Genomic DNA, 576,716 nt, shown 5'->3' with positions numbered 1-576,716 from the left:
GGATATGTTATGATAAGAACATGGTGAATCTGCCAGGGGATATCGATTGCATGGGTGGGTAAAAGCTTGGCAGACTATGCACTTTGATGTAGACTATGCACTTTGATGTTGTGAATCAAAAAGTAATCCATAACTTAAATCAAGAGAGCCTCCAACAAAAAATCATAACATGGAGAGATTTGGGTGTTCTTGTGCATAAAATAAAAAAAAAACATGCAGATGCAGCAATTAAGCAAGAAGTAATTAAGGAAAACAATGACATTTTGGCTGTCATCACCAGGAGGGTTGGAGCTTCAAAATAGAGAAGTTGTGTTGCCACAGTTGATGCTGGTGAGGCCGCACGCACCTGGAATACCATTGTACTGTTTTGGTCCTTATATTTTTTTCACTCATGGGCATTGTTAGCTCGCCTGCATTTAATGCCCATCTTAATTGCCTCGGAGAAGGTGGTAGTGAGCTGCCTTCGAGAACTGCTGCAGCCTATGTGCTACAAGTAGACCCACAAATCCAGGTTTTTGGCCCAGCAACAAAGAAGGAATGGCAATATATTTCCAAGTCAGGATAGTGCGTGACTTGGAGGGGAATGTGCTGCTGGTGGTGATCCCATGTATCTGCTGCCCTTGCCCTTTGAGATTGATGTGGTCATAGGTTTGGAAGGCTGTCTAAGGGTCTTTGGTGAATTTCTGCAGTGCACCTTCTAGATAGTATACACTGCTGCTACTGAGCATCGTTGGTAGAGGGAACATATGAACATTAGAACAGGGAGCAAGAGTAGGCCATCTGACCCATCGAGCCTGCTCTGCCATTCAATAAGATCTTGGCTTATCTTTTTGGGGACTTTCCCACTCGCTCTCCATAACCCTTAATTCCTTTACTGTACAAAAATCTATCTTTGTCTTAAAAGTATTCAACAAGGTAGCCTTAACTATTTCACTGGGCAGGGAATTCCACAGATTGAAAACCCTTTGCATGAAGAAGGTCCTCCTCAACTTGGTGGCATGGTGGCTCAGTGGTTAGCACTGCTGCCTTATAGCACCAGGGACCCAGGTTCAATTCCAGCCTCAAGTGACTGTCTGTGTGGAGTTTGCACATTCCCCCTGTGTCTGTGTGGGTTTGCTCTGGTTTCCTCCCACAGTCCAAAGATGTGCTGGTCAGGTGAATTGGCCATTCTAAATTGCCCATAGTGTTAGGTTCATTAGTTAGAGGGAAATGGGTCTGGGTGGGTTACTCTTCGGAGGGTTAGTGTGGACTTGTTGAGCCAAAGGGCCTGTTTCCACACTGTAAGAAATCAAAATCTACTCCTCTTTATTTTGAGGCTCTGTCACCTAGTTCTAGTTTCACCTGCCTGTGGAAACAACCTCCCTGCTTCTATCCTATCCACTCCCTGCATAATTATTTATGTATCTATAAGATACCTCTTATTCTTCTAAATTTCAAGAGGTATAGTCCCAGTCTACTCAATCTCTCCTCAGAAGCCAACCCTCTAAATCTTGGAAACAATCTAGTGAACTTCCTCTCAACTTAATGAACCTTCTCAGGAGTGGATGCTGGTGAATGTGGTACCAATCAAGTGGGCTGCTTTGTCCTGGATGGTATCAAGTTCCATGAGTGCTGAAGCTGCATCCACTCATACAAGTAGGAGTATTCTATCACACTCCTCGTTTGTGCCTTGTAGATGAGAAACAGACTTTGGGGAGTCAGGAGGTGAGTTATTCACAGCCGTATTCCTAGACTCTGACCTGCTCTTCTAGTCACTGTGTTTATGTGGTGAGTCCAGTGAGTTGTTTTAATTATCCAACACCATTCTGGACTGGAAGTGGCAGGACTGCAGAGCTTAGATCTGATCCATTGGTTGTGGGATCATTTAGCATTGTCTAACACTTGTTCCCTATGCTATTTGGCATGCAAACTGTCCAGTTTGGTAGCTTTATCTGTTGACAGCTAATTTTCAGGTCAGCCCGGTGCTGCTCCTGGCATACCCTCCTATACTGTCCATTGAACCAGGCTTGATCTCCTAGCTTGATGTTTATGGCTGAGTGGAAGATATGTTGGGCCTTGCGGTTGCAGATTGTGCTAGAGTACAATTCTATTGCTATTGATGGTCCATGCGCCTGATGGATGCGCCGTCTTGAGTTGCTCGATCTGATTGAAGTCTGTCCCATTTAACACAGTGATAGTGCCACACAATATGATAGAGGGTATTCTTATGTCAAGGCGGGACTTTGTCTCCACAAAGACTGTGTGATGGTCACTCGTACTGATACTGTCATGAACAGATGCATCTGCAGCCAGCGTATCGGTAAGGGTGAAGTTAAATATAATTTATTTCTTTTTTGCTTCCTTCACCACCTGCCACTGATGTAGTTCAGCTGCTTTGTCCTTTAGGAGCTGAAAGAGGAGCTGAGAGCAGTACTGCTGCTAAACCAATCTTTGTGGTGGATATTGAAATTCCCCCACCCAGAGTGCATTTAGCACACTTGCCAATCTTGGTACTCCTTCCAAGTATTGTTCTACATGAAGGACTACTGATTAGAGTCTTAGAGTCATAAAGTAGAGAATCAGACCGGAAGGTCCAACCAGTCCATACAGAGCATAATCCGAAACTAAACTGATCTCACCTGCCTGCGCTTGGCCCATATCCCTCCAAACGTTTCTTATTTATGGACACATCTAAATGTCTTTTGAACGTTGTAACTGTACCTGCACCCACCTCTTCCCCTGGAAGTTCATTCCACACACTAGTCACTGTGTTAAAAAAAAGCCCCTCGTGTCTTTTTTAAATGATTCTTCTCTCACCTTAAAAATATGACCCCTAGTCTTGAACTCCCCAATGTTAGAAAAACATCATTTGTCGTTCACCTTGTAGAACATAAAACATAGAAAAGTACAGCACAGAACAGGCCCTTTGATCCACGATGTTGTGCTGAGACTTAATCCTAACATAAAATAAAATAACTTAACCAATGCATCCCTCAACTCACTGCTGTCCATGTGCATGTTCAGCTGTTGCTTAAATGTTCCTAATGACTTTCCTTCCACCGCTACCGCTGGCAACGCAATCCATGCATTCACAACTCTCTGCAGAAAGAAACTTCCTCTGATGTCTCCTCTATACCTTCCTCCTAATATCTTAAAGCTATGACCCCTTGTGCCAGTCAGTCCTGCCCTGGAGAAAAGTCTCTGGCTATTGACTCTATCCATTCCTCTCATTATCTTGTATACCTCTATCAGGTCTCCTCTCTTCCTCCTTCTCTCCAGAGAGAAAAGTCCAAGCTTAGTCAACCTCTTCATAAGACAATCCCTCCAGTCCAGGCAGCATCCTGGTAAACCTTCTTTGCACCCTCTCCAAAGCCTCTGTATCTTTCCTATAGTAGGGCGACCTGAACTGGGCACAATATTCCAAGTGTGGCCTCACCAGGGACTCGTAGACCTGTAGCAAAACCTTGTGGCTTTTAAACTCAATTCCCCCTGTTAATGAAAGCCATATCCACTTGGGTGGCAACTTTGATGGATCTATGTACTTGAACACCAAGATCCCTCTGTTCCTCCACACTACCAAGAATTCTGTCTTTAATCCTATATTCAGCATTTGAGTTCAATCCTCCAACATGCATCACTTCGTATTTATCCAGGTTGAACTCCATTTGCCATTTTTCAGCCCTGCTCTGTATCATGTCTATATCACACTGCAGCCTGCAATAGCCCTTGATGCTATCAATGGCACCTCCAACCTTTGTGTCATCTGCAAAGTTATTAACCCACCCTCAACCTCCTCATCCAAGTCATTTATAAAATCTACACAAAGAGCAGAGGCCCAAGAATACTGTCCTGCAGGACACCACTCAACACTGACCTCCAGGCACAATCACTCTCTGCCTTCTGTCAGCCAACCAATTCTGAATTCAGATACCAAAATCTTCCTGTATCCCATATTTCCTGATTTTATGAATGAGCCTACCATGGAGAACCTTATCGAATGCCTTGCTGAAGTCCATACACACCACATCCACTGCTCGACCTTCGTCGACCTGTCTTGTCACCTCCTCAAAGAACTCAATAAGATTTGTGAGGCATGGGAATCCTGAGGGACAGGATGTACATGTATTTGGAAAGGCAAAGACTGATTAGGGATAGTCAACATGGCTTTGTGCATGGGAAATCATGTCTCACAAACTTGATTGAGATTTTTGAAGAAGTAACAAAGAGGATAGATGAGGGCAAAGTAGTAGATGTGATCTATATGGACTTTAGTACGGTTTTTGACAAGGTTCCCCATGGGAGACTGATTAGCAAGGTTAGATCTCACGGAATACAGGGAGAACCAGCCATTTGGATACAGAACTGGTTCAAAGGTAGAAGACAAAGAGTGGTGGTGGAGGGTTGTTTTTCAGCCTGGAGGCCTGTGACCAGTGGAGTTGCCACAAGGATCGGTGCTGAATCCTCTGCTTTTTGTCATTTACATAAATGATTTGGATGCGAGCATAAGAGGTATAGTTAGTAAGTTTGCAGATGACACCAAAATTGGAGGTGTAGTGGACAGCGAAGAAGGTTACCTCAGATTATAACAGGATCTGGACCAGATGGGCCAATGGGCTGAGAAGTGGCAGATGGAGTTTAATTCAGATAAATATGAGGTGTTGCATTTTGGGAAAGCAAATCTTAGCAGGACTTATACACTTAATGGTAAGGTCCTAGGGAGTGTTGCTGAACAAAGAGACCTTGGAGTGCAGGTTCATAGCTCCTTGAAAGTGGAGTCGCAGGTAGATAGGATAGTAAAGAAGGCGTTTGGTATGCTTTCCTTTATTGGTCAGAGTATTGAGTACAGGAGTTGGGAGGTCATGCTGCGGCTGTACAGGACATTGGTTAGGCCACTGTTGGAATATTGCATGCAATTCTGGTCTCCTTCCTATCAAAAAGATGTTGTGAAACTTGAAAGGGATCAGAAAAGATTTACAAGGATGTTGCCAGGGTTGGAGGATTTGAGCTATAGGGAGAGGCTGAACAGGCTGGGGCTGTTCTCCCTGGAGCGTCAGAGTCTGAGGAGTGACCATATAGAGGTTTACAAAACTATGAGGGGCATGGATAAGGTAAATAGGCAAAGTCTTTTCCCTGGGGCTGGGGAGTCCAGAACTAGAGGGCATAGGTTTAGGGTGAGAGAGGAAAGATACAAAAGAGACCTAATTGGCAACTTTTTCATGCAGAGGGTGGTACGTGTATGGAATGAGTTGCGACAGAAAGTGGTGGAGGATGGTACAATTGCAACATTTAAGAGGCATTTAGATGGGTATATGAATAGGAAGGGTTTGGAGGGATATGGGCCGGGTGCTGGCAGGTGGGACTAGATTGGGTTGGGATATTTGGTCGGCATGGACGAGTTGGACCGAAGGGTCTGTTTCCATGATGTACATCTCTATGCCTCTATGACTTGCCCCTCACAAAGCCATGCTGACTGCCTTTAATCATGCTATGCTTTTCCAAATAGTCATAAATCCTATCCCTCAAAATTCTTTCCAAATTTTTGCTGACCACGGACGTAAGACTGAATGGTCTGTAATTGCCAGGGATTTCCCTATTACCCTTCTTGAAAAGAGGAACAACATTCACCTCCTTCCAAACCTCTGGTACGCCTCCCATGGGGAGTGAGGAGGCAACGATCTTCGCTAGCTGCTTAGCAACCTCCTTTCTCGCTTACCGGATCAGCCTAGGAAAAATCTGGTCTGGCCCTGGGGACTAATCAATCTTAATGTTTGCCAAAATTTCTAACACATCAACGTCCTCAATCTTGAGCTGTTTAAGCCTGTATCCCAGCTCCTCAAAGTTCTCATTCACAACAAGGTCCCTTTCTTCAGTGAAAACCGAAGCAAAAAATACATTTAGGGTTTCCCCTCTCTTCTCAGACTCCACACACAAGTTCCCTATGTTATCCGTGACTGGCCCTACCTTCTCCCTAATCATTCTCTTATTCCTCACGTATGCGTAAAATGCCTTTGGATTGTCCCTAATCTTTCTTGCCAAGCCTTTTTCATGTCCCCTCTGGCTCTCCTCAGTCCATTTCTGAGCTCCTTTCTAGCCAGCCTGTAATCCACTAAAGCTGTGCTAGATCTTTGCTTCCTCCACCTTATGTAAGATGCCTTCTTCCTTTTTCTAGATTAGAGTAGTGCTGGAAAAGCACAGCAGTTCAGGCAGCATCCGACGTGCAGGAAAATCGACGTTTCGGGCAAAAGCCCTTCATCAGGAATACAGGCAGAGTGCCTGCAGGGTGGAGAGAAAAATGAGAGGACGGTGGGGGTGGGGTGAAAGTAGCATAGTGTATAATAGGTGAGTGGGGGTGGGGATGAAGGTGATAGGTCAGAGAGGAGGGTAGAGTGGATAGGTGGAAAGGAAAGTAGGCAGGTAGGACAAGTCATGGGGACAGAGCTGAGCTGGAAGTTTGGAACTGGGGTGAGGTGGGGAAGGGGAAATGAGGAAACTTGTGAAGTCCACATTGATGCCCTGGGGTTGAAGTGTTCCATGGCGGAAGATGAGGCGTTCTTCCTCCATCGGGTGGTGAGCGAGCGGCGGTGAAGGAGGCCCAGGATCTCCATGTCCTCGGCTGAGTGGGAGGGGAGTTGAAATGTTTGGCCACATGGCGGTGTGGTTGATTGGTGCGGGTGTCCCAGAGATGTTCCGTAAAGCGCTCTGCTAGGAGGCGTCCAGTCTCCCCAATGTAGAGGAGACCACATCGGGAGCAACGGATACAATAAATGATATTGGTGGATGTGCAGGTAAAACTTTGATGGATGTGGAAGGCTCCTTTGGGGCCTTGGATGGAGGTAAGGGAGGAGGTGTGGGCGCAGGTTTTGCAATTCCTGTGGTGGCAGGGGAAAGTGCCAGGATGGGAAGGTGGACTGTAAGGGGGTGTGGACCTGACCAGGTAGTCACGGAGGGAATGGTCTTTGCGGAAGGTGGAAAGGGGTGTGGAGGGAAATATATCCCTGGTGGTGGGGTCCGTTTGGAGGTGGCGGAAATGTCGGCGGATGATTTGGTTTATGTGAATATCAAAATTTACCTGCACATCCACCAAAATCATTTATTGTATCCGTTTCTCCCGATGCACTCTCTTCTACATTGGGGAGACTGGATGCCTCCTAGCAGAGCGCTTTAGGGAACATCTCTGGGACACCCGCACCAATCAACCACACCGCCCTGTGGCCCAACATTTCAACTCCCCCTCCCACTCAGCCGAGGACATGGTGATCATGGTAGCTTTTTTCATACTTTATTCTTGGGATATGAGCATTGCTGGCCAATGAGAAGGGGCTCTGAGCTATCTTCCTAAAGTATTGCAATCCATGTGGTATTGGCACAGCCAATGTTGTGTTTGGGAGAGAGTTCCAGGATTTTGTGATACGGGCAGTGAAGTAACATTTGTATTTCCAACTTAGAATGGTGTGTGACTTGGAGAGGACCTGGAAAATGGCAATATTTTCCTCTAATTGCTAATTTTTTCCTTCATGTTCAGGTCACAGGTTTGGAAAGTGAAGTTTAAAGAACCATGGTGAGTTGCTGCAGTGTATCTTGCAAATGGTACATCCTACTCCCAAGGTTCTCTGGTAGTGGAGGGAAAGAATGCGTGAAGCATTTTGTGTTGGTAGTGTGCTAAACAAATGGGCTAATTGTTTTTGGATTATATCAAATTGTTTGACTGTTATTGGAGCTGCTCTCTATTGGACAAGAGAAGTGTTTTCCATCACACTCCTGACTTGCGCCTTTTAGATAGAGAATGAGCTTTGGCCAGTCAGGAGGCGAGTTAGTGAGTATAAGATTCTGACCTTAAAGTCACAATATTTATATTTAGTCTAAATCAGTGTCTGATCAATGGCAACTCCCAGGATATTGATAGTGGGGAAATCAGTGATGGTAACACTACAAAATGTCAAGGAGTGATGGTTAGATTTTTTCTTGTTGAAGATAGCCATTCCCTGGCATTTGTAAATCACAAACATCACTTGCCACTTGTTACCCCAAACCTAAATATTCTGCATTTGAGATATGTTTGACAGTTTTCCCAACCTCTGACTTGCTCTTGCAGCTATAGTATTTATGTGGCTTTTCCAATTAAGTTTCTGGTCAAAATTGATGTCCAAGATGAGATGGTGAGAAAGTTTGTTGGTAGTAAAGGTTTTGACTGCCATGTGAAGTCACTTAGATTCTCTTGTCATGTATTTCCCAGTACTGACTTTCATCAACCTGAAAAAAATCGAAAGATTACTCAAACTCAATATGTGAATCAACTCAAATTCATTTCTCAGTATAAATGTAAAAGTGAAAGACTTAAGAATGGATGCTGACAGGGTCCATTTACTTCCCACTAATACTTGTGGTAGAAATATGATGTGCTTACTCCTTAAAATATTAATCTTTGTTTAGATCTTTCCACAAAGGGAATTTAAGAATATTAAAAAAAAATGGGAATCTATGTCCAAGTGAGTATGATTTTTAATTTGGAGGAAAAGTTGGAGATTTTGGTGTTAACAAAATATTGTTGCACTTGTCCTACTTGTTGTTTGCAGGCATAAAGAAGAAAAGTACTGTCTAAGCAACCAGAAGAGTTTCTGTTTCCTGGCTTGTAGATGGAACATACTATAACCAAAGTCAGAAATGTCCAATGGTGGGGTGCTGATCGAGCAAACTGATCGATATTACAAGGTGTCAAGATTCTTGTGAGGTGATTCACTTTGGTAAGAGTAATAAAAAGATGGGGTACTGGGCTAATGGTCGGATACTTGGTAGTGTGGATGAGCAGAGCGATCTTGGTGACCATGTACATAGATCTTTAAAAGTTGCCACCCAGGTAAATAGTGCGGTGAAGAAGGCATATGGCGTACTGGCTTTTATTGGTAGAGGAATTGAGTTCCGGAGTACTGAGGTAATGTTGCAGTTGTATAAGACTCTGGTGCGGCCGCATCTGGAGTATTGTGTGCAGTTTTGGTCGCCATACTATAGGAAGGATGTGGAGGCACTGGAACGGGTGCAGAGGAGGTTTACCAGGATGTTGCCTGGTATGGTAGAAAGATCGTATGAGGAAAGGCTGAGGCACTTGGGGTTGTTTTCATTGGAGAAAAGAAGGTTTAGGGGTGACTTGATAGAGGTGTACAAGATGATTAGGGGTTTAGATAGGGTCGACAGTGAGAATCTTTTTCCACGTATGGAGTCAGCTATTACAAGGGGGCATAGCTTTAAATTAAGGGGGGGTAGGTATAGGACAGATGTTAGGGGTAGGTTCTTTACTCAGCGAGTCGTGAGTTCATGGAAAGCCCTGTCAGTAGCAGTGGTGGACTCTCTCTCATTATGGGCATTTAAGCGGGCATTGGATAGGCATGTGGAGGATAGTGGGCTAGTGTAGGTTAGGTGGGCTTGGATTGGCGCAACATCGAGGGCCGAAGGGCCTGTACTGCGCTGTATTCTTCTATGTTTTATGTTCTATGTTGTGTATTGTTACAGTTATCCCCATCCAGGTGAGTATTCTATCATACGATGATTTAAATCTTGTAGATGGCAGATGAACACTTGAAGACTTTTAATGTAAGGCTTTCCCTTTTTGCCCGAAACTTTGATTTTCCTGCTTCCCGGATGCTGCCTGACCTGATGTGCTTTTCCAGGACCACACTTTCGCTCCTAAACCTCAGCTGTCTATTTGTAGCCAAGTTGTCTATATGAGTGCTCCAATTAAGCTTCAGGCTAGCAGTGACCCCTCCATTTTAAAATCCTAAAAGATGTGAGACTGAGTGATCATTGTTGATGCCATTGCAATTCAGAAGAGACCACTTATTCAAGATAGTAGTTGTTTACAGGGAATATATTACCTGCCAGTCAGAAGCCTGTAGCTGGATATTATCCATGTTTGGGTGTTAGCTGCCAAAGGCTGTTTCATTATCAGAAATATTGCTGGTTTTTCATCTTTGTTTTATTTTCTTGGCTATATTTCTATTCAATATGCCATAGATTAAAGCAATTTGAGCACCTAAATAATTGGGCACTTCACGTTCTATTCACTTGCATTTAGATGCAAGATGGCGACGGACATGGTCGACTCCTTGGAACTCCTGCGTGTAGATCTAAGTTTCCTATTTCCTACAATCATTCTACGCTCTTTAAACTTAATAGCATACTTCTAAAATTTACGTTTAACTATGTTTAACATTAGCCTTCCACTAACACCTTCCACCCCGACCTCAAATTCACCTGGACAGTCTCGGACTCCTCCCTCCCCTTCCTAGACCTTTCTGTTTCTACCTCAGGCGACCGAATCAACACGGACATCTACTACAAACCAACCGACTCCCACAGCTACCTGGACTACACCTCCTCCCATCCTGCCCCCTGTAAAAACGCCATCCCATTCTCCCAATTCCTTCGTCTCCGCCGCATCTGCTCCCAGGAGGACCAGTTCAAAATACGTACAACACAGATGGCCTCCTTCTTCAAGGACCGCAATTTCCCCCCCGACGTGGTCGACGGTGCCTTCCACCGCATCTCCTCCACTTCCCGCTCCTCTGCCCTTGAGCCCCGCCCCTCCAACCGCCACCAGGACAGAACCCCACTGGTCCTCACCTACCACCCCACCAATCTCCATGTACAGCGCATCATCCGCCGTCACTTCCGCCACCTCCAAACAGACCCCAGCACCAAGGATATATTTCCCTCCCCTCCCCTATCAGCTTTCCGTAGAGACCACTCCCTCCGCGACTCCCTTGTCAGATCCACACCCCCCACCGACCCAACCTCCACTCCCGGCACCTTCCCTTGCAACCGCAGGAGGTGCAACACTTGCGCCCACACCTCCCCCCTCACTTCTCTCCAAGGCCCCAAAGGAAACTTCCATATCCGCCACAGATTCACCTGCACCTCCACCCACATCATCTACTGCATCCGCTGCAGCCGGTGTGGCCTCCTCTATATTGGGGAGACAGGCCGCCTACTTGCGGAGCGATTCAGAGAGCACCTCTGGGCCACCCGGACGAACCAACCCAACCACCCTGTAGCACAGCATTTCAACTCCCCCTCCCACTCCACCGAGGATATGCAGGTCATTGGACTCATCCACCGCCAAACCACAACAACCCGACGGTCGGAGGAGGAGCGTCTTATCTTCCGACTGGGAACCCTCCAACCACAGGGGATGAACTTGGACTTCACCAGTTTCTTCATCCCCCCTCCCCCCACCTTGTCGCAGCCGAATCCCTCCAGCCCGGCACCGCCTTCCTGACCTGCAGTCTTCTTCTTGACCTCTCCGCCTCCATCCTACTCCGACCTATCACCCTCACCTTGACCTCTTTCCACCTATCACATTTCCAACGCCCCTCCTCCAAGTCCCTCCTCCCTACCTTTTATCTTCTCCTGCTGAACACTCTCTGCTCATTCCTGAAGAAGGGCCTGTGCCCGAAACGTCGAATCTCCTGTTCCCTGGATGCTGCCTGACCTGCTGTGCTGTTCCAGCAATAAAGTTTCAACTTTGATCTCCAGCATCTGCAGACCTCACTTTCTCCTTAACATTAGCCTGTACCTGTGTTTTTGTTTTTGCTGCTGTTCACCTATTATTTACTTATCAATGCTACTTAACTCTGTGATCTGCCTGTATTGCTCGCAAGACAAAGCTTTTCACTGTGCCTCGGTACACGTGACAATAAATTAAATTCAATTTGTTCTGTGTTTTATCCAGCAGGAGTCACTGAACAGCTAACAGGAGTGGAAATTTACTAATTGTATTGTCTTGTCTTTCTTAGCTTAGAGACACTTGAGCCAAATATAGTTTCACTTGAATACTTCTGGATGAAGTGGAGATTAAATAAACTGGATAGAGTTCAGGATGAGTGGAAAAGCGCAGCAGGTCAGGCGGCATCCAGGGAACAGGAGAATCGACGTTTCGGGCACAAGCCCTTCTTCAGGAATGAGGAAAGTTTGTCCAGCAGGCTAAGATAAAAGGTAGGGAGGAGAAACTTGGGGAGGGGCGTCGGAAATGTGATAGGTGGAAAGAGGTCAAGGTGAGGGTGATAGGTCAGACTGGGGTGGGGGTGGAGAGGTCGGGAAGAAGATTGCAGGTTAGGAAGGCGGTGCTGAATTCGATGGATTTGACTGAGACAAGGTGGAGGGAGGGGAAATGAGGAAACTGGTGAAATCCGAGTTCATCCCTTGTGGTTGGAGGGTTCCTAGGCGGAAGATGAGGCGTTCTTCCTCCAACCGTCGTTTTGTTGTGGTCTGACGATGGAGGAGTCCAAAGACCTGCATATCCTTGGTGGAGTGGGAGGGGGAATTGAAATGTTGAGCTACAGGGTGATTGGGTTGGTTGGTCCGGGTGTCCCAGAGGTGTTCTCTGAAACGCTCCGCAAGTAGCCGGCCTGTCTCCCCAATATAGAGGAGGCCACATCGGGTGCAGAGGATGCAATAGATGATGTGTGTGAAGGTGCAGGTGAATCTGTGGCGGATATGGAAGTTTCCTTTGGGGCCTTGGAGGGAGGGAGGGGGGAGGTATGGGCGCAAGTCTTGCACCTCCTGCGGTTGCAGGGGAAGGTGCCGGGAGTGGAGGTTGGGTTGGTGGGGGGTGTGGATCTGACGAGGGAGTCACGGAGGGAGTGGTCTTTACGGAATGCTGATAGGGGAGGGGAGGGAAATATATCCTTGGTGGTGGGGTCCGTTTGGAGGTAGCGGAAATGACAGCGGATGATGCGCTGTACATGGAGATTGGTGGGGTGGTAGGTGAGGACCAGTGGGGTTCTGTCCTGGTGGCGGTTAGAGGGGCGGGGCTCAAGGGCGGAGGAGCGGGAAGTGGAAGAGATGCGGTGGAGGGCATCGTCGACCACGTCGGGGGGGAAATTGCGGTCCTTGAAGAAGGAGGCCATCTGTGTTGTGCGTTTTTGGAACTGGTCCTCCTGGGAGCAGATGCGGCGGAGTCGAAGGAATTGGGAGAATGGGATGGCGTTTTTACAGGGGGCAGGATGGGAGGAGGTTATCCTTGTCTCTTCATTGATGCTGCCAGACCTACTGAGCTTTTCCAGCAACTTCTCATTGTCATTGTCAAGGATAACACTTAACAATTAAACCTTAATCATCTGGTTTGAAGGTAGCATTTTTATGCCAAAGCTACAATCTGTTTCTAGATTTATCTTTCACCTTTAATTAACCTCATTACTTTTCTTAAAAAAACTGCATAATTCTACAAAAAAAGCATTGATTTTGGTTGGTTTCCAGGCACTAACATCTGATTACTAAATAAAAACCAAAAGACCTGCAGATGATGTAAATCAGAAATGAAAAGAGAAGTTGCTGGAAAAGCTCAGTAGGTCTGGCAGCATCAATGAAGAGAAATCAAAGTTAATGTTTCGGGTCTGGTGAATTCTGAGGAAGGGTCACTGGGTCCGAAAGGTTAACCCTGATTTCTCTTCACAAATCCTGCCAGACCTGCTGAGCTTTTCCAGCAACTTCTCTTTTTGTTGTTAATATCTAATTACTTACTGAAATTAGATTTATTTGGTTTTTACCAATTTCCATTAAATATCAGATTATCAGTGATCAGAAAGTGGCAAATATTTATATGAACCAGACTATTACAGGTAATTGTTAAACTGTAAATAATTTAACATTTTGGAATATATTTTAAGCAATTACCAGCACCCTAGTGGCTACCATTGACCATAAATTGAACTCGACTAGCTGTGTAAATACTGCAGCTACAAGCTTAGAAGAGGCTAACAATCTTGCATTGAGTAACTCACCTTCTCACTCAACAAAGCCAGTCCACCACCTACACTCAAAAGAGTTATTGAATATCCTCCACTTAATTCCATTCTAACAACACTCAAGAAGCTTGACACCATCTAGGACAACGCAATCCACTTGATTGGCATCATGTCCACAAACAATCATGGCCTCTATCACAGATGCTCAGTAGCAACAGCGTATAAGGTCTGTAATATGTACTACAGAAATTCAGCAAAGCTGCTTAGACAGTATCTTCAAAACCAACAACCATTGCCATCTAGAAAGACAAGGGTAGCAGTTACACGGAAAACTCCCACAAGCAAGTTCGTATCCAAGCCACTCACCATCCTGACTTGGAAATATATTACCATTCCTTCAGCATTGCTCAATGAAAATTCTGGAACTCACACAATCAGTGGCTCAGTGGTTAGCACTGCAGCCTCCGGGTGCTCCAGTTACCTCCCAATTCAAAGATGTGCAGGTTAGGGTGAATTGGCCATGCTAAATTGTCCAGTGTTAGGTGCATTAGTCAGAGGGAGATGGGTCTGGGTGGGTTGCTCTTTGGAGGGTCAGTATAAACTTGTTGGGCCGAAGGGCCAGATTTCCACACTGTAGGTAATCTAATCTATACCAAATGGACTGCAGCAGTTTAAGAAGCCAGCTCACCACTACCTTCTCAGAAAGAATAAAATCTTTATAAAATTAGATGTGATAGTCTGTTACTTTGTTAAGGCGTAGTCTTTCTACTAATATTCAGAAAACTGATTAAAACTATGCCAGCCTGAGAAAGAACGTTTAGTTTGAAGATAGTGATGACCTTTTGCTGAGGTTTAAGTGTTTGTAAAGCGAAATTACCATAGTCCCAGAAAACCATAGGTCAATTCCCTTTTCAGTCACGCCGAGTTTAACCTAAAGTCATTGTGCCTCAGGTGAAGGGAGAGGTTAAGAAGGTAACCTGAGCCATCATGGGTAATTGAACCCATGCTGTTGGCATCATTCATCAGCTGTCCAACCAACTGAGCTAGACAACCCTCCCATATCTTGTGTAACTAAGTCAAAAGTAATACTGTATATTTGAATATTTTTCTGTTGTATAACATCAGTCTTTCCAACCTCTGCTTTTCCTTGTTAAGTGCAACATAGCTCATATATTTTCCTTCTTCAATAAACATTTCATTAATTCTGTGAAATGTGCACTGGCAGCTTTTTGTGGACGTATACAAGAACAGGCACAGTTGATTCAAAAGGAAAAAACAAAGGTAAGATCTATCGTCTCCATTAGGAGTTCAGAGTACTGACAGCCGAGGCCACAGACTGCATACAGTCCAGAGACTTTTCCACAGTTAGTGGTCTACTTGGGATTTTCGCTGTTAGGGCAACTGTCCCAGTACAGTCCATGGAGTGTTCAGTAGTCAGTCCTGTGGGACTAGTATAAACAACCAGGGGAATCACGCATCATAAGCTGGAGAGCTGCACACAGCAATCTTGGGGTCCCATTAACCATTAAGGAGAATTCTGGACTCAGTTGTAGGAGTGTTGGGAGAGGAGGAATGCTCAGACAGGCAGCCGGTGGAGATCACTGCCAAGAAGAGTGTGACTGCTCAAGGTTTGATGTCAAAAGCAGGGGCATTGGTAGAAGTGGGGCCAAGGACAGTGATAGCAGCAGGGTGTATGGGGTTCAGCAGAGCAGCATTGGAGGTTTTGGTAGAATATAGGAAGTGGGTGTTAGTGAAAATGACCACCACCATGTCCTCCACAGGGGAATTTAAAACAGCAGGAGGAGTATTATCAGGATATAATGTCAGCATTCAGAGTGCAGGGAGGACTGTTGTGGTTTAAATTAAATGTGATGGGTTTGTGTCTATATGGTGGTGGTGGTGGGGGGGGGAGGGGAGGGGGCGCGCAGATGGTGAAGATGGCTCAAAAGGTTTATAGAGGGCTATAGACAGGTTAAACAAGTTGGGAAAAACACATTCCACATGGAATATTATATGTAAAATGTGTGATAATGCACTTTGGCAGGAAGAGCAGAGGAGCCGAATGTTATTAAATGGAAAAAGACTGCAGAAAGCTACAGCACAGAGAAGGTTGGGAGTCTTCTTTCATGGATCATGAAAAGCAAGCATCGAGTTCAGCAAGTAATAGGGAAGGCAAATGGCCTTTATTTCAAAGAGAATGGAATGTAGAAACAGAGAGGTCTTGATAAAACTGTATAACTGACTAATCAGACGACAACTGGAATACTATGAATGTATCTAAGAAAAGATTGCTGACATTGGAGGCAGTCCAAAGAAGGTTCACAAGCTGACCACAAGCAGACAGGGACTGCCTTACAGAGACTAGTATGCAGTTGAGTAGGTTGGGCCTGAACTTGTTGGAGTTTAGAAGAATTAGAACTAACTCTATTACACTTACAAAATTCTTAGACAACTGGACAGGGTGAATATGGAAAGATTGTTTCCTCTTGTGCAAGAATCTAGGACCCGAGGGCATAATTGTAGAGTTCAGGGTCACACATTTAAGACAGAGATGAGGAATAATTACTTCTCATTATTCCTGACAGTGAATTACTGGATGCTTCAAGGCTGAGACTGATATTTAATCAATAAGGAAATGGGTAAAAGAAAGGAGAGAGGATTGTCAGATCAGCTGCAATCTCATTGAATGATAGAGCAGACTCAATGAGCTGAATGGCCTGCTTTAGTACCTTTTTCAGTTATTCATTGGTGGGATATGAGTGCCTATTTAATGCCCATCCCCAGTTGTCCTTGAGAAGGTAGTGATGAGCTGCCTTCTTGAACCGCTACAGTCCACCTGCTATGGGTTGACCCACAATGCCATTAGGGAGGGAATTCCATGATATTGACCCTGTGGCAGTGAAGGTGCTAATTGCTGTTGGCATACAAAATTTTCCAGCGTCCTAACTGGCCACTCTTTTTGCAATCTATTCTTGCTGCTGTATAGTCACTGTGCTTGGGATCCACAGCGCGTACAATCCAATATGATCAATGACATTGATTGTCCTCATATGGCATTTGGGCAGGCTCTCAGGTCTCATCAATTCAGAAGAATCCCCAATATTTCATCATAGTACTGATCAATTTTGGGCTCTGATTGCTGCTGCATCTGTCTATTCTAGAATTAAATCGTCCTTTGATTGAAGTAAGCCTGACATTTTTTCATCCCTCGTGCAGTCTAGTATGCAGTCTCTAATTAATTAGTCCTTCAAACCACTGTACTTGCTAGACCAGGCTTGTTCAACAGGCAGTACATGGCCCACAATGTGGTCCCTGAGGTGTCCTAGGGTATCCGCCAAGCTCTTGTTCAAAATACAGATAAGTGGAAATGGAAGATTTTACAAAAATCTGCCTCTCCACTGGAAACCATTTTTCTAATCTGTGAATGGAAGCACAGCAAACAGTTAGAATGGCCAATGGAATATTGGCCTTCACAGCAAGAGGGTTTAAATACAGCAGCAAGGAAGTCTCACTGCAACTGTACATTCTCTTGCTGAGATTGCACCTGGAAAATCAAATACAGCATTGATCTGGTGTAGGAGGAGAGATTGGATTGACTAGGCCTGTATTTGAGTTTAGAGTTGCATTGAGCTTAGAATAATGAGAGGCAATTTCATTGAAATCCTATAAAATTCTGAGAGATCTGGACAAACTGGATGCAATGATGATGTTTCCTCTGCCTAGGTGCCTCGAACAAGGAGTGACAATGTTAGAATATATACTGGGCCATTTCGAACTAGGAGAAGGAGCTATTTCTTCACTCAGAGGGTGGTATATTTGTGGAATTCTACTCCACAGAAGGATGTGGAGACTACATCACAAAAAAAAATGATGAAAAGGTTCACACTAAACAAATACCACATGAAGGGAGGTCAGTACGCTGTTTATCCACTTGACCAGAAGAAAGTGAGGACTGCAGATGCTGGAGATCTGAATTGAGAGTGTGGTGCTGGAAAAGCACAGCAGGTCTGGCAGCATCCGAGGAGCAGGAGAATCAACGTTTTGGACAAAGGCCCTTCATCAACTTGACGAGCCAAGTACGTTTGATCATGTACTAATGTGACATTCATATGTACTTTTTAGCCATGATTACTGGATAACAATAAGACGGACATTTGTTTGTTTCCCTCTTCTCTCTCAAAGTTTCCTGAGACCGATTATAACAATGCTTTTGTCGTTGTCCTGGGGTCTGCTGACTCAGCACAGAAAATTATCCAAGAACTCTTGAAAATCCAAAACTTGAAACATATTCAAATCTGTTCTAAGTCCACCTATGCCAAATCCTATTCACCGCCACACATTGCTTGTTGATCTACAACTGGCAATGATTTTAAAATTTTCATTCCAGTTCACAAATTGTTCCAGGGCATCATTCTCCCCCACCTCAATAGCACCCTGTAGCTATAAAGTAAGTTGGAATCACAGTTTGTCTAATCCTGACTTCTTGTGCACCTCTGATGTCTTTCATCCACCAGTAGGTAGTTGAAAACTTGGCCTCTAGCTCCACAGCTTTGGAATTTCCTTCTGAAAGCCTTCCATCCCTTTAGCTCAATCTTTTTCTTCCAGCTGCTCCTTTAACATGACATTTTGCTCAAACCTTTGGCCACCTCTACAAAAATCACCTCATGTAGCTTTGAGACATTCAGACCTCTCAAAAATTTTTAGGATTTCAATGAAATTGCGTCTCATTATTCTAAACTCAATGCAACTCGAAACAGAAATACAGGCCTAGTTAATCCAATCTCTCCCACTACAACAGATCAATGTTGTACTTGATTTTTCACGTGCTATCTCAGCAAGAGAATATACAGTTGCAGTGAGACTTCCTTGTGTCTAGGACATTTCACTATGTTAAATAACTATGTAAATATATATTGTTGTTTCCAAATTCAGACTGTATCTGCCATGTTTCAAATACTGTGCTTTTACATTGGACAGGTGTCCTAGAATAAGAATTGCCACACAATCATGCGACATCATACATTCCTGATCATTTGGCATGGTAAGCACAATCATCTGTCAGCCATCAAACAGCACAGCTGACTGATATGGACTGGATAAAGATGACAAATCAGTTTTATTTACAAACTTAAAACTAATAGAAACAGCCACAGGAAAATACTGAACCAGCACAATTGCATAAATCGACAAATTGCAATCACTTGGAAAGTTCAATATACTCAGAAAATGTTTTTCTTCTAATGCATTATGAATAGCTTTTTTTACATAATACTCTTTCAGCGAGTCTTATAATGTGGTGGTGGAAGTGGCAAATTTCCAGGTCACTATAAAATTTAGATTTTGTTCTGGAATTGAAATCTATAGGATAATTAGACTAAAAGTCTTGAGATGCAAATTTTAGTTCATCCACAATGAAAGAAACAATGGTATGAATTCTTGTCAGAATGTAATTAGTAAGCGCTGACTTATCTTCTTTTATATGTAGAGATGTAATACTCTAACAATGTACAGTGTAGTTATCACCTTGGAAACACACTTCCCATATCCCAGCTGATTTCTGAGTCAGTAGTTCTCTGGTCAACGCAACTTTCAGCTTTCATCACAACTTTCAGCTTTCATCACATCAGTAAGATAAGGGAAGAAAGCTTTCTTAGGAATATTGTTAAGGTGACCAAGGGAACAGAGACAAGAAAATCTCATCTCATTACTTCAGGCAAATTTGAAGGTGGATCTCCATAAGACCATAAGACATAGGAGGGGAAGTAAGGCTATTCGGCCCATTGAGTCCACTCCACCATTCAATCATGGCTGATGGGCATTTCAACTCCACTCACCAGGACTCTCCCCCGTAGCCCTTAATTCCTTGTGAGGTCAAGGATTTATCAATCTCTGCCTTGAAGATATTTAACATCCCGGCCTCCACTTGCTCTGTGGCAATGAATTCCACAGGTCCACCACTCTCAGGCTGAAGAAATGTCTCCTCATTTCCATTCTAAATTGACCCCCTCTAATTCTAAGGCTGTGTCCACGGGTCCTAGTTTCCCCGCCTTAACGGAGACAAATTCTCAGTGTCCACCCTTTCCAAGACATGTATTATCTTGTAAGTTTCTATTAGATCTCCCCTCAACCTTCTAAACTCTAATGAATACAATCCCAGGATCCTCAGTCATTCATTGTATGTTAGACCTACCATTCCAGGGATCATCCATGTGATTCTCCGCTGGACATGCTCCAGTGCCAGTATGTCCTTCCTGAGGTGTGGGGCCTAAAATTGGACACAGTATTCTAAATGGGGCCTAACTTGAGCTTTATAAAGTCGCATGTGCACATCCCTGCTTTTATATTTCAACCCTCTTGAGATAAATTAACAACATTACATTTGCTTTCTTAATCACGGACTCAACCTTTAGAGAATCCTGGACTAGCACTCGCAGATCCCTTTGTACTTTGGCTTTATGAATTTTCTCACTGTTTAGAAAATAGTCCATGCCTGCATTCATTTTTCCAAAGTGCAAGCCCTCGCATTTGCTCACATTGAATTTCATCATACATTTCCTGGACCACTCTCTTAAACTGTCTAAATTTCTCTGCAGCCTCTCCACCTCCTCAGAACTACCCACCTGTCTGCCTAATTTTGTATCATCGGCGAACTTTGCCAAAATGTCCCCAGTTCCTTCATCCAGATCATTAATATATAAAGTGAACAGCTGCAGCCCCAACACTGAACCCTGTGGGACACCACTTGTCACTAGCTGCCATTCCAAAAAGAACCTTTTATCCCAACTCTCTGCCTTCTGTCAGACAGCTAATCCTCAACCTATACCAGCAGCTCACCTCGAACACCATGGGCCCTCACCTTACTCAGCAACCTCCAGTGACGCACCTTATCAAAGGCTTTTTGGAAATCTAGATAGATAACATCCACTGGATTTCCCTGGTCTAACCTACTTGTTAGCTCTTTAAAGAATTCTAAAATGTTTGTCAGGCACGACCTCCCCTTACTAAATCCATACTGACTTGTTTCAATCTGACCCAACACTTTCAAGAATTTAGAAATCACATCCTTAACGATGGATTCTAGAATTTACCTAAAACTGAGGTTAAGCTCATCAGTCTATAAGATTCCATTTTTTATCTCGATCCTTTCTTAAACAAGAGGGTTGCAACAACGATTTTCCAATCATCTGGGACTTTCCTTGACTCAAGTGGCTTTTGAAAGATCACAACCAATGCCTTCACTATTTCTTCAACCATCCCTCAGAACCCTCAGATGTAGCCCATCGGGGCCAGAAGATTTATCAATTTTTAGATCTTTTAATTTTTCTAGCACTTTCTCTTTTGTAATGGCTACCATACTCAACTCTGCTCCTTGACTCTCCTTAATTTTAGGGATATTACTCATGTCTTCCACTGTGAAGACTGACACAAATTACTTATAAAGTTCTTCTGTTATTTTCTTATCTCCTAGAACTAGCCTCCGTGCATCAATTTGGAATGGCCCTATTTCTACTTTTGCCTCTCATTTGTTTCTTATGTATTGAAAGAGACTTTTACTATTGTTTCTAATTTTATTGGCTCTCTCTTTTTTATTTGATACATTACCTGACTTGCTTCATCAGCCATGGTTGATCCACTCCCCAATTCACTCCCCAATTCCCCACCCCACCCCCTGGATAAGCTTTCTTTTCTTTGGGATGAACATCTGTACTGTGTCCTGAATTACACCCAGAAACTCCTGCCATTGTTGCTCTACTGTCTTCCCCACTTGGCTCTGCTTCCAGTCGATTTTTGTCAGTTCCTCTCTCATGTCCCTGTAATTATCTTTATTTAACTGTAACACCATTACACCCGATTTTGCATCCTCTCTTTCAAACTGCAGACTGAACTCTACCATATTATGATCGCTACCTCCTAAGTGTTTCCTTACTTTAAGATCTTTTATAAAGTCTGGTTCATTTCATAGCACCAAGTCCTGCTCCCTTAGGGGCTCCATCACAAGCTGTTCCAAAAAGCCATCCTGTAAACATTCCATGAATTCCTTTTCTTTGGATCCACCGGCAACATTATTCACCCAGCTCATTTGCATATTGAAGTCCCCAATGATCACCGTGACCTTACCTTTCTGACATCCCTATCTATTTCCTGGTACATCTTGTGCCCCTGGTCTTGACCACTGCTGGGAGGTACATAGTTTTTTTGCCTTTGTAGTTCCTCAATTCCACCCACACAGACTCTACATCATCTGATCCTATGCCATTCAGTGCCATAGATTTAATTTCATTCTTAACTAATAAGGCAACCCCACCCCCTCTGCCCACCTCCCTGTCTTTTCAATAAGTTGTAAATTCTTGGATGTTTAACTGCCAGTCCTGAACGTCCTGCAACCATGTCTCTGTTATGTCTACCACATCATAATCACTCACGATAATTTGTGCTGGCATCGGTGATTTGTGTTGATCTCAGAGCTGATCAGATGGCCTGTGCCAAACTCTAATGAATGCTTGATTTGTATACAGCAATTTTGCTGGTGCTTACAGATGTGAATGTTATATGTTCAGTTGTGAAATGTTTCTTGTTTTAAGTTCCATGGATAGCTGCTATCAAAATGCTGATTGCAGCATGTGGTAGCTTGGGATGGATATGCCAGTTGATACAAAACGTCCACTGGAAGTATATGGAGTGACAGTATGTAACACTGATTTGACATCAATGATGCTGTGTCAGAGCTCACTGCTTTAACTAACATTCCTTTATTAACCTCAGACCACTGAACATATGTCAGTAGTGGGACGACAACACCTCAATCTCCACCTCCCTATCCATGCTATTAAAAGTGATCATCAGCTACTTCCAGGCCCATTGTTGCCAGAGAAAGATCAACACTAATATATGAGAGATCTGTTTGTAAGTCTGATGACAGCAGGGAAGAAGCTGTTCTTAAATCTGTCGGTACATATTTTCAAACTTTTGTATCTTCTGCGTGATGGAAGAGGGTGGAAGAGAGTATAACCGGGGTGTGAGGGGTCTTTGATGATGTTAGCTCCATTCCTGAGGCATTGGAAAGTGTAAATGGAGTCAATGAAAGGAAGGTTGGTTTTCATGATGGACTGGACCGCTTTCACAACTGTCTGTAATTTCTTTGCGGTCTTGTGTAGAGCAGTTGCTGTACCAAGCTTTGATGAGGCCATTCTGATTGATGAGACAGAATGAATGGAGGTTATTGTCGAGGTTAGCCCCCATGAACAGCTTGACAGAACTTAGTTCTAGTGCTGCAAAAGGGTAAATGATTTGTTACCCCGATGTACACAAAGTTTGGCTCTTCTACAAGTGTGAGAACTGTCACATAGAAGATGGAGTGGGGCAGGGCAGTGGCTCAGCGGTTAACACTGCTGCCTCACAGCACCGGACTCCGGAAACTGTCTGTATGAAGTTGGCACATTCTCTCCGTGCCTGCGTGGATTTCCTCTGGGTGCTCTGGTTTCCTCCCACAGTTCAAAGATGTGCAGGTTAGGTGGATTGGCCATGCCAAATTATCCAAAGTGCACAGGGATGTGCAGATGAAGTGAATTAACCATGGGAAATACAGGGTTACAGTGATGGGGTGGGGGGAGTGGATTTGGATGGGATGCTCTTTGGAGGGTCAGTTTGGACTTGATAGACCAAATGGCCTGCTTCCACTCTGTAGGGATTCTATGATTCTAAGGATCTGGTACTGCTCCCCATCAACAACTTCATGTACAATCAATGTCTGTCACTTCATTACAGTTACCAATGGCAAACTACTTTCATACAGTTGCCAGGGTTTACTCTTAAAATATAAACAAAATGAGCTGTATTACTCAGTAATCCATGTACCATTAACCAAGGACATAATCACGAAAGATGACATTTTGAGTTACTGAAGTGCCCTTTTGAATTCATCCAAGGGTATCTTCTGTCAGCCATAGAACAGCACAACTGACTGATATTCACTGGATAAAGATGACTACTCAGTTTTATTTACAGATTAAGTAGACATAAACAAACAGCAGATCCTGAATCAGCACACTTGCATAAGAATGTTTATTTCAGCAGCAGGAAGAGTGGGAGCGTCAACCGGGGGCTGATGGGAAGGTGAGTCACTGATTTAAAAACTTACCTCATGAATAGGTGGAGTGCACGCTGAGCAGGAGCATACATGGGACTCTGAATAAGTCAAGTAATATATTTGAGTGGATGGGTTACCCACTCATCCTCCTCCTCTAACCAAAAAAAAGTGCTGTGCACTGGATTGGTAAGTTAACTAATTCTTTTTTATTCTTTATTTTTCTACAGTCTCTTTGGGAATTTAGAATAGTGGGAATGGAGGTTAGGGCAGTTGAATGTTCCTCCTGCAGAATGTGGGAGGTAAGGGTCACTACGGGTGTCCCTGCTCACTTCCTCTGCGGGAAGTGCACCCAACTCCAGTTCCTCGAAAACTGCATCAGGGAGCTGAAGCTGGAACTGGATAAACATTGGATCATTTGAGAGGTGGAGGGGGTTATTGAGAGGAGTTTCAGAGAGGTAGTTACACCTCAGATGCAAGAAAAAGGCAGATGTGTTACAGTCAGGGGACGGAAAGGGAACCGGCAGGCAGTGCAGGGATCCTCTGTAGCCATTCCTCTCAATAACAAGTATACCATTTTGGATACTGTTTGGGATATGACTTATCAGGGGTAAACCATGGGGTACAGGTGTCTAGCACACAGTCTAGATGAGCAGAGCATTAGTCATGGGAAACTCCATAGTTAGGGGGCAGATAGGAGGTTCTGTGGGAACAAGAGAGCCTCACGTTTGGTGTGTTGGCTCCCAGGTGCCAGGGTTCGTGATGTCTCTGATCATGTTTTCGGGATCCTTGAGAGAGAGGGGGAGCAGCCCCAAGTCGTGGTCCACATAGGCACTAATGACATAGGTAGGAAAAGGGATAGAGATTTAAGGCAGAAATTCAGGGCTCATTATGTGGTAGGTGGGACCTCTACAAACAGGGAGGTCCACACCTGAACCAGAGGGGTATGAATATCCTGGGGTGGTGGTGGTGGCGGGGGTGGGGGGGGGGAGGTGTCTCTCAGTTGCCCTCTGAATTGGCGGAGCAAGTTGTACCAATCGCTAGAAAGTCTCAAAGTACTGAAGCCAGACAGATCACCTGTAATTGACCTTCCTGAAGAAGGGCTTATGCCCGAAACATCGATTCTCCTGTTCCCTGGATGCTGCCTGACCTGCTGCGCTTTTCCAGCAACACATTTTCAGCTCTGATCTCCAGCATCTGCAGACCTCACTTTTTCCCTTATGTTAGGATGAGACATGAAAGCGCAGTTAGGGTGCTTGAGAGTTACAAGTTAGCCAGGAAAGACATAAAGAGAGAGCCAAGAAGAGCCAGAAGGGGACATGAGAAGTCATTGATGGATAGGATCAAGGAAACCCCTCAAGCCTTCTATAGGTATATCAGGATAAAAAAATGACTAGAGAAAGATTACGGTCAATCAAGGGTAGGAGTGGGAAGTTGTGCATGGAGTCTGAGGAGATAGGGGAAGTGCTAAATGAATATTTTTTGTCAGTATTCACACTGGAAAAAGACAATGTTGTTGAGAAGAATACTGAGATACAGGCTACTAGACTATATAGGATTGTGGTTCACAAGGAGGAAGTGTTAGCAATTTTGGAAGATGTGAAAATAGATAAATCCCCTGGGCCAGATGGGATTTATCCTAGGATTGTCTGGGAAGTCAGGGGGAGATTACAGAGTGTTTAGCTTTGATCGTTATACCATCACTGTCTACAGGAGTAGTGCCAGAAGACTGAAGGATAGCAAATGTTGTTCCCTTGTTCAAGTGTTAGAAAAGGTTATAAGAGATGGGATTTATAATAATCTAGAGAAGAATAAGTTGATTATGGAAAGTCAACATGATTTTGTGAAGGGTAGGCCATGCTTCAATAATCTTATTGAGTTCTTTGAGATGGTGACTAAACAGGTGGATGAGGGTAAAGCAGTTGATGTGGTGTATATGGATTTCAAGAAGGCATTTGATAAGGTTCCCCACAGTAGGCTATAACACAAAATATGGAGGCATGGGATTGAGTGTGATTTGGCAGTTTGGATCAGAAATTGGCTAGCTGAAAGAAGACAGAGGATGGTGGTTAATTGAAAATGTTCATCCTGGATTTCAGTTACTAGTGATGTACTGTGAGGATGTGGTTTGGGCCCACTGTTGTTTGTCATTTTTATAAATGACCTGGATGAGGGTGTAACAGGATATGTTAGTACATTTGCAGATGACATTAAGGTTGGCAGAGTTGTGTATAGTGCTGAAGGATGTTGCAGGTTACAGCGTGAAATAGATAAGCTGCAGAGCTGGGCTGAGAGATGGCAAATGGAGTTTAATGTGGAAAAAGTATGCGGTGATTCACTTTGGAAGGAGCAACAGGAATGCAGAGTACTGGACTAATGGTAAAATTCTTGGTATCGTAGATTAACAGAGAGATCTTGGTGTCCATGTACATAGATTCTTGAAAATTGCCACCCTGGTTGATAGGGTTGTTAAGAAGACATACGGTGTATTAGATTTTATTGGTAGAGGGATTGAGTTTCAGAGCCACAAGGTCATGCTGCAGCTGTACAAAACTCTGGTGTGACCACACTTGGAGTATTGCGATCAGTTCTGGTCACTGCATTATAAGAAGAATGTGGAAGCTTTGAAAAGGGTTCAGAGAAAATTTACTACGATGTTATGTAGGGAGGGAAGGTCTTATGAGGAAAGGCTGAGGGACTTGAGGCTGTTTTTGTTAGAGGATGAAGGTTGAGAGGTGACTTAATTGAGACATATAAGATAATCAGAGGGTTAGTTCGGGTGGATAGTGAGGGTCTTATTCCTTGGATGGTGATGCCTAGCACAAGGGGACATAGCTTTAATTTGAGGGGTGATAGATACAGGACAGATGTCCAAGTTAGTTTCTTTATTCAGAGAGCAGTAGGGGCATGATACGCCCTGCCTACAACAGTAGTAGACTTGCCAACTTTAAGGGCATTTAAATGGTCATTGGATAAACATATGGATGAAAATGGAATACTGTAGGATAGATAGGCTTCAGATTGGTTCCACAAGTTGGCACAACATCGAGAGCCAAAGGACCTATACTGCGCTGTAATGTTCTATATTCTATGTTAATAACTAATGAATTTGGAAAGATTAAATAACACTCTCTTGCCTGCCCAGTCAGGTGTGCTGGTGGCAGCCAGCATAGCTACCAGGTTTGGACAGCCTTGTTGGTCTCATCAGACATCACCCCCAACATTGTCAGCATTTAACGACCATGAGTCAGATTGCAGATGACTTAGTTTCCTCTAGAGCTGATCAACATGGAGTGGCATTTTCACAAAGAAACACCGTGGTTATGAATGAACTGAAGACGTTTGTACTTACTGGAATTTGGAAGAAGAAGATTACCCCCAAACAGGTATATATCATAACCACACAACAGACATGATACCTGTTTTTGGCAAACTGGTTTATATTCATGAATATAATTCCAGTTGGCAGGGGTGCTATTGAGTATTCACAATTGGTGATGAATGTAAAATAGATTCCTGAAACTGATCCTTCTGAAAGATTCTGAGAACTTAATAGCAAAATGTTAAATGTTGTTGGGAAACTGAATTCTTGCTTCTCAACTAAGTAAGCACCACCCCCAATCCTTTCTAAAAGTTTCAGGTAAGCCTGGAATGTTTTTCTTCTTATATTAGAAGTTTGCATTCAGTGAGGAAGTCCTAACTGTGGAACATTGTCTACTACAGCCACAAATACAATGTCAGAATAAGCCTTTTAAAAAAACATCATTCACAGGTGAGGGTGTAATTGGCTTTGCCAGCACTTCTTGCTCATTCCAGAGGGCAGTTAAGAGTCAACTATATTGCTGTGGGTCTGGAGGCAAATATAGGTGAGAAAAGGTAAGGATGGCAGTTTCTTTCCCTAACGATCACCAGTGAACTAGCAGGTGGGTCCAATGATTGACAATGGGTTCATGGTCATTGTTAACCTCTTAATTCCAGATTTTTATTGAATTCAAATTTCATCTTCTGCTGTGTCAGGATTCAAACCCATGTCCCTGGAACATTACCTGGGTCTCTGATTAACAGTCTAGCAATACTACTACCAGGCTAGCGCCTCACTGGCAGCATTGCCTGTGGTTGCAAAGATGACTGTGTCCATAAACATTTATGTATCCGTGTCTTCCCAAACTTGTGCAATCAACATTTGCAACATTTCCCAATTTGTCTTTCACTATTGAGTAATGGAGGTTATTGATAACCTGTATTCCAAAACAGCTGAAAACATTACATTCTCTCTCAACAGAGAGAAGCAGGGGAGTTTGTGTGACTTCACATTATTGTAGCCACACCATGCTGTAGGGTTTTATTGACTGCACTCATATAACTTTGTGGGTGTTACATGTCAACTCTGAGGTAGACCCCAAGTGAAATGGATTCCATTCCCTCAATGCCCATTCTTTGATCACACTCGATGTATTATGCAGGTTAATGTCTGGTATCTTAGAAGCAGTCTTGATGCCTTCACTCTGCAGCTGTTCAGTGTACCATTTGCAGAATGTGAACAAGAAGATCACTGGGATGTTTGAGTGCCACTTTGGCTGCCTGGGTATCTCTGAAGCATCCCTCAAGTACTCAGCAGAGCATGTATCAAGAATTATTGCATTCTGTTACATGCTACACCACCTCATCATCATGCCATCTGTTGGGAAAGAGAAGGGAAGAGAAGGGAGGAGGCAACCAACAAGCCCCTTTTCTGGCTGAAGTATGATTTACTCATCCAATTGCAGTGCTATTAAACTGGAACTCATTTCTCCATTCACTCTAAGTCCCACACTTCTCCTCTATTACTGACCATCACAGTGTACTCTTGGCCATAACATTGAACTAAAAATTTCCATCTGACAAACATTTATAAATCAAACAATGCTATATTGTATACAAAAGTCAACTAATCTCCCTTATGTATCTGTCCTTGTTGTTCCCTCCTTGCCCGTCCTGGCAATGCGAAGCAGTGCTACCCCTAGTGGGTGGAAGACCACTGATTTTCCCTAGGGAAAACTACAAATGCAATGCAGGATGACCTCAACCAGTTCTGGCCTTAAAGGGATCAGTTTTATTTTTTTTTGTTTTTTTTCAGAGTTGAAAAGCATGGCAGATCAGACAGCATCCAAGGAGCAGGACAGTTGATGTTTCAAGTGTAAATCCACCACACCACACCACTGACTTCTGTTTATATATTTTTAGGGGAGGGTAGGGACTAAATCAAAATAGAGTTGGAGGGAGAAATATGCACTCCACTCCCTGCGACGCCCACCTCTCCCTGAACAACTCCAGGGTGTTGGTGGACACCGCGTGCTCCTTCTCCAAGGACACCCGGAGGGATCAGTTTTATAGTGTACCAGCTCAATATAGATGATAGTGGTCCAGGTTGGTTGGCTGATAAGCAACAGAAAAAACTTTGTTAGAGTGGTATTGGTGGGTGCACAAATGCCATCATTCTGAGACTGGACAGGAATTTTATGCTTCTTGGAGCCACTGGCAATCCCCCAGGACAGTGTCTCAGTAATTATAGGACAGGTTTCTGTCTGTTATGACACCCTGCTAATCTCTTGAACATTGCTAGCTGTAACTATTTGACGGCAGCATATCAAACATTTCAGTTTACACCCTCATTAGCTTTCTTCAGCAATCCTTCTGTGACAGAATTCATGTCAACTCACCCTCCAGAAGGTAACAGCTATATTTTTGCCTATCCTGAGGTGCTCATGTCTAGCATCCTGCCTCATACATAAAGCACACTTCTAGATTATTCTGTAATGTATGTGCAATGGCTTTAACTGAGCTTGTGGGTGCAATTTGTATAGTGATTGATGGATGACATATTTCCTGCATCACTGTCTTCCTACATTTCTTTTCCATTACTAGCTGATCATTTGCAATTGTTGGATAGCTGAAAGGAGAAAAGAATAATGTCAAGTTGGTGTTCAGGGGAGGAATTAAGGCAAGTAGTGATGCCTACACCATTTGTAGATTCCAAATCAGAGGAGATAGTGGCATGAGGGGGAGGTAGAATGTGAGCTGTAGGATTAGGTATGAGAATCTCGTCATTTTTAATTATTTCAGCCCCACTGCTGGGCATGGACTGTTCCACTGATAGCAAGCAGCATTGTTGGAGGGTTGGCAGGAAAGGAATCATGGGAAAGGTCTTCAGTTCTTTTTGTCTCTGGTTATGCATCAGCTGTTCCTATGCATTGCAGTGGTGCAATGTGTTTGGATGATATAGCAACTATGGTTCACTATGTGTTGAAAGTGTGAGACTTCTAACGTACTAAGTGCATGGGGGGAAGGTGAAGCTATAAATATTAAATGCAGCCATAGATATTGTTGGGGTGTGAATGATTGAGTTACCTTGGGCAATGTGAGAGACTGTGAGGCAATTTGATGGAATGTAGCATTTGCAAGTACATCTATTATAGCCACTGAGTCATAGAGATGTACAACATGGAAACAGACCCTTCAGTCCAACTCATCCATGCTGACCAGATAACCTAAATTAATCTAGTCCTATTTCCCAGCACTTGGCCCATATTCCTCTAAACCCTTCCTATTCATATACCCATCCATGTGTATTTTAAATGTTGTAATTGTACCAGCCTCCACAACTTCCTCTGGCAGCTCATTCCATACACGCACGAAAATGTATGCAACATTTGCAAGAAAACGTTGCCTCTTAGGTCCCTTTTAAATCTTTCCCCTCTTACCTAAACCTATGCCCTCTAGTTCTAGATTCTCCCACCCCAGGGAAAATACCTTGTCCTTTTACCCTATCCATGCCTCCCATGATTTTATAAACCTCTATAAGGTCACCCTCAGCCTCCGACACTCCGGGGACCATCCATGAGTTTACTGAACCTTTTGCATTGGGGCATTCACTTGCAAAGGTCTAGACTCTTGGCGTTGATCACCATGTTGGTTTAATACGGTTTCCCTCCTAAGGTTTGTTTTGAGGTTCGCCTGGCCCCCTGTGGATAACTAATTGCTAAATGATATAAGTCATAATGTTGTGAGTCAGATTCACTTACATCACAGAAAGACGTGGTTGACTAATCAAGTCCACATTGGTGTTCTGTGAACAACTCATCATTTCTACTCCACCGCTTGAATTCCATTGTCCTAAATGTTTATTTCCTTCAAATTCCCATCAAATTTCCTTTTGAAATCATTGATTGTTTTTTCCACCACTTTCCTGTGGGTCCAGGACTTATAACTTTCTTACATTCCTCCTGTATATTTTCCAAATCTTTAAACCCATGTCCATTAGACTTTGTATGATCTGTTAATGGCAAGAGTTTTTCTTTGTCTATTCTCAGCCTGTCATAATCTGGTACATTGCTATCAAGTCTCTACATTGCTCTAAGAAGAATGACATCATCCTTTTCAACGTATCTTTGTAACTAAAATCTTTCCTCCCTGGAGTCATTCTGGTAAACCTCCTTTATACCCCATCGAGGGCACTTTCAATTATCCTGAAGTGTAGTGACCATAACTAAATCAATGCTCCATTTGGCACCTGAGAGCTCTACATAGATTCAGCATAACTTCCCTTCTTTCTTACTCAATGCTTCTATTTATGCAGTTCAAGATATTATAATCTTTATAACTGCAGCTCTCAGTATATCTTGGTAGTGAAAGAGATCAGTGCAACTCCAGGTCCTTCAGTTTTTGCACACTCTTTTAAATTGTGCCATTAAGTCTATATTGTTTCTCCCATCCCTTCTGCCAAAAACATATACTTCTCTGTATTAAATTCCATTTGTCACTTGTCTGCCCATTCTGCTAGTCTACCTATGTCCTGCTCTGGGCAATTCATGTCATCCACAATGTTTGCCACTTCTCCAAGTTCAGTACATGTGGATAAGTTTCAAATTATTTTGTGTATTCTAGGACCTGAGTAATTTCTATATACCCTGAAAATTGTAGTAGTCCGAGAAATGACCTTTGGGAAACACCATGAACTGCTACCCTTCCGTTTGGAAAAAAAGACCAACATTGCTCTTAAGCCAGTATTTTTTAACTCAACTGTGTAATTGGTAAATTTTAACTATTAACCTTACTATGAGTGTTCAGGATACATTTTGCCAGTTGATCTAGTAAAGGTTCAGTTCATAGCCACATAAGCACAGCTATCAATTCTGGTGTGAAAATTAACAATGCAGTCACTTTGGATAAAGTGGCATTTTTTCTCCAGTGGACATCATGCTGTTTCACTGAATTGCAAGACTTGGCAACTCACTGTAAAAAGTTATTTCTTATTAATATCTCAAATACATTGCTTTTGTCATTTTTCATTTGTGTTCAGGTTGAGAACTGTATTTAGAACATAGAACGTTACAGCACAGTACAGGCATTTCGGTCCTCGATGTTGCGCTGACCTGTCATACCAATCTGAAGCCCATCTAACCTACACTATTCCATGTATGTCCATATGTTTGTCCAATGATGACTTAAATGGACTTAAAGTTGGTGAATCTACTACCGTTGCAGGCAAAGAATTCCATACCCTTACGACTCTCTGAGTAAAGAAACTACCTCTGACATCTGTCCTATATCTATCACCCCTCAATTTAAAGCTATGCCTCCTCGTGTTCGCCGTCACCATACTTGGAAAAAGTTTCTCCCTGTCCACCCTATCTAACCCTCTGATTATCTTATGTGTCTCTATTAAGTCACCTCTCAACCTTCCTCTCTCCAACGAAAACAGTCTCAAGTCCCTCAGCCTTTCCTCGTAAGACCTTTCCTCCATACCAGGCAACATCCTAGTAAATCTCCTCTGCACCCTTTCCAAAGCTTTCACATCTTTCTTATAATGTGCTGACCAGAATTGTACACAATACTCCAAGTGCGGCCGCACCAGAGTTTTATACAGCTGTAGCATAACCTCATGGTTCTGGAACTCAATCCCTCTACTAATAAAAGCTAAAACACTGTATGCCTTCTTAACAATCCTGTCAACCTGGGTGGCAACTTTCAAGGATCTGTGTACATGGACACCGAGATCTCTCTGCTCATCTACACTACCAAGAATCTTACCATTAGTCCAGTACTTTGCATTCCGGTTACTCCGACCAAAGTGAAACACCTCACACTTGTCCGCATTAAACTCCATTTGCCACCTCTCAGCCCAGCTCTGCAGCTTATCTATGTGTCCCTGTAACCTATAACATGCTTCATCACTATCCACAACTCCACCGACCTTAGTGCCATCTGCAAATTTACTAACACACCCTTCTAAGCCCTCATCCAGGTCGTTTATAAAAATGACGAACAGCAGTGGACCCAACACCGGCCCTTGCGGTACACCACTGGTAACTGGACTCCAGGATGAACATTTCCCATCAACCACCAACCTCTATCCTCTTTCAGCAAGCCAATTACTGATCCAAACTGCTACATCTCCCACAATCCCAGTCCTCCACATTTTGTACAATAGCCTACTGTGGGGAACCTTATCGAATGCTTTGCTGAAATCCATATACACTACATCAACTGGTTTACTCTCATCTATCTGTTTGGTCACCTTCTCAAAGAACTCAGTATGGTTTGTGAGGCACAACCTACCCTTCACAAAACTGTGCTGAATATCCCTAATCAAATTATTCTTTTCTAGATGATTATAAATCCTATCTCTTATAACCTTTTCCAACACTTTACCAACAACAGAAGTAAGGCTCACTGGTCTATAATTACCAGGGTTGTCTCTACTCCCCTTCTTGAACAGGGGAACCACATTTGCTATCCTCCAGTCTTCCGGCACTATTCATGGAAACAATGACGATTTAAAGATCAATGTCAAAGGCTCAGCAATCTCCTCCCTGGCTTCCCAGAGGACCCTAGGATAAATCCCATCTGGCCCAGGGGACTTATCTATTTTCACACTCTGCAGGATTTCTAATACCTCTTCCTTGTGAACCTCAATCCCACCTAGTCTAGTAACCTGTATCTCAGTATTCTTCTCGACAACATTGTTGTGTTCTAGAGTGAATACTGTATCAAATAAATATTTAAAACCTGAGCTAAGATCCTAACACTTGCTGTAGACTGCTTCGTTACAGGTTTAAGCTCTTACATCAATAAGAAACAAATAATAGCATGGCAATGAGAGAATATAATTTACTCTAAACTTGCCAAAAATATGATTCTACTTTCATGTTCATACTTAGAATGCAATTTTTATGACTTGTAACCTTCCTACAGGTCATTGTAAAACTTTTTTCTGAGTGTCTTTCTTCTATTGGGTTTTGTCTTTATCAAAGTAAAGGATGACTGCAGAGAACCTTTCACCAGGTACTTCTCACATCTATGATCAAAGATAATATAAATTAATGGGAATTTTCAATGTTTTCTTTGGTCTCCAAAAATTCAAATTTCACCTTTATTTTCTGTGATTTGTACAGACAATTTTTATTGATTGTATTAATTAAGGAGAATATCATCTTGTTGTCATTGTAGATTTAATATCAGATTAGATATATCATTCCACAAATTCCAACAAATCCCACAGAGTAAATTAATTTCATCCAATTCCCACTGTTTAAAATGTATGGCAGCACATGCATGTTCACACTTTACAATCTTGACAGAGGCCTTTGGGGAGAAATAATTTTAAAATATACTTCAACGTTTTGATAGCTCTTCAATTAAACATACTTTTTTTCCCCTGACATGCATACATACATTTTTTTATTATTTTCCTCTGAAAAATTGTGCCCCAGATGTCACACTAACATTGTTCATATCAAGAATGGACAGTGGAGAGACAATTCCTGTGTGAAATGCATGATTACAAGGTTTATTCAAGGTTTTACAGAAATTGAAAGTTGAGGGGTCATCACTGGCTCACATTATGAAGCATTTCTGTTCAGCAGCCTGCTTTATTTCACTAAATGTTGCCTGGGCCTTTTCTTTTATTTGATCTGCATCCATATTCTGGAGGCTATGAATTTGCCCAATGAAAGAATCTTTGTCATCTTCTTCCTCTTGGTCTTCATTTACCATCTTCCTCAGCTCTTCTGGCAGCTCAACATCCTCTCTGGCCATTTGAATCTGATTCTCATCCTGTTCACTCTGTACAAACAGAAGTCACACTATCGTATAATCCATAGGAAATTGTAAAATGGTAACATGCATTTTTATTAATATGACCAATTTCATAATAATTCCTTGCTTATAGGTTTTGCAAAGCAAAACTTGAAAATGTTATCATGCACATGCAAATGTATTCAAGCATAACTTGAAAATGTGCAGAAATGACACTATCTTTCATTCTATGACAGAATTACAAAATCAGGGCTCACACAGAGGAAAGGGCAAGAGAGTAAAGGAACCGACTTGCAGGTGTGTTATTCTTGGCTTTATGTTTAACGACAGTTTACTTTGGAGGCTTATCTATCTGCTAGAAGTTGAAATTGCAAAGAGTAGTGTTATATTGTTTAAAAGACTACCAATGGAACTACTGTTCTTCATTTTCTGCAATAAAGTTACATACAAGTGTTGTAACTGATTGGATTTTTGAAATATTCATTTGAAACTTTGAGGTAAATTGAAATTAATATAACAAGACCTAAAGGTCAAAACCAGACTCAATAAATGGATTGCACAATTAACACTTGATGAAAAACATCCAGTAACTTTTTATTTTGTGCGGGAGAAATGAATACAAAGTAATATTAGATGGAAGTGAAGTACTGATGCACTTAGAATTTATAATATATTTTCTTGTCTGCAAATGAAAAAAAAATGCAAACTTTTCTTTCCTCGTGATTGTGTCCCTTTAAATGTAATGTAGCAGGAAATAAAACTTAATCACATATACAAATGTGGTTCATTAGGATTTGAGTAATGACAAATATAGGATGTCATAACTAAAATGTTTTTACTTTCAATTCAAACACGTGAATTTGGAACTTGATTCTTATTAAAACTCTTCAGTAACATTGATGAGTTTATTATTGTCTTGGTGGAGATTGTTCCCAAAACCTATGAGCAATTATAAATTGACAGCTCTGTTTTGTTGATTAGCTGGTCTAAATGATGAGAACACACCAGATGGTCCAGATGCGCTTGCTGTTCTTGCTTTTCTTTTTAAAAAATGCTGGTTCCCATCAATGAAACAGCAAGAATTATAAAGAAATAGGTGTGAACCTGTACTTTGGGATGAGAAAGTCATAAAAAAGATTGTTAGTTTACTTAAAGATAAAATTAAAGTTTATCATATAAAAGAATCATTAAGAGAAATGAAAGAAAAAAAGAGCCATGGATGACAGAATTAAAGTCTTCAAAATGTTTTGACTTTTACAGTTGAAGTTGTATTTGGAGTTTGTACTATTTATAAAAAATATAATCAGCATCACGTTTTCAGTGTTGCAACAAAACCAGGTAGCTCAAGGAAACAGAAATGTTTTCATAGGATGTGGATATTGTTGGTATAGTCCTAATTACCCTGACTAAATGTCTTATCAGGCTAGTTCTGAAGGCAGTTAAGAGTCAACTACATTATTGTGGGTTTGAAGTTACAGCAGGTCAGACCAATAAGGACAATAGATTTCTTTTCCTAAATGACATCAGTGAATCAGATGGGTTTTTACAACAATCGGTGATTGTTTCATGAGACTAGCTTTCAATTGCAGATGTTAGTTATCAAATTTAAATTCCACATGTTGCCTTGTTGGGACTTTAACTCAAGTACTCAGAGCATTAGCTGGAGTTTGTGGCTTTCTAGTTATTTCCATCACCACTATATTCAATAGAAGCATTTGGCAGGTTAATAATTTATTTGTACCTGATTTCTGGAACTATCAGTATTAGTCAACAGCTTGCTGTTTCACTTAAAATATTTGTTGTTTTGCTTGGAATGAAAGAGTTGGATTGAAAAATTTATATTTCAATTTATAAAAATGGACTATTGTTGTTTTTATTAATTCACAGCATGTAGGAGTTGCTAACAAGGCTAGCACTTCTTGCTATCCCCAAATGCCTGGAGGACATTTAAGGGTCAACCACATTTCAGTGGGCCTGGAGTCACATAAGGACATAAGTTTGCGTGTTTGGAAATAACCCTTATTCTAAATTCTGATTAAGCAAACTTTACAACTCGCCTTACCCTAAACTGAAACAGAATTTTAAAATAATTTTCAAACATTAATGCTGCTCCTCTGGAAATTCCATGTTATTTCACTGGAGAAATCGCCACATCAATTTCAGAGTTCAGAATATGGCTTTGAACTGCAAAGCTGTTATGCTTAAAGAAGTTGTATTCCTTCCCAGTAAGCAATGGAGATCTCTCTTGTTTACCCTGTGATTAGGCGTTCTACACTTTGTGAAACTTTTCTGCTAGCAGAACGTTTTTGATTTTGCTGTAGATTGTATGGTTCTGAGCCTCGGTACATCTTGTACCATTGGCTTCTTCTGTTTCTTTGCTACAGTCAAAGCTTCAGTGAAATTTCCCCAACTGGTTGATGTACTTTTTGATAGAATCTCTACTGTGATTCTATGCATATCACAGTACTGAATCCATTATTATTTATCTGATTCTGTATTTCTGAAAGAAAATAGACCTGAACAAAATATTTTTTCGAGAATGTTCAGGTACTAGGTATCAGAGACAGAATGAAAGCCCTTCACAAACACACAGTGGGTCAATCAGCATCAGCAGAATTTGCAACCAAGATTATTTTGAGAATGAATTCTTATTCATAGAAAAGCTGACTGTTAAATGGCACGTGAAAAGGAACAGAATGAGAAGAAAGTGCTTTAAAGTCTTTTTCTTCCTTTCCATATTCCCTGCTTCCCTGTTTTAAGTATTATTTCTAGTGCAAAGATCCATACCAAAAATATTCTCTTCCAGTATTCTGTTTGACCCACTGCATGCTTCCACCATTTGCTGTTTTTGTTTCAAACTTCCAGCATCTGCAGTTTTTTTTTGTTGTTGGAATTAAAGACATCTGGCAACATTCATTGCTATCTAATAAAATGGGACTATGTTTGAAACTAGCAAAGGAAGCAACAGGAGCTAAAATATCTAACTGTGAAGATTTAGGCAAACAGATGTGTCAAGAATTGAGTTTGACCAATTCCATAGCTGCGATATAAAATAAACTTGTATTCAAATTGGCAAATATCTGAATGCACATCTGTTTGGATAGTTAAAAAATTAAAGTTGTAAGTGATTTGCATTGCAAATACATTTTGAGCATATAATTTTGTTTTATTGTAACTGAAAACTGTTTAATTTTAAAATAACAATTATTATTGCTTAAACCATAGAGACAAAAATGACACAGACAGAGTCTATTCAGCCTACTGCTGTCATGGAGCGATCTAGTCAGTCCTACTGCCCCTGTTTAGTTTCTATGGTCCTGATTCCTTTCAAGTGCCCATCCAATTTCCTTTAAAAGTCAATATTTCTGCATCCACTGTCATTATGGGCAGTAAGTCCTGTGTCATTATCACTACGTTAAACATTTTTTCTTCAACAATTTCACTACAGCTCTTGCCAAAAAAAAAAATAAATCTCCTGGTGCTTGTATAATCAGTTTTTTTTTCTATTATGCCTTATTTGATTTGCCTGAATTAACTCAAATCTCTCCAAGTACCTGTAGAGATTGTAGCAAGGTCAGCCAGGTGGATCTCATAGAATATGAGTCTCCTGACTGGGGTTGTTAACATGGTTCAGTCAGGGAGCCCTGGCTGACAGATATAAACAGGAGTGTCAGAGATTCTGTTCACTCTGAAAGCTGCCTCTGAGGAGAGTCAAAGATTTTCCATGTGTAAATAAAGGGTGACCTGATGATGGGATACCATCCTCAATGGAGATATTTCAGTGCCTGTTGATTATTTCTTCCTGACTAAGAATTCCAAATCCTTATCCAGTGAATGAATGGGCTGTTGCCCAAGACAAAGTAGGACATGGTCCCGTCAGGAGTGGTCCTGTCAGTGATCCAATAATCTAAAGGCCTGACCTAATGATCTGGAATCATGAATTTAAGTCTCAGCATAACAAGTGATAAAGTTAAATAACATTTTAAAAAATCAGGCATTGAACACTATTACTGGTAGTAACCATGAAGTGACTGAATTGCTGTAAAAGCACATCTGGTTCAAAATTGCTCTTTGGTGAAGGAATGCTATCATGTTTCCCTTGTCTAGCCTTTAAGTCACACTAGACTCTTAACTCTTAGATGGCCAGCAATTCATGCAGCTTTATTTAAAAAGCCAACTCACCACCATCTCCAGGTCAAATAAGGTTTGAAAACAAGACTCTGCCAGAGATAAGCTTGTGAACTCTTTGTGTACTTTTGGCTTCAAGGAAAGACACATAGAATTGTTTACAATTCAGTGTTTGTCACCGATGTCAATAACAAATGTAAAAACTGGCATATTTTCTACATTATATGTATCTGAATATAAGTATAATTCCAGATTTTTAAACACGTATCTGATATGTTTGCCAAAACAAAAACACACTGAACTATCCCAAATACTGATTCATGTTTATTTCCCTTTAGGCCAAGCTTTCAACTGAGAAAACCAAGCTTTTACATTTTAATTCCTGAAACTGACCTAATTGGAGGGCCAAAAAATATGGGATTATTTGGGGGTGGCGGGGGGAATATGGAAGGGGAAGAAACAGGTAGTGAAATTCACTGGAGACTTCTTTCAAAGAGCCCACATGACTGAATGTCCCTCATCTGTGCTGTTTTATGAACAAATACTGTAATAACCAGGTTAACTTTAATTGATTGAAGTACACTAGTTTAGATTTCCTGGCTAAATCTTCATCCATATCTTTCTTATTAATCTGTGATTGTAACTCAGAAACAGCTAAATTTAATTAAAGAGTAGGCATTTTAACGCGGAGCATACTGAACCTCTCTTTTAGGAGTGGATTCAGAAGTTTTGACTGCGAGACATGTTGGAAGAAAAACTGAAACCTGTTTGTCACTCAAATAACAAAGTTGTCAACTCCCTTTGGGCTTGCATAAGCATTTAAATTAGCATGTATTTGCCAACATTACACAGGACCTAGGAACAATATGAGTATGATTTTTTGCCAGTTGATCAACTTTCTAACCAACATGCATTGCTGCCAACATCTAAAGGGCCAAAGAGCTCTATTTTGAAATCTTAATGGAGCTTCACTCTTGGACATTGTCTCATTTTGCAACTTTTGCCAATGCAAAGGCAAAACTGTTTTGCATCAGTCTGAAAGACATTATAGTATAATTGATCTAGGGAGTATCCTGTTGCAATCGATCATAATGCCATTTTTATTTTATCTTGATACTCGAGGCTATGTAGAATAGTTGTATTGCAAATCAAACAGAACACCACTCGTTTGTTCATATGGATTGGTACTTTCTGCAGACCTTCTCCTGATTAACTGCCATAATATCAGCAGGTGATCAGGAGAAACCACATAGATGATATTTCTGCAGACCCTCTGGCAACTAAATAGCCCCAAGGAAATTCATATCGGCAGTCTTCTCTTATATGATTGCCTGGTGCAACATCCTGTTCAATTAAATTTAAGCAGGAATAATACCCTGGTATGTTGTTCCATCATAATATTTAAAACATATTAACACCAATCTATTATCATTTTTTGTTTTAATAAAAAAATCTGCAAATATATTTTTAACCTTTGGGAGTCTGTACTTTTCTCTTAAATGAACCCTTAGTGTTGCTCTTTCTGCTTTCTTCTGTGCAAACAGACCATCACGTTCCATTCTGAAATCAGAAAGAAATAAACAGCTTCAATAGCAGAACAAAAAAAAATGAACAAAAAGCTCCCTCATATCTGGAAAGAACTGATGATTATTGTTAATTGTTTCTTGAGTTCATTTGTGCAATTTTCTGACAAGAAAACTGTTTAAAGAGTCTAAAATGCAACATTAAACTTATTTTCATATCGAGGTTCTTTATTGCTGCATAATCTTCTGTCTCTTTCTCTCTCTCTTTGTACAATTTATTGCCATTTCGAAGTAAGTCACCTCTTGGTCAGATGGCAGTTCAGGTCAAAATGAAAAATGCATCATTACAAACTACTGACAGTATGAAATGTGATTTTGATATGTATATGGGAAAGTAGTGTTCTATCAAGATGCACTGTCAATAATGGTTTTCCAATCTTTTGAAAACCACAAGACTTAGCAAGTTTGAAGACTGAGAATTTAGCCAGGAAGTGTAAAATTCCTGGTGAAAATTTGTCAGTGGCAGCATTGGTAAGAAAACCATAAAAATGTTGGCCCTTTTCATGAACTTTGAATATCCCAATGTGATTTACAAGCAATGAAGTATTTGTGAAGTGCTGTCACTATTGTGTCATTTACACACAAGTCTCACAACTCTAATGAGAAGTGTAAGTCAATAAGTTTCTAGTGACATGAATTGAGGGACACCTTTTGGGCAAGGGACTAGAGAATTACACTGCTGTTTTAAAATTAATTTTTTTTATATATTTGCTTGAGTGGTTAGTCAGCACCTTAAAAACTCATTGATAAGATGTTCCTGCTCATAGTGCACTAAGAACTTTCAGCCTGCCTGAACCTACAGTTTTATCTCAGAGACTGCTGCTACCTAGCCTAAGAATATTTGCACAAGGTATGTATGTACAGGAAACATGTTACAGTTGTTAAGGTTTATGTATAAAGGAAATTTGCTTGAGAGCCAAAGTATTATCATTGATAGACTATGAATGGTATTAGAAGGAAATACAACTTTCAAGTTATGTTGAGCAGAGCATGATGACAGAACAAGCGAGTCCATAGACACAGCACTACAAGGAAAATTGTTCCCTTTTTACAGTGAAATCGGTGCATAAAAAATGCTTACACTTTCATTAAAGAAATCTATGACAATTTTCTGATGTTTTAATCACAGCTGCTCTAGTATTTGAGTGATGAAAGGTATGTAATTTCTGTGTTTGTATTGTTTTTAGAGTTTGGATTTTAAAGTAGTGGCATATGGATTTTGGTTACTTCTGTGATGGGTTCTCTTTCAAAGTCTTTGTAAAACTTATTTCAATACTGCTTAGAAAACAAGTGCCTATAGATCCCTCTGGTGTGCTTGTGGAAAAAATGTTTATACCATGGTAATTTATGATATATGAGTAAACAATTAAGGCCATTAGCTTGTTTTCCATTCAGAACAGTGAAGGATTGAGGTTTGTTTACAAAATCCAGAGATTAGAAGTTTTTTTTAGGGCAATTCAGAGGAAACTTGGCTGGAGTCAAAAACAAATTTAGTTTTCTCTCTTTACAGGAATATGTTAGTTCAGGAAAAAAAGTCATCTCAGCAGAAAGGTTTAGTTTGTGAACCTTTAAAACTAGAAGAGTTTGTTTAGAAATGTACAGGTTATTAGAATGGAGAAAGCTTACTTTCTGAGTTGTGGAAGATTTGGAAAAAGTTCATTAAATTGGCTCCACAGTCTATAGGAAAGAAGCTCTCAGAAGTCAGTGAAGTAGACTCCTAACAAGTTGAGAGATGGAACATACTTTTCTGGAGTTGTGTAATGAGTTGGAAACTTTTTTTTGCTGTATGTTTTAAGATTTTTCTATATTATGTTCTATACATAGAAAGCTTATTTTTGTAATATACTTCTGATCTATTGTTAAAGAAACTCTGCAGCCTCGCGTGACTACTTTATAGTCACTGATTACCACATTAACGAACATTTGAAAGAAAACATAAGATGTCTGATCCACAGTGATCTCCAGCATTTGTTGTTTTCAGTACAGATTCCAGCATCTTCAGTAATTTGTTCCTACACAAGATCTATCAAGCCAGATTTTATTGTGATTTATATTGAAGCTGGAATCAGAGCAATATTGTATTAAAGATTGGAATTCCAAATATAAAAGCACTTACACCAGATGAAGAAGCTTTTGCTGCATTTGTTTGGATAGAGAAGTTTACAAGGCTTGGAGCCTCAGTGGTAAGTGCATATTAACCAAATAGCCTTTGATTTCATGATATTAAATGCATGAAAGCAGAAATATTTCCAGGCCCATCTCTTTGGCATAGCTTAGACAAATCAATAGAAACTCAAAATATATAGACTCATGATCTCACCTGTTCCATCTGTATGGAGCCAATTAATGATGTAATTGTTGGCCATGGGAAGTGTTTTTGAGGCAAAGTAACATGAGTACTGCTGATAATAGACACACTTTGTTGGAGCATTTTATCTTGCACTCATCAAGACAATTTGCAAAATTTAACTTTAAATTTTTTTTTAGTAACACTCAAGGTACAGCTGGACAAGCCAGTGTACGCTAACATTTACCCAATGTGTGTAATGTTTCTCCCTTTTCGGGTACTGACAGATTGTTCATTTCAAATGTTTTATATTCTTCTTTCATATAATCCTTTTCTGTTATGATTAGGATAACCACTTTAATACATTCACATACAAAATGTGAATTTACATTACTTTTCAGTTGTGCAAGTTTTTGCCACCAGGAGTTCAGCAAAGGACACCTTAACAAATAACATGCTGATAGGCTACAAGCTTTTACACACAAATATCTTCTAAGTAATTTGGGTTTACTGCAGTCAATGGACAGCATGACAGAGTCATACTCAGGAATCGTACCTTAGAGACAATGTCCCAGAAAAGACCAACACCATCCCCTTCCCACCAGTAGGGTAGACCCAGCAGAGGTGGCACAAAGTGGTATACTGTTGGGAGGGAAATGTCCTGGTAGTCTTTAACATTGAATCCAGACACCATTAATATCTCATCATTCCAAGTCAAACGTTGATAAGGAAACCTCTATATGAATGGTATACATCGCTTCCCCCTTGGCTCATGAATTGGTTCTCCTCCATGTTGAACACTACTTGGAGAAGCACTGAGGGTGGCAATGTTTCAGAGTGTACTCTGAGTGGAGACTTCAATGTCTGTCACCAAGAGTGACTCGGCAGCACCATTACTGACTGAGCTGGTGGAGTTCTAAAGGACATAGCTGCTAGACTGGGTCTTCAACAGGTGTTGAGGGAACCAGTAAGAAAGGCAAAGCATATAAGGATGGCTCAGCGGTTAGCTCACTCTGCTACACATAAACAACCCTAACATCACAGTGTCAGGGGCCCAGATTCAATTCAGGTGACTGTATGAAGTTTCTCCCTGTGTCTGTGTGGGTTTGCTTTGGGTGCTCTGGTTTCCTCCCACAGTCCAAAGATGTGCAGGTTAGATGGATTGGCCATGCAAAATGGCACATGGTGTCCAGGGATGCGCAGGCTAGATAGAGTAGTAATCAGAAATGCAGTGTTACAGGGTTGAGGTAGGGGATGGGTCTGGTGGGATGTCCTGTCCTACCAAATCTAGTCGCAATTAATTGCACACAATTAAATGACTCATTGGAGGAGGAGGTTCCATAAGCATCCCTATCCTCAATAATGAAAGAGCTGAAAATGCCTACATTATAGATGTAGAGATTAGGCCAATATGCCTTGCACACAAAATCTAGACAAATCCAATATGGCCAATTATAGTTTCATCAGTCTCTCCACTTACAGTCATAGAATCATAGAGTAATTCAAGAAGAAACAGTCCCTTCAGTCCAACTTATCCATGGCAATCGAATTTCCCAAACTAAACTGGTCCCACCTGCTTGCATTTGGACCCTTTCCCTCTAAATCTTGCCTATTCATGTGCCTTTCCGAATGTTCTTTTAAATGTTGTATCTGTGCCTATCACTTCCTCTGGCAGTTCATTTCACATACAAACCACCTTTTCTGTGTGAAACGGTTGCCCCTCAAGTCCTTTTTAAATCTTTTGCTTCTCACTTTATAAAAATGCCCCCTGTTTCTGAATTCCCCACCCTATGGTAAAGACCTTTGCTATTCACCACTTGCCTGGATGGGGGCAGTTCCAAAAACACTCAAGAAACTTGACACCATCCAGGGTGAAGGAGCCCACTTGATTGGTCCCACATTCACAAAAATGCATGACACTCATTAGCAGCAGGGTGTACTGGCTACAAGATGCACTGCAGAAAGGCTCCATAGTCAGCACCTTCCATCGATGACCACTACCAGCTAGATGGACAAGAATAGCAGATACATGGGAACACCACCTCCAATTTCCATCCAAGCTACTCACCTACTTGACTTGGAAATATATCATCAACCCCTTCTCAAGGGTAACTAGGGATGGGCAATAAATGCTGGCCCAGTATGATGCCTATATCCCATAAATGAATAAAGAACAAGAATCGTAGCATCAGCTTTTCTTCCTGTTCGCATACTTTCACCTATAGTGTTCTCCAAAGATTTGTGCTTGGAGAACTTATTTATCACTTACATGCTATCCCTCAGCAACTTCACCACGTTCAGAACACTCATTTTCTTATGTATGCTGATGACACCCCCCGAGACTGCATTACCATCACTTAACTCAGCTCCTTGCTATTGCTGAATTATCAGACTGCTTCTTCAATATTAAGTATAGGACAAGCAGAAACTTCTTCCAGTTAATTATTGAAAGGACCGAAGCCATAGTTTTCGGTCTGGTGCCCAATGCAACCTGGCCAATTCTTGCTTCATCAGTCTCCCCACTTACAGTCATAGAATCATAGAGTATGTCAGCAAGAAACAGTCCTTTCAGTCCAACTTATCCATGGCAACTGAGTTTCCCAAACTAAACTAGTCCCACTTGCTATCAATTCGATCCCTTTCCTTGTCGGTAGCCTGGTACTAAAACAGTCATTTCCGCACTTGCGTGTCATATTAGACTCTGAGATGAGCATATTCGTGACTTCAGTGTATTTGACTAATTTCACCTCTGAACATCAGCTGACTTTGCCTCTGTCTCACCCATTTGCTGTTGAAGAGATAATTTCTGGCTTTGTTACCTCTAATCTTGACTATTCAAATACGCTCCTTGGTCTCCCATGATGTACAATTTTGACTTGCTGAAAAAACACAAATTGTGTTGAAATGCTTTTGTCAAAGCCTCAAGCATGGTATTGACCATATCCAACTAATTTGTGTTCATGAAACTCAAAATATATGTCCAAAATTAGGCGTGATTCGTCAACTGGACAACAATTACTAAATAATCCCAAATGTGCTTCAAATTACACTGAAGAGGATTTAAGATCTTCAGTTGGGGCAGGCAGGGTCGTGCACTTCCATTTACTGGAAGCTACATTTTTTGTAGATTCATAGAATCCTTACAGTGTGGAAGTAGGCTATTTGGCCCAACGAGCCCACACCAACCCTCCAAAGAGCATCCCACCTAGCATATCCATGTAACCCTGTATTTGCCACAGCCAATTCACCTAGCCTGCCCATCTTTGGACTGTGGGAGGAAACTAGAGTAACCAAAGGAAATCCATGCAAACAAGGGTGGAATGTGCAACTACACACAGGCAGTCGCCCAAGGGTAGAATTGAAACCAGATCCGTGGCACTGTGAGGCAGCTGTACTAACAGCTGTATTTTTAATATAGCTTGTTCTTTACAGACAACAAGAACTTGCACATATAACATCTGTGCCAACTCAACAACATATGCCACAGCCTTAACTTTCCCAAGTAAATGCCATGATGAATCATAGTCAACTTTTCTGGTTTAAATGTAAACAAAGCCTGGCAGTTAACAGTCAGTCACCACATAACTGGTTCATTCTCCATGGCCACGCCTCTAGCAATGAGAGTCTACTTGCCAACCAGGCAGTAGTTTCTTCTCATTAGTATAAATATGTCGTTTTCCTCCTACGTTTATATTCTTTGCAAATTGATCTGGTAAGTGCAATATGAAAAGCTTTCAGTTATTCTTGTCAGTTATTCTCAGGTCCTAGTGCAACTACCTGATCTGTACAGCTATTTGATCCATTATGTGTAGGATTAAGGTCATCCAAAACTACGTTGCAAACATTCATGTTCACACCAGATCTGTTCACCTAACATTCCTATCAACAGCACAACTCTCCAATTTGTTTGCTGTCCTTTATTTTGGCCCCTTGACCAATTGCTCCATCACTGAAAATCATCTATTCCATTGTCAATGCCACAAGCTCTTGAATGTTCTCTGTGCACTGTAAGCCTCTCTAACTCTTTCTCCTCCTTGTAGCCCTGTTGTAAAACCCACCTCTTCCATCTAGCATTTTGACCTCTGACCTAAGATTCCTTTATGTGACTCAGTGTCATATTTTTATTCTATAATGTTACTGTGAATCATCTTGGGTTGCTTTAATACATTAAAGGTTTTACATAAGTATAATTTGATCTTGATATGATATTAAACCCATTAGAGGAAGCGAGGTCAAAAGCATGGTACTGGAAACGCGCAATTGGTCAGGCAACATCCGAGGAGCAGGAGAGTCGAAGTTTTGAGCATAAGCTCTTCATCAGGAATGTGGGGGATGCCCAAGGGGGCTGAGAGATAAATGGTGGGGTGGGGAGGGAGGGCTTGTGTAGCTGGGAATATGATAAGTAGATGAAGGTGGGGGGTGATGGTGATAGGTCAGATTGGAGGGTAGAGCGGATAGGTTGGAAGAAAGATGGGCAGGTAGGACAATTCATGAGGATGGCGTAAAGTTGGAGGGTTGAATCTGGGGAGGGGAGATGAGGAACTGGTGAAATTGACATTGATCCCATGTGTCTGGAGGGTCTCAAGGTAGAAGAGGAGGCATTCTCCCTCTAGGCATCAGGTGGCTAGAATTTGGCAGTGGAGGAGGTCCAGGTTTTGCATGTGTTTGGAGGAGTGGGAGGAGGGGAGGGGTTGAAGTGGTTGGCCACAGGGTGGTGGGGTTGTTTAGTGCCTGCATCCCAAAGATGTTCTCTGAAACATTCCACAAGTTGGCATCCTGTTTCCCCAATGTAGAGGAGACCACATCAAGAGCAACAGACACTGTAGACGACATGTGTAGAGGTACAGGAGAATCTGTCAGATGTGGAAGGATCCTTTCGGGCTTGGATGGAGGTAAGGGGAGAGATATGCGGGTGCAGGTTTTATACCTCTTGAGGTGTCAAGGGAAGGAGTTGGGAGTGGAGGGTTGGTTGGTGGGGGGGGTGGGGAGGGGGGTGTGTGGACCTAAGTAGGGAGTCATGGAGGTCTCTGCAAATATAGATAGGGGTGGGAATGGAAATATATCTCTGGTCATGGGGACTGTTTATGGGTGGCAGAAATGACAGAGGATGATGCGTTGTATCTGGAGGTTTGTGGGGTGGAAGGTGAGGACCGGGGTGTTCTGTCCTATTGTGATTGGAGGGCGAAGACATCATGAATGTCACATAGAACATCACTTCCACCCCTGCGGATGCCACTGATTGCCTGCTTCTGCCCCCCTGACTCCTAGGGTGAGCATCACTTCCGTTGGTGACATCACCCACGATACCATAAGCACACTCACTCCAAAGACAGTCTCTGCCCCCACTCCCAACTCCAGCCCCACACCAAGTCCTAGCTCTCAGCTCTGTCATGTTTTTACCATGCCCCCAGACCTCCCCCTCTCTGAGGATGAACAATCAATCCTTACCAAAGGCCTCACCTTCATTCCTCTCTGCTCCCAGATCAACAAATTCAACACACATTGTGACAAAATTTTCTCCCCACAGCTCTGCCTCTGTGCTTATTTTTTCCATCAGGGCGTTTCCCCCTCCACTCACGGCACCTTCCCTTGCCACTGCAAGAGGTGTAAACCTGCGCCCACACCTCCCCCCTCACCTCCATCCAAGGCCCCTAAGGATCCTTCCACATCAACACAGATTCTCATACACCTCCACCTACCTCATCTACTGTGTCCATTGCTCTTGATGTGGTCTCCTCTACATTGGGGAGACAGGACGCCAACTTGCGGAATGTTTCAGAGAACATCTCTGAACACAGGCACTAAACAACCCTACCACCCTGTGGCCGACCACTTCAAATCCCCCTCCCCTCCACCAAGGACATGCTAGTCCTGGGCTGTCTTCACTGTCAAATTCTAGCCACCTGACGCCTGGAGGAAGAACGCATCATCTTCCACCTTGGGACCCTCCAACCTGATTTCACCAGTTTCCTCATCTTCCCTTCCCCCACCTTATCTCAGATCCAACCCTCCAACTCAGCACCACCCTCTTGAACCGTCCTAACTATCCATCTTCCTTCCCACTTATCTGCTCCAACCTCCACTCCGACATATTACCATCACCCCCCCACCTTATTTACCTATCGCATTCCCAACTACCATCTGCCCAGCCCAACTACACTACACCCCCCCCCCCCCCCCCCCCCGCGCCCCCTCCCTCACTATTTATCTCTCATACCCTTGGAACCCCCACATTCCTGAGGAAGAGCTTATGCTCAAAATGTCGACTCTCCTCCTCCTCGGATGCTGCCTGACTGGCTGTGCTTTTTAAGAGCCACACTTTTTGATTCTAATCTCCATGATCTGCAGTCCTCACTTTCTCCCATTAGAGGAAGCAATTTATAAGGAAAAACAGCAAAGCTTTTACTCAGGTGGACATCCTGCAGACTTGATTGATATATAAACTTTGTTAAATAAGGTGAACCCTAAAATGATGCACAAATATTTCTGACACAATAGCCAAGATTAGATCTTGCCATTATGGAAGAGTCCTGTTCTACTAATAGTAACCACGTATTTCTGTGAATATCCATAAAAGGCAAAAGAAATGAGACAATAATAAATGTAACCCTTCCCCCACTGCCATCCAAGGTAATCATTCATTTACCAGTTAGAAATAATGAGGTCTTCTGCAAATGGCTATGTATAAAAAAAGAACAAAAGTACAAAAACTTCATCAATAACTTTTCATGAAAATTTCTGCAAAAGGTTTTTTTAATCAAAATGAATAGCTGCTGAATTTAACTATGTATGTTTGAATTGCATTTTATAGAAGAAAGCATACACCACTTGTCATTAATTCTAAAAGCTTGAAAATTCAAGGCTATTTCTTGCCTGACAAAGGAACAACTTGATCTTTCATTAAATCAGGTTTATTTCCATTCAAGGACTTTTTTGAATTCATTTTGATGCTACAGTGAAGACTAAAATGCTTCTCAGCTTGTTGTGAATTCAAGAGGCCAGCCTCTTAAAAATATAGTTCAACTCAGTGAGTGTGGAATTGGAATGAGTTTAAAAGCGAGAAGGACGTGAGAAGGACTCAAACACAAAGAGAAAAGGAGCAACATAATAAAAATATATTGCTCCTGAAATAAGTTTGCAGCTTTCAAATTACTTGTATCTTGCTTCTGTTGTGCAGGGACCTCTGACAGCTGCCAAATTGTAGTCCAGTAATCCAGAAGTCACATGAGAAACAGGAATCAGCCATCTAGCCCCTCAGGCCTGCTCCAATAAGACCATGACTGATTTCAGCTTTGACGTAATTTAATTTTTTAGCCAACCACCAACTTCATAACCATTGACTTCAGCATAGAAATAAAATTGTGTAACTCAGTTTTGCATATATTCAATAACCTGGCATTAATATTTCTCTGGTGTAGTGAATTCCAAAGGCTAATGACTTTCAGGCAAAGAAATATTGTATTGCCTTTAAACGGGAGAGCCCATATTCTGAAACTTGCCCCCTCTCCACCCTGAGTTCTAAAGTCCCCCATGTGAGAAACGAAGCTCACTGTTCAATAATTTCAGTCCGAGTCAAATTCTGAAGCAGTCTTTATTCATACGGTCTTGCAAGCCGGGTGACCATTAAAGGAGGCACACCGATCAGGAGGTTACGTTACAATTTATATAGTTCAATTTAGTCTCTTGGTACTCCTCCTTTTACTTCATATCTGATAGTTGTATTGCTCTATGCAGTTGCTAATCTAATTGGCTTACCACATCTGTGTGTGGCCTGTTGTTGGTGTGCGACCCCCGAATCCCCCCCCACCCTTGATAGCTGAGTCTTATAACTTTTGCTGACACAACACTGGGTCTTATTTGGTTATCTTATTCATACTAACTCCCTATGTGCGTGACAATTTGCAACGGTCATGTCAATACATCTGTTTCTACCAGTCGACCACCTCCCTTTTCAATTAGTTATTTCTTGGTATATACTCTCATGATTCCGCCATGCAATTTTTGTAGAAGCAAGATACAGTAACTTGTAACTGCTTGCAAGTATATCTAGCTTAACATATACCCCTCCCATGACTCAGCCTTATGATCTTTGCAGAAAACAACAACCATGACAAGGGCCTCTCACACCCCACACGGGGAAACATCCTCTCAATATACTCTGTCAAGCCCCCTCAGAATCGTAAAAGTTCTAATAAGATCACGTATCAGCTTTCAAAGGTCTAGAGAGCAGAAGCCTAGTCTATACAGTCTCTCCTCAGAGGAAAGCCATTCAGCCCAAGAATCAACCTCATGAACCTCTGTTGCATCATTTCTAAGGCAAGGATCTCCTCATTTAGGTGTAGATCCAATCTAGTTAGGCCATGCCTGCTCAAGCTTTCCTCCCTACTCAACATTTCCTCCTTACCTAACCACTTTATCTCACTATATAAGAGCAAAACACTGTGGATGCTGGTGATCCAAAACAAAATTAGAAAAGGTTGGAGGAAATCAGAAAGTCTGCCTACCTCTGTGCAGAGATACACAAAGTAGGCGTATCCTTCATTAAACAAGGAAAGCAAAACTATACAAAGTACTTGAAATGTGAACTCAACAAAGTCCTATGCATTTAGAACAGTGACAAGTAACTAAGGTTTAGTGAGGGTGCACTTGGGACCAGTGGACATAATTCTATTAGTTTTAAATAGTTACTGAAAAGGATGAGTCTGGTTCACAAGTTAAAGTTCTAAACTGGGGCAAGGCCAATTTTTATGGTATTACATGGGAACATTCAAAAGTTGATTGGGGAAGGCTGTTCACAGATAAAAAGACATCTGGCAAGTGGGAGGTTTTCAAAAGCAAGATAATGAGGGTTCAGGGCCAGCATGTTCCTGTGTGAAGGGCAAGGCTGGCAAAAGTAGGGAATACTGGATGACAAGAAATATTGAAGCCCTGGTCAAGGCAAAGAAGGAGGTATAAGGCAGGTATAGGCATCTGAGATCAAAAGAATCCCTTGAAGGGTGCAGAAAGTGTAGGAGTACACTTAAGAGGGAAATCAGGAGCGGAAAAAAGGGAACATGAGATAGTTTTGGCAAATACAGCAAAGGAGGCTGTAAAGAGATTCTACAAGTATATTAATAGCAAAAGAATAACTAGGGAGAGAATAGGGCCTCATTAGAGCAATGAGGCCATCTATAGATGGAGCCACAGGAGATAGGTGAGATTCTAAGCGAATATTTCACATCAATATTTACTGTGGAGAAAGACATGGCAGCTAGGGAAATCAGGGAAACAAATAGTGATGACTTCAGAATAGTCCAAATTACAGAAGAGGAGGTGCTGGAGATCTTAAAACATATAAAGGTAGATAAATCATCAATTCATGATAAAATGTATCCTATGATGTTGTGGGAAGAAATTATAGGGGCCCTAGCAGAGAGTTTTGTATCATAGAGAGCCACAGGTAAGCTGCTGGAAGACTGAAATAAGGGCTTTATATTGTGCCCTTATTTAAGAAAGGCTTCAAGGAAAAGGCAGAGAACTACAGACTGTTGAGCCTAATATTAATGGTGGATTAGATGTTGGAAGGGATTCTGAAAGACAGGATCTACATAAATTTGGAAAGGCAAGGACTGATTAGGGATAGGAGAAAGTGAGGTCTGCAGATGCTGGAGATCAGAGCTGAAAATGTGTTGCTGGAAAAGCACAGCAGGTCAGGCAGCATCCATGGAGCAGGAGAATCAATGTTTCGGGCATGAGCCTTTCTTCAGGAAGGGCTGATTAGGGATAGTCAGTATGGCTTTGTGCATGGGAAATCATATCTCACAAATTTGATTGAGTTTTTTGAAGGGGTAACCAAGAAAGTAGGTGAAGGCAGAGCAGTAGGCATTGACTACATGAACTTCAGTAAGGCTTTCGACAAGGTTCTGCATGGTAGACTAGTTAGTAACATTAGACCACATGAGATCAATGGAGAGCTAGCCAATTGGATATACAATTGTCTTGACCATAGGAGACAGAGGGTAATGATGGAGGGTTGTTCTTCAGACTGAAGGCCTTTGACCAGCGGTGATGCAATGATCAGTGCTGGGTCCATGTTGTTCATCATTTATATAAATGATTTGGATGAGAGTGTAGGAAGCCTTGTTAACACTTTTGAGGATAACACCAAAATCGGTAGCAGATTGGACAGTGAAGAAGATTATCTAAGAGTACAACAGAATCTTGATCAATTGAGTCAGTGGGCCAAGGAGTGGCAATGGAGATAAACTTTGGTAAGTCAAACCAGGTCAGGACTTACTCAGTAAATGGGAGAGCCTTAGGGACTGTAGTCAAAAAGAAAATTGAGAATTGCAGGCACATAGTTCATTGAAAGTGGTGTCATGAAAGTGAAGAAGGCATTTGGCATGTTTTCCTTCATCAGGTAGAACATTGAATAGAGGAGTTGGGATGTTATGTTGTGGCTGTACAAGACATTGGTAAGGCTACATTGTACTGTGTGCAATTCTGGTCGACCTGTGATAGGAAGGATTTTATTAAAATGAAAAGGGTGCAAGAATGATTTACAAGAATGTTTGAATGAGGATTTGAGCTATAGAGAGAGGCTGAATAAGCTGGGGATGATTTCCCTGGAGCATTGGAGACTAAGGTATAACCTTATAGAGGTTTATAAAATCATGAGGGGCATGATAGGATAAATAGACAAAGTCTTTTCCCTGGGGTGAGGAAGTCCAGAACTACGGGGCATAGGTTTAGGATGAGAGGGGAAAGATATAAAAGGGACCTAAAGGGCAACTTTTCCACGCAGAAGGTGGTGAATGTATGGGATGAGCTGCCAGAGGAAGTGGTGGAGTCTGGTACAATTGCAACTTATAAACATTGCAACATTGCAAAATCTGGATGGTATATGAACAGGAAGGGTTTGGAGGGATATGGGCCAAGTGCTGGCAAATGGGACTACATTAGATTGGGATATCTGGTCAGCATGGACAGGTTGGACCAAAGGGTCTCTTTCCCTATTCGAGTTATAACGGTGGGCTGAATAAGTTGGGACTGTTTTCCTTGCAGCATAGGAAGCTGTAGAACTCATAGAGGTTTATAAATGATGAGGAATGCAGATAAGCTGAATAGTCAAGGTCTTTTCCCCAGGGTAGAGGAGTTCAAAACTAAAAGGCATAGGTGAGAGAGGAAAGATTTAAAAGGGACCTGAGGGGCAGCTTTTTCACACAGTGGGTGATGCATACATGGAACAAGCTACCAGAGGAAATGATAGAGGTGGGTACAATTACAACATTTAAAAGGCATTTGGACAGTTCCATGGATAGGAAAGGTTTATAGGGAAATGGTCCAAATGCAGGCAAATGAGGCTAGTTATAGAGTAATATAATCATACAGTCAAACAGCATGGAAACAGACTCTTCGGTCCAACTCATCCACATCAGCAGACATCCCAATCTGATCTAGTCCTATTTGCTAGCATTTGGCCCATATCTTTATCAACCCTTCCTATTCAGATGAGTTTTAAATGTTGTAATTGTGCTAGCCTCCACCACTTCCTTTGGCAGCTCGTTCCATACAAGCACCACCCTCTGAATGAAAATGTTACCCCTCAGGTCCTTTGTATATCTTTCCCCTCTCACCTTAAACCCATGCCATTTAGTTTTGGACTCCATCACACCAGGAAATAGATCTGGGCTATTCACCCTATGATGCTTCTCATGATTTTATAAATTCTTATATGGCCACCCCTCAGCTCGAGGGAAAAATACTCCAGCCTATCCAGCCTCTCCCTTTAACTCAAACTCTACAAACCTGACAACATCCTCGTAAATCTTTTCTGCATGGTATGGATGAGTTGGGCTGAAGAGTCTGTTTCCATGCTGTGTGACTCCGTGACTCTAACAGGACTCATACTTTTATATTCTACCTTTTTTGCAATAAAGATCAAAAATTCATTTGCCGTCCAAATTACTTGCTGTATCTTAATGCCAAATTTTGTGATTTATTTCTGAGGGCACCCAATTCCCTCTATATGACAGTGTTATGTTTATTGTTTCCATTTAAATAATTCTCCTTTTTTCCCACCCAAGTATATACCCACATATTTTGCCACACTACATTCTCCATCTGGAAACCTTTGCCCACTCACTTAATCTATCAACAATTTTTGTAGTGCTTTGTTTCCTGGTCAACATTTGCTGTCTTAACTACTTTTGTGTCAATTAGCAAATCTGGTTACAATTTAGACTGTCCTCTTTAGATTTATTCATTGGATATGGGCATCACAGGCTAAGCCAGAATTTATTGCCCGTTCCTTCATTGCTCTGGAGAAGATAGTGGTGAGCTGCTTTCTCAAATGACCTGCAGTTCTTGGGGTAAAAGGACACCAGTAGTGCTGTTAGGAAGGGAATTCCATGATTTTGACCCAAAACATTGAAGGAACTATAGTATAGTTTCAAGTCAGGATGATGTGTGGCTTGGAGGGGAACTTGCAGGCTGTGGCATTCCTATGCATCTACTGTCTTTGTCCTTCTAAATGGTAATGGTTCCTGGTTTGGAAGAAGCTGTTGAAGGAGCATTGGTGTGTTATTGCAGTTTATCTTGTTGATGGAACACACTGCTGCATTTTATGTCCATGGCAAAGATAAAGAATGTTATAGAGGGTCAATCAAACAGACTGCTTTGTCCTTGATACTGCTGAGCTTCTTGGATGTTGTTGAATTTCAGCATATTCAGAATATTCACTCACGCTCCTGACTTCTACCTTGTAGGTGGGGAGGCACGAGATGACTTACTCACAGAATTCCCACCCTATGACCTGTTGTTGCAGCCACTGCATTTATATTGCTAGCCCCATTCAATTTCTGGTCAATAGTAATCCCATGATGTTGATACTGGGGGCATTCAGTGATGGCAATGCCAATAAAGGCTGATGTTTAGAATTTCTTTTGTTGGAGATTGCCATTGTCTGACATTTGTGAGCCATTTCTCAGATTTCCATCCCTGGTGTGAATATAAGGAGTTGAGGCTCCAGCTTGGATTCATGTGACATTCAACTTTGTCACTAACTTTATCAATCTGAAAATGACCTGTTTGTCTTAACTCACTGTTTCCTGTGATAGGCAGATAGACCTGGTGTGAATTTGAATGCATGCAACATAGTTTTGGATGACCTAAACTTTACAGATAGTAGATCAAATCATAATTTGGTTGTATAGAGCTTGAGAATTATTGATAAAGATGTTTGAGTGAGGCTTTTTGACTTGCGCTCATCAGTCAATTTATCCTCTGCCCACATTAGTATATTATTCTCAATATCCTGATATTTTATTTTGTGTAGTAACATTTTATATTACACCTTTTGGAAATCCAAGCGAACTACAACTACTGGGCTCCCTTCATCCACCCTGCTCAATATCTCCTCAAAGAATTGTATTAAAATCTTCAACGCAATTTCACTTTTATAAATCATGTTTAAGGTGTTTGGTTGAATTAGGATTTTTCAAAGCTGACCTGCGTGATAATGCTACCAAAAAGATGATTGCTCACTGTGTATTCAAAACACACAAGTGCGCCTAAAGTTGCCACCTTTAGAACTGAAAAATTATCCAGTCTATCTCAAATTATCCTGGAAGTGTGAGGTATCGCAATAATGTGAGTGTTCAGTGAAGTTAACCATTTCACTTTGCTTCTATATAGTAACAATGATATTTTCTATAAAGTGGATCTCGCTCTCAAGCCAAAAAAGAAGTTCTGTCTACCGCACAAGTTACTGATATAAATACTAATGCCAGTGTATTACCCGAAAAACTGGTGGATAGTATCAACAGCACACCCCTTAATTTCTTTATAATAGACTTAAGACCGACCAAACTCAATCAACCTATGCACTCAGAATGTAATGCCTAATGCTGACTATGATTCCATGATTGCAATAGCACTTGCTGATCAATCATGATTGAGCTAAGAATTACACTAGCTATTAAGGTTGTCAGCTGTTCTTGCAACATGATTCACTTAGATGTGCTAGAAGCTACATATATTCCTCTAAAAGAAAAAAGGAACATGTCCAGGAATTGCATTTTCTAAATTTAAACGGAAACTTGGGGTCAACACTTCCCTGATGCATTCTCCATGGTGAAGTCTCAACCAATCAGAATCAACTTGCTAACTCTGTTTTCAACCCAATGTTCTGAATAAGAGTCATATCAGACTCAAAATGTTAATTCTGTTTCTCTCTCCCCAGGTGCTGCCAGACTTGCTGAGTTTCTCCAACAATTCTATATTTTTCTGTTGGTCAGTGGACTGTTCAGTTAAGTTACAAAGGTTGCCAATGTAAGCACCTCAAGATCAGTATTTGTTTCCCATTGCAGATTGCTCTTGAGAATGGTGGTAGTGATTCTCCCTTCTTAAATAGCTGCTGAGACAGTGTGGTTAAGAAGGTTTTTGTCCCATTGGCAGTAAAGGAATGATGATATACTTCAAATTCAGGATACTGTGTGACTTTGAGGGGAATTTGTAGTTGGAGGGCTCACATGTCTCCACTACCCCTTGTTGTTCTAATTAATAGAGATCATGTATTTGAAAGGAACTGTCAAAGGAAATTTGGGGATTGCTGCTGTGCATCTTATAGATGGTGCAGACTGGCACCACTGTGGGTGACTGGTGGACCAATACTTCCATCTGATTAGTTGAGGAGATACATAATTACTTGTCTGACTCACACAAGCACTAGGAGTGTGTTCTGTGTTGGCTGAACTGAACTTCTACTGGTAAAGCTCATTTAATGTCTGTGCTTGAGTGCGAGGGTACTGAATGGCATTGACCACAAAATTCAATTGTCTATGACAGGTAGAGGCTAGTGAAATCAGTAAATTACAATGACAAAATAGGCTTAGAATGAACTGGCAGTCTATTATACACTATGCCGAATATTTTTCTGTTTTCTATTGGTGTGGAAAATATTGCCACTTTTCCGCTTTTCATTTACAATGATGTAAGTGCAACAATGAGTCACAAAAAGAGCTTGTCTTGTGAACTTTAGTGAAAGAATATCAGGCATAGTGAAAAACTAGCTGCTAATTCATTATCAGGAGTCCTTACACATAGCTAGCCTAGATACATTGCAGCCCTCGAATTCTGCAAGTACTCCCAAGTTGTAGCCGAGCTTTATATTATTCCTGGAATGAAATTAATCTGTTTGCATTAACCCTAATTTCTCAATATAATTGAGAAGAGTCACTAACAAGGGGGCATCAGGAAGGGCTTTTGTTCGAAATGTCAAAATTCTTGCTCCTTGGATGCTGCCTGACCTGCTGTGCTTTTCCAGCACCACTCTAATCATGAAAAACGTGCCAGCCTATCCAATCTTTTTTTATAACTCAAAACTTCTGTATCTGGCAACATCCTGGTCAATCTCTTCTGAACCCTCTCCTGCTTAGTAACATCTTTCAAATAACTGGGTGACTAGAACTGGACACAATATTCCAGAAGTGACCTTGATGGGCTCAAAGGCCTCTTCTATACCGTCTGGTTCTATGAGTGAGTGAGTGAGTGAGTGTGTGTGTGTGAGAGAGAGAGAGAGAGAGAGAGAGACCTTGACACAAAAATGCACAAAGGTTCTGGAGAAACACCATAAGTATTCCCCTCATTATTTCATCAGAATTTTCATGAACTCGGGCATAAAATTTGAAGAACCTCTATGGATATTATTTCCCCAAATATCTGAATGCAGAGTGTAGAATATAAGAATCATTTTGCTCTTTAATAATTCACAACTATGTTCTTCAGCAGACTTGGTCAGATAGACTGGCATTTTAATATTTTATTTACCGTACTCACAGAGTCTTTGCTGCAAACATAGTTTAGCATTTGGGGTGGCACGGTGGCTCAGTGATTAGCACTGCTGCCTCACAGCGCAGGGTCCCAAGTTCAATTCCCACTTCAGGCAACTGTCTGTGTGGAGTTTGCACATTCACCCCGTGTCTGTGTGGGTTTCCTCCAGGTGCTCCGGTTTCCTCCCACAGTCCAAAGATGTGCAGATCAGGTGAATTGGCTATGCTAAATTGTCCATAGTTGCTAGGTGCATTAGTCACAGAGAGGGGGGTGGATTACTCTTCGGAAGGTCAGTGTGGACTTGTTGGGCCGAAGGGCCTGTTTCCACACTGTAGGTAATCTATTTAAAAAAATCTGATCTCTGTTACCCTTGATGCATCGCTAATCCTTTTTGTAAACCGCTTAAAGTTTTTTTCTCTACTAAGCCTAGTGTTTGTCAATCCTTGATTTCTTAAAATGTTTTTCAGAACCTATCCATAAACTACGAATAATTATTTAGCCCAGATTTTGCTGTAATAACAGCCATTAAATTGTTAGTATTCTGCATTATAATTCTGAACACTTTTCTAAATGACAGGCACAGTAAAGGGAAATGGTTAGGAGACCACAGCTGAGTGAGACATAGACAGAGGGAATAGAGAAGTAGGCTCAAGTGATAAATTCTGGTAAGTCTTGTTCATCTTTAAATTTATATTAAGAGTCAGGCTCTGACATGGAATTAACAATCTTCCAGTAAGTTAGGTGACATTGTTAAACAGAGAACTGCTTGGAAATGGCAGCTATCTGTCAATCAGATGGAAGTGTTTGGTTTAATTGTTACCCATTACTTAGCAGGAATCTAAACTAGATAGTAACTCATCAATAACTGTAAGGCTAATTAAGTTAGGACCAAGTAATATAAAGTTAACACAGGTAACGTAAAGTTAAGGCATGGTGTAGTCTTATTGAATGACCTCTGTATTGTGTTGCATGTTGTGGGACAGTCATGTGTGCAGCAAGTAGAAAAACATATGGTCAGGGTTTCAGGTTGCTGGAAGGATGGAGGCAGAAGGGAAAAAAAAACAGCATCAGGTAGTGCAAGAAGAGGCAAGTGGTGCAGGAATCACCTTGCAGTGTTGCTCACTTATTGGTTTTCCAACATGGTTACAGTAAGGATGTTGGTTCCTTGGAGGAGTGCCACCTTGACCAGGTTAGTGGAACCATGGATGGATCAGCAATACAAGTGGGAGGAAGAAGGGGGAAAGAGGAACAGTGATAGCAGATAAATTTGCTAGTGGAACAGATGGAAAGAATTTTGAGACGCCCTTTGTTTATATGTAAACAGATGAGACCTCAGGCCAAAGTGGTCATGTTTTAGAAGTGACCTGTATAAAGAAAGGGAAGTGGTCAGCTCTTTGGCTGAGCTGAACAGTTTTAGTTCAGTCTTGAACTGGTTGGAAGTTTAACAGGGAGCTGTATGGAAATTCTCTTTCTGCCCTTCAACTTCAACCTGTAAGCATGTGTTCCATTTATACTGGTTTTTAAAGGGAGTTTGCTTACTGGGACTGTTGTGTATATAATTAAGTCTAGTTGGATAGGCTGAGTTCTGTAGGGGTTCTTTATTCTGTTCTTTGTGTTTCATTGTATAATTTTGTGAATAAATTTTTGTCTGTTTTAAAATCTAGTAGTCAACCTAGCTAACTTACTCCGGGTAATTTTCACTATACACTTACCGAAATAAATTGCAAATTTATTGTCTGGGGCTGCCTGCTTAAGAATGTTTTGAGTGGTCTGGCCTAGTCCATAACACATGAATGTAAAGAAAGAAATCAGAATTTTGAAAAAAAAACTCATTAATGAAAATGAAGGCAGAGGCTATGATCTAAAATTGTTGAACTCATCATTCAAAATGCAATGGATTGGCAAGTCATAAGATGAGGTACTGTTCTCTGATTCTTCATTGGAAAACTAGCTGGCTGAGGCCTGAAAAACCAGAGTGGGAACAAGGTGAAGAATTGACATGCCAAAGTGACAGGAAGTATTGATTATGTTTTTTGGATCGAGTGGAGGTATTCTACAATGCAGTCAATCAGCCTGTATTTGATCTTTCCATAATCCTCAACACTGGTGCCCCATAATGATGTGTTCTCAGCCCCCTACCATACTCCCTGTACATCCACAACTGTGCAGCTAAATTCTGTGCAAATGTCATCTACATTTGCAGATGTTTGCAGATAACACCACCATGTTGAGCTGGATGTCAAACAATGATGAGTCAGAATAAAGGAAGGAGATAGAGTGCTTGGTGTTGTGGTGCAATGATAAGGATCTCTCTCTCAATGTCAGCAAAACTACAAAACTGATCACTGACTTCAAGAAGAAAGGAGGATAACACACCCCTATCAACATCAATGGGGCTGAGCTGGAGAGGGTCAAGAGCATCAAGTTCCGAGGAGTGATGTTAACCATAATCTGTCCTGGATCTCCCACACATAGATGCAACAGTCAAGAAGGAACAACGCCTCTTCTTCCTCAAGCAGCTTAGGAAATTCAGCATGTCCATAAGGACTCTCTCCAACTTCTACAGATGTACCACAGAATGCATTCTATCTAGTGCTTAATGGCATAGAATGGCAACTATTCGGACCAGGACTATAAGAAACTACGGAAAGCTGTGTGCGCAGCCAGACCATCACGGAAGCCAATGTCCCATCCATGGACTCCATTTACACTTCTTGTTGCCGCGGCAAAGACCACTCCTACCCCGATAATGCTCTCTTCCAACCTCTTCTATCACTTAGAAGATACAGAACATTCAACACGCACACCAACAGGTTCAAGAACAGCTTCTCCCCTGCTGTTATGAGACTGCTGAGTGGGCGTCTCTAACTTCAAATAATGTTGATCTTGCTAATGCTGATCTTGCTTTATGTACCTCCTGTGCAGCTGTAACCTGTATGCCTCGCTCTGTCTGAGCACTCTATGATCTGTATGTTCTCGTTTGCTATGATCTGCCAATACTGCTCGCAAAACAGCTTTTCACCGTACTAAGGTACATGTGGCTACAATAAATCAGATCAAATCAAAAAGGGAAGACCACAATATGAATAGTGAATACAGTGTACTAAATTGAAACAGGTATAAGTGGATCATTATTTCAATTGCAATACTACTAGGAGTTGTTATTCCTTTAAAGCATTTTTTTAAGACAACATGGAACCTGCAACACTGAAAAGCTATAAATGACTGTTTGTGAAATGTCACATCAAATCATAAAAAGATCCTCACCCTGTTTCTTTTTCCAAGATTACATTGACCCTTTTTTGGAGTGGACTTTGAAAGTAGGTTTCTCATCAGAAATATGCTTTATTCCCCACTACTTATATAGTATCAGGATTATCAGCTTATTTTTGGAATCACACTGTAGTGAAATTAAAATTTTCACAACAAAACCAATGCAAAGTTGAGTTAAAGTTTATTATGAGACCTTATAATCAAATTCATTCAGCAAACAGAAGATTAGATTAGATTACTTACAGTATGGAAACAGGCCCTTCAGCCCAACAAGTCCACACCGACCCGCCGAAGCATAACCCACCCATTCCCCTACATTTACCCCTTTACCTAACACTACGGGCAATTTATCATGGCCATGTCACCTGACCTACACATCTTTGGACTGTGGGAGGAAACCGGAGCACCCAGAGGAAACCCACGCAGACAAAGTGCAAACTCCACACAGTCGCCTGAGTCAGGAATTGAACCTGGGTCTCTGGCGCTGTGAGGCAGCAGTGCTAACCACTGTGCCACTGTGCCGCCCACGCTGTAGAGTATTAGAAAATAATATGATACATTTTTAAAAAAGAAATACAATTTAATACAGCACAGGAACATGCCCTTTGACCCACCAAGACTGTGCTGATTCCTATTCCTTGTTTAAACCCACTACTTATTGCTCATGTGCAGTTTCTTTAACTCTGTTCACCTCCCATTAAATGTCTATCAAGACATGTGTTAGACATTGATTACTTGCCTGTTTCCACCACCTCCACTGACAGTGCGTTCCAGGCACTCACCACCCTCTGTATGAAAACTTTTCCCTACACCTCTCCCCTAATCTTTTCTCCTCTCACCTTGAACTTGTGCCCTCTTGTAGTTGACGTTTCCACCCTCCAGAAAAAGCCTCTGGATATCCACCATATTTCTGCCTGTCATAATTTTGTCAACCTCTATCAGGTCCCCACCCCCCCATCTCAAAACCAGGCAAAATCCTGATAAACGTTCTCTACACATCTCCAAAATATCCATGTCCTTCTGGTTGTCTGGTGACCAGAACTGCATGCAATAATCCAAATGTAGTCTAACTAAGTTTTGTATAGCTGTAACATAACTTGCCAACTTATATATTCGATGCACCAGCCAATGAAGGCAAGTGTGCTGTATGCCTTCTTGATCACTTTATCCACCTGAGTTTCCACTTTCAGGGATCTGTGGACCTGTACCCCCAGATCTCTCTGTATGTCAATGCTCCCAAGCGTTTTGTCTGTTTATTGTATAATTCACACCTGAATTTGATCTTACAAAATGCATCACCTCACTTTTGTCTGGATTAAACTCCATCTGCCATTTATCCGTATCCCACTACATCCTTTAACAATCTTCCTCACTATCTGCAACACCACTAATTTTGTCTTCTGCAAAATTACTAATTAGACCACCTCCAGTTTTTTCCAGATCATTTATACCTATATTACAAAGGTCCCAGGACCTGATCCCTGTGGAATACCACTAGTTACAGATCACCATTCGGAAAAACACCTTCCACCACTACTCTGTCTCCTATGATCAAGCTAGTTGCATTCCATCTCATCAACTCGTCTTAGATCCCATAAGACCCTACTGTTTGTAGCAGCCTGTCATGAGGTACCTTATCAAATGCTTTACAAAAGTTCATCCAGACAACATCCACTGCCATTCACACATCAAACATCCTTATCACCTCCTCAAAAAACTCAATTAAATTGGTGAGACTAAAGAACTGATCACTGACTTCAGGAAGAAAGGAGGAGGACATGTCCCTACCTACATCATTGGAGCTGAGGTGGAGAGGGTCGAGAGTGTTAAGGAGTGACAATAACCAACAATCTGTCTTGGACCTCCCACATTGATGTGATAGTCAAGAAGGCATAACAATGCCTCTTCTTCCTGAGGCGGCTCAGCAATTCAACATGTCCATAAGGACCCTGACCAACTTGTACAGATGCACAATAGAAAGCATTCTATCTGGATGCAAAACCACTTGGTACGGCAACCAGGACTGTAAGAAATTACAGAAAGTTGTGTGTATAGCCCAGACCATCACAAAAGCTAATCTCTCATCCATAGACTACATCTATACCTCTTGTTACCGCAAAGAGGCTGTCAACATCATCAAAGACCCTTCCCACCCCGATAATACTCTCTTCCAACCTCTTCCATCAGGTAGAAGATACAGACGCTTGAACACACATACTAACAAGGTTCAAGAACAGCTTCTTCCCTGTTCTTATTAGAGTGCTGAATGGACCTATCCAATTTTAAATCTAATGTTGATCTTGCCTTACGCACCTCCGATGCAGCTGTGACCTTGTATGCCCTAGCTCTGTCCAAACACCCTATGATCTGTATGTCCTTGTTTGCTATGATTTGCTTATACTGCTTGCAAAACAATACTTTTCACTATACTTAGGTATATGTGACAACAATAAATCAAATCAAATCAAATTTAAATCAAACCCACTAACAAGTTTATTCACTTCCAAATGTGAATAAATTCTGTCATTCGGGATCTTTTCCAACAGCTTTCCCACTACTGACATCAGGCTCACAGGCCTATGACTATCTGGATTATCTCTGTTTCCTTTCTTAAACAAAGGAACAACATTGGCCATTTCCCAGTCCTCTGGACCCTCACCTGAGGCCAAAGGTATCAGTTAAGGCCTCAGCTATTTCTTCCCTTGCCTCTCCCACAATATCCTGGGATAAATCACGTCTACCCCTGGGGGCTTGTTTAACTTAATGTATTTTAAGACACCTAACACTTCCTCCTTCATTATGCTGGCCTGCCCAAGAGTTGCATTATTGATAATCTCTTTAGTTATATTTATTGTTTAATTATCTTTGGTCTATTTTATGTTTGTGAGTGAATGTGAATAATTAAATTACTGATTTACTGATCATGCTATTTGCTGTGGGAATTGAACAGAGTTTTTTTCAATTCATCTTAGGCTATGAGAAAGACCATGAGAAATCAGGACTCCAAATGTGTATTTTTGAGGGATCCTCATGACATTTCTCCAGAACTACGTTTTGATTTAGGAGGACTACCTTTCCGTTCTTACAGGCACCTCTTTCAGTTTAATTAAATCCTTAATTAAGTGATGCAGTCACTTCGTGACAATACCTTCCATATTTGTGTTGAACTATGGGGGATTTAGTCACACAGAAGCAAAGTCTGAAGAATTCATCAATATTCCCAATTATCATCCCAATTAATTAAACTTAAATCCACAGCACACCAAAGAACACATTAATTTTCTGGACACCACTGTACTTAAGTTGACTCAAGACAATAAGCATAATTTAGCAAAAAATATTTTTAAATTTAATACAATGACATACTGCTATATGCAAAAGGCCATCATTCTAAACAAAAAAAAAATGCAGATGCTGGGAATCAGACCAAAAACAGAGTTGAAGAAGGGTCACTGGTCCTGAAGTTTTAACTCTGCTTTCTTTTCACAGATGCTGTGTTTTTCCAGCAACTTCTGTTTTTGTGAGCCATCACCTCCAGCATGCTTTCTGTTGATAAGTGAGGTCAGTTATGCTGTAGCATGTTTGTATTTAAAACCACCAATACCCCTTAAGTAATTCATAGTATGCAAGAAGCTTTGATATGGGAAAACACATAAATGCAAGTATTTGTGAAATTAAATAGGTCAATATTAAATTATATAATTGTTCATTATAATAGCACTCATTACATTTGGTCCCCCACAAAGCAGCTTTCAAACTTTCGCTATTTTATTTAAAGACTCCTCATTAATTGCACAAATTTGAGGAACTGATTATTTCAGTTTTAACGTTCCCAGTTAGGTGAGTATTCCTTTCTGGAAAAGTTTTAACCTTTTTCCTCCTCTTTGCAGCTTCTCTCTTCCCTTTCAAACTGTTCCCTGTTTGCTGACCACTCTAACATTTCAAGATCCTCTCCACACTTTTTGCACATCATTCCTCTTTCCAGCTTTCATTCCCTGACTGTGCAGCTTCAATTCTCCCACCAAGCCCACAGGACTTCTGCCTTATTTTCCATCCCCTGAATTGCTCCCAGGACCCTGGGGGTCGTTCTACAGCCTTGGTCCCCAACTTTAGTTGTGGGCATCCCTCCTTAACATTTGCACTTCCCTGACCAATAACCTTACCTCCCTTTCCAGCCCCACTACTTCCCATTGGTGACTGTGCCATTCATCTCACCCCTCCAATCAAAGACCGATTCTCTCCCATGTTCAGTGTTAATAAGTCCATCAGCAAGCACAGGGGAGAACTACCTACCCTGTGATTAGAAGAATGACTCCTCATTTTTTCCTTCCATTCCAGTTATTGGGCAGGGAATCTTCTACCTGATTGGTTGTCACTGTGAGTGGCTTTTCCTGGGCAGACTGGGGATTCTGGAGTTGATTTGCCCACTGCCCCAAGACTGGAAATAAGCCAGGTTATTCTTTGTAGAATAAAGACTTTTTTTGAAAAAATGTGCACTAATTTTATGAAACAAGATTAACAGATGGAACAGCAGATCAAGGCAGAAAGACTGAGCATGGACAAATTTACTTAGCATGTCCAGACAATGCTGGAATCACATTTTACATCAAGCAGCTGGGCTTTAGATATTTTTAGATAAATCTTCTTCAATGTTCATAATTTTATGTATAAGATGTTACCTGCTTTTATGTGTCATCACATTATAGTGGAATGATCAAGACTTTGTTGGCCTAGTCTCATGTGGATATAAAATCTAATTATCAGCTGTCTGGGTCAGTGGGAAGCACTCTGCCCTTGGAGTCAGAAGGTTGTGGGCTCAAGTTATTAAGCATAAAATCAAGGCTTGCATTCCAAAGCAGTACCAAGGTAGTATTGCACGGTTGGAGGTGCATCTACTGTCTAAACCAAAGTCCCCTTTGCTCTCTGCCATTCAGAGAGAACTGGAGAATTTCAACACGATTTCCTGCCCAATGTATAGCCCTGAAGTAAAAACACTGAAAGACACACAGGGAGTTGGATAATCCGAGTCATATAGCACATAAATAGACCCTTCGGTACAACTCATTATCCCAATCTGACCTAGTCCCATTTGTCAGATTTTGGCCCATATCCCTCTAAACTATTCCTATTCTGATATCCATCCTGACAACACACTCACCATCCTCTATATGGAGAGGCTTCCCCTCAGGTCCTTTTTAAATCTATCTCCTCTCACTTTAAACCTATGCCCTCTAGTTTTGGACTCGCCCATGCTGGAAAAAAGACCTTGACTATTCACCCTATCCATCTCCCTCATGATTTTATAAACCTCTATAAGGTTGCCCCTCAGCCTTTGATGTTCCAGGGACTGAAAAAGCCCCAGCCTATTCAGTCTCTGCCAAATGCTCAAACCCTCCAACTCCGGCAACATCCTTGTAAATCTTTTCTGCATCCTCTTAGGTTTCACAACATCCTTCCTATTGAAGGCAAGCAGAATTGAATGTAGTATTAGAAAAGGAAGACTGCAAATGCTGTCGAGAGTGTGGTGCTGGAAAAGCACAGCAGGTCAAGCAGCTTCCAAGGAACAGGAGAATCGACATTTCGGAATCTTTCCTGATGAAGGGCTTATGCCCGAAACGTCAATTCACCTGCTCCTCAGATGCAGCTGTGATTTTCCAGCACCACACTCTTGAGGCAGTATTTTAAAAATCACCTCACCAATGTCCTGTATGACATCGCAACTGCACTATTCAATGTTCTTACCAATGAAGGCAAGCATACCAAATGCTTTCCTCATCAACTCCACTTTCAAGGAATTAAGCACTGCACCTTGTATGTCTTTGTTTGGTAACACTCCAGGGCCCAACCATTAAATGCATAAGTCCAGCCTTGGTTTGACTTACCAAAATGGAACAGCTTACACTTATCTAAATTAAACTTCATCTGCCACTCCTCAGCCCATTTTGGCCTATCTGATCAATTCAGTTATCATGCCTTTATTCTTTCTTACTTCCAGCTAGATGGCTTCTGACTCCACTGTTTCTGTTTTTCCGGTCAGTTCCTGGTTTCATTTTGTCCCAGCTAGATCCCTTCTTCTTGTATTGAGGTTAGCCCTCTAACTTTAGAAGTTTTGAAGTTCTATATAGGATTATTCCTAACTCTACTCCCTTAATAGTCTAAACATTATGATATAATGATCACTCTTACCCAGATGCTCTCCGACGGCACTTAGTCCAACTCATTTTCCAGGACCAGATCCAGCAATCCTTCATTTCTAAATTAAGGAGATTCTTATAAAAAAAATTACAGATACTTCTTCCTCTTTCTATTCTTTAAGATTAGATTATCTTAATTTTGATTTGGATAATAAAATCACATTTCAACCTTATCCCCCTCCCCATCCCCCTCGTTCACCACTCCCCACTTTTATGAATCGGTTTGATTTCCCTGTGAATTTTTCATCTCTCTCAGTATTTTTCAGGAATGCCTCGAGTCAGTGTCGTAGGTCCAATCAGTCTCAGTTGCTTCACAATGTTCAGTACTGTTTGCAACTCCTCAGTTACTGAGGCAGTCCATGTCTAATTGCAGCAAAGACTGGACAATATTCAGGTTCATATTGACAAGTGGCAAGTAACATTTGCACCCACCACGTGCCAGGCAAAGAACATCTCCAACAAGAGAAAATGTAATCATCCTTTAACATTCAAGGGCACCACTATCACTGAATCCTGCACTATCAACATCCTGGGAGTTACAATTGACCAGAAACTGAACTGGACTAGCCATTTAAATACTTTGGCTACAACTGCAAGCCAAAGGCGAAGAATCCTACAGTGAGTAACTCACCTCCTGACTCCCCAAAGCTTGTCTACCACATTGGACCATCACCAAGGCATAAGTCAGGAGTGTAATGGAATGCACCCCACTTGCCTGGATAAGTCCAACAACACTCAAGAAGCTTGATACCATCCAGAGGATAAGGCAGTCCATTTGTTGGCAGCATATCCACAAACATTCACTCCCTGCTCAGTGGCAGCAGTATGTTTCATCTATAAGATACACAGCAGAAATTAACTAAGGCCCTTTAGACAGCATCTTCCATGGCCACAAACACTACTATCTAGAAGGTCAAGGGCAACCAGATATAAAGCAACATCATCTTTAGCAAGTTCCCCTTCAAGCCACTCACTATCTTGACTTGGAAATATATTGCTGTTCTTTCAGTGTTGCTGGGTTAAATTCCTGAAACTCCTTCTGTAACTACATTGTGGAAGTACCTACGCCAACTGGACTGCAGCAGTCCAAAAGAACAGCTCATTACCAACATATCAAGGACAACTAGTGACATGCATTAAATGGTGATCCAGTCAGCAGCACCAACGTCCCATCAATGAATAAAAATAAATTATTTTGAAGCCTATCAAGTACCCAAAATACTTGAACAGCTTCTCAGCTTGAACTGAATTAATTAACCAAATAACACTTTAATGTTGTCCCTGATAGTCCTTCCAGTCCATCTCTCATTTTATTTTCTTTCTTTTCTGAACACTTTATATTTTTGAATTGTAACCAGCCAGTCCTCACTTTTTCTTTATTGCCGTAACATCATTTTTCTACAGAGTTATTTATGCATGTAGCTCACCAATCGTATTCACCATACTTTGTTCTTTTACACAAATATACTTTAATCCTGTTTTTGCATTCCTCATTGTTCTTCTTAGGCTGTTCTTACCTAATACACCTGCAATTTGTTTTTAATGACTGAAAAAAGGCACAAAAGATATTTCAGCAAACTTCAAAGCTATTACATGAACAAAACAAATGTGTCAACTAATTGTTCTTATTGAATATATTTGACAAACGTTTATAAATATATGATAAAAAGAACAACACCTTTAAAATGTGCTTTTAAACTTTTTTTGTACAAATACATCAAATATGAATTTTTGGTGGCAAGAGAAATTTGAGTATCAAAACAAAACCTTTGCTGATATATACTTGAGAATGTTTTCAGCCTTTTAGTTGTTTTTGTTGGAAACAGTTTGAAAACTAATTAGCAGCACAAATCTATGATAGAGATTATTAGCATGATTATCATCCACATCCTGATATCATTAATGCTCAGTAAATAAGGTAGCATCTAGAATTGTTTTCTTCAGCAATCTGTCAAATGGAATTGTTAAAATATGGGTAAAACAGCTCAGTAAGTTATATATAATGCTGCCACTACTTTGTGTTGATTTACAGTAATTTACTTCTTTGACATGAACAAAATTATAATGAATTTAGTTATAGAGTCGAGACTCATACAACATGGAAACAGACCCTTCGGTCCAACCACATTTTTGTTAAACTTACTTTTCTTCCACCATCTGCTTTTGGTATTCTTCATATTCTTCTCTAGTCATGCCTGCTGCAGCTGCAGGGTCCAAAGTGCCTCCTTCGTCTTTCTTTTCTTCATCTCTACCCCCAAGTCCTAAATTCTTCACCTGTCCACTCACCATCGATTTCAACAAAAAAGACATGTTTCTTTAATAAAACAATTAATCAGATACAAAGCTAAGACAGAAGCTATGTATAATGAACAGGGGACCAGTCAGCCTGCAGGCTTTTACTTGAAAGGCAGGGAGCTAGTAAAGTGCTTTTGCGAAAATGGTTGGCTTTCAGTAATCTGGATTAAACCATTGAACTCTTCAATCTTCCAAAGGCAGATGGTCCTGATCACGCTGTACATCATTATTCTCCACTGTCTACTTTCAATAATATTTCAAGCTCATTTTTACCAACAGGCTTATTTCTCTGGACTCTTATTTTTATGCTGGTAAAAATATTTATAGAAAAAAATAAAGAAAAATGCCTCACAATTCACAGATTTGATTTGACAAACATGATTAAGTGAGTCATTTTAATTGGGTGGCAACACAGATGCATGCTATTGAAAAGCTATAGAGATTTAGAGAGATTTATGTTATAAAAAATTACATAGTATCTTAGCATCACAGAAATTTGTCTCCCAGGAAGGTGACCATTTGGCCCATCATGTTTGAGGTGGCTAAAAATACCTGTCCAGCCTAATTCTACTTTCTAACTCCTTTATGGCTCATCAAGTGCATAACCAAGTTCTTTTCAACTATCTTGAGTGTTTCTGTCTCCACGACCCTTTCTGGGATAAGTTTCAAACTCCTAACACCATCTGAGTGAAAAAGATTTTCCTCAACTACCATATAATCCTTTTATTAGTAATAATCTTTACATCTATTCCTGTTGGTTCTTGAAATGTGTCCTACATAGACATCCTTTTAGGACCCTCATAATTATATACATCTGAATAAAACCTTCTGTGACCTCTTCTGCTCCAAAGAGCGCCAGCTTATTCAATATTTCCTAATAGGTAAAACTTGGTAATCCCAGCAACATCTCCTCTGGGTTGATTTCAGGATGGTACTAGTGATATTCAGTTGAAGTTGGATAAGCAATTTGTTTACAAGAACTATAGTATTCAATGGCAGATGTATACATTAGCACAACATCAAAACATAATTGTAGAGATTGTTACCAGTGCCATTATCTGGAATGTTCACACCTCAAGCCAATCAATAGCAAACATGCATTAAATTAAATCCCATGCATACAATATACAGTAAACTTCATATACCACAAACAAAAAAAACAGAAATTGCTGGAGAATGAAATAGAATGAAATTAATTTCTTGAAAATTAATAGGTCTGGAGCTGTGGACAGAAAGCAGAGTTAATGTTGCGAATCCGATTTCATGTATATAGGCTTTTTTTAGCCGAGTAACATCTGTAAGTAAAATAAAACTACATTAATTTGAAAGATTACACTTTTCTTCAAATTTCTTTTAGTCATGAATGCTTACATCATAAGTTGCATAAACATTTGAGAATACCTTAAAACAGACATTGACGATAATATTGCATGTATTTCCCAGTTAACTAAAGACATTAATCACAATTTGCTGCAATGAATTCTACGAAGTATTTACTCTCAATTTTGGTAAAGGCAATAATATTATATTTTGTATATTCACTATAGAGTTAGTTCAATTTGCAAACTCCATTCAATTCATTAATAAGTAGAACAGACTCCATTTCCATTATGGAAGAATTAAGTTCTCAGTGAATATTATTTGATGAAATGCTGCTGCATAGGATTAAAAATCACAAGGCTTTTATTCATAGGAGCTGTAGAAGGAGACAAGTGCTTTGAACATTGCTACTTAAAACCATTTCCCAATGGGCACAAACTTAGGTACCAAATTCATTTCTTAATTGTTTATACCACGATGCAGCAAATAATCTCAAAAGGAGTCCGTTATATTAGCATTTTCATTATTAATGTTACATTTATATAAAAAAACAGTTTGTAACATAGTTTTTGTAATGGAAACAACTTTGACTTTGTTTCAACAGAATCTGTGGGGTAATTCAGGTGGGAGACTGACAAAAAGGGACAGCATAAGACTTTTCAAGGAATTAATTTCATTCTATTTCAACTTCCTAACAGTTGCAGTCTTATGATAGCCATTGAAGAGCATTTTTTATAATATTTCCACAATGTTCAATGATTAACAGGCACTCTTTAAATGTTATTTTTTAATCTTTTAATGCAATGTCCTGCTGACATCAAATTTAATTCCATTCAATGCCAGGATGTAATGCTTGATGCAGGGGATGAATGAAAACTTGACCCTTTTGCAGATATCACCAGAATCCCTTCAAGTGAGAACTGGACTCTATACTGCTGAAGGTGGATGCTTACACAGGATATCAGGACCAAGAAGACTTCCTGAACGCATTTCCACTGCCTCAGGGGGTTAAAGTGAAACTTTGCAAATTTCTCTCCCTAATTTGGTCTGAACCTTATTTGGTTTTGTGCTTCTCCTAGAGATGACATGGTCCTAGATCGTAGTCAGTGTATAATTGTGAGGAGGACTTTGCTGGGTCAACAGGGCTGTTTCTCCTGTTGCCTTCTCAGGTGCCTAGCTTGTTACTGGGTGGTCTGTCAGGCTTCATTTCTTTGTCGAGACTTTGTAGTGAGTCCTACTGAGTGGTTTGCTAGGCATTTCTGAGGGCAGTTTAGAGTCAGCCACATTGCTGTAGGACTGGGTCACATGTAGCCCAGATCAGGTGAGAATGGCAGATTTCCTTCCCTGAAGGACATTAGTGAGCTAGATGCTTTTCCTGACAATCAACAATGGTTTCATGGTCATCAATAGAGTCTTAATTTCAGCTATATTTTTACTGAATTCAAATTTCACTATCTGCTGTGGTGGGATTCAAACTTGGGTCCCCAGAACATTAGCTGAAAATGTGTTGCTGGAAAAGAGCAGCAGGTCAGGCAGCATCCAAGGAGCAGGAGAATCGATGTTTTGGGCATGAGCCCTTCTTCAGGCTCATGCCCGAAACGTCGATTCTCCTGCTCCTTGGATGCTGCCTGACTTGCTGCATTTTTCCAGCAACACATTTTCAGCTCTGATCTTTCTCCTCAGAACATGAGCTGAGTATCTGGATTAATAGCCTGGTGATAATACCACTAGGCCATCACCTCCCTGATGGTCTTGCCCAAGCCAAACTGAAATCTCATTATATAGAGGTGTTGGTGTTGGACTGGGGTGGACAAGGTCACACGACACCAGGTTATAGTCCAACAGGTCTATTTGAAATCGCAAGGTGAACCTGATGAAGGAGCAGCGCTTCAAAAGCTTGTGATTTCAAATAAACATGTTGGACTATAACCTAGTGTCATGTGATTTCTGATCTTGAGATCTCTGAGAGTGTCAGCTACTCCTCAACAGTTTCGTTTCACAGCAGCTTTTTAATGCTGTGATCTAATCCATCTTTGTACAGCTCCTTTGAGAAACAAATCCTCTCAACTTTCTTTTATCTGAGGCTGAAATTTGGCTCTCAGTTAAATAACTCGATCACATGAAGTTTGAGCAAAGTCACATTCTCATTACCACTGGGCAAGACCATAAGACATAGGAGCAGAAATTAGGCCATTCAGCTCATCAAGTCTTCTCTGCCATTCAATTATGACTGATAGGTTTCTCAACCCCATAACTCTTGATCCCCTTTACAATCAAGAACCTACCTATCTCAGTCTTAAATATACTCAATGACTTGGCCTCCACAGCCTTCTGTGGCAGTGAATTCCATAGATTCACCACTCTCTGACTGAAAATGTTTCTCTTTATCTCCATTCTAAAAGGTCTTCTCTTTACTCTAAGGCTATGCCCTTCAGTCCTAGTCTCTCCTACCAATGGAAACATCTTCCCAACATCTACTCTGTCCAGACTATTCAGTATTCTGTATGTGTCAATTAGGTTTCCCTTCATCCTTCTAAACTCCATTGAGTATAAATCCAGAGTCCTTAAACATTCTTCATATATTACGCTTTTCATTCCTGGGACCGTTCTCGTGAACCTCCTCTGAACACCCTCTATGGCTAGTACATCCTTCCTGAGATATGGTGCCCAAAACTGGGCGCACAATACTCCAAATGTGGCCTGACCAGAGCCTTATAGAGCCTCAGATATACATCCCTGCTGTTATAATTAAGTCCTCTTGAAATAAATGCAATCATTGCATTTGCCTTCCTAACTACTGACTCAGCTTGTAAGTTTATCTTGAGAGAATCCTGGACTTGAACACCAAAGTCTCCTTGCAATTCAGACTTCTGAATTTTCTCCCTTTTAGAAAATATTCCATGCCTCTATTCTTCCTACCAAGGTGCATGACCTTACACTTTCCCACGATGGACTCCATCTGCCACTTCTTTGTCCATTCTCCTAACCTGCCCAAACCATTCTGCAGCCTTCCCGCTATCTGTCCCTCTACTTATCTTTGTATTATCTGCAAACTTTGCCAGAATGCCCTTAGTTCCTTCATCTAGATCATTAATGTATAAAGTGAAAGGTTGTGATCCCAACACTGAGTTTTACGGAACACCACTTTTCATTGGTTACCACCCTGAGGAGGACTTTTTTTTATCCCTACTCTATGCTTTTTGCCAGGCAGCCAAGTTTCTATGTATGCTACCACCTTGCCTCTAACACTCTGGGTCCTTATCATACTCAGTAGCCTCCTGTGTGGCACCTTGTCAAAGACCTTCTTGAAGTCTAGGTAGAGAACAACCATTGGTTCTCCTTGGTCTCATCTGCTCGTTACTTCCTCAAAGAATTCTAGCAGATTTGTCATACATGACCTCCCCTTGATGAAACCATGCTGACTCTGCCCCATTTTGCCATACACTTGCAAGTATTCAGAAATCTCATCCTTCACAATGGATTCCAGGATCCTACCCAAGACCAAGGTTAGGCGAATTAGTCTGTACTTTTCCATCTTCTGCCCTACTCCCTTTTTTAAAACAGGGGTGTTATGTGAGCAATTTTCCAGTCCTCTGGGACCCCCCCTGATTCTACTGATTCCAGATAGATCACCACTAACGCCTCCACTATCTCTTGAGCTATCTTCCTTAGAACTCTGGGGTGTAGTCCATCTGGTCCAGATGATTTATCCACCTTCAGGCCATCAGTTTTTCTAGCACCTTCTCCTTGGTGATGGCCACCATACTAAGCTCTGTACCATCAATCTCTTGAATATTTGGGAAATTACTCATGTCTTCCACTGTGAAGACTAAAGCAAATTAATTATTCAGTTCCTCAGCCATTCTTTGTTCCCCACTACTTTCTTTCCTGCATCATTTTCCAGCAGCCCAATGTCCATTTTTGCCTCTCTTTTGCCCTTTAAATATCTAAAGAAGTTCTTACAGTCTTGCTTTATATTACTAGCTAGCTCACCCTCATATTTAAGCTTCTCCCTCATTTCTTTTTTTGTTGCCTTCTGGTTGTTTTTGTAAACTTCCCAATCCTCTGATTTTCCACTGTTGGTCTCTACTTTGTTTTGCTTTCTCTTTTGCCTTTATGCTATCCCTGACTTCCCTAGTTAGCCATGGTTGCTTCATCTCTCCTGTACCATGCTTCTTTTACCTTGGGATGAATCTCTGTTGTGTCTCTGGAATTACTCCCAGAAACTTCTGCCATTGCTGTTCCACTGTCTTTCCTGCTAAACTCCTCTCCCAGTCAATTCTACCCAGTTCCTCCCTCATGCCTCTGTAGTTACGCTTATTCAGCTGAAATACCATTACCTCTGAGTCTATCTTTCCTCTCTCAAATTACAGAGTAAATTCAATCACTGCTCCCTAAGGATTCCTTTACCTTAATCCCTCTTATCAAGTCTGCCTCGTTGGAGTACACTAAATGCTGTACTGCCTGTTCCCTAGTGGGTTCCACCACGAGCAGCTCCAAAAAGCCATCTTGTAGACATTCCACAAATTCCTTTTCTTCCAAACCACTACCAACCTGATTTTGCCAGTCCACCTGCATATTGAAATCCCTCATTATCACTATAACTTTGCCTCTCCTACACATCTTTTCTATCTCCTGGTGTATCTTGTGCTCCAGCTCCTGACGACCGTTTGGAGGTATCTACATGACTCCAACTATGGTTTTTTTCACCTTTGCGGTTCCTCAATTCTACCCACACAGATTCTACACCATCTGACCTCATTTTATTTCTTACTGATAGGTAATGAATTAATTTCATTTCTTACAAATAGAGTAAACCCATCCCCTCTGCCCACATGCCTACCTTTTTGATAGGATATATATCCTTGAATATTCAGCTCCCAATCCTGATCCCCTTGCAGCCACATCTCCGTGATGCACACCACCTCACATCTGCCAATATGGATCTGCACCACAGCTCATTTACCTTATGTCTTATATTTTGCATGCATTCAGTTATAAAACTTTCAGTCCTATATTAACCATCCCTCTTCACATTGTCATTCATTTCTCCAGTGTGCTTGAAGTTTGATTGCTAATCCTTTCCAAACACTCTGTCGTATTTGTGTCTGTGCTGGAGATTTTAATAACCTCTCCTTTAATTCGGGTTCTCTAGTCTCCCTTATAACTGAACCTCCCCCACCCAGTTTAGTTTAAAGCCCTGTCTCCAGCCCTAGTTACGCAATTCTCTAGGAATCTGGTCCCAGCATGGTTCAGATGAAGACTGTCCCATTGGAACAGGTTCCTTCTTCCTCAGTATTAGTGCTATTGTCCCATGAATTGGAACCCATTTCTCCCACACTAACCTTTGACCCACAAATTTACCTGCTTAATCTTATTGACTCTGTGCCAATTAGCTCGGGGGCAGCACGGTGGCACAGTGGTTAGCACTGCTGCCTCACAGCGCCTGAGACCCTGGTTCAATTCCCGCCTCAAGCGACTGACTGTGTGGAGTTTTCACGTTCTCCCTGTGTCTGCGTGGGTTTCCTCCGGGTGCTCCCGTTTCCTCCCACAGTCCAAAGATGTGCAGGTCAGGTGAATTGGCTATGCTAAATTGTCCGTAGTGTTAGGTAAGGGGTAAATGTAGGGGCATGGGTGGGTTGCGCTTCGGCGGGTCGGTGTGGACTTGTTGGGCTGAAGGGCCTGTTTCCGCACTGTAATGTAATGTAATGTAATGTAATCTAATCTAATCAGGTAGTAATCCAGAGATTATTACCTTTTCAGTTCTTATTTTTAAAGCAGCTCCTAGCTATTCATACTCCATTTGTAGAGTCTCTGCCTTAGTTTTATCTATGTACCTACGTGGAACATGACCACTGGATCTTTACCATCACCCCACCCCCTCCCAAACACACCCACCCACCCAACTCGAAGTTCTTCTGCAGTCCAGATGAGATATCCTGAACCTAAGCATCAGGCAGGCAACAAGATTCTTGATCCTGGTCACAGAGAACAGTGTCTATGCCCCTAATACTATCCCCAATTACAACATTTCTCTTCTCTCCTCCCACGTGAATGGCTCCCTGCACCATAGTGCTGCGCTCAGTCAGCTCATCCTCCCTGCAGTCCCCATTCCCATCCACACAGGGAGGAAGACTCTTGAATCTGTTGGAAACAGACAAGGGTTGAGTTTCCTGCAACTCTACCTCCTGGACCCCTCTACCTGCCTCACTCACAGCCACACCCTGCTGTGCCTGACCACTGGTCGAATTAGAGTTAGTTAGTCCAATGGGTGTGACTGTCTCCTGAAACACAGCATCCAGGTGCCTCTCTCCCCTCCCTGATGTGCTGCAATGTTTGAAGCTCAGACTCCAGCTCATCGACTCTGAGCCGGAGTTGTTTGAGCAACCAACACTTGCCACAGACATGGTCACTGGGGACTACAATGGGGTTCATCAGCTCCCATATCATGCAGAAATAACATCATCTGACCATACTTTATTGAATTAATTTTGAATTTGGTTTTCAAAAAATTTGTAAACTGTGTTTGTATTTCTGCTTATGCAACTTGTAAACAATAAATAAGTTGTAACCAATAAATTAACTAGATTCAATTTAAGACATTCAAATTTAGCTGATGTCTTATTAGCCAATCAAATCATGGCCATCCTGTGATGTCATCTTTCAGTTTCCCGCTCAGATTCAGAAACACAATCACCTGCCTTCCGGACTGATCTCTGCTTGGTTCCTCTCTTGAAGTGAAGGCCCCAAGACCACAAGGTAAGTTTTTACACCACTTACCTTCCCAAGTTGCTCTCTACTCGGCTGCTCACAAATCTGCATCTTTCAAAATATACATCTTAAACAAATATGCCAAAAGATACCCATCCTAATTGACTCAATCATAAACATCAAGCCATGGCAGCATGCAACATGTGAAAGAAAATCTCAACCAGCTATCCTGTTTCCTTTGCTAAATGGCAATAATTTTTCCATCTCGTTGAAATAATTACTTAAGACCTTTTTTTGCCTTTATTAACAAAATTTTTGTACAACAAATGATAATAATTTGGAATTGAGGTCACTGGAATCATTGCTTCAGGAGTGTAATGGTACTGTGTCTTTCAGAAGGATTTGTTCCTGGCTGCTTCTTTTGCAGAGAGGTGTTGCCACAGTGGTGCCGGAGTGTCTGCAGTGCGTAAACAACTTTTGAGCTCGGAGTGTTATTTAAAAAATTTGATAAAAGAAGCTTAGTGGGCGGAGTCAGCCTCACAGAGATCCAAAGTTTTGCTCAGTTGAATTTGAGGTTTTAGCTGTTGAAGCTGATAGATGCAGCTCTTATTCTGCTGCAGCAAAAGCTTGAGCTCTGTCTCTATTCCTAGATTTCTTTTTGTGTTTCTTTCTCCTGGACTGGAGATAGCACTAAGAAAAATCTGTTCTGCTGAATTTGCTTTTGCCAAGGGTGTGTTTATGGGATGCTGCTAATATTGGAACATTTGATGATTAGGAGTTAAAATATATATTATTTTAAGTATTTCAGCAGAGTCACAGCTATACCTCCTTTTATTTGGTTTGCATTTTAACTGTGTTGTAAGAATAAATTGTGCTTCAGTTAAAGCCTAGTAGTATGACCAATTGAATCACATCTGGAACACAGTGCCTTACACTTGCCTTTAAATAAGATCAAAGTTAAGATGCAGGCTATTCCCTTGATATGCTTTGAGGAGGTTTGGTCTGTCCCATAACAGAAGGCAGTCTTGACATTCGTCTGATAGTTTATAAATTAGGCCCTCTCATAATCTGGTACAGTATCAATATAAACCTACCATCTCAATCTCTGCAGTTTTATTGTGCAAAGATTTGATCTCTATGTAAGAAAGGGTAAACTGTCCTTAGGTAATAAATGTTCAATGATTGATTCCACAGATTGAAGAATTAACCTATGAGGAGAGATGGAGGCTATGTTCTTTTGAGTTTAGAAGAATGAGAGATAATCTCATTGAAGATGACAAAATTACTTTACGGTTCAATCAGGTTGATTCTGAAAGGATGTTTCTGTTGGCTGGGGGTGTTTGAAATCAGTGGATGGCATCTCAAAGCAAGAAGTAGCCCATTTAAGACTTAGATGAGGAGGAATGTCATCACCAAAGGCATGGTGAAACTTTGTAATTCTTTACCCAAGAGAGCTGTGGAAAGGCAATCATTGTGTATATTCAAGAGAAAGATCAATAGATTTCTAAATATTGAAGATACCAAGGTCAACATCTCTAATTTTCTTCTGCTGTTCCTATTTTCTACATTCATATTGGGTAATGGACTGAGGAGTGACAGATGGAATTTAATTTGATAAATGCAAGGTGTTGCATTTTGGTAAATGAAAATGACTTGTACAGTTAATGGCAGGCCCTGGGGAGCATTGTTGAACAGAGAGAACTATGGGTTCAGGTGCATAGTTCTTTGAAACTTGCATCACAGGTAAACAGGAGGTGTTTGGCATACTTGCCTTCTTTGCTCCGACCACTGAATATAGGAATTGGGACATCAAGTTGCAGTTGTACAGGACATTGGTGAGGCCACTTTTGGAGTACAGTGTATAGTTCTGGTTGCCCTGCTATAGGAAGGATATTATTAAATTGGTGAGGGTATAGAAAAGATTTACAAGAATGTTACTGGGATTGAGGGTTTGAGTTTTAGAGAGCAGCTAGATAGACTGGGACATTTTTCACTAGAGCATAGGATTAGATTAGATTAGATTACTTACAGTGTGGAAACAGGCCCTTCGGCCCAACAAGTCCACACCGCCCTGCCGAAGCGCAACCCACCCATACCCCTACATTTACCCCTTACCTAACACTACGGGCAATTTAGCATGGCCAATTCACCTGACCTGCACATCTTTGGACTGTGGGAGGAAACCGGAGCACCCGGAGGAAACCCACGCAGACACTGGGAGAACGTGCAAACTCCACACAGTCAGTCGCCTGAGGCGGGAATTGAACCCAGGTCTCTGGCGCTGTGAGGCAGCAGTGCTAACCACTGTGCCACCGTGCCACCCACGATAGGAGGCTGAGGGGTGACCTTGTAGAGGTTAATAAAACCATGATGAGCATAGATAAGGTGAAGGGTAAAAATATTTTCCCTAGGGTAGGGGAGTTCAATACTGGAGGGTATAATCTTAAGGTGAGGGGAGAAAGATTTAAAAAGGTACTGAGGGCCAACTTTTTCACACAGAGGATGGTTTGTTTGTGGAATGAACTGTTAGAAGAAATGGTAAATACAGATACAACATTGAAAAGACATTTGGACAGTTACATGAATAGGAAAGATTTAGATGGGTATGGGCCAAGTGCAGACAAATACAATTAGTTTAGTTTGTAAAACGTGGTCGTTATGGACAAGTTGGACCACAGGGTTGGTTTCTGTGCTGTAGGAATCAATGACTCTATGTTCATGCACAGTCTTGAGTTCTAACATTCGTATTGCAATGATGGCTGCTTACACCATCATTATCCAGAATCTGTTGGAAGAAGTTTGGATTCAATAGTGATGAGCTGAAGATCAGCATCTGCAAGTCTTCTCCTGATGCAAGCTACAAACAACAGTGCAATATGGAACTCTCCCTTGAGAATAGGTCTCTGCATGAACAGTGTGTTCCTCCAAGGACTCGTCAGTGTCTTTCCACAAATTGCTTAGTTCATTTCTACAAGAATTTTATTGAGCCTATGTTTGTTTACAATATCAATATTTCATTGCAAGATAGCATTCACTGCATTGAACATAATAGGGCTGGCATCAATGACTTGGAGGGAGCCAATCCCACTGGGTTTTCATTATCTTTGTGTATTTTATAAAAAGTACTTTCTACAAAATGTTCACTTTTGAAAACAGAACATTTATTTTTGCAGTAAGTGGTCTCCAAACTAATAATGGTGTGAATATGAAATTACCAATTAAGGACTATGATAATTCATTTACAGGTAGTTCCTCTATAATGTGATGGTTACGTTCTTGTGTGACCCTGTGCTATATAAAAACCATGCAATAAAAATGACACTTAAAGTGTTGGTGATGCAATTGCGTTACAGCCAACACCGGTTTTAAAAGCTCGCACTTTAGAAACAGCGTCCCCTATTCATCAATCGCTTTATAGCCAACTCTTATTGACGAAATACGCATTATAGCCGAATGACCTGGCAGAATGACTCTGCCTGGCTGTTTGACTAGTTTGTAAGACAGCTGTCCCAGTTTTGGCACAAATGTTAGGAAGGAGGACTCGAAGAGTGGATGTTCAGGTTTTGCAGTTGTGGTTTCCTTTGCCTAGATAAATGCTAATTGAGCTTTCTGACTTCATTCCCTTTAGCATTTTTTTGCAACTGAATAGTTTGCTAGACTATTTCAGAGGTCAGTTAAGGGTCAAGTAAATTGCTCTTCATCTGGCCAATGCAGAAAAGTACAGCAAAGACCACAGATTCACAGAATTGTTACATCACAGAAGAAGACCATTCAATCCATCATGTCTGTGCACATCATTGCTTTTCAAATAACTACCTTTTCCTTTTGAAAGCCACATAATTTGGCTGTGCATTCCAGACAATAACCACTCATTGTGTTAGTGTTTTTCCTCATATCATTTTGGCTTATTTTACTTGTTATTGAAACAAAATGTTATCTCATTCTTCCACTTTTAACAGTGGAAATATTTTTCCCTATTTGCATTGTCAAGACCTCTCAATTTTGAATATTTCTATCAGATCTCCAGCTAGAATTCTACGCAGAAAACCTCTTCAATCCACCATAACTGTGATTCCTCATCTCTGGGATCAGTCTTGTAAACCTCTTTTGTGCACCCTCCAATGCATTACCATCCCTCCTAAAGTGCAGGGGCAATACTCCGGTTTAGGATGAAGTAGTGTTGCACACAAATTTAACATCACAAGATAATTCCAGGCAATTAAGAGTGTCAATAGATAGTACAAGTGGGTGAGGTGGAGTGTCAACATGCTGAATAACAAGTCTCTGCAGGTAATCACAAGTGTCAGACAGGGTGAGTAAAGTGTCAACAGCTGATTAGCAAGTGAAGGGATGACCTATAATCTGATTAATTGAGGCAGAGGGATAATTACAAAAGAAATTAAAATTAAGATGGCACTAGATACAAACGAAATGGCTGTAATAACACAATAGGCATAAGTCACATGACGAGGGTCTAACCGAAGACATACTCCAAAACTGCACAAACTAGCCTCTACATAATATGCAGAAATGCCGAGCAAAGGTTGATAGCCAAATTCCATACCCGTGAAGACTGCCTCAATTACGATTTTGGGTTCATGTCACTTATGAGCCAGGCCAGAACCCTTTAAAATATTTTTAAATGGACAGCATAGTCATAGCTCCCTCCTCAAAAAACTGAACCATCAATATACAAAGATTGCTTCATTTTGAAACCCCTTAGCTTTACTGTTAGTATGTTATAATTCATATATATTACATTGACTATAACCCACATAAACATACACTATTACATTCTATTTCAGTCTGTTTACTCCTGCCACTGAGTGCCTCCACTTCTCATCCAAGTCTCAACAATGCATCGGCAATTGTGTTTTCTCCTTCTATCACGTGCAGAATTTAAATTGAATGGTTGTAATAACAAGCTACACCTAAACTATCTGGAATTTTTGTCCTTAAATTTCTCCAAAAACTTTTAATGGGTTATGATTAGTAAACATGATTGATTGTTTCAGACACATTAGTGGCAACATAAATATTGTAACACCAACACCAAGCTCAAAGTCTCCTTCTCAATTGTTGAATATTTCTGTTGATAAATGTTCAATTTCCTGGATAGACGCACATTAGGTCTTTCTATCCTTTTAGTGTCTCCTTGGTAAGAATACAGTACTGACACTCACATCAGTAGCCACCTCAAATAGCTTTGTGTAATTATGTGTGGATATTACTGGGGCAGTGGTTAATACAGCTTTCAGGCTGTCACATGCATTTTGACAGTCTGCCTTCGACTGAAACTTCCGAGCATTTCTTTAGTAATTCATTAAGTGGAGCAGTCACACTGCTAAAATTGGGTACAAATGTCTTATAAAACCCATTAAATTCCAGGAAATCGATGGTATGGGAAACTCCCCAATAACTTTGGTTTTTACACTCTGTGGGACCATCTGTCCATATCCAATAACATAGCCAAGGAAGGTGACTTGGGCTTTGGCAAATTCACTCTTAACCAGGTTTATCACCAAACATGCCTCCTGAAGTCAATCAAATAATTCTGATAAATGCTGCAAACGTTCCTTCCATGTGTGACTAAAGATCACCACATTATCAATTAAAACCACATAGTTGCGTAATCCAGAAATGACTTTATTGTTTAGTCTTTGAAATGTGGCTGGTGCATTTTCATACCAAATGGCATAACTTTAAGTTGATACAGTCCATTTAGTGTTACAAAAGCCAAAGTTGTCTTCATTTTTTCAGATTAAGGTACTTGCCAGTATCCTCTGAGTAAATCCAATTTAGAAATATAAGTAGCTTATCCCACCTATTCTAGAGTCTTCCAAATGTGCAATTGGATATGAATCTGACTTTGCGATAGTCTGCACATAACTATTGATCGAAACCATCTGATTTTGGCACCAATAATAGGTCAGCTCCAGACACTGCAACACAATTCAATTATATCATCTTGGAGCATGTGCTCAACCTCCTTTTGAGCCTGTTCCAAATTTAGAGAGTTAAATCTATAATGATGTTGGAATACCATTTCCAATAGCTGTATCATGCATAATTAGATTAGTACTTTCCAGCTTATTTCCACATATCTCCCTATACGATAGCAATAATTTTTTCATTTGGTGCATCTCTAATGGAAAAAAGTACAAACTGAATTCCTTTATCCCAATCGTCTGGGAAGTCCTGACTATAAGTCCTTAACGTGGTCATTAATGTTTGATGCCACCTTTCTAGCACTCCCTGCAATTCTGGACGGTACACAGTAGATTTGAATTGTTTTATTCCTAAGCTGTCCATATCATCCTTGAATAATCTTAAAGTTTGACCCTTGATCTGATTGAATCTGTGGATAGTCTGTATCTAGTGAAACATTTGAGAAACTTTTCTCCAACCCTTTTCGCTATGATATTGCATAATGGCCTCTGGAAATCTACTGGATACATCTGTTATTGTTAACAAATACGGATTTTTTTTTGTTTTAGGTAGGGAACCTACACAATCAATTAAGACTCTTGTAAAAGATTCTTCAAATATGGGAATGGATATTAAAGGTGCAGGTTTTATTAGTACCTGTGCGTTTTCCAATTACCTGAGATGTATGATATTCTTGGCCAAACTCAACTGCATCCTTGTGCAATCTGGGCCAGTCAAGTGTTTTTGTACTTTAGCTTAATACTTTCTTACCCCTAAATGACGTCCTACTGGTAGTTCATGCACTACCTGCAACATCTCCTTTCTATAACTCACTGTTATAAAATTTGATGAACTTCTGCCCATTTCTCATCTGCCTGAATATGTGATGGTCTCCATTTTCTCATTAAGACATCATTTTTAAGATTCTTCTGAGCTTTTTGACAATTGCTTCAGTTCATCTTTCTGCTGTTACTCAGTTAACTTCTGAGCTTAAGATATCCACATTATCCTTGACTTGTTCCAGTCACGTCTCAACCATTTGATCAAACATGCTCTTTGATAATTCTACTTCAACTTTCTTCTCTGTATTCTTTGATTTCTCCTCCTGTTTAAAACTGATGGCAGTGGATTTTAAACCTTAAGATAAGTGTTTTTGAAATTGTTCTTTAAATCAAAACTCCAGAAACCTTATATGCAAACTTAATTTGGTGCAAAATAGACAGCTGGCCACTACTCTCTGAACAATTTCAGTTTACTGACTCCTTCAAGACGAGCCATTTGAGGAACCATAGCAATTTTGGCACTGTAGATAGTAATAGCTAGTTTTTTTCCCCCATAGACTGAAACAAGTGCAGATCAGGTTTTTTTTTTAAAAAAAACTCATCCAATATTGTCTCCATTGAGTGCACTTGAGAGGTTTTGGAGAACATAATTTCAAGTTATTTTTGATGCTAAAGTTTGCAGTTTTTTTTAAAATATAAAGATAACACCAGATGCAGCAAGATATTTAGTCAAGAAAGCCTTTATTAAATTGAGACATTATGTTTCACTATGACATGATACTTTCTTTAAAACATAATTTGTAGCTGGATGGCTAAAATATCACCATCCAAAAGTTTCTGGGAAACTAATGCTTTTTTTTTGCATGTAAGAGATGACAACAAAATCATAATTCTCAGGAAACTTTGTTTGATTCTCAATGTCTAATTCTGGTTATTGTATAATTGTTCTTCCTTTTGAAAATGGTATAGTTCAAAATTAACCTCTGCACAAACAATTCACATGATTGCTTCAGTGATACACTAGGAAAGCATGTTTCTGCATGCATTCTTTGTCCATCACGGTGTTAAAGAAAATAATAATATCAAACTTTTTCTGGTCTTTTCTCATCAGTGCGCACCACAACAAGGGATGACTTACCCATTGAGAAGGGATCCGTACTCGCGCTCTGAATTTCAAGTTTTGTTTATACAAAATAGGCAGCAAATTTGGACAGACGGTCACTACATGGGAATGACAATATTTGCACAGGCCAGAGCACCTCCTGTTTCTTCTGATTCTCCAACACCATTGACCTCAAAAGACCAGATTATTCAAATGCAAGGTTAACTGTCAGAGTGTGTTTCTCATGCATTCAAAGGAGGGAAATCCAAATATGTGCACAGCCACTGGGCATTTCACAAGCAATCTGAATAGACAGGTATGGCCTGATCAAGGTTCTGTTCTTGGAATTTTGTCAGCAAAATGGCTGCTCTGCACATATAATTGAAGTAATAATTAGTCCTTCAAAGTTAAATAGGTGAAGCACTCATTATTTGGGGCATGAAATACCAAATAAATAGATCATCCAGTCAATTCCTTAACATCGGATGCACAAGAGCACTGACTTCTATCCAAAAAGTGCTAGTTGCTGTTAAGTTTAGAGTTGATCTTTTTCGGCCACTCCCAAAGATCAAGTGGATTTGGTGTGAGGATTTCATATCTGAAGTTATTAACTCATGTCTGTTTATTGCAGTAGAGTGTCATTAAATTGACGCTGTCCCCAGTCTTATACAATTTCTACCCACAGCCAACCGTATCCGATCTTGGCTGCATATATGGGCAGGGGGTCCGGTACCACAAGCCTTGAATGCTACTTAAAAGCAGCCTGCACAATTTAAAAGATAAATGCATTCTGGATGCAAATAATAGTGGAAGTTCTTTCTTGAAAAGTGAATCTGTGACACTTTGACGAATGGCTGAACATGTGAAGTAGTAAATCTCAAGGGTTTTTTTGAAAAACAATTCAGCAACGGTCTTGAAGCAAATAGACATGGGATAGTATTTTATGGGGCACAAAACATAGTATGTGCAGTGAATTAACTAAACTTTGGTTTCCTGATGGGCAGGTTGTAAAACAAAGCTTTAGTCAGATGTGTACAAGAATTTCACAGCTGCAACAGTTAGCTTCCTGCAGTTGTTCGAGGTCAGTGCTTTTCTTAGTTGAACTCGGCTTGAGAAAGGAGCAGAAAAATGAGGCCAGGATTTGACGAGCACAATTCAGGGGTAATAAGGATGTGTAGATTGGGGTCAGAAAAGCATCGTTAAATGAAATGGAAAGATCCTGACATGTGTGTGGTTGTGGGACAGTGAATTATGAACATTAAAGGAATCAGTTAGACTTTAAACATGGTTCGATCACAAGGTCTTGACTGGCAGAATCCTTACAGGGTTTCAAGTTTACATACAGTACTTTAAGCACCCCTGCTACGTGTTCTCCTGGATCATGTTCTTTACAATGCATAGAGGGTGGGCCAACCAAGCCTGCAAAACCAGCAATGTCCTACAGCATTTGTACAATACTGACACATATGAATATTCATAAAAGAGCAAATGCAAAAAAAAATTATTCCTTCTAAAGATATCTATAACTCCTCTGTAACCCTTTCTTCTGAAGTAAGCTAGTCTCAAGAAATAATGGTGCATACATGAAAAGTGAAACATATGAAATACTCAAATGAAATTTAAATATTGAAAAACATCAATGCTACCTCTGTGCTCCAAAGTCTAATGTTAACAGCAAGAGAGTTGGGCATTAGTGTTGTTGCCATGATAGCCTCCTACTTTGTCTGACAGTTCTTTTATAGCCTGCCTACGCTCGCCTGCTGCATTGTCAGTGGATAGCAGGTTTTGTCAATGACAAGCTATTCCTCCATGCTTCCATAAGTCTGTGTACACCCGTGGAACTTTTCATTTTGGAAGTAGAATCACGAGAGTTGACATCTGACAAGAGCAGAAGCATGCCACAGATAAAATACCACATATTGGGCATCTGTATTGGAGGGAGGTGACCCTCCAGACAAATGTAGAAGGCGCTGGAAGCATATTAACTGCAGAGGCGATTGCCAGGAACATAGGTGCAAGAAGCAGTTTAACAACTTAACTTCATCAGAAAGACTGAATTCACCTTCAAATGTACCTCCAGTGCTCAATTTGCTATGCCTAACACACCTACCGACAATCTCTATTAGCATTCAAACCTTCAATTTATACTAAAGTAGTGTTGCCAGCCTTACACTCAGAACACATACATTGAACCATTGTCAATCTAATTTGTCCTTGCCTTGCTTTGATACTGCAGTTGTAGCTTCAGCAGAAGGCAGACAGCAGTCACAACTGCTTCAGGGAACAGATGATGTCTCATCCACTGGCCCACACAAATTGAGGCAAGAGTGTTACTCTAGAAAAATAACATTCATGGATATGGTCTCCTGGCAAAAGCCTTCCACTGCACTTATTCTCTTGTTTATACTCAATTCTCAGAAGGAGCCAACCTGGCTACATAACCTGAAAAACTGCTTGTTTCAACCCAACATTTTAAATGAATAAATTGTAGTTCAGCACAAGCTAGCTCAATATCTACAGACTATCCAAATTGTATGCAAGAATAAGTTCCAAAGCCGAGTGCAATTGTACTCCCAGTCAAAATAAATAATCTAAACTTACTTGTAGTCCACAATCCTGGATAGGGGATTTCTTCATTCTATTGCATTCAGCTGTGCAAGGTTTAGACACTGTTTTGCCTGGAGTAGCAAGTTCAAAGTGGTAGCAATGGCTTCAAATCAACTTTGCAGATTGATTGACCATTATCTGTCTGCTCTACATGCTGCCAAATAACAAATTTCATTATTCTTGAGAGCTAGGTTGCAAGTTATTGCCAAATTTAATTATAACATTCCTAGTCAGTTTTAAAAAAAAACTATTGCAAATAGTCAGAAGTCCTGTCAGCATTCAAACAGAAACAGCTTGAAACATTGGTATGGTTTTTCAAGCTTCAGGTCCGTAGCAGGAGAATTCTGTTTAACCCACCCATCTTGGGAGAAGGTGTCCGGTAACTTCGAGTCTACATTTAGTGAATGCAAATTGAATTTTGGGCAGTTGACCTGAGTTTAGCTTCAAAGTGCTGAGGAAGATGTTTAAAAGACTCGCCTTAGTGTTGTGGAATCGATGTCTCGGGTACAATGAAAAAATAAGTACGGCCTTGTAGCCCTCAATCTTTATACCCCAACCCCCAAAACCCCTCCATGGAATTGCAATCCAATCATCTCTGCATACTCCTATTAGATTATGATACATTCACCACTGTGCATTGTATAGAAAATGGATCCTACAGAGTCAATATAATATGCAAAAAAAAGGTTTTTCATTCATTGCTTTCCACAATGTTTTAAAAAAACACTCACTACAGGGCAATGGAAATAGCAATCATCTAGGTCCTTTGAAGCACAATAGCAGAAACTGCAAACACTTGAAGTATCTTCATCTTGTGTTAACCAAACCTTTCAATCCAGCTGGGTGTTTCAGCTGAGTAAAGGATGACCATCATCTGCCGTATTTGTTTTATAACAGCAGCATATATAGATATTTGTAGAACACATTCTCAAGATAAATGTTTAAATAGTTTGTTTCACTACAAAATGGTTCTCAAACCTTTACACTTTGAATCAGTCTGTACGATGTGGCAGTGACTATAAAAGCTGAAACAGTAACAAAGTTAAAAGAAATATGTAGTGTAGAGAGAAAAAATGCTCAATAAGGATACTTGTTTTAAGAGACTTAAAGTATAAGACGACATATGGTGAGATCATAAATTAGGGGTTGGAAAATTTTGAGTTAAGAGCTGGAAACAGTGCAATGAATCTCAATTCCAAAATAGTGGAGATAGCGCAGAGGAAGAATTTATAGCATGGCATGTCTTTAGAGAAAACAAGAGGAAAATCCAAAGTAGTACTAACCATATTGACTAGAAATAAGACTGAAATACAGTGATGAGATTACACAAGGAGAAATTTTTCTTATTTTTCATTAAACATCTATTTTCAGCTGCTTTTTCAGTGTTCCATCTAGAAGGAACAGTAAAGCTGTCAGAAATACCACCTTGATGTTCAAATTATTTTTAATTCCAGAATATTTGCTTTCTAAAGCACTGATTCATTGCAAGGAAATCACAGGATACAAAAATATATCTAGCTTCTTAAAGGCCCTTGAAAATGTAGATAATGCAAGATCTTCATTTCAGGTTAAAAGATTAGATGAAGCAAAACTAATTTGTAGAGAAATTTTAAAATTTAAAAAACCTGAGCTTAATTTTCACCTCCACAAAGAAAAACTTTAATAAACGGAAATAAATCTTGATTGAAGAAAAATTAAGGAAAAGAAATTAAACATGATCATTAAATAGGTGGTTGTACAATATGCCAATTGTGAAGCATTTAAAAAACAAGGCACAGAGTGAAGCAATATACATCTACAATCTAGCAATACTTTTTTGGCACCCAAGTATTTTTATCTAGTGCTGTTAATCCATCTGAGCAAGTCCAAACTGAACAGAAATTGACTTAATTATTGCTTTTCTCCCTCAGTGTACATTTTCTCAATGTATGTGTGTTTAATTCTTCTACAGCTTTGTAACAACAATGTTGAATTAGAAAGTAACTGTCAACAGCCTCACTGTTAGCTGCAGAAAAATGAATATGCCCAAATTAATGCTCACAATTCTCACAACGAAATAATATACCACAATAACTTAAGTTTGTTGAAAAATATTTTTTAAAAAAAATTCCATCATTTACAGTTTTTCTTTGTTTGTTTCATACCAGGACACTAACAAAGTAAAAACTAAGAACAATTACATCAAAAGAACTTCTTTGCGGCTGCTTCTTGCTGGCTCCTGAGAGAGAAAAAAAAATGGTTAGTATTTGAAACGTTACTGAACTGGATTTGACAAGTGACGAAAGTATGCTGCTGTTACATGGTGTGGGGGAATAGACTGAAGAATAATATTTCCATTTGTAAAATAGAAATTTACAGATAAAATAGGTTTATCGTTTGTAAATTGGAAAATTAATGGTTCTGTCATCTGTTTAAGTTGAATATTGCACCATGAACAATAGATCCTGTCAAATAATATATATATAAAAGATCATAAAGGTATAAACTAAGATATGACAATTCAAGCAGTTTGTTGTGCCTGTAATCATTTATTGTGGACCATGGCAAATGATAGACCGATCCATATCAATTGATTTCTGAAGACCTCCTCACTAAAGAATTAACAGTTGTAATGTAATCACAAAAAAGGCAACAAATCAGATATTGGCATATTCTAAGAAATTCCTACTATGTAAAACTGTTCTGGAGCCAAATTTGGTTATTAAAATGATTGGTGCTAAAATGAACTATTTTCTATTCCTAAATGTTTTGTAAATAATTATTGATTGATATTTCAAAACTTTTTACACTTGCATCACTCAAATTGTTATCTACACAAATTCATGGCACACACAAAGAATACAATCAGATTGACAAAGGGAAATTGCATTCACAAAACAAGAAACTAAAAGATAAAATTACAAGGGTAGAGAGAGAGATAAAGTTCACATCTTTATAAATAGTAAGAAAGGAAAGTCAAAGAACAGGATAAGGAGCAAGTCTAATGCAGATGAAATAGGGTAGAATATACATTGAATTAATGAGTTTTTCATTAAGCTAATTCCTGTCACAACAGAATATTCTACAAGAAAAAAGTTGGAGATTATAGGATAGATTAAATATCCAAACATCTAGGACATTTGTGATACTTTCTATCTAGTAAGAGTTCTTTTAAAAATGAGGGAATTTGTGATGTTGTGACTCAAGATTTTATGAGCATTCGAATTAAGACTAGCGATAGGACAAACAGGCAATTGAGCCTACTCTGCCATTTAACAAAGTCATGACTGATCGGATTGTAGCCTCAACTCCATTTTCCTACCTATCCCTTTATCTTTTGACTCCCTTAGTCATCAATAATCTAATTCAGCATCAGAAATTCCAGTCTCTGCTGTTTTCTGGGGAAGAGAATTCCAAAGACTCAGCTCTCAAAGAATTCCTCCTCAAATCTCCATTGTAAATGGAAGACCAATTATTGATAGAACTGTGCTCCCTTAATTCTAGTCCTACCCATCAAGTTCTTTCTGGATTTTACATATTTCAATAAGGTCAGCCCTTCAACAAAGAATTCAGTCAAGTTAACCTTCTCTTCACTGCTTAGAGCTCCATAAACATGGAAGTAACAAGACAGATAACAAGCAGAGTTCCAGTATTCAGAAAGTTGCAAGATTTTAACGTACAGATTTATTGACCTAACAGCTGTGTTGGGGGAAGATGCTGGATGGTATTCTTTATAATAGTTAGGAGCTGCACATGTATTGAATTCTTTGCAGAGGTAAATAATCTTGAGGAACAAGCTAATTCAGTTCACAGTTCAGATTTTCTGTGGATATTTGACAACAGCTATGTAATTTCATTGAATAGATAATTTATCTAGTTGGATCAAAAGCTGGCTAAATAAGAATCTTCAGCAACTACAGCATTTTCAGTTCTAAATCATGTTGACCCATCAGGAAAGTCAGTTCTTGAGTATGATGTGCAATTTGTGGCATTACCTCAAAAGCATATAAATGATGAGAGAATTGAGAGGAAGATGATCAGTGGATAAAGTTATGAATAAAGGCTGTTCAACAGTGAAATATTTTCACTTGAAGCAGAGTCTTCAAAGCAAAAATGACAGAAGATTGAAACAGCTAATATATATGACGACAACTAGAAGATACAACGTAAAATTTGCAATCTCTGAACATCATAAATTGCTGTTTCAAATTATGCTGGGTATGAGAAATTATTGAATAAAAATTTTATTTGACATGAACTTAAAACTACCAAAAGATTACGAAAGAAAGACAGCTGTCAGGGCTTGGTGGTTGATTGGAGGAAGTTGTTTGGATTGGGAGAGAATGGAGCTCGGGAGAGAAAGAGGTCAGCCAACAGTATTATTCCTCTGAATAAGGAGAGTCTGCTCACAGCCACTAATGATTATAAATGTACACAAACTTGTGTTTCTTTTTTGTGGAATGCAGGCATTGCTGGGAGGCCAGAATTTGTTATCCAATCAAATTACCCTTGGACTAAGTGGTTTGCTCGGCCATTTCAAAGCGAAGCCAAGGGTCAACCACACTACTGTGGATCTGAAATCATAGGGAGGCCAGACTAGGTAAGGATGATATTTCTTTCCCCGAAGGATATTAATGAAGCAGATGAGTTTTTAATGATCAAAGTGAGACTAATTTTGAACTCTGGATTTTCTTTACTGAAATTTATATTCCATCAGCAATTCCATGATAGAATCTGAATCCATGTCCCCAGAGTAATAGCTTGGGTCTCCAGAATACTGGTTGAGCAACATTGCCATGAAGCCACCATCTTCCTGCATTGAGCATGAAGCATAACTCAACAGATTAATGGTCTTTTCCACTTTGGACAATACGCTAATATGAATGAGGAGGTGTATACCATCAATAATTTAACAACATTGATGCTAAGCTAATTTTATACATTATAAGATCATGTTCTTCAAAGGAACTGGGGATACTGAACTTCAGTTTTTAGCCAAAACAAATTATTTGTAGTGAATGTAGCACATCTATACACCTATTCATCTTACAACACTTTATCCATCAATATTAACATCTGAAGTTAGGTTAACCATTTAAATTTTGAGAAGGGCTACAAAGTACAAATAATAATCTACATCATTAATAAATATCATACTTACCGATACATGATATAACCAATAAACAACACGGTTTGAACTGCCACAAACATGAAGAAATGAGTTGTGGACAAACATGATGGGAATGGGGGCAATTCTGGGCATTTAGGCTTTTCGACGTTTAGCTGTTAAAGACAATAATCATGTATTAGTCCTGAATGAATGCAGACATTACTTAATATACAGTGGAATCACATGCCCTTAAGGTTGCTTTTTAAAAGCATAAAGCTGCCCGTAGCGACTATATTTTTCTGGCTCATTTTATACACTGACCATGTCTGATAGGGAGAAGTTGCTTATGAATTTTGTGTTCTTGCCACTCAATCAAGCCACACAAATTTAAGACAGTTGACGAGGAATTTCTTCCCTCAGTAGTGAATCTGTGATTTTTTTTTCCCCGCAGAGGAGTCATACAGCATCAAACAGATATTTCTGTCCAACTAGTCTATACCGATACTGTTCTCAAACTAAACCATTCCCACTTTCCTGCCTTTGGTCCATATCCCTCTAAACTTTTCCTATTCATGTACTTAGCCAAATGTCTAATGTTGTAACGGCATCCATTACTTCCTCTGGCATATCATTCCACACATGAGCCACGCTGTAAAGAAAAAAGTTGTCCCTTCTATCTTTTCTAAAACTTACTCCTCACACTTTAAAAAAATGCCCCATAATTTTGAACTGCACCACACTATGGAAAAGTGCTTTGCTGTTCACCTTATCTACGCCCCTCATGATTTTATAAATCTTTAAGGTCACCCCTAAACCATCTACTCTGAAATAGTCCCAGCCCTTCCAATCTATTTTTATAACTCAAAAACATTCCATTCCTGTCAACATCCTGGTAAATCTTTTCTTAACCCTCTCCAATTTAATACCTTTCCCACGGCATGGCAACCAGAACTGCACACAGAAGAGGCCTCACCAATGTCCTGTACAACCTCAGCATATCGTCCCAATTCCTATAGTCACAGTCTGAGCAATGAAGACAAGCATGCTAAACGCCTTCTGAATCACCCAGTGTACTTATGATGTGAATTTCAAAGAATTATGTACCTAAACCCCTAAGTGTCTATTCGACATTACCCAAGGCACCACCATTAATTGTATAAATCCTGCCCTTGTTTGTTTTACCAAAATGCAATACCTCGCATTTATCTAAATTAAACTCTATCTGCCATTCCTCAGACCACTGACCCAATTGATCAAGATCTTTGTAATCTTCAATAACTTTCTTTACTGTCCACTGTACCACCAATCTTGGTGCCATCTGAAAACTTCCTAACCATGCCTTCTCATCCAAATCATTAATATAAGTAACAAACAACAGCGGACGCTTTACCAATCCCTGTGGAACAATGCTGGTCGCAGGCCTCCAATCCAAAAAACAACCCTCTACCATCATGCTGTCTCCATCGTCAAGTCAACTTTGTATCCAATTGGCAAGGTCACCCTGAATCCCATGTGATCTAACTTTACTAATTAGTCTACATGTGGAGCTTTGTCAAAGGCTTTACTAAAGTTGTTGAGGCTGGGTTCATTAAGTATATTCAAGGCTGAGTAAGGGAATCAAGCATTATGGGGAAAAGGCAGGAAAGTGGAGTCGAGGATTATTAGATCAGCCATGATCTCATTGAATGACAGTGCAGACTCAATGGGCTACTTCTGCTCTTAAATCTTATGGTTATCATTAACTGTTTCTTTCTCAGCTGATCTGCTGAGTGATTTCACAATTTTCTGTTTTTATTTTAGATTCCTAGCATCTACAAGCATTTTGATCCAATGACCTATGCCTTGATTTGAAGGAAATTATGGAGACTTAGCGTATGCTTTTGCTTGAAGATTTGAAATCATATTGTTAGATGCTTCCTTGCCCAGAAAAACAAGACATCAGCTCATCAAAAAAAATGCAAAAACACATGTCCAAGGTTGCAAATGGACATATAGAAAAGGATGGCAGTGAAATGAGGAAACATTAAGCTTCAAGTTGAATCAAAATCATTCAACTCAAATCTTGATGAAAGACATTTTTCCTAAATTTAGACGCATTATAAAAGTGTGAGGTGATATTTGGTTGGATACCGTATTATGCAAGTAATTTACAATCAAATCAAAACAGCAAGAAAAAGTAAAGCAATTACGTGGCTTCAGCTCATTTAGTGAGAATGGACCAAATGCTCAGCACTGAGTAAGTGAGCAATTTTAAAGAGCTTTGTAGTGTTTAAATTTGCTCCTTCGCAACAATACAAATTGTTTTTACATGCAGTTCTCTCAATTTGGGTTTCTGCACATTACTTCATCATATACATTAATTTATCATCAGAAAAGGTTTCCTTCCTTACTAGTACAAATGGAAAATTTAACTCAAACTGAAGTTCATTTGAGTCATCAAATATTTTACTGCACAATATTAGAATACTAAGTTTTTACACAAAGCATTAAATTTACAACAAGACTTACATTTCTCTGTACTAATGCAGCAAGGTCTCTTTTAACAGTATGAAGATTTTCTTTTATTTCATGGAAATGCTGAATTGTTTCATAGCTTCCTGTTGCACCACCTGGAAGCTGAGCTGCTTGGTTCAGGGCATTAGTTACAGAATTCCTATAAACAGTTACAATATATCAGTAAGAACACTTGAAAGATATCTGTTGCATTTAATACTCTGTTCAGAACATATTTTCTGGAGCTTCCAAGGAGTGGCAATTACTTGCAAATTGCTACTCCATTGCTTTTTTTCTTTAAAAAGCACAAGTTTAGTATTTCCCACAAAGTTCCAATCAGGGCTCTTTCAGAAATGCAGAGCTGTACTTCCATTCTGACAGTTCTCAGAGTAAAACTGTTAGGGGAGGGCAAACCAAGCCCCCTTTTCACAGCGGTCTGATGCTGTTGTTACATATGTGAAGACCCACACGGCAACGTTTGTTAGCAGCTGTCAAAGTGAAATATATCAGGTAAGCGAGTGTGCCAGGGTGCAAAGAAGCCAAGTAACCAATAGAGTGTTTCGAGCAGGTCATGGGGGCAGCAGAAGTCCTATTGAAGACTCTTTTCATAAAGTTCTCTCACCGCTATCTATGTATTCCACAAGTTTAGTGATCATACACTTGGTTCATTCTTCCAGGTACATTAATCTAAACTATAAATACTTGAAGCCCAAGCACCGATTTGTGGTATTCCAGAATGTCTAATCTGTTCCAGTTATAGAGTCATAGAGATGTACAGTAATGGAAACAGACCCTTCGGTCCAACCAGTCCATGCTCGTCAGATATCCCAACCCAATCTGGCCCCACCTGCTAGCACCTGGCCCATATCCCTCCAAACCCTTCCTATTCATATACCCATCCAAATGCCTCTTAAATGTTGCAATTGTACAGCCTCCACCACTTCCTCTGGAAGCTCATTCCATACACATACCACCTTCTGCGTGAAAAAGTTGCCCCTTACGTCTCTACCCTCTCACCCTGAACGTATGCCCTCTAGTTCTGGACTCCCCGACCCCAGGGAAAAGACTTTGTCTATTTATCCTATCCATGCCTCTCAATTTTGTAAACCTCTATAAAGTCACCCCTCAGCCTCTGATGCTCCAGGGAAAACAGCCCCAGCCTGTTCAGCCTCCCCCTATAGCTTAAATCCTCCATGTTAGAGTGGAGAGAGGTTTTTTTTAATTTGGTTACCCCTTGGATCACAAGCTCTTTGTATATTAACCCTTGATTTCCAGACGGCATTTGATAAGGTGCTACAAAGTAACACACATCCAAAGATCAACTTTATCCAGTGACAATTTGCAAACCAGGTCCCAAAACACCAGTTCTGTTTCAGATGTTGGCTGAGAATTTAAAACAATACAGAACTTATTGGGAGCCAAAAAGTGAAAAAAGAATGCCCTTACGACATAAACAGAAGACACAGCCTCTTTAAAAAACCGGAGTTAACCTTTATTTACACGATAGATCAGCAGTTAGAGTGAACATTCCTTTCTCTTTGTATTCCATATTTTAGTATGCAAGAATAAATATGGACTAGGTCACCAAGAGAATGCTCCTGTTTCTTTGCATCTCTCGCACTCCTCCAAGAAAATAAATAGTATTATTGAATTTCAGTTACAGCAGTACTAGTCTGTATTACAATGAATGCCAGCCTAGATTGTATCTGGAGTGGGGCTTGAATTCTCAGTTCTGACTTGGACAAAAAGCTACCACAAATGCCAAAGTTGACACCTATGTTACAGGTACACAAATTTCATTTATTTTTGCAATTTAAGACTCTTCCTCTCAAACTAAATTTATCAAGGTTCAGCTTATTCGGATTGACCCATCAAACAGATCACTATAGAGCTCATCAATATGTTTAATCAATCTTCTAATCATAGAATCCCTACAGTGTGGAAACAGACCATTAGGTCTAACAAGTCCACACTGGCACTTCAAACAATAACCCACCCAGACCCATTCCCCTACCCCTATTACTCTACATTTCCCCTGATGCACCTAACCTACACATCCCTGAACATTATGAGCAAATTTAGCACAGTCAATTCACCTAACCAGCACATCCTTGAACTATGGGAGGAAACCGGACCACCCGAAGAAAACCCAAGCAGACACAAGGAGAATATGTAAATTCCTCACAGACATTTGCCTGAGGCTGGAATCGAACCCTGGTCCCTGGAGCTGCGAGGCAGCAATGCTAACCACTGAGCCACGATGCCACCCAGAAAAGTGCTCAGTTTGATGCGGCAGATATACAAGTCCCAGTGAGACTCGAACTCACGACCGTTGGTTTACAAAACCAGTGCTCTAACCACTGAGCTACAGAGACATGCAAAGGAAGAAAATGGGCAGCTTCCATCAACCTTCAGAATGGAAAACATTCTCATTCAGTCTGTGTAGAAGTTTTATTTAAATCTTCTTCTCAAAACAAGTCCAACTGAGAAGACAATCTTTCAAGATTGCTGAGATATTTGGGAGGGTGATGGAAGACTTGCATTTATGTCTCAACTTTAGAAAATTATACAGCTCAAGTCAACAATAGTTTTAGGACTGAGGGCTGATTCTTTGCCCTCTGAACTGGGCAGTTCAAGAAATTTAACTGTTCCAATGAAAACAAAATAAGCCAAAAGCTGGATACTTCTGAATAAAACAATGAGAATGCTTATAAGAAACATATAGCTATACCAATGTGATGATTCAAATGAGTACACAGTAATTTAGTGAGTATTAGAAAAGAAATACAAAATCATTGCAAAAAGTACAAGTATACAGATTGATTCTTTAAAACACTGGGAGCTTAAAATCCTGCCCATTCACTTTTAAAAGGTAACAGGCACTTTAATTAATTAGACCATTAAAAAGAAAAACGCATCAAGTCCAAGCATTTTTTATTCTTAATGGAAGTAAGCGATTTTAACAAATAAAAGCCATGGAGTGACTGGAACAACAAAGAAACATTCCACAAAGTAGATTAAAATGAAGGCTAGAGGCATTTTTATCGGGCCTTTAATCCCAGTCTGTTAGCATAATACACAATCATGAATTTGATCTTCAAACCATTCCTCAGTAATCTGTCTGAAACCATACATTTCATTCAAATTGGGTCCTCATAATTCCTTATTCATGTTGTAAAACAGCATTAGTAGAGCAAAGAGGAAAAAAATCTTCTGTAAAGTAGCAATTGTGTCAGTACAGGAATGGATTTCACTTTACATCTCTAAAGAATTCAGTCATTTCACACTTAGTTATTTTTAAATGTTTACAGCTGCAAAAAAAAAAATATCTGTAAAAGGTGTAAAATATTTGAACTTAAACCAATGAAGAACTTACTGGGTGCTAAAAATAGAACCAGATATTGTGTTTATAAAAAACCTTGGTAAATCTTTATTTACAAAGTTAGAATGAATATTCCTTTCTCTTTGCATTTCATATTTTAGTATGCAAGAACAAACACTATGTATCATAGCTAATGGATGGTTTCAATATTTCATGGATATCTCAGGTTGTCCGCAAGAAGGTTGTGAACCACCTTCTTGAATGTAATTGAATGACTCAATACGTTATTTCAATGTGCAGTTAAGAGTTAACCACATTGGAGTCCTATATAGGCCACATTGTTAAGTGAACCAGACAGTCTTTGTTCTGCAAACCTAAAACCTTTATTTCATCACCGTGGGCGGCACGGTAGCACAGTGGTTAGCACTGCTGCCTCACAGCGCTAGAGACCCGGGTTCAATTCCCCCCTCAGGCGACTGACTGTGTGGAGTTTGCACGTTCTCCCCGTGTCTGCGTGGGTTTCCTCCGGGTACTCCGGTTTCCTCCCACAGTCCAAAGATGTTTTCATGTTGCAGTTGTATCAGACTCTGGTGCGGCCGCATCTGGAGTATTGTGTGCAGTTTTGGTCGCCATATTATAGGAAGGATGTGGAGGCACTGGAACGGGTGCAGAGGAGGTTTACCAGGATGTTGCCTGGTATGGTAGAAAGATCGTATGTGGAAAGGCTGAGGCACTTGGGGTTGTTTTCATTGGAGAAAAGAAGGTTTAGGGGTGACTTGATAGAGGTGTACAAGATGATTAGGGGTTTAGATAGGGTCGACAGTGAGAATCTTTTTCCACGTATGGAGTCAGCTATTACAAGGGGGCATAGCTTTAAATTAAGGGGGGGTAGGTATAGGACAGATGTTAGGGGTAGGTTCTTTACTCAGCGAGTCGTGAGTTCATGGAATGCCCTGCCAGTAGCAGTGGTGGACTCTCCCTCATTATGGGCATTTAAGCGGGCATTGGATAGGCATAAGGAGGATAGTGGGCTAGTGTAGGTTAGGTGGGCTTGGATCGGCGCAACATCGAGGGCCGAAGGGCCTGTACTGCGCTGTATTCTTCTATGTTCTATGTGCAGGTCAGGTGAATTGACCATGCTAAATTGCCCGTAGTGTTAGGTAAGGGGTAAATGTAGGGATATGGGTGGGTTGCGCTTCGGTGGGGCGGTGTGGACTTGTTGGGCCGAAGGGCCTGTTTCCACACTGTAAGTAATCTAATCTAAATCATTACTAGTTCTAGACTTATTCCAGATTTAATTAACTAAATTCCTCAACTGTTGTAGCAGAATTGGAAAGCTTGGATCCGGATACCCAATCTAGTAATATAATCACTGTTTGCATCATTGATTACCTGCATACTATCTATTGGCAACAATTCTCATTGCAAAATCCAGTGTATTCACTCCTGACTTTACTGTCTTAAAAATAATTGATCCATTTTGGACATTTTCCAAATTCGAATGAAAGCAGTGGTCAGACAAAATTTGATACATTCAATGGACTTCACCTTTAGAGGCATAAGTAATAAATTAAGGAGTTAAGAGTCCAAACATTGGTGAAGAAACTAAGGTCTGGCAGCATCTGTGGAGAGAGTAACAATGTTAATGTTTCTAATCAAGTATGACCGATTTTTGGAAGTTCTGTCAAGTTCCACTCCAAGCCATTCACCATCCAGACTTGGAAGTATATTGCAGTTTGTTTACTGGTACTGGGACAAAATCTGGGAAACAGTAACAGTACTGTGGATGTCAACATATCCATATGACTGTAGCACCTACTGCAGGACAATTATGAAAAGGCAATGAATGCTAGTGCAGCCAGCAACACCCACATCCTATGAATAATTTCAAAAGTGTTCCTAAAAATATTTCAAAACACACATCAAAATTCCAGAATCTTATGTTCAGTGTTAGTGGAACAAAGGAACAAGAGTAAGCTATTCAACTTGCCATTCAATTAGAGCATAACTGAAGTGCATATTTGTTCCACCTTTCTGTCTTGGCTCAAAAATAAGATGGCAGTGTGGTGATAATGTCAGTGGACTATTGCCTGGAGTCCCACACCAATGTTCTGGGAATATAGATTCACAAATGGTGAAATTAAAATTCAATTGATTAATAACTTGGGAATTGAAAACTAGTCTCAGTAATGGTGATTGTAAAATTACCATTGATCACTACTAGCGAAGCTGATGCGTAATATTTACAGAAGGAAATCTGCTATCTGGCTGATGTATGACTGCAGACCCACAGTAGCAAGATCAATCCTTAAGTGTCCTCGGAAATAGCTGAATATCTGTTCACAAAAAGATACAAGTAAGGAACAGGACTATACCATTCAGCCCCTCAAGCCTGCTCTGCTATTTAATAAGATCAGAGCTGTTTTGATAATGATATCAAATCCACATTCCCACCTATCGTGATAACTTTTCACTCCCTTGATTACCAAGGATCTAGCGACCTCTGCCTAAAAAATGTGCCTCCACTGTCTTTTCAGGAAGATAGCTCCAAAGACTCAACATTTTGGAGATAAATATTTCACCTAATCTGTTTAAAAAGGGCACATCGTTATGTTTAAACAATGACCTTCTAGTTCTAGATTCTCCCAGAAGGAGGAACATCCTCTCCACATTTACCGTCAAGACCTTCTCAGTTTTATATGTTTGAGTCAAGTCACCTCTTGCTTTCTAAATTTCAACAGATGTAAAACTAGCCTCGCCTCATAAGGACGGCCAACAATTCCAAGTTTTAGTCTGGTAAACCTTCTCTGAACTGTCAACATATTTGATTCCTTTCTTAAACAAGGTGACAAACACATACTGTACTCGAATGTTGTCTCATCAGTGCCCTGTATAATTGAAGAATCACCTCCTTAATGTTGTATTCAATTCCTCTCACAATAAAGAATTCAGAAAGAAAAAGAAATTGCCACAGAAACTCAGCAGTCTGGCAGCATCTGTGGACAGAAACAGAATTAACATTGAATCCAGTGATGCTTCTTCAGAGGTGATGCAGTTAAGAAATGGTGGTATTAATGACAGGAGATGGCAATTGGTGGGACAGAAAAAACAGGGAGAGTGCACAAGAGAGAGCAAAATACCAGTAAGTGGACAGGTGAAGACAAAGAAAGAGAGGGGAAAAAAAATCTAGGCAGAGAAAGGGACTTAATAGAAAGCTGAGGAAGAGAAGTCAGGTGATAGTGGGGACCAAGTAGTTGCGAATCATAGAATCCCTACAGTGTGGAAGCAGACCCTCCGAAGAGCATTCCACCCAGACCCAACCCCACCCCTGTAACCCTTCATTTTCCAGGGCTAACTCACGTAGCCAGCATATCTCTGGACAATACAGGCAATTTAGCATGGCCAATCCATCTAACATTCACATCTTTGGACTGTGGGAGGAAACCGAAACATCTGGAAGAAACTGAAACATCTGGAAGAAACCCACACAGAGACACAGCGAGAATGTCTGTGTGGAGTTTGCACAGTTGCTAGAGGGTGGAATTGAACCAGGGTCCCTGGCTCTATGAGGCAGCAGTGCTAACCACCTAGCTACTGGGTCGCCCATCCCGTGCAAATGGGTTCTTGTCTCCCATTTCCACATTTATAGTTGTTTCTTATAAAGAAGGCTGATGCACAATTCCTGTTCAATTCATCCATGATAGTCTCATATTCCACGATTAACTCTCTAGATTCTATTTCTATAAAACTCACTTTACACTCCAAAATTTATAGAAATACTTACTGTTTTTGCTTTTCCAGCTACCATTCTCTAACCCAAATTTTTTTTCCTGACTTCAGCTGATGAAGGAGCAGCACTCCGAAAGCTTGTGATTTTAAATAAGCCTGTTGGACTATAATCTGGTGTTGTGATTTCTGATTAATTTTTAACTTTCTGACAGGTCACCTGTTTTTGCACAATTTTATGTTTTCTTTACCCTTACTTACATTAAAAATCTGATACATCCAATCACCCTCAAACCAAATGCAAAAAATAACACAAGGATCACTGCCAGCTGGGGGTGCCTTCACTCTGACAAAGTGGTAGGACAGCTTTCAAATAATGATGAGTCAGAAAACAGGAAGGAGATAGAGGGCTTGGTGATTTGGTGCAATGGTAACAACCTCCCTGTCAATGTCTGCAAAACTAAAGAACTGATCACTGTCTTCAGAAAGAAAGGAGGAGACCAAGCCCCCAGCTACATCAACAGTGCAGAGGTTGAGAAGGTTGAGTGTGTCAAGTTCCCAGGAGTGACGATAACTGACAACTTGTCCTCGACGCCCATGTAGATGCAATGGTCAGGAAGGCACAGCGCCTTTTCTTTTTCAGGCGGTTCAGGAAATTTGGCATGTCCATAAGGACGCTCACCAGCTTCTACAGATGTGATCTTGCTTAGCACATGGTGTAACCTGTATGCCTTACTTCGTCCAAGTTGCTTTTCACCCCATGATCTGCATGTCCTTGCTTACTATGATCTGCCTGTACTGCTAGCAAACAAAAAACTTTTCTTTAGGTACGTGTGACAACAAAAAAAAAAATCAATCTTAAAGTATCCAGACTCTTTGCACAATACCAGGATCAATCTAGCTACTCTCTAATTCTATCTAGAACATGCTGTTCTAAGAAACTATTCCAAGTATCTAAAATCTATCAAATCTCAATTTAGAATTTGTACAAAACAAAAGCCACAGCTACTTTGGGTGAAGTATTTTAAAAAGATACACAACAATGAGCAAAATCCTCTCAATTGCCAGGGCTGCTATATCTGGTTACACTTAGATTAGATTAGATTACTTACAGTGTGGAAACAGGCCCTTCGGCCCAACAAGTCCACACCACCCCGCCGAAGCGCAACCCACCCATACCCCTGCATTTACCCCTTACCTAACACTACGGGCAATTTAGCATGGCCAATTCACCTGATCTGCACATCTTTGGACTGTGGGAGGAAACCGGAGCACCCGGAGGAAACCCACGCAGGCACGGGGAGAACGTGCAAACTCCACACAGCCAGTCGCCTGAGGCGGGAATTGAACCCGGGTCTCTGGCGCTGTGAGGCAGCAGTGCTAATCACTGTGCCACCGTGCCGCCCAAGCTAATTCCAGATGTCCCCAGACAAGCAACATCCTCCTCCATCTCCCTTCTCAAAACTCTTAAGAATTTTGTATGCTTCAAAGAAATCATTTCTCATTTTTTCTGACCTCGAGGGAATATACACTAGTCTATTCAACTCAGGTTCACAGTTCTCTGAAAGTGGAGTCACAGGTATACAGGGCAATGGAGGCGGCTTTTGGCATACTGACCTTCATCAGTCAGGGCATTGAGTACAGAAATTGGGGAATTATGTTGCAGTTCTACAGGACGGTGGTGAGACTGCAATTGGAATATTGTGTTCACGTTTGGTCACCTTGTTATAGGAAAGATGTTATTAAACCAGAAAGCGTGCAGAAGAAATCCTCAAGGATGTTGCCTGCCACTTCAACACAACAGAGTTTCCTGGTCAACATTTGTGTCCAGGGCCTGCCGCAAAACTCCAGCAAGGTGCAGTACAAGTTGGAAGATCAGTGCCTTATTTTATGCTGGGGAATCCTGCAGCCTTCAGGACTCAATAATGAGGACAATAATTTTGAGAAACTGACCACCTTCTTCTATGTACTTTATCTTCCACATGCCACATATGAAGCCCTAAACCTCTCTTGGGCAATAAAGTTTAATTTAGTAGTAATACAGATGACAATTCTCCTAATCCTTCTGATAGAGATCACTGCTTAACAAGAGTTGATGTTGCCTTCAAAATTACAACTTGTTCTATTTTTTTTTGCTGTTCTTATTAAAATGATTTAATAAACCTCATGTATTCAACAAGCAAATCCACTAGAAACTAAACGAAGTTTGCTCCCTTAAGACTTAAAATTTGTAGCTGCAATTGTTGCTCATGTTTTATCAGAGATTTCTTTAATCCATTAAGTTTTGTGATCAGACATGCCATATCTACAACGCACACTAATATACAATAAAAGATGGGAATAAGATAAGATAGTAATCACGAGGAAATCTAATCTGATTTCTTTAAATAAAAGTCAAGATTATTAAAATCAAAGTCTGTCGAATGAACAAGTAATAAGGTTGCTGATTTGTCTAATCTATAATTTTTCAGACGATCGTCACTGCTCAGCTGTCCCAATAATTCAACATTTAATGCACTGTAAAAACACAGGATTCTGTGAGGACAAATATAAGCTACCCATCATTTAGAAATAACTTCAATCTACCTACTTATAAAAGCAAATTCTCCCCATTTTGAAAAAATACATGTTTTTAAATCACAAGAGCCAACACTTTGAGCTGCACAAACAATTAACTATTTTACAACAGTTGCATATTTTCTCCAAAATGTTTTAACAGGTTGGCAAACAGTAGAGAAATGTTCCACACAAGAGAGAATTGGGAATACTCTGCTGAAACAGTCAATTTTTAAATTTTAAGAGCGGTGTCTCTACCTTGAATCACAAACTCCAAAATACCAAATAAAACCAAAATTCTTTTCACTTTACTCATTTTGCATTCACAAATTTAAGGACAATCTTCAATAAAACAGAATGGATATCTTTATCAAAAACACTAACTTTAAATAAGTACATAGCCCCAGATGTCTCCAAATCTTTGAACACTGCAATTGTTTTATTTTTGAAAACGTACAAACATTTTCACAAGGAATATCTGTGGGAATAGAAAAATAAGAACCAATGCTGAAGAAACCTGACTACTTAGGCTGTTGCTTTTTAATCAGCAATAGTTCTGTCACAGTACAAATTGTCTGTAATAACAAATCACACCTCACTGAACAGTATTAGATGTTACATGTTGCAATTGTACTTGATACTGATAAATGATTCAAAGGACAAGTGACTTTCAACGCACTATGATCATAGAAAACGAGTATTTTCTAGTTGTTACAGCCATTTACTTACATAAAGGATGACTAATGAATCATGACAGAAATGTAGTGAAGTCAAAGGTTATCAGGGTAGGCAGGAACGTGGATTTCAGATCACAATTAGACCAGCCACAATCTTACTAATTGGTTGAATAGGCTCAAGGGGCTGAGCTGTTTAGTTCTGATCCTGATTCACATATTAGTTGGTATGTAACCACAAATTATTCAAGGGATGGGAGCATAGAAATAACGTTACTAGACTAGACAGATGCGGACTAGACTCATGCTCCAGCAACACCAGTTTAAATTCTATCATGGTAGCTGAGGAATTTCAATTCAATTAATAAAACCTGTAATTGAAAGGCCGTTCTCAGTAATGATTAGATTATTCCAATGAATATTAGATTAGATTACTTAGTGTGGAAATATACCCTTCGGCCCAACAAGTCCACACGTCCGAAGAGCAACCCACCCAGACCCATTCCCCTCCATTTACCCCTTCACCTAACACTACGGGCAATTTATCTTGGCCAATTCACCTAACCTGCACATTTTTGAACTGTGGGAGGAAATCCACGCAGACACGGAGAGAATGTGCAAACTCCACACAGACAGTCGCCTGAGGCGGGAATTGAACCCGGGTCTCTGGCACTGTGAGGCAGCAGTGCTAACCACTGAGCCACCGTGCCACCCATAACGAGGACCAGGAATAAAAAAAATACAGTTTTGGTAATGTCCATGAGGGAAAGAAATATGCCATCATTCCCCAGACTGGCTCACATGCAACTCTAGAAGTACAGCAATATAGTTCTCTGAATGCTCTCCAGCAAGCACTCAGTCTAAGAGCAATTGGGAATGAGCATCAAAATGCTGACCTTGTAAACAACAACAATGTCCAAAAGAAATAATAAAAAAGCTCCTTGCTAAAATCAACTGGATTGGGAGTTCTCCCAAACATTGCAAATAAGTAGCATTTGTATAGCATCTTTCACAACTTTAGGATACCCTGAAGAGCAGCTCTTAAGTTGCAGAGATAGTGTCCCTACCTCTGAACCAAGAGGCTTAGGTTTAAATCTCACCTGCTCTAGAGAGATGCAGTAACATTGCTGACAGGTTGAAAGGAAAATATCTATCCCAAAGTGGCTCAGTGTTATGTCAATAACTATATTTCAAAGTATCTGGAGGAAACACCATGATATTCCTTTAATTAGTATAGCATACCAAGCAGCAATTTAGATAAATGTGAGGTGCTGCGTTTTGAGAAAGCAAATCTTAGCAGGACTTATACACTTATATGGTAAGGTCCTTGGGAGTGTTGCTGAACAAAGAGACCTTGGAGTGCAGGTTTCTAGCTCTTTGAAAGTGGAGTTGCAGGTAGATAGGATAGTGAAGGCGGCGTTTGGTATGCTTTCCTTTATTGATCAGAGTAATGAGTACAGGAGTTGGGAGGTCATGTTGCGGCTGTACAGGACATTGATTAGGCTACTGTTGGAATATTGCGTGCAATTCTGGTCTCCTTCTTTTCGGAAAGATGTTGTGAAACTTGAAAGGGTTCAGAAAAGATTTACAAGGATGTTACCAGGATTGGAGGATTTGAGCTATAGGGAGAGGCTGAACAGACTGGGGCTGTTTTCCCTGGAGCATCGGAGGCTGAGGGGTGATCTTATAGAGGTTTATAAAATCATGAGGGGCATGAATAGGATAAATAGACAAAGTCTTTTCCCTGGGGTGGGAGAGACCGGAACTAGAGGGCATAGGTTTAGGGTGAGAGGGGAAAGATATAAAAGAGGCCAAAGAGGCAACTTTATCACTCATGGAGTGAGCTGCTAGAGGAAGTGATGGAGGCTAGTACAATTGTAACATTTAAAAGGCATCTGGATGGGTTTATGAATAGGAAGGGTTTGGAGGGATATGGGCCGGGTGCTGGCATGTGGGACTAGATTGGATTGGGATATCTGGTCAACATAGACGAGTTGGACCGAAGGGTTTGTTTCCATGCTGTACATCCCTATGATTCCATGAGCATGTTGGGCCTTCATACCGATATGTTTCAATCTGTTTAAGGAAATGCAATTTCTGTATTTGAATTTAAACTTTGTAACAACGTTGTTCAAGTTTACAATTGTGGATGATTCAACCTGCCTCGTCTGGTGAACCCAGCATTGTAGATGCATCAGCCAATTTGATTCACTCCAAGTGATATCAAGAAATGGCTGAAGGATTTGGATATTGCACAGGCTATGAGACCTGACAATACAACCAAAAACTTCTTCTCTGGAGCCAGCTCTTAGCCAAGCTTTTCCAATCCATCTACAACAATAATATAGACATTGCAATATGGAAAGTTGCCCAAGTACGCCCTGTCCACATGACAGGATAAATCCAAAGCGGTCAATTACTGCCTGATGTACCCTCTAATAAAACATTTATAGAAGGTTTTACAGAGATATCATGTAACTTGCTGAATAGCAACCTGCACAGTGTCACTTAGTTTGAGTTCTGCCATGCAGTTTCTGACCTGATTCGTTTCTGACCAATGTTGTAAATGGCTGACCTCATGAGGTGAGGTGTAGCAGACTATGCAAATACATAGCAGAAGCTGGATAACATTCAGACTTTGGCCAATTATACTATAGAAGTGCCAGGCAATGACGGTGTCCAATGAGAGAGAAGCTACCCATTGTCTCAGGGCATTCCATGGCATAAATATCACTGGATTTCCCCACTATCAACATACTGGGGTTACCAACAACCTGCATTGAACCATTAATACAGATCAGAGGTGAGTAACACCTCCCATCTCCACAAAGTCTGTTCAATATTTACAAGGTACAAGTCGGGGGGAGGGGGGGGGGGGGGGAAAGAGGTAGTGATGGGATATTTTCCCCTTGGCTGGATGAGTATAGCTCCAACAACACATCTAGGACAAAACAAGCGATTTGATTGGCACACCATCCACCATCTTAAACTTTCATTCCCTCCACAAGCAATGCGTAATGGAAGATGCATTGCAGTAACTCACTGTGACTCCTTTGACAACACCTTTCAAAGTTAAATCTATGACCTCTACCACCTAGAAGGTCATTAACAGCAGATAAATGGGAACATCACCACCTGCAAGTGTCCCTCCAAGTCACAGAGCAACATAACTGTTCCTTTGCCGTCATGAGATCAAAGTCCTGGAACTTCCGATAGCTCTGTTTCAATATCAGTTGGACTACAGCGGTTCAAGGAGGGAGTTCACCACCAACTTCTATAGGGCATTAAATGCTGGCCCAGCCAGTAACACCCACATCCCTTGAAAAAAATATAAAATCATTTTATGATGTACCTTACTTCAGTTGCATCTTACACTATCACCAAGGGAGGTCTGGCTGCCAGTGACCTAGCTCTTTGTGGATTGAAGTACACGGTGATTTGATCCAGACACACTCTTCTTAAGACTATGCATTATTTTGAGTTGCCTGCAAATTTTAGATTCCAATTTGTCTCGGACAGTGGTGCTCAGAAATAAAGTATTTTTACTTCAGATTGCACTTTATTATTTTCAATGGACAAATTAAACAATCACTATTAAATCACATAATTTAAATCATTATTTAATCTTTAAAACATTCCTTTACCATTGCTAGATCCATTTCATTATTGAGAACTGAATCCAGAAACGTCACCTCCTTCATTTGACAGGAGACAGTCAAATAAAATTCTCCAACACACCTCAATCATCTCCCTCTCTGTCCATTTACACTGTGATTACTCCACAATAGGCTGGATAGTCAAACCCTCCATTATTACTACATAGTTTCCACGTTTCTTTCAAACTGTCAGAGATGCAATCGTGATCAAGTCTAGCCAAATAAATTCCATCCTTATTCCTCAAGGAGACTCGCTAAAATCAATATTCTCTTTAATTAATAGTCATCTCTTCTCCATTTCTTCCCCATTTTGTATCCATCCTATAACCAGAAATACTTCGTGCCGACCTCTGTTTTTTTTCAGGCAGGTCTCAACATCACAACATAATTTTCCCCATGTGACCGTTTGCACCTGATGTTCATCGACGTTATTTACCATGTGTTTACATACGCACTAACTTAGACCTTATTGCAGCCAAGGATTTTCAGTCAAGATCTTAATATAGTGGGAAAAAACATAATTGATCTCATTTAAATTAACCTATCCTGCATTGTTTCTTAAATGATTCTTTGGTGTTCACTGTCATCCTACCATCAAATTTTCCAAATTTTAAGCGCTCTTTGGTTTAAGAATAGTTTCCCAACATAGATAAAAGGTAAATTTTGAATCAGTCTAACTCTCAATTTAAAATAAAGTGTTTTGTTCCCATGAAATGAAAGGAGTATAGTTGTACAAAGAAAACTTTTTATATTTGGATGCATTATTGTACATTAAATACTAGTCCTGAGCAAATGAAATGTTTGCCTTTTAAAATAAAGCTTTTCAAAATAGAGAGAACAACTTTTGAACAAAGTAATTTGGCTTAGCATTAAGGGGACTAGATTAACCGTAGTTAACTAAAATAACATACATGCATTTGTTTGCTTGATAATGGAAGATATAGGATTTATAAACCAGGAAATCTAGGTCAGATTCCCAAAATGATAGTTTGAAAGGAATTGAATTTGGTTTTACAAAGTTAAACAGCTAGTTTGAGAAGAAGTGATCATGAAATTATGAAAAACAGCTCATTCACAAATGTTGTTTAGGAAAGGAGAAACAGCCATTCTCATTCAGTCCAGCCAAAATGAACTCTTATTCAAACTGCAATGTCATAAACATATTGAATCCCTCTAAAGTGGCTTTAAGTTATCAGTTATAGTCAAAAATGTTGGTCTTATCTGAAAAATCCACATCAAAATAATACAAAATTGAAAATGGAGGAATTTTTAAAACTACTGAAAATAAAGTTGTTGTGGTGCTGTCGATGAAAAGATTGGAACCACTGGACAAATCCACAACATAAATTAACAAAAAATGAAAAAGCTCCAAGGTGCAGCACAGCTTTGCAGTCGTGATTTTAGTTTCAAGTGAAAGATCAACTCTGCCCACAATGTTTTCAAACAATGACACTAGTCCCTTCAGAAAAATTGTGAAACCACCTATGAAATGTATCCTAGAGCATTAAGAATTTATCCAGATAATCTCCCCTACCGAGGCTTCTACTGTATGATTAACAGATAAAAATTTAATTTAGTAGAGCTATTCCATGAAGTACAACATCTGATCATCTTGTGACCATGAAAAAGCTGCAAAAATAGCCAGAACTTTTTGTACCTTAGATTTTATCCTTTTGGCAATCTAAATTACCCATTTGAAGCACAATTTCAATGTAGGCTAACCTGTCAGTTTTTTAAAAATATTAGAATGGATATTTAAAAACTATGAATTATACACATTAAAATATTCTATTCATTAACAGATCTCCAATAGTATTGTTCAAAATGGGTCAGATCAGAAGGTGTTACAAAATAAGAGGGGCTCATGCTTTACCTTGATGAGAGGTTATAAAAATATATTTGTGTGGCAACTTCAATGTTGTGAAATATCAAGGTATTTTTCAGAAGCATTAGAGTTATAAAGTCATACTGTTTAGAAACAAATCCTTCGGCCCACCAGATCTACGTTAACCAACAAAGATCAAACTACACTATTCCTTTTCACCTGCACTTGGTCCATAGCCTATTCTTCTCTGGCATTTTAAGTGTTCACCCACATGCTTATTAAATGTTGTGAGTGTATCTGCCTCCGCCAAACTCTCAGACAAAATTATATAAAATTTAACCCAGATCCACATGCACACATATTAGGACAGGTAGCTATAAGATAAAAGATGAAGGCGTTAAGGGCTGCAATTGGGACAAAGTGCTGACCTGGCATTAGACCAGCATAGCATTTAAAAATCATGCTCATTTTTGTGGTAGGGAAAATGTCACATTAGGTTAGAGAGAAATAGCACTCATATTGCTTCCACATAGTAGCAACATGAAATGGCTAGCTTCAGTCATTGTTCAAATATTTGGGATACCTCATCCTTTTAGAGTAACTTGGAGGTAGACAAACACTAGATAGGAAAGTGGTGCTCTTAGGCCAAAAATGCATGGTAGCTCAGTTGTTAGCACTGCTGCCTCACAGTGCCAGGGATCCAGGTTCGATTCAAGACTCTTGAGACTGTCTCCCTGTATCTGCGCGGGTTTCCTCCAGGTGCTCCAGTTTCCTCCCACAGTCCAAAGATGTGCAGGTTAGGTGAACTGGCCATCCAAATTTCCCATAGTGCTCAGGGATGTGTAGGCTAGGTGCATTAGTCAGGGGAAAATGTTGAGTAATGTGTTAGGGGAATGGGTCTGGGTGGGATACTCTTTGGAGGGTTGGTGTGGACTTGTTGGGCCAAATGACCTGTTTCCATACTATAGGGATTCTATGAAAAAAGGGAGTGAGGTATACACAGCAAGCAACCATCTGATCTTGATGGATGAAAGTTTACCTCGAGCAGCATGCCATTTTAGGTGTTCATAACAGGAACCCTAAGGGTGGTACTCAACTAGCCACAAATGTGCAAAAACCAGAAATATAATGTCAAATATGATTCTGATTGGCAGCAGTTGCCAAATAATCTAGAGTGGCCAAAAGTTATAATTACAACCTATTTAAGATCAGTCGTCAGACTTACAATTGGCTCAGTCAGCTTGTTTGAAAAAAATCTCTGTTCAGTCCTTACTTTGAGGATTGTGCCAAAATCTTCCAGTGGAATGGCATACACTTGTGGAAAAATACTGCAGTGGTTTGCCAGTGTCTTCTGCAGGATGGTTGACCAGGAAATTCTCCTGCTCTTAGGCACATTGGAAGGATGTATATGCTGATAACTGACCTATTTAGCCACATTTCAAAATGTGTATTCTATTACCAATAAGTCCCGTCAGGGATTGAAACGTGGATCTTCTGAGCAGAGGTGGGAATGCTTTCAATAGAAGACCTAGTTTAAGCTACATGCTTCACATGAAAGCACAAGTATGACTGGTAATGTTGGCACTTCTTTTTACATTCCTTACTGATTGAACTGATTCCTTATAATGTTGCTCATGAAGTGGAATAACTTTTCATCAAAAGGGACACATTAAGTATTTATACTAGAAAGTTGAAAAGATCCCCACTCTTCTTTAAAAGGTATAATAGTAATTTTGGGAAATAAAACAAAGAACTGTGGATGCTGGCAATCTGAAATACAAACAGAAATTGCTGCAGAAACTCAGGAGGTCTGCTGGCATCAATTGGAAGAAAGTAGAATTAACTTTTCAATTCCACTGACTCTTCACCAGAACATTTATGGTGGGAAGTTGTTTGAGTTTAATTATTTCAAAAGTAGACATCACTAGAAATGACAGCATTTACCATTCAGTCTATTTTCTCTCAAGAATGTGAGGCTCTCTTTGGGCAACTGCAGTCAGTGTACGGGAAGACTCCGATAGTGCTGTTCTGCAAGGGAGTTTCAGGATTTTGACTAGTGTCAATGAAAGATTAGCAATCCATTTCAGAGTTTAGATGACATATGATTTGGGTCAAACAAATGGTCTTCCCATATACATGCTGTTCTTATCCTTATAGGCAATATATATCACTGGTTCATAAGGTGCTATCAACGAAGCCTTGGTAAATTGCTGCAGTACATCTTGCAAATGTTATCCACTGAAGCTACAATGCCCCAGTGATGGATGTGGTGCTAAACTAAAGGGCTACTTTGTCCTGGATGCTGTCAAGTTTTTTGAGTGCTGCTGAAGCTGCACTACTCCAGGCAAGGTGACTTGGACCTTGTAGGTCATGAAAAGGCTTTGGGGAATCAGGAGGAGAGAGAGAGAGAGAGAGAGTCAACCTCCTCAGGAGTATCCAACCACTGACCTAATATCTTATTGCAAGGGGGACTAGTTACATTTCTGGTCAAGGGTGAAACCTCTTTCTCCATTGAAAGGATGTCTATAGTTGGGAGGGGTTGGGGTCTATACTATACACATACACAGTCGTTTAATAGTACAGAATTTGAACATGACCAAAAGCAAAAAGAAAAGGAGACATTTTAATCAAAGCTTTTCATCTTGCACTCATCAGGACATTTGCAAGAATACTAATGTTTAACTTGTATATGCAAATTCTTTTGGATGACCTGAAAAACATTTTCTCAGCAACTCGCTGCACACACAAGGTAGGATCTCTGAACACAAGATTTAAATCCTCATTATACAGTGGACTTTAAACATTAAATAGGCAAGCTTCACATCAACAAAATTATTTTTGGAAACCATTCGTCACTCACTTCAATTCACCGACATGTCTAAGCACCTCTTGCTGGTATCTCATAATATTGTCAAGTTCGCCTGGAGGGAGCTGGAATAGAAAAACAGGAAAAAAAATGTTAAAGCAAGCTTTAAACCGACAATACATAAAGCAGCTTAAGCAAAAGAGTAATGACTCCCTTCTTATATTTTATTGTTAGTACACAGCAAACCTCCAAAAACGTTTCTTATCAATGACTTTTGTTGCATCTGAACACGTCAACATTCTTACTATAATAACTACCTAAAGCAAAATTCTCATGTAAGTTTGTTATTAACTACACCTTCACACCAGTTAGAGGCCCTGTAGCCCTGGCAACTGTCTATTTAGTGGGCATCAGAAATGTAAATGGAAGAAACTCATTGGAAATATGAAAATAAGGACAGACTGTATCTATTCAGAACAGGGGCCTAATCATACATCACAGTCCATTTCTTCCGCAACTTGTAACATCAGATTATCTGAAAGTCTGTCCCAAAATCCTTATGTTATTTGTTGGCTGTGTGCAACTAGATATTAAATTTTATGATAACTGACAATATTTTAACAAATAAATCTGGGCAAAGGAGTAATTTCATCAACTCAAATACACATCTTTGTGAATAAGTGTTAAGCAATTATTGTACCAAGTGTGTTATTAAAGTGAGCTGCTTATTTATACAGACAATACACAAACATCTTTCAGGGATGTTTTCTTCCTAATTTGTCAAATCTCCAAAGGGATCTGAAACTTCCTTCAATCGTTATTGTAGAAAAGTTGTTTTTCACAGATACGCAAATGCTGCATGATCAGAAAGATACTGTACCTTATGTTTCTAAATGAGAACATAAATCCTAACTAGACTATTGGAATAAATGGAAATTCACTTTTGTAAGTGAGAAGTTTGATTCAAGGAGAAAGTGAGGTCTGCAGATGCTGGAGATCAAAGTTGAAACTTTATTGCTGGAACAGCACAGCAGGTCAGGCAGCATCCAGGGAACAGGAGATTCGACGTTTCGGGCACAGGCCCTTCTTCAGGAATGAGCAGAGAGTGTTCAGCAGAAGAAGATAAAAGGTAGGGAGGAGGGACTTGGAGGAGGGGCGTTGGAAATGTGATAGGTGGAAAGAGGTCAAGGTGAGGGTGATAGGTCGGAGTAGGATGGAGGCGGAGAGGTCAAGAAGAAGACTGCAGGTCAGGAAGGCGGTGCCGGGCTGGAGGGATTCGGCTGAGACAAGGTGGGGGGAGGGGGGATGAAGAAACTGGTGAAGTCCAAGTTCATCCCCTGTGGTTGGAGGGTTCCCAGTCGGAAGATAAGACGCTCCTCCTCCGACCGTCGCGTTGTTGTGGTTTGGCGGTGGATGAGTCCAATGACCTGCATATCCTCGGTGGAGTGGGAGGGGGAGTTGAAATGCTGTGCTACAGGGTGGTTGGGTTGGTTCGTCCGGGTGGCCCAGAGGTGCTCTCTGAATCGCTCCGCAAGTAGGCGGCCTGTCTCCCCAATATAGAGGAGGCCACACCGGCTGCAGCGGATGCAGTAGATGATGTGGGTGGAGGTGCAGGTGAATCTGTGGCGGATATGGAAGTTTCCTTTGGGGCCTTGGAGAGAAGTGAGGGGGGAGGTGTGGGCGCAAGTGTTGCACCTCCTGCGGTTGCAAGGGAAGGTGCCGGGAGTGGAGGTTGGGTCGGTGGGGGGTGTGGATCTGACAAGGGAGTCGCGGAGGGAGTGGTCTCTACGGAAAGCTGATAGGGGAGGGGAGGGAAATATATCCTTGGTGCTGGGGTCTGTTTGGAGGTGGCGGAAGTGACGGCGGATGATGCGCTGTACATGGAGATTGGTGGGGTGGTAGGTGAGGACCAGTGGGGTTCTGTCCTGGTGGCGGTTGGAGGGGCGGGGCTCAAGGGCGGAGGAGCGGGAAGTGGAGGAGATGCGGTGGAGGGCACCGTCGACCACGTCGGGGGGGAAATTGCGGTCCTTGAAGAAGGAGGCCATCTGTGTTGTACGTATTTTGAACTGGTCCTCCTGGGAGCAGATGCGGCGGTGACGAAGGAATTGGGAGAATGGGATGGCGTTTTTACAGGGGGCAGGATGGGAGGAGGTGTAGTCCAGGTAGCTGTGGGAGTCGGTTGGTTTGTAGTAGATGTCCGTGTTGATTCGGTCGCCTGAGATAGAAACAGAAAGGTCTAGGAAGGGGAGGGAGGAGTCCGAGACTGTCCAGGTGAATTTGAGGTCGGGGTGGAAGGTGTTGGTGAAGTGGATGAACTGTTCAACCTCCTCGTGGGAGCACGAGGTAGCGCCGATACAGTCATCAATGTAGCGAAGGAAAAGATGGGGGGTGGGGCCAGTATAGTTGCGGAAGATGGATTGTTCCACATACCCTACGAAGAGGCAGGCATAGCTGGGGCCCATGCGGGTGCCCATGGCTACTCCTTTTGTTTGGAGAAAGTGGGAGGATTGGAAAGAAAAGTTGTTCAGGGTGAGGACCAGTTCGGTCAGTCGAAGGAGGGTGTCGGTGGAAGGGTACTGGGAGGTACGGCGGGAAAGAAAGAAGCGGAGGGCTTTGAGTCCTTCGTGATGGGGGATGGAGGTGTACAGGGTCTGGATGTCCATGGTGAAGATGAGGCGTTGGGGACCGGGGAAGCGGAAATCCTGGAGGAGGTGGAGGGCGTGGATGGTGTCACGAACGTAGGTGGGGAGTTCTTGGACTAATGGGGACAGGACCGTGTCGAGGTATGCCGAGATGAGTTCGGTTGTGCAGGAGCAGGCTGAGACGATGGGTCGTCCGGGGCAGTCAGGTTTGTGGATTTTGGGCAGGAGGTAGAAACGGGCGGTGCGGGGTTGTGGGACTATGAGGTTGGAGGCGGTGGATGGGAGGTCCCCTGAAGTGATGAGGTTATGGATCGTCTGGGAGATGATGGTTTGGTGGTGGGGGGTGGGGTCATGGTCAAGGGGACGGTAGGAGGAGGTATCTGCGAGCTGGCGTTTGGCCTCAGCGGTGTAAAGGTCAGTGCGACAAACTACTACTGCGCCTCCCTTGTCAGCTGGTTTGATGGTGAGGTTGGGGTTGGAACGGAGGGAGTGGAGGGCTGCGCGTTCCGAGGGTGAGAGGTTGGAGTGGGTGGGAGGGGTGTGGGAGTTCAGGTAGCGGTTAATATCGCGGCGGCAGTTTGCTATGAAGAGGTCGAGGGCAGATAGGAGGCCAGCACGGGGTGTCCAGGTGGACGGGGTGTGTTGGAGGTGGGAGAAGGGGTCGTCAGAGGGTGGGCGAGAGTCTTGATTGAAGAAGAAGGCACGGAGGCGAAGGCGGCGGAAGAATTGTTCGATGTCACGCCGTGTATTGAATTCATTGACCCGAGAACGTGTGGGAACGAAGGTGAGACCTCTGCTGAGGACTGATCGTTCATCCTCAGAGAGGGGCAAGTCTGGAGGGATGGTGAACACACGGCAGGGCGGGGAGCTAGGACCTGGTGTGGGACTGGAGCTGGATGTGGGGGCGGGGTTAGGCCTGGGGGCGGGGACAGAGGTCGGCATGGGGGCGGAGTTGGACATGGTGATGGAGACCGGCGGGGGGGCGGGGTTAGGCGCGGTGACGGAACTCGGCCGGGGGGCGGAGTTAGGCGTGGTGGTGAGGTTTGATTCAACCTCACTCTAGCACTGATGCACCACTCAAAACGTGTCCACAAGGATTCCAATTTACACTGAATTAGAGTTGTTACAGAAGGATATTTGGTCTCGAAATGGAAATGTCTTGCTGACGATTCATCAAATTGGATGTTAACACATATTGATGGGCAACAGCAGCAAAAGCTTCACCCAGTGCCTGTTGAATTAAACCTGATGTTTGTTTAATGCTATGCAGGAGAGTAGTAGAGAGAAGTGAACTCAAACTTCAAAAACAAAGAAAAGACAAAAGTTGAATTCTTTTAACGGATACACTTGAGTAGTTTATCTCCTCACTCACGCATTACACTAAGCCACTGAAATAGGAAGCAGTATGCAAACAGACCAGAGAATATTTGCATAATTTTGTGCTCCCTAGTTGATTTCAATAAATGCTGAAAGATTACCAAATTTCCTACAATGTCCTCAGTTACCTCCTTCAGAATTCTGGGATGTAGTCCATCTGGTTCAGGTTATTTATCCACTTTCATACCTTTCAGCTTCCCCAGCATCTTCTCCTTAGCGGTGGCAACTACACTCACCTCAGCTTCAAGAGAGTCTGGGGGAAATCAACTGTTTTCATAGGCTGTCCTAGTTATACTCAGAGTCAAAAGGTGTGATGCTGGGAAAGTGCAGCCGGTCAGGCAGCAGAGGAGCAGGAGAGTTGACATTTCGACCATAAGCTCTTCATCAGGAATGGGGTGGTTGGGGGGGGGGGGGGGGTGCAGAGATAAATAGGAGTTGGTTGGGATGGGGAGGGAAGGTAGCTGGGAATGAGATAGGTAGATGAAGGTGGAGATGGTGGTGATAGGTCAGAATGGAGGGTGGAGCGGATAGGTGAGAAGGAAGGTGGAGCGGATAGGTGGGAAGGTAGGGTAAATTCAAGAAGGCGGTGCTGGATTGGAGGGTTGGATCTGTCCTAGTTACACTGCCAAATCAACACCAAGTTGTGGACACAGAAGACAGTTTTTTTTCAGCCCAAAGAGCAAATGTGAAATTGATATGTATAAAACACAAGTGAATTAACTTTGCATGAGTGCTGTCATTGAGTCACTGCTGATAGTTTACCCCTCAGCCCTTTATCTCCCCCAAATTAGGCATTTGGAGTACAACTTTTATTTTGAAATAACAACCTAGAACCATATACTGCAGTACATACCTGTCCTGCTTGTGGTGCTGTATTAGTCCCCCTCTTTGCCATTTCCTCTGTCACTAAGGAGACATACCTCCTTTGTTCATCCAGAATCATGTTGAGTTGTTTGTTCAACTGTTTGATTTCAAGGTGGATGCGATTCTGACCTTCAAAGATTTGTCTCAATTCTCGCTCATTCACAGTTTCAAATATATCTGCTACAGTAATATAAAAGAATTTTGTTGTATTCCATATACTTGAATGCGTTTACTATTTTCCATTTACATAACTATTTACATTCACTACAAAACATACCCAAGAGAAACTCTCAGTTTAGGATTGCAAATACCAATGTTTGACCAACTATTTTAAATTATTAGACAATTAATGGACAGTATGTTTGAGAAGATTTGTAGCTCAAATTGCGGTTCTGGATGTAGATTTGCTGGCTGAGCTGGAATGATCATATGGTGACAAAATGTCTGAAAACTAGGTAACATCTTCAGTGAGCTGCTGAATGAAGCATCGGTGGTGTAGCCTGCTTTCTATTTATGTGTTGGAGTTTCCTTGGTTGGTGATGTCATTTCCTGTGCTGACATCATTTCCTATGGTGTTGTCACTTTCTGTTCTTTTCCTCAGGGATCCAACCGGGACTTTTATCAACACACACTGACTTGGATCCCATTTACCATCCCCGAGAAAAAAAAAGGAAATGACATCACCAACCCAAGGAATCTCCAACATATAAATAGAAAGCGGGCGACACCACTGGTGCTTCATTCCGAGGCTCACTGAAGATATTACCTCGTATGGTGACAAAACGTCTGAAAACGAACCTTCCAGCTCAGCCAGCAAACCCACATCCAGGACAGTATGTTCCTAAATTACTGTTAAATGGTCTTTCCAATAGGACTGCCTGCCATAAAAGTAAAGTTAACTCACAGACCTGAAAAAAGATTAGATATTTAGATACAGTTTAAAAATCTCTTAAAAGTAGAACCATTTCAACAGGATAAAGAGTGTGGTGCTGGAAAAGCACAGGTGGTCAGGCAGCACCCGAGAAGCAGGAGAATTGACATTTCGGGCTTATGCCCTTCATCAGGACTGAGGCTTGTAGGCTGGGGGACAGACACAAATGGGAGGGGGGGGGTGGGGCTAGAGGGAAGGCAGCTGAGAATGCAATAGGTAGGTGAAGGTGAGGGAAAAGGTGATAAGTCAGAAAGGATTGAGGGAGAAGGTGATATAGAGAGAGGAGAACTTCAAGGTAGGCATCCTTGGAAGAGGGTTTGCAGTAACGTTAAAATCAACTAGTAGAAAGTGAGGACTGCAGACGCTGGAGATCAGAACCTAACAGCAGTTTATGAACTACTGGATTGAAGTTCTACATTTGTAAGTAGATTGTCAAATGACAATTGGAGTCCTTTCAAAAAAATTTATTTTGAGACTTTTCTTATGGCAGTAATGTTTTTTTTTTAGTGAGAAACGGTATCACACAAAGCAAGTAGTTTCTAAATTAATTCTCTGACCTATGCAGTCAGTAAATTTTAGTGAGGCTTGTAATAGGGCCACTTCAATTAGTGTTATATTGAGCAGAGTTAAAGAGGGATATAAAAATGCTCAGCACTTCTCATCACTCTCTGTTCAGAAATTTGAGAACATAGGGAAAGACAAGATTGTGCAAGAACATAATGCTCTCTTTTGGTCAAAAAACCTGTCAATATACTGATAATTATCAGTGGTCAATCTGATAATGGTATTGAAACTGCTTAGCAACTTTAGAAGTGTTGTATTACAACAGAGTTGAGATTCAGCTCTAATAATTATGAATATAATAGAGAATGTGGTACAGTGCAAAGGCAAATATTTTGGATATCTGAAATTATAGAAATAAAATGGTAACACACAATACAGTCTTCTGACATGCACTTGAAGGATGGACTTTTTAAGTGATGTAATTTATGCCTGGAAGTTTTTGATAAATATTATCGCACTAATCAGTGACATAAAACTCAGCTCCCCCAGTACCCCTCCGTTCAGGGAAAAATAATTTACATTAAAATTAGAAACATTTCCTTCAACTATAAATGACAAGACGACAAAACCCAACAGTTCACCAATTTAAAATCAGATTGTTTTCTTTTAAAAACAAAAAAAAATCCTCCCAACCTGCTTCTCCTTGCATATCAGGATGATCTTTTTGAAACTCTTCTTTCTTTTTATCAAGTTCCTGTTGGAAATTTTCATACTCCTCTCGATACTTCTCTTTTTCTTCTTGGGGAATTGTCAAATCAGCAGGCTCCTATAATCAGATATCAATAATGTTTTTCCATTTTAGAGTGTAACATAGGGATATTAATTCAAAAATCACACTGGCTAAGTTACTTATGAGTTTAAAGTTTGTGAGAAGATTTTAACCACCTAGCCACGAAATGACACGACCAGCTATCCTTAGTAGCCACACACGCAGATGCCATCAACATGAATTCGACTGGGACAACACTACTATTATAGGACAAGCCAAACAGAGAACAGCCAGGGAATTCCTAGAGGCATGGCACTCATCCACAGATTCAATCAATAAGCACATCGACCTGGACCCAATATACCGACCACTGCAGCGGACAGCTGGAACTGACAACCAGATTCAAACCACTACAAATGCCGGAGGAAAGATCACAGAAGTGCTTCACAGGAGGCTCCCAAGCACTGAGGATGTCACTTAGACAGGGGACGAAACGTCTGCAACACAAATTTCCAGCTCGGCCAACAGAACTACTTATGAGTTTAGTTACATTGCCACAGCAACTGTACAGAGGAACAACAGTTCCATAGTTCAGCAAATGAGTATAAAGCATAAGAATGCTCATTAGAAAAATATTTACATTCAACAATGGCTTGATAACTAAATAAATCATGAGACAGTGTATCAAATCATACCTGTAAAAGGACAACCCCAATTCAATTTACAGTCTGCTGAATCAGCTGACTTCAACCAACAAAGCAGTGAAATGGTATAATGGACAATAAATAGAGTAGTTTTTGTGGATTTGCACTGAGGACAGCATTGTTCGTATTGGGGAATAAGGTCTTAGAATAAGCTGTTAACACTGGGGAAGAAGTATGGAGAAAAAAAGTTTGAATTCAGATATGTGGTGTTAACTAGAATGAGATATTAATTTAGCCATTGCTAACAGTTCATTATTTGAAGCCAAAATTCTAACGTTCTTAAAAGACCCTGTGACTGCCAACAGATCCGGTTTCCCTCCTATTTGCACAAAATGGTTGTGAAAATGCAGCAAATAAATGCAGTGATAACTTGTATTGTCTGAGATTGAAACACTAAATGCATTTTCCAAAGAAAAATCAAAGTACAGATAGCAAAATTCAAAAGGATTATTAGGTAAAGAGCAATTATATGCCAAAAATAGAATGTTTCAGTAGTACACTGTTGCGTTGATTTTATCCAAGCAATTACCATTAAATTCCAGACTTAAAAATGGATACGTGCCTTCGCTTACAGCTATATTCATGAGAAATTTGAAAAACAATGAATAATTATTTTTCTAGTATTAATTAATAAGAATATGGATTTTTTTTCTTCCACATGGTAGTTGCTGCAGCTTACATTCATATATTAGGTATGCTGGCGTGGAATTCATACTTGGGCAACCTTGAACTTTGAGGTCAGGTCAGATGCAATCTCTCCACCACTGCCTTCAGCATAATACAACTTGCGCAATTTTGAGAATATACAGCTTACTTAGATAGTACATGGTAGTAGAGCTAATAAATAGCATTTTAATTTCATGCTTCAGTTCTGCAGCTGACTACTGCTTTGGAATTCTTCAATTCTACTGCTCAATAGCTCAACTGCAAAAATCATAAAGGTCGCCATAGTGAGTGGTAACTTAAAATATAAATAAATTAAGGGCTCTTGAAGAACAGGAGAAATATCCTCACCACTGAGCAAGGGGTTTTGGATTCAACTCCCACTTGCTCTAGAGGCCTAGCCATCCTCAGGTGCTTGACTTTCTCCAATAAAAGTCAATCTAACCACCAGCTTTTGATATGCAATAGTTTTACCATTAATGAATGCCCCACTGTCAACATCCTTGGGGTTATTATTGGTCAGAAATTCAACTGGACTAGCCATATAAATAAAAGATGGCTACAAGTGTATGACAAACACTAGGAATACTGCAGTGAATAAGCCATCTCTTGACTCCCCAAAGCCAGTCCACCACCGGAGTCAAAATGTGCGGTGCTAGAAAAGCACAGGCAACCTTTCAGGAGCAGAACATTCAACATTTCTAACATAAGCTCTTCATCCATCTCAAAGGCACGGGAGGATGATAGAATACTTCCCTACTTGATTGAATGGGTGTAATACCAATAAACACTTAAGCAGCTTGACACCATTCAGAACAAAGCAACTCGCTTGACTGGCACCACATCCACAAGAATCCACTCCCTCAATCACCAATGCTCAGTACCAGCTTGTGAAGCGTATCCTATCTATATGCTGCACTGCAGAAATTCAAACTTCCTTAAACAGTACTTTCCAAACCCATGACCACTTTCATCTGGAAGAACAGGGGCAACAGATGGGAACACCTGCATGTTACCCTCCAAGCCACTCACTAACCTGATTTAGAAACATATTACCATTTCCTCACTGTTGTTGGATCAAAGTTCTGGCATTACCTCCCTTAGGTTATTGTGGGACTATTTACAGCACATGGATCGCAGTAGTTCAAGGCAGCAGCTCACCACTACTTTCTCAAAGGCATCTATGGATAGACAATAAATACTAGCCAGCCAGCGAGGCCCACATTCCAGAGTGAATAAAAGAAAAGAAAACCTGAGCAAGGTGATTCGAAAATATCTAAAAAAAAATTAAACTTCCAGTTACTAACTGAAAGGATAAGAAATAAGTTATTTATATTAACATGTTTTAAGACTTAACTGTCAGGCTAAAAAAGGTAAAAACAAGGACTGCAAATGCTGGAAACCAGAATCTAGATTAGAGCGGTGCTGGAAAAGCACAGCAGGTCAGGCAGCATCTGAGGAGCAGGAAAATTGATGTTTCGGGTTAAAGCCCTTCAACAGGAAGAGACGAATAGAGCTCTATTCCTGACGAAGGGCTTTTGCCCAAAACGTCAATTTCCCTGCTCCTCGGATGGAGCCTGACTTGCTGTGCTTTTCCAGCACCTGTCAGGCTAAAAAGCACAATTGATTAACCACCTTATGGAAGTAACTTATACTTTAAACCATATGGCAGAATGTTCTTTTTTAGCACAAGTGCAAAATAAAACTTAAGAATATTTTAGACTTTCAATCCACCAGGATTTCTGTATTTGTTTCTGATTTTCAGCAGTTCTTTCAGTTTTTAGTTGAATGTTTATATTTCCCTTCAATACTAATTTGCAGTAAACAGTTAAACATGCAGTCCCTCCCATTCAAAACACTAATAGCACTGAAAGAACAACAATTAAGGAAACCAGAATAAGTAAAAATAAATCTGAAACAAAAATTAGGAGATCATTAGGATGACAATAATGGTTCAAAGTCCATTATTACTGTAATATTTTACAGGCAATTCCAAAGGTCAAGCAATTTATTATTTAAATGTTTTACTTCAGTACATGAAGTGTAATTAGTTAGTCCATTCAGGCAATTCAAAAATTTAATTTGCTAGACAATGAATACCATTAATGGTTTAGATGAGGGAACTAAATGCTCATCTCCACAACTCAAGGCTGCATGGAAAAGTGAATGGTGAGAAAAATGCAGAGAGGCTTCAGTGTGATTTCGACAAGTTGAACGAGTGGTCAAATACATGCTAGATGAAGTGAATAAATGTAAAAGTATTCAAGGTGGCAGCAAAAACAGGAAGGCAGATAAGGCAATAGGTTGGCAAGAGGAGGTGGGGATGAGGGAGATTTGACAACACCTGGCTGAACTTGTATACCAATCGCTGAGTGAAAGTATTCAGGTACAGGCAGCAAATGGTATCTTGGCAAGAGGAGTGTGTGTGTTGTTGCAATTGTATAGATGTGGTTTCACCAAGGCCTTGAAGTACTATGTGCAGCTTTGGTCTCACATGGATAGATGTTCTGGCTGTGGAGACTGCAACAAAGGTTTATCAAACTGATTCCTGGGATAGCAGGACTGGATTATGAAAAAAGAGACTGCATTTTTTCAGACTATATTCACTGGGGTTTAGAAGAATGGGGTTGTGGCAGGGGATGAACCCAAACAGAAAATTACAACAGATCTAGACAGGGTAAAATGGATGAAGTATGTTACTGATGACCAGGGAATCCAGAACCAGAGGACACAGTCAAAGAATAAATAGTAGGCCATTTAGGACTGAATTGAGGAGAAATTTCTTCATCCAGGGAGTGGTGAGCCTGTGGAATTCTCAGCCTTGACCACTTTCTCTGGCCAAAACATTGAAGTGCTTTCAAGGAGTAAGATATAAAGGCATTAAAAAGTATGGGGAAGAAAGCAGGAATAATGAGCCATAATAACAAACTGCGTATCAGGTTCAAAAGGCCGAATGGTCTATTCCTGCTCCTAATTTCCATGTTTACATTAAAGTCACTTTTTTAAAAAATAAATGAATCAAATATATACTAGCTTCAAGCAAAAGAAGGTTGTACCTTATTGTAATAAAACAATATTAGGAAAAAAAATCCTCTATAAGCAAGTTGCCAAAACGTGCTCATTTTCAGTTTTCCCATTCTCCTTCAATTTATTACTACTTCAGAATTTACGCATATTCTTACTTTTCAGCTAACACACTGTTGCATCTTGTATTTGCACATATCATGCAGCTTTTTTCAATTAATGTTCATTTTAAATCTTACCACTGGCTTGCCAGGTTCCAAAAGTCTGAATGTCAGAAAGGACAAGACGTCATGATCATCTGTCAAGAACAAATCAACATGTGAAAGTCTAATTGTGACATTTGTAATGAGTTAATTCACTACTTAAAACAAACTTTTCTGCAGGTCTTGAAAAAAATGCACATTATGTTTATGCTAGAAACTCACCTGCAAGACCACCAGTCGCTGCAGAGATTCCAAAATAACCTTCGGGTGGAAGCATCATATTTTCTACTCTGGCACAAAGTTCATAATCATCGTTATTCGGAGTAAAGCCATTATGTAGCATAACCTACAACAGAAGATCAGGACATGTATTTTTGAGTGTCTTTTGAAGATTCTGATGACCATGTACAATAATTGGTCTAAATCCGTTTTGGTTAAATTTTAACAGATTGGCTATATTTTCTTTTCAATCTTGATGAGACATGCTGTGAATATAACTGAATAAAGATACCTTTGCTTGTCAATTGAACACAGATAAATTGATAGTATAATGCTTCTACCTAATGAAACTAGAGATCTTCAGAATACAATTTAACACCAAAAAACATAATACACACAATGCTGAAGACCCTACATAATTCATTTGAGGCCTCACGTTGAGGCCCCCTTTCCATTCCCGAAAATCTTTTATTAGTCAACTTAAACTATATGATTTCTAAATAGCCAAGCTTATGGAACTGCTAGATTTACTGAAATCACCTCCGTGGGTTTTGGCTTTATTTTGCACTTTTAGTTCTGTTTGGGTTCAGTTTGTTGGAAAAGAGAAGTGTCAAGCTAATCCAGTCTCTCTCAGAAAACCCTTTGGGGCTCCAGATTAGGAACGCAAAACCCTGATTCAAATGTTTGCCTGATATAGCTTGCAAAAACTGAAATGAACTATTTTTGAACATTCCAGTCACAACACCTTGTGTTTGCTGATAATAATTTACATGTGCCAGGATGCTGACTGAGAGCCACCTTGAACACTTCACACCTTATCCTTTTTCCCTCAAAATCCAACAATTATTAGCCACAGGACGTGTTTGAAAATTGTTCTGCAGAGATTAATTTCTTTATTTTTTCATGAATTGCCTTGTGTTTTGGGATTATTTAGAATGGTGTATATAATTTAATATTTGCAACCATGTCTTAATCGACTTTACACATTTTTCAACTAAGTCTTGTTTCCAAAATAAGAATTTTATTTGAGATAAACCTGGCTGATGGATTTGTATAATACACCCAATATAAAATTGGCTATATCGGTAATTGCGCGAGGCAAGCGAATGTGAGTCATTAAGAGGCAATTGTCCCTAGACTAAAGACTATTGCTCATCCCTAACTGCCGTAAAGGCAATTGTGAGCTGTGTTCTGAACTTCTGCAGTCCGGGGTTTACTCAAATGTTGGTATTTTTATAAAGAAAATAAATTGGAGCTGTCATGTTGAATCAATTGGCACCTGCTATATCTAATACAGATTTTGTCTATGATAGATTTTTTATAGAAGTTCTCACTTATCCAGTACATAGATTGATATCTTTGAAGCAAAGGTCAACCAAGAGAAGAACACTCAAATGGTATAAAATTCACAATAAATGGCAATGGTTCACAATAGTCAACATGGAGAAGTAGGACAACTTGCTCTCACAGCTTTATTTCTTCACAGAGCAGGCATATAGGCTTTCATAATGCTCCATAAAAATAGTTTAGACTCATTGAGTCAATTAGCCAGTATATGAGATAAGCCATGTTTGATACTCCTTATTTTTGATCCAGTATTAATTTATGTCTCTGAAAATGTACAAGATTGATTAAAAACCATGATATTCACAACAGAATGACGTAGTTTAATTCGATTAAAGAGTTTGGAGTATTTAAGAAAAGGACTTCAATTAAAATGAGAAAATACAAGGACCCTGTGTTTAATGAACATAGACATTTTGCATGAACATCAGTAAGTTGTTAGGACTGGAAATCATATGGAGATTTGCCAGATGCATATCTGCAGTACCTGACCTGAGTGGTGTTATTTTGGAACAGTGGAGTCCTCAGTTCAATACATACTAGGAGAAATAGAGGACCGCAGATACTACAGATCAGAGTCGAGTGTGTAGTGCTGGAAAAGCACAGGTCAGGCAGCATCTGAGGAGCAGGAGCATCAATGTTTCGAGCACAAGCCCTTCATCAGGAATGGTAAATACATCAGAAACACCCCTGTGGAGGGAAGTTCATCAGAACAGATGCAACAAAGACTGAGAAACTAGGAGAATGGAATGGAGTCCATACAGAGAGGAGGGATTGAAACGGTGTAGTCAAGGCAACTATAGTGAGTTGGATTTTGAAGAATGAAATGGTGGTGGCAAGGTGGAGAGTCCCCCTAGCTTAATTAAACTCTCTTGAATGGAATAACTAGCTTAAATCTAGAGAGGTCACGACAGGAGACTGCAGCCCCTTGGTATGATCCTCTTGCGCAGTGTGGGAAATAAGGGTCTCTAGTTCTAGTCTCTCTAATGACCACATGTGCAAGATGTGTGTCCAGTTGCAGCTACTGGCTAACTGCTTTCCCGAAGTGGATCTGCAGATGGATTCACTGCGATGCTAAGGATGTTTAGCGAGGTGGTCACACTACAGGTGAGTAGTAGACAGGCTGAAAGAGAATGGGTAGCCAAAGTAATAGGTTCAGGAAGGACATGCAGGAATACTCTGTGGTCATCCCTGTCTGAAATAGATGTATGGCTTTGAGTAATATTGGAGGGTGGGGAGGGCAGAGAAGGCCTCTCAAGGGAAAGCAACATCAGCCAATTTCATCAGCCACTATGGGTGGCTTTGCTGCACAGATGGGGAGGAAAACGAGTTCAGGGTTATAATGATAGGCAATTCAATAGGAGGGCACACAAACAGGTGCTTCAAATGTGATATGTTGCCTTCCTGTGCCAGGGATGTCACGGAGTAGCTTCAGGACATTCTGGAGTGGAAGAGTGAACAGACAGTGGTCATGGCACACATAGGTACCAATGATTCAGGTACACAAAGAGATGAGGACCTGAAAGCTGAATATAGGAAGTTAGGATATAAATTAAAATACAGAATCTCAAATGCAGTAATCTCAGATTAGGCTTTACTGAATTCCATGTAGACAACATCAACCACTTTTCCCTCAACAATCATCTTTGTCATTTCCTCAAAAAATTCAATCAAGTTAGTGAGGCACAACCTCTCCTGCACAAAACCACGCTTATCGCAAATCTTTTCCATTTGCTTTTACGTGCTTATGGATCTTGTTCCAGAGAATCTTTTCCAATAATTTCCCTATCACTGAGGAGGTTCACAGGCCTGTAATTTCCTGGATTATCTAATACTGTTTGTTTCTCATTGATTTTCTGAAATGGAGCTCAATCTAAATTTGCAGATTGTAGCAATTCAGGCAAGGAAATAGAATCAAATTAAACAGGCCAAAAAGTATCAAATGAAATGGACAAAATATAGCCAACTACAAACATAAAAAGAACAGAATTGTAAAACGTACTGCGTGATTAAGGTTTAAATAGCTATACTCTAAGAACTAGCCCTGTACCAAAATCACAAGATCGAATGAGCTATTTCCACAAACCGTTTGATGCTGTCGTTTACCATGGATTTCCCCACAAACCACTAATTGCTCACAGCGGATTTCTTTGATATAAGACAGAAACCAAGGTGACAATCATTTCAATATGTTCAAAATAAGAGACTTACCGTCAGTATTTTTTTGTAGTAGATAATTCTAGCTCTTACAGCGTAAGGCTTGTTCCTAAAGTCTCTCAGACAAGAGCCTAATGCTTGCGTTGCACCATCACTGTAGAAGCAAGTAAATTATTGTATTGTTAAAACACAAGTAGTAAGCTAAATCATTTGAGGAATATAACAAGTCAAACCCATCAAAAATAAAGTTGGGATCGACTTTCATACACTTCCTTACATTTTGATTAATAAGCATTCAAAATTTAGGTATTCAGTTTTATTTGCTGCTTTTTGTCCTATCCAAAAATTTAAAGAAAGCTTCTTTAAAAAAAAATACATTGTTTTGCATATACAATCACATCATAATTAATCAGAACAGAGGTAATTTGTGAGGAAATCAATTTTCATATATCTTAGTTGGGTAATTCTGAAGAGGCACAGCATTCTTGGCTCTAGTTCATGTTTCGTTAACATTTGAGTTAGAATGAAACATTGAACTTACTTGCAACCATAGTATGACACAAGTTCACAAACTACATCATGTTGTACACTTACAGACTGCAAAATGACCAAAGACAGCTCTACTTAAATACATACAAAATCACAGGGATAACAACCAGCAGGCTTTACCGTGAAAACATGGCTGATACCACTTTTTGCCCAGACAAAGACTAGCAGATCTTGTGCTCAACAGTATCACAGAGGAGTCTATAGCTGCTGGCACAGAGAGCCAGTACAAAGGCAAGTAAATGTGCAAGGTCATGGGATAAAGGGTTTCCAGCAGACAAACCATAGCCAGATGATGCTGTCCAGTCCCTTGATCATACATGGACTGCATTTGATCAAAGGCCCATTGCTCCCAAAGAGACAAGGTGCATTCAGGACAGAAGCTATTCGGAGCTTTGCATGGTGCCCTGCTCTCCTGCTGCTGTGCAAGTCCTGGTGACACTTAAATAGTCCTTGTCTGGGTCCTCAGTTTGACAATAGTAGGGAAGGTCCTCCTTAATATTGTGTTAGAAGTTCAATTTAGACTACAAATTTATGCTGAACAACGTCAAAAGGATTTGGATTCAAGTCTGAGACAAGATCTTGAACAATGGAACAATTTGCTTCAATACCAAGATATTTACTAGAAAATAGTTAGTTACATTTGACCATGTAAAGCAACCAAACTCATTCACATCAACAGTCTCTTTGTTGAAGACCTTTTTAAAAAGATGAACTAAGCATACCAGTGAATCAAATACATGCTATCTCAGGCATTCAGCTTCAAGCACTTCCAGGTCAGATAATCAATAATCACCCTCAATCATCACCAAATAACATGCTTCAGTCAAAACAGAATCTACGTTAATGTAAAAAGTTGCAGAAATTACTTTAAATACTTACTTTTGATGATCATAGAGATATTGCCCATTGTTTCCAACAACAAGTACTACTGGGTTATTCTTCTGCAAATCAAAAATAAACTTTCAGGTTAACTTTTCTTATTGTGTAAAATTTCTAGACAACTTCAGATCTCAAATTGGAATATTCAAGATGTAAACAACAAATACACAACATCTTCAATTCACTGGTGAAACAAAGATTTCAAGTCAGCATTTCAACATAATTAAAATAATTGGTAATCGGTGTATTTAATATTCTAAAGAAAGTCTTTTACCACTGCTAAACAACTTAGTGCTGGCTAAGAAACTTAAATGTAAAGCATAAAATTATTAAAGCAAACACTTAAAATCAAGTCAAAAACAAATTTACACAACTTATTAAGCGTCAAATCTAGAGATAACAAACAATAGAATTCAATGCACCTTCAGGAATGGCACACAAGAAAGATAGACTCTACAGTCATAGATGAGGGATCATTTCATCTGGAACCCTATTCATCACACTAACAAACTACACAATAAATAGGAGTACAGCCTGCTCAACTATTCAGCATGATCTTGGGTGCCAACCTCACGTTCTTGCCTACTTTGTATGCCTTTGAGATATCATAAATCCATTTATCCCAGCCTTGAATGATGAGACTTCTCCACCTTTGAGGGTTGTGGATGGTCAAAGATACATAAACCTTCAATTGAAACAACATTTCCTCATCTGAATCCTAAATGATAAGTCCTTTATCCAGCCGGCATTTCAGATTCTTTGACCAATGCAAACACTCTCAGTATCAATTCTCTCAAGCTCTTATATAGAGTCATAGAAATTTACAGCACACAAACAGACCCTTCAGTCCAACTTGTCTATGCCGACCAGATATGCTAACCTAATCTTGTCCCATTTACCAGCACTTGTCCCATATCCCTTCCTATTCATATACCCATCCAGATGCCTTTTAACTGTCGCAATTGTACCAACCTCTACCACTTCCTCTGGCAGCTCGTTCCATACATGCACCACTCTTTTTATAAAAAGGTTGTCCCTTAGGTCCCTTTTAAATCTTTCCTCTCTCTCCCTAAACCTATGCCCTCTAGTTCTGGACTTCCCATCCCCAGGAAGAAGACCTTATTTATTTACCCTCATGATTTTATAAGCCTCTATAAGGTCACCCCTCAGCCTCCGACGCTCCAGGGAAAACAGCCCCAGCCTATTCAGCCTCTCCCCCTTAGATCAAATCCTCTAACCCTGGCAACATCCTTTTAAATCTTTTTTCAACCCTTTCAATGTTTCAATTAGATCATCTAATGCTCTTCTAAACATGAGAGATATAGATCCGATACACTCTCAGATCCCTTATCACAGAGCAATTTAGAGATTTGAGATCCCACTTTAGAGATCAGTTTGTATCTCATCCTGAAAGAGCTGTGCATCTGATAAAATATATGCCTCACAGCAACAAAAGGCAGCTTCATTCAGAAAATTAAGTATTTTACTTTGAAAGTTTAAGTCTATCGATTAAAAACAACATCAAAACGTCGTGGCGGCATGGTGATTCAGTGGCTAGCATTGCAGCCTCTCAGTGCCAGGGACCTGGGTTCAATTCCAGCCTCAGGTGACAGTCTGTGTGGAGTTAGCACATTCTTCCTGTGTCTGCATGGGTTTCCTCGTGCACTCCAATTTTCTCCCGCAGTCCAAAAATGTGCAGATTAGCTGGATTGGCCATGCTAAATTGCCCATAGTGTCCACGGATGCATAAGTTAGGTGGACAGCAAAGTTACAGTGATAGGTTAGGGGAGTAAGTCTGGATGGAATGCTCTTTGGAGAATTGGTGTAGACCTAATGGGCCGAATGGCCTTTTTCCACACTGAATAGATTCTATGGATCAAATGCTTATGGATTCAATAGAACATCTGATACAGAAAAGTATGTTGGGGGTTTCTTTTTATACATACAAAATAAAATTTTATGACACAATCATACAGTTAGACAATAAAATATACCGAAAAAACTAGGCCATTCAGCCCATCGAGTTTGCAGCAGATTAAATAATCCATTCCCCCTCAAACCTGGACAAGTTCATATCTCTGTATGATCTTCATTTCAGAATTGCTAGAAGTTGAACCTTTTGATCTTGTACTCAACAGAACTAGGGCTTGAGAAACAGACTTGAAAAGAAGCACCATTTTATGTAGCATGAGACAGGGTGGTATTGGTTGGGTCATCATTAGCATGTAGAAGCAGCAAGAACTGTTAACGTTAAGCTTCCTGCCTGATCTGAGAGTTCCAATTGGTCAGGTCATTGAAAAGGGATGTAGCCGAGTCCATGGCCCATTTTTTTGAAGAAAGGTGCAATGTATGTACAAACTCCTTTGACCAGTGTGATGCCAGGTATCTTCGTATGTCTGAATGGCTAACAGACTGCAAACAAACACATCTCACGCCACTCAAACTCAACCATTCTGTGCTTCCTTGCCTCAGAAAAGAAAATCCATTAGATGCGACTCTACAACTGGAAATCATTTATTAAGCAACTGGACTGTGGCAGCCAGACACACACACACACACACACACACACACACACACACACACACACACACACCTGTTTTATGTAGGCAAAATGCAATGGATTAATATCCTTGTCTGTTAACACATGAACTCTGAAAAACCTGAAGATCCATAATTGGTGGAATTAGTGAAAACTGAAGCAATGAAAAAAATATAAAACCAAACCCTTACCACTTCTGGATTAAAACTGAATAAATCTCATTGTTATAGCAAAATACAAATGCTGTTGAACAAAGTTTCTTGAAGACTGAGTAGTATTATTTTTGGGGAAAGAGAATTAGGGATATTGCATAAAGGGTGAATTAGAGATGTGCAGTTGTTACTTTTGTGTCTAGCAGAGTAGGCTCAATGGCCTATATGGTTTACTCTTGTTTGAATTTCATTTCTTTATTAAATACTGTTGAATGGTATACTCATAACTGCTAATGCAGGGAACGTATGTTTACAAAATATTTTATTGCTTTACTAATTGCTTCTTTGTTTGTGAAATATAGTCAACTGAATTTAGACATACCTTTCCATCATTGTCAAAGGAGTCAAAAAAAATACCAACACCATTCCATGAATCAGCTGCTCCAAAAACTGGGCCATCTAATCCTTGATCTACTGTGTACCAGATTGCCTAAACAGAGAGAGATGGCAAAAATAGTGCATGACAATTTCAAACATCTCAATCATTCTGAACAGGTATTCTGCTAAAGTAACAGATCATTACCAAACCATCAGCTCCAACCCGTCCTCTCCCTGTCACACGGAAAGTAACTTCAATTTCCCAGTTTTCAAAACTAAATTTGCTTTTTGTCCAAACAGATCCCTTCTGACTTTTCAGTGATGGTGTTATACGGATTTGATCAGCACTTGGTATTGCATCTAAACAAAAAAATAAAGAAAATCTCTTAACATATGCAGTTACAAAGGACAGTTAAGCATTTAACCTAACTAAACCATTTTTTCCATGGATAACAATTCTTGATGTCAGCAACAAACTATAACATAAATCCCCTCACAGAAAACTCTGAATATTCATTGCTCAAAAAAAAAGATGCAAAACATCATGGAGTTAAATATTTCACAAGGTCCAACATGTTGAAGTAATACAAATTACAAGACTCAAGAAGTAAAAGCTTGCTTTCAATTTGACTGCTATTGAAAAAGTGTACTTGCTGCAAACAGGAGATCCACTAGCCCATTTATACAATGAAGCCAAAAAAGGAATCAGTAGCAGCATGTTAAGAGCAGTTATTTTGGGGACTTTACAGTATAGTGATATTTAGGCTTACCAGGGACTCGGCTACCTCACATTTCAGTAAAGCCTGGAATTCATGCTTAAATTATTTATGAAGCTTTTTTTAGAACTGGAAAAAGCGATCTGCTAGTAGCACAGCTGTTTAATTTGGTTCAGATGTTACACTTAGATGTCTGCCTGTAAAACAAACACCAGCAGCTACAGTCAATGATGTGGCACTGTTCTTCCATTGATCATTTAATGGAGAAATGCAAGAAGATGCATGGCACTACAGATTTCATGTGACATGTTCTCAAATTTTCAAATGTTTAGAATTTTCTCATTTAACTGATGCAATATTGGCCAAAGAGATCACACTGAAAGAGAATTTTTAATGCAAACAGTTTTTAAGTTTGATTACTACCAAAATAAAAATACATTCTTGCAATAACAAAACAGGTTTTATGCTGGACTACTGTGTTGAAAGGTTCAGGATAGATCATTTGGAAATTTGGGTTAAAAAGTGAACAGAATAGTGCATACCTTTATGTTTGAGAGGGGTATGTATGCACAAGTAATAATGTCCCTACATCTGGATCAGAAGGCTCAGGCTTAAGTCTTACTTGCTCCAGAAGTGTGTTAGAACATCTCTGAACATGTTGGTTAGATAATATATATATATAGCTTTACATTTGATTTGTATTTCAACTCAATGAACATTATCAAGGGGAGGCAGTTTTAGTTTCAAATGAGTTCTAAGAGTGGTGTAGCATTGACTGGAAATTTGCTTATATGTATTAAAATTAGGGACTTATAATATTTGATGTTAACAGTTTAGTGCTTAGAAACTGGGACAGAACAAAGAAATATTTGGGAAATTGCCTAGCAACAACATGCACTATGACAAGGAAGACAAAAAAAAATCTTTTAGAAGATCAGAACCATCCAAAAAGGTCAGTGCAAGTGTGCAGGTTTTTTGCAGGCAGGTGGGTGGAGGTTGGAGAGGTGTAGAGAGAAAAGGAAAGCAAGTCAGCAAGACAATGCCTGTGAATTATCAAGTCTACTTTAGTAGTTTCCAAAACAATCAAGTCAGAAGAAAAACCTTGAGTGGCTTAACGTCAGAAGGAGAAAAGCTCCAAAAATAGCAAAGTGTGGAAGAGGAGTTTAAGGAACCCATGTTAAGAAATATATTAGCTATTGTATATTAGCAGTTAGGTGTCTCGGGAGGCAAGTAAATAAATTCATTGAGTGAATGCAGAAGTTTGTCTAAAGGCAACCCATTATAGCCATGATTAAGGAAGCAAGTGTTTGTAGTGAAAATACACCCAAATTGGTTTAGTTTTTTTTCTTGACATCATGCATATTTTGACAGTGTATTTCCATAAGATTTATTAACCCAAACAGAAACCAACTGATATTTCACCAGTACCATCTATTAAGATACATTGTGTTGATAAATATTTTTAAAAAGTGACCAAGTCCAAGGATGGGATTAATCTTTGGGCTCAGCTATTGCCCACTTTACCAATGGGTTTGGCGATTTTGAAATTGATAAAAAAAACTGCAAAATAAATCTTTAAAAAATGTCTCACCAAAGAAGCAGACTGTATGAAGTGTAGATATTGAGATCACTTTTTTTTTTGTCATGTATCATACTTCCAAACTGCATCCAATGGTTCCTGTGGCATAGTGGGAACTGCCCCTGTCTTGAGTCAGGGGACTATGGTTCAAATCCCACCTGCTCCAAAGGTGTAATAACATCACTGAACAGGTTGATTTGAAAGATTATTCAAATTGTATCCACATAGATGGGATGCAGGAACCACTTTAGTATTCATGAATTCAATAGAAAAGACTGGCACTTCTGTCACAATATCTCAAGTCTATTTGTTTATCCTGATTTTTTTTAAGCCCAGAGAGGCTAATTTATTCCCACTTTTCAATGACATAACAAGATGAAATAGCTGTAATACTTGATCAATATCATGTAGAAATGCTGAAAATAAAAAGGAGTTGGAGAAAGCTTTCTTTGAACTTGTTCTGCCATTGAGTTGATCACCCAACTCAATAGCCTGATCTTGATTTTCCTTGTTCTTTTTCATCCCTCTAACCCCCAAGTACTACATCCATCTCCTTCTTGAAATCATAGAATATTTTGGCCTCAACTGCCTTCTGGTGTAGCAACTTCCACAGGCTCGCTACTCTTTGGCTGAAAAGATTTCTTGTCTCAGTCCTAAGTAACTATGACCCCTATTCTGGATCCCCCACCCCAGCCCATCAAGACCTGTTTGATTTTTACAGTTTCCCCTCTCATTTTTCCGAACTCCAGCAAATATAATCCTAACCAATTTAACCTCTTTGTTAGTCCCGCCATCCTAGAAATCAGTATGGTAAACCTCTGCTGTACTTTCTCTACAGCAACATCCTTTCTTAGTTAAGGAGACCAATCTGCACATAATATTCAAGGTGTGGTCTCATGAAGGCCCTGTATAATTGCATGAAGACATCCCCACTCCTGTATTCAAGTCATCTCACTATGAAGGACACTCACTGATTATTGTTAGTTGTACATTTTGGCTGCTTGGAGTTGCTTGGTTGTTCAAAGTCTGAGAAAAGATTTGTAGCTCGGGTGCTCGTTGTTGTGATTCTGTTCGCCGAGCTGGAAATTTGTGTTGCAGACGTTTCGTCCTCTGTCTAGGTGACATCCTCAGTGCTTAGGAGCCTCCTGTGAATCTATGGATGAGTGCCATGCCTCTAGGAATTCACTGGCTGTTCTCTGTTTGGCTTGTCCTATAATAGTAGCGTTGTCCCAGTCGAATTCATGTTGCTTGTCATCTGCGTGTGTGGCTAAGGATAGTCATGTCGTTTCGTGGCTAGTTGGTGTTCATGGATGTGGATCGTTAGCTGTCTTCCTGTTTGTCCTATGTAGTGTTTTGTGCAGTCCTTGCATGGGATTTTGCTCATGCTGGGTATCGGGTCCTTCGTTCTGGTGAGTTGTTGTCTGAGAGTGGCTGTTGGTTTGTGTGCTGTTATGAGTCCTAGTGGTCGCAGTACTCTGGCTGTCATTCGGAAATGCTCAGATTCCACAGATTCAATCAATAAGCACATCGACCTGGACCCAATAAACCGACCACTGCAGCGGACAGCTGGAACTGACAACCGGAAGCGGCAGATTCAAACCACTACAAATGCCGGAGGAAAGATCACAGGAGCGCTTCACAGGAGGCTCCCAACCACTGAGGATGTCACCTAGACAGGGGACGAAATGTCTGCAACACAAATTCCCAACTTGCTTCCCAGCCTGCCACAAAATCTACCAAACGTATTATAGAGTCATAGGATCATAGAGATATACAGCACAGAAACAGACCCTTTGGTCCAACTTGTCCTTGTTGACCAGATATCCTAAATAAATCAAATCCCATTTACCAGCATTTGGCCTTTATTCTTCTAAACCTTTCCTATTCATATATCCATCCAGATGCCTTTTAAATGTTGTAACTGTACCAGCCTCCACTAGTTCTTCTGGCAGCTCATTCCAAACATGGTGAAGAAGTTGCCCCTTAGGTCCCTTTTAAATCTTTCCCCTCTCACCTTAGACCTATACCCTCCTAGTTTTGGAATCCTCCCACTCCAGGGAAAATCTCATCTATTTACCCTCTCCACGTCCCTTATGATTACATAAACCTCTGTAAGGTCACCCCTCAGCCTCCAAAGTTCCAGGGAAAATAACCCCAATCTATTCAGCCTCTCCTAATAGGCTCAAACCCTCCAACCCTGGCAACATCTTTGTAAATCTTTGCTGAACACTTTCAAGATTCACAACATCTTTCCCATAGCAGGGAGACCAGGATTGTACACAGTATTCCAATAGTGGTCTAACCAATGTCTTGTACAGCTGTAACATAACCTGACAATTCCTATACTCAATGCACTGATCAATAAAAGGTAAGCATACCAAGCACCTTCTTCACTATCTTATCTATTTGTGATTCTTTCAAGAAATTATGAACCTGCACTCCAAGATCTCTTTGCTCAGCAACACTCCCCAGGACCTTACCATTACATATATAAGTCCTGCCCTGATTTGCCTTTCCAAGATGCACCACCTCACATCTGCCATTCCTCAGCCTATTGGCCCATCTGATCAAGATCCCGTTGTACTCTGAGGTAACCTTCTTTGCTGTCCATTACACCTCCAAGTTTGGTGTCATCTGCAAATTTATCTTTTGATTTCAACCAAGGAATTCCAAATCAAAAATATGAATGTTTAATGTCTCAATCTTTACAATAAAGCAAAACACTCCCGAATTTGACAATTGTTGTAATCAGAATATATCAATAATATTTCAAATTTTAAAATAGGAGAAGGTACTGATCTTTATTCTTTAGTCTGGACGTGCACGTATTTCTGGTAAAAAGAAAAAAATTTTTGCCCTTGCCTCGTGGTTTAAAGATTTTACTGCAATCTTGCTTTTTTTTCTCTCCATATAGCTGATGTCAAGCTGAAAATAATGTAGTCAAGTTGTTGTGCCAAAGAATTGTCTCAGTAGTAAAGTACATCACTGTGAAGCTTGCTTTGTTGCTAGATATGAATTAGACATGGAACAGAATGAAATATTTGTTTCATGTTCTAGCTGACCAGTAACTGAGTTTAAAAATTTCTAATGAAAGATTAATGATTTTAAACATTAAATTGTCTCAGCACAGACACTTGTAGTGTTTACAATTTTCAATTCAGATTTCAAGTATTCACAGCATTTTGCATCTCTGACATTTAGATTTGTGTAACAAGAATATGTCTCTATTATTGTTTGGGTCTCTCTCCCAGGTCTTTCCTGGAAATTGCGAGCTTTTATGACTTCATGAACTCCACTCATCTTTCTAAGCTTCACCAACATTGAAGTTACATAGTGAATAAACTTACACATGTTAATGTGGAGATTAGGTTTCCCTTGATTAACTTGGACTCCCAATTTTTTCATGGAACAGTGCAGGTAATTAGGGTGTTTGGTCAATTCAAGAGTTCACATGTCACAATGAATAGTCAGTTGAACATCACCTTAACTACTTCTATGACGTGGAGGAGCCAGTGTTAAACTAGGATGGACAAAGTTAGAAATCACAACACCAGATTATAGGCCAACAGGTTTATTTGGAAGCACTAGCTTTTGCAGCACTGCTCCTTCATCAGGTGGTCATGGAGTATAAGATCATACGTCACAGAATTTATAGCAAAAGTTTACAGTGATAGTGATTTACTGAACAAACCTGGATTGTTAAATCTTTCACTCTTAAGAATTCAGGTTTTGGTTCATTAATATGTAAATCCCAGAACTTCTTTTAAGTTACCTTCGAGATAACTTAAGGTTTTATAACAAAAGGATGACATCTCGGCTCAGACGATGCATTCAAGGTGCGAGGTCAGAGTCTGTCTGTATCCCACCTTTGAGTCAGAGTGGTTCTATTTCCAAAATGGAATTTACAAAGTATTACATGTATTGACTGCCTGCATTGACTACTGGCAGGTTGTGCAATCTTTGAGCAAAATAGAATGTATCTGCAAATTCTGTTGATTGTTGTGCACATGTGTCCTTTCACTGCAATCACCAGACAGGGGTGTTCTCTCCCAGTCAGGCACACATACTCATGCAAATCCTCTCTAATAAACACGCTCTCTCATAAACACCCCCCCACACTCTCACTCACCCACGCGCACACCCTCTCACAAACTTATACTCCACCACACCCACACTCTACCAAGCTTCACACACACACTCTCACATACACTCAAATGTGCACACCATCTCATGCACGCGCGCGTGCGCGCACACACAGACACACACAGGGTGAATTTGTATTTGCAGATACGTTCTATTTTGCTCAAAACATGCACAATCTGCAGGCAGACAATACATGTAATATTTTGTTTAATGTTGTGTGATTTTAATCTTTAACTACTTCTAGTTCATACTGATACACAGCACTTCATTAGTGTGAACAGAACAATTATCACTAACTTCCAAAACACTCTAGCCAGTGTTGTTTCCAAATTTCTGTCACCATGACACTGGGTTGCATTTTAGTAACCACCTTCTTGGAGAATGCCAGCATATGGTCAGCTTCATTCATAGATCAATGTAATCACATTGTATGGGATTGCCACAAAAAGTCACTTTCAGAGCATGCTTAGTTTTGTTGTTGCAAAATGGAATGCAGTGAAATGTTGATGTGACTTCAGGTTTTATTTCCAGAAATCTTCTGTGAAGCTATTCACTTTTTAAAAAATTTATTCTAGTGGTGTAGGTGCTGCAGGCTAGGTCAGCATTTAATAGTCATCCCTAAATTGTCCTGGAGAAGACAGTGGAGAGCTGTCTTTTTGAACTGCTGCAATCTTTGCAGTATAGGGACACCCACAGCACTGTTAGGAAAGTAGTTCCATTATTTTGACCCAATGACAAAAAAAAATGGAATATAGTTCCAAGTCAGGATGGTACAAGACTCGGTGGAGACCGTACAGGTGGTGTACATGCTGTCCTTGTCTAGAACCATAGAATCCTTACAGTATGGAAAGAGGCCATTGAGTTATGCACTGTTCCTTTGAAGAGCATCCCATCCAGATGAGGTTCTTCACCCTATCCCTGTAACCTACATTTACCATGGCTAATCCATATAGCCAGCACATTCCTAGACACTATGGACAATTTCTGGATCAGTGCTGCTGGAAGAGCACAGCAATTCAGGCAGCATCCGAGGAGCTTCGAAATCAACGTTTCGGGCAAAAGCCCTTCATCAGGAATAAAGGCAGAGAGCCTGAAATGTGGAGAGATAAGCTAGAGGAGGGTGGGGGTGGGGATAGAGTAGCATAGAGTACAATAGGTCAGTGGGGGAGGAGATGAAGGTGATAGGTCAGGGAGGAGAGGGTGGAGTGGATAGGTGGAAAAGGAGCTGGGCAGGTCGGACAAGTCCGGACGAGTCAAGGGGACAGTTTTGCTGGAGGTTAGAAACTAGGATGAGGTAGGGGAAGGGGAAATGAGGAAGCTGTTGAAATCCACATTGATGCCCTGGGTTGAAGTGTTCCGAGGCGGAAGATGAGGCGTTCTTCTTCCATGCGTCTGGTGGTGAGGGAGCAGCGGTGGAGGAGGCCCAGCACCTCCATATCCTCGGCAGAGTGGGAGGGGGAGTTGAAATGTTGAGCCACAGGGTGGTTTGGTTGATTGGTGCAGGTGTCTCGGAGATGTTCCCTAAAGCGCTCTGCTAGGAGGCGCCCAGTCTTCCCAATGTAGAGGAGACCGCATCGGGAGCAACGGATACAATAAATGATATTAGTGGATGTGCAGGTAAAACTTTGATGGATGTGGAAGGCTCCTTTAGGGCCTTGGATGGAGGTGAGGGAGGTGGTGTGGGCACAGGTTTTACAGTTCCTGCGGTAGCAGGGGAAAGTGCCAGGATGGGAGGGTGGGTCGTAGGGGGGCATGGACTTGACCAGGTAGTCACGGAGGGAGCGGTCTTTGCGGAAGGCGGAGAGGGGTGGGGAGGGAAATATAACCCTGGTGGTGGGGTCTGAAACAAACCCGCTACTACAGCCACATCTGCTTCCTCAGTGCCTGCCTCCGTAACCAACTCATCCCACACGGACTCCGGACCACCTTTAAACCAGCAGAGTTCGGACCCGAACATGACAAACAGTACAGACGACAGATTCAAAAACACCAGCAACTGCTCTCCTTCAAGATCCTCCGCTCCACGCTTGCAGCAATGCGCCGGCACCTAACCTCTCTACAGTCTGCCCTGCCTCAGCTGAGGGCCACACTCTCTCAGAATTGCAAAGGACCCACTCTGTACTACATCCTCAGGAGAATCCATACTCTCAACAAACAGTATTTCAATTCCATCTCAAACATCAAAAACTGTAAGTACAACAAACTTTTATCTACCCACCTCCATAACCAGCGCTCCTCGAACATTCCAGAAGATTCCCCTGGCCTTGGAAACACCATTAGCCATGCGGCTGATGCAGCTACCACACCCACGCTGATTGATGATGTCACTTCTGCCCCCATCATGGCCACTCCCACAGCCACTTCCAGCCCTCACATCATCGCCGATGCCACACGCTCAGTGACTTCCGCCACCCGTACTGTCGTGTCTGCCACCACTTCTGCCCCCACCAGCGCCACTCACCTGCATTCTGCTGACACGCCCCCCACAGACCCCACTGTCACTATCCCCACCCTCCAGAACCCCGAGGGGAACACTACCCCTGCTCATGACTCTACCCCCATTCCCCCCACCATCACACCCACTCCAGGTACTGGCTCCGACCCCACTCCCAGCTCTACACCCACACCAGCTCCCAGCTCCCAGCCCTGCCGAGTTTTCACCATCCCTCCAGACCTCCCCCTCACTGAGGACGAACGATCAGTCCTCAGCAAAGGACTCACCTTCGGCCCCCTCCGTCCACGCATCAATGAATTTAATACACGCCATGACATCGAACAATTCTTCCGTCGCCTCCGCCTCCGAGCTTACTTTCACAATCAGGATTCCCGCCCATCTTCCGAGGACCCCTTCGCCCACCTCCAACACACTGCATCCACCTGGACACCCCGTGCTGGCCTATTACCTGCCCTCGACCTCTTCATTTCCAACTGCCGCCGGGACATTAACCGCCTCAACCTGTCGACCCCCTCTCCCCCACTCCAACCTCTCGCCCTCACAACGCGCAGCCCTCCAATCCCTCTGCTCCAATCCTGACCTCACCATCAAGCCAGCGGACAAAGGGGGCGCAGTGGTAGTCTGGCGCACTGATCTCTACATCGCTGAAGCCAAACGCCAACTCGAGGACACCTCTTCCAACTGCCCCCTTGACCATGACCCCCCATCACCAAACCATCATCTCCCAGACCATACAGAACCTCATCACCTCAGGAGATCTCCCACCCACAGCTTCCAACCTCATAGTCCGGGAACCCCGCACTGCCCGGTTCTACCTCCTTCCCAAGATCCACAAGCCTGACCATCCTGGCCGACCCATTGTCTCAGCATGCTCCTGCCCCACTGAACTCATCTCTACCTACCTCGACACTGTCCTATCCCCCCTAGTCCAGGAACTCCCCACATACGTTTGAGACACCACCCACGCCCTCCACCTCCTCCAAGACTTCCGTTTCCCCGGCCCCCAACGCCTCATCTTCACCATGGATATCCAATCCCTCTACACCTCCATCCGCCATGACCAGGGCCTCCAAGCCCTCCGTTTTTTCCTCTCCAGACGTTCCCAACAGTACCCCTCCACCGACACTCATTCGTTTGGCCGAACTGGTCCTCACCCTTAACAATTTCTCCTTTGAATCCTCCCACTTCCTCCAGACCAAAGGGGTAGCCATGGGCACACGTATGGGCCCCAGCTATGCCTGTCTCTTTGTTGGCTACGTAGAGTAGTTGATCTTCCGTAATTACACCGGCACCACTCCTCACCTCTTCCTCCGCTACATTGATGACTGCATTGGCGCCACCTCGTGCTCCCGCGAGGAGGTTGAGCAATTCATCAACTTCACCAACACATTCCACCCTGACCTTAAATTTACCTGGACCATCTCTGACACCTCCCTCCCCTTCCTGGACCTCTCCATCTCCATCAGTGACGACCGACTTGACACTGATATTTTTTACAAACCCACTGACTCTCACAGCTACCTGGATTACACCTCTTCCCACCCTACCTCTTGCAAAAATGCCATTCCGTATTCCCAATTCCTCCGCCTCCGCCGTATCTGCTCCCAGGAGGAGCAGTTCCACCATAGAACACACCAGATGGCCTCCTTCTTTAGAGACCCCAATTTCCCTTCCCACGTGGTTAAAGATGCCCTCCAACGCATCTCGTCTACATCCCGCACCTCCGCCCTCAGACCCAACCCCTCCAACCGCAACAAGGACAGAACGCCCCTGGTGCTCACCTTCCACCCTTCCAACCTTCGCATAAACCAAATCATCCGCCGACATTTCCGCCACCTCCAAACAGACCCCACCACCAGGGATATATTTCCCTCCCCACCCCTCTCCGCCTTCCGCAAAGACCGTTCCCTCCGTGACTACCTGGTCAGGTCCACGCCCCCCCTACGACCCACCCTCCCATCCTGGCACTTTCCCCTGCCACCGCAGGAACTGTAAAACCTGTGCCCACACCTCCTCCCTCACCTCCATCCAAGGCCCTAAAGGAGTCTTCCACATCCATCAAAGTTTTACCTGCACATCCACTAATATCATTTATTGTATCCGTTGCTCCCGATGCGGTCTCCTCTACATTGGGGAGACTGGGCGCCTTCTAGCAGAGCGCTTTAGGGAACATCTCAGAGACACCCGCACCAATCAACCAAACCGCCCCGTGGCTCTACATTTCAACTCCCCCTCCCACCCTGCCGAGGATATGGAGGTGCTGGGCCTCCTCCACCACCGCTCCCGCACCACCAGACGCATGGAAGAAGAACGCCTCATCTTCCGCCTCGGAACACTTCAACCCCAGGGCATCAATGTGGATTTCAACAGCTTCCTCATTTCCCCTTCCCCCACCTCATCATAGTTTCTAACCTCCAGCAAAACTGTCCCCTTAACTTGTCCGGACTTGTCCGACCTGCCCAGCTCCTTTTTCACCTATCCACTCCTCCCTGACCTATCACCTTCATCTCCTCCCCCACTGACCTATTGTACTCTATGCTACTCTATCGCCACCCCCACCCTCCTCTAGCTTCTCTCTCCACGCTTCAGGCTCTCTGCCTTTATTCCTGATGAAGGGCTTTTGCCCGAAACGTCGATTTCGAAGCTCCTCGGATGCTGCCTGAATTGCTGTGCTCTTCCAGCACCACTGATCCAGAATCTGGTTTCCAGCATCTGCAGTCATTGTTTTTACCAATATGGACAATTTAGCAAGTCATCTGGACTCAAAACATTAATTTGCTCTCTTTCCGTGGGTACAGTCTGACTCGCTGTGATTTCCAGGATTTTTTGCCTTCAGGACAATTTAGCATGACCAATCCACCTAACCTGCACATCTTTGGACTGTGAGAGGAAACCCAAGTAGACATGGGGTGTACAGACAAATTCCACACCCCCATTCCTTTTAGGTGGTAGATTTAGAAGTGTTGCGCGAGAAGCACATTGTACTCCTGTTCAAGATGAACTCACCGTGAGATGGAAAATCCCTTAACAGAGGATGATAATCCCTATTCCAGAGTCTGGCCCTGATGAGTGACAAGTTATTGCTTTGAAAACCACAAGATTGTTGTTTTACCTCACTAGGCACCCAAATATCAATTGTGATAAAGTAGGCTGAATAAAAGATAGTATTATATATCTAACAGTTGCTTACAAGGGAACTTTAAACTGAAAATTTTGTGTTAGTGTGTCAGATATAGGACAGTTAAAAAAAAAATCAGTGAATCAGTTTGTTTGTAAAATATTGTTTTGCAGTTGCTTACTTTTGCCAAATACATAACTTTCAGGCATTCAAAATCTCAAACTACCATGGTGGAATTTCAATGGATTTCTTTGGAACACAAGCCTAGATCATTGATGCTGGAATACATCCATTATACCACTACTCCCACGTAAAGGTCTTTGAAATTTAAATGACTTAATTTTTCTAATCAACATTTGGTGTTACAGAACAGGATTAGTGTTTTAAAAAAAAAAGCACTATCAACAGTTCGTGCGTTGGATTCATCAGGATAATTTGCAAAACACCAACTAAAGGGGTAAACAAATATTTATACTGTACAAAAGCAAGGTACTGATTGGTAGAGTCCATTTGCCACCAATCAGCAGTCTCTTCTTGTACAGAATAAATGCCGGTTCTCCACTTCAATTTTTGTAAATTGTTCTGACAAGTGCAAGAAAATTTGCAAGAATGTCATATTCTTACCGAGTATAACATATACAAACCTACCAATACCAAGTCAATAAATACCAATTCAGATTAGTACATCTCAATGACTTGTTAGTTGGCTACACAACAGCTAGTGTTTTTCTTCTCATAAACCAACACAGTTGAGAAGGAACATATTTCTCAATTGTAAAAATGTGTTCAGGTCTTCGAGTAGCAAATGGAGTTTTCACAACAAGACTTGAAACATCCAGATATAATCAAGCTGCTTCTGCTCGAAAATTAACATTACTGCCATTGTACCTGCATAAAGTTTTTCACACAAACTTCAGCAAACTTGCTATTCAATTTTATCAGATTAGGCACAGTTGAACTGTTACAGTTATTGTAACAAGTAGCACAATCTCAAAAAAGTTAAAAATTAAGAATTGATAACCGAATTCTTTTTCAGGTTAAACAGGCAAAATGATTTGTGAAGACTGGAGAATAAAGCATGATCGTCAATTCTTTGCAAAATAATCTCTTGACATGTTATGATGCACAGTTGAACAGAGTTAATTCAAAGTTATACATTTCAACCACTAAATTTCTACACTGTGAATGCGAGTCACATTTGCCTCGCAGCACCAGAGACCCGGGTTCAATTTCCGCCTCAGGTGACTGACTGTGTGGAGCTTGCACATTCTCCCCGTGTCTGCGTGGGTTTCCTCCGGGTGCTCCGGTTTTCTCCCACAACACAAATGTGCAGGTTAGGTGAATTGGCCATGCTAAATTGCCCCTAGTGTTAAATGAAGAGGTAAATATACGGGAATGGGTCTGGATGGGTTGCGCTTCGGCAGGTCGGAGTGGACTCGTTGGGCCGAAGGGCCTGTTTCCACACTAAGTAATCTAATCTAATCTACTCAATTCAAAAATTATTGGATGACAATAAAAACATTGGAAAATTAGAGTTTAAGAGTTGCTAGGAATAGTCACACATTACTATTTCAAAATGAAATCTCCAAAGGAATTCTACATTGCACTCCAGACCTTTAGATTTAAATCAACTACGGACTGAGGCATAGTATATAGAAAAGCAAGTATTCCGATGTCATGATTTTTTTGTATTTGTTGGTATGTTGGCAAGTTACATACCTCACTGTATAAATTTGCGTTCCTGGGTGATAACGCGAGGAATTACTGCCATAAACTAATCTTCACGAATAAGAAAAAACACATTTCAAGCGAAAAGAGTTTTCTGCATTATCCACCAAAAGTATGTGTGGAGTTTGCACATTCTGTGTCTACGTGGGTTTCCACTGGGTGGTCCAGTTTCCTCCCACAATCCAAAGATGTGCAGGTCAGGTGGAGTGGCCATGCTAAATTGCCCACGGTGTTAGGTGCATTAGTCAAAAGGGCAATGGATCTGGGTGGGTTACTCTTTGGAGGGTCGGTTTGCACTTGTTGGGCCAAATGGCCTGTTTCCACACTGTAGGGAATCTAATCTATTGTTTCCACACTGGCAACCTCAGTACTGAGTTTGTGCTGGATTTTCATTTGTGCAGTTTCAATCAGGTTGGTAATCAAAACCATATTATTAATTCCTTAACATAGCCATGCATCTGGTTTTTGGCAGCCAGCTGAGAATTTAATGACAGCGACAATTTCACATAGTCAGTGTTTGGTATGGTATAGATGGCCATTCGGCCAGGCCCCACTTGTTAAATGAGCATCTTTATCTAGTGCCAATTTCCTGCTTTTTCCTCATTCTCTTGCAAATTATTTGAACAAAAAAAAGTCATCCAATGCTCTCTTAAATGCCTTGTATAGATCAAAAGTCAAGGCCAAAATCAAAGATTACCACAGTACTGCACTGTAAACAAACCAAGGGAAAGTTGGACTTGGTGGTTTAAAAATAAGTTGTAAAATAAATATTGAAGACAAGCAAATTGAACAACAGTTTAATTGTGAATCTTATGTGCAAACTCAGGGTTATATGGAAAAAAAGGCCACTTGCAGCATGGGAAGACAGCAGTGCGTGAAATCATTGAATAGTCAGCATGCTATCATGCTAATTCAGCACTTGCATCAATTTACTTATAAAATAATAACTTGTATAAAACAGCTTACACAATGCCTAGTTTAAGATAGCCAGATTTGATTAACATTCTTGTCTAAAAGGTAAAGTTACAGTCAATGTCTTGTAGCAAGGGTGAAATTTTTATGGATTTAAAATAAACACTCCAAACTAATAATGACAGACTCCTCGCAGTTTTAATGCTTGATCCATAGTGACGTCTGATGGGCAAAGGTAGTGATCACAATATTGGACATTGGACTAAGAAACCAGAGGTTCAAATTTCAATCCTACTAAGCTGTGCAAGTAAAAATACTAAACTCAGTCATTTGTGGATTAGTACCAGAAACACAATGTCAGTTGGCTGTCAAAAATCTAGGGAAGATGAGTAGTCTTTCAACAAAAAAAAGTCTTCCATATTTGCTGAGCACAATTTATTTCCACACATCACATTAAGATAAATGCCAACTACCCACAAGCACAAGATTTTAAATCGTACAATGGCAGTTAAGGAATTTAAATTCAATTACTTAAATAAAAACTATTAACAGTAATGATAATCATATGTTTACCAATGTCCTTTAGAGAATAAAAATGGAGTCCTTTCTTGATCTTGCCATATGCTGCTTCAAGCCCATGTTAACATAGTTGTCACTTAATTAAATTCTGAAATGATCTAACAATCTCAGTTTAATAAAACAAAGACTCACTACACCTTTGCAATTAATGATGGTAATAAATACTGGTTTTGGTAATGGTCACCCCCGTTGAATGATGAAATTAAGATAACTACCATGAAACAACCTCATTACAATCAAAAATATAAAACAAAACAGTATGGATCTTGTGGTACAGTAGCAATGTCAATACCTGTGGGCTAAAAAACCTGGGTTCAAGTCCATATATTCTGGAGGATATCATAGTACATCTGAACAGATCAATTAAAAAAATTGAACCAAAATAGTCAACAGTGAAAATAGTCAAATACTGAATCATTTGACTTCTGCCAGATTCACCAAATGCCACCACCTCATTTCAACTACAGGCCAATAAGCAAAAAGACTTGAATTCCAAATCTGAATGCTTCTATTGACATCAAGCTTTAATGTAGAATGTGGTAATAAAGAGTCTTGTAATTGGAGATTGGATGGAAAAAGATCTCCAATGGCAGAAGTCATAGCTGGCACAAACACAAGTTGTTGTGGAGTCATCTCAACTACAGGAAATCCAAACAATGTCCTACACACACCAATTTTCAGATACTTCAATGACCCCTCCCTTCATTGTGAGGCCAAAGGAAGGTGCGAACCTATGGCTGCCCAGCTTGTGGTAATAGACATGGACACTGATGCATATCTTGCACAGAAAAATCAGACATGGCCATCTTCAATAAAAAAATAGTGTAACTACCTCCCCTAATATTCCATAGATTTACCACGGCTGCAACCACTGCCTAAGGGTACCATTGATCAAATGTAAATTGGACTAGCTGTGACTATAAGAACAGCTCAGAGGTTAAGGGTTAGAGTCATATAAAATTGACAACACGGAAAAAGACCCTTTGGCCTACTGAGTCTGCACATGTCAAAAACAACCACCTAACTATTCTAATCTAACTTTCCAGCACTTAGGCCATTACCATGATTTTATTGAATAGTGTACTGACTCAAGGGATAGAGTGACCGAACTCTGCTCTTCTCCACATTCATATGTATCTTTGCAATCTTCTTCAACTCTACAGCCCTCCAAAGAATTTAATTCTGGTATCCTGTGTAAAGTTGCTGCAGCCACATGATACTTGGGCCCCTTTACAAAGTAGAAATCTTTCCCATTGTTAATCTCCTCAACAGAACTCAGGACTGAAACACTACTTTAGCCCCACCACCAAAATGGACCCGTTGGTTCAGGCAGCAGACACAGAGGAGTTCATCAGACGAATGAGACTCCGGGAATTCTTTCAAGGTGCCGGCAGTGATCCCACTGATGAACTAGAACAGTCATCACAGGGATCTGTAGAGGAGCGACCAAAGAAGGTGTCAACATGGACCCCACTGGAGGGCCGCTGCCCTGGACTTGACATGTATGCTCAAACTGTCAGGAAATATATAAATGCCAGATTCATCAGCCATACCCATAAGGTAGAGCAAAACATCACCCGTTCCCAACGCAATGCCATCCAGGCTCTCAAAACCAATCACAACATTGTCATCAAACCAGCAGATAAAGGAGGAGCCGTTGTCATTCAGAATAGTACAGATTACTGCAAGGAAGTGTACCGACACCTGAACAACCAGGAACACTACAGGCAACTACCAGCTGATCCGACCAAAGAACATACCCGTAAATTAAACACACTGATCAGAAATTTGGATCCAGTCCTTCAAAGTTCCCTACGCGCCCTCATCCCATGTACTTCTCATGTAGGCGGCGTCTACTGCCTTCCAAAGGTACACAAAGCCAACACACCGGGACGTCCCATCGTGTTGGGAAATGGGACCCTATGTGAGAATCTCTCTGGCTATGTGGAAGGCATCTTGAAACCTATTGTACAGGGGATCTCCAGCTTCTGTCGCGACACTAAGGATTTCTTACTCATGGACCAGTCGAACTGGGAACATTCCTTGTCACAATGGATGTTTCCACACTCTACACCAGCATCCCCCACAAGGACAGCATCGCAGCAACAGCCTCAGTACTCAACACCAACAACCGCCAGTCTCCAAACACCATCCTACAACTTATCCGCTTTACCCTCGATCATAACGTCTTCACCTTTGACAACCAATTCTTCATCCAGACACAGAACAGCCATGGGGACCAAATTTGCACCCCAATATGCCAACATTTTTATGCACAGGTTCGCACAAGATTTCTTCTCTATGCAGGATCTCCAACCGACATTGTACACCAGGTACATTGATGACATTTTCTTCTTCTGGACCCATGGCGAGGAGTCACTGATAAAACTACACAGTGACATCAACAAGTTTCATCCCACCATCAAACTCACCATGGACTACTCTCGACTGTCTGTCTCATTCTTGGATACGTGCGTCTCCATCAAGGACGGACACCTCAGCACCACACTCTACCGCAAACCCACAGACAACCTCAATGCTACACTTCTCCAGCTTCCACCCAAAACATATTAAAACAGCCATTCCCTATGGACAAGCCCTACGCATACACCGGATCTGCTCAGATGTGGAGGAACGTGACGGACACCTGGAAGTACTCAAGGATGCCCTCACAAGAACGAGGTACGATGCTCAACTCATCGACCGCCAGTTCCAATGTGCCACAGCAAGGAACCGTAATGACCTCCTCAGGAGACAGACACGGGCTGCAACTGACAGGGTACCCTTCGTTGTTCAGTACTTCCCAGGGGCTGAAAAATTACGCCATGTTCTTCGTGACCTGCAACACATTATCAATGAGGATGAGCACCTCACCAAGACCTTCCCCATACCTCCACTACTTGCCTTTAAACAACCGCCAAACCTCAAACAGATCATTGTTCGTAGCAAACTGCTCGGCTCTCAGGACAACTCCGTCACAGTGGACGCTGCAAGACGTGTCAGATTGTGGACATAGATACCACCATTACACGTGGGAACACCTCCCACCTTGTACATGGCAAGTACTCATGTGACTCAGCCAACGTTGCAGGCAAGGATGCCCGGAGGCATGGTACATTGGGGAAACTGAGCAAAGGCTACGACAACGGATGAATGGGCACCGCACAACAATCAACAGACAGGAGGGTTCCCTCCCAGTTGGGTAACACTTCAGTGGTCCAGGACATTCAGCCTCGGACCTTCGGGTGACCATCCTCCAAGGTGGACTTCGGGATAGGCAGCAGAGGAAAGTGGCCGAGCAGAGGCTGATAGCTAAGTTCGGTACCCATAGGGAGGGCCTCAACCGGGACCGTGGGTTCATGTCACAGTACAGGTGATTACCATTGCACTACGTACACGTAGACACACACACGTAGACACACACACGTAGACACACACACGTAGACACACACACAGACACACAGACACACAGACACACAGACACACAGACACACAGACACACAGACACACAGACACACAGACACACAGACACACAGACACACACACACAGACACACACACACAGACACACACACACAGACACACACACACAGACACACACACACAGACACACACACACAGACACACACACACAGACACACACACAGACACACACACACAGACACACACACAGACACACACACAGACACACACACAGACACACACACAGACACACACACAGACACACAGGTAGACACACAGGTAGACACACAGACACCCATACACACCCTTATAGACACACACACTCCCACACATGCACCCCCTCACAGACTTAAGACACTCTGCTCTCACTACACACATAAACTTTCTCACAACCCCCACCCCGGACAGACACACACACACAGACAAAGACCCACATGCACACACATATTTTATGTGGTGAATTTTTTTGTACTTGCAGAGTTACATTGCACTTTGCTCAAAAACTGCATACATTCATGTAGAACTCAGAGCTCAAAAACTGCATGAATTTATGCAAAACTCTTATCTAAACATCAGGTCATAGACAGAGAACACAGCGGGCCAACACCTTCAACATATTGTCTAGCTATCACCATTGTTAACATCTAACCCGAGAATGCAACTTGAAAAAAAAAGGGTTTTGTGATTTTCACATGAAAGAAGTGAAACAATTACTGTATTCTAACAGATGAAAGGCTTAACAGACAATCAATTCTTCAATGTATAATTTCAGTTACATCACACTGCAAATTTTTGCTATAAATTCTGTGTTACGATCCAGCCCTCCACAATCACCTGAAGGAGCGTCGCTCCGAAAGCTAGTGTGCTTCCAATTAAACCTGTTGGACTATAGCCTGGTGTTGTGTGATTTTTAACTTTGTACTTTAGACAGAGGTAGGGAATGATGTGAAAACTCAGGAAATGTGGCCACATTTCTTACTGGAAGAGGAGGAAACAAAAGTGACAGCAAGGGTTCCATCAGAGGTAAAGCCTCCTCTCTTATTGTAAGCACCTCTACTCCAGCACAGAATGATCATAATGTTAAATCTCTTACAAAAACTCTTTTCCAAGTAAGTTTTTATAGGTTTCTCTCTTTTTGCATGTAACTGCCAAAGGAAGGTAGAGTTGGATTTTTGCAACACTTCACTTACCCACTTCACTTCTGTTTACTTGTGTAATTAGTGACTTCTTTCAATTGCATTATTATCTCTGCTCCGTCTGAGTAATTTTCAGCTCCCATTATTTGGCGGTAGACTTGACAGATAGCAGGTAATGCTGAGTCAGCAATCAGTTTTGCTCCTCTCCTGATCGGTTTTCACCTATTTATTATTCCAGCAAGTTAAGATCTATCTCATTCAAAATCTCCCATCCCTGATCTGCCAGTATACTCCCATGCAATCCAACATCAGAAACCTAGATGGCTATTTGAGTCAAAAATAAAATATTGGAAATACTTAACAGGAAAGAGTTTTTTTAGACCAATGACCTTACATTAGAAATGCCTATTTGAATATCTTCTCCTGCTGAACACTCTCTGCTCATTCCTGAAGAAGGGCCTGTGCCCGAAACGTCGAATCTCCTGTTCCCTGGATGCTGCCTGACCTGCTGTGCTGTTCCAGCAATAAAGTTTCAACTAAGACCCAATAATATCCATGAGTGCACACTATATGTGTAGCAGAAAATCCAGACTTGTCATCCGAAAGGAATACAAAGAAGCATCAAGATATCAAAATCTCATTGACTCAAATTTCTGGTCGTATCATCACTATGTGATTAAATATATTGGCAACTCTATTTTCTTATTTGTCTATGTTCTGGCTGTACTCAATGGCCTCGTTTGCATCAAGTTTCCATAGACAATTTAATTAACAAATTAAATGCAATTTTACTGGACGATTTCAGACTTCTGTCAATTTATATTCAGTACACCACACCTTTTAATACCTAGCGTACAACATTCATTTATTTTGTCACTGTCTAGATGATTAAAACAGAGTTATAACATGTTTTTCACCTTCTTGACATAAGTCATTAACTAGCTCGTGTAGAAAGCTGGGATTTTTTTTCATCAGGTGGATGAATTTCCCTCATCCCCTGCAATAGCAAGTCATCAACAATACACATTGATGTTTGAATACATCCAGAGTTTGTTGACTCCCACTATAACAGACTGCCTTGAGTATCCCCTTCCAAAATAAATTGCTCAAAGGATCAGCTTTAAAGATACAGTCTCTGGAGGATTAGCAAGATTGGGAGAAATAGAATCTGTAATTGGAGGAGAGGTCCTCATGGATTCAAAGTCTCAAATGAATGTGTGGGGAATTGGGACTTGTGTGATGGAATTTTCCAAGGGTTTTGGGGGGGGCTTAAAGGCAAACTTAACCACCGCCTTCCATTCTAGTGTGACCATGTTCCCAATTTGCACGTTCCCCCCGTGTCTGCGTGGGTTTCCTCCGGGTGCTCCGGTTTCCTCCCACAGTCCAAAGATGTGCAGGTCAGGTGAATTGGCCATGCTAAATTGCCTGTAGTGTTAGGTAAAGGGTAAATGTAGGGGTATGGGTGAGTTACGCTTCGGCGGGTCGGTGTGGACTTGTTGGGCCGAAGGGCCTGTTTCCACACTGTAATGTAATGTAATCTAATCTAATCTAAAAACCAAACACATTATCCGACACATTCTTATTCTTCTAAACTCCAAGAACATAGACCTTTCTATTTAAGCTTCTTATTGACTTTCACTGTTCTGCTTCCAATGCAAGTATAATCTTTCTGCAAACAAGATAACTGTGTTCCTACATACATTTCTGAATCCCATAATTTAATTAACTTCACCATTCGCTTATAATTGTCTCAATTAAATTTAATTTCATACTTGTTTCAAAAACTAACCATAAATTTTTTATGCCATACCGATTTAATTCCACACCAGAATCAGTACATCACAATCCTTACACAGCAGGATTTGACGTTTGAAAACACCCCGAACAATGCTGTCAAAAATCTGGCGAGGCAGCAGAGATATGAAAATACTTTAAAAATGCGCTCGAGTCGCTGGATAACGGACCTGAGCAGACGTTTTAAAAATTTTAACGAGGGATACAAAAGCACGCATGCATGCACAAAACTGGAGCTCCAGCCCACCATAAAGAAGTAACACTAGTAATTAACTCCGTGCAAGTTTAGACAGGGGTAAAGGAATCGTTCCAATAAAAGAAAAAGGGGCAGGGGCGACAAAATACGTTGTAGTTCTTTCATTCAAAGTGGCTCGTACTCTTCTGAAGTGGGTGTAACGCGCACAGATTCCTGCCCGCTCTGAGTCTCTCTCACAGCCTTCTCCCATCTCCACTGTCATCCCCAGCTGCTGACAGCTTGCTGCAGATGGAGAAGGGACAGCTGTGAATGACGTGCGTGCAGCAAGCGGCGGCGGCGGTGGTAGTGACTGACACCGGACCGGGTGCCGACCTGCTCCCGCCGGCAGGGTCACCTTCGCCCCCGGGGGGAGGGGAAAGAGGAATAAAATAATAAATGAAAACAAAAAAAAAACCCTTGCCGCCGGCGACCACTTACTGCCCGTGTGTATCCAAAAGGGGATACTGCCGTCGCCGTGCACCAGGTGCGGCCCCTTGAAGCTGTACTTGTACTCGAACCGTCGGTTGGGCAGCTCGGCGGCCACCCCGGCCCCGCCGATGGCCAGCACGAGCAAGCTGCCGGTAACTGTCACCAGCGCCGCCATCTTTCCTCAGGCCGAGAGCCAGCGCCCTGAGCATGTCGGGAAAGAGGCTAGAGCCAACACGGCGCTTTCCGATTGGACAGCCCGACCGGGGTCAAAAGCCACGCACACATACACAAGCTCACACCTGGCTCACCTGTCCTTCACAGACCATCTTTGGCTAGACTTCCTTCAACACGACCTCTCAGACGCTTCTCAAGCTCAAAGCCTTTTACTTTTATTATCATTATTGCAACTGACTCGTGGGAGTTAGGCTTCACTGGCTGAATCAGCATTTTTTTGCCCACTTCAAGTTGCCCCTTGAGAAGGTGGTAACGAGATGCCTTCTTGAACTGCTGCAGTCCGTGTGATGTTAGTAGACAATGCCCTGAGGAGGGAGCTCAAGATTTTGACCCAGCGACAGTGAAAGGATTGCAATAAATTTCCCAGCCAGGATGGTTTAGGCATGGAGTGGCACTTGCAAGTGGTGTTGTTCCCATGTATCTGCTGCCCTTGAGAAGGTAGTGGTGAGATGCTTTCTAAATGAAAGTGGTTGTATTTTTGGAGATTGGTGTCTAAGGAACCTTGGTGAATTTCTGAGTGCATCTTAATAGATAGTACTGCTGCTACTGAATGTTGGTGGTGGAGGCAATGAATGTTTGTGGATGTGATGCCAATCAAGTGGGCTGCTTTGTCCTATCTGGTGTCAAGCTTGTTAAGTGTTGTTGAAGCTGCACTCATCTAACGAATGGGGAGTATTCCTTCACACTGCTAACTTGTAAATGGTGGGCCAGCTTTGTGGAGTCAGGCAGTGAATTACACAGTTCAGGATTGCTAGCCTTTGACCTGCTCTTCACCAGCTAAACCTGATGCTAGGTTAAGTTTTGAAGTTACTGCTGCCAGTGTTAGAAACATTCAATACAGCTTGTTTAATTTCTGCCAGTAATGCAAAGAAGAATCCCATCTGGACTCAATAAGAAGCTAACTGTTAATAGATGCAATCTTTCCTCAGTGTCAAGGAGTTGGGACCAGAGTTACCAAGTGCCCCTGAATTTTATTGCATCATCTGATAATTTCACAAATTGACATACTTCCCCATTTGTTGACTCCCTCCCACCACTTGACAAACTGTTTCTTATTTAATCTCAGAATCTTCAAGGTGACTTGCGATCAATTAAATAATAGGATAAAATTAAGTCCATCATTGTGGTGGGCTCAACAGCTTGAAGAACACCCTGCAGAAAATACATCTTAGTTGGACAGTCCATTCCTAAATTAATTATTACAGAGTCCACAAGTAGATCTTCAACAGGGTACTGATTCAGGGTGAATGATATCACTGTGGTAAGTACAAATGATACAAGGATACTCTGAAGAAAGAGCCTTAGAAATTTTCTTCAAGGGAAATATTGCAGCCAACCAGTCCAAGTGGAGCTACATACTAAAACTTGATTCTGCCACCTTCAAAGATAATCAATGCTAACTTATAACATCTAACATACTGTGAATAAGGTCAGTGGTGACACAGATGCAGATGTCTCCCACTATCAAAGTAGGAGAGTCGATGGACCAGTAATCCATAGATTCAGAAATTCTCAGGCGCCTTGGATTTGATTCACACCATGACAGATGGCAAAAAACAAAGAACTGCAGGTGCGGGAAATCTGAAACAAAAATAGAAATTGTTGGAGAAACACAGCAGGTATGGCAGCATCTGTGAAGACAAAGCATTTTTGGTCCAGTGCCCCTTCAGAATGGTCACTCATCTCATTTTATCTAGTGATTTCCCTGCCGCACACTCTAAGCTCATAGACCCCACCCTCTGCAGCCTGCTTCTACCTTTTTCCCAAAATCCACAAACAGAACTGCCCAGACAGATCCATTGTTTCGGTCTGCTACTGCCCCATGGAACTCTTCCTGTCATGACTTGATTTTTTTTCTCCCCTGTCCAGTGCCTTCCACTTACATCCACAATTCTTCTGACATTTTATGTCAGCTTCAGAATTTCCAGTTCCCGTGCTCCAGCCACTTCCTCTTCACCATGCAGATACATGGGAACACCACCCTTGCAAGTGTCACTCCATGCCTATACCATCCTGGCTGGGAAATTTATTGCCATTGTTTCATTGTTGCTGGGTCAAAATCCTGAACTCCCTACTAAGGGCATTGTCTACCAACAGCACATAGACTGCAGCATTTTGTGAAGGCAGTTCTTTCCACATCCATCTCCTATCAAATAGCTTTACAGCTCTCTGCTTCTTCCTGGAAAAAAAGGCCTGAATCTTTTCTATCAACCACCATCCTCTTTTGCCTGAATGAGCTTTGACTCCTTTTACTTTCTTCAGGTCTTAGGTTTGGCCATGAGTCCCACATGGGTCCATGTTATGTCTGTCCCTTTGTGAGGTTTGTGCAACATTTCTTGATTTAATCCGACTCAGGTCCCTCCCTAAAAGTCTTTCTCTGGTACATCAGTGATATCATTAATGTTGCTTCCCTTTTCATACATAATTGGAAGCAAAATTGATAAATTTTTCCAATTTCCATCCTGCTCTCAACTTCACGTGGTTAATTTCTGATTCTTCCCTTCCCTTCTTGGACTGCTCTGCTTACATTTCAGGGTATAGGCTGGCCACCAATATCCATTACAAACCCACAGTTACCTTGACTATACATCCTCACTCCCTGCTTCCTGTAAAGACTCTATTCCATTCTCCCAGTTCCTCCATCTTCATTGTAAATATTCTGATGATGTCATCTTCTGTCAGGGACCCTCAGAAATATCCCCTTTTTGTTCAAGGATGATCCACCACTACCTTGTAGTAAGGGCCCTCAGCCATACCTGACCCATTTCCTGCACTCCTGCCCGCACCCCTTTTCCTTCCCACAACATCAATAGGGTCTCCCAGTCAAAAGAAAAGAAAAGTCACGGGACCAAATAAATCTTCATTGTGCTTTCTCTCCACAGATGCTGCCAGACCTGTTGAGTTTCTCCAGCAATGTATGTTTTTATCAAGTCAGATTTCAGTCTGAAATTTCACGTCCAATAATAACAGCAGCTGCTTTAATAATACAGGAAGAATCGAGAAGCTATTACTTAAGTGGAACCTGACTTTCTGATTAAAACTGACTGACCCCTGAATTGATTTGGATGATCTATCAAAACTCTTTTTCAAGAGTTCTGCCCTTGTTATTAGGCAGGAACAAATGTTTCAAGCACTGGAACACCTTGTTTAATGTTGTAATCTCCGGCTAGCTTCGTCCAACAGCTGCATCCTTCACATTACCCTCCCATGGATACAGAAGGAAAAAGAAACAGTTTTTAATAACATATGTTTATCAAGAACCATGGGAAGAATCCTAGAGTTCCCATGTGGATCAGAATGAGAGGTTGCAGCTGTCCCTTACATATCTTTATCTACTCGATATATCTTAGACTAGGACGCCAAATGTATGCTATGATCTGGCTGGTGACTAGTAGCTATATATTTTAAAGAGACAAAGATGAAGATGTCAGGTAGTTAATAAGAGAATAATGCAACAAGGTTCCATGGTTTTGAACAAAGAAAATTAAAACTTACTGTACATGTTAGCACATAAGACAATCGATTGTAGTTATATGGTTTAGATTCTAACATTCAAAATTAACATGAAGTGCATCTGAATTTCAGACAAACTGTAGTCAAACATGCCGCAGACTTCATCAAAGTGCAAATGTTGTCAAGACAGATTCTATAGATTTTTTGTACAGCTCTCACCCACTAAAGCTCATTGAAATTCTGTAAGGGATTCCAATTCTTTCCTTTTTGAGACCTAACTTACAAACTCCCTCAAAATCTGTATTGGATGATCCGATCCTGGTTCTCAATCTCCATTCCTAGAGCTGAGCTTCCTTGGATTTTAGAAACTGCGCTCCAGAGTCCACTTACATACAATTCCAAGGTGTGATTTGGATACGTTGAGTGAATGGGCAGGTAGATGACAGATGAAGTATATTGTGAGATTATCCACTTTGATAGCAAAGACAGAAAAGGAGGTTATTATCTGGATGGCAATAGACCAGTATAAGGGGAGTTGCAATGAGTCCTGGATGTCCTTGTACATTAATCACTGAAAGTAAGCAGCAAATGGTGAAAAGGCAAACAGTATGTTGGCTGGCTATAATTGTTCAGGAGTATTGTTCGAGGAGAAAGTGAGGTCTGCAGATGCTGGAGATCAAAGTTGAAACTTTATTGCTGGAACAGCACAGCAGGTCAGGCAGCATCCAGGGAACAGGAGATTCGACGTTTCGGGCACAGGCCCTTCTTCAGGAATGAGCAGAGAGTGTTCAGCAGGAGAAGATAAAAGGTAGGGAGGAGGGACTTGGAGGAGGGGAGTTGGAAATGTGATAGGTGGAAAGAGGTCAAGGTGAGGGTGATAGGTCGGAGTAGGGTGGAGGCGGAGAGGTCAAGAAGAAGACTGCAGGTCAGGAAGGCGGTGCCGGGCTGGAAGGATCCGGCTGAGACAAGGTGGGGGGAGGGGGGATGAAGAAACTGGTGAAGTCCAAGTTCATCCCCTGCGGTTGGAGGGTTCCCAGTCGGAAGATAAGACGCTCCTCCTCCGACCGTCGGGTTGTTGTGGTTTGGCGGTGGATGAGTCCAATGACCTGCATATCCTCGGTGGAGTGGGAGGGGGAGTTGAAATGCTGTGCCACAGGTTGGTTGGGTTGGTTCGTCCGGGTGGCCCAGAGGTGCTCCCTGAATCGCTCCGCAAGTAGGCGGCCTGTCTCCCCAATATAGAGGAGGCCACACCGGCTGCAGCGGATGCAGTAGATGATGTGGGTGGAGGTGCAGGTGAATCTGTGGCGGATATGGAAGTTTCCCTTGGGGCCTTGGAGAGAAGTGAGGGGGGAGGTGTGGGCGCAAGTGTTGCACCTCCTGCGGTTGCAAGGGAAGGTGCCGGGTGTGGCTCATCCACCGCCAAACCACAACAACCCGACGGTCGGAGGAGGAGCGTCTTATCTTCCGACTGGGAACCCTCCAACCGCAGGGGATGAACTTGGACTTCACCAGTTTCTTCATCCCCCCTCCCCCCACCTTGTCTCAGCCGGATCCTTCCAGCCCGGCACCGCCTTCCTGACCTGCAGTCTTCTTCTTGACCTCTCCGCCTCCACCCTACTCCGACCTATCACCCTCACCTTGACCTCTTTCCACCTATCACATTTCCAACTCCCCTCCTCCAAGTCCCTCCTCCCTACCTTTTATCTTCTCCTGCTGAACACTCTCTGCTCATTCCTGAAGAAGGGCCTGTGCCCGAAACGTCGAATCTCCTGTTCCCTGGATGCTGCCTGACCTGCTGTGCTGTTCCAGCAATAAAGTTTCAACTTCAGGAGTATTGTGCACTGTTTTGTTCCCCTTATCCAAGGAAGGATGTTTTGGCTATGGAGGGAGTGTGGTGAATGTTTACCAGACTAACTCCTGCGATGGCAGGACTGACATATAGTCTATCCTGCTATAACGCGTGTTTCTTCAATGCGAATTGACTTTACATAGAACATAGAAAATTACAGCGCAGTCCAGGCCCTTTAGCCCTCGATGTTGCGCTTACCTGTCATACCAATCTGAAGCCCATCTAACCTACACTATTCCATGTACGTCCATATGCTTGTCCAATGACGACTTAAATGTACTTAAAATTGGCGAATCTACTACCGTTGCAGGCAAAGCATTCCATACCCTTACTACTCTCTGAGTAAAGAAACTACCTCTGACATCTGTCCTATATCACCCCTCAATTTAAAGCTATGCCCCCTCGTGCTCACCGTCACCATACTTGGAAAAAGGCTCTCCCTGTCCACCTATCTAACCCTCTGATTATCTTATATGTCCCTATTAAGTCACCTCTCAACCTTCTTCTCTCTAACGAAAAACAACCTTAAGTCCCTCAGCCTTCCCTCCATACCAGGCAACATCCTAGTAAATCTCCGCTTCACCCTTTCCAAAGCTTCCACATCCTTCTTATAATGTGGTGACCAGAACTGTACACAATACTCCAAGTGCAGCTGCACAGCTGTAGCATAACCTCATGGTTCCCGAACTCGATCCCTCTATTAATAAAAGCTAAAATACTGTATGCCTTCTTAACAACCCTGTCAACCTGGGTGGCAACTTTCAAGGATCTGTGTACCTGGACACCGAGATCTCTCTGCTCATCTACACTACCAAGAATCTTACCATTAGCCCAGTACTTTGCATTCCAGTTACTCTGACCAAAGTGAATCACCTCACACTTGTCCACATTAAACTCCATTTGCCACCTCTCAGCCCAGCTCTGCAGCTTATTTATGTCTCTCTGTAACCTACTACATCCTTCGTCACTATCCACAACTCCACCGACCTTAGTGTTGTCTGCAAATTTACTAACCCACCCCTCTACACCCTCATCCAGGTCGTTTATAAAAATGACGAACAGCAGTGGACCCAACATTGACCCACTAGTACACCACTAGTAACTGGACTCCAGGATGAACATTTCCCATCAACCACCACTCTCTGTCTTCTTTCAGCAAGCCAATTACTGATCCAAACTGCTATATCTCCCACAATCCCATTCCTCCGCATTTTGTACAATAGCCTACTGTGGAGAACCTTATCAAACGCCTTGCTGAAATCCATATACACCACATCAACCGGTTTACTCTCATCTACCTGTTTGGTCACCTTCTCAAAGAACTCAATAAAGTTTGTGAGGCACGACCTATCCTTCACAAAACCGTGCTGACTATCCCTAATCAAATTATTCTTTTCTAGATGATTATAAATCCTATCTCTTATAACCTTTTCCAACACTTTACCAACAACTGAAGTGAAGCTCACTGGTCTATAATTATCAGGATTGTATCTACTCCCCTTCTTGAACAGGGGAACCACATTTGCTATCCTCCAGTCATCTGGTGCTATTCCTGTAGACAATGACGATTTAAAGATCAATGCCAAAGGCTTGGCAATCTCCTCCCTGGCTTCCCAGAGGATCCCAGGATAATTCCCATCCGGCCAGGGGACTTTAATGAAGAATTTAGACCGTTATTTCTGGAACTTGAACCTTCCTTACCTGTATTGGTTGTAATGCCATTCCAGCCCAATCAGTTTAAATGGCGCTGCTATTGCGCAATTTTCTTAGAATGCAAGATTGCATGAGAATTGAACTATTGCATAATATCAGAACCATCTGTATGAGGAGAGACTGGATCAGTCAAGTTTATATTCACTGAAGTTTAGAAGAATGATGGGCCTTCTCATAGAAATCTATGAAATGCTAACATGACTAGATACGGTTAACATGGGAAGAATGTTTTCAATGATTCAGGAGTCTGGAACCAGGAATCACAGTCTACAAATAGGGGGTAAGCCATTCAGGACTGAGATGAGGAGACATTTCATCAGAGTATAGTGAGCCTGTGGAATTCTCTGCCAGAGAAAATGGTTGAAGCTAAAAGATTGAATGGTTTGAAAAAGTAGTTAGGTATCATTCTTAAAGCTAAAGAGATCAAGGCATGTGGAGAGAAAGTAGGAATAGTGGATTGAGCTGGATGATCAACCATGAACGATTGAGGTCACAGAATGGCTTACCTCTGCTCCTATTTTCTATGTTTCAATGTTAACATTTATTGCCTAAAAAAAAGGATAATTTTCCAGCTCCTTAGACGCTTTATTTGTGTCCAAAGGATTATTGACAAATTTTGTCAGCTATTTTCTATTGGTTAAAATCATAGTAGTGTTGTGAATTAGCTGAGATCTGAAGGTTCTAACATTAAAATACAATAGTATTTGGATAACTAATTTGTCATTAAATGATTTGTCATTTGTTTTCAGCACTGGTAATTTGGAAAAAATAATATTTTGCTTCAAGTATTTATGTACTTATTTTCATCCATATTTATACACTGACATTGAAATATTTTTAAAAAATTCTTCTGGATTGTACTTTGGTCCTGAAATCTTTAGGGCTTTTATTCTTGAAAAACTAAGGTGGATTTTTCCATGGGAGTCGCACGAAAAATTAAGACAGTAAGCCAAACATTATGACTTGATCTTTACATATTGTCTTCTGTAAATTGATGTCTCAGTAAAGTGATGTGCAATTTAAATATTATTCCCGATTTAGCAAAAAAAATCTTTTAAAATGCAGTGTTTCTGGACTTAGGAAGTCTTAACTGGGTCATATGAATTTTACTAGTTATGCAAGATATGTTTCAATATGATACATGTTTTGTTATATGGGGTCATAATTTTACTATTAACTGTTAGCACTGATAGTGAAAAGGAACATGTTGAACATGGAAAATCTGAACCATTTGTCAAAGACCAATCAGAGAAGATTAAATTGTCACAGTTTTCCTACTTTCTCTTTTCATTAGACACAAGCATTATCTAAATATTAAAAACTCCACGTGAATTTTCTAATGCATTGTACGTGGGAGACCTGGGTCCAGACAAAATCGTTGGTCCATTTATCTAATTAGCCTAACATAGCAAACTGTAACTCTAATCCTGTTAGAGTACTAAAGACATCATAGGACAAGAGGTTTAAATCCCTACTGTTGACTGTTGCTATGTTAAACTGTCTTACTATTTAGAAAGTTAGGAATTAGAATGCTTTAAAACACTATTAATTAGGTTTTGCTCCTTTATTAGCTGGTTTAAACATTTACAGGATTATATCATAAATATAAGATTAGGAGCAATGTTATTTCAGTCCTATTCTTCGTTTCATTTCACATGTTTCTGTAGATTATTCATTTGAAATAAATAGAAATCATAAATGCTACTTGCAGATTAAATTTAAGGCTCAATTAAAAAAAACAGTGCTGAGTGGGAATCAGTAAAAATTAATTAGTGATGTCATGAGAACTGATCTGATTAGATTAGATTACCTACAGTGTGGAAACAGACCCTATTGGCCCAACAAGTCCACACCAACCCTCCGAAGAGTAACCCACCCAGACCCATTTCCCTCTGACTAATGCACCTAACCCTATGGGCAATTTAGCATGGCCAATTCACCTGACCTGCACATCTTTGGGCTGTGGGAAGAAACCAGAGCAAACCCACACAGTCACGGGGAGAATGTGCAAACTCCACACAGACAGTCGCCCGAGGCTGGAATCGAATCTGGGTCCCTGGTACTGTACTGCAGCAGTGCTAACCACTGAGCCACCATGCCATCCTGTCTACTTATTTCAAACTAAACAATTCAGAAATATGTGGATGTAATAAGGACTGCAGATTCTGGAAGTCAGAGTCAATAAAATGTGGAGCTGAAAAAAAAACACAGCAGGTCAGACAGTCTCGGAGGTGCAGGAAAGTTGTCATTTCAGGTCAGGACGCTTCATCCTGATGAAATGTCGGTTCTCCTGCTCCTCCAACGCTGTCTGACCTGCTGTGTTTTTTTAGCTCCACAATTTATTGAATTAAGAAACATGTAACTGTATAATATAATCAGACATATGGCCAGACATGCTCAAAGTCTTCATGCCAAAGGCAAGTAGACTCTTCTTGAATTGAACCTCCAAGGGTCAGACAGTTGCAACCAGAGTAGGGGTGGAGAACATCACAACCTCTTGAGTGTCCTGAGATGAGACTTCTGAGCAGCCAGTGTCTGGTTCCTCTTCTGCTGGATGCCTCCTGGCACTGACCTGTGTCCATGTGAGGATAGGGCACCTGGCATGGAATGCTGGCCTTTATTTCAAAGGATTTAAGTATTAAAATAGGGAAATCTTGCAAGAGACAGAAAAGACAAGGTTCACTAATTTGATTCCAGGTATGGAGAGATATGTGAGATCATGTACCTTAGCGAGTTTTGAGAAGATTTATAGCTCAGGTTGAGGTTCTGAATGTAGGTTTGCTCGCTGAGCTGGAAGGTTCGTTTTCAGATGTTTTGTCACCATATGAGGTAACATCTTCAGCAAGCCTCCAAATGAAGCACTGGTGGTGTAGCCCGCTTTCTATTTATATATTTGAGTTTCCTAGGCTTGATGATGTCATTTCCTGTTCTTTTTTTGATAGCATTCTGGTTGGAATGCCACACTTCTAGAAATTCTCGTGCGTGTCTCTGTTTGGCTTGTCCGAGGATGGATATGTCGTCCCAGTCAAAGTAGTGTCCTTCCTCATCCGTATGTAAGGATACTAGTAAAAGTGGGTCATGTCATTTTGTGGCTAGTTGATGGTCATGTACCCTGGTGGCTAGTTTTCTGCCTGTTTGTCCAATGTAGTGTTTGTTATAGTTCTTGCAAGATATTTTGGAAATGACATTAGTTTTGCTTGTCTGTATAGGGTCTTTCAAAGTGATTTACACCACCAGTGCTTCATTTGGAGGCTTACTGAAGATGTTATCTAATATGATGATGAAATGTTGGAAAACGAACTTTCTGCTCAGCGAGCAAACCAACATCCATCATGTACTTTGGTAGGAAGAATAGAAGCATGGACTATTTTCTAAATGTGGAGAAAATTCAAAAGTCTGAAGTGCAAAGATGCTTGGGAGTTCTAGTCCAAGATTCTGTCAAGGTAAACTTGAAGGTTGAGTCAGTAGTTAGGAAGGCAAATGCAATGATGGCATTTATTTTGAGAGGACTTGAAAGTAAAAAGAACAGGGATGTACTTCTGAGGCTGTATAAGGCCTGGTCAGACCATGCTTGGAGTATTGTGCACAGTTTTGGGCACCATATCTCCAGAAGGACATACTGCCCCTGGACTGTGTTCAGTGGAGGTTCACAGGAATGAACAACTTAACGTATGAGGAACATTTGAGGACTCTAGGTTTATACTTGATGGAGTTTAGAATGATGAGGATGGATCTAATTAAAACACACAGAATACTGAATGGCCTGGACAGAGTAAATGTTGGGAAGATATTTCCATTGGTAGGAGAGACTAGGACCCAAGAGCATCGATTTAGAGTAAAGGGAAAACCTTTTACAATGGAGATAAGGAGAAATGACTTCACCCAGAGAGTGATGAATCTATGGAATTTGTTGCCACAGAAAGGTGTGGAGGCCAGGTCATTGAGTATATTTAAGACTGAGATAAGTTCTTGAGTATCAAAGGCGGTTAAGGGTTACAGGGAGAAAATGGCAGAATAGGGTTGAGAAACTTACCAGCCATGATTAAATTGCAGAGCAAACTCAATGGGCTAAATGACCTAATTTTTGCTTCTATGTCTTATGGTCTCATGGTCTTGCAATTTTATGAGATGTTGAATAGGTTGGACCTGTACAGATCAGAGTTTAGAAGAATGAGAGGCAATTTTGTTGAATCATACAAGATTCTTAGGGTGCTAAACAAAGTACAAGTGAGAGGTTTCTTACCTTGTCAGAGATTTCAGGACCACAGGACATAATCTCAGAATAACTGTCGCCCATTTAAGACAAAGATGTGGAGATTTGCTTTTATCTCAATGGGTATGGAATCTGTGGAATTCTTTACACAGTGATCTTTAAAGGCTGGATTGTTAAATATAATGTGGAGGTGCCAGTGTTGGACCGGGTTGGACAAAGTTAAAAGTCACAGGTTATAGTCCAATAGGTTTATTTGCAAGTACAAGCTGAGCTGAGATGTCACCTTTTTTTGTATAAAATCTTAAGTTATCTCAGGATTGTGACTTGAAAAAAGTTCTAGGATTTACATATGAATGAATGTAACCTGCACCCCATTCTAAAAGATGAAAGACTTAACAGCAATATATCACAGCAGTGCATGAAAATATGATCTGTGTCCTATGATCCTACCTCACTAGCTACCTGATGAAAGAGCAGTGCTCCGAAAGCATGCACTTCCAAATAAACCTGTTGGACTATAACTGGTGTTGTGTGATTTTTAATTTGGTCAAATATTTTCAAGGCTAAGATTACCAAACTTTTATTCAGTAAGGGAATCAAGCGTTATGGAGATAAAGCAGCAAAGTGAAGTTGAAGATTATCAGTGTTAATGATCTAGAAGGTTGGACGTGAAAAAAGGGTGAGTGAGGGAAGATATTGAAGGCAATACTGAGACTGGCAGAGCCTTGATGGGCTGTCGGAGTGGTAGCAGAGATAAAGTAAGTTTGAGGTAGTAGAGATGAATGTGGCATTTGCCCTGGCAGAATGGAGATGGTCATTGTCTGTTTTACACACTCACAGAAGGTTGTTGCTAGCTTTTTGTGATTCATGCTCAAGGACCTTCAAATCCCTCTGAACTGCAGTTTTCTGCAGTCTTTTCCCATTTACATATAATTCAACTCTTCTGTTCACACTGCCAAAGTTCATATCTCCCCACATTATGTTCCATCTGTCAAATTTTTGCCCACTCATTCAATTTGTTGCAATCATTGTACCATTCTCGCTACTTGTCTCCTCATCTGTATCATCTGTAAACGTAGCAAGAGAACATGTACATCCGACATTTAAGTCATTAAGATATATTGTAAATAATTGTGCTCCAAGGACTGATCCATGTCGCATTCCACAAGTGCCATCATGAAAATGTCCCACCGTCCCAGCTGGCTATCTTCTATTAGTTAGCCAATCTTCGATGCAATATAATATACTACCTCCAACACTATGGGCTCCATTAATTTGTGTCACCATCATTTTACCAGACCATCGGGCTGTTCTCTCATTAGAGAGAGATGACTGGTGGTCATTTAAATTGAGGGCCATCATATCTCAGGGGAGGGGAGAGGTTGAGAAGGAGAGTCCTTCATGGTAACCTCATTTGGTGATGGAAATTGAACCTACACTGTTTCACAAACCAACAGTTGAACCAACTGAGTTAAACTGACCCCACTTATCTGCATTAACTTAGCGAATGCGTTTTCAAAATCAAAATATATCTTATCAATCTTGCTTAGTGCCCCCTCAAAGAACTCTAATAAATTTGACAAGCACAGTTTCCCCTTCATGAAACCATGTTCTTTACTTGATATTATTAAATATTTCTAAGTGCTCTGTTATTACGTCCTTTATATTAGATACTCACATTTTCCTCATGATAGATGTTCAGCTAACTGGTCTATAGTTATCTATTTTTCTATCACTCCTTTTTTAAGTATGGGTGCTATACTAGCAGTTTTTCAAAACTCTGGGGCAATTCCCGATGCTAAGGACTCTTGGAAGATTTCTGTCAGGTCATCCACTGTCTGCAGCTACTTCTTTTAAAATTCTCAGATGCAACCCATCAGTTCTAGATGGTCTTTGAATTTTTTGCTCCATTAGTATTCATAGGACATTTTCTTTCGTGATAGTTATTCTATTTGTTTTCTTCCCGCCAACCCCACCCATCTTATGCCCTTTCATAGTTTAGCCTCTTTGGAATGATTCTAATACCCTCGACCATGAACACTGATGCAAAATACTTATGCAGCTCCTCTGCTATTTCCTGATCCACCATTATTATCTCCCAGCCTCGTTCTCTACGATAACATGATGTGATGTTGCTGGTGTTGGACTAGGGTGGACAAAGTCAGAAGTCACATGACACCAGGTTATTGTCCAACAGGTTTATTTGAAATCACAAGCTTTCAGAGCACTGGTCCTTTGGCGGGTGACAAACGTCTTCACCTGACAAAGGAGCAACGCTTGAAAAGTTTGTGATTTTAAGTAAACATGCTAGACTATAACCTGGTATCATGTGACTTCTGACTTCATTCTCTAAGAGATCCATGTTCTCCTTTGACTCTCTTTTCCATCTTATATATTTAAATAAGCTCTAATTGTTGATTTTTTATTTTACTCGCTGGTTTGCACTTATAGTTTTTCTCCTTCTAACTTATTTTCTAGGCCATGTTTTGTTGGCTTTTGAAATGTTCGAAGTCCTCTCGGTTTATCACTGATCTTTGCCAAGTTGTACATATTTTTCTTTCAATTTGATGTGATCCTTAACTCACTTGGTAAACCAAGGTCAGTTTATCCTCTTCCTAGAATCCTTTCTTACTAGGATACATCTTTACTGTGAATTATGAACTACTTTCTGAAATGTCAGCAATTGTTCATTAATTGATTTTTCTACTGTGAGAAACAAAGCTCACACACTTCAATAATTTCAGTCTGAGACAAAATCTGAATCAGTAGTGTCCTTTATTTTACACTTGCAAGAGGGTGTGATGTCCACTGTCTACAAGACAAGGGATACACACACTAAATTCAATTAATACACGATATTTATATAATTTGTTTTTTTTTCATTGCTCCTCCCCTGTTTACATCTTCCACTTCCCTAAGACCGGCACCCATTACTCCTGTTTATCTCTTACCTTATCCGGCCTTGTCTGTGACAAAATGATTATCTCTGGCCTCACAAGGCCATTTGACCTCATCCCACTGTAGGTCATTGTTAGGCATATCCTTTCTTCACCATTATCTACTCCCTCCATCTGTACCTTCCCCTACCATATTGATCCTTATGACCCTTGTAATTGGGGTTTGTTCCTGTATTTATGTAAAAGTGGGAAACAGATGTTCATACCTACTGTTTGTACAGGCGTATCTAGCTTAACTTCCTCCCCTCACAGCATCTTATTTATTCGCCCGTAATATCTACCATTGTTTTGCAGTCACGTTTCATTCTTGCATACAATTTTAGCTAATACAAAAACAATTATGTATTTCCTCCACATAGTTTCCATTCTTGTTGACTCAGCTCTTGGCTGAAACAATTACACACTGGTATGAGTTCATTTACTTTGTATAAGTAATTAGAATTGCGGAAGTAACACTATTTTTCCTACATCCCACACTACTGAACAACTATTCCTGTCCAGTCCAGCCAATTCAGCCCTCATAACTATGTAAGTACCCTTCTTTAAGTTTAACACAGTTATTTCTGACCCAAGTTTATCATTTTCAAACTAAATGCACTGTTCCCGATGGGATCTCTTGCTCTGCAATAATTTATAAAACTTGCCTCATTCTGCAGTACCAAATCCAATATAGCCTCATCCATTGTTCCTAAACAACATATTGTTCCAAGCACTCCCCTCACAGCTACCTTTGCCAAGTTGATTTTCCCAATCTATGTGAAGATGCCATTCATAATTAGTGCCCTGCCTTTTTGACATGCCCTCATCATCAACTGATTTATTCTCTGACCTACAGAACAGCTACTGTTGGGGGCCTATAGACTATTCTCACCAGTCACTTCTATTTATTATTTCTTGCTCTACCCATATGGATTTGACATCATCCAATGTAAGTTGATTTGTTTGCTATTGTACTTATCCATGTTGTACTAACAATCCTAATCCATCACCTTACCTAACCGTCCTTTCAAAAAGTCAAATACCCCTGAATATTTAGATCTTATTTTTTGTCTCCTTGTAACCATGTCTTGTAATGACTATAAGATCATATCCATTGTCCGTTATTTTTCCATTAACTCATTTATTTTGTTAAAACTTCCTTGCACATTTAAGAGCCATTAATTTATGCCTTTTTGCTATTTTTTCTTCCTTTGAGTCTATTTGCTGCTGTTTTCATATGCTTCTGCACCCTGTCTGATCTTGTCCTACTCTGGACGTCCAAGAAATGTCAGGATGGATTTCCAGAGCTTACTGAAGGCATAGCCACCAATGATGAAGTTGTCAATATCATAGAATGTTTCATAGAATTGTTACAGTGCAAGAGGTCATTTCGTCTACGATTCTGTTTCTCTGAAGAAGCATGTCACCTCGGGCCATTGCCTTGCTTTTCTCCATTGCCCTGTAATTTTTTTTCTTTCTCGGATAATGATCAAATTCTCTTTTAAAAAACTCAACTGCTCCTGCCTCCACCATGTTCTCACCATTCCAGATCCCAACTACTCTCTACATGGAACAACTTTTCCTTCAGTTAGCATCACCTTTTTGGGTGAATGGGTCTTGGCATGAGTTAAGCCACAGGCATCAGGGCAAACAGACAGAAAACTAGCCACCAGGGTACATGAACACCAACTAGCCACAAAAAGGCATGACCCTCTCTCTGTGCTGATGATCTCAATTTACAGAAGATAAAATGCAGGACACTAGCCAGGCGTTTTGAGAAGATTTGTAGCTCAGGCTGAGGTTTTGGAGCGGGAAGGTTCTTTTCCAGACGTTTTGTTACTCTACTAGGTAACATCTTCAGTGGGCCTCAGGCGAAGCAATGCTGAAAATTCCTGCTTTCTATTTATATGTTTGGGTTTCTTTGGATTGGTGATGTCATTTCCTGTGGTGATGTTATTTCCTGTCATGAAGTCACTTCCTGTTCCTTTTCCCAGGCGGTGGTGACACAGTATAGGTGATTTTCCTCTGTGCTGCAGTGTGTATTGACTCATTGAAATAATGTTCTGATACAGAAGCAACCATCCCAACACCCACAAACGAATCTGCATCAGAACATTATTTCAAACAGCCAACACACACTGCAGCACAGAGGAACTACGCAGAGCATTCTGTGTATTCAAAAAGAATGGGTATCCAATGTACACAGTCTGCCGATTTCTCAGCAACAAACCCAAACAAGCAGACAAAACACATCCAGAAACCCTAGCCATTCTCCCCTACATCAAAGACATCTCAGAAATGACTGCCAGACTACTCAGTCCCCTTGGCATCATGGTAGCCCACAAACCCACCAACACACTAAAACAGCAGCTAATGAACTTGAAAGACCCTATACAGGCAACAAGCAAAACTAATGTCATCTACAAAATGCTGTGCAAGGACTGTAATAAACATTACATTGGACAAACAGGCAGAAATCTAGCCACCAGGATACATGAACACCAACTAGCCATAAAAAGACATGACCCTCTCTCACTAGTATCCTCACATTCAGATGAGAAAGGACACCACTTTGACTGGGACAATACATCCATCCTAGGACAAGCCAAACAAAGACACGCATGAGAATTCCTAGAAGTATGGCATTCCAACCGGAACTCTATCAACAAACACATTGAGTTAGACCCCATCTACCAGTGGCTGAGAAAAGGAACAGGAAGTGACTTCACCACAGGAAATGACATCACCAACCCAAAGAAACCCAAACATATAAATAGAAAGCAGGAATTTTCAGCATTGCTTCACTTGAGACCCACTAAGCATGTTACCTTTGTAGGGTAATGAAATTAATAGAAATGAACCTTCCAGCTCAGCGAGCAAACCTACTTCCAAAACTAGCCAGGAATATGTTAATACAGGTATTGTCAAATCTAGATTTAGGAACAGCATGAATGAAGGTTTCAGTTTGAAATGAACAAGAGACTAAGTTAGCCTATCTTGCAGAGTTAGAAATAGGAATCCTTAGTAATTGCTTCTGAACATTGTCTTAGCAATGCATATGTGAATTGCTTGTGAACTGCTAACTTGTGAACCCATTTCCTACAACCTGAGGTGCCAGAAAACATCAGTGAGGAGAAATTTCAAGATCCTGATAATATGTGGAATGTTATAAACTGTCTGATACTTGTTCAAAATGGTCACCTTGAGGACAGCAATTCTCTCAGCAGGGAAAGATAAAACTCTTTCAGGCAGATTTGGCTTTTTTGGATCTGTCTTTCCCAAGCTGAACTTGAGATGGACCACCTGACCTGGGCCTGTTCCAAAAAGGGTTAGGTTTAGAAATCACGACAGCATGTGCATTGAAAATATAAAATCCAGAAGTAATATGATAACGATCTTTTGCTGTTGGAATTAGACTGTCTGATGCAGTTCTGACAGATTACAAGAGGCAAATGTAACCCCACTATTTCAAAAGGGAGGGAGTGAAAATAATAGAGAATTATAGATCAGTTAGCCTAACATCAGCAGTAGGGAAAATGCTAGAGTCCATTGAAAAAGAAGTGACAATAGAGCACTTGGAAAACATTAACAGGATTGGATAAAGCCGACATGGGTTTATGAAAGGCAAATAGTAATGGAGTCATAGAGTTTTGCAGCACAGAAACAGATCCTTCAATCCAACTCATCCCCACCAATCAGACAACCCCATCTGAACTAGTTCCTTCTGTCAGCATTTGGCCCATATCCCTCTAAACTCTTCCTATCCATATGCTATCTAGGTGACAATTAGATGTTGTAATTGTACCAACTTCCACCACTTCCTCTGGCAGCTCATTCCATACAAGCACCACCCTCTGCGTGAAAAAGTGATCCTTTAGGCCCTTTTAAATTTTTCCCCTCTCTATGTCATCTAGTTTTGGACTCCCCTACCCTATGAAAAAAACCTTGGCTATTTACCTTATTCATGCCCCTTATGATTTTATAAATCTCTAGAAGGTCACCCATCAGCTTCCAACACTCCAGGGAATGAGTCCTAGCCTATTCAACTTTTACCTATAGCTCAAACCCTCTATGCTCAGCAATATTCTTGTAAACCTTTTCTGCATCTTTCATGTTTAACACCATCCTTCCTATAAAAGGGTGACCAGAATTGTACATAATATTCCAAAAGTGGCCTCACCAATATCTTATATATGTCCCAACTCCTGTATGTGATATTATGAGTAATGAAGGCAAGTGTGCCAAACACCTTCTTCCCCACTATGTCCACCTTAACAATCTAGTTTAACAAATCTACTGGAAATATTTGAGGATATGACTAGTAGAATAGATTAAGCAGAGCTATTAATGTAATTTGATTTTCAGAAGGCTTTTGATAAGGTCCCACTTAACAGGTTAATGGGAAAAAGATACTGCACATGGGACTGATGGTAAAAGGGTAGAGAATTGGTTGACAGACAGGAAACAGAAAGCGGGAATAAATAGGTCTTTTTTTCTGGGTGGCAGGCAATGATAGTGGGTTACTGCAAGGACCCCAGCTATTCACAATATATATGAATTACCTGGACGAGACAACTAAAAACATCATTCCAAATTTTCTTATGACACAAAAATCATGGGATTTGAGTTGAAAGGAGCATGCAAAGGGGCTTTGAGATGATTTAGACAAGTTGACTGAGTACACAGGTACAGTATAATGTGGCTAAATGTGAAGTTATGCATTTTGGTGTGAAAAACAGAAAGGCATATTTAAATAGTGATAGAATGGGAAATATTGATGTACAAAGGTACCTGTGTATCCTTGTGCACCGGTCAATTAAGTTAGTCGGATAGGTGTCGCAAGTAGTTGGGAAGGAAAATGATGTGTTGGCTTTCACTGCAGGAGAAATTGAGTTCAGGATTAGTGATGTCTTACTGCAGATATATACAGCTTGGTGAGATCGCACCTGCATGCAGTTTTGATCTCCCTACCTACAAAGGAATATACTTGCCATAGAGGATGTGCAGTAGACATTCACTAGTCTGATGATTGACGGGTCTGTCATATGAGGAGAGATTGATTTGAATGAACCTGTGTTCACTAAAGCTAGACAGGATCTGATTAAAACATATAAACTTTGAACAGGGCTGGACAGACTAGATGCAGAAAGTTTAAAAATCACACAATACCAGGTTATAGTCCAACAGGTTTATTTGAAAGTACAAGCTTTCGGAGTTCTGCTCCTTTGTCAGGTAGCTAGTGGGGCAGGATTACAGGACACAAAATTTATAGTAAAAGATCAAAGTGTTGTACAACTGATGTGATGTATTGAACAAACCTAGATTGTTGCCAAGTCTTTAATCACTTAGAATGGGTTGCAGGTTTTGATTCATTAATATGTAAATCTTAATTTGAACTTCTTTCAAATCACATTCCTGAGATAACTTAAGATTTTATTTAAAAAAAGGTGACATTTCAGCTCAGACAATGCATTAAAGGTGTGAGGTTAGAGTCTGTCTGTATTCCAACGTTGAGGCAGACCACTTCTGTTTCCAAAGTAGGAATTGATAAAATGTCACATGGTCTGACTGCCTACAGATTGGGTGCTTTTTGAATAAAATAGAATGTATCTGCAAATACAAATCTGCAAATGCAAATATGTATGTGTGTGAGTGCGTGTGAGGGAGAGAAAGAGTGAGAGTGTGTGTGTGTGTGTGTGTGCATGCGCGCGCGTGTGCCTGTGAGAGGTTGTGTGTGTGTAATGTGTGTGTATAGCGTAGGGCAGTCACCTGTAGTGTGATATGAACCCAATGTCCTGCTTGAGGCCATTCTCATGGGTATGGAACTTGACTACCAGCCTCTGCTCAGCGACTCTGTGTTGTTGCGCATCCCGAAGTTCGCCTTGGAGGACAGTCACCCAAAGATCCGAGTCCGAATGTCCCTGACCATTGAAGTGCTCCCTGACTGGGAGGGAATATCCCTGTCTGATGATTGTTGTGCCGTGTCCATCCATTGTTGTAGAGTCTGCTTGGTCTCACCAATGTACCATCCTTGGGGCATTCTTGCCTGCAGCATATGAGATAGACGACATCGGCTGAGTCACATGTGATTCATGCGTACATGGTGGATGGTGTCCCTGCGTGTAATGGTAGTATCCATGTCGACACTCTGACACATCTTGCAGTGGTTGCCATGACAATGTTGTGTGGTGTTTTGGACGATGTCCTGAAGACTGAGCAGTTTGCTGTGAATAATTGTCTGCTTAAGGTTTGGCAGTTGTTTAAAGGCAAGAGGTGGAGGCATAGGGAAGATCTTGATGGAAGATCTACACCTCCACTTCTCACCTTGAAACAACCACCAAGCCTTAAACAGACAATCATTCGCAGCAAACTGCCCAGCCTTCAGGACATCGACCACAACATCATACAACCCTGTCATGGCAACCACTGCAAGACGTGTCAGAGTGGATGATACCATTACATGTGGGGACACCACTCACTATATGCATGGCAGGTACTCATGTGACTCAGCCAAATTTCTGGATAGTAAAGGGAACACAGGATTTGACATTGAGAGAGGGGATCAGCTTTGATGATATTGAATGGCGGAGCAAGCTTGAAGGGCCAATTCCTGCTCCTAAATTCTATGTTTTTATGATTTTGTACTTCTTGCATCTGTGCTAATACCCTGTTTCTCCCCCAATCCCTCCTCCTCTCATACCTTCTGCCCAAAACCTACCCCTACATTATGGGGCCTGATACTTTAATGGGAAATATGGATAGCTGATTTACAAGTATTGATGATACATATTGCTGTCGCCTTATACAATTCAAAGTGCGCTATAATGTCACACAACCAATTACCAAGTGTTGCCACTTAACTGAAACAGAATAGGATGTAAATTTGAAAGTTTGCATGTGTGAAAGAGAAAGATGGAACATGTGATTTCATTTTATCAAAGTACAGGAGTGATGTATTCAAGCTACATTATCGATGAAGAGACAGGAACAGGAAAATGAATGACAGAAGTATTGTTACTTCACAGTGCCACCCACTGGGAGACATTGGCATCTATCTGAATGAGACGCCTTCAGGGATCATGTAATCAGAATCACCTTGAATGCTGTGTCATCTTGGCTTGACTAGCTCTGCAAGAACATATTAACCTCCTCTTGTGATTTAAAAAAAAAACATTCTAATTTAGCAAGTAATTAAGGGTCACATGTAGTATAAGGAGCAGGATAATCTGGGATTACATACAGGAAGCTTTGTTTCCAAGGCAACCTGAGCGGCAGGGGTGTTAATGCTGAGGTCAGTCAGTTAATGAACTGGGAATAGTTATCAGTGCTGAAACATTGAAGCTTGGCAAATGGAACTGGATGGAATAAACAGTGCTCTTTCAAGTATTGCTTTCTCGTCTGGAATTGAAGACATGCCACCCTATGTAAAATTCCCTCCCTGTATCCTTATTGCGTTGAAGTAAAAATCTCTTATGTTGCCTCAAGGACATCAAAACTAATATACTGTTTCATTGCTCTTAGTTTTTAAATATTATTACAAGCTCCAGGCAATTAAAACTGAAACTTGACAACAGTTAACCATCACTTCTCAATTTCCCTCTTCTATTGCTGTAACCTTTTCAACACTGTTGGTGTTCGATAAATGAACCATACTCCTTCACTTACCTAAGAAGACAAAACTAATAATTTGCAGCTCAGTCATTAAAACTAAATGAACTACAAAATTATTTAGCAAACTATTCCATTGCTTGAATGGCTTACAGTGAACATAGCAGAACAGTTGAATCTGTTTCATCACAACAATATGTATTGCAAGTTTTTTTAATTAATATTTGGGGCTTTGGCTTCACTGGCTGATCCAGTTTTGGTTTTCCAAACTCAATTGATCTTGAGAAGGAGATGGTGAGCTGCCTTCTTGTGGTTCTGCTGCCATTAATTTGATGTAGACACACTTATAATTCTGTTAGACAGGGAATTCCATGATTTGACCCAGTGACAGTGAAAGAACAAGTCAGGATGGTAAGTGGCTGGTTGAAGGAAATTGCAGGTAATAATGATCCCACGTATCTCCTGTCCTTCTCCTTCTCAATGGTAGTGGTCATAAATTTGGAAGGTTCTGTCTAAGGAACCTTGGTGAATTTCTGCAGTAAATTTTGTAGGTGGTGTTTATTGCTGTTACTGAATGTCGGTGGCTAAGATATAGTGTATGTTTGTGGATGTGATATCACACTGGTTCAGATATTTCATTTAGGCACACCATGACACATCTCTGTGGCCATGGCATCCTGAGATGGGACTTGAACCCAGATGTTCTGGCCTAGAGGTAGAGATACGAATCTGGCCTACCAGCCTGCCTGCTCCCTTGCAATTGCCTACCAATGCAACTGGTCGATAGCAAATGCTTTTTCCATGGCCCTTCACTCATTCCTGGAATATCTGGATAATAAGGATACCTATGTCCATGGTGTCTATAGATGCATTATAGAAATGCATCACAACTTGGTAGAGTAACTGTTTTGCCCAGGACCATAAGATATTATAGAAATAAAAGCAAATTGAGCTTTGACAAAGTGTCAGTTAGACTCAAAACGTCAGCTCTTTTCTCTCCTTACAGATGCTGCCAGACCTGCTGAGATTTTCCAGCATTTTCTCTTTTGGTTTCAGATATTATAGGAAGTTGTGAACCCAGCTCAGACCATCATGTAATCCTGGTTGTGCTCTTTTCCAACCTCTTCCATCAGGCAAAAGATCCATGTACCAACAGGTTCAAGAACAGCTTCTTCCCCGCTGTTATTAAACTTGCTGAATAGACCTCTCTAATATCAATATTGTTTTTGCTTTTGTTCACCTCCTTTGCAGCTGTAACCTTCTATGCCTCACTCTGTGTAAATACCCTATGATCTGTATGTCCTTATATGTGATCTGCCTATACTAAATGTTTCACTGGACTTAGGTACATGTGACTAATAAATCCAATCAAATCAAACCAGTATTGCACCACAAGATTTGTATGCCTCAGGTTTCAAATTCTATAGTGGTTGAGTGTTTAATTTTATGCAGGTGGTGGGCTTTAGCAGAGGACTCACTGTCCCGCTATAAGTTCAAATATTGTGAAACTCATTGTTGGGTTTCAGAGGTACATGTTTGAATCATTTGCCTCTGTAAATAAAAGTTAACAGATCATGTATCAAGATGAGACTTCAGTTCTACGCTGTGCCATCTGGCTGTCAGGAATAGGACATTATAGCAAGGAATAGTTGTTCAATGATTAAGGTTGGAAACAGAACATTGAGAAAAGTAAAGCAGGCATAAAACTAAAGTCTGAGAGGCCAGTTTAGAAATTGTCATGAGGAAACTCAGAATAGGGAACATGTTTTAGAAGTCTTCTGTCAGGCATGTAAATAATGTGTAAAGAAAAAGCTGGAGAAACTTGGCAGGTCTGTCAGATTTTGTGGAAAGTGAAACAAAGAGAATATTTCGAGCTTCTAGATTAGAGTGGTGCTGGAAAAGCACAGCAGTTCAGGCAGCATCCGAGGAGCAGCAAAATCAACGTTTTGGGTAAAAGCCCTTCATCAGGAATACAGGCAGACAGCCTGAAGGGTGGAGAGATAAATGAGAGGAGGGTGGGGATGGGGCGAAATTAGCATAGAGTACAATAGGTGAGTGGGGGAGGGGATGAAGGTGATAGGTCGGTGGGGGGGAGGGTGGATTGGATAGGTGGAAAAGAAGATGGGCAGGTAGGACAAGTCATGGGGACAGTGCTGAGCTGGAAGTTTGGAACTGGGGTGAGGTGGGGGAAGGGGAAATGTGGAAACTGTTGAAGTCCACATTGATGCCCTGGGGTTGAAGTGTTCCGAAGCAGAAGATGAGGCGTTCTTCCTCCAGGCGTCTGGTGGTGAGGGAGCAGCGATGAAGGAGGCCCAGGACCTCCATGTCCTCGGCAGAGTGGGAGGGGGAGTTGAAATGTTGGGCCACAGGGCGGTGTGGTTGATTGGTGCGGGTGTCCCAGAGATGTTCCCTAAAGCGCTCTGCTAAGAGGCGTCCAGTCTCCCCAATGTAGAGGAGACCGCATCGGGAGCAACGGATACAATAAGTGATATTGATGGATGTGCAGGTAAAACTTTGATGGATGTAGAAGGCTCCTTTAGGGCCTTGGATGGAGGTGAGGGAGGAGGTGTGGGTGCAGGTTTTGCAATTCCTGCGGTGGCATGGGAAGGTGTCAGGATGGGAGGGTGGGTTGTAGGGGGGCATGGACCTGACCAGGTAGTCACGGAGGGAACTATCTTTGCGGAAGGCGGAAAGGGGTGGGAAGGGAAATATATCCCTGGTGGTGGGGTCTGTTTGGAGGTGGCGGACATGTCGGCAGATGATTTGGTTTATGTGAAGGTTAGTAGGGTGGAAGGTGAGCACCAGGGGCGTTCTGTTTTTGTTACGGTTGGAGGGATGTGGTCTGAGGGCGGAGGTGCGGGATGTGGACGAGATGCATTGGAGGGCATCTTTAACCACATGGGAAGGGAAATTGCGGTCTCTAAAGAAGGAGTCATCTGGTGTGTTCTGTGGTGGAACTGGTCCTCCTGGGAGCAGATACGGCGGAGGCAGAGGAATTGGGAATACAGATGGCATTTTTGCAGGAGGTAGGGTGGAAGAGGTGTAATCCAGGTACCTGTGGGAGTCGGTGGGTTTGTAGAAAATGTCGGTGTCAAGTCGGTTGTCATTAATGGAGATGGAGAGGTCCAAGAAGGGGAGGGAGGTGTCAGAGATGGTCCAGGTGAATTTAAGGTCAGGGTGGAATGTGTTGGTGAAGTTGATGAATTGCTCAACCTCCTCGCGGGAGCATGAGGTGGTGCCAATGCAGTCATCAATGTAGCGGAGGAAGAGGTGGGGAGTGGTTCCGGTGTAATTACGGAAGATGGACTGTTCTACTTAGCCAACAAAGTGACAGGCATAGCTGGGGCCCATACGGGTGCCCATGGCTACCTCTTTGGTCTGGAGAAATGGGAGGATTCGAAGGAGAAATTGTTAAGGGTGAGGACCAGTTCGGCCAAAAGAATGAGAGTGTCGGTGGAAGGGTACTGTTGGGGACGTCGGGAGAGGAAGAGACGGAGGGCTTGGAGGCCCTGTTCATGGCAGATGGAGGTGTAGAGGGATTGGATATCCATGGTGAAGATGAGGCATTGGGGGCCAGGGAAACGGAAATCTTGGAGAAGGTGGAGGGTGTGGTGGTGTCTCTAAAGTATGTGGGGAGTTCCTGGACTTGGGGGAATGAGTCCATCAATAGACTTAAACGTTAACTATTTCTCTCTCTGTAGATACTGCCAAGCTGCTGCATTTCTTCAGCACTTTCTGTTTTAATATCAGATCTCCAGCATCCACAGTGCATTGTTTTTATTTATAGGAGTGATGTATTGCATCCAGTGCAGCTGATAGGTGGTATCTGGTGTCTCAATGCTGGGCATGTTGGTCTGGGGTGGGATATTGATACCTGAGCACTTACTCTTCCATTTGATTTTCAGGATTTTGCAAAAGCTATGCTGGTGCTATTTATGGACTTGAGATGTCTGATTCCGTGTCCATATCGTTGATGGATATGGAAGGGAAGATTGTCTTGTAGACCATGAGCTTCTCACTGTCTTTCTCATCAAACATTTTGTTCCGCTGATGGTCAAAGACTGAGCTGGCACACTAGAGGGGATATCGCATTTCTTTGTCAATGCCGCCTCTCACTGAAAGAAGACTCTCAAGTTATGAGAATTGATCCATACTGTCTGTGGCTAAGCAGAGATCCTGATAGTTGGAGGAAATTCTGTGTAACAGTAGCTGATTGAACACCAGTTAGATTCATTCTCAGAGAAAGAGATGATGCTGAATCACATATTCACTGTCTTGAAATTGTTTTATCGAAAGCAATCATATACTTAAATCTTTGTGGATCAAATAAGGCATCTACATTGACAAAAAAAAAAGAGAGCTTATTGACTGACAGATGTTGCAATATCCAAATGCTAGATGCAAGCATCAATACCCAGGAAGATTAAAGGCAGAGTGAGGAACCTTTAGCAGATCTGAGTAATACAACAGAAGACCAAACTGGAACAACAGTAGATGAATGAATCTCTGGAATGCTCAAGGGACAACTAATAGATGCTTCTGTCATAACCTTTGAAATTTGAAATCTGGTCACTAAATTTTCAAACCTCCTAATACATTTCAAAAAGAAAAATATCAGAACTTACAAATTTGGAAAACTTATTGATAATGTCAAACAACTTTTGCAATTTTTTTGTTATTTGTATATTGATTATTACATTTAATGAAAGGTGTGGTCTTTAATTGGAGGTTTGATTTGTTCATATAAACAGAGCAAATTGAAACATGTATGAACCACAATTTGCGACCCATGCTCTTGCATGCTAAATACCTAAATGCACTGCAATAACAGTTATCGACAGTAGAGTATAGTTAGTTGAAGAAAAATATACAGAAAATAAGTGATACAACGTCTGTCTGCCTACAGCTCAATTCCTTTTACATTAATAGCTAATAATTTACCATTTAGTTTCTTGCAGTGGGTAATCAAAACATTTTTAAAAATCTAATGTTTATCTCATCTATATCCTGCTGAACTTAGTTCATAATGGGCTTTCAATACAGGAAATCAGTGCTCCCACCTGAAACAGCAGTCTCATTAACATATTAAAATTATGGCGCTAAGTCATGGTTATCTTTTCATTTGGAATTCCACAAGATGGAGTGTCTGCTATGACACTACATTCATTGGAACTGGGCATTTAATGGCTAGCCAGTCATCCGCATGGCTCCACGTACATTGTCTCACCTGTTTGCTGTCCTTTAGTGCAACCCTCCCCCCATCACCCCAATAATATGTCTATTCCTTTTACAAGAGTAGAACAAAGATCAGCATCACAGAGGAGTTGTTGGATTTTATACTTCATTTCGCTCCCTTCTCCACCAGCTCCCCAAAGCTAATACAGTATTGAGTGAGCCACCTTCTCGCAATTGCATAGTTGCCAACCTCTCACATACTCAACCAGAAAAAGAGTTCAGGCCATCGCAGAGCTTCATTAACTCGGCAGTGCAATTGCTTGACTCAGACCTACTCAGTGACTATGGGTAGACACATGTGCTGAGGAATCTTGACAAACAATATTTTTACTGAGGTGTTTGAACCAGTTCACTATGCATGCTAGTTTGAGAGGTTTTTTTTCTGTCTTGCTGAGTCTTATTGATTCATACATATCTTGACATGATACAAAATATAAGGGTTAAAATCAAATTACTCAAAAAAGCAACAAATGCTCATGTTGTTAATACTACAGTGTGATTTGAAGCTGTGACTTTTCTACTGCTCTGTTTCCAGTGCAAATACAGTTTTCATATGGTGTCAACCTACAGAATTCGACTTTATTTTCAGAGTAATGCAAAATTGAGTAATACTTCTTTCTCAGAAACCAAAAAATTCCCGTTGCTTTTAAATGGTCATGGGTCAACAATCTGTCAGATTAGTTCAATTAACCTTGTCAATTGGCATTTTGTAGAGCTGATTCTGGGAACTGGGAACTTTACAATTTGTTTCAGCAAAAGACTTTTCAAAGGCAAAAAAAATGTGAAGAGATAGAAATCAAGAGGCATTCAGTTAATTGCAATTATAATAACTTTTGTACTACATAATCTGACAACCTTATTGTAATGAGAAGCAGATTTAGTAAATCATGGACTGAAAGTCTAAATGGCCTAAGTGAGATTTTAATTTAATTAAACCATGAGGTAAAGTTACAATTTGAACTTTTCACATTTATGCAAATTACTCTCACTTAGATTATTAGCAATTTTGACCAAATGCTTACAAACTGGTGTGATGTTTTTATTAAAGGCCAAGTCCCATTTAAGTTTATTTACTCACTTTTCTTCCTCTCAAGCAAGCAGAAAGTATAAGAAACAGGAGCTGAGCAACCTACAACCAGTTAAGCTTACTTGCCATTTAATAAGATCACCTTCAACTTTATTATCCTGCCTGATCATCATATCCCTTCATTGTCTTACAGTCCAAATATCTATCAATGGCAGCCTTGAATATACTCATTGACTGGGTACCAACAGCTCCATATAGCAACACCTACAAGTACAACAATTGCACTGTTGCCATGGTGCGATGTTAACCCATGTCACCAGAACAATAGCCTTGGAATTACTAAGCTGGTTATAATATCACTAGGCCACTGCCACTATCACCTTTTAATAGCTCCTCAAGGTTTCAATGACATTTTAAAAGAAATATTATGAAACGTTTTGAACCTATCAATCAATCTATAAACTCTAAACCCAATGGTGAGTTATTTGTAGCTTTTGCAATTCAGCCAAACATTCATGATAACATATTAATAGCGTAAATATCAATAAAGAACATTATTGAACTGTATGGAAAATAGTAGTGATTTTATTTCTAACCTTTATCAGATGGTTTATGAAAGCTGTCGAGTGGCCTTTCTTTTTAACTCTCCCGCAAAAGAAGATTTCTTATCTGAGTCACATTAAGGACATTTCACTCAGCCACATTAGGGGCATTTAAACAGTCCTTGGATAAGCATATGGATGATGATGGGATAGTGTAGGGTCATGGGCTTAAATTAGTTCACAGGTTGGTGCAACATTGAAGGCCGAAGGGCCTGTTCTGTGCTGTACTGTTCTATGTTTTATGCTCTATGGGCAGCTGTAATTGCATTTTCAAGGGATCTCACACCTACCACACCACAATCTGTTTTATTTGTCACCGCAGCATCATTTATTTCTGAGACCCCCAGGCACTCAGGACTAAGTATCAGATATTGTACATTCCTCATACTTAACAACACCCCTTCCCCTAAAACCATTTACTTCTACACTTCTCTGGCTACTCAGCTGTGGTAGCCACATTACCCAAACACAATGCAATATAATCAGTGACATTCTGCTTTTGCAGGTCTAGGTTGTACTTGATTGCACCATCAGTAGAGGAGAACTGGAAGGAACAAGTCAATCTACATATTCTGAGCCCAACAGAGGAGATCATTGTTTGCACCGTGCAGCAGACTGATAAAAGCTCTTGGCATCTGGCATTACTGACAAGTTTGAGGATTGTAACATTTTCCTTTTTCAATCCTGGCTTACTGTCATCTTACTAAATGGCAAGATGTAAAAGCTCCTAGTTGTGTTAACTTGGACTTCTTGCTTCTCACACACCTATTCTTCATCTATTCTCATACCTAGTCAATCCTTTCTTTACTTTCTATTTTCTGACACCCAGGAACTGCCACTGTATAGTTACAACACACCTAGATAGAGGTGAAAGAATAAAAACACAACACTTAGGAAGGTGCTTCATCAATTGGACTGACACTTGAAATCACCAGCTCAGTTACTGACATTGGCAAAAATAGAGTTGAACCTGCAAGTGGTTAGTCACCGTATGAGACGACTACAGCTAGATTGCTGAAAAGGGTTATTTGTGTGCAAGCTCACCACAGAACGGATTCTGCTACTGAGGACTTTGGTGATGATTTGGTGAGATGGCACAGAAGACATTGCTGATGAGAATGCTTGGCAAATTGACTGACCAGCCAGAAGCGTCATGCCACTGTCAATGGACGTGAAGGTTTCCACCTTCAAATTGGCAGAGGGCATTGTGTAGAATGTCCTCTCTCTGAAGTCTGCCTCTGTTGTGAAAATGGTTTCAATAATGAGAACAGATTGGAGAAGTTGGGACTGTTCTTGAAGAGAAAAGATTTAATAAAAGGCTTCAAAGTCATGAAGGATCTAGATAAAGTAGATAGATCCTTAGAATTAGAGGGGGTAATTTCAGAACAGAAATGCGGAGACATTTCTTCAGCCAGAGAGTGGTGGGCCTGTGGAATTCATTGCCGCGGAGTGCAGTGGAGGCCAGGACGCTAAATGTCTTCAAGACAGAAATTGATGAATTCTTGATGTCACAAGGAATTAAGGGCTATGAGGAGAATGCGGGTAAGTGGAGTTGAAATGCCCATCAGCCGTGATTGAATGGCGGAATGGACTCGATGGGCCGAATGGCCTTACTTCCGCTCCTATGTCTTATGGTCTTATAGGGAGACACTATTCCTGCCCATAAAAGGATTGAGGACCAGATGACACAGTTTTAAGACATTTTGCAAAATAAACAAATGCAAGATGAGAGAGAAAACAACATTTTCGCATAGCGAATGGTCTGAGATTGAAATGCACTGCCTGGAAGTTTATTGGGGATGGGTTCAATTGAGGAAACCAAGAGGGCATTGAGTGATTATTAAAATAGAAACTTTGTTGAAGTTTGCAGGGAATAGGCAGGACATTGGCACTTAGTCAAAATGCTCTGAGAACCAATGCAAGCATGACGAGCAGAATAGCCTCCTTCTATCCCATAAAAATTTTGTAATTCTGGTTCTGTGTAGCTTCTGCTCTATTTCTATAATGTTTCAGGCCGGATGCTTCAGAACTGTAGACCCATATATGTTTCAACCTTTGTGTGGACAGGCCTTGAAAACTTCTGCTGTTTTTGTGAGGATTCAGCGATCCTCCTTGTCAAATGCAACAACTCCAAAAAGCACTCCATGTTACTTCTGGAAACATTACACTATCAGTTAGCCTGAATGTTCTTTGGGAAATGGCAGTTGAATATTTTAGTGTTATTCTTTATGTAACCTCAGGCATCAAGCAATTTAAGCTGTTGCACTGAAACCTATGGTGTACTGATAAGTTACCTTGTTGAATTTGCAATTCTAAAATAGTTAATCTGCAACCTGAGTATCATGGGGAGAAGCAGGGCACAAGTAACATCTGGGTTGATGCATGGAGGAAGAAGGGCTGATTACAATTGGCAGCTGTATTCTACTTTGTAATGGATCTGTAAAGTCTTCAAAACTTTGGACTTTGGACATGTCTTTTATATTCAGCCACAAATCAAGAACCAACCCTCTTTTTATTTGAAGAATGCTGAGCTCAAACCTAACTTGGGTGAAGAAGAATTCAAATTCCGTCCAAAAAATTGCTTTATAATATTGGAGAGAGTTATTAATGGTCAAATTGTAATAATACAACATACTGGCACTGCTCAGGGGCACAAACTAAACACTTACAAAATGCCTCAACAGCACTCATTATTGAATCTTTAAGGGAATTAGCTTAATAGCCAGAGAGAAACTTGAGGAACAAATATGTAGAGATTGCAGATAGCTGTAAGAATAATGTTATAATAGTGAGGGATTTTAACTTTTTGATAAGGTCCACATTACAGTCTTAAAATGCATAAACGTAGATAAATCCCCAAAACCTGATCCCAGGACATTGTAGAAACCTAGGGGAGAAGTTGCGGGGCCCCTAGTGGAGATATTTGTATCATCGCCCACCCTGGGTGAGGTGCCAGAAGAATGGCTAATGTTTCATTATTTAAGAAAGGCTGCAAGAAAAAGCCAGGGAACTACAGACCGGTGAGCATAATGTCAGTGATGGGTACGTTTTTGGAGGGGATTCTGAGAGAGAGGATCTACGTGAATTTGGAAAGACAAGGATTGATTTGGGATAGTCAGTGTTGCTTTGTGTGTGGGAAATCATGTCTCACAAATTTGATTGAGTTTTTTGAAGAGGTGACTGAGAAGATAGATGAAGGCAGAGCAGTAGACATGGACTTTAGCATGGTCTGCGTCAAATTTCCGCATGGTAGACTGGTTAGTAAGGTTGGGTCATTTGGGATCCAGGGAGAGCTAGCCAACTGGACACAAAATTGGCTTAATGGTAGATGGTGGTAGAGGGTTGTTGTTCACTCTCTAGGTCTGTGACCAGTGGTGTGCTGGGTCCAATGTTATTTGTTATTTATATAAGTGATTTGGATGCAAATATAAGAGGCATGGTTAGTAAGTTTGCGGATGACACTAAAATTGGTGGTATAGTGGACAATGAAGAACTTTATCTCACAATAGAATGAGACTTTGATCAGATGGGCAAATGGGCCACGGAGAGGCAGAAGGAGTTTAGTTCAGTTAAATGTGAGGTGTTGCATTTTGGTAAGGCCAACCAGGACAGGACTTATACCATTAATGGTAGGGCCCTGGGGAATGTAGCCAAGTAGAGTTGCAGATGCATTGTTTCTTGAAAGTGGATTCACAGAGTGGTGAAGGAGGTGATTGGTACGCTAACCTTCATTAATCAATGTGTTGAGTATAAGAGTTGAGAGGTCATGTTGTGGCTGTACAGGACATTGGTTAGGCCACTTTTAGAATTCTAGTCTCTCTGCTATACGAAATATATTGTTAAATTTGAGAGGGTTCAGAAAAGATTTATAAGGATGTTGCGAGAGGCTGAATTGGCTGGGGCATTTTTCCCTGGAACATCGAAGGCTGAGGGGTGACTTTATGGGGGTTTATAAAATCATGAGGGGCATGATTGTGGTGAAGAGCCAAAGAGTTTTTCCCAGAGTAGGGGAGTCCAAAACTAGGGGTCATAGGTTCAAGGTGAGAGAGGAAAGATTTAAAAGGGACCTGAAGGGCAACATTCTTATGCAGAGGGTGGTGCATGTGTAGGAGGAGCTGTGATGTGAGGTGATGGAGGCAGGTACAATTACAACATTTAAAATGCATCTGGTTGGGTGTATGAATAGGAAGAGTTTAGGGGGATATGGGCCAAATGCTGGAAAATGGGGCTAGATAAGTTTGGAATATTTGGTTGTCGTGATCAGTTGGATCGAAGGATCCATGTCCATTCTGTTTAACTCAATGACCCCAGCCCCACTCTGCAACTAGATCCTCAACTCCTGATTCACAGACCACAATCAGTAAAGATAGGTGACAATACCTCCTCTACAATAAACCTCAGCACTGGTGCCCACAAGGCTCCGTTCTCAGCCCCTTGCAATACTCCTCATACACTCATGAGTGCATGGCCAAATTCTGCTCTAACCCCATTTACAAATTTGATGATGACACCATTGTAGTGGGTCAGATCTAAAAAAAAGATGAGACAGACTACAAGAAAGCTTAATGGCATGGTTAAAATACAACATTCTCCCCCTCAATGTCAGCAAAATGAACAAGCTGGTCATCGACTTCAGGAAGCTGACGTGCCCCTATCTGTATCAATGGTGCTGAGGTAGAAGCGGTCAAGAGCTTCAAGTTCCTTGAAGTAAATGTCACCAACTATTTATCCTGGTCCAGCCATGTCGGCGCTATATCACCTAAAAGCACACCAATGTTGCTATTTCCTCTGACGGCATGTCCACCAATGATTCTTACCAATTTTTATAGATGCACCATAGAAGGCATCCTATACATCTTGGTATGGCAACTGCTCTGCCTAACACCTCAAAAAAATAGAGACTTGTGAACACAACTCAGTCTATCATGAAAAGCAGCCTCCCTTCCATTGATTCTGACGCCACTTCCTGTTGTCTTGGGAAAGCAGCCAACATAATCAAAGAACCCTCACAACCTGATATACGTCCTTGCACTCTCTTTCATCAGGCAGATGGTGAAAACATGTATCAACAGATTCAAAAGCAGTTTCTTCCCTGCTGTTATCAGACTGATGAATGGACCTGTCTTATATTAAAGTTGATCTTTCTCCATACCTTCTCTGTAGCTGTAACATTATATTTTGCATTCTGTTCTAATACCCTGATGTGCTAATGTGAGATATGACTTGTCTAGTTAACACACAAAACAAGATGTTTCACTGTATCTCGTTACATGTGACAGTGATAAATCAAATCAAATTAAATCAGCTAATGGTAGGGCCCGGGGAGCATTGTCGAACAGAAATATGTAGAGGTGCCTGTTCACAGTTCCTTGAACGTGGCATCACAGGTAGACAGGATGGTGAAGAAGATATTTGGCATGCTTGCCTTCATTGGTCAGAGCATTGAATACAGGAATTAGGACTTCATGTTACAACTATAAAAGACATTGTAAGGCCACTTGGAGTACTGCATACAATTGCAGCACAGTGGCACAGTGGTTAGCACTGCTGCCTCACAGCGCCAGAGACCCAGGTTCAATTTCCGCCTCAGGCAACTGGCTGTGTGGAGTTTGCACATTCTCCCCGTGTCTGCGTGGGTTTCCTCGGGTACTCCGGTTTCCTCCCACAGTCCAAAGATGTGCAGGTCAGGTGAATTGGCCATGCTAAATTGCCCGTAGTGTTAGGTAAGGGGTAAATGTGGGGTATGGGTGGGTTGCGCTTCGGCGGGTGGGTGTGGACTTGTTGGGCCGAAGGGCCTGTTTCCACACTGTAAGTGATCTAATCTAATTCTGATTGCCCTACTACAGAAAGGATGTTATTAAACTGGAAAGGATGCAAAGAAGATTACCAAAGATGTTACTAAGACTGGAAGTTTTGAGTTATAAGGAGAGGCTGGGTATGCTGGGACTTTTCTCCCTGAAGCATCAAAGGCTGAGGAGTGATCCTTTTAGAGGTTTATAAAATCAAGAGGAGCATAGATAAGGTGAATATTTAAGATCTTTTCCCCACGGTAGTTTTCACTGTCCCAAAGAACATCTGGGTGTGTGCCATTCCCAGAATGAAGTGCCAACCTGGGACTACCAGAGGGCTTTGCACTCCATTCAGAAGTTCACATTTCACATTTCCTCAATTTATGTTTGAAAAATGGCCATTTATGATCAAAACTTATGATGTGGAGGTGCTGGGGTTAGACTGGGATAGACAAAGTCAGAAGTCATGTGACACCAGTTTATAGTCCAACCGGTTTATTTGAAATCACATGCTTTTGGAGTACTGCTCCTTCATCAGGTGAAGTGACAAAGGAGCAGCACTCTGAGAACAAAATTCAGACACCTCAGACTTTTCATTTCAAAGTATATCCAATACTTTGTTATTGAAAAATTAACTAAATTTAGAGTTTGATACAATAACTAAATTATATGTTACTTCCTGTTATGGAGGACTTAATAAATTAATACTGCATGCAACGACAGAGGGAAATTCTGACGCCATTGACTTTAGCAAACTGTGTGGTCACACAGCTGGAAGAAAGTCCTTCATTCACATCACAAATGAAGACAAATTGTAGCCATGTAAAGGAACAAAGCAACCCACAGGATTTCCAGCTCCAAATGTCGCCACAGTTGGTTGCAGTAAACATTTGGCCAAACTCATTCTCTTTCAGCCTAATCCTTAAGCTTGATCTCCAGCTTACCAAAATGCAAGTGGCCAAGGAGAAAGAAGTATTTTTTTTAAATAACTTGTTAACTCATTCATGTGTTGTCATGTGCTGGCTAAGCTAATGTATATTGTCCATCCCTAATTGCCCTTGAGAAGGTAGTGCCCTGCTTTCTTGAATCTCTGCAGTCCACACATCCCACAGTACTTTAAGGAAAGGAGTTCCAGAATTCTAATCTAACAACAATGAAAGATCAGGTATTTCGTTCCAGTTGAGATGGTTTATGGCATGATGGGAACTTGCAGGTGATGGCATTCCCATGTAATTGTTGCTATTGTGCTTCTGGAATGTTCAATTAATGAGTTTACTATCAAAGGAACCTTTATGAGTTTATGAATGCTGTGAAAAAAAAGCATCTTGCTTTGACCTGGATTCTGTCAAGCTTCTTGAGTGTTGTTGGAGCTACACTCATCTAGGGAAATGGAGAATATTTCATCACACACCCCGCACAGTATTTGGGAGTCAGCAGGTAAGTTGCTCATCACATTATTCCTAGCCATTGACCTTTCTTGTAGCAACAGTATTCATATGAGTGGACCTGTTCAGTTTCTAGTTGATGGTTTCCCCTTGGATGGTGATAGTCAGGGATTCATTGATGGTAAAGCCATTGTTGGTCAAGAAATCATTAATCATGTTCTCTTCGTGGGAGAAGGTTATTTCTTAATAATTTGTGACATGAATGTTACTTGCCATTCCTCTGCCTAAGCCTAGTTATTATTCAGGTCATGCTGCATACAGACATGGACTGCTTCAGTGTTTGAGGAGTCTCAAATTGTTCTGATCATCATGTAATCACCATTACCATTGCTGATCTTATGTTGAAGAGAAGGTATTTAATGAATTAGTTGAATATATTTGATAGTCAGACACTACCAAGAGTGACTATTACTGTGATGATGCAGAACTGAGGTAATTGGTTTCCAACAATCACAGTCATCTTCCTATTTGAGAGTTATGCCTTCAATTAGTTTCAAGTTTTCATCCCGATTCCCAATGTTTTGCTAGGGCTACTTGATTCCATACCAGGTCAAATGCTACCTTGATATCAAGGGTTGTCACTATCACCTCACGTCTAGTATTCAGCTCTTTTGTCCAAGTTTAGACTAAGGCTGAAATGAGGTCAGGAACTGAGTGTGCCTGTGGATCCCAGAGTGAGTATCATTGAACAAGCTGTTGTTAAGTAAGAGTCAATCTGTCTGTTGATGACACAGTTGACATCCATTCCATCACTTTTCTGATGATAAAGTAAACTAACAGGATGGTAATTAGCCCTGTTGAGTTTGCTCTGCTTTTTGTGGACAAGGCAATTTTTCCACATTGTCAGGAGGAGGCCACTGTGGTAGCTATTCTGGAAGAGCTTGGCTACTTCTGAAGTACAAGTTTTCAGTACAATTGATGGATTTCTGTCAGGACCCATAGTCATTGCAATATCAAATGTATTCAACCATTTGGTGATATCATGTGAATGAACTGAACTGGCTGGAAATTAGCATCTGTATCCTGAAGGCCTCAGGAAGAGACCAAGTGTAATAGTCCATGCGTGGAACTTCTGGGTGAAGATGATTGGAAATGGTCCTTACGATATCCTGTCCTTTGCATTGATGTGCTTTATATATTCCCATAATTGAGGATGGGGATACTCATAGAGCCTTCTCCTCCAGTTAGTTGTTTATTAACCACCGCTTTTCATAATTAGGTGTGGCAAGACGATAGAGACTTAGATCCAATCTCTTGTTTGCAGGATCTCTTATTGTGTTTAATGCTTCTGCTGTTTGGCATGTAGATAAGCCTGTGCTATACTTCACCAGGTGGCTCACCTAATGTTTAAGTATGAGAAGTGCTGCTGTTGGCAAACCCTGTTGCACCCTTCACTGCTTACCCTGGTTTGATCTTCCCTCATTCCCTGACTTGATGATAATGAGAGAGTGGGGAGTAAGCTGGGCTATGAGGTTACAGATTCGAATTTCATACAATTCTGCTACTGCTATTACCTCACAGCACCTTATGGATGACCAGTTTTGAATTGCTTGGTCCACTCAAAATCTATACTTTATAGCATAGCGGTAATGACACATAGCACCACGGAGGGTATCCTCAATATGAAAACAGGACTTTGTCTCCACAATGACCATCTGGTGGTCACTCCTACAAACACAGTCATGAACAGATGTAGCTGTTGCAGGTATATTAGTGAGGTTAAGGTCAAATAAGGTTATACCTCTTATTTTCCTCACTGCTGATGCAGCACCAATCTATTAGCTATGTCCTTTAGGATTGGCAAACCCCATCCATGTTTAATGGTTTGAGTCAGAGCCAATTTTGCTAATAGACATTGCAGTCACCAAGCCAGAGTACATGTTGTGCTCTTGGCACCCTCAAGTGCTTCTTCCAATTGCTGTGCAACATGGAAGTATTCTGATTCATCCGCTGGGTGTTTGGGGCAGGAGATAATAATCATTTGAACATGAATTAGGAGCAGCAGTAGGCCATTTGGCCCCGTGAACCTGTCTCTTATTTAATATAATACAAAAGTACATACACGGAGAAGGAGTTGGTATTTGTAGTGATTGGGACCAACTGGATCTTATTGACTATGAGATCCTTGATTGGGGTTGTTAACCTGAGTCAATCAGGATAGTCCTGGCTGACCAATATAACCAGGAGATAGGTGTGTCAGGGCGGACTGAGAGCCGGAAGGGGCATAAGGGCGGGCTGCCTTAGAGTAGCCGGAAGGTGGGCTTGCTAGGTTGCTGGGGGTCTGTTTTTATGTAATTGGACTGTCTTGTATTTACAAATGTCATTATTATTGTTTTGTGGTGATTGAAAATGGGATTTGAGGTTTGTCCTCATTTCCATGAAAACTGGTTGAATGGTGGGGTTCGGGGCCTGGCTTTGCCATTCCGCTTCCTTGTAAAATTGCTGGGTTTGTTTGTATACAGCTGTTAATGTTAATTGTTTTGTAAACTTTGTATTGGTTAATAAAATTTTAAAAATATATAACCAGAAAATAAACCAGGAGATTTAGGATCTCCTCAGTTCAGAGGACTGACTCTGAGCTGGCTAGGCCCACATGCAATATATTTAGCACAAGTAAATAAAAGGTGACATGGTGATAGGATACCGGCTATTGTGCAGTTTGTTTCAGTGGCGATGAGAGTGGGATTAGTGTCATAACCATGCAGAAGCACCTATCAGCTCAAAAGCAACTGGACTTCAAACAGGCACTACAACTGGCTCTGTCATTAGAAAATGGGGTAAATGGAGAATGAGAGCTACAAGCTATTCCAATGGTATTGGACTCCCTTACCTATCCGACTGAACTTGGGGAACACCACTTGGAGTGTAGGTGATCTCAGAACCTCAAGCAGGGCATATCCTGAGCAGAGGAACCCTAGGCCAGCCCACAGCAGAAAGCCTACAACAAAGCCAAGCCTTGGCCAAATGGCTAAAAAGTTCTAAAAGTATCTGGGCCAGCAAGCCATTTTAGTTGCTGGCAGTATGCAGATTTGAGATAGAAAAGGGGTCCTCCAAGGCCTGACTTGAGTAAGAAAATTCATTTGAGAGGGGGTCAGTTGCAGACAGGACAGTGACAGCTTATATTGAATCAATCAGGAAGGTTTCTCACATGATGAAACAAAGGGATCGGTTAAAGTGTGTCTGCTTTAATGTAAGGAGTGTCTGGAATAAGAGTGACGAACTTAGAGCATGGATCAGTACTTGGGGTTACGGTGTTGTGGCCATAACGGAGACGTTGGTTTCATAGGGGCAGGAATGGTTGCTTGATGTTCCAGGGTTTAGAATGTTTAAAAAGAACAGGGAGGGTGGAAAAAGAGAGGAGGGGTGGGTAGCATTGCTAATCAGAGAGTGCATCACAGCTACAGAAACAAAGGTTGTTGAGGAAGGTTTGTCTACGGAGTCAGTATGGGTGGAAGTTAGGAACAGCAAGGGAACAGCCACCGCATTGGGGGTTTTCTACAGACCCCCTAATAACAGTAGAGAGATTGAAGATCTCATAGGCGGGCAGATTCTGGAAAAATGCAAAAGTAGCAGGGTTGTTGTTATGAGTGATTTCAACCTTCCCAATATCGACTGGAACCTCCTAAGTGCAGATGATTTGGATGGAGCCATTTTTATCAGATGTGTACAGGTGTGTACTCAGTATGTAGACAGACCAATGAGGGGAGAGGCCATTTTGGATTTGGTGCTCCAGGACAGGTGTCAGATCTCGCAGTGGGAGAGCACTTTGGTGAAAGTGATCACAATTGCCTCACATTTAGCATAGCCTTGGAGAGGGAAAGGAGCAGTTACCGAGGGAAGATATTTAATTGGAGAAAAGTAAGTTATGACACTATCAGACAAGAGTTGGAAAGTACAGACTGGGAGCAATTGTTCCACAGAAAGGGCACAGCAGACATGTGGGGACTATTTAAGGAGCAGTTGTTGCGAGTGATGGACAAATTTGTTCCTTGGTGACAGGTAAGAAGGGGTAAGATTAAGGAACCTTGGATGACGAGAACAGAGGAGCTTCTCGTCAAAAGGAAAAAGGCAGCTTACGTAAAGTGGTGGAAGCAAGGATCGAGCAGCTTTAGAGGATTACAGGCTTGCTAGAAAGGAGCTCAGAAATGGACTGAGAAGAGTCAGGAGGGGGCATGAAAAAGGCTTGGCAAGAAGGATTAGGGAGAACCCAAAGGCGTTTTACTCATACATGAGGAATAAGAGAATGATCAGGGAGAAGGTAGGGCCGATTAGGGATAGTGGAGAGAACGTGTGCATGGAGTCTGAGTAGATAGGGAAAGCCCTGAATGAGTTTTTTGCTTCAGTTTTCACCAAGGAAAGGGAACTTGTTGTAAATGAAAACTTAGAGGAGCTGGGATACAGCCTTGACCAGATCAAGATTGATGAGGTTGATGTGCTAGAAACTTTGTAAAACATTAAGATTGATAAGTCCCCAGGGCCAGACCAGATTTATCCTAGGCTGCTCCGGGAAGCAGGAAGTGGGAAATGAGGTTACTAAGCCACTGGCAAGGATATTTGCCTCCTCACTCTCCACGGGAGTCATACCGGAGGGTTGGAAGGAGTCGAATGTTGTTCTACTTTTCAAGAAGGTTAATAGGGAAATCCCTGGCAATTACAGACCAGTCAGTCTCATGTCTGTGGTCAGCAAAGTTTTGGAAATAATTCTAAGGGATAGGATTTATGACTATTTGGCAAAGCATAGTATGATTAAAAGCAGTCAACACGGCTTTGTGAGGGGCAGGTCATGTCTCACAAATCTTATTGAGTTCTTTGAGGAGGTATCAAGACAGGTCAACGACGGTCGAGCAGTGGATGTGGTGTATATGGATTTCAGCAAGACATTTGATAGGGTTCCCAATGGTAGGCTCATTCATAAAGTCAGGAAGTATGGGATACAGGGAGATTTGGCTATCTGGATTCAGAATTGGCTGGCTGACAGAAGGCAGAGAGTGGTTGTAGATGGAAAGTATTCTGCCTGGAAGACAGTATTGAGTGGGGTCCTGCATGGCTCTGTTCTTGGGCCTCTGCTCTTTGTAGTTTTTATAAATGACTTGGTTGAGGAGGTTGAGGGGTGGGTTAGTAACTTTGCAGATGACACAAATGTTGGAGGTGTCGTCAATAGTATAGAGGGCTACTGCAGGCTGCAGCACGACATAGACAGGATGCAGAGCTGGGCTGAGAAATGGCAGATGGAGTTCAACCTGGATAAATGCAAAGTGATGCATTTTGGAAGGTCGAACTCGAATGCTGAATATAGGATTAGAGACAGGATTCTTGGAGGTGTGGAGGAACAGAGGGATCTTGGTGTTCAAGTACATAGATCCCTCAAAGTTGCCACTCAAGTGGATAGGGTTGTTAAGAAAGCATATGGTGTTTTGGCTTTCATTAACAGGGGTATCGAGTTTAAGAGCCGCAAGATTTTGCTGCAGCTCAACAAGTATCTGGTGAGACCACACTTGGAATATTGAGTCCAGTTCTGATTGCCCTACTATAGGTAAGATACAGAGGCTTTGGAGAGGGTGCAAAGAAGGTTTACCAGGATGCTACCTGGACTGGAGGGCTTGCCTTATGAAGAAAGGTTGAATAAGCTCAGACTTTTCTTTCTGGAGAGAAGGAGGAAGAGAGGACACCTGATAGAGGTGTACAAAATAATGAAATGAATGGATAGAATCAATGTCCAGAGACTTTTTCCCAGGGCAGGATTGACTGGTACGAGAAGTCATAGTTTGAAGATATTAGGAGGAAGGTATAAAGGAGACATCAGAGATAGGTTTTTTACACAGAGAGTTGTGAATGCATGGAATGCTTTGCCAGCTGTGGTGGTGGAAGCAGAGACATTGGGGACATTTAAGCGACTGCTGGACATGCACATGGATAGCAGTGAGTTGAGGGGTGCGTAGGTTAAGTTACTATATTTTACATTAGGATTAAGTCTCGGCACAACATTGTGGGCCTGTGCCTGTTCTGTACTGTACTTTTTTATGTTCTATGTTCTATGAAGCCAAATGCCTTGAGTCACCTCCCATTGGTAGATACTTCACTGGTAATGCCTTCCGTGGAAGAGTATGTTTTGGTTTTAAACTTCCTGGACACCCTTCCAGTCACCGCTGACAATATCTGACTATGCACACAAAAAGCTCCTATCCTACCGAAACTAAAACAGCTGGTGGTAATGGGGTAGCAGAAGAGCCATTGCAACAGGATTGAAACCTTTCTGGATCCAACGAGACCAGATTACCGTAGAGCATGACATAATATTATGGGGAGAAAGATTGATTGTCCCAAGTTGATTTCCACTATATACTGGCTGAACTCCACCAGGTTCATCCTGGATGAAGGTGCTAGCAAGAAGCTATGTCTTGTGGCCAGGGTTGGATGCATTGTGAGGCATGCCCAAAGTGCCAAAAAGGTCAAAAGTTGTCACTTGGGCACCCTCACATTCCTTGGAGAAAGTGAGGACTGCAGATGCTGGAGTACCAGAGTTGAAAAATGTGGTGGTGGAAAAACACAGCAGGCCAGGCAGCATCCGAGGACCAGGAGAATCGACATTTCAGGCATATGCCCTTCTTCAGGAATGAGGCTGGTGTGCCAAGCGGGCTGAGATAAAAGGTAGGGGGGAGGGAATTTGGGGGAGGGGCGCTGGGAATACGATAGGTGGAAGGAGGTGAGGGTGAGGGTGATAGGCCGGAGAGGGGGTGGGTGTGGAGAGGTCGAGAAGAAGATTGCAGGTCGAGAGGGCGGTGCTGAATCTGAGGGTTGGGACTGCGATAAGGTGGGGGGAGGGGAAATGAGGAAGCTGGAGAAATCTACATTCATCCCGTGTGGTTGGAGGGTTCCAAAGCGGAAGATGAGGCACTCTTCCTCCAGGCATCATGTGGCCAGGGTCTGGCGATGGAGGAGGCCAAGGACCTGCATGTCATTGGTGGAGTGGGAGGGGGAGTTAAAGTGTTCAGCCACGGGGCGGTTGGGTTGGTTGGTGCGGGTGTCCCAGAGGTGTTCCCTGAAACGTTCCGCAAGTAGGCGGCCTGTCTCCTCAATGTAGAGGAGGCCACATCGGGTGCTGCGGATACAGTAAATGAAGTGTGTGCAGGTGCAGGTGAATTTGTGATGGATATAGAAGGATCCATTGGGGCCTTGGAGGGAGGTGAGGGAGGAGGTGTGGGCGCAAGTATTGCACTTCTTGCGGTTGCAGGGGAAGGTGCCGGGAGTGGAGGTTGGGTTGGTGGGGGGGTGTGGACCTGACGAGGGAGTCGTGGAGGGAGTGGTCTCTCCTAAATGCTGGTAGGGGTGGAGAGGGAAATATATCCCTGGTGGTGGGGTCTGTCTGGAGGTGGCGGAAATGACGGAGGATGATACGATGTATCTGGAGGTTGGTGGGGTAAAGGTGAGGACCAGTGGGTTCTGTCCTGGTGGCGATTGGAGGGGCGGGGCTCAAGGGTGGAGGTGCAGGAAGTGGAGGAGATGCGGTGGAGAGTGACGTCGTCCACGTCAGAGGGGAAATTGCGGTCTTTGAAGAAGGAGGCCATTTGAGTTGATCAGTAGTGGAATTGGTCCTCCTGGGATCAGATGCGGTGGAGGTGAAGGAATTGGGAATATGGGATGGCATTTTTACAGGGGGCAGGGTGGGAGGAGGTGTAATCTAGGTAGCTGTGGGAGTCGGTCGGTTTGTAGTAAATGTCTGTGTTGAGTCGGTCACCCGAGATAGAAATGGAGAGGTCTAGGAAGGGGAGGGAGGAGTCTGAGATGGTCCAGGTAAATTTGAGGTTGGGGTGGAAGGTGTTAGTAAAGTGGATGAACTGTTCAACCTCCTCGTGGGAGCACGAGGTAGTGCCAATACAATCATCGATGTAGAGGAGAAAAAGGTGGGGAGTGGTGCCAGTGTAGCTGTGGAAGATGGACTTTTCCACATATCCGACGAAGAGGCAGGCATAGCTGGGGCCCATGCGGGTGCCCATGGCTACTCCTTTGGTTTGGAGGAAGTGGGAGGATTGGAAGCAGAAGTTGTTAAGAGTGAGGACGGGGATCCAAGATGGCGGCGACCCAGTAAGACTGAGTCTATAGTGCTCCTCCCAAGACTTGGGTACAGTGGGTCACCCACCCCCTAGCAAGCTCACTAAATCATTTATAATAGTTGTGTAATTTAATTAGTTGTGTAATATTACATTTAAACAATTTAATCCTAAGTTAAAATGACTAAAGGGAAGGGAGCCCGCAGCTCTCAGCAAGCAGGAACCCCTCCCCCACCCTCTCCAGCTGCAGCAGAGGCGTCCACAGCCGCCCCGGGGGACTTACCAACAGTAACAAGCCTTGCAGAAATGCTTTCCAAGCTTGACTCGATGCCTTTATTGTCTAAACCAGAAATCGCTGGGAGTCGCTCTCGGCTGCGCTGCAGAAGCACGACCGAGAGATTCAAGAAATTGAACGCCGAGTCGGAGGGGCGGAGCTAAAGGCCGCAACCTCCGAGACTACCGCTCAATCGGCCATGGATCAGGTCCGGATTCTCGAGCAGCGAGTCTGGACCTTGGAAAATCATATTGACGACCTCGATAATCGAGGTCGCCGAAAAAATATTCATTTGCTGGGCCTTCCCGAACGGGAAGAGGAAGGCCAGCTTACAGCATTCCTGGAGCAGTGGCTGCCACAACTTTTAAATCTGCAAGCTGGATCAGGCCAGGTAAGGGTGGAATGGGCCTACCGGGTCGCAATACGTGGGCCCGGCTCGAATCAGTGCCCGCGCCCGGTCCTGTTCCGGCTGCAGAGCTACAGGGAGAGGCAGATACTCCTAGAAACCTCTAGAAATCTCGGAAAAGACCCCCAAGCTATGATCTACAAAGGATCCAAGGTCATGCTATTTCAGGACTTTTCCCCGGCTCTGGTTCGAAAGAGGAAGGCATTCGACGAGGTGAAGAAGCGTTTAAGGGACTTAAATATTCAGTACTCCTTACGCTACCCAGCGATGTTACGCTTTAACCATGAAGGATCCGTATATAACTTTGGATGACCAGAAAAGGCTAAGGAATTCTTGGACTCTCTTAGATAAACTGTAAGACATAATGGATGTTGGTCTGCCTTTCCCCCCCCCGCTTTGGTTTATATCCCCCCCTTTTTTTTTCTCTTACCTTACTGTTTAATATTATCATGGGGGGGTGGGGAGAGGGATTTGATTTTCTCCCCCTCCCCCCCCCCCTTGGAGTTGTTTTCTGTTATTATTTTATGTATATATGAGGGATGTATGTATATGTGTGTGTATATATATATATATATAAAAGCTGGGGGGTTTGGTTAATGTTGGTGGGGGGAGGTGGTTACCTTATTCAATTTTACCTCTGTCTCTAGGAGCGGGGTTGTTTTCCCTTCGTTATTTTGTATTATCATATTTAATTATTATTTGTTGAGGTGGTAATTTTATAGTTATATGTTTATATATGGTATTAACATTACCAAATATACCCAGGTGTTGGTATGGGTGGGGGTAGGGTGCTCACTGTTAACTCTAGCTTTGTATTATATTTGAATTTTCCTCATTTTACTGAGGAGTGCCTGGGTCAAGGATGGGGCATTGGTTGGGAGAGGATATGAGGGACTTTTGGAGAGGAAGTGACGCCCCCTGGGAACAAGGGGGAAAGTCTCCACTTAGATACGTTTTATATTCTTTTTATTTAGAAATAGTTTTTTACTGTATTGTTGTGGGTGTATTAAAGAGGCTTTATTTTTGTAAATTTTACATGTTCTACGCTCGGGATGTTCTGGATAGGGTTCCCCCTCCCGAGGGGTCTCGGATTGGCCCAGAGGATTATGCTTGATCAGTCGGTTAAGTGGTGCACCTGGAATGTCAAGGGGAGTAATTCGCCACTCAAAAGGAAGAAAATATTATCAAATCTTAAGAAGGAAAGAGTTGATATAGCTCTCCTACAGGAGACACACCTGTCAGATAAAGAACACTTGAAATTACGACAGGGCGGATTTGATCAGGCCTTTTTTTCTTCTTTTAGCTCAAAAAGCAGGGGAGTTGTTATTCTTGTTCGGAAGAATTTCCCTTTCAAAATCCTAAAGCAGATAAAAGACGAATCTGGACGATATATCTTGATTAAAGCCCTCATAAATGGAGAGGAATATGGGATTTTAAATTTGTACTGCCCCCCCAGCACACCCCTTTAAATTTGTAACGGAAGCCTTTTCAAAATTGATGGCTTTTGATGCCCGTCATATAATTATAGGGGGAGACTTTAATTGTATTATGGATCCGGAAATAGATAGGATTCCCAAGAGTACTGCAGGAGTATCTCCCAGATCTAGACAATTGATGGATCTGAACAAAGAATTAGGATTAGTAGATGTATGGAGATGTCTTCATCCACAGGGTAGAGATTTTTCTTTCTACTCTAATCCACATAAATGTCATACCAGAATTGATATGTTTTTTGCCCCCTCGATTTTTTAAAATTCCATATCATCCTGTAAAATAGGTAATATAGCAATTTCTGACCACGCTGCTGTATATAAGGAAACTAAGGCGAGGAACAATGGGACATCCCCTCGGCATTGGCGTATGGACCCCTTCCTAATGAAAGATAGTAAATTTGTAAAGTACTTCTCTCAAGAATTTAAAACGTTTTTAGAAATTAATTCAGGTACAGCTAGCAACCCGTCAATGATGTGGGAGACCATCAAAGCTTACACGTGAGGCTTGATCATCTCCTACTCAGCGACCCAGAAGAAATTAAAGGGAGAACAACAGCGTCTGCTTGAAGCCCGCTTAAAAGCGGCTGAAACAGCATACACTGATAGACCTTCTATTATTAAATTGCAAAGGATTACAGCTCTTAGGACAGCTCTAAACACTACACTTACTCAAACGGCTAAGAGGGAAATATTATTTGCAAAGCAAAGGTTATATGAATATGGCGACAAACCGGGTAGATACTTAGCATTTCTTGCAAAGAAAAAAAAGGCCCCTCAGACTATTATGTCTATCAAGGAAAGTACCGGTATTTTGACTCATGATCACAAAAAGATTAATGCGACCTTTAGAGAATTTTATTCTGAGTTATATAAATCACAGGATTGTGAAGATAGGACGAAGAGGATGCAGTCATTTTTTAAAAATTTGACTTTTCCAGACCTAACTCCGGAACAAGTATCGGTCCTAAATGCTCCTCTTACACCCCAAGAAATAGTTGATGCAATTAGGCACCTTCAAAATGATAAGGCGCCGGGCCCGGATGGTTTTCAAGCTGAATTCTATAAAGAATTTACAGAAATACTGGCTGGTCCACTTATGGACATGTATAACTATGCATATAGTCAGGGCTGTCTCCCGCCTTCGCTGAAAGAGGCAAATATCTCTCTTATCCTTAAAAAGGGAAAGGACCCAGAAGATTGTACATCATACAGACCAATATCGTTGCTAAATGTAGATTTTAAAATCCTCTCTAAAACGTTAGCACTGAGACTAGAAAGGATACTGCCACATATTATAAAGGAGGATCAGACGGGGTTTATTAAGGGCCGTAGATCATCCAATAATGTTAGAAGGTCTCTGAATATGATTCAAGCTTGTCATCAGGGAAAGATACCAGGAGTAGTGGTTTCATTAGACGCGGAAAAGGCATTTGATAGGGTCGAATGGTCATATTTGTTTTACACATTGGAGAGGTTTGGCGTTGGACAGGTATTTACCAAATGGGTCTCAACATTGTATAGTGATCCCAAAGCAGTTGTGGTTACCAATGGATTAGGCTCGGATAGCTTCAGTGTGGGTAGGGGCTGCCGTCAGGGATGTCCCCTCTCGCCATTGTTATTCACGCTAATAATTGAACCACTAGCAGAAGCTATACGAGCTGATCCTAATATAGTGGCCCCAAGGATTGGTACAGGTAAACATAAAATTACCCTTTATGCAGATGATGTTCTTCTATTCCTCAGTAACCCTTTGATGTCCATACCTCGCTTAATCCAAGTTATTAATACATTTAGTGCATTCTCAGGCTATAAAATTAATTTTTCAAAATCGGAGGCTATGCCAATGGGTGGCCTTGCTATGATACCCCGCTTAGCGGACGGATCCCTTTTTCCCTTTCGCTGGTCCCTGGAGGGCTTCTTATATTTAGGCATTTTTATTACTCCAGTATTTGGTCAGTTGTATAAGGCTAATTTTGTGTATTTATTGGAAAGGATAAGGCAGGACCGCCAGTGATGGGGAGACCTACCAATTTCCTGGTTGGGTAGAATAGCATTAATCAAAATGAATGTCCTGCCCCGTCTCCTATATCCTATGAGAATGCTTCCGGTGATGCTGCCGAGGACGGCTTTATGTAAGTTATATGGCTGGCTGAGTTCCTTTATCTGGAATCATAGGCGGCCCCTCATTAAGCTGAAGAAGCTACAGCTTCCACAGGCAAGGGGTGGATTGGACTTCCCAGACTTTAGGAAATATCAGTTAAGTTCCCTATTAAGTTACATAGCTGATTAGGTCTTGTCTGATCCACAATCAATCTGGTTGGACATCGAGGCTTCTCAAGTAAAATACCCACTTATTAACCTTTTATTCTCAGACAAGAGGAAAATCATTACAGATCACTGTAAAAACCCTATAATACTAAATACAATCAAGGCTTGGAATATAATGCGGCAAAATGAGGGTAATTCACATAAAACATCCCCCTATGCACCGATAGTGGGAGCATGGGGATTCCAACCGGGGTTAACAGATGCCACTTTTAAACTCTGGAGATCCAGGGGTATCTCATGTCTAGGGGATCTATTTAAAGATGGGGTCCTGATGTCTTTCGGACAGCTGCGTCAGAAATTCGGATTACCCAATGGAGACCTCTTTCGATACTTCCAAATTCGAGATTATATACAGAAGAAGACTACGTTATTAGATAGTCTTTATAAATCCGATAGAGAATGTAGTGTCCTACGACCAGTGGGGGTATCTTCCGTCAGTAATATTTATCATTTACTACATGATGAAGTATCGGGAGATATGGATAATCTGCTTAAAACATGGGATCAGGATCTGGGACTAGAAATCTCCACAGAAACGTGGAATGATATTTGGGAAAATGCTAGAAGAATTACTATTTGTAACAGAACCCAGGCTATCCAGCTGAAGATACTTCATAGGGCCCATATAGCACCGGTTCGATTGGCAAAATTTAAGGCAGGAGCATCTCCAATGTGTCCTAAATGCAAAATAGAGGTGGGCACTCTTGTACATTGCTTATGGACCTGTCATAAGATCCGTAGATATTGGACTAAAGTAGCAAGTACCCTGACAGAAATTTTAGGAACGGAAATTAAAGTGGACCCTGTATCTCTCCTCTTGGGCTTTTCGAACTTTCCCTCCCTGGAAACGTACGGGAAGAGACTATTTTCTATTCTTTCTTTCTGTGCAAGGAAAAATATTTTGGTGAACTGGGCGGCTGAGGGCCCCCCTGGACTTTCAAATTGGCACAGACTAATTATGGAATGTATTCCCCTTGACTTCCTTACAAATATGGTGCACCGAAAGACCGAATTATTTTATAAAATATGGCAGCCCTTTATGAATTACATAAATACAGATATTTTGGCTATCCTAACAAGGGCTTTTATTTAATTGAGATTACAAACCTGGCTGGTCCGCGGCCCCTCGGGGGAGGAATCCCGCACGAATACGGGTTTTATTATATCTGATGCTAACACATCCCGAGCATGTAAGAGACTTAAATATACACTCTGGTTAGTTGTAGGTTAGATTAGTAGATAGTTGAGTTTTGTTTGTTTTTTCTTCTTTTCGGTTTTGTTTTGTTGTTTTGTTTTTTTTTGTTAAATTTTGGCTATTGTATATTTGAGCTAATTGTATATCAATGTTTATATCTGAGAGTTTTGTTTATTTTTGTAAACTTGTAAAAATGTTAAATTTCTAATAAAAATATCTATTAAAAAACAAGAGTGAGGACCAGTTCAGTCAGTCGAAGGAAGGTGTCAGTGGAAGGGTACTGGTTGGGTCGGCGGAAGACAAAGTAGCGGAGGGCTTGGAGGCCTTTGTGATGGGGGATGACCTCGACACTGTCCTGTCCCCCTTAGTCCAAGAACACCTCACCTACGTTTGGGACATCACCCACGCCCTCCGCCTCCTCCATGATTTTCGCTTCCCTGGCCCCCAACGCCTTATCTTCACGATGGACATCCAGTCCCTATACACTTCCATCCCCTGCCCCTCCAATCGCCATCAGGACAGAACCCCACTAGTTCTCACCTTCCACCCCACCAACTTCCGGATACATCGTATCATCCTCCGTCATTTCCGCCACCTCCAGACAGACCCCACCACCAGGGATATATTTCCCTCTCCACCCCTATCAGCATTCAGGAGAGACCACTCCCTCCGTGACTCCCTCGTCAGGTCCACAACCCTCACCAACCCAACCTCCACTCCTAGCACCTTCCCCTGCAACCACAAGAAGTGTAAAACTTGTGTCCACACCTCCCCCCTCACCTCCCTCCAAGGCCCCAATGGATCCTTCTATATCCATCGCAAATTCACCTGCACCTGCACACACATCATTTACTGTATCCGCTGCACCCAATGTGGTCTCCTCTACATTGGGGAATTTGTGGAACATTTCAGGGAACACTTCTGGGACACCCGCACCAACCAACCCAACCACCCCGTGGCTGAACACTTTAACTCCCCCTCCCACTCTGTCAATGACATGCAGGTCCTTGGCCTCCTGCATCGCCAGACACTGGCCACACGACACCTGGAGGAAGAGCGCCTCATCTTCCGCCTAGGAACCCTCCAACCACACGGGATGAATGTAGATTTCTCCAGCTTCCTCATTTCCCCTCCCCCCACCTTATCTCAGTCCCAACCCTCGGATTCAGCACCGCCCTCTTGACCTGCAATCTTTTTCCTGACCTCTCCGCCCCCACCCTCTCTCTGGCCTATCACCCTCACCCTCACCTCCTTCCACCTATCGTATTCCCAGCGCCCCTCCCCCAAATTCCCTCCCCTCTATCTTTTATCTCAGCCCGCTTGGCACACCAGCCTCATTCCTGAAGAAGGGCTTATGCTCGAAACGTCGATTCTCCTGCTCTTCGGATGCTGCCTGGCCTGCTGTGTTTTTCCACCACCACATTTTTCAACCCTCACATCCCTTGTCTCAGTTCATGTTGACCATGCCGGTCCTTTCATCTGCTCGATGTTCCTGGTCATTGTGGTTGCTTATTTATAGTGGTTGGACGTGCATAAAGTTTGTTTGGCAAACTCCGAGAGGATGACCGAGAAGTCACAAGCATCGTTCATGATACACGGTTTCCCGGGAGTATTGGTCAGGAACAATTGGATGTCATTTACCAACAGGGAGTTTAAATATTTCCTAAAGTCAAATGGCATTCGCGACATAAAGGCAGCCCCATACCATCCAATATCCAACTCGTACCACCCTGCCTGAGATTTGCAATTCAGAACAGACTGCTATCAATCCTGAGACCTTTCTATTTGAATGGCTCAGTATCATGGTATGAAACATTGAGAACCATCTTTTACTGGGTTGAATTTTCAACAAGATTATCAAATGAAGGGAAGTTTTCCTTTTGTGCCAACTAACTTGCCAAATGGACAATGGGCCATGGGTCACAGTGAAATTGGTGATTTTACTTTGCCCTTATGCGTACTGTGCAAGATCTAAATGCTTGGGAGCAGGCAACACTAGAACAGAATAAAATGATACAAGAGTAGATATGAACCCTCCCGTGGGCAGCACGGTGGCACAGTGGTTAGCACTGCTGCCTCACAGCGCCTGAGACCCGGGTTCAATTCCCGCCTCAGGCGACTGACTGTGTGGAGTTTGCACGTTCTCCCCGTGCCTGCGTGGGTTTCCTCCGGGTGCTCCGGTTTCCTCCCACAGTCCAAAAGATGTGCAGGTCAGGTGAATTGGCCATGCTAAATTGCCCGTAGTGTTAGGTAAGGGGTAAATGTAGGGGTATGGGGTGGGTTTCGCTTCGGCGGGTCGGTGTGGACTTGTTGGGCCGAAGGGCCTGTTTCCACACCGTAATGTAATCTAATCTAATCTAAACTGTGAGCTCAATCGACTCTTACGCATTTCCCAGCTCCTATGCTGTTCTAACAATAATCCATCAAATATAATGATGAGTAAATTATGGTCATACCCTTTGCAACAAAACATACCCAAACCAAATGAACCAAGCTGTAATGCAAAATGTTTTCACAAACAGGCCTTCCCTCTGAAAGGACCCCTTTTATTAGCAAATCTCTCATTAACTCCACTCATGCTGCCTAAATGCTTAAGTAGCGTGTTTTTTTAAAAAAGGAACCAATTAGGGCCTCATCAGCGCCAATTAGGAGAGACAAAAGCAGTGTAAAGATAACTCAATGAGAGAGAGCAGCACAACGTCATTTAAGTAGTTAAGACACATTGAACGATTTACGCTGCTGGCTGTGTCAGGGCCATTCACCTTTTCCTTTCGGATGCATTTAAGTCCTAATTCTGCTTTGCTGGGAAGCTGTTCCTCCTGGGAGTCTCAGAGATCCCATTCAGAAGCTACCTGCTCTGAGCTCCCAAAGCAGAAGGGCCCAGACAATCACATATTGTGAGCTGAATGCTTACTTAAACCACTGCAAAAATTCATCAACAAAGCCGTGTTTTCAGTGACTAGACAGAATAAGTTAAAGGCCAGCTTTACATTCATCAAAAGCTCTATTTGTGCAATGTAATAATGACATGGGAGGGCAACAATGTATTTCTCTTCCAATAAAAAAAACCCAGCTTCAGGCAGTTAATTTGGTGCTTGTAATAAATGACCAAGTATTAATTAGCACACAGGGAAACCCTAATTTCCTCTGAAGCTTTCCTCTCTTCATTTACTCCCCTTTTACACAAGCTTGGATGAGCTGCTCTAATGAAATTACCTCATTATTGCCTTTGTTCAAACACAGTAACTCTTTCAGTCTGCTCCATTTAGTGCTAATTTGATGCTGTCAAAAGCAGGAGGGTGCATTCATGTCTCCGATTAAGAATTTTTTTTATATATAGTGGGTAGTTTTAAATAATGAGGACTGCAAGCAGTGAGATATAATTGGGAGCAAGCAGCACTTCAGCAAATATTTGAAATCTTTTTTTTTGAGCACAGCTCCATGTACGCCGTCTATTAATTAACTGAAAATATTTTCAAATGAGACAAAATGTTTTTGTGTCAACAGTCCTGCCTTCAACTGTTCAGAAGAAATCCAAGCATAAAGTGTCCTCTCTGATGGGTGTACTCATACCAAAGCCACAAGACAACTTCATGAAAACAAAAAGTGCAGGATTTTATTGAATTCTGAAAGCTTTCAGGCCACACAAAATGTGAACAAATTGTAACTGTGAAAGAATTTGAATGGTGTTTTATGGACACTGAAGGGATTCATTAAAAAAATTCCACATTTCATAGTTATTTTTAATGGGGTTAAAACTTGTTTTGCAACACAGATAAGCAATAGTCGTTATTTTTAATTTAAAAGAGTTGGATAAAATAACTTTTCCAAAACACTTGGAAAGTTAAAATTTGATTGTATGGTGTCAAACTAGCATGTAAAAGTTTACAGACAGAAAGGAAGACTGAAATGGCTCAAACGCTATCTCAACAAATTCCTTTACACTTTCACTGTAACTGCACTTTGAACATACATATTACCTGTGAAATGTTTGCATGATGTCCAGTTTTGAAGAAGTCACATCAGACTCAAAACAATAACTCAGTTTCTCTCTCTACAGTTGCTGCCCAATCTGCTGAGTTTTTCCTGCATTCTAGGTTTTTATTTCAGACCTCCTTTCCTACTTTTGACAAAAATTCTATGTTCCATTCCTGTTTTGCAAAATATATGTCCTAAGACATCATGCTTGAGGCTTTGCGTTTTCTTTCAATTTATAATTATTGTTGGATTAGGCTCTTGTAGTACTTAGGCTCAAAGCTGCACTTTATAAGGCAATCCTTTGGCTCTCTGAATGGATCTGTGAAAGAGATTAAAACAAATCATTTCATTTCTTGGAATAGAAGACGTTAGATCATTTTAGGGCAAACTTCAATTTCACAGTCAGAAGAAGATTAAAAAAAACATTTTTCTATAATGATCTCTGATGTAAATATCAAAATGTCAACGAATATATTTTATAGAACACAATTCATGTGAAATTAGCTTTTTTGCCATCTGTTTGCCCATTCATATAGGTAAATAGGAGTCATAGGTGTAGTGGCAGTGTATTGGTAATGGTAAAATTCTGGAGGCATGGGTTCATATTCCATCATGCAACTAGCCAAATTGCATTTTATTAATAGTGGTGTAAAATATAAAGCTGGTCTCAGTAACCATCGAATTATCATTGATTAATGTGAAAAGGTATCTGGTTATTTGGTTCACTAATGTCCTTTAGAGAAAGGAATCTGCCATCCTTACCTGGTATATCCTGCATGTCACCCCAGAACCACAGCTATGTGGTTGACTCATAACTGTCCCCTCATGTGGCTTAAATGGCACTCAGTTCAAGAGCAATTAGCAGTGGGCAATAAATGCTGGCCTTCGGGGAGAAAAAAGTCCCTTGAATGTTCTTTTATGCACAGCCACCTTCTAAAGGCTTGGCTTCTACTAAACACAGGGCTCAGTATTACATGTCCCTGCTGGGTGTGTTTCTGGGATGGGGCAGTAACATAACATGGAATATCATTCCCCTACCAACCCCAAGATGATCTCCATATTACAGAGGTTGAGCATGTGCTGAAATTGGCAGTCCACTCACGATAAGTAAATAAATAATGAAGGGTTAGTGGAGCTTTGTAGAAGCTCAAAAAACTGAAAAAAACTGCAGATGCTGGAAGACGGAAACAAAAAAAATTGTGCAATTTCTGTTTTTGTTTGTAGAAGCTCAGTTGACAATACATTACCCACACAAGCTGTTTGTAAAGGCCGACATGAACAAATAGTGGAAGAAAGGGGGCTCTTGATTTGAGTATCTCGTGTGCATTGTCAGTATACACACTTATACCTTCCTGCTGTCTGCCTGACAGAATCACATCCCCATTGCTTCTCTCCCCGTCTCTGGCCTCTTGGATCACTACCCATCCCTAAACCTCAGGTCTTACCTTCTCAAGACAAATATGATCCTCTTTGGCCTTTTCCTGCAGTGGCAGCAGTGCCCACTACAGTAAAAACTCATTGAAATTTGTGATTGTGTTCCTGAAAATTGTTCCTTTATTGTGATGTTATGGTTTCCCAGAGGATTCTACACTTAAATCACTGTTGGGTTCATGTGTGCATTCTTTGCCTAGAAAAACAATGTATAGTTTGAGATACTGTAAAACCTGTGCATTCATAGCTGAAATAGCTTACAAAGTAACACAAAAAAGATAGAAAATAAACTGTTAAAATTACACTCACCTGATGTTAGTTTTAATTGACTGGACTCCATCTAGTGGCAGAAGCCTGTTTGTGCAGGCAGAATTACCTGCTCCAACTACTATAAAAATTGCTGGAGAAACTCAGCAGGTCTGGCAACAGTGATGGAGAGAAAGCAGAATTAGGGAATACCCTCCCTAAAGGCATTATGGGTCAACCCACAGCACATGGACTGTGGCAATTCAAGAAGGCAGCTCAACACCATATTCTCAAGGGCAAATAGGAAAGGACAGTGATTATCATATCTCACGAGTGAATAAAGTGAGTCCGGTCAGCCTGCTTCAAAACTTCAGAAGTTTTCTTTCTCTCCACAGATACTGAGTTTCCCCAGCAATTTTTGTTTTTGTTTCAACTACAGTTCTTTATCTTAAACTAACACCTAAAACTAGTTGGGGCCCAGAATGGGAGTTAGCAGAGCATCTGAAACTGGAGACTGTAAGACTAAGAACAGGGGGTTTAAATGGGAGTAGAAGAAGATGTGGTAGGGAGTAAGATGAGGGCAAGGTAGGGCAAGATGAGGACAGGAGGAAGGCTGGGGGTTAAGGGTGGTAGCAGAAGTCTGGGGTAAAGATCTTAAAAGGAGCAGTCTGCAGAACAAAAAGTTGGACTAACAACATTAAGCTGAAACTCACTATTTTATTAATGGCATCAAAGTGAAATAAGTTGATAGACATGTTGGACAAACAGATTGGTCAGCAGTTTCCAGTGCTGGGACTCCCTCCGGCAGGTTGGGTGTAAGTTCCACAATTAAACAATGCAGTCCCTTATAGCATGCCATGGGTGTAAGGTAAGCTTCTTTCTGCTCACACACAACTTTATTTCCAAGGATAGGAATAGTGGGGGGAGAGAGTATGATTGCTGAGTAGTCTGCACTATTCCCTCCATCAATTACTGCCTGAGAATCCAGCTATCGCAATGCTAAGAGAAACATCCTGTTCACTGCAAAGCATGCACATGTCATAGTGTAAGCTCCTTTTGATATTGTGTTCTGTATGTGCATTCTTTTAAATGTTCTACATTTGTTGTTAGCTTTGGTCATCCTGAACTCAGAATTGGAAATGTGTAGCATAATGTAGCGAGTCTTCTAATCCTGACATCAGATGTAATTCTGAATATCAAACAAATGGAATAAATGTATACCCACTCATTCTCCTCCTTTTGTGGAACAAATATGCAGATATTTCTAGTACTTCTATAAAGTTTTAACTAATTTAGGAGGTTGTGAAGTGAAATTTAGAGCCCAGATTTGTGAATTTAGGGCATCTCCTAAAGACCCTTGTTAGCTGGGCTTGCTCAAACATGACTAGATTTTGAAACATTTTCTTCACAAAGTTGCTGGAAGATCAGGCAAATAACATACAATGACAGCAACATTGTGTCTAGGATTTTGATGCATTTTCTTTGCTCATGTAATTAAGGATTGAATAATAAAAGAAGTAGAGTGAATTAGAATTGATTAATTTAATGTCAAATCAGATGCAGAAAGAGAAATCAAGGAGAGGGAAAGAAATATTTTAAGAAAAAGAGAAGAAATGAAAAGTAAGGAAAACATTACCATTTTTAAATGTGACATTCATACGCTTTCTAAAGATTTTACATCATTTTAACTGCTTCTAAGAAAGGAAGTTTAATTGGGAGTAATGAACACATTGTTAAAATGATATTTACAGTTGAATCAAATTCCTGCAGGTTAATTTGCAAATACAGCCACTTCATAAATCTTGAGCTAGCCAAGTGTGAGATGCCACTATGGTGAAGCTTACCTGGAAATGGCGCAAATTGGTTAGACAGTAGTGTTGATTTGCACCTCATAATGTAGAACATCTCTTTTTCACCAATAACTGTCCAAGTCACGCATTAATAACTCTGTCATTCTGATGGCATTGTTTCTTAGACACATCTAGGCTTATGCTTATCAAGTTAGTGTTTGTGAATGGACACTTCCTGTATAACAGCAATAACATCTAAATCACACACTCTGAGTGGAATTCAGCACAGGTCAGTTACAGAATAAATCTTTCTGCTTTCTGCTTGATGTTGTGAACAATGTACTTCCATTCCTCCAAATCACACCTTCTACGGCAGCACTTCTCTACATCCAATAGCAGCTGTGATCTCTCTGCTAAAGTATTAATTGTTACCATTTTAGAACATTGCATTTTTGGCAAATAGAAATGCAATTGTTAATGTTTACGTTTATTTTACTTAGAACCCTTAGAATTGCCTGACTTGCAGTTATGAAGCCAGTTCATGTCAGGAACCCTTATCGAAAAATGGTGGGACCAAAACTAATTCTATTTTCTCTGCATAGATGCTGCAGGACCTGCTGAGTTTCTCTATCACTTTTTGTTTTTGTTTTAGTTTTCCAGCATCTCCAGTTCTTTGATTTTAATGGATGAGTTGGACCAAAGAGTATGTTTCCATGATGTACCACTCTATCACTCTATGATCTGTGGACATACTGAGTTCAACCCTTTTGGTTGGTTATAAACCCCACTTTTATCTATTGTGGTCCATTTGTTATAGGTAAAGATTTTCTCTCCAAAAGATCCAAACTCAGCAATTATACAAGTTCACTTGGGTCTGCTTCCAAAATGACTGTTGGTTTTCAGATCTTTTCAGTCTTCAGACATATGGATAGTGGATTCCCAACTGTAATAGCAATCACGCCAGATTGCAAAGGCGTGATTCATGGAAGTATGGTCCATCACATCAACTAAACCAATACAATTAGAATTAAAATTAAGTTTATTGTCATGCATACAATGTAGCCACACAAGGTGCCATCTCAGGTATAAACTACATACATACAAATCTTGGATATTAAATTGATTATGTACAAGATAGGGAAATAAAAAGAAAAGCTGAAAGTTCTACATTACTGACTCATTCTCATCAGGGTTCATTGAATTATTAAACCATTACACATATATGAAGATTTATTAAACTGAAAGTAAAAATAAATGACATAGTAAAATTATTTTTGAGTAAACTTCCAAGAATAATAAGATAACCAGAGCCTGAGCATGTATTTACAAAATAATGATGACAACATTCTATCCTCAGTAGTGTTCTAATTGTTATTGGTATATTGCAGACTTTTATTATCACTTGTACAGAACTGCAAATCATTACTATTTAGAATAGATCAAAGATTTAATCTAAAAGTCTCCTGAAATGTATCTTTTTATGTCAAACTGTTTCTTTGAAAATATATAAGAGAATTCAGCCTGCTGTATTCAGTCATTGTCTTCCTTCAATATCTAATCCTTAAGAATTACAACACCTTAAGCTTTGATCATCTCAGACAAGGCAACAGGACTGTCAAATCTGCACACAATATGGTACATGATTGACCAAAAGGAAAGAATCATGCATTTCATACATTTAATGCATTCCAATAGTAGATGATTTTGACAATTTTTTGCTTCAGTTAAATCTAATTAATTGAATAATGTGCAGCAAAATAAATATTTCTATGAGGCTCAATATTGAGATATTAGTTTATTCTTTTGGTTAATCTACTTGGGTAGAAAGCAGTTTTGTTGAGACTAAATGATAAGACTGTAAATGTTGACAAAAGAGGTACTACCTAACATATGCTGTATTTCCAATCTTTTTCATTTTGTTTTAGATTGTGTCTTCATTACAGCAGGAGAAAGTGAAGGCTGCAGATGCTGGAGATCAGAGCTGAAAATGTGTAGCTGGAAAAGCGCAGCAGGTCAGGCAGCATCCAAGGAACAGGAGAATCGACATTTCGGGCATAAGCCCTTCTTCAGGAATGAGAAAAGTGTGTCCAGCAGGCTAAGATAAAAGGTAGGGAGGAGGGGCATTGGAAATGCGATAGGTGGAGGGAGGTCAAGGTGAGGTTGATAGGCCGGAGTTGGGTAGGGGCGGAGAGGTCAGGAAGAAGATTGCAGGTTAGGAAGGCGGTGCTGAGTTCGAGGGATTTGACTGAGACAAGGTGGGGGGAGGGGAAATGAGGAAACTGGAGAAATCTGAGTTCATCCCTTGTGGTTGGAGGGTTCCCAGGCAGAAGATGAGGCCCACGCCCAACCCCACCTCCACTCCCAGCTCCAGCCCAACACCAGGTCCTAGCTCCCAGCCCTGCCATGTTTTCACCATCCCTCCAGAACTACCCCTCTCTGAGGATGAAAAATCAGTTCTCAGCAGAGGCCTCACCTTCATTCTCCTACGCACTCGGATCAACGAGTTCAACATGTGGCGTGACATTGAACAATTCTTCTGCCGCCTTCGCCTCCGCGCCTACTTCTTCGGCCAAGATTCTCACCCACCCTCTGACGACCCCTTCTCCCACCTCCAACACAACCCATCCACCTGGACACCCCGTGCTGGCCTCTTACCCGCACTCAATCTCTTCATAGCCAACTGCCGCCACGAATTAACCACCTCAACTTCTCCACCCCTCTCACCCACTCCAACCTCTCACCCTTGGAATGTGCAGCCCTCCACTCCCTCCGTTCCAACCCCAACCTCACTATCAAACCAGCAGACAAGGGAGGCGCGGTAGTAGTTTGACGCACCGACCTTTACACCGCTGAGGCTAAACGCCAGCTCGCGGACAACTCCTCCTACTGCCCCCTTGACCATGACCCCACCTCCCACCACCAAGCCATCATCTCCCTGACCATCCATAACCTCATCACCTCAGGGGATCTCCCATCCACCGCCTCCAACCTCATAGTCCCACAACCCTGCACCGTTTCTATCTCCTGCACAAAATCCACAACCTGACTGCCCCAGCCAACCCATTGTCTGAGCCTGTTCCTGCCCCACCGAACTCATCTCTGCATACCTCGACATGGTCCTGTCCCCTTAGTCCAAGAACTCCCCACCTACGTTTGGGACACCACCCACGGCCTCCACCTCCTCCATGATTTTTGCTTCCCCGGTCCCCAATGCCTTATCGTCACAAATTCATCTGCACCTCCACACACATCATCTATTGCATCCGCTGCACCCGATGTGGCCTACTCTATATTGGGGAGACAGGCCGCCTACTTGTGGAACATTTCAGAGAACATCTCTGGGACACCCGGACCAACCAACCCAACCACCCTGTAGCCCAACATTTTAACTCCCCCTCCCACTCCACCAAGGACATGCAGGTCCTTGGACTCCTCCATTGCCAGACCATGGCAACACGATGGTTGGAGGAAGAGCGCCTCATTTTCTGCCTGGGAACCCTCCAACCACAAGGGATGAACTCAGATTTCTCCAGTTTCCTCATTTCCCCTCCCCCCACCTTGTCTCAGTCAAATCCCTCGAACTCAGCACCCCCTTCCTAACCTACAATCTTCTTCCTGACCTCTCCGCCCCCACCCCCACTCCGGCCTATCACCCTTACCTTGACCTCCCTCCACCTATCGCATTTCCAACGCCCCTCCCCCAAGTCCCTCCTCCCTACCTTTTATCTTAGCCTGCTGGACACACTTTCCTCATTCCTGAAGAAGGGCTTATGCCCGAAACGTCGATTCTCCTTTTCCTTGGATGCTGCCTGACCTGCTGCGCTTTTCCAGCAACACATTTTCAGCTCTTCATTACAGCAGCCAGTTAAGCCATTAGTACCTGGCATCCATTATGGAGCATTTTTTAAGGTTCAACCATTAGTGAGTCACTTGTGGAACGAGAAATAGAGAAAGGAGCAAATTTGTTATGTAACTGCATTTATAGAATGACACTATTTGATGCAAGTTCCCTCAGCCCAACATCCTGATGAAACCCCACAGACTAAAAAACCTTTCCTTTTTAAGTAATTATCCAATTGCTTTTGTATGTTATTATGTAATCTGCTTCCACCACTCTTTCAGCCAATGCATTCTTGATCATCACAATTCACAATGCATTTATTTGTCTCACTTTCTCCCTTTATCTGGTTCTTTCATCAATTACCTTGTGGGCGGCACGGTGGCACAGTGGTTAGCACTGCTGCCTCACAGCGCCAGAGACCCGGGTTCAATTCCCGCCTCAGGCGACTGACTGTGTGGAGTTTGCACGTTCTCCCCGTGTCTGCGTGGGTTTCCTCCGGGTGCTCCGGTTTCCTCCCACAGTCCAAAGATGTGCAGGGTCAGGTGAATTGGCCATACTAAATTGCCCATAGTGTTAGGTGAGGGGTAAATGTAGGGGTATGGGTGGGTTTCGCTTCGGCGGGTCGGTGTGGACTTGTTGGGCCAAAGGGCCTGTTTCCACACTGTAATCTAATTTAATCTAAAAAAGCAAATCTAATCTAAACCTTAAGTCTATGTACTCTTGTTATCAACACTGCCACTGGCAATGTGAAAAGTCTTCAAACCATTGAGCTAGTTTATCCAACTGCATTTAACTTTTCCAGTGCTAGGGAGAACAATCCCAATTTTACGATTCCTTCCAAGTAACTGAATCATTGATTTACAGAATTCTTATGGTGGAGAATGAGGCCATTCGGTCATCATATCTACACTGACTTTCTGAACATTTAAATATAATATCAATCTCCTGCCTTTTCAATGTAACCCTGCACATTATTAATCGTCAAATAATCACTTAATGTCCTCTTGAAGATACTAATTGAACCTGTCCACACCATGCTTCCAGGCATGCCAGACCCAAACTAAAGGCTAGGTGAGAAAAGTTTTCATCATCCATCATTTGTTTCTTGTGCAAAATAAATTAAAACTTCTGATTCTTGATCTTTTATGAAGAGAACTGTTTCTCCTTATGTGCTCTAACCAGGCACTTTATGATTTTGGAACCTGCTCTTAATCGTCTCCTGTCTGAGGGAAACTTCTCCAATCTTTCCTCATAACTGAAGTGTCTCATCCCTGGAACCATTCTCCTAAGTCTCCTCTATACTCTCTCCAATACCTTCACGTCCTTCCAAAAGTGTGACATGTGGAAGTGTATACAATGTTCCATTTGAGGTCTAATCTGTGCCTTATGTAAATTCATCATAAACTGACTGCTTTTGAATATTATGTTTCTAATAAAGAAGTGTAGAATACTGTAGATACTCTCTAATAAGCCTGTTCAGCCATGTTATTACACATCTCTGGAGCAGGTGGGGCTAGAACCAAGCCTCCTGGCTAGTCTAGAATGTTGGTTGCTTTATTAACAGCTTCCTCTACCTCTCCTTTAATAACTTATTTATATGTTCACTTAGGTCACTCTGCTCTTGACACCTTTTGGAATAGTCTTCAGGTTCTTTGAACCAAAGTGTATCCCTCACATTTCTCCTCATTGAACTTTAGCTGCCAAATGTCGCCCCACTTTTTTGAGGTAAAACTGTCCTCCTCACAGGTTACAATTCTCACAAGTTTTATGTCGGCTGCAAATTTTGAAATTTTCCCTGCACACGCCAACATCTAGATCATTTATATAATTGTGTCTCACTAACTTTATTGAGTTTTTTGCAGATGTGACAAAGGAAATTGATGAAGACAGAGTGGTAGACATTATTTATACGGACTATAGCAAGGTGTTTGACAAGGTTTCACATGGTAGATTGGTTAGCAAGGTTATAGCATATGAGATCTGGGGGAGCTAGCCAATTGGATGTGAAATTGGCTTGATGGCAGGAGACAGAAGGTGGCGGTGGAAGGCTGTTTTTCCGACTGGAGGCCTGTGACCAGTGGTGTGCGGCAAAAATTAGTACTGGGTCCACTGCTTTTCATAATTTATATAAATGATTTGCATGTGAATATAGGAGGTATAGTTAGTATGTTTGCAGATGACACCAAATTTAGAGGTGTAATGGACAGTGAAGAAGGTTATTTCAAAATAGAACAGTACCTTGATCAGATGGGCAATGGGCCAAGGAGTGGCCGGTGGAGTTTAATTTAGGTAAATGTGAAATGTCATGTTTTGGGAAGGTAAATCAGGACAGGATTTACACAGTTAATGGTAGGGCCCTGGGGACTGTTGCTGAACAAAGAGACCTAAGGGTGTTGGTACATAGTTCCTTGAGAGTGGAGTCACAGGTAGACAGGGTTCAGCTCTGCACTTGAAACCAGGGAGGATTGAAAGATTGTAACCAGGTTTCTGCAATTTCCACTCTCACTTCCTTTAATATCTTTGGATGCATCCCATCCAGCCCTGCTGCCCTATCAACTTGAAATACGAATGTCTTATTGAATATCTCCTCTTTTTCAATTCTCTAGTGACTGAGTTACCTCTTTTGTCACCTGGCCTCATTGTAAAAGCAGATGTAGAATATTCACTTAATAACTCAGCCATTCCAATGAGGGTAAATCTCCCTTTTAATCTCTAATCAGCCTACTCCTTCTTTTACCACCTATTCACCATTGATATTTTTAAAGAAGACTTTTATGTCTGTCTATCCCTCCTTTCCTTATCAATGTTACCTGCCTCTTTCTCTCTCTAAGGCCTTCTTGGAATGTTTTAATAACATTATCTTCTATTTACACAAGTGCCGTCAACGCTCCTGCTGATACGAGCCTCAAGGATACAATGGGTTCTTTCAATATAAGATTCAGCAGTTTTAGTTCTACTGTGGAAATATTCATTTGACCTTTACAGTTCAAAATCTAAATTTACTTTGACACCCTCCTACCTTCAAATACTCAAAGTGTACCCATTATCATTAGTCTCTTGGCTCCTTCATTCCTCTTATAATTGCACCATTACCTTCAATTATTTTTTGAATTGAAGTGAATTGCTTCATGTTTCATCTGCCATATATCTATCCATTTCATCAATCTGTTTATGTCTGTTGATGTCTGTTGCTGTCCTCCTTAGCGTTTACTACATTTCCAAGTGTTGTGTCACCGGTAAGCTTCATAACTGTGCCCTCTACATCCAAGTTCACCTCATTGATAGACATTAAAAATAACTGTGGTTCCAGCATTAACACCTCGGGGACACAACACTTGGAAATGCAGTAAGCGCTGTGGACCCAAATATCCACTGTAAAGAAATGATATTTCAATTATTCTCTGCTCTCTGTTTCTTTCCTTCTACCACTTTTGCATCCACGTATTTCAATTTTGCTACCAAACCTATTATGAGGTATAATATCAAGTGCCTGTTGGAACCCACCATCAGGAGCCATGGTTTACGAAGGAAGTTGAATCTCTTGTCAAGAGGAAGAAGAAGGCTTATGTTTGGATGAGATGTGAAGGCTCAGTTAGGGCAACTGAAAGTTACAAGGTAGCCAGGAAATACCTAAAGAGAGGGCTAAGATGAGGGAGTAGGGGACATGAGAAGTTGTTGGTGGATAGGATCAGGGAAAACCCTAAAGCTTTGATTGGTATATAAGGGAGCAAAGAATGACGAGAGTAAGATTAGGGCCAATGAAGGACAGTAGTGAAAAGTTGTGCATGGAGTCAGAGAAGGTGGGGAAGCACTAAATAAATATTTTTCATCTGTATTCACATTGGAAAAAGACAATGTTGTCGAGGAGAATACTGAAAAACAGGCTCCGAGACTAGACGGAATTGAGGTTAACAAGGGGGAGGTGTTCATAATTCTGGAAAGTGTGAAAATAGACAAATCCCATGGGATTTATCCTAGGATTGTCTGGGAAGCTAGGGAGGAGATTGCCGAGCCTTTGGCTTTGATCGTTATGTTGTCATTGTCTACAGGAATAGTACCAGAAGACTGGAAGATAGGAAATGTTGTTCCCTTGTTCAAGAAGGGGAGTAGAGACAACTCTGGTAATTATAGACGAGTAAGCCTTACTTTGGTTGTGGGTAAAATGTTGGAAAAGGTTATAAGAGATAGGATTTATAATTATCTCGATAGGAATAAATTGATTAGGGATAGCCAGCACGGTTTTGTGAAGGGTAGTTCGTACCTCACAAACTTTATTGAGTTATTTGAGAAGGTGACCAAACAGATGAATAAGGGTAAAGCTATTGATGTGGTGTATATGTATTTCAGTAAGACGTTTGATAAGGTTCCCCATGGTAGGCTACTGCACAAAATACAGAGGCATGGGATTGAGGGTGATTTAATAGTTTGGATCAGAAATTGGCTAGCTGAAAGAAAACAGTGGGTGGGGGTTGATGGGAAATGTTCATCCTGGAGCTCTGTTACTAGTGGTGTACTGCAAGGATCTGTTTTGGGTCCACTGCTGTTTGTCATTTTTATAACTGACCTGGTTGAGGGCGTAGAAGGTTGGGTTAGTAAGTTTGCGCATGATACTAAGGTTGTGGATAGTGCCAAAAAATGTGGTTGGTTACAGAGAGACATAGATAAGCTGCAGAGTTTAATGGAGTTTAATGCAGAAAAGTGTGAGGTGATTCACTTTGGAAGGAGTAACAGGAATGCAAACTACTAGGCAAATGGTAAGATTCTTGGTACTGTAGATGGCAGACAGATCTTGGTGTCCATGTTCATAGATTCCTCAAAGTTGCCACCCAGGTTGATAGGGCTGTTAAGAAGGCATACAGTGTGTTAGCTTTTATTAGTAGAAGGATTGAATTTCGGAACCATGAGGTTATGCTACAGCTGTACAATACTCTGGTCTGGCTGCACTTGGAGTATTGTGTGCAGTTCTGGTCACCACATTATAGGAAGGATGTGGAAGCTTTGGAAAGGATTCCAAGGAAATCTACTGGGATGTTGCCTGGTATGGAGGGAAAGTCTTATGAGGAATGGCTGAGGAACTTGAGGCTGTTTTTGTTAAAGAGAAGAAGGTTGAGAGGTAATTTAATTGAGACATATAAGATAATCAGAGGGTTAGATAGGGTGGACAGTGAGATCCCTTTTCTTTGAATGGTTATGGCTAGCATGAGGGGGGCATAGCTTCAAATTAAGGGGTGATTGATATAGGACAAATGTCAGAGATAGTTTTTGTTTTCAGAGAGTGGTAGGGGGCGTGGAATGCCGTGCCTGCAACAGTTGTAGACTCGCCAACTTTACGAGCATTTAAATGGTCATTGGATAGGCACATGGACGAGAATGGAATAGTGTAGATTAGATGGGCTTCAGATCGGTTTCACAGGGCAGCACAACATGGAGGGCCAAAGGGCATGTAATATTCTATGTTCTATCATCTAGACTATCTTACCCACTATCTCTGTTATTTCATCAAAGAACTTGATCAAGTTAGGCACTTAACAGGTCTATGATAGATTCCACTTAGTAATTCATATTTTTCCAAGTGCCAAATAATATTGTCCTTGATTTTTTTTCTGCAACTCCATTCATAGATTGCTATAAACGAATTATAAAACTGGGATAAGTAATTTAAATATTGGTCCACCAAACTCTGCACATTAATAATCAGTAAGAAAACTATTAAAGCATGCCCTTTGAGGCTAAAGCAAATTTCAATTACAAATATTCAACGTTGGAGATTTGAAGAAAACCAGAAGCCCTGAAATTCTGTTCAGATGTGGAGGTGCCAGTATTGGACTGGAGTAGACAAAGTTAGAAGCCACATGACACGAGGTTATAGTCCATAAAGTTTATTTGAAATCACAAGCTTTCAGAGCACTGCTTCTTCGTCAGTTGAAGAGGAAGGAGCTGACAAATGTTTTGGATTAAATTACTTACAGTATGGAAACAGGCCCTTCTGCGCAATAAGTCCACTCTGACCCTCTGAAGAGTAACCCACCCAGATCCATTCCCCTACACTGAACACTACAGGCAATTTAGCATGGCCAATTCACCTAACCTACACATTTTTGGACTGTGGGAGGAAACCGGAGCAAACCCACACAGACACGGGGAGAATATGCAAACTCCACACAGACAGTTGCCTGAGGCGGGAATTGAATCAAGGTCTCTGGCGCTGTGAGGCAGCAGTGCTAACCACTGCCGTGCAGCGCTCTGAAAGCTTGTGATTTCAAATAAACCTGTTAAACAATAACCTGGCGTTGTGTGACTTCTAAGGATATCGCTGGAGTTTTGGATGCAACTCAATTTTTAAGTGGGTCTGTCCATTTCTCTGAGAGGAGGAAGTCCCCAGGGAATTTCAGGACCTAATGATATTGATAAACAGTTATAATGTGGAGAGAAAGACAAACAAACTATGTGAATGTGTACCTTTGCTGTGATGAAGTGTCTTACTTCAAACAACAACATACTTACCTTTTGGAAATCCTGACTGAGTTACTATGAAATTTCAAAGAAGCACTTAGGAAGCTTTAATCATCCAGATCGAGACAAAACCCATGGTTGAAATATGCCATAAAATACTTTGCTGCTGTTAGTGATTCTTCATAGTATTCCATTCATAATATCTCAATTCTGAATTGGTTTTACATATATGTAGGGGCAGACGATTATTCCATATCAAATTGAAAATTAAGCTACAACTGGAGGATAAAATGCCCGATGTTTTGTGGAGAGATTTTTTTTGATAAACAAAAGCGACAATCATTGGCATGCATTCAATTTGGTTGCACACAGATGGCATATTAGTAATCTAGATAAGGATAAACAAAGCAAAAGATGAGCGTGCCTATATTGATTAATATAATTGTTTTTAAATTCAAATTCTGTAAGGACTTGACTGTCATAGTAAACCTTGACACTTTGCAAAGACCACAGTAAAAGGGAATATATGAGTTGGAAGCTTAATGGACCTTAAATTCATGGAATTGTTCTTCAATCACTTTCCACATGGGAGCAATGTCTATATGTATAAGGTCAGCACGCATCACTCTCTACTGCACACAATTAAGGAATAATTCTGATTTTTCAGTGTTTCGTATGATTGAGGCTTAGTCCCTTGCTTCATTTATCTTCTATAATAAACTGTCAGCTTGTATTGAATGAATTAGACTGAGCACAGCAAGGATTGTCTACCACAATTATTTCAGATTGAACCAGGGTTTCTATCATAAGGGGAAATAAACTATTAAGCCGAGAGAGTCTGGTTAGCCATTGCAACACCTGTTGTCTCCTGGACAAAAATAAATATTATTCCCTTGTGAATAGAGCACTTGAGTAACGTCGCAAGCAATTGTGTTCTTAAATTTATATATATATAAATTCCTAAAATATTCATAAATTTTCATGAATCAAAAATGCAAAAATTTGCTTATTGTTTAAAAAGATTGCATATCAATATGCACGTCACAGAGCTCACCAAGTAGAGTCCATAATTTGAAACACAAATAATCAAATGCTAACAATGCCTTCCTCAGTTAATTCTCTCTTTTTTGTCTCCTTTCTATCTCTGCTCTGAATAACTCATGAACTGAACACAAAAACACAAAATGCAGGAGATAGTCAGCAAGTCAGGGAGCATTGATGGAGAAAATCACAAGTTAGCTTTTCAGGTCAGGGATGACTTCATTACAACTCAGGACAGATAGAAATGCAAGGATTTTGACAGAATACAAGAAGGAAGAGCAAAAGAGAAGTTCTGTGATAGGATGGTTGGCAGGAAAGCTTAAATGAATGGTAATGTATTTCATAGCATGATCAATAATGTATGAATGTTATCTAGCAGAAAAATACTAGAACTGAGCCAGCCGCTGTATGACAGGATATTCACATCAAACTTACCTCTTTTGCAAATCACTTTTTGTGTTTTATGCTCTCTCACTGTTGAATTATTTATGAGTGGAAACAGTTTATGCCCACCTCATCCGTCCAGACCTCTCAAGATTTTGAAAACTCCAACTAAATTTACTTTTGGCCTTCTCCTCGCTAAAGAAGGTAACCCGAACTTCTCCAGTTTACCTTTGTAACTGATGTGGCTCACCAGGGGAACCATTCTATAATGTGTCCCCAACCCTCTTAACGTGTGGCACACAGAGCTTGTACAATACTCTAGCTAATGTCTAAGTAGGGTTCTGATGAAAAGTCCCAGGACCTGAAATGTTAACTCTGTTTTCTTTTCACAGATACTGCCAGACCTGCGGGATTTCTCCAGCTGCTTCTGTTTTTGTTTCAGATCTGCAATTCTTTGTTCTGTTTTGAGGTTTAAGTAATGTTTCTTATAAGTTCAGCATAAACTTCCTCTGCTTGCACTCTATACCCCTTTTACTTACGCCTATGATTTATTAACTATTCTCTCTACTTGTCCTGCCATATTTAATGATAGGCACTTACACACCATGATCTCCCTGGCCCTGCAAACATCATCAGATTGCTGCTCCATTTGAGCTTTTCCCTGCCATAATACTGCTCTTCATTTGCCGGGCCATCCTAGTGCAGCTTTCCTAGAGCAAGTTGAGTACAGAATCCCTTGGAAAGCTCAATAGCTGCGCTGTAGAATCAGGTAGAATATATTATGTCACCATTTCCTATGACTCCAGCTGACATCTGGCAAACATAAAGGTCTAGTTTGAATGTTTGTTAAATGATTGAGTGAATGAATGAATGGGTAGATTGGTGAGGTGGCATGTGGGTTTAGTGCCAAATGGACATGTGGGTGAGGTAAATGGGTAGTCAGGTCAGGGGCTGGTCAGACAGGTTGGGGGGTAATCAGATATTGGGATAAAGTTGGATGCTGACTCTATTCAGTTCACGTCAGTGATAAGTTCAGACCAGGAGGCTAGCTGGGTAGTTGATGGGTAGCAGTCAAAGCATTAGTTGAGTTAAGTTAGGTGGTAGAGTCAAAACGTGTGGCTCTGGAAAAGCACAGCAGGTCAGGCAGCATCCGAGAAGCAGGAAGTTGCTATTTTGGGCATAAACCCTTCATCAGGAGTATCCCACGTTAGGGGGTCATCAGGTTAATGATCAAATAGTTGGCGGGTCAAATTAGAGGAGCCATTTGGGATGAGAGAGAATGGGTTCAGGAGGATTGGCAGGTGTTGAGAGAAGAGGATGGTTTAGTACGAGCGACTGGGGACAGGGTTGATTCTGTAGTCTTAAATCCTTTTCTATTTCTTAATTCTACAGAGTGTCCAGTGGCTGCTAACCTCACATTACATCCTTTATTGTCATTCATTCGACTTCATCCTTCATCACTATGACTTCTCCTCTTCTTCTACTATTTTCCCTATCTTTCCCATAGGCCCTATAAACTGATATCTTTAGTTTACAATCCTGGCTATGGTCTTGCAGCTATATATCTATGACTGCCACCATGTCATGTGCTGAAAGTTGATATCCACCTGCTTTTCCTTTAATTTGTTCCTTTGAATAATGCCTGGATTTTCCGGTGGCTGGATATATGTATTTGCAACGTGGATAGGAGGTGTTAGACCTTATGGAATCACCAACATGCGGTCTCTGAAATATTGCCCCGGAACCTGAAAAAGACAACGGGGGCACTTGCTCAAGTCTGGAACCCTCTGAAAGTCTCCTTTCAAATCAGAGAGCTCCACTGCAGTTGAATTAATAGTTATTTGGGAAATGCTAGACTATTATAAACCTAGTTTAACTCCTGGATAACTATTAAAGTGACCCCCTCCCCACAATTTACCTGATCTCCCACAGACCCCTTATATCCCTGAACCATGACCCAGAACCCCTCTGACTCACTGCCAAATCAGTCATCTTCCCCCTTTTCTCTCTGGGCCCCTGCAACTCTCCATTGCGCTTGTCCCTGGACCTGACATCCTCCTCTCCACCTCAGGACCTAACATTGCTCAGTCCCACTTTCAAGCGCCAAAACCTTGTTTCCCATTTAGGAACCTTAACCCTCAAACATTTCCTCTGCTTTCGGCATTCCCCTCCCACCCAGGAACTGACATTCTTCCACCTCAGGACCCAACATTGCCCCCAACACCTGACAGTCCCTTTCCTGCTGTGGTTCTGTTCGCCGAGCTGGAAGTTTTTGTTGCAAACGTTTCGTCCCCTGTCTAGGTGACGTCCTCAGTGCTTAGGAGCCTCCTGTGAAGCCTTTCCTACCCAGGACCTGTCACAATCTTCCTCTGCCCCTGGGAACCAATGGCACCCTCCTCTGCTCCTGAATCTGACTACCAACACTGTGGGAGCCATCATCTCCATTCCTTCTCCCTATGACCGAACAACATTTCTTCCCCCACCACTAGGATCTAACCCCCAACATCACTCCCCTCATGGAACCTGACAATACCCTCCTCCTGGGACAAGATACCAGCCGTTCCTTACCACAATATATACCTCCCACATCCCCATACCCGCTTTAAAGACTGAATCACTTACCAGCTTGCACTCTGGTACCCCACCCACTGTGCACCTCACCTACATGGCCACTTTCCCACTGGCACCCTAGCTCACACTACATGCTTGCCATTTGACAGGAGCTGTCCACGTCCCAGTCTGTGCTGCTAGATAAATAAACCACAGAATACAATGTCTGCCATTGATAAATAGAGCATGGTTTACCTTCCCTTGCTATCATATATTGAAAGGGCACAATTGCATTGAAGGGAGTGGCATGGTGGACAGTGAGTAGCACTGCTGCCTCACAGCACCAGGGGCCCTGTCTCAATTCCACTCTCAGGTAACTGTCTGTGTGGTCATAGAATCAAAGAATCCCTACAGTGTGGAAAAGCCATTTGATACAACAAGCCCACACGGATCCTTCGAAGAGTAACCTGCCCAGAACCATTCCCCTACCCTCTTGCTCTACATTTCCCCTGACTAATGCACCTAAGCTACACATCCCCGAATATTATGGGCAATTTAACATGGCTAATTCACCTAACCTGCACATCTTTGAACTGATGGAAGAAACTGGACCACCTAGAGGAAACCCATGCAAACCTGGGGAGAATGTACAAATTCCACACAGATAGTCATCCAAGGCTGGAATTGAACCTGGGTCCCTGGTACTGTGTGGCAGCCGGAACACCTAGAGGAAACCCATGCAGACGTGGGCAGAATGTGCAAACTCCATACAGACAGTTGCCCGAGGCTGGAATTGAATCTGGGTCCCTGGAACTGAGGCAGCAGTGCTAACCACTGAGCCACTGAGTGGTGTTTGCATATTTTCTGTATCTGCTTAGGATTTCTCTGGATACTCCCGTTTCCTCCCACAGTCCAAAGATGTACAGATTTTGTGGATTGGCCATGCTAAATGTGGGGTTACGTGGATATGGTGCGGGCCTGGGTCTAGGTGGGATGCTCTTCAGAGGGTTGGTGCAGACTCAATAGGCCAAATGGCTTCTTTACACATTGGAGAGATTCTAGGAAGGTATTCTCCATATTTCTGCAGGATCTATGATGTGAGTCTTCTGCCAGAAATATGGAGCTTAGTCTTCCCTTAAAAAAATTGGAATTGAGTGACAATACATTTGTGACACCAAGGCTATGAGGCAAATATTGGAAAATGGAATAGAATAGTTAGGTGTTTTTATTTGATCGGCGCAGAGTCAATGGGCTGATTTGTCTTTTTCTGTGTTGCTGACCTCTATGACAATGTGACTATGATTACCTTTCCACTGATTGTGTATGTGTAACAATGAATAATTAAAAGTCACACAACACCGGGTTATAGTTCAACAAGTTTATTTGAAACTGCAAGCTTTTGGAGCCCTTCAGCTAGCTATCATAATTAGACCACACAGTCTAACCTATCTTTCTGGCTGTAACTCTATTCTCTTTTACATCATTTGATTTTGAATTGATGTATTTTTGTTTATTTGTAGGATACAAGTCACCAATAAACCAATCCTTGTTGCCTATTCCTGCATGCTTTGGAGAAGGTTGTAGTGAGCTACCTTCTTAAACCATGACTGTCCTTGTGGTGCAGAGACACTCACAATGCTGTTGAGAATGGAGTTAAGTATTTTATGTATGGAAAATACATTTTCCATGTGTCTCTAAAGCATATTTCCCGGGTCCATACCTGGGTCAGCATCCACCCACCCTTAAGACGCGATTAGTTTAAAACCCTTCTGCTCGCCTCCATTTGTCCTTTTTACTAGAATCCTGGTCCAGTCCAATCCTGGTGGCAGTCCATTCCAAGCATAGAGTCATGGTCCCAGTACATTTGCATGTATCCCAAGACAGGAAGCTGCTCATTCCCAAGTTACTCTTTCAACCACATCTTACATCTAGGGGAAACAATGAGACGGCATGGTGGCTCAGTGGCTAGCACTGCTGCCTCACAGCGCCAAGGACCCATGTTTGATTCCAGCCTCAGGCGACTATCTGTGTGGAATTTGCACGTTCTCAATTGGCCATGCTAAATTGCCCATAGTGTTCGGTGCACTAGTCAGAGGGAAATGGGTCTGTGTGGACTTGGTCGGCCTGAAGGACCTGTTTCCACACTGTAGAGAATCTGAAAAAAACAATTTTCCTTTCCAGCAGACAATGAAATAAAGAGAGAGAGAGAGAGAATCATGGGCTCTTGTGTAACCAGAAAAAATCTTCAGAGCAACCATATGTCTCTCAGCAGGGGAGGATTGTTTGCCTTAACCAGTCAAAAAGTCCCACCCCCTCCTTCCTCCTGACAGCTACAGGAGATGGTGGGGACTCAGGAAGGAGCTCGATGAGGAAACATTTGACCCGTAATGTCAAACATTGTGCACTCAGAAATAAGATTAGGCAGGAAACGGCTGGATCCAATTAATGACTGCTTTTTACCACTTCAACCATAATGAAATAATAAATGAGGGAAAAAAATCAAACTGAATTAAGCTGTTATTTACTTTACAACTCTTTTGATTGTTTCTGCTGATTTCTGTAATGTGTTTGCAATTTGTAACTAATTAATTTACCATATACTATTATAAACATTTTATGATATTAAAGCAAAACATTGAATTATTTATCATCTATTGATTTATTTTACTATGCTTGATAATGCAACTGTTATCACATGACACTAGTGGCATCTACTCAACAAGGTGAAAAATTGCCCAAGCATGTCCTGTACACAAAAAAAAAGACAGATCCAACCTGATCAATTGGTGTCCTATCATTCTACTCTCCATCATCAAAATGTGATGGTAGATGTCATTAACAATGTTATCAATCAGCACTTCCTTGGAAATATTCTTTCAGAACCAGAAGTCAATGCTGCAATTGGCATGGTGATGCTAATTGCCTTGTGCAGAACTTTAGAGTGGCTGCAGAGGGAACATTCACCAGGGCCATTTAGCTCCTGACCACATTACAGCCTTGGTTCAAACATGGGCAAATGAACTGAATTCTAAAAGTGAGATGAGAATGACAGCCTTTGACATCTATACAATATTTGAGCAAGTGTTGCATCAAGGAGCCTGAGCAAAACTAGTCACTGAGAACTGGGAGAAGACTCTCTGTTGGTTGAAGTCATGCCTGACACATAGGAAGATGGTTATGGATGTTGGAGATCAGTCATCTGAGTTCCAAGACACCTCTACAGGAGTTCCTCAGGTTACTGTCCTAGGCCTGACCACCTTAAGCTGTTTCATCAATGATCTTCCCTCCATCATAAGGTCAAAAGTGACAATGTTTACTGATGATTGTACATTGTTCAACATGATTCACAGCTCCTCAGATACTGAAGCAGTCCATAACCAAATGCAGCAAGATCGGAAAAACATCTATGTTTGGTTGAAAAGGGGCATGTAATATTTATGTCACACAAGTCCCAGCCAATGACCATTTCCAATAAGACACAATCTAAGCATCGCCCATGATAAACATTGAGTCTGTATTGAGTCTTGCAAGGGAAATTTAAGTTACTCCTTTTCCTGTAGCCCTGCGTTCCTTTTCCCTTTACAAAGCCAAAGTCAAATATCCAAAAAAAAGCCCTAGTTTAAAATTGGGACACAGCAAGTGTCCTGAATAATTTTAAAATGTTAAATGTGGGCGGCATGGTGGCACAGTGGTTAGCACTGCTGCCTCACAGTGCCAGAGACCTGGGTTCAATTCCCGCCTCAGGCGACTGACTGTGTGGAGTTTGCACGTTCTCCCCGTGTCTGCGTGGGTTTCCTCCGGGTGCTCCGGTTTCCTCCCACAGTCCAAAGATGTGCAGGTTCGGTGAATTGGCTATGCTAAATTGCCCGTAGTGTTAGGTAAGGGGTAAATGTAGGGGTATGGGTGGGTTACGTTTCGGTGGGTCGGTGTGGACTTATTGGGCCGAAGGGCCTGTTTCCACACTGGAATGTAATCTAATCTAATCTAGTAATCTAATCTAAACAGCATTCAAAGTTATGGCTTCTACATTTAGGTGTGACTGAGTCATTGTGTCATAGAGATGTACAGCATGGAAACAAACCCTTCGGTCCAACCCATCCACGCTGAACAGATATCCCAACCCAATCTAGTCCCACCTGCCAGCACCAGGCAATATCCCTCCAGAGCCTTTCTATTCATATACTCATTCAAATGCCTCTTAAATTTTGCAATTGTACCAGCCTCCACCACATCGTCTGGCAGCTCATTCTATACACATATCACCCTCTGTGTGAAAAAGTTGTCCCTGAGGTCTCTTTTATATCTTTGCCCTCTCACCCTAAACTTATGCCCTCTAGTTCTGGATTCCCCGACCCTAGGGAAAAGACTTTGTCTATTTATCCTATCTATGCCCCTCATGATTTTATAAACCTCTATAAGGTCACCCCTCAGCCCCTGACGCTCCAGGGAAAACAGCCCCAGCCTGTTCAGCCTCTCCCTGTAGCTCAGATCCACCAACCCTGGCAACATCCTTGCAAATCTTTTCTGAACCTTTTCAAGTTTCACAACATCTTTCCGATAGGAAGGAGACCAGAATTGCACGCAATATTCCAACAGTGGCCTAACCAATGTCCTGTACAGCTGCAACATGACCTCCCAACTCCTGTACTCAATACTCTGACCAATAAAGGAAAGCATACCAAATGCCTTCTTCACTATCCTATCTACCTGCGATTCCACTTTCAAGGAGCTATGAACCTGCACTCCAAGGTCTCTTTGTTCAGCAACACTCCCTAGGATGTTACCATTAAGTGTATAAGTCCTGATAAGATTTGCTTTCCCAAAATGCAGCACCTCTCATTTATCTGAATTAAACTCCATCTGCCACTTCTCAGCCCATTGGCCCATCTGGTCCAGATCCTGTTGTAATCTGAGGTAACCCTCTTCGCTGTCCACTACACCTCCAATTTTGGTGTCATCTGCAAACTTACTAACTGTACCTCTTATGCTGGCATCCAAATGACAAAAAGTAGAGGGGCCAGCACCAATCCTTGTGGCACTCCACTGGTCACAGGCCTCCAGTCTGAAAAACAACCCTCCACCACCATCCTCTGTCTTCTACGTTTGAGCCAGTTCTGTATCCAAATGGCTAGTTTTCCCTGTATTTCTTGAGATCTAACCTTGCTAATCAGTCTCCCATGGGGAACCTTGTTGAATGCCTTACTGAAGTCCATATAGATCACATCTACTGTTCTGCCCTCATCAATCTTCTTTGTTACTTCTTCAAAAAACTCAATCAAGTTTGTGAGACATGATTTCCCACGCACAAAGCTATGTTGACTATCCCTAATCAGTCCTTGCCTTTCCAAATACATGTACATCCTGTCCCTCAGGATTCCCTCCAACAACTTGCCCACCACCAAGGTCAGGCTCACTGGTCTATAGTTCCCTGGCTTGTCTTTACCGCCCTTCTTAAACAATGGCACCACTGACATGGAAAAACAAGCCATTTAGATTTGTTTAGGAATTGGGAACACAGAAGCATCAAAATTAGGAGCAGGGCTAGGTCGTATGGCCCTTTGAGCCTGACCCTCCATTCAACAGGATTGGCTGATCCTGGGTCTCAATGCTTTATTCCTGTTTTCTCCTCATACCTCTCGGCGTTATTGAAATTTAAAATTGCTCTGCATAGACTTAAGATATCTAATAGCCAAAGGGCTAAAAGATCCCAAAAGGTATTGATCACATTACAAGACTAGTGCCAATTCAGATTAAACTATTTATTGACTAGAATTCATGACATTTAGACAGAGGCTGACAGAATCCAGAAACCATTTCATGTGCAGATCCAGAGAAGAAGACTCATTATGAACTTTTTCAAACGGAGGGGTGTTGAAAAGAATTGTTGAGTTGATGATCGCATCCATCTCCATAGATGTCTTCCAGAAGCATGAACGTTTTGCACTGAAGAGCTCCTGAAGGATGGATGGAAGCATGTAGTGATCTTTGCAAACCCACAAAAGCTTACAAAGCCTAAGTCCAAACCTGTTGGTTGACACAATCATTAGAAAACCAATGGTGTGGACTTCTGCAAGGATGAAGTAAATGCCCAGCTTTCAATCAATTTTACAATGCATCTTGCGGAAAAGGTTATTGATGAGGCAGTGCACTAGAGCAAATGTTAATGCACCAACTCAAACTGACCACACCTATGAATATAAAACTTTTAGCATGCAACAGTTCACCAACTCTGTGTGTAGCGTGAATAGTGCTGAAGTGAAAATACAATCAATCCACCTAGATGTTGCAGGTAGTCTGCATCATAGACACCAGCAAATGCAGATATTCCAGCATACCATGACCTCACACAAGTCACAATCCATGGAATGAGTCATGTGTTAATGTCACTACAGAAACTATAGAAAGACATCATTGAAGGATGTCCTGAACACAGATACATGAGACAGCACTGGCTTTCTCACCATATACCTTCCATAACCGGCATCTAAACTAATTCTGCTTGTCATTTTGATAAGTCTGCACCCATATTTTTAGTCATTGCATTGCTTATTTTCCTTTGCAGTTTCACAACCCGCTCTCGAGTTTCAAAGGGTGCACTTTGGGTACCTGTGGGTCAGTTAGCATTATCTGGTCTGCCAAATATTAGCTCCATCAACGATAGAATGATTACACTCAGAGTAATTATGTGCAGAGGTAACATTGTAAAGTGTAAAGCTCTATAGGTCTGTCTACATTTGAGGATTAGCTATTTGTGATAATCGTGTGTTCAGCTCGATCATTGGACCTGGGGATCATGTGGTGAAGAAATCATATGATTGTTACTCCATTTCTATCACATGTTATGGAATGGCTTACCAATAATTTACTAAAAGGCAAGTGTAAAGTACAGCATTCCAGATATAATTGGATCACATCACTCGGCTTTAATCAAAGTACAGTTTATTCTTACAATACAGTTAAAATACAGAACTGGTGTAACTTTAACTCTATTGAAATACTTAACAAGATAATGTATTATTTAACCACTAATCATCAAACTGTTCCAATATAGACAACATCCCATAAATGCAAAAATAAACATTAGGATTCTTACGTAGTGTCTCGCTCTCCAGTCTGGAGAAAAGAAACAATCTTCCCCTTTTGAATTTTAAGAGGAAGCCTCACTGTCTAAGACTTCACTGCAGCAGCCAGGATCTAAAGCCTTTAGCTCAGCAACCAGCAGAAACTTTCTCATTAACTGAAAGCAAAACTAAAAGCCTTTCTGGGTCTGTGTGAGCCCGGACCTCGCCCGCTCATAAATCTCTTGTCTCATTTTTAAAAAAATCACTCGTGGAGAAGTGAAAAGCTGTTTACTAACTGCTTGTTTGAATCAACATTCCTACACCACTGTGGCAACACCACTCTACAGGAGAAGCAGCACAGAACACCTCTCTCTTAAAGATACAGTACCCATCACAAGTGCGTCAAATAATATTTCCATTTGAATGCCATAACATTTTAGAGTGGCTTGTAAAATTCAAATAGCAGGTCATTTAGGGATGAGGAAAATGCAGGTGGAAAAGCTGAGACATTTTTATTAACCATGATTACATAAACATTTGGTGACATTTTTCATATCAGATCATGAGGAGAAACTAGTCAATGAAACCTGCACGTTTTAATTCTGCTTCCAGCTTTTGAACCAGCATTTAACAGGGGTTTAATGAGTGTGTCGGACCATGGTCTCAAAGTAGGATTAGGAATCGTATCGATGAAAGCAAATTACTGCGGATGCTGGAATCTGAAACCAAAAGAGAAAATGCCGGAAAATCTCAGCAGACCTTTCGAGTCTAACTGACCCTTTGTCAAAGCTTTGACAAAGGGTCAGTTAGATTTGAAACATCAGCTCTTTTCTCTCCTTACAGATGCTGCCAGACCTGCTGAGATTTTCCAGCATTTTCTCTTTTGGTTTTAGGAATCAGTATCGTTTTGCAATGACAGGTATTTCAACAAGATACCCCAAGGCAGTGTGTTTGAAGAACATTATGGCAAAAATGACAGTGAAAAATGTAATGCAATTGTTTACACGATATGGCTTACTCCAAAGAAATGTAATCAGATCAAAATTCAAATTTTATGTCACAAGACTTTGAAGAAATAATGAATAGTTTTGGAATAAGATGATTAATGTCGTCAACTTATTATCCACAATCTCAAGGAGCATTAGAAAGATGGTATCAGGAATATAGAGTTAAAGTCAAAATCAATCAGCAAGGCTCTTATTGAATAGTAAAGCAGGATAGAAGGACCAAATGGCCTCTTCTATTCCTTCTCTTGTATTTGTATATCCTCAGAAATTGAAAACTCTGAAGGTGAGCCTCCAGGTTAGATAATATGGTGGCGTTTAATAAATGAGCAGGTAATGTTTGATTTATAACTTAGAGTGTTTTGTATTGTTTTAAATATGCTGACCCAAGGAATTGAATCAATTCCTCATGTGCAAATGATTATTAGATCATTGTCGTTACTGCTACAATGTTTGGGACCCTTTGGAATTTCGCAATCTGCCCTATCAACTTCAAAGCTGTATGCACACATACTCCCAGAAGTCTCTCTGTATCCTGTTTAGAATTGTATTCTTTATTTACATTGTCTCTTATTCGTCTGACTAAAATCTATCGTTTCAACATTCTTTGCATTAAAATTTCATGTGGCCACTAGCCAATGTCCTCTTGAAGTATTTCACAATTCTTCTCACAGTTCACAACACTTCCAAATTTTGTGATATCTGCCAATTTTGAAATTTTGCCCCAGTACAAACCAAAGTCTTAGTAACACATATATATCAGGAAAAGCAATGCTCTGACTGAGCCTTGAGGAATCCCAGAGGATGTGTACCTTCAGTTCATCACTATTCTGTTTCCCATCTCTTAGCCAAAATTGTATGCCCACTGTCAGTGTCTCATATATACCCTAGGCACAGCTAAGTGGGCAAACCAATTGAATGTCTGGGGAAAGTCCACATACAACACATCAACATTATACTCATCACTGTTCATTGTTAACTCATTGAAAAGCTGAGTTACTAAAATCATTCTTTTCTTCATTGTCATCGCTATTTTCTTTCTGTGTTTATGGTCATTGCTTCTCCAAACTGCCTCTTTTTTCAGCTGAGCTCAAACATACCAATCTAGTTAATCTTCCTCCTCATGTATTCTGACAATGCTGAATTCAAGTCCTTGAAACTCCCTACCATTCTGAGTCCTCAAGTAAATTAAAGCAAGGTATAGTATCTGTGAACCATTGCATCTTGTTGGTGTCCTGCAGTTTGTTTGATCAAATCGATAAAATGACTAATCACCAACACAATAGTTAGCATCAGTCTGATTCGTTGGTTTCACTCTCACTTTGATGAGACAGAATACAGAAAAATGGTAGAGTGCTTAGTGTTATGGTGTAAAGATAATCATCTCTCCCTCAACATCAGCAAAATGAAAGAGCTGGTCATTGACTTCAGGAAGCAAGGTGATGACACACCCCTATCTATATCAATGGTGCCGAGGTGGAGATGGTCAGCATCAAGTTCCTGGGTGTAACAATAACTAACAACCTGTACTGGTCCACTATGAAGATGCGACAGTCAAGAAGGCACCCCTTCTTCCTCAGGAGGCTAATGAAATTCGGCAATTCCATAAGGACCCTGACCAACTTTTATAGATGCACCACAGAAAGCTTTTTATCTAGATATGACTTGGTACAACAACTGCTCTACCCAGGATCATAAGAAACAATTAAAAAGTTGTGAAATAGCCCAGTCCATCAAGCAAGCCAAACTTCCATCCAATGACTCCATCTATACTTCCTGCTGCCTCAGGAAAGCAGCCAATATGTTCAAAATCCCTTCCCACCCCAGTTACACTCTCTTCTACCTCTTCTGAAGTTACAAAAGCTTAAACACACACCCCAACAGATTCAAGAACAGCTTCTCCCCTGCTGTGGTTGGACTTCTGAACGATGTCTCAAATGTTAAGTTTAGTGTTCATCTTGTTCTTTGTGCAGTTTCTCTGCTGCTGTAACGCTGTATTGCTCGTTCTGTTCTATTAACCCAATGCACTTTGTATAGCATGATGTGCCTGTACTGCACTCAAAACAAAAAACTTTCACAGTACATGTGGTAATAATAAATCAAATCAAATCAAATTATTTTGGTGAGTTTTGAGATTGCAACGAGAGATATCAGTGTAGAAACATTTAACATGTTGTTCTGAAATTTCTTCTTGTAATATTGTAAAATGTATTTTAGACTAAATCGAATAGTACATTCATTAACTGTGTTGAGGAATAAATTTCAAGTGAATGTGTTAAATGTTTGCAATCACTAGCTAGTCACTTCAAGAATAATATGTATAAACATTTAAAACTAACTACACTGAGTTTTCAACATGGAAGTGCCAGAACCCAAGTAACATGTTGTGGACAATAGCACCATCTTGTGGCTAAATAATTTGAAGATAATTTTGGAGCAAAGTTTTGAATATTTATTGTTTTGGGAAGCAAAGGACATAGGACCTAAGAGCAGGAATAGGCCATTCTGCCCTTTGAAACACACCGTTGAATATAAACCTGGCAGATCTGGCTGTGGTCTCAATTCTATTTTCTTATCTAACCCATAATCCTTGACTCCTTGTCATTCAAAAATCTACGTTTGTTTTTAACTAAATTCAATGACCCAGTCTGCACTGTTTCATGGGGAAGAGAATTTCATAGACTAAGGAATGTTTGACAGAACACATTTCCGCCCATCTCGTTCTTAGAAGCATATCTTTTATGCTTAAACTAGTAACACTCTCTCCTACAGGAGAAACACTCTCTCAGACTCTACCCCATCAAGTCTCCTTGGGAGTTGATGTGTTTCAATAAGGTTACTGTTACTCTTCTAAACTCCTTAGTAAACTCCTAACCTGTTCAACCCTTCTTTCATAATGTAAGCCCTTTAGCACAGGAAGGAGCCAAGTTTTTTTTATCCAATCATGGGATGTGTGCATTGCTGACTGGGCCACCCATTATTACCCAGCCTGTAGCTGTCCTTGAGAAAGTGGTGGTAACCTACCTCTATTTTAGAAATGTATAAGGACTCTTATTCCACCATTGCTCTCAAGTCTCCAGACCCACTGAAAGAAAATGCCACATGTCTGCTGTAAATGGGTGACTCCTGATTTATAAACAGGTGCTCTTATTCCTAGATTCTCCCATAAGAAGAAGCATCCTCTCCACATCCACAATATGAAGATCCTTCTGAATGTTATATGGTGCAATCAAATTGCTTCTTAGTCTTCTAAACACCAGCAGGTATAAGCGAAGCCTGTCCATGTGATCATCAGACAGATATGTACCATTCATTCCATTAAGTCTTCTCTGCCATTCAAAGAGGTCATGGCTGATCTGATAATCCTAGAGTGGTTACTCCACTTTCCTACCCATTCCCCATTTTGCTTCATTCCTTTACTGAATAAAAGTCTGTTGATCTCAGCCTTGAATATATTTAATGACTCAGCCTCAAGAGTAAAGAAGTCCACAGATTCATTACCTGCTGAGTGAGAGAATTCCTCCTTATCTCTGTCCTAAATGGGTGACCTCGTACTCTGAGGCAATGCCTACTAGTCCTAGATTCTCTGACGGGAAACAGCCCCTTAGCATCCACCTTGTTAAGTCCAAGAAAAATCTTGTATGTTTGCTTTTCATTCTTCGAATGTCCAATGACTACAGACCCCAAACTACTCAACTTCTCCCTCCTGAGACAATCCCTTCATTCCAAGGAACTTCTCTGGATGATCAGTACATTATTCCGCAGATAAGGGGTTCAAAACCATTCGCAATATGCCAGCTGTGGTCTGACTAATTTTAGCAAAACCTTTCTACTTTTAAACAAACAGAAACAGAAAATGCTGGAGAAACTCAATTAATTTGGCAGCACCTGTGAAGAGAGAAAAACAACATCAGAATTTTGAGTCCAATCACCTTTTTGTTTTCACTTCTCCTGTCAGGCCTGTTGAGTTTCTCCTACAATTCATATTTTTGTTTGTTCCGGATTTCCAGCATCTGCAGTTTTTTGTTCCCTATTTTCAGAGTCCATTCTCTTTGAAATAAAGATCAGCATTCGATTTCTTTTTCTCATAAGACAATTCACCTATTTTAGGAATCAATCTGGCAAACCTTCATCAAATTGCAGACTCTAAACGTTAACTCAGTTTCTCCCTCCACAGATGCTGCCAGACCTGAGTTTTCTTTTCCTATTCTTTCATGCATGCTAATAGTTTACTCTTTAGTTCACTTGTTGCTAGAGCTGCTTAAAAATTATTTCTATCAGGAAGTCTGCTATCAGGGTATAGTACACTCATGTGCCATCTTTGCATATCCAGTGTAGCCAATCTGCAAACACTCTGCGATACTTACCATTCAGCTACAACTAGATAGATTCCTCTTTCTGCTCTAGATAGACTACTGTACTTTGCCTTCTGAAAGTGGCCTCTTCAGCATTTTAGTTTGGATCTAATAGTTTCACAATAATGCCTTGGATGTGGCATAATTGGCATATTATTTATGTCAGGTAGATTTTAATTAGTAAGGGAATCAAGGCTGAAAGAGAAAAGTAGGAAAGCGGAGTTGAGGATTATCAGATCAATCATGATCTCATTGAATGGCAGCATTGGGGTCAATGGGCTGAATGGCCTACCTCTGTTCCTGTTGCTGTGACACGATTACAGAGAATTGAACCAGCTGTTCTCCCTCTGTACTCACAGCACAGTACAATTACACTGTCAATGACCCCATTTAGTTACTCCGATAATTCATAACCAGACTTTTGAACAACCAATCCCAGACTTTGTGAATAATTAATTCCAGATACTGCTTTTGTAGCTCAAACAAAAGACTTAACTATTTATTAAAGATACAATAACTTTAGCAGAAAAAAAGATAAAACATCAAGGAAAACCAATTAATATGAATGCTTTAAGCCCAAACCATTTGTCCTCAGGCCCCCATTAACACAAAAGGCAGACAGCCAAATAAATGTAGTTAAGGGATAAATAAGAAAGAACAACAAAACTGGATTACTTAAATGGGTTTCGCAATACATCATTTTACAGGTGTAGATATGGACTCCTTTTTCTGGAAGCACTGATTAGAGTCACCATCCTAATTCATTTAGTTATGGATAGCAATACTTTCCACTCAGCTTTCTACTCTCTCAGTTTCCAAAAAGTGATATCACAGCCAAGCCCAACTCCCCAGAAAATATAATTAAAAGAAAGACTTCACCTTTGGTTCCATCCTGATCAACTGATCAACTCTTCCTGAGGCCTCAATGATCATTTAACAAATGCCTTTTGCTTGAACATAGGGTTTCTTCCAGACTTGCTGGAACTGATTCCCAGGTACTGACCTTGTTAATAGTCAATGTCTGCCATGGTTTAAACACAATTTTTTTCCAAGGGTCTCCATGTCTGTAGGAATCCTTTTGATCAAGACTCAGCCTATAATGACCTTCCAAGTTGGCCTCAGAAGCAAAGTTTATTTGATCTGTTCTTTTCCTTTTACCATGAGCTGTCCCAAAGTCCATAAGTCATTTCCAGCTCAAAATCCCCAGTTCTCAGCTCCAATCCACAATTGTAAAAGAATATGGATCCTCTTGTGGTGCAGTGGTAGCATCATTACCACCGGACTCAGAGGCCTGGATTCAAGTCCCGCCTGCTCCAGAAGTGGATAATAACATCCCTGAACAGGTTGATTAGAAAAATAGGGTTAAAAAGAGAAAAAACAACAAGGGCCCAAAAACTATGGCTTATGGTATAATCAAATGACTTTTGAAAGTTCAATTCACCATGTCCACATCTTTTGATTTTCACAGTTGGGAGAAGGGATGTCTGTACAATGATTTATTACTGAGCAAGTAATTAGATCTTTTTTTTTGTATGTGAATTGTTTATTTTATGTTTTCTGGTGTTTTTTAAAGTAATTCATTGCCAGTCCCTAAATTCTGTCCAATCTTCTGACCTACCACTAGCCTTCTCAGAACTGTACACTGTCCCTTTCAATGTAATACCCCAATATAGCCATACTCTAGGTGGTGTCTTCAGAGAGATCCAGGAACTAAGAAGTTGCTTAACTGACTGTAGGCTCTTTAATGTGTGTGTGGTTCAATTTAAAAATAACCAGTTGCACAAGATAAAAGTTCAGTTTATTCCACAACTCTTGTTGTCAGTTGTTATAGTAAGAAATGATAGATTTATTAAGAAAAACACAGATCCATCTATTTCAAGTAAGGAGAAAAAGTTACATATGCTGACGAGATCAGTCTCTACTATTGTTGTAGACCTGCTATACTGAAAACCCTCCTTCTGAAGTAAAGGAGTTGAAGATTTGAAGTCAGATTCAACAGCTGCTATGGCTTCTGTCATCAAATAATTTGAATAATTGGTTGCCCTCTTAAGAGAAAAATGTAGAACAGTCCTGGAAATGAATGGAGAGTTTTATTGTTTCACCTTTATAGCAGTACTAGTTGTGACCTTTGACAGCCTGGTTCAGTCCAGCAATCCCAAATGATCTGCTCTGTCTCCTTGTTGAGAAGCAATGGCTGTTTCAAGATGTTTCTCTCACTCTGTCAATTAATTCTCCTTAAAATGGCTGACTCCAGCCAGCTTTATCACAATCGAACAAGATCCACAAAGTCAAGTAATTCCACAAGGTGTCCCTCCTGTCTCCTGTTCAACATTAGAGAATGTATCTTGAACATCACAACTTTTGAGGGTTTAATGGACCATCCTGGAATACTTGAATTATTTACTTAAATTTTGCAAGTGACTTTGAAAATAGCACAGTCTGATTGCCTGCTTTTGACTGCAGTTGAATCCTACAAGAAAAGTCCTGTGGTTTCTGGAGGACATTTGTTCAGACTTCATGTATACATTTTAAAGACAGACCAATTTTCTCCATAAAACATGTAATAACTACACATTTGTGACAATGCTTCCTTATTAGCCAAAGGTCATGCAACCTTCTCAAAAAGTCTTTCTTTGTCATTGGGATAAATATTTGCCGAGTTCAATTAAACATCCCCTTAAAAAGCTGCCACTTCATCTCTACTTTGTTTTCATTTCATTTCCCAGATCACATTTTTGCCAACTCTTCCTCTATACCATTAGAGTTGCTTTTATTTAGATTTAGAAAAACAGTCTGAAACCAAATTTCTCCTCTCAAAGTGAACATGGAATTCTATGATGTTATAATTACTGGCATCTAGATACTCCTTCACAAGGAGGTTATTGTTTAATTCTTTCCCAATGATAACTGCCAGATCTAGAATACATCTCTTCTGGTTGGTTCTAAACTGTGCTGCAGTAAGAAATTATCCTGCATACAATCTAAGAAATCATTTTCTAGGTTACCTTCACCAATCAGATTCAACTAATCTACATAGCTACTGCAATAACTTTCATACATAATCCATTTTTTTCCTGACTACTGTGTTGTACAGTGTAAGTACTGCTTGGGGCCTGTAATTACTACCCAGAAAATGACATCCTACTTTTCCTTTTTTGCATTACTTGCAAGATTGGTTTTACATCTTGTTCTTTTGGACTACAATAGCCTTTCACTAATGTACTAATGACATATTTATTTAACAGAGCTAACCAACCACCTTTTCTGCCATTCCTATGTTTTCAAAATGTCAAATATCCCTCAGTGTTTAGGTTCCAAACATCTTCAACTTGCCAACATGTGTCTATGGTTATCAGGTTATACATACTTATAAATATATATTTTTATTTGTGCCAATAATTCATCCATTTTGTTATGAAGGCTGTGTCCATTTAACTCGGCCTTATTGGTATTTCAGCAATCCCTGGCCTTGTCTGCTAGTGCATCCTTAACACTAAATTCTGTCCTTTCCAACCACACAATCATTATCCTTATTCAAATCAATAACCTTTTCTATTATGAGAAATTAAGGACTGCAGATGCTGGAGGTCAGACTCGAGAGTGTTTTGATGGGAAAGCACAGCAGGTCAGGCAGCATCCAAGAAGCAGGAGAATCGACATTTCAGGCATAAGCCCTTCATCAGGAATGAGGCTTGTAGGTCAGAGCTGAGAGATAAATGGGAGGGAGTTGGGGTTGGGGGGGAAGGTAGCTGAATAAACTATAGGTGGATGAAGGTGAGGGAGAAGGTGATAGGTCAGAGGGGGGAGTGATGGATGGGTCCAGAGGGCGGTACCGATTTGGAGGCTTGGAACTGGGATAATGTGGGGGGAAGAGAAATGAGGAAGCTGTTGAAATCCACATTTATCCTGTGGGGTTGCAGGGTCCCAAGGCAGAATACGAGGCGTTTCTCCTCCAGGCATTGGGTGGTAACGGTTTGGCGGTGGAGGAGACCCAGGACCTGCATGTCCTTGACAGAGTGGGAGGGGCAGTTGAAGTGATCTGCCACGGGGCAGTGGGGTTGGTTGGTGCAGGTGTCCCAGAGATGTTCTCTGAAATGATCCGCAAGAAGGAGTCCTGTCTCCCCGATGTAGAGGAGACCACACCGGGTGCAACAGATGCAGTAGGATGACATTGATAGAGGTAGAGGTAAATTCCTGTCTGATGTGGAAGGATCCCTTGCAGCCTTGAACAGAGGTGATGGGAGTGGTGTGGGTGCAGGTTTTGCACTTCCTGCGGTGGCAGGAAAAGGTGCAAGGAGTGGGGTTTGGGCTGGTGGGAGGTTGATTTCGGGGGGGGGGGGGGGGGGGGGGGGGAGGTGCATGGACCTGATGAGAGAGTCGTGGAGGGAACGCTCTCTCCGGAATGCTAATAGGGGTAGGGAGGGAAATATATCTTTGCTGGTGGGGTCCGTTTTGATGTGGCAGAAGTGGTGGAGGATATATATATTTCCCTCTCTACATCGCATCATCCTCCGCCCCCACCATCCACACCCCACTCCTGGACCCTTTCCCTGCCACCGGAGGAAGTGCAAAACCTCCACCCACACCACGCCCATCACTTCCATCCATGGCCCCAAGGGATCCTTCCATATCTGACAAAAATTTGCCTGTACCTCTACCAATGTCACCTGCTGTATCCATTGCACCCGTTGTAGTCTCCTCTCCATCGGGAGACAAGACGCCTCTTTGCAGATCATTTTAGACTACATCTCTGTGACACCCACACCAACTAACCCCACTGCCCTGTGGCTGAACACTTCAACTCCCCCTCCCACTCCGTCAAGGACATGCAGGTCCTGGGCCTCCTCCACCACCAAACTGTTACCAAAGGACACCTGGAGGAAGAACACCTCACCTTCCATCTTGGGATCCTGCAACCCCACAGGATGAATGTAGATTTCAACAGCTTCCTCATTTCCCCTCCCCCACATTATCCCAGTCCCAAGCCTCCAATTCGGCACCGCCCTCTGGTCTTGTCCATCACTTGCCCCTCTGCCCTATGACCAATCACCTTCTCCCTCACCTTCGTCCACCTATTGCTTTCTCAGCTGCCTTCCCTCCAAATCCGCATAACTCTCCTATTTATCTCTCAGCCACGGCCCACAAGCTTCATTCCTGATGAAGGGCTTATGCTCCTGTTCCTCGGATGCTGCCTTTTCTACTATGTCATTATTTCCATTTGGTTTAGGGCATCTCCTATCACATGATGCTTCCCCCTCACTACTTAAGTTTCTACCACCCTAGTTAAATGTTTCGAAAGAACACCAGACCCAGTATTATCTAGATAAAGCCTGTTCCAATGGTTTTACTCCCACTTTCCCCAGTACTGGTGCCAAGGGTTCACAGGTTTACTTCAATAAGTCTCCTGCCAAAGTGTTGAAAACAGATTAGGAAAACATGCAAAAAGCTAAGCTTACTACAATGGAAATTGTGTTCCACATTCCTCATCACTAGATTCAGGTGACAAAAATCAGCAGGTTAGGTAGATGGGAGCAAGACATATTTATACACAATTATGGTACAGCAGAGACAATTAATTAGACCCAATATGTGTTGATCATTGTTTTATTTAAAAAATGTAATGAGGCCAAATTCAGAAGATTATAAAAATTATCTGATGGCTAAATTTAAATTTATGTGTTAGGCTCAATGCTTAGTCCTAATCTTTCTTTATGGTAGATCAACAAACAATCTTCCAAAATTTTCTCAAATGATGATTTTTGTTCCTTGCACTGATACTTTTTACAGAAATGCCTCGGATTAGTTCTGTACATATCTAACTCACCAATTTTGGTTAAAGAGATGAATATTTGTAAATTGATTCCGTACTTTTTTGCAACAATGTTGGCCAGGAAAATGTTGACCTTAAAAATAAATACACAAAACACAAATAGTGTTTCCAAATAATAATCCGTCTCGACTATTTCCAATGGGTAAGTTAGCCAAAGGTCTGCTAGCTCAGGCAGATCTCCAGAGATCTTTGTCGACAGAATCTATGACTTACCCAAATAATGAGAGACACAGACACAGTTGGAACAAATCCAACTTATTTGTATGTCTTAATATAAAGAGAAATGCCTCAACATCGTATACTTGCTCTGATATGAGTTCTTACGGATTACAGCACGCTTGAAGAGCAACAATACATTTTACTTTATATGACCTTCTATTTATAAAAGAAATCCAGATAAGGTATGAGAATGTGGCCTGTGCTAACTCACTTTCTCACCCATGGAAACTTAATTATAGATACAGGAAAACAGATAAATTATAAATGGTCATGCAACAGGCTACGTTGCTCACAAATTTTAAGCTTATTCCAAAGAGGTCATGGAGGAATGCTCCACACATGACATGCTTTCACATTCAGAGCCAGAATTCTGTATAGTCACCCTTCATGACCAGATAATGGATCCTTAATGGATTAGCATTCTTTGGTCTGTAGCCATGCTGCACAATTTGATAAACTTTGCCAGACTGATTGATCCTATTTCTTGGATGATTCTCTCGTCAGTGAAATAAAAATAAATTAACTTGATGTATTGACTTAAACTGAATCAGTCAGACTGGAATGTGTCCACTAATGGTGTTTGCTACGTGGAGGATCAGTTGTCCATTTAACAAGATTTACCTTTATCCATATTGTCATGTTTCTAAAATTATATGTTCTTAATATTTCAATTTAATTGCTCCAACAACAATTACTGTCCACTTAATTATATATTGTTACAGGATAACAGCAATTCCCGTTAAATCCTTTACAAGGTAACATTGGAATTGTTGATATACCTCTGAGTCTGCAGCGTTTTGCATTGGGAAAAAGTGAGCACTGCAGATGTTGGAGATCAGAGTCAAAGAGTGTGGTGCTGGAAAGGCACAGCTGGTCAGGCTCTTCCTGATAAAGAGCTTATGCCCAAAATATCGACTCTCCTGCTCCTCAGACGCTGCCTGACCTGCTGTGCCTTTCCAGTACTACACTCTTTGACGAGTGTTTTTTCAGTTACTGGAGATAACTAGAAATTAGAGATCATGATCCAACTGGTATTTCTTAGGCATTGAAAACCAGAATACCTGTTTGTAGCCTAACTGTAGATCAACTCATATTCTTGAGAGATTATATTAGAATGGTTCAAGAAGGCAGTTACTGAACAAAGTTGTGGCCTTGACATATACTTTCAACACTATCCTTAACCTACTTTGAGTTTTCTTTGGTCATGAAACATAGGAGCCACTAGCTGCCCAGCATTTATTGCCTGTCCCTAGCTGCCCTTGTGAAGTTGCTGTGAGCTGCCCTCTTGAACTGCTGCAGTCCAAGTGATGTAGGCCCACCCACAATGCCCTTAGGGAGGGAATCCCAGATTGTGTTGAAGAGGGTGGCACAGTTTTGTATCTGTGTCTTGAGTGAATTAGCAATGTCTCAGGCATTGCCCCAGTTGAGTTGCAAGTAGAAGAAATGCTCCCTAAAGACTACAAAATCCTTCCACTTCAATTCTCTTCAACCTCAACTTCCTCTCTCTCTGTAGCATTGTAGCTCACTGTACTACAGTGGCCAGCTATGGCAAGTGTTCTGTGTGCAGACCAGAGAACTCCAGTTAATGCCCTATCTGGGATCCACATATGAACATGCAAACAAGAAACAAGAGTAGGAAATTTGACCCTTCCAGCCTGTTCTGCCATTTGATGAGATTACAGTTTATGGCAGAGAAAGAATGGCAAAGGTGGAAATACAGGCTCTTTGAAACGAGTAAAAAATGTGGAATCAGGGGCTCTACTTGCTCAAGTCAAACAGGTCAGGAACAGTCTACTTCAGCTTGGGAAAATAGCTGCGAAATTGCATGGAAACAAAAAAGAGATGGCTACAGAACTTGTTTGCATCTCACAAGCTTGATAGAGTTTTTTGAGGAAGAGACAAAGATAAGTGCACAGCAGTTGGTGTTATGTACGTGATTTTAAGCTGCCATTCCCATTGTCTTCATGCTTTTGACAAGGCTCCTCACAGCAGATTCTGTGGAGAGAAAGCAGCGCTAATGTTTTCAGTCCAGTGACTCTTCTTCCGAATAATTTTGAGGCACGGTCACTGGACCCAAAATGTTGACTCTGCTTTCTCTCCACAGATGCTGCCTGACCTGCTGAGTTTTTCTGGCAATTTCTGATTTTGCTCCGGTTCCCAACATTCGCAGTTCTTTGGTCTTCTTGAAAATGGAAAACGTTTGGCAACTTAATACTTTAATATTAGCTGTCACTGAACAAATGACTGAATAAGTTCATGTCTTTAAAGTGTTGTTAAGGGATGCTGCACATTTCTGGAAAACAATTTCAGAAATATATTTCATAAATCAAATTCCAGATGTTTTTATTTCCTTATGTTATACATCTATTATGAAAAAGTATTTTCCATAAATTTCTTCTTCCTTGTTTTGCTATTTATAAATTACAGTCAGATGGCCCTGTTGGTAAGACATATATCGGTAATCATGTGACCTTAACATTTTATGCGATGCATGCATCCCAAGTGCAGGGAAAACACAATCTTACTTAACTCATTGGATGAAGTTAAGTTGGATTCAGAACCCTTTTTATTTCTTGTAGTCAGCTTGAAACATTCATTCAAAAACTGGAAGGAACATAAGAAAAAATTTTAGAGATATATGGACCCATTTTTTGACAATATATTGGCCTGGTATAAAATGCAGAACTGTGATTTTGCTGTGGGCAGTTTTTTTTTACATAGGATTTTATTAGTGAGAGCAATCAAAATTCATCAAATATGATGCACTATCATAATGTTCTTTATTTTGGGTGATTTTCCTATTCGATATGTTCCCCTATCTTGGGGGTATATGTTAAACTGATATTTGGAACAGGGATATTGTATAAGTTATAGCTCTATCTAAACATCAACATAGAAATACAGCCTCTGGGGAAACACTAAAAAAAGGGAAAGAGTCATTTAATGGATATGTGACAAAACTTCCAGTGATTGTGTTGTGCTTTAAGACTTCAGATAACTCATGTTAATATACGTAGCTGTGCTTATTAATATCACTTTGTTGCCTTTTATAAAGTTTTCATTAGTTTTATTTTTAGGCACCTCACATCGCTTTGACATGAGATACTATAATCCCTGTTCATACATTTTGTCGTATTCTCGAATTATTGCCTTGTCTGTCTTTTGTGCTCATTTTTGGTGTTCTGTTTGATCCCAAGAATTTCCTTTAATAAATCCTCTTCATTACAATAACTATTTTCTTATACCTCTTTAGCATTAGCTGACTCTGCCCAACTTCATCTATCTTCATCAACTTAATAATCTTCCATGTCCACTTTTCATCAACCAAGTTGAATGATTATGTAATCTAAATGACAGCATAAGACCATAAGAACAAGGAACAGGAGTAGGCCAACTGGCCCATCGAGCCTGCTCTGTCATTCAATAACATCATGGCTGATGTTTTCGTGGACTCAGTTCCATTTACCCATCTGCTCACCATAACCTTTAATTCCTTTACTGGTCATAAATCTATCCATTTTTGCCTCAAAAACATTCAATGAGGTAGCCTCAACTGTTTACTGGGCAGGAATTCTATGGATTCACAACCCTTTGGGTGAAGAAGTTCCTCCTCAACTCTCTCCTTAATGTGCTCTCCTTATTTTGAGGCTGTGCCTCCTAGTTCACCCACCAGCAGAAACAATCTCCTTGTTTCTATCTTATCTATTCCCTTCATAATGTTTTACGTTTCTGTAAGATCCAACCCCCTCTTGATCCTTCTAAATTCCAATGAATATAGTCTCAGTCTATTCAATCTCTCCTCATAAGCCAACCATCTCAATTCCAGAATCAACCTATTGAATCTCTTCTGCGCCACCTCCAGTACCAGTACATTGTTTCTCAAGGAAGGAGACCAAAACTGTACACAGTACTCCAGGTGTGGCCTCACCAGCACCCTCTGCAGCTGCAGTATAACCTCCATATTTTTGAAATCCATTGTTCTAACAATGAAGGATAATATTTCATTTGCCTTCTTATTTACTTGCTACACCTGCAAACTAATTTTTTGTGATTCATACATTGTCATAAAAACTTTTTAAGATGAGTGCTTTTTATGCAAAGAATGTAGTACAAAGGTATTAAGTTTTTTGTAGATGAACTTTATCACTTGTGACATATTTTACATCACTTATTTGTACTTTAGCATTAAGTTTGCATGAGCCTACCTAACATTATATTGGTTAATTTTGTAACTCATTCTGTAAAATTTTGTAATTGGAGTGGAGGCGGATTTGGATCCATACAACAGATAAATCCCCCGAAGCAATGTCAGGCCAGGAGTGTAATGTCATTCTGTCCTCTTCTGGATTAACCTGAGTAGATTTGAATGGGGAATCTCCTTTCAGCTGTTGGCAAGACATTTAGTCATTATAATAAACAACTCATTTAACCTTGCACTCTGTATTTAATCAGGTAGCAAGCCCATTTTCCAAGTTGTTAGAAAAACTGATATGAGTAGCAAGAGCTTCATTAGTAAATCTGACAGGCTGGTAAACTTTTAAAATCTTGAATTCAGGTGCTACACCAGTTACCAGATGAGATGCTACTGCGCAGGGCATTCCCTCTCATAGTATGCTACCATTCCTTGACAGGTTCTTGTAGGTTGCTCCAATTGTCAAGCATTTCACTCACTTTTACCTGCACTTCCCTGTTGCTAAAGCTCATATGCCATTCGAGCAGCTTGTACAGGGCTATCTTGCATTTCTGACAAAGATCAGGAAAGCATCAATACCATTACAGAATGCAGCAGAAGCAGCAGTACCAGCTGCTCTCTCTTCAAACAGGGTAGCGATTGTGAACACTGAACAGAGAAGGCTGAAGCTCCAGCATAGCAACTCCAGGCACGACCAAGCACTGATGCCTCACCAGCCTTAGATTTCAGTGTCAGTGATGGAGCCTCCTGAAAGAATTTGTCCAGGGGTCCATGTCGGCGATGGCTGTCAGTTTAGCTATCACTGGAGGGCCACCACCGAACGTTATCTTGCAGTTATCCCCCAAAGGCTATGTACTCTTTTCTCTCGTATGGAGAGAAGGCAGGGAGTTACGGGTTTAGGAATGGCTGTGTGAATAGGAGAGAATACCAATAATAGGAGGGCAACTGTGAAGCAAAGATATGAAAAGGCATTAGGAACAGGATGCATGTGAATGATGGTTGCTCAGATAGGCATGTGGAGAGAGAGGAATGAGTGGAATGTGTTGTCTCGTAGTGGACTGAGTAGGACCATAATATGATATGCAAGCTGTGAGGCCTGGCACCTGAAAATGTAAAGCCACTCCCCTTTGCCACTCTCCTGAGCTCCAGGATTGAGGGGGCACACCTCTGCTGCTGACACCCTCAGTTACTTCCCTGCATGTTTAGAGAGGATCTCTTCTTCCTCCTGTCCTTTGGAAATCTCGCCTCACTGCTGCTCCTCATGCCTTTGCAGGGTTCCTCTCCATTCCAGTGATTGCTGCAGCCTCAGAATTCTGAAGCCTATCTTTAACCCTTTTGTTAAAATTCATCCTTTCACACAGCCACTCATCCATGGGTGGTTACAAACACAGTGTTTGTAAAGCCCTTTAGGGAGTTCAATAGCTTCCTAAGGATGTTAACATTCCATTCACCCTAGGGATAGGGTGAAACCAAAGTACTTGCCATAACCAACTCTGACCATTCTTCAGAGTTAAATACGTCATTGAAGGGGAGACTCAAGTTGAATTTTTGAATTCAGATTGCTTCCTACTAACATATTAACAATTTAATGCAGAGGAGCATAACCTTCATTTTGTAGAGTATTATAGTGACAGTGGTTTTATCTTACAATCCAAATTATCATAATGGTTCATTCCTTTCAGTCGTATATATTTTAACCTAAAATGTGAAATATTTTCAGTACCTTTTAGAAGCCAGTGAGACAGCTAATAAGTTCAGGGATCTTGTGTGCCTGCCTGAGTGGGCCAGGTTGTCTGTTTCTCTGGTAATTTAATTTGAAATTTGCCCGATTTCCTTTAGTGGGTCAATTATACACAGAGGGGGTTTCTAGCAATATCTCCACTGTGCAATGAGAGACGAAATACCTTTGATGTAGAAATGGGACACACAGCATGACATTGGAAATAGCAGCACTCATATGAAATGAAACTAAATCTCCTAAAGGTGGCTAAACATTCACTAAATGATGGCTCTAAATTGCTGTGAATAGGCTCTTCTGGAAATTCAGTAGTTGAAGAGATTACCATAAGTAGTCCTTCTTCCACTGATTTTTCTAACCATTTTATGCAATTCTAAAGCATGGTTGTTCATTCATTTCAGCCATTTCTCACACTATCCATATCCGTTGACGTAATTTAGAAATCCATCAATTTCTATCTTGACCATACAGGATTTGAGTAAGAAACAACCATAAATCAAACTGTGATATTTTTTGTTAAAAAATATTACTCAGATTTATTCATGAATATGGGACTTACAAGAAAATAGAAGTATGTACGTTTACAATATTTGTCTTACAAGGATTTTTAAAAGACGTGATGTGGAAACTTACAAGGTTTTGACTGGATGAAGTTGCATTACAGAAGTACAAATTATTATTTGATGCATTGATAATTGTACGTTCATCATTTCCAAATATTTACATAAGACAAGGCTTTTAAATTTCTCAAAAGATGCAATTATACAAATTATTAGAATGGTTCAGTTCTATTCTTGCCTGCAGTGCTAATTGTACTGGTAGTACCACTATGGGATTGGTATAGGCTGTTCTAAATCATCAGCAGAATTGCAGTGTCTTACCCAACTTAAAGGAATGAAAGCAGAGAATCAGCATTGTACTGCTGTAACTTTGCCCCTGATCCATAATGCCTTTCACTGAAATATTCATGGCCTATGCTGACTTTCAGTAAAACTTCCCAGTGGGAGCTAGGGTCAGTAAACCAACCCTTACAACTCTCAATACAACTCATGCCCTCACTTCAATTTGTTTCTTCAAGAAACATTTTACTTTTTCTCTCACTTATTTTCTGTTCCAATTTCTTACATCTCCTGAATATATTTACCCTTGAACTTTGGACAGGTTAGACATAGGCTTTTTTTCAAGAATAAGACTGATTGGTTTTTAATTCTGCACACTAAAACTGAATAAAGGAAATGCATAGAACTCCAGATATTTTGATAGTTTTTCAGCACTTCCTAAATATGCAATCCAATGCTAGGATTATACATTTCTTGTTTCTCCAATATTGGTCTGAAAATAAATCACTAGGGCCTTCAGAGTGTTAGGACAAAACAATAATTCATATTTTTTTAAAAAATAATGGCAATAATTGATCTCATGTGGATTAGAAAATAATTAGGAATTGGGTACCTTGTGAAGTTAAGAAAAATAAACATGAAGTCAAACAATGAAGTCTCTCATTTCCTGAGAGAACTTGGAGAAGACTATGTGTCATATTGGTAGACTAGTTAGTAAAGTTAGATCACATGGGAGCTGAAAATGTGTTGCTGGTAAAGCACAGCAGGTCAGGCAGCATCCAAGGAACAGGAGAATCGACGTTTCGGGCATAAGACCTTCATCAGGAATGAGGAAAGTGTGTCCAGCAGACTAAGATAAAAGGTAGGGAGGAGGGAATGGGGGAGGGGCATTGGAAATGTGATAGGTGTAAAGAAGTCAAGGTGAGGGTGATAGGTTAGAGTGGGGTGGGGGCGGAGAGGTCAGGAAGAAGATTGTAGGTTAGGAGGGCGGTGCTGAGTTCGAGGGATTTGACTGAGACAAGGTGAGGGAAGGGGAAATGAGGAAACTGGTGAAATCCGAGTTCATCCCTTGTGGTTGGAGGGTTCCCAGGCAGAAGATGAGGCGCTCTTCCTCCAATCGTCGTGTTGTTGTGGTCTTGCGGTGGAGGAGTCCTAAGACCTGCATATCCTTGGTGGAGTGGGAGTGGGAGTTGAAGTGTTGGGCCACAGGGTGGTTGGGTTGGTTGGTCCGGGTGTCCCAGACGTGTTCTTTGAAGCGCTCTGCAAGTAGGCGGCCTGTCTCACATGGAATCCAAGGAGAGTTTGCCAATTGGATACAAAATTAGCTTGATGGTAGAAGACAGAAGGTTGTTTTTTCGAACTTGAGGCCTGTGACTAGTGTTTTCCACAGGAATCAGTGCCGGGTTCACTTTTGCTTTTTGATTTATACAAACAATTTGGATGAGAATTTAGGAAGCATGGTTAATGATTTTGTGGATGACACCAAAATTGGTGATATAGTCGACAGAGAAGAAGGTTATCTAAGATTATGAGGGATCTCAATCAACTGGGCCAATGGGCTGAGGCGTAGCAGAGTTTAATTTGGATAAATATTTCATTTTGCTAAAACAAAAAAAAAGTCAGGACTGGGTAAGTGTTACTGAATAGAGAGACCTCAAGGTTCAGATACACAGTTCATTGAAAGTTATATCACAGGTAGAGGTCTACAAGATAATGAAAGACATAGATAGAGTGGATAGCCAGAGACATTTTCCCTTGCAGAAATGTCTATCACAAGGGGGCATAAGTTTAAGATGATTGGAGGAAGGTTTAGTGGAGATGTTAGGGGTAGATTCTTTACACAGAGAGTGGTGGGTGTGTGGAATGCACCTGCAGCAATGGTAGTAGAATCAGATGCATTCCGGACATTTAAGCGACTGTGGATAGAAACATGGATGATAGTAAAATATAGGGTCTATAGGTTAGTTTGATCTTAGAGTAGGATAAAATGTTGGCACAACATTAAGGGCCAAAGGGCCTGTACTATGTTCTGTGCTGTAGGTAGACAGATTGGTTAAGAAGGCATTTAATATGCTTGCCTTCATTGCTGAAACCATTGAGTAAAGAAGTTGGGATGTCATGCTAAGGTTGCACAGGATGTCAATGAGGCCACTTTTGGAGCATCGTATACAATTCTGGTTGCCCTGCTATAGGAAGAATATTATTAAATTGGAGAGGGCTCAGAAAAGATGTACTAGAATGTTACTAGGACTACAGGGTTAAGTTATAAGGAGAGGCTAGATAAGCTGGGATTTTTTTTCACTGGAGTATAGGAGATTGTAGACTGTTATAAAATCATGAGGTGAATAGCAAAGGTCTTTTCCAGAAGGATGGATGAGTTCAAAACTAGTGGATATTTTTAAGGTGAGAGGAGAAAGATTAAAAAGGGACAACTTTTTCACACAGAAGGTGGTTTGTATGTGGAATGAATTGCCAGAGGAAGTGATAGATGCAGATACAATTGCAACATTTAAAAGACATTTCGATAGGTACATGAATAGGAAAGCCTTAGAGGGATTTGGGCTAAACACAGGAACTGTGGAACTGTTTTACTTTGTGAAACTTGGTGGCATGGATGAGTTGGACTGAAGGGTCTGTTTCTGTACTGTACAACTCTATGACTCTATGACTGTATGAGTCACAGCATTTATATGGTTGAGGTTTCTTCAATCATGTGGTGAGAGACAACAAGCTCCAAAACTAAAACGTCCCATTTGGTCAAGTTCAGTTTGGTTTTCTGAGCAGCATATTTGTCTGAAATAAACATTGTACATTTCTTACAAGTGTTATAAAGATGTGGGTGTAATATACCTTTAAGTGATTAAAAGCTAGCTGTGACAGCACCAAGCGTTCTCAATAAGACACAATGTAACATGTACTCCAGCTCCTGCCTGGAAACGAGAAAACAAATTTGAATTAGGCCAATCAGTTTAACTTATACCCTGAAAAATACCAAATTCCAATCCAGTTTGAATTGAGTATATTGACAATCTTAAAAGCCAATGACACAATCCAATGCTTTGGGGTATAAGACTTGGGAAAATTGAACAGCTAGGAGGAGAACTGCCACCAGACCAACAGCTGCAGACTGCTAGTCAGAACTCTCTGAGAAGGAGTTTGCACGGAGAAAAACCTCAACACTGACCTGGAGAGTCAATCTACTGATGGAGATAAAGAGAAGATTCAATCGCTGGCTGGTTTTAAAATTTGGATTTTTCTGTAAATCTAAATTGAGAGTGTTTTCAGACTAGTATTATGAAAGGGAAGGTAAAGATAGGTTAGAGAAAGGAGTTGTAAATAATTGTTAGTTAATTATTCTCTGTTATATTTTAAGAAATAAAGTTGTTAATTTTACTTTAAATAGTTCTTGGCCACTTGAATTTTTACAGGTTACTGCACGGGATAAATCTGTCTTCCTGTTTTGCTGGTTTTAAATTAACCGGGAGGGTTTACCCTGTATCGTAACACAAGCAAGACAATTTCTGTATTGTTGAAGTTATTGGATAGCAAACATTCACTGACAGTGAGAGTTCCCACAACAACTGTTAGCATTTGTTTAAAAAGTACAAATGTAAAGGTCATGTGGAGCAGTGGTGCCTGCATTAATATACACATACAAATCTTAATTTACTACTTATTATGCTTAATTTGATTTGATTACTTACAGTGTGGAAACAGGCCCTTCGGCCCAACAAGTCCACACCGACCCGCCGAAGCGCAATCCACCCATTCCCCTACATTTACCCCTTTTACCTAACACTACGGGCTTAATCTCTCATAATAACTATACTAACTATATTTGCTCAGCCCAAAAATTCCAATAGGGGAAAGAGAATCTCTGACTCAACTTAGTTAATTGATGAGCATCAGGGTCCCCCTCTATGTCCATCCACAGTACTTAAGTGGGAGGTTTAAATTTCTGAATATTGATTTTTCCCAGATTGCATCACAATCTCAAAGACAGTGGGATCAGCCAGAACCACGAAGATTAGAACTGTTTGGCCTCCAGTGACCCTAGTTTTTACACAGGATGACTTAGAGATTTTCATACTGAATGTGATACCGACTCAGGAGTGTAGCTCTAAGCAAATCAGCTGGCACTCAAGTACTTGGAAAGTTCACAGGTTATGTATCTTGCCTGAATCACTTTCTGGAATTACTGCCTCTTATCTAGCTGATATGAGAAGAGCCAATATAGTCAGTGAGTGCACTGCTTCAGGGATGGATGGTTGTGGTGCCAGTTGTTGAGTATCTTTTTGTTTTTATTGGGTAAAGGGTGAAGGTTTTCACCATCGGGTTAGGAGTGAGGAAACTATACACTGTCGAGGTTATTATTATTAGGAGGTGAGACTCTGCAGTTTTGGAGGTTGACAGTTAGCTTTAGTTAAAACAGTTGTGAAAATAGACATGAAGTGAACAATTTTCATCCTGCATTTAAGGGATGCCTAGTGCTACTATTGCTACACTATTAAGCTAGAGATGCAGGTCATGTCCTGGGGACCCAGGTTTAAATCCACAGTGCAATTGTGGAAGTTGAATTCAATAAAAATATGGAATTAAGAATCCAATTAAGACAATGAAACCATTTTCAATTATCAAAAAAAAATTCATTTGGTTCACTAATGCCCTTTAAAGAAGGAAACTGCCTTCTCTACCTGTCTAGCCTACTTGCGATTCCAGACCCCACGTTCCAGCAATGTGGTTGACTCTTAACTGATCTCTGCACAATTCGGAATGGTGGCTTTGCGAGTGACAACCGGATTCCGTGAATGAATAAATAATAACTTGTACAAGAAAACCAACTTTACAAAGGGAACAACAACTTATACAGCATAAGAAGAGGTGGATTCTTGGTTGAACAAAGAATAAAGAACAAAGAAAATTTACAGCCCAGGAACAGGCCCTTCAGCCTGAGCTGATCCAAACCCACTGTCTATACCTATCGCCCAATTCCTAAGCATCTGTATCTCTCTGCTCCCCACCTACTCATCCATCTGTCCAGACGCACATTAAATGAATCTACCGTGCCTGCCTCTACTACCTCTGCTGGGAATGCATTCCAGGCAACTACCACTCTTTGTGTAAAGTACTTGCCATGTATATCTCCCTTTAACTTTTCACCTCTCACCTTGAATGCGTGACCTCTCGGTATTGAGTCCCTCACCCTGGGCAAAAAGCTTATCTCTATTTACCCCGTCTATACCCTTCATGATTTTGTAGGCCTCAATCAGGTACCCCCTCAATGTCCTTTTTTCTAATTAAAACAATCCTAACCTACTCAATCTCTCTTCATAACTTAGCATCTTCCATACCAGGCAACATCCTCATAAAACGTCTCTGCACTATTCCCAAAGCATCCACATTGTTTTGGTAAGGTGGCGACCAGAACTGTACACAGTATTCTGAATGTGGCTGAACCAATGTCTTGTACAAGTGGTTGGACTATGGTTAGCATGAAGATGCAAGAAGAAATGTTAATTATGTAAATTTCTTAAATTAAAATGAAATTTGATTCAAAGGATTAAAGGCAGTGTATATACCAAACAAAGAAAACGCTGGAGAGACTCATCAGTTTTGGTAGCATCTGTGGAGAGGAAAACAGAGTGAATGTTTTGAATCTGGCATGGCCACTTTTGGAATATTGCATGCAATTCTGGTCTCCTTCCTATTAGAAGGATGCTGTGAAACTTGAAAAGGTTCAGAAAAGATTTATAAGGATATTGCCAGGGTTGGAGGATTTGAGCTGTAGGGAGAGGCTGAATAAGCTGGGGTGGTTTTCCCTGGAGCATCAGAGGCTGAGGGGTGACATTATAGAGGCTTATAAAATCATGAGGAGCATGGATAGGGTAAGTAGCTAAAGTCTTTCCCTAGGGTGGGGGAGTCCAGTACTAAAGGGCATAGGTTTAAGGCGAGAGGGGAAAAATTTAGAAGGGACCTAAGGGGCAATGTTTTCACGCAGAGGGTGGTGCATCTATGGAATAAGCTATCAGAGGAAGTAGTGGAGGCTGGTACAATTACAACATTTAAAAGATATCTGGATGGGAATATGAATAGGAAGGTTTAGAGGGATATGGGCCTAGTCCTGGCAAATGGGACTAGATTAATTTGGATATCTGATTGGTATGGACGAGTTGGACCGAAGGGTCTGTTTCCATGCTGTACATCTCTATGACTCTTTCTCAGGAGTTCTGTAGGTGAGTCATATTGATCTCAAAATGTTCACTCCCTTTCACTTTCCACAGACGCTGCTAGACCTGCAGAGTTTCTCCAGCATTTTCTGTGTTTCTTTCAGATTTCTAGCACCTGCAGTATGTTAAAGACTCTTTTGTTAAATACTGTTTGTGTCGTGCATGTTGGTGCATATGTCTGTTTTAGTGAATATTTATTTTTGTGTATTGGTGTATGCGTTGGTGTGACTGCTGTGTATGTTCCAGTGGGTGTTTATTGCTCTGTGAATATTTGTATAGATTTTAGTATGTGCTCTTTCTGTTGGTGTGCAGATATTTTGTCTGCGTGCGTGTTTTGCTGTTAAATGTTGTGGTATTTGTATGTTGATTTGCATGTGTATATTGGTATATATGTGCATACATGGTTTGTATGTAAGTTGTGTACATTGTCTGTGTTGGTGCATATGTGTGTTTTGGTGCCAAATAAAATATCAGAAACACAAAATGTTTCTTGGTTAATGCCATTATTACTCTATTTAAATAAACATTCAAATTGATGTGATAACAACCAATTACTCACTGATTTCCTGATCCTATATAATATTCTGAAAGAATAATAGAAGTTATACCAAGGAGACCGTAATTGTTACAATGTGCTTGCTTCCTAGGGCACCATCTAGTGTTTATTTAATTATATGCAAGTGCCATTATCTCATGTAAACATTGGAGACTTACAAGGCAGGGAGGGAGAATTTTCATGTGAACATACAAGAGATTTCTGAATGGCATGCGAGTTCATTTTATTGAGTTTATCCATGAAAATTATTGCATTAATGAAACATGGAAAGTGACATGGAAGCACAAAAGCAGGAAATGGTGAGGGTGGGGGTGAGTGGTTGGTGAAGTTAACAGGGAATATCTATTGTTATTACACAGAGAGTCATAGGTGCTTGGAACACACTGCCAGTAGAAGTAGATACAATAGTAACATTTAGACAGACACATGAACAGTCAGGGAAGAGAGAGATATGGACCACGTGCAGGCAAGTAGGATTATTTAGAAAGGCTAGGAGAAAGGCTAGGAGGGCTGCAGATGTTGGAGACCAGAGTTGAAAATGTGGTGCTGGAAAATCACAGCAGGCCAGGCAGCATCCAAGGAGCAGGAGAATCGACGTTTCGGGCATAAGCCCTTCTTCAGGAATGTTTAGAAAGTTTAGAAAGGCATCAAGGTTGGCACAGATGTGGTCAGCTTATTAAGGGCCTGTTGCTGTGCTGTACTGGTCTATGTTCTGTGTTTTCTTTTTATTGTATGTAAGGTGAATGGCAAGAGATATTAATTGACTGAAGAGATGTTGGTGCAAGGATGTGGAGATGGAACAAATCAGAAACAAAAGCTGGATCTTGAGTAGCCTTAACTCGGAGCAGCAGAATTATCACTAACCGCTACTGTCCAAAAACAATTAAACACAAGAAAAAGGGGGTCAAAAGTTATGATTTGACAACTCTCACTGACCACTCTGCCCTCAATCTCTTAAACCGTTTCAACAAAATTCAATTTAAGTCTGAGGAACAGCAGAAAATCTTTTGATGAGGCACTTCTCAGCCTTTCAGACGCAACATTGTGTTCCACAACTTTAGATCTAGTATAACAGTCTGAGTTGTAGAATGTAGATTCATGAGATAAGTGCCCAGGTACTTAGCTGTACTGAGCATATGCCAACAAAGGTAAAAATCACAAAACACCAGGTAATAGTCCAGCAGGTTTATTTGGAAGCACTAGCTTTCGGAGCACTGCTCCTTCATCAGGTGGTTCATAGCAGCGCTCCAAAAGCTAGTGCTTCCAAATAAACTTGTTGAACTATAACCTGGTGTTGTGTGATTTTTTAACTTTGTCCACTCCAGTCCAACACTGGCACCTCCAAGTTATGCCAACAAAGTGTGTCTGTGCACAGCCATATTGAGATGGAAAACTGCTGCTAGTGGATTGGTTGGGTAGACAGACGAGAAATATAAAGACCTGAGGCAAGATAGACTACCAGTGGTCAGCAATAGGATTAGGGTTAATCCCAAACCCAAGCAGCAGTGTGAGGATTGTATGTCATGTGTGCTGTACACATTTGCACATGACAACCTGTCAGGAACATGTGTGATATTTGACTCTGGTATTCTGGCAAATTGATGAATGAATTTTGGACAGGGCTAATGATATAGAAAGTAATTGCTGATTTAAAACAAAAAGGACTAGGTGTCTTCCTACTAGGAATGAAGTCAGAAGGTACACAACACCGGTTATAGTCCAACAGGTTTATTTGAAATCACAAGCCTTTGAAGCGCTGCTGCTTCATCAGGTGAAGTGGAGGGAAGTGCACAGGCACAGAATTTGTAGGCAAAGAGATAATAGAAAGATCATTCCAGGTAATTAAGAGTGTCAACAGATAAGTACAAGCAGTGTGAGTGGTGTATCGACAGGCTGAATAACAAGTTTTTGCAGGTGATTAAAAGTGTCAAATGGTATGAGTAAAGTGTCAACAGCTGAATATCAAGTGAAGGGATAGCCTATGATCCAATTAATTAAGGCAAGTCCTTTTGTGTTTCTGATTTCCAAGTCTTTCCCTGTTTAGGAAATCATCTATGCTTCTATTCACCCAAAAGGTCCATAACCTCACTTTCCGATGTTATGTTCCATCTGCCACTTCTTTGCCCACTCTCCTAGTTGTCCAAATCCTTCTGTAGCATCCTCGCTTCCTCAACATACCTGTCCCTCCACCTATCTTTGTGTCATCTGCAAATTTAGCAACAATGTCCTCTATCCTTCATCTAGATCATTAATGTATAATGTGAATAGTTGTGGTCTCAATACTGACCACTGCAGAACTTTGTTAGGGAGAAGAAAGTTGAGAGGTGACTTAATTGAGACATATAAGATAATCAGAGGGTTAGATCAAGTGGACAGAGAGAGCCTTTTTCCTCAGATGGTGATGGCTAGCATGAGGGGGCATAGCTTTAAATTTAAGGGTGATAGATATAGGGCAGATGTCAGAGATAGTTTCTTCACTTAGAGAGTAGTAGGGTTTGCAATGCCCTAGCTGCAACAGTGGTAGACTCACCAACTTTAAGAGCATTTAAATGGTCATTGGATGGACACATGGATGAAAATGGAATAGTGAAGGTTAGATGGGGTTCAGAGTGGTTTCACAGGTCGGTGAAACAACGAGAGCCGAAGGGCCTGTACTGCGCTGTAATGTTCTATGTTCTGTGTTCTATGCAACTTTATTAGTCACTGGTTGCCATCCTGAAAAAGACCCCTTTACCCTCACTCTCCACCATCTGCCAGTCAGCCAATCCTCTATCAATGCCCCTAACACCATCGGCTTTTAACTTATTTAGCAGCCTCCTTTGCCAGTATCTTGTCAAAGGACTTCTGGAAATCCAAATAGACCACATCTGCTGGCTCTCCTTTGTCTAACTTGCTCTTCACCCCCTCAATGAGTTCTATCAGATTTGTTAGGCATGTCCTCCTCTAGATGAAGTCATTTTGACTGTGCCCTATTTTACCATGCACTTCCAAGTACTCCACAATCTCAACCCTAATAACGACTCTAACATCTTACTAGAGACTGAGGGGTCAGGCTAACTGGCCTTAGTTTCCTGTCTTCTGCCGTCCTCTCTTCTTAAACAGGGGTGTTAAGCTAGCCATTTTCTGCAGTAATTTGCTTTTATATAATGAGGCATGATATTTCATGCACAAAGACATGCTGTGAGGTGCTGCATTTTGGGAAAGCAAATCTTAGCAGGTCGTATACACTTAATGGTAAGATCCTAGGGAGTGTTGCTGAACAAAGAGACCTTGGAGTGCAGGTTCATAGCTCCTTGAAAGTGAAGTTGCAGGTAGATAGGATAGTGAAGAAGGCTTTGGTATGCTTTCCTTCATTGGTCAGAGTATTGAGTACAGGAGTTGGGAGGTCATGTTGCAGCTGTACAGGACACTGGTTAGACCAGTGTTGGAATATTGCATGCAATTCTGGTCTCCTTCCTGTCGGAAAGATGTTGTGAAACTTGAAAAGGTTCAGAAAAGATTTGCAAGGATGTTGCCAGGGTTGGTGGATCTGAGCTACAGGGAAAGGCTGAACAGGCTGGGGCTGTTTTCCCTGGAGCGTCAGGGGCTGAGGGGTGACCTTATAGAGGTTTATAAAATCATGAGGGGCATAGATAGGATAAATAGACAAAGTCTATATGGGCCAGGTGCTAGCAGGTGGGACTAGATTGGGTTGGGATATCTGGTTGGCATGGACGGGTTGGACCAAAGGGTCTGTTTCCATGCTGTACATCTCTATGACTCAATGACTATCTCTAATCAATCGTCACCTTTCCAAATACACGTACATCCTGCCCCTCAGAATCCTATTCAACCACCACTTGCAAAAGGCTCACCGGTCTATAGTTCTCTGTCCTTTCCTTACAGTTTTCTTAAATAAACATTAGCCAACCTCCAGTCCTCTGGCACCCCGTCTGTGGCTATTGATGAGACAAATGTCACAGCAAGGTGCCCAGCAATCTTTTCCCTTACTTTCCACAAAGTTCTGGGAAACATCTGATCAAGTCAAGGGGATGAATTCAACTTTATATGTTTTAAGACCTCCTCTTCAGTAAGATGAACACTTTTCAAGAAAATACTATTTATTTTTTCAAGTTTATTATCATACATGTCCTTCTTCACAGTAAATACTGATGAAAAATATTTGTTTAGTATCTCACTTATCTCCTGTGGTTTCACATATAGACAGCCACATTAGTCATTAAGGGGACCTATTCTCTCTCTAGTTACACATTTGCCCTTACTGTATTTATAGAATCTCTTTGGATTTTCCTTAACTCTATTTGCCAAAGCTCTCTCATGTCCCCTTTTTGCCCTTCAGATTTCCCTCTTAAGTATACTCCTACTGCCCTTACAATCTTTTAGGAATTCACTTGATTCCAACTGTCTATATCTTATATATGCCTCCTTTTTCTTGATCAGAGTCTCAATTTCTCTAGTTATCCAGCATTTGCTACACCTACCAGCCTTGCCCTTCACACTAACAGGAATATACTGTCTCTGGACTCTTGTTATCTCATTCTTAATTCCACCTCCCAACCAACACTTTACCTGGGAATAACCTCTCATAATCAACAATTCTAATTTTCTGTCTAATATTATCAAAATTTCTTTTCTATTCAGGAGGTTATGAATTATGGCAGCATTGTCTCAAATTTGCTTCATGGTCAGAAGGCAATCTGTGGATGGAATTGAATAAGGGAATGGTGGTTGAAAGTAAATATATAAATCAGGTAGCGCATTCATGTACTTCCTGTAGCCCCACAGATCAAGGAAGATGAATACAAATGAACCTTATTCTTAGCCTGTTGATGGCAATGGCCTGTACTGCACCTATTGGCATCTAAACAGCACGTCAGGAACCATGTATATCATAGAACCAGGAAGGTATTGAGGATTAGTGAGAATGGAGCAGTAATGAGCATGATCAGAGAGTTCATGCTACCTCACTGTACCTGCTTCCATCCAGCAGAACTCAATGATTCTTTACAAAGTAAAATATTGCTATCAAATTGCTGCTGATACCCTTACCAGAACAATACTTGGTTGGTAACCTCAGGAATATTTGCCACAGATTTTCATAAATTTCCTAAAATACATTTTGTAGAAAGTGGGAGAAATGGGCAGTGGGGATGGTGTATGGGTTGCGATTACACTACATCAGCTTGGAAAAGGCTTAATGAACCAATTGGTTTTGTTCTTTTGCACTTATTTTTTATGCTTGATTTTAAAATGGTGAAGATTAACTCTTGTTTCTCATTTCTCTTAAATAATAACAAAATTATTAAGCTTGTTGTATAAGGGGTCTGTGCACACATAGTTCGCCTTCAGCATTACACTTCTGAGGCATGCAGTGTGAAGGGTTCCCTTTGGATGATGCTGAACTTCTTTTTCCACTTTCTGAGATCTGAATGTATTCAGCAGAGTTCAGCCAATTCTGCTCCACTATGGGGTTTGACCTTTTTGGACTGCTTGGATCAGTTCCATTCAGTTAATGAAATTGTCAACTGAGACATCACAATATGGCCATTCTATCCAAACATACAGTTTTCCAAGTACATCATCAGCAATTTCTGACTACCAGTTCAGAAATTCCTGTCAGCAAAACAACAAATTGGCAGCAGGCATAAAAATCTATTTCCATTCTCACTTTCTCTCATTTCATGCTGCTCAGTTTCTTATTTTGCTCTATATATTTTGCAATAATTTTTCATGATCACTCCTTCAATTAAGGAAATACATAGTAAAATTTGAGGAAATCAGTCTTTGCATTTTGTTGCAATAGCAAATATAGTCTATCTCCAATGCAATTACATTTTTTGAGTGTCATCGTTCAGTGAATAAAACATGCTCCTTTAAAGAAAAGGTTTGAATACATTGTGCAAGCTTTTTGTACACTGTCAACCCTCTACCATGCACTTCATGTTCACACTCACTCTGGTTAGCTTCATCTACCACAAAACCTGAAATGCATCTACAGTGAAAAAGGTGGAACTTGCTTTATTACTGAGAGTGACAAGCAAGTTGTAAAAACTGAAAAAACTTCTGAAGAAGGGTCACCAGACCCAAAAGGTTAATTCTGCTTTCTCTGCACAGATGCTGCCAGACCTGCTGAGCTTTTCCAGCTACGTATGTTTTATTGTATTTTATTGTATTTGTTATTGCCCCAACTATGGTAAATAGTTGAACAATGCAATGTTTGCAATAAAAACACATTATTCCACAATTTTAAAACCTATAATGGTAATGGAAACATCTTTCTGGCTAATAACAAGACACTTGTAATTTTGAATAAAGCATTAATAATATCTTTAACGGCAGGAGATAAGTCAACTTGTCCAGCATGTTTGTGTAAGGAATAAGTAATATATCCATTAAACATTTTTAGCTCTGGCAAAGAGTGCTGAAAATGTCACTGCTAACATTGATGTATCACTTCAGTAGACAACAGAATAATCAACATCATACAAACTGCGCTGATGGTTCTCTTCTGTTTCAGAAAGAATAAACATCAAAAAAGTGAATACCTCTTCCACAATTATCAGAAATGCTTCTGTATATGCAAAAAATATAGAATTCATGATTTGACTACGATAACTGCTTTGAGAGGAATGCAAAATGGGAAGGACTGGGCTTATGATCTTCCAATGCAGCAATGATAAGGTCCCATTTAGCAAAATCTACCCTCAAGCGTAGCTACAGATTTCTATTCGGCAGAATACTGGCTAAGTTTCTTCAAATTTTACCAAGTGAATGGCTACGGTCAGTTTTTTTGGAAACTAACATTAAAAACTAAAAGATGGTGCAATATGGGCATAATTATATCTAGGTTTTAATTTAAGCAAAGTTTATTTCATACGAGGCAGAGTAATCTTTTATTACTTCTGATATTTTGTTCAAGTTCTCATTCTTATTTTGAAAGTGATGAGATCGGAAAACAGCAATTGTGAAGAACACCCAGAAGATTGGAAAGGTTAAGAATAATATAAAGTAAACCGGCAAAAATCAATGTAATTGTATTGACTGTAAGTAATTGAATCACTTTCATCGTTAATTCAGAGGAAGATTGGTGAATAGTTGATATCTCTTCATACTTCTGTTGGCAGTGGTATTCCTTCACATTAAAAATTATTATTAAACATATCCACATTGTTGTAAATAGAGGACTGAATTTGACCAAAAATTCAGTCAAGTGATAATTTCAGGGAATTCCTGAGAGTTTATCCTCTATGAGCCCTAGTAAGCTCAGTCAATTTTGCACTGATTATTTTATGCTGTATGCACCACATCAGTATGGCACTTAGGTCATGCTATTGTGCACTCACCAGTGGCAGATATATTTGTCAGTGCTGGGATCTTTTAGGATTTCTGCCACTGACATTATATTTAATGCCCAGCTATGCATCATACCAATTGCTGCCAGCGACGAATATCTCTGCATGATGAGATAATGTGAGTGAAATTAAAAAGAACTGCTTCTGAGGACAAATTGATGTTATAGAACTAATTTCATGGAAATAGAGGCTCACATCTGCAAATTATTGCTTTTTTAGATCGAAACTGACTGATCGATTGTCATCGTAACTGCAGCTACTAGAATGAAGTTACACTGATTACTGGTCTTTTGCACCATATCATCTTTGAACCTTGTCTAAAGGAGTGCTACGCTTTCCCTAATGCACAAGATAACACAATGTTTCATTGTTCAACATGGAAGATTCACATGTTGGAAAGCCTTCAAACATTTGAAATGTTTACTTTTGCAGTTGTTTAATAAAAGTTAAGAAAAAGAACACAAATGAAAAGGGTTTCCTCTTGAGCAGCAACAAGTTTCAACTCAGTGAGTGATCACTATGCCCAGCTCCCATCCATTGGAACCCGGTGTCAATTGTATCCTATCTGACTTGATGTGCCTGAGGCCACCCTATCCTTTCATGCTGAAGATCATGTGCAATCCTGAGCAATGTCCTTATTCTCCTCTCCAGAACACTGCTTCCTCAGCAACTATCACATTCCCTCTGTGCAAAGCACAGCATGCCAGGATTATGTAGTACATTACGTTTGGAATGTATTGCAAGGGTTCCCAGAACTATTCAAGTATTTGAACTTCATCTTCAGGAAGCCTATCATCTGCTCCACAAAAGCCCTGATGAAAGAATGAACTTCATTGTATCTGTTTGGCATCTGTCGGATGTTTGTGCAATGGAGTCATCATCCATAGTTGCAGAAGTAATGGTTGTCTCCCAGGAACCATCTTTGTAAAGGATCTAGTCCTTGAAACAAGGTCCATAGTGATGTATTGAGACATTTGCAGTCTGTGACTTGCCCATCAGGAAGAAATGGCATGGAGGATGATAGACTGTGAACCTCCTGAATCTCCTCTGCAACTTGAGAGGCACTTCAGCTGTGACGTCTTCATGCGTAGGCTGCTTTACAGCTGCTAGAGGTTGGTAAAAACAATGACTGCAGATGCTGGAAACCAGATTCTGGATCAGTGGTGCTGGAAGAGCACAGCAATTCAGGCAGCATCCGAGGACAGGCAAAATCGACGTTTCGGGCAAAAGCCCTTCATCAGGAAAGGGCTTTTGCCCGAAACGTCGATTTTGGCTGTCCTCGGATGCTGCCTGAATTGCTGTGCTCTTCCAGCACCACTGCTAGAGGTTGATACTGGTCCCAGATTTCCTGATGCATCTGTTCCAGGTCAATCTCTCTGCACTTCCTTGCACCATGGCCACAGTAACAATGACCCCTACTATGGTTGAAGCATCTGATGAAGGATTGGAGTAATGTTGGTGATGAAGGCGGAGGGCGAGCATATGGGGGTGGGGTGTGTATGTGAGGGCCAGTCTGCTGCCTTTGTTTCCAGGGGCCTTCAACCCTCACCCCCACATTATTTGTCAGTGGATCTAGGTCCTCCTAACGTGCTGGGACTCTGGGAGAATGCTATTCCTCCAACAAGCACAGACCTTCCCTATGGTGTTGTTGAGCACAAGAGCTGCTGGCCTCTGATTGACTGACAGCTCTTGCTAGGAAGGAGTTTAGCCTCTGGGGTGTTGATTGCAGGAGAATGGAATCAACATTGTCTGGCTGACCCGTGGTTCAGCAGACCTTTGTGAAAAGAAGCACTAGGGGTCTCTTACTGATTCTCCCACTGCAGGTGAGGCCCCAGGTGCCACAGCAAAATTCTGCTCATTGGTCTAACATTCCTGATTGAATTATTCAAGGCGTTTGTTTGACAATAGACAGTCAATATTCATGGCTGTAACCAGTGTGTAGAATAGTCTCTGACTTTAACTGGAATCTGTTTTTGAGGGATGAATTTGGATATTGGTCCAAAACTGCTGCCAAGATTGGGCATTTTAAATTGCAGGTTTCTTTTAAAAGCTGCCATTTAGTTCCCCACATGTTTATGTCAGGAAGTTACCTGAACCTGTCCTAAATTACCAAGAGTGGATAACTGCACAAGGGTCAGCTCCTGCCTCTCCTGGGAGGTTAAGGAGATAGCCTCCTGCAATATCTTCTGGCCCTGATTCTGTTGCTCACTCAATAGCTCTATTAGGACCACATTTTTAGAGGCTTGGACCCCAGTTCAATGATCATCTTCTTCCCTACCAACTTTTCATAATTTAAAGTTCTGCTGAAATTGTGAAAACATTTACCCAGGACGTTTGATACGTTATGTTGAACTTGTTGGTGATATGATATCTTAGTACAAAAGATGATAACCAATAGAAAGTCAAGAATAGAAATTTAAAAATTACAGTTTGCATTGTTTATGCTTTGAAGAATACCCAAATTATTCTAGGATGCCTTGAAGGTTCTGTTCACCAGTTTGTGATATCGTAGGCAGTGGAACTCAGATACTTGCAAGCTACATTACTCATCTAACGGAAACATCAGCAGCTCAGCAGTTAAATTCTCAAGTCAGTTATGGCCCCAAGAGCCACTGAGAACTGAGCTGCTGGGAAGTTTGGCAAGGACAGTTCTCCGCTTTGGGACTTCGACATTAAATGCTCAGTATAGGCTCAGAGACTCATTTTTATGCTTTCTTGGGCTATGTGTATCACTGGAAAGATCAACATTCATTCCCACTCTCATTTCCCTAATCTGAATCGCTAATTAGCCCAGTTTGGATGGCACTTAGTCACATAGGTAAGGAACTGGAATTACAGATCGGCCAAGAAAGAAATTGTAGGTTTTGAGCCATAGGCAATTGATTTCTAATAATAGTTTAACTTATATCAGTTTTGAATTTGCAGAACTTTGAAACTGTATTCAGATCATTAAGCTGTCATGAAGGGAACTGAACTCACATTTTCTGGACTAATCATCTGCAGCTTAAAATAGTGTGGAGAGCTGTGGTGTGCTGTTGGTCATGTTCAGGAAGTCAATAACTATAGATGATTCAAACAGACTGGAATGGGACAGAAATAATTTCCATATGCAACAATCATATCTGTTAACTACAGACGCATTAAATTGACCACAACTAATAAAATTAATAATCATAAATGGAATGTTTGAAAAAATTGAAATACAGTTGCTAAGGATATAGGTGAGACCCGGCCAAATTAATTTTACAGATGCCTCAGAGGACAATCTATCCCATAACAAAGGGAGTTCATGCAGTATATTGTATGCACACATCCTAAAAACCTTGGATGAGGTCCTTTATGAGAGATCTCATTAAAAACTAATATTATTGGCTCCCAATGCTAAGTTGATTGACCTATAAATGACTAAAGGAAGTGGACTGTAGTTGTAGTAAGGGAGACTTGATCAAGATGGCAGAAAGAATTTAACATTGTGCCACCGCTAATGTACTAGTACCTGTCCTGTTTCTGATTTGCATGAATAGTCTGGACTTTCCATCTTAATGTAACACAGTTCATTTCGCAAATTACATTAAATTAGACATTCAGAGAAGACTGCTAAATGTTTACAAAGTGGCCCCGATGGGTTTGGGCTGATTAATAGGAAATAAGGTTCAATACAAATACATACAATGTTTTAATGTTGGAGTAAAATTGTCTGATAATTGATTGACTTTCCACTTCAACAATATCGAAGAGTATTATATAACAAAGCCACCAGATGCTGGATATTTGCCACTTCAGACTTCAGAGGTAATGCTGAAATTGTTCAATACTCCGGTCAGGCTGCAGCTGAGATACTGCACATGGTTCTGATTTTGAAGACACAAGAAGGGTTTCCAGATCTTAAAAGTGGTATAAAGAAATAAAGCTGTTTCTCTATGACAGAAGAACAAATTTTAGCTCTTCAATAACTAGCTCTTTAGCCTTGAAAATTATTGTAGGTAATGTAGAAATTGAAGAAATACGCAGAAATACATACAAATAGAAAACAGAAGTTGAGTAATATTTTTGCTACACTTAGGTAGCAGGACAGGGTACATTACGGCAGCAAGACCAGAAGATGCAGGTTTAAAGTTGTGAAGATCATGTTTAAAACAGACATCAAAAACTATTTCTTTACTCAAGTGATGGTAATCAACTGATGTTGGTGGCCCTTAATGGCATCACCACCTGCAAGATACTTCCAACATACAGGGAGTGAGCAGGATATTGAATTGAATGATTAGTTATGATGATATTGAATGGTGGAGCAGGCTCAAAAAATCAAATGGTCTACTCCTGCTCCTATTTTCGATGTTACCAATCAGTAAATCATTCAGATTTAGAGACATGTCAACATTCCTTCAGTGTTACTGGGTTTATTTATTTGAACTCTCCCTAAAAGCATTGTGGGTAGAACTATGCCACATGGAATACAATGCCTCAAGAAGGCAGTTCACTACCACCTTCTCAAGGGAAATAAGGGAAGGGCAATAAATGATGTCTTAGTCAGCGATGTCCATGATTTGGGAATGAAAAGAAAATGAGTTCAAGAAATTGAACTCACTTAAGAGGCATGAGATTATTGGATTGAAAGACAGTCAGATTACCATTGTAGGAAAATTAAATATATAGACAGAACTATATCTTTCATGTCAACCTATCTTGTAATTTCTTGTAATCTGAAATGTAAGGTTTAAAAATGAAATAATTCTTATGTGTGTATGACTTGAGTAAAACCAAAAGTATTTCCTTCAACCTGTATGTCTGTTACATTATGCATTTGAGTTCTGTTTGTTACAGAACCAAGATGCTAATCGCTCATGTTACAGAGGAATGTGCACAATTCATTTCCCATAGATGCGATCCCCAGCAAATGCAACCTCCCTGTGAAAAGTCATTTGTTCAAAATTTGCCATTCTGAACTGGTACATTATTGATTTATCTGAACACTCTAATACTTATTTTAATTGTTACATTTGATAAAAGTTTTTTGATACGTAAAATGGAATAAAATTGTACAACAGCAGTGCAAAATTTATTACATCCTCGCTGGTTCAAGCTCTTTAAGCTAGTCCCAATAAAAAAAGTTGCAGTGCAGTTTTGAAAGACATTTCACTTCCATGTTGATGTTCGCTATGCAGGTTTCTGTGATGGATCTTAATGTCTGTAGTCTTCTCCAGATCCCCAATCAGGAATTTCATGGCTCTGGTGCTCTTCCCCAGTGACCCGATTTCCACGGCTAAAAACTTTCAGCTGGAGCTCTGCAATGTCATTTCTAATGTCTGCCAACATCAGAAGCAAAAAGTCAAAGGAGCCTGGCGGACCCTGCAATTAACAGTTTCAAAATTAGTTCTGAAGTTCAATCTAATTGTTGTTTGAATTTCAGTGAGTCTGAACTTTTGCAAGAAAAAACTTGTGAAATTGTCATTACAACATTTAGTTTACTATTTAAAAGTACAAAAGAAAGCATTAGGAATGAGAAAAGGACATTCAACCTGCAACATTTTTGAGCTTTTTGTACTTTTTCATTACTTAAAACTTGGCTCATTATTATGGAGTAAAAGGACAACTCAGGATTTTTAGTACATGCTGACTTTGCTAGTAACACCCATATCCTGATGATGATTTTTTTGTAAAAATCAAGCATTTGCTGATTTTACCAGTATTGCACTGAGTTCAGTCAATGTACGGGAGAAACAGAATGAGCTGAGGTTTACATTTCTTTGGCTGTTAGTTTCATTGAGTTTCATGAATGGTTTCTCTTCATAAGGCCTAGCAAGTTTCCCTGGCACATTTTACCATACCCTCCTTATTAACTATCATTTCAGCCTGATAGCACCCCTCTTTTCTTAGTCTAGCCCCACTCTACGGCTCAGAGCAACTTGTCACTCCCAGGATATCCCAGAATATGCTGGCACCCTGGTTCCAGCATCATCTGCAAAAGATTGCTGTCCACCTGGATAGGCACTGTGAGTCTAAGGCCTGAAAACTTCCAGACATATGTCCCCAGAAAGATAGGGAAAGGAGAATTGATGCCTGGCTGATGGGGTGATGCTCAGTTGGAACGACCTCATTCCCCAAGACCAATAGAGGAGGCCACAATACCAGACCATCCCAGCCTGGTCTGAGGCTGCCAACCAGGTCAGTGCTGCCTCAGCTGTCTGGAGGAATGCCCAGCAATGGAGGAGCTCTGCCAATGTGAGTATCACTATATTCTCTCTGACACCTTATGCTCATGCGATGTCTGCTACTGTATCAACTCCACTCAGGATCATGCTCTACCACTCTCATGATTGACTGCATCATCTTTCCTCACTGTCACCCACCCCAACCCTGGACAAGCTCGTGCTGCACGCCCTCTGCTTTGCCTACTCACTCTCTCAGGATGCGTCCCCATCTGTACCAAAAACAACAGTTGTGTTGAATTTTATCTTCCTTAACACCACCTTCTCTCTTCCAGAAGAAAACAGCCCACGGTTGAGCAGAAAAAGTCAAGATGGTTTCTGGGTAATGACGAAAGCATCCTGACTTTGACTGTCCAAGCTGCTAACTGACCATGTCCAAGCTCCTGAACTCGGATCTGAGGCTACCATTGATTTACTTTGCCAGGACTCCCTGAATGAAAGCTAACTCCCTTGACTTGACTGAGGCCCGCTGACAAGCTCCCTGCCTTTGCGTCTGGATTAAACGGCGTGGCCAAACAGAATACTCTGAGGCTAGTGTCAGAGGGACAAGGCAGAAAAAGGTAAAGCTGTGATGCTGTGAGCACCCAAATAGGCTCAAGGTGAGTGAGTTAACAGAGCTGAGAGGCTGCTTTGTCCAATCCATGAGTTGGGAGTGTATCTCTGAGTGCAAAGCATCCTTGCTGTAGTGATGAGAGTTGCTCTTGCACACTGAAATCGAGAAGTGGATCGAAGATGTTTCATGAGGCTTCTTACAGACTGGCATATATCAAGTGCCAATGCCCACTGATTAGCATGAGTAGAGCCAGACCCAATAGAGATGCCTGGTGTCCATCACATACAAGTCCATTGAAGAAAGTAGTGAGCTGAAGTCACCAGGCACCTGCTCTCACATCCGCATCGAGATTTTGCACCACCTAGTTTGCTCACAGTGAATGGTCGAACAGAATGTTTTATATTAATGAGTTGAAATTTGCAGTTAATAATTTTCTTCACAAGCAATAATTCCCTTAACAGACAACTCAGTACCTCCTAGCGAGAATCCCACTTTGACACCCAAAACCTTGTTCAAAACATGCACTGAGTCACTCCCAACATTAGGAAAGGCTTTTTGTGTGATTCAATAAGACCATAAGATATAGGAGCAGCATTAAACCATTCGGTCATCATCCCTTCTCCACCATTTAATCATGGCTGATATGTTTCTCAACCCCATTCTCCTGCCTTCTCCCTGTACCCCTTGATGCCCTTACTCATCAAGAACCTACCTAGTGCTGTCTCAAATACTCTCAATGACTTGGCCTTCACAGCCTTCTGTGACAACGATTTCCACAGATGCATCAAACACTGGCTGAAAAACAATTCTTCCTCATCTCAGTTCTAAAGGGTAATTCCTTCACTCTGAGGCTGTGCCCTCAGGTCCCAGTCTCTCCTACTAATGGAAATAACTTCTCCACACCGACTGTGTCCAGGTCTCTCAATATTTGGTAAGTTTCCATGAGAATCCCTTTCATCTTTCTGAAGTCCATCAATACAGACCAGAGATCTTCAACTACTCTTTATATGAAAAGCCCTTCGTTCCACAGGATCATTCTTGTAAATCTCCTCTGAACTCCCTCCTTCACCAATACATTCTTCCTTAGATACAGGAAGCAAAACTGCTCACAATATTCCAAAGTAGGTCTGACCAGAGCCTTATGCAGCCTCAGCAGTAAAAGCCTGCTCTTGTATCCTTGCCCTTTTGAAATGAATGCTATCATTATGTTTGCCTTCCTCGCTGCCAACTAAACCTGCATGCTAATCTTGATGGAAACCTGAACTAGGACTCCAAAGTCCAATCGCGCTTCAGATTTCTGAAGCTTTTCTCCATTTAGAAAATAGTCTACACCTCAATTCTTCCTACCAAAGTGCACAACCTCATATTTTTCTATATTGTATTACCTCTGCCATTTCTTTGCCCACTCTTCTAACCTGTCTAAGTTCTTCTGCAGCCTTCCCCCTTCTTCAACACTACCTGTCTCTCCATCTATCTTCGTAGCACCTGCAAACTTAGTAACAATGCCCTCAGTTCCTTTGTCCAAGTCGTTAATGCATAAATTGACAATTGTGATCCCAACACTGACCCCTGAGGAACTCCGTTAGTCACTGGCTGCCATCTGAAAATGACCACTTTATCTCTACTCTCTGCCTTCTGTCGGTCAGCCCTTCCTCAATCTATGCAAGTACCTTGTTTCTAACATCATGAGGTTTAACTTATTTAGCAGCTCCTGTGTGGTACCTTGTCTAAGGCCTTCTGGAAATCCAAATAATCACATCCACTGGCTCCCCTTTGTCTAACTTGCTTGAAGATGAGATTTCTCACCACAGCTCATGTCCTTCAGGCCCCTATACATTTCAGTCCATCAACTCTCATATAAAAGCAGATTTAAAACCAACAAACACTTTGGTGCTGCTGCTAGTAAAGGAATCGAATATTTCATTTGTTTTGAATATAAGCACATGATGGGCAACATCAGGGGTCTGATGCTTTAGGTAACAAAGGATCCTGTCATAATCAGGGCTACATGTTTGAAGTTCAATCTCCTCTGCTCACCCTCTGGGCAGAAGGAAACATTAAACCGTTCCTCCAGCTAACATTCTTTTATAATTATATGTATCAAAATATTGTCCAAATTTATGAGAAACTTAAAATTTGGCCTGCCCTTTCCTTTTAGTGTGAATATGTTTTCTAATTGCACAGACCAATTTAACAGGTTTTACTTACAGGTGATCCTCTTGGTCCTGGAGCACCTCTCTCACCCTGTTATGGGACAGAGTAATGATTAGTATTGCCTTTGGTTTTCCATCATCTATAAAATTTTTGACATTTTTAAGTAGAAAGTACAGGTTGCAGAACATCAAAATTGAGACTCTTCAACTTTTCTCCCTTAATTTTCCACAGGTAGAAGTGTCAGCAGTTCGCCCATCATCCCAACCTGTGCACAGCCTTCCACCATATCAGGTTTAGGAGTGGAGAACAGCCGATTGTGAAACTCAAGGTTCAATGTAAATATCGCTACTTCTGGCTTAAATTGCGACAAATTTGAGGTCATGTGCATAACATGCTCCGCCGAAGTTAATCTGCAGCGACGACATTGAAATGACATACCATTCCACAGGTGCTGAAAGCCATTTGAATTTAGTAACAACGGGTTCGATTTCCCTGCACTCGGGACACCCAGCAGCGAGAAGGAAGTGGGAGCTGCCAGTAATTGTTTCTGCAGTGCGGCTTGTGGGCCAAGAGGAACAGGAGAGCTTTACCCAGCCCTTCACGCAAATCTTCTGCTCTGATCATTCCCTTGCTGATTAGGTCTGACAAACCACCCCCACCTTCCTAGCTTCAGGCTTCTCCGGCTGGCTTTCCGAACACGGCAGCCAGCCAGTCTCTCAATCTGGTCGGCTGATGGGCAGGAAATAGGAGCAATCGGACTGTAACGAGTTCCTGCTGTTAAATTCGGCAGGACCTCGATGTCTTCAACATTTCTAAATTTCCCAGCGATACTCATGTGTCTCTCTGCACTAAGGTCGCCTTCCAGCACCCTCTGCCTACAAATAGTCTTAAAGTTAAAAATCACACAACATCAGGTTATAGTCCAACAGGTTTATTTGAAAGGTGTTATGTAACTTTTAACTTTGTCCATCCCATTTCAACACGGGCATCTAGTAAACAGTCTGTTTGATCATCAAGGAGACTGGAATAACTTTTTCTCCTCCTGATATCTGCATGCATGTATTTTTTTCAGTAGAAGCTATTGAAACATAATGTGATTTCTTCACTTGAATTTCAAAAATGGTCCACAAATGTACCTCTTACCTCCGCCATGCAAGCACAATGGTGTATTGTTTCTATCATTTTCCAATTTTGTTTTAAATCTCTGGTACCTACAATATTTTACATTTTACTAAGTTGACTCACCCTCTCAGGTCAGGCTGCCTACCTTAACTGAGATGTACATGCTGAAGATTAAAGTTTGGAGTCATCTGGTATGTCCCATCTATTCCATGCCATGTATCTCTCCACCCCTGAGGCTTCTAGCCTCAATCCTGATGAAGGGCTCCTGCCCGAAACATTGATTTTCCTGCTCCTTGGATGTTGCCTGACTTACTGTGCTTTTCCAGCACCACTCTAATCTTGACTCTAATCTCCAGCATCTGCAGTCCTCACTTTCGCCTATCACATGCATTAAGCCATCAAGGACAGACTTTTAACAACAGTTTTGCAGTTTTCTGATTCCATCTACTCATTTATCCAAATACATTGTACAAATTTACCAGCCAATGTTGGTGAGAGGATTGACTGGATTTTATGATTCCCTGTCATTGGAGTTGAAAGTTGGTAACTTTGGATGGCAGGGTGGCTCAGTGATTAGCACTGCTGCCTCACTAGGGTCCCAGGTTTGATTCCAGGCTTGGGTGACTGTCTGTATGGAGTTTGCACATTCTCCCCGCATCTGTGTGAGTTTCCTCTGGGTGCTCTGCTTTCCTCCCACAGTCCAAAGATGCACAGGTCAGGTGAATTGGCTGTGCCAAATTGCCCATAGTGTTAGGTGCATTAGTCAGAGGGAAATGGGACTGGGAGTGTTAGTCTTTGGAGGGTTGGTGTGGACTTGTTGGGCCGAAGGGCCTGTTTTCACACTGTAGGGAATCTAATCAAAAAAAACTTTTCTGCTGCCAAACCACATGCCTTGACCTGTCTAATACTTTATGGAGAGTAGAGAATGCATCCTGTTGCCCGCCTGAAGTTGGTCCAATTGAGGGCTTTCAGTAGCCAGCTAATAGTCTCATGCTGTCCCCAGCCCCTGCCTGTATTTTAATCACAACAGAATGGGGCCCATGCAGGACACCCAGCAACAGTCAATGTACCAATCGATATTGGGTGCAGTTGGGGTGGGCGTCTTGGAATGTGGGGAAGTGGGGAGGGGAGGATCACTGGTGGCTGTTTTGTGGATCTCCTGAGTCCATCAACAGTGCCATGCTCAAAGCCATCCCCTCTCTATATCACCTTCCCTGGCATCTTGAACCCAGTTCCCCACCTCTTTCACTGAAATCCTAACTCTGAAATTAGAAACATAGACACATAGAAAATAGGAGCCAGAGTGGGCCATTCAGCCATTGAGCCTGCTCCACCATTCAATACGACTGTGACTGATCATCCAACTCAGTACCCTGTTTCTGCTTTCTCACCTTATCCTTTGATACTAGGCTTGTCAGGTTGTTGGGACTGCCTACAGTCCCAGCAATGGCTAGCAGTCCCAGCTAGCACTGCAGGTCCAGCAGAACTGCTGGTATCTGAGTGAGTGGCAGTTCACTGAGGCTGGGTCTTTGCTCCAAAATTAGGTGATGGTAGTGCTGTCCCTTGGTTCCAGCCATTAACACTGCCCCCAACATCAAATTGTTTTGTGGTGAGGCATGTTCCGTCATTGATGGGTTTCTTCCCTGACGTTTTAGCCAAGGGTAAGGGCCATGTTATCATTTAAAATCCAGTCCAATGTGTTTGGGCAATTCTATAAATAGCAATATCCCTTCCAATTCATATGCATTTTATTTTAGTACTCATGCCTGAAAGTAAAGCCACACATCTGTTTCATATCATTTTCAAAGTGTGTAATAGAATGTGAAATATTTGGAGATTTCTCTGAGAGATGTGAGGCGACATAACAGGACATAAATCCACAGCTTTCTTGACACTCTCCTTCCATAAGTCCAGCAGGAATCCTATGGGAAGGACACAAATTAGATTGGACAGCAATTGCCAAAAGAAGGAAAAATGATCGGAAGACAAACTTTTAATGTTACCTTATTTAAGAGTTTGTGTAAATGCCAAAAAAGCATCCTCACAAAGTTTCATTTAAGAACCCTGGAATTTCTCCAGCACTGATTCTTTGTTTCAGATCTCCAGCTTCTGCAATTCCTCGCTTTACTTGCACGATAGGTGAATCCATAGTTGCCACAGCAATAGGTCATTTAAAAGGCTCTTTTTCAGTGACTTTGACATGTGACTGGCAGTTTTATAAAATTGGGCACCAATGCAGAGTCCTGTATATTTTAACATGTGCTTCTCTGGCAGTGCAGTGTGATACCATAAAATAAGGAAGAAAGGACTTGCTTTTATATAGAGTCTTTCACACTCTCAGGATGTTCCTAAAGCAATTTGGAACCTGTTCATTACTTTCTGATGTTTAGTGACCATTGTAATATAGGAAATGGCATGGTCATTAAACTTTAATCAGTGTCTGCTCTTTTCCAATGGTGAAAGCTGTGGTCATGCTGACAAAACAAAATGTCTAAAGTCATTTCAGTATAGATACAATGCCCTTTGATGATACTGTATGCCATGCCTACCTTGGCTCCATCTCTTCCAGAAGCTCCTGGCGGACCCTAAAATAAATGCAAGTTTTGATATAATCTCTTGATCATTAAAGTAATAGCACTATTGAATTATACAGTACCAGCAGAATCGAAAAATGTGGTGCTGAAAAAGCACAGCAGTTTAGGTAGTATCCAAGGAGCAGGAAAGTCGACATTTTGGGCATAAGCTTTTCATCAGGAATGGGCACTGCCACATTCCTGCTGAAGGGGTTATGACCTAAACATCGACTCTCCTGCTCCTCTAATGCTGCCTAAATTGCTGTGCTTTTCCAGTGCCACACTATTCAACTCTGATCTTCAGTATCTGCAGTCTTCACTTTCTCCTACCACCAACAAAATGCAAATCCACAATCCCCAACATGCTTAAGAAACAAACAACTTTGAGATCTCTTTTACTTCCAGAGTTTAACAAAATGCCCAGTTATAAAAATTCCCAGCACTATTTTTACCAGCTTTCCCTCCTTTTACTTTCTTTCCTTGGAAGGGCTAACTTATCCTGCTATGTAATTTGACAAATGACAAACTGAAAACTAAAGAAGCTCTCCAAAGGCTACTTGTCTATGAAGCATGCTTCTGTCTTCATTCAACACTAACACATTCTTTTAGTTAGGATTATTTGTTTTGCCTTAAGTTCTATTGGTCCTAGTGAAGAAATCAGTAGAGACAGGAGGAGACTTACATGGGTGGCAGAGTGGTTAGCATTGCCTCCTTGCAGCCCCAGGACATGGGTTCAATTCCAGCCCTAGGTGAAGGTCTGTGTGTGTTTCTTCTGGTTTCCTCCCACAATCAAAGGATGTGCTAGTTAGGTAGATAGGCTATGCTAAATTGCTGATAGTGTCTAGGGATGTGTATATTTGGTGGATTAGCTATGGAAATTGCAAGGTTGTGGTGTAGGGAAGGGAGGCTCTTTAGAGATTGGTGTGGACCCAATGGTCTGCTTCCATGGTTTTGGAAGCTCTCATTGCCAATTTTGTTTTCTGTGTTGTAGATTGTATCACACATTTCTGGATGCCCTGACTTCCACAAGTATTTGAAAACTGCACCACCATGGAATCCTAGAAGCACTATGCCACAGAAAGAGGCCACTTAGCCCACCATGTCTGTGTGGCTGAGAAGGAACAAAAACTGCCCATTCTGATCCCACTTTCCAGCACTTGGCCTGTAGCTATAGCATTTTAGGTACAGATCCTGGTACCTTTTAAATGAGTTGAGGGCTTCAGCCTCCACCACTGAACACAGCAGTGATTTCCAGCATGCCCTGGGATAAAAAAGTTCTTCCCCATGTTCCCTCTAATCCTTTTACCAATCATCTTAAATCTGTGCGCCCTGATAACTGACCTTTCCGAAAGAGGAACAGGTCTTACTGGTCAACTTTATCTCGGCCCCTCAATATTTGGACACCTCAGTTAAGTCACTCCACAGCCTCCTGTGTTCATCACAATCCATCTCATCCATTAAAGCATGAATGTTTTTGGAAAATGGAATGACTGCACACTGAACTAAAAATAAACTGATTATCTCACAATGAGATGGAGTCAATGGCTATGTGCAACTTTTCTGCATTATACCATGTTTTACTGTCAGTTCCAAATTTGATCAGGGGCTCTGCACACAATTTACCATGATGCTATTTGCACTCAGAATCTCTGCTTGTTAATGAACTACTGTTGCTAATTTGTAATTGATCTGTCAATTCCCATAGAAAATGAAATATACTACAAAATTATTTGACAAACTTTGGGTTTGGCTTGTCATGTAATTATGATTTCGAAGCTCCTTGGATGCTGCCTGAACTGCTGTGCTCTTCCAGCACCACTAATCCAGAATCTGGTTTCCAGCATCTGCAGTCATTGTTTTTACCTAAGTAATTATGTGCAGCATTTGTCTTGCAGGAAAGCTTTACATTTCAGAAAAGAGGTACTGACCACTGCTCCTCTTTTTCCCTGTTTAATGTGAGATATGTCAGGTGAAGGGCCAATTGGTCCCATCATTCCTCTGGGTCCTGGTGGCCCTGGGGATCCTGCTTGTCCTTTTGGACCAGGGCTTCCTTTAGGACCTGGCAGGCCTGTAATAACATCAAATAAAAACATTTTCATGTTGTGTGACTTTGAAATAACGTTCAAAACTGCTGTTAAAGGATCTTGCAATATAGTTTAAGGGATTCTATTAAGGGCAATAAAAGAGCACAGTAAGATACTAATTTTTTTTCATGAGTTTTCTTATGCACAAAAAAGTGAAATTACTGGAGATCTTAAATAAAAACAGAACATTTTGGACAAATTCAATAAGTTCTGGAAGGATTGCTGGAGGGAGAAAACAAAGGTAATGTTTGAAGTCTGATGCAATACATCACAACTGAAAGTGCCTGGAATATAATGTTCTTTTTCGTGTTAACAAAACGGTAAGAGAAGCAAGTGTAACAGATGGTGACCGTATCAACCACAAACAAATAAGGGGAGTGCTACTAATAGTAACGGAGAAATATAGAGGGAAAATAGCTGCTGAATGGTCGGTGTGAATAGTTTAAAGTTGGTTGGCTTTGCTGAGAGCAAATAAATGGAAGCAAGACATGGGAAAGTGGAGGAGAAAGGCATATAATCATAATAGAGGGCCATGTTCATACTCTGAAGTTGTTGAGCTCTATGTTGAGTCCTCAAAGCTGCAATGTGTCTCAGTGGAAATTGAGACTCTGTTCTTTCAGTTTGCATTGAGCTTCTCTGGAACACGTACAGCAGGCCTAAGACTGAAATGTTAACATGGCAGCAAGACAGTGACAAGCCTGGTCCAATCCTCCACAACACCTTACACTTCCTTACTCCCCTTCTCCATGGTAGCTTCCAATGCAATCGCTGAAGGTGTAATAATTGCCATTTTACCTCTGCCTTAATGTCTAAAGCCTCAAGTACAACTTCCAGATGAAGCAGTAATTTATTTACATTTCTCTCTAATCTACGGTTTTAACTGCTCACAATGCAGACTCCTTTACCCTGGTGAGACCAAATAAAGACTCGGTGACTGTTTTGCAGAGCACCTCCTCTCTGTCTTTAAGAATGACCTTGAACTTGCAGTGCTTGCCGTTTCAGTACACCATCTTGCTGTCACACTAGCATTTATAACCAACTGATTATTTTCTCCAGCCCACTTAACAAACAACATTACATTGCTATTGAGTGGAGTTGGTGGCATAGTGGTAATGTCACTAGACTAGTAACCCAGAACTTCAGGCCAATATGCTGGGAACATGGGTTTGATTCCCATCATGGTGAAATCTGAATTTAATTTAAAATAATCTGGAATAACAAAACACATCTCACAATGACTTTGTAAACATTAAAAAAAACACCTCATCCATTAATGTTCTTTAAGAAAGGAAACCTGTCTTCCTTATCTGATCTGGTCTACATGTGCCTCCAGACCCACTATGTTGTTGATTTTTATCTGCCCTCGGGGCAATTAAGATTGGGGAATTATATGGTGGCCTAGCCATCGACACCCACATCCCAACAATGAAGATAAATAACACATGCCACATCATCACTGAATAGATTAAAGCTTGTTCCAATTTCCTCCACTCGTCTGCAAATAAAAGAAATCTTACTAGGTGGAATATTAATATAAATATTATTCTAGGAACAAGCATAGGCTTTTACACTCAATTGCTCCCTGCACATCAATCCCACTGAGCTGCCTTTCTCATACATAAGAATAATGTGAGAATCTAAGAACTAGGAGCAGGAAAAGTAGGCCATATGGTTTATCAAACCAGCTCTACAGATTTATAAGACTTAGAGTATGGTCTTCAATTCTGGTTGACACATTACAGGAAGGATATGGAGGCGTTAGAGAGGTTGCTGTAGAGGTTTACCAGATGCTGCCTAGTTTAGAAGATATGAACTATAAGGAAAGGCTAAAAAAACTCATGTTGTTTTCTCTGGAGTGTCGGAGGCTGTGAGGAATCTTGATAGAAGTCTATAAAATTATGAGATGTGTAGATAGGGTTGACAGTCAGAATCTTTTTCCCAGAGTCTAAAACTAGGGAGCATGCATTTAAGGTGAGAGGGAAGATCAAAAGGGATGTAAGGGGCGAGAGCGCAGTAGGAGTCTGGAACATGCTGGTGTAGAAAGATAAGGGGCATTCAAGAGATTATTAGGTAAGCACATGAATATGCAAGGAATGGATGGATATAGACCACTGAACAGGCAGAATGGATTAGTTAAGTATGGTTTCATTTTCAGCTTAACAGTGTGGGCTGAAGGGCCCGTTCCTGTTCTGTACTGTTCTATGTTTTATGTTCAGTAAGATCATGGCTGATCTGATCTTGGTCACAACTCCACTTTCCTGTCAATTGTCCATTATCCTTGACTCCTAAAGAACAAGACTCATCAATGAACATGTTCAATAAGCAGGAGAGTCAAGCACTTCATCAGGGCTGATATAGGGCTAATGCCTGAAATGTCAACTCTCCTGCTCCTCAGTTGCTGCCTGACCAGCTGTGCTTTTCCAGCACCACACTCTTCGACTCTGAACTGCAGCATCTGCAGTGTTCACTTTCCCCAACATGTTCAATGGCACTGTCTTCTAACCTCCCTAGGTTAGAAAATTCCAAATACATGTGATCCTCTGGAGAAGAGATTCTTCTTCATCTATGCCTAAAGGGTGACGCCTTATTCTACAATTATGTTTCCTAATTCTAAATTCCTCTTTGAATGGAAGCATTCTCTCAATATTTCTGTAAGCCTTGTCAAATATTTTATCTTTCAAAATAAACCACATCTTCTTCTAACCTCCAGTGAGCTTATTCTTCTTAATATTAACCCTCTCTATAATTATAGTTGCCTCTTAAATCTAATTTTCACCACCAATTTCATTACCTTACTCTGATCCTGTGGCATGATTGCTCCTGCTATCCAGTAACACTCTCCTGCTGGAGCTCCTCTACTCCACCTGTTCTTTTACTTATTTTTCCTCTCTGTTCTTTCTTCTTCTCTCCCCTTAGCCCCAGAGGGGAACCCTGCAACACTGGGAGGCATGGGCAGCTAGACAATATGTTGAAGGTGTTGGCCCCCTGTGTTCTCTGTCTATGCCATGATGTTTAGATTGAATCTAATCTAAAAAGTGAGATAACGGAGTTTTACATGAATTCATGCAGTTTTTGAGCTCAGAGTTATTTGAGTTATTTGAAGCTGCTAAAGTCAAAGCTCAGTGATGTGGATAGTCAAGGGAGAAGCTACCAAAATCTCAAGATCAGAAACTGAAAGAAACAGGTAAGTCAAGCCTATAGATGTGGTAGAGAAGAGGACATTTGCTGCTGTTTGATTATCAAAAAGTAATGCTGATAGGTTAGACAGAAACATATTTTTTAGCATATGTTACAAAATCTTTCAAATAGTATCTTATATGGTTTGTTTATCCCAAAGCAACGAGCCACAGAGCAGGGAGTGGGGAAACAGCCTCGGAGGAGTGCAGAGGCAGCGAGTTCTGGGCGGAGACCAGTGCATGGGGAGATAGTACTGGTACTTACCTTGGAGCAGCTGAGTACCAATACGGAATGGTCTGGTGCTTGGAGTGGAGCGGGGACGGCTGTTGGACTGGGATCTGGCGAGGGCGGTCAGGTCATGTGTGGAGTCCCTGCACTGAGCTGATTAACCGTATTGTCTATTTGAAATTTCCTACCTTCCTGCAATGTTAACCCTTTAATGATGTTCTATTTTTAACTTACTTTTCAACTCCGCAAAGTAATGCAACTACTTTTATTCCTCTGTTGCATCTCAGAATTATACCTCGGTACTTGTAGCTAAAATGTCGCCATAAAAGGCAGACATTGTAAAAGCTTTTCACTGTACTTCTACGAATGGAGTACATGTGACAATAAAGGATATTCTATTCTCTTCTGTTAATCATTGTAAAAAAATGTTCTAGTTTACCAAATTTCTTTTGCTGCACTTTCCAATTGTTAAATTGGTTTCCTAATATTTTTGAACCCTCCATTGTGTGGAATTTGTAAGGTTGTTTCTTACCTGTGGGCCCTGGTGGTCCATTCAGTCCATAATTGTAACTGTTCGATGCAAATAACTTGTCACTGTTTGATCTTTGCTTACTAATATCAGCAATGTTGTTGGGCAGTGAAGTGACCTGAAGAAAAGTAAAATTCAAGTTATGTTAATTAATTGTTATGATCCCAGCTAATGTATTACCGAACAAAGTCAGATCCTAAACAGAAACCTGACTTGATAGATGATTATTTTATTTAATGAGATGATCTTTCATTGAAAAACATGCATGCAATGTTCAAGATTTGGTTTTAGTATCAAAACAAAAGTCAATACCACACAAAAAAACAAATAAAATAAACAAACCATATAAGATACTATTTGAAAGATTTTGTAACATATGCTAAAAAATATGTTTCTGTCTAACCTATCAGCATTACATTTTGATAATCAAACAGCAGCAAATGTCCTCTTCTCTACCACATCTATAGGCTTGACTTATCTGTTTCTTTCAGTTTCTGATCTTGAGATTTTGGTAGCTTCTCCCTTGACTATCCACATCACTGAGCTTTGACTTTAGCAGCTTCAAATAACTCAAATAACTCTGAGCTCAAAAACTGCATGAATTTATGTAAAACTCCGTTATCTCACTTTTTAGATTAGATTCAATCTAAACATCATGGCATAGACAGAGAACACAGGGGGCCAACACCTTCAACATATTGTCTAGCTTTCACCATTGTTAACAGCTAACCCGAGAATGCAACTTTTATATAAAAAAAGTTTTGTGATTTACACGTGAAAGAAGTGAAACTATAACAGTATTCTAACAGATGAAAGGCTTAACAGACAATCAATTTTTCAATGTATAATTTCAGTTATATCACACTGTAAATTTTTGCTATAAATTCTGTGTGTTAGGATTGAACCCTCCACTACCACCTGATGAAGGAGCGTCGCTCCGAAAGCTAGTGTGCTTCCAATTAAACCTGTTGGACTATAACCTGGGGTTGTGTGATTTTTAACTTTGTCCAACACCGGCATCTCCAAATCAAGTAACCACAGCAGGGTTCTAACCAAATAATTTCATCTTGAATTTTAAACTAAAACCTTTATGCTGTGGTTACCTACTTCTGGCTGTTATTAACTAACTCCTTTTTCCAGGAGAAACTATTTCTGGCATTTAGATTCCTCAATGACTTGTATGAACTTAAAACAGAAGCTTCCTAAACAATGAAACTTTCCCTTATGCAAGAAAAAAAATCATTTCTCATTCTTCTAAACCAAAAGGAAGCTAATGCTTGGTGTTTATTCTATTCAATCCAGCTGCCCCACAGAACTGATCTAAGTGGGCACAATGTTGCAGGAAACTGAGTTAAAATTGTTCTTCTTTTAAGTTCCCAATGCAAACAATTTCCAAATATTACCTCACTAACTCTCTCACACTTCTTTTGTGTAAAATCCATAAAGACTGATGAGTTAATTATTAAATCCCCTCAGACACACAGTCCAAAACACACCTGCCACCAGTTCAAAACCCAAAATCAACATGAAATGCTATTAATAAAATCACATAATGTATGGATCTGTTATTAAAACTGAATACACAAAGATGTTATGATTTGATAACAGATTGTAAGGTAATATAAATGGATATTTTCCCCAGTTTCCTCCTCTGTCTGAAAGATGTTGCATCTAATTGAGAAACAGCTATAATCATGTCAATTTCTCATATTCTCTATGCACAAGGCTGTAAAATATATAATGATAGCTTATAATTATAGAATGGCTTTTTTTCCCCAGAGGCAATAGCGTTGAAGATAATTGTATCTTTCCTGCCACGTGGCTAAACTTAGACCAGCTAACTCAGCAACAGAGTAGGAACTGGATCTGACATCCACAGCAGTGCTACGACTCATCATCTTAAAGGATAGCATGTGCATATACTGGAGGAGAAACTCAACTTGCTAATGCCATTTTTGTGAAAATATGTCTAATTCCCAGGGGTTGGCAGCACTTTTGGCTTCTCTCTCAATGCTTCCACCACGCTCTTCACAGATATCAGGAAGGAAGGCATCAGCAGCCCTTGGTGCCACCAGATCCAGAGAACCGGCTTAAGTCTGCATAAGGTGCTGGAGACATTGTGTTTAAATCTGCATAACGTCACTGGAAACTGAGTTCATATTGTTCTTCTTGCTTTAAGTTTACAATTTGAGAACTGTTTTAATGTTCTTAACAATTTTAGTATAAACGCATTTCGGTCACTGGGAGAAGCCAAAACAGTATTAGAATTGTACTGCTCCTAACATTTTTATTGTTATCAATTTTTATAACCTGTGTAACAATATTCCTTAATAAGGAACGATAATCACATGGAGCAAGAAACACTTTCATTTCATTAATCTCCTTACCTTCTGTTTTAGCTGTAGCACTGCTTGTTTTATCTGTTGGATATCTTCACAGGTTGTAGAGCAGGTACCAGCTTTCATCACAGTATCAGATTTTATATACTGGCCTGCTGCAATCAAAAAGTCAAAATGTATTTTTAAATTGTTAAATCCTAATTTATTTTCATTTAATGACTTTAGTTATTTTTAATTTCTACCTCATAATGTTCAGCAAAACCATTAGTTCCCAAATGACCAGCTTGTGTGCTTTCCATTCACATATGTGATACCAAAAACAATACTAGTGTAATGGCTATAAAGTTAGGTACACAGCAGGGCTAGTTTTAATATTCTACTGCTGTGCAATTTTAGTATGGATGATTTCACCAACTAAATGACAAAAGTGACAAAGGTGCAAGAAATCAACGGGTGATAATAGAACATTAAAAGAAACAAAAGGTTGGTCTGGAAGATTCGAAGATGACAGATGCAGAATCATTACCAACACCCGTTATCTGACAAAATGGGAGCAGTATTTAGGATCTGAAAGTGTTGAACTCAATAACAAGCCCAGCACAGTGTAATCAAAAGGTGATGCACTGTTTCTCCACTTCCCATAGATCTTCAGTAGATCAGTGAGGGAAGGTGAAGACAAAGGGATCAGTGTGACCAAAGCACTGAAATGACAAGAAGCAAAAGCTTAGGGTTAACCAGGAGCAGCGATATGTATTTGATCTCTTAAATATGTTAGAGATCCCACATGGAACAGATATTAATTTGAAAAAAAAAACTTTTATCTGGAAAGTGTATTTGGAACTGCGTCAAGATCCTGGAACTCTCTCCTTAACTGCACTGTGGGGGTACCTACTGCAGTTCACGAAGGCAGAGCAACTCCACCTTCTAAATGGTAACTAGGGATATCATTGCTCTGAGGGGAAGGGAAAGAATTAAGAATAGAATTACTGGAAATGGGATAGATGAGGTAAATAGTCCTGTCAACATTGTGGAAGGGAGTCATCAGTCGCAGTTTCCTTTCTCCTTTATATACTGATGTAGTTTCTCCATATGTACATCTATGAGAATTACCTCAATTAAATCTACATTCTAGCCACTCCTAAACAAAGAGATTTCTCCTATATTGATTACATAGGAAATAATTCATGCATAATAACCATTGTCATATTCCTAATATGGAAAACAAAAGACAAAAATGATGGAGAGAAGTTGGGGACTAATGATTTATAAAGAATTGTTTATCAAATGACAAGCTTTGGCTTGTATTATGCCTTTAAATGATGGGCTTCTGTTAAATTTGCTTCTTCAAGTAGGAGAACCGGAATTACAAAAAGCTAAAAGTTGTTACGAACATAAGAATAATTTGCCAGAAACATGGAAAATAATCTTCATTGTGCCAGTTTCTGTGACACAATACTGTGAGAAGTTGAGAACAAAGTCTTGTTTTAAAACTTTATAATACCAACAGTGATCCACCCATGCTACCAGACTGACATCACCCTTAAGACTGGAATACTAAAATGTAAACCTCAACTGTCTTCTGGATCACCAGAAAACCTGTCTTGAGTGAAACCCTTAAACTGGTCCATTCAGAGACTTAAAACTTCCTGATTTTGCATTGCTGTTCAACAATAGGTTACAAGAAACCAAAACTTTAACAGATGAGCATTTGATGATTACTGCATTTGTTGAAAGTTATACTGGAACAATTTTAGATAGGATAACACAAATGATACAACTTTTAAATTAAAATGTGTAATTTTGTAATGATTAGTCCTATCACGGCACCACATCCATGCAATGTTGCCATTTTTCATGATAAGTCATAAACAAGAATGCATTCTATACAATTGGTTCATTTGAGTTTATAAAAGTTGGATAAAATTATTGTAAAACAGTATATGTGTATTTATACAGCAAATCGTGTCTCTTTCAAGAAAGTGCCAAACTCCCAGTTCAACAGGAACTGTTTGCAGATGGACAAAGAAAACAAATTATTCTGGTTTGGAATTGTGGAAATACATTGTCAACGTCAATGCCACAGGAATACGCAGAAACAGGGAACATCATAGACATGAACACATTGTTTTCCTTTTAATATCTGACAGTGTGGTTGGTTTCCGTCTTTAAGCCTGCAGAATCATGCATTCCTTGGGCATAACATAGAAAGGAAATTTTGACAAGGAGAGAAACATACCACAATAGACGGAGATGGGTTTTCTTTATTCATTCAGAATCAAGGAATGCTAACAGCACAAAAGAAGGTCACTCATGGATGTGCTTGTTCTCTCTGAGTGCCAATTAGCTCATTCCCTCCCTTGCCCTTTCCACATGCAACAGTAATGTTTCCTCTTTAGGACTCAAAGCAATTTCTTTTTGGAAGCTATATTTAGATAGTCTTCCAACAAATCGTAAGGTATTGCATTTCAGATGCTAATCACTCTCTGTCTACAAACATTTTCCCTCATGTCATTGTTGGTGATTCACTATAAATCAGTACCTCATTTCTCAATGCTTCAACCAATGGGAAAAGGTTATCCCTATCGAATTTGGCCAAATCTTCTGCGCTTCAAATACATCTTTTCTAATCATTCAAGGGATGTGGGCACCACTGGCTGGACTAGAATTTATTGCCTGTGCCTAATTGTCTTTGAGAAGGTGGTTGTGAGTTGACTTCTTGAACTGCTGCACTCAATTTGGTTTAAATATACCCCCATACCATGAGAGAGGGGCAACCAGGATTCTGATACAGCAATACTGAGGGAATGGTGATATATTTCCAAATCAGGATGGCAAGTGGCTTGGTGGGGAATCTTGCAGGTGGAACTGTTTTCGTATAGCTGCTATCCGTGGCTTTCCAGATGGTAGTGATTATGAGTTTGGAAGATGCTTAGCAGCCTCGGTGAATTTCTATGGTCTATATTGTGGATGGCATACACTTCAGCAACTCAGCATTAGTGGTTCAGGCAGTGAAGACCTGTGGATGTGTTGCCAATCAAGTGGGTTACATTGTTTTGAATGATGTTGAGCTTCTTGAGTGTTGTTGGAGCTGCAATCATCTGGGAAAATGGAAAGTATTCTACCACACTCCTGATTCATTCCTTGTACATGATGGGCAGCCTTCAAACAGTCAGGAGGCGTTACTTGCAGCTGAATTCCTAGCTTCCAACCTACTCTTATAGCCATACTTTCTATATGATTTGTTCCGAGGAATGTCAAGTTCATAGGAGTAAAGTTTAAAAAAAAAATCTGTCCTTGACCTCCCACGTAGATGCATGGTCAAGAAGGCACAACAACACCTCTTCTTCCTCAGGCAGCTCAGGAAATTTGGCATGTCCATAAGGACCCACACCACCTTTTACAGATGAACTCTTCGAAAGCGTGGGTACATAATGGCCTGGTATGGCAACGGCTCAACCCAGGACTGTAAGAAGCTACAGAGAGTTGTTTGCAGAGCCCAGGCCAGCATGGAAGCAACCTCCTATCCATGGACTCCATCTACACTTCTTGTTACCACATAAAGGCTGCCAACACCATCAAAGACCCCTCCCACCCTGGTAATGCTCTCTTCCAACCTCTTCTGTCAGGCAGAAGATACAGAAGCTTGAACACATAGACCAACAGGTTCACGAGCAGCTTCTTCACTGATATCATGAGACAGCTGGATGGATCGCTCTAACTTCAAATAATGATGACCTTGCTAATGGTGATCTTGCTTTGCGCACCTCCTGTAAGCCATAATCTTGTATGCCTCATTCTGATAATGCGCACTATGATTCATATCCTTGTTTGCTAAGATCTGCCTGTACTCCATGCAAAATGAAGTTTTTCATTGTACTTAGGTGCATATGGCTACAATAAATCAAATTAAATCAAATCAACAAATCAATAATTAAATTTCTGGTCAATGTTCAACCACTGGGTGTTAATTGTGAGAAATTCAGTGATGGTGAAGGGGAGTTGGTGGGATTTTTCCTTGTTGGACACAGTCAATGCCTGGCATTTGTTTGGCACAAACAATACTTGCCACTTGTCTATCTCATTATTGAAGTCATCAGTATCTTGCTGCATTTGGGCATGTAATCCTTCAGTATTTGAGGAGACACAAATGGTGCTCAAAATTGTACAATCATCAGAAAACATCCTCATTTCTGAACTTATGATAGAGGGTAGGCCATTGATGAAGCAATTGACAATGGTTGAGCTGAGGATGCTACCCTGAGGAACTCCTGACAGATGTCCTAAAGTTGAGATGACTGATCTCCAACAACAACAACCATCTTCCTGTATGCTGCTAATTCCCCTTCATTCCAACTTTGCTAGGGCTTCTTGATGCCACATTTAAACAAATGCAATTTGATGTCAACAGCTGTCACTCACACCTCACCTCTAGAATCCAGCTGTTTTGCCCATGTTTGAACCAAGGCTGTAATGAGGTCAGGAGCTGAGTGGCCCTGGCGGAACCCTAACTGGGCATCACTGAGCAGGTTATTGCTGAGTGGGTGCTGCTTGATAGCACTGTTGATGACACCTTCCATCATTTTACTGATGGCTGAGAATGGACCGATGTGGGTGACAATTGGCTGGAATGGATTGTCCTGTTTTTTGTGTATAGGAACATACCTGGACAATTTTTCACACTGTTGGTTAGAGGGAGTGGCAATTTCTGGAACACAAGTCTTCAGCACTGCTGTCAGCTACATAGCCTTTGCAGTATTCACTACCTTCACCAGGGCATGAGATTACAAATTGTTCTACAACACGATTCAACTGTGGTTGATGGCTCACAGTGTCTCATGGATATCCAGTCTTGAGCTATGGAGTGAATCAAATTGACTGAAGACTGTTTCTGAAAATGTGTTGCTGGAAAAGCGCAGCAGGTCAGGCAGCATCCAGGGAACAGGAGAATTGACATTTTGGGAACCCTCCAACCACAAGGGATGAACTCGGATTTCATCAGTTTCCTCATTTCCCCTCCCCCCACCTTGTCTCAGTCAAATCCATCAAACTCAGCACCGCCTTCCTAACCTGCAATCTTCTTCCTGACCTCTCCGCCCCCCACCCCAGTCTGACCTATCACCCTCACCTTGATCTCTTTCCACCTATCACATTTCCGACGCCCCTCCCCCAAGTCCCTCCTCCCTACCTTTTATCTTAGCCTGCTGGACAAACTTTCCTCATTCCTGAAGAAGGGCTTATGCCCGAAACATCGATTCTCCTGTTCCCTGGATGCTGCCTGACCTGCTGCGCTTTTCCAGCAACACACTTTCAGCTCTGATCTCCAGCATCTGCAGACCTCACTTTCCCTGAAGACTGTTTCTGTAAAGCTGGTGACCACTGGAGGAGGCTGAAGACTGTTGCAAATGTTTCAGCCTTATCTTTTGCACTGATGATCTGCATTTCCACATTGAGGATGGGGTTATTTTTGGAGCTTCCTCCTCCTCCTCCTCCAGCGAGTTGTTTAATTGTCCACCTTCATTCTCAACTGGATATAGCTGGGATGCAGAGCTTATATCTGATCTACTGGATCATTTGTCACTTATGCTGTTTGGTATGCAAGTAGTTCCATTTTCTAATTTCATCAGGTTGACATCTCAGTTTTAGATATGTCTGATGCTGTTCCTGGCATGCCCTCCTGCAGTGTCCATTGAGCCTGGGTTGATTCCCTGGCTTGATAATAATGGTTGAATGGGGGACATGCCAGGTCATGAGGTTACAGATTGTTCTACAACACAATTCAACTGCTGTTGATGGCTCACATTCCTCATGGATACCCAGTCTTAAGCTACTAGATTTGTTTAAAAAGTTTGATTTTTTTTGCACAGTGATAAGCACAATGTGATGGAGGGTATCCTTAAGTTGAAGATGGAATTTTATCTCTATGAGAACAGTATAATGGTCACTCATACCAATACTATCAAGGGCAGGTATATCTGTGGCAGGTCATTTGGTGAGGATGAGGTCAAATACATTTAACCATTATGTTTGTTCCATCACTACCTGCTGCAGACTCAATCCGGTAACTATGTCCTTTAGAACTTAATCAGCTCAGTCAATAATGGTGTTGTTAAACCATTCTTGGTAGTGGACATTGAGATCACCCACCCAGAGTACACTGCGTGCCCTTGCTGAAGTCAGTTATTTTGCTAAGTGGTATTGAACTTGGAGGTATTCTGACTCATCAGCCAAGAGGATGGAAGGTCAGAGGCTAGGAATACTGCAGCGAATAATTCACCTCCTGACACCCCAAAACCTATCGACCATCTACAAGGCACAAGTCAGGCGTGTGTTGGAATACTCTCCACTTGCCTGGATTGGTGCACCTCCAACAACACTCAAGAAGCTTGACACCACCCAAGGCAAGCAGGCCACTTGATTAGCTCCACATCCACAAACATTCACTCCCTCCAACAGTTCAAGAGTCGCAGCAATGTGTACTATCTACAAGATGCACTGGAGAAATTTACCAAAGCTGCTCCAAACCCACGACCACTTCCATCTAGAAGGGCAGGAACAGCAGATACATGTGAGCCACCTGCAAGCTCCCCTCCAAGCCACTCAATATCCTGACATAGAAATATTCTCAATGACAACGAGGGACAGATAATAAATACCTAGCCAGAAATGCCCCCTTCCCATGGTTAGCACTGCTGCCTCACAGCGCCAGGGACCTGGGTTCAATTCCACCTGCAGGCGACTGTCTGTGCAGAGTCTGCATCTTCTCCCCATGTCTGCATGAGTTTCCTCTGGGTACTCCAACTTCCTCCTACCATCCAAAGGTATGTAGGTTCAGTGGATTGGCTGTACTAAACTTGCCCTGTAGTGTCCAGGGATGTGTAGGCTAGATGGATTAGCCATAAGAAGTGCAGAGTTATGGGGATAGGGTGGATGTGCTTCGGAAGGTCAGTGTGGATTCAATGGGCTGAATGGCTTGCTTCCACTTTGTGGGGATTCTATAATTCTATGAATGAATTGAAAAAAAAATGTTTATGTGCTTATGTTTGACCTGATGCCATGAGACTTCACGAATGCAAAGTCAATATTTATGATTCTGAAGGCAATTTGCTCCTTACTGTGTACCATTGCACTACCAACTCTGCTAGGTCTCTCCTGTTCATGAGACAAGACATACCTAGGAATGATAATAGTGTCATCAGAAACATTGTAAAAGGTGATTCTGTGAGTATGTCTACATCAGCCTGTTGCTTTTACATTTTCCAGACAGTTTTCCCAACTTTGGCACTAGCTCCCAGATATTAGTAAGAAGGACATTGCGGAGTCAACAGGGCTGTGTTTTTAGCAACAGTTGGATCATTGTTATGGAACTTAATAGCACCCACAATAAAACTAGTAAGGCCCTCTAGTCCTCACTGCTCACAACCCTGACATCTCCTTATGTTTTCTGTTGATGTCACTTAATTTCCCTGGTCCAGGGTTATGTACATCCACTCACCTACACCATGGGGTCTTGCGTCCTGTATGGATAGTTCATTGGGCCTCAATTGACTGTATAGAATCTATTAATCCTATAGTTGCAATAGAATGCATTAAAAAACTCTTAGAAAAGTAATTCAGTCATAACTTTCCAAGGTGGTAACAGGAACAATAAATTTAGCCTTTATTTTCCAAAGATAGAGCATTGACTGTTATTTCTTCCCTTTTGTTTAATGATGAATTGATTTTGTGACAAAACATGTGAGGATAGAACAGGATCAAACCTGCAGACAATACCTCCCATAGATAATTCAGCTACCTGTACTCATAACTCAATTCATAAGTAAAGGAAAGTCCTGTTGGCAAGTTGCTGGTAAGTAATTGGTACTTCTGAAAATGCATTCCAGCATTGTTAGGGTTTTCATCACAAAAAGAGAAATTTCGATAGAGGAAAGGTAGAAAGGAACATTCTACTCTACTGAAATATTAAAACTGGCCTCAAATGGCCAGTTAATAGTTAATGGGCCAAAGGACAACTCCAGCCTAATTATTATGCCGATAAGCTGAATGGTCACTTACCATTCTAACTTGCTGTGAGTTCCTTGATGTGATTCTGAAAGAGAAATGTATAATTGTGTCACCCTAGTTTATAAAAAAAACTCAGGGGGACAATTTAAAATGTTTCTTAATTCAATTGCAATATTTGTATGAGTAAGTTTAATAGTTTTTGAGGTGAGGGATGCCACCTCCGGACTTTCAGGTATCCAGTATCAGCACTCATTGATTCTTTGATAGGCATCACGCAGGTCATAGATAAACTGAAAGTCTGCTCTACAAATGCCTTAGCTGAAAATGTGTTGCTGGAAAAGCACAGCAGGTCAGGCAGCTTCCAAGGAACAGGAGAATCGACGTTTCGGGCATAAGCCCTTCTTCAGGAATGAGGAAAGTGTGTCCAGCAGGCTAAGATAAAAGGTAGGGAGGAGGGACTTGGGGGAGGGGCGTTGGAATTGCGATAGGTGGAGGAAGATCAAGGTAAGGGTGATAGGCCAGAGTGGGGTGGGGGCGGAGAGAATATCAAACTCATTTCACCTAGAAACCTGGAACTAACAGACAGATAAGATGTGAACCTTGAGTTTAGTTTAGATTCTATCTGGTTCTGAGCTAAAAGGAGAACGTGTACGTTGTTGTCCATTCCCCTTTATTACAGAGTTGTTGATATTATAAACAATATAAGCATAGTCATTTAAAGGTCATGCATCTTTAAAACATGAATCCTATTATTTTGCCAAATTATTTAATTCAAAGAACAGCTCATAACGTGTCTGTAAATTATTTTAGGTTTGTAAACTTTAGCTGAAAATGAAGTGAACCAAAACAAGCTACTGAACCACCTGGGATCCACATGCATTGAAAATTTACCCCCTAAGTGGATTTCAGTGTTGCCTTTGGCTAAGTTTTGTGACCTTCTTTACAGCAACAAGAAACTAACATTTAGTAACATTCACAAGGGGCTACAATGTTATAGCAGTTTTCAAACAGAATGATTTGCACTCTGATCCCAGTTTAAGTGGAGCCACATCCTTGCACTTTGTATCTTATCAATTGTTCGAGTTGCAAATAAGTCATAAAGCAGCAAATACACTGTGATTCAGAAAGAGTCATGTAATCATAGAGGAATTGTCTAAAGTTCTTTACCTCCCCTCAAGTACAGTTGTGGAGAGTTTCTGATACTAGCAGAATCCCATTCAAGGCCACAAATGAAATAAAAATTGAGAACAGGAAGTAACCTTTCAGCTTATCCTCATTGAACATTTAAGGTGGAGTTGCCCGTAAACTTGATGTTTTGCTATGAAGGTAACATAGCCCAATTGAAAACCAATGCATTTTTGTTCTTTAAATGTATCAGCTCACAACTTACCACTTTCACTTTTGCTGCATGTCTTCCCATCCTCTTTGAGATGGAAACCTTCCTTGCATGCACATTTGTAACTCCCTGGTGTGTTGAGGCAAATTTGGGAACACACAGTTCCATTGCTTTTGAAACATTCATCAATATCTGTTAAATCAACATGTAAAATATGACGTAGTCAATGAGTTTAAAAAATGAAATTAAGTTGCTTTAAATTTTTCTCCAGCTTTCTTTGTGACTTTAATGATTAAGATCATGGAAGTTGAAACATATGAACCAGAAATTTCCCAGGATTAGATTCCTGGTTTGTGGTGAGTTAGCAGTGCTGAGCCAAAATAATATGAAGGTGCTACAATTAACTTCAGAGTCAAGGAGAAAATTTGGCTTGATTCTTTTTATTGATTATTACCCAGTTATGCATATTAAATTATCCATTTCAGCTCTAATCCATCCTCCAATCCATATGTGGGTAGGCCACAATTCTGCCCATGGTATGGATTAAGATATGGACAACTGATATTTGAATGAGCAGAAATTTATAGGCAGTAGACAGCATGGGCAGCAATGGAATAGTTACCCCTGGACATAACACATGCCTAAGAATTTGAACAGATAATAAGCAGAGCCAGAGGTGGGTAATGCTTTGGAGGTGGAAGTCCTGATTAGAACATGTAAATTAGGAGCAAGAGTAAGTCATTTGGATCCACAAATGGCTCTGGGAAGATCATGGTTGATCTCATTCTGGTCTAAACTCCACTTTCCTGTCTATCCCCATACACTCTGTCAACCAAAATCACTTTAACTCAACCTGAAAAATATTTAATGACTAGGTCTCTACTGCTTTCTGGAGAAGTGAACTCGACAGGGAAACACACTCCCTCATAGCTTTCCTTCACATTGAACATTGTATTATCAGAAACTGGAGCAGAAGTCAATGATATCCAGTCATCAATTTTGCAGGCAAAGGACCAATATATTTTCTTGGCTAGACTTCCAATCTGTCCCAATCTATCCAAACTTTTATGTAGGTGAGGTCTAGTGTCGTAAATTTGCTATCGTGAATCTCTTCATTTTACTCTAAATATAGAAGCTTTTGCAATCTGTTTTTTTTTTAAACATTCTTTTACTAGTTTTCTTCTATTTTAAATTTTTTTCATTCTTGCTTTCTTGGACATTCTTTTCCAAATTCTAATTTCTCCCAATCCTCAAGCTTCTTTTTCTGAACATATCTACACTATTGTAAGTTTTTCCTTTAACGTATTATCATCTTTAACGTCTATTGTTAGCTACAGTCAGGCCACTTGTCCAATTTTTGTTTCTTACGGAACAGTATATTTATTAAGTAATATGGATTATATCTTAAAATATTTGCATTGCCTATCTACTGTCAAATCATGAATCTTGGAAAATACTTTCCTCATTTTAAGGGACTGATGATGATGACAGTGACTGTGCTACCATTTAATTTATTTTCCAAATTTATAGGGTGGCTCAGTGGTTAGCACTGCTGCCTCACAGCACGAGGGTCCCAGGTTCGATTCCAGCCTCGGGCAACTGTCTGTGTGGAGTTTGCATATTCTCCCCTGTCTGTGTGCGTTTTCTCCGGGTTCCTCCCACAGTCACAAATATGTGCAGGTCAGATGAAATGGCCATGCTAAATTGCCCATAGTGTTAGGTGCATTAGTCAGAGGGAAATGGGTCTGGGTGGGTTATTCTTTGGAGGGTTGGTGTGGGCTTGTTGGGCTGAAGGGCCTGTTTCCATGCTGTAGGGAAGCTAATCTCAATTAACTCAGCTCTTGTAACTACATATCTCACATTGAATGATTGCCCCTGGTGCATTTATCTCAGACGAAGTAATAATCAGCCAACTTATTTTGGATGCAAAATATAATTATTCAGAAATTATGAGCTTGATATAGTTTGTGAATTCCATTAACAAGATTTGCAAGTGTAAGTGAAGGCATGAATTTGCTTGGAAGGTGCTTGACGCTGTGGTGTTTGTACAGGTGGGAAGGTTGAGATTGATATGAATTCAATGGTTGAAGTGCTTATACTGACCAATACAATATGGCTTCTCTCTGTTCCTGTGTTTCACGCGATCAAAGTAATATCCCAGGTAACATGTACACAGAACTCTGCCAAAATTATCAGTACACTGTTGTTCACATGGAGCTCCTGAGCAGACGTCATAATCTGAAACAGAAACAAAAAGATAGGTATCACTGGATTAAAATATCATAGTAAATGCAAAGCTTCAAGATTCATACTGGAAAATAAACCATTTGTTAATATGTTGTGGTTCTGTTCGCCGAGCTGGAAATTTTTGTTGCAAACGTTTCGTCCCCTGTCTAGGTGACATCCTCAGTGCTTGGGAGCCTCCTGTGAAGCGCTTTTGTGGTGTTTCCTCCGGCATTTATAGTGGCCTGTCCCTGCCGCTTCCGGTTGTCAGTTTCAGCTGTCCGCTGTAGTGGCCGGTATATTGAGTCTAGGTCGATGTGTTTGTTGATGGAGTTTGTGGATGAGTGCCATGCTTCTAGGAATTATATCCCATTTGTTAATATCCCAGGTTGCTTAGATTTGGTACACCTACCATGTAAAATAAATGGCAATTACTTCTTTTTATAAAAGGATGGAAAGTAACAAATCCAAATTTGACTGTGGTGAATTTGGAGGAGCAGCAAGTAGTGAAGAGAAATGTTACTGTTCTTAGACGATTCTGAAATTGGCGGGTATGACCAACTGAAACAAAGCACAGGTCAATAGAGATGAAGGTTGAACAGTTTATGTCAAAGCAGAAAACAAAATAGGCAGTGAAGGAATTACAGTTCAATACCGTTCTGTAGGAATCATTTGGACTGTCTGGGTGAATTTTCACATTTACTCTTGGACCCAAGCTGGGCATGAGTGAACCAACTACCAATCATAGAATCCAGCTCAAATTTCATCTTATTTATATCCAGCTGCAGTTGTGTCACATGTTGCAGGTTGTTCTAAAAATAAATTGTAATTTTGTGATTCTAGAAGGAGCTCCTTTTACTCACACAGAAGTCTTCTCATGCACAAATGGTCCCTCCAAATACATTTTATGGGGTTTGTCTACACCACTTTAGATCTCCTTTGTGACTTACATTCTGCTAAAAATGTGTCAGTTTAAGCCAACACCCCATGGTTGCCTTGCCTTTTTTTTGCATGTTCCATCCAGTTTAGTTATGTAGTGATGGCACTGATAGTCTCGTTCCCTCCCTCGAACACTGTTTACAACTCTCCATTATTATCAAAGCGGCTGTCCCTCTGTAGTGATTGGAATGAGGGCCAAGTGGATCTCATTGACTATGAGATCCTTAATTGGGGTCGTTAACCCTGGGATAATCAGGGAGCCCCAGCTGACAGACATAAACAGGAGAAGCAGCAACCATTCGAAGGCTCTCAGCATCAAGCAGAACCTAGTTTAAATATTCCCATATGTTTCCTTTTAATCCTATCACATTCCAACTGTTATACAATTCTTTTTTTTTTGTTTTGCAAATCATAAAGTCACATATATGTGGAGATTTTTGCAATATAAATTGTACATGTGAAAAAGTAAGAACTTCCTTTTTTGCAAAATACGGTGTTACTAATTGACCATTTTCATGATTGTTTCTAAGGCTATACCTTGCACATAACTTCAAGGATTGAGATCTTTCTAACTAAAAATAGTCTGAATTCTGATTTATAAATATTTTCATTGATTTTGGCTGTATCAGTGATAATGAAATATTTGATTCCTTGAAGTCTCGAAGTTCTATGTTTTGCAGAAAGTAATGTTGCTGTGAACAGGAAAGATTAAAGTGAACTCTTAGAGAAAAAAACCAGGAGATTCAGAGAGCTGGTTGGTTAGATCTCTGAGCTGTGCACACGTGAGTAAACGGCAATGGGATATTAGCCTCTGTGCACTTATTTTGCCCTCATAATGACTTTCGACACTCTCTCGCAAGGACATAAAGTAAGTGCCACAAGTCCTTGATTCTCATACACAAAGTTTGTCCACAGTTAAAATTGTTTTAAGAACATCAAAACATTGAAAACAAATTAAAGAGACTTATCACATTACTTTTTCTCAGAAGTTCATTGGCCAGCATCAATGTCATGGTGACTCAACGATCATTGGTATAACTGTTCCATAAAATTGGAAGTGGTTTGTTGCAAAGGCTTAGACATGAAAGTACAGCAAATTTTGATTTAGGACTGGAGCAACAGGCAAATTACTAAATATTTAGACCACTCGCTGATATTAAAGAACTCTCCCATTCTGTGAGACAGATCGGACCTTTGATGGCAGGCTCGTAATTTAAGAAAAGTTACAATTTATCAGAGAACTCTTTCCAATTCTCCTTCCTCCTACCTGTTGGGTTACAGCACCTGTATGTCACAAGGTATTTGTCCTTAATATTATAAATATCTTACACATTATGAATCAATGTAAAGAGGTTTTTGATTTGATGCTCACCTAAGTTATGAATCCAATGTGGACAGGCTCAAATTTGGACAGGGTATTGAAAATTATCACCACAAGGAATACAAATCTTACATTGGCTTTGCTCTAGCTGCAGTATAGCTCTCATTTAGAAAGAACTTCAATTAACTGTATGAATAAAAACTTCTTCAGGAATGTGGCTCTGTTCCTACCAGTGATTATTAATAATTGTAACATAAGAATGGTCTGTTCATTAAAAAAAATGAATATTCCATCTATTTGCTTGAAGTTGCTAGTCTTATTTTATATTGTTATCACATCTCTTAGCCCATAAATGTTAGTTCAATTCTTGACATTGAACATAAAATATAGTATGGTCCCTTCGACCATCGATGTTGCGCCGACCTGTGGAACCAATCTAAAGCCTATCTATCCTACACTATTCTATCTCAATCCATATGTTTATCCCTTAAAGTTACATTTAAATGCCCTTAAAGTTGGTGAGTCTATTGCTGTTGCAGGCAGTACGTTCCAAGCTTGTACTACTTTCTGAGTAAAGAAACTACCTCTGAAATCTGTCCTATCTCTAGCACCTCTCAATTTATACCTATGTCTCCTCATGCTAATCATCATCATCCAAAGAACAAGGCTCTCACTGTCCACCCTATCTAACCCTCTGATTATATGTCTCAATTAAGTCCCCTCTCAACCTTCTTCTCTCCAATGAAAACAGCCTGAGATCCTTCAGCCTTTCCTTATAAGACATTCCCTCCATAGCAGGCAACATGCTAGTAAATTTCCTCTGAACTCATTCCAAAGCTTCTACATCCTTCCTATAATGTGGTGACCAGAACTGTATGCAATACTCCAAGTGGGGCTGCACCAGAATTTTGTGCAGCTGTAGCATGACCTCATGGCTCTGAACTCAATTCTCTACCAAGAAAATCTAACACACTGTATACCTTCTTAACAACCCTATCAACTTGAGTGGTAACTTTCAGAGATCTATGTACATGGACACTGAGATCTCTCTGCTCTTCTACACTACCAAGAATCTTACCATTTGCCCAGTAGTCTTTATTCCTGTTATCCTTCCAAAGTGAATCACCTCACACTTTTCTGCATTAACCTCCATTTGCCAGCTCTCAGCCCAGTGCTGCAGTTTATCTATGCCATCCTGTAATGTTCAGCACTATCCACAACTCCACCGATCTCCACTGACTCCATCTCATTTAGATTCCACAGGTTTAGACCATGGTACTAATTCTAAATGTGTGTTATGAACACACTGACATTTCTTCAATGGAAGCCAATGAATTTGTCCCAAGTCTCTGGGTGTCACTTACCTTCTGGGATACATTGGCCAAGAACAAATTTATAACCTGGACAGCATTTTTTCCTGAAAAAGAAAATGGATATTTATTGTTTAGGACAGGATCACACAGTTGAGTCTATATGAAAGCAATCATATAATATACCATGATTTAGATTGTTAGTTGCTCCAATCATTTTAAAATAAACACTGAAAATGAAGTGCTAGATTTTTTGGAGGAGTCACAATCTCATGTGGGTTACCATTCCAGATCTTGGTTCTTTTTTAAAAAAATGAAGCTGACACCCAACGGCAAAGGGAGTTGGGGGGCAGGTGGGTGGAAAACAAGCTATCCTGTAAAGTAATGCAGTGCTTAGGGTAGGCCAGGGTGAGTGGGAGAAATTTGGTCAGGTCGGATGGGGGAGGTGTTGGTTGTGGGAGTTTTGGGTTTAGTGGAGACATTGTGAGGAGGGTTTGGGTTGACCCCAGCGGTGGGGTGAATTGGAGTGAGGTGTCAGGTCGGGTTCAGCAGAAAGGGAGGCAAATGTCGGGTCGGGTTCAACAGCAAGGGAGGCAGGTTGGGTCAAGTCTAGACCAGTGGCTGGGAGTGGGGTAGTGGGTGGGGTTTTGGTCAGCTCCCCGGGAATTAGATCAGGTCTAGCTAGTGGGTGGGTCAGGGAGTGGGGGCAGGGAGGAGTCATAGATTAGATTACTTACAGTGTAGAAACAGGCCCTTCAGCCCAACAAGTCCACACCAACCCTCTGAAGAGCAACCCACACATACCCATTCCCCTACATTTACCCCTTCACCTAACACTACGGGCAATTTTGCATGGCCAATTCACCTAACCTGCACATCTTTGGACTATGGGAGGAAACCGCAGACACGGGGAGAATGTGCAAACTCCACACAGACAGTTGCCCGAGGCGGCAGTGCTAACCACTGAGTCACCATGCCGCCCTGATGTGTACAGCACTGAAACAGACCCTTCAGTACAACTCATTCATCCTAAAGAAATCTAGTCCTATTTGCCAGCATTTGGCCTATAGCCCTCTAAACTCTTCATATTCATGTACCATCCAGATGCCTTTTAAATTGTGTAATTGTACCAGCCTCCACCACTTCCTCTGGCAGCTCATTCCTGACATGCACCACCCTCTGGGTGAAAAAGTTGCCCCTTAGGTTCCTGTTAAATCTCTCCCTCCTCACTTTAAGCCTATGTCCTCTAGTTTTAGAATCCCCCACCCTCTGGAAAAAACCTTGTCAATTCACCCTATCCATGACCCTCACAATTTTATAAACCTCTATAAGGTCACCCCTCAGCCTCCAACGCTCCAAGGAAAACAGCCCCAACTTATTCAGCCTCTCCCTGTAGCTCAGATCCTCCAACCCTGGAAACATCCTTGTAATTTTTTTAAAACCCTTTTAAGTTTCACAACATCTTTCCTTTCGTAGGGAGACCAGAATGCCATGCAATATTCCAAACGTGGCCTAACCAATGTCCTGTACAGCTGCAAAATGACATCCCAACTCCCCTTTCCAAAATGCAGCACCTGATATTTTTCTAAGTTAAACACCACCTGCAACTCCTCAGCCCATTGGCCCATCTGATCAAGATCCCGTTGTATTCTGAGGTAACCTTCTTTGCTGTCTTCTATACCTCCAGTTTTGGGGTCATCTGCAAACTTACTAACCATATTTCCTATATTCACATTCAAATCATTTATATAAATGATGAAAAACAGTGGACCCAGCACTGAGTGTTTTGGGTTAAGTCCTACCTGCTCAGAGGTGTGTCACCGCATGTCTGAACAGGTTGATTAGAAGTTTGTATAAGGATGTGAGAGTTGAGATGATAGAGCATTGGAGAGGAAGGGTAACATTGTGGCTGGGTGTCGGGGGGAGGTGGTTGAGTCAACAGTAATCAGCATCACCCTGGCTTTGTTTGGAATACAGTCAACTACTACATCTGACATGAAGAGGGCTATGCATGGGGCTCAGTGGGTAAAGTGGGGAAATAAACACCTAAAGAAACAGTGATTTGCAGAAGGTTACAGCAAATGGGGTCAAGAGGAAGGAAACAATTAACAATCACCTTTCCATTGCTTGCATACAACCATAAAACATAGGAGCAGAAATTAGGCTATTGAGTTTACTCTGCCATTCAATCATGGCTGATAGGTTGTTCAAGTCCATTCTCCCACTTTCTCTCCATAACCCTTAATCACCTTGATAATCAAGAACCTATCTATCTCAGTCTTAAATACACTCAATGACCTGGTGTTCTGTGGCAATGGATTACACAGGAGCTGGTCACTTCACACCTTGGACCATAAAACCATTATCTGATACAAAACATTGATTTTCTTGGATACTGTAAGGTGTGAGGGTGAAGGGAGAGGTACTAACTATTTCTGCCACATACACAAACTGCTATGGCATATGCATCAAAACAATAGATATTTGAATTTTAGGGTAATGACATTGTACAAGCATCCCCTTGACCTCCCTCTGGTGTTTGCAGGTTCCAATGTTTGGAGGAGACTGGTTAACTGATATTTGTAAGCTAACTAATCATATTATTGAGAGGTGTGATGTTGTTCACAAAAGCTCATTGGAACAGTCACCAATGGATCCAGGCACAGAAGCTATGGTTACCCTGTGGCCAATGCACACAGTTGCTATATGAATGGATGAGGAACACACATGTCCACAAGCCCAGTGCCAGCATCAACTGCCAGCCAATGAGGAGCCGCTCAATATTGCAGAACTTTCATTCTGAGGTACCTCATGTTGCTGAGAAGATGCTGGGAAGCCACAGCTGCCCATTTTCCATGTGATTCTGTGCAGTGGCAGTGGTGCCATACTCTATCCAGAGATTGATGGTAAAACACCATACCATTCTGTCCAGAGTTTCTGCATCCGACACTTCCTTCACTGAGACAAACTAGTAACATAGAATATTGCCGACATTGGGTTTCCACGCACATCATTGCCTGGGGCTTTGTACCAGTTCTGTCCAGGTACAGGACGTTGCTGCATCCTCAGCATCTTTGCTTCAAACATCTAGAGGATGCACTGAGGCCATGGGATGGATGATGGGGATCTGTAGGGTTGTGATGATGATGATGGCATTCTTCAGAAGGAACAGCATCTCGAAAATTGCACAACACAGCAGCCCAGCTGCAGCCACTGCAATGCAGGATGGACTGTTTTGTGAAGCTCGTTCCATGGGACTGAATTGTGGTAAGACATGTTTTACTGACTTCAAACATTTCAATCCTGTTGAGGCCACCACTCCCTCTGCTACAATCCCAACTGCGAGTGAATCTTAATGGTTTGATCTTTCAATGCAATTCATGTTGTTTAATAAAAATTAAGGTTACAAACAGATGGAAGCCTGCGTAATGCTTGCTGCTCCCTCATTCAATCTTGCCAAAGTTTAACGCTGTACGGAAGCTAGGGAAAGGCTAGCTATTATTCAGACAGCACTAGAGTATTGTGTGGCTCATTCATCTTTGAAGTTACAGCTGCAGTGACAGTCATGATGAAAGGTGAACTTAGATGTATAAATGTGATAACATATCTAAAATAAAGTGTTAAACTTGCCATCTATATGCCCACAGAGGTCTTTGTTCTTTTATTTCGACTATGCCTGGTTGTAGTCCTGGGCTCTGCAGCTGGGGGTGGAGGGAACCGTTGTTCTGTCGACCTCAGCGGCATTTGTGGCTAGAGGGCCCAGGCATGGTGAGTATGTGCTTGTCAGATATAGATTCAGCCTCCTCAGCTTGAGCTCCTGCAGGGTGGATGTGGATGCCTAGCAAGCGTGTCCTGAAAGACAATTTCTCAGTTGCCTCTATTTGATTCCTCTTCCATCTGGGTGCCTGCTGGTACCACCCTGTCACCTTGTAAGCAAGGCACCCCTGAAGTGAGGTCAAAACCCCTCATCCCCCAGTCATCTTACTTTTAGTGCTGAACACTAATGGCTAGAACAATAGTGTCCAGGTCTGTCTATATATCTACCAGATACTCAGTGTTCTGGACCTGGGTCTCCATGTAGCTGCTAATCTGTCTATGGAGGGAGCCAGATGCTCCTATGTCAGAGGCAGCAGAGTCCCAGCAGCGTCAGTGGAGTCCTTCAATCTTTAAGACAGTTTGTCGATTGACTCTGACAAGCCCGCCTGCTTCTCCAGTGTCCATCCATGCATTTAGATGAAATCATGAGTGACTGGCACCATGGGGTAATCTCCAGCTTGGGGCTGACCAGGTGCCTGGTCTCCAGCAGTCCTCTGAGTACCAGTAACCTTGGTCCATTTGCAAGTGAGTACAATAGAGGCGTGGTGCAGAGCTAAAGAGACAGGTTGTACTGAATGATGGGAGGGTAGCTCTCCACGAAACTCACCAAAATTGATATCTTGTCAATTCTTGGAAAAATTCAGCCCTATGGAATATTCAAAAGAGTTTTCCCAGCTATAAAGCTCTTTGGCAGTCATGGAAAGTGCAATATAAATGAAAACTTTGTTTTCTTCAAATAATTAATCTTTTTGTACAGATAGACTTCACCTATCATTTTTAAAACCCATTGATACATTTTATTAATTTTTCAAACTTCCCTCACTTCAGGAAAGATTCATTAGCCTAGAAAGTGGCAAATATAATGCCTCTATTCAAAATGGAAGGAAGGCAGAAAACAGGAAACTGTAGTCCGTTTAGTTTCGCATCTGTCATTAGAAAGCATTGAATCAATCACAAAGGAGATTATAGAACACAGAACAGTACAGCACAGGAATAGGCCCTTCTATATTATCCATGATGCCATTCTAACCTAATCCCATCCGCTTGTACATGTTTTACATCCCCTACTTCCTGCCTGTTCATGTGTCACCCTAAATAACTCTTCAACATTCCTATCATATCTGCTCCTATCACCTCCCCTGCAATTGTGTTCCAGGCACCTACCTCTGTGTAAAACATTGTGTTCTGAAACATTAACTCTGATCTCTCTCCAAAGATGCCGTCAGACCTGCTGAGCTTTTCCAACAATCTCTGTTTTTCAGTCAGAAAAACTTAATCTGCAAGGCTGTTCGAATGATATCCTTCCTAACACGATAAATTGCACAAAAAAGTAAAAATTTTATGCTTCAGCTATTGATGAGGACATTGATGAGAATATGACATGATGAGAGGAATATGAGGTGATGAGAGGACATGAGAATACTGTGCACAATATTAGTCTCCTTATTCAAAGAGGGATATATATGCGTTGGAGATGGTTCAGAAGAAGGTTATTAAATTCATCCCTGGAAAAAGCAGGCTATCTTATGATGGTAGGTTGAACAGGTTGGGCTGGGTTGAGAAGAGTGATGTGGAATGAATGTTGCCAGTACTAGGTGGGACTGTTTCTAAATTAAGGGTCACCTTTTTAGAAGAGATAGGGAGAATTATTTTCTCTGAAGATCGAGAGACATTGGAACTCTCCCCTCAGAAGGTGGTGAGGGTAGGGTCAATGATATTAATTTATTTTGGTTCTTTTGCCAATCAGCTTAAATCTAGACACTCTGGCTAATGTCAGCCAGTGGAAACATTTCCCCTTTCTTTACTCTACCAGAACGTGCCATGATTATAAACACTTTGAGCATATCACCCCTTAGCCTTCTTTGCTCTAAGATTTTACAGACTTTCTACGCAACTATAATCCATCATTACTGGACCATTATAATAATCTCTTCTGTAGTCCTTCCAAAGGCATAACATCTGCCCTAAGGTGTGTTAGCCAGAATTGGATACAATATTACAGTTAGGAAGTCAGACTGAAAATTCAAAACAGGCAAAAAAAAAGACTGCCACAGAGAAATATTGTGAGAAACAGATTGGCTTGTTGGTCTGAATAATGTTTTCCTGCTTCTTAAAATTCAGTTCACTGAAGTGCAAGTCAATTAGCTCTTTTCATTTGGAATGTATGAAATCCTTGTATTTAGTCCTTAGAGTTTCTGTCTACTGATAATGGTTAACCAGCTGCTGAAAATGACAACCAACACTTTCAAGTCAACATTATCCTGAGCAAAAGATTCAGTTGAGCTCTGCAGCAATTACAGTTCAAATGTACAGTGCAAGGATAATTGATTTTCTCTAATATTTCAAAGATGCCTTTGTAATTTTTAATGTATACATAGTCCAGTAGTTTTCACAAGGGAATTATAAAAATTTGTATTGTATTCACTTGTTTAATTTATGTAAAAATAAACGCTAACTATGAGAAAACTTATTTAATACTCGTAATGGAACATAATCCTCAGGCTTTTTATTCAAAATTCATACAAAGAGTTTCTAGCACGTAACCATCAGAAACAGTATCATCTTTCTTTTAAGAATGAATGAGGTTGCAAGAAAGTGAAGAACTGAATATCTAAGGTAAATGAAATGAAATTGCATTCATTAGTTGGCTAAGGAAGGATTTAAAAATGAAATACCTACATATATGAAAAAAATGACAGGATTGTTAAAATTTTTTAGTCAGTACCACAAGACATGCTTTGGTCAGGTTTCTGCTAGTTCTATGAAAAAAAGGGGATCTTTATCATTCCAGGGAATGTAATTAATTATTTCAGAATTTAAAATTAGAAATATATGGAGAGTAACATTCTTGAAGTGCACAATCTCATCTACAACTCAACTAAATATGAGAAGCATCCAACTTCGTTCTCAGGCCTCTATTTAACTACTTGGACAGTATAAAAGGTATTAGAAGATCTATTATAAATCACTGGTGAGACCTCGGCTGGTGTAATGTATCAAGATCTGGCCAGCACAGTTTCAGAAGGATGTCAAAACCTTTACATTGACAGAGGAGATTTATAAGACAAAGCCCACAGATGAGGGACTATAGCAATCCAAGTTAATTATTTAGAACAGAAAGATTAAGGTCAGCTATTATAGAGCTGCTCATAGATACAAGGAGTTTGATAAAATAAATAATGAAAAACTAAGTTTTCCAGCCCCCTTCACTTCCAGAGAACAGTCATACAGAACTCATGCATTTCTTATTTTACTCCTTCTTGCGTCCTCACCCACAGCTTTTTCTCTGATGCGTAAAAATGCCATCAGTGCTGCTTCAATAATAGACAAATAGACAATAGGTACAGGAGTAGGCCATTCAGCCCTTCAAGCCAGCACCACCATCCAGATAATCATGGCTGATCATCCACAATCACTATCTTGTTCCTGCCGTACCCCATAACCTATGATTCCATTATCTTTAAGAGCTCTATCCATCTCTTTCTTGAAAGTATCCAGAGACTTGGCCTCCACTACCTTGTGGGGCAGAGCCTTTCATATATCCACCACTCTCTGGGTTTCTTCTCCTTCTAAATGGCCTACCCCTTATTTTTAAACTGTATCCTTTGGTTCTGGACTCACCCATCAGCAGAAATATGCTTCCTGCCTCCACAGTGTCCAATCCTTTAATAATTTTATACGTCTCAATCAGATCCCCTCTCATCCTTCTAAACTCAAGTGTATACAAGCCCAGTCGCTCTAATCTTTCAACGTATGATAGTCCCACCATTCTGGGAATTGACCTCCTGAGCTCCCTCAATAACCAGATTGTCCTTTCTCAAATTTGGAGACCAAAACTGCATACAATACTCCAGGTGCGGTCTCACCAGGGCCCTGTACAGCCCCCAATGAATCCTTCCATATCCATCGCAAATTCACCTGCATCTCCACACACATCATTTACTGTATCTGTTGCACCTGATGTGGTCTCCTCTACATTGGGGAGACAGGCCGCCTACTTGCGGAACATTTCAGAGAACACCTCTGGGACACCCGGACCAACCAATCCAACTGCCCCGTGGCTGAACACTTTAACTCCCCCTCCCACTCCGCCAAGGACATGCAAGTCCTTGGCCTCCTCCATCACCAGACCCTGACCACACGATGCCTGGAGGAAGAGCGTCTCGTCTTCCGCCTAGGAACCCTCCAACCACATGGGATGAATGTAGATTTCTCCAGCTTCCTCATTTCCCCTCCCCCACACCTTATCTCAGTCCCAACCCTCGGATTCAGCACCACCCTCTCGACCTGCAATCTTCTTCCCGACCTCTCTGCTCCCACCCCCTCTCCGGCCTACCACCCTCACCCTCACCTCCTTCCACCTATCGCATTCCCAGCACTCCTCCCCCAAATTCCCTTCCGCCTACCTTTCATCTCAGCCCGCTTGGCACACCAGCGCATTCCTGAAGAAGGGCTTATGCTCGAAACATCGATTCTCCTGCTCCTCAGATGCTGCCTGGCGTGCTGTGTTTTTCCAGCACCACATTTTTCAACTCCTCCAGTGGATCCAACATCACAGATAAAAGTTTTAGCCACATAATATCAAGAAACTGTTGGAAACACTGCGAAGCTGTGGGTCCTGAGAACATTCCATTAATAATATTGAAGACTCATGCTCCAGAAGTCACTGCTCCCCTAGACCAGCTCTTCCAGGACAGTTACAACACTGGTATCTCCACAATAATGAAAAAAATTACATAAGTATGTACTGTACACAAAAAGCAAGACAAATTCAGCCCAACCAATAACCGCCTAATCAATCAGTCTACTCCTGATCATCAGTAAAGTGATGGTAGGTGTCATCAACAGTGCTATCAATCAGCACCTGCTCAGCACTAACCTGCTCAGTGATGCCCAGTTAGGGTTCCACCAGGGTCTCTCAGCTCCTGACCTCATTATCTTGCTTCAAACATGAATTCCAGAGATGAGGTGAGAGTGACAGTACTTGACATCAAGGCTACATTTAACCTAATGACATCAAGCAGCCCTGGCAAAACTGGAAACATTGGTATCGGGGGCAAACTCTCTGCTGATAGGTTTCAACTGGCACATTGAAAGATGGTTATGGTTGTTGGAGATCGGTCATCTCAGCTCCAGGACATCTCTGCAGGAGTTCCTCAGGGTAGTGTCCTCAACCCATTGCACTTCATCTGCTTCATCAATGACCTTCCCTCCATAAGGTCAGAAGTGAGTGCTCGCCAAATATTACACAATGTTCAGCATTATTCACAACTGCTCAGGTACTGATGCTGTCTGTTCAAATGCAACAGAATCTGGACAACATCCAGACTTAGGCTGAAAAGTGACAAGTAATATTTGCACACACAACTGCCAAGCAATAACATCTCCAATAACAGACATTCTAACCATTACCACTTGCCAATCCCTCACTATCAACATCCTGGGGTTTACCATTGACTAGAAACTCAACTGGGCTCATTTCATAACCAGCATCTGCAGTCCTTGTTTTTACCTCATTTCATAAAGACAGTGGCTACAACAGCAGGTCAGAGGTTAAGAATCCTGAAGTGAGTAACTCACCTCCTGACTCCCCAAAGCCTGTCCACCATCTACAAGACATGAAACAGAACTATGATGGAATACTGCCCTCTAGCCTGGGTCGATGCAGCTCTAATAACACTCAAGAACCTTGACACCATCCAGGGCAAAGCAGCCCACTTGATTTGCACCACCATACACAAACATCCACTCTAGCCACCATCGACACTCACAGCAGCAGTATGTACTATCTACATGATACATTGCAGAAATTCACTAAAGATCCTTAGACAACACTTTCCAAACCCACAACTACTTCCATCTAGAAAGCCAAAGGCAGCAGAAACATGGTATTACCACCTTCTAAAAGTTCCTTTTCAAGCCATTCACTATGCTTACTTGTAAATATATTGCCATTCCTTCACTGTTGCTGGGTCAAAATCCTGGAATTCCCTGCCTAACAGTATTGTGGGTCAACCCCCAGTAAGTGGATTGCAGTAGTTCAAGAAGACAGTTTACGACCATCTTCTCGAGAGCAACCAGCGACAGGCAATAAATGCTGGCCAGCCAGAAATGGCCATGTCACACAATTCCAGATGCTTACCACCCTCAAAATGAAAAACATCTTTCCTTGAAACACGTTGAATCCTTCTGCCCTTCCTTTAAATGATACCCCTGATCATTAATCCTTCAGTTCAAGTTCAGGTCGCTGATGATACCTTTAGTATTGATGGTGGAAATTCCATGATAGCAATGCTTTTGGATTTCAAGGGGAGATGGTAAGATGTTCTCTTGTCGGAGATCGCCATTGTCTACCACTTTGGTAGAACGTTATTTGCTATTTATCAGCCCAAGTCTTTATGTGTCCAGGATAGACACAGACAACTTGATTATCCAAGGAAGAGAGTTGAACACTGGTTCAATCATCAGAAAGAACCCAAATTACATTTGTGACCAAAATACAGTAGCGCCTCGACTTACGAACTTAATCCGTTCCGGGACTCGGTTCGCGAACCGAAAAGTTCGCGAACTGAATCAATTTTTCCCATGTTCGGACAGCGTTCACAGCGCACGCTCCAAAGACGAACTGAATGAGATCACGCGGGGTCCGAGAGCTTTTGCGTTCAACAAGCACATAGAAAAGCAGAACAATGAAGCCACGTCGTCGCACACGGGCTTTTTGAGCTCGTACCTTCATTCGTACCTTGAATTTTGTACGTTTGTTGAAGCTAAATTTTATGTACAATCCTGTTCGTAAACCGATTTGTTCGTGAATGGGGTCGTTCGTATGTCGAGGCGCTACTGTAACTTGGGCTGACTTCTTTCACGCTATAATTTATGGAACTAGTTAGAAGTCACATGGAGCAGGCTCTGGTCATTTGTAACCTCAATGGTAATTTGGTTCAATGTATGCCCTGATACTCTGGTTTGCCATTTAAAAGATGCTTGAATAAGGCATATGCTTTGGGTACCATACTGGCAGCTCCTTTTGAATCAGAACTGGTCTTAATGGGATAAAAAGTTGCCAATAATAAAGGCCTTTAGCAATTAATGAAAGCAATGACATTGCAGTTTATGGAGGAGTATTACAGGTGGGCATGTTTTCTGACTTTTTTTTTCTCTTCCTTATTCATTAGACAATTTACTTGGAGAAATATCTTGGTTACATTTGATGTGGAGGTACCGGTGTTGGACTGGTGTGGACAAAGTGAAAAATTGTACACCAGGTTATAGTCCAGAATGTTTATTTGGAAGCAGTGCTCTGAAAGCTAGTGCTTCCAAATAAACCTGTTGGACTTATGACCTGGTGGTACGTGATTTTTAACTTTGTTTACATTTGTCATTCTTGCAGACTGACTAAAATCAGATCCATACCTGGCTCCCATAGTTTGTTGTTCTGAGCGTAGGAAATGGTGTTGTTGAATATCTGTGTCCTTAACAGTGCTCTATTCCTACAGAAATAGTTATGGCAGGGTGGAGCTGGAAGCAACTCTCAGAGACAACGAGTGACCAGGGGTTGCCAAGCCCAGAATAGCGCTGATTTTCTGCTTGGATTGCAAAGACGTGGACAGAATTCTCAAAACACTTTCTAAAAATTTCGAATACAGACAAGGGAAATCTGCAGAACTGGTTAACATTCAGTTCCCAGCACAAATGTTCCACCCCTTTATTCACCAACTAAAGGTATTCTTGAGTGATGCCACTGAATGGATTAATGATTACATTTTGAATTTAGGAAATATGATTTGAGATTTTGATGAAACTATGTAAAATGTATAAATTATTATTTTGTATGGTATGCTCAACTGTACATGCATCATCCGCCGTCACTTCCGCCACCTCCAAACAGACCCCAGCACCAAGGATATATTTCCCTCCCCTCCCCTATCAGCTTTCCGTAGAGACCACTCCCTCCGCGACTCCCTTGTCAGATCCACACCCCCCACCGACCCAACCTCCACTCCCGGCACCTTCCCTTGCAACCGCAGGAGGTGCAACACTTGCGCCCACACCTCCCCCCTCACTTCGCTCCAAGGCCCCAAAGGAAACTTCCATATCCGCCACAGATTCACCTGCACCTCCACCCACATCATCTACTGCATCCGCTGCAGCCGGTGTGGCCTCCTCTATATTGGGGAGACAGGCCGCCTACTTGCGGAGCGATTCAGAGAGCACCTCTGGGCCACCCGGACGAACCAACCCAACCACCCTGTAGCACAGCATTTCAACTCCCCCTCCCACTCCACCGAGGATATGCAGGTCATTGGACTCATCCACCGCCAAACCACAACAACGCGACGGTCGGAGGAGGAGCGTCTTATCTTCCGACTGGGAACCCTCCAACCACAGGGGATGAACTTGGACTTCACCAGTTTCTTCATCCCCCCTCCCCCCACCTTGTCTCAGCCGAATCCCTCCAGCCCGGCACCGCCTTCCTGACCTGCAGTCTTCTTCTTGACCTCTCCGCCTCCATCCTACTCCGACCTATCACCCTCACCTTGACCTCTTTCCACCTATCACATTTCCAACGCCCCTCCTCCAAGTCCCTCCTCCCTACCTTTTATCTTCTCCTGCTGAACACTCTCTGCTCATTCCTGAAGAAGGGCCTGTGCCCGAAACGTCGAATCTCCTGTTCCCTGGATGCTGCCTGACCTGCTGTGCTGTTCCAGCAATAAAGTTTCAACTTTGATCTCCAGCATCTGCAGACCTCACTTTCTCCACTGTATAGTACAATTGAAAAGGAAATTAAAGTTGGCAACCATTGTCTCTAGATAGTATTCATGTAACCAAAATATATATCAACAAAAACTATATTGATTACTGAAGTAAAACATCAGGTTACTGAAGACATTGTCAGATTTAAAGCAACTTTTAAGAAGCACTAAAAGCTTTCCAGTCTCTAAAACCATCTGCTCTTTTGATCTAAGTCCCATATTACAGTGGTACTGATGTCTAGTTCACTACTTTAGTCTTTCTTTTAAGGTCCAAACTCTCATCTCTTCAGCCTGCTAGAGAACTGGCTTAACTGCCCTGTTAGAATCCAGTTCAAAACATCTCCAAACCAAATAAGTGCATTCCATATTCACTGTATAATGAAATCTCTGTATGTAATTAACTGCCGTGTTTATTACTCACTGCAGCTTCTCTTACCATCACAGCACACACAATTTGAAGAAAATGGGTTCACCCATTGGGAGGAATGGAATTAATAACAAAGCAAAGTGAGCTAATTCTTTGAATGTGCTATCTGTTGGCACGGACTTCAAACCAGATGTGTAGATGTTGTTCCAGAGATTATATCCACAGTTAATCACAGATGAAAAAAATAATTAAAGTCAGACAGCGTTCCTCACATTATCTAAGCAATTGAATGTTAAAGTATGATAAGGTACTGACTTAGCCAACATCTCTGTCTGTAAAATAACAAATTCAGTGCCAAAATTCCTTGGGTTAGGATCCCAGAGGTTATATACCTATCAGTCACTGGAAGTGCTGACTCTGCCTGACTTTGTGAGCACTTCATTTGTAAGAAAGATACATGTGTATGCCACTATGGTACACCTGCTGCTGCCACCTGCCATATGTGGCTGTTACATCCAGCGCCCCTTGGAAACTATGATAATGCTGCCTCCTTGACAAGGTTATGTTGTCCTTGTGTTTTTATTCAAGAGAGGTTGTAAAGTCAGTGGTGCTGAAATGTATAACAGACACTGCCTAAGTCAACAATCAGAAGAGGCCTCTAGGTACTTTTAAAACAGCTATACACGAAAGGGGAGTGGCTAGTTCTCCCAGTACAGGATTTTTTCTAGTGTGGTGTAGTTTTAGCAAGAAGTCAGAAACTGCTGGAGACCTAGAGAAGTAGTTACAGTGAAAAGAGGTTCCATGCTTCAATGGAGGTCTTGCTGAACTTGCTCTTTGAAACCCCTCCTGTCTGTAAGAACCTGTGTTTGAATTTACCATTTGCCAAGAGGTGTGTTTATAGGATGTTGCAGGAATTGGAACAGCTTCATTAAGTTGTGATTTCTAGTCAGTTGGGTTTTCAAATAGTTACGTTATTCTAAATTCTGTTTTCTCTTGTTCAGGTTTCAACTGTAGTGTGTAAATAAATTCAGCTTTGCTTGAAGCCAAATGGTTTGACCAGCTGCATCACTCCTGGATGATCCACTTACACCGGCCTTTTAAAAAATAACAGTTACAGTCTGGGCTACCTTCTTCAAATATATTGTGGGGGTCTGGCCTGGTCCATGACAAAACGCATTGCCTATTCCTAGCCATATCCTCCTTAGTCCTCAGGGGTTGATTAGTAAATATTATAAAAGAATGACTATTTTTTTCAGTTCCCCCTTCACTCTATTGTGAAGCATGATTTTTTCAGCAGCACCTTCAGTAGGCCAGCCTCCATGGATATGCTGAATCCTAACAGAACCAGGTTTGCAGGAACTCTTAGCATTGGGATTCCTTACCATAGGCTCCACCAATCATGAGAACATTTGCTTTTGAAGCAGTAGGCAGAGATTCTATCCGTCACAAAGCAAGGCAGATACTCCGGAAAGTGGTGGCAACTGAAACTTGCCTGTGGGGAAACTAATAAAGAAACTGTAATACTTGGAAATGGATTATCTGAACGACATGGGCGATGAGCATTTTGTTTGGATAATCGAATGCTTGGATAACACAGTTTATCCAAGCATCAGGACCTTGAGATCTTGTTTGGATAATCTGAAATTTGGAAAATTGATGTTCGGATAATCAAGGTTGTACTGTGCAAAAAAGTTAGACCAGTGCATGTCATTTGCAAGTTGTACTGTTCTTTCCTCCTGGGAAGAAAGAGTTACAGTCGGTGACCAGAGGAAAACACTAGGAATTCTTCTGAAGAAAATTTTCTGGCAGATAAATGTTAAAAAAAAACTTCAGCTCCTCATTTGTACATTGCCATGCATAGATCTGAGCCATCAAAACTAGAAGACTCTAGATTCAGTTGCTCAGGCACAGTGAGAATGGAATGGAAGAAGCACTTCTGGGAACATGGAAACAGGACCAGACCATTCCATTTCTCAAGTCTATTCCATCATTTAGTTTGATAATTGTTGTTCTGCACTTCAAATCCCCGGGATAGGAAGGGGAAGAGTTCTTCAACGTTCCCACTGCTGACCACTGCCTGTCGACTACTGTCAGCAATTGTAATGGTCACATGGGAAGAAATAGAGCTTGGCTACAATGTCCTTTATCACTGAATCAGCTGCCAACAGTTCACAAAGGAAGAACCACCCACTGAGTGAAATATTATTGGTTGACGAACATCACGTTTAACCATTAGAGGTGAAAAAAAATCACTTAACCTTCATTGACACATTACTTAAATATCCTCTCAGCATCCACTCTGTCAATTTCCCTTAGAATTATCAATGCTTCAATGAAATCTCTCATTCTTCGCAACTCTGATGGCCCAAATTGTTCAATCGTATTTTAAGAGATAATTCCTTTAAAAGCAAGTGCCCGGATCTATCCACCATACAGCCCAACCATGGAGCAGAACACTTAAGTACTGTGGACATTGTTAACTTGTAACTTGACAAGCTGACACAAACTGGACTGTGATCTCTTTTGACTACAAATTAATGAAGGAGGATGACCTTGTGCTTAACAGTGAGCCATTTTGTGTTTTTCACTTTAAGGAATACACAAAACAGGGATTAAAAAGGCAGTAGGCAAAAGTGAGGACTGCAGATGCTGGAAACCAGAGTTTAGATTAGAGTGGTGCTGGAAAAGCACAGCAGGTCAGGCAGTATCTGAGGAGCAGGAAAATTGATGTTTCGGGCAAAAGCCCTTCATCAGGAATGGAGGCAGGGAGCCTCCAGGGTAAAAAGGCAGTTTCTACTTTATACCTGAGTGTGCTGGTGGGACAGAACATTCTCATATGTATCCATCTGGGTTAGAGCATTAGTATGCTGCAAAGATCAAGTGAAAGAATAATCTTTAGTAATCCTTAGTTGCCCCTGTGTTTCAAGTAAAGAAAAAAAGACAGAACTGTGAGGCAAAACCAGACAAAAGGGGAACAGTGCAACAGTACAATCAACTAAGGGGATGGGTGAATAAAGAAGAGGAGCCAATTCATTCCTCCTCAACCAGGACCTTACGGATTTAGGGTATTCCACGTAGAAGTGTAGCAAATTACAAAGAACAAAGAACAAAGAAAATTTAAATCCCAGGAACAGGCATTTCGGCCCTCCAAGCCTGAGCCGATCCAAATCCACTGTCTAAACCAGTCGCCCAATTCCTAAGCATCTGTATCTCTCTGCTCCCACCTACTCATACATCTGTTCAGACGCATCTTAAATGAATCTACCGTGCCTGCCTCTACCACCTCTGGCAACACGTTCTAGACACCCACCACCCTCTGTGTAAATTAGGGAAGCTCAGTCAGGATCTTGACATAACAGAAACAAAAGGTCTTTGACTCAATTGCACAGGGATTCTCTAGCATTCCCACACATTGCAGCAATGAATGGAACATATTCAAATGGGTTGACACCAGTCAGGTCAAAGCTTGACTTGCAGCACATCCACTCCCTCTACCACCGCGCTTAGTAGCAGCAGTGTGTAATATTTGCAAGATGAACCTCAGAAATTCACCAAGGCTCCTTGGATAACACTTTCCAAACTCATGACCACTTTCACCCAGAAGTATAATGGCAGCAGATATTTTGAAAGACCAATATATGCAAGTTCCTCTCTAAGCCTCCCACCATCCTGATTTGGAAATATATTACCATACCTTTAGTGTTACTGGGCCAAAATACTGGAACTCCCTCCCTAACAGCATTGTAAATGTACCTGCATCAAATGGATTCCAGCAGTTGATGAAGATAGCTTACTATTACTTTCATAAAGGCAACAAGTGATGAGCAATAAACACTGGCAGAGCCAGCAATACCCACATCACAAGTGAATTTAAAAAAATACCACTAAATTTCCAACACATGGAAACAACAGCTGAAAATAACAGAGGTATAAAAGTGGTACCTTTTGCAAGCAATGCTTTTCAGAACAAGTATAGCATTCTTATGGATTTGGTAATTATAACATAAGCCACTTTGGAAGAGAAATGGCTTTCTTCTTCTCTCGGGAAAAACACATAAACAACCTTTAAAAAGGTCTTCTGATTCAGACTTCTGTATTGACATTCCTAAGTTAAAATGAAAGCATCTTGTATGCTTTTATCTATACAAATGTCTGATGAAAGCTAATAAATTGTCCTCAGTATGACGTAAACTAAAAGGTTATGTCAAACTGCGATAGGCAGGGGATAAAGAAACTTCAGGCAGCTGTCCTCAGGTACTTGGCCAGGCTTTTTGAACAATTGATTGACAGAAGGTAAACAACCAGCCACCAGTAATAAGGAATATTAATGGGTGAATAGAGAGAAGGGATAGTGCTCGCTTTCTTCAGATGGTAGATGGAGCAGGGAAGATGGAGGAAGACATAGGGAAGAGTTTTCTAAAAGTTCAGCTAGAGGATAGAAAGCTGCTGCTGTGAGTTTAAGAGATGAACACCCACACTGTACCATGCATTTTCTTAGTTTGCCTACTACAAACCCTCTCACCTGTACCCCCATTGCACTGCACCAACAGAGGGAGGTGTTGGGGGGTGGTGCAGTGGGATGCCTATCAATTTCATTCTTAAGTGGGAATTAATTCTTATTTCAAGGCCTCATCCTCAGCTCCAGCTGCCTGGATTTTCCCAAGCTGAAGACATCCACTGCGAGCAGCTAGTTCAACAGGTTTCTCTTTTCCATGACCCCATCAGAGGGTCCTCCCAAAAGGTTTAATACTCTAGATTTCCCTCCCCCACATTGCTTCTCAAACTTAATCCTCTGCCCTCTCTCTGGGAGCTCCCAATTTGGTGCCCAGCAGACCCACAATATCAGATCCACAGATCCCAAATCCCAATCCAGTATCGTACATCTCTGTGCTGAAGCATTGAAGAGCTGATAGCTTCTGATTGTCCAGTAGCTTTCTAAGTTGGCACTTCCTGTTCCTGAGGGGTAGAACTCCCACCTCCTGTCCATCAATGATCAGTTGTCCATTAAATGGCTTTGGGCAGCCTCTTCAGCAACAAATAGTCAGACATGGTTATATCCTAAAAAGAGTTTAGCTTTTCATCATTCATAGAAATGACTTGGAATGAATATACTAGGCATGGTTAGTAAGTTTGCAGATGACACCAAAATAGGTGGTTAGTGGACAGTGAAGAAAGCTATCTCAGAGTATAATGGGGCCTTGATTAGATGGACCAATGGTCCAAGGAGTGACAGATGGAGTTTAATTTAGGTAAATGTGTTGCATTTTGGTAAGGCAAATCAAGGCAGAACCTACTACAAAAAAAACGTGCTCCCACAAGGAGGTTAAACAGTTCATCCACTTTATTAACACCTTCCACCCCGACCTCAAATTTACCTGGACCATCTCAGACTCCTCCCTCCCCTTCCTAGATCTCTCCATTTCTATCTCAGACGACTGACTCAACACAGACATTTACTACAAACCGACCGACTCCCACAGCTACCTAGATTACACCTCGTCCCAGCCTACCCCCTGTAAAAATGCCATCCCATATTCCCAATTCCTTCACCTCCACCGCATCTGATCCCAGGAGGACCAATTCCACTACTGATCAACTCAAATGGCCTCCTTCTTCAAAGACCGCAATTTCCCCTCCGACGTGGTCGACGATGCTCTCCACCGCATCTCCTCCACTTCCTGCACCTCCGCCCTTGAACCCCGCCCCTCCAATCGGCACCAGGACAGAACCGCACTGGTCCTCACCTTCTACCCCACCAACCTCCGGATACATCGTATCATCCTCCGTCATTACTGCCACCTCCAAACGGACTCCACCACCAGGGATATATTTCCCCCCCACCCCTATCAGCGTTCTGGAGAGACCACTCCCTCCGCGACTCCCTCGTCAGGTCCAACCCCGCACCAATCTAACCTCCATTCCCGGCACCTTCCTCTGCAACCGCAAGAAGTGCAAAACTTGCGCCTACACCTCCCCCCTCACCTCCCTCCAAGGCCCCAGTGGATCCTTCCATATCCGTCGCAAATTCACCTGCACCTCCACACACATCATTCACTGCATCCGCTGCCCCCGATGTAGTCTCCTCTATACTGGGGAGACAGGCCGCCTACTTGCGGAACATTTCAGAGAACACCTCTGGGACACCGGCACCAACCAACCCAACCGCCCTGTTGCTGAACACTTTAACTCCCCCTCCCACTCCTCCAAGGACATGCAGGTCCTTGGCCTCCTCCGTCGCCAGACCCTGGCCACACGATGCCTGGAGGAGGACCACCTCATTTTACCCATAGGAACCCTCCAACCACACGGGATGAATGTAAATTTCTCCAGCTTCCTCATTTCCCCTCCCCCCCACCTTATCTCAGTCCCGACCTCCAGATTCAGCACCGCCCTCTTGACCTGCATTCTTTTTCCCGACCTCTCTGCCCCACCCCCTCTCGGCCTATCACCCTCACCCTCACCTCCTTCCACCTATTGTATTCCCAGCGCCCCTCCCCCAAATTCCCCCCCTCCCCCCGCCCCCACTTTTTATCTCAGCCTGCTTGGCACACCAGCCTCATTCCTGAAGAAGGGCTTATGCCCAAAACGAAGATTTTCCTGCTCCTCAGATACTGCCTGACCTGCTTTGCATTTCCAGCACCATTCTAATCTTGACTCTGATCTCCAGCATCTGGAGTCCTCACCTTCTCCTTACTAGTCAATTGTAGAGCCCTGGAGAGTGTTGCTGAACAAAGAGACCTAGAGATGTATAATTCCTTGAAAGTGGTGTCACAGGTGGATAGGGTGGTGAAGAAGGTGGTTGGCACATTTGCATTCATTGGTCAGTGCATTGATTATAGATATGGGGGGGTCATAGTGTGGCTGTACAGGACATTGGTTAGGCCACTTTTGGAATACTGTATTCAATTCTAGTCTCCCTACAATGGGAAAGATATCGTTCAATTTGAAATGGCTCAGAAAAGATCTATAAGGACGGAAGTTATTGGAAGGTTTGAGTCATAGGGAGAGGCTGAACAGCCTGGACCATCAGAGGTTGACCTTATAGAAGTTTATAAAATCATGAGGGGCATGAATGGCTGAGTAGCCAAGGTCTTTTTCCCAGAGTAGGGGAGTCCAAAACTGGAGGGCATATGTTTAAGGTGAGAGGGGGAGAGTTAAAAAGGACCTATGAGGAAACATTTTCACGCAGAAGGTGGTGTATGTATGGAGTGAGCTGGCAGAGGAAGTAGTGGAGGCTGGTACAATTGCAACATTTAAAAGGCATCCGGATGGGTACATGAATAGGAAGGCTTTAGAGGAATATGGGGCTAATTCTGGCAAATGGGACTAAATGGGACTAAATCAGTTCAGGTTTGTGGGCGGCATGGTGGCACAGTGGTTAGCACTGCTGCCTCACAGCGCCAGAGACCCGGATTCAATCCCCACCTCAGGCGACTGACTGTGTGGAGTTTGCACGTTCTCCCCGTGTCTGCGTGGGTTTCCTCCGGGTGCTCCGGTTTCCTCCCACCATCCAAAGATGTGCAGGGTCAGGTGAATTGGCCATACTAAATTGCCTGTAGTGTTAGGTAAGGGGTAAATGTAGGGGTATGGGTGGGTTTCGCTTCGGCGGGTCAGTGTGGACTTGTTGGGCCGAAGGGCCTGTTTCCACACTGTAATCTAATCTAAATCTAATCTAATCTAAATAAATATCTGGTTGGCATGGAAGAGCTAGACCAAAGGGTCTGTTTCTGCACGGTACAGTTCTATGGCTCTAAGACAAACATTATGATCCAGGATGTTGCACTTCCACCATCTATCATTGGTCATGTGACAGTGGATATTATTGATAATTTCTCATATCTAGGCTCCACTATCACTGAGAATCTGTTATTTGGTGCTGAAGTCAACATGCGCCTTGCAAAAGTTGCAGCTAATGTGTCCTAGCTGAGTGTGAGAGCGTGGAACAGCAATAACCTCACAAAGAACAGCAAATCGAGAAACCGGTGACCCATGCTATGTCTACAACAATGGTAAGAACTGGACAACATATGCTAGACAAGTCAAAAGGCTGGACAGTTTCCACCTTTGCTATCTCAGACAAATGTTTAGCCAAACATGTTCATCATTTCAAAATTCCTAGTGCGTGCCAATTCTATCAGCATTCACTCATTGCTGAACTAATGATGTCAGTGTTGCATAATTCCATTTGTTGGATTGATTATTTCTACATATTAATCTTTACAGTGAGTTGACCACTGGGTCATGACCTGCTGAATGATCATATCTCCAGTACAAGGATATGTATAAGCAAGTCAACTAGAATACAGGCACATCAGCCATGACATGTGAAGGTTGTCCATTTGGCGGGAAATTAAAATCTCAGCTCGCTGAGATGGGGGTAGGGCAAGGGGAGGGTCCATAAAAACAGGTCACACATTTCCAAATGTAGCCTTCCACTGTCATCCACTATAGCAGATGCAACAGAAACCACAAGGCCAGGCAATATTGAACAGATAATTGTCCTGCACAGTGCATACCATTGTCTCAGGTGACAAAGGGCTACCAAAGATGGAGTTGGGACCTATACAAATGATAAAAAACAGAATGTAACTGTTAATACAGCTACGGTGCATATGAACAGAGGAATCAGGAGCAGGAATTGATCCTTTGATCCTGTTCTGCCAATCAATTGGTTCATGGCTGATCTGATTGTAACTTCAAATCCCCATTCCTATCTACCCCTAAAAATCTTTCACCCCTTGTTTAACAAAAATCTATCAAACACTGCCTTAAAATATTTAATGATTCTGTTTCTACCCTTTCAGGAAGAGAGTTCCAAAGACTCCCAAAGCACTGAGACAAGAACATTTGTTTTCTCTCTATTTTAAATAGATGACCTCTAATTTGTAAACAGTGACCACCAATTCTAAATTCTCTCAGATGAGAAAACATCATCTCTACATCCTGTCAAGATACTTTAGAATTTTAAATCTTTTAATCAAATCACCTCATACACTTTCCCCATCTCTTAATTCATCTAAACATAGTGGATACAAGTCTAACCTAACCAACCTTGGCTCATAAGTCCCCTGCTATAACTTCTTCAAAGTCACTTCTAACATTTTCTTCAAGACAGATAATAAGTTAACTGGCCTGTACTTTCTTCCTTTCTGTCTCCATTCCTTGGGGTATAAAGGAGTTACATTCACTACCTTCCAATCTAATGTGCATATTCTCAAATCAACACAGCTTTGGAAAATAAAAATCAAAGCTTCAGCTATCTCATGGGAAATACAGAAGGCAACGGCCGAGTGGTATTATCACTGACTGTTGATCCAGAGACCCAAGTAATGTTCTGGGATCGGGGTTTGAATCCTGCATGGCAGATGGTAGAATTTGAATTTTTAAAAAACTTGGAATTAAGAGTCTAATGATGATCATGAACCCATTCTTGATTACTGAGAAAACACATCTGGTCCACTAATGTCCTTTAGGGAAAGAAACAGACATCCTTACTTGGTCTGGCCTACATGTGACTCTGATCCATAGTAATGTGGTTAACTCTTAACTGCCCTCTTAGCTACTAGGGATGGGCATGAAATGCTGGCATAACCAGCAACGCTTTCATCCTGTGAATGAATTCTTAAAAAGTGATTCTTCTTAAGACCCTATGTACAGTCCATCAGGATTTTGCCTTTTTAGTTCATTTCTTCTTTAAATTTTTATAGGTGCTTTTAATATTTGTTCTTACATGTCAGGCTAGGTTTCTTGAGAATTTTAAAAATATATATCCTTTACAACCTTCAGCCCTGCTGCTTGTCTTTATACAATTATATGTGTTCAGTTTAGTTACCACCATTAACATTGCCAGTCAACCATAAATGGTTCTTCGCCCCCAACTTGTCTCTGACCTATCACCTCCATCCCCACCCCCATTCACCTATTGTACTCTATGCTACTTTCTCCCCTCCCCCATCCCCGTCTCATTTATCTCTCCACTCTGCAGGCACCCTGCCTCTATTCCTGATGAAGGGCTTTTGTCTGGAACATCGATTTTACTGCTCCTCGGATGCTGCCTGACCTGCTGTGCTTTTCCAGCACCACTCTTATCTAGACTCTGGTTTTCAGCATCTGCAGTCCTTGTTTTACCATAAATGGGTCTGTTCCTTGGAAGTTTTCTGATTCATTGGAATGTATCTATTCCATAAATACTGAAATAACCCTTAGATGTTTACTATTGCATCTATATTGAGTTATCCTTTTACCTAATTTGCCATTTCACTCCAGTTTCATGCCCTCATAATTCTTCTCAGGGAAATTTAAAAATACTCCCACACCTTTCTCCCTAAAACTGTGTAAAATTCAATAATTACTGCTATAATTATAATTACTGTCATCAGAGGTAATTAAATAACCCTGTCTCACTACACAAGACCAGATCTAATAAAGCCTGCTTTCTGATCAGCCCGAGAGCATGCTATTCTAAGAACCTATCCAAAAAAAATCTATAGACTCCTCATTTTGACTATCTTTGCCCATCTGACTTTTCCAGACTCAATACAGGTGATCATCTCCTATGATTATTGCCATGATTTTCCAATCAGCTTTCATTTTTGTTTTCCTTTAGGACCCACCCAACTGCTGTGGCTACTGTGAGAGGGGTTGTATGCCACTTCCAAAAGTGACTTATTGCCTTTATAATTCCACATTTCTACCTAAAATGTTTCCACATCTTGGATCATGAACAGAAGTCATGCCTATCTATTGTGCGAATACCACAATTAACCAACAGAGCCACCCCTCCACCTTTTCTTAGTTTTCTATAATTTCTTAATGCCCCCTACCCTTCAAAATTCAGAAGCCATCCTGCAGTTTGATTAATTTGTGTTGGCTGATTTTAACTGTTGATGGACCTAATTAAATCTATCCCATGAGATGGCATGGCACTGTTCCTTTCAGGAGTGTCTGATTTCTTTCAATTCTATTGAGTTTATTATCACGTGGTAATTCTGATACCAAAACAGATCATTGGCCAGTGTAAATAGGAAGTATACTGGAAAGTAAAAAACAGTTTTGTTCTGTTAAAAAGGCTGAGGTGTTGATTGGGTGACCACAGGCAAATTTCAAAATTGCTTATTACTTGGTGTTTGGAAAAACTCCTGTGTTTGAATGGGTCCCTTGTCCAATGGTTACAACTAATTTTTAAAGGCTGTCATATGCTTGAAATATTGTTACCACTCTGCAGGGATTTTTAAAATGTAGTCATTCATTTCATGCTTGTGGTGGGTCATTCGACCATTTTATACGTTTGCTCCAGCTGGAGTCAGGATGTAAGAGCAAACAGCTTGTGCAGGAAATGGGTGAGCTGGATACACAGTGTATCCTTAGCAAACGCTAACAATAGATGATTGTTAAGCAATAAAGATGAAAAAAAGATATTAATTTGTATTTGCCTACAAGCTATGCCAATTAGATTACATTGTATATCAGAAGAAACCCTGCCAGACAGAATGAAGCATTTTACAAACCAGATTACTTTCTGTTTATTTTTGACATGCAACAATCATTTTAATTTTACGTACTGCTGTTAGCATAACTTGTCTGCTCATAATGATTTTTCTTTGCATAATACGATTGGTTATCATTCACTGGTGAACCAGATTATCATCCAATAGTTTTAAGATGGCTGACAAGGCTGATTTTCAAATGTTATGGCATGTATTATGATTTGGAATGTCTAGTCAGGCATTGTTAGTTCAAACTACAACTTATTCTTTTTTCTAAATAAAAACTCAAAGAACTGCGGTTGCAGTACATTAGAAACAAAAACAGAAACAGCTTTCCAGCAATGTCTGTTTTTGTTTATTCTTTTTGCTGCTCTTGATTTCCATTTTCATGTTGTCATTGTTGGGTTTACATTATTCCAGAAAAAAGTACAATGCATCAGTGCCCATCCCAACACCAGGACTGAAAATATTACACAGTCAAATATTGAACTTATTTTACGTGCAAACCAACCTTACCCATCCAATGAATGAGTTCAGAGTATTGACTACTATTTTTGTATTTTCACAATAAGTCGTCACTTCTCAAAGCTACTACCTTCTCTCTTCCAGAATTAGAAAATTAATGCAAGGTGGCACCATGTCTCAGTGGTTAGCACTGCTGCCTCACAGCCCCAGGGATCTGGGTTTGATTCCCGCCTCAGGTGACTGCCTGTGTGGAGTTTGCACATTCTCCCTGTGTCAGCATGGGTCTCCTCCAGGTGCTCCGGTTTCCTCCCACAATCCAAACGATGTGCAGCTCAGGTGAATTGGCCATGCTCAATTGCTCATAGTCTTAGGTGTATCAGTCAGGGGTACATATAGGGTAGGAGAATGGGTCTGGGTGGGTTACTCTTCGGAGGGTCGGTGTGGACTTGTTAGGCCGAAGGGCCTGTTTCCATACTGGAGGGAATCTAAAAGGATCTAATGCATGTTTTTATCCTCTTCTCATCTCCACTTGTCCCATCCCCAATACTTCTCTTCCCTGACTTCTCTGTTTCCATTTCTGGGAGAGGCTGGCCATCAATATCCATTACAAACCTGATTCCCACAGTTGGCTCCACTTGACTGTACTTCCTCAGACCCTGTTCCTGTAATGACTCTATTCCAGTCTTCCAGTTTCCAGGTTTTTGTCATATCTGTTCTGAGGTTGCCACATTCCACATGGGTGCCTCTGACATACCCTCCTTTTTCACCACTGTGCTTGACAGGAATCTTAGCCATATCTGACCTGTTTCCAGCAGTTCTAACCTTTGCTTTTTCACCCATCACAGTGAAGACTCATTGGGAAAATGTAAAATATAGTAGTCAATACACTGAATTCATTAAGTGGATGGGTAAGATTGGTTTGCATGTAAAACATGTTCTCCTTTTCCATCCATCAGCCTTGGTGATCAAAAGAATATCCTCTGCCATTTCTGCCAGTTCCAGCAGGATGCCACCTGCCCTCTACTATCAGAATTCTTAGGTTTCATTCCCTCAATGACAGCATGATCACTTCTCCATCACTACTAGTGTTTCCTCACCCTCCCATGGCATCTTCTCATGTAGTCAGAGGAAGTGTAAGAATTACATGTCATCTCCTTCCCCCTCACTGTCTGAAGCCCCAAACACAACTTTCAGATGAAGCAATGTCTTACTTGTACTTCTTTCAATCTATTCTACTACATTCACTCGTCAAAATATCGTACTATTCACACCTATTGTAAAAAATATTATTTTCTGACAGTAGCTGTCCTCTACTTCCATTAGCACTCCCTTTGTCTTTTGCTCTGGGCAACTTCACCTCCCCTTCAACCTTTTATTTTGTCACCAGCGTAAAAACCATCATTTTCCAGCCCCCTGCATTTCTAAGGAATATCAGATTGTATCCAAGACATTAAAGCTGCTTCTTTCTCCCCAGATGCTGCCAAAGCTGCTGAATGTCTCCAGCATTTTCTGACTTTATTTTGGTTGAATAGTTGACAGTGCATTCAAGAAGTGAGATATGGGTGTAAGGATTAGAGAAGTTCTTTGTGAGTGAAAATGAAGTAGTTACGAATATTGTAAAAACATTACACACTGTCAAAGCTTTTTATCTTACTCAAAACAAATATAAGAAAGTCACTTTTCAAATTAACAGAGGTATTTATAACTACAGGAGAAAAGTGGTTCTGATTGGTTGTCAAGTTGATGTTGATTGACTAAAGTGTTGCCATGGAGAAAGTAATGGGAACTCGAGTTCCCCAAGCCTTGGGCAATTCATCAAAGGAATGATAATGTTACTGGACTAGCAATCCAGAACTACAGGCTCTTTCCAAGGACAGTGGGATGAATCTCTCCATAGCAGATATTGAAATTTGAGTTCCTAGAATCATAGAATCTTTCAGTATAGAAGACGCCCTTCAGCTTATCAAGTCTGTACTACTGAAAATATAAAAACACCTACACAATCTCACTTTCCCACGCTACAGCCATAGTCATAATTCAATAAACTCTGGAATTAAAAGCATCTCTACTAGTTACCATTGTTACCAAAAAGACATCTGGTTCATTATTGGCAGCCTGACCTGGTCTATGTATGACTCCAGACCCACAATAAAGTTGTTGAACCATACGCATCCTGTGAAATGTCCCCAGGAAGGGGTATTAGGGGTGGGCAAGAATGCCAACCTTGCCAGCAATGCAAAATCGCAAGCATGAATTTTAAAAATAGACAAATCGTATCAGCTTCCACCACTTCCTCTGACAGCTCATTCCGTACACATACCATCCTCTGTGTGAAAAAGTTGCCCTTTAGGTCTCTTTTATATCTTTCCCCTCTCACCCTAAACCTATGTCCTCTAAAGAAAGGCAGGCTCGCCCAGGATGGGTATATGAATAGGAAGGGTTTGATTAGATTAGATTAGATTACTTACAGTGTGGAAACAGGCCCTTCGGCCCAACAAGTCCACACCGCCCCGCCGAAGCGCAACCCACCCATACCCCTACATTTACCCCTTACCTAACACTACAGGCAATTTAGCATGGCCAATTCACCTAACCTGCACATCTTTTGGACTGTGGGAGGAAACCGGAGCACCCGGAGGAAACCCACGCAGACACGGGGAGAACGTGCAAACTCCACACAGTCAGTCGCCTGAGGCGGGAATTGAACCCGGGTCTCTGGCGCTGTGAGGCAGCAGTGCTAACCACTGTGCCACCGTGGAGGGATATGGGCCAGGTGGAGGGATATGGGCCAGGTGGGACTAGATTGGGTTGGAATATCTGGGTGGCATGGAAGGGTTGGACATCTCTATGACTCTATGATTCTACAAATATTGAACATATTTCTCGGCCAATTAGAGACAATGGCAGAAGAAGAACACGTGGACCATTGTGTTTACGCCAGCTGTCAAACATTTTGACTTGGTACCTTTACTCCCAATTCCTCTGCCTAAAAACACAAACCTTTTCTCCAAATCCCTCCACCTCTGCTGTATCTGCTCCCAGGTGGAGTAATTCCACTTCATGACATCCCAGATGCCTCCTATTTCAAGGACTGCAATTTTGCCTCCAACGTGATCAGCAATGCCCTCCAGCTCATCTCTTCCACTTCCTGCACTTGAACCCCACCCATCCATCTGTAACAAGGACAGAACCACCCCCACAAATTTTCACCTTCCACCCCATTAATGTCCGGATACAGTGCATTCCCCTCTGCCATTTCTGCCACCTAGAATCACACCCTACCACCAGAGATATATTTCCCTCCCCACCCCTATCTGCGTTCCACAGAGACCATTCCCTCCATGACTCCATCGTTAGATCCTCACCCCCACCAACACACTCTCCACTCTCGGCACCTTCCCTTGCTGCCGTAAGAGATGTAAAACCTGTACCCACACCTCCTCCCTCTCCTCCGTCCAAGGCCCCTGAGGATTTTTTCACATTCAGCACATATTTTCCTGCACATCCAAACATCTCATCTACTGTGTCCTTTGCACTTGATGTAGTCTCCTCTTCATTGGGGAGACTGGACATGAATTTGCAGAACGTTTTAGGAACATCTCTGGGATACACACACCAAAAAAGCCCCACTGCCCTGTGGCCAACCATTTCAACTCCCCCAAGGAGATGCAAGTCCTGGGCCTCCTCCACTGACAAATCAAAGCCACCTGAAGACTGGAAGAAGAATGCCTCAGCTTCAGTCTTGGGACCCTCCAACCACAACCACCAGTTTCCAAATCTCCCCCGCCCCCAACCTCATCCCAGATCCAACCCTTCTTTAAACTGTATTTATTTAGATCCCCTACAGTATGGAAACAGGACCCTCAGCTCAGCAAGTCCACATTGACCCTCTGAAGAATAACCCACCCAGACCCATTCCCCTACCGTATATTTACCCCTGATTAATGCACTTAACACTTTGGCCAATTCACCTGACCTTCACAGCTTTGCATTGTGGGAGGAAACCAGAGCACCCAGAAGAAAGCCACGCAGACGCTGGGAGAATGTGCAAACTCCACATAGACAGTCGCCCGAGGTGGGAATCAAACCCAGGTCCCTGGTGCTGTGAGGTAGCAGTGCTAACTACTGAACCACCATGCCATCTTCAACTCAGTGCCATCCTCTTGGCTTGTCCTACCTGTCCATCTTCCTTTCCACCTATCCGCTCCACCCTCCCCACCGCCCCACCTGCATCCATCGATCACCTTCCCAGCTTCCTTGTCTCCAACCTTAACCTCACCCCCCTATTTATCTCTTAGACCCCTTCCTCCCTCCACTTTCCTGATGAAGGGTTTATGCCTGAAACATTGACTCTTCTGCTCCTCAGATGCTGGCTAACCTGCTGTGCTTTTCCAGCACCACACATTTCAACCCTGACTCTCCAGCAACTGCATTCCTAATACCCTTGCCAACCAAGTAGCACCCTTTTCTGCTACAGTAAAAATTGTTGTGATTTTGAAGCTTGGCATTCATGCATTTATTCTGATGAGTGCACAATAAAAAGCTTCAACAATACCTCTCCCTTTTTGGAAATTAATTAATAGGTATTATTATTTGCTATGATTATGAAATGGTGAATTTGTGAACTATGGGGTCGCATTGCCTTCTTAGCAGTTTTCAGCTTGAAATGCTTGACATTGGAATGACAGAACAGTTTCCAAACAACTATGTTTCATGGTATTTTATGTGCTGATGTGTTTTTTTTGGCAGAAAAAAGACAAATTCCCCCTTTTATTTTGTTTTATTGAATCTATTGGGTAAATCCTCGTGTTGAAACCAGTATAATGCTTTACAACAATGTGACAGCACAGGGATCTTTCAAAATGCCAAAGATGAGAGGAACATGTGCATGCTAATCATAAACAGTGGTCTTATTTTGGAGAGAAGGATTTGTTTCAAGAGAGTTATGGAAGAGAACGAAGAATGATTTATGCCAAAAATCAAAACTAAACTGAACATCCTTTGTTTAAGGAAGCCAATATTAATCACTGTGCCTTTGGGTTTTGGATTTTTGATGCATTGTGTAATTGTTATATGGCACAGATATTATCAGAACCACATTTTCATCAATTTATCAATGGCAATAACAGTTTAATCAGTTGATAAGAACGTAAGACACTAAGATGTAGGAGCAGAACTAGGCCATTCGGCCCATCCCACCTGCTCTGCCATTCGATCATGGCTGATTCATTTCTCAACCCCACAGTGGCTCAGTGGTTAGCACTGCTGCCTCACAGCACCAGTGACCCAGGACTGTGTGGAGTTCTCATATTCTCCCAGTGTCTGTGTGGGTTTCCTCCGAGTGCTCAGGTTTGCTCCCACAATCCAAAGATGTGCAGGTCAGGTGAATTGGACATGCTAAATTGCCCATAGTGTTCAGGGATGTGTAGTTTAGGTGCATTAGTTAGGGGTAAATATCGAGTAATGGGGTAGGGAATGGATCTAAGTGGGTTACTCTTCAGAGAGTTGGTGTGGACTTGTTGGACCAAATGGCCTGCTTCCACACCATAGGGATTCTGTGAATCTCCCACTTTCTCTCCACAACTCCAGGTTGAATTGTTTGTATTGCCTAGCTAAACTTTAGGTAGTTTGGTCATACTTGCCACTCTATAGTTTGTATGAAGCTATTTCCATTTAATATTCACATGATATCTGCTCTATAGGTCCATTAGGTTGAATTTAACAAGTGCCACAGTCCCCAGCCTCAGTGGCTAAAAGGTCTGTGGGTGAAGGGGTGTTGATGAACCTTCCCACAATCCTAATGGCTGCCCAGCAGCACACGTATGGTGGGAGCATTGTTAATTGCTTTGAAGCGAGGGCTTATTCCTTGGAGCCATTTGGATGCCCAAATGTTGCCTCTGCAGATGGCCAACGAGTTTTGAGTCGGTGTTCTCAAAAAAATCGGGGAGTTCAGGAAGGAGGGATCCCTGTGACCATCGTAGAGGAGGACTACAAAGGAGATGTCCCCCACTCTGCCCAGTTCCAGCCATTGCGAAATAAAGATCCTGGGTTTCCTGGGTGGTGTGGACTTCCCTCTGTTGTGTGCGAAATACCAGTGGGTGTGGGAAGGACGGTTGAAGTATTGGAGGATGGCAAACTCGGCCCATATTCTCCAGACTTTTGAAGAATGAATGGTGATCTCATTGAAACTTATAAAATATTTAAAGGATTAAACAAGATGAATGCAGGTAAGAGATTTTCCCTGGTTGGGCAGTCAAGAACCAGGAAACACAATTAAGAAAGTGAAAGGAGTGTCACGTAGATATGAAATTAGAGGAAATGTTTACACTCAGAGGGATGTGAACCTCTAGAATTCTTTACAAAGAATGCTGAGGAGGCTCTATCTTTGAATTTGCTTAAGATACAGATGGATATATTTCTGATTACCAGTGGCATACACAGGTATGGGAATGGGGTGGGTAAAAAGCAGTAAATTGTTCGAACAGTCATGATCATATTGAATAGTGGGACAAACTCAATGTGCTGAATGGCCTACTCTTCTTCTTATGTTCTTCTTAATTGGCCATTTAAGGATCTTAGCAGGCCCCAGAGTGGTCACCTGTCCGAGATTCCCCAGCAACTCCTGCCCCGCGTAAAATTTTAGCCAAATGGGGACAGGTGTGTAGGTGGCAGGAAAGCCTCATACTGAATTTTATTACTTCTTCCCCACCTGCAAACCTGTCAGTGGAGTATCATAAAATTCCAGTATGGCAATTCCTATTAAGAATTCAGAGCATAACAGACCTAACAGTCTCAACCTAGCCACAACAAATCTCCTATCGTGCTGGGTCGTTAGTGTTTTATAAGTACTTTTTTCCTGTATGGATTTCTAGACTGAACCACTGGGATACAGTGAGAGAACGTGCCATCAAATCCTGTATGAAAGTATGAAAGAGTACATTAGTAAAATGCTGTAAAATTGAACAGTTATAAAATGCAGATTTAGTTTGAATTTAATGGAACATACAGTTTGAGTAAGGTTTTATACTTCGATGTTAATGAATTCTCAAGAAAAAGGTCAATTAAAGCTAATTTTTAAAAAAAATTAAGAAAAAAGAAACTTCATGAATAACTCCGAGTCTGAAGTACAGAAAACCTCAAATGCAAGCAACTCCATCATTCATTCAAAGAACAGGTTTCACACATGCCGTTTATTAAGAGTTTTTGATCAATTACAACCTATTAAAATGGTTGCTATTTTATTGGCCTCATTAATATACCATTTCTGAAATGTTGCCTATGGGAGCAGCAAATGTTAGGTTGCCTTTCTGAATTATTTTATTATCTTTTGAGAAGTTTACATCATGCTTTCTTTGAATCCCTTTGTTACCCATTTTTCATATTTATTTTGAAAACAATCTTGACTTTAAAACATTACATCATGTTTTAATGTTATAATTTAAGACATTGATAAATACTTCCAATTGACTTTAACTCTGTTATTTTTCTGAAAGCTCAAAATTCAAAGGCTAACAAATCTTCCAAACCAAATGACCAGATTCTATTCATTTTATTGGTAAGTCACAAAGAAATTATTTTTTATAAGCAGTTAAACTCTTCAGTAGAAAAATTAAACTCAATTCTAGTAAGAAAATCTAAACCCTTTCCCTTTTTTCTGGGATATTTTTCATTGCTTTACACTGACTTTACTCTCAATGAAATGGATAATGTTTGAGTAGTTGCCCTTCTAGCTTATTATTACTACGAGAACAGCACCTGGATGAATACATGAATAAGAAGGGAAAAGAGGGATAGTATGGAAGAGCACAATATGTCAGCGCAGGCTTGAAGAGCTGAAGGGTCTGTTCCTGTGCCTTATTGTTCTTTATTCTTTGAACTAGCTGTCACAACAGGGTCTTAGTGACAACCACCTGATGAAGAAGCAGCACTCTGAAAGCTAGTGCTTCCAATTAAACCTGTTGGACTATAACCTGGTGTTGTGTGATTTTTAACTTTGTACACCCCAGTCCAACACTGGAATCTCCAAATCATGACTTTCCGCCTTCAGCTTTTAGTATAAGTGTGTTGTCATTGTCTTCCATTATGAATATGCTGCCATTATGTTACAGATTGAGGTTTACTGTACATTAGTCCACCAAAAATATAACAGAAATTCTTTGGTTATTCTTGACTCAGATTTCTGAAGTTTATTTATATCCAGACATCTCAGATTTCTAGGTACAGTCTGCATTCTATGTTTATTGATGTTAATGTTAATTACAAGATAATATAAGTAATTGATTGCACTGACTCCATTTCACAGAGAGATGAGACAGGTAGCTTTATATTAAAACATCACGTGTTGATGCCATAAACTGTCTTAATGTTACAGGCTGGTCCATTCTTAAATCTGTACCATAACACAACAATTAACACTCTGGCAACATCTGTCCCAAACTTAACATTCATCACTTGAATGACTTACAGCACCTATTGATCAATAGTGCAAAAACTAAAGAAGAAAATGTGAGGAAATCACACAATGTAAAAAAAAGGCAAATTTAAACATTGAATGCTCTAAACAGACCTTTAAAAAATTAGCCTTTTTGTTTGTTTCCTACAACTACAAAGGAAAACAAGACAATGACTTTTCTAGAAATTCCTTATCTGGTGTTGAGTTGCTTTCCTTATGTACAATAAAAGTATTATAATTTAGTGTCTCATATTATGTTTGTGATTTCACAATATTTATGCACGCAGGCCCAACTGGTTCGAGACATCAGGATATTAGTTACTTGAATTTAATAAACATGTTCTAATCTCAGCAATCAAATCAATAATTCAAAAGTCCATCCTTTGCATTCTGTATTTTAGAATTGGAAACAAACTTTTGAGACTTCAAGGCCTCATCTCCATTTTATGTAAATTAATAATAAACATGCCTCTCACTTTATTATTTTTCGAGTGAAGTAAATGGAAATATTGAAGCTCTTTACCAGCAGTTAGCTGTTCAGTCTCAATGATGTGTAAATGAGACTTCAGCAGGTACACAAAGAACTACCATGTTTTGTTTTAATAATATGATACTACAATATCACTAAGCATGTGTGAAATTTTACCTTCCATGCACCAAATTCACTGCAACATAAATTGATAAGAAAATTAACTGGAGCAGTGTAAATTCTGAAGAATTTTGCACATCTTAATTCCAATATAAGTTTTCTTTTAAAAGTAAACACTTAGACTCTATATTCTTCGTAATTTTTTTCGTGGCCAATTTCTTGATTTTTGAGCTTATGAAGTCAGTGACTTACATGATAGAGCCACAAATAATTGGCATGGGGTAGGAGGCCAATCAGTTTGGATAAACACTGCACTATTCTTAAAAATCCTAGATATACTTCTGTTTGAAATATTTTTTGAATGGATGTAAGGTTGCCTAAATCAGGTAAGAGGCACAGTATCACTTCAAGGAGAAAGTTTAGCCTCATACTAACCAAAATACAGATGTAAACATAGAATAGTAGTTTTCTGAATTGCATTTTTAAATGCTAATTACAGCTCAGTAGCAGGGGTTTGATTCTATCATGGTTTATACAGTTTAGCCTGGAAATAGAAGCCCTTATGAAATTAAAGCCTCGTTATTTAACAGACAATGTCTACAGTAGATACGAGCAAGAGTGAAAAAAAAAAAGAATATGAAAACAACTTACATTGCCACTTTATTACTTACATGCCTTTTTATGTTAGGCAAATATATAGGCATTCCAACAAGGAAATAACTAACTCCAAAACCTCAAACTCTACCTACCAACACAAGGGCAGCATGGAAACACCAAAACCTGCAACTTCCCCACCAAGCCACTGATCATCATGACTTGGAAATATATCATCGTTTCCTTCACTGCCACTGGGTCAGAATCTTGGAACTCTCTTCCTAACCATACCATGAGTGTCACTACACACCAAGAGCTCCAGTGCTTCAATTAGGCATCACCTTCTTCAAGGCCAATTAGGAATAGGCAATAAATGCTGACCAAGCAAACAATGTTAACATCCCCTAAACAAATAAAAGAAAATGTCCTGGCCATATCGTTGCACTCAGCACTATCAGCCATACTAAACATTAAATGATCAAGAGCATTTTTCTACCTAATTTCTATATACATTTATACTCATTTGGTGTTCCACCTGTTGATCGGTGGGATTTTTGGTCTAAATGTAATAACCACATTTTTTTCATTTTACTTGATAAATTGATCGCAGATTGTAATGAAGAAGGGAATTGTAGTACTTTTTAAAAGCAACTTACTGAAACTCATTCTTAGTCATGTTTACACTGTTGCTTTGCAAGTACTGTACTGGGGAAAGGTCTGAATGTAGATGTCATAGCTCCAGGATGTGAGTACAAAGTGAGATCTGGCCGGCAACAACATCTGTTGATGTGGGCGATTGTGACCAATGGGTGCCTCAGGTCATCAGCCTGATGACGACTCTTTGATTGGTTCCTGGGCAGCTGAACAGCTTGTGTTTGTGAATGATGCAAAGAAAAGACTTTCGATCTGGAAGGACAGATGGTGTCCTTCTCTTTCTCCAGTGAAACTACCTGAAGCTAAAGAAAGCCAGTGTTTTCTCCACTGGTTGTTGTAAGCTGTTCATTTCAATCAAGAGATCAAAGACTTTATACTTTGTCATCTATTTGCTCTGTGCCTCCTGCGAAGAAGTGAAAGAAAGTAAAGGAAATGATTAGAAAAACCAAAGAGCTCAGCAAACAAATCAAATACTCCATCAAACCTTGAGGACTGGCATCTTTGAATTGTTTCTCCAGTGTTTATTTTTCCTTCATCCATAACAGTAGTTTTTATTCTGTGTGTACATGTGCATTGGGGGATTAGAATTTTACTGAATAGAGTTGGGTCAAAAATTCATAGTTGGTTACTGTTGTTAGAATTCATTTATTTGCAATAAATTGTCATTCTTGTTAAGTACAGAAATCTGGTCCACAGCTTCAGTTAACCTCAGAGCAGAGAAGTGTTATCGTGCAAAGGAGGCTATTTGGCCATCGTACTTAAACCAGTTTATTAAATGAGCAATTACATCTGTCAGACAGGTAAATTGGGGACTGTATTTTTATAAATTTTAAACAATTACGACAACTCCAGAAATAGTAAGGTTTGATTTCCAGTTCACTTCCAGAGTGAGACATAATACTAAGTTATTGTGTTGGTTTGGAGGTGCCAGTGTTGGACTGGGATGTACAAAGTTAAAAAATCACACAACACCAGGTAGAGATTTACAAATTCTTACATGGATTCATGCAGTTTTTGAGCAAAATAAAATGTAATTCTGCAAGTACAAATTCACTCCATAAATGTGTGTGTGTGTGTGTTAAAGTTTTACTTGAGAATGTAACTTTAAATAATCTTCTGGGATTTACGTATGAAAGAACTGAAAGCAACATGGTCATTTTAAAAGATGAAAGACTTAACAAACAATCCAGGCCTTTTTCCATATGTCACTTTAGTTGCATTGCACTGTAAACTTTTGCGATAAGTTCTGTGTCTTACAATCTTATGCTCCACAACCACCTGATGAAGGAGCAGCGCTCCGAAAGCTAGTGCTTCCAAATAAACCTGTTGGACTATAACCTGGTGTTGTGTTGAGTTTAAGAAGCTGTTAAATATTTGACTGACTTAATCTCAAGGGCAACTAAGGATGGGCAATAAATGTTGGCTCAGCCAGCAGTGCCCACATCCAACGAGTGAATTTAAAAAATCATATCTTTGAACAAATTTTGTCTGAGATTTGCAAAGGCTGTTCAACTCTGAGGGACCATTAATAGCTAAAATGAAATACAGAATGTTATTCTGTCTGCAGCATTGTACCGTGAGAACATGTTTTCTTCTATTACAAACTACACAGGCAGTGGTCTACAATAATCACAGTTATGGAATGTTTTGCAAAAATCATCATAAAATGGGCCATAACCATTAAAGAAACATTCCTAAAAAAAACTGTAATTCATCTTAATGTCAAATTATAACTTTTCAGAAGTTTGACAAACACAGGATTTGGAAATATCAGATCTAGAAACACGATGATTAGGGAATAATACATTTTTTAAAGTGGCGATTCAGTTGATCTTAGGTGTTTTGAAAGCTGAGAGAAAGACATACGGATTGATATGAATTGACAATATTGGGTGAGGTTCAACAGGCTGGGGCTATTTTCCCAGAGCGTCGGAGGCTGAGGGGTGACCTTTCAGAGGTTTATAAAATCATGAGGACCATGGGTAGGGTAAATAGACAAGGTCTTTTCCCTGGGGTGGGGGAGTCCAGAACTAGAGGGCATAGGTTTAGGGTGAGAGGGGAAAGATATAAAAGAGACCTAAGTTGCAACGTTTTCATGCAGAGGGAGGTACGGGTATGGAATGAGCTGCCAGAGGAAGTGGTGGCGGCTGGTACAATTGCAATATTTAAAAGGCATCTGGACGGGTATATGGATAGGAAGGGTTTGGAGGGATATGGGTTGGCTGCTGGCAGGTGGGACTAGATTGGGTTGGGATATTGGTGGGCATGGACAAGTTGGACCGAAAGATCTGTTTCCTTGCTGTACATCTCTATGACTCTATGACTCTATCTTCTTTTGAAATGCAGGGAAACTAGGAAGCATGGTTAGACTTCAGGCTCTGTTAGATATATGCTGTCTTTAATTCGCTAAGCAATCTTTTATAAAAAGTCAAGAACATGGACTGTTCAATTATCCTGTGGTCATAAAAGATAACTATTGTGACTGATAAAGATTTTTAGGATGTATACACTTGCATAATTACTGAAGGAACTTAAACATAAGTTCATCATCAATGAGTCTCTAAAGTCACAATTTGAACAAAGTAGGATATGTCTCATTGGACAATTGTAGCTTAAAGTGTTCTTCAATAGGGCAGCATGATGTTGTCAACTAACTACCTTTCCTTTTTTGGAAGGAATTCAGTGCTCAAGCAGTAGATTACTGAAGGGTATGATTGGTAAGAGGCTGACCACTCTGGCTGATCATATGTTTGATTTCTATAACATATTTATGACTAATATATTGTAATGAGTATATTGTAACAATGGAATTGTAATGGAGGCATCATATTATTCAAACCTAGTAAGGCATTTGCTATTCAATTTGAGGTTTGAACATGCTTTGATTATTCCTCATATTTTCATGTTTAATCAGTACAGAAACCTATCAAGAATAAAAAGTTGCACCTTGACAGTGTAAAATGATTTGGTGTTGAGATATCAAACAGGAATAAGGTCATTAGTCTGCTGCTGACTTGTTTTATTTGTTCATGGGATGTGGGTACCACTGGCTGGGCCAGTATGTATTGCACATCGAAGGTTTCCTTTGAGAAGGTGCTGGTGACTTGCCTTCTTGAATTACTGTCCAGAAGATAACCTTATGATACCATTTGGGAGGTAGTTTCAAGATTTTGATGCAGTGACATTGAAGGAACAGCAATATATTTCTAAGTCAGATTGGTGAGGAACTGGCAATGATGGTGTTCCATCTTCTAGGTGGTAGAGGTCATGGGTTTGGAAGACACTGTCTCAGAACCCTTGGTGAATTGCTGCAGTGCGTCTTGCAGATATCCACACTGCTGTTATGATGGTTGGTGACTGCATAAAAACCAAAAGACCTGCAGTTGCTGTAAATCAGAAACAAAAACAGAAATTGTTCGAAAAGCTCAGCAGGTCTGGAAGAAAATCAGAGTTAACGTTTTGGGTCAAGTGACCTTTACTCAAAATGGTCTGTTTTTGTTTGTGGATGACTAAGTGTTTGTTTTTGTGAATGGTAGCCTTCTTTGTCCTGCACAGTGTTCAGAGCTTTGAGTGTCGGTGGTGCTAAACTTATCCAGGCAAATTGGGACCACTCCTTCACATCTCTGATGTGTGCCTTGTAGATGATGAACTGGCTTTGAGGAATTAGGATTTCTAGTCTCTGACCTGTTCTTAAAACCACAGTGTTTAATGGCGAGTCCAGTTCGGTTTCTGGTCAACAATACCCCTAAGACGTTCATGGTGGGGAAATTCAGCAATGGTAATGCTATTGAATGTCAAGTTTGATGATTACATTCTTTCTTGTTAGAAATGGGCATTGTCCGTAATATGTGGGGTGCAAAGTTATTGGCCATTTCTCAACCTAAACCTTAACATTGTCCAGATCTTGTATTTTCTGCAGTATCTGAGGAGTAGCAAATAGAGTCGCAGATATTGAGCAGTTACCAGCAAATATCCCCACTTCTGGAGGAAAATTATTGATGAAGGAACTGAAGATGGTTTGACCTAGAACATTACCTGAAGGAACTCCTATAGAGATGTTTCAACAACCACCTTCTTATGTAACCAACCAGCAGTGAGTTTCTCTCCTTCTTACCCTGATTCCCATTGACTTCCACTTTGCCTGAACTCCTTGATGCCACACTTGGTGGAATGCAGATTTATGCCAAAGGCAGTCACCCCCTCCTCACTTATGGTGTTCTTCACTTCTGCCCATTTTTGAACCAAGGTTATAATGAGGTCAGGAACTGAAAGATGTTGGCAGAACCCAAATTGAACAGCTGTGGGCAAAGGGCCTCATGCCTTTTCTAACTTGATTACTAACTACCTCTCTCTTAATTCCTACACTAATTTTGCAGGCAGCACACTCCTTTCAGAGAATGTTCATCAGCTACAGTTTTAAACATGTCAGGCATCTTTGCACATATGTAATAATCTTGTATAAATATAGAATGGACACAGCATTGTCTGATTTCTTGGTTATTTAATTTTGTTCATATCACATTTTGATAAGTGACAATGTAAATGCTGAAATAAGAACATAAAAAGATTAGAAATAGGAAGGATGGATCATTAAGCTCTTCAAGCCAGCTTTAACATTCATCATGATGTTGGCTGATCTTTAACCTCAACTCCATTCTCCTGATAAGTTCCCCTATCTCTTTATTTCTTTGGTATCCAAAAATGTATTGATGCCTGTCTTGAAAATAGTCAATAACTGAACATCTATAGCTTCCTAGGGTGGAGAATTCCAACCCTTTGAGTTAAGAAATTTCTCAATATCTTAATCCAAATGGACGATCCTTCATTCTGAAACTGTTATCCTGGTTCTCAACTCCATATCCAGGAAATCATCCTCCTTTCCTAATGGCTTGCTGTGTATCCTGCTCCTCGGATGCTGTCTGACCTGCTGTGCTTTTCCAGTATCACACTCTCAACTCTGATATCCTGCATCTGCAGTCCTCACTTTCTCCTGCTTGTTACATTCGTCATTCACACATAAGGATCTACACGATCCTCCGAAAACTAACATGTCCCAGTCTTTCATCTTTTAAAAATCTGATTTTGTAAATAACTTCTTTTTCTCCACCTTAACTTCCACCTGCCACACTTTGCCTATTCATTTACCCAGCCTTGATTCCTTTGTAATTTCTTTGCATGCTTCAGTTTTATTTTGTCCGCAAACTTGAATATATTCAAAATATTTGCTTAACCGCTAGTAATATTTGCAAGCCACAGATACTCATTAGCATGAAACCTTTTACAGTTATACCCAGTTCATGTTTATTTAAAGGTGTTAAGCACCACGACCAGGGAGATAAATCATAAGCCCTGGTGCTTCTCCTCTCCCCACACCCCTTATCATCATCCTAAAACAGTTCCCTTATGCTGAGTGGCTTTGCAATGCATTTTGTGCCCAGTGGAACAACGCAACACAGAATGAGGCAATTCAGCCCATTGAGTCCATGTCAGTTCTTTTCTGGAGCAATCCAGTAAATCATAACAATTTATCCCTAAACCAACCCATTCTTGTTTTTTTATCTCCAAGCATTTAGCCTGTTCCCTTTTGAACACAAATTTGAATCTATACCATGGCTAAAATTTTAGAGGTTTATACAAGCATGAGGGGTAGAGATAAGCTCTTTTACCAGGTTGGGGGAGTCCAAAACTAGACAGCATCGATTTAAAGGGCAAGATTTAAAAGGGACCCGAGGGGTCTATATCAAATGAGCTTCCAGAGGAAACGATAGCAGCTGGTGCAGTTATAACATTCAAAAAACATTTGGACAGATACACGGAAACAAATGGTTTAAAGGGATATTGACCAGGCACAGGCAAGTGGGAGTAGCTCAGTTGAGCAAACTTGATTGGCATGGATGAGTTCGGCATAAGAGCTTGTTTCTGTGCTGTATGATTCTATGACTCTAACAATTGTTGGCCAAGTTAGCAATGTGTGCATCTGATGATTGAAGAAAAAATAATCAACATCAATTAAACTTGCGACAAAATGGCAATTAAAGTTGCAACACACAAGGAGAGCATTAATTTCCTAGACACCTTCAAGAGGCATAAGACAATAAACATAACTCAGGAATTTAAAAAAAAGATGATACACACTGTGACACTGCTTTATAAAGTAAGCCATCATCCAAAGCGGACCTTGCACAAACTATTAAGGTTGCAGCTAATATATTTCCATCATGCATGCACAAAGCTGGAACATTTATTTATTTATTTACGTAAATACAAAATACCCTGCAAGGACTGTGAAAAACACTATGTAGGACAAATAGGAAGAGGCGATGAAATGTCTGCAGAAAAACACATCAGCTTGGCGAACCATTCTACACCCATCATCCACAATCTGAGCTACAAACCTTTTTAAAAACTCTGGAACATTTAAACTACACAGCCATTACCCTAAATAGCATACCCCAGAACTCTACCACAGATTTAATTTTAACAATTGATCTCGTTGATTACAAAAACAACCAAATAGTAGCACCCTATGTATATGGCCTTAAGCTAGAGATTCTACACTCATTTTCAAGGAAATGATGACCTTACAAGTTTTGATTTCAATTTTTCATGTCTCCCAGGTTGTTGATTATTCTTTTACCGATAGGCTTAAAACTATTCCCCTTCCTCTGCAGCCTTGTGCTCTGTCTACTCATTTGCTTCCGTCTGTCCCCACCTCATAGTTGCCTCTTCCTAATGCCCTTGAACCTTGTGTTTTTAGTATCTCGAGGCTTCAAGCTCCTTCTTCTCCCACAGTTGGAGCGGCCTCATTTTCTCCCCTTGCAAACTTCTTGTCATCGCTCCCCAGTGCCCCCACCCAACTCTGAAGCTGCACTCCCCAAGGATCTGAGCTGCACTTGAAAACAGCATTTCCAGCTGTTCACTCATTGTAGTCACTTACCTTCCAAGCGGTGCCTCCAATCACAGTGTCATTCCCTGATGCATGTGATGCAAATAAATTCACTTGTGAACTCACCAACTGTGGGCAATTGTAGGAGAGAAGCCGCCTTTGATGAGAGGAGTAGTTGTGTCTCTTTCACAAATGGAGACAACCTTGGTCTGATTGGTCATCCAGGAGAATGGTGCCAGGTAAAAACAAGGACTGCAGATGCTGGAAACCAGGGTCTAGATCAGAGTGGTGCTGGAAAAGCACAGCAGGTCAGGCAGCATCTGAGGAGCAGTAAAATTGACGTTTCGGGCAAAAGCCCTTCATCAGGAATGGTGCTGCCTTGTTCTCCCTTGATAAGTCCACAATGCACAGGCACCACGCTTAGCTCTGTGTACCCTCCCCTAGGCCCTGGTATGCACCAGCCTTGTGTCTAAGGTTAGCAGTTTTATTTGTCAAGACACAAGGTGTAGAAAATGGCAGCTTGCCAGGAGACTCAGGATTGGCAAAGGGATGAAGTAGGGTTGGGAGATGGGGGTGATGAACTTACTTGAATACAGCAAGGAGTGGAAAGGGAAAGGATCTAAGCTTTGTGATGTTTCGGTTGTGGAGAATAAAAGTTTTATGCGACAAATCCAGTATAATGCATGTTCACATGTCTACCTTCAATGCCACTGGGTTAAAATCCTGGAACTCTCTCCCTAACAGCTGTGTGGTGTACCGACGTCAAAAGGACTACAGTCATTCAAAAAGGCAGCTCACCACCACCTTCTCAAGAGCAACTAGGGATGACCATATGCCGGAGACACCTACATCCCATAAATGAATACAAGAAAATGATGGAATACCTATGGCTCAGAAACACCCAATTTTCCTGCAACTGAAAAGGGAAAACAACAAAAAAGCAGTGCATAATACAGGCCATAATGTAACAGCAGGCAGCACCAGAAGTCAGTGTTGCTTAAGAAGCAACCATCCAAGGAAGGAATGGAAGAAGATCGGCAGTGGTATTAACTACAAAGTTGTGGTCGCAATGCATAGCCTCCCTCTTTGCCGATTACACTCTTTCACATCCTACAAATAGTTACAGTATTGTCAGCTGATGGCAGCTGCATCAATGAAAAGCCTCTCCATTGCGCAATTGGATTTTTATGCAGGCCACCAACACTTTGATTTTCATTTGAAATTTTGTGGAAAACAGGAAACAGCAAGAGTATGGAAACCTAGAGTGTGCCAAAGGTGCCGTTGGAAACAGCACACTGCAGCTCAAATTCTGTCCATTGTATGGCACATCAAATGTGTTTTGAAAATCCAATTGTACTAATTTCATTTGTCTTATTTACCTTGATAATTACAATATCAAAATACATTCAAAGATTTTTCAAACAGAATTCTCTTTTGTAAATCTGTGTTGAACAGGTACAGGAACATCTTCTTCCTGGCTGTTATTGATGAGTAGACTAGGTGAAAGTGAGGACTGCAGGTGCTGGAGATCAGAGTCAAGATTAGAGTGGTGCTAGAAAAGTACAGCTGGTCAGGCAGCTTCCGAAGAGCAGGAAAATCGACATTTCAGGCAAAAGCCCTTCGTCCAGCACCACTCTAATCTTGATAGTAGACTGTCTAATCTCAAATAATGCTGACCTTGCTAACATTGCTCTACCCGAGTGCATGCACTTTGCAATGTAACCTGTATGTCTCTGTCTAAATCTTTCTGATCTGTACATTCTTGCTTAATATGATCTGCCTCTACCACTCCTAAACAAATCTTTTTACTGGACTTCCATATACGGACAATAAGTCAATCAATATCCACACTACTATAAATATAATATAGATCCCTAATAATAGATTCTAGTCCAGTTTCATATCACTAATGTCAGTCTTAATTCCCAACTTCCTCATTTCTTATATTCTTGTGTAGCAGCATTATGTTACCTTACAATCAGCAGAGACAATTCTCAAATCTAAGAAATTCTGGAAGATGAAAATATCTTCAACTTTTTCCGTAGCCATCGCTCTTAAAATCCCAGAATATAGACTTAGATCCAAGATGTTTAGTGGCTTTTAGTCACCTTAATTTCTCTCATACTATTTCTTTACTGTTATAAATTTAATTTGTGATTCAGTAGAAGAGATGGATTAATGACAAGCTTATTCCTCGCTGGATTGGTTCCAGAGTAGATTGGGATGTGAGAATTTCTTCAGTCTTTCTTCTTTACACCTGAAATCAGGCGTGTTCCTGAATGCATTCCTGTGTCTGGTAAAACTTGAATGAGCTGGAAATGTGTTGCTGGAAAAGCGCAGTAGGTCAGGCAGCATCCAGGGAACAGGAGAATCGACGTTTCGGGCATAAGCCCTTCTTCAGGAAAACTTGAATGAGGCATTCAAGCGGGTATTGGGTGCTTATTTGGATGGGAATGGGGAAAAAGGAAATGGAGAAAAGGCAGGAGATTAGCATGATGGACTGAATAGCCTCTTCCTACATCATGACAAGTCTGTGACTCTCCCTTGTAATGCCCAAATGTGAGTATCAGGCTATTCCATTGTGGATATCACAAATCTGATTTTGACATATACATTTGCGTTTATTCAAATACATTTTCTACCAGAGTCAAACAGATTGATTTTTCATTTCCTGAGACAAGACTGTCTGCAGACAACAGTATCATCTTATCCTGGTTCAGTATCACATTACATGTGTAAGAATTACATTTCTGACATTGACTGAGCTATAAATATCAGCCAGGAGAATCACTTCCCTGCTCCTATTGAAAACAATGGTATTGAATCGTTTATATCAATTAGAGTTAACAGATAGGACTTCAGCTTAATGCATCACTGAAAGATGACAGTTCAAACAGTACAACAATCCCTCAGTACTATACTGAGTCTCAGCCTTGATTTTGTGTTCAAGCTTTGGAGTTGGATTGAACCCAAAACTTAGAAATGAGTGTACTACCCACTGAGCTACATGCTGACACTTAGCTTTGCATTGAACCATTTTGTGTTCCAAATTTAATATAACAATAGGATTCAATGCCTCAGCTTTCTTGTTTTCAGTTACATTAAAGTATAAAATGACTGCATATTCATTGTAACCTTGGATTTCAGAATGATTTAAACGTTGTACAATGTAGGTATACATAAAATAAACCAGATTTATTATTTGTTATTAGTTACACTTCGCATGATTTACAATTTCTAGATGCAATGAGGTGTTGTACTTTCATAAAACACCACATGTGTTTCTTTTAATCCCTCTTTAAGTAACAGAATTGATTTTCAAGGCTGTTGATTATGTTTAGATAATTCACAATAATATTAATGTTACACAGGCAATAATCAACTTTCTAGAAGGATTATGTTTATTTCAATACACAACAAACCATTAGAAATCAAATCTTTCAGTTTGAAATGTTGCCATGGCACTGATATATCCTTTTATAATTAAAATCCAGGATTGGTATTTCCAATTTGTCTGAAAAATAGTATAATCCACATAAAGATTGTCAAATTTTAAACACAAATCACATTCTGCATGACTAGTTTCTGCAATCTTGTGTGCTGGAAGCCGCCCCCCCCTCCACAATGCTTGACAGCAGATGAATTTCCAGAATGAATTTGTCACCGTTGACAGTTTCTGCTAATTGAGCTCATTTGTTGACCTCCCAATTTGAAGTTCACTTGCCAGCCTTTCTAATGCATCCTCTTTTTTTTTTTAATGTCGATCTAGTGTCTGCATTACCATCTTCTTTGCTTTGGCAAGATGACTTTGGCAACATCTTCCTTCCTTGGTAAGACAAGTGCAAAGTAGTCATTTATTATTTCAGCCATACTTTCTACATTCATTTGTAAATCCCTGACCTGGTTCCTAATCAATCCTACTCTTCATATTACTGCTGTTTTACTACTTATATTCCTAGAAATGATGTTTGGACTCTCTTTTACAATTAAACCTATCACTTCTTATATACACACTTTTTTTCTCATTCCTTTTTCTCTTCCTTTTGAGTTTCCTGGTTATCTACCTTCCATATGCACACTTCTCTTCTGCTTCAACTTACTCTCTATCTCTTCTTTCATTCTGGGAGCTCTGGATTTTGTCTGCTTGCATTTTCCCCTTGAGTGAATGTACCTTGAATCCTGAATCATCTCCTCTTTAAGGATTTTGTTTTAGTTTTACTTGCTAATCTTTTATTTCAATTTCACTGTGCCAGATCTGGCCTCAGTAGGCCGTCCTTAAATTCAATATTTTTACTCCAGATTGCTCTCTGCTTTTATTTCATGCTACAATCGTCACAGTTCCCTGAATGAATACGGATTGATAATTGATCCATCGCATTCCCCAGAATCAGGTCCATCAATGCCTCCTCTCCTTGTTGGGTCAGAAACATCCTGATTAAGAAAGCTCCCCTCATTGTAAACGAGAAACTCTTTTCTTTCTCTGCTTTTTCCACTATTACTATTCTAGTCTATATTCACATAATTAAAATTCACCATTTTCATGATATTGAGGTCCCGATTTATGAGCATCTGATTTATGAACATTCGTACTTAGGAGTGCGATCCTATACATGGTTATAATTTTAACGACCTGACATACAAACTCTTCCTACACTTGGTACAGCTGTTTTCCATTTTCCTGAATTGTGTTCTGACTTGTGTACAATTCAGCTCATGAACGGACTTCAGAACAGAACCTGTTCACAACCAGTGGACTGCCTGTAATTCTAAACTATATTTACATGATCTGAGGACTGGGTATCAGAAAAGAAAAGGACAATTTCACATTGGCACCAATAACTAACTCCTCTCCTGTGTCCAGAATGTATGTCTGTCATCTGCAAGGCACAATTCATGCATATGATGGAATACTATCCACTTGCCTGGATCAATATGGTCCATTGACTCTCAAGAAAATGACAAGGCAGCGCAATTGACTGGCACTGCATCTACCACCTTCAATATTCACTCACTTCACCACTGACACTCAGTAGTAGCAGTATGTACCATCTACAAGATGCACTCCTTTGAGAGAACCTTCTGAACCTGGAGCTCTGCTATCTAGAAGGAAAAGGGCAACAGATGCAAGGCTACACTGCCACTTGTAAGCCCCTTGCCATCCTGACGTGAAACATAAAAATGTATAAAGTGGAACAGAAATAGGCCATTCAGCTCCTCAAGCTACTCTGCTGTTTGATATGGCCATGGTTGATCATCCAGTGCAGAACCCTGTTCTCGTTTTCTCTCCATGCTCCTGCATCCCTTTCACCCTGAGAGCTATATAAAACTCTTGATTGAAAAACATTGGACTTGGAAATCCATCATCATTCCTTCACTGTCACTGAGTGAAAATCCTGGAACTCCCATCCTAACTTCATGATGGGTGTGCATTCAAGAAGACAGCTCATCACCACCTTCTCCAGGACAATTAGGAATGGTTAACAAATATTGGTCTTGCCAGCAACACACACATGCCAGAAATAACGGCTATGGGCCAGAATGAGCTCACTTTTACCAGAATGGCCACATTCATCCTCCAATGGAAAAGCATCAGCTCTTCTGTAACAGATGGTCTTGTTCAGTTCAGCAGCTGTTCAGTAACTGTCCTGCTATCTGTTACAGTGTTTTCCATCAGCCCAGGGCCACCAGCCACAGTCAGGGGACCCACAATTATTCAAGTACAATTGCTCTCAGAGATTGCAATCTGTTGCAGTTCCTTTAAACTTTTTACCATCTGTTTCGGCATCATTAAATCAAGGAATTACCGATATGTACAATCTATATGATAGTTCTGACTTAACATTTGGTAAACTTCCATTTGTTTTCTACCACTTTTAAACAATCTGCTCAATCTATTTCTTCTGTTGTCAGAATTCTGATGCTTCCAGTCCTTGCAACATAAAACTGTATGATTTGAATCAGACTCTGGGGCCTAAATTCATTGCAAAGTCAGGTTGGATGATTTTTGCTTCCTACTGATGGTTATTAAAATGTGGAATAGTTTACTGTAACTGGCCATTGAGGCTAACGTCTCCAGGAAATGTCACCAACTGCATAAGCACAAGCTTTGGGTTTTAGAAGGTGAGTGGTGGCTGGTGTCACTGTTTGCTGAGCAGACACCATATGTAATACATTTCAGGAGGTGGCCACACCACACCTTAGGTGTAAATAGGCAGCAAAGAAATAGGTAACAGCCAAGCAATCTAAGAGAAGCAGGCAGCAGTGCAGGAGATGCCGGTCTCTATTGTGCATGTTCTTTAGTATTCCAATTGGGATATTGTTGAAGGCAATAGCTCCTCAGAGTCAGGCTGAGCCAAATTTAGTGGCACCATAAGTGGCTCCACTGCACAGAGATGGTGGGGAGGAACAAGAATAGAAGAGCAATAGTGACATGAGATTCCATAGCAGTGGATGGGACAGGTATTTCTGAGGTTACTCCAGGATAGTATGTCGCCTTCCTGATGTTAGGGTTAAGAATGGTTATGCGATGGCTGTAGTATATTCTTCTGGAAAAGAATAATCACCAGTTACTTATGGGGATAAGGTCCTGGAAGCTGCTTTCAGGAAGTGAGCAAGGTGATTAAAAGACAGGGCCTCCAAAACTGTAATCTTAATTACTCCCAGTCTGACACAAGCTAGTGACCACAGCGGAGGAATTGAACAACTGAGCATGTGGCTGGAGAACTGGAATCAGATTCTAATCACTGGGACAGGTTCTCGAGACGATCAAACCCGACAGTCTACACCAGAACAGGACCAGAATAAATATTGTTGCAGGAAGCTATGCTAGTGCTGTTTGGGAGGCTTAAAAGTGGATTGACAGGGGAATTTGAACCTGAGGTAGAAACTTAGTGAGTGGCTCTGGAAGACAGAGGAGGCAGAGGCTAAAAAATACACAGCACAAAAGGAATATATATAAACATAAGGCGCATAGTTAACACAATTAATGGATTGAGGGCACAGAGGCACTTGTTGATGTGATATCATTACCATAACAGAAACTTGGCTTAATGAAGTGCATAGATGGCAACTCAGTATCCCTGGAAAAAGAGTTTTTTGGGCAGGATAGAGAAAGGAATTAAGAAAAAGGTGGGGCTGTAGCATTTAAGGGGAGGGTGTTGGTTTGTTTTTATTTATTCATGAGACCAAGGCCTTGCTGATGGGCCAGCATTTGTTGTTTGCTCTTAGCTGCCTTTGAACTGAATACTTGCAGTTGAGAGTCAACAATGTCGATGTGAATCTGGAGTCTCATGTCCGCCAGATCACGTGGGAATGGCAGGTTTCCTTCCCTATAGGACATTGGTGAGGCAGGTATGATTTGGAGGTGCTGGTGTTGGACTGGGGTGGACAAAGTTAAAAATCACACAACACCAGGTTATAACCTAAGAGGTTTATTTTGGAAGCACTAGCTTTTGGAGTGCTGCTTCTTCATCAGGTGGTTGTTTGCTGATAATCTTTTTTCTGACAATGATTTCATGGTCATTCTTGACAAAGAATGATACTTAATTCCGTTTTTTTTTAATCCAACTGTTTGTGCAGGAAATCATGTCTCACGAACTTGATTGAGTATTTTGAAGCAGTAATGAAGAGGATTGATAAGGGTAGAGAAGTGGACGTGATCTATATGGACTTCAGTAAGGCCTTTGATAAGGTTCCTCATGATAGACTGGTTAGCAAGGTTAGATCTCATGGAATACAGGGAGAACTCGCCATTTGGATACAGAACTGGCTCAAAGGTAGAAGACAGAGGGTGGTGGTGCAGGGCTGCTTTTCAGACTAGAGGCTTGTGATCAGTAGTGTGCCACAAGGATCGGTGCTGGGTCCACTACGTTTTGTCAGATATATAAATAATTTGGATGTAAACATAGGAGGTATAGTTAATAAGTTTGCAGATGACACCAAAATTGGAGGTGTAGCGAAGAAAGTTGCCTCAGAGTACAACAGGATCCTGATCAGATGGGCCAATGGACTGAGAAGTGGCAAATGGAGTTTAATTTAGATAAATGTGAGGTGCTGAATTTTGGAAAAGCAAATCAGAGCAGCACTTACACATTTAATGGTAAGGTCCTAGGGAATATTGCTGAACAAAGGGGTCTTGAAGTGCAAGTTCATAGTTTCTTGAAAGTGAAGTTGCAGGTAGATGGAATAGTGAAAATGGCGTTTGGTATGCTTTCGTTTATTGATCAGAGTATTGAGTATTGGAGTTGGGGGGTCATGTTGTGGCTGTACAAGACGTTGGTTAGACCACTTTTGGAATATTGCATGCAGTTCTGGTCTCCTTCCTACCGGAAGGATGGTGTGAAACTTGAAAGGATTCAGAAAAGATTTACAAGGATGTTGCCAGGATTGGAGGATTTGAGCTTCAGGGAGAGGCTAATAGGTTGAGGTTGTTTTACCTGGAGCGTTGGAGGTTGAGGGGTGACCTTATAAAGGTTTACAAAATTATGAGGGGCATGCATAGGGTAAATAGACAAGGTCTTTTCCCTAAGGTGGGAGAGTCCAGAACTAGAGACCATAGGCTTATGATGAGAGGGGAAAGAATTAAAAGGGACCTACAGGGCAACTTTTTCACATAAAGGGTGGTACATGTATGGGATGAATTGACAGAGGTCATGTTGGAGGCCGATACATTTACAACATTTAAAAGGCATCCGAATGGATATATGAATAAGAAGGTTCTGTTGGGATATGGGCCAAGTGCTGGCAAATGGGACTAAATTAGGTTAGGATATCTGGTCAGCATGGACTAGTTGGACTGAAGGGTCTGTTTCCATGCTGTACATCTCTTTGACTCTCTGACTCTATGATTCAAACCCAGGTTCCCAGAACATTAGCTGAGTTTCTAGTTTAATAGTCTAGCAATGATACCACTAGCCCATCGCCTCCCCAGCGTGTCATGGTGTCCAAAGTTTGGGTGAAGATTTGTAGCTCGGGTGCTCGTTGTTGTGGTTCTGTTCACCGAGCTGGAAATTCTTTTTGCAAACGTTTCGTCCCCTGTCTAGGTGACATCCTCAGTACTTGGGAGCCTCCTGTGAAGCGCTTCTGTGGTGTTTCCTCCGGCATTTATAATGGCCTGTCCCTGCCGCTTCCGGTTGTCAGTTTCAGCTGTCCGCTGTAGTGGCCGGTATATTGCGTCCAGGTCGATGTGTTTGTTGATGGAGTTTGTGGATGAGTGCCATGCTTCTAGGAATTCCCTGGCTGTTCTTTGTTTGGCTTGCCCTATAATGGTAGTGTTGTCCCAGTCAAATTCATGTGTCATGGTGTCGTATTGGTATTGTCATTATTTTCTGGAGCCTCAGGCTAAAGTTCTGGGGACATGGGTTGGAGCTCCACCATGAGGGATGATGAAACTTGAATTCAATAAAATAAAAGCTAGCTTAATGGTGACCATGTAACCATTTCAATTGTTGTGAATACTCATCTAGTTCAATAATAGCTTTTATGGAAAGCAGTCTTTACGTGGTCTCAGCCCTTACCTGTGACTCCATATCCACAGCTGTGTGGTTGATTCTTAACTACCCTCTAAATGGATCTCGTTAGCCAGTCAGTTCAAGCAGCAACTTGGGCTGGGGCAATAAATGTAGTCTAGCTAGTGAAACCCATATCTGATTAACAAATGTTAACAAATATCTACTAAAGAATCAATCATAGCACTGTGGAGGGAAAATACATTTAAGTAAGCATCAAATGAGATTGGTTGAGGTCAGAAGCAAAAAAAAGCAGCAGCCACGATCACCGTTTATTCAATGTCTTCTTGTGTTAACATCTGCTGATGTAACACTTGATTCAAAACATGAGATTATTTTATTCAAAAATAACATAAATTCTTGGTACAAAATAACAGTCACAATCTGACTCTTTTTGTTCAATCGGTCCAGCCAATTAATACATTGAGTTAACTTTGACTATTGCTGCAATCTTAGGAGGTAGACTGTTTTGTGTTTGTGAGCAGGATTTTGTGGATATTGCTTCACTAAATAGCCCAAATGGGACTTTCCCAGGATCAAAGACCCTCAGGAAGAAATCCCTTCTATTGAACACTGCTGGCCAATCAGATAATGATAGCTCTTCTACATGGCAGTGGAACAGGGCAAGCAGTGACTATTGCCTGAATGGCCCCTACGGGAGTCTCAAAATCAAAGATCAATCTAAGCCACAGGTAAGTGTGAGAAGGGGAGCTTTTATCTGGTGAGGACTGTGTGGAGAAAATGTTGAGGATTGGCAGGTCTGAGCAAGGGCAGGAAGATGCCCCACCTTCCTAACGTCATGGCCCCTTATCCAAACAAAAAAGTCCATTCGAATGAGAAACCCCAACATGAGATACAAATAAGGTGGAAAACAGGGTTTTAATGGAGGTTCAGCTATAATCTTATCAAATATGAAAGCAGATCTAAAGAAGTCTCTGTTCCTCTATGAAAATTCAGTAAGCCCAGACGCTTGAGCAGATGCCAGTTTTGGTTTCTATATCAATATGGTCTGCAGCATACTCCAGCTCAGAATTTCTATGAGCCACATTCACCACTTTTCAGCCTGGGTTCTGCCGCTCAGGGTAACCAGGCACAGAGTGGAAGCAGAATGAGAAAACGTGGAGCAAGGAATAAATTTTGCTCGCAGCCAACACAAAATTATATCAGTAGAAATATAATTATTATTCCCAAAGCTTCTGACTTGCTGGGAGGCTAATCTCTAATTGCACAGAATCCCTCAATTAATGACTTTTCTGGAAAGAATGTTAAGGAGAGCTTATGATAAGTGTGCCCCCTCTGATACAGAGTCACTACATCCTGTTCCAGGAGGAACAGCTCCCACCCTCATTGGTTTATGAACTGTGAGATTATGCAGCTGTGCTTCACAAATTAATCGACTGTAAGTTACAGGTGTTATTTTTCAACCCTTTGAGAACAAAATGGTAATTCTTCAAATATTCTGAAGTAAATCGTAATCACAACCTTCTTTATACAATATTCTCCCTTTCTTTCTCAGCCTGCCTCAGCTGGAGGTTTAGGTCTTCAGCCAAGACCACTCTCCAGTACTGCAATCAAGTTCAGTTTTTGTTCAGTCTTCAGTATTGTGTTCTGACAAACAATTAAGTTATAGAAGACACCACAAGTAACCTGACTCTCTCACCTGATGTACAACATTACACAATTTCCCACAGGAAATTATGTTTTAAAGATATTGTGCAGTAACAAAAGGAATCGAAAACTAAAGGGAAATAAAGAAGTAATGAACTAGCTTGAATATTGTTAACTCATAGATATCTTCAGGTTTCAGTGACCCAGTGATGGGCAATCCTATTGACACATGGTGTTTATGACAGGTAAAACTGCTGTCTTATTTGTAGCTGAAAATGTGTTGCTGGAAAAGCGCAGCAGATCAGGCAGCATCCAGGGAACAGGAGAATCGACGTTTCGGGCACAAGCCCTTCTTCAGGAACAGAGACTTCTTTAGATCTGCTTTCATATTTGATAAGATTATAGCTGAACCTCCATTAAAACCCTGTTTTCCACCTAATTTCCATAAACCGATGATTTTCATGGGCCAGAATTCTATAGAATTCCACAATGAGTGATGTGGATGATGAAAAGAGATGGGGCAGAATTAGAGTGATCAGTGCAGAGAGGCCCATCTCAACGCTGAGAGAAACTTTTTCCATCTATTACGCTTTCCACAAGCGTTGAGGCGAGATTCCTGTAAGGCAGTAACAAAATGCCAATTGATGGGAATTAATGATGGATCAGTACTTTTTTAAAGGCACAACTCTCCATTTAAATATTCAGACTCCCATCCTCTCAAATTCACCAAATAAACTCAATGTCGGAAAAACCTGGCAAGGAAACCAAAATGAATACCGGGCGAAATCAGTTCACTGCTTGTTCTGAATAACCTCTGTGCTGGACACTGATCAACAACATCTCATGGCACGCTCCATGGGCACAAACCACAAGTACCACACATCCATACACATTGATATCCAACATGTGCCTGCTTCTAAGAAGCCTCATTTCCAACAGTTTACATGCTATGTCTGCACTTTAATGTCCACTGCACTGACAAATACCTTTGCAATGCTGCTGCACAGACATTGTACACTCAGGGGCAAGCACCCAGCTCATGGATTGGACTGTACTTTATCTCCAGGTTCTTCATTTGCTCTCATAATTCCCAATCCGTCTGAGTTCTCACAGCATTCTTGCTTTGCATTGCTTCTTTTACACATTGCCTCCTCAGTCAGAGACATCAGGCTCATATTACTGCCGCCATGCATGCCACTTAATGCAGACACAAAGCTAGATAGCTTGTCCAAGTTGTCAAAAGGTCTCAATCAATCAAGTTAAGGGGTGGCACAGTGGCCCAGTGGTTAGCACTGCTGCCTCACAGCACCAGGGACCCGGGTTCAATTCCAGCCTCAGGTGACAGTCTGTGTGGAGTTTGCACATTCTCTCCGTGTCTGCATGGATTTCCTCCAGGTGCTCTGGTTTCCTCCCACAGTCCAAAGATGTGCAGTTAAGGCGGATTGGCTGTGCTAAATTGCCCATAGCGTAAGGTGCATTAGTCAGGGGTAAATGTAGGAAAATGAGTCTGGATGGGTTACTCTTTGGAGGGTCGGTGTGGACTTGTTGGGCCAAAGGGCCTGTTTCCACACTGTAGGGAATCTAATCTAAAAAAAAGGAAAATAAATCAGTATCTTACGAGCAGACTCTGCTTGGGTGATCAGAGTCAGGATCCTTTCTTGTAAAGGGCAGCACCCCACCGATCTTGACTCTTTCTACCCTATTGTGGGCTTTCCTTACCTCCTACATTGAGATGCAGGTATTATGGAGATGAAAGTGGGTAGTACAGTTATTACTGATAGTGCAGGTAAGAAGGTGCCCCGAGTAAGTGGTTGTACAGAGGGCATGCAATGTTAGGGGTTTGGGATAGATGAGTAATGGAGGATGTTGCAGGCAATATAGAGAGTGATAGTGCATTAGCATCAGCAAGAGCTGTGTATGGTAGCACAGAGAGAGCAAATGAGAGATTTCAGAGAGGAGATGATGACACTAATGCTGACAGAGTGTAGAAAGACACTAATTTTCTTCTTATAGTGCTGGGTATTACTCCAGATGGCTGACACTTCTGTAACACAATGGCCTCCATGGCTAGCCCTGGGGAAGAAGAAATCCTGTGTTTACATCACTTCATCCACCATGCACTCTAGGTCCCTGCCTAAAAAGCAGGGTCCCCTTGTCCACTGTGGCCTACTGTGAATCTCATTGACCAGGCTATTCTTCATCATTGAAACCTTGAAAGATTAATTGAAACGTAGAAGCTGTTAATATAATCTGATTTATACTGTAGGTATTTAACTCCATGAATTTTGAACCAATGATTAGTGTCATTTCCAACCTACAGGGGGCAGCCTGCAGCTGCAGCTGAGGTCAGGCAGGCAGGTAAGTGGAGTCTCGCTCAAAGCACTGGAGCCCTGGGCTGCCACCAGGTGGCCTCCTTCAGGGAGCTGGCCTGTTTCCACCATGGTTTAGGTGGGAAGGCAGACCAGAGTCTGACCAGTTAATTTCTGGCAATAGCCCTTTTCAGTATCTGAAACAAATCTTGTTAATTGGCTGCTGCCACTGACTCCAGGGCTGCCTTGCTGCCCTCCAACCCACCTCTGGAAAATTGGCCCAGGGACAAGATGGAACTAGTAAACCAGCACGCTGGACAGCAGCACAACTTTAACATTCAGTCACCTCAGCAACTGTCTCAGCATCACCTAAAAATCCCGCTCCAAGTTTTCAGCCAGCCAAAAAAGGCAACCCGAATGCTATTTGCTCACGTACTTTAATTAGTCATTATGTTATTCCCACAGGAGCTGTGCTGTTGTCAAAGATCTGTGGTGTTGTGTTTTTGCCAAATTACAATTGAGCTTCCAAAATAATTTTGAAGTATGCTGCCCCAGTGCTGTTGAACTGCTTTCCTGACCGGAATGTGAGCTACAAATGAAAGTTCCATCTAACCAATAGCAGTCATCTTGAAATCTCAAACGACTTTGAGGATTGCACCTACCCAATCCCTGTAAGCACAAAAATGAACAATCAGCCAACAGTGCAATACTAATTGCTCCCCCAACCCGCCCCCTGCCCAACGGCCATTACTTCACTTAGTATTTATGTTTTTATAACACTCACCATTTTTATGATGTCTGCCAAAACATTGTAAAATCGTTTAGTACTGAATTTGAGAATTTCCCAAAGTTTCTACCACTTAATGTTTTTTCATTCTGGTCTATATCAGGTTGTTTCACTTCCCTGTGTTCAGGCCTGGCCTTTCCTTTCTCTATCAGTAATTTTGAAAAATAAAAAATCTGTGTTTTGATTTCCATAAGTACTCACCAGGAAAAGTGTACTTGTTTCTCAATCATAGCTGTACAACAAAAGCATAAACAGACAGGTATTTCCCCCATATAGGTGGAAATTCGCTAAGGCTATTGGAGTAGGTTTAAACTAATCCAGCAGGGGGATGGAAACTAAAATTGTAGTTTGAGTATAGAAAAGGTTGAGAGTAGGAATGTCTGAAATCAAGTTTCAGGGATGCAAGATGGCACCGGCAAGCAAGAAGTTGGTTTGAAGTGTGTCTACTTCAACGCCAGGAGCATCCGGAATAAGGTGGGTGAACTTGCAGCATGGGTTGGTATCTGGGACTTTAATGTCTCCATTTCGGAGACATGGATAGAGCAGGGACAGGAATGGTTGTTGCAGGTTCCAGGATTTAGATGTTTCACTAAGAACAGAGAACATGATAAAAGAGGGGGAGGTGTGGCATTATTGGTCAAGGACAGTATTACAGTTGCAGAAAGGATGTTTGGGGATTCGTCAACTGAAGTAGTATGGGCTGAGGTTAGAAACAAGAAAGGAGAGGTCACCCTGTTGGGAGGTTTCTTTAGGCCTTTGAATAGTTCCAGAGTTGTAGAGGAAAGGATAGCAAAGATGATTCTCGATAGGAGTGAGAGAGACAGGGTAGTTGTCATGCGGGACTTCAACTTTCCAAATATTGACTGGGAACATTATAGTACGAGTCAGATGGGTCAGTTTTTGTCCAGTGTGTGCAGGAGGGCTTCCTGACACAGTATGTAGACAGGCCAACAAGGGGCGAAGCCACATTAGATTTGGTACTGGGTAATGAGCCTGGCCAGGTGTTCGACTTGGAAGTAAGTGAGCACTTTGGCAATAGCGATCATAATTCTGTTATGTTTACTTTAGTGATGGAAAGGGATAGGTGTATACCACTGGGCAAGAGTTACAGCTGGGGGAAAGGCAATTATGATGCAATTAGGCAAGATTGAGGAAGCATAGGATGGGGAAGGAAACTGCAGCGGATGGGCACATTAGAAATGTGGAGCTTATTCAAGGTAAAGCTCCTGTGTGACCTAGATAAATATGTACCTGTCAGGCAGGGAGGAAGCTGTGGAGCGCGGGAGCCATGGTTTATGAAGGAAGTGGAATCTTTGGTCAAGAGGAAGAAGAAGGCTTATGTTAGGATGAGATGTGAAGGCTCAGTGAGGGCGCTTGAGGGTTACAAGGTAGCCAGGAAAGACCTAAAGAGAGAGCTCAGAAGAGCCAGGAGGAGAAATGAGAAGTTGTTGGTGGATAGGATCAGGGTAAACCTTAAGGCTTTCTATAGGTATTTAAGGAATAAAAGAATGACGAGAGTAAGATTAGGGCCAATCAAGGATAGTAGTGGGAAGTTGTGTGTGGAGTCAGAAGAGATAGGGGAAGCACTAAATGAATATTTTTCAACAGTATTCACTCTAGAAAATGACAATGTTGTTGAGGAGATACAGGCTACTAGACTAGGTGCGATTGAGGTTCACAAGAAAGAGGTATTAGAATCCTGCAGAGTGTGAAAATAGATATGTCCCCTGGGCCGGATGGAATTTATCCTAGGATCCTTTGGGAAGCCAGGGAGGAGATTGCTGAGCCTTTGGCATTGATCTTTAAATCGTCATTGTCTACAGGAATAGTACCAGAAGACTGAAGGATAGCAAATGTGGTTCCCTTGTTCAAGAAGGGGTGTAGAGACAACCCTGGTAATTATAGACCAGTGAGCCTTACTTCTGTTGTTAGTAAAGTGTTGGAAAAGGTTATAAGAGATAACATTTATAATCATCTAGAAAAGAATAATTTGACTATGGATAGTCAGCACGGTTTTGTGAAGGGTAGGTCGTGCCTCACAAACCTTATTGAGTTCTTTGAGAAGATGACCAAACAGGGAGATGAGAGTAAACCGGTTGATGTGATGTATATGGATTTCAGCAAAGCATTCGATAAGGTTCCCCACAGTAGGCTATTGTACAAAATGTGGAGGAATGGGATTGTAGGAGATATAGCAGTTTGGATCAGTAATTGGCTTGCTGAAAGAAGACAGAGGTGGTGGTTGATGGGAAATATTCATCCTGGAGTCCAGTTATTAGTGGTGTACTAGTGGATCGGTGTTGGGTCCACTGCTGTTCATCATTTTTATAAACAACCTGGATGAGTGCGTAAAAGGGTGGGTTAGTAAATTTGCAGACGACACTAAGGTCGGTAGAATTGTGGATAGTAATGAAGGATGTTGTAGGTTACAGAGAGACATAGATAAGCTGCAGAGCTGGGCTGAGAGGTGTCAAATGGAGTTTAATGCAGATAAGTGTGAGGTGATTCACTTTGGTCAGAGTAACCGGAATGCAAAGTACTGGGCTAATGGTAAGATTCTTGGTAGTGTAGATGAGCAGAGAGATCTCGGTGTCCATGTGCACAGATCCTTGAAAGTTGCCACCCAGGTTGACAGGGTTGTTAAGAAGGCATATAGTGTTTTAGCTTTTATTAATAGAGGGATCGAGTTCCGGATCCATGAGGTTATGCTGCAGCTGTACAAAACTCTGGTGCGGCCGCCCTTAGAGTATTGTGTACAGTTCTGGTCAGCACATTATAAGAAGGATGTGGAAGCTTTGGAAAGGATGCAAAGGAGATTTACTAGGATGTTGCCTGGTATGGAGGGAAGGTCTTACGAGGAAAGGCTGAGGGACTTGAGGCTGTTTTTGATAGAGAGAAGAAGGTTGAGAGGTGACTTAATAGTGACATATAAGATAATCAGAGGGTTAGATAGGGTGGACAGGGAGAGCCTTTTTCAAAGTATGGTGATGGCGAGCACAAGGGGGCATAGCTTTAAATTGAGGGGTGATAGATATAGGACAGATGTCAGAGGTAGTTTCTTTACTCAGAGAGTAGTAAGGGTATGGAATGCTTTGCCAACTTTAAGTATATTTAAGTCGTCATTGGACAAGCATATGGACGTACATGGAATAGTGTAGGTTAGATGGGCTTCAGATTGGTATGACAGGTCAGCGCAACATCGAGGGCCGAAGGGCCTGTACTGCGCTGTAATGTTCTATGTTCTATGTTCTATTTTTGCATGCAACCCTGGTAGACAGTGAATGTGGATCCTTCTGTGTTGGAAACATATCACCTAATTGTGATCCTCCTCGAGGTTAATAATTTTGAGGAAAGAAATTTTGAACTTACACTGATTGACTCACTGAATGGATTATGCTGGCAAGATTTCAAGTTTTAAGACTTAGACTGCAACAATCAAACTGAAAGCAACACTGACAAACCATTATTTCTGTAGCTAATTTATAATGACCACAACAGAAAGGTTTCCCTATTTAACTTTTAAAATGAAAATCTCTATCCATGGTTATTCTTCACTCACTCCTCTCTGCTCTATTCCAAGTCAGTGCAGTATGTATCCCTTACTCCCAGTTCCTCCACCCCTGCTATATCTGCTCTCAGGATGAGTGATTCTACTCCAGGACATCCCAGATGTCCTCCTACTTCAAAGATTGTAATTTCCCCTTCCCTGTGATCAACAATGCCCTCAATCACATCTGCTCCATTTCCTGCACCCCACCCCTCCAACCACAATAAGGATAGAATCCCCCTTGGTCATCACATTTCAGCCCACTAATCTCCAAATCCAGTGTATCGTGCTCCACCATTTTCGCCACTTATAGTCAGACCAAATATATTTCCCTTCCCACCCCTATCTTCATTGCATAGGGACCATTCCCTCCGTGACTCCCTCATTAGGTCCACACTCCCCACCAACCCCCTCTCCATATCTGGCACCTTCCCCCACCACTGTACAGGGTGCAAATCCTGCAACCACTCCTCACCCTCACCTCCGTCCAAGGCTCCAAAGGATCATTCCAAATCCGTCAGAGATTTACTTGCAGGGTGGTACAGTGGTTAGCACTGCTGCCTCACAGCGCCAGAGACCCGGGTTCAATTCCCGCGGCTGACTGTGTGGAGTTTGCACGTTCTCCCCGTGTCTGCGTGGGTTTCCTCCGGGTGCTCCGGTTTCCTCCCACAGTCCAAAGATGTGCAGGTCAGGTGAATTGGCTATACTAAATTGCCTGTAGTGTTAGGTAAGGGGTAAATGTAGGGGTAGGGGTATGGGTGGGTTGTGCTTCGGCGGGTCAGTGTGGACTTGTTGGGCTGAAGGGCCTGTTTCCACACTGTAATGTAATCTAAATCTAATCTAATCTAATATCCTTGAACCTCATTTACTGCATCCGTTGCTGTCGATGTAGTCTCCTCAACATCGGAAAGACTGAGCACAAACTTGCAGAACAATTCAGCAAACATCTCTGGTCTATATACACCAACTAACCCCACCTTCCTGTGGCCATCCACTTCAATTCCCCTTCCCACTCCCCTAAGAACATATCCATTCTGGGCCTCCTCCACTGCCTACACAAGGCCACCTGCAAACTGGATGAGGAACACCTTATCTTCCCTCTCGGGAGCCTACAACCACATAGCCTCAACATTGAATTCACCAGTTTCCAAATCTCCCCTCCCTGTAACCCATCCCAGATCCAGCCCTCCAACTCAGTGCTGCCCTCAAACCTGACCCCCCTGTCCATCTTCCTTCCCACCTGTCTGCTTCACACTTCCCACTGACCTATCACAATCACCCCTACCTTCGCCCAGCTATTGCCATTCCAACTGCCTTGCCACTAGTCCCACCCCCTTCCCTTATTTATTTCTCAGCTGCCTTATCCCTCCCCAGTCCTGTTGAAGGGTTATGCCTGAAACATCGACTCTCTTGCTGCTGAGATGCTGCCTGACCTGCTGCACCACACTTTATCGACTCTGAATCTCCAGCATCTGCAGTCCAACTGTCTCATAGTATGTAGTCTTTCAGGTGGTGGTGTTCTCATATTTATTTCTCAATGGAAGTGATCATGTATTTGGAAGGTGCTGTCAAAGGAGCTTTGGAGAACTTTTCAGTGCATCGTGTCCATAGTAAACATTGTTGCTACAGAATGTCAGTGGTGAACAAAATGGATAATTGTGGATCTGGTGCGAATCAAGTGTGTTGGTGTAATGCTTCCTGAGTGTTGTTGGAGTTGTACTCTTCCAGTTAATTGGGAAGTATTCTATTAATCCTGACTGGTGCTTTACAGATGGTTGACGGGCTTTTGGAAGTCAGGGGGTGAGTCACCCGTTTCAGATTCCTAGCCTCTGACATTTTCTGTAGCCACAGTATCTATATGGCTGGTCCAGTTTAGCTTCTGGTCAATGGTAACCCCTGCAAGATGTTAATAGTAGGTATTCCAAGGTAGTTTAATGTAAATATCCTTGGCAACCTCTTGAACTTAAATTCAATTAATAATTTTGAACTTGAAGACTGGGTGAATAGAAAGCTGTTATTCTCAATTGTCTTAAATGCCCATTTTGCTCAGAAATATCCTTTAGGGTAGGAAATCTGACATCCTTACCTGATTAAGATTAGATAGACATTAGATTCCCTACAGTGTGGAAACAGGCCTTTTGGCCCAACAGGTCCATACTGACCCTCTGAACAGAAACCCACCCAGACCCATTCCCCTCTAACTAATGCACCTAACATTATGGGCAATTTATCATGGCCAATTCACCTGACCTGCACTTTGGGCTGTTGGACGAAATACCCAGAGGACCCACGCAGACATGGGGAGAATGTGCAAACTCCACACAGACAGTCACCCGAGGTTAGAATCAAACCTGGGTCCCTGGTGCTGTGAGGCAGCAATGCTAACCACTGAGCCACCGTATATGATTCCAGACCCACAGCGATATGATTGACTCTTAACCGTCTTCTTAAAGAGGCAACTGTGAATCGACAACAAATGTTGGTTTTGCTAATGACAATCACACCCCACTTAAGAACAAAAAATAAAATGTAAAAGACCACTGTGTCCAGTTGACTGCAAAATTTCAAAAAGTTATCAGCATTTGCACTCCTTAATCACTTTAACCAATAAAACAACTTCCAGCTCTTCTTTTTTGCTTACATTTGTCTCCTCTGTTATCTCTCCATACAAATTGATTTATTAGCTTGCAAGTAACTACTAGGCACTTAGTAGATTGAACAGTCATATTAATATGCTATCTTAACCTAGGTGCTAACCTATTTTAAGTAAATTAAGTGTGATCAGAGGAATGTTATATGAAGTTACAAAGGGAGTGAAATTGGTGTTGACTTGCAGTGTGCAATGGAGATGGCAGATCAACTCTTTTAGGCTAAGGAAAAGGACGGATTAGAATTGTCTGAATATGCAATGGAAATGTGAGATCATAAGAATATTGTGGTATATTGTTTTGTCACCTTTGGGACCAGGCAGTATTTTACAGAAAGTAAAACAGAAATTGCTGGATGAACCCAGTAGATTTGGCAGCATCTGTGGTGAGAAATCAGGGCTAATGCTTCAAGTCTTTTGACTAATTCAAAAGTAATGTCATTCATGAAAAAGTGGGATTTGTGCTGATGGCAGCGTATTTAGTGATGTCGGGTGGCGAGGTGAGGTGGGTGGAGGCGGGAGAGAATGGATAGGTGGAGACTGGACCCAGAGAGAGAGTGAGGAGAGATAAAAGTTAGGTAAACGAAGGGATTGTTTATAGTAAGTCAGGGAAGAAGAAAAGCCAGATAGATGAAAATGGAGACAACGAGGAGGTGAAAATGGGTTTGCTGTGCTGAAAACAACCCACATTTCAAATTAAAACCAAAATAAATATGGATGCTGGAAATCAGAAACAAAAACAGAAATTGCTGGAAAAGCTCAGCAGCAAGTTGAGTTCTAAGGAATGGCTTTGGATACAAAATGCTAATTCTGATTTATTTCCATAGATGCTGTCGGACCTGCTGAGCTTTTCTAGCAATTACTGTTTTTGTTCCATGTTTCAAATTGCCAGCTTCCACAGTTCTCTGTTTGATTTCAGTATTTTGCAGAACATTCCTTCAGGAGAATAGAGGAGACAATAGCAAGGGCAATTGAAAATGTTCGTGGTCAAATGTTCTTTCTTATTGCATGCTTTTCTTACGTTGTTAAAATGTTCCATAAAACACAAATTGAAAACACATTCGACAAACAGCACTACAACATCAGATGTGTTTACTTTAGCAACTTTTAGTAATTTTTTCCAAGCACTTAATGCATTTTAGTCAACACAGTAGCATTGAGAGGGACATTTTAGTTGATATTGTTAATGCATGCCTATTGAAGCTATTAATTTTTTTGCTTGCTTCATGCACAATGAAACAATTTTCTTTGAAAACCTATGTCAGCCATAGCTTCTGTCATCATCTTATTTTTACATTTGTTGAGGAGTAGGCTATAAATCTTTTAATCTAATAGGAACCTGAGAGGTGAAATAGTTCCATTAGACTCTTGTGTTTTTCACTGGACTGCGCACATGAATTTATGATGCCCTAGTCCTACTCCACCTCCCCTCCAGGGACAGGGAAGTAAACCATAAATAAACTTAAGAACAGACAGTGAAGAAGAAATCAATCTATCATTGCTAACTTGTTGCATTCCATAGACGACATATTGTTCTGGAGCCATAATTCTATATGCTATATTTGATCTTTTGCGATTATATGTATCCTCTGTACAATCATTAACACAGTAGGAGATCTTAAACTCCTGTTGACACCAGTTGAAGACATAGAGATAGTGACAGCCTTCCTGTTGCAGCCCACGGCCTGCTTGATTAGTTTTTCAGATAGGCCTTTCAAAGGGCAATTAGCCCTCCTGCCCAACCAGGTAGGAGAGCTCATTACAAATGTGAATCAGCACCGTGCACACTCTTTGTATTTTTAGAATAAATAGGGTCTAACCCTGTATTTACAAGGTCTCGTGGATACAGAATGGCCTGCAATCATGGATATTTCACGGGACCAGAGGAGTTAGAATTCTTGATGCTGGACAGCTCATCCTCTATTTTCATTTAATTTTTGTTCTTGACTTCAAGATTGACTTGAATTATGGAGCTTGTTACAATGAACTGTGATAGAAGGGTGGTTTTGTAGGCAGCTGGACATTAATTTTCATTTCTGACCATGCACTTTATTCTCAGCACAGCTGATCAGATGGATAAGAGAAGGTACATTGATGGTCTTCTTCCCTTGATTTCACCCTTTGGTAGCTTATTTTAATTCTTCTCTTCAAGTAACCCATTACACAAACAAACATCTAGAACTCTTGTGTACACCTGAGGAACTCAATGGACATGTTCAGGAATTTGGTGTGAGAGAACAAATGGTCATGTTTGCCTTAAATATATCTTTCAAGTATGTATTGGTGGATTGGCTACCAAGTTCAATTAGGGGTCTGATTTACAAAGTGATGGAGTTGATTTGGAGGTAATTACAATGTAAGTGATATTGAGCTGAAAATCAGATCAAGGGATAGTGACTTTTGGAGACTTGTAAATAGGGAAAAATGTCCACTCCTTTCATCTAGTACTTTTAAAGTGAAAGCTTACTTTGACTCAATGAATCTCTTGAAGAGTGTAGAGACATTCTGAAGAGGGAAATCAAGAGGGCAACAAAAGGATATGAAATAGCCTTGGCAGACAAAAAAATTCTACAAGTATATTAAGAGCAAAAGAGTAACGAGAGAGACAGTAGGACTCCTTAAAGATCAACGAGGTTGTCTACGTGTTGAATCACAGATGGGAGAGATATTAAATAATATTTCACATTCGAGAAATAAATAGTTATGTTTTGAAAACAGTTTGCATTACAAAAGAGGAAGTGCTGGAAGTCTTAGAAAACATAAAGGTCATTAAATCTCCAGGACCTGATCAAGTACTGTGGGAAGTTAGGGAAGAAATTACAGGTCCCCAGCAGAAATATTTATATCATCTACAACTACGTGTGAGATGTGGTGGACTGGAGGGTGGCTAATGTTGTGCCTTTATTTAAGAAAGTCTGTGTCACACTGAGACATGGTGAGTAGAGAACAAAATTAATAAAATATATAAGTATATACACTTGGTACATCATTTAGATTTATACAGCAGTCAAAATAACTGTTCTATATTTTCTTTGGGGTAGATTCTAGATTCCACTTAAATTTAAAAAGTGATCTTATGCTTAAAAATGTTGCACACCACTCCTGTTTTTTTAAATGATAGCGGTCTTAAATATGATACAAACATATTTCCACATATAAATAAATTCCTTACACATATTCAGAATTGCCTTTTTTTAAATTAGATTCCCTGCAGTGTGGAAACAGGACCTTCAGCCCAACCAGTCTACACCGACCCGCAGAAGAGTAACCCACCCAGACCCATTTCCCTCTGACTAATGCACCTAACACTGTGAATAATTTAGCATGGCCAATTCACCAAATCCGCACATCTTTGGACTGTGGGAGGAAACCCACGCAGACACAGGGAGAACGTGCAAACTCCATACAGACAGTCATCTGAGGCTGGATTCGAACCTGGGACCCTGGTGCTATGAGGCAGCAATGCTAACCACCGTGCCACCCTTTGTTTTATGTTTCATTTTACTAACAGTGCCTGTAACAGTCACTCAACGTTCAGGCTCAGGTAACAACTTATACTGAGAAGCAATTCACATTCTGTTTTGAGCATGGTCATAATTTGAGTTTGAAATAGTCTATATTGAAGCTGTCCGTCTTGGCTCTGTGGGAGCACTCTCACGGATTCAAATGGAATTCCACAAGTGAGAACCCAATCAGGACTGCTCCAGTACTGAGGGAATAATGCACTAAGTTGTAATTTTACAGATGAAACACTGTGCCATGGTCTCCAGCGTAGATGCAAAATAATCCATGACAATATTTGAAGAACAGCAGGGAGTTCTCCTTAATGTCCTGGCCAATATTTACGCCTCAGCTGAACATTACCAAAGCAGATATATTGTTATTATTACATTGCTGTGTGTGTAAGCTTGCTGTGTGCAAATGTGCAATTTTATTTTCAATAGAACAACAGCAACTACACTTCAAAGATATATTTTTGCTGTAAATTGCTTTGGGATCCCCAGATCACAATGATATTTAAAGTCAAGTTCCTTCTTACTGTTAATCATCCAAGGTAGTTATTTTTTTCCCCCTCAATGTCTTGCATTATTCAAATACTGCTATTGAATAGCTTCCTCAATTTTTGAAGAATTATCTCAAAAGCTTCAGGTAAAAAGCTTTCCTGGTGGGAAATTCGCAACAATGAAAATTGGATGAAAATAACAGCTGGACCAGAAATCAAAAATATATTGATAAATGTTAAATTTCAGGCGACTGACTGTGTGGAGTTTGCACGTTCTCCCCGTGTCTGCGTGGGTTTCCTCCGGGTGCTCCGGTTTCCTCCCACAGTCCAAAGATGTGCAGGTCAGGTGAATTGGCCATACTAAATTGCCCGTAGTGTTAGGTAAGGGGTAAATGTAGGGGTATGGGTGGGTTTCGCTTCGGCGGGTCGGTGTGGACTTGTTGGGCCGAAGGGCCTGTTCCCACACTGTAATCTAATCTAATCTAATCTAATCTCCTCTTAATTATGTGGGACCCTGTTGATGAGATGAGTATAACCTTTGCATCGTTAAGTAGGAGTTAGTACCTGTAAATTGGGAGAGGGGAGTGTGCAGTGGGACCTGGATGCCCTTGTGCACCAGTCTCTGAAGGTAAGCATGCAGATGCAGCAGGCGGTAAAGATGGCAAATGGTGTGTTGATCTTCATTGTGAGAGGTTTCGAATACAGGAGCAGGGATGTGCTGTTGCAGTTATACAGGGCTTTTCTGAGGCCAAACCTAGAATGTTGTGTGCAATTTTGGTCTCTTTTTCTGAGGAAGGATGCTGTTGCTCTCAAGGGAGTGCACTGAAGGCTTACCAGGCTGATTCTGGGGATGGTGGGACTGATGTATGAGGAGAGCTTGACTAGGTCAGGATTGTTTTCACTGGAGTTTAGATGAATGAGGGGGGATCTCACAGAGACTTACAAAATTCTAACAGAACTAGACATGGTACATGCAAGGAGGAGGTTTCTGATAGTGGGTGTATCCATAACCAGGCATCAAAGTCTGAGGATTCGGGTTAGGTCATTTAGGATGGAGATAAGGAGACATTTCTTCACCCAGAGAGTGGTGAGCCTGTGGGATTCATTACCACTGGACGTAGTTGATGCCAAAACATTGAATGTATTCAAGAGGTGGCTAGATATAGCATTTGGGTAAATGGGATCAAAGGTCATGGGGAGAAAGCAGAATTAGGCTATTAGACAATCAGCCATGATCGTGATGAATGGCAGAGCAGCTCAAAGGACTGAGTGGACTCCTCCTGCCCCAGCTTCTTTGTTTCTATAACCAGACTTTTTTCAAATTGTTGTCAAAACCAGGTGCAAGGTGAATACAGGCTTCTCTACGCCTGACATGGCATTATGTGTTATGGACAAAGACTAAACACTTTCCTCAGCCTGGCTAATGTTGCTGAGCTTAATATGGTTTGTGACTGGCTTTTAAAAAAAATACATTCTTTAAATTGATTCCAAATTGACTTCCATAACTATCTGGTTCTTTGCCAAACCTTCATTGGAATAAAATTAAACAGCTGCTAACACTCTCGGCACAGAGACTTAGATGTTGTCACTTTATGTGGATGCACTGTAAAAGTAAGCTTTCTTTTAAAGGTTTAATGATTGCCTGATCAACCAGTTTATATTCTTTTTGCTCAAATATTTACTCTATTAGATGAGTCTCAGCAGTGAATGTCAACAGGCAGATATGACTGGAAATATCACAAGTAAGTTACTTAGATTAGATTACCCACAGTATGGAAACAGGCCCTTCAGCCCAACAAGTACACATTAACTCTCCGAAGAGTAACCCATCCCCCTACATTTACTCCAACGCTATGGTTAATTTAGCATGGCCAATTCACCCAAACTGCACATCTTTGGATTGTGGGAGGAAACCCACACAGGCATGGGGAGAATGTGCAAACTCCACATTGACAGTCACCCAAGGTGGGAATTGAACCTGGGTCCTGGGTGCTGTAAGGCAGCAGTGCTAACCACTGAGCCACCATGCCCCCTTGATCCTAATGTAGCACAAATGCACACATGCAGAAACACACAGTTTGCCAGTCCCAAGCAGCAGGCTGGGAATTTGAATGCAGACAGTAAAACTAATCAGGAATTGTGTTGGGATGGCTGCCTGGGACAGTCCCAACAACCAGCGTATTGACCTGCATTAACCAGGCTTAAAGGAAGTGGGCAACTGATTTGCATATTTACAAGGAACATTTTTGGGCCATTTTCTAGTTCTGTCAGGGTTTCACTGACAATCACTCTCTACAATTTGAGGAATCCACAGCTTAATGCAAACAGCAACGTGGGTGCCATCAGAGCCAGAGTCTGCATGGCAAGAAGCTCTAGGGAGTAGTGGGACTGGTGTGGGCGTGTTGGGGTTCAGATGGAGGAAGGTGTGGAAGCAGTTTCCCCTCAAGTTTCCAACATTTTTTACATCCCCCATGCTCCTTACTTCTCCTGCCTGCCAGCAGCATCCATCTCTGCTGGTGGACTTCTTGAGGTCTCCACTGCGGCTAGCCCAGGATTTGGTTAGCAGCTTGGAGAGCTCACCTGTCGTCTGTGGTTTACATAGAACATAGAACATAGAACAATACAGCACAGAACAGGCCCTTCGGCCCACGATGTTGTGCCGAACATTTGTCCTAGCTTAAGCACCCATCCATGTACCTATCCAATTGCCGCTTATAGGTCACCAAAGATTCTGACTCTACCACTCCCACAGGCAGCGCATTCCATGCCCCCACCACTCTCTGGGTAAAGAACCCACCCCTGACATCTCCCCTATACCTTCCACCCTTCACCTTAAATTTATGTCCCCTTGTAACACTCTGTTACACCCGGGGAAAAAGTTTCTGACTGTCTACTCTATCTATTCCTCTGATCATCTTATAAACCTCTGTCAAGTCACCCCTCATCCTTCGCCGTTCCAACGAGAAAAGGCCTAGCACTCTCAACCTATCCTCGTACGACCTATTCTCCATTCCAGGCAACATCCTGGTAAATCTTCTCTGCACCCTCTCCAAAGCGTCCACATCTTTCCTAAAGTGAGGTGACCAGAACTGCACACAGTACTCCAAATGTGACCTAACCAAAGTCCTGTACAGTTGCAACATCACTTCACGACTCTTGAATTCAATCCCTGGAGTCTGTCTGCTGTAAAATTGCCAGGCTGTTCCTGTCGCCAGAAAATCTGTGCTCAGGACCAGGTTTTTATCATTGGAGTCCTGAAGTCCAGGGTAAAGTTCAGACCATTCTCTCTCCTTCCAGCCAGGAATACATTAAGTCAATTGTAACACATATATCTGCTACCAGAACTGTTGAGCTCTGCAGCTAACTGAACATAGATCAGAATTTAAAAATCTAAATATAAACGATCATTTCAGAGTTCTTCTATGAATCAGTAAGGCTTTGGTGAATTTAGACTCGTTAAATCAGAGAGGAGCTATGCAGTGTGGTTTTAATGTCCAGTAACCAAAATTATTCACAAGTTTACAAAGTGGAATATTGGCAATTATCCAATGACATTCATAAGTAATTCGGCAAATAACATTGCAAATTTTGTCATCTTACATGGTCATGGATTGAAAGATTATCACTACAATACTTTCATTTAATTATCTGCCCAAAACAGCTTGATTCAATACCCCAAAGTCCATGTACGGAACGAATGCTGAAATATATTTCGGGATGATTCAACAAGCTCTGCTAAGATATTTTAATTTAACAAGGATACAGTGGAAGGTAAAAATGCAATAAATTGAATGCTACCTGTACAAAGTTTAGGAACCCTGATGGGAGTTGCGTATAGGCCTCCTAGCATTAGTCAGGATATGGGGAAGAAAATAGATCAGGAGGTAGGAAAGGCATGTAAGAATGGCTCTATTATAATAATCATGGGGTCTTCAATATGCTGGTAGAGTGGGTAAATCAGTGAGTCGCAGATCTCAAGAAGAGGAATTCATGGAATGCCTATGAGATAGTTTTTGAAACATATTGTGATAAGGAACAGGATTTGGTAATGTAAAATGAGGTAAGCTTGATTGGGGAGCTGAAGGAATATGTGGAACCGTTATGTGGCAGTGACTGCAATATGATAGCATGCAGCCTGCAATTGAGAGTGAGAAGATTGAATCAGATGTATCAGGACTAAAACTAAGTAAAGGTAACTACAAAGACATGAGGGAAGATCTAGCCAGAGTTGATTGCAAGAAGAGGAGCTGAGCAGGGAAAATAGTGGACCAACAATGACAGGAGTTCGGGAATTCAGGAGGCACAGCAGAAATTCATCCCAAAGAAAGAAGAAACATACTAAAAGGAAGATGAGGCAACCATAGCTGATGGGAGAAGTCAGGAACAATGTAAAAGTATACAATGTGGTGAAGATCAGTAGGAAGCCAAAGGATTGGGAAGCCCTTAAAAATCAGCAGAGGATAACAAAAAAGGTGATAATGGGGGAGAAGATGAAATATGAGGGTAAGCAAACTAATAATATAAAAGCAGATTGAAAGGGGTGGAGGGGGGCAGAGGCAGCCTACTGCCTCACAGCGCCAAGGAGTTGGGTTCAATTCCAGTTTTATGCGACTGTCTATGTGGAAGTTGCACATTCTCCCCGCGTCTGCGTGGGTTTCCTCCAGGTGCTCTGGTTTTCTCCCACTGTCAAAGGATGTGAGGGTTAGGTGGATTAGTCATGCTAAATTGTTTAATAGTGTCCAGGGATGTGAAGGTAAGCTGGTAAAATGTGGAGTACAGCGTCTGGGTGGGATACTCTTGATTGGCCTTTATTTGCACAGTAGGAATTCTATGATTTCAAGAGATTTTTCAGACACATAAAAGGTAAGACAGAGGCAAGACCACCAGAAAATGAGTCTGGAGAAGGACTACTGGGGAACAAAGAAATGGCAGGGGAACTGAGCGGGTTCTTTGCATCAGTTTTCATGGTGGCAGACACCAGCAACACACCAGAACTTTAACAAGAGAGTCAAGTGGCAGAGGTGAGTGTAGCAGTCATCATGAAGGAGAAGCTGAGAGAGAAGCTGAAAAGTCTGAAGGTGGATAAAATAATTCGGACCAGGTGGCACAGCTGAGTCCTATGAGAACTACTCAAGAAATAGAAACTACCCATGGGCTTACCTCCTGGGTTTGGAACACAATGAAAAGCCCCTTAAATCTGAAACTTCAGTGGATTTTGACTCAGCTAAGCTTAATCATTGCCAGTCAAAGAGGATTAAAGACATTATCTAACTCCTGGGTAACTGATATCTCAACTCAGCAATACATGCTGACCACACCACCCCTGAGTCCTTAAATGGCCCAGATCTCTGATAGCCTTCATTTGACCTGAATCCAACCCTCACCCCATACTGACACTCCACACCTGCCAGCCTGATCCTTGGACATGACAACCTCATCCACCTTGAACCAATCACCCATTTGGTAACTGACCTGATCCAAAACTCCCCATTCCTCCGAACCCAACAACCCTCTGACCCAAATAGAAACTGCACCAACATCGCCCTCCTCAGACTGACTCATCCTTTCATTAATCCCAAATCACAGCACGACCTTAACCTTAAGATCCACCAACTCTCAATCAAACTGACACAGCCCCTCAACTGACGTGACCTTCCCCTCATCCTAACCTAACACTGCCCTAGCTTGTCTGTCAGATTCAACACATCTACAAGACCTACTGCTAGACCCAACAACATCCCTGAATTACCTCAACGCTCACTCACTGACCTCACATCCAATCAACCTTCTTACCTAGCACCGTACACAAGTCAACTACTCACCACCTCATCCACCTGGCATCTTACCATCCTCATCCATCTGGCACAATACCCACCTCACCCACCTGATATATTACCCCCTCACATTCCTCACATTCCAATCCCTTAACCAACTGCCACCCTAATCACACACTGATCTGACATACTTATCCTTTCAAAAGAGATGTCAAAGTGGCTGGCTGTTCTGCTGGATGTTGAAACCACAGAAAATGGCACATGACTGCTCCAAAAGGGGCATGGCTTTTGTGAAGATTTTCTTGTGAAGATTTCCTAGTTTTGTGGATTTCTGGAAAGGGACATAATTCAAAGCCCTTGTCTGGCACTTTCCAGCACAGAATAAATCTAGAAGTGTGTGAATGCTTTTAATCTGATTGTGCTTGAAGTAAGATTTCCAACCTGGATCAGTCGGGCCATTCCGTTATTTCAGCCTGTCAAAAATTTTAAGCATTCTTTCTGAGCTAAAGCCATTAGGAGCTTTTGAAACCAAGTTAAACATTTGTAATTGTTACAGCTGATCATAACAAAATTCTCCAGCAACATCACCTGAGTATGACTGAAGAGGATTGTCTTACACGTCCAAAGCAGAGAGTATGTCAGTCAATGCAATGGTTTTGTTTTAACCTCTCAGAAGGAGGTTCAAGTTAAACAGCCAGAGATGTGAGTTAATTCAAATCACTGTACAAAATATATACATTTTGTAGTGAATTGTGATAGTTTTGACCAATGGAAAACAATAATATAGTACTGACCAATGTGAGGGTCCTTTTATTTTGCGGGATTGATTCTTATGATGATTTACTCCATAAGAAAAACAAACCTACATTACATTACAAAAACAAATCACTTATAATGACAACTAAAGGTCCCAAAACATTTTGTCCCTTCCTCTTCTAGTGTTCGTGACAATCAGCATGCTTCCCCCAGTGACCATCTACTCTCCATGGATTTACGATGTTTTAGGGTTGAAAAAGCCCAAACCAGCACACCATATGATGCATTGGAAATTTTCTATCAAAAGAAAGGATACATTTCTTCAAAGTTTCATGCTGCAGTTGAATGAGTGTAAAATCCGCTGCAAATTTACCAAATTCTCACTGAGCCTACAGCAGCTAGAAATCTGGGAGTTAAAGCTAGAAGTTTCCCATTTGACAGAGTTGAGGAGAGATTCCTTTTCTCTCTTGGATAATTTCTAAGCGACAGAATTCTTCTTTTTCAAGAGTGATGAAGGCAGAGGCATTGACTACGTTAAGGCTGATCAGGATAGTGAATTAACCACACAGAGCCGGTATCCTGTCACTAGTCACCCTTGATTTACATATGCACTGTGCATGGACTGTGACCAGCCTGCTCAATTTAGATACTTCTGAAAGAAGGGAGACCTTCTGAAACACCTGTTTATATCTGTCAGCCTGGGGTCCCTGATTAGCTCAGGTTAACAACCCCAATCAAGGATTTCATAGTCAATGAAATCCACCTGGCCCTGGTTACAATCACGATAGATAGGTTCTTGACTGACAAGAGATTCAAAGGGTGTGGGTGGTAGATAGGAAGAAAGAGACCACAATCTTATCAGGCATAATCACATCAACCATAATTTTCCCAACTGGCAGACCAGGCTCAAAGGGTCAAATGGTCAACTTCAGCTCCTAATTTGTTTGTTCATATGTGTATTTGCCCAAATTCAAAGTTGACAAGGTGATAGTTATCTATTTGCTGCCATGTGCCTTGCAAATGGCAGAAACTCTGAAGATTTTTAAGGTGAAGTGTGGCGAAATAGAAATAACAGAGACCCACTGGGTGGAAATGCCAGGAGGACATTTCAGTCTAAATAGCAATAAAGAAAGGAATGACTTGGTTGTCAGGCTAATCTTGGTATTAATGCCTGTTAATATTTCTGGAACTTAAAATAAATATTTCAGAAATGAATGTTGAAAAATGCATTTCTCATGATAAATCTGGTGCAAAAATATTTCTTTTTAAGCATTGCGATCAAGGGTGCAAATACCTAGTGAGACATAAATCTAAATTACTAAGGCCAGTGTAAGACAGGGCTACAATTTCAGTTTCAGTTTTTAATTAACTCTATAATCCAGAGGATTCCATGTAAGGCAAAAATGAATGGCCTTGAATTTGAGGGAGATTTAGAATGGGCTTTGAGAAGAATGATGGATTTGTCATTTTTCATATCAAGCAATTAGCCGAAGCGATTAAGAAGTAAGTACATAGTGGTAAAATCTGGCTGAGGAGGTGGGATATGGGAGAATTCTGAGGGGAAGCAGACAATAGCTCTAACATTGATCAAGGCAAGGGATTAATGAGTGAAAAGTTGGGAATGATGGCCAATTAATGGCTAGAAGAACAGAAAATCAAGTGGGAGATTAGGAAATCCATCTGGCTTAACTCAGCAGCCATTTCTCTGGCTGCCTTCACTGCTTGGCCTCAAAATATAAAAATATCTAAATCTTCAAAGTGGTCAGGATTGTTAGACAGCTGGAATCTAAGCAAGGAATGAAAATATTCATCTTATCAAAACCTTCTTGTTGTGGAATTTCTTTAAAACTTCCAATCAAATAATATTTTCTCACCCGTCAAAATTCTGTTCCCACCCTTTACACAGTCCCCTACGGTCATCCACCCACATGGAAACGTTGCCACCTTGTAAGGAGAGCTCTTCAGGAGTGCTTCATTACCGAAATGTTTCTCATTAACAATGCAAACAACTTCATACCCCTGTCTTCCATCAGATTTGGATACTGAGTTGGGAAATTACCCAACTCCCCAAATCTGACTCTGGAGAAAGTGCCCTCACTGAGGGATTTTTCTCCTAGGGACTGGGTAATAACTGGAGTTGGGCCTGTTGCCTATAGAAGCCTAGAGAGGTTGCCAAGTGCCAAGCTGGGCTCTTTCAAAGTCCTTAAGACCATAATATATAGGAGCATAATTAGGCCATTTGGCCCATTGAATCTGTTCTGCCATTTGATCATGGCTGATATGTCTCTCAATCTCATTCTCCTGCTTTTTTTCCCTATAACCCTTGATCCCCTATCAATCTCTGTCTTAAATACACTCAATAACATGACTTCCACAGCACTCTGCTGTATTGTTCCACAGATTCATCATCCTCTGGCTGAAGAAAGTCCCTTTCATTTCAGTTCTAAAGGGTCCTTCCTTCACTCTGATGCTTTGCCCTTTGGTTCAAGTCTCTCCTACTAATGCAAACATCTCCTCCACATCCATTTTATCCAGGCCACTCAAAGGGACATGAATATATAGCATGAATAATTGTGGTCCCAAAACTAACTCCAGTAGAACTCTACTAGTCAACAGCTGCCTTCCTGAAAAAGGCCCCTTTATTCCCCATTCTCTGCTTTCTACTTGTCAGCCAATTCTCTATCCATGCTGGTACCTAGCCCCAGTAGTCTGTGAATTTCATTGATATCCTCCACCCAACAATCTTTCTAAACTCCATCAAGTACAAATCCTAATCCACTACATATATGACAAACTCTTCATTCCCAAAACTACTCTTGTGAACCTCCTCTGGACTGCTCCAAGGCCAGAATATCCTTTCTTAGATACAGGACCCAAAACTGCTCATACTATTGTAAATACAGTTGGACCACAACCATCTTTCTATGTGTCAGTTATGACTCCAACCAGCAGACTCTTTACCCCTGATACCATTGATATCAGTTTTGCTTGGTCTCCTTGATCCTATACTTGAATGATTGCCGCCTCAAAGTGAAGAGTTGTCAATCTCACCTCACCTCTGGAATTCAGCCCAACATCATGTTTGAACCAAGGCTGTAATGAAGTCAGGAGCTGAGTGGCCCTGGCGGAACCCAAACTGGGTGTCACTGAGCCGATTATTGCTGAGTGGGTGCTGCTTGATATCATGTGGACTAAGTCAAAATGGCTGAAAAGTGGCATCTGTGAAGCTGTAGACCACTGGAAGTGACCAAGATGGATCATCCACTCAGCATATTTGGCTGAAGATTGTTGTGAACGCTTCAGTCTTAACGTTTTGCACTGATATATTGACCACTTCCGTCATTGATCACGAGAATATTCACTTCCTCCAGTGTGTTGTTTAATTGACCATCATCATTTATGCCTGGATGTGACAGAATTTCAAAGCTGATCTGCTCATTGTGGGATCACTTAGTTTGGTCTGCTAATTGCCAACTATTTCATACGTTTATGATTTTGCCTTAAAATGTTTACAGAAAAGTAGTCTGCTTCTTAAAAATTAATGATGGTTGGAAATGCACAAGCTTTCCCTTTATGATCTCAGCATATGTTTGGACTTTAACGCAAATGTTCAGTGAGTTGCAAATGAATAAAGGCTATAAATTCCATAACATAACTCAAGTTCCAGAAACAAAATAAGTAACAAAGTAATGAAAGATGTCAAATCTTTCAGGCTTTTAATCTACAAAAGAAAGCCTCAATTCTCAAAAATAGTTCAGAGGCTTTTGAATAGCAATCCATTCTCTATAAACAATGTATTTACTTCATTATTAGTCATCAATAAAGAAAATATCACCACAGGTGTTTCTTTTCTTATATAGTGGTCACAGGTGTTGTTTATCAATGAGATGGTCAGAACCAAAGTAAAAAATTGTTCAAATGAGTGTCACTTGTTTTAACAATAAAGAGAAAAGAAACAAAGAAATTCCATATGAGGAATGTACCCTTTCTTTCCTTCAATTGCTCATGATGTATTGCTTACTTTCTGAAAAATTCTGCAAGCTTCACATGCTCAGAGATCATAGATGTACAGAAACACACGGTGTGCTATCAAAATCCTGCTTTTGGGACTGAGGTTTTGGGATAAAACTTTAAAGAAACAAGAGAATGTCTTTAATTAGAATTCAAACAAATATGTATTGTCTGTTTTGTTTTAGCTATCATGAAATTATTTGATGATCAGAAATGTCAATTACTAAGAAATTATGGTTGATCCATTTTGCAAGTTTCCAGTAACTTGCTAAGAAAGGATTTGAAAATTCAATGTTTGTTTGTACTCTTAACCTGTATTTACATTGTGACAGGTGATAACTAATACAGAAAAGCTGACCTGAAGAAATGGATATTTGAATTTGCAATGAGAAAAGTTGATACCACGGTGTCATCAAAATCTCTGGCAATTGAAAGTAAACTGTTAAAAGACTTCCTGGACCTGTAAATAGGAGCACTCTTCACAGGAACTTTTATTTGCTAGCAATGGTCACCTAAAATGCTCTCTCTGACTTTGCATTTCTCTCCTTTTAATTTCTCTCTTTGTCTCTTGTTTCGTGTGTATTGTGTTACAAGCACACTGAAATGTAAGGAGACTGTACAAAGGTCTGCAGTTGTTCATGTTGTTTGTGGCAACATGATTTGCTTGGAGGAAGAAAATTGCGTCACTTTCAGCATGGCGAATCCATGAAGACCACTGTCATGTATTAGAATTGAGAGACCTGAACCAATTTTAGTGCATCTTCCTGGACAGCCATCCTCAGGGTATTGGCATTGATTGATAGTTCTATATTTTAGAAGATGGGATTTATGGCAATCCCAACATGTCACATAAACATTTGTCAGTATTTTCCTACATTGCCATAACATAAGGGGGAGTGATGGCCTAGTGGGGCATCTGGACATTTAATCCAGAGAGCCAGGTAATGTTTCAGGGACCCAGATTCAAAAAGTACCACAGCGGATAATGGTTTTTAATTTAATAAAAATCTGGAATCAAGAGTCCAAAGATGATCATGAATCATTGGTTGTCGGAAAACCCCTCTGTTTTACAAATGGCCTTGAGAGATAAAAACTGCCCTCCTTACCTGGTCTGGCCTACATGTGACAATAGCTCCATAGCAATGCGATTGACTCTTAACTGTTCTCTAGACAATAAATGCTGGCCGAGTCAGCGATGCTCTTGTCCTGTAAATGAATTTTTAAAAAACCTGCTTGTACCTTCCACCATTCCTAAAATGTTGCCTTGCAAATTGACACAATCTTTTCCATATTGAGATAAATTTTCATCTTTGCTGTAAAGGACATTGTCTGTCCATTGTAGAAGCCCAAAAACATGCATTGTTTTGAAATCACTGGCAAACATCTTCAGCTCTGATGAAAAGTCATCTAGACTCGAAATGTTAGCTGGCTCTCTCTCCATGGACGCTGCCTGACCAATTGTGAGCTCTAGCATTTGTTGCTTTTAGCACGGATTCCAACCTCTGCAGTAATTTGATCCCCTCCACAATAGATGGGTGATCTGCGTTGTCAGGACACCAAAGGTAAAAAGTGTATCCTTGATCTCACTCATACTTTTCCTGCAGGACTAAGTTACTCATAACACACGGAAGTGGACACAAGCTGGGAAGCATCAACCTTCTCAGAAAACCTCACTCAAACAAACGGAAATTCTTGCAAAATGTTGAGGCAGACAGAGCAGAAGTATTCAGGCTAGCAATGCTGGAGGCTGAGTAGAACAGCTGGGTCTTTGGCAATTTTTCTTTTCAGAAATATTTACATATAATTACAGATTTTAAAGATGCAAATACATTGCTGCTGCTCATCTGCTATTGTAGATTCTTCACATTAATTTTTGGTCCTTGTTCCTCTCTTTTATTTCATATTTTTGATAAATCTATTAAGCATTTGAAGAGTTGGAGCATTGTTTGAACCATTATCATTTTGTTATTTCATAACTTTGTGATGAATTTGATATCCATTCCCCACAGTCATGAGTATATTTTCAGCTGGAGAAGGGGTGGACCTGTAAAATGAATGGTACCCAGTCTACAGATTAGCTGACAGATCTCATCTGGAAGGTGAGACTTTCTCTCTTGGAGGAGTGTCATTCCATTCGCTCTTTATTTAACCCAACAGCAGCATGGTATGGCCGGGGAAAAGGATCCTTTTAGGTGAATCAACTTCTGGCTAACTTTCCTTTCAAGGATGGTGACACAGAGTCTACCCACACATACAACTCTGTGGACTTGTAGCATGACTCCAGTCAAATTCCTCTGTCACAATTCTGCCAAGTCTTGAACTGCATGTGTTCTGGTTATATTAACAGCCTATGCCAGATATTCATTTAGTTGCTGATATAAAATGGTATTTGGAGTCATTTTAACAGAGCAGTTTCACTTATGTTATATCAACAAAATGAACAAGATGTTGATGTTGATGTTGTTTACCACATGTTATGAAATGTTCATGTTTATTTGTGGCAGTACATTTGTAATGTTCATGTTTATATTGTAAATGAACTTCAATAATGGTATCATCTATGCATTGATGTATTTAAAAAGGTTCAGCTGGAAAATGCTTTCAGAAAGGTCAGCTAGGATTCTGGAGCATCAAACATGTAGCGGGGGAGGATTATTTTGATTATTGTAGCAAAGTGCCAGATTGAAGTTTGCCATCTTCTGTATCGTGTAAACATCTGTGGGTTTATACTTTCAATGTGCAAGACATTGGTTTAGCATTACTTGGAATAATTTGTAAAATTTACGTTACCTTATTATAAGAGCAATATTAAACAAAATATAAATGGCATCACATAAATTCACTACAATATTAGGGATAAAGATTTTGTTATAAAATAGACTTTATCACAGCTCCAAAGCTGACCATCAATAGTATTTCCCTTACTGTTTCTAATTCTGCTGCAGACTAATGGACATAAACTGATTTTTGTAATTATTCAAAATTATTGTTGGATTGTGGAACAATCTGCTGACTTGACCCTTCATGTCTTCGAAGGCTTCTCACTTTCAAATTTTCTTCTCACTTTAAAAAAAGAATCGAATTCAAAATCCATTCTTGCAAACAAGTTTCTCTCATTCTCTCTCTCTTAAATTCTTCCTTGATAGCTTGGTAACATTTCTAAAAATCTATTTTATATTGTGAAATGTCTTTTTTTTATTTCAAAGACACTATAAAAATGTAAGTCATATTCTTCTTCATAAGACTAATTAATAAATATACTCCACTTATTTACAATTTATATAAGGAGAAAGTGAGGACTGCAGATGCTGGACATCAGAGAGTATGGTGCAGGAAAAGCACAGCAGGTCAGGCAGCATCCAAGGAGCAGGAGAATCGATGTTTCAGGCATAAGCCCTTCATCAGAATTGAGGCTTGTGGGCCTGGGGAGGCGGCTAAGGGATAAATGGGAGAGGGGTGGGGTTGGGGGGGGGAAGGTAGCAAAAGAATGTGATAGGTAGATGAAGGTGAGGGGGGAGGAATAGGTCAGAGAGGAGGTTGGAGCAGATTGGTGGGAAACTGAGGAGGAGATGTGGCTGTGGTAGCGAGTCTACTTCAGGATTTTCCCACCTATCCGCTCCACCCTCCTCGCTGACCTATCACCTTCTCCTTCACCTTCATCTACCTATTGCATTCTCAGCTACCTTCCTCCAAACCTCACCCCCCACTCCCATTCATCTCTCAGCCCCCCAGCCCACAAACCTCATTCCTAATGAAGGGGTTATGCTCAAAACATTGATTCTCCTGCTCCTTGGATGCCGCCTGACCTGCTGTGCTTTTCCAGCATTACTCTCTCGACTACAATTTATATGACACGAGCAAACATCAGATTAGATGATAGCCCAAAGCACACATAATCACACAAACATTAAGAAGGTTGTGGAATGCTCTTTCTGAAAGTGTGGTAGAGGCAGATTCAATTGTGATTCCGGAAGGATCTGGTTAATTATTTTTATTTGGGGGTATCGTTGCCTTTTCATAATAGCCTGGCAATTGTGTTGTGCGAATGTTACTTGCCATTTATCAGCCCAAGCCTGGATGTTATTCAGATCTTATTGCATTTGAACATAGAATGCTACAGTATCTGAGGAGTTGCTGACCATTGTGCGATCAATGGTGAACATCACCACTTCTGACCTATGATGATTGGAAGGTCATTGATGAAGCAGCTGAAGATGGTTGAGTCTAGGACACTAACCTGAGGAGCTCCTGCAGTAATGTCCTGGAGCTGAGATAACTGACCTCTAACAACCATGACCATCTTCTGATGAGCTAGTTTTAACTCCAACCAGTGGAACATTTGCATGCAATACCCATTGATTCCAGTTTTGCCAGAGCTGGTTGAATGCAGTCTTGATGTCAAGAGCTGTCACTCTCACCTCACCTATGGTGATCTTCCTGTATTTCTAAGTTTGATTTACTATAAATTGTAGTTGGTCAACATACTCCAATGAAAGTCATTGAGTCATAGAGATGTACAGCACAGAAACAGACCCTTCAGTCCAACCCGTCCATGCCGACCAGATATTCCAACCCAACCTAGTCCCACTTGCTAGCAACCAGCCCATATCCCTCCAAACCCTTCCCATTCATATATACATCCAGGTGCCTTTTAAATGTTGCAATTGTACCGGCCTCCACCACTATCTCTGGCAGCTCATTCGCTACACGCACCACCCTCTGCATGAAAACATTGCCCCTTAGGTCTCTTTTATATCTTTCCCCTCTCACCTTAAACCTATGCCCTCTAGTTCTGGACTCCCCCAATCCAGGGAAAAGACTTTGTCTATTTACCCTTTATATGCCCTTCATGACTTACAAAACTCTATAACCTCACCCCTTAGCCTCCGATGCTCCAGGGAAAACAGCCCCAGCCTATTCAATCTCTCCCTCTAACACAAATCCTCCAACCCTGGCAATATCCTTGTAAATCTTTTCTGAACCCTTTCATGTTTCGCAACATCTTTCAGAAAGGAAGGAGACCAGAATTGCAAGTGGCCTAACCAATGTCCTGCACAGTCGTAACATGACCTCCCAACTCCTGTACTCAATACTCTGACCAATAAAGGAAAGCATACCAAATACCTTTTTCACTATCCTATCTCCCTGCGACTCCACTTTCAAGGAGCTATGAACCTGCACACTAAGGTCTCCCTAGGACATTACCATTAAATGTATAAGTCCTGCTAAGATTTGCCTTCCCAAGCTGCAACCCCTCACATTTATCTAAATTAAACTCCATGTGCCACTCCTCAGCCCATTGGCCCATCTGATCAAGGTACTGTTTTAATCTGAGGTCACCCTCTTTACATAAATATTGAGATTTCCCCTTTCTCTTGATAATAATCTAGGTTTTCCTACAACAAATACCTGATTACTTTGAATATATTACTTATATTTTGTTGAACATTCTTGAAACATGGCTACTAAAGGCCACTCATATAACAATTTTTTTTTCAATTGTTCGCTGGCAATTAAAGCAAAAGTTTAAAACAGTCATGCTGCATGTGTGTACCAATTGTATGTGTTAGCACACAGAAGGGACTTGAGCTGCAATCAATAAAAATTCAATAATGGCATTTGAAGCAAATACATATACTGTTAATAAATACAAAAGAAAATAAGTGAGAAAGAGTCAAACAACATGGAAGCTTCAAGCAGGACAAGGTAAGTATTTGAAATCTAACTCTTAATTATAATTGGCAACCTGATCAGCCCTTTCCTGTTTCCATTAAACTATGTCAGAAAGTAACAGACTCTAACCAAAACCATGCTTTGAGTTTTCTACTTTAGTCATAAAAGATGATTTAGTTTTCTTGATGGAGTATTGAATGTTTACATAGCTGCACTTAACCATCTTAAAAATGAAAACTATTTGGATATTTTCCCTCTCACTTTATGTTGAATAGAATGTGCAATTGAGCTGATGTAAGGTGCAATGTGATTAATTTTATGTAATATTGGCTAACAAAGCCATTTATAATATTTAGTAAAATATTGTAAGTAATGGCAACTTTTTTGATCGCTTAAAGGTATTTGTCAGTTCTGATTGATTGCTGAGCTTTGTAAAACTTCTTGACGAAATTTCAATCATAATATTATAAAGGTTTATGAGGTTTACAACTATCTGAGAGAAGAGGAGCTGTAATAAACAGTTGTGACTGGACATGCACAACTTAGATGTTTGTTACAATCTAATTTTCTCACCATTTTCCAACCTTGATGTTGAATAGTTTCTGCATTCATAAGTAACTCATTTCAAATGACCTCTCATTGGAGAGAATGCTGGAGAAATTGCAAATATTTTCCAGTAAGTTTCCCCTGTAGACCCACAATAGACATTACATATTTATTTATTATATAAAAGAAGCAGACTTTATTCATCAATCTGTGAAGACTCAATCAGGAAGGAGCACTCTCAAACTAACTACATTATTGTTAGTGTGCTATTATGCACAGCAAGGTTTTCAGCAGACAGTACCATTCATTGCTTCTGAGTAGTACTTAACATCAAACAAGGCCAGTGTGTTACATTCCAGGCAGCCTTATGGATGCACATTTTAATGGGAATCTCGCCTTTCATAGTCTTCTTTCAGGTGTGGGCATCTTTGGAAACATTATTATTTGTTGCTTATCCCTAATTGCCCTTGAACTGAGTGAGTCGGTAGGCCCTTTATGAGTACAGTGAACACACCAGATGGATCTGTTTGACAATTGATGATAATTTCAAGTTCCCATTATGGAGACTAGCTTTCAACCCCAGATGTATTAATTGAATGTAAATTGCACCAGCTGCTGTGGAATCATAGAGTAATATAGTCATAGAGATGTACAGCATTGAACAGACCCTTCGGTCCAACTCATCCATGCCAACCAGACATCTTAAATTAAAGTAGTCCCATTTGCTAGCACTTGGCGCATATCCTTCTAAACCCTTCCTATTCATGTACTCCTCCAGATGTCTTTTAAATGTTGTAATTGTACCAGCCTCCACCATATCCTCTGGCAGCTCATTCCATTATGCACTACCCTTTGTGTGAAAAAAGTTGCCACTGAGGTCCCTTTTAAATCCTTCCCCTTTCACTCTAAACCTATGCCCTCTAGTTCTGAACTCCCCCATCCCAGGGAAAATACCTTGTCTATTTACCCTATCCATGCCCCCCTCATGATATTATAAACCACAGCCTCCGATGCTCCAGGGAAAACAGATCCAGCCTAATCAGCCTCTCCATATAGCTCAAACTCTCCAACCCTGGCAACATCCTTGTAAATCTTTTCTAAGCCCTTTCAAGTTTCACAACATCCTTCCAATAGGGGGCTGACCAGAATTGCACACAATATTTCAAAAGTGGCCAATGTTCTGCACAGCGGCAACATGACCTCCCCACTCCTACACTCAATGGTCTGACCAATAAAGGAAAGTTCTTATTCACTATCCCATCTACCTGTGACTCTGCTTTCAAGAAACTATGAACCTGCACTCCAAGGTCCCTTTGTTCAGCAACACTCATAGAGATGTATAGGATGGAAACAGGCCCTAGTAGGATTTGAACTCATACTACCAGAACATTAGTGTGGTCTTACTGGTCCAGTGACATCGCCATACAGCATTACCTCTGTCTTATTCTCCTTTCCAGTGCAGATCCTCAGTGGTAAAATGGGATTGAAAAATGGATCTTCTTCACGTTCTGTATGAGTAAAAGTTGTTCAAAAGTTTTCATCATTCAACTTACTGTTGTCCCTGCCTAGTCAGATGTACATATAGCACAGGTGACAGAAGCAAAATTACATCCAGATTTGAGCTGACAAACGACAAGCAATAGTTGCACCATACAAGGGCCAGGCAATATTCATCTGGAACAAGAGAAAACCTAACCATTGTCTTTGACATTCAATGGCATCACCATCATCCATTATCAACTTCAATGGTTTACCATTGACTAGAAACTGAACTGAACTGATCATATAAGCACTGTGAGGAGAAAGTGAGGTCTGCAGATGCTGGAGATCAGAGCTGGAAATGTGTTGCTGGAAAAGCGCAGCAGGTCAGGCTGTATCCAGGGAACAGGAGAATCAACGCCTCGGGCACATTCCTGAAGAAGGGCTTGTGCCCGAGGCATCGATTCTCCTGTTCTCTGGATGCTGCCTGACCTGCTGCGCTTTTCCAGCAACACATTTCCAGCATATAAGCACTGTGGCTACAAAAGCGCGTCAGAGAATAGAAATCTTGTAACAAGTAACTCATTTCCTGGCTTCCTAAAATTACCTGCAAAGCACCAGTCCAGACTAGAGGAATGCTCCCCACTTGCCTGGATGGGTGGAACTCCAATAAAATTCAAGAAGCTTGACACAATCCAGAACATAGCAGGATGCTTCATTGGAACCACATACTCCACATTCACATTCTGCACCACCAACCCCCAGTAGCAGCAGTGTGTACCATTTATAAGGAGCACTGCAGAAATTCACCAATACTTCTAAGCCAGCACCTTTTAGTTTCATCTAGGAGGACAACAGCAACAGATGCATTGGAATACCAAGTTGACCTTTAAGCTACTCGCCATCCTGACTTAGAAATATATCCCCATCACTTCAGTGCCATTGGCTCCAAATCCTAGAACTTCCTCCTGAAGGGCACTGTGGTTCTAACTGCAGCAGGCAGACTGCAGCAGTTCAAGAAGGTAGCTCACCAACACCTTCTCAAGGGTAGCTATGGATGGACAATAAATGCTGGCCAGCCATCAATGTCCACATCTCATGAGAGAATTTAAAAAATAACTCTTTGCTTTGCTACCCTAAAAAAAATTAACCCCCTCACACCTACTAAGAATCTATCCAGCTCTGCCTTAAACATATTTGAAAGATTTTACTTCCTCTCTCTTTTGGGAAAATCAGTACCAACAACTCACGATCATCTGAGAAGAATAAATCTTCTTTAGTTCTGCCTTATATGGGTAACTGTTTTTCTTTTATTTGTCCCTTCAGAGGAAACATTCTTTGCCAATCTACGCAGTCAAGACTTCTCAGGATCTTGTCTATTTCAACCTAGTTACTGTTTAATGTTTTAAATTCAAGCAAATCATATTTTCCCACGTTATATTTCATCTACTAATACCCGCTTGCTTAACCTGTCTACATTGTCCTTCAGAATTTTTGTGTCAACTTCACTACTTCCCTTCCTATCTCTTGTTTGTTATTCTCAAACTTGGCTATAATACTTGACTTCCCTGATTCAAGTTGTGATCATGTATTGTTAAATAATTGTGATCCTAGCATTCAATCCTGTGGCACTCCACTAGTTGCAGAATGCCATCCTGAAAATCTCTCTTTATCCCACCTCTCTGTCATCTATTAGTCATCTAATACATTATCCCTCAACACCATGGGCTTTTATCTTATTAAGTAGCCTAACATGTAGCTACTTATCAGGTGCTTTCTAGAAATGGAGTGCCTTCTGATTCAGGACTAGAGGACTAAAAGGCAAGCTGGAGTTGTCAGCTTTCTGGTCCATGCCATTAATTGTCATTGTCTAATTTCTGTCCAACGCAAAACTTACATATCAATGAGGTGAGATGATGTAACAATGAAGATGATGCAAATAGGCATATCACTGCCCACCAGTGAGAATACCAGCTCACCAGTTAACACTTCGTTCGAAAATAGGACTTTCTGTTCTCAATGTCAAAGAGGCCTTTGCTGGCAATCTCGTGTGATTTTCACAACTTTTTTGCCAATGCCCACAACATTCAGTGTCTGAGAAAATTCCTGATCCAAATCACTTGGATAAATTGTAAAGAATTTAGGCTCCAGCACTGATCCCTAGACACACTATTTGTTATGTCTTGCCAACCAGAAAATGACCCACTTATGCCTACTCTGCTTCTTGTTAGTTAGCCAATATCCTATCCAAGACAACATGTTACTCTCTAAACCGTAAGTGCTTTTCCCACTCTAACCTTTGATTGTTGCCTTACATTGTGACCAAAGCCAGGGTGGTATTAATGGGGGATTTTCACTTTAAGATAGTTTGGGATAAGCAAACAAGCACCTGTTGGAAGGGTAGAAATATTCTGGTGTATATCTGGGATACCATCATACAACAATATGACATGGATGCAACAAGGGGACAAGCAATATCAATTTAGCAATGAGTAATGAGCTGAATTTAATTAGTAACCTAATTGTGCATGAGCATTTCTCAAGTAGTGATCATAACATGATCAAGTTCAGTGTCATGTTTGAAAATATAAAGCATAAATCAGCCCCTAGAGTTTGGATTTAAGGCTGAGATGAGACAGAGACTGTCCACAATAAACTGGGAACTTCTGTCAATGGGTAAAAAACTGAAGAAGCGTGGGGAATATTTACCGAAACATTTAATGCAAATAAGAATCAGTTTATACCCCTGAGGGAGAGAAACTCACTTCATAGAAAAAACAATCATGGACAATGAAAGACATAACTGACATAAAATGAAAGGGCTTACAAAAATGCAAAAAAAAACACAGACCCTGCTGATTGAGAAAGATATAAAGACGAGCATAGGACCACAACGCAGCTTAAAGAGCTATGTAAGGGAATTAAGGAAGAATATTTGCCAGGGACATCAAAATCAATGGGAAGAAATGTAATAATTACATAAAGGGAAAGTGGATGTTCAGGAGTAATGTTGCCCCATTAAAGACTGAAAGTTTGGACATTGTCAATGACAATGGGAAAATAGCAGACATGTTGAATAATTACTTTGTGTAGGTATTTACCATAGAAACAAGAATAGCTTGCCAGAAGTCCTGAAAATATTAATAGTAGATTGGGAATAGGGACTGAATAAAACTGTTGTAAGTAAAATATAGGTAATGAAGAGATTAATGAAATTGAAGACTGTTTCCATCCAAAGGTAATAGAGGGGCACATTGTAGACACCTGAAACAGCTTCACAGAGGATGGTTTCCCATCACCAAGTCACCCTTCATTTATACATGGAGAGTTCTTAACAATGATCCAACTTCCTCAGAGCCAGCTCTTAGAGTGAACAGGATGTCTGATATTCCTGTTCTTTTTTTTTCTGACACTTCTGGGGCTTTTTTGTGTGCAGATGTGAGACACAGTGAGAGACACAAGGTGTATGAATCTTTATTCAATTTCCACCATCAGGAAGAAAGGAAAACACCCAAGTGGCCAGTGACAAGCAGTGCCCTTCACAAAAGGCAATGCTGTGTGATCAAACAGTGAAGGGGAGGGCAGGGATTAAATCAAAATAGAGTTGGAGGGGGAAATAATGCACTCCACTCCCTGCGGCGCCCACCTCTCCCTGAAAAAAATCCTGTTCTTATCTGTCAGCCAGAGCTCCCTGATTGGACCAGATTAATAGCCCCAATCAGGGAATTCATATTCTATGAGGTCCACCCCGCTGACCTCATTCCAAACACTCCAACACCCTGACTGTAATCTCTGAGCTCCTGAGATATAGCAGTCGTCTCTCTAATTTGGAGAATTGCACAGCCCTTCACTTTTTAAAAAGGGTAAAAGAAGAAAACCAGAGATTTACAATGAGCCTAACATCTGTGGTGGATAAATTGTTAGAGTCTATAATCAAGGATGGGTTAACTGAACACCTTGAAATTTTTCAGTTAATCAACAAGAGCCAGCATGGATTCACGACAGGTAGGTCACACCTGACACACCTCATTGAATGTTTTGAAGAGATGACTAAGGTAGTGAACATGGGAATGTCTACAAAATTCCAGAAGGCATTTGATAAAGTTCCACATAGGAGACTGTTAACTAAGGTAGAAGCCAATGGTACGGAGGGCAAACTGTTGACGTGGCTGGGAAATTGGTTGGGTGACAGGTGACAGAAATAGGAAGAATGGATAGGTACTCAAAATGGCAGGATGTGACCAGTGGTATCTCTCAAGGATCTTTGTTAGTGCCTCAGTTACTCACATTGCTTGTTAATGACTTGGGTATGGCACAGAAAAATCATATATCAAAATTTACTGATGACACAAAGTTAGGTGGCATTATAGACAGTGTAGATAATAGCATAAAATTACAAGGGGATATTGATAGACTGAGTGAATGGGCGAAACTGCGACAGATAGAGTTTAGGTGTGGGGTTATCCAGTTTGGACTGAAAAATTATAGATCAGGGTACTTTCTACATGGTATGAAGTGAAATACAGCAGATGTCCAAAGAAACTTGGGGGTTTAGTTGCAAAGATCTTTAAAAGGTCACAAACAGATACAGAAACAGAAAACAATCAAGAGAGCTAATGAAATGCTGGCTTTTATACTTCGAGGATTGGAGTACAAGAATGTAAACACTATGCTGAAGTTATATAAAACCCTGGTTAGACCTGACTTGGAATACTGAGAGCAGATCTGAGCAGCACACCTTAGAAGGATATATTGACCTTGGAGAGAGTACAACCCAGTACAAATTTACAAGAGCTATACCTGGACTTGCCCTATTGAGGAGAGATTATACAAATTAGGCCTGATTTCTCAAGAATTTAGGCCAAAGTCTTCACAATATTAACAGGTAGATAAAGATAAACGATTCTAGAACTAGGGACTATAGTCTGAGAATTAGGGCCAGACCATTCAGGACAGAGGATAGGAAACACTTCTACGTGGTAAACTGTTTGAAGTTTCTTCTACGAATGGCAATGGATGCAGAATCATTGGTTAATTTACATCAGAGATAGGTAAATTTTTGCTACATAAATATATCAAAGGATATGGGTTAATGGCAGGTATATAGAATTAGACAACATGATCTCATTGAATGATGGGACAGGCTTAAGGGACTGAATGGCATACTCCTATTCTTGTGTTCCTATATTATCACCTATCTTCTGAAAGTATAACTACAGTACATAACTGTTTCCCCTTTACAGGTTACTCCTTTAAAGGACACCAATAACTTGATCAAACATGATCAACCCTTCACAAATTTACATTGCTTTAGCCTGATTACCTCAAATTTATCCAAGTGCTCCATCATAACTTCTTTATTCATAACTTCCAACATAGAATTAAATAAAAATCTAAAAAAAAGTCAAATAACAACCATGAACCCACATGTTATTGTCATAAAAAAACACATCTTGGTCACTATAATCCTTTAGGGAATGAAATCTGCTATAGTTATCTGGACTATACATGAATCCAGGTTGACAGTAATGTGACTAACAATGTGGGAAATTAGAGATGGGCAATAAGTGCTGCCCTAACCAGCAATGTCTACATCCCTTAAACAAATAACAAAAACTCTCTCACTAGCTACTTTGGTTCACTAGTGTGCAAACGTTCAGGTCCTGGGACTTATTAATCCTCAGTTGGTCTAGTGTTATTATCATTAGACTGTTAATCCAGAGACCCAGCTAATCTTCCAGTGACCTGGGCACAAATTCCGCCACAGCAGAGGGTGTAATTTAAGCTCAGCAAAATCAAAGTAAAAGTCCAATGATGACTGTGAATCCATTGTCGATTCTTGGAAAAACCCATCTGGTTCACTAATGTGACATGTGACTCCAGTCCCATAGCAATGTGGCTGAGTCTTAATTGCCCTCTGGGGCAATAAATGCCGCCTTGGCCAGTGATGCCCTTATCCCGTGAATGAATAAAATAAGTTCCAACAATTTGCTTTGCACCACTTTCCTGGTGATGCAATTTTCTCGAGTTGCTTTCTCCCTTCATATTCATGATCAACAGCTTTTTCTGGAATATTATTTGTATCTTTTACAGTGAAGACTGAAGGAAAATATTGAGTAAGTTAACCTATCATCTCCTTAGTTTTCATTACTTACCAGGCTCATTTTCTATAGGACCTGCTCACTTTTTCTCACTCTTTATTTTTTAAAATAACCGTCCAAACTCCTACTATCTGTTTCACCCAGTCGATCGATATCTGTCTACTTCCTCCTTGTATCAATGTCGCAACATTCTATCTTGATGTCATCAAGATAGAAGATATGAAGAATAAAGCATGAAAGTTACAATAAGGGCATCTACTCAACAAAGTGGAAAATTGTCTACAGGTTTAGTAGCAGAGGACTGGAGGATTGCAAATGTTGTGCCCTTGTTCAAGAAGGGTAGTAGAGATGACCCAGGTAATTATTGACCACTGATGGCATTGTGGCTCAACCCACAGCAGGTAGACTGTGGCGCTTCAAGAAAGCAGCTCTCCACCACCTTCTCAAGGGATCGCTAGCTAACCAGTGATGCCCTTGTCCAACGAACAAATTAATAAAAGTCTGAAAATTTAGCAATAATATCTTCACTCACCTCATCCATGTCATTCATACAAATTGTAAAGCGTTGAGGGCCCAGCAGAGAGCCCCTACCAGACTTTACTCATCATATCCTGACAATCAGGAAAAGATCCATTTATGCATTCAGTCTGTCTTCTTCCAGCCAGCCACAGTCCTATCCATGCTAATATGTTACTTTGCACCATGACCTTTGATGTGGAAATCTGAGTACAGTATATCATTGGACTGTCTTTTATCCTCACCAGACCTTTATTCCTGGAAAGAACTCCAACAAGTTGCTTAAACATGACACCCATGACACAAAACCATGCTGACTCTTCCTAATAATCTTGAATTTTCAAAAATACACAATATAAATCAATTCTAATCATATTGAATGCTGCGGCAAGCTCGTCAGTCTGAATGATCTACTCTTGTTCCTATGTTACTAGGACCTCCTTAATGACCGATATTAATTGCCCATGATAGATGTCAAGTTATTGGCCCGAGGTTTCCTATTTTCTGTCTCCCTTCCTTCTTGAATAGATGGGTTATGTTTACTACTTTTTAAGCTGCTGGAACCTTTTCAGAATGTTGGGAACTTTGGAAAATTACCACCAACACATTTACTATCTCTTTAGTAACATCCTTTAAGACTCTAGGATGAAATCCATCAACATCCGATGACTTGTCAGTCTGTAGTTCTAACAATTTTCTCAATACTGCTTTCTTAGTGATTGCTAATTTCCTTTCCTAACTTACTGAAGTGCTGCTTTTTTTTAACATTCACGACAGTGAAGACAAAGATAATATATTTACTTATTTCATTTGCCATTTCCTTATTATCGGTCCTTGTTATTAATTTCCTATTCTCACCCCCTGCAGGACCAGCAAACACATTGACCTGGACCCAATATACCGGCCACTGTAGCAGATAGCTGGAACTGACAACCGGAAGCGGCAGGGACAAACCACTATAAATGCCGAAGGAAACAACACAGAAGCGCTTCACAGGAGGCTCCCAAACACTGAGGATGTCACCTAGACAGGAGATGAAACGTCTGCAACATAAATTCCCAGCTCGGCGAACAGAACCACAACAATGAGCACCCGAGCTACAAATCTCCTCACAAACTTTGAACTTTATTTACTCTTCTTTTTCGGTACCTGTGGAAATTCATTATCCAAATTTACATTGCTGGCTAGATTTTACTGTATGAAGTAACAGAATCTATTTTAAAAGGCAATAAAGAATAATGATGTGTTTTTTTTTAAAGACAGGCAACCATATAATTGAGTGACATATATAGGTGAACCAATATATAAATATATACATTATGTATATGGTGACTTGTAGCTGTTCACTATAGAACTTGACTAATTTGAACTGAACTTTGGAAAGGTCATATATCACATTTGAAAGAGGTCATCAGCGAACTAGCTTCACATCTGTAACAACAATAGTGTCTGTTTCTCTCAAAAGTGAGAATTCAGTAGCACTAGTTGTAAGACAGTTTCTGGTTAATATGACTGTTTTTCAGCAATTTAGTGGTTGTTTATTTCTGTATTTGTTGTTCTAATCTGATTTCAAACCACAATCTCAAGGTCTGTGCTTTAAATCATTGGCAGTACTAATCTCATGTGACTGATCCATTAGTGCTGTTGCAATAACTTGCTGTAGTGACCATGTTTCATGCTGATCCTAGGCAATGGTTGCAGCATTGTTGTGCTCAATCTCATTGTCACCAGGATTCATAGGCACAATTTCCAGCAGCAGTCAATAGAACATAATCAGGATTGTTGTCCCTGCCTCCTTTGCCACCCACAAGGGCATTCAAGTAAACAGATAGAAAGACTTGCACTTATGAAGCACCTTTTGCTGCCTCATGACTTCCCACAGCATTTTACAATCAACACTGTACTCTTGACATCAAAACACTTTGGCAGAAGAGAAATCACAGCAATCCATTTGTGCAGAGTTGGGTTCCACAAACAGCAATGTAGTGACGTCCAGATAGTTTGGTTTCAGTTATCTTAGTTGAGAGATAAACATTGACCAGGACACTGGGAAAACACCACAAGTCTAGAAAAGCCCTCCCCCACTGCTCCATCCTTCTCCAGCTGCTTTTCTTTGAAATTGTGCCATGGGACCTTTGACGTTCAAGAGACAAGTCAAACAAGGCCTTGGTATAATTTATTCTCGACATCCCAAAGTATTTTACAACCAATGCAGTACTCTTGCTACAGGAACATTGTAACCATATAGAAAAAAATGATACAGTACCCCAGTGTACTGCAGCTGAGTGTTAACCTAAGCTTTCTGGTGTAGGGCTTGAGTCACCTTCTGACCTGGAGGTGAAAGTGCTTCCACAAAGCCACAAATGACATCATATGTTTGTCAAGGTTGACAAATTGCAGTGTGCCCACTGCTGCCCAGCTGCACTGAACTAATTCAGCGAAGGCCATAGGTTATCGCAGCTGTCATTGGAAATACGATGAATTATAGCACGAAGTCCTGCAGATTTATTGTATTGCTTACTTTGAATGAATGAGTCCAAAGTGGTAGAATCAAAAGATAACAGAACAATTGGAAATAAGGAAAACACGCATATCTTGTGGAAGTAGTTTACAGCAGCTTAAGATTCACTGGTGCCCATAATTTTTGAGTGACACAGTTCCACAAAAACAGTTAGCCTTTCTTTACCAGTCAATCCAATTTAATCACTCATATTTTGATGCATTAAATAAATCCCACAATAAAACATGCAGGTTTACTCATAGTGATTGAGCATATAGAAGAAACATGAAACCTATATTAACATAGAAATGTGTGCTACAACTTGAAGGTCTATGGCTAGGACAATGTCCATTTTAGTGAAGGATACATTCCCAATCATAGTCAGCCTGTCAGGGTGAAGTGCAAATTAATGAAAGGAGGTAAAGAATCAAAGATCAAGTGAAGCCAGGGTCATCTTATGCTGCTCCTGGGGGATAGCTACAGAGCAGCAGGAGATCAGACCAGGACCTGGAATATAATCCTTTCACATGCCACAAAATGTTGGAATGGTATATGATAAAAATTTTAAAAAGTGTTTTGAAAATTTAAATCAATGAAAATAAACTCCAATAACAGCAGATTATTGTCACTTATGTTGTTAGCATTATAGACAGAGCCGATAATATCTTATAGGTGCCTTAACTATATGAAATATGAAGAGAAATATGGCAGAGCTGTGAGAGAGGTCCAGTGAGGCCTATGTCTTGAAAAACTGCAGCAGCTTTTGAGAATGTTACGTGCATTGAAGTGAGATTATCACTAGGCTGTGGAAAGTTGCCTTATAAGGGGAATTATTATTTGTCATTAACTTTATTAACTACACATCTCACCTCATTAATAAGCAGCTTCTTATCCTATCATATAGTAAGAACAAACTGGATGCCAAGAATTCTTGACAATGATCTCAGAGCAGATGGCTGGCAACTTCAGCTCGCTACCTACACCAAAGAACATTCATTTTGGACATTGGGTACCAACATCAGGGCACTAGCTACATGCACCCCACATCCAGAGACATTGGCATCAGACATGCACCAGCCTCTAAAATCTTTATGACACACCTACAAATCACTTCTATGCTTCAATGTTGTACCTTCAGGTCACGATGTGGAGAAGCCGGTGTTGGAATGGGGTGGACAAAGTTAAAAATCACACAACACCAGGTTATAGTCCAACAGGTTTATTTAAAAGCACTAGTTTTTGGAGCACTGCTTCTGAAGCAGGGCTCCGAAGGCTAGTGCTTCCAAATAAACCAGTTGTGCTATAACCTGGTGTTGTGTGATTTTTAACTTTGTACCTTCGAGTGCAATAGCAGTAATCATGGTAATGCTGCAGCTGGGATACTGTGTGCTCAGATACACACACCCAGCTCATGGACTGGACCAGGCTGCATCTCCAAACTGTTTACTTGTTTTACTGTGCACTCACTTACAGCTGCCTGGATGCTCAGAGCATCCCTGCTTTATATTGCTATTTTGCACTTTTCCCCTTAGCCTTTACTTGCCTTTGAGCACAAGACACAAAGCTGGAAAGTTTGTTATGGATGTCAGTAAGCCTTAGTCAAGTCAAGGGGAATATCATTGCTCAGAAGGATCTGACATAGTCAGTCAAGGGCAACGTTTAATGCCAGTCCAGGATTTTGAACACAGTCAGCCAGTCAGCCAATTGGGGCAATCAAAGTCAGGATCCACTTATAGTAGGCAAAGAGCTGAATATTAGGCAGCCCACCACCCCTCTTGACTCAAGCAGTTTTCCTCCTGGAATGACTGAGAAGTGTGTATAAGTGGAGGTGAAAGTGGGTGGCATAGCTCTAACTTTTTATGAGTGAGCAGGCAGTGCAGAAGGCATGCAGGGTTAGTGGTGCTGGGGGTTGGGGTTGGTGAGAGTGAGGGAGGGAAGCTGTATAAAATAGTGAGAATTGTGGACCATGAGCCTTGATAGGAAATGGGTACAGCAGCAGAAATGGTGTGAATGTGTGGAATCAGCGAAATGATGGTGGCACTTATCCTGGCAGAGTGGAGGTCATTGAACTTCTTCCTACATTGCTGTGCATTCCTCCAGAGAGTCAACACTACACTGACTCACATGAGCAATCTTTGAACAGGCTAGCATGATCTAATGTTGTGACCTATGCTTCTGGTCCTAAGTGAAGGGGTAGTCCAGCTTCTGAGTGTCCTGTTTCCCAGGACCGCAAAGTCCCTGTCCACAAAGCAAGGAACCAGCTTCTCCACTCTCTCTGCCATGTCCAGGAAAAATGCCAGGGAATACGCCTGGAGGCTCTGGTTTAACAGCGCCTGTCTGTGTGTACAATGGACCTTTAAAGATGGCACTGGCACCAGTGGCACTGCCAGTTGATTCTGCAATGTTTTTCCATGTGCAGTGACGGAAGATGGAGCTAGAATCAGGCGTGACGGACTGGGTGGTATTTAGCAAGTCATGTTTGGTAAAATACCGCTTCGATCTTGGCTCGGCCTCCTGGAGAGAAACCCTTCATGAGCCTCGATGAAACTGACAGCCAAAAAAACACAAAAATCCAACTACATCTGAAAAGCGTTATCTTGTTTCTCACTGTCGCAAAGATCACCACATAGCAAATTACCAGTTAGCTGACCACTCCCCCCCATCTGGTAAATATTTTTATAGCTGTTGTGCATCAAGGATCCTTAAACGTTCTGGTGTCATATACGGATGCAAGCAAGCTGAGCTGAGCACAGCATTTCCTGTTTTCAAAGTTTGCTTTTCAGGGCTGCAAGTGCTGTAGATATCATTTGGATACGTTAATTAAAGACACTTGAACACACATTCATTTCCATTTATACACATGCAAATACAAGTAATCAGACACCTTTGCTTTGTGTCTTTCAAAATGTTTTCCAGTTGAAGACAAATTTCTTTTTAAAGTATTCAGACACCTGCTATAGGTCATGTTATCAGTGGTGTTTGCACTATTTTAGTTCCCTTCTGTCCTCCTGTACCAAAAACACTAAGTTAAAATTCCACTGGTATTTGGCATCCCACTTAGCAGTCATTCCTCATGCATCAGGTTATTCAACAAGGAAGAAGGTCAGAATGAATTATATCCAGGGCTCTCCCACATTGGCAAATACACATGTATACATGCCAATAACAAATACACACACACGCATGCATGCACTCAACCACCCACATGCACAACATTTGCCAGTAGGGGTTACTATGAGTCACTGGAACAATTGTTGAAATCAGGAACTCTGATTATATTTTCTTGTCTAGCCAAGAGGTCCATTGTAGTACCCTAATCTTAGCCAGAGCTGCATTCAATTATCCAAACCTAGAACAGGTACTAAACTTAACACCTAATTGGTCTTATGGTTCAGTGATACATTGGATTGTGCATTTACTGAATAAGCTTTGAGGCAAATCTCTACATTGTTTTAACCTATGTCTTGCAGGTGTCATTTAGTTATGAACTACTTTGCCTTAAAAGCAGCTGGACTGTCTTTCTGAATCAGTTTCAGATCAGTAAGCGCAAAAGCTATTCTCCGACAGAATCATAGAATCCCAACAGTGTGGAAATAGGCCATTCAGCCCAACAAGTGCACACTGATGCTCCAAAGAACATCCCACCCAGACCCATCCCCCTACCATATCTTCGCAATCTTCCATTTCCCTTGGCTAATGCACTAAATGCACCTTCCCTGAACACTTTGGGCAATTTAGCATGGCCAATCCACCTAACTTGTACATCTTTGGATTGTGGGAGGAAACCCAAACACCCAGCAGACACAGAGAGAATATGCAAATTCAATACAGGCAGTCGTTCAATTTTGGAATCAAACCAGGTCTCTGGCACTATGAGGCAACATTGCTAACCACTATGATGTTCTTGAAAAACATTGTAGAAAATAAATATAACAAGTGTAATCTGATAAACTTGAGAACTGATGTAAGTAATTCTGAGATGCTTCTTGAACAATTTTACAATTGTTTCTTTAGAGTATTTTATTAGTGTAAATCTGTTTAAATTTGCTCATGATCATCTATTTTGACTTAATGATAAATTGCAATAATCACTAATTCTGTTTTTTAGGACTTTTAATCTGACATAATTGTCAAAAAGCAACAATAATATTAGTGCAAGATATCTCCTTTGCTACATGTTCCAGCAAAAGTGCAGACTAGAATCCAAATGCACTCTTGAACTGTTCTGTTATGCTAGTTTACAGTGGAAAATGGAACACTTGATTCATTCATGGCAATAATCACTAATTAATTTAGATGGAAATCAATATTTTTTTGAAACTGAAGCAAAATATGGCCAAAGAAGTATTAACAGAAGCATATGTGAATTTTAATTAGAATGATAGCCTTATCACTTGGGGCTGCATGGTCACACAGTGATTAGCACTGCTGCCTCACAACACCAGAGACTTGGGTTCAATTCCCACCTCAGGCAACTGTCTGTGTGGAGTTTGCACATTCTCCCCGTGTCTGCGTGGGTTTCCTCCGGGTACTCCGGTTTCCTCCCACAGTCCAAAAATGTGCAGGTTAGGTAAATTGGCCATGCTAAATTGCCTGTAGTGTTAGGTGAAGGGGTAAATGTAGGAGAATGGGTTTGGGTGGATTGCTCTTTGGATGGTCGGTGTGGACTTGTTGGGGCGAAGGGCCTGTTTCCACACTGTAAATAATCTAATCATGGAATCTATTCAGCTCATCAAGTCTGCACTGACCCTCCAAAGAGCAATCCACCCAGACCGTCCTACCTCCCCTCCATTCCCCACCCTATCCCTGTAACCCTGCATTTCCCATGGCTAATGTACTTAGCCTGTACATCCCTTGACACTGTGGGCAATTTAGCATGGCCAGTCTACCTGACCTGCTCATTTTCAGACTGTGGGAAGAATTGGAACTTAAATGGAACTGCAATGACACATCCAAAAGTCTTCACCATTGCAAGGACAGTGGCTGTGAAATTCAATTGGCTGCTACTTATGTTCTATCGCCAGGTTGTTGGGACTGTACTAAAAGCATAAATTACCTTAGGTGTAATTTCTTTGGTGAGGCTTATCTACCTCGTGTGCTGGTACAGTAAGAGCTTCATGATAGTACTGTGAACACCTTCTTGCAATTTTCACATCTTCCTCAATGGTGACCAGTCCTCTCAGTTTGGTGTTATTTATAAAGTTAGAAATTGTGTTTTTAATACCGAAATTTAAAACTTAATATAAGTTATGAACACGTCACAGGGGTGTTTGAAACCAAAGCAGGTCAATAGAGTTGAAATAAAGACCAATAATGATCTAATTGAACTGTTGGGTTGCCAACTGTGATTGAATCTATTCCTGGAGGTTTCAACACATGACTTTCTATGAGCCCCAGCCAACCAGTATATCCACACTACCATGCTGCACTAATTGGAAGCAAAACAAAATCATTATCAATTTGTAAAATGCTTGACTTTTATATATTTTTATATCTGACAAAGAGAAATTATCTAAAAATTGATAAAAAGTAAAGTTTAAAATGTATCTATTGTTTTCCTCCGGGTTGGACATGCAAGATCCTGGAGATTGAACTTCAATTGCTGGAGACAACAGGACAATCCTGGTGGGTTGACCACTGTATATGTTTGGGCTGGATAACTCCGCCTGTTCTGATTTTCATAGAATCATATAATACAGAAGAGAGACTTTGGCCCATTGAGTGTATCCTGACAAACACTACTCTAAATCTACACTAATCCCACTTGCCAGCATTTGGACCCTAGCCTTGAATGTTGTGACATTCTAAGGGCTCATCTAATGAATCTATTATGAAAGGTTTAAAGTACCCCAACTACCCTCCGAGGCAGTACATTTCAGATTCCTACCGTCGCCTTATCTGAGCTTTTCTGATTACTTTTTGTACCAATGTACTCATTTGTTAAAAGGATTCACTTGATTAGATCAAGGCAACATTTTCTTGAATTTACAACTGGTCCTTTCAGGAGTGAATTCAGGAATTAGTTCTTCACATAAGACGTGATAGAAATCTGGCAGTCTAAGACAGCTATAGATTTCACTGGAAATGTTAATGCATTTTGCAGATTTATAGATTGGCTAAGCTTCTGTAATTCGGATTCCATTTGACCTTGGCTGAATTCCAACATTCTTCAATCTGTAAAAATATATGACCTTGGTGTTACAACAACTGCGTCAAACTCCAAAATACAGCAAATCTTTTAATTTCTTAATTCCAAAATGTTTTATGTTTAAAACAGGATTGTGACAGAGTCAAATTGAGCAAATTCAGTGACTGGCTGTTAAGTATTCTGTGTGGGACCAATGGTGCATAACACTTAAAGATGTCAAAGAAACAAAAGAACATCTTGAGATAACAAAAGATTGATGACCTCAACAGCAAGCTACTCCCTAAAGATTACAAAGACATTTTGTATTTATTTCATTCAAGAATACAATATACAAGTGACAGAGATTTAAAGCCTGCTTCAACTTTACTGGAATGTGCTAGTGGGACTAAACATTCTAGTGTATACGAGCCTATGTGCTGTGAAGGTCACAATCAAAGAACCATCTGCAGCTATGTTGTGTTGCAAGTAAAGGAAGACCATCTCTTACTGCAAGTGCTGAAAACCAGCAAAAAAATAAAAGACAACAGAAAGATTCTCTCTCGTCTTGACTGCTGGAATTCAATCATAGTCAAGAGGAAACAAAACTACAGAATCTTAACTGATCTGCAAAACTAAAAATCATGAAACCAACTATTAAACTGTCAATGCCAATACCAATAGTAGCCTCCACTAAGTTGCCACATTATTCATTTATCTGCTCTTTAAGAACTTTTCTGAGACAAACTGTGTAGCTTTTAAAAGGTTTATGTTTTATTTCATTATCCCTTATTTCCTTATCCCTTATTATGCATATTATTCTCATGTTTAGTCCATCAATAAAATGTATTAACTCAAGGAAGTCTGGTTAAATTGGCTCATTTTTAAAACCTAAATTACTTTGGCTTCTGGTTGAATGAATAAATAGGGAAACCAGTTCTCCCTCCTCAACTGGACAATTAATGATTTGGGGTCTCCTGTTAGAACCCAAAACAAATGGGGAATCTTGCTCAGGTCAATCTTCCTAAATTAGGAATCGCATTGCATCCAAATATCATGTTATCTGTGGCGAACATGCCCAGATTGACCCTGCTCCACCCAGTGCAATTATTCAAGGAAAAGAAATTATATATACATTTTTAGCGATAGCCCCCAGTTGAATTGAATAGCAAAACTGAATGCAGCATGTTCTTACTTAATGATCATTTACATACCAATTCTTTAAAACAGGCATTAGGCTCCTAATTTTCATCAGGCAATGGGTCAAATGTTAGCATCAAGAATGTGTTTGGATGCCTACTGAGGAGTTCAAACCAATATGGAGTACAAGTCACTGCCTGCACAAAGCACATGTAAGCTCGCTGCCTGATAAGTTGGCCCCTTTACACCCTGTATTAAGCCTGTAAACCTAGAATAAGTACAATCTAAATACTGGACTCATACCTTAGCATTATTTATCTTGAATTTGTAAGCATGAGTTGATTTTTAAAAAATGGATAAATGGCCATTTTCAGGATCATATTAATTGTGTTTAACAAACCAATCCATGGAAACAAAAACAGAGTTGAATTGTAATTATTGGATGCATTTGAGAACCAAGAGGAATTGATACAATTGCAGTTCAGCTCTCAAAAGATGATGATTAATTATGATACAGGTAAGCTGGTCATAAATTCATGTTTCCTTCATGTTTATCATTTTACAAAGATAGAATGTAAGAAGTAACAATAAATGTTTTCCATTTACGAAGCTAATTAGTACATAAAATATTTAACTCTATGTCATTCAGTCATAAAGTAGTTCACAACTGTTGCAACCATAGATTGCTTTTGCAATGAATTGACGTGTAAAGCATGATTTTATTAATTGAGGTATATATGTGTGAAGGTCAATGCCAGATACCATCAAGAACAAACAGTTGGGTGATTAGCTGACTATAATTAACGTCATCATTAGCACGTTCAGGCCAATCATTAAGATAAAGTAAAGGAAGAGCTTGGATTTATAAAACAACACTGATGTTCTCAGGTAAATTGAGAATGCTTGACTAATGATCAGTCACTTCTGATTGGCAAGTCTCAACTCAGCAAACAGCTCCGTACAGCAAGCACGAACTTTTAAATGTTTGAGGTTCCACGAAGAAGGTAAGACAAAGAAAACAAGGCAGCTAGGCTGTGAAGCTTGAGATTTGCTGTGATAGTGGATCACAGCATTTGGATTTAAGGTTAAAATACCTGAGCACAAAATGGACACATTTCACACAGATTTGAGCATAATTTGCTCCCTTTATAAAGAATTTCTTATTTTAAAAAATTAACAATATTGAAATATCAATGATTTCCTCTTCCTCACCATTCACACATTGTAAGCAGGTTTTGAGTTACAAATTTGAATGGGGAGATGCAAATGTTTACAAATCTAACAAATTTATGAATCAAGACCAAATCAGTAAAACTATTCACATATAAATCACCAAGAATCCTTGATTGGTTCAATTTGATATGTAAAGCAATAATAAATGTTAGCATTCTTTCTGAACTTGTTTGAACAATTTTTGGTCATTGTTAGTTTGGCATAATCAAACCATCCAAAGACATTTCAACACATATTTGAAACAAGAATTTGTGAATATCCCCACTGAATAAGGCAATTTGCATGCAGGGATTATAATAAATTGTTCCTCCATCAGGGATTCCAGAGGAAGTTATAAATTGTATAATGAATTGGTTGGATAATACAGAACAGATGATAATTTATCAGTGGTCATGATTATAAATGGTATTATATGACCAAAGACTATGCTTGATACTCGGATTAATAACTTTGCTTCGGTGATCACAGCAGAATAGTCCTGTTCATGGATTAGGCCAAATTGTGTAAAAGGCATGATTCTGAATGGAAAGGCACAGACGTTCCTTTATGTGCCATGAAGAATAAGCAGAAAAATGTGCTTGTTAAAAAAGTGAGGAAAATATTCTCGGATCACCACATTAATGTGCTCATAAATGACATCATGCAGCATCAATTCAACTTCGACAATGGGCTCCATTTGGTTTATTTATTCATAAGATGAGAGCATTTATATCCCGTCCCTAATTACTCAGGGGGCATACAACACATAACGTACAATAATTCAATACAGTATAGACCCTTCAGCCCTCGATGTTGTGCCAACCTATGGAACCAATCTGAAGACCATCTGTCCTACACTATTCCATTCTCATCTGTATGTTTATCTAATGACCATGTAAATGCCCTTAAAGTTGGTGAGTCTACTGTTGTTGCAGGCAGTGCATTCCACTCCCATACTACTCTCTGAGTAAAGAAACTGCCTCTGACATCTGCTCTACATCTATCACCCCTCTATTTAAAGCAATGTCCCCTTGTGCTAGCCATCACCATCTGAGGAAAAAGACTCTCACTGTCCACCCGATCTAACCTTCTGATTATCTTATATGTCTCAGTTAAGTCACCTCTCAACCTTCTTCTCTCTAACAAAACAACCTCAAGTCCCTCAGCCTTTCCTCTATACCACGCAATATCCTAGTAAATCTCTTCTGATCTCTTTTCAAAGCTCCTCACATCCTTCCCATAATGTGGTGACCAGAACTGTACGTAATACTCCAAGTGCGGCTGCACCAGAGTTTTATACAGCTGCAGCTTGACCTCATGCTTCCAAAACTCAATCCCTCTACCAATAAAAGCTAACACATTGTATGCCTTCTTAACAACTCTATCAACCTGGGTGGCAACTTTCAATGATCTATGTACCTGGACACCGAGATTTCTCTGCTCATCTACACTATGAAGAATCTTACCATTAGCTCAGTACTCTGTATTCCTCTTACTCCTTTCAAAGGGAATCACCTCACACAGTTCCACATTAAACTCCATTTGCCACCTCTCAGCCCAACTCTGCAGATTAACTATGTCTCTCTGTAACCTACAACATCCTTTGGCACTATCCATAACTCTACCAACTTCAGAGTCATCTGCAAATTCACTAACCCATCCTTCTATGACCTCATCCAGGTCATTTATAAGCATGACAAACAACAGTGGACCCAAAACAGAACCTTCAGTACCCCACTAGTAACTGAACTCCAGGATGAATGTTTCCCATCAACCACCAGCTTCTTTCAGCTAAACAATTTCTGATCCAAACTGCTAAATCACCCTCAATTCTATGCCTCCACATTTTGTGCAATAGTCTACCATGGGAAACTTTATTAAATGCCTTACTGAAATTCATATACACCACATCAACCAGTTTACCCTCATCTATCTGTTTGGTCACCTTCTCACAGAACTCAATAAGGTTGTGAGGCATGACCTACCCTTCACGAGACCATGTTGATTATCCCTAATCAACTTATTCCTTTCTAGATGATTATAAATCCTATCTCTTATAACCCTTTCCAACACTTTACCCTCAACCGAAGTGAGGCTCAAAGGTCTATAATTTCCCAGGGTTATCTCTATTCCCCTTCTTGAATAAGGGGACAACATTTGCTATCCTCCAGTCTTCTGGCACTATTCCTATAGACAATGACAACATAAAGATCAAAGCCAAAACCTTGGCAATCTCCTCCCTGGCTTCCCAGAGAATCCTAGGATAAATCTCATCCAGGCGAGGTGACTTATCCATTTTTATACTTTCCAGAATTGCTAACACCTCCTTGTTATGCACCTAAAGCCCATCTAGTCGAGTAGCCAGTATCTCAGTATTCTCCTCTACAACATTGTCTTTTTCTAGTGTGAATACTGAGGAAAAGTATTCATTTGGCACTTCCCCCATCTCCTCTGACTCCATGCACAATATCCCACTACTATGCTTGATTGGCCCTAATCCTACTCTAGTCATCCTTTTATTCCTGATATATCCATAGGGTTTTCCTTGATCCTATCCGCTAATGACTTCTCAAGTCCTCTCCTAGCTTTTCTTAGCTCTCTCTTTACGTCTTTCCTGGCTAACTTGTAACTCTCAAGCACCCTAACTGAGCTATCATATCACATCCTAACATAAGCCTTCTTCTCCCTCTTGACAAGAGATTCAATTTCCTTAGTAAATCACGGTTCCTGCACTTGACAACTTCCTCCCGCCTGACCGGTACATACTTATCAAGGACGTGCAGTAGCTAGTACTTGAATAAGCTCCACATTTCATTCAACCCTAGCCACTCTCCCCTACATCAAAGGCATCTCGGAAATGACTGCCAAACTACTCAGACCCCTTGGCATCATGATAGCCCACAAACCCACCAAACCTCTAAAGCAGTAGCTAATGAACTTGAAAGACCATATACAGACAACAAAACAAAACTAATGTCATTTACAAAATACTTTGCAAAAACTGTAACAAATACTATATTGGACAAACAGGCAGAAAACTAGCCACCAGGACAAATGAACATCAATTAGCCACAAAACAACATGACCCACTCTCACTAGTATCCTTACATATGAATGAGAAAGGACACCACTTCAACTGGGACAACACATCCATCCTAAGACAAGCCAAACAGAGACATGCACTAGAATTCCTAGAAGCATGGCATTCTAACCGGAACTCGACAAACACATTGACTTGGATCCCATTTACCACCCTGAGAAAAAGAACAGGAAATGACATCAGCATAGGAAATGATGTCACCACAGGAAATGATATCACCAACCGTAAGAAATTCAAACATACAAATAGAAAGTAGGCTACACTATCAGTGCTTCATTCGGAGGCTCACTTAAGATGTTACCTAGTATGGTGACGAAAAGTCTGAAAATGAACTTTGCAGCTCAGTGAGCAAACGTACATCCAGAACCTCTACCTGAACTGCAAGTCTTCTCAAAATTCACTAATTTCAAACCCGGTTAGACCCATTCTGAGAAGAGTGAGGGACTCCCTGGAGAAGCCAGTCTAAAGCAAATATGGACTGCAAGATGTGACAGTGATCTGTCGGAACAGCTGTAAAGGAGTTTCAGGAGTTGGAGAGTGAATGGATATCTCAGGCAAAGTTAAAATCCTTGATGGGGAAGGGGAAACTTTAAAATATAAACATAGTATTATAGGCTCGGAAATTGGAAAGGAAGAATTTGCAGCTCAGGTTCAGCCTTGCCACAATATAGGGAGGTAATCAAGAGATGTCGATGAAGTGAGGGAAATCAAGGACTACAAAAGCAACTTAAACTGGGATTGAAGAACTGAATGCATCGCAAAGCTAGAATTAAATCAATAAAGAGAAAGATTAGAAATGTAAGTAGATGCATTCTAACTTAATATTAGAAGAACATTAAAAGACTTTATTGAAGCAGCAGAAAAGGCAGGACGTCCTTTGTTAAATTGAGTCAAAGGTAGGGAGCGGTATCAGCAATGAAGAGAAAGATTGTAAAAGGAGCTGCACAAATCAAGAATCATCCAGAGATGAAAAAAAGAGGAATTTGTTTCTTCAGGCTGTGAATAACTGGAGTAATTTTATCAAACAATGATTAAAGTGAGCATCACTCATTAAAGCTGAAGGCAGTGGAATTCATACAGTGAAGCCATTTCATTCAGACATCATTTATAAAAGCTGCATACAGCTGGAGCTCATTCCAACGAAGCTGCAAATAAGCTGTGAATCACTCATTTTAACTGCTAAAGGTGGCAATCATCCATTTCAGCAAGAAACCAAGAAATTCCTCATGACAGTCATTACTGTAAAACAAAAATGTTTTAAGCAAGGAAGTGAAACAACCACATTAGGAAGACACGGTATCAGAAATACTTTTGCTCTAAAAATTTGATTTCAGAAATAGGATGCATTGAACGTAGGGACTGGGTTTGATTCTAGCCTCGGGTGACTGTGCAGAGTTTGTATGTTCTCTCTGCGTCTCCGTGGGTTTCCTTGAGGTACTCTGGTTGCCTCCCACAGTCCAAAGATGTGCAGATTAGATGGAGAGGTCATGCTAAATTTCTTTGTAGCATCCAGGGATATGTAGGCTAAGTGTATTAACCATGGCAAGTATAAGGTTGCAGGGAAACAGTGGAGGCCTGAGTCTGGGTGGGGTGCAGTTTGAATGGTTGGTGCAGACTCAATGGGCTGAATGGCCTCTTTATGTACTATAGGGATTCTACGATTCTAATTGGTCACTGTAGAGGAAAAGGTACAGAAAAGCTCCCAAACTAGATATTAAATCAGAAGCTGAACAAGTTAGTACCTTTTCATATACAATTAAAACTATAGCTAATAATGTTATTGCTCACCAAAGTATTGAAAGCCTTTGACAATTAACTTACACTCAGAAAAAGTAAAAGTTTTGAAACAGCAAGGTTTAATAGAAGGAAATGAGCATCAGGGAACTCCATAGACAATTTCATTAATAATCTTTACGGATTACTGGAAAAGGTGACTACGGTGATTTCAAGTCAGAACTCATAAGAGTTGTTGTAGGGATTGCTGAGATTGTCAGTTTTAGTGCAGATGGAAGAAAAGCTAACTTGAGTCCAGTTAATTCAGCCTGGTGAGTGAAGTAGAGGTCCAAGGAAAACATAGACCAATCCAAAGGGAAGATCAACCATGGCACAGTAGATCAGCGGAGTCCAAACCAGTGCAACAAATAGGACAGACACCAGATACTAAAGGTCGTTATTAATATTGTGAAGCAAAGGAGCCCCAACAATACAGCCCCAACAATACAGTGAGCCACATTTGACTTAACCCTATATGACAAGAGCAGTGAGAGTAAGGAATGCCTTACCATCCATCAGCATTACATTAAGGGTTGGTCAGATCAAAGACCTGTCAATTTGTGATGAAAATATGAGCACCAACAGCATTTTACAATCGTACAAAGTACACGTGTTTAAAACTGTCTGGTCATTCTAATTTACTTTTGTAAGATCTCTAGGGAGGCTGCATCAGGGATGATTGTGGATCATCAAGTACAGAGTCAGAGTCAGAGTCAGAGCCAGTGGGCATTTCTTGCCTCTTCTCTATGGTGGCTTCCATGAAATTTCATGTAATTTGTTTCAATCTGTGTCAGTAGATCTTTATTCTCAATCCACCTGGGATCTCCAAAGACACTGAGGATCTCAAAGCTGATTGTGAATCCGATGGCAATAACAGATTGGAAGAAATGTATTCCACTGCTATGAACACTGAAGAATGTTCAGATTGTAAGAATCAGGAAGGTTTGTGAGGAAATACAAACAATTGTTTTCTACTTGTGCCAAATGCCAATCTATAACTAAAGCAAGTCGGAATGCATCACAGCTTGGTGAACAAACAGTTATGATGCTAGATGCTGAGGTGACTTGGATATGACAATTACAAGCAAAATATTTGCCTTCCTTTCTTCCCATAAACAATCCTAAGTAACTGTGACAGAGAATGCAAGTCAGGCAAAATTATCAAATTGCAAAACTGAGGAAGTGAACATTGGTTTCAGCAGTAAAAACAAATAAAGTCATAGAGTCATAGAGACATACAGCATGGAAACGGACCCTTCAATCCAACCCATCCATGCTGACCAGATATCCTAACCCAATGTGGTCCCACCTGCCAGCACCCAGCGCATATCCCTCCAAACCCTTCCTATTCGTACACCCATCCAAATGCCTCTTAAATGTTGCAACTGTACCAGCCTCCACCACTTTCCCTGGCAGCTCATTCCACCTTCTGTGTGAAAACATTGCCCCTTAGGTCTCTTTTATATCTTTCCCCTCTCACCCTAAACCTCTGCCCTCTAGTTCTGGACTCCCCGACCCCAGGGAAAAGACTTTGTCTATTTATCCTATCCATGCCCCTCATAATTTTGTAAACCTTTATAAGGTCACCCCTCAATCTCCGACAATCCAGGAAAACAGCCCCAGCCTGTTCAGCCTCTCCCTATAGCTCAAATCCTCCAACCCTGGCAACATCCTTGTAAATCTTGTCTGAACCTTCTCAAGGTTCACAACATCTTTCCGAAAAGAAGGAGACCAGAATTGCACGCAACATTCCAACAGTGGCCTAACCAATGTCCGGTACAGCCGCAACATGACCTCCCAACTCCTGTACTCAATACTCTGGCCAATAAAAGAAAGCATAACAAATGCCTTCTTCACTGTCCTATCTACCTGTGACTCCACTTTTAAGGAGCTATGAACCTGCACTCCAAGGTCCCTTAGTTCAGCAACACTCCCTAGGACCTTACCATTAAGTGTATAAATCCTGTTAAGATTTGCTTTCCCAAAATGCAGCACCTCGCATTTATCTGAATTAAACTCCATCAGCCACTTCTCAGCCCATTGGCCCATCTGGTCAAGATCCTGTTGTAATCTGAGATAACCTTCTTCACTGTCCACTACATCTCCAATTTTGGTGTCATCAGCAAACTTACTAACTGTACCTCTTATGCTCGCATCCAAATCATTTATGTAAATGACAAAAAAGTAGTGGACCCAGCACTGATCCTTGTGGCACTCCACTGGTCACAGTCGTCCAGTCTGAAAAACAACACTCCACCATCATCCTCTGTCTTCTACTTTTAAGCCTGTTCTGTATCCAATTGGTTAGTTCTCCCTGTATTCCATGAGATCTAACCTTGCTAATCAGTCTCCCATGGGGTACCTTTCGAATGCCTTACTGAAGTCCATATAGATCACATCTACTGCTCTGCCCTCATCAATCCTCTTTGTTACTTCTTCAAAAAACTCAATCAATTTTGTGAGACATGATTTCCCATGCATAAAGCCATGTTGACTATCCATAATCAGTCCTTGCCTTTCCAAATACATGTACATCCTGTCCCTCAGAATTCCCTCCAACAACTTGCCCACCACCGACGTCAGGCTCATTGGTCTATAGTACCTTGGCTTGTCCTTACCACCCTTCTTAAACAGTGCCACCACGTTTGCCAACCTCCAGTCTTCCGGCACCTCACCTGTGACTATCGATGATACAAATGTCTCAGCAAGAGGCCCAGCAATCACTTCTCTAGCTTCCCACAGAATTTTAGGGATCAGGTCCTGGGGATTTATCCACCTTTACGCGTTTCGAGACATCCAGCACTTCTGCCTCTGTAATATGGACATTTTGCCAGATGTCACCATCAATTTCCTTACATTCCTAATCTCCATATCCTTTTCCACAGTAAATACTGATGCAAAATACTCTTTTAGTATCTCTCCCATTTTCTATGGCTCCACACAAAGGCCGCCTCGCTGATCTTTGAGGGGCTCTATTCCCTCCCCAGTTATCCTTTTGTCCTTAATATATTTGTAAAAACCTGTTGGATTCTCCTTAATTCTATTTGCCAAAGTTATCTCATGTCCCCTTTTTGCCCTCCTGATTTCCCTCTTAAGTATACTCCTACTGCCTTTATACTCTTCTAAGGATTCACTCGATCTATCCTGTCTATCCCATCCTTACATATGCTTCCTTCTTTTTCTTAACCAAACTCTCAATTTCTTTAGTCATCCAGCATTTCCTATACCTACCAACCTTTCCTTTCACCCTGACAGGAATATACTTTCTCTGGATACTCATTATCTCATTTCTGAAGGCTTCCCATTTTCCAGCTGCTCGTTTACCTGCAAACATCTGCACCCAAACAGCTTTTGAAAGTTTTTTTTTTGATTAGATTAGATTAGACTACCTACAGTGTGGAAACAGGCCCTTTGGCCCAACAAGTCCACACCGACCCTTCAAAGACCACCCAGACCCATTTCCCTCTGACTACTGTACCTAACACTATGAGCAATTTAACATGGCCAATTCACCTAACCTGCAAATCTTTGCATTGTGGGAGGTAACCGGAGCACCCGGAGGAAACCCACACAGACACGGGGAGAATATGCAAACTCCACACAGACAGTTGTCTGAAGCTGGAATTGAACGTGGATCCCTGGAGCTGTGAGGCAGCAGTGTTAACCACTAAGCCATCGTGCCACCCCTTGCCTAATACCATCAAAATTGGCCTTTCTACAATTTAGAAGTTCAACTTTTAGATCTGGTCTATCCTTTTCCATCACTATTTTAAATATAATAGAATTATGGTCGCTGGCCCCAAAGTTATCCCCCACTGACACCTCAGTCACCTGCCTTGCCTTATTTCCCAAGTGTAGGTCAAGTTTTGCACCTTCTCTAGTACATACATCCACATACTGAATCTGAAAATTGTCTTGTACACTCTTAACAAATTCCTCTCCATCTAAACCCTTAACACTATGGCAGTCCCAGTTGATGTTTGGAAAATTAAAATCCCCTACCATAACCACCCTATTGTTCTTACAGATAGCTGAAATCTCCTTACAAGTTTGTTTCTCAATTTCCCTCTGACTATTAGGGGGTCTATAATACAATCCTAATAAAGTGATCATCCCTTTCTTATTTCTCAGTTCCACCCAAATAACTTCCCTGGATGTATTTCCAGGAACATCCTCCCTCAGCACAGCTGTAATGATATCCCTTATCAAAAACGCCACTCCACGTCCTCTCTTGCCTCCCTTTCTATCCTTCCTGTAGCATTTGTATCCTGGAACATTAAGCTGCCAGTCCTGCCCATCCCTGAGCTATGTTTCTGTAATTGCTATTATATCCCAGTCCCATGTTCCTAACCATGCCCTGAGTCCATCTGCCTTCCCCGTTAGGCCCCTTTCATTGAAATAAATGCAGTTTAATTTAATAGTCCTACCTTGTCCCTGCCTGCCCTGACTGTTTGACTCTTTTCTGTTCTCAACTGTACCAGTCTCAGTTTGATCTCTTTCCTCACTATCTCCCTGGGTCCCATCCCTTCTCTCTCCCACCCCCCCCCCCCACCTTACTAGTTTAAATTGTCCCGAGCAGCTCTAGTAAATCTCCCTGCCCGTATATTAGTCCTCTTGATGGCTGAGAGGGAACGCGAGTGTTAAAATCAAAAAGCTGAAGTAGAGTCCATGTGAGTTAGCACAGATCAATTGGTAGGTTGAGAATAAAGATCAACTGACACAGATTGAAGATATAATGCATGAAACTCCATGGAAGCCACCACAGAAAAGGGACAACAAATGTCCAACAACTTAAGATAATGCAGAGGAAGAAAATTCCTTGTTTCGAAGAATAAAGAATCTCTTGCTTTACTGTCTGCAGGTTGGATGAACACGTGGTAAATCTGTCATGTTCAAGTGGTTGTATCAAAAGTATTCATTTGCAAAGCTACAGTATTTTTGTTGACAAAGTACGTCAGAACAAAAATAATTATAGATTTAAAAAACTTTGTCAGAAAGTTTTATCTTGGACAGAAGAGCTACTTATCAAAATTTGTCCTGATTTCAATGAACCTCTCCAACAGTGAGAAGTTAGAAAATGAGTCCAATTCTGTTCTGACAAAGAAAAGGAGAGTCAGTGATATCGTGGTAATATCACTGGCTTGTAATTCACAGGCTAGTGTTCTGAGGGCATGGGTTGCTAGGTTCCTGGGCCAGGATTTTTCAGATAGTGGGTTCCCCTTTCTGCCATTAAAAGGGTCAGTGGAGAGCTTATCACCACTGATAGTGTCTGCCCCATAATGTTTTATCACTTAGAATCATAGCGTTCTACAGCATGGAGGCAGGGCCTTTGGCCCAAACTGGTTCATGCTGACCAAAGTGTCCATCAATGCTAATCCCATTTCACAGTACCTGGCTCATATCCCACTAAGGGGAGAAAGTGAGGTCTGCAGATGCTGGAGATCAGAGATGGAAATGTGTTGCTGGAAAAGCGCAGCAGGTCAGGCAGCATCTAGGGAACAGGAGAATCGACGTTTCGGGCATTAGCCATTCCTGAAGAAGGGCTAATGCCCGAAACGTCGATTCTCCTGTTCCCTAGATGCTGCCTGACCTGCTGCGCTTTTCCAGCAACACATTTCCATCTCATATCCCACTAAACCTTTCCTATCCATGTCTTTTTCCAAATGCCTTTTAAATAGTGTTAATAGTGCCTCAACCACTTCCACTGGCAGCTCATTCAATATGCGTACCACCATCTGTGTAAAACAATTGCCCCTCATGCTCCCTTTTATTCTTTCCCCTCTAACCTTAAACTGATGCCCTCTAGTCTGCGATTCCCTGATGCTGGGAAAAAGACTGAGTGCATTCACACAGTCTATGCCTCTCATGATCTTATATACTTCTGTAAGACCCACCCACCCCCGCCCACCCGCCCTCAGTCTCCTAATCTTTAAAGACAAAGGTCCTGGCTTGTCCAATCTCTCCCCATAACTCAGATCATTGGCAACATATTTGTAAATTTCTCCTGCACTCTTTCCTGTTTAATAATATCCTTCTTATGGCAAGCAAACCAAAGCTGAACACAATACTCCAAGTGCGGCCTCACCAACATCCTGTATAGCTGCAACATAACTTCCCAACTTCTTTATTCAATGACCTGACACTGATGGAAGCCAGTGTTCCAAAAGCCTTCTTCACTGTCCTGTATATCTGTGATTCCGCTTTCAGGGAACGGTGCACCTGAACTCCAAGGTCCCTCTGTTCTACTACACTCCTGAAGGCCCTACCATTTACCATGAAACTCTTACCTTGATTTGACTTTCCAAACTACAAGACCTCACACTCATCTATATTAAATTCCATTTTCCATTTCTTGGCCCAGTTGCCCAACTGGTCAAGGTCCTGCTGCAACTTCTGATAACCTTCCTTATTGCACACAATACCTTCTATTTTAGTGTCACCTGCAAACTTACTAATCTTGCCTTGTACATTCTCGTGCAAATCATTGATATGGATAACAAACAACAATGGGTCCAGCACTGACCCCTGAGGCACTCCACTGGTCACAGACCTCCAGGCCAACAAACATCCTTCCACTATTACCCTCTGCTTGCTACCATCAAGCCAATTGTGTGTCCACAATTGAAATAGCATTAATGGACCAGACATGAGACTTCCACCGTTCACTCAAGATGAAGTGCTACCTTTGAGAACTTCTAGCCAACCTGATTGTCTGACTGATTTCTAGAATCAGCAACATGAGTAGCTGCTGTGAACAGAACTGAGGGCATAAGCAGCCCCAGAAACTTAAGTCCAAGAGGGTCCTGCACCAGGCGAGTGTGGGGTTCTCAGGCCAGGAAAGGAGCAGAGGCCAATGAAGGTGGGAATGAAGGTCTTAGGTGAGGCTGGGATATGGAGGGAACACCTCAGGGTCCAAACCTCATTGAAGGTATCCAAATTGAAAAGAGCCTGTTGACTGACAGGTCCTTCCTTAGAAGACCAGAACAAGGGTCAATTTCCAAACTTATCTTCTGCCTTGGAAATGCTCCTGCCAGGCTAAAAATTGAGGTCAGGCAGAAAGTGGCCTACAGTGGTCACTAATTGGTCATTTCAAGGCCTCAGCTAGGAAAAGGACAGACGGATCCACTGAAGAATTATGCACAGATCTAGATGGGCAGCAAACAAGGTGGAAGGCTATCTGAGGAAGTACCTCCAGCAAATCTCTAGCATGCGATGTTCTACCTCATCACTCCTTGTACCTATCCTTGTGAATAATCACCTCACTGCAGTGCCTTACACCATGAAACAAATCCTCTGGGTACAGTGAGGGTCACTGCTCAAGTGGCTGGGGAAATTTGGAGGGGGTGAGGGAGGTAAACACATTTCTAGGTTTCCTGTTCATTAATGTGGCACCTGCAACCTCAGAAATCCATGTGACCCCCCCACTGTCTGGATCCTATTCATTACAAATCTTTTCTTTGACATCATGTTTGCCAGCCTTCCTTCCATCTCCACCTTAGGACCAGTTCAGCTATCAGTTCAAAATCTACACGTTATCGATTTTATTTTATTCTCAGTATAAAACCATCTTTCTTTTTTAGCAATATGTACTCTCTGTGTTGAGTTTTGACTACCACAGCACACACCGGGGCTTCAAGTATCAAAGCTGATGGACTCCATAGGATTTTTCATATCGAACACCCTGCAGAGCACGCGAGCATCATGCATGGATTCCTGATACACACTGCCCAATTTGTGAAGCTCCCCCATATACTTCATGGGTGTTTTCTGAAACTGGAACTCTTTAAAAGGAACGTTTGTGCACACACTGATTCATCCCATATTTTGTCAGTCACACAATAACATTGGTTTATAGGAGCAATTACATGCAGGAATTTTCTTTGTTAACTCAATTTAACCACACTGCAATGTTGTTATTTTCAGATGCAGAATGCATTGCAACACATACAAAGGAGTAAACCCAACTTTATTGAAGTAGTAGTCAATTTTTAGAATTGACTGCTTTTAAACAAACAATGCCAGCACCATTTATCTGCTATAAATAGTGATCAATTTAAGTTGCCAATCAGTCAGTTCTTTGCTTCTTAGATGAACAAAATTACATCTTATAAAAGTAATGCTCATAGTTTAGTAACATAAAGTTACAAAGAATGACATTTGTTCGTGTTCAGTGTTAAACGTTTGCATAAAGTACATTGGCATTGCTACCAAATGACAGTAATCTTCACATTTGCTCCAATTATCAGATGACAATAAGTGCATGTATATTAAACAAAAACCGATAGGTCCTGTTTCATGGTCTGGTAATTAAAAGCAAATCTACTTTTGGAGATGCCATAATGCTTTCAGTTATTGCTCACACAGGATATTGCTGTCAGTTGGGATAACCAAACATAATGTTCAAATGACACACACACAAATAAAGAGAATAATTTGCTCACTAGGGGTTTGCTTCCAGTAAGAGACTTTACTGTACTGAGAAACACAATTATTCTATCCTCAGAAAATTGGAAATTGGAATCTAATTCCATTTGGACTCATGACAACAATGCTCCTTTTGGATTACCTTTGTACAGCTTTTTTGCTAGATAATAAAGCAAGCTTAAATTTTTTAGAACTGATGTCGAATATTTTGACATTTTGAAGCTGTTCTTTCAGGTCTAGATGAGCTGAAATGCTTTAAAAGTTGGACATTTCTATGATGTTGCAGCACAACGAACATTCAGATACACTTTAGAACAGCAATGACAAATAAACTAACTGTGACTGGACCAACAAAATGGGCATGCAATGTTCCTCAGCATTCTGTCTCAAAATTAAATATTTGTTTAACTGAAAATGAACGTTCTATTGAAAGTTATGTGGCACAGCTGCAATTTACAAACCACCCACAGTGTTGAAATATAGTTGACAATAACAGATGGGACTCAGTATTCTTTCATTGTCAGAAGCTCATCGGGGAGATGAGAGAGAAGCAGGCCAGTATCTATCCATCTGCATAGGCAGGCCCAGCTGTTCATATGCTTCCGCACCTGTGATGGGAAGTCCTGTTGCAGTGAAATGAAAATCAATAGATCAGTAAACAAATGCTCTGTTAATTCATTCCTTTATTCCATTCCTAAGAACAGAAGCCAGAAAAACATCCAGCTCTCTCCCTCAGAAGAAGAGAGAAAATATTGTCAAAGTTCAAAAAAAAAATTTGCTTGTCTCTTGCCATTTGTTATGTTAGAGGAATGACTAACTAAACTTTACCAGCGCTAACTCTATCTCCAACCAAGCTGTTCCAATACTGCAAAAGCATTGTCAATGACTCAACAATGTGAAAAATTGCCGAGGTAGTTTTTTGTTCACAAAAAGCATGACAAATCTAGTCTGGTCAGTTACTCCACCGTCCATGGGGAGTCAGCAGAAAAGTGATAGGATGTATTTGCCGTACACAGCAATAACTGATGCTCAGTTTTGGTTCCGCCAGGACCACTTAGCATAAAGCTCGCTATGTTGTTCCAAACATGGATAAAAGGCTGATTTTCTAAGTGAGGTGAGAATGACTTCCCTTGATAGTATTGAAATATTTGACCAAGTGTGGCATCAGAGTGTGCTAATGTAATTTAAGTCAATGGAAATCATGGAATCGTGGAAGATAGCCATTTGCCCAGTTGTAACTGTGTTAGCTCTTTGGAGGAGCAAATAATCTCTGCCACGCTGCTCTCTTTTCCCCATAGACATGCTGATTATTCTTTTTAAGATAACAATCAAATTTCATTTTGAATGCCTCAATTGACCCTGTTTCCACCATTTTCTCATAATTTCGTACACCTCTATCATGTCACCCCTCAGCTTTTGTCTTTCCAGTGAAAACAATCTGAGTTTATCCAACCTTTCATCATAACTAAAACCCTCCAGACCAGGCAATATCCTCTGTACCCTCTCCAAAGCATCCACATTCTTCTGGTAGTATGGCACCATTTTGCGCTATCTCCTTGTATTCTTCCATCAAATCGAATCACTTTACAGTTCTCGACATCAAATTCCATCTATTACTTGTTTGCCCTTTTCACCAACCTGATGTCATTTTGAAGTTCACCACTAGCCTCCTTATAGTTCATAACACCTCAATGTTTCATATTATTGGCAAACTGTGCATTAGTTTATTAATATAAATCCTGACTAGCAGGGGTCAAAACACTAATTCCTGGGAACTCCACTGAAAGCTTCCTCAGAAAAACAGATATTCACAACTATTTTTTGTTTCCTTTCACTGAGCTATTTCACATTGGTGCAGCTTCTAACCGTTTAACTCCAGGACCATGGACATTGTCACAAGTCTACATTGCAGTACGTTATCCAATACCTTTTTGAAGTTCATGTACAGCATTACCCTCCTCACTAACCTCTCCGTTAGTTTTTCAAAACATTGAAGCAAGTTAGCTAAAATGATTTCCACTTAATGTTGACTTTCTTTAATTCATTTGCACTGGAGCATGTAATCAATGATTTTGTCCCAAATCACCATTTCTAAAATCTTTCTCACCATCAAAGTTAGACTGACTGTCCTATAGTAGCTAGGCATCTCTTCACACCATTTCTTTGAAAAAGGACATAACATTAATCAAGAGGATTTCTCACACCTAGCACAGCTTTGTCCTAAGGTCTCAATGCATGTGCTTCTGAAAGCAATTTCCTTGGCACAGTCACCTTCAGCTGATTCACGAAGGAGCTTTCCTCTCTCAAAAGGTTAGTAGTGGGAATGTTCACTGATGACTACATACAGTTCAGCAACATTCGCAACCTCCTCAGATAGTGAACAGTTCATGTCCATATTCAGGCTTCAGCTGAATAGTGACAAGTAACAGTCAGATTATACAAGTTCTAGTTATGATCTCGAATAAGAGCTAATATAATGATCTGTTCTTGATGTTCACCTCAAATCTCACCAAATAACACCTTCCAAATCTGCATTCTCTACCACCTCAAAGGACAATGACAGATATACAGAATAACACAGCAACCAGGTTTCTGGCATTGAGCATGGCTCTGTGGCTCAGAAGGGAAGGGAGGAGAATAGGAGAGTGATAGTGACTGGCGATTTAATTGTGAGAGGAACAGATAGGAGATTCTGTGATTACGAACTAGACTCCCAGATGATATGTTGCCTTCTGGGTACCAAGGTTGGGGGCGTCTTGGATCGAGTCTACAGGATTCTTAAGGGAGAGAGTGAGCAGCCAGAAGTTGTGGTACACATTGGTACCTATGACATAGCTAGGAAAAGGGATGAGGACCTGAAAAGAGAATATAGGGAGTTATCTTGGAAGCTAGAAGACAGGAGGAGCAGAGTAGTAATCTCAGGATTGCTACTGGTGCCACGGGCTAGTGAGGCTAGGAATAGAGAGTGAGTGCAGATGAACACGTGGTTGCAGGGCTGATGTGGGAGATATGTGGATCATTGGGATACATTCTGGGGAAGGTGGGACCTTCACAAGAAAGATGGGTTGCACTTGAACTGGAGGGGAATGAATATCCTGGACAGGAGGTTTGCTAGAGCTCTTTGAGAGGGTTTAAACAAGATTGGTAGGAGGGTGGAAACTGGAACTATGGATCAGATGATGGAGTACATAGTGAACAGCCAGATACAGCATGTAGAGAGTTTGAGAGGAGCCATAGGCACTTGATAGGGTAAAAGTTCAGTCAGTGTGTTGCAATGAAGTGTGTCTGTTTTAATGCAAGAAGTATCAGGAAGAAGGGTGATGAACTTAGAGCATGAATCAGTGCTTGGAATTATGATGTTGTGACCATTACAGAGACTTGTTTACCACAAGGGCAGGAATGGTTGTTGGATGTTCCACGGTTTAGATGTTTCAAAAGGAATGGGGTGGAGGGGGGTGGGCGGAGGTAAAAGAGATGGAGGAGTGGAATTGCTAATCAGGGATAGTATTACAGCTGCAGAAAGAGAGATCGTCAAGGAAGGTTTGTCTCCAGTGACAGTATGGGTGGAAGTCAGAAACAGGAAAGGAGCAGTCACTTTATTGGGAGTTTTCTACAGGACTCCTCAATAGCAACAGGGACATGGAGGAGCAGATTGGGAGGCAGATTTTGGATAGGTGTAGAAGTAACAGAGTTATTGTCATGGGTGATTTTAATTTCCCCAATATTGATTTGAATCTCCTTAGTTCAAATAGTTTGGATGGAGCAGTTTTTGTCAGGTTGTCCATGAAGGGTTCCTGACTCAATATGTAGATAGGCCGAATAGAGGGCAGGCCATATTGGATTTGGTGCTTGCGATGAACCAGGTCAGGTGTCAGATCTCTCAGTGGGAGAGCGTTTCGGTGATGGTGATCACAACACCATGACCTTTACTATACTACTGGACAGGGATAGGAGCATACAGAATGGGAAAGTATTTAATTGGGGGAGGGGAAATTAAATGCTGTTTGGCAGGAATTGGGGCACCTACATTGGGAAAGATGTTCTCAGGGAAACGCAAATCAGAAATGTGGAGGCTGTTTTGGAAGCATTTGCTGATAGTGCTGGACAGCTTTGTCCCACTGAGGCAAAGAAGGGATGGTAGGATGAAAGAACCTTGAGTGTCAAGGGATGCGGAACATCCAGTCAAGAAGGAAGCTTATTTAAAGTTGAGGAGGTTCAAACAGGGTTCAAGAGAGTTACAAGGCAATCAGGAAGGACTTAGGAGAGCTAAAAGGGGGCATGAAAAATCTTTGAGGAGAAAGTGAGGTCTGCAGATGCTGGAGATCAAAGTTGAAACTTTATTGCTGGAACAGCACAGCAGGTCAGGCAGCATCCAGGGAACAGGAGATTCGACGTTTCGGGCACAGGCCCTTCTTCAGGACATGGAGGAGCAGATTGGGAGGGCCTGTGCCCGAAACGTCGAATCTCCTGTTCCCTGGATGCTGCCTGACCTGCTGTGCTGTTCCAGCAATAAAGTTTCAACCATGAAAAATCTTTAGCAGGTAGGATTAAGGAAAACTCCAAGGCATTCTACATTTATGTGAGGAACAAGAGGATGGCCAGAGTGATGGTATAGCTGATCAGGGATAGTGGGGGACCTTTTGCCAGGAGTCGGAGGAGGTAGGGGAAGTCCTTAATGAATACTTTGTTTCAGCATTCATTGCTAGGAGGGTCCTTGATATTTCTGAGGACAACATGAAACAAAGTGATATGCTTGAACATGTTGATGTTAAGAAGGGTGATGTGCTGAAAATTTTGAAAATCACAAGAATAGATAAATACTTTAGGGTAGACGGTATATACCCAAGATTACTACAGGACATGAAGGAAGAGATTGCTGCACCTTTGGCAATAATCTTTGCATCCTCACTGTCCACTGGAGTAGTGCCAGATGATTGGAGGGTGGCAAATGTTATTCCCTTGTGCAAGAAAGGGAAGAGGGATAGTCCTGGGAATTACAGGCCAGTCAGACTTACATCAGTAGTGGGTAAAGTATTGGTGAGGATTCTGAGAGACGAGATTTATGATTACTTAGAAAACCATAGTTTGATTAGAGATAATCAGCATGGCTTTGTGAAGGGCAGGTCATGCCCCACATGCCTTATTGAATTCTTTGAGCATGTGACAAAACACATTGATGAAGGTTGAGCAGTGGCTGTGGTGTGCATGGATTTTAACAAGGCATTTGATAAGGTTCCCCACGGTAGGTTCATTCAGAAAGTAAGGAGGAATTGGGATATGGGGAAATTTGGCTGTTTGGATACAGAATTGGCTGGGCCATAGAAGACAGAGGGTGGTAGTAGATAAACATTATTCAGTCTGGAGCTTAGTGACCAGTAGTGTTGTGCAGGGATCAGTTCTGGGACCTCTTTGTGAGTTTTATAAATGACTTGGATGAGGAAGTGGAACGGTGGGTTAGTAAGTTAGCCGATGACACAAAAGTGGAGTGGTAGATAGTGTGGAGGGCTGTTGTAGATTGCAACGGGACATCAACAAGAGGCAGAATGGGTTGAGAAGTGGCAGATGGAATTCAACAGGAAAAGTGTGAAGTTATTCACTTTGAAAGGTTGAACTTGAATGCAGAATACAGGGTTAAAGGCAGGATTCTTGGCAGTGTGGAGGAACAGAGGAATCTTGGGGTCCATGTCCATAGATCCCTCAAAGTTTCCATCTAAGTTGATAGGGTTGTCAAGAAGGTGTATGGTCGTATGCTGTGTTGGCTTTCATAAGCAGGGGGATTGAATATAAGAGCTACGAGGTTATGCTGCAGCTCAATAGAGCCTGGGTTAGACCACATTTAGAATATTGTGTTCAGTTCTAGTCACCTCATTTTTGGAAGGATGTGGAAGCTTTAGATAGGGTGCAGAGCAGACATACCAAGATGCTGCCTGGACTGGAGGGCATGTCTTATGAAGAAAGGTTGAGGGAGCTGGGCTTTTTTCAGTAGTGAAGAAGGATGAGAGGTGACTTGATAGAGGTGTACAAGATGATGAGAGGCATCAATAGAGTGGATAGCCAGAGATTTTTTCCCAGGGTGGAAATGGTTATCATGAGGGGGCATAATTTTAAAGTGATTGGAGGAAGGTTTAGGGTTCCTGTCAGGGGTAGGTTCTTAATACAAAGAATGGTGGGGGTGTTGAATACACTGCCAGCAGTGGTAGTAGTGTGAGATATATGAGGGATATTTAATTGACTCTTGGATAGGCACATGGAAGATAGTGCAATGAAGAGAATTGATTTTAGAGGAGGATAAAAGGTCAGCATAACATCGAGGGCCGAAGGGCCAGTACTGTGTTGTATTGTTCTATGTTCTATATTCTATTAACACCACCTGCAAGACTTGGAAATATATCACAATTACGACATTGTTATTGGATCAAAATCCTAAAAGCTACCTCCGATACAGCACTGCGGATGTACCTACGCTGCAAAGACTTTTAAAAAACTAATTTGTGGCATTTGCTAGCTCTGCCAGCATTAATGGCTGATTTTGCAGTGAGAATCAACCACATTGCTGTGGGTCAAGAGTCACATGTAGACCAGACCAGGAAAGGATAGAAGGTTCTTTCCATAAAGGATAATAGTGAACCAAATGGGTTTTTCTGGTAATCACCAATGGATTCCTGGTTATCATTAGATATTAATTCCAGATTTTTATTGAATTCAAATTCCACCATCTGTCACAGCAGGATTTGAACCTGCATCCCCAGAACAATACCTGAGTCTCTGGATTATCAATCCAACAATAATATCACTGGGCTGTCACCACTCCATCAACTGCAGCACTTAAAGGAGGTGGATCACCATCACATTCTCAAGCACAATTAGGGATGAACAATAAACGCTGGTCCACCTGGCATAACACAAATTCTGAGAAGGAATTTTTTTTAAATGCAATGATCTCACCATCACTTATTCACACACCATGAACACCCTGAGGATTGTCAATATCCAAAAGTCGAGTTGGACTGGCCACAAGAATAGGTCACAAGCTGGGAACTCTCCTGACACTTCAGAACCTGTTCACCATTGACAGGAGGGTGATGGGACACTCCACACGTATCTGGACAAGGGCAGACCCAACAACACCCAAGAAGCTGGACACCATTCAGGACAAAGCAGCCTGTTTGACTGTTATTACATTTATCATCTTAAAGATTCACACCTTTCACCAGCACCTACATAACATACAGCAGTGTGTGTGTTTTCAACTATATCTGCTGTAAGAACTGTCCAAAATACCTGCAACAACATATTTCAAATCCATAAACTTTACCACATGGAGGAATAAAGGCAGCAGACAAGTGGGACACCAGCACCTGCCATGCAACATCCTGACCTAGAAATATATCATTCTTTTTACAGCAGTGGGGTCACCACCCTGAATTATAATCCATACAGCCTGCACACCCCACCATCCACACTCCATTCCTTCTCCCATCAACAATCTGACATTGAAGCAGCTGTTTTTAAGGTTCTACCATGTCAGATTTTTTACAGTACTGTGGACACCTATAGTATTGTTAGCATTAAGGGTAGAGGAATTCTCGATGTATAAGACCATGCAATGGGACTATGTCCCTGAATACTGATAAAGCAGGATGCATTCACTTCTCTTGATTATAACTAGTCCTGCTCTATGTTTGGTTAATGGTGATCCCTAGCATGATGGGTGATAGAGGAACGGTAGTACCATTGATTTTTTCTTTTCTTTTCTAGGATTTGGGTTTTGCTGACTAGACCAGCATTTATTGCTCAACCCCAAATGCCCTTGAGAATGAGGTGGTCACCCAACTTCTGCAATTTGTTTGGTAATGAATTTTTGATAATCTTTATAAACGAAGATATTTATTCTACCCTTTATACCAGCATAATTTTCTTGTGACTTTACCAGAAAAGATTGTTGTGCAAATCCAGGTTAATTTGGGAATTAAAAGATATTGGGAAATGTCTGTTAGTCTTGAGGGTGAGCCAGTAAAAACATGGTGGGATTGACTCAGAGAAGCACAAAAGTTAATGCTTTAAAACTGCTTAGAGTACCAGCTGTGAATAAAAACATTACACTCAACATCTATCATTGACTTCTGGCCAAAGGTCCCTTTTGAAATATTAACTCATTTTTATGTCTGCTGTGCAATTCTCACCTTTTCTGTTTTAGTACCTTTCAACATGTGGCACCATTTTAACCACCACCCCCACACCCATACTCGGCAGGAATGATTATTAAATCCTGCTGAGGTTAGATAGATTTTGACAATGAAGAAAGCTAATTCCCAATCTGTCACAGATCCACTTCCTTCAGATCACTGTAAATTTGTGCTTGCAGCAATTTACAATTTCTGTCAGCAGGTACCTTCACTTGGGACTCTGCTGAAATAAGAATTTAAATGGGATCTCGGGGTACAGATGTACACAATCACAGGTTGATAAGGTCTCCAGTAAAACAAATCCACAACTAGGTTTTTTTTTACAAGAGGGATTGAACTGAAAAGCAGAGAAGTTCATGTTAAACTTGTTTTGAATCTTTATTGGATCACTCATGGAATACTGCAAACAATTCTGATCTTTATACTATGTTAAAAGATATGTTCCACATTGGAAATGGTCAAGAAACAAGGATTCACAAGTTTATTACCAGAAATGAGAGCTTATAATCCCAGCTAATAGTCAGATTTTGTCAGATCTCAGAAATCTGGCTTGATAGGCCCATTTTATTTTTGCAACCTGTTTTGCTCAGTTACTGGCAAGAGCTTGTCAGTTTAATTTTAATCATTCAAAATGATTTTCTGACTTTTTTAAAAAAACTCATCTTCACAGAACCCAAACTAATATCTATTTACATTTATTTTTATCCTTGTTCCCAAGTAATAACAAGAATAAACTGTCATCCTTCATCACAGTTCACTTAATAGGAAAAACGGAGGAGGATAGGATTCGAACTTGGAGATGACAAAAGATTGAGGGTAACCTGACTGGGGTCTGTGAATTAATGAGAGGGTAGCCATTCAGAGTGTGTTTCCAATTGCTGGTCCAAAATATAATATAGTTACTAATAGCTCCAGTCGGTACTTTAGGAGTAATATGTTGACTCAGAAGAATGTAGAATTCACTACCGTAAGTAAGTAAATTGTAATATAGGAGAAGCCAGATAAACATATGAATGAACAAGAAATAGAACGATTTGTTGATAGGGTGAAATGCTATAGGATAGAGGGGAACATATAGGAACATAAACTGCTGCATAGACCAGTTTGGCCAAATGGCTTGTTTCTGTGTTTTACATCAGGAATGTTCTGATGAAGGGGCTATGCTTGAAATGTCAATTCTCCTGCTCCTCGGATACTGCCTGACTCACTGTGCTTTTTCATAACCACACTCTCAACTAGTTCCATGTACCTCAACAATTGCAAATTTATATTATTAACATCATATATAAATATTTCCCTGGAATCATCTCATCCAACCTTTGGAACTGACAGTGCTACAGTGTATCTAAATATCAATGCATGCAATTGAAAACAAATGCAATCAGTTTTTAAAAAACATTCATGGAATGTGGGTGTCACTTTCTTGGCCAACATTTGTTACTCATTCCTAATTATGCGGGAGAAGGTGGTCGTGAGCTATCTTCTTGAATTTTTGCTATTCTTAAGTTGTATTGGCATACACCGTGCTGTTTGGGGTCTGGTGGTGGTAGTGGATGTGGTGGTGGTATGGGGTGAAGTCCAATCATCTTCAACTAGCTTTCCCTCCATAATAAAGTCAGAACAAAGAATAAAGAATAATACAGCATTGGAACAAGCCCTTCGGCCCATCAAGCCTGTGCCACCACATTTTGCTCTTCTGCGCTAAAACTGTCTTCACTAACAGGATCCTATCCCCTTGTTCTCTTCCTATCCAGGTATTTCTTGAATGCTGCTATTACATCTGCTTCCACCACCCCCTCTGGCATCGTGTTCCAGGAACTCACCCCGCTTTGTGTGAAAAAAAACTGCCTCTCACATCTCTTTTTAAATGTCCCTCCTCACACATTGAACCTGTGTTCCCAAGTAATTGACCACTCTTACCTAGGGGAAAAAAAAACTGCATATATTCTACTCTAACCATACCATTCACAACTTTGTAAACTTCCAAGGGGTCGCTCCTCAAGCTCCTGCCTTCCTGTGAAAACAAATCCAGTCTAACATTTCTTTACTCCTAAAATCCGCAATACCAGGCAACATCCTGGTAAACATTTTCTGTATCCTCTCCAAAGCATCCACATCCTTCTGGTAGTGAGGTGACCAGAATTGTACACAATATTCCAAGTGTGGCCTAACTAAAATTATATAAAGCTGCAGCATAACTTACCTATCCTTATACTGAATACCTCTTTCAATGAAGGCAAGCCTGTCATGCGTCTTTTTTTAGTACCTTATCTACCTGCACTGCCATGGTCAGTGATGTGTGGACCTGTACACCCAGATTACTCTGCCTATCAACATTCCTAAAGGTTCTGCCATTCACTGCATAATTTCCACCTGTACTTGATCTTCCAAATGCATTACCTCATATTTGTCTGGATTAAACTCCACCTGCCATTTTTCTGCCCATGCCTCCAACTGATCCATATCTTGCTGTATCCTCTGACAATTCTCCTCACTATCTACAACTCCACTAATCATTCACAAACTTACTAATTAGACCAGCTATCCTTTCCTCCAAACCATTTATACAGACCACAAACAGCAGAGGTTCCAGCACTGATCCTTGATGAACACCACTAGTCATTCCAAAAAGCATCATTCCACCACGACCCTCTGTGTGGTGCCAGCTAAGCCAGCTCTGTATCCATCTTTCCAGTTCACCCTTGATACCATGTGACTTCATCTTTTGCACCAGAGTGCCATGAAAGACCATGTCAAGGCTTTACTGAAATCCATGTCAACAATATCAACCGCTTTTCCCTCATTAATCACCTTCGTCACCTCCTCAAAAAAACTCAATCAAGTTGGTAAGCCATGACTTCCCTAGCACAAACCATGCTGTCTATCTCTAACAAGTCCATTTGCTCATAAATGCGGACAGATTTGGTCCTTGAGAATCTTTTCCAGTAATCTTCCTATCACTGATGTGAGATTCACAGGCCTGCAATTTTCAGGATTATCCCTGCTACCTTTCTTAAACAATGGGATAATATAGCTATCCTCCAGAATTTTGGGACCTCACTTGGAGCCAAATAGGATAAAAAGGTGTCTGGCAGTGCTCCAGCAATTTTTTCTCTTGCCTCCCTCAATAATTTGACATAGATCCCATCAGGACACAGGGACTTATTTACATTAATACTTTTTAAGAAAGACAACACCTCTTCTTTTTTGATAGCAACTTGGCTTAGAAACTTGACAGTCCTTTTCCTGAGATCATCATCCCCATTCATCCTCTTTGGTGAATACCAACACAAACTATTTCATTAGGACCTCACCTACATCTCCTGGTTTCACACATAGATTCCTTCCTTTGATTTTTAGTGAGCCAACCCTTTCTCTTGCTTTTTATAAATGTAGAAAAAGCTTTGAGGAGGTAATGAACAGGTTAGACCAATGGGAGCCAATGGCTGTTATCTATCTGGACTTCTAATAGGCCTTTGATAGGGTGCTGCACAGGAGGCTGCTGAGTAAGATACAAGGTACTAGCATGGCAGAAAGCCTTTTCAGAATAGAAGCCAGTAACTATTGGTGTTCCACAAGGATCAGTGTTGGGACCACAACTTCTCTCTTTATACATTAACAATCTGGATGAAGGAACTGAGGACATTCTGGCTAAGTTTGCAGGTTACACAGAGATAGGTAGAGGGCCAGATAGTATTGAGGAGGTGAGGAGGCTGCAGAAGGATTTATATAGGTTAGGAGAGTGGACTCAGAAATGGCAGATGAAATACAACATTGGAAAATGTGAAATTATACAGTTTGGTAGGAAGAATAGAGGAATGGACTATTTTATAAATGGGGAGAAAATTCAGAAACCTGGAGTGCAAAGGGACTTGGGAGCCCAAGTCCAAGGCGAAATATGAGGCGTTCTTCCTCCAGGCATTGGGCGGTAAGGGTTTGGCGATGGAGGAGGCCCAGGACCTGCATGTCCTGGGTGGAGTGGGAGGGAGAGTTGAAGTGTTCAGCCATGGGACAGTGGGATTGGTTGGTGCATGCATCCCAGAGATGTTCTCTGAAATGATCTGCAAGTAGGCGTTCTGTCTCCCTGATGTAGAGGAGACCACATCGGTTGCAACGGATACAGTAGGTGACATTGGTGGAGATAAAAGTAAATTTCTGTCAGATGTGGAAGGATTCTTTGGGACCTTGGACAGATAGGCGTGGGGAGGAAAAAATACATCTGGTGGTGGGGTCCATTTGTAGGTGGTGGAAGTGGCGGAGGATTATGTGATGTATGCGGAGGTTGGTGGGGTGGAAGTCGAGGACGGGGGGGCGGGGTTCTGTCATTGTTGCATTGAGAAGGGTGGGGTTCAAGGGCGGAAATGCGGGAAGTGGAGGAGATGCGCTGGAGGGCATCATCAACCACATGTGAAGGGAAATTGCAATATTGGAAGAAGGAGGCCATCTGGAATTTTCTAAAGGGGAATTGGTCATCCTAGGGACAGATGCAGCAGAGAATTGGGAATAAGGGATGGCGTTTTTACAGGAGGGTGAGAGGAGGTGTAGTCCAGGTAGCTGTGGGAGTCAGTGGGCTTTTAGTAGCTGGTTTGTTGGTCACCGGAGATGGAGATGGAGAGGTCCAGGCAGGGGAGAGAGGTGTCCGAGATGGCCCAGGTGAATTTGAGGTCGGGGTGAAAGGCATTAGTGAAGTTGATGAACTGTTCAACCTCCTCATGGGAGCAGGAGGTAATGCCGATACAGTCATCAATGTAGCGGAGAAAAAGATGGGGAGTGGTGCCGGTCTAACTGCGGAAGATGGACTGTTCCACATACCTGACGAAGAGATAGGCATACCTGGGTCCCGTGCGGGTGCCCCTGGCTACCCCTTTAGTTTGGAGAAGTGTGAGGATTCGAAGGAGAAGTTGTTACGGGTGGGAACCAGTTCAGCCAGGCGGATCAGGGTGTCAGTGGAAGGGTACTGGTTGGGATGGCATGAGATGAAGAAAAGGAGGCTTGGATGCCTTTGTCATGGTGGATGGATGTGTACAAGGACTGGATGGACGATGAGGTTGGAGGCTGTGAATGGAGAATCCCCAGAGGTGATGAGGTTGTGGATGGTTTGGGAGATGATGGTTTGGTAATGGGAGGTGAGGTCGTGGTTGAGGGGGCAAGCAGGAGGAGGTGTCTGCGAGTTGGCGCCTGCCTTCAGCAATGTAGAGGTCAGTGTGCCAAACTACCACTGTGCCTCCCCGTCACCTTCATCTACTTATTGCATTCTTAGCTACCTTGTCCCCAAATCCACCCTCCTCCCATTTATCTCTCAGTCCCATTGGCCCACATTCCTGATGATGGGCTTATGCCTTGAAAATCCTAACAGCCATGACTGAATAGCAGAGCAGATTCGATGGGCCAAATGGCCTAACTTCTGCTACTATGTGTCTTCTGGTCTTATTCTCCTTAATCCTGTTTGCTGATGACTTTTCATGACCCTCTTTAGCCATTATAATTCCTTGTTTAAGTTCTTTCCTACTTTCTTATATGCCCCAAGGGCTTTGTCAGTTCCTAGCCTCCAAGATCTTACATATGCTTCCTTTCTCTTTCTGACCAAACTCATAACATCGCTGTTCGTCCCAAGTTCACATAACTTGCCATACCCACCCTTCATTCTCGCAGGAATGTGCCATTCTGGGACTCTTATCAACTGCTGTTTGAAATACTCCCACATGTCAGATGTAGATTTACCCTCAAACAGCTATCTCCAATCAAAATTCTACAGTTCTTGCCTAATATTGTTATAGTTTGCACTCTCTCAATTTAACAGTTTCACCCAAGGACTGCTGTTATCGCTGTCCATGAGTATTGTGGTCACTGCTCCTGAAATGTTCCCCCACTGAAACTTCACTCACTGGCCGGGCTCATTTCCCAAAACCAGGACCAGTATAACGCCTTCCCTGATTGGACTGTTTACATATTGTGTTAAGAATCAATTCTGAATGGTCCTTACAAATTCTACCCCATCAAATCCCTAGCATGTAGTCAGTCCCAGTTAATACAGTGGAAGTTAAAATCATCGAGAACAACAACCCTGCTGTTTCTACATCTTTCCAAAATCTGCCTATATATTCTCTCCTCTATCTCTTGCTGGCTCTTGGGAGGCCTGTAGTACTCCCAGCATTGTGATTTCACCTTTCCTATTTCTGAGTTCTACCCATATTGCCTTGTTGCACGAGTCCTCTGATGTATTCTCCTTCAGTATAGCTGTACAGAAGTGAGGATGTACACTGATGGCTATATGATTTCAGCACCACTCACAACTTCTTGGACGCTAGAGTAGCCTGTGTCCAAATGTAGACAAAGTGGACAATATCCAGGCTTGTAATGACAAGTGGCAGGTAAGATTTGCACCAAACAAATGTCAAGCAATGACCATCTCCACTAAAAGACAATCTAACCATTGGGCCATGACGAGTCAATGACATTACCATCACTGAATCCCCCACTATCAACATCTTGCATTGACCAGAAACTGACAGTATTATGGAAATACCTAATCCACATGGACTGCAATGGTTGAAGAAGGCAGCTGAGCACCATCTTCACAAGGCCAACTAGGAATGGACAATGAAGGCCGGTTCAGTCAGTGATACTCATATCCAATGGATGAATAAAACATTTCCGAGTATTGACACCGCAACAGCGAAGGAACACAGTACAGCAGCCTTGGTGAATTACTACAGAACATCTTATAGATGGTACATATTGCTGCCACTGAACACTGGCAGTGAGCAGGCTTTGAAGAATCAGGAGTAGAGTTACTTATTGCAGAAATCCCATTCTCTGACTTGCTCTTGCAGGCAAGTATTTATATGGCTAGTCCAGATTTGTTTCTGATCATTGGTAACCTCACATTGTTGATAGCTGGAGATTCAGTATTGGTAATGTCATTGAATGCCAAGTAGAGATGGCTAGATTCTCTTTTGTTGGAGATAGTACTTGCCTGGCACTTGCGTGGCATGAATGTTATTTACTACTTGTCAGTCCTGGGATATGTTGACCAAGTTTTATTGCATTTCAATTCTTCTCTGGGCAATTAGGACCGGGCAACAAACGCTGGCTTAGCTGATGATGCTCACAACCCGTGAATGAATGCTTTAAAATTGTGCCTTAAAATGGCTGCCGATTCACCTGACCTACAAAAGTGACCAAGTTTCTAGAAATCTCTGAAGTGGATTAACAAGTCTGGGCAGATCCTGTGCAAAACTTCACTTCAGCCATTGTTGGAACTCTGCAAGATCTGCCGACCCTAACCTGTCCATTTCAATGGCATTACAATAGCTTTGACAATGGGAGTTCCTTTGTTAACATAGCTTATGCCATTATGTGCAAATAGACGTGCACCACAGGACCCTTGTTAAAGCTAAGGCTAAGCGTGTTTGTTTGTTACAGAAATCAGTGATAAGAACATCTGCAAAATGGAATAGTAACATAAACTCTCTTTCAACAGTTGCTTGGATTTGATCTTTGATACATTTGTTACATATTAGAATACATCACAAGAGATGTCAAGTTTACTTAAAAAGAATATCCCAATGCCTTAGGACCTTCACATGACCTCCATGCAAGTTTTCTCACCAGATGATGTGGTAGTTTCATGGCTTTTGATTTCAATGTGTTTGAGAGGCAGATTATTCATGAGTTATGTTATTAGTTTTGTCTTAAATAGCATCCTAAACTTCTTCTCCATTGATGCAAAATCAAAATTCATCCATGAACAAGTTTTCCTTCTCTTACGTTGTGCCTCAAAAGAATTATTCTTTACATAAAATTGCTTGAAGAGGCCAAGGTCAGAGATCATTCAAGTATGGCATAACACACAATTACTGCATCTAACAACCATAAAATATTTGCAAAAGAAAAAAATGCTGAAGACCCTCCTTAACTAGAAACATGTGGAAAAGATCAAATTAAATAATGCTGAAATTGTAAATTATGGGCCATTAGTTGTTATTTTGACAATGAACTGACCTGTCACCTCACAAAGCCCAAACTATATTATTTCCTTTCCGATTCTTTTTGGAGATTTAGCACGATTGCTCTTCTCTTCAACTGAAGTAATTCTTTCACATTTAACTTTAGTCTTAACTTTTCTAAACTGGCAGTTTAAACACTTTCATATGTTTTCACATAATAGGAACAGTTTAAAAATTTGGTATAGTCAACAGTTGTCACTGACAACATTTTCACACGGAATGTTCCAATTTCCCACCATCATCTTGTGGTCAATTGGTGGATCGCTAGAAAAATGGGGTAAATAACCATTCCAGAACTTTACAATTTTCAGCTGAGCTTATCGAGAAAAGTAAAGGAATCCTTTTGAATCTAAATCATGAAAATGTAAATGTTAACCCAGTGTGTTTTTTTTTAAACGATTCACAACTCTTCAGAATCAGGCACTAGCTCCGAGATGTTGGTAAAGAAAACTTTACACAGGCGACTAGTCTGAGTTTATTGGTGTCATTTCGGGTGCCTTATTCAATGTCAGGTAGTGCATTCAGTTTCATCCCTTTTTGCAGACTTTCAAGGAGTTGGGACAACTGACTCATTTGTTCTCCATTTCAAAGGGCAGTTAAGCGTTAACTACATTGCTGTGGGTCCAGGGTCTCATGTAGGCTGGACCAGGTATGGACAGCAGATTTTCCTTCTCTAAAGACTATTAATGAGACACGTGGGTTTTTTACAGCAATAGTTTAAAAGTCATTGTTTTAGACATTCATTTCAGGTTTTCTTACTGAATTCAAAATCCACCATCTGCTGGGATTAGATGCCAGGACATCACCTCAATATTTGGATTACTTGCATATTGATAACATCATTGGCTCCTGCACTAGAATCAGTGGGAACCAAAGGGAACTTTCTCCGCTAGCTGAATTCATGCTTGGCACATAGGAAGATAGTTATGAGTGTTGAAAGTCAGTCATCCCAGCTCCAGAATGTCTCTGCAGGAGTTCCTCAGAGGGTAGTGTCCCAGGCTCAACCATTTTTGACTACTTCACTTTATTTCAATTCATCACAAGGTCAGAAGTGGGGATGTTTGCCAATGATTGCACAATGTTCAGCATCATTCCTGACTCCTCAGATACTGAAGCAGTCTATGGTCACATGATGCAAGACCTGGACAATATTGAGATTTGACAAATGGCAAGTAATATTTACACCACATAAATGCCAGACAATGACCATCTCCAATATGGAACAATCTAACCACTGCCCTATGACATCTAATGGAATTACTATCAACATCTGGGCCTTACCATTCCAAGTGCTATAATTACTCGAGCAACAGTAAGTTTCCAAGAGCAAGCCAGAGGCTAGGAATCCTGCAGCAAGTAACTCATCTCTTGACGTCTACCATCTACAAGGCACAATTGAGTTCGGTAGCAAAAACAGAAATTGCAGAAAAATCTCATTGGAACTGAGTCACTTCTGAAGAAGTGTCACTCGACCTGAGATGTCAAATTTGTTTTCTCTCCACAGATGCTGCTAGACCTGCTGAGATTTTCCAGTAATTTCTGTTTTTGTTTCTGACTTCTAGCATCTGCAGTTCTTTTGGGTTTTTGTTAACAAATCAGGAGTGTAACAGAATACTCCCCTCTTGTCTGGATGGGTGCAGCTCCAAGAACACTCAAGAAGCTTGATACATCGAGGACAAAGCAGTCTGCTTGCTTGGCACCACATCCACATACATCCACTCCCTCCCCCACTGATGCTCAATAACAGCAGTATGTTCCAGCTACAAGATGCACCGCAGTAATTCACCAAGGCACCACCTTCCAAACCAAGGATCTCTTCCATCTGGAAGAACAGGGGCAGCAAATTTGTGGGAATACCATCACTTCTAAGTTCCCTTCCACACTGCACATTGCCCGAACTTGAAAATATATCGCTGTTCCTTCACTATCATGGGTCAAAATTAGGAACTCCCTTCCTAATGGCACTGTGGGTCTACCTACAGTGAATGAAATATGGCAGACAAAGAAGGGAGATCCTCACCACTTTCTCAAGTGCAACTAGGAATGGGTACATGTGAATAAAACTGCATAATGTTGGCCCAGCCAGTGACCAAACCTCATGAATGTGCACATATAAAAATTTTGATGGTGTCAAGGTATTTTACAACTATCTGTAAGAATGTTGCTAAACTCTTTGCAATTGGTTAGAACACTCCAGGGAAGTGCAACCTTTCAGCTCTTACAGCCAAACCAGCTGATGAAAATAATGCACAGGACAAAATGAAATTTCCATGCAGTCTCCGCAATAGGATCCCTGACCTTGGAAGTATTGTGTGTAACTATATAGCATCCAGATCATCCTAACCCACAAATGTGGGTGGCACGGTGGCACAGTGGTGCCTCACAGCGCCAGAGACCTGGGTTCGATTTCCCACCTCAGGCGACTGACTGTGTGGAGTTTGCACATTCTCCCTGTGTCTGTGTGGGTTTGCTCCGGTTTCCTCCCATAGTCCAAAAATATGCAGGTTAGGTGAATTGGCCATGTTAAATTGCCTGTAGTGTTAGGGACAGGGGTAAATGTAGGAATAGGTGGCGGGTCGGTGTGGACTTGTTGGGCTGAAGGGCCTGTTTCCACACTGTAAGTAATCTACTCTTACTAAGTCACACACAATGATTTGAGGTCAGGAGGCCCCTGAAAAATTCTTTATCCCGCACAAAGAAACAAAGTTCTGTGCTTTGCAAACTAATTTTCCAGTTTCCATGAGGAAACCCCCAGAGTCACAAGATTGTGCTGTCAGGACAGGTCAACTTTGTCAGATTGATGTTATGTTACTGCTGTTCTGAAATAGCTTGGCTAGAAATACAGCTAGATCTGGGTATAATTCTTTAGTATTATAGCTATGATGTCATTGGATCCTATGGCCTTTGCAGTACCTAGTGCCTTCAGTCATAGAGTCATAGAGAGTCATATAGCCATAAACACATTTCTTGATACCGCATGGAGTGAGTAAGACTGCATAAATACCAAAACGCTGTGATCCTGGGGACCTCAGGAAGAGGATCCCCACTCAACACATCTAGGTGAGGGGAGCTATGATTGCTTCAGCTTAGTTAGGAAGCACAGATGCATTAGCTGAGTTTGAGAATTGAATGGTTGAAGATAGGTTACTATCAGTAAAAGGTTTCCTTACTGTATTTGACCTGATGTCCTAAGATTTCATGGGGGTTCACTGACAATGCAGGGAAATTCCAGGGTGGCTCCCTCCTCCATATTGTATTCCAATGCGACACAACATCCAGTAGTGCAGAAGGGCAGAGGCACAGAGTTATTGAAGCATCAACTGCCACTCAGTCCCTTGTGATTGCGCATCTCTCACCTAATGCCATTTCCTCACTTTCTCCCTACACTCCCTTTTGAATGATTCTGTTATGTCTGCTCCACTCACAGGTGGTACTATTCTTAAGCACTGAAGCCTGAAAGCTTAAATCCGGTGACTCCACAAATTCCACTCACACTTCTGTCAATATCCTCAGGTACATCTCATCCAGTCCTGGCCCTTATCAACTTTAATTATAGTCAGCCAATTTAAAACCTCTATCTTGTCAATTTTAAATGCTTCTGTTATATTAATTTCCCCTCTTTCACCATAGCCTGGGTAAAATCTCCTTCCTTTTTAAAAACAGATGGAAACCATTTAATACCTTAGTTATGACCCCTGCTTGCATCAATTTCTTTTCAGACAGACTGTCTCTGGACTTGTAATCCAAAAATCCGCACTAAAGCCCAAGGAACACAGGTTCAAAACCCACCATGGCAGCTGGTGGAATTTAAATTCAATTAATAAATCATCTTGAAATGAAAGTTAAGCTCAATGATGGCAATCACGACAGTGATTACTAATTGTTATAAACCTGATCTACTCATGTCCTTTAGGGAAAGAAATCTGCCATTCTTGCCTGGTCTGGCCTAAATGCAAATCAGACCTACAGAAATTTGGGTGATTCCTAACTGTTGTCCGAAGTGGCCCAACATGCCACTAAATTCAAGGTCATTAGGGATCAGTCATAAATGTTAGCCTTACCACTGATATGCACATCATATGACAGCATTAAAAGATTTGGTTCGGCTCCTTTTACTCTTTTCCTCAAGTGCCTGTAGAAGAGTTAGGACTCACATTGACATTAGCTGCCAGTCTCTTTCATAATCTTTGATTCTCTTATTTGCTTTTCCACTTCCCTTTGAACTGTTGTCCATTCTATTATCAACTTGACATTGCTCATCAGAATACTTTTTCTTCTCCACCTTAAGCTCTATCTGTTTTATCATCTGGGGAGCTCTGGATTTGTTTCTCCTTCGTTGCCCTTTGGTGGAAATATACCTTGGTTATGCCTAAATGATCAGTTCTTTCATTGTTCAGGCGCCGTTTTTCCTGCCAATGAACAGTTCCAATTTATTTGGCCCACATCCTTCCTACCAGCATTTAATTTAGCTTTCTCCCGGGTGCTTTGTCTTTTACCATGGTTAGCCTAAACCTTATGAAACAATAATTACCATCCTATAACATGTTCCTGCGCTGAGATTTGCTCCACTTGGCACTCCTCATTCACAAAAACCACTCACCTGCCTCCAGTCTCCCTCACCCCAGCTCCTGACACACCATCCAAACCTCCAGCCTACCTGCTACCCCACCCTTCACCCATCCCCTGATACCTTACCTCAGTTACCTTCCTACATATCACCTTACCCAACCCAGACCCTCCTCTTCACCCACATGAGTGAAATAGGGGTTTTGAACAAAATTAGAAATTTTTTGGGCACATGTATCTGGCGTATTGGTAGATTAGTAGTCGATTAACTTAACGCTATGCTGTCATGCCCTCAGAGAACTCAAGATTGTAATTTTTTAATGAGATTCTTAAAACAGGATGGAGAAGTTTTAGGAGGGAGTTTCAGAGCTTAGGGAGTTGAAATTTTCGAATGAGCCATTTGGATTTGCCATTTCTTAATTTAAATAGACTTTTAGAAAACCATGAGGATCCCTGTCCTGATTACATTAACCAGATGAGACTTCAAACCAACTGTTACTGGAAACTCTAATGGTTTATTAATGTCACTATTTGAAAAGGATTTGACTCCAACTCATGTAGCAGCTGATTTCAGATGTTGGACATGTGAAATTAAACCAATGTCTGACATTGTGCCAGTGGTTTCATGGCTTACTAGATGCGAAATTCATGAATTACATGATTGCACAGTACTCCGACACAAACATTTAAAATCCATTGCCAATATTATTTGTACTGGTACAGAATATTCACATTTACTGCACTATGTGAGAATTGGAACAAGCACATCTGAAACTGATTTCATAAACAGCTTATTTGTCATTTTTGAAACACAGCTTTTTCTAAAATAAAACTTTGAAAAGCTGCAGTTAAGTTGGTGGCTAAAACTAGTCATAACCCTTCCAGCAGAATAAAGAAACCACATCTGAATAAGTAACAAAAACAATATTTTTGTCTGTTGCTATGAATACATCTGTCACATAAGTTATAAATGACAGGTTCCTCAACTACTTTCCCCAAAACTGAACTATCTTCTCCCCCACATCAAATTTGCCCTCATTGTTTAACCTACCTGCTCTAAGTATGCCATGCGATCACTCTGACCATGACCCCTCCATCCCCATGTCTGAACTTACCTTGCACTTTTAACAGACCTGTTTCCCAGCTAACTAAAAACCATGACTGTCAGGGTGGGGAAACAATATATGGAAACAGCCAAATTGCAAATGCCCAATGCCTTACTAATGTGCCATCCCTCCTTCAAACCTCCAACCTCTGCAATTGGGTACATTAAAATCCATGTCATTAACTCTTTCTCTGTCAACAATGCCGCCTGACCAATCCATTGTTTCCATCATTTTCTGCTTTTATTTCAGATTTCTATGCACAGAACCAGAGATTCATAAAATGGTCACAACACAGGAGAAGAGTAATGGTTAGCATATCCATCGTTACTCTCTGTAAGAATACACAGCTCATCCTATCATGCTCATAGATCCACAAAGATCTACAAAGGTTTTCTCTTCAGATAATTATCCCTTCTTTTCTACCTTTGAAATGCACGATTAAATCATCACACACTCAGGCAGTGCATTCCAAACCCCAACCACTAACTGCATTCGAAACATTATCCTTATGTTGTTTTTGGTTCTTTTAGCAATCACCTTATAGAGATCATTTGGCTTTCAATCCTTCTACCAAATTGAACAGTTTCACCCCACATACTTTGTCCATACAAGTCAGGATTTGAAATTTTCCAACAAAATCATCTCTCAATAATTTCTTCCCTAAAGCAAGCAGCTCCAGTATCATTGTTTTTACCTAGTTGATTTTAACCCTACTGCGAATCCTCTTGCAAGGATGCCTGCCTTGAAGAAGTTTTCCTCCTCTCTCTGCAAGAATCTCAGGGAGTCCCTCTCCCACTGCTCTCTACCTTTATTCCTGATGGAGGGCTTTTGCCCGAAATGTCGATTTTCCTGCTCCTCGGATGCTGCCTGAACTGCTGTGCTCTTCCAGCACCACTAATCCAGAACCTGGTTTCCAGCATCTGCAGTCATTGTTATTATCCAGTATCTCCAGTCAATCCACAAGTCATTTATTCAAGTGATCATTCTGATAAATATCTACTGCACCCTTTTCAAATGATCGAATGATCATTTTGTTAAAATGATTCTCGGGTGACATCAGCTCAGTGAGTGTTTGGGATTAGGCCAATCTGCTGTGGTTTGCTATTAGAGCCACACAGGCAGCCTGTACTGATCAGAACATCAGGAACACAGTTCTCTTGATTTCCAATTCAATAAGACCAGAATCTGTCCAAAAAATGACTGAGTGGTAAGCCTGATCTACAAAGCTTACTGGAGGGATAGATCTATTACTGGAGGATGCAATTCTTTCTAATCAGCTTCAGGATTCTTTCAAACCTATTTCTTTAACTGTTTGGCTTGTCAGTTTGAGAGGCTAGTTGATGTTTATTGCTGAGAAGTTGCACAATTTTAGATGGTTAGATGGCAGCAATATCTTTCTACGTATGTGCAAATCTCTTCAAACCTTGGATATTGAACCCAGGTCCCAGCACTGTGAGGCTACATGCTAACCACTGAGCCACCATGCTGCCCACTTAGAGCTCAACCTCTCAGGAGTGAAAGTATGAAAGACATATTCAAAGGGTATTGAAAACTTGTAACTCTTCTGCAAATGCTATTAGATCTAATTGATATTAGATCAATTGTTAATTTTAGTATGTTAGTATATCTACTTAGATGAAAATTCAGAGTAAAAAGGAGAAAAACAAATAAGAAAGTAAAGTGAAAATAGAGGAAAAGAGATTGGGAGCTAAAATGAAAAGTCTACAATAAGGATATAAATACAAAAGGAGAGTTAAAAGGAGAATTGGGACAAATTTAGGACCAAAAAGGGGATTTATGCATGGAGACAGGATACTTGACTAAAGTATTAAATGTATATTTTGCATCTGTCATTACAAACAAAGAAATCGTTGCCCATTTCATGGTAAAAAAGCAGAGGATTAGACATCTGAAAGACTTAAAATTGGATAAGCTTTCTGAACTTAAAGCACCAGAAACAGATGAGATACATAGAACATAGAACAGTACAGGACAGTGTACCAGTGTACAGGCCCTTTGACCCTCGATGTTGTGCCAATCTTTTATCCTACTCTAAGATCAAATTAACCTACATGCCCTTCATTGTACTATCTTCCATATGCCTATCCAAGAGTTGTGTAAATGTCCCTAATATATCTGACTCTACTACCAATGCTGGTAGTGCATTCCACGAACCCAGCACTCTATGTAAACATCCTACCTCTGACATCTCCCTTAAACCTTCCGCCAATCACCTTAAAATTATCCATTTCATATAACCGTTTCTGCCCTGGGAAAACGTCACTGGCTATCCACTCTATCTATGCCTCTTGTCATCTTGTGCACCTCTATCAAGTCATTGTGGGCGGCACGGTGGCACAGTGGTTAGCATTGCTGCCTCACAGCGCCAGAGACCCGGGTTCAATTTCCGCCTCAGGCGACTGACTGTGTGGAGTTTGTACATTCTCCCCGTGTCTGCGTGGGTTTCCTCCGGGTGCTCCGGTTTCCTCCCACAGTCCAAAGATGTGCAGGCCAGGTGAATTGGCCATGCTAAATTGTCCATAGTGTTAGGTAAGAGATAAATGTAGGGGTATGGGTGGGTTGAGCTTTGGCGGGTCGGTGTGGACTTGTTGGGTCATAGGGCCTGTTTCCACACTGTAAAGTAATCTAATCTCTCATCCTTCTTTGCTTCAATGAGAACAGCCCTAGCTCCCTCAACCTTTCTTCATAAGACATGCCCTCCAGTCCAGGCAGCATCCTGGTAAATCTCTCTGCACCCTCTCTAAAGCTTCCACATCCTACCAAAAATGAGGTGACCAGAACTGAACACAGTATTCCAAGTGTGGTCTAACCAGGGCTTTATAGAGCTGCAGTATAATCTCACAGCTCTTACACTCAATCCCCCTGCTAATGAAAGCCAACCCTCCAAACCACCATATGCCTTCTTGACAACGTGATCAATTTGGGTGGCAACTTTAAGGGATCTATGGACAGGGACCCCAAAATTCCTCTGTCCCTCCACTGCCAAAAATCCTGCCTTTAACCCTGTAATCTGCATTCAAATTTGGCATTCCAAAATGAATCACTTCACACTTTTCAGGTTGAACTCTATCTGCTATTACTCAGCCCAGCTCTGCATCCTGTCAATGCTCTGTTGCAACCTACAACAGCCCTCCACTCTATCCACAACTCCATTAACTTTCGTGTCATTGGCAAACTTACTAACCCAACCTTCCATTTCCTCATCCAAATCATTTATAAAAACCACAAAGAGCAGAGGTCCTAGATCAGATCCCTGTGGAACACCACTGATTACCAAGCTCTTGGCTGAATACTTTCCATCTATTACACTCTCTGTCTTCTATGGGCCAGCCAATTCTGTATCCTGACAGCCAAATTTCCCTGTATCCAATGCCTCTTTACTTTTTTAATGAGCCTACCATGGGGAACCTTGCTGAAATCCATTTATACAACATCCATTGCTCTACCCTTATCAATGTATTTTGTCGTATCCTCAAAGAATTCAATAAGACTTGTGAGGCATGATCTGCCCCTCACAAACGTCTAAACATGCTGAGAGAAATGAGAATGAAAATTATGGAAGCGCTGGCTACAATTTTTAAATTTTCCTTAGATCTAACAATGAATGGCAGCCTGGAAAATTGCAAATGTTACATTGTTGATCAAAAGCAGAATAAAGGCAAATCCAGCAACTTCAGACCAGTCAGTTTAACTTTGGTGGTGGGGAAGTTTCTCAAGATGATAATTTGGGATAATAATAATTTGGAAAATATTTGTTAATACAGATTTGCTAAAAGCAGATTTTGTCTAACAACTGTGAATTTTTGATGACTTCCAGAGGATTGATGATGGCAATGCTGTTGATTTAGTGTAAGGCACTTGATGAAATACCACACAACAGACTTGTTAGCAAAGTTAAAGCTCATGAACAAGAAGTGACAGTAACAATGTGGGTACAAACTTGGTTGAATGATATGAAAACGAGTAATGGTTAATGGATTTGTTTGCTCTGGAGGAAGACTTGTAATGGAATTCCTCAGGGATCAGTGTTAGGAATCCCTTCTTTTCCTGACATATTAATGGTCGAAATTCAAAGTTTTCACAAGATACAAAACTTGGAAGTAATGTCAACTTTAGTGTGGGAATTCAAAAGGACATAGTTAAGTCAGTGAAATATGCAGAGAAATGGCTGATGAAACTTAACGTAGACAAATATGAGATGATTCACTTTGATAGTAAGAAGACAGAGAGATAGACAGGAGACAGGCCTCCTGCAGAGGTGACCTGGCTCACAGATACCAGTTTTAAGCCAATTTGTTTAACTACACATTAGTTATCAAAAAATGACAACATCATCATAATCTTACCAGACCATAGGGCTGCTCCCTCATTAGACAGAAGAACAACTGGTGGTAGTTTAACTTGAGGGTCACTATGCTTCAAATAAGAGGAGAGGTTAAGAAGGAGACCCGTGCTGTTGGCATCACTGTTCACTGCAAAACAGACATCTAGCCAGTTGAGCTAACTGACTGCCCTCAAGGAATGGCTGGAGACAATGGATACTGCAAAGTTTATGGGTCCTGCAAAAGACCCAGCAATTATACTGAAGACTGGGCTCCAGAACATGCCCTGCCCCTAATTAAACTGCTTCTGTGGAGCTACAATGCTGATATCTACCTGACAATGTGGAAAATTGCCACTTTTGACAATTCCTTCTATCATGTTGCATGTCATGATTGAGAGTACTCTGATCAGACCATAATAGCCACATTGCAGTTGTCCTGTTTTTTGTGGCTGGGCCATACATTGTCATCTACCTGGCAATGTGGAATATTGCCTATATTGTTGCTGTTTTAGAACAGCTGGTCTAATGGTATGGAGACAGTAAGGACTGCAGATGCTGGAAGTCAGAGTGAATAAAATGCAGAGCTGGAAAAGCACAGCAGGTCAGACAGCTTTGGAGGAGCAGGAAAGGACTCATGAAGGTCCAAATGAAGGGCTGTGACCCAAAACATTGACTTTCTTGCTCCTCCCATGCTACATGACCCTATTGGGCTCATGGCATGGTTTATTATGGATAAATAGGCTTCAGCAATACAGGTGGAATGTTATCTGATTCTGCAGTGCTGGCCGTATCCACAACATCTTCCTTTTCTTGACATTGCATGGAATGAGTCGAGTTAGTCAGAAACTATTATCTATCATGCCCAAAGCTAACTTTGGCGGCACGGTGGCACAGTGGTTAGCACTGCTGCCTCACAGCGCTAGAGACCTGGGTTCAATTCCCGCCTCAGGCGACTGACTCTGTGGAGTTTGCACGTTCTCCCCGTGTCTGCGTGGGTTTCCTCCGGGTGCTCCGGTTTCCTCCCACAGTCCAAAGATGTGCAGGTCAGGTGAATTGGCCATGCTAAATTGCCCGTAGTGTTAGGTAAGGGGTAAATGTAGGGGTATGGGTGGGTTGCGCTTCGGCGGGGCGGTGTGGACTTATTGGGCCGAAGGGCCTGTTTCCACACTGTAAGTAATCTAATCTAATCTAACTTGGAACATTTGGTTGGCGCTTCTATCTGAAGAGTTCGAATTACTTTTGCCTTATTATTTCACTAATATTCCAGGCATGCCCATCAGTGAAGAAGGAGATGTTCGAACATCATCCTCTTCCGGCTTGTTGATTGATTTCCAACCATCATTTCCAATGGATTTGACAGGACTGTAGAGCTTAGACCTGATCAGTTAGTTGTGGGATTGCTTAGCCTTATTTATGGTTCAGCATACCAAGAGTCTTGGTGTAGCTTCACCAGGTTGAAATCTTACTTTACGGTATGCGTGGTGCTGTTCCTGCCATCTTGAACTCTTCACTGAACCAAGGTTGATCCCCTGGTAATGTTAGAGTAAGGGATAAGGTACAGATCTTTTTTAAATATAGTTCTGCTTCTGTCCAATGACACTTGATGACAGCCCAGTTCTGAATCTATCTCATCAGTTCTGAATCTATCCCACTGAGTTTGATGCTAATGCCATATAATTCAATGAATATGAAGACAGTCCCATAAGAACTGTGCAGTGGCCATTCCTTCAGATACAGTCATGGACAGATGTCTTTGCATCAAGTATAGAATGAGATAAGGTAGGTTTTTCTTTCTTGTTGATTCCCTTGCTATCTGTTTCAGAACCCATCGAGCAGCTCTGTCCTCTTGGCCAGCTCAATCAAATGTTTGCTAGCACATCTCTCTTGGTGATTGGCTTGGTGACTCCCATACTCTTGTACAGACTGTGCACTTGTTACCTTCAGTACTTTTTCAAAGTGGTATTCAGCCTCAGTGAGCACTGATTCATGGTTGAGGGATGCATGGGGGAGAAGCATGTGGAAAATATTGTAATGATGCAGTTCAAATAAATCTTCAGATGATCACCACTGCACCATTTTGTATGAACTTGCTGGACCTTTAGTCAGCACAACACAGATTTACTTTCATCATCTTCTTTATGGTTGAGATCTTCAGGGCCTGCTCTGTCTCGTGTGATAGAGGAAAATCATAAGCTAGTCCAATGAACTCTTACCTTAAACAAGATGAAATTTATTGTATTAAACCCACTTGATATAAGTTACGGTGGTATGATCGTCATTGTTACGAAGAATATAAGGGAGACTTGGATTGTATATCTGCCTCTTTTGAGATCCAGAGCTATTGACAGCCTAATACCCTATTACAGTGTTGGATGGGCTGGAGATTACTGCATTGAATCTTTCAGAACCATTACCTTATAGAACAACGATGAGCAAGAGGTTTTCTATTTGTCCACGTTTAATCTGATGTCATGGGGCTCGCAGTCAATCTTGAAGACTTACAGAGCAACTGCCTTTAATGATGATACTTTGCCACTGTCAATGTTGGTGGAACAGTATGGTGATGGAGGTATCTGGGACTTGGTTTGATGACTATGATCAGGCTTGATCAATAAGGATGAGGAAGCTAATATTAGTCGGGTAAAAGTTAAACAGCATAATAGTCTTGAAATATAAGTGTTGCATTTATGCTTGATTTCTTTCATGTTTTATCATAATAATAACAGTCAGTTTATTATTAATTGTGACACTGAACACAGAGATAAGAGAAAGTGTGATGGGACAGTTGAGTTACCATTGAAAGTAGCAGACCCAAGGCTCAAAGCAGAGATAATAGGAACCTACATGAGATTGAGAATTATCAAGGTCTGCTATAAATACTGAGTTTCTGAGGAATTATTTGGTTAACCAAGATGAGCTTCTTCTTTGCAAATGCTCAAATAGAATCTTTGTTTGATTGAACCACGCAGACTCAGGAGAGGTCATTTTTCACCACAAGTCTGTCAGAATGCTCTCCCAATTTTGGCATATGCTTTTACCAGATGTCTGCAAGGAAGGTTTTTCAGTGCCAATGGGGATATTGTGCACTGTTGTTATTTCTGGTTCCTAAGTCAATGGCAAGAGATCTATTCAATTTTATTCCATTTTGATGTCTCTGTCATGGAGTTTAAACAACTGAATGGCTTGATTCCACTGTGTAGGTCTGGAGTCATATGTAGGCCAGACCTGTTAAGCAGATTTCCTGATCTAAATGATGTTGATAAACTAGGTAAGTTTTTAATGACAGTCGGATCATTTCACGGTTACTATTACTGTGACTAGCTTCCAATTGCAGATTAATTAATTAATTTAATTTATATTCCCCATTTGCTATGGTGAGATTTTTATGGGTCTCTGAAAGACTAGACAATTCATGTTACCATTGTGCTACCATTATATTGATGATGCAATAATGTCGGTGTTTTATTGAGAGCTTCCCATGATGACAGCTTGAAAGTGAGAACAATAAGAACATTTATAAAAGTGATGAATCAATAATGAGTAGCCACGCCATGGAGTCCTACAGCACAGAGACAGGCCCTTTGGCTCAAACTGGTCCCTGCTGACTAAAACGCACATCAACGCTACCCCCATTTCTCTGCACTTGGCCCATATCCTTCTAAACCTTTCCTATCCATGTATTTGTCCAACTGCCTTTTAAATGTTGGTAATGTACCTGCCTCAACCACTTCCACTGGCAACTCATTCCATATGCATACCACCCTCTGTGTAACAAAAGTTGCCCCTCAGGTTCCCTTTTATTCTTTACCCTCAACCTTAAACTGATGCCTTCTAGCCTTTGATTGCCTGACCCTGGAAAATATACGGAGTACATTCACCCTATGCCTCTCAGGTTCTTGTACACTTCTATAAGATGCTCCCTCAGTCTCCCAAGCTCTAAAGAAAAATGTTCTAGTTTGACAACCTCTCCTTGTGACTCAGGCTGTTGAGTCCTGCAACATCCTTGTAAATTTCTTCTGCACTCTTTCCATTTAAATACATTCTTCCTGTAGCAAGTTGATCAAAACTGAACACAATACTCAAACTCTTTAATGTATCTCAAAAAATGCTCTTTTCTTCACAATAGATTGTGGCTTGTTCTTATCCTCTGCTGGCTGCTTTTTTCTTTCATTTTCAAAATATATATCACTGTGTAATGTGAAAACAGTATATTGTGGATTCAGAAAAATGAAAATGAAAGCGGAAAATGCTGGGAATATTCAGCAGGTACTGCAACAACTGTGGAAGAAAAATAGAGTTGCAGGGTGATAATTTGGGCTCCCAGCTTTGGTGAGAGTTTGGAGACAGGGAAGGTATTTTAGTTTTGCAGGAATATGATGGGTAGAAGCCACAACAGTTTCTGGCTGTGCACCAGTTCAGTGGTAGAAAACTCCTGGATGGTCTTCCCAATCCACCGCTAATTTAGTTCCTTCAGAATCACAGAACTGTTACAATGCAGCCCATTGAACCTGTTTCAGCTCTTCAAACAAGCCGTCATAGAGTCAGAGTCATTGAGATGTACAGCATAGAAACAGACCCTTCAGACCAACCCGTCCATGCCGACCAGATATCCCAACCCAATCTAATCCCACCTGCCAGCACCCGGCCCATATCCCTCCAAACCCTTCCTATTCATATACTCAAACAGATGCCTTTAAAATGTTGCAATTGTACTAGCCTCCATCACTTCCTCTAGCAGCTCATTCCATACACGTACCACCGTCTGCATGAAAAAGTTTTCCCTTAGGTCTCTTTTATATCTTTCCCCCTCAATCTATGCCCTTTAGTTCTGGATTCCCCGACTCCAGGGAAAAGACTTTGTCTATTTATCCTATCCATGCCCCTCATAATTTTGTAAACCTCTATAAGGTGGCCCCTCAGCCTCCGATGCTGCAGGGAAAACAGCCCCAGCCTGTTCAGCCTCTCCCTATAGTTTGTCATGAACACTTCAAGTGAAGGTGCTCCGTCTAGATTTCCTGACAGTGAATTCTATATTCTAACAATTTGCTCAGTGAAAAAAGATTTTTTCACATCACCCTTATTTCATTTACACATCCTTTTCAATCTATGTCCTCTCTTTCCTGTTCCCTTTGTAAGAGGGAATGGTTTCCACCTATCTACTCTATCCAGACCACTCAGGATTTTGAAATCCTCTACCAAATCACCTCTCAGACTTCTTCACTCAAAGAAGTACAATCTTAACTTCTTCAATCTATCTTCATAACTGAAGTTTCCCATTCCTGGAATTATTCTTGCAAATCCTTCTACATGCTCTCCAATGCACATGTCTTTCAAATAATGTGGAGCCACAAATGTACACAATACTCCAGCTTAGGTTTAACAAGTATCTTATATTTCCTTGCTCCTGTACGTATGCCCGTACTAATAAAGCCGAGGACACTGCATGTTTTACTAACTGCACTGTCCATCTGTCCTGCCATCGTAACAGACAATTAATACCCAAATAAGGACAGTTCCCATGACAAACCTGTTAGGATTGTTCCTGTTTGCCCTTCATTGGAAGATGTAGCTCTGTTTTTTTTAATGTTTTGCCTTACTTAACTTCCATGGAGAGTTTGGATAGTATCAAGATGTCCAGGGGATAGGTGGCAAGGATAATACCCAGTGGCAGCGGAGGGAGTCGGGTTTGACTTCTCAGCAGTGACAGGAGGAAGTGAGATTGTGTCCCCTACAGCAGCAGGAGGAGGTGAGATTGTGTTCCCTAGAGCGGGAGGAGGAGGTGAGATTGTATACCCTACAGCAGCAGGGGGAGGTGAGATAGTGTTTCCTACAGCGGCAGGGTGAGGTGAAATTGTGTTCCCTACAGCAGTAGGGAGAGGTGAGATTGTGTTCCCTACAGCAGCAGGGGGAGGTGAGATTGTGTTTCCTACAGGAGCAGGAGCAGATGAGATTGTGTTCCCTCCAGGGGCAGAGGAAGATGAGATTGTGTCCCCTACATCGGCAGATGGAGGTGAGACTGTGTTCCCTATACCGGGAGGGGGAGGTGAGATTGTGTTCCCGACAGCAGCAGGTGGAGGTGAGATTGTGTTCCCTACAACGGCAGGGGGAGGTGAGATTGTGTTCCCTACAGCAGCAGGGTGAGATTGTGTTCCCTACATCAGCAGGAGAAGGTGAGATTGTGTTCCCTACAGCAGCAGGGGGAGGTGAGATTGTGTTCCCTACATTGTCAGGGGGAGGTGAGAGTGTGTTCCCTACAGCAGCAGGGAGAAGTAAGATTGTGTTCCCAACAGCAGGAGGGGGAGGTGAGATTGTGCCCTGACAGCGACGGGGGTGGTGGGGGGGGGGGTGAGATGGTGTTCCCTACAGCGAAAGGGGGAGGTGAGATTGTGTTCCCAACATTGGCAGGAGAAGGTGAGATTGTGTTCCCTACATTGGCAGGGAGAGGTGAGATTATGGTGCCTACATTGGCAGATGGAGGTGAGATTGTGTTCCCTATAGCAGGAGGGGGAGGTGCGATTGTGTTTCCAACAGCAGCAGGGGGAGGTGAGATTGTGTTCCCTACAGCAGAAGGGGGAGGTGAGATTGTGTTCCCTACAGCGACAGGATGAGGAGCGATTGTGTTTCCAACAGCAGCAGGGGGAGTTGAGATTGTGTTACCTACAGCAGCAGGGGGAGGTGAGATTGTGTTCCCGACAGCAACAGGTGGAGGTGAGATTGTGTTCCTGACAGCAGCAGGGGGAGGTGAGATTGTGTTACCTACAGCAACAGGAGGAGGTGCGATTGTGTTTCCAACAGCAGCAGGGGGAGGTGAGATTGTGTTACCTACAATGGCAGGAAGAGGTGCAATTGTGTTCCCGACAGCAGCAGGGGGAGGTGAGATTGTGTTCCCTACAGCGGCAGGAGGAGGTGAGATTGTGCCCCGACAGCGACTGGGGGGATGGTGAGATGATGGTCCCTACAGTGGCAGAGGGAGATGAGATTGTGTTCCCTACAGCAGCAGGGAGAAGTAAGATTGTGTTCCCTACAGTGGGAGGGGGAGGTGAGATTGTGTTCCTGACAGCAGCAGGGGGAGGTGAGATTGTGTTACCTACAGCAACAGGAGGAGGTGCGATTGTGTTTCCAACAGCAGCAGGGGGAGGTGAGATTGTGTTACCTACAATGGCAGGAAGAGGTGCAATTGTGTTCCCGACAGCAGCAGGGGGAGGTGAGATTGTGTTCCCTACAGCGGCAGGAGGAGGTGAGATTGTGCCCCGACAGCGACTGGGGGGATGGTGAGATGATGGTCCCTACAGTGGCAGAGGGAGATGAGATTGTGTTCCCTACAGCAGCAGGGAGAAGTAAGATTGTGTTCCCTACAGCAACAGATGGAGGTGAGATTGTGTTTCCAACAGCAGCAGGGGGAGGTGAGATTGTGTTCCCTACAGCGACAGGATGAGGAGCGATTGTGTTTCCAACAGCAGCAGGGGGAGTTGAGATTGTGTTACCTACAGCAGCAGGGGGAGGTGAGATTGTGTTCCCGACAGCAACAGGTGGAGGTGAGATTGTGTTCCTGACAGCAGCAGGGGGAGGTGAGATTGTGTTACCTACAGCAACAGGAGGAGGTGCGATTGTGTTTCCAACAGCAGCAGGGGGAGGTGAGATTGTGTTACCTACAATGGCAGGAAGAGGTGCAATTGTGTTCCCGACAGCAGCAGGGGGAGGTGAGATTGTGTTCCCTACAGCGGCAGGAGGAGGTGAGATTGTGCCCCGACAGCAACTGGGGGGATGGTGAGATGATGGTCCCTACAGTGGCAGAGGGAGATGAGATTGTGTTCCCTACAGCAGCAGGGAGAAGTAAGATTGTGTTCCCTACAGTGGGAGGGGGAGGTGAGATTGTGCCCCAACAGTGATGGGGGTGTGGGGTGTGGGGGTGAGATGGTGTTCCCTACGGCGAAAGGGGGAGATGAGATTGTGTTCCCAACATTGGCAGGAGAAGGTGAGATTGTGTTCCCTACATCAGCAGATGGAGGTGAGATTGTGTTCCCTACATCAGCAGATGGAGGTGAGATTGTGTTCCCTACAACAGCAGGTGGAGGTGAGATTGTGTTCCCTACAACAGCAGCTGGAGGTGAGATTGTGTTCCCTACAGCGACAGGAGGAGGTGAGATTGTGCCCCGACAGCGACTGCGGGGGATGGTGAGATGATGGTCCCTACAGTGGCAGAGGGAGATGAGATTGTGTTCCCTACAGCAGCAGGCGGAGGTGAGATTGTGTTCCCTACAGCAGCAGGGAGAAGTAAGATTGTGTTCCCTACAGTGGGAGGGGGAGGTGAGATTGTGCCCCAACAGTGATGGGGGTGTGGTGTGTGGGGGTGAGATGGTGTTCCCTACAGCGAAAGGGGAGATGAGATTGTGTTCCCAACATTGGCAGGAGAAGGTGAGATTGTGTTCCCTATATCAGCAGGCAGAGGTGAGATTGTGTTCCCTACATCAGCAGATGGAGGTGAGATTGTGTTCCCTACATCAGCAGATGGAGGTGAGATTGTGTTCCCTACAATAGCAGGTGGAGGTGAGATTGTGTTTCCAACAGCAGCAGGGGGAGGTGAGATTGTGTTCCCTACAGCGACAGGATGAGGAGCGATTGTGTTTCCAACAGCAGCAGGGGGAGTTGAGATTGTGTTACCTACAGCAGCAGGGCGAGGTGAGATTGTGTCCCCTACAGTGGCAGGGGGAGGTGAGATTGTGTTCCCTACAGTGGCAGGGGGAGGTGAGATTGTGTTCCCTACAGCAGCAGGCGGGGGGGGGGGTGAGATTGTGTTTCCTACAGCGAAAGGGGGAGGTGAGATTGTGTTCCCTACAGCAGCAGGGGGAGGTGAGATTGTGTTCCCTTCAGCAGCAGGGGAGGTGAGATTGTGTTCCCGACAGCAGCAGGGGGAGGTGAGATTGTGTTCCCTACAGCGGGAGGGGGAGTTGAGATTGTGTTCCCAGCAGCGGGAGGGGGAGGTGAGATTGTGCTCCCTACAGCGGGAGGGGGAGGTGAGATTGTATTCCCAACAGCGGGAGGGGGAGGTGAGATTGTGTTCCCAGCAGCGGGAGGGGGAGGTGAGATTGTGCTCCCTACAGCAGCAGGGGGAGGTGAGATTGTGTTCCCTACAGCGGGAGGGGGAGGTGAGATTGTGTTCCCAGCAGCGGGAGGGGGAGGTGAGATTGTGCTCCCTACAGCAGCAGGGGGAGGTGAGATTGTGTTCCCTACAGCGGGAGGGGGAGGTGAGATTGTGCTCCCTACAGCAGCAGGGGGAGGTGAGATTGTGTTCCCTACAGCGGGAGGGGGAGGTGAGATTGTGTTCCCTACAGCGGGAGGGGGAGGTAAGATTGTGTCCCCTACAGCGACAGGTGGAGGTGAGATTGTGTTCCCTACAGCGGGAGGGGGAGGTAAGATTGTGTTCCCTACAGCGGGAGGGGGAGGTAAGATTGTGTTCCCTACATCGGGAGGGAGAGGTGAGATTGTGTTCCCAGCAGCGGGAGGGGGAGGTGAGATTGTGCTCCCTACAGCAGCAGGGGGAGGTGAGATTGTGTTCCCTACAGCAGCAGGGGGAGGTGAGATTGTGTTCCCTACAGTGACAGGGGGAGGTGAGATTGTGTTCCCTACAGCGGGAGGGGGAGGTGAGATTGTGTTCCCTACAGCAGCAGGGGGAGGTGAGATTGTGTTCCCTACAGTGACAGGGGGAGGTGAGATTGTGTTCCCTACAGCGGGAGGGGGAGGTGAGATTGTGTTCCCTACAGTCACAGGGGGAGGTGAGATTGTGCTCCCTACAGCAGCAGGGGGAGGTGAGATTGTGTTCCCTACAGTGACAGGGGGAGGTGAGATTGTGTTCCCTACAGCGGGAGGGGGAGGTGAGATTGTGCTCCCTACAGCAGCAGGGGGAGGTGAGATTGTGTTTTCTACAGTGACAGGGGGAGGTGAGATTGTGTTCCCTACAGCGGGAGGGGGAGGTGAGATTGTGCTCCCTACAGCAGCAGGGGGAGGTGAGATTGTATTCCCTACAGTGACAGGGGGAGGTGAGATTGTGTTCCCTACAGCGGGAGGGGGAGGTAAGATTGTGTCCCCTACAGCGACAGGTGGAGGTGAGATTGTGTTCCCTACAGCGGGAGGGGGAGGTAAGATTGTGTTCCCTACAGCGGGAGGGGGAGGTAAGATTGTGTTCCCTACATCGGGAGGGAGAGGTGAGATTGTGTTCCCGACAGTGACAGGGGGAGGTGAGATTGTGTTCCCTACAGCGGGAGGGGGAGGTAAGATTGTGTCCCCTACAGCGACAGGTGGAGGTGAGATTGTGTTCCCTACAGCGACAGGGGGAGGTGAGATTGTGTTCCCTACAGCGACAGGAGGAGGTGAGATTGTGTTCCCTATTGCAGCAGGGGGAGGTGAGATTGTGTCTCCTACAGCGGGAGGGGGAGTTGAGATTGTGCTCCCTACAGCGGGAGGGGGAGGTGAGATTGTGTCCCCTACAGCGGGAGGGCGAGGTGAGATTGTGTTCCCTACAGCGGGATGGGGAGGTGAGATTGTGTCCCCTACAGCGGGAGGGGGAGTTGAGATTGTGTTCCCTACAGCAGGAGGGGGAGTTGAGATTGTGCTCCCTACAGTGGCAGGGGGAGGTGAGATTGTGTTCCCAGCAGCGGGAGGGGGAGGTGAGATTGTGTTCCCTACAGCGGGAGGGGGAGTTGAGATTGTGCTCCCTGCAGCGGGAGGGGGAGGTGAGATTGTGTCCCCTACAGCAGCAGGGGGAGGTGAGATTGTGTTCCCTACAGCGACAGGTGGAGGTGAGATTGTGTTCCCTACAGCGGGAGCGCGAGGTGAGATTGTGTTCCCTACAGTGACAGGTGGAGGTGAGATTGTGTTCCCTACAGCGACAGGGGGAGGTGAGATTGTGCTCCCTACAGCGGGAGGGGGAGGTGAGATTGTGTCCCCTACAGCGGGCGCGCGAGGTGAGATTGTGTTCCCTACAGTGACAGGTGGAGGTGAGATTGTGTTCCCTACAGCGGCAGGGGGAGGTGAGATTGTGTCCCCTACAGCGGGAGTGCGAGGTGAGATTGTGTTCCCTACAGTAACAGGTGGAGGTGAGATTGTGTTCCCTAGAGCGACAGGAGGAGGTGAGATTGTGTTCCCTATTGCAGCAGGGGGAGGTGCGATTGTGTCTCCTACAGGGGCAGGGGGAGGTGAGATTGTGTTCCCAGCAGTGGAAGGGGGAGGTGAGATTGTGTTCCCTACAGTGGCAGGGGGAGGTTAGATTGTGTTCCCAGCAGCGGGAGGGGGAGGTGAGATTGTGTTCCCTACAGCAGGAGGGGGAGTTGAAATCGTGCTCCCTACAGCGGGAGGGGGAGGTGAGATTGTGTCCCCTACAGCGGCAGGGGGAGGTGAGATTGTGTTCCCAGCAGCGGGGGGGGGAGGTGTGATTGTGTTCCCTACAGCGGGGGGGGGGAGGTGAGATTGTGTTCCCAACATTGGCAGGAGAAGGTGAGATTGTGTTCCCTACATCAGCAGATGGAGGTGAGATTGTGTTCCCTACATCAGCAGATGGAGGTGAGATTGTGTTCCCTACAACAGCAGGTGGAGGTGAGATTGTGTTCCCTACAACAGCAGCTGGAGGTGAGATTGTGTTCCCTACAGCGACAGGAGGAGGTGAGATTGTGCCCCGACAGCGACTGCGGGGGATGGTGAGATGATGGTCCCTACAGTGGCAGAGGGAGATGAGATTGTGTTCCCTACAGCAGCAGGCGGAGGTGAGATTGTGTTCCCTACAGCAGCAGGGAGAAGTGAGATTGTGTTCCCTACAGTGGGAGGGGGAGGTGAGATTGTGCCCCAACAGTGATGGGGGTGTGGTGTGTGGGGGTGAGATGGTGTTCCCTACAGCGAAAGGGGAGATGAGATTGTGTTCCCTACATCAGCAGATGGAGGTGAGATTGTGTTCCCTACAATAGCAGGTGGAGGTGAGATTGTGTTTCCAACAGCAGCAGGGGGAGGTGAGATTGTGTTCCCTACAGCGACAGGATGAGGAGCGATTGTGTTTCCAACAGCAGCAGGGGGAGTTGAGATTGTGTTACCTACAGCAGCAGGGCGAGGTGAGATTGTGTCCCCTACAGTGGCAGGGGGAGGTGAGATTGTGTTCCCTACAGTGGCAGGGGGAGGTGAGATTGTGTTCCCTACAGCAGCAGGCGGGGGGGGGGGGGGGGGGGGGTGAGATTGTGATTCCTACAGCGAAAGGGGGAGGTGAGATTGTGTTCCCTACAGCAGCAGGGGGAGGTGAGATTGTGTTCCCTTCAGCAGCAGGGGAGGTGAGATTGTGTTCCCGACAGCAGCAGGGGGAGGTGAGATTGTGTTCCCTACAGCGGGAGGGGGAGTTGAGATTGTGTTCCCAGCAGCGGGAGGGGGAGGTGAGATTGTGCTCCCTACAGCGGGAGGGGGAGGTGAGATTGTGTTCCCAATAGCGGGAGGGGGAGGTGAGATTGTGTTCCCAGCAGCGGGAGGGGGAGGTGAGATTGTGCTCCCTACAGCAGCAGGGGGAGGTGAGATTGTGTTCCCTACAGTGGGAGGGGGAGGTGAGATTGTGTTCCCAGCAGCGGGAGGGGGAGGTGAGATTGTGCTCCCTACAGCAGCAGGGGGAGGTGAGATTGTGTTCCCTACAGCGGGAGGGGGAGGTGAGATTGTGTTCCCTACAGCGGGAGGGGGAGGTGAGATTGTGTTCCCTACAGCGGGAGGGGGAGGTGAGATTGTGTTCCCTACAGCGGGAGGGGGAGGTAAGATTGTGTCCCCTACAGCGACAGGTGGAGGTGAGATTGTGTTCCCTACAGCGGGAGGGGGAGGTAAGATTGTGTTCCCTACAGCGGGAGGGGGAGGTAAGATTGTGTTCCCTACATCGGGAGGGAGAGGTGAGATTGTGTTCCCAGCAGCGGGAGGGGGAGGTGAGATTGTGCTCCCTACAGCAGCAGGGTGAGGTGAGATTGTGTTCCCTACAGTGACAGGGGGAGGTGAGATTGTGTTCCCTACAGCGGGAGGGTGAGGTGAGATTGTGCTCCCTACAGCAGCAGGGGGAGGTGAGATTGTGTTCCCTACAGTGACAGGGGGAGGTGAGATTGTGTTCCCTACAGTGGGAGGGGGAGGTGAGATTGTGTTCCCTACAGTCACAGGGGGAGGTGAGATTGTGCTCCCTACAGCAGCAGGGGGAGGTGAGATTATGTTCCCTACAGTGACAGGGGGAGGTGAGATTGTGTTCCCTACAGCGGGAGGGGGAGGTGAGATTGTGCTCCCTACAGCAGCAGGGGGAGGTGAGATTGTGTTCCCTACAGTGACAGGGGGAGGTGAGATTGTGTTCCCTACAGCGGGAGGGGGAGGTGAGATTGTGCTCCCTACAGCAGCAGGGGGAGGTGAGATTGTTTTCCCTACAGTGACAGGGGGAGGTGAGATTGTGTTCCCTACAGCGGGAGGGGGAGGTAAGATTGTGTCCCCTACAGCGACAGGTGGAGGTGAGATTGTGTTCCCTACAGCGGGAGGGGGAGGTAGGATTGTGTTCCCTACAGCGGGAGGGGGAGGTAAGATTGTGTTCCCTACATCGGGAGGGAGAGGTGAGATTGTGTTCCCTACAGTGACAGGGGGAGGTGAGATTGTGTTCCCTACAGCGGGAGGGGGAGGTAAGATTGTGTCCCCTACAGCGACAGGTGGAGGTGAGATTGTGTTCCCAACAGCGACAGGGGGAGGTGAGATTGTGTTCCCTACAGCGACAGGAGGAGGTGAGATTGTGTTCCCTATTGCAGCAGGGGGAGGTGAGATTGTGTCTCCTACAGCGGGAGGGGGAGTTGAGATTGTGCTCCCTACAGCGGGAGGGGGAGGTGAGATTGTGTCCCCTACAGCGGGAGGGCGAGGTGAGATTGTGTTCCCTACAGCGGGATGGGGAGGTGAGATTGTGTCCCCTACAGCGGGAGGGGGAGTTGAGATTGTGTTCCCTACAGCGGGAGGGGGAGTTGAGATTGTGCTCCCTACAGTGGCAGGGGGAGGTGAGATTGTGTTCCCAGCAGCGGGAGGGGGAGGTGAGATTGTGTTCCCTACAGCGGGAGGGGGAGTTGAGATTGTGCTCCCTGCAGCGGGAGGGGGAGGTGAGATTGTGTCCCCTACAGCAGCAGGGGGAGGTGAGATTGTGTTCCCTACAGCGACAGGTGGAGGTGAGATTGTGTTCCCTACAGCGGGAGCGCGAGGTGAGATTGTGTTCCCTACAGTGACAGGTGGAGGTGAGATTGTGTTCCCTACAGCGACAGGGGGAGGTGAGATTGTGCTCCCTACAGCGGGAGGGGGAGGTGAGATTGTGTTCCCAGCAGTGGAAGGGGGAGGTGAGATTGTGTTCCCTACAGTGGCAGGGGGAGGTGAGATTGTGTTCCCAGCAGCGGGAGGGGGAGGTGAGATTGTGTTCCCTACAGCAGGAGGGGGAGTTGAAATCGTGCTCCCTACAGCGGGAGGGGGAGGTGAGATTGTGTCCCCTACAGCGGCAGGGGGAGGTGAGATTATGTTCCCAGCAGCGGGGGGGGGGAGGTGTGATTGTGTTCCCTACAGCGGGGGGGGGAGGTGAGATTGTGTTCCCAACATTGGCAGGAGAAGGTGAGATTGTGTTCCCTACATCAGCAGATGGAGGTGAGATTGTGTTCCCTACATCAGCAGATGGAGGTGAGATTGTGTTCCCTACAACAGCAGGTGGAGGTGAGATTGTGTTCCCTACAACAGCAGCTGGAGGTGAGATTGTGTTCCCTACAGCGACAGGAGGAGGTGAGATTGTGCCCCGACAGCGACTGCGGGGGATGGTGAGATGATGGTCCCTACAGTGGCAGAGGGAGATGGGATTGTGTTCCCTACAGCAGCAGGCGGAGGTGAGATTGTGTTCCCTACAGCAGCAGGGAGAAGTAAGATTGTGTTCCCTACAGTGGGAGGGGGAGGTGAGATTGTGCCCCAACAGTGATGGGGGTGTGGTGTGTGGGGGTGAGATGGTGTTCCCTACAGCGAAAGGGGAGATGAGATTGTGTTCCCAACATTGGCAGGAGAAGGTGAGATTGTGTTCCCTATATCAGCAGGCAGAGGTGAGATTGTGTTCCCTACATCAGCAGATGGAGGTGAGATTGTGTTCCCTACATCAGCAGATGGAGGTGAGATTGTGTTCCCTACAATAGCAGGTGGAGGTGAGATTGTGTTTCCAACAGCAGCAGGGGGAGGTGAGATTGTGTTCCCTACAGCGACAGGATGAGGAGCGATTGTGTTCCCTACAGCGGGAGGGGGAGGTGAGATTGTGCTCCCTACAGCAGCAGGGGGAGGTGAGATTGTGTTCCCTACAGTGACAGGGGGAGGTGAGATTGTGTTCCCTACAGCGAAAGGGGGAGGTGAGATTGTGTTACCTACAGCAGCAGGGCGAGGTGAGATTGTGTCCCCTACAGTGGCAGGGGGAGGTGAGATTGTGTTCCCTACAGTGGCAGGGGGAGGTGAGATTGTGTTCCCTACAGCAGCAGGCGGGGGGGGTGAGATTGTGTTTCCTACAGCGAAAGGGGGAGGTGAGATTGTGTTCCCTACAGCAGCAGGGGGAGGTGAGATTGTGTTCCCTTCAGCAGCAGGGGAGATGAGATTGTGTTCCCGACAGCAGCAGGGGGAGGTGAGATTGTGTTCCCTACAGCGGGAGGGGGAGTTGAGATTGTGTTCCCAGCAGTGGGAGGGGGAGGTGAGATTGTGCTCCCTACAGTGGGAGGGGGAGGTGAGATTGTGTTCCCAACAGCGGGAGGGGGAGGTGAGATTGTGTTCCCAGCAGCGGGAGGGGGAGGTGAGATTGTGCTCCCTACAGCAGCAGGGGGAGGTGAGATTGTGTTCCCTACAGCGGGAGGGGGAGGTGAGATTGTGTTCCCAGCAGCGGGAGGGGGAGGTGAGATTGTGCTCCCTACAGCAGCAGGGGGAGGTGAGATTGTGTTCCCTACAGCGGGAGGGGGAGGTGAGATTGTGTTCCCTACAGCGGGAGGGGGAGGTGAGATTGTGTTCCCTACAGCGGGAGGGGGAGGTGAGATTGTGTTCCCTACAGCGGGAGGGGGAGGTAAGATTGTGTCCCCTACAGCGACAGGTGGAGGTGAGATTGTGTTCCCTACAGCGAGAGGGGGAGGTAAGATTGTGTTCCCTACAGCGGGAGGGGGAGGTAAGATTGTGTTCCCTACATCGGGAGGGAGAGGTGAGATTGTGTTCCCAGCAGCGGGAGGCCGAGGTGAGATTGTGCTCCCTACAGCAGCAGGGGGAGGTGAGATTGTGTTCCCTACAGCAGCAGGGGGAGGTGAGATTGTGTTCCCTACAGCGGGAGGGGGAGGTGAGATTGTGTTCCCTACAGCGGGAGGGGGAGGTGAGATTGTGCTCCCTACAGCAGCAGGGGGAGGTGAAATTGTGTTCCCTACAGTGACAGGGGGAGGTGAGATTGTGTTCCCTACAGCGGGAGGGGGAGGTGAGATTGTGTTCCCTACAGTCACAGGGGGAGGTGAGATTGTGCTCCCTACAGCAGCAGGGGGAGGTGAGATTGTGTTCCCTACAGTGACAGGGGGAGGTGAGATTGTGTTCCCTACAGCGTGAGGGGGAGGTGAGATTGTGCTCCCTACAGCAGCAGGGGGAGGTGAGATTGTGTTCCCTACAGTGACAGGGGGAGGTGAGATTGTGTTCCCTACAGCGGGAGGGGGAGGTGAGATTGTGCTCCCTACAGCAGCAGGGGGAGGTGAGATTGTTTTCCCTACAGTGACAGGGGGAGGTGAGATTGTGTTCCCTACAGCGGGAGGGGGAGGTAAGATTGTGTCCCCTACAGCGACAGGTGGAGGTGAGATTGTGTTACCTACAGCGGGAGGGGGAGGTAAGATTGTGTTCCCTACAGCGGGAGGGGGAGGTAAGATTGTGTTCCCTACATCGGGAGGGAGAGGTGAGATTGTGTTCCCTACAGTGACAGGGGGAGGTGAGATTGTGTTCCCTACAGCGGGAGGGGGAGGTAAGATTGTGTCCCCTACAGCGACAGGTGGAGGTGAGATTGTGTTCCCTACAGCGACAGGGGGAGGTGAGATTGTGTTCCCTACAGCGACAGGAGGAGGTGAGATTGTGTTCCCTATTGCAGCAGGGGGAGGTGAGATTGTGTCTCCTACAGCGGGAGGGGGAGTTGAGATTGTGCTCCCTACAGCGGGAGGGGGAGGTGAGATTGTGTCCCCTACAGCGGGAGGGCGAGGTGAGATTGTGTTCCCTACAGCGGGATGGGGAGGTGAGATTGTGTCCCCTACAGCGGGAGGGGGAGTTGAGATTGTGTTCCCTACAGCAGGAGGGGGAGTTGAGATTCTGCTCCCTACAGTGGCAGGGGGAGGTGAGATTGTGTTCCCAGCAGCGGGAGGGGGAGGTGAGATTGTGTTCCCTACAGCGGGAGGGGGAGTTGAGATTGTGCTCCCTGCAGCGGGAGGGGGAGGTGAGATTGTGTCCCCTACAGCAGCAGGGGGAGGTGAGATTGTGTTCCCTACAGCGACAGGTGGAGGTGAGATTGTGTTCCCTACAGCGGGAGCGCGAGGTGAGATTGTGTTCCCTACATCGGGAGGGAGACGTGAGATTGTGTTCCCTACAGCGGGAGGGCGAGGTGAGATTGTGCTCCCTACAGCGGGAGGGGGAGGTGAGATTGTGTTCCCTACAGCGACAGGGGGAGGTGAGATTGTGTTCCCTACAGCGACAGGGGGAGGTGAGATTGTGTTCCCTACAGCGGGAGGGGGAGGTGAGATTGTGTTCCCTACAGCGACAGGGGGAGGTGAGATTGCGTTCCCTACAGCGGGAGGGGGAGGTGTGATTGTGTTCCCAGCAGCGGCAGAGGGACGTGCGTTTGGGTCCTGTCCCCAGTTGAGGACCAGACAGCTTCAGCTGAGACTGCTTTGCGAAGGTCAGCCCAGCTTGGTACTATGACAGTGATGACACAGTGAGGGGACATGAGGGTGGCCATCAGCTTAGTGCTGGTGATGGTCTCAGTGTCAGGTGGAAGAGCCCGGATCCAGGCCAATGGCTAAGCAGTTAAGAAGGATTATAATATTGAACATTCAATTTTATTTCTTAATTTTTTACGTTATGCCTAGCATTTTGTACTTCGACACCTCTATATCTCGGATCACTCCAAAGAATGGTGAACCTGTACACTCTACACCCCACTCTTATATCCCTGTACTTAAATGCACGTTATAATAAAACTTAATTCTGTTCTAATCATGAAATGTCACAGAACTAAAAGGATAATTTTGTTCCCTGTTCCACTGATGTTCCCATATCTGTGGAGCATTTAACAATTTTTGCTTTCATTAGCAGTTTACAAGGTAGTCCATAAAAATATATGATAGCTGGATTCTGAAATGGAGTTAGCAGTATTATGTTACACAGTTAGTTTTTCTATTAACACCATGATTGTGTTCTTGTGTGACCCTGCATTATAGAAAATTGAGCTTTAGAAACAGCGCTTAAAGTGTTGACAATGTAATCGCATTACAGCCAGCACGCGTTTTAAAAGTTTGTGTTATTGAATCAGTGTCCCCAAATCGTCAATCGCATTTGCATTAACAAGACACGCGTTTAGCAGAATTGCCTATCATGTGTGAAGGATAGAAGTAACTGAATCTTCCTTTGGAAGCTATTAATTCTTAATTACGGTGTCACTTCAAAGAGAAGACATAATATTTTTCCCCTTGTTTTCTTTTGTGTCTATGAATCGTTGGTCGCAACTTTTCAACATTTAGCCTCTCGTGCACATGGCTCAATTGAGAGTATGAAGCAGGCTGACAGATAAAGCACTGTTTGATGTCACATCACTTTCAAGTCAACCAATTAAGTGAACCTTACACCCTCCAAACTACAAACAATAGTAATGATGTTTAATGGCAAAGCGGAGGTATATTGTATAGTAATATAAATCCAATTTAAATGTACTGTTACTTACAATAAAGCCAATGAACGATTCCATAAACTTTTGTCAGAATCAATACATCTTCGTAGCCAAGGGGTGGTATAATCAGACTTTTTTTGGCTCATAAGAGTAATTTCCAAATCTAAACAAAATGACTAAATCTCAATGTTGAAAAAATTGACAGTACCAACAGCTAGAATTTTTTGTTGTAAAAACCAACAGGTTTAGATTACAGATGGTGGATAAAATTTGTGATTTGAAAATTGCATAAGGCTTAAATGGTTTGAAGAGACAATTAAGTACATTCCTGAAGAGAAGGATTTGAAAGACATCCATTATAGAAAGGGAGGATGTTCAATGTTTCACCTCAGCTGTGGAAATCCATGGACATGTTTAGCCAGAAATGTACAGTAAATTTGAGGAAAGAATGGGTAGGAAGTCCGCCTCCTCAGGATCAGGAATAGACCCATAATATTTTCATACAGATCCTCCTGGTGCCTTAGGTTTGAAAAATGCAATCATCCCTTTTGAAATCCATGCTGAATATTTTGAACTATTTTATCTTTATCTAAATGATCTCTTATTTAATTTAATACTGCGTTTTTATTGCTACTGGTGGTATGATAACAGACCTATAATTATGATTAACTTTGTGACCTTTTCTAAAAATAGTCAGGCATTGTTTCTATTACTTGGACACACCTCTGTAATAAAGCCCTGAAGTGAAGTGGAAAGTTTTTAATTTTTCAAAGAGGAATGGATTTGGAGCAGGTGAATGGTTAAAGCGCTGGCCTAAGGATTACAAATGCATTCTGGCTTCAATGTATCCATTTTCAATTTCATCAGCAGTGCATTTGAATGTTTGTCCCAGTCAGGGCTTTAATTAGTGCAGGTACTGGCTAATTATCACAGCAATTACTGTCGTTATGAGAGAATAATTAGGCAGCATTAAATGTAAAAGTAAATTTAATGTCTCCAGTGTGGGTTTCCCAAGCTTGTAAATCCTGCCTGTGAAACAGAGATGAACCCATAGCTCATGTGGGTATTTAAAGCTGTGATTGCCCAATATGACTGAAAGTTCAGTTATTACAGCTGGTGTCTCAGTTCCCTCAGGTAAACATATGCCAGAGAATTTTGTGTTGAGATAACTATCACAAATCTTTTGGAGCTTTTTGAAATTACAAGATCAGGTTGGGAGCCAAGCTGGATGCATTTGACAGTATATCTGATAAGCAACACTATTGAGCGTTCTTGGAAGCAATGATGTCCTGAGGTAGGATCATCACATGCACAGGAGAGTGCTTCACAGAAAAGGGGCTAATGTTGCAGAAGGTGTTACACGTGTCACAGAGTCTGACGACAGAGACCTAAGCAGAGACACACATAGAAACAAAATCTGCCTCCTTGATGCTGACCTATTGCCTACTGGATCTGGTCATCACCCATTACAGTAGTTCTGAGACTCAATGTGTCCCTCAGTCCTTTTTTGTTTTGCAATGCTATTGGAGAGACATTGAGGAACTCACACCGTGCTGCACATAACTGCATAAGGCCAGTGACAGTGGATTATTTTTCATGTGATAGTGGTGGAAAAAGTCTGAACAAGCAGGCACATAGGCTGAACTCCTACATGACACATGGTATACAACTGTGGCAATCGAAGCATGGCCACAGCAACCAGGAGCTTTTATAAAGCTTTGAGAAGCAATATCATTCCAGCATTGTAAAGCTACTGGGAAACTGCAAGGAATGAACTGCAGGTTGAACCTGTTCCCTGAGAATATCATTTTGATGTAGACCACAGCCATTCCTTTTCATTTCAGCAAACAACTTGAAGGATTGGCTCAAAGGAATAAAAGAGATGGCTCTTCAAACCTGGCTCTGACCTTCCTCATAGTTCTTGCACCATACTTGCATGGGTCAAGAATGTGGATCATCAGCATCCCATCAGAGGCAATTCAGGATCAATGAATAAATCTCTAGCTTTGACAGAGATACACATGAACTAATAAAAAATATTACAGTTGGTAAGGGCAAGGTTATTCTCAGTGGCTGCCCTGTGGAATAGGAACAGCAGTAGGCCATTTAGTCCCTCAAGCCTATCCCATCATTCAATGAGATCATGGTTGATATGTGGCCCAACTCTATATATCTGTCTTAGGCCCATCTCCCTTAATACCTTTGTTTAACAAAAAGAAATCTCAGATTTAAAATTAATAACTGATCTAGCATCTGCCATTCATGGAATAAAGTTTTTGCATATAGAAATGCCGTCTCACATCCGGCCTGAACAGTCTGACCCTATGCCTCCAAGTTCTAGTCTGTGCATTTGTTTGTGTCTATATATGTATTTGTGGGTGTGCACACATGTGTTGTATGTACATGTATTTGGGTGTGTATCCAGCAAAGAGAGGATGGATTCATTGGTGATGACCACTAATAGTCAGACAGCCATTTGGCACCCAACAAGAATGACTGGCCCACACTATGAGTTGGAAATTGTTCATCTTGATCTTCCCAGTATTTTGCTGTTAAATATCTTAAAGACTTTGATCAGATCACCCCTTAACTTTAAACATTCTAGAGAAAACAGCCCTAATTTGTGTAATCTCCTGAATTTGTGTCAACTCCTGAAGTCCGTGTATCTTGTCAATCTACCAGAACACAGATTGGCCTATCAACACTCTTCCTCAAGGATAACACGTAAAATAAATAAAAAGGAGCTGAAAGTTTTCCTCAAGGAACAATGTACGTTTTTTTTTCAAATGTGCATAGGCATATTGCATGATTTTTGCTTTTATTCCAGATTACGAGAAATTACAGTCTTGCTTTTATTTCACTTCGCTGCTGAAGATTAGCCAGTTGACTCTAGGCTTAGGGTAGCTGCCAACACATGTGGAACTAAAATTGTGTATGAGTCAGTCAGTGCCTTCAGGAGGAGAGGGGAGAAAATTGGGATAAATTTAAAAGGAAATAGCAATGGTCAGTTAATAAGTCAAGGGAGCAACACACCAAGAAGATACTGATGTTTATATAGGTTAATCCAAATCCCTCAAGTGGTATAAACATAAAACACATTTCAGCCTGTGTATAATCTTCTCCACATAATTCATTCACACTTATGCATTAACTACTGCACTGCACTATTCTTTTTTCCACAGGAGGGAGTGCATAATGTTATGTAAAGGTAATGAATTCAAGGCATGCACTATGCAGTGTCTAATAGATGGAGTGGTTTGTGAGACATAGATATAGATTATATGTTTGAAAAATTCTTAAAACTATTTTATTAATACTCTTACACAGGCATTTTACACCTGCTGTCAATATTTTCCTTTCCTTTACTGTGGTAAATAAAGCAATGTGGTAATGGAAGCACATGCGGTTTTGATTTTTTAAACACTTTTTGTTTTCTCTATGTTCAGCCACTCACTGTGTCTCAAAGTGTCACAAGCCCACAATATTTTCCATGGAATTGCTTAATGCAGAGGTTCTCACCTTGCTTTGTATACCATAGCCCTAAAGCCCCACAACAGCAGTGGATCAGTTATGCCATGATACAAGAAAACTCGTCAATTAAAATAAAAGATTACAACCTCCTTCTCCTACTGAACTATATCCCACAGCTACCTGGACTACACCTCCTCCCATCCTGCCCCCTGCAAAAACGCCATCCCATTCTCCCAATTCCTTCGACTCCGCCGCATCTGCTCCCAGGAGGACCAGTTCCAAAAACGCACATCCCAGATGGCCTCCTTCTTCAAGGACCACAATTTCTCCCCCGACGTGATCGACGATGCCCTCCACCGCATCTCTTCCACTTCCCGATCCTCCGCCCTTGAACCCCGCCCCTCCAACCGCCACCAGGACAGAACCCTACTGGTCCTCACCTACCACCCCACTAACCTCCATGTACAGCGCATCATCCGCCATCATTTCCGCCACCTCCAAACGGACCCCACCACCAAGGATATATTTCCCTCCCCTCCCCTATCAGCATTCCGTAAAGACCACTCCCTCCGTGACTCCCTCGTCAGATCCACACCCCCCACCAACCCAACCTCCACTCCCGGCACCTTCCCCTGCAACCGCAGGAGGTGCAAGACTTGCGCCCACACCTCCCCTCTCACCTCCTTCCAAGGCCCCAAAGGAAACTTCCATATCTGCCACAGATTCACCTGTACCTCCACACATATCATCTATTGCATCCTCTGTACCCGATGTGGCCTCCTCTATATTGGGGAGACAGGCCGCCTACTTGCGGAGCATTTCAGAGAACACCTCTGGGACACCCGGACCAACCAACCCAACCACCCTGTAGCTCAACATTTCAATTCCCCCTCCCACTCCACCAAGGATATGCAGGTCTTTGGACTCCTCCATCGTCAGACCACAGCGAAACGACGGTTGGAGGAAGAACGCCTCATCTTCCGGCTAGGAACCCTCCAACCACAAGGGATGAACTCGGATTTCACCAGTTTCCTCATTTCCCCTCCCCCCAGCCTGTCTCAGTCAAATCCATCAAATTCAGCACCGCCTCCCTAACCTGCAATCTTCTTCCCGACCTCTCCGCCCCCACCCCAATCTGTCCTATCACCCTCACCTTGACCTTTTTCCACCTATCACATTTCCGACGCCCCTCCCCCAAGTCCCTCCTCCCTATCTTTTATCTTAGCCTGCTGGACAAACTTTCCTCATTCCTGAAGAAGGGCTAATGCCCGAAACGTCGATTCTCCTGTTCCCTGGATGCTGCCTGACCTGCTGCGCTTTCCAGCAACACATTTCCATCTCTGATCTCCAGCATCTGCAGACCTCATTTTCTCTTCTATATTTGGAAAATTGTCAAATGAATTGTCCTGCTGGGCAGATCAAGAAGAAGCAATGTTGGTGATATTTTAATCAGTTTTAATATGGTTCTAGCTTTGACAGCTGAACTAGTGTACCTGCATATCAGCTTTTTGTAATTCATATGCCCAGACCCCTTTGTATCTCAACACACTCACACTATTTGCATAATACATTGATTTTATATTCTTCCCGCCAAAATGGGTTATTTCACATTTTTTGACATTATGTTCCATTTGCCAGGCCATTGCTAACTCACTTAACCTATCCATCTTTGTGCAGCCTTCTTCCGAAGTTTTTTTTACAACTTACTGAACTGATCTATGCGTGACCAGCAAATCTGGAAACTAACACTTCAAATCATTAAGAGCTGACATGCTAACACTGATCCCTGCTGCACACCACTCAATTTATCTCACCAACCTGAAAAAGATGAATTTATGACAACTCTGTGCTTCCCATTAGCTAGCCCATCCTCTCTCCTTGCCAATATGCTAACTCTTAACCATGATGTTTACCTTTCCACAATAACCTTTAATGTGGTAATTTTTTTCAAATTCTGAAATGGTACATCCACTGGTTGCTCTTCATCTGTTGTATATGTTATATCCTCAAAGAACTCCAATAGATTGGTTAAAGATGATTTCCCTTTCATAAGGCCATGCTGACTCTTCCAGATTTACTGGAAACAACAAATGCTAAGCTAAATGCCTTGTAGACTCTTGCTTTCTCTTTCCCTCCTTTTGTTTGGAATAAAGGTGTTGCATTTGCTATATTAACTCTAATAGGATCTTCCTCGGATCTAGGAAGTTTTGGAAAATTAGAAACAATGCATTAATCATTACACTAGCCTCTTCATTTGTGACTCTTGGATGAAGTGTATCAGGGCCCAGGCATCTGTCAGCCTGCAGCTCCAATACCAATTCAGTACCGATTCTCTAGCGGTTGTGTTTTTCCTCGAGTTTCTTCTTTAAATTTCTGGCTTGCTTTCTCTCACTCACCTTTTAAATCCCTAAGAATTCTTCAATCAGTCTGTGCTTTTCTTTCTTATTCTGTCTAATCTTCTGACCTTCCACATGTCTTTTCATGATTATATACCTCTGCTTTAAATGGGATATTGTCGTTAACATTCTAGATAGCCACTGATTATGAGTCTGTCTCTTGGAACTTTTATTGTTGTTGGAATTTATCTATTCTGTGCATTTTGAAATATGTTCTTAATTGTCTGCTATTGAATTTATATCGATTGATCCTTTAACCAAATTTGCCAATTCATTTTAAACAGTTCTACGTTCATGCCCTTATCATTACCCTTATTTAAGTTTAAATAAAAATCTTGGACTTACTTTCCTTTTCCTCAAACTGATGGTAAAATCCAATCATGTTTTCATCACTGTTACCTTGTGTCACCTTCACTAAGAGATGATTAATTAACCCTTGCTCAATACCCAGTCTAAGGTAGCATTCTCTCTGACCAGCTCCACAACATACTGTTCTATTAAACTATCCGGAAAACATTCTATGAATTCCTCATCTCAGCTATGTTTGCCCATCCAACTTTTCTTGCCAACATATAGGTCAAACATTCCTCTGGTTATCACCATACCTTTCTAACAAATTGACATTATGTTTTCCTTTATTTTCCACCCTTCCATGCGTTTACTGCTAGGGGATATGCGGAACCCTTCCTCTAATGATTTTTTGTTTCTGTCATTTCTCATTTGTACTCAAACCATTCCACTCTCTTTGCCTCCTTGCAAGAAACAAAATTACACCCCTCTCCAGAATGGAAGGACACTGATCCCAGGGCTCTGGCGTGTCCAAATGTCTGACTGGCGATGACCAAACCCCTGCATTGGAGTCAGACTCATCTCTTGAGTGACAGCGATGGTGGTGCCTGAAATAATAGTTCTGCTTGACCCCAGCAAGGACAGCCTCCATTTGACATTTAGACGTACACACAGTATTTTCACCAGGTAAACCGTTGGCCCATGTTGTAGTTGTGCCATTGTAACATGGTACTGTCAGAGATATTCTCATCCCTTTGCCTGTTCAGAGTTGTCCACACTTATAAGCTGCTTTCCACTTTCTATGTGCTAAAAACGTATTGTAAGCCACAAAGGCTGTCTGCCTGCAAGTGAAAGGCGAGTGAGAACTAAGACAGCAAAATAAAGGTTGTGAGATGCATGCTGAGATGCACTGGTCTCCCTATGTGCAAAGTGACTTGGCAGACCATGAAATTCCTAGATGTCCCTGAACTCCAAAATAAAGTCCTGAAGGGGCGAAGTGGTGTTTGAGTTGGACTAAGACCGAGCATTATGATATGGAGAGACTGGTGATTGCTGCTTTGTATGGACAAAGACTGAAGGATGATGATTTCCATGGATCATGTAGAAAAGTGATGGTTCTGTTAAAGTTGGATGAAGTCCTAGAGAAGCAAACAGTGATTTGCTGCATGTGCTTCAAGTTATACTGGAAAAATTATAACCTTTAAATTAAGGTTTTTATTAAATTTCACACCTATCTCCTTGTACTGACTATACAGAACCTGCTATTTGCCTTGCTTATGTCATTGGTGGAAACTCATATTTCATTTTGTCTGTTTCTTAGCAGCTGAGGCACAGGGAAAGGAGATAATTGATTTAATGTGAGCAAATAAGCCATACTGACCACATAAGCAAACCTTCAATCCATCTGTACTGGTCACGGAAAGAAGTAACCGCAATACCTAAAGTCAACTGGCTGAATAAATACACACATTTCAATTTGACAGTTTTCTTCCAGTTTTGAGATCTTACATGAGATCAGCAAGGCCAATGCCAACACAGTTACCTCCTCATCAGATTATCATTCTCAATTAGAAGACCACAAGGATGGCTGGAAAATGGCAGATGTAAAAATTGATTTTTTCCCCAAAGTAGCAGCTGAAGTACTTTGCTAGTTAGTGTATGTGGAGTTTTAGGCAAAAAAAGTACTGCAGATGCTGGAGGTCAGAGTCAAGATTAGAATGGTGCGGGAACAGCAGGCCAGACAGCAACTGAGGAGCAGGAAGATCAATGTTTCGGGCAAAGGCCCTTCATCATGATTGAGGCTGGGAGCCTTAGGGGTGGAGAGATAAATGGGAAGGGGGTGGAGGAAGGTAGCTGAGAGTGCAATAGGTAGATGGTGGGGGTGAAGGTGATAGGTCGGAGGGGAGGGTGGAGTAGATAGGTGGGAAGGAAGATTGATAGATGGGGCAGGTCATGTGGACGGTGCTGAGCTGGAAGGTTGGATCTGGGGTAAGGTGGGGAGAGGGGAAATGAGGAAACCGGTGAAGTCCACATTGATGCCATGGGTTGAAGGGGTCCTCCAGCTCAGCACTGTCCACATGACCTGTCCCATCTGTCAATAATCCTTCGCACCTATGTGGAGTTTTAACCTGAAGCTCAACATTCCACTTCTAGCCTGGTAGGTCTTGATACAGGCACTGATAATTTATCAGCATGAAATTTACAAACCCATAAAACATGTTTACTGGAATATCAATATCAGAAACGAGCAGAAGTACTTGTTCATAAGATCACCTTTATTTGTGTTCTTACAGCAGTATGACCAAATGTAACATAGTTACTTAAACCAGACACTACAGCATAAGCTAGATTTTGAACCTGGGACGTTTCCTGATCTGAATAGCTCAATAACACTAAAGCAAAATATTGAAATATTCTTTCAAGCCATGAGATGGGGTGAGAGGGGATATAACTGGACATAATATAGCAAGGCATCGACAATAATGAGTAACCCTGTGGATTTGAATAAGAACAGGATTATGGTAAGTTGGTATGATGTCTGCCACCAATTAGATCATAGACTCATAAGAACAAAGAACAAAGGTCCCTTTACAAAGACTGGTACATGGCTGGTACCTTTAGAACCATATCACTATAAGAGGTGCCATTTGCAGGAGAGGAGGATAACAGGCCTTTAGTAAAATGTTTTTAATCCCATCAGTATAATTTCCAGCTAGATTCATTTACAGGAATTTTAATTAAAATAAAACTAAGCATCATCCACATTCACTATCTACCAAAAAGAAAATCAAGTGATTCCTAATCACAATCAATTAAACCTGCGCAAAAATGAAACATTAAGCATTTGAATTTTAATTACAATGAATGATGCCTAGTAGAATTTTCTGCTTTTTTATGGTTACTGGACACAGTTCAGTTGATAAAGGCCAGGTCCTTACACTATCGACAGTTTGATAATGTCATTCTGTACTGTTAAGCATCAATTCTAATTGGACTGGAGTGGGATGATGATTTATAATCCATTTGAGAGAATGGTCAGATATCAGCTGGCAGGAGGTATGTGCTATTATTATTAGACTGAGGAAGCTGTTCCTTCCACGGCTGTGTTCCTATCAGTGAGAAGTTTGAAAAATAATGGAAAATATATCCATCAATTGAATTACCCTAGACGAAAATGTCAAAGTAATGCATTATCTATGACTACAAAAAAAGTACTTGGTAAATCTTAAGATCATAACGTATGCTATTTCAATGAAGAATCTTTCTTTTTATACAACTAAAAATTCTGTGAAACTCGCTAAAATTGCGTAAGTTTACTCTTAGCTATGGTTCATTTAGTAGGACTTAGTTCGAATTCAAAACAGTATGGCTAGCGTTCAGGAGCATTCTATTTAGACCTCATTAAGAAGAATGAGTGAAGTAACTGAATCTTGTCTAAGTATAATTGAGAGAAATTCTCTTATGCTACGTTGAACAAAAAAAAGTAATTAGCACAAGGTAGTTATCACTAAAAAGGTGTAAACAGCACAAGATAGATTCCACCTTTTTCTCTCCAAACTGCTGGAATTTTCCAAAAGTTAGTCAGCAAAATTCCAAGATAGCATTGAAAAACAGCATATTGCTTCAATGCTAGTAAAGTAAAGGGAGACTAGCAAGGAGGTCCTGCAGGCTTGTTAGTCAACTCTTTAGCAGAAATGGACTTCCATATGAGTATACGTCAACAATGAAAGCTGTACAGCCATCTGGAATGGTACTGGCTGTCTGAGAATTGAGTATCCGTAAATTAGATCACACACATTCTGAATTTTAACGACGACTGTCAGATTTTACTTCGCTTATACAGTAAGTCACCTATGATCATTTAAAATTAACTGCTTAGATTTTGCAAGTTGAGCATCTCCACATTATTTGGATATTTACACAAAATTGTAAACAAATTGGAAATATTGTGAACCTATAATGTCTGAAAATATTTTAAATTCCCAAAACAAAGCGAATGAAAATATTCTTTAAAATTAATAGTCTAGTGTAAAAAGAGAAAATGTATTTTCCAATGCCTTTGATACAGGCAACACCAAGTAAGGCTCATGACTGGTGACAGGAACCTAAGTCTATTTAGGTTATATATTACATTTTCAAAACATCTCTATAACAATCATTAATGATACTCCTAATCCAAAACTGAGAAAGTGGGATGTGCCCACATTCTTGGAAAAGAATAATGCAGAGTGTAGGAAGCAATAAAAATCATTCTTTAAAATTTTATTGCTGTGCCAGTTCGTTGTTCACAGAGGCAGCAATAGAAGAATATACCAGCTAAAGATATTCTAATCTTTTTAACTGACAGGACTATTATCTAGAAATTATCGGCCTGTTAACTTGAAAACCACACCGAGGAAAAGCTCTGATATCTATCATAAGTGAAACAATTCAAGGGCAACTGATCACGAGTGAAGCTAATAAATCTGTGCAAAGAGTCTTATTAAGTAGATTTATTAGTCATTTTCATGAATGTCACAATGTTAGCATCTTAAAGCCATGATATGCTTGATATATCTCTCAACTTTCAGAAATCAGATCATAATGCCTTTCAGCAGAGACTGCCAAATTCAGATGCAGATGCTCCCTTTAGCACATGAGCAGAAGTTTTCAATGTTTAGACATTATTAGTATTCACATCAGAAGAAACAGTAGTAGTAAAGTTTGTGCGAAGATTTGTAGCTCGGGTGCTCGTTGTTGTGGTTCTGTTCGCCGAGCTGGAAGTTTTTGCTGCAAACATTTCATCCCCTGGCTAGGCGACATCATCAGTGCTTGGGAGCCTCCTGCGAAGCGCTTCTTTGATGTTTCCTCCGGTGTTTATAGTGGTCTGTCCCTGCCGCTTCTGGTTGTCAGTTTCAGCTGTCCGCTGTATTGGTTGGTATATTGGGTCCAGGTCAATGTGTTTGTTGATGGAGTTTGTGGATGAATGCCATGCCTCTAGGAATTCCCTGGCTGTTCTCTGTCTGGCTTGCCCTATGATAGTAGTGTTGTCCCAGTCGAATTCATGTTGCTTGTTGTCTGTGTGTGTGGCTACTAAGGATAGCTGGTCGTGTCGTTTCGTGGCTAGTTGATGTTCATGTATGCGGATTGTTAGCTGTCTTCCTGTTTGTCCTATATAGTGTTTTGTGCAGTCCTTGCATGGTATTTTGTACACTACATTAGTTTTGCTCATGTTGGGTATTGGGTCCTTCGTTCTGGTGAGTTGTTATCTGAGCGTGGCTGAGCAAAACTAATGTAGTGTACAAAATACCATGCAAGGATTGCACAAAACACTATATAGGACAAACAGGAAGACAGCTAACAATCCGCATACATGAACATCAACTAGCCACGAAACGACACGACCAGCTATCCTTAGTAGCCACACACACAGACAACAAGCACCATGAATTCGACTGGGACAACACTACTATCATAGGGCAAGCCAGACAGAGAACAGCCAGGGAATTCCTAGAGGCATGGCATTCATCCACAAACTCCATCAACAAACACATCGACCTGGACCCAATATACCAACCACTACAGCGGACAGCTGAAACTGACAACCGGAAGCGGCAGGGACAGACCACTATAAATACCGGAGGAAACATCAAAGAAGCGCTTCGCAGGAGGCTCCCAAGCACTGATGATGTCGCCTAGCCAGGGGACGAAACGTTTGCAACAAAAACTTCCAGCTCGGCGAACAGAACCACAACAGTAGTAGTAAAAACTAGAGACCAAAAAGCAGCCATTCTCGTTAATCATAGCAGTTGTAATCGATTAAATTGTAATGGATGCTCCTGATGGTTGATCACACTCTTTATTTCTTAATACTGTTGCTAAAGGTATTGAGGGAGGACCTCTTCTGGGCCCTTCTGATTCCAGAAATGGAACAAATATGGAGAGTCAAACTAAATGCCTATCTTCGCTGTTTAGATTGTTTCTCAGTGGATTTTGCCAAAGTTACAGTGGGAGATCAGGGTTGAAATTCCAGGAAATGGCAATGTTTTTCATTTTGCAACAACTGTTAATTTGGCAGCATAATTTCCGAGTCTAGGCTCTGACCTAGCTCTCTGACTACAGAGAGAGAAACAATGTGTGCTCCATGGTGCACGAGATTTACAGCATTCCAATTGATAATGTATAAAGTGCAAAATATTCACAAGCTCCCTAAATCACCCAATTATTTTTTTAAAAGAAAAATCTAAATGTACTTAATTATAAAGCTTAAAATAATCACTACCTTCAGGGAAATTGCTCCCCAGTCTTTCTCCCAGTACATGTGTGCTCAGGAACCTCATTCGTTCTGTGCAGGATCCTGAAGCCTATGTTAAAGGACTTCTCAACCAATTTGTTACAATGGTGTGGAAGTGCTTTTGCTGGACTGGAGTGGACAAAGTCAGAAGTCACACGATACCAGATTATAGTTCAACAATGGTCCCTGTTACTTTGTCAAGTGAAGTAGAGGGGAGCAGTGCTCGGAAAGCTTGCAATTTGAAATAATTTTATTTGTTACAAATACACCAAGACTAGAACGCTGTGGTGAAGAAAGTTTATTGTTCACCACACAGTTAATGTCACTAATCCAAACAATTCCTCTAGTCCTGGATGACTCTTCTTTATGTACACAGCTGAAGTAATCAACCTGATCAGATGCATTACAATGCACTTCCGGCACAGGTAGGACTCGAACCCAGGCTTTCTAGCCAACATCTGCATATCCTGTTGCCCAGAACCATTCTGATACTTAACATTCCTCAGCAGAACCTATGAGATACTAACTGCCTGCACAAAAACTCTGGTCTGTTTTAAACCCTCCACAGACACAGTTTGATGAGTATTTCCAGAATTTTCTGAGAGATGGGGGTGTCACCACAATGCTGAAATGTTGATCCTTGAATTTATGGCACACCAGTTAAACCACTGGATCACACACTTGCCCTTTGATTATAATCAGACTGAAGAGATTCGCAAAGATGGACATCAGATTTCCAGAATATTAGTTACAGATATCTGTTTGTATTATCTCCTTATTTTCTTGATGAGGTAATGTCCAAATCTGAGACAAAATTTCAAGCAAATCCAAACGTGTATTCCAAGAATGCTAAAAGTTGTAATTCCCCATGTCATACTTTGCAAAACCAGTATCGTTATTTTTTTCTGGCTTTGCTGGATCCACGAACAAGGCCAGATTAATGACACCGGAGGGAGTGTTCTCACCCCTCCAAAAACCGGCCAGAAGAATTTGAAATGTAAACTAACTTCTGACTTTTTCAGCTACAGTAGCTCAAGGGAATTAAATGTTCCCTCTTTCTGACCTTGTACATACCAGACCACCATATTAGATCTTGAAAATTTGAGCAAATTATACATTTCTTTCCCCAATTTAACCAGTGCGTAAACTTAACTGTACTGACACAGCAAATTGAATATCCTCCTGGTTGAAGGCTGGACAAAATAACTAACTGAAGCTGATTAAAATCCTTTGCTTTTCTCAATTGTTTCCTTTCCTTGGAACCTCCTCTTTGTCACAACCTTACTCACCTGCTCTGAGTCTTACTCAATATCACTTTACTATCTCCCTTCGCCAGTGTCTTCGGGACATTGCACGTCTCCAACTAACAGAACATTGTCTCTGCTATTTTGGTTTATCCAATCTTGAAATGTAGGCATTACAGGTAATATTTATTGGATCGAAAAAAGTGTAGACACTACTTTTCTGAAACTGCACAGGTGTCCCTACCATGCTCTCAGACAGGCAGAACCAGGATTTCGACGAGGTGACAATAAAGAAGTGGTGAGATTAATATGAATCAGGAAGGTACATGATTTGAACGTGGTAGATGGGGTGTGAATCAAATGAGTTGCTTTGCCCTGGATGGTGTAGAGATTTCTAAGCATTGTTGAAGCTGGAAAGGAGAGAATATTCCTGACTCATGCCTTGTAGACGGTGAACAGACTTTGGCGAGTCAGGCAGTGAGTTGCTCATTGCAGAATTAGCGTGTCTTACATGCTCCATATTGGCAAGTTCAGTTCACTTTCTGATCAGTGGTAGCCCCAGGATATTGAGAGAAAAGCATACAGTGATATCAACACCATTGAAGCTGGTTGGATTTTCTCTTGTGGACATGGTAATTGCCTCGCATTTCTGTGACATTAATGTAACTTGACACTTCAACCGAAACCTCATTGACGTCAGTTCATGCTGGATATGGACACAGACTGCTTCAGTATCTGAGGAATTATGAATGATGCTGAACATCAGTTATCATCAAACATCCTTACTCCTGACCATGTGATGGAGGGTAAGTCATTAATGAAGCAGCTGAAGATGGTAGGGCATGTGGAACTCCTGCAGTGATGTACTGGAATAGAGATTATTGATGTTTAACAAACACAGCTACATTCCTTTGTGAGAGGGATGACATCACCCAGACAAGAGCTCTACCCCTTATTCACAGTTTTGAAGGGTTTAGTTGATATTACACTGGATAAAATACTGCATTGATATCAAGGGCAACCACCGTCAACTCATTTCTAATGTTCAGCTCACTTGTCCACATTGGGACTAAAAGCTGGGTGGCCCTTGCAAAACCAAAATATAACAACATTAGTGAGCAGTTTATTGCTGATTACTGCTCGATTGCACCTTCAATGACACCTTCTATCACTTTGTTAATGATGGAGAGTAAACTAATAGGGTGACAATTGACTGGGTTGGATTTGTCTACATTTTGTGAACAGGACAATTTTCCACATTGCTGTCTAGATGCCAGTCTTGTAACTGTCCTTTCCAGAAAACAAATGCAACTGCTGGAGCACTTCTATTAACATTAGCCACAATTTTTCAGGAACATTAGGCAACAGGACTAATTACATCATATATAATAATGTCCTCTGCAGAATTAAGCAGCCCAGCACTGAGCAATTTTTTTTTCAATGCCAAATGTTTTGGATAAGACATGTACAGAATGTCAAAAGCAGTGTTTTGTGGTAAGCCATGCCTACAGCACTGAGATTGAGGTCACCTGACAAAGGCTTTAACAATGAGCTGAAAAGACAGTTCTCAATGGCTGACACAGACCAACAGCTGCTGAAGCAGAAGGTTGTGAACAAAGACAGCTGGAACATGAGAGGAAAGCAACCTACAAATTCAAAATAAACAGGCAGTTGAAGAACTACACAGACAACAGGAGATCCCCTTCTGGTAACTAATTAGATAGTTTTTAGATTTTTAAATTACTCTTGTGATGTGGGCATCGCCAGCTGGCCAGTATTTATTTCCTTTTCTCTGCTGCCCTTGAGAAGATGATGGTGAACAACCTTCTTCAACTGCTGCAGTCCATGTGCTGTAGGTTGACCCACAATGCATTTAGGGAGGAAATTCTAGGATTTTTACGCAGCGACAGTGAAGAAACAGTGATATATTTCCAAGTAAGAATGGTGAGTGGCTTGGAGGGTAACTTGCAGGTGGTGGTGTTCCTATGTATCTGCTGCCCTTGTCCTTCTATATGCAAGTAGTCGTGAATTTGGAAAAGGTACTGTCTAAGAATCTTTTGTGAATTTCTGCAATGCATCTTTTAGATAGTACACATTGCTGCTACTGAGCATTGGTGGTGGAGGGAGTGGATGCTTATTGACATGGTGCCAATCAAGCTGGCTACTTTATCCTGGATGGTATCAAGTTTCTTGTATGTTGTTAGAGCTGCACCCATCCAAGCATGTGGGGAGTATTCCATAACACTCCTGACTTGTAGATGGTGGACAGGCTTTGGGGAGTCGGGAGGTGAGTTACGTAATGCAGTACATAATCCCAGGCTCTAGTGACTAATTAGGAACTGGCGGCAGCAACTAGAAACACAAATCATAGTGACTGTGTTTTGAAAGGAAATGGATCACAATGTGCATTTGATGCTCAACCCTTTGTGCTCCTTCACATTATAAATATTTCTCTTATTGTTTTCTGCTGTCACTGTACAATAAATCACTGGTCACTGAGGCTATGTTTAAATATCGCAATTTAACTGTTGTATTGTCACTTAAAAAAAAAGTAAACGATTCTATGGTATTCAGGGTCGCACACTAATCAACATAACCCTAATCAACATAATGCACACAGTCTCAGAATAAGGACCAAGATATTTAAGGCTGAGAGGAGGAGGAATTTATTCACACAGAGGGGCTGAACTTTTGAATTCTCTATCCCAGAAGTTTGTGAAATTGTAATCATTGAGCAAATTTAAGAAAGAAATCAATAGATTTTTGGATCCTCACACTATGAAGATCTAGGAGATAGTGCGGCAAGATGACTTTGAAGTAACTGATCAGCGATGATATAATTGAATAGCAGAGGAGGACCAGGACCTAAATAACTCACTTCAGTCCTATGTTCCTAACTGTCCTGAAACCTGCGGAGGGCTTCTTTTTAAAAACAGCTTGAAAAATGTGTCAAAACAGCACTCAGAGTGGAATCTAAGGAACATGTTCTGTTGCAAACACTAAAGTCAGAAATGTTGGAACTATAATTGCTATTTTAAATTACTTTTAAGTTGATAAATGGGATGTTGGAAATGCTAGTTAGGTCAGCATTAATAGCCCATCCCTAGTTATATCATTGAAAACAACAAATGCTGGAGATCATAGCGGTCAGACCACATCCATGGAGAGAGAGGAAGTTAATATTTCAAGTCAAGGTGACTCTTCATCAAAGCCAATTGTAGCATTTATTGTTCATCCCTAATTGCCCTTGAGAAGGTTGTGGTGTGCTGCCTTCTTGACCCGCTACTGTCCATATCCTGTAGGTAGATCACGATGCCCTTAGGGAGGGAATTTTAGAATCTTGATCCAGTGGTATCAAGGGAACAGCAATACATTTTCAAACAAGGGTGGGTAGTGCTTCGAGGGGGCTTGCATGAGTTTGCTCCCATATATCTGCTGCCCTTGATCTTTGGTATAGAAGCAGTTGTGGATTTAGAAGGTGCTATCTAAGGAGTCTTGTTGAATTTCTGAGTGTATCTTGTACATGGTACCCCCTGCTACTGATTGTCAGAGATGGAGGAGATGGATATTTGTGGATGTGCTGCCAATCAAGTGGGTTGCTTTATTTTGGATTATGACAAGCTTTTTGAATGTTGTTGGAGGTTCATTCATTCAGCCAAATGAGAAGTATTTCATTACACTCCTGTTAAACAGGCTCTGGGCAGACAGAAGATGAGTTACTCACTGCAGGATTCCTAGCTTCTGACCTATTCATTGTATTTTATGTGATGAGTCCTTTTAAGTTTTTGGTCAAAGCTAACCTCCAAGATGTTGATTGTGGAGGATTTAGTGATGGTAATATTGTTGAATTTCAAGGAATAATGGTTAGATTGCCTTTTATTGGAAACTGTCAATGTTTGACATTTGTATGGCATGAATGGTGCTAAATATTGTGCAATCATTGGTGAATATCCCCACTTCTAACTTTATGAAGGGGTGAAGGTCATTTACAAAGCAGCTGAAGATGATTGGGCCTATGATACTGAGGAACTCCTGCAGAGATATCTTGGAGCTGAGGTGCCTGATCTCCAACAACCACAAACATCTTCCTTTGTGCCAGATATGAATCTAACCACCTGGGAGTTTTCCTCTGATTCCCATTAACTCCACTTTTGCAAGGGCTCCTTGCTGCTACATTCAATCAAATGTGACCGTGGTGTCAAGTGCACCACTCTCACCTGTTGAATTCAGCTCTTTTGTCCATATTTGAACCAAGGTTGTAATGAAGTCAGGAGCTGTGTGGCCCTAGAGGAACCCAAACTAGGTGTCACTGAGCTGGTTATTGCTGAGCAGGTGCTGCTTGATGGCACTGTTGCTGACACATTTCACAACTTTTGTTCCAGCAGTGGTGGTACAGTGAAGGGACTCGTGCCCTGCCATCAGGCCCAAGAGCACTTATCAAGACAGGTTGTAAAACTGAACACTTTTCCTTTATTTCTTTATTCTTCTATCTTTACATTTTATGTTTTGGTTTATTTTATCACGTTTTAAGATGGCACCAGAGAGTGGTGACCATATACAATACTTTTCCCTCCTTTTGTAACAAAATACATGTGAGACTTTCTTTTATTTATTCATTCTCGGGATGAAGGTATTGCTGGCTAGGCCTGCAATTATTAGCACCCCAAAATGCCCATGGGGCAGTTAAGAGTAAACCATATTTCTGTGAGTCTGGAGTCACATGTAGGCCAGACCAGGTAAGGATGATAGTTTCCCTCCTTAAAGGATATTAGTGAATCAAGTGCATTTTTCCAACAATCGACAGCGGAATCGTGGTCATCATTAGACTGTTAATTTCAGATATTTATTGAATTTATATTACACCATTCTGCTGGGATTCAAACCTGGGACCCCAGAACATTACCTGGGTCTCTGTATTAAACTGTCCAGTGATAATACCACTAGGCAATTGCCTCCCTATCAAAACCAAAACAAAAATAAATCAAAAAAATGTTCTATCACTTTACTGATGATTGATGGTGTGATAAATGGTCAGGTAGGATTTGACCTGCTTTTCCTGTACAGGACATCCCTGGGAAATTGTTCACATTGCCAGGTTGATGTTAGTGTTGTAACTGTGCTGAAAGAGCTTGGCACAGGCAGTGGTAAGTTGTGGACTACAAGTCTTCAGTGCTATTGCCGGAATGTCATCAAAGCTCAATGTTTGCAACATCCAATGCTTCCAATTGTTTCTTGATATCACGTGGAGTGAATCAAATTGGGTGATGACAGGCATCTAAGAGGCTGAGGACCTCTGGAGGAGGCTAAGATGGATCATCCACTTATCACTTCTGGCTGAAGATTGTGTAGATGCATCAGCCTTACCATTTGCTTCACTTCAATGCTGCTGAGTCAAAGTCCAAACTCTCTTCTTAACAACACTGTAGGTATCCCCAGCCTACACAAATCCCCAGATTCCACAGGTTCACAGTTTAAGAAGACAGCTTATCAACATTTTCTCTGGAGCAATTAGGGATGGGCAATAAATGTTGGTCTAGCCAGTAATGCACAGTTCCTATTAACAAACAATGGAACATAAATGTAACATTAACAGTTGATTTTTTTTTGTGTGTGCTCTGGTTTTAAAATGTCAGTGCTCTCTATTTTCTACAATTTATGATCACAAAGAATGCCAGTCTTTAACCAATATTATCTATTCACCTGCCTCAGTGTTTTGAATCTGTCAGCAACACTGACTAACCAGTAGAATTTCTCATGATCGCAAAATTATAGGGCAGGAATACAATTTTAGTAACTTACAAGTAAACTAAGATTTTTTTTCAATTTTAAGAGATAGTTGTAATATACAAAGAAATAATTTCCAACTTGGTGCACTTTGCATCCAACAGTAGTTTTAATATGCAATGTTTCCAATCTTTTAGTATCAATGCTTTTATACACTGCTCCAATATTAAAAATGAGCAGATGAGTATGTTGATAACGATAAAACTATATATTCTAAGTGTAGGAATAGATTATTAAATTCTCTAAAGAATACTCTGGTTTCCATATTTATCAGGCTATGGGAATATCTTTCCTGGAATGCGGATGGATAGGGTTGAGTAACATAACTTGTTATATCAATTCATATTGCAGAAGTTTTCCTCAATTTTGGAATGAAGGAGAATTTTCTCATCATAGAAAATTTTATACATAGTCATTCACAAATTGTAGGAGATTAAGTAAATCGCAACATAGAAAATAGGTGCAGGAGTAGGCCATTTGATTCTTTGATCTTGCACCAACATTCAATGTGAGCATGGCTGATCATGCAATCTCAGTATCCCACTCCCACTTTGTCTCCCTGCCCCCGATCCCTTTATCCTGAAGGGTCACGGCCAGCTCTCTTTTGAATATATCTAATGAACTGGCCCCAACAGAATTCCACAGGTTCACAATTCTCTGAGTGAAGAAATACCTCCTCATCTCAGTCTTGAATGGCTTACCCATTGTCTTAGACTGTGATTCCTAGTTCTGGACTTCTCCAACATCAGAAACATTCTTCCCACATCTAGCCCATCCAGTCACATCAAGATTACATATATTTCGATGAAATAACCCCTCATTCTTTATAGTACAAGCCCAGTTGATCCATTCTTTCTTCATATGTCAGTCCTGCCAACCCAGGAATCAGTCTGGTGAACCTTTGCTGGACTCACTCAATAGCAAGAATGTCCTTCCTCAAACTAGGAGACCAAAACTGCACGCAATACTCAAGGTGTGGCCTCACCATGGCCATGGATTTGGAAGGTGCTACCTAAGGATCATTGGCAAATTTCAGTTGTGCCATTTGCAGATAATATACACTGCTGCTATTGACCGTCTGTAGTTGAGGGAGTGGACACTTGGGGGTGGTATGCCAATTGAATGGGCTGCTTTGTCCTGGATGATATAAAACTTCTTGACTTGCTGAGTCTGTACCCATCCAGGCAAGTGCCGAGTATTTCATCACACCCCTGACTGTGACTTGACAGGCTTTCTAGAGTCAGGAGGTAAGTTTTATAATGCAACATTCCTCGAGTCTGACTTATTCTTGTTGCCACTGTGTTTATGTGGTGAGTCCAGTTGAGTTTCTGGTCAATAGTAATCCTAAGGACATTGATATTGGGGAAGTTATGTTGATAGTGATGGTAATACCATTTAATGTCAAGGGACGGTGATTAGATGATATTATTTGGAGATGGTCATTGCCTCGCATTTGTCTGATGTAAATATTATTTGCCACTTGTCAGCCCAAGCCTGTATATTGTCCAGATCTTGTTGCATATGAACATGGACTGCTTCAGCATCTGAGGAGTTGTGAATGGTGTTCTCAAGTTGTTCTGGAGCTGATCTCCAACAACCATAACGAAGTGTAGGTTTGACTCCAACCAGGGGAGTGTTTGACCCCTGATACCCATTGATTCTAGTTTTGCTAAACTTTGATGCCACACTTTCACCTCACCTCAGGAATTCAGCTCTTTTGTCCATATTTGAAACAAAGCTGTATTGAGGTCAGGAGCTGAGTGACCCTGGTAGAACCCAAAGTGGGCGTCACTAAGCAGGTCATTGCTGTGCAGGTGCTGCTTGATGACACTGTTGATGACACATTCCAACACTTTGCTGATGATCGAAAATAGACTGATTTGGCGGTAAGTGGTGGATATCATTAAGTACACATCTTCCCTTTTGTTCATTTCCCAGTCCATCTCCCCACCTGCCATTCCTACCCTCTGCTAATTCCTTGTCTTTTCACAATATTAAGAAAAGTTCATTTACTAGAAACATTAAATCAGTTTCTCTTGCTATAAATGCCACCTGAACTTTTGAAAGTTTCCAGCATTTTCAGTTTTTATTTAGGAAATATTTGTTAGCTATGATGGAGTGAATGGCCTCTGTCTGTCCTGTCACACTTCCAAGATTCTGTGATTCTGGCTTCACAAAAATCACAGGGCAGAAAGTGATTGCACGGAGAATCCAAAGGCCCACTTGAATGCTTGAGGGACACGATTAGAAATCTTACCATGGCAGAAGCCTGTTGGCTATTTTTATTTGTTCATGTGATCTGGATGTTGTTGAGTGTTGTCAATCTTTCTGAGTATTGTTGGAGCTGAACCTGTGGTGAGTAATCCATCATATCTCTAATTCATCACCCTCCATGAACTAATAAAGTTGGAATTGAAAGCTAGGTTCAGTAACACTAACCATGAAACTGCCATTGATTGTCAACAGAAATCATTTGTTTACTAATGCCCTTCTTCTTTTAGGAAAGGAAATTTGCCCTGCTGATTTTACAAGGCCTGCCCTATGTTAACCTAGTGCCTCAGCAATGTTTTTGGTTTCTAGTGAGCCTTTGAAATGGTCTAACATACTTACAGGGAAGTCATCTCAAATGGCCTACAACTGTTCTAAAAGGCTAATTACTATCATTTTCTCAAGGGTAATTGGTAATGGACAACAATAATCAATTGTGTTATAACTGAGAGATGGAACAGACTGGCGGGACCTGTTCCTGCTTCAAAGTGCATGTAGAGTCATGGCAATGTACAGCATGGAAACAGATCCTTTGGTCTGACTTGTCCATGCCGACCAGTATCCTAAACTAATCTAGTCCCATTTGCCAGTACTTGGCCCATATACTTCAACACCCTTCTTATTCATATACTCATCCAGATGCCTTTTAAATGTTGTAATTGTACCAGCCTTCTCTACTTCTTCTGGTAGCTCATTCCATACACATACCACCTTCTGCATGAAAAAGTTGTCCCTTAAGTCCCTTTTAAATATTTCCCCTTTCAACTTAAACCTATGACCCCTAGTTCTGGACTCCCCCACCCCAGGGAAAAAGATCTTGTCTATTTACCCTATACATGCCCCTCAGAATTTTATAAACCTCTATAAGGTCACCCCTTAGCCTCCAACACTCCACGGAAAACAACATCAGCCTATTCAGACTCTCCATATAGCTTCAACCCTCCAACCCTGGCAACATCCTCATAAATCTTTTCAGAACCCTTTCAAGTTTCACAACATCCTTTCTATAGCAGGGAGACCAGAATTGCACACAGTATTCCAAAAGTGGCTGAGCCAATGTCCTGTACAGCCGCAACATGACCTCCTGTACTCAATACTCTGACCAATAAAGGAAAGCATACCAAATGCCTTCTTCACTATCCTATTTACCTGAGACTCCACTTTCAAGGAACTATGAACCTGCACTCCAATGTCTTTTTGTTCAGCAACACTCCCTAGGACCTTACCACTAAGTGTATAAGTCCTGCCCTAATTTGCCTTTCCAAAATGCAGCACCTCATTTTATCTAAATTAAACAGCATCTACCACTTCTCGGTCCATTGGCCCATCTGATCAAGATCCCATTGCACTCTGAGGTAACCTTCTTCGCTGTTCACTATGCCTCCAATTTTGGTGTCATCTGCAGATTTAATAACGATACTTCCTATGTTCACATCCAAATCATTTATAATAAATGAGGAAAAGCAGTGGACCTAGCATCAATCCTTGTGGCACACATATACTGGATAAGAAAATATTTTTATACGCACCTAACAATTTTCTCTCCATCTAAACCCTTAACTCAATGATAGCCCCAGTCTGTGTTTGGAAAGTTAAAATCCCCAACCATAACCAGCATATTATTCTTACAGAAGACTGAGATCTCCTTACAAACTTGTTTCTCAATTTCCCACTGACTATTGGGGGATCTATACTACAATCCCAATGAGGTGATCATCCTTTTCTTATTTCTCAGTTCATCCAAATAACTTCCCTGGACGTATTCCCAAGAATATCCTCCTTAAGTTCAGCCGTAATGTTATCCCTTATGAAAAATGCAACTCCCTCTCCTCTCTTGCCCTTTTTATCCTTCCTATAGCATGTGTATCCTGGAACATTAAGCTGCCAATTCTGTTCATCCCTGAGCCAAGTCTATGGTAGATCATTCTGCAATGGACAACGATATGGTTAACACATTGGGATAAATGAATGAATGAATAATTTATTGTCATTTTTACAGTGTAATTTATAGTAAAATACAGTGAAAAGCTTTAACTGTTGCCACAATCCAGTGTCATTTTGAATAGCTTAAGAATGAAAAACAATGATATAGCTGAAAGAGAAACCATTTTTGTTCCACTGCCTCAGCCGTGTGTCCTGAGCTGGCTCACCTGCGCTGCCATCCCTCCTCTACCAGCTCACCGCTGCCTGTGTTGGACCAACTCTCCAGGCAACATCTTTTCACTGCTGGACCCACCTCGCTTTGCTGCAGTCAATGCTCCTCTGTCACTGCTTTAGACTGCCTGTGCGGGACACTCATTCAGGTACCATCTTATGGCCTACAAACAACCAATGCTGGAGATTACAGTGGGTCAGACAGCATCCATGGAGACAGAGTAAGCTAATGTTTCGAGTCGAGATGACTCTCCATCAGAGCTGAAATGAAATGTGGAGGGGTCAGCATTTCTGCGTAGTTTGAAGGATAGAGGTGGAGTTGAGGGTCGTGGGTGTAGGGTGCCAGTGAAGAAAAGATGTTAGCTTGTTATCATGTCCTCCCATCCCTGTCCCATCCCACTTACTGTCCTTTCCAGTCTGGCAGTAAACACATCATTGTTCTACTATTCTCACACTCCGATCACTTCATCTGAACTATCAACAACTTTTCTTCACCGACATCTTACAGCCACTACTCCAACTCCCCTTTCCCCCAACCAAAACTACAGCATAAATGCTGTTCCCTCCCACACTTCAGCTCTGATGAAGAGTCATCTAGAATCGAAATGTTAGCTTGCTCTCTCTCCATGGATACTGTCTAACTCACTCTAGTCTCCAACATTTGTTGTTTTCAGTACAGGTTCCAGCTTCTGCAGGAATTTATTCCACCATTTATTGCCTCTGGGCCCACATCAACAACATTGCCTCCGACAATGTTGCAGCCGTTAATACCGATGCCGGGTCATATGCTGGACCCACACATGCCCCTCCGCCGAGAAAGGAAGGAGAAAAGGAAATGAAGAAAAAGAAGAGAAAAAGAAGCAGATGACCTTCAGGTTCAAGAGCCCGAACCCTGCTAACTCGTCTGCTGCCATCTTGGAAAGATGCAGTTGCAAAATTAGTCACATTTTGTCCTACTGTATTCCTTTAGCCACCTGTAAAGTCTTTGAAGTTAACATTGTGGTTTCTCTTGCAACAATTCAAGAGGCCTTCCTTCAGCTGTTGGCTTGACTTTTCTTGATCCGTGATGATTTTCTTTAACATTGGTAGCTATGCTATTTATTTTCACTGTGGGAGATTAACCGCATTTACAGAATTCTTCTGAATCCTGGTTTCCAAAAGTTGGCTTGTCCTTCTCCCATTTGCAAGTAATTAGCTACAATGAGACTTCCCTGGAAACTTATTTTCCAAATTTTAATGAATTCTTCCATCTTACAAACATTAACATCAAAGCTGACATCAATTTTTAGTGTCGGAACATACATTTGGTTATCTGGCTGACATCAGCATTGGCAATATTAGACCTTTGGCAAAAATGGAAAGTATGTTAGATTCATAGCTGAAGAAATGCTAATATTTCCAATAATCTAAACCAAGGACATTTGTGTATGCTGGGACAGAAAACATGTGTTTAATTGTATTAATGAAATGGTTAAAAACAAATGGTTTCTCACTATATCCGTATAATTCTAGAAATGGACTAACACATCTACAGTTTTAATGAGAATATTAACCACGTAAGATGGGTTTCAAATAACATTGGATTCAAACAACATTGTCTTCATTCTACGAGGCAAATTAGAGCTTTGTATCCAAGTGACCTGACAATACTGATAATCCAAATCATTCAGGCACAGAATTTGATAACATTCCTTCAAATACAAATTATCCGTCAGAAAACAATTTAGTTTATGCAAAATATAAGTTTTTTTTTTATTTTGTTATAGTAAAATTCATATTCTCCAGCATCCCATCAACTCCACTCACCAGAATCTCTAATATTCCCTTTCCCTCCCCAAACCCCATTCCAACATTCCTGTTGTTGTTCAAAATGCTGTCAGACTGAGGTAGCTGACTCAAACGTCAGGACAGTTCTATAGGACCTCAGGGTTACGCCCTTGGCCCAACTGTTTCAGTTGCTTCATTGACAACTCTCGTTAGGAGTCACATATAGGCCAAAACAGATAAGGATATTGGTTCCTAAAGGAAATTATTGAATCAGGCTGACTTTTATAACAACTGATGAAAGTTTCATAATCACCATCATTAAAATTAACTTTCAATTCCAGTTTTTATTAAGATAGCTTCAGTTCCACTACAGCTACAGTAGAATTTGAACCCTGGCCTCCAGAGTATTCACTCGGATGACTAGGTTAGGTAAACATGATTTGGAGATGCCGGTGTTGGACTGGGGTGTACAAAGTTAAAAATCACACAACACCAGGTTATAGTCCAACAGGTTTATTTGGAAGCTCTAGCTTTTGGAGCGTTGCTCCTTCATCAGGTGATTGCAGAGTATAAGTTCATAAGATACAGAATTTAGAGCAAAAGTTTACAGTGTGATGTAACTGAAATTATATCTTAAAAAAAGATCGAGATTGATTGTTAAGTCTCTCATCTTTTAGAATGACCATGTTGGTGAGTGTTAGGTAAGGTCACCATAGTCCCAGAGGACCACAGGGCTGCTGTCTCATTAGAGAGAGGGGGGAGTGATGGTGGGTTTAACCTGAGGATCACCACACTTCTGGCAAGGGTAGAGGCTGAGAAGGTGGGACCTTGAAAGAGAATTGAACTCATGCAGTTGGTGTTACTCTGCTTTGCAAACCAGCTATCTAAATTACTTGTCTACTGACCTTGCCACTGCAATGTCATCTCCTTTAATTGCAAATTTATTTTATTTGTTTTTGCACTGATTTCAGGTGCATTTCCAGGGAAACTGGCTTGCAGGAGTTAGCTTGACAATGTGAGGAAGCTGAACTAATATTTTGCAGCAGATTCATAATATTTTAACTGTGCCTCATAACTTGTTGCCAAACAGGAAACCTACCCACCAGCCGTTTATTTTGGATGTTTGTGGGCATGCCACCCATGATTTTCGATTAGTTAAATCATGCGGAGCTTGCCTATAATTTCTAACATGTGGCGCAAATGAATATGGCTCCTCACTTATATTGTGAACTCACAAAATTACTTTCTTTGTTCTTTCTATTCTCTTTGTTCCTTTCTATCAAAAAGCTGTTTCATTTTCCTCCAATCAATATTAACTCCAACCTACCAACTTTAATGCTTACTGTTTCCTTGTTTTTCCAAACTGAACGTACTTATTGTGGAGTCAATGCAATTCTACCTTTACCCTGTTTAGTTACGGAGCATCTGTGGAAGCAGATAAATATCATAATGATGTCAGAACAGTTTGGAACTGAAGCATGAGTATGTCCGTTGTCTCTTACCATCCTCTTTATACAGTTATGTTCAATAATCCCATTGCTGTTCATTCGCAACAGTAAGATCTCAACTTCCTGTACTCTTCCTTGTGGGTAATTCATTTTTCTGCAAAGCAATCTTAATCCAATTGGCTGTGTAACCCTCTGAGTAATTGGTGCTTCTCTAATTCTGACCTCTCAAGCATCCTAACTGTTATAATCCAAGAGGGCCATAAATTGAGCCCCACTATTCCCGGAGTTGTACCAAATGTTAAAGGTTTTTTGGAGGTAAGCACAGTGCTCCAATTTACTAGGGTTGATTGAAAAGACAGGCAGGTTTCTGTGCTAACCAAACATTATTATTTCTTACAAGAGTTTAGACTACAGCAACAATTAAACAGATACAAATCATTGTCATATAAGACTACTCATATAATCTCCTTATAAACTCTGACACACACACACCCACATGCAAACAAATAGGGTCAGTAGATTATTGGTGAAGGTAGAGAAAAAACTGGTAAGTCACTTCAATGGTCTTTGCTTCTCAATTTCAATGTTGAGATGATCCCAACTTGGCTACTCAGGCATTCAGTGCTCAGTCTTTCCCTGGAAGCTTCCATTGGTTTGTTATAAATACAGAATAACTGGTTCATTTGGAAAATGTCTCTGATTTATCAATTTAAACATCACAGCTACTGTGGCAGGAAAGGTAACTGGTTTCTTCAAGTTTAAACAGTTATCTTTTACTGCAGAAAACAGGCAGCTTCTGCTGGGGAGAACAACAGCACAATAGTGTCTTTCTCTCTCACTTTTTGTGTGTGTCCCTGTAACTTATTTCTGTTCCAACCTGTCCAGTTCACTGAGAACCAATCATCTTCACATGTGAACAACTCCTCAGTTCCTGATTGTCTATACATTGCAAGAATCCAGAGCTGAAAAAAGCAGAATTCACAACGGATATCAAATTCCTTTCTGCCATATTGTTCAATCATCCTGGTAAATCCCTGCGTTTAGATTAGAGTGGTGCTGGAAAAGCACAGCAGTTCAGGCAGCATCCGAGGAGCAGTAAAATCGACGTTTCAGGCAAAAGCCCTTCATCAGGAATGGTAAATCCCTGTGTTTTGTTTTAAAGAAACTCAGTCTGTTCTCTTTGCAGTGCACAGTTTTTGAAGACACACAACTAAAAAGACACAGCTCTTACATATACCAGTATCTGTTCTTATATTTGGCTCAGTGTCAAATTTTGCATTGCAATTGCTTCTGTGAAGTGGATTAGAACATTTTATTATTTTAAAAGTTGTTATTAAAGCCACTTTTAATGTCTTAAAAGGTGACTAGGAAAGTTAATGTCCTTTATTGCAAGACAATTGAAGTGCAGGAGTAGCAAAGTTTTGCTTCAATTACATCGAACATGGGTTGGACCACACCTAAAGTACTGTGTGCAGTTTTGGTATGCTTATCTTAGGAAGCTTCATTAGTCTTGTTCCTGCAACAGCAAGACTCTTCCAAGAAGAGAGACTGGGGAAAGTAGATCTGCGTTCTCTAGAGTTTTGAAGAATGAGAGATAAGCTCATTGAAAGTTACAAAATTCTTAGAGGAGTAAATCAGGTTGATGCAGGTAAGAGATTTCTCCTTGCTAGGATGTCTAGAACCAGGGCACACAATGTCTAAATAAAGGGGAAGCCATTTTGGACCAATATGTGGAAATATGGTTTTCCCCAGGGGGTTGTGAATCTTGGATTTCTCTAACCCACAGTGGGAAGCTATGGAAGCTCAGCCATAGAATAAACTTAAAGTAAAGATTAACAGATTATTTTAAAGGGTATGCGTATTTTGTGGGGAAAAGGCATTGAGCTCATAATGAGTGGCTAATGCCTGTTCCTATGCTTTGAAATGATGCAATGAAGTCATCTTTGAAATAAATGTGATGCAAAGCTATAAACTTTTTCCCAGTCCACAGTCCAAATGTTCCTATGTAAATAAGTTTATTTAAACATTGGGTTCCATCCATTTGCTGTTATTTGTGTAAAAGATCAAATTTCCAGAAAAGGCTTTGAGCATTCCAGACTACCCTTGTGGCAATAACAAGAAAAAATGTTTGTGCTCCTCCATTACCTTCAGCATTTCCAACTGCTAAAAATCACATTGGAGATAAGAAAGGAGTTTGATTGGATTCCATATGCCTCCGGAAATATGTCCAGAGTTGATAACTCCAGTGCAAGGGAAAATGCACAGTTTTCTATGACATGATGTCAGGGGAAGTTCTACACATGTACACCTGAATGTGCAATTGGAACACTGCTCACCAGCCATGGAGTCTCTGTAATAGCTCTATGAATTCAGAAAAGCTGATGAAGCAGTCTTTAAAACAAAACTTTTGCAAACAGAATGGTGATTTGCTTCAACTTCAACAAAAGTAAATTAAAGAATGCTTTGATCGATATTATTCATGCAGCTAAAATATCTAATGAGATGCAGAATTATCTTTTGGAGGTAGCCTGCTTTGTGCTGATAATATGCTTAAAATTGCATTACATTTTTGGCACCATTGTTGTTCAAACCAAAACGTGGCAGTAACATTAAAGGAAAAGCATAAAAATAATATAAACCTAACCTGTAAAGGTTATGTATCCCAAGTAGGGTTCATGGTTATGCTAATATTTTCTGTTTACACAGGGAGAAGATATACTGGGAAAATAATTGTCGGACTAATGTTTGCCGCCAAATGTAGAGGTCAAAACCACATCACCATGGCAACAACAAGGAAGCAAAGCTATCTGCAGGTCATTAATCCTGGTATTTGTGCCAAGCTTTTCTGAAGCCCTGCTGATGAACTTCGTAAAAAAAAGTTTGGAGTCAGGGAGATAGTGTTTGACATTCCTGCAAATCTTACAAATCCATATCACAAAAGGAACTTACAGAGCCCTTACCATACAAAGGTGATGCAATTTCCAGTAATGTACCCCTTTCATGAGGGAAGAGATCAGAGCTTTTCCAAGATACAAGTCGTAACCATACAATTGCAAATATTATCCATAATATGGAGGCCAAAATCTTTGGAAGTCCAGGCTACAATCCCATTAAAGTATGGGAATTCTGAGGTGGTGGGTGTTTCTCAGACAAGGGAAGGCATGTTTGTGGGAGTCAACTTTCCTTTTTCCACCTTGTTACAGGTCATTGTCTAATAGATGTAATAGAGATGTACAGCACGGAAACAGACCCTTCGGTCCAACCCGTCCATGCCGAACAGATATCCCAACCCAATCTAGTCCCACCTGCCAGCACCCGGCCCATATCCCTCCAAACCCTTCCTATTCATGTACCCATTCAAATGCCTCTTAAATGTTGCAATTGTACCAGCCTCCACCACTTCCTCTGGCAGCTCATTCCATTCACATATCACCGTCTGCGTGAAAACGTTGCCCCATCGGTCTCTTTTATATCTTTCTCCACTCACCCTAAACCTATGCTGTCTAATTCCTCGACCCCCGGGAAAAGACTATGTTTATTTATCCTATCCATGCCTCTCATAATTTGTAAACCTCTATAAGGTCACCCCTCAGCCTCCGATGCTCCAGGGAAAACAGCCGCAGCCTGTTCAGCCTCTCTCTATAGCTCAAATCCGCTAACGCTGGCAACATCCTTGTAAATCTTTTCTAAACCCTTTCAAGTTTCACAACTTCTTTCCGATAGGAAGGAAACCAAAATTGCATGCAATGTTCCAACAGTAGTCTAACCGATGTCCTGTACAGCCGCAACATGACCTCCCAACTCCTGTACTCAATACTCTGACCAATAAAAGAAAGCATAACAAACGCCTTCTTCACTATCCTATCTACCTGTGACTCCACTTTCAAGGAGCTATGAACCTGCAATCCAAGATCTCTTTGTTCAGCAAAACTCCACCAGTAAGTGTATAAGTCCTGCTAAGATTTGCTTTCCCAAAATGCAGCACCTCGCATTTATCTGAATTAAACTCCATCTGCCACTTCTCAGCCCATTGGCCCATCTGGTCAAAATCCTGTTGTAATCTGAGGTAATCCTCTTCACTGTCCATTGCACCTTGGTGTCATCTGCAAACTTACTAACTGTACCTCTTATGCTCACATCCAAATCATTTATGTAAATGATAAAAAGTAGAGGGCCTAGCACCGATCCTTGTGGCATTCCACTGGTCACAGGCCTCCAGGCTGATAAACAACCCTCCACCACCACCCTCTGTCTTCTACCTTTGGGCCAGTTCTGCATCCAAATGGCTAGTTCTCCCTGTATTCCATGAGATCTAACGTTGCTAATCAGTCTCCCATGGGGACCCTTGTTGAACGCCTTACTGAAGTCCATATAGATCACATCTACCACTTTGCCCTCATCAATCCTCTTTGTTACTTCTTCAAAAAACTCAATCAATTTTGTGAGACATGATTTCCCATGCATAAAGCCATGTTGACTATCCCTAATCAGTCCTTGCCTTTCCAAATACATGTGCATCCTGTCCCTCAGGATTCCCTCCAACAACTTGCCCACTACCAACATCAGGCTCACTGGTCTATAGTTCCCTGACTTGACCTTACCACCTTTCTTAAACAGTGGCACCACGTTTGCCAACCTCCAGTCTTCTGGCAGCTCATCTGGGACTATCAATGATACAGATATCTCAGCAAGAGGCCCAGCAATCACTTTTCTATCTTCCCACAGAGTCCTAGGCTACACCTGATCAGGTCCTGGGGATTTATCCAACTTAATGCATTTCAAGACATCCAGCACTTCCTGCTCTGCAATATGGACATTTTGCAAGGTGTCACCATCTATTTCCCTACAGTCTAAATCTTCCATGTCCTTTTCCACAGTAAATACTGATGTAAAATACTCATTTAGTATCTCCCCCATTTTCTGCAGCTCCACACAAAGGCCACCTTGCTGATCCTTGAGGGGCCCTATTCTCTCCCTCGTTATACTTCTGTCCTTGTATTTATAAAAACCCTTTGGATTCTCCTTAATTCTATTTGCCAAAACTATCTCATGTCCCCTTTTTGCCTTCCTGATTTCCCTCTTAAGTATACTCCTACTGCCTTTATACTCTTCTAAGGATTTATTCAATCTATCCTGTCTGTACCTCACATATGCTTCCTTATGTTTCTCAACCAAACCCTCAATTTCTTTAGTCATTCAGCATTCCCTATACCTACCAGCCTTTCCTTTCACCCTGACAGGAATATACTTTCTGTGGATTCTCGTTATCTCATTTCTGAAGGCTTCCCATTTTCCAGCTGTCCCTTTACCTGTGAACATCTGCCCCCAATCAGCTTTGAAAGTTCTTGTTTAATACCATCAAAATATGCCTGTCTCCAATTTAGGATTTCAACTTTTAGATCTGGGCTATCATTTTCCATCACTATTTTAAATCTAATAGAATTATGTTCGCTGGCCCCAAAGTTATCCCCCACTGACACCTCCGTCATCTGCTCTACCTTATTTCCGTACGTCAAGTTTTGCACCTTCTCTAGTAGGTACACCCACATACTGAATCAGAAAATTGTCTTGTACACACTTAACAAATTCCTCTCCATATAAACCCTTAACACTATGGCAGTCCAGTCTATATTTGGAAAGTTAAAATCCCCTACCATAACCATCCTATTATTCTTACAGATAGCTGAAATCTCCTGACAAGTTTGTTTCTCAATTTCCCTCTGACTATTAGGGGGTCTATAATACAATCCTAATAAAGTGATCATCCCTTTCTTATTTCTCAGTTCTACCCAAATAACTTCCCTGGATGTATTTCCAGGAATATCCTCCCTCAGCACAGCTGTAATGCTATCCCTTATCAAAAACGCCACTCGCCCTCCTCTCTTGCCTCCCTTTCTATCCTTCCTGTAGCATTTGTATCCTGGAACATTAAGCTGCCAGTCCTGCCCATCCCTGAGCAATGTTTCTGTAATTGCTATGATATCCCAGTCCCATGTCCCTAACCATGCCCTGAGTTCATCTGCCTATCCTGTTAGGCCCCTTGCATTGAAATAAATGCAGTTTAATTTATTAGTCCTACCTTGTCCCCGCCTGCCCTGACAGTTTGACTCATTTCTGTTCTCAGCTGTACCAGTCTCAGATTGATTTCTTTCTTCACTATCTCCCTGCTTCCCACCTCCCCCAGCCCACGCACACACACACCCCCATCCCCCTTACTAGTTTAAACCCTCTCGAGCAGCTCTAGCAAATTTCCCTGCTTGTATATTAGTCTGCTTCCAATTTAGGTGCAATCCGTCCTTCTTGTACAGGTCACTTCTACCCCCACCAAAACAGCTTCCAATGGTCCAAAAATGTGAATCCTTCTCCCATACACCAGCTCCTCAGCCATGCATTCATCTGCTCTATCCTCCTATTCCTGCCCTCACTAGCTTGTAGCACCAGGAGTAATCCAGATATTACTACTCTCGAGGACCTCCTTTTTAAATTCCTGCCTAACTCTCTGTAATTAAACTATCAACGCAATTAAAAAGTCAAATAAGAAAAGTTCTAACCTTATTTCTGGATTCCCTTACTGGTGCACCTATTTTCTATCTTGTCAACAATTCACCTTGGTCTCTAACTTCAGTGCAAGCAGTAAGAGCTTTTTTTTAGTGAAAATGGCCAACTGCAAAGTCTTTAATCAGTTATACTGAAGACTTCCAACCATGGTCATTGAGTCTCTGCTGTTCAAAGCTTGCTTTAACTGCTTGATAGGTGAGTGCCAAATTCCAGGAAGTCACTTCACCTGCCCAGTGCTTCATGGGAGCAGCCTTCTCATGCTTCCTCTCCATTCCTATGACTGCTGCAGCCTCAGAAATCCAAGTGGTGCAAAGTCCTTGTAACTCCTTGTGGACCTTTAGGTAGAAATCCTTCCTTTTTCATCAGCCCTCCCTCATCAGGCTAGCAGTGTTTAATTGGCTTGACTTAGCCCACCCAATAATAAATTAGGTTCCCAACCTCAAAGCAATGTTGCCATTATGGCGGGACAAATCAAGAAGATTCTGCTTTTAGGATTCTAACGTTGGACTTGCTTCTTGTATCGATGTAAAGATTGAGTGAAGGCTGTGCCCTTGATGAGGCTATCATTTGTTTTTAGGTTGATTCTGGTGTGACTGAGTCCTGACTTGCTGTCCAGCTATTGCAAAATACTCCTGAGCACATCCCAGAATACCATGGGATTGATCAAGAATTTCAGCACATTTCGCAGTTTGGGGCTGTGCATACTACAGGAAAGCTTTAGGATGAGGAACTAAAGGCAGCTTTTTTAAAAAAAAGTCAGTTTTAAAACCTTTTCCTTTTTTTAATTGAATACCTACATGCACTTCTGATTGCACATCTGATGCAAGATCACATGACCCGAAGCATTAACTCCGTTTCTTTCTCCAAAGATGTCACTGACTGGCTGAGCATTTTCAGCATTTTTTTTCAATTTATTTCAGGTTTCCACCATCCACAGTTTTTGACACATATTGATTTGTATGTGTGATCAAACAAACAAACTAGAATAAAATGTCACTCCTTTTCCCCCTCAATTTCATGACCTACAGAAAACAGTGTGTCTTTAATGTATGATTTGGAGGTGACGGTGTTGGACTGGGGTGGACAAAATTAAAAATCACACAGCACCAGGTTATAGTCCAATAGGTTTATTTGGAAGCATTAGCTTTTGGAGCGCTGCTCTTTCATCAGGTGGCTGTGGAGTACACTACTCCGAAAGATAGTGTGCCTCCAAATAAGCTTGTTGGACTATAACCTGGTGTTGTGTGATTTTTAACTTTAATATATGAGGCAGATCCATAAGAAGATTACAGCAAACTAACTGGATGCCAATGACAGGAGCAATCCATATGCTGCTTATATTCTTACTAAAGCACCGTTTTAATTTCTTATAAAATTAATGGGGACATAAAGTTAAAAGTAACTTTGTGGGCGGCACGGTGGCACAGTGGTTAGTACTGCTGCCTCACAGCGCCTGAGACCCGGATTCAATTCCCGCCTCAGACGACTGACTGTGTGGAGTTTGCACATTCTCCCCGTGTCTGCGTGGGTTTCCTCCGGGTGCTCCGGTTTCCTCCCACAGTCTAAAGATGTGCAGGTCAGGTGAATTGACCATGTTAAATTGCCCGTAGTGTTAGGTAATGGGTAGATGTAGGGGTATGGGTGGGTCGCGCTCCGGCGGGTCGGTGTGGACTTGTTGGGCCGAAGAGCCTGTTTCCACACTGTAATGTAATCTAATGTAACCCACAAATGATCCTTGGCTGTAAACTAACAAATAGCCTGATAAACTATATTGCATTGTCGCATGATAGAATCATTGAATAGATTTATATTCAGCACAAACTTTCATTTGTTAATTGACAGATAATTAAGATCTAGAAAACTGATATGATTTTTAATTCTAAATTTTAAAAAGGGTGTTATTGCCTTTCCTGTTTCTAATTGTATTGAGGAGAAGCTACAAGGGAAAGCCTGCGAGGAAAATACATTTCAAACAAAGGGTTCTCTGAAATGTATCAATCAAAAGATAACAGTAGCGAAACATTAACCTTTTACCTCAGTGACCTGGACTTCAATCCAGCCCAGACAGACGGGATAAACTTTCCTCTATCTACTGATTGCAAGGCTCCCGTATGAAGTGGGTCTGGCCAGTTTCAATTCAGTTCCTGTGAGTAAAATGGGGGCATGTAACTGCCCTTAACTTAAAGTGGTCAACCTATATTAGAGAGCTGACAGGAAGCCTGACGCTTGTAATTAAACTAACATCACAGTGGTGAAGTAAGGAATTCTCTTTGGAGATTGGCACTGAAATATTGGACTAGATTTTGCCAAGTTTTTCAAGGCAAACGGAAATGTCAAAACTTGGGCAAATGGCAGAGGACTGCATCAGAATTTAATCTGCCTTTGTCCAGCCATTAAGGTATTAGCAACAGCGGATAACTCAGTGAAATGGCTGTACTCCATAGAGGCTGAAGTGAGGACTGCTGGAGATCAGAGTCAAGATTAGAATAGTGCTGGAAAAGCACAGCAGGTCAGGCAGCATCTGAGGAACAGGAAAATCGACATTTCGGGCAAAAGCCCTTCATGAGGAATGAGCTCCTCGGATGCTGCCTGACCTGCTGTGCTTTCCAGCACCACTCTAATCTTGACTCTGCACTCCATAGAACCAACTGTGGCAATTAAGTGCCCAATTAAGGATCATTTTCCCATACCAAGTAGTGTTATATTGATGCTGAGAAACACTGCCAACAGACCCAATAAATCCGGATGGCTATCTAGCAGGGTCTTTGGTGGAGCCCCTCATGACAGCACCACTGACAGAAGGTCTGACTACGCGATATACCACCACCACCTCCAATGCTAAGGGATACCTACTAAGACAAAGACAATGCTAAGACAAAGAGTTGGGATGAAGGGGGCATTTTCAGCATAGCAACTGGTAGTGTGCCAAAAGGATCAATGCTAAGGCTGCAAGTATTTACAACTTATATTAGTGACTTGAATGAAGAAAGTAAATGTACTTTAGCCAAGTTTACAGAAGTAAAATAGGTGAGAAGCATGATGAGGATGATATAAACAGTTTGTAGAGGGAAATAGACAGATTAAGCAAGGACACAAAAACTTGGCAGATGGAATATAATCAATGGGAAAATGTGAGGGTTTGCACTTTGGCAGGGAGAAAAGACAGGCTGAATATTATTCATGGGAAAAATTGCAGAAAGCTGCAGCTGAGAAGGATTTGGAGATCCTCATACTGAGGATCCCTTGTTGAAGCTGAGGATTTGGAGATCCTCATACATAAATCACAAAAAGCTAGCATCCAAGTTCAATGGATAATAGGGATTCAATTGGAATGTTGGCCTTAATTTCAAAGGGAATGGAGTATAAACGCAAGGATCCCTTGCTGAAACTATACAAAGCATGAGTCAGATCTTGCCTAGAATCCTTTGAACAGTTTTGGTTCCTTACCTAAGGGAAGATATACAGTGATTGGAAGCAATTCAGAGAAGATTCGCTTGGTTGGTCTCAAATATAGACAGATTGTTTTATGAGGAAAAGTTGAGCATTTTGAGCTGAAATTCATTGAAGTCTGGAAAAATGAGAGGCAACCTTATTGAAATATGCAGGATTTTTAAGGGATAGATGTGGAGAGGTTGTTTCCTCTTCTGGAAGAGTCTCAAACTAGAGGGCATGATCTCAGAGTAAGAGGCCATCCTTTTAAGGCAGACGGTATGACTTTGGAAAGCTTCAACATTTATTCCTGGCCCTTTGAAGTCCCACCATATCAGGGCAAACATGGGTAAGGAAAGTTTCTACTGATCAATATCGACCTCTGCAAATGAATCAGCTACTTGTAGGCCTGGCACTGCCTAAGAACAGCTAATTTTATAAGTAGATGTGAGGAGGTGTTAAGAAAGTGTAGGTGTGTGTACTGTACCTTTAAGAAATAGAGGTAGCTAGCAAGGACTGACTGAAAGCACAGAATGTGTTGAACAATTTAAAACTGTAACATTTGGTTGAAATAAATAGCTGGAGATGCTTTGCCATGGAACCAAAACAAATTCAAATTCGGCCAATCAGTTTAAATTATGCTCCAGATATCAAAATTCAATCGAATTTGAATTTTACTGTTTGGGATGACATCAAACCAATGAAATGATCTGATGTTTTGGGGTATAAAACCGGACATTTTGAACAGTTAGGGGAGAACTCCAAAGAGCACCAGCAAGTACAGGCTGCTCGCCAAACAGCTCTCTGAAAGTTACCTGTCCATAAGAAGAGTTGTGCAGCAGAAGACCAAAGTAAGGAAAATACAGAGGAAAATCTACAAAGGAGAATCAACAACACTGGCTGGTTTTAAAATGTGATTGCTTTCTGTAAATCTTAATCAGGGTTTTTTTAAAATCGGACCAGTATCATAGTATGGGAGGTTAAAAATAAATAGGTTTAAGAGAAAGGAATTGTAAATAGTTGTTGTTTTAATGTTCTCTGTTGGACTTAAAGAATAAAATTGTTAATTTTTACTTTAAATAGTGACATCAGGGATAGTTCTTTGCCTCTCAAAATTTAACAGATTACAGCACAAGGTGAGCTTCTGTGTGTCGGGTATAAATCAGCAAAGGGGTTTACCTCTTGTCATAACAGGAGGGCAAAAAGGGGACATGAGATAGCTTTGGAAAATTGGGTTAAGGAGAATCCCAAGGGATTTTATAAATACATTAAGGACAAAAGGGCAACTAAGGAGAGAATAGGACCCTTCAAATATCAGTAAGGCAGCCTATGTGTGGAACTGCAGGAGCTGGGAGAGATACTAAGCAAATATTTTGCATCAGTGTTTACTGTGGAGAAGGACATGGAAGATACAGAATGTGGGGAAATAGATGGTGACATCTTGGAAAATATCCATATTACAGTGGAGAAGGTGCTGGATGTCTTAAAATGCATAAAGGGGGACAAATCCTCAGGACCTGATCAGGTGTTCCCTAGAACTCTGTGATAAGGTAGAGAAGTGATTGGGCCTCTTGCTGAGATATTTGTATCATCGATAGTCACAGGTGAGGTGCCGGAAGAATGGAGGTTGGCTAACGTCATGCCACTATTCAGGAAAGGCGGTAAGAAAAAGCAAGGGAACTATAGACCGGTGAGCCTAATATCGATAGTGGGCAAGTTGTTGGAGAGAATCCTGAGGGACAGGATTTATATGTATTTGGAAAGGCAAAGGATTAAGGATAGTCAGTATGGCTTTGTGCTTTGGAAACCATGTCTCACTATCTTAATCGAGTTGTTTGAAGAAGTAACAAAAAGGATTGATAAGGGCAGAGTGGTGGACATGATCTAAATGGACTTCAGTCAGGTGTTCAACAAGGTTCCTCAAGGGAGACTGGGTTGGGGGAGTCCAGAACTAGAGGGCATAGGTTTAGAATGAGAGGAGAAAGAATTAAAAGGGACCCAAGGGGCAACTTTTTCACTCAAAGGATGGTGCATACTTGGAATGAGCTGCCAGAGGAAGTGGTGGAGGCTGATACAATTACAGCATTTAAAAGGCACCTGGATGGGTATATGAATAGGAAAGGTTGAGACGGATATGGGCCAAGTGCTGGCAAATGGAACTAGATGAATTTAGGATATCTGGTGGGCAATGACAAGGGATATACAGTCTGTTTCCATACTGTATATCTCTGTGACTCTATGACCCTCATAAAGGTCTAACATACATAAAGAGGCCTATTGCCAGGTTTGGCTGCAAGAGACACCAGAAATATTGCTCATCTCGAGTTAAGACATATTTCCTGCATCTTTGGGGCAGGGAATATTGTCCTACAATATTGTTTTTACCCCCTTTTTCCACCAATATACTGGGCATAACAAGAATCAATTTCTGTACTTTTTAGTTAAGATTAAACAACAGCTATGTTAAAGTTAAATGGTCACATGGAGAGGGAGCTGAAGTGGAGAAAGCAAAGAGAATTCAAAGTAAGTTTCCTGGAATGGGAGAATAGAGCAAAACATAAAACCCAGAACATAGAAGTGTATAGCACAGGAATGGGCTCTTTGGCACACCATGTTGTGCCAGACATGATGTCAAATTAAATTAACCCCTTCTGCTTGCCCTCAGTCCATATCTTTCCATTCTTTGCCTATTCACGTGCTTATCTGAAAGCCCCTTAAACACCCCTATCTTATCTGCCTTCATCACTACCCCGGCAGCATGTTCTAGCATGTACCGTGGAAACCACTTGCCCCTCACATCTCCTTTGAACTTCCCCTTTCATGTTAATGCATGGCCCCCAGTATTAGACGAAAACGGTAAAGTGGTCTTTATTGTGGATCTTAGCAACTGAGTTCAATTATTTTGAATTGACTTCACACAGTAGTTCCCTTGTGACCTTGCAATGAATTGATTTACTTCAGATTTCTTTCAATATTTAGATGCTACAGCCAAACTGTGATCAAACCTTACATAACAAATATAAGACCCTGCTTCCTTTTGTAAATTCCTTTTTTTAAATTCAAAAAAGCATTGTACTCCTAAGAGTTGCAGATTCACAGCCAGCACATTGTTGCAGAGACTCTGGAGAGTCTTACTCTCTGATGGTTAATCTTTAAATTCAACCTTTAGATGGAGCAGCTGCTTTTAAAATCCCATTACTTTATGTTCCACTGTATACTGTAGAAAATTATGTTAAACGACAAGGTAACAGTGTAAAAGAGAATACAGTTCTCTTTCCCTGAATGCATCCAACTGATACAATGTTCAATATCTAATTGATATTCTGCATTATGTTTCTGTAGTTGACATACATAATGCATTTTGCAGGTGGCTCCATCGAAACAGCTCGCACCACAAATGTTGAAGAAGTAGATGGCTAAGCCAACTGAACATTGCAGATATTAAACATTCTGCCTAACAGCTGCTCCCACTAGTCCAGCAATTGGTGTCCTCGAATACGATACCCAAACAAAATTATTGTTAGTTATAATAACCATGGGAGATAATAGTATTCCAAACTATTTTCCTTGTTAAATGTTTTGATTAATCTTCTCCCACAACAGCACTAAAGATGTTGCATCAAGTTCTGACATTGTTTCCCAAAGCAATTTCACTCCACCCAATACTGTTAAAAAAATCCATACTGGCATGATAACTTTGTTTCCTCAATAAACAATACTTGTGGCTTCACTGAAAGAGGGTGCCAATTTAATGGTAACTATTGTCAAATTATGAGCATGCCCATGCCAAGAATGTGCAACTATTAGGATATAGGTTAAGACCATCCAAAATCTTTTCTCTTGGTACCGTTATAGTCAAAAAGAAAACAGACAAAAGGCATTTGGTTTGAATTAATAGAACTCTTGAAAAGCAATATAAAAGCAATTCTTACAGTTTGTTTTTACAGCATTAGAGTAACATTTTTACCAGATGAAAAATAAAATCATGGGAACATAGAAAATCTATGACACAGATGGAGGCTATTTGGTCAATCTCTCCTCATTTAATAAAAATGGCTTCTCTTCCCAACCACGGGAATATATGATTCCTTGATAAAAGATTACAGCATCTGCCCCAGGCCACTGTCAATGATCAAGAATTATGTACATTTTTATAGATTGAACTCAGAATGCTCTGTAGTGACAGGACCTGGGCACAACCAATTCATTAACTCCAGGTAAAATTCCACAATGTACAAAAAAGCAAAGGCAAAGATCTATTTCAGAATCCATAGCTTGGGGTATTCCACTGTAACATTCAGCTCAATGTTTGCTCTCCACTGCCTTTGTGTAGTGACATTCCTTGCTTGACATCCAGCTCTGCCGAGGTCGCACTTTGTCCTATCTAAACAATCTTCAACAATACCAAAAAACTTAGTTACAATAACATTATAGCTCTTTTTTTACCATTTCCTATGAACCTAGATAGATTACACTATTACCTCTTGTTTTTTTAATACTGCTACTTTTTCATCTGTCCTAGAATGACACAAAATAAAGAGCATGTCGCAATTTCAGATAGTAGTTTACAAAGAGAATTTACCACCACTCACATACAATAACAATAGGCCTGCTAGCTTTCATCTAATGCTGGAACTATTTGATTGTATCTGGTCAATCTGATAGCATTTAAACAGGTAACCCGGAAGTGCCAAAAATTTGGAGAGAGGTAAGACTTAGTTCAGAGAAAATCTGATTTGATTTGGGGAATGTTGATAATGGATAATTTTTAAAGATCTTGCATTGACCAGCAGTCTGTTGGAAACAGAGGTTATCTCAAACCGTCGTGCTGGTTTAGCACTGTGATATAGTACTTAGGGTAAAAGTTAATGTGACTGCCTAATGTTGAGCTGCTAAAGTGCAGCAGTGTTAAATAGTTAATTGACATGAGAATCCTAAGATGCACAGATTCTTAAAGAAGAAATTCTGACTGTCAATTATCTACACAGATCAAGTTTAAGAAGTCACATAACACCAGGCTATAGTACAACAGGTTATTTGGAAGCTTTAACTAACTTTCACATAAACCTGTTGGACTATAACCTGGTGTTGTGTGATTTTTAATTTTGTCCACCCAGTCCAACACTGGCACCTCTAAATCATGACTACATGGATCAGTAAGATAAAATATGGGAAAGGTGACACTCACAATCCACTGGCCATGTGCGAGAGTCATAGTCACGGAATCATACAGCACAGAAAAGGCCCTTCCATCCCATCAAGTCTGTACCAACCTATCCACACTAATTCCACTTTCAAACACTTGGTCTTGATCATTATGATATGTTTAGTGCTTGTCCACATACTTTCTAAAGGTTGTAGGTTTCCTGTATCTGCTGCCCTTCCAAGCAGTGCATTCCAGATTGCCACCAGCCTCTGAAAGAAACTCTGTCTTTTTTAAATGTATGCATTCGCAGGATGTGGGTATCACTGGCTAGGTCAGCATTCCTACATACCATCCATAATTGCACAGAAGACACAACCACATTGCAGTGGGTCTGGAGTCAGACAGAGGCCAGACCAGGTAAGAAGGTAGTTTCCTTCAATAAAAGGACATTAGTGAGCCAGATATATTTTCCTGATAATCAGCAATGATTTCATGGTCATTACTAGACTCTTAATCCCGATGTTTATCAAATTAAAATTACATCATCTGCCATGGCAGGATTTGAACCAAGGTCATCAGAATATTTCCTATTTTGTTATGTTAATAGTCTAGCAATAATGCCACTAGGCCATCATTGTCACCCATAGGTTCAATCTAAAGATTCTGATAAGAACAACAAAGAACAAAGAACAGTACAGCACAAGAGCAGGCACTTTGGACCACTAAGATTGAACCAACACGATGCCTTTCTAAACTGCAAATCTTTTACCTTAATGTAATCCATATCTCTCTATTGTCTGTCTAATCATATATATGTCAAGATACCTCTTAAATGTTGCTATTGCATCCACTGATCAAGTTTGTAATATATGAACTTCCCCACACAAAACCATGCTGCCTATTGTGCATAAATCCATGTCTTTCCAAATGCAAATGAATCCTAAACCTAACAATCTTCTCTAGTAATTTCCCTACCACTTATGCAAAGCTCACAAACTTGTAAATTATTGGATTATCCCTGTGGTCTTAAACAATGGAGTGACATTGGCTATTCGCCAGTCCTCTAGGATCTCTCCTTCAACTAAAGAGGATGCAATGATTTGTACTTGGCCTCAGCAATTTCCTCACCTGCCTCCTTCAACATTATGGGGTAGATCCCGTCAGGTCGTGGAGACTGGTCAATCTTAATGCTTTTCAAAACACCCACAATCACCTCTTTTTTTTTATAATGACATGCCCTAGAATATCAACATACCCCAATCGAGTCTCACCACCCTCTCTGTCCTTATCCTTGACCTTGCAAAGTATTTGTTAAGAACCTCACCCACCTCTTCTGGCTCCACACATAAATTCTCTCCTTTGTCATTGAATAGTCCTACCTGTTCCCTAGCTACGTTCTTTCTCTTTATGTGCATATAAAACACATTTTTCTTAATCCTGTTTGCAAAAGAAATTTCATGGTTCATTTTAGCCCTCCTAATTCCTTTTATGAATTCTTTCCTGTTACCTTTGTATTCTTCAAGGAAACTGTCTGTCTTCAGATACCTCCTTTTTATTTTTGGCTAACTCGAAATTTTACTTCTAATACAAGATTCCTGTATTTTTCCAACCCGATCCTTAATTTTCATAGGAACATGCTTGTTCTGAACTCGAATAAATCTGCCTTTAAAAGATTCCCACGTGCTAGATGTCAATTTACTCTAAAACAGCCACTCCCAATTTACATTCTCCAGTTCCTGCCTAACATTGTGGTAGTGAGCTTGGCTCAATTTAATACTTTCACCAGAGGACTTCACTTGGCCTTACCCACAAGTAACTTAAAACTTACAGAGTTATGGTGAAATACTCCACCACTGAAAGTTCGATCACCTGCCTAGCTCATTATCCAATACCAGCTCTTTTCCAGTTGAACTATTTACCTATTGTTTCAAAAAAGGCATCCGGAACATATCTAAAAAAACCCTCCCCAACCAAGACCCTGGCATTAATGGAGTCCCAGTCCATATTTGGGAAATTAAAATCACACACTACAGTTAACCCTTTTTTTGTTTGACAAATGTTTCATAATGTGCCCACATATTTCTTCCTATATCACCCACCTCTCTGGCTGTTGGGAGGCCTCTAGTATAAGTCCATCAAAGTGATTGGACCCTTCCTATTCCTGAGCTCTACCCACAAGGCCTTGCTGGATGAGTCCTCCATGGTGTCCTCCCTCATGGTATTCTCCATTATCAGGAATGCGAACTCCCCAAACTTTTTTACATTCCTCTCTGTCTCACCTGAAACATTTAAATCTGGAACATTAAGTTGCCGGTCTTTTCCCTGGTGGATAAGTTGAAACTATTGCAGTTGTGGAAAGTCGTTGACCCTTCATCAGTCTTCACTTTTTCCTCCTCTTATCAGAAACCACAGTTACTTCAATAATCAAGAAACATCATAAAATAACAGAAGTTTAAGATTTGACCCCTTTGATGATGTTTCTGATATCAGGTAGAGGTATAATGTTTCACTAGGTATAGGCAAGAGAATGGAAGAAACAAACCTCACATTTTACAGTACCTTTCACTGCCTCAGGTTGCCTCAATGTATTTCACAATCAAGGAACTATATGTAAAATATTCATTATAGCCCAACGTGTTTTTTTTTAACAAGATTCATGGCACCCATTCTGCTATGGTCCATTTCAACTTTTCTGACTCAGTTTCCCACTCTCCATCTGATTGATTATTCAACCAATCTCATTGGTGCCAGTCTCCAAGCAGGAGAGGTGCAGGTGCTCACCATTGTCAAGACTTTGCAAAATTCACATCACTGGAACCATGTTTAAAACCTAATTGCACAGTATGTCTGATGCTGAAAACCAGGAACTGGATTCCATGCTCTGGTATTCCACTGGTGTTACTGAGGACATGACCCAGAAGGCAAGTGAGCTCTTTGATTCTCCAACAGACAACTGGAATTTGGTGTGTTGGAAAGGAGGGGCAGTGTTTTCCCTTACTGACCACAGGGGTTTCACATCATTGCTTTCAACCAGTCTAAATTGAGTTAGCGGCTCGCGGGGGAGTGCAGTCTCCTGGGTGAAAGGTAATATACAGCAGTGCAAAGAAAAGATTATGGGCTGATTGAAGAATAGCCCCTGACACTCGCATCATCTCTAAAGTGGATTAGGTGTCTGAGTAAATGTTGGAGATGTTGCAGACATTATGAACAGTACCAGGTACTATCAAACACGGTTGTCCATTCAAAACAGTGTGAAGCATAATATAAACCAGACAGCTTGACATTCAAGGCAGATTCATATCATTTCTAAATTAAGGAATGCAATAAAGTTGGCCAAGATGCTGAGTTAAGCTCCAAACAGATTTTCAATTAATTGTTTGATTGATTGATTTTGGCATATTTGGAGAAATGCCAAAATCATATCTCCACCTAAGTGTTTGTCCCTTGCAATGTAGACATATACAAGACATACATGTTCTGAGGGTGATAGATTATGCTATTTATGTTGTTATGAAAAATCATGAAAATTCTCTTGTAATGATGCTTTAATATAGCAGCACTTATTTCTTTAAAGACTTAATGAGAACTAAATGCTTTAAAAAATGTAATTGCCATTGAGGTCTACATTATTAGCTATCACTGAAACATAGCTCAAAGGGCAGAAACGTAGTTCACTGTACTTGGTGACCGACTATTCGGATGTGATGGAGATAGGGGTGGTGGGGTAGCATTGAGCAAGAAGAAAGGAGTTCACATTGTCAGGTAAATAAAAGCACACATTGTGAGGAAAGATGATGAGCTGGAAAACCCATATGAAAGTACGTTGAAGTGAAAATGAGAAAAATAAGCTTTCACATTGCTCGAATTACTATCAACCCCAAATGTCAGAAGAATTGGGATAGCAAATATATCAGCAAATCTCTGGGAAAAGTGAAAAGCAACAGAGCAATAGAGTGAGAAATTGCAATTAATCTAATATTAATTAGAATATATTGAAAGCTCTACAAGACATATAATTCAGGATAATTTGTTTTGCTGATAAGTAACAAGCCCATGTGAGTGTAATAGTTCTGGACTTTGCTTTGGAAGCTGAATCTGGACAGGTGGAAAGGCGATCAGCTGGGGAGCCTTCTGATGGAAGTGATCATGATTCAGTTACAATTAGGAAAATGTGGAAAAGGACACTGACAGCCCCAAAATAAATATTCCTATTGACTTCAAAGATAACTTCATTAAGCTGCAAGTTGACAAAGCTATAGTGGGTTGGAAAGAGTTTCTTGAAGGTAAATCAGACCTAGATTTTCAGTCCCAACTCAGGAAAGTCCTGACTCCACAAACCCGATTCCTGCAAAATAGTCCCAATTTTGGTTCTGGAGAGTATGGGGGTAAATGAGAATCAAGTCTGCTGCCTTGGGAACAGTGTGGAGGCAGGGAGTGCGGAGTGCTGAGGTAGCCTGAATGAAAGAAATATAAGAGAAAGTGAGGACTGCACATGCTGGAGATCAGAGTCAAGAGTGTGGTGCTGGCAAAGCACAGCAGGTCAGGCAGCATCCGAGGAGCAGGAGAATTGATGTTTTAGACATAAGCTCTTCATCAGGAATGAGGCTTGTGGGTTTGGGCTGAGAGATAAATGGGAGAGGGTGGGGTTTGGGGAAAGGTAGCTGAGAAAGTGATAGGTGGATGAAAGTGAGAGAGAAGATGATAGGTTAGAGGGGGATGGTGCCGAGTTAGAGGGTAGGACTGGGATAATGTGGGGGAAGGGGAAATGAAGAAGCTATTGAAATCCACATTTATCCTGTCTGATTGCAGGGTCCCAAGGTGAGGCATTGTTCCTCCAGGCGTGTGGTGGTAACGGTTTGGCCATGGAGGCAGCCCAGGACTTGCATGTCTTTGACGGCGTGGGAGTGGGAGTTGAACTGTTCAGTCACAGGGTAGTGGAAGGATCCCTTAGGACCTTGGATAGAGGTGTGGGGAGTGGTGTGGGCGCAGGTTTTGCACTTCCTGCAGTGACAGGGAAAGGTGTCTGGAGTGGGGTGTGGGCTGGTGGGGGTGTGGGCCTGATGAGGGAGTCACGGAGGGAATGGTCTTTTCGGAACGCTGATAGGGGTAGGGAGGGAAATATATCTCTGGTGGTGGGTCCATTTTGAGGTGGCGGAAGTGGCAGAGGATGATGTATTACATGTGGAGGTTAGTGGGGTGGAAGGTGAGGACCGGGGGGTTCTGTCCTTGTTGCGTTGGGAGGGTTGGGGTTCAAGGGCAGTGGTGCGTGAAGTAGAGGAGGTGTGCTGGAGGGCATCGTCAACCATGTGTGAAGGGAAGATGCGATTGTGGAAGAAGGAGGCCATCTGAGACTTTCTGAGGTGGAATTGGTCATCTTGGGAACAAATGCGGCAGAGGGGGAGGAATTGAGAATAAGGGATGGTGTTTTTAGAGGAGGTAAGTTGGGAGTAGGTGTAGTCTAGTTGGCTGTGGGAGTCGGTGGGCTTGTAGTATATGTCTGTGGTTCGTCCGTCGCCCGAGACAGTGATGGAGAGGTCCAGGAAGGGGAGGGAGGTTTCTGAGATGGAAAATGAAAGAAATATAGTCGTGCTGCTTTGGGAGTTGTAAAATAAAAAGAAACAAAAACACATCTCTCTCATCCTCACGCTACCCAGTCTGCGCCCATACCAAACCATGCCCCTCTACATGCTATCCTCCATGCCTACATATGCACTCTACCAATCAACATGACAACTTTGTGTCAACCTATGCCACAAAGTGGACTTCCAGAAGACTTTTGTTAAAGTTGCAAGAAACCATTAGCTAAAGTGGAAGCCAGCAGAAGCCAGCAGAATTGAAGGCAGATTGCTGATATGGATAGGAAATTGCTTGTGTGATAGGAAACAGAGTTGGAGTAATAGGTAAGTACACATATTGGCAGGATGTAATCTGTGTTGGGGCTTCAGTTATTCACAATGTTCTTAACGATGTGGATAATGGCAGCAAAAGTCAAATATCCAAATTTGTGGATGACGTAAAATTAGCAAGTATTGTAGACAGTGTTGATGACAGCACAAAATGATGTGAGGATATTGATAGATTAGGTGAATGGGCAAACAGTGGCAGGTGGATTTTAATATAGGCAGGTATGAGGTTACACATTTTAGACTGAAAAAGAATTGATCAGGGTATTTTTTTGGAAGGTACAAAATTAAATATAATGGATGACCAACAAGACTTGGGGAGGGTTCATGTGCATAGCCTTTTAAAATGCCATGAACAGATGTAGAAAATACTCAAAAGGGTGAACGGAATGATGCATGTCTAAAGGAGTATAGGGATACAGATGTTGTACCAAACCCCTGTTAGACACCACAGTGAGTACTGTGAGCAGATCTGGCCACAACACCTTAGGAAGGATGTTTTGGCCCTTGAGGCAGTTCAATGTAGGTTTACAAGGATGATACCCCAACTTCATAGGTTAAGTTATGAGGAGAGATTAAACAAATTAGGCTTTAATTCTCTAGAACTTAGAAGGTTAAGGGTGATCTAATTGAGGTCTTCAGATTATTAACAAAATAAGACACGGCAGATAAAGATAAACGATTTCCATTGGTTGAAGATTCTAGAACCGGGTGCACGGCCTAACAGTTAGAGCCAAGACATTCAGGAGAGATGTCAGAAAGCATTTCTACATGCAAAGAGTAATGGAGGTTTGGAACACTGTTCCTCAAATGGCTGTCAATGCTTATTCAATAGTTAAATGTAATTCTGAGATAGACAAATGTTTATTAAACAAGTGTATCAAAGGATATCGGTCCAAGGCAGGCTTATAGAGTTCGGCCATAGATTAACCATGATCTTATTGAATGCTGGAGCATACTTGAGGGGCTAAATGGCTACTCCTCTTTCTATGTCCCCATACAATCCACCATCGACTGTCTTTACACCCATCATGTCAAACTAACCAGCATCCACCATGGATCGACATGTTTCATGCAAACTTTACTTTGGGAACAACATGCTCATCGATAACAATTCACTAAAATTAAATTCCTTCTTGATCTTTTACAAAATCAAGGCTTTGTATTACTAGCCCCACATCAAAGGCATTCAACCATTTGGAACTGTCAGTCAACCTGTGACTGACAGGTACCCAACTGTGATATATCAGAACTAAAAATATAATGATAGCCCTTGGGTTTGTTTTAACAAACTTAAACAGAAAGCACTAAGTGAAATGATACAGGGGTCTGAGCAATATGAGGAACTATTTACAGCAGAATCTGATGAGATGTCCAATGAAGTCAAAGTTATCGTTGGAGCATCTCATTCCACCTTTTCTGCTTTTGATTAGTGACATGGTGAGTTTCTTGCTGGATAGTGGGGACTGGAAAGGGGTTTATTACCTCAACTAACCTCGTTAAGTATTCAACTTCCTATCCTACCAAGCGCCCCCAAAAAGCTAGATACTGAGAAAATTCAATACGGAAATTAGAAAATACATAAAACATCACTTGTCCTGAAGGACCTTCATTATGGAAAGCAACATCTAATGCGTGATTCCCTCATCCACAGATATTCGCACCTGGCATTTGCCACTCTCTCAGGAGCATCATGGCACCCCTTTGATATACTAACAGAGCTCTCAAGAAGCAGAGTACAGCTAATATTGAAAGGCTGCAGCAGGAATACTTTGTGTGCATGGGTAGGGTCCCAGCACAAGGATTTGACCAGGCTAAGTCTCAGAGCAGCTGACTAGATCTCTTAGTGCCAAGTTAATGAAGGGAGTTTGTCAAGATATTGAGAGTTATATGGCCTATAACGATGCTCTAATAACCACAACACAAATTAACCAAAGGTCCTGTCCACACTCTTTTAAACTGAAGACTGGTCTTTTTAATCTTAAAGGGTAACAGATTTAAATGGATGAATAACCTCACAGCTCCAATTAGCTAAATCTTACGATTTTTGGTTAAGTGTCAAATGCACTGTTTTATGGAGGGTTTTTTGCTACGAGGCTGAGCAAGATTTCTCACTGTATCTTACCAAACCTACCCCATTGATTCCCTATTCCATTCCAAAGCACCTCTTACATCTAATTCCATCTCCAACCTACCACAAGCTGTTTTGGGAACAATCTACCACTCTCTGTTTTCTGTACCATCCTTAAAAGGCTGCTCTGCACCCACACAATCTGGCATTACCTATTATTTACTTATCTATGCTACTTAACTATGTAATCTGCCTGTATTGCTCACAAGACAAAGCTTTTCACTGTGCCTCGGTACACGTGGCAATAAAGTCAATTCAATTCACTACCTCTCCCTGTCAATGTAATGGCACAACAGCCACAAAGCCATGCCGCTCTAAAGTGGGTTGGGATCCTGAATAAGTCAAAGGTCTATGGAGAATAATTCTACAGCCCTCCTCATTGGACAGCCCTCTTTATGGAGGACAATGCTAAACTGTCATGTTGGGTGTGATGTAAATGCTGACTGCTCAGATTACTCAGAGCTTGGTTCTACTTCTGATATTCCCCACACAGGTTTATCGGAACCCAGTGAATTCTGTCATAGCAAGGGTCATTGTCACTGTGGCTGTTATGAAATGCACACGGAAACTGAGGAGGAACATATGCTCCAATAGCACCCTTAGTAGCTGCCAAATAGACTGTAATGAAGAAGTCACAGCTGGAAGTCTCCTCTAAATATGGAGGTCATTTATGATCCTTCAGATCATCTCCTCCAGATGAGTGAGGTAAATTCCCATCATAAACTGTGAATGCCCCAGAACACCATCACAGAAAGATGCCAGCTATTACAGTAGGACCTGTGTGACCTGAAAGAGTGGGTGCCCATCCTATTCAGGTGGCCATCCAGGTGAGAGCTGAGCTACATTTTTATGCTACTAGCTGTTTAGAAGGATCCAGTAGGGACCAGTGTAGAATCTTTCAATCCCCAACCCACAAATGTGTCAAGGCTGTAGCTGATACAATTTGTGCCAGATGACACCTTATATGCTTCATACTTGTTGTCCTGAAATGCTATCAATGCTGCAGTCCAGGCAGTAGGCTTTACCAACACAGCTGTCTTCCCCAGGTGTAAGGTGATATGGACTGTACACAAATTGTTTTGATAGCATCATGTCATATCACATCAGACTGGTAGTTACAGTTACAGTGATTTGATTTATTATTGTCACATGTACCAAGATATAATGAGAAGTATTGTTTTGTGTGTTAACCAGACCAATCATACTTTACATAATTACATCAGGGTAATAGAACAGAATGCCGAATATAGTATTACTGCTACAGAGAAGGTGCAGGGAAAGATCAACTTTAATATATAAGGGATCTATTCATAAATCTGATAACAGCAAGGAAGAAGCTGTTCTTACGTCTGTTAGTACATGTTTTCAAACTTTTGTTTCTTCTGCGTATTGGAAGCAGGTGGAAGGGAATACATCCGGGAGGGATCCTTGATTATGTTGGTAGGTTTCCAGAGGCAATGGGTAGTGTAGATGAAAGAAAGGCTGGTTTGTGTGACAGACTAGGCTGCATTCACAACTTTATGTAACTTCTTGTGGTCTGGGAAATACCAAGCTGTGAAGTATCCAGGGAGGATGCTCTCTCTGATGCATCTATAAAAATTGCTAAGAGTCATCATTGATATGCTGAGTTCCTTAGCCTTCTGAAAGTAGAGTCATTGATGTGTTTTCTTGACTGTGATATTGACGTACATGGAGAAGGGTAAATTGTTGATGATATTTACTCCTAGGAACTTGAAGCTCTCCACCTCAGCACCATTAATACAGACAGGGTGTGTCCTCCATTCAACTAGTCCACACAGGATCTGAGTGTATGGCTGGGGACTCCATTGGGGTCACTCGCTCTCTGTAGGTTCACCCTCAAGAAGGCCGATCTGATGTCTGCAGCAGTGACTGTGGGTACACCCAAGGCTATCAGGGTAGGTGACATCAATTCATTGAACTTCTGTTCAAACCACCATGTTTTAAGTGATTTTACTTGACTTTGCCCAGTATATCTTGTAAGCCTTGCCACAATCGATATGTGTTTGTGTGGTTAGTCTGGGACAGTAATTTAGTCTGGGATTAACTCTCAGCATCCCTGATGACTTTGCGAAGGTCATACTTGGATCTCCTGTCTTGGCCAGGGTCATCCACCTTGAATGCCTCAGACCTGGACTTCAGTAGTGAGTGGATATTCCGGTTCATCCATGGTTTGCAGTCGAGGAACACTCAGATTACCTTCTTTGGCATGCAGTCCTTTCACACTTACTGACGAAGTCTGTGAGTGACATATTCAGTTAGGTTAGCTGCTGAGTTCTTGTGTAAGGACTAGTCCACTGACTCCAAGGACTCACATAGGAGTTCATGCATTATCTCATAACAGAAATAAACAACAAGATCTGCAGCATAAAATTGCGTGAGAAAACTCACTCGGGCTCACCGAGGAAGGCACTCCATGAAACTCCCTGAAATTAAACACTTAGCCAGTATTTTGCAAAATTCAGGCTACTGTTCTACACTAAATTGAATGAGTCTTTATTTGGACATTCCCAGCCTAGTTTCTTGTCAGTTTCGATCCACAACATAAATCTATTGAGTAGGAGATAATAATATCTGATTCTGGAAACAAAATTATACTTAATTGCCCAAAGGGTTACAGGTCATCATTGGCCATAATAGTGAATGGGCCACTTAATGAGTTGACATGACATTTCTCCGCTAACCATCATAATGGAGACATTAACCTGCTTATTTAAATAGGGTTTCAGTTCTGTTCCCATTAAAATGTAAGACAGAAGATTGTTGAGCCAATCTTTTCTGTTAAGAGCTGTGAGGTAAATAGAATGCGCAATAGTATGAAAGCAAAATTCAAATTCAAATTCGAATTAGCTTTATTCAAATTAGTTTTATTGTCGCATGTAGAAGGGCTTATGTCCAAAATGTCGATTTTCCTGCTCCTTGGATGCTGCCTGACCTGCTGCGCTTTTCCAGCAACACATTTTTCAGCATATGTACACAGATGAATACATTGGAAACTTTACAAGTCACCACTCATGACACCATCTTAGATACAAAAATACCTAGGTACAGATTCTTAGGCCAATTTCTTAGAAAAAGAAATAGAAAATAAGGAAATAAAAAATCCAGCACTGCAGATTATAGGACTAAATTAGAATAAGAGAAAGAAGTTCAGAACAACAGTTCTTCCAACCAGTCCACACTGGCACCTAGCTTCCAGTCTACACTGGCACCAGTCTGTGCTGGATTTTGACTCCAGACCATGCCGGGCTTCATGTTAAGGTTATTGAGGCTGTAAGACCGCTCTAGAATCACCTTGAGACTGCAAGTCTATGTTGAGGCCACACTGAGCTGAACGACCAGCTTGCAAGGCTGAAAGACCATCACATTGGGTTGAATGACAACCATGCTGGGCTGAGAGACTGCCACACTGGGCCCCTGAGAGATCACCATGCCAGGCCATGAGGCTGCCATGTCAGCCTGAAAGGATGACGCGCATGGTCTGTGCTGAGACCTGATGTCCAAGGTTGGGTGTCCGAGGCTGCCCTGAGGCAGGGAGTCCAAGGTTGAGAAAAAGCAGAAAGAAAAGAGAAGACAGAAGAAGGACAACACAAAAGAGAAGACAAAGAGAAACAAAAAAAAAGAAAATGATTGGCCTCCAGCTGAAGTGTCCCACTCCACCACCATCTTAGACAAGCAATGGTATGGCACCTCCAGTCGAGAGACAGATGTGTGGGTGAAGCAGGAAGATGCAGAAATTGTTGATCGATATACAGGGTGAGATTTTCACAGACATTGAACAATGTAGATAATGATAAAAAAGTTGGGAGAATCATGCAGTATTGGCAGTAAGGAGCTTCTTGACTCAGAATGTCAGAATATCCAATTTTCCTGTCAAATGTTGAAAGGTGAGATGTGATCACACTGATCATCAAGAAACCATTTCCCATGCTCCTATACACTAGATAGATACCAGGTGGTGACATTTCCTGAGAGAAATGAAACTTGGCCAGTCCATCTTGCAACCTGCTTCTATGACCTCCACCTTGGATACTAGTCAACAAAACCTCAGGGCACACTTCATGGGCAGTGACTACACCTGCCGGTTCTCTACCAGGATCCTATTAGCAAAGTAGAGTAGCAGTTTCCCTCAGTTTGACACATTTGGAACTGACAGAAACCAAGCAGTTTGACTGAGCATTGCCAGCTCCTAACTAGAAACATGGCTGGGTTTTAAAGATGGTGTTCTCTCCATAAATCCTGGGAGGTCCTAAAAGTGGACAATATTTCTGCCTGTGGTGAGTAGGAGAATAGACAACTGGGATATCACGGTGGGATGGTGCACCAGTAATAAGCCAAGTCTGGGAAGTTAGCGTGAGAAAACCCATTGGGGCTCACAGAGAAAACACTTGTGAAACTCTGCACAGTCTGTTTCTGGTTAAAATTAAGCCCATAATGTTTCACTATTAATTTTAGAAATAGCCTCTTGTTTCTGTTATCGTGCAATACATTAAATACATAAAATTGCTGTATTACTGTGGTATATACAAGCTAAATTAGTCAACAGAAGCTTAAGTGTCAATTACTTACAACCAATATCTCTGGTTCTGAAAGTCAGTGTATGAAATGTACACTCCCATTCCTTGATATTGAATGAATATGGATTTTAAAAATGTTAATTTTTTTTTAAAGTTGTGTTCACTTTTTCTTTTAGTTTATTCTCTCATGACTGACCATGATTTAACAATACGTTGATTCATTCTCATTTATGTTTCCTTCATGGCCCTTGTGATACGAATGTTACAATACCTCAGTCAGATTGGTTCAGGTGAAACTCAGTTCCTTATCCTATTCAAATGAGCCCCAGATGCTCAGCTTCTTTTGATGTGACACTGTCAGCTTGCACTATCAGCTACTTGTCATGCAAACTTTATTTAAAATCCTAAATACGCAAGGGGAAAATCTAACAAATAGCGGATGGCATTAGATAGGAATACAGGAACAGGAGTAGGCCAATTAGCCCATTGAGCTCGTCCTGCCATTCAACACAAAAATGGCTGATCAAATTATTTAAATTTTACCTTCCCCATAACATTATACACCACTGGTAATCAGATTTCTAGCAATCTCTGTTTTAAACATACTGAGCATCCACAGCCCTGTGGCTAAAGAGAGGTTGATTGTATGAACTTATTTCATCCACATTTCTAATTCATTGGCATCACTGTAAACTCTAAAACAGTAAATTCTAAATCTCTACTTTAATCATTTGAACTGTGCTTCTACCATAAACTTGAAATGAATAGTAGTTAGCGCTCAATGATAGCAACCTAAAAAATGATTAATTCTCTTATCAGGAAAGAAATCTCCTAGTCAATTCTGTAACTGTGAATCTGGCCTAGTTATTTACTTGGAGATATGGCAGAAACCAGAAAGTAATTCAATGTATCAGAGATTGATGCTCTACGAAGTATATTTTATAAAAACATACACAAAGAATTAAATAGATTGCTTTTAAAGAAAGTATAACTGTACACTCTCTCACTTTTGACATTAACCATTGACAAGTCTTCCTGCTATAGCTCGAAGTCTGAGCCAGAGGCCTCTGTCTAGCACACAGGGCTGTGGAGGCTCGGTATATTTTGAGAGCCTGGCTTCATTAGTATATACTTAGCAACTGTGGCTTGAAACTAAGCAGCCGGGAATAGCTTTTGAATTCCAGGCTACTGCAAGGTTGGATGGTTCAGCCTAGATGGCCAAGGATGATATGGGGCTTATGTTCCTGGGGTGGTAGATGTTGTAGCAGAGAACCAACTTACTGTTTTGGAACTCTAAATTGCACTCCTGGACCTTCAGAAATAAATAAAATGTTCAAAAGCTGCATTTCGTCTTGGGCTGATCAACCTGTTGAAGTAGTGAGCATAACAGGAGCAGGAGTAAGTTATTTAGCTCTGGAAATGTGTTGCTGGAAAATCGCAGCAGGTCAGGCAGCATCCAGGGAACAGGAGAATCGACGTTTCGGGCATAGGCCCTTCTTCAGGAATATACTTCAGGATTCCTGAAGAAGGGCTTATGCTCGAAACGTCGATTCTCCTGTTCCCTGGATGCTGCCTGACCTGCTGCGCTTTTCCAGCAACACATTTCCAGCTCTAATCTCCAGCATCTGCAGACCTCACTTTCTCCTCTAAGTTATTTAGCACCTCAAGCCGACGAGATCATAAGACATGGGACAGAAGTAGGCCATTTGACCCATTGGGTCTGTTCCACATTCAATCCGATTATGTCTGATATGATAATCCCTGACTCCACTTTCCTACCTTTTACCTCTAACTCATACTTCCCTTACTGACTAAAAGTAAGTTTATTTTCAAGGCTGTGATAGACCGTGATAAAACAATCCCACAGGTTCACAACGCTTTGCAGAAAAATTCCCTCCTTTTCTCCATCTTAAATGGGTGACACTTACTCTGAGATTTTGCTCTCTGTTCTTAGACTCTCCCATAACAGGAAACAACCATTCTGCACTGGCAAACTCCATAAAAGTCTTAATTGTTCAATAAGGTCTCCTCTAATTTTTCTAAACTCCAATGAGTTCAAGCTCATGCAACTCAACCGTTGTACTCTATAGCAACCTAGTGAACCTTCACTGGACTGCCTCCAATGTCTATATATCTTTCTTCAGATAATAAGATCAAAACCGTTCACATCATCCAGCTGAAGCATCAATAGTGCCTGCATAAGTTTAGCAAAACCTTCCTTCAGCAATTCTGTCCCACAATTCAACGAGATCATAGTTGATCTGCCCCAAGCCTCTATTCTGGGGTGGCATGGTGGCTCAATAGTTAGCACTGCTGCCTCACAGCACTTGAAACCCAGGTTCGATTCCAGCCTCGGGCGACTATTTGTGTGGAGTTTGCACATTCTCCCTGTGTCTGCGTAGGTTTCCTCCCACAATCCAAAGACATGCAAGCCAGGTGAATTGGCCATGCTAAATTGCCCATAGTGTTCAAGGATGTGTAGGTAGAGTAATGGGGAAGGGGTTTGGATGGGATACTCTTTGGAGGGTTGGTGTGGACTTGTAGGACTAAATGGCCTGATTCCAACTGTAGGGATTCTGTGATTCTTCTTTCATGCTAGCTCTCAACTACCTGATATTGCAAAAATCTATCAATCTCATGTTTAAGTATTTTCAATGATCTCGCCTCCATAACTTTCTGGGGCACCGACATGCACTATCCACTAGGAGAAGAAATTACTTTTGTATCTCAGTCTTAACTGAATGTAGTCTGTAACGATATCCCCTAGTTCGAGATTGATTCACTGATGGAAAGATCTTCTCAACATCTAAATTGTGAAGCCCCCTCAGGATCTTATATGTTTCAATAAGATCAACTCATTCTTCTATACTCTCATGAATAAAGGTCTGACGTATTTAACCATTGTTAGTAAGTTAACTCCTTCATCCCAGGGTTCAGCTAAGTGAATATCTTTTGAACTGTCTCCGATGCTAATACAACTTATTCTGAAATACAGCGATAAAAACTGTACACAATACTCTAAACGCAGCCTCATAAGCAGGGAGGAAGGGCCACTCAACCCAGAATATGAACTCTGACTGCTCTTCACAGATGCTGCCAGACCTGCTGAGCTTTTCTAGCATTTTCTGTTTTTGTCTCACCAACACCCAGTTCAGTTGCAACAAATATTTCCTATTTTTAAACTCCAACCTGCGAGCAATAAAAGCCAACTTCTGTTTGTTTTCTTAATCACTTGCTGCACCCACATGCTAACTTTTTAATGTTTCAGGCATATGAACATTGCTTTCAGTTCTGAACTTTTTTTGAGAAAATCTCCATTAAAGTAATATTGTGCCTTTTGCTATCAATGTTCATGATCTCACACTTTTCTACCTTAAGTTCCATCTGCCAAGATTTTGCCCGCTCACTCAACCTCTCTATGTCATAGAATCCCTACAGTGTCAAAGCAGGCCATCCAGCCCATGACATCCACACTGACCCTCAAAGCAGCATCTCACCCCAAATCAACCCTATCCCTGTAACTCTACAATTCCCATGGCTAATTCACCTAGCTTACACATCTCTGGGCACTATGGGCAGTTTAGCATGGCTAATCCACCCAACCTGCACATCTTTGGACTGTGGGAGGAAACCAGAGCACCTAGAGGAACCCATGCAGATTTGGGGAGAATGTGCAAACTCCATAAAGTTGCCCGAGGGTGGAATTGAACTCAGGTCCCTGGAGCTGTGAGGCAGCAGTGCTAACCACTGAGCCACCATCTTTATGCCTCCATTACAACATGACCCCAAGCCTATTTTTGGATCACCAGCAAACTTGGATATATTAATCTCTCTGACCCTCCAAGCTAATATCGTTGGTAAATAATTGAGGCCCTTGACCGATCCTTGTGGCACTTCACTAGTTAATGAAAAAGGTCCATTACACCCAACTCTGCCTTTTGTACATAACCAGTCCTCAATCCATGCCAATACATTATTCCAATGACATGAGCTCCCATCTTCTGCAATAATGTTTTATATGGCACTATATTGAATGAAGGTGCGTTTACAGTTGAATGCATATTTTCGCTCTAACTACCGGTTCCTCTGAATCTCTTCTCACCACTTTTTTCTGTCCTATGTTTGACAGCATTTCTTTTGAGCCTTGCATCTGAAATGCCCTCCTCAAACCATTAGAGCATAGAACATTACAGCGCAGTACAGGCCCTTCAGCCCTTGATGTTGTGCCGACCAGTCATACCAATCTGAAGCCCATCTAAACTACACTATTCCATGTACGTCCATATGCTTGTCCAATGACAACTTAAATGCACTTAAAGTTGGCGAATCTACTACCATTGCAGGCAAAGCATTCCATGCCCTTACTACTCTCTGAGTAAAGAAACTACCTCTGACATCTGTCCTATATCTATCACCCCTCAATTTAAAGCTATGCCCCCTTGTGCTCACCATCACCATACTTGGAAAAAGGCTCTCCCTGTCCACCTTATCTAACCCTCTGATTATCTTATGTCTCTATTAAGTCACCTCTCAACCTTTTTCTCTCTAATGAAAACAGCCTCAAGTCCCTCAGCCTTTCCTCGTAAAACCTTCCCTCCATACCAGGAAACATCCTAGTAAATCACCTCTGCACCCTTTCCAAAGCTTCCACATCCTTCTTATAATGTGGTGACCAGAACTGTACACAATACTCCAAGTGCGGCCGCACCAGAGTTTTGTACAGCTGCAGCATAACCTCATTGTTCCGGAGCTCGATCCCTCTATTAATAAAAGCTAAAACACTGTATGCCTTCTTAACAACCCTGTCAACCTGGGTGGCAACCTTCAAGGATCTGTGTACCTGGACACCGAGATCTCTCTGCTCATCTACACTTACCATTAGCCCAGTACTTTGCATTCCAGTTACTCCAAACAAAGTGAATCACCTCACACTTGTCTGCATTAAACTCCATTTGCCACCTCTCAGCCCAGCTCTGCAGCTTATCCATGTCTCTCTGTAACCTACAACATCCTTCGTCACTATCCACAATTCCACCGACCTTAGTCATTTATAAAAATGACGAATAGCAGTGGACCCAACACCGACCCTTGGGGTACACCACTAGTAACTGGACTCTAGGATGAACATTTCAACCACCACCCTCTGTCTTCTTTCAGCAAGTTAATTACTGATCCAAGCTGCTATATCTCCCACAATCTCACTCCTCCGCATTTTGTACAATAGCCTACTGTGGAGAATCTTAGCGAATGCCTTGCTGAAATCCATATACACCACATCAGCCGGTTTACGCTCATCTCTCTGTTTGGGCACCTTCTCAAAGAACTCAATAAGTTTTGTGAGGCACGACCTACCCTTCACAAAACCGTGCTGACTATCCCTAATCAAATTATTCTTTTCTAGATGATTATAAATCCTATCTCTTATAACTTTTTCCAACACCTTACTAACAACTGAAGTAAGGCTCACTGGTCTATAATTACCAGGGTTGTCTCTACTCCCCTTCTTGAAAAAGGGAACCACATTTGCTATCCTCCAGTCTTCTGGCACTATTCCTGTAGACAATGACGATTTAAAGATCAATGCCAAAGGCTCGGCAATCTCCTCCCTGGCTTCCCAGAAGATACTGGGATAAATCCCATCCGGTCCAGGGGACTTATCTATTTTCACACTCTGCAGGATTTCTAATACCTCCTCCATGTGAACCTCAATCCCACCTAGTCTAGTAGCCTGTACCTCAGTAATCTCCTCAACAATATTGTCATTTTCTAGAGTGAATACTGTCGAAAAATATTCATTTAGCGCTTCCCCTACCTCCTCTGACTCCACACACAACTTCCCAATACTATCCTTGATTGGCCCTAATCTTACTCTCGTAATTCTTTTATTCCTTAAATACCTATAGAAAGCATCGGGTTTAGCATCGGGTTTACCCTGATCCTATCTGCCAACAACTTCTCATGTCTCCTCCTGGCTCTTCTGACCTCTCTCTTTAGGTCTTTCCTGGCTACCTTGTAACCCTCAAGTGCTCTAACTGAGCCTTCACATCTCATCCTAACATAAGCCTTCTTCTTCCTCTTGACCAGAAGAACTACTTCCTTTGTAAACCACGGCTCCTGCGCTCTACAGCTTCCTCCCTGCCTGACAGGTACATACTTATCTCAGACACTCAGGAGCTTTTCCTTGAGTAAGCTCCACATTTCTAATGTGCCCATTCCCTACATAACACCTTTCTAACTCCATTGAATCTAGAATCAGAGTATTCAATCTCTCCAGAGGTTGGAAGTGAGGTTAGCCAGTTTTCCCTGTAATGGAACAAAGGGAGGGAATTATTTTTGGTGAAAAACAGTTTGTGACAACACAGGAGCAGGAGACTGGGTGAAACATACCCAGTGAGTGAGTAAGAAGCACAGAAGGCAGAATGGGGAAAGGATTGAAAACAAAAAAATACTGGAAATCACACCGGGTCAGGCAGCATCAGAGGAGAGAGAGTGAGCTAAGGTTTCAAATCTAGATGGCAAGAAGGAATGGCAGATTGGGAATATGAGGTAGATGAGAAGTGATAAGTGGACATGGTACTTGTAATAATAAGAATTGTAGCCTGTGAGCTTTAGTAAGAGGCAAGTACAATGGCAGAGTTCAAATAAGTGTTGGCCCCATGAGCATGGGGCAACAAAGAAAAGATGGTGGACCCTTGCATAGTACAGGAGATCATCCTCCTTATTCCTGCACTGTTATCCATTATGTTTCACCCTGGATATTACACTGACCTGGGCAATTGTCTTAATTCAGACTGACTGGGTCTGGTGGTTTAGTTTCTTTTGCTGGTCAGCGGAATACTGCACTGTTCTGTTCTCTACCGTCCCACCCACCAATACCTCCAGATCACTGTCAATGAACCAAGAAGCTCATTTTTCTCTCTCTCAACATCGAGGATTTTTGGGGATAACAGCACAATAGCACAATGTGAAAGGCAGTTCCTTGTTTGCAGCATGTGAAATGGTGTGCAGCTCTCCCCTAAATATGGCAGTATTGGCATGACACTGGAAGATTCCAATAATAGTGAGAAATTCCACTTCTCCTGCTGTACAACTCCATGAGATGGACAACATGGAAGCTATTTGCATAATTTATATGATGAATAATGGAAGATTTAATAAAAAGGATCACCAACCTAATGACAGACCAAACACCATGAATCTCAATGAAACACTATCTACAAATGGGTAGATCCAGCTCATAGAGTTCTATCCTGGTTTTTAGGGAGAAAGAAATATCTGTCCTCGCTACCCAAGATCTTAGCATTGCTGTCTGACCACTTATTGCTATCATGCAACAAACTTTATTTTTTAAGATTAATGCCTCTTTGACAAATATCTAAGGTGGATAACCCTCAACCACTAATCACTAGACTGGCCCAACACAAAGCAAAGACAAGAAAGATCTGTGGCAGTGAAGTTCCTCAAACAAGTCTGACCCAGTACCACATAGTGGGAGAAGTGCCAAACTTGATAAGTTACCAGTTATAGCCACTTGGAAAACATCACAGTGCATTAACAAATTACTGAATACTAACATCTGCAAAGGTATCAAGAGTCCCTTGCATTGTAACTTCCCTATGGCAATCAAATCTTTTACTGAGGGTTAAATTATAGTTGACTTGCTTCCTAAGGGGTCAGGAAATCAAAAGATAATTTAATTTGTACTGTTCAGCTATTGGTTTAAAGGGAGTTGTCATAGACTACAAAATTGAAATGATCTACCAGATTGTTAATCAGAGTATTGTGCATGCTGTCTGGACTGAAAAAGAGACACAATGGATCAATGTAAATGAAAGGAAAATACTTTTTAAAAAAGAGAAATTAATTTTGTAACAATAACAACAATTTTCAAAAAAAATCCAGAGAGAGGTTTGATAATTGATAAGAGCGACTAAAACTTCTTAGTGTAGTATTTATAGTTTGTTTTTACTGAAGATAAATCACAGTGATTAATAATAAACTGCGATTATGAAGAACATTAGAAATAATCTCTCATAATGAAAGGAGATTAAAAACAAAGATAGTCATTAACATTAAGTAAAAGTAAATATTTACATTTCTTTGCTCTATTATATGTTTATTCATGGCTATGACTTGGGTGAAGGTACAACTTTACCAGTTATAGTCAGTGGTTATTTGTTGAATATGTTGACATTGTTAAAATTAAAGGAAAACATATTGAGGGAAGTATCAGAGGAACCTAAAATCTGTAGAATCATGGAGACATACAGCAGAGAAACAGACCCTTTGGTCCATCATGTCAATGCTGAGCAATAAGCACCAAGCTACACTAATCCCGTTTGACCAATAGCCTACTATTACCTGGTATTTTAAATGCTGGTCCAGATGTTTCTTAAATGGTGTGAAAAATAAGTTTTTCCACCATACCTTCAGGCAGCACATTCTACCACCTTTGGATGAAAAACGTTTCCTCATATCTCCTCTAAAAACATACTCCTCACCTTAAAAAAGTATGCCCTCGGATCATAGGCATGTTAGCCATGGGGAAAAGCTTCTCAATATCTACCCTGTCTGTGCCTCTCATAATTTTGTATACCTTCTCAGCCTCTTCTGGTCCAGGGAAAACAAATCCAGTCAATTCAGATCCTCCTTTTTTAAAACTGAGACATTCCATCCCAGGCAACATCCTGTGAATCTCCTCTGCACTCTCTCCAGTGCAATCATGTCCTACCAATCACGTAGCAACCGGAACTACTCACTGCATTCTTTTTGTGACCTAGCCAATGCTCTATAAATTTCAACAAGACTTAGGTAGTTCTATTTTACAAACTAGCTATTGAAAGCAAGCATCCCATATGCTTTCTTCACCACCCTGTCTACCTATAGTGACCCCTTCAGAGATCTATCGACTTGAATACCAAGATCCCTTTATTCCTCAATATTCCCAAAGGATCTGACATATATTTCAGATATCTTTCCCTTATTAGACCACAAAAAATGCATCCCCTCAAACGTACATGCATCACTTCACACTTATTTGCATTAATTTGCAAATTGTACTTAGTTATGTTCATAATTAAATTAAAAATAATATACTCAGCTTTTTTGCTTAGAGATGGAAAATTCAAGTTTGATTCTCAATTGAAAAAAATTATGACAAATTAATTATGCCGTTCCCATCCTTTATTTCCCCCCAATGGCCTTTTACTGCTTGTTAAACACAAACAGGCCACTGCTTTATATCTGCATTATTTTCACTACAAATAGTTGTAACCTCATAAGTTAATAGAAGTGTGCTTCAGTAGATAAATCTTCTTTTGAATCTTAACATGGTCAGTGACCCCTATTTATTTTGTTGAAGCAATTATTATATCAGAGACATCAATCTAATATTCTTACTGCTTAAAAATACCAAAGTTTGCAAAATCACTTCCTTAAAACATAAATGATCCACACAAGCTGTTCTCTATCCACAAACTAAAAATAACAACCTCTACTGCTGGCACTAGTTGCATTCTTAGTGGACTGTTTTAAGATAAATATAACCAGAGTAACTCAATTTAACTTTGGAAGATATTGTAGTCAGTTAGTAAAATGAGGCAAATGCTCTGCTTCCGCGCTATCTATGCTAAGTAACTCTGTGTAACATAGATTTCTATTTGAAGCAGCTCAGGCCACCTTCCATCCTTTGAAATGTTCAAGTGTGGAAGAGTTCTTTTGCAAAAGCTGACTGTTGATTGCTGAGGAAATCAAAAACGAAAGGACATCAATTCAAAATTAAAAGTAAGGAACAAGAAAATAAGGTCAGCAGAACTTATTTAGCCTAAGTCAATGAGTTATTGGGAATGTCCACTGAAAAAAAAGATTTGAAATGGTTCAACTATTCTACAGGAACACCAAGAATTTTAAGACAACAGAAGGAACATGAGAGGCCATTTTTTCCACATAGAGGATGGTTTGTATGTGCAATGACTACCAGAGGAAGTGGCAGATGCAAGTACAGTTACAACATTTAAAAGACATTGAGACAGTTACATGAATTGGGAAGAGTTAGAAGGATATGGGCCATGTGCAGGCAAGTGGGACCAACTTAGTTTGGGAAATTTGGTCAGCATTTACGAATTGAACTGAAGTGTTTGTTTCCATGTTGCATGACTCTACGACTCTGTAAGGAGTCAGAAATAGCTGGTTGATCTATCAAAAAGGAATAGATTTGTTGAGCTTAGTTTATTTCCTATATTCCTAAAATGTTTATATGCAGGCATAATCAGTTTAAGTTGGAGGCAGATTAAGATGCTTCAGCCGGAGCTCATTCACTCATTTCTTTCTTTTTTTTCCTCTCTTTGTGTTTCCATCCTTCTTTCTTCTCCAGGCCTCAGTGCAGACATGCTGAGGCATTCGATTAGCATGGCATTGATGTCTTTTAGTGACCCATGGTGGGGTATCAGTGCCTCTTGGTGGTCTCTCAGCCTGACATCTGAGGTAAGAATGGGGCCCAGTGCTTACCCACTGATTGGAGACTGCGATCGGGTTCTGCCCAGGCATGTTCCAGAGGCGGCAGGAGGAGGAGGAAATCAGAGGCAGCAGCTGCAGTGGAAATGGCATCACGGCCTGACACATGAAGAGCAAGGCCCACGGTATCTGCAACAGCAGTGAGAACAAGCAGCTGAGCTCTCCCAGAGAGCAAGCAAAGCGAAGGAGATTGAAGCCCCAGCAAGCACTCATCAAAGACTGTTCAACTTTTAATTTTATTCCTTTTTTTAAATTCATAAATGGATGAGGGCATCACTGGTTATGCCAGCATTTATTGCCCACCCCTAATTGCACAGAGGACAGTAAAGAGTCAGCCACGATGTTGTGGGTTTGGAGTCATATGTAGTCCAGACCAGATAAGGAAGGCAGTTTCCTTCCCTAAGAGGGTATCAATTGACAATGGATTCATGGTCACCTTTAGACTTTTAATTCCAGACTGGTTTTTATTGAATTGAAACTCCAAATCCTGGTCCCCAGAACATTATCTCGGTCCATTCAGCTTTTAACCGAAACATCGATCTTCCTGCTCCTCGGATGTGCCTGGCCTGCTGTGCTTTTCCAACACCACTTGAATCTTGACTCTAATCTCCAGCATCTGCAATACCCTCTTCTGCCACTGACCTATTACCTGCCCTCAACCTCTTCATTTCCAACTGCCGCCGGGACATTAACCGCCTCAACCTGTCGACCCCCCTCCCCCACTCCAACCTCTCACCCTCACAACGCGCAGCCCTCCAATCCCTCTGCTCTAATCCCAACCTCACCATTAAGCCAGCGGATAAAGGGGGCGCAGTGGTAGTCTGGCGCACTGACCTCTACACCGTTGAAGCCAAACGCCAACTCGAGGACACCTCTTCCTACTGCCCCCTCGACCATGACCCCACCCCCCATCACCAAACCATCATCTCCCAGACCATACAGAACCTCATCACCTCAGGAGATCTCCCACCCACAGCTTCCAACCTCATAGTCCGGGAACCATGCACTGCCCGGTTCTACCTCCTTCCCAAGATCCACAAGCCTGACCACCCTGGCCAACCCATTGTCTCAGCATGCTCCTGCCCCACGAAGAGGTTGAGCAATTCATCAACTTCACCAACACATTCCACCCTGACCTTAAATTTACCTGGACCATCTCTGACACCTCCCTCCCCTTCCTGGACCTCTCCATCTCCATTAGTGACGACCTACTTGACATTAACATTTTTTACAAACCCACCGACTCCCACAGCTACCTGGATTACACCTCTTCCCACCCTATCTCTTGCAAAAATGCCATCCCGTATTCCCAATTCCTCTGCCTCCGCCGTATCTGCTCCCAGGAGGACCAGTTCCACCATAGAACACACCAGATGGCCTCCTTCTTTAGAGACTGCAATTTCCCTTCCCACGTGGTTAAAGATGCCCTCCAACACATCTCGTCCACATCCCGCACCTCCGCCCTCAGACCTCACCCCTCCAACCGTAACAAGGACAGAACGCCCCTGGTGCTCACCTTCCACCCTACAAACCTCCGCATAAACCAAATCATCCGCCGACATTTCTGCCACCTCCAAAAAGACCCCACCACCAGGGATATATTTCCCTCCCCACCCCTTTCCGCCTTCTGCAAAGACCGTTCCTTCCGTGACTACCTGGTCAGGTCCACGCCCCCCCTACGACCCACCCTCCCATCCTGGTACTTTCCCCTGCCACCGCAGGAACTGTAAAACCTGTGCCCACACCTCCTCCCTCACCTCTATCCAAGGCCCTAAAGGAGCCTTCCACATCCATCAAAGTTTTACCTGCACATCCACTAATATCATTTATTGTATCCGTTGCTCCCGATGCGGTCTCCTCTACATTGGGGAGACTGGGCGCCTCCTAGCAGAGCGCTTTAGGAACATCTCCGAGACACCCACACCAATCAACCAAACCGCCCCGTGGCCCAACATTTCAACTCCCCCTCCCACTCTGCCGAGGACATGGAGGTCCCGGGCCTCCTTCATTGCCGCTCCCTCACCACTAGACGCCTTGAGGAAGAACGCCTCATCTTCCGCCTCGGAACACTTCAACCCCAGGACATCAATGTGGACTTCAACAGCTTCCTCATTTCACCCTCCCCCACCTCATCCTAGTTTCAAACTTCCAGCTCCGCATTGTCCCCTTGACTTGTCCGGACTTGTCCGACCTGCCCAGCTCCTTTTCCACCTATCCACTCCACCCTCTCCTCCCTGACCTACCACCTTCATCTCCTCCCCCACTCACTTATTGTACTCTATGCTACTTTCTCCCCACCCCCACCCTCCTCTAGCTTATCTCTCCACGCTTCAGGCTCTCTGCCTTTATTCTTGATGAAGGGCTTTTGCCCGAAACGTCGATTTTGCTGCTCGTCGGATGCTGCCTGAATTGCTGTGCTCTTCCAGCACCACTGATCCAGATTATGGATTAATAGTCCAGTGATAATGCCACTAGGCCATTGCCTCCCCTTCTAGTTTATATTAAGAAGGACTTCAATGTTAACTATTATCTTATTTCTTTATTTTCTACTTATTCAATGAAGGGCTGTCATGCTTTTTTCTTTGTTCTTTTGCTAGTTTATACCTATATTTTTGGTACATAAGATGGTGTTTGTGTAGCAACATTAGACAATTTTCACTGTACTTCTATATTTGAGCGCATGTGACAATAAAATCTAAATCTAATCAAAACTTTCATTCGTTCTTCTTTTACATTCATATGATGTGTATGTTATTAGCTGGGCTAGCATTTATAGCCCATCCCTTTTGCATTTTCTTTACTGATGCTTTTAATTGCTGGTTTTAAACTCATTAGACATCCCAGGTTCCTCAATCTCTCTTTTAAGTTAGAGAGCTTTCTTCGAATGAGGATATTCTGTTACCATGAACAGTAAGAAATATACAACTCTGATCAATCATCCTTCCAACCATAATTTAACGTCTGTTCTAATGCCCTCCATTATCTTCAAATCTTTAACTGGGCCACCTCAAATTGAATTAATTCTCTGGGTTATTTTGTTATTGCACTGGACTCAAACAATGTACAAAATATTTAAATCCAAAAGATGTCCCTTTTCCAAAATAATTTTTAACTTTCATTATATCTTTCATAAAGTTTTTAATACACTTTCACATTATAAGTTTTTTCTGTCAAAAAACTTTGTCTTAAAAAAATCATATGATGGTCTTGCTGTAGGTGACAAATCTTCAAATGAATTGCAAGGAAATAATAAAGGTGATTCAGACAAAGCAAGAAAATTGTTGGAAATCTGCAAGGAAAGTAATCCTCAAAGAGGATAGTATCTGTCACCTCTCAAACTAGTTTGTTACCTTCATATTCCATGATATAATCGCTCCACTGAGAAATGTGATGCTTCTCATTGCTTAGAGGCTGAACTTGAGTTGGATAAGCATCCAGGTGGTCTTATGACAATTTCTATTTGTTGTGCAAATCTGTTCCTACATTAAGCCATAGCCAACATTTACTGGTGTGAGAGTGAATTTGCAGTATAAAGGTTTCCAAGCAAAGAATGATCTAAACATCGACAAAGTGACTAGCTATAAATTCATTTTTTAATTTGTTGCTTTGAGGGATATGTGGCAATGAAAGTATTATCTCTAACCCTCCTTTTGGAAGAAGAGTCAAATTTAAGTTTTGAAGGAACTCAATTTCAGTCTGGTGAGACTGAAATGCTGTATTTTTTCCTGTATCTTGCAAAGTAGTTTTCAGCAGCATGTTAAAAGAATCTTCTGTGTACTTTTGTTCAATACAATGATGCTTTGATTAGCTAACATAGTAAACAATTAATCAGAAACAAATTGTCTTTAATCTGATAAGGGTCTTTGCAAGAAATTTCAATACTGAATAGGGTCTCAGCTCCAAGCAGTCAATTCTGACTGACATCCCTCATGTCAAAGTCAGAGACGTGTTTCCTGGTCACTTCTTAGAAATTGCTAGATGAAAGACTTCTGTCACAATAAAACACTTGTCAAGTCAGTGCTTACCGTCAACTTTTTCACTGCAGCTGCATTGTATACAAGTCACACACAAGTAACAACAATGAACTGATTCATGCCTTGACAACAACCCTTTTCAATAGAATTTAATGATCTGTGACTTTTTTATATATATTCCTTCTTATACAATGAGGATGCACATAGCTCAGCAGTTCTCAGCCGTCCGGTGGCTGGGAAGTCACCCTAATCACTCACTATTAAAACAGAGAACAGTAAAGCACAGGAACAGGCCCTTCAGCCGACCATGTTTGTGTCTGTTATGATGCCACTCTAAATCCCATCTCCCTGCACAAGGGCTGTATACCTTTATTTTCTGCCCATTCAGTGTCTGTCAAAATATCTTAAATTTTGTTACTGTATCAGCTTTTTCAGGAGGAAATTTATTGATTGAGAAAGTTTTCTTGAACACTCATAACAAATTCCTCCCCATCCAAGCCCTTAACACCAATGGAATCCCAGTCTATGTCTGGAAAGTTGAAATTACCAACTATTACAATCCCAGTATTCTCATAGCTATCTATGATCTCCATATACATTTGCTTTTCAATTTCCCACTGACTATTGGGGGTGGCTATAATACAATCCCATCAAAGTGATGACCCTGTTCTCACTTCTCTGTTCCACCCACACAGCTTCACTGGACAATCGACCAGAAATATCCCCTCTAAGTACTGCCGTGATGATTTCCCTGATCTCTAATCTCCTTATAGCCAATACACTCTAATCCAGGCAACATCTGGTAAACTTGTTTTGCAACATCCACATCCTTCCTAAAATGTGGCAACCAGTCTGAAAACACTACCCTAAATGTGGCCTAACTAAAGTTTTATCCAACTGCCACATGACTTGCCAACTTTCATAATCAATGCCCTGACTGTTGAAGGCAAGCATGCAGTATGCTTTCTTTACTACCTTATCAGTGGTATTTGTGTTGCAACTTTCAGGGAGCTATAGACTTGCATCCCAAGATCCCCTTGTATACCAATGCTCCTAAGGGTGCTGCTATTTACTGTGTACTTGCACCTTGCATTTGATCTCCCAAAATGCATCATCTCACATTTATCTAGATTAAACTCTAACTTCCACTTCACTGCCCAACTTTCCAACTGATCTATGTCCTGCTCTATCCCTTGACAGTCACCCCAAGGATTCCCTCTCTTATACAGCTTTAAAAAAAACATGGCTCTGGAAATACAGATAAGCTAATCATTAAAACCTTTCATGCACACAGTTCAAAACCACTATATGCTACTAGTCCAAAATTCAATCTCTGTAATAAATTATGTTAAAATATATACAAGTCAAGAACCTAACAGCACATTAGTGCTTAGCAATTAAGTCTCATTTAACGTTGTCACCTATTGGAATTACTCAAGCCACATACAGTATTAGTTGTGAAGCAGAGTTTCATTTGTGTAACCAAGTGTTGTGCTACAGTGATAAACCTTGTCATTCGTGAGAAATTTTCCATTTTTCCAACAGCCACTCTTAGGTCAACTGGAGACAGATTGTTTCTTTTGCACGGGGGACAGGTGCTGACTAAAACTATTTGGGGATTGAGATTGTTGAGGAGCCATTCTCCTAACAGCCTGGATATGTCTAACAATGGCCATAAGGAAAATGGGCACATGGTAAACCATTCTAGCTGAATAGTCTAACAAACAATTTAATGGCAGTAAAATGTGAACTCTATTCATTCAGCAATACTATGCCATGCTTTAAAACAATTCTTTCTTAGTCCGCCATCATTGTCAACTATCTTTAGGATCAATACAATTGGTGAGCTCATTGAAGTTAATCTTAGTAATTTTTATCACATTTGACGATGAACCTTGGAACGTTGAAGCCTGAAACAATAGAGAAGAAGAAAATCAAAACATATGGTACAGAATTTTGATCCGATCACAAAAGGAAAAAAAAGTTTGAAAATAGTTATATTTAAAGTGAGATGTGGTAACAGAAGTTGAAGCTAATGAAAAATGACGAGAGGAAATAAGGAATATTTTCGGATGTTGCATTCCCATGGATTGTAAATGTTTAGCCACTTATTGGCTTATTGTTAAACACCTCACATCCATTGAGTTCTATTTTGACAATTTTTTAAAAATCACATTTTCCAAACACATTGGCAAGTTACTCAGGATTTAACGTAAAGCTGCAAGATTGAGTGTATGCGTGTCATTAGAAAAAAAATTACAAAGATAGGTTTGGAGTCCTGAAGAAGGGTTGGAGGATTCAAAAGGTTAACTGTGCTTTCAATCCGATCAGGTGTATAAGGTTCTAAAAGGGGAGGGTGAACAGCCAGAAATCGTGTTACATATTGGCACTAATGATATAGCCAGGAAAAGGATCGAGGATATAAAAAGTGATTTCAGGGAGTTAGGATGGAAGCTGCAAAGCAGGTCGAACAGAGTAGTGTTCTCTAGTTTACTACCGGTGCCACGAGATAGCGAGGCGAGGAACAGGGAGTGGACGCAACTTAACACATGGCTGCGCAGCTGGTGTAGGAGGGTGGGCTTCAGATATGTAGATAATTGGGATGCCTTCTGGGGAAGGTGGGACCTGTACAAGAAGGACGGGTTGCATCTGAACTGGAAGGGGACCAATGTCCTGGGTGGAAGGTTTGCTCAAGTAGTTCGAGAGGGTTTAAACTAGTATGGCAGGGGGGTGGGAACCTGAGCTGTATACCGGAGGTGAGAGTTGATGCAGATGAGGCAATAGCAAGAGGTAGACCAGCTAGTGGGAAGGATTTTCCTGGGAAGGAACCAAGGGATCAGTTAAAGTGTGTTTGCTTTAACGCAAGGAGTATCAGGAATAAAAGCGATGAATTTAGAGCATGGATCAGTACCTGGTGCTATGATGTTGTGGCCATAACAGAGACATGGGTTTCTCAGGGGCAGGAATGGTTGCTGGATGTTCCAGGGTTTAGAGCCTTTAAAAAGAATAGGGAAGGGGGAAAAAGAGGAGGGGATGTAGCACTAGTAATCAGAGAGGGTATCACAACTACAGAAACTTCCATTGTCGAGGAAGATCTGCCTACCGAGTCAGTATGGGTGGAAATTAGGAACAGCAAGGGAGCAGTCACCTCGTTAGGGGTTTACTACAGGCCCCCCAATAGCAGCAGGCAGATGGAAGAAAGCATAGGTCGGCAGATTTTGGAAAAGTGTGGACGTAGTAGGGTTGTTGTAATGGGTGACTTTAACTTTCCCAATATTGATTGGAACCTCCTTCGAGCAGAAGATTTGAATGGAGCTGTTTTTGTAAGGGGTGCTCCGGAGGGTTTCCTAACTCAGTACGTTGACAGGTCGATGAGGGGAGAGGCCATTCTAGACTTGGTGCTCGGAAATGAGCCAGGGCAGGTATCAGATCTTGTGGTGGGAGAGCATTTTGGTGATAGTGACCACAACTGCCTCACATTCTACATAGCTATGGAGAAGGAGAGGATTAGGCAAAATGGGATGATATTTAATTGGGGAAGAGGAAACTATGATGTGATTAGACATGAGTTAGGAAGCATGGATTGGGAGCAATTGTTCCATGGTAAAGACACTATAGGCATGTGGAGACTGTTTAAGGAACAGTTGTTGCAAGTGATGAATAAATATGTCCCTCTGAGACAGGCAAGAAGTGGTAAGATAAAGGAACCTTGGATGACGAGAGCGGTGGAGCTTCTCGTCAAAAGGAAAAAGGTAGCTTACATAAGGTGGAGGAAGCTAGGGTCAAGCTCAGCTCTAGAGGATTACAGGCAGGCGAGGAAGGAGCTCAAAAATGGTCCGAGGAGAGCCAGGAGGGGGCACGAGAAAGGCTTGGCAGAACGGATTAGGGAGAACACAAAGGCATTTTACACTTCTGTGAGGAATAAGAGAATGGTCAAAGAAAGAATAGGGTCGATCAGGGATAGCATAGGCAATTTGTGTGTGGAGTCTGAGGAGGTAGGGGAAGCCCTAAATGAGTTTTTTGCTTCTGTCTTTATGAAAGAAACGAACTTTGTAGTGAATGAAACCTTTGAAGAGCAGGTGTGCATGCTGGAATGGATACAGATAGAGGAAGCTGATGTGCTGAAAATTTTGTCAAACATTAAGATTGACAAGTCGCCAGGCCCGGACCAGATTTGTCCTCGGCTGCTTTGGGAAATGAGAAATGTAATTGCTTTAACATTTGCGAAGATCTTTGCATCCTCGCTCTCCACTGGAGTCGTACCTGAGGACTAGAGGGAGGCAAATGTAATTCCTCTCTTCAAGAAAGGAAATAGGGAAATCCCCGGCAATTACAGACCAGTAAGTCTCACGTCTGTCGTCTACAAGGTGTTAGAAAGCATTCTGAGGGATAGGATTTATGACGATCTGGAAGAGCATGGCTTGATTAAATGCAGTCAACACGGCTTTGTGAGGGGCAGGTCATGCCTCACAAACCTTATCGAGTTCTTTGAGGATGTGACTAGAAAAGTTGATGAGGGTTGAGCTGTGGATGTGGCGTATATGAACTTCAGCAAGGCATTTGATAAGGTTCCCCATGGTAGATTCATTCAGAAGGTCAGGAGGAATGGGATACAGGGGAACTTAGCTGTCGGATACAGAATTGGCTGGCCAATAGAAGACAGCGAGTGATAGTAGAAGGAAAATATTCTGCCTGGAAGTCTGTGGTGAGTGGTGTTCCACAGGGCTCTGTCCTTGGGCCTCTACTGTTTGTAATTTTTATTAATGACTTGGATGAGGGAATTGTAGGATGGGTCAGCAAGTTTGCAGACGACACAAAGGTTGGAGGTGTCGTTGACAGTATAGAGGGCTGTTGTAGGCTGCAGCGGGACATTGACAGGATGTAGAGATGGGCTGAGAGGTGGCAGATGGAGTTCAACCTGGATAAATGCGAGGTGATGCATTTTGGAAGGTCGAATTTGAAAGCTGAGTACAGGATTAAGGATAGAATTCTTGGCAGTGTGGAGGAACAGAGGGATCTTGGTGTGCAGGTACATAGATCCCTTAAAATGGCCACCCAAGTGGACAGGGTTGTTAAGAAAGCATATGGTGTTTTGGCTTTCATTAACAGGGGGATTGAGTTCAAGAGTCGTGAGATCTTGTTGCAGCTCTATAAAACTTTGGTTAGATCGCACTTGGAATACTGCGTCCAGTTCTGGTCGCCCTATTATAGGAAAGATGTGGATGCTTTGGAGAGGGTTCAGAGGAGGTTTACCAGGATGCTGTCTGGACTGGAGGGCTTATCTTATGAAGAGAGGTTGGCTGAGCTACGACTTTTTTCATTGGAGAAAAGGAGGAGGAGAGGGGACCTAATTGAGGTATACAAGATAATGAGAGGCATAGATAGAGTCGATTGCCAGAGACTATTTCCCAGGGCAGAAATGGCTAACACGAGGGGTCATAGTTTTAGGCTGGTTGGAGGAAAGTATAGAGGGGATGTCAGAGGCGGGTTCTTTACACAGAGAGTTGTGAGAGCATGGAATGCGTTGCCAGCAGCAGTTGTGGAAGCAAAGTCATTGGGGATATTTAAGAGACTACTGGACATGCATATGGTCACAGAAATTTGAGGGTGCATACATGAGGATCAGTAGTCGGCACAACATCGTGGGCTGAAGGGCCTGTTCAGTGCTGTACTGTTCTATGTTCTATACTGACAGACTGTGAGTTTCTTCAGCAATTTCTATTTTTGCCTTTTTCCGATCATAGCGTCGGTAGTTCTTTATTTTAGGTTTGAAGTTAATTTGTTGCTTAACATCAAAGTACTCACTTAGTTCAAATGGCCCTGCTGAGTTTGGGCACCTCGTCCCCTAGCTCGTCCCAGAGTGAATAAAGCCCCACTCCTTTTCACTAAGAGCTATTATTTTTGATATTCCATTTATCCTGATACAGTCAGAATGTCTGCCTCCCTTCGACATGGAGTTAGATTGAGTTAAAATAATTGAGTTTTTGAGGGCAGTGCTAGGAATGACAGAATTAGGGAATTTTGACAGTGGCAGAAGGTGGCCATTTGGCTCATTGTTCCCGCACGGGCTCAGTTATCTAGTCTGTATTAGCTAGTGCCAATATCCTGCCTTTCTCCATATCCCTATGCATCATTACTATCCAAACAAATCCTCCAATGTCCTCTTGAATGTTTCAATTCAACCTCCTTCCATCACATTTTGAGCAATGCGTTCCATGCACTAACATCTCACAGTGTAAAAAAACATTTTCTTTCCTCCCATCATTGTTGTTTCATTTGCACATCACTTGTTCTTGTGACTTTTATGAGTGAAAACAGCTTACCCTATCTATTTTGTTCAGTTGCTCTTTTTTTTAAAACCTCAACCACATCTCTTTTCAACCACCTTCCCTCCATGAAGAACAGTCCCAATTTCTTCAGTCTATCCTCACTGCTGAAGTTTATCATATTTGAAACCCAACTGGTGAATCACTTCAATAATCTCTTCAAAGCATTCACATCTTTCCTGTAATGAGGCCCTCAACTGTACACAATACCCCAACTGAGGGCAAACAAATGCCTTGTTCAAGTTCAAAATCACTTCCTTGCATTTGTATTCTGTAACCTTAGGGTGGAGAGCCTGTCTGTGAGCTGGATTCCTGACAGTGTGAACACTAGAAATAATTTTTCTCAAGGGGGCAAAGGATTTTCCCAACATGAGCCGTGTTCAGGATATCTAGTTCAAAGTCTGCTTTGCATTTTTGTTAAGTTTGAATCTGTGGTTAGGCAGATAGTTGTCAGATTGATAGGTGTACTGTTTTATTATATTTAACATTTATATTATTCAACAAATCAGCATCCTAGTCTTTCCTGATAGCACAACTCTATCAAACTTGAAGAATCTAAATTTAAGAGTACAAACACTTTTAATTAGGTGAGTTCAACCACACTAAATTAATCAAAATTGTGCAAAAACTCTTTCCATGATGGCACGATGGCACAGTGGTTAGCACTGTTGCCTAACAGTGCCAGAAACCCGGGTTCAATTCCTGCCTCAGGCGACTGACTGTGTGGAGTCTGCACATTCTCCCTGTGTCTGTGTGGGTTTCTTCTGCGTGCTCTGGTTTCCTCCCACAGTCCAAAAATGTGCAGGTCAGGTGGATTGGCCATGTTAAATTGCCCGTAGTGTTAGGTGAAGGGGTAAAATGTAGGGAATGGGTTTGAGTGGGTTGCGCTTCTGCGGGTTGGTGTGAACTTGTTGGGCCGAAGGGCCTGTTTCCACACTGTAAGTAATCTAAACTAATCTAATCTAAACTTACAAATAGTGACATAGAGTTTGAGAATTACATAGCATGGAAACAGACTATTCAGTTCAACTCATTCAAGTCGACCAGATATCCTAAAGTGATCTAGTCCCATTTGCCAGTATTCGATCCATATCCCATTTGAAAGAAATGGGAAATGTTAGAGTTATAAAGGTGTATAACATGGGCACTGACGCTTCGGTCCAACTTGTCCATGTTGACTAGATATCCTTAATTAATCTAGGCTCATTTGCCAGCATTCGGTCCATATCCCTCTAAACCCTTCCTATTCATGTACCCATCCAGATCGTTCTAAGTCTTTAACATATCTGCCTCCACCGTCTCCTCTGGCAGTTCACTCCATACACACACCACTCTCTGCATTGGGCAATGGAAAAAACTTAAAGTCTATGATGATTTTCAAAGGTAAAGCAATACCAAGCATTGAGTTTTGCCCAGAGGTTTTGTGCACCTCAGTGGCAATGGTGGGATGAATAAAGTTTGAGCAAAGTTATTAATTGACAACGTGTGGAACAGAGATTGCATTAACTGACATAAAGAAGGCAGCTTGTCAGTGTAACATATTCACACCCCATATAACTGATGAAATAAGAGGTATTAGTAAAGAAATAAAACCCACATTGCAGTTGTAGCAAGGGGTGGAATGTCCAGAGTTCAAAGTTTGGATTTGAGGCTCAACAAGCCATTCAAAGATCATGGATGTGCCAAATGGAGTAGGTGAGTGATGGATGAAGAAATAAAAATTTGCAAAGGCTGGAAATATGAATAATGTCCTCAATGGTATTTTATGAGATTTTGTCATCAAGTCACACTTTTCATATACGAACTATTATCAAATCTTTAGAAAAAGGAATATCAACTGCAATAGATGGAGAGAAAGATTATTTGTTCTGGAGGATGATTTCGAAAGTGAACATTTCACATTTGATTCAGAGTGGGAGTCTAACATTGTTGCTATAATCAAAGTGATTCAGAATGAATTTGATAAACACTTTTTAAAATCGGATACAAAAGTTGATACATTTACTGATTTCAAAATGCTTTGATTATTGTTGAACATTTATTTGTACAATTAGGTAATTTGACAAACATTAACTTAACCCCAGTATTGTTTTATTCACATTGTAAATGGTAACCTACCACAACACCAGCAGCTGCAATTTTATATCCAGTGATATGTGGATCCACCTTGACAGGAATTTGAAGACTTTAAAGGTTAATGATCTGCTGTGATTTATAGTACATTGTGTAGATTTTTTGTGCAGGATTTTGTGCTGATATGGAATTGAGAACAAATGAGAGCATTCATGAAATTTCCCAACGCCTGCTAATATTCTTGTTACTTGCCGTGGTCTTGGCTGTTAATAAAATCCAAGCTCTTGGTGACTTTGAAACCAAGACACATTGTTTTTCTTTGTGGAGAGAATTTATCGACTTCTACAATCTGACAGTTCTCATACCACAACCAAGTGTTTCAGCTGTTCCCTATTTACATATATTTTTAGTTTGTTCTCTATTTTTACATGCTCAAAGACAATTAATTTCCACCATCTATTTCCCTTAACTTTAACAAAGATATTAACAAACTTTAACAAGGTAACTGACCAGGCACTAACACTGACTCCCAGCCAATTTATTGGAGGCCAGGTTGGATTTGGAAAGGCTACCTCTCTGAAGGTGACAGGTAACTTGTTAAGAAATTTGAAGACTGATTAGGGCCATTGATAGCAAGCCCACCCCTGACAGTTGAAGCCTGGCAGATGCTGTGAGGTATCCTCCTAGTACCTTCCTGGGGTGCCCAAAGATTACTTTGACATACCTGACAGCTGCAATACCTTCATGCCACCACCACATCCACAGTTATCACATTTCCCCTCTGGCTCAGCATCTGTGGTCATTGCTTTCCTTCAGTTCGACAAAATGTTCTAAGAGGTTGCCTGCACCAGAAGGTGCTCTCTCTGTTCCTCCTATCCACATCTGCAGCTTCCAGCTCCTTCAGTCAAGGACTACCTTCTATTAGTCCTTCATCTTCTTCTCTGCACCCCCACCCTGGCAATTGACCACTGGTCATTAACTGGCCAATCTGATAAAAGCAAAATCGCTGACTCTTAGTGACACAACATGAAGTGAAGATCCAGATTTGATCCCAAAATCAGACTGCTAACTTTAGGTTCAGCTACATATACGAGGTAATCATTTAGGAGGTATAGTGAACATGGCAAGATAGATTTTTTTTATTTAGGAAATGATGTTTCAACAATGTCTTCAGCCTTTTCTCATTTTCATGTTCTTAAAATATGCCAGGAAGGCAAATGAATTATCCAGCTTCCAACTTTTACATCGTTGCTAAATCCATTCATTGTGCATGTTCAAGCAAAGACACGTAATTCTAGAATCTTCTTTACTTTTCAATTCTATGAAAGGCATGTTGCAGAATTTTTTCATCTGCATCCAAACCAATCAAATGAGCTCCATTGAATACTTGAATCCTGTATATGTGACTTCTGCTACAGTTTTTAATTAAGGAGTTATTGGTGACAGTTACAAACTATTTGAAGTGAAAATGGAGTAGTGATGAAGGAAGCCCGATTGTAAATAATAGAAGCATTCAGAAGAAATATATGTACATCAGAGGTAAATGCTACAGTGCTCTTTTTAAAATTTACCTGACTAAAATACATAATAATGAAATATTTTCTGACAAGAGTGAATGATAGAAAACGGAGTGGGTGTACTTGCATGACTGCATAGAAAATTGAGTGCCTGCCTCTGGATGACTAAGCAGCTGAGTGTGTAAATAGGCAGGTGAATTAAAGACCACTTACTAAATAGTTGGTCTAATGATTGTTTTCTCTATGACTTAAACCAGACTTCACAATAATTGCTGCAAACAATTTGATTTTAAATTCTAAAAACTGGAATTGGTGCATTTTAATCAGGATTTGTTGCTATGCACTAAAGAAATTTATACAAATGCTTATTAGTGACTGTTTCAAGCAGCATCTGTAAGCTGTTGAAATTCAACGGAAATCCAGTAGAGCTTGTACTCACCTTGTATATCATAACATGGATCTCCAATTTGGATGGGTACCATAATTTCAAAGTATTACTTTTTTTTTCCCTTCTTGGTCAAGAAATCATTTGTGAAGGCGAGCATGTTTAAAGTGAATTTCTTCAGAAGGGTCATTGGAATGAAAATATTAACTGTTTTCTCTCCACAGACACTGTCAGATCATCTGAGTTTCTCCAGTGACTTCTGTTTCTCTTTCAGATCTTCAGCATCAACAGTCTTTTGGTTTTTTTTGAGGAATAACAGGAGCACATTCTAAAATTTCCAATTCCTCACTGGCCACAGGAGAGGTGTCACAGGGCTAGAGGGCAGCCAATTTGCTATCATTATTCATGAAGGCAGTAAGAGATAAACCAGGGAACCACAGTCTAGTCAGTCTAACCTCGTTGGTGGGAAACCTATTGGAAGCAAATCTGAGGGTCAGAATTAATCTGCATTTGGTGAGGCAGGGATTAGTCAAGAATAGTCAGCATGGTTTTGTTAAGGGGAGGTCATGTCTGATCAACTTGATTGAATTTTTTGAAGAGGTGTGCAGATGAGGGCAATAATTCTGATAAGATCCTGCAGGGTAGACTGATCCTGCCACTCAGTCCATGGGATCTAAGGAAAGCTAGTCAATTATGGATCTAATTTACTATGTAGCATGAAGCAGGGGGTGAAGGTCGAGGAGTGTTTTTTTCAACTGGAAGTCTTTGTAAAGTGGGGTCCCACAGGGGTCAGTGTTAGGACCTCTTTGTAGTTGGTATAAATACTTTGAACTTGAATGTAGGAGGGTTGAACAGCAAGTTCATAGATGAGCCAAAGATTGGAGGAGTGGTACTGTTGTCCTCCTCCATCACCTCATGAGGCAAAGCAATACATGATGAATAATAGGACCTTGCGAAGCACTGAGGATCAGAAGGGACTTGGCATGCAGGTACACCTGTCCCTTAAAGGTATCACAAAGCTGGATAAAGTGGTTAAAGGAGGCATATGATATACTTGCCCTTATTAAGTGAGACATAGAATTTAAAAGCAGGGAGGTTATGCTGGGCCTGTATAAAATGTTGGTTAGGCCACAGCTAGAAGTAGTCTTGTGTGCATTCTGGAATCCACATTATAAGGGGGATGTAATTGCACTGATGAAGGTGCAGAGGAGATTTACCTGGATGTTGGAGATAGTACGGACTGCAGATGCTGGAAGTCAGAGTCGATAAAATGTGGAGCTGGAGAAGCCTACGGCATGGTATTGCCTGGGCTGGACATTTTTAACTGTGAAGAGAGAATGGACAGACTAGGATTGCTTTCCTTAAAGATTGAGACAAGACATGATTGAGATGTATAAAATTATGAGAGGAATAGATAAGGTAAACAGGAGGAACTTTTTCCCTTTGGTGGAGGGATCAATGACCAAGGGAATAGATTTAAGGTAAGGGCAGAATGTTCAGAGGAGCATGAGAGGAAAACTTTTTCATGCAAAGGGTGGTGGGAATCTGAAACTCCCTGTCTGTAAGGGTGATGGGGCAGAAACCCTCATAACATTTCAGAAGTATTTAGAGGAGCACTTATGATGCCAAGGCTATGAGCCAAGTGTGGGAAATGGAGTTAGAACAGTTAGATGATTGTTTTTGACTGGAGTGAACATAATAGGCCAAAGGGTCTTTTATTCTAAGATTAAGGGACAAGATGAAAGGGCATAAATTTGCAAATGACCAAATGAGGTAAGAGTTATTTTTTCATGCAGCTGACAGTTAAGGCATAGTTGCACTGCCTGGAAGCATGGTTGAGGAAAGTTCAATTGAGACATTCAAGAGAGGATTGGGTGATTATTTGGTTAGAAATAATGTGCAAGGATATGGGAAAGAAGTCAAAGATTGGAACAAAATCATGATACTTGTGAGTAACATTGTACCACACAAATACCAGGCATCTTCAAAAAGAGAAAACCTAACCATCTTCCTTTGACATTCAGTACCATCACTATCAACATCCTGGAAGTTACCATTAACCCGATTCTGAACTTACATAGCCTTCTAAAAATATGACGAGTGATAGTTGAAGTATCCTGGTGCTTCAACTGCTCTATTCAAATTCATAAATGACATTTTTGTGACTATGACAAAGGCAAAGTATCATCCCTAATTTATCTCAAAAAGTTCTACAGATTTGACACAGCTGATCTCATCCCCCTCCATCTATATCTGTCTACTATTGTCCAGCTGTGTGGTATTGTGCTCTCCTGCTTCCATTTTTCTCTAGCAAGTTGTAATCAGAGAATCACTTACAACGGCTTGTTTTATTACTCTTGCACCATTACTTCTGGTGTCATGCAAGGATCTACAGTTAGACCACTCTTATTTGTCAACCACAGCTTTATGACACCCAATCCCCCCCTTACCGTCACTTATCTCAATCTCTCCATACTGATTCAGTAGAATTCTTCAGCCAAATAAATTGAAAAGACTGGTTTTATTGTCTTCAGTATGGTTTTCCAGGCAACTGACTGAAGCTATATCAGCTGTTCACAATGTGGTGTCCTATTTGACACTGAGATAACCTTTTCACCACACCTCTTAGTGATCACTAACATGGCCTATTTTCACTTCCAGAAAATTGCCCAACACTGCTCCCCCTCAGCTCCACTGCTGCTGAAGTCTTCATCCATGCTATTATTCTCTCTTGACTTGATTGCTTCAACATACAGCTGGCCCTTGCACAATCTTAAACTCATCCACATACCTGCTGCCCATGTTTGAACGTACACCAAATCTTGTTCATCATCATCTCTATACTTTCTGACCATTGGTTCCCAGTTAAACAACGCTTCAATTTTTAAATTCTCACCCTTATATTCAAATCCACATGGTCTGAGCTATCTTTATAATCTTATTCAGTCTTACAATCTTCCAATTTATTTACACTGCTCCAACTTGTACATCCCCTTGTTGGGCCGAAGGGCCTGTTTCCACACTGTAAGTAATCTAATCTAGTGTGCTTCCAATTAAACCTGTTGGGACTATAACCTGGTGTTGTGTGATTTTTAACTTTATCCAAATTGTGTTAGCTACAGCTGTGTACGTAAACAAATATTTTGAAGCACTGAAGTTTGTATTTATCTGTTTTAATTCCTTCAACACTGGTAGGGATACCTTTAGCTGCCTTGGTCCTTTCCTGAACTTCTCAGCTTTTTTACCCCTCTTTCCTCTGAGATGCTTCATCAAATCTATCTCTTTACCAAATATTGAGTCACTTCCTCTATGCCCTTGCGTGGACAGATGCCAAATTAGGTTTGCTCATGATTTGGTGAAGCATTTTTAGTAAGTTTTATTATGTTAGTGGTTCTACTTATGTCGAATATGTTATTATCAATCACTGCAATTAATTGGGAGCAGGTAGGATCAAGGAGAAAGAGCCCTTAGCAAAGATTTGTACCTAATAAGGATTTTTAGGGAGCAATTCTCCTACCTCCATATCAAAGAGGAGCAGTATTGGTGACATTTCTGCTTCAAAAGGAGGTCCTGACCAAAATCTGTCATGTTTTGCAGGCACTTAAGGTGACCACAGCTGTTGATGCTTATACATGGTCTCCCTCCTGGCTGATGAGATTTTACAATCATCGGACGGATTTTTGTCCTTTACATTTCCAAAAACCTTTGTGTTTTATTTGCTTTTGACCAAAGTAAAGATCCCTCAAAAATAATAAAACACATCTCTGCAAACTTTTAGCATTTTATCCAGATTGTCATGATTTGGAGATGCCGGTGTTGGACTGGGGTGTACAAAGTTAAAAATCACACAACACCAGGTTATAGTCCAACAGGTTTAATTGGAAGCACTAGCTTTCGGAGCGACGCCCCTTCATCAGGTGGCTATTTTGGGTGGCACGGTGGCACAGTGGTTAGCACTGCTGCCTCACAGCGCCTGAGACCCGGGTTCAATTCCCGACTCAGGCGATTGACTGTGTGGAGTTTGCACATTCTCCCCGTGTCTGCGTGGGTTTCCTCCGGGTGCTCCGGTTTCCTCCCACAGTCCAAAGATGTGCGGGTCAGGTGAATTGGCCATGCTAAATTGCCCATAGTGTTAGGTTAAAGGGGTAAATGTAGGGGTATGGGTTGGTTGCGCTTCGGCGGGTCGGTGTGGACTTGTTGGGCCGAAGGGCCTGTTTCCACACTGTAAGTAATCTAATCTAGTGTGCTTCCAATTAAACCTGTTGGGACTATAACCTGGTGTTGTGTGATTTTTAACTTTATCCAAATTGTGTTAGCTACAGCTGTGTACGTAAACAAATATTTTGAAGCACTGAAGTTTGTATTTATCTGCATTGATGAAGCAGAACTCTTTCAATTTCTATTACTTTTTCCAGATGAACTTCAGCATTTTGGGAAAGGTAACCAGTTGACATACGATCTAAGCTAATGAAGGAAACATTTAGAATATTAATAAGGGAAAAAAACTTTAAATTAAGTGCACTCTGTCGTAGTCATACCATAGATAGAGAATGATATTTTGATTGCTTTCTTTTGTAGTTGTACTTTACTGCGACAATTCGATTTATCACATTGAGACAATTAGATTTATCACATTCCACTTCGAGATTTTTTTTCTCCTCTGTTATGAAAGATTAGTTTTCAATCATTGTGCCATGCAGGAAACTTTGCTGGACAAGGTGTACAGATAATGCATTCCTTCAAATTAAGTAACAGCATTTTATTCCAGTTGCTCAATTTGATTATGTTGAGAGGCATTCAATACACAAAGCTGATGAATAATTGATCAGAAAATTGTCTAACATATTCACTGTATATTTCTCCCTCAGGCAATCGGGATTTTTAGAAAGGTTTCAGGTTGACGTAATGGGTATAAGCAGTAACAGAGGAGAAGGTGTCCAGTTATCTTGAGAATAATTAGTTTGAAAGTGAATTTGCACCTTGGATTTTGCCCGAGTTATGATGATTGAAAGCAAATAAATCTACTCATTCTGTCCCACAATGTACTTAGAGTCACAGAGTCAGAGAGATGTACAGTATGGAAATAGACCCTTCAGTTGTGTGTCTGTTTATAATAGCCTCTCATATTGCTGCAAGAACAACAAGTTCTTGAGTTTCTAATCAGACCTTTAAGAAAGAATTTGCATTTACATAATTCTTTAAGCAAGTTTGAAAGTTTGGGATGCTGTAGCCAAGTTTATATTTAGGGTTTGAGACCTGATTAAGCCGTTTGAATGTGTTTTTGGCAGCAGTTTATCTCAGAGGGAACATTTTCCTCAGCAGCTTTGTCTGGAGGTGACCATCCATAGTGCAGATGAAAGCTGATTTAATGCAGAATGAACAGTTGTTTAGCAGAAATCTCACACAATGGTCCATTTGTTAGCAATTTCTGGTCATCGGAGAAACATTTAGCACCTTAATGGTGTAAAATTTGTTTGATCTCTGACTTTGAACAGAGGCATTAAAGAATCAAGGCAGAGCAACACACTAGATGTGTCAAAGCTGCTCAGTGATAGTTTGAGATTTTATCTCAATTAATTTGTCCAGCAATTGTTCTTTATTTTGGCATCATTCATAAACAGAGGTAGAACCAATTGTGCCAAGTTACTCTCATCATGATCAATGGATTAATTGCTATAGAAATTACAAGAGACGCAATTTAGTAACCCAAATTAAATGATGCTTTGACTGTGATAACTCAATCTGTTTACAGAGACATTAAAGCAAGACGTAGCTAAAATAGAGATAGCTCCAGATCGCAAGCAAAAACAGAAGCTGCTGAAAAAGCTCAGCAGGTCTGGCAGCATCTGTGAAAAAGAGATCAGAGTTAACTTCTCAGGTCCAGTGACCCTTCCTCAGAACAGAGGGTCACTGGCCCCAAAATGTTAACTCTGATTTCTCTTCTTGGATGCTGCCAGACCTGCCAGACCTCTGGTTTTGTTTCTGATTTACATAATACTTTAAGGTAGTTTGAAAGTTCTTCCGGTTTTTATTTAGCTCACAGAAGGTTTCATTATAGATATTTTTAATCAACTTGTTCAGACCATGTTATGACACACTTCCATAGCAGGTTGAACTGGAACCTCAGCCTTTCCTTCTGGAGCTGAAAATGTGTTGCTGGAAAAGCGCAGCAGGTCAGGCAGCATCCAAGGAACAGGAGGATCGACGTTTTGGGCATAAGCCCTTCTTCAGGAATGAGGAAAGTGTGTCCAGCAGGCTAAGATAAAAGGTAGGGAGGAGGGACTTGGGGAAGGGGCGTTGGAAATGCGATAGGTGGAAGGAGGTCAAGGTGAGGGTGATAGGCCGGAGTAGGGTGGGGGCGGAGAGGTCAGGAAGAAGATTGCAGGTTAGGAAGGCGGTGCTGAGTTCGAGGGATTTGACTGAGACAAAGTGGGGGGAGGGGAAAGGAGGAAACTAGAGAAATCTGAGTTCATCCCTTGTGGTTGGAGGGTTCCTAGGCGGAAGATGAGGCGCTCTTCCTCCAACTGTCGTGTTGCTATGGTCTGGCGATGGAGGAGTCCAAGGACCTGCATGTCCTTGGTGGAGTGGGAGGGGGAGTTGAAGTGTTGAGCCACGGGGTGGTTGGGTTGGTTGGTCCGGGTGTCCCAGAGGTGTTCTCTGAAACATTCCGCAAGTTTTGCATTTCTTGCGGTTGCAGGGGAAGGTGCGGGAGTGGAGGTTAGGTTGGTGGGGGGTGTGGACCTGACGAGGGAGTCATGGAGGGAGTGGTCTTTTTGGAATGCTGATAGGGGAGGGGAGGGAAATATATCCCTGGTGGTGGGGTCCGTTTGGAGGTGGCGAAAATGACGGCGGATGATACGCTGTATATGGAGCTCCAGCATCTGCAGTCCTCACTTTCTCCTTTCCTTCTGGATCAGAGATAGGGACATCACTATTGCACCACAAGATCCCCAAACACGAGTTGCAATAGGATATGAATCCACGATTCAACAGTTTAAATCCAACATCTTTGACGACTTGGCCATACTGCCACAATTTCATTAGATCTGCACAGCTCTTGCTCCAATGCCAGCAGAACTAGTTCCTTAGAGTGAATGGTCATATAGCGTCAGAGAGTTATACAGCACATTCCAGGGAAATTAGCCCTGATTTATTCAGCCTCTCCTTAGAGCTCAGATCCTCCAATACTGGTAACATCCTTGTTAAACTTGTCTGAACTTTTTCAAGTTTATCAACATCTTTCCTATAGCAAGGAGACCGGAATTGAATGCAGTATTCCAAAAGTGGCCTCACCCCTGTCCTGTACAGGTATAACATGATATCATTTGTTGGCAACAAGACCACTTAACATCTAAATTTTATGGAATTTGCAAAACCACGAAGACACCTATTGCAGACGGTAATTTACTCCAAACAGTAAGGATACTCCTTAGGTCTTGGAAGTTGCAATATCCACACATGGGCAGGAACAGTAGCAATGATCCTGGGGGAGTAATATTGAGTGGAGGAGCTGCAAAAACCATAAACATCCCATGCAAAGAGAAATAATATTGCAATACATGGCTGTTGTGCAAGTGGCAAACATTTAATTTGGGAAACTTATATAGCATTTGTTTGGGTTAAGGTCCATGAGCATTGAGTATTCTTCAGAGCTGACACCTTAAAAGTGCAAACTTTGATATTTATTGCACATAGGCATGAATATTTTTAATTATGCCTTTGTGAGGTACTTGGGAATGTTTATTCACATCAAGGAATTATATAAGTTCAGTAAGCTTGTTGAAGCGAATGACGCAGAGTCAGTGAAACTGATTTTCAGATCTTAACTAATGGAAATTAAACATTAGTGTGAACAAAGTCGCAGCACAGAATTTTACACTGTTTTGTCGATGTCTAGGTCACCACCATTTTACTTGGAGTGTTGATGTGGATGTCACACTGATTGGCAGAAAGGGGTTAATATTGTTAATTGTATATTTATTGTGTTTAATTGTAAGCAAGTGATCACATACAAATTGTTTTTTTTTGTAAATACTGCAATTAACATAAAAGCATGCAAAGGTTAGCAACAATTCTATCTGTTTTCTGTTATAAAAGGTGGCAGCAAAGAATAGTTGACTAAAGGTGAAGACTGGAAGCTATGAAAATGGCTTCAGTCAGAAAACTCCAACCATAAAAATGCAATGAACTGGGCAGCCCTGGTGGAGCTTATAGTTGGGCATCAGTTCTGATACTGTTGAGTATTAGTGACAGCACTTTTAAATAGGAGCAGATAGAAGTTGGTGAGGGGTAGTGGTTTCTTGAAGGTGACATGTCTGAAGGACAGTCCATTGAGACCTATTGACATGGAAGCATCAACAATATCAGCAAACATGGTGGTGACAAGAAGAGAAGTTGAGTGATCAGAAGTTTAATTGAAAAAACATCGAGGGATTAGGCAGAAGATGTCAGGACAAGGTGAAATTAGAGAGACCTCGAGGGGCATTAGGAGATAAACTGGAGAAAATTGTGCATACTTTCGAGGAGGTTAGATCAAGTAGATTAAGGGAAAGTAGTAAAACAGCATAAGCAACTGAACAGATAGTCTGAAACTAAATGGCAAAGCAGCGCAGGAACTCCTTACGCTTGTTAGCGGTGTTGTTGACAAGATGATATCGTGAACAGTTGATAGTACAGAAATTAATGCAATATTGTCTTTGCATTTGGAATAGTGAGCAGTTTCAGTGAGGGGGTTAAGACGAAGTAATGTACTATAAAGTTCTATTAGTTCTGGCGATGAATAGTCAAACTATTTGTCCACTCCACATATTTAAATTTGCATTGCTGGGATTTAAAGTTACAAAGATATGCATCAAACCAGAATTGTGACTTTGGAGGATGGAGAGAAGAACTGGAAACCAGTGCACAAAAGATAGATTTGAAGGCACAGTTGAGCAGATCAGTAATTAAAACTCTGCAACAGTTGGTCACAATTGGGGAATTCATGCCGAACAGACGAAATTGCATCATTATACAATCTCCAGACTAGAAGGATAGCAATTGGACATCAGCACCTCTGATTTATAAAATGAGGAATCATCGGGCTTTCTGCAACTGATGCCTATTGAGAGGTTTGACAAGTCTGGCAAATGTAGATGTGTAGACCTTGAGTGAGAACAAACTCAGTTTACCTAAATTTCTTGTTTGGATTAGACCCCTGCATGAGGAATAGTTACTCTGGGGAGCCATTGAGCACCTTTGAGGACCCACATAACTATATATTATATGAAGTCAATACGTTTGGTAGGGGAATAGATATATTTGGAAAATTGAAACACTTCAGTTGAGGCCCAGTCTGGGAGCCTGAATCTTTATTCCTTCAATTGGTACAAAGTATTATTTTGTTAGTTATTTCACCACCATTTCTGGATGTCTGCTCTGAGTAACTTGGTTGCCATATTTATGTCCTTTATAACAGTGACTGAATTTGAAACTTAATTCACTGACTGTAGAACATTTTGTAACATTCTGAGGTCATGACATATGCCTAGTTAATTATGTGTGGTAGATTTATTTAGCATCTACTTAGTCCTGAGTCTGCCTTTTACATCAACTAGAGCTGAACATGCACAAACCAACTGTGTGCTTTCCACTTCCCTGATACATTACAAATCTCACGGAAAGATTAATGACTCCAACTTCAGGAGAAGTCATATGCAGTTGGTTAGTAAGAAAAATTCACAGTCAACACCAATTATACTGAGAGTTAATTATTGCTAACCTTTGCTCAGATTTGCTTGATAAACCTTTCTGAGAAATTTACTTTTGATGATGAAATCAGATTATTGAAAATGTGCATGAAAATGAATTAAATGTTCTGCCCCTCCGGCATGTGTGGGAAGGAACTGTAAATAATTCAGAATTGTTTTGTTGCTACGGTGGAGTGGGATAACCACAACTGCTACATTACTCTACACACAGCACACCAACAAAACGGCCAACAGTGGAGAGCCCATGTGCTGTGCATCTCACCATGTAATGTAGCTGTGGTTTAATCATTTTCTTGATGTGGCCCCAAGCAACTTTCTCAAATTTCTGGAAATTTCCTCTTAAATGTAAATCATCTGCCTCTTTTTATAATGGCCAGATGTAATCTATAGTCAATATGTAGAAAATTTGAACCAATTAAATACTGTAAGTAATTGCATGTAGCAAATGGAAATGTACTACATTCTCTGGAAAGCAAAATTATTCTGCTGGAAAGCTCTTTAAAATTGTACTTTCTTACAATTTTGTTCACCCATATAGATTCTTCCATTGTTGCCAAATTGAAGGAAGTTGACTGGAGCAGGGTATATACTCATTCTTTTATTTTCCCTCATCTGCTTGACTGCAGTTTTATAGTTTATTTTTCCAGCATATATATTTCCAGAAATGATGATAAATACGGAGCCTGCAGTGGCCAAGGTCAAGCTCTATACTTGGAGCAAGATTTCACCATCTCATCTATTTTAACCTAAGGCCTTAGTAGGGCTGGAGTGATGATTAATTTTAAAAAATCCCCGAAAGAACTGTGAATGCTGTAAATCAGAAACAAAAACAAAAGTTGCTGGAAACGTTCAGCAGGTACAGCAGCATCTGTGAAGAGAAATCAAAGTTAATGTTTTGGTTCCAGTGACCCTTCCTCAGAACTGGCGATAGTTTTCCTTCTCACCTAAATCGAATCAGAGTCATATAACAAGGAAACAGACCCTTTGGTCGACCTTATTTATGCTGACCAAGTTTCCCAAACTAAACTAGTCCCACTTGCCTGCATTTGGCCATAATCCCTCCAAGGCTTTCCTATTCACAGACCTGTCCAAATTTCTTTTAAATATTGTAACTGTCCCTGCATCTACCACTTCCACTGGCAGTTTATTCCACCTAAGATACATCTAGTTTACTTACTGACGAAGAGCAACAATGTTCTTCGGGGTTGGATTAAGAAAATTTGGGCCTTCTCCATCCAGGATTCTCCTTCTGGGAGATAACCTCAGAATGGATTCATTGCTACATTTCCCCAGCCACTTAATTTCAATGCTCAGGTTTTGATTTTGGTTGGGAAGTTAACAAATGATTCATGAGCCTGGATGTTAAATTCAGATGAGCCTGGTTGTAGTCACTTTTGAAGAGGCAGATGGATCACTTTTCCAAGTTTCCATCCAGGAATTTAAGGTTCTTCATATTCACAAAATGTGCTTTTTCTTGCTCAAGATTGCTGTTCTATATTTCCTCACTGAACAAAGCAGGAAACTGGAAACGAACCATGTTAGGAATAAAGTATCCATAAAGTGAACCCTCTATTGATTGGTTTCCTTTGTAATAAAGAGGATACAGACCTTTCAGGTTCTTGTATAAAGACTTTATTCCAATCTTGAATCTTTTTCGTACACTTACTGTCAAAAGTGTTCTGTAAGATCAATGAAAGATATTTCTTCTCTCTCTCAATACAATGGGAAGGGCATGTTCAAAGTTTCCAATGCATTCTACTAAAAGCTGAAAGTGTGTCTTCATAGGATTAGTCCTCTATTTTTCTCCCTTTCAGAATACACATTTTTGAGATCAAACAAACAGAACCTTTACCAGAAGTGAACCTTTTATATTCCCAGTTACCGAGACCAAATTTCTACATGAGGCAGTCCAGTGAATGGATCCCACATCACTACTTTTGTCCACTTCGTCGTCCTCCTCCAAAAGTTCAAACAGGGAGAATCCAATTGTTAGTTATCATAACTCTGTGCAAACATCTAAAAATAATCTTTCTGGCAAAAAAATATGGCAAAAAGTAAATCTTCTTATGTTCAAAAAATCAAATGGAAAATCCAAGGATAAATTACACTGAAAAATTATTTATCAAAAAGTGCTTCACTGCAATCTTAAACAGTAACCTTAGAAAATGCCTGGTCTTCATCATACACTTTACATGGATGGGTTGAAAGCAGAGCACATTTCCCATGAGGTAATTGAAAAACTGCAAAACCTTATTTAAACATAGTTTTTAAAAGGAAAGATCTGCATTTCTATAGTGCTTTTCACAGCTGTTGGAAGCCTCAAAGATCTTACAGGTAATTAAGTAATTTTGAAGTGTATTCACTGTTGTAATGAAGGAAATGCATCTGAAGAGTTTCATTTGAATTTTAACTTATAGGTTTGCTTCATGAAGGAGTGGACTGGTATTTCTTTTTAGTCTGTCATTAGAAGAGTATCTGTATCGAGCACTGCCAGGTAGAAATTAAAGCCACAGCCCATTTTAACACAACTTGTTCCATTAAGCCTGCTTTATTATTGAGTTAACCAGGGCAAAACTTTATGCTTACTATCCTGCTCTATGCGGCTTGGTCTCCATTGCTTTGAAATATCCTCCTACTTTAGGAAATTTGGAACTTAATTCCCAACAAATGTATGGATTCTGCATTAATTGAAATTTTCAACATAGAGTTTTGTTTGGTAAACAGTAAAGAGCAAAGAAAAGTAAACAAAGTTGAAATGCAGATCAGCAACAATCAAATTGAATGGTGCAAAAGGTTCAAGGGGCCTACTTTCACTGAAGTGTTCTTCAGATTATTTAGAACATGAAAGGGCATGGAATGTCAGTTTAACACCACACAAGTATCATTAAAACTATCCAACATAATTTGGATTTGACTTAAAGAGAAAACAAGAAGATAACATGAAAGACTTGGATTCATATAGTTCCTATCATCACTTCAGTATGGCCCAACATACTTCTGCCTAAGCCTGGGATATAATACATTTCAGTTTATTCATAAAGCTGATTTATTTATAATTGTGAATAATTATTTATGATTTGGGTGAATATAGCATATGGAGAATATCCTCCAACCATTGTGAGCTTACTTTGAAATTAATAATTTTCTCATCTTGTTGAACATGTTTTTTCCCAGACACCAATAGCACTCTGAGCATAAGTCATAGGAGCAGAAGAGACATTCAACCATAAGTCAAAAAAAGTATGGTGAGAGAAAGGCACAGCTGGTCAGGCAGCATCCGAGGATCAGGACAATTGAAGTTTCGGGCATGAGCTGTTCAGCAGGCTCTTCGAGCTTGTGCTCAAAACGTCGACGCTCTTGCTCCTTGGATGCTGCCTGACCTGCTGCGCTTTTCCAGATTTTTCAACTCTGATCTTCAGCATCTGCAGTCCTCACTTTCTCTTATTCAACCACATGAGGCTTCTCCGCCATTCGTGACCCATCCAATAACCTTCAACTCCACTTTCTCTCCTTAACCCTTGATTCCCTTACTGATTAAAAATTTGTCAATCTCAGCCTTGAAAGTAGTTCATGAATCCAATGTCTGTAGCCCACTATAGTAAAGAATTCCACAGATTCACTACCTTCTGAAAGATGAAATTCCTCATCTTTGGGCGGCACGGTGGCACAGTGGTTAGCACTGCTGCCTCACAGCGCCAGAGACCCGGGTTCAATTCTCACCTCAGGCGACTCTCTGTGTGGAGTTTGCACATTCTCCCCGTGTCTGCTCCGGTTTCCTCCCACAATCCAAAAATGTGCAGGTTAGGTGAATTGGCCATGCTAAATTGCCAGTGGTGTTAGGTGTGGGGGAATGGGTCTGGGTGGGTTGTGCGTCAGTGTGGACTTGTTGGGCCGAAGGGCTTGTTTCCACACTGTAGGTAATCTAATTTGTCCATGATGGACAACTGCTTATTCTGAGATTATACCCTTTGGGCCAAGACTCACCCACAAATAACCATGTCTACACTGTTAAGCCCCCAAGGATCTTTTTATGCTTCAATAAGATCACCTCTCATTTTTCTAAACTCTGGTGTCTAGACCAAATGATCTTCATTACAGTACGGAAAATGTGCTTTTGGATTCTTTATGACCTTGGACAGCATCACAGTTGACATCAATTGTGTTGTTGCTCAATATCTAAATAGATTTCTGAAGTTCTGAAGAAGTGTTATTGGACCCGAAACATCAACTCTGATTTCCCCCCACAGAGGCTGCCAGACCTGCTGATTCTCCAGGAATTTCTGTTTTCATTTCCATGTAGAAACACTCACCAACAGAGATTGGTGAATAGAAATCAGAAGCAGGAAATCTGGCTGTATATTCTTCCCTATCCTGAATACATAAAGACAAAATGTAGCATTCTAAGCATTATCTAGTTGAAGTTAGATGGTTTGGGGTTTTGTGTATTCTGGTACATATATAATGTTAAACTGTCCCAAGTAGTTTTCTGTGTCTGAGGGATTGAAAACATTACCAACATTGGGATTCGATGCATGATAGCACTCATCAGATATTGTCACGATTCTTCTTACAGTGGTGAGAATAATTACACTGGGGAAGAGTGAAATTACAGATAATGCACAACCAACAAGTTCTTGTAGTACCACATGTTTATCACTGAGAAGGACTGGCTAGAGGTAATACAAATGCTGTAAAATATCAGCAAAGATTATGAAGCCACATTGGAACTGTGGGTCTGTGGAACTCACTGCCGCAGAGCGCAGTGGAGGCTGAGATATTAAATGTCTTCAAGGCAGAGATTGATAATTCCCTGTGAGCTCAAGAATTTAAGGGCTATGGGGAGAGTGTGGGTAAGTGGAGTTGAAATGCCCATCAGCCATGATTAAATGGTGGAGTGGACTCAATGGGCTGAATGGCTTTATTTCAACTCCTATGTCTTATGGTCTTATGGAACTCTTCCAATCTTATTACTTAAGGGATTGTCTGACTTTACATTGGATTTAAGAGAAGGTGACAACTATTTGGACCTTTGAGCCTGTTTCACTAACCAATAAGATCACAGCTGATCTGGTTATGGTCACAGCTCCAATTTCCTGTCTGTCCTCCCCAAACACTTGACTCCCTTGATTATCAAAAAACTATCTAACTCTATCTTGAACAATTTCAATAACCCAACTTGTACTGCTTTCTGGGGAAGAGAATTCCACAGACTAATAAATCATTGAATCATACAGGACAGCCTTTCCGTCCATCGAGTCTGCAACAATAAAAATATACTATCATTAACACTGTACCACTTTCCCACACTAGACCCATAACCTTAAATGCGTTGACATTTCAAGTTCTCAGTCAAGTTCTTTCTCAACGTTGCGAGGTTTCCAGCTTCATCTACCGTCTGAGGCCCTACATTCCAGATCCCACTACCTGGAGAAAGTGAGGTCTGCAGATGCTGGAGATCAAAGTTGAAACTTTATTGCTGGAACAGCACAGCAGGTCAGGCAGCATCCAGGGAACAGGAGATTCGACGTTTCGGGCACAGGCCCTTCTTCAGGAATGAGCAGAGAGTGTTCAGCAGGAGAAGATAAAAGGTAGGGAGGAGGGACTTGGAGGAGGGGAGTTGGAAATGTGATAGGTGGAAAGAGGTCAAGGTGAGGGTGATAGGTCGGAGTAGGGTGGAGGCGGAGAGGTCAAGAAGAAGACTGCAGGTCAGGAAGGCGGTGCCGGGCTGGAAGGATCCGGCTGAGACAAGGTGGGGGGAGGGGGGATGAAGAAACTGGTGAAGTCCAAGTTCATCCCCTGCGGTTGGAGGGTTCCCAGTCGGAAGATAAGACGCTCCTCCTCCGACCGTCGGGTTGTTGTGGTTTGGCGGTGGATGAGTCCAATGACCTGCATATCCTCGGTGGAGTGGGAGGGGGAGTTGAAATGCTGTGCCACAGGTTGGTTGGGTTGGTTCGTCCGGGTGGCCCAGAGGTGGGCCACCCGGACGAACCAACCCAACCAACCTGTGGCACAGCATTTCAACTCCCCCTCCCACTCCACCGAGGATATGCAGGTCATTGGACTCATCCACCGCCAAACCACAACAACCCGACGGTCGGAGGAGGAGCGTCTTATCTTCCGACTGGGAACCCTCCAACTGCAGGGGATGAACTTGGACTTCACCAGTTTCTTCATCCCCCCTCCCCCCACCTTGTCTCAGCCGGATCCTTCCAGCCCGGCACCGCCTTCCTGACCTGCAGTCTTCTTCTTGACCTCTCCGCCTCCACCCTACTCCGACCTATCACCCTCACCTTGACCTCTTTCCACCTATCACATTTCCAACTCCCCTCCTCCAAGTCCCTCCTCCCTACCTTTTATCTTCTCCTGCTGAACACTCTCTGCTCATTCCTGAAGAAGGGCCTGTGCCCGAAACGTCGAATCTCCTGTTCCCTGGATGCTGCCTGACCTGCTGTGCTGTTCCAGCAATAAAGATCCCACTACCTTCTAGGTAAAAATGTTTTTCCTCAAACCCCTCTAAATCTCCTGCCTTTTACTTTAAAATTATGTCCCCTTGTTAATTGATCATTTAATTAAAGAGAACTTAAGCAACTAAAGCTGCCTTCTAGTAACCTTGTTCATGTCCCTCAATCTTATACACCTCTATCAGGTCCCTCCTCAATCTTTACTGCTCAAAAACAAGCCAAGCTTATCCAGCTTCCCTTCACAGCAAAACTGTTGCCTGGGATGAAGCCTTCTGGTAAATCTCCTTTGCATTCCCTCAGGTGTAATCATATCCTTCCTATATTGTGGTGATCAGAACTGCATACAGTCCTTCAGCAGTGGCTTAAACAAAGTTCTATACAGCTCCAGCATAACCTCCTTTTTCTTTTCACATATAGCACAACTGATAAAGGCAAATGTCCTATATGCCTTCTTAACTACCCTTTTAACCTACCCTTCCCTTTTTAAAATTCATTTGTGGGATATGGCCATTGCTAGTTGACCAGTATTTATTGCCTGTCCCTTGTTGCGTTTGAAAAGGTGGTGCTGAGCTGCCTTCTTAATCCACTGCAGTCCACCTGCTGTGGGCTGACCCGCAATGCCATCATGAAGGGACTTCCAGAATATTTACCCAACAACAGTGAAGAAATGGCAATATATTTCCAAGTCAGGATGATGAGTGTCTCAGAGGGGAACTTGAAGGTGGTGGTGTTCCAATATATCTGCTGCCCTTGTCCTTCTAGATGGAGGTAATCATGAGTTTGGAAGGTGCTGTCTGAGGATCTTTGGCAAATTTCTGCAGTATATCTTGTAGATAGTACACACTGCTGTTACTGATCATTGGTGGAGGAGATAGTGGTTGCTTGTAGATATATCAATCAAGCGTGCTGCTTTGTCTTGCATAGTGTCAAGCTTCTTAAGTGCTGAAGATGCACCCATCCAGGCAAGTTGTGAATATTCCATCATTCTCCTAACTTGGACCTTAAAGGTGCTTCCAGGTCAGGTGGTGAGTTATTTGCCACAGTATTCCTAGCCTCTGACCTGCTGTTGTAACCATTGTATTTACACGGTGAGTCCAGTTGAGCTTCTGGTCAATGGTAATCCCCAAGGTAACACTGTTGAATGTTAAGGGGCAGTGGTTAGATTGTCACTTATTGGTGATGCCCATTGCCTGGCATTTGTGTGGCATGAATGTTACTTGCCACTTGTTAACCCAAGCCTGGATGTTGTCCTGATCTTGTTGCATGTAAACATGGACTGCTTCAGTATATGAGGAGTTGTGAATGGTGCTGACCATCGTGTAATCATCATCGAACATCCCTACTTCACACTTTATGTTGGAGGGAAGGTCATTGATGAAGCAGCTGAAAATGGTTGGGCTGAGGACATTACCCTGAGGAACTCCTGGAGAGATATCCTGGAGCTGAGATGACTGATCTCCAACAACCACAACCAAATATAACTCCAACCCACAGAGAGTTTGCCCCCAGATACTCATTGATTCCATTTTTTCTACGGGTCCTTGTTACCACACTGAGTCAAATGTAGCCTTAACGTCAAGGGCTGTCACTCTCCCCTCACCTCTGATTTCAACTCTTTTGTCTATGTTTGAACCAAGGCTGTAATTAGTTCAGAAACTAAGTGACCCTTGCGGAACTTCAGCAGGGCATCACTGAGCAGGTTATTACTCAGCAGGTGTTGCTGGTAGCACTGTTGATGACATCATCCAACACTTTACTCATGCTCAAAAGAAGATTGACAGAGCAGTAATTGGCTGGGTTGGATTTGACCTGCTTTTTACATACAGGAGATATCTGGACAATTTTTCACATTGATGGATAGATGCTAGTGTTGCAACTGTACATCAAAAGCTTGGCTCGGGAAGTGGCAGGTACTGGAACATAAGTCTTTAATACTATCACCGGAATATTGTCAGAGCTCATAGCCTTTGCAATATCCCATGCCTCCAATCATTTCTTGATATCACATGGAGAGAATCAAATTGGCTGAAGACTGGTATCTGAGATGTTGAGGACCACTGGAGGATGCTGAGATGGCTCATCCACTCCACACTTCTGATTGAAGATTACTGTTAAAGCTTCAGCCTTATTTATTGTGCTGATGTGTTGGGCTCTTTCATTATTGAGGATGAGAGTATTTGTGGAGCCTTCTCCTCCAGTGAGCTGTTTAATCATCCGCCACCATTCACAACCGGATGTGGCAGGACTGCAGAGCTTCGATCTGATCCACTGGTTGTGGCATCACTTAGCTCTGTCTATTCTTGCTGTTTTATGCTGTTTGGCACAGTGATAGACATTTTTGGTAGCTTCACCAGGTTGACACCTCATTTTCAGGTATGCCTAGTACTTCTCCTGGCATGTCCTCCTGCAATCTCCATTGAGCCAGGTTTGATCAATATCCTAGATGGTATAATTGAGAAGGGGATATGCCGGACCATGAGGTTGTAGATTGTGCTAGCTGCTGTTCATGGCCCACAGCACCTCATGGATGCCCAGCCTTGCGTTGCTAGATCTGTTTGAAGTCTGTCCCATTTAGCAGAGTGGTAGTGCCACACAACATGATGGAGGTTATTCTCAATGTGAAGGTGTAACTTCATCTTCACAAGGATTGTGCAGTGGTCACTCTTACCAATACTGTCAAGGACAGATGCAACTTCAGCGAGCAGATTAGTAAGGATGAGGTCAAGTATATTTTTCACTTGTTTGTTTCCTCACCACCGACTGCAGACATAGACCAGCAGCTGTGTCCTTGAGGACTCGATCAGCAGTACTGATACCGAGCCACACTCGGTGGTGGTCATTGAAAGGTCACAGCCATAGTATGTTTATGCCCTTTCCATCATCAGTGCTTCCTCCAAGTGTGGTTCAGTATGGAAGAGCACCAATTCGTCAGCTTGAGGGAGGACAGTGTGTTGTAATCAGCAAGAGGTTTCCATGCCCGTGTTTAACCTGAAGCAATTATACTTCATAGGGTCCAGAGTCAGTGTTGAGGACTCCCAGGCAGCTCCCTCCCACCTGTATACCACAGTGCTGCCGCCTCTGTGGGGTCGGTCCTGCCATGAGACAGGACCTATCCAGTGATGGTGATGGTGGTGTCTAAGACATTGTCTATAAGGTATGATTTGGTGAATATGACTATGTTAGGCTGTTGCTTGAATAGTCAGTGAGACAGCTCTCCCAATTTTGGCACTAGCCCCTGGATATTAGTAAAGAGGACTTTGAAGGCTCCACAGGCTGTTGCTTTTTCCATTGCCTCGGTTGCTGCCAGGTGATCTGTCCAGTTTCATTTTTTTGACACTTTGTAGTGATTGGTACAACTGAACAGTTTGTTACACCAGTTTGGAGGGCAACTGAGAGTCAACCACATTGCTGTAGGTTTGGAGTCACATGTCGGCCAGACCACGTGAGGATGGCAGGTTTCCTTCATTGAATCAGATGGGTTTTTCCGACAATGATTATCAGTAGATTCTTAATTCTAGATTTCTTTTTATTGAATTCTAAATCCACCATCTGCCATGACAGGATTAAAACCTGATTCCCCAGAACATTAGCTGACTTCTGGACTAATATTCCAGCAATAATATGACTATGCCACTGCCACCTTCAGGGATCTGTGGACAAGCTCCTCAAGATCCCTTTATTCCTCTGAGCTTCCTATTGCCTTGCTATTGAGTACTCTATTGAGTACTCCCTTGTTCTTCCAAAGTGCATCAGGGGTTAAATTCCATCTGCCACTGATCTGCCCAGCTGACTAATCTATTTATATCCTTCGAAAATCTAACACCTTTCTCTCATTGTCAGCCTTAAGGCCACTCTCATCTTCAAACTTACTTATTCTCATCAACGTCATTTATGAATATCACAAATAATAAGGACCGAGCATTGATCCCTGTGGTATGCTACTACACACAGGGCATCAGTCTTTTACCACCACCCTCTGTCTTCATGCCAAGCTACCCTGGAGCCCAAGAGGTTTTAAGTTCTTTATCAGGCTCCTTATGAACCTTAAAGGCTTTGTTGAAACCCACATAAACTACATCAGCTGCCCTATCCTCATCCAAACACTTGATCACTTCCTCAAAAAATTACACCAAATTTCTTAGATGAGGCTTCCCTCTGGCAAAGCCATGCTGTCTCTGATCAAATCTTGTCTCTCTATGGCATGGTGGCTCAGTGGTTAGCACTGCTGCCTCATACTGCCACAGACTCAGGTGACTGTGTGAAGTTTGCACATTCTCCCCGTGCCTGTGTGGGTTTCCTCTGGGTGCTCCAGTTTCCTCCCACAGTCCAAAAATGTCTAGGTTAGGATGATTGACCATGTTAAATTGCCTAAAATGACCGGGGATGCGCAGGCTAGGTGGATTAGCTATGTGAAATGCAGAGTTAGAGGGTGAGTCCGCGTGGAATGCTCTTCAGAGGGTCAGTATGGTCTCGATGGGCTGAATGGCCTGCTTCCACATACAGTGTTCTCCAATAGTTTCCCTACCATGTGTCAGAGAGAGAGAGAGAGAGAGAAAAAGAATCTCCTTAGACTCATCATAAAGGGAGATCTCTTATTCTTGAACTATGTTCCTTGGCTCTCATCACCCTCACAAGAGAGAACATTGCCTTGTATCCAACCTAACTAGTCTCCTCACGATCTTATATGTTTTGATAACATAACCTCTGATTCTTCTAAACTCCCACGGATATAACGTAACTCATTCCATTTTTTATAAAAAGAGAGAAGCCCTTCATCCCAGAATGAGTTAAGTGAACCCCCTTACCTGCTTCCAATAGAACTACACATTTTTTTTCGAAGTAAAGAGACTAAATGTAGACACAGTATTGGCCACAAAAACACCCTGTTAAACTGCAACAAAACTTTGTGATTTTAGTATTTCATTCATCTTGCAAGTATTCATCAATATTCTATTTGTCTTTATTATCACTTGTTATAAATACATATTAACATTTTGTGATTCATGTACTAAAATGGTCTGAGCCCTGTGTCGCAGCAAATTCTACAATCTCTCTCCATTTCTATTTGTTTTTATCAAAGTAGACAAGTTCATATTTTTCCACATTGTACTCCAAATACCTTTAAAATATTCAAGAGATAACAAAAAAATGCTGATACACCAAAAAGCAACCCATTTCAACTGTAAAGTGACTAACATTCATTTATCCTCTTCATCTGGGACTTGTGCATTGCATGGATGCATATTTAATAGATGGAATGTACACAAATAGCCACAGTCATATATTTTCCATTTACTTGTTTGAGTGGGGCAAGCAGAGGTCCACAAATATATTTTCAAGTGCCAGTGACAATTCTAAGGATTTAGAAGGCTGAGGAATTTGAAAGGCTGGTTAGCAGCATACCTGAGCTAACTTTGATTGATGCATGTTGTTAATGACAGAAGGCTTGCAGTGACTATAAACATCTGTCAGTTTCTACAGAGTCAGCAAAATTACATTGCAGTCTTAAAGAGGGGCATAACAGTAGGCATAAGACTACAGAATCTTGACCAACTCCACCAAAACCTATTAATTCAACAAGGGGGCACAGAGATCGTTTGATGAATTTTAATCTGCTTAGAAAAGCTTTCCCTGGCACAGGTTCTTGAACGTTCACTTTATAAAAGTATTTTGAAGCAGTTATTGACAAATAACCTAAAATTCAGTTAAGTTCAACTGTACCATGCCAGAACAGTAAATTACACTGAAATTCAATATGCTTTGAGAGAAAACTTAGACAAATCTGACTGTGTTTCTTAATGTACATAAGATGTGAATGCTGGCAACTGCATATTCATTTCCATGCTATATAAAAGAAAATTGACTACCCTTGCTGAGCAGATGCTTTTTATTATCACCTTGCTCCAAAACCAGCTATGTATTGGCAAAGTAAGGGTCTCTTTTTCTACCCAAATTAATGTTAGAGTTCCAATTGGATTCACATGCGAGGTGGTGCTGAATACACCCACTCCAACTGAAGTTCTTTAAACCAACTGCGGTACATATTTTGTATTGATACAAAGTGGTTTGGGCTTTACACAGATGCAAAACTTCTATAATTATAGCAAGCTGTAATGAGTCTCATACACACTAACCCCAGTTTAATTGCTTGGGCAAAATCCACATCTAATCCCCGAATGGAATGGAATCCAGAACAGTACAATTCAGTTCAGTGGACTTTGTTTTGTTGTAGGTCTTGGTGTCAAACTGGGATCTATCTTGATAAGTTAGCATAAGACAGCAGGAGTTCAAAAAAAAATTACAAGTGAGGGCTGAAATTCATCTTTAAACAAGCTTTCAGTAATTTACAATCTACCAATTAAAATGGAAGAATGTGATATCTAATAAAAGCTGTTAATTTTTTTGGGAATGACCTGTAAAAACGTAACTTTGCATAATTACAGTTATATGGAGACCATAACTCAGAGAAGTAGACCTGATAGAAGCAATAAAAGTTAAGGATGAAGCGAGCGCTTTAAATGTCAGACAGTGAGTAAGCATTTGAGATGGTGAGATATGAACACGCTTACCTGATGCAGGTCGCAACTTCCCCAGTAGATTTCAAACACGGGTACTCCGTTGTAATGATTTTGTTTTCCGGGCAGTTTTCTCTGCTTGAAGAACAAACAAAAGTTCTTCAGCTATCAATGAAAGAACTTCTAAACTAAATCTACTTCTTGTTCCCAATGGATTGAAAGCAACATTGTATAAACTCCGAGTTACAACTGACCCCCTTTTTTGGGTGTGTTTCCACGTTAGCTTTTAACTAGAATGAATATTATCTCGAACCACGATTCCTATTAACAGCGAGGAGGGCAAATTTAAACAACTTGCAGAATGGGGATGGGGACAAAAGAAAAGGTGGAAACTAAAATATAAACGGACAAACCTGTACGATTCGTCTTGCTCTGATATGGAAAAGTAGGAATACGTGAATCCTGGGGATATCAGCGACAACAGGATGGCAGTCCTCAATAGGTTCACAAAAGTTTGGTAAAACATTTTCCTCCCTGATCAGTCACGATTGATAACAGCGTTCCTGGGACAGAATCTCTACAAAATTTCGGGCTCAGAGATACTTGTTTTCCCCTTAAAGATTTTCTTATGTGAGTGATCGACTGGGAAGTGCAGCTGGCTTTTCTCATTTCACATTTTGGGCTGGGGGGTTTAAAAAGAAAATGACTTTAGAACAGGGTTAAGGACTCTGGCGCTGAGTTGGTATTTGTCAACAGCGAAAGGTCTTTGGCGCTGCTGATGGGGCTGCTGCTGAGTTTGGATAAACTTTTTTCTCTCTCTCATACATTGTACAGGGTCGGACGCGCTTGCGAGCGGCAAGGGGAGGAACTTGGATGTGAGAGCGTGAGTACCAGATGATGAATGTGACTGAAGCAGCGTATGTGTGGCTGCTTGGTCAGTGTCTGATCAGTGTGCCCACATGAGGACGTGCAGAGCTTTCCTCTTGCATTGTGCTGCTGTGAGCGGACTGTACTTGCTTCCGATCACTGTCAAACTCCTACCTCACTCCCCCTCCCCGGTTATTCACATCACTTGACAAATCCGCCGTTTGTAAACGGAAGCGAGCAGTGTTTGCGCAGGCTCCATCCATCCTGGTTGTAAGCCCCTTGTCCACCCGTGCAGTGAAATAAAAGCGGGGTACCCCCTCAGCGCTGTTTATTTGATTTAATCCGCTGACGCTCCCGGCTCATTTTACCAGCAGGACCATCTGAGGGCAGTTTCAACCTACACTCCTGGGTTGATTTCTTTTGTTTACAAACATTGAATATTTTAACTCCTCGTCCTGCCCTCTGACACCGTTGAATGGGCTCAAATTGTAACTTTTCCAGAGACTGACCGATGAAGAATTTGTTTTAGATCGATAATGGGGAGGGGAGGGAGGAGGCATTATGACTTTTAATGCTGAGGGGCTTTTGTTTGATGCTCACTTGCTAAATTTGCGGTGTACTGCCTCTGGCCTGACTGCCTGGACAGCAGAATGGGGCGTTTGGAACAACGTGAGATGTTCGAACAATTGGGACCTCAAGGCGGCTGGCAGACGCTCGTTAGGCAGAGAATTACTATAACCACAGCAAGTGAGGCACTCGGAGGAGCGCCTCATCTTCCGCCTCGGAACCCTCCAACCGCAAGGGATGGACTCAGATTTCTCCAGTTTCCTCATTTCCCCTCCCCACACCTTGTCTCAGTCCCAACCCTCGAACTCAGCACCACCTTCCTAACCTGCAATCTTCTTCCTAACCTCTCCGACCCCACCCCCTCTCCGGCCTATAACCCTCACCTTATCACCCTCACCCTAACCTCCTTCCACCTATCGCATTTCCAATGCCCCTCCCCCAGGTCCCTCCTCCCTACCTTTTATCTTAGCCTGCTTGGCACACTTTCCTCATTTCTGAAGAAGGGCTCATGCCCGAAACGTCAATTCTCCTGCTCCTTGGATGCTGCCTGACCTGCTGCGTTTTTCCAGCAACACATTTTCGACTCAGTTAAATCAACCTGTTTGGCTAAAGCTAACTGAGGCAGAGCTGAGTAGTGAGATAATATAGAAGTTTAATTGAGTGCTAACATGATAACCAAACCAAAGGTGAACTAACTTAATCTCATTTGGATCAATTTGTTGAATACTGAAATCAAAGTTGAGATATTCAAAGCGTAGGTGGCCTGTTGTATTTACAATAGCTGGCAGGAAAACTTTTTTTTATAAAACCATGTTACAGCTTTGTAACACAGCCATGGAATCATACTGTGCAGAACAGGCCATTCAACCCATTCAGTCTGCACTTACACAAGAGAAACACCTGACCTTCAACCCAATCCCATGTTTCAGTACTTGGCCCATATCCTTCAGTGTTATGATGTGCCAAGTGCTCATCTTGGATTTTGTTTTAAAAAGATGAGAGGCAATTCGCTTCTACTACCCTCTCAGGCTGTGTATTACAGACCATCACCATCCTCTGGGCAAAAAAAGCTTTTCCTTATATCCCCCTAAACCTTTTGGCCCTCACTTTAAATTCATCTTCTTTTGTGACTGGCCCTTGAAGGAAAGGTAGCATATGCTCCTTATCCACTCTGTCCATGCCCCTCAATCTTATAGACCTCAATCAGATCTGCCCGTAGTCTTATGTTCCAAAGAAAACAACCCAAGCATGTTCAACCTTTCTGTAGATCTTAAATTTTCCATCCCAGACAGCATCCTGACAAATCTCCTTTACACCCGCTCCAAGGCAACCACAGCCTTCTGATAATGTGGTGACCAGAATTGCACTCAATACACTAGCTGTGGTCTCACCAAAGCTCTATGTAATTCCACTATGACTTCCCTGCTTTTGTTATCTATGCCTCGATTGATAAAGGCAAGTGTCCTATATGCCTTTCTCACCACCTACTAACATGTCCTTCTGCCTTCAGAGATCTATAGACAAATACTCCAAGGTTCCTTTGTTCCACAGAAATTCCTAGTATCATGCCATTCATTAAATACCTTTCTGTCAAATTACTCCAAAATATATAACCTCACACTTTTTCAGGGTTTAAATTCCATCTACCACCTACCTGCCCATTTGTCCATTTCGTTTATGTCTTCCTGTAGCCCAAATTCTCAACCTCACCATTAATCACCCAAACTTACTAATGCTACCCCGCACATAACTATCTCTGTCATTTATTGTTGGCTTTGGCAAATTCCAGACTTATATGTTCAGCTTCTGGGCACTGGAAATGTTTCCGATCAGTTAAAATCAGATCTTTTAACGTGAAATCTGAACAAATCATGTTATAAAGTCAAATTTGAACCAAAATTCATATGAGATCCACAACCATTTGTAATGTAAAATTCAGCTGGACTGTGGTCCATAGCCATGAATGTTTTATGAGGGGCCTTCAGATGAACCATTGATTGCTCCAAAATGCAAGTCAACATGTAAGTGTCACAGTCAAGGTAATGTTCTTAAAACAGGCCAGAGTCCTCATGTCCCTTTCTTATCTAATATCATACAGCAGACCAACTCCTTCATTCGTGGCACAAGTCTTGGAAAATGTGCGATCAACTGCATTTTATTAAAGATGACTTATGAGATTGTTGTAACAATCAGCTACATGACCATATTTTCAAATCCCATGGAGCAGAAAATCAAGAGGAATTGACTGAACTTGTAGTTGACATGATAATGAAGTGCTCCAGCTCTGAACCAGTTCTATTCATTGGTGTCTCATCAAAAGTAATGCCATTTCCCCCCCTAATTCTGATGAATTTTGTGGTGTGAAGAGAAAGAGGGTGGGGTTGCATCAATATGTGATACACAATTTGTTTTGATTCAGTTTAGTGATTCATAGACAAAAAAAATGGGAACAATTTGTTTGGAATATAGAGTGTCAATGGAAGTAAAAGTGGCAATGATATTATTAGATTGTTGTCAAAAACCCACTTGTTCACTAATATCTCTTGGAGAAGGAAACCTGCTATCTTTATAAAAACCAAAAGATCTGTGGATGCTATACATCAGAGAGAGAAACACATTGCTGGAAAAGCTCAGCACCTCTGGTAGCATCACATCTGAAGAGAAGTCAGAGCTAACAGTTTGGGCCTGGTGACTCTTCCTCAGAACGTGGAACTCTCAAGGAGGGATCACTAGACCCAAATGTTAACTGATTCTTCAAATGCTGTCAGACCTGCTGAGGTTTTCCAGCAATTTCTGTTTTTGAGCCTGCCATCAGTACCTGATCTAGCTCGGATGTGACCCCAGTCCCACACTGGTGTAATGTCTCTTGTCTGCCCTCAGTCATTGTCTAATACACCAGTCAATTATAGTAAAGCACTATGTCGGACAACTGGGCACTGCAACCTTACCAGCATTGCCACATCATAAAAATGAAACTTAAAAGCACAGTCAAAAAGGTCAGATTATCATGGTATAGAAAAATGTCATAGCCAAGAGAAAAGCAGAAAGGTTGGATTTGGTCGTTTCAAATAACGTGGCCAGCAAGGATAATGAAGTGTGGTTTGTTGTAAATGTGCCATTATGGTCAAACCAAGTAGTGGATAAGCTTTATGGTATTTCCCTTAGTTTGGTATGAGGTGTATTGGTGCTAGCTCTGTCACAATATTTAATTGTCTACCCACAAATGTGGGAAAGCATTGAAATAATTGTGTCCATGGCAGTTCTTACTTGCACAGTATCTTGGCATGAAAATTGTGGTCACTTTGGCTTTTAAAACCCTATAAGCTATAATTATGGTAATGAAACAAAGCCCAGAGAGCCTCTGTGTTGCTGAGAATATTGCATCAAAATTGAAGCCTGTGCTTAGAGAGACTGAGGAAAAAAAATGCAGTTGCAGCAATTATGTGGTAATCCATTGCTAAAAATGGGAGTGTTGACATATATGTATATGGATTAGAAGAGCACAGTTGACGGTAACACTGCATTGGTCTGAATAGCTAAATTGTTACAGGATGCAATGTGATATAGGAAATATTCAGTCAGGTGGTTTAGAATACAGTGACAAACAAGGATGAATCTACCTTTATAACCATACACAACTATTTCTGTGCTAAGAGCTTGTTCTACACCACAGCATGTTGTTCAGTCTGGCAGCAGAGACTGAAAGGCTCGAACTGTAAAGGCGAACAGTGTAAGAACACATTGTACAGGCAGTATGCAACTGATAAGGAAACATAAATGAAATAAATTTAGGTCATGTTGATCTGAATTCAGTTTGAAATCATCATGGGAATCTAATGGAAGCCTGTACTTAATGACTTGCCTTTGTGAACTATTTTCTCTTTACAGTAATTCTCTTTTAGAAAAAGAAAATCTGCCCCCTTGTGATCATGATTTGTATGAAACCCTAAATATCAATACAACATAAATTGACTAGGTATTTCTAAAAAGCCTTATGTTAGAACCCAATATCTGTTAGATCTAGATGTACAATTGTTAATTTTGTTTACAGAAACACTTCAGACAAGCACACTTTCAATTAAATAACTCATCCACTTCCAGGCCAATCAACCTTGATCATTGAGTTAACTTTCACACCTTGTATTCTGAACTTATGCAATTAACCTCTTCTCACTTTTTGTTAGGTATAATGTAAATTAAGTTTTGACACATGACTTACTCAAACTCTTTTACAGGAGAAGGATTTAGTTTTCTCTCAGGAGAGTCAAATGAAAGCCAAAGTTTGGGTAATTGGAATAGGTGAGCAAGATATCCCAGTACCATTGTACAAAAGTTCAATTAAGTATGACTTGTTGTCTGGACCAGAGGTAATTAGGGTAGTTAAATACACCTGTGGATGTATTTGATTTGCTGTTAGAGAATCATTTTGCAAGAGTGAACATTATAGTTTTGTCTTTAATGATGGAAATCCTAAGTAAGGCTAAGAGACGAAACATTTGAAGAACTCCCAGGTCCTGGGTATTTTCCATCAGATTCTCAAAACCTTGACTAAAACATATTGTCATAAATATTCAAGGTTAGGGACAAAAGATTGCATTTACTAATTGCTACAAGAGATTCCCTAAAAGAAGCTACTGAAATTAACACGTCTTGATTGATTTATGATCATGAGATTAGAGATCCATTAAACTAGATTAAGGAAAAGTTCTTAAAAGATGAACTCTTAATACTTAATAAGGGTGGCAGTTTTCTTCCCAAAGGACATTAATGAACCAGATGGGGTTTTGTCTAACAATGGATTTGTGGTCATCATGAGACTCTTAATTCCAGATTTTTATTCAAGTCAAATTCCACCATCTGCTGTGGCAGGATTTGAACCTGGGTCTCTGGATTAACAGGCCATCACCTTCCTTTTACAAGGTGAACCTCTGAAAACGAAAATTTGGTGGTCCACAGAATATAATTAGAAATATTAGTTATGTGACTGAAAAATACCCTGATCTCAAGAAGAATTGGCTATGCTACTACAATCATTTGAAAAATTATCTCCGAGAAAAGGATAAGGAAGGGCAAGTGTGTCAGGTGATAAGAATTTCATGGATGATGGAGGCAATAAGATTGAGATGAAAGTTCTCAAAGTGAACTTCAACTTGATTAGTTACACAAATGCCAAAACAGTTAGACACTTCTCATATTTAGAGGAAGGACAATTAAGGGATCTTGCAGGACTTCTTGGGAAGTATAAGGAAACATAAAAGATATTTCTTTAGCTCAGCAATTTTTATTGCTGAGTCACTACTGATCAATCAGCATTGACTAAAGTTCAGAGAAAGAAACACAGATGCTAACAGAGACTTGATACATGCTGGAAAATCACTGATTGAAATTAAATCCAATCACCAACAGTATTAGTTCCTAAACTACATGGATCAACTAGAAAAATAAAGTTACAAAAGCAGATCCATCCTCAATTCCATGGCTAGAAGACTGCATCAGTTAGGTGGAATTTGAATCGAATAAAAATCTAGAATTAAGAGTCTAATGATAGCTATGAAACCATTGTCAATTGTCAGTAAAATCTTATCTCGTTCAGTCATGACCTTTACTGTCTGGTCTGGCCTAACTGTGACTTGAGACCCACAGCAATGTGATTTACTTTAAACTGCACTCTGGACAATCAGGGATTATTAATTAATGTTGGCCTTGCCAGGTTCACCACAGAGAGTCAAACAGACCCTTCGGTCCAACTTGTCTATGCTGACCAGATATCCCAACCCAATCTTGTGAATGAATAAATAAAACATGTTGTTTCGTTACAGGATGATAAGTTGAGAATAGAGAAGCCTGTGGGTAATTCTCTAAAAAAGAAAAACTAGTATCAGAGGATGTACTCTATCATAGATTAAGAAATTTTGGAATTATTGCCTGATCAACATTTTGAAATCTATGTCAACATGGTAACAGAGATATATGAACCTACACTGTTCATAATCCATTCGTATTCATTGGAAAATTCAGACTCAATTCAGGACAATTGAGATGGAACCTTTAGTTTCAAACATTTAATAAAAAGTTTATTTACATTGCAAGAAAGGTAGTGCAACTGCTGATTCATTGACCCAAGTGTAAAATGAAGCTAGTTAAAGATTTAAGAAATAGTAGAATTGTAAAAGATTGTATAAGCGATGAAGGAAGAATGAATAGATGTAAGTCTCTTATTTTATGAATAGTGTGTCACATATCTTGTAATGAAGTATTTTTGAAATCCCATTTCACCTTATAACTGCAATGCCAGTTTCCTCTTTCTTTCTAACACTAAGATTTTTCAACAATATTCTTGCCTTTTCTCTTTCTCTCTGAAACAAAACACTGAGTTCTAACAAAACTATGACAGAATAGTTTGAGAGAAACTTTAACTCATGGCAGACATATCTAAGATCAAAGACCATAGGTTTAACGTGAAAAGTAAGCAGTTTAGTGGAGATCTGAAAAAGTTCACTGAGAAAGTGGTAGAATATGAAACGTGCTACCTGAGTGGGTGATGGAGGCAGATACTCTTGCAACATTTAGGAAGCATCTGGATGAGCACTTAAAATGCTGCAGCATAGTCGGCCTGGCCTAAGTGCAGGTAAATGGGATTAGTGTACAAAGTTAAAAATCACACAACACCTGGTTACAGTCCAACAGGTTTAATTGGAAGCACTAGCTTTCGGAGCACCGCTCCTTCATCAGGTTGACAACCACCTGACAAAGGAGCAGTGCTTTGAAAGCTAGTGCTTCCAATTAAACCTGTTGGACTGTAACCTGGTGTTGTGTGATTTTTAACTTTGTACACCCTAGTCCAACACTGGCATCTCCAAATCGGGACTAGAGTAGTTTGGTGTTTGTTGGTCATAGACATAGTCATTCAGCATAGAAGGGGACCTCCTGCCTACTATGACAAAAGCAAAATGCTGCAGAATGCTAGAAGTTTGGTAAAAAAAGGTGGGTGGGGGGAGGCTAAGAATTCACAGCAGATCTGGCAGCATCTGTGCTGAGAAACTGTGTTAACATTTCAGGCTAACAATCATTCATCAACCTGACCTGCTGGATATTTCCTGCATTGTTTTCAAATAATTCCAATATCATTTCATTAAATATGATGCATCAGCTGTTCTGTTCACAACATGATTGTTATTTTCTCTTTTTCACTGACTAGAGATGTTCCATTCTCATGGCAGGCAAAATGGAAGTCTGTAACCATCAAAGCTCCAACTTTTCAAACAATATTTAGATAAACTGTAAATACGGCCAGAGCTGAAAATGTGTTGCTGGAAAAGCGCAGCAGGTCAGGCAGCGGCGATTCTCCTGCTCCTTGGATGCTGCCTGACCTGCTGCGCTTTTCCAGCAAAACATTTTCAGCTCTGATCTCCAGCATCTGCAGTCCTCACTTTCTCCTGTAAATACGGCCAATCGATGTACCATCTTTTTGTGTTTTGTGTCTTTAAAAATGACAGGTAAATTTTTTTTAAAATGTTCTCTTAGCTGTGAAATGCAGTAAGTCTGTTCCAAGCCTCAGTTATTCCTATCAGATCCAATCTTCCCTTGTTCATGTCTGGCTTTAAGCATAATACGTTGTCATGTATTGTTTTTGGTTATAATGGGATTCTGCTGACTTTACACAAAACATCCCCATTAAAAATCAAAAACTGGTTACAAACAGCCCAAGCAGTGTTTAAATTATCAGAGTTTAGCAGACAAAATGTATACATCATAAATCAAAGTGATACATTCATTCGTATTTTTTAAACCATGTGGCTTACTGCTGCTTTAATCTCATTTTGAAAATGGGACCTTGTTTAAAGATTGTCAGGTTGACTGATGACTGCTCATCAACTGGCAACCAAATATAGACAGGACAGCTGGTCACAAATGAAGTTGAACACAGTTTTTGTCCTATTGAAAGAGAGATACTAAATTTGCTTTCCAATAATTAAGTATGTTGTTATTC

At 41.4% G+C, this 576,716-nt stretch overlaps 3 protein-coding genes across 5 annotated transcripts; all 3 read right to left on the bottom strand.

Moving 5' to 3' along the window:
- Positions 1-34,598: 34,598 nt before the first annotated feature.
- On the bottom strand, positions 34,599-70,555 carry cplx4a (complexin 4a). Its single transcript, XM_043680323.2, has 3 exons — positions 70,294-70,555; positions 40,476-40,563; positions 34,599-34,902 (listed from the first exon to the last, which is right to left on the bottom strand). Exons 1-3 carry the CDS (start codon positions 70,458-70,460, stop codon positions 34,675-34,677), a joined length of 483 nt encoding a protein of 160 aa, XP_043536258.1. The 5' UTR covers positions 70,461-70,555; the 3' UTR covers positions 34,599-34,674.
- A 20,419-nt stretch (positions 70,556-90,974) lies between these two features.
- lman1 (lectin, mannose-binding, 1) lies at positions 90,975-157,408 on the bottom strand. The gene is made up of 13 exons (XM_043680460.2): positions 157,235-157,408; positions 135,146-135,300; positions 134,945-135,052; positions 131,872-131,933; positions 130,498-130,597; positions 126,946-127,069; positions 126,760-126,818; positions 122,054-122,186; positions 119,915-120,105; positions 115,097-115,167; positions 96,493-96,637; positions 94,036-94,157; positions 90,975-91,113 (listed from the first exon to the last, which is right to left on the bottom strand). Exons 1-13 carry the CDS (start codon positions 157,398-157,400, stop codon positions 91,077-91,079), a joined length of 1,473 nt encoding a protein of 490 aa, XP_043536395.1. The 5' UTR covers positions 157,401-157,408; the 3' UTR covers positions 90,975-91,076.
- Positions 157,409-269,491: 112,083 nt separating this feature from the next.
- ccbe1 (collagen and calcium binding EGF domains 1) lies at positions 269,492-568,155 on the bottom strand. 3 transcript variants are annotated; one of them, XM_087990294.1, is made up of 11 exons: positions 567,706-568,155; positions 567,347-567,430; positions 304,313-304,365; positions 300,569-300,703; positions 298,520-298,657; positions 289,177-289,283; positions 286,793-286,907; positions 282,700-282,839; positions 280,748-280,783; positions 277,131-277,166; positions 269,492-273,509 (listed from the first exon to the last, which is right to left on the bottom strand). In XM_087990294.1, exons 1-11 carry the CDS (start codon positions 567,816-567,818, stop codon positions 273,342-273,344), a joined length of 1,125 nt encoding a protein of 374 aa, XP_087846420.1. In that variant the 5' UTR covers positions 567,819-568,155; the 3' UTR covers positions 269,492-273,341. The 3 variants fall into 3 exon arrangements, with proteins under 3 accessions (XP_087846420.1, XP_087846422.1, XP_087846421.1); XM_087990296.1 differs by having other exon boundaries at positions 289,177-289,280; XM_087990295.1 differs by having other exon boundaries at positions 567,347-567,427.
- Positions 568,156-576,716: the final 8,561 nt, after the last annotated feature.

Source organism: Chiloscyllium plagiosum, unplaced genomic scaffold, assembly GCF_037043375.1.
Source record: "Chiloscyllium plagiosum isolate Xiang-an unplaced genomic scaffold, Cpla_swu_hap1 HiC_scaffold_1, whole genome shotgun sequence".
In the NCBI taxonomy this organism is placed as follows: Eukaryota; Metazoa; Chordata; class Chondrichthyes; order Orectolobiformes; family Hemiscylliidae; genus Chiloscyllium; species Chiloscyllium plagiosum.
This window is presented reverse-complemented; position numbering and strand designations above follow the sequence as displayed.

Coding starts and splice junctions, on each gene's coding strand:
- cplx4a (XM_043680323.2), bottom strand. CDS start 70,460: ATGTCTTTTTTGTTGAAATCGATGGTGAGTGGACAGGTGAAGAATTTA. Junction 40,564..70,293: donor AAGCAGATGGTGGAAGAAAA/GTAAGTTTAACA, acceptor TTCTGATTTCAG/AATGGAACGTGATGGTCTGT. Junction 34,903..40,475: donor AAAAGTACAGACTCCCAAAG/GTTAAAAATATA, acceptor CTGTTTGTACAG/AGTGAACAGGATGAGAATCA.
- lman1 (XM_043680460.2), bottom strand. CDS start 157,400: ATGGCGGCGCTGGTGACAGTTACCGGCAGCTTGCTCGTGCTGGCCATC. Junction 115,168..119,914: donor CAGCACCACAAGCAGGACAG/GTATGTACTGCA, acceptor TTTCTATTCCAG/CTCCCTCCAGGCGAACTTGA. Junction 96,638..115,096: donor AGACATGTCGGTGAATTGAA/GTGAGTGACGAA, acceptor AACTGTTTATAG/GAATTCTGTAACTAATGCCC.
- ccbe1 (XM_087990294.1), bottom strand. CDS start 567,818: ATGTTTTACCAAACTTTTGTGAACCTATTGAGGACTGCCATCCTGTTG. Junction 282,840..286,792: donor TGGACCACCAGGGCCCACAG/GTAAGAAACAAC, acceptor ATGTTATTACAG/GCCTGCCAGGTCCTAAAGGA. Junction 273,510..277,130: donor CAGGACCAAGAGGATCACCT/GTAAGTAAAACC, acceptor TGTTAATTGCAG/GGTCCGCCAGGCTCCTTTGA.